The sequence below is a fragment of the Mustelus asterias genome, chromosome 14, assembly GCF_964213995.1.
Source record: "Mustelus asterias chromosome 14, sMusAst1.hap1.1, whole genome shotgun sequence".
Classification (NCBI taxonomy): domain Eukaryota; kingdom Metazoa; phylum Chordata; class Chondrichthyes; order Carcharhiniformes; family Triakidae; genus Mustelus; species Mustelus asterias.
The window spans coordinates 19,874,773-20,451,488 of NC_135814.1; the positions used below are offsets into that span (position 1 = coordinate 19,874,773).

General features: G+C 44.9%; 2 non-coding genes across 2 annotated transcripts; one reads left to right on the forward strand and one right to left on the reverse strand.

Moving 5' to 3' along the window:
• Positions 1-33,804: 33,804 nt before the first annotated feature.
• trnas-gga (transfer RNA serine (anticodon GGA)) lies at positions 33,805-33,892 on the reverse strand. The gene is given in 2 exon segments: positions 33,805-33,840; positions 33,856-33,892. It is a non-coding gene; the product is annotated as a tRNA-Ser (tRNA).
• A 318,213-nt stretch (positions 33,893-352,105) lies between these two features.
• On the forward strand, positions 352,106-352,294 carry LOC144504160 (U2 spliceosomal RNA). The gene has a single exon (XR_013499583.1). It is a non-coding gene; the product is annotated as a U2 spliceosomal RNA (small nuclear RNA).
• The last annotated feature ends 224,422 nt before the right edge of the window (positions 352,295-576,716 follow it).

Here is a 576,716-nt window from a genome sequence, read left to right on the forward strand (position 1 = left end):
CCTTCCTATTCCTGAGATCCACCCATAATGCCTCATTACAAGATCCCTCCATTGTCTCCTCCTTCAACACAGCTGTGAAGTGCTCCCTAGTCAGCAGTGCAACTCCCCCACCCCTTTTGTTTCCCCTTCTGTCCTGTCTAAAACAATGATATCCCAGAATGTTAAGCTGCCAGTCCTGTCCCTCCTTTAAGCATGTTTCCGTAATTCCGTAATACCGTAATAACATCATAATTCCATGCAGTAATCCAGGCTCTTGGTTCATCTGTCTTACCTCTTATACTTCTTGCATTGAAGCAAAGGCACTCCAGATCTCCAGTTCCAGTGAGTCCTGCGGCTTCCCTCTGCCTGCCCTTACGCTACGCTATGTTTACCTCAGTCTCACTTTTTTCCCCAATCCCTATGCTTACTGGTCTGCTGTTCTTGTTTCCATCCCCCTGCCACACTGATTTAAACCCTCCCGAACAGCACTAGCAAACCTCCAGCCCAGGCATGTCCTCCACTACGTTTCCTGAAGTCGATGACTATCCCCTTCGTTTTACTGACATTGAGGGAGAGATTATTGTCATTGCACCAGTTCACCAGATTCTCTACCTCATTCCTGTACTCTGTCTCATCATTGTTTGAGATCCGACCCACTATGGCGGTGTCATCAGCAAACTTGAAAATTGAGTTGGAGAGGAATTTGGCCACATGGTCATAGGTGTATAAGGAGTATCATAAGGGGCTGGTATAACTACAATACTAGCAAGCCCTATGGTTAAGGACATGGTTATGTGTGGTTTGTATAACTGAGCAAAAACAAAATTGAACAGATTGAAGAACCAGATAGAGATTATGAATGAGTTGGGCTGGGTGAAAATGGAGAGAATGTACAAGCTTGTCAAGACTATGGGCTATAAATATAGGATAATTAGTAATTAATCCAATAGGAAAATAAAGAGAAACGTATTTACTCAGAGAGTGGTTAGAATGTGGAACTTGCTACCACAGGAATTGGGTGAGGCAAATAGCTCAAATGAGAATATGATAGAAAGGAATTAGAAAGATATGTTGAAAGGCTGAGATGGGGTAAATGGAAAGGGAGGAATTTCATCCAGAGCATAATCATCAGAATAGACTAGTTGGGCTGAATGGCCTGTTTCTCTGCTGTACATTCTCATACTTGATGTAAAAAAAAAAGAACCATTCACCAGTGAAATTCTGGGCCATGATTCTCCCATCTCGGGCCAGGAGAATCACACGTCAGATGTTTCGTGGCGCCACGCTTGCGTCTCCCACTTCCGTCGGCATCTGCAGGGCGCTGGAAATCAGCTGGGAGGCGAGGCCAGCATTGAAATAGTATTTTACATACTATTTAAATGCTATTAGCGGGCCCAGGGCTGAATTCTCCAGATCCGCCAGCCTCTCCCATCACGACAGAATGTTTCACTCCAGCGGGCATTACATTAGCTCCCCACTTTCGGGGAGCTAGCAGCCTGATCCCACTGGAGTGAAGAGGGGGCAATCAGGGCCCCCCAGGGGGTTGGGCAGTGGGGATGGGTTCACCCTGGCAGTGCAAGCCTCGGCCCCCTAGAATTGCTCAAAGAGCAAATTGTCCATGCCCAAGGGGGACCTTGGCACTGCCCACAGGGCATGGGGCAGTGCCAAGGGGGCGGGGCCTATTGGGGCAGGGCCTAAGGGGCAAGGGCTGCTGGTGCAGGTCCTAGGGGGCGATCGGTGGGGGGTCCTGCTGCCACTCTGCCATTGTGATCGATGGGGGCTGACAAGAGGCCAGCGATCAGGCTAGGCTGGGGGGAAGGATGCGGGTGGTGATCAGCTGGGGGGGGGTCTGCAATGGGGGGGCTGTCTGCTGGGCTGGGGGGGGGTCTGTCAGCGGGGCGGGGGGGGGAGGGGGGGGAATCGTCATTGCTGAGGGGGTGTGACTGGAGATTGGGTCGTGCCGGGACGGAGAGGGTGGTTCGGGAGCCACGATTTGGGCCGGGGGGTGGGGGGGTGGGGGGGTGTCATTGGGGGGGGTTAGCACTGCGGGGGTGGCATTTCAGCCTTTCCAGCGTAAATATGCCCCGCCCCTTGAAATCTAATGATATTCACGCTGGTGATCTCTGCAGTGCACAGTACAGAGTGTGGGAGATTCTAATATGAACTCACATTGAAAAAAACAGTGTGAATTACCCAGTTTTCCCACAAATGCAACACTTAGTACTTTTCTGGGAGAATTGCGACCCTGTTATGTTTTCAAACAATGGAACCAGTAAATAAGTTGTTACAAAGAAATAGGGAGTGAATCTTTTCTGGGACTCTTTTGTTCATTGGTCGTCAGTTCAATGGAAGATGCATGGAACCTTGAAAAAAAAATATTGGCTGAAATTTTCCAACCACTCACACCAGCGGGATTTTCCCATGCCACTGCAGCGAACGTTTGGCGCCAAATTCTCTGACTTTGCTGCAGAGGGAGCGAGGGATGAACAACCGGTAAGATCACGTCTATTGTCTTTACCTTGTTTGTCCTGAGGCTTTTTTCTTCCAAATTTATTGGATGTGAGTTGGAGAAAGCCAGGATTTAACATGAAGCATAAACTTGATTTTCTCTTTCAATGCATTTATTTACAATATTATTATTTCTGTTCTGATGTCTCCAAAATATTGGGGCAAAAAATAACTAGGGGGAAAAATTGAATTTTTTTTAAATGCAGTGATTGTTATAATCAAACAATGACGAGACAGAGTACAGGAATGAGATAGAGAATCTAGTGAACTGGCGCGGCAACAATAATCTCTCCCTCAATGTCAACAAAATGAAGGAGATTGTCATCGACATCAGAAAGCATAATGGAGAACATGCCCCTGTCTACATCAATGGGGACGAAGTAGAAATGGTTGAGAGTTTCAGGTTTTTAGGTGTCCAGATCACCAACAACCTGTCCTGGTCCCCCCATGCTGTCACTATACTTGAGAAAGCCCACCAACGCCCCTACTTTCTCAGAAGAATAAGGAAATTTGGCATGTCAGCTACGACTCTCACCAACCTTTACAGATGCGCCACAGAAAGCATCCTTTCTGATTGTATCACAGCTTGGTAAGGCTCCTGCTCAGCCCAAGACCAAGACCACAAGAAACTACAAAAGGTTATGAATGGAGCCCAATCCATCACCCAAACCAGTCTCCCATCCATTGACTCTGTCTATACTTCCTGCTGCCTCGGAAAAGCAGCCTGCATAATTAAGGACCCCACGCGGCCCAGACATAATCTCTTCCACCTTCCTCTCTCGGGAGAAAGATACAAAAGTCTGAGGTCATGTACCAACCGATTCAAGAACAGCTTCTTCCCTGCTACCATCAGACTTTTGAATGGACCTACCTCGCGTTAAATTGATCTTTCTCTACACCCTAGCTATGACTGTAACACTACATTCTGCACTCTCTCCTTTCCTTCTCTATGAACGGTATGTTTGTTTCTGTAGAACACACAAGAAACAATATTTTTCACTGTATACGAATACATGTGACAATATTAAATCAAATCAAATATAATTGGGAATGCACAGGTTGAAAGAGTGGTGGAAACAGGATCAACATTTAAAAGGGAATTGGATATATAAATACTAATTAACATTCTCAGGACAATGGGAAAAGAGTTGGGGAATGGGACTAATTGGATAGCTTTTCCAGAGAGATAGTACAGGAATGATGAGCTGAATGGCCTCATTCTGCACTATACGATTCTATGAAACTTACAAATTAGAGATCTAGACACTCAGGGGCACATTTTCCCATTCCGCCTGCCACGGGAATCGTAGCGGGCAAGGGGCAGACCATGGAAAGGTCCACCGACGTCGGGTGGGATATTCCAGCTTTGGGGCTAGTGCGGCCGCAAAATCCAGCCCATAGCTTCACATGATAGGAGGTCTTATTGAGAATACGCGAATGATAAGGTCAGCAGGCTGGAACTTTTGACATGTACTTCCTGTCATGTAAAACTCGGAACTGGGACTGCTAATTCATATGGTCTACTCCATAATTTATCTCGCCACAAGATACAATTTTCTTCACTAGCTTAAGTGTTGCAACCGTTAACAAGCAGAAGTGAAGTTTGCGTAACACGGTATTTGAACCATTGCTACAGGATCTATTCATTGTATCAAATTAAATCTCACTTACCACAAAGAATTTCCTGTGCAATTTCTCGGTAATGCTGCACCTGGATTCTGCCAACTTATCTTGTCCCCTGGCGCATTTCGCAATTCCAAAGTTTGTGTTTTTCCTGAAATGATCAAAGCATGTGAATGACGTTCATTGACTTTCGAATCGTAACTGGATGGATAAATATTATTGACCAGAGCTTTGTAAACAGTATAAGTAAGCAAATATCATTTTAGTAATAAACAGAAAATTACATGAATCTCCCCACAATCTACACAGTTACTACCTCGTTGAAACTTGGACTAACCAACAGTAGGTAAAATTGTTTCATTCACTGTGTGCACATTTGAAGTGTTGGTATCCTATTCCACATTTAAGTCACGCTGGCCCATCATTTTTTCTTTGCTGACTTGCTCTTTTTTTTGTTCGTACATGGGACATCCCATGATTGGCCTGGCCAGCATTTATTGTCCATCCCTAGTTGCCCAAGGGCAGGTGAGAGTCAACCACATTGCTGTGGCTCTGGAGTTGCATGTCGGTCATCCCAGGTAAGGACGGCAGATTTCGTTTCCTCAAGGACATAAGTGAACCAGATGTTTTTTTCCCGACATCAACAATGGTTTCATGGTCATCAGTAGATTCTTCAATCTACTGACAACAACATCTTATTACTGTATGAGAAGGGAGTGGTGATTGGTTGGCAAATGGACTCTGATTGGTAGAGCAATTACCATGGAGAATGCACTAGTTAATGTTGACTGACAATTAACCGCCAAGCATTGTTTGAACATTTAAGCAGGTAGCCTGACTCTGATTGAGCAAGGCATTGCCCTGAGGAATGAACCAGCAAATGGTTATCATTTATTTTGTTTAGCTGAAACAGGCACAGTGTGTGTGTGTATGCTCCTTCTGTCTGCAAAGATCAGGCCCTCTATATTAACATGTGTAGCTTCCAGTGAACACAAATGCGCCACACTACAAGCTCGACTGATAATCTTAAATTGGTTGACAACATAATTTTTAACATTCTGAGGATTATTTAACAAATGTTGTTCAATTGCAGTATCACATCTAATGTTGAACACAGTGTTTTATATTTTGCAAGCACAGGCAACACTCAAGTTCTGAGAACTGAGGTGAGGAGAAATTTCTTCACCGAGAGAGTGGTGAATGTGTGGAATTCACTACCACAGAAAGTAGTTGAGGCCAAAATGTTGTGTGATTTAAAGAAGAAATTAGATATGGCTCTTGGGACTAAAGGGACCAATGGATATGGCGGGGAGGGGGATCAGGATGTTGAATTTGATGATCAGCCATGATCAAAATGCATGGCTGAGCAGGCTCGAAGGGCCAATGGCCTACACTTGCTTCTAGTTTCTACGTTTTTGTTTCTGTATTGTATTATACCAAACGACAATCTTCATCTTTGAGTCAATTTTGCAGTCTGTTTTCAGAAGTGTCATCTCCCAAAGATGCCAAAACAACAGTTATTGTACCATCAGTGTTCAAAAGCTTTTTGTAAACTAATAAAGAATCTCGTATTTGAAAGATTTAAATTTGTTTGCCATTGCACAATGTTCAATATCATTTCTACTCAGAGGCTGAAGCAGTCCATGCCCATATTCAACCAGGATCTAGGCAACATTCAGGCTTGGGCTGATAATTGGAAAGTAACATTCACACCATACAAGAGCAAGAGAATGACCAACAAGAGAGAGTCTTGTGTGTACCATCAACACATTGCTTTGTAGTAACTCCCCGAGACTCTTTCACATTCCAAACCTGCAATCCCTATCTCTGAGAAGGACAAGGGTGACAGATGCATGGGGACACAACCACCTGTAGGTTCCCCTCCAAGCCACACACTTGAAACTATATCATCGTTCTCAATTCACTGTCGCTGGGTTAAATCCTGGACTTCCCTTCCTAGCAGCATTGTAGAATGCTGCTACACCATGTCGACTGCAGCGATTCAAGAAGGCAGCTCACCACCACCTTCTCATGGGCAAGTAGTGGTGGACAATAAATACCAGCCCAGCCAGCGATGCCCACATCCCGTGAAAGAATATTTTAAAAATTTCATATAATATCCAAATGAAGACATTTCTACAACTGCAAAACAATGTTACTGATGGGAATATTTTATTTATTTATGGGATATTAGCATTTTTTGCTGTTATAAGCAGATATCTAACACCAACAGTTTCCTGTACCAGACAGCTAAAACTTGCTTTACCAGAAATTGATATATATTAATGGGATGGCAGTCTACAAATGAACTGTTGAATGATAATAAATTTCTGAAAAACGAGGACAGTCTTACGATACGCCAAGTGTGTTTAATTGTTTATCCATATTACAGTTTTTGAGTTCAGAACTGTATCCATTTCATTCAGGAGGATGGCGGGGATGAGAGATTATGGTTACCATAAAATATGATGAAAATGCGTCGAACTGAGACGGTTGAACTGACACATCTGAACATAGCAGCCTTTGTGACACATAGCTCACATTAAGGAAACTAATTTTGAAATAATTGAGCCATAAAAGCTCAGCCTGCTCAAACACGAACAGTGAAAGGAAAAGTGGGGAAAAAAACAGCGCTGGTCGCTTGATCATTATATAATACAATGCTGTAGCCAAGGGCATTCGATACGGGTGGAACAGTATAATGAATGATGAAGTAATCATTTCCCATTAAGTGAAAAATTTACTCTTTGTATTGCTCTAACAACATGTAGACCTGTAACTAGTGTGTACCAGTGCATTTGTTGCTCATGGTAACTAAATATTATACTTTGCGCTCTTCTCTGTTGCAATGCTAGCCTCTCAGTACAATTTTTAAATAAGGTCCTGCATTGATGCCAAAGCAGAAGGCCTGGAACCCCTTAGAAAGGCCACCTTTTTATTCATTCATGGGATATGGGTGTCGCTGGCTAGCCACCATTTATTGCCTACTCCTAAATGCCCTTGAAGTGGCATTTAAGAGTCAGCCACATTGCTGTGGCTGTGGAGTCACATGTAGGCCAGACCAGGTAAGGACAACCAATTTCCTTCCTAAAAGACATGAGGGAATGTGCCTGAAACCACGGTGGCTCAGAGAGGATTTGCAAAGTTAAGTCATGTCTATTGAAGCTTGTTGAATAATTTGAAGAGCTAGCTAATGGGGTAGATAAGGGAGTGTCTATGGTTGTTATTTATAGGAAATTCCAGGAGGCAAACAGGAAGGTTCTACGTTAAAGAATGTTAGCAAAAACTGTGAGCTGTAAAGGTTATCTTTTATCTTGGATTGGAAATTGTTTAGGTGGTGGGGATAGAGTGGAGATAATGGGTGGGATCTTCCAGTTCTGCCAAAGGCAACCCCCCATTGGGGGTGGGGTGGAATGGGTGAGCCATGCAAAACACTAAACTTCAGTGGGACAGGAAAATCATGCTGGGGGCCAATGGCAAGCCGCCATGGGAAAACACCCCACAGAGGGCGGAAAACTGCAGCCAACGGGTGTGTACTCCAGTCAGCAGACTGCGACAAATGGTGTTCCCAGGAATCTGTACTGAGACTGCAGCTTTACACTTATATAGATGAGTTAGATGAAGGGATAGACAGACTAGTATCTAAGTTTGTTGACAGTACTAAATTAGGTCCATAGCAAATAGGTAGATGGGATCAGAAAGTTGCAAAGAGACACTAAATGAGTGAGAAAATCTGCGGCAGTTGGGATTCAATATATAAAGTCTGAGATTAGCCACTTTAAATATAAGGTGGAACATAATATTTTTGAAATGGTAGGAACTGTGGATGAGAAGAGAGATTTAGGAGTTCATGCATAGAAATCATTAAAGGCTTATAGGTGGGTGTCAACATGCTAATGGGACGTTGGCCTATATCAAAAGATTAAGGTGACCCAGTGGAGGCAAAGAAAGAGATTACACCAAAGCAGCAAAGACATTTGAGTAGGATTCACGTTGGACATTATTTGTGATAAACACTCTGGCCTAGAAATTCGAGCGAATCTGGAAACAAGTATGACATGATCACATTGATCATGTCAGTAGGTATTGCCAACTCATAAAGTCAGGCATTCAGTCAGCATTACTTGTGCTATTCATTGAAACCATACCTGTTTAGGTGGGGAGATGGAAATGGAAAATTAAACTTCACTGATGTCCAATTTGGCCAGTGATCATACGGATAATGAGGCTGCTGGCTTATGGGAGATTTCCTGTCCCCAGCCTTTCCCATCACCAGAACAGTTTGCGGGTCTGTATGCAACCTCCACTAACACTTTTTGCCCCTAATTGTTTCTCAGCTCTCCCCATACAGATTCCATATCATCGGAGCTAATATCTTCCCTCACTGTTGCATTAACTTCCTCTTTAAACAGCAATGCAACTCCACCGCCATTTCCCTTTTGTCTGTTCTTCCTAAATAGTGAATACTTTTAGATGTTCATGTCCCATCCCTGGTCTCCCTGTAGCCATGTCTCCATGAATCAATAGCATCCCTGCAGTGCAGAAGAAAGCCATTTGGCCCATCGAGTCTGTATCGACCCTCCGAAAGAGCACTCTACCTAGGTCCGCTCCCCTGACCTATCCCCATAATTGATCATGACAAATCCACCTGACCTGCACACATTTGGACACCAAGGGGCAATTTAGCGTGGCCAATCCAACTAACCTGCACATCTTTGGACTGTGGGAGGAAACCGGAGCACCCGGAGGAAACCCATGTAGACATGGGGAGAATGTACAAACTCTACACAGACAATCACCCAAGGCCGGAATTGAACCCGAGTCCCTGGCGCTGTGAGGCAGCAATGCTCACCACTGTGACACCCTGAAGCACGGCTGACAGATTGTTCCTGCCTATTACTGACTAAATTCCTCATGTAATGAGTCAGGCAATGCAGGCAGCCTGAATTCACTAAAGAACATACAGACATACATGCAACAAGCATGTAATCTTTATTTGAACATTATAATGATGTTTTGTAATAGCTCCAGCACACTCCCTGGATGCTGACAGAAGACCCTGATGCAATATAGCAGATGGCACGCTTCTGATGAAGAATGTGTTTGTGAACACTGCTTACTATATTGGACTGCGGGCACCTGTTTCACCCATGTAAAATGGGCACTCAAATTTGTCTTCGCTTTTTTAAGAAAAATAGCAGACAGTAGACTTTCATGTGGATGTATTCAAGTCTGTAATATCACATAACAAATTTTCAACTCAATTCTTTTTAATAACTCATAACTTCCAATTTTCCAATAAGAATGCTTTCATTTATTAGTTCAGTGGTAATAACAGCAACCTGCATTTCAAGCCTTTGGCATAGTTAAATGTCCCAAGGTGCTTCACAGGAATTTTACAAGACAAGATCTGATAGCTTTAGGTAGGGGATACCACAGCTTGGGACCTTGCTTTCAAATACTGTCAAATTTAGTTAAGAAGAGAAGGAAAAACTAACTTAATGAATTAAACTACCTGAATCTTTCCAAGATTATGATTTTGTTTTGATTATGAGAATATTTAATTTCTGGTTACAAGAGCTACTGAGAGGGGGTTTCAGCCCAGTCGCTGTGTCAGCCTTCTGTGTGGAAAAGTACAGCCACGTAAGGGCAGTAACTCTGAACCCAGCTTTAATCACAGAAATCATAGAAACCCTACAGTACAGAAAGAGGCGATTCGGCCCATCAAGTCTGCACCGACCACAATCCCACCCAGGCCCTACCCCCATATCCCTACATATTTTACCCCACTAATCCCTCTAACCTACGCATCTCAGGACACTAAGGGACAATTTTAACATGGCCAATCAACCTAACCCGCACATCTTTGGACTGTGGGAGGAAACCGGAGCACCCGGAGGAAACCCACGCAGACACGAGGAGAATGTGCAAACTCCACACAGACAGTGACCCAAGCCGGGAATCAAACCCAGGTCCCTGGAGCTGTGAAGCAGCAGTGCTAACCACTGTGCTACCGTGCTGCCCCTTTATTACATTTTATTACCTTTGGCATAGTTTTCAATGTAAGCTTTATTACATTTATCACGCTTTTCTGCTTTGACGCATATGACAAGAAATTCGGACACTTTCCCTGGCTCTGAATCCGTTTTAACGATTGGAAGATTACCGATTCAGGTATGGCGTTTCCTGATAACACGCTACTGGTGTGTAAATCTTAGTTAAAGAGCTGCTTTTGCCAGTCAAGGGCGCAATAAAAATTGCCTTAAGGTACTTTAAAGAAAGTGTCGGAAAAGAGTACCATGCCATGCACACTGCACATCAGATACGATAGTCTGAAATAAGTTTAGACTTGACAACCATTCAAAGAATACAGCTGCTCCTCATCCCCACTCACACTTCACTAGAGTCATTCATTAATAATGTAACACTGTCACTTGCTCACGCAAAATTCAAGGAAGCACAGCTGTAAAGTCCAGTGAGCAGATAAAAACATGTTTTTTTTTCTTAACTCAGGTAACAGTCTAGATACAGGAGGTTCCATTTCAACCTCCAGGCTTATTCATGATGGATTGTGACCTGAAGGTATCAACCAGACAGTGCACAATGTTATTTCACTGCTCACTAACTAGTAAGATGGAGGCAGAAATGTGCAAGGTATCTTCAGTGTTATTTTTACAAACATCTTTTAAAACAGTTTCTGCTTGGATAAAAAATCCAGCTGACGTTGCCCTAGAATAGCACAAGTTTCCATTCCGTCCATTCAGAGCCAGCATTCCCAGGACACAGTAGCGCAGTCAGATCTGAAATAAAGCTCCTTCTAATCACAAATAGGGATGCGAATGTAGGTCAGCAAATTTGAACGCTTCTTTCTTTTTGCTTTCTTAGGCTGCAGCAATGCTTAGATAAAAATTTGAAATGGTTATCTACAGCTGTGACCCACAGTTAGAAATTAGAGATGATTGAATGATCGGAATTACAGCACAGAAGGAGGCAATTGACTCCATCATGCCTGTACCGCTTGTTGGGTTTGCAACTGGAGTTATCTTTTCTCATCCCATTTTCTGCTTTGTCCCCGTATACTTGTTTTAAATAAAATCACAGAATCTCTACAATGCAGAAGGAGGTCATTCGGCCCATCGTGCCTGCACTAACTCAACATCTTGCCAGGCCCACCCCTATCCCAGTAACCCCACACATTCATCTCACTAAGCCCTCTAACTTACACATCTTGGGACACTAAGAGGCAGTTTAGCATGGTCAATCCACCTAACTTGCACATCTTTGGACTGTGGAAGGAAAGCAGAACACCTGGAGGAAACACACGCAGACACAGAAAGAACATGCTAACTCCACACAAACAGTCACCCAAGGCTGGAATCGAACCCAGGTCCCTGTGAAGCAGCAGTGCTAACCACTGTGCCACCATGTGCATATTGAGTTCCAGTGAAGATGTACTCTTGGAGGCTTCTTAAGTTGAACAAGCTAACTTTATTTTTATAAGCTTGCTTCCTGAGCCTCATGCTTCGAGTTAATACATACTACACTCTTTCCAATGACCTGAACTCCTCCTTGTGTTAGGTATTGATTAGTTGTTCAGACCACATGACCCTTACTCAGTAAGGCTTGTCTTAAAGTGACAATCACCATACTCAACAAAAGCCACTTCTGGTCAAGTATTCCATGATCTAATAACCTCTTTGTGAAGAAATTTTCAATGTTGTTCCTGTAATGATAATCCTCACGTTACCAAACCACAAATAGTAGAATTATTTACTCTTTCAAAATCTCCCCTTTTCTTGAGACTAACTATTGGATCCATATTGAACTGTACTATTCCGATGTTATAGTGTGCAACAGCTTCCGGTTAACTAGCACCAAGGAAAAGACCTCTGCAATCCCAGCCAGCTGCCTTTAGTGCTGGGAGATCACATGCAAGGACCTCCGCACCCTCTTAACATTTCCCTCAAAATTGCGAAGATTTCCAGGGAACAATCCAGATTGTTCTTGTAGAATCATAGAAACCCTACAGTGCAGAAAGAGGCCATCTGGCCCATCGAGTCTGCACCGACCACAATCCCACCCAGGCCCTACCCCCATATGCCGACACATTTACCCACTAATCCCTCTAACCTACGCATCTCAGAACACTAAAGGGCAATTTTAGCATGGCCAATCAACCTAACCTGCACATCTTTGGACTGTGGGAGGAAACCGGAGCACCCGGAGGAAACTCACGCAGACACAAGGAGAATGTGCAAACTCCACAGACAGTGAACCGAGCCGGGAATCGAACCCAGGTCCCTGGAGGTGTGAAGCAGCAGTGCTAACCACTGTGCTACCGTGCCGCCCTGCAATGTGGAATATACACCAGGCCAAAGGTATTCAACAAGCGGGGAGACTCAAACTGATATGAAATGGAAATCTCACACTGCTTGGCTTAATTGCAGTCACAGTTTGAGATCTGAGTTATAATGCTAAGTGTCATTGTAACTTTAAATTGAGATATACCCCGGGTAGTCCCTATAGACCTTTAGAGCAGTCTAATTTTTAAATTAGTTACACCCAAAGAGCAACCTTAAAATTAATCTTAGTTTTAACAAGTGTTATAAATGGCATTTCTTTCTCTTTCACATTCTTATTGACCTGCTGCTTCATTGCAGAGCTTTAGTCACACCCTCTAAAAACACCGTGTATAGTTTTTCCACTAATCATTTCTCTGGTTTCTGTGAGTGAGATTGCATTTCTGTGACATGAGTCCATGCCATTATGAAGTGAATTATTACAGACAAGCCCTCCTTCATGGAGTGGCCTCACAGCCATAGAGTCATAGAGGTTTATAGCATGGAAACAGGTCCTTCGGCCCAGCTTGTCCATGCCGCCCTTTTTTTAACCACTAAACAGCCAATGGGGAGAAAATCATTTCATCCCATCAGCCCAGGCTGAAAGTCCCAGAAGCAAAAGAGTTAGTCACCTGCACCAGCTGGACTGAACTTTTGATGATACCTCGAGTTCCATCATTATAATGTAATTTACACAGCCAATCATGCACGCTTGAATGGGATTATGAAGGGTTCAGATAATTAACTGTTCTGGCTAAATATTTATCATTTAGTTGTTTTGATAACACAGAACTTGAGTATTGATGAGAAAGGAGAAATGCTGTCAAAGCTTTTCATTATGGACTCATAAGGACAGATGCAAGAATGCCAAATTTCAAAGGGAATGACAATTTATACTGCACCAGAGAAGGATGGCTGATTGGCTGGCAAGTTGGATCTTATTGATTGAGAGTTTGTCATGCCAAATACATCAGGGGCGGGATTTTCCGGCTGGGCTCACCCCAAGATCGGAGAATCCCACTCGATATCAACGGACCTTTGCATATTCCATGTTCCGCCCGTTACGATTCCTGTGGTGGTGGGACGGAAAATTCTGCCCCAGGTGTCTATGGTCCCCCATGCTTTTGTTTATTCAGAAAGAGTGCATTGAATGGACATATGCCTTTTGCCTGCAGAGGGCAAGTTACTGCATGTGACTATATGTAGCTTCTAGCAAGCGTAAGTGAGTGACATTGTGAGCCTGGCTGATTATCTGAAATTGGTTGTTAGTGTAAATCTTAGTGAACACGGGGTTGTTCAACAGACTCCACCCAGTCACATAATCACATCAAACATTCAACATTATATTCTGTGTTTTGCAAGCATGGGTTGGTTGAGTCCGGTCAGAATTCTGACTACTGTGGACAGCTGAAAGGATATGCTGTTTGACAAGATCCCCAGTCATTGGGATGTATGGTCTACATACCTGACATTGCACCAGCAAGGAAATTCACATACCACCTTATTCATTTGTATGGTAGGCAGTACATGTTTTTGATGGAATGACCCTCCTACCCTCTGCATATTTCTGATACATGGATGAAATGTTTGCTATATTTGAAGCTGCAGGTGCAATAAGAATTTCCTTGCACTGCTTAATGCCCTCCATTCCACGTTCAAATTCATCTTTCAAATAGAGCAGCCAAACAAGCCCCCTTTTCTTGATGTGGTCGTTGAGAAATCTGCTCATGGGTTTTCTACTGCTGTCTACCACAAGCCATAGAGTCCCTACAGTGCAGAAGAAAGCCATTCGGCCCATCAAACTCTTTCCCAGGGTGGAAAAGTCAATTACTAGGGGGCACAGGTTTAAGGTGTGAGGGGCAAGGTTTAAAGGAGATGTACAAGGCAAGTTTTTTATACAGAGGGTGGTGGGTACCTGGAACTCACCGCCAGGGGAGGTAGTAGTGGAAGCAGATACGATAGTGACTTTTGAGGGACATCTGGACAAATACATGAATAGGACGGGAATAGAGGGATATGGTCCCCGGAAGGGTAGGGGGTTTTAGCTCAGTTGGGCAGCATGGCCGGTGCAGGCTTGGAGAGCCTTTGAGTCTACACTGACTCTCTGAAAGAACATCTTACCCTGACCCTTCCCTTCCCTTCCGCTCTATCCCCATAACCCCGCACATTCACCGAGACCACCTTTACTGGTCAATATATACTCTGGGATTCCTACAGCTCCACATGCTAAGAGATTGGCCTTATCGACAGGGCTTGCACACCTGGAAAACTTAATGCTGAAGTACAGAACATTAAAGCTATCCTGCAGGATGATGGCCACCCTGATCAGATGATTGCTCACTGTGTACAGTCTATACTGATGAATGGGTCTAAGGCTGCCATGTTCATAACTGAAAAGTCCCAAGGTTACCTCAACTTACCCTGGAAAGATAAAGTAGCTCAATAGGTTTGAACAAGGATCACATTGGTTCTATATAATGGCAACACAAGGTTTGGTTTCCATTAGCAGGATGCTGCTGTCAAGATGAAAAGACATGCTACTTAATGCACAAATTAATAAGGTGGCATATGAATTTCAGTGTCAGTGTGATGCCAGGTATGTAGGTCGCACATCCCAATAATTGGCAGATCATGTCATACAGCATGTCCCTTCTGCCATTCTCAATAGACAGAGCACTGATCATACTCAATGAACCTGTGGTAGCAAAATTAAAACCAGGAACTGATCTTCAGCCCGCACTCTCTGTCTGTGGGAATGGCAGTGGAGCATCAAACTGCGGCAAAACCCAGAAATGGCAAATCTCGCCAGTGAGATATCGATTTCCAATGTTCGCCGTCCCCTGCAGGTGATGTAATCATGTTCACAAAGGGTGAGAATCTCATTTTAATGTTTTTTTAAATAAATATAAATATCAGTAACCACCATCCTCCCCTCTCCAAATACATATAATTCAAATCTTACCGACATGACATCACGTTGCCCCGGTTTGCAACAGGTACACCCAGAAGTCAACTTGCGGTGGGGATCTCCTGGGGCTTAAAGGTGAGTATAGCCCCGGGGGAGAGGTACTTGGCCAAGCAGTGCCCTCGCACTGCCCCCTGGCACAGGTTGACATTGCCAGGTTGGCACAGAGAGGCTGACACCGTGCCTACCTGGTAATGTCAACATGGCAGTGCCAAACTATGCCGGGGGCAGTGCCAGGGGCGAACCCTTGTGGGAGCCACATGAGGGGGAATTATTTATTTCTAGTGGTGGTCGGGGGGGGGGGAGTGGACATGAAGGGATGCCGTTGTTGACTGTTTGGGGGGTTTGAGAGAGAGAGAGGGAGAGGCTGGCATTGATAGCTGGGGGCAGAAATGCCGCCTTTGATCATGGGGGGAGCGGGGGAAAGAGATGTCAACTTTGATTATGGGGGGGGGGAGGGGGGTGGTGGGGGGATGCGGGGGGATGCCAGCTTTGATTGTAGCAAAGAATGAAGAAGCCTTGAGACCTCCATGGTGGGGTTGGGTGGAGATTATTTTTTCCTCTAATCGGGGTGCCCTCACAGTGCAGCCAGCTTTGCCAATGTGTTTAGGTAGACCTCTCAACATGAAATATGACCCCTTTGGCAAGAAAACCTGTCTGTTTCTCTGGAGAGAAACATGCCGGTTTTCAGTCAAATCCTGACACATTGCTATTTTTTGGTAACGTTCCACCCATAATGTCTAATATTAGATTTTATTCTGTGATTGGGCAGCATCTTCTGAACAACCCTGCTTGTGCTAAGAATTGCATAAACAACATATTTAAGATCATCCACCAAGTTTGCAAGATAGCTCATTCACACTTATTAGAAGCTACATGCATTCATATACAGGGACCTGTCCTCTGCAGGAAAAAGGAATGTGTCCAGACATTGTGCTTTCTTTGAATATACAAAGGCATGGAGGAACAATAGCTCCCTAATGCATTTGTCGTGGCAACATCACAATCAATCATAGCCAACTTGCCAATCAATCAGCACTCCTTTTCTGATGCAATATAAATTGTTCCCTTTGAAATTTGGTATTCTTGCATCTATCCTAATGAGTGCAAGATGAAAAGCTTTTACTGTATGTCTCTTTTTTCAGATTTATCATTTGAAATCTGTGGTCACAAAATATGGGAAAACTTTTAGCGTCCTCTTCGGTCATTCATTCAGGGAGATTTTGCAATCCCTTGTTCTGGTGTTTAATTGTTTCTAAGGTTTTGTCTCCGCTACCCTACCCTGGAGTTTGTTTCATGTGTTGGTCAGATGTTACATGATAGCAAAACCTAAATATGCCTTTCAGAGACAAAACCAGAAAATGATGGAAAATCTCAACAGGTCTGACAGGATCTGTGGGGAGAGAATAGGATATCCTGACTTGAAACGTTGGCTCTATTCTCTCTCCACAGATGCTGTCAGACCTGCTAAGATTTTCCAACATTTCTGTTTTTGTTTCAGATTCCAACATCTGCAGCATTTTGCTTTTGTCTAAATATGCGTTTAATTTAGTTTGAATTTATATCCCTTTGTCATGAGTTAGTTTGAAGTGGTGCTCCTGTATTATCTTTTTCCATATAGGAAGGACGTGAATGCACTGAAAGGGGTGCAGAGGAGATTCACCAGGATGCTGTCTGGGATGGATCATTTAAGTTATAAAGAGAGGTTGGATAGGCTTGGGTTTTTTTCTATGGAGCAGAGAAGACTGAGGGGCGACCTGATTGAGGTGCTCAAGATTATCAGGGACATGGACAGGGTACAGAGGGAGCAGCTATTCCCCTTAGTTGAAGGGTCAGTTACAAGGCATCACAAGCTAAAAGTGAGGGGTGGGAGGTTTAGGGGGGACTTGAGAAAAAAACTTTTTACCCAGAGGGTGGTGACGGTCTGGAATGCACTGCCTGGGAGGGTGGTGGAGGCGGGATGCCTCACATCTTTTAAAAAGTACCTGGATGAGTACTTGGCACGCCATAACATTCAAGGCTATGGGCCAAGTGCTGGCAAGTGGGATTAGGTGGGCAGGTCAGGGCCTTTCATGCATCGGTGCAGACTCGATGGGTCGAAGGACCTCTTCCGCACTGTAATATTATGTGATTCTGTGATTTCATTCTCCACCTTGTCCAGGGTTACAAGATCATTTCTCATTGTCCTGTATTTAAGACTGCAAAGGCCCAGTTTCTGTCATGTTCGCTCATATCTGAGACTGCTGATACAAGAGATCAGCTGCATGGCTCTTCTCCAAATTGCTTCCCATTTCTGAATGACTCCCTTGTGGATCTGAACTGAAAACCGAGCTCTGGGTCTAGTTAAATGAGAGCACTCTACAGTTTGGGTGTGACTCTCTCCAACTTACACTTTGTTGCCATCCTGCAGCCCTGAAACTCGTCTATTGCACATATTGTTGTTAATAATATATGGACTTTGAAGCTAATGGGAAATCTGTCAGTTTTTGAATCCTTCATTTGTTGACAGCAGAGGCCTTGGGGAAGGCAATCGCCAGTACAGTGTGTGTAGCTGATGCTTTGATCCCTAAAACTGGAGATTAATGTTATAGCCGCTGCACATTTATTGAATGAAAATGGACACTTGAAGGCCTGAAATTATAATGAGTATATATTGGCGAGCAATAACTTAATAATTGAATAGCATTCCATTCTATTCCTGTTATTAGCAATGGGGTGCATGTTAGAAAATGGATAGGGAGGATTGCATTACAATGCCGTATCACATCAGTGAGTTCAGATGACATTTTAAACTGAGAGTGAAGCTCAAGCTATCCATCATCATTTGGGCCTTGAGATGTACTGCTGCCTTGAAACATAACCTCTCATTCCTTGGCATTTAGTTAATCCTTTCCAATTAATCCAAATAACAGAGGAAGAAATGTGCAAAACTCTAGACTTAAGAAAACTGAAGGAGAATTCTGAATATCTATGTGACTCAGGTTGCACTGACATAAGGAGTGATTATTTGATCGCATAAGCCACAATTGTTTAGACAAATTACGTATTTAGAAATTACTGATTACGATGTAAAGGGAGAAAATTTGAAAAACAACTTTAAATCCATTTCCTAATTTCAGCCAATGTTTCTGGCTCAACATTCATTCCCAAATTCTGGCAATGAAGCACTGTTGGACTTCTTCCGTGTTAGAATTTTTATATAAATCCAATTTATTGCTCTACATGTTGTCTTCCTCTACCTCCCTCCACTAATATTTTCCTCATGTCATGCATCGTTCACAGACAAAATTGAACATGTGACAATGCCACTATTTCGTCACTAACTGGAAACGGCAGCTTCTGGTAATTTGTCGATCAGGAGAGGTTGAATAAACTAGGATTGTTTTCACTGGAAAGACGGAGGCTGAGGGGAGACCTGATAGAGGTCTACAAAATTGTGAGAGGCATAGACAGGGTGGATAGTCAGAGGCTTTTTCCCAGGGTGGGAGTGTCAATTACAAGGGGGCACAGTTTCAAGGTGAGAGGGGGAAAGTTTTAGGGAGATGTGCGGGGGAAGATTTTCACACAGAGAGTGGTGGGTGCCTGAAACACGCTGCCAGAGGAGATGGTGGAAGCAAGCACATTGGTAACATATAAGAGGCATCTGGATGGGTACATGAATAAGGAGGGAATAGAGAGATATGCTCCAAGTAAATTCAGAAGGTTTTTATTTTAGTTTAGTTCGTGCATCATGATCGGCACGGGCTTGGAGGGCTGAAGGGCCTGTTCCTGTGCTGTACTTTTCTTTGTTCTTCGTTCTTCTTATGTCCCGAGATTGTGAATCATCCCTTTCTATGTGGGTGTCTGTGACTTTCACTTACCTCATTGTGTTCAGACAACTGAAATTAGTAATGATTTGATTTGATTTGATTTATTATTGTCACATAAAGTATTTCTCTCAGTTAGGACATTTAAACAGTCTCTTATCAGTATGAACAAGTTGGTGTGTCAGTAGGTCGAATGAAGGTCGTATACAGTGAAAAGTATTGTTCACAGTATTGACTCAAATGGCAAATTGGGAGTCACTCCATATCCGGCTTTAGATCTGTGTACGAAGTGAATTAGTTGGAATTCGGATGTCACGAGGTAAGTCCTGATTTCAGTACACAATACAGGATTGGCGTCCATATGGGAGGATGGTGGGATTGCAGCAGCAATCCTCCTGGCAGCCACCAGTTAAGAGGCTACTTTCATAATTCCCATCCAGGTAGAGACAGCATACTGCGTCTCTGAGCTGCCAGCCTAATCAGAGGGCCAATAGTTCTGCATCGCCACTGTTAGAGGTGGCCGCTACTGAGGCTATAAGGCGAAACAGAAGCCGTCTTCATAATGAGGTACCCTCAAAGGGGACGCAGCAAATCATCTTGCTTTGTTGGGGCAGGACAGGTAGGCCTTGAGGATTGGAAGGAACACCCCTGCAGTGGTGGCGTCAGGGTCACCTTTGCTCTTGTGTGAGTGAAGTGAGGGCTCCTCCTTGGGCCATGGAATTGTGAAAAAGGGAGGCCCACTCCCTAGTAATTCACTGAAAGACTGCTTCAATGCAGTTCATTTGTTTCCTAGGTGACAGAGCTCATTCTGATGCCAGGCAAATACTGGTAGCCTGTTAAAATGGTTGTCATGATGTGGAGATGCCGGCGTTGGACTGGGGTAAACACAGTAAGAAGTTTAACAACACCAGGTTAAAGTCCAACAGGTTTGGTGTGGCTTTTGCTACCAAATAAACCTGTTGGACTTTAACCTGGTGTTGTTAAACTTCTTAAAATGGTTGTCAACAGACCAATTAATTGGCTTAAATTGGCCCGCATCCCCAGTCATTGAATCGCTGAGTTGTTGATGTTCCCGCTTTTGTGAATATCTGCAAGTGGCATCAAGACATTGGGCTTCCCTCCTGGCACCTCCTTCTGCCATTTTCCGCCCCTCTCAAATCCCATGAACTTTCCAATGGGCTGGTAAATCACTTGCACATGTGTTATTATGCAAGCATGGTTGTCTGGACTTCCGTTGGGGCTGCATGGCAGTTATCACTGCTGCCTCACAACGCCAGGAACCTGGGTTAGATTTCCAGCTAGGGTCACTGTCTGCATGGAGTTTTGCACATTCTCCCCATGCCTGTGTGGGTTTCCTCCGAGTGCTCCGTTTTCCTCCCACAATCCAAAGATGTATGGGTTAGGTGGATTGGTCGTGCTAGATTTGTGACACGGGGACTAGCTAGGGCAAGTGCATGGGGTAATGGGGATAGGACCTGGGTGGGATTGTGGTCGGTGCAGACTTGATGGGCCGAATGGCCTCCTTCTGCACTGTAGGATTCCATGATTCTATGTGTATGTTATAAGAACCATATTCTTGTGAGTCTGCATTCAATATCTATTGAACACAGATGCATGAAGGTTAGTCACTTTTACAAACTCATAAATAATGATATGATTTGATTAAAAAATTAATTGTCAGGATAGACTGGTTTATTGAAGATGGAATACCTTCCATAGCGCATAACTCAGCACAGCTAAACAGGTCTTTTATCCTCTAAATTGTGTTCAGCCAAATAAGCTAACTTGAATTCACGATTAGGGGAGGAGAGGCCTTTGTGTCACCATATTGTTCTGCCGCAATATATTTCCAGTTTCATGATGAACAGCATAATTACATATTCCTGACTTTATCTGTGGGAGGCTGGTTAGCTGGATGGCTGGAGTGTGAATCAGGTCCCGGGTGTCAGGGCTTGCCTCTGCACCCTACCTGAAGCAAAATTCATGGCAATTACTGTGTTTCAGCAGATAATTGCCAAGCAATTGCCTTCAGGCAGAGAATTCAAGAAGAAGAACTTTTTATTTATGTCGAGATTTCCTTTTGTTCCGTGACTTGATATACTGGAGAACATAATATCATAACAGCTTTCCTGTCATACCTGCAATGTGATTGCTGCCCTAGCCACCTCTCAGCTGGGTGCGGTTCCACAGTGTAACACAGAACCATAGAATCTTAGAATTCTACAACACAAAAGGAGGCCATTTTGTCCATCATAGAATCCCTACAGTGCAGAAGGAGGCCATTCAGCCCATCGAGCCTGCAACGACAACAATCCCACCCAGGCTCTATGACCCATGTATTTACCCTGCTAGTCCCCCTGACATTAAGGGGCAATTTAGCACGGCCAATCCACCTAACCTGCACATCTTTGGAGTTTGGGAGGAAACTGGAGCACCCGGAGGAAACCCACGCAGACACGGGGAGAACGTGCAGACTCCACATAGACAGTCACCCAAGGCCAGAATTGAACCTGGGTCCCTGATGTGGTGAGGCAGCAGCGCTGACCACTGTGTCGCTGTGCCACCTTGTTTCTCTCTCCACAGATACTGCCAGACCTGCTGGGCTTTCGCAGCGTCTTGTTTTTATTTTGGATTTCCAGCACCCACAGTATTTTGCTTTTAGTTTACCTTAAATCTGCATCCTCTGGTGACTGATGTTTCTGCTACTGAAAATAATCGATCTTCATTTACTCAAACAAAATCTACACGATTTTGAACAGCTCTATGGCATCTCTTAACCTTCTCTGCTCTGAGGAGAAGAAGCCTTAAACGGGCTGTGGTCTGTCTTCACAACTGAAGTCTTGCAGTCCAGGTAGTGTTAATGTCCTCCATACCCTTGCTAAGGTGAGGTACCCAGAATTGCACTCAAAAACCCAACTGGGACCAAAAGGGAGAGTACAAAAGCAACCTGGTCCTGCATCCTCTTAAAGTTGTACAGTTCAATTCCTATTACCCCTCCTTATTCTTCCTAGCAAAAGCAGCCCAGGAAATAGCAGGAAAATGAATTGGAATGGCTCCCGGAGATAGTGCCACAGCATTGCTGGGGGAGTATCCTAGTGGCTGGCTATGAGACATATTGACTGCCCTGCCCTCTCCATGGAGCTGCTTTGTTGATAGGTGGCTGGCTCACTCTGCTACCCTCCCCCCACCTTCTCCACTATCTTGCATCCAGCTGAAGTGACGGTTAGTGATTGCAGCAAAACACAGGGTTGGGAGCCAATGTACTTGTGGCATGGGGCGCTCCAATTGTTAATTCCTCTCGACTGTGTGAGTCAGACTATCTTGTCCTTCAGACCACAAAGGGTAACATCCTCACCTCAGGCCTTCATAGAATCTTAGAATCCCTACAGTGCAGAAGGAGGCCATTCGGCCCATCGAGCCTGCACCACCAACAATCCCATCTAGGTCAGAAACATAGAAACATAGAAACATAGAAAAACTACAGCACAAACAGGCCCTTCGGCCCACAAGTTGTGCCGAACACATCCCTACCTTCTAGACCTACCTATAACCCTCCATCCTATTAAGCTCCATGTACTCATTCAGGAGTCTCTTAAAAGACCCTATTGAGTTCGCCTCCACCACCACTGACGGCAGCCGATTCCACTCGCCCACCACCCTCTGTGTGAAAAACTTACCCTAACATCTCCCCTGTACCTACCCCCCAGCACCCTAAACCTGTGTCCTCTCGTAGCAGACATTTCCACCCTGGGAAAAAGGTCCTATCCCCGTAACCCCACATATTTTCCCCGCTAATCTCACTAACCTATGCATCCCGGGGCAATTTAGCATGGCCAATGCACGTTTAACCTTCACATCTTTGGACTGCGAGAGGAAACCGGAGCACCCGGAGGAAACCCACGCAGACTCAGGGAGAACGTGCAAACTCCACACAGACAGTGACCCAAGCTGGGAATCGAACCCAGGTCCCTGGAGCTGTGAGGCAGCAGTGCTAACCACTGTGCTACCGTGCTGTCCTTCCCAGACTCAGAGTGGGAAGGGGAGGGGTGATTTTGTGCTGTCCAGGTGCTCCTTCTTGGTCTCCAGCAGCTGTGTGCCTGTGCCAATTCCCATCAGCAGTCCTCCAGATGCTGATAAAAGCTTCCGGCTGTTCTCTTCATGACTCTTGCTCCTACCACCGTCAGCTTATCTTTCGCGGGCTCCTGCATCTTCCACTTGCTGCTACTCTCCCCGTCTCCACAAGGTCTCTGCTCCTCTCCACCTCCTTCCCCCTACGCTCTGAAACTCTGCCTCCTCCCCTCTTCACCCCATGCTCAGTCCTGCTGGCTCTGTCCCCAGAGGCCATTGCTCTCTGCCACTGAGGCCCACAAAGCCCACCCGACAGAGCTCCTCAGGAACACCCCGCAGAATGCCTGGTCTGGCATCCAGCCCCATGCCAAAGTCTTGGAGTCGCAAGTCTGTACGCAGTGCAATCCCCCACTAAACCAGCCTAAATTTAGCTTTAATTAGTATTCAATTACCCATCTGGTTCAGAGATTAAATTGAAAAGATCACACTCGTTCAGTAAAGCACGATGCTGTAAAATTGGGGCAAAGGCAGAGAATAATGAGATGCATTTATCTGTTCACTCCCTGTCACCAGAACCACTAGATAATAACACTCAATTGCTGAAAATGCAAAGTCTTTCATTATTATGTGCTATCGTCTTTCACTTTAAGTACATAGTTCATCAAAAAAGCAATGTCAGGGGGATAGAGAGTGCTGGGGAACCATATGAAGACATGTTAGCCTTAAAAACCTCTACAAAGAGCTTAAATGAAGCCTGCTTACTAAAACGATGCTTGTTCTAATTCGTCCTAATGCTTGTTCTAATTTTTAACACAGTGTATTGTTAGATCATTTTGATGTTTATACAGAACTGATATCGCAGCATTAACATCAGTAATGCCTTTACATCTGTTCTAGAGATGTGGATGACACCGGGAAGGCAGTATATATTGCTCATTCTGTTCTCAGGGTACTCAGAGTCAACCAGTTAGTCACCTCTAGACCAGGTTGGGAAGAGATACATAAAACAAAGAACAATACAGAACAGGAACAGGGCCTTGGGCCCACCAAGCCTGTGCTGATAGGTGGCTTCTTTCCCTCTGTTCACCTCCTGTTCATGTGTCTGTCAAGATACAGCTTGAATGTTGCTAACGTGTCTGCTTCCACCACCCCCATTGGCAGTGCATTCCAGGCACCCACCACCCTCTGTGTGAAAAACCTTTCCCGCATGTCTCTCCTAAACTTACCACCTCTCACCTTAAACCTGTGCCCTTTTTTAATTGACCCTACCATCCTGGGAAAAAGCCTCTAACTGTCCACCCTATCTATGCCTCCATAATTCTGTAGGCTTCTATCAGGTCATCCTTCAGCCTCCATCTTTCCAGTGAAAACACTCCGAGTTTATCCAACCTCTCCTCATACCTAAAACCCTCCAGACCTGGCAACATCTTGATAAACCTTCTTTGCAGCCTCTGCAATGCATCCACATCCTTCTGGTAGTGTGCCGACCAGAACTGCGTGCACTATTCCAAATGTGGCCCAACTAAAGTTTTATACAGCTGTGCAGGATGTCAGGTATGTTCATGAAGAACATGAGTGACCCAATTCAACAATCCAGTACATTTCATTTTCACTTTGCTGGTGTCTGTCGACAAGTTACAACTAGAAAATAAATCAATTTATATAACTTGCCATGGTGAGATTTGAACTTACAACCTCTAGGATTGACTAATATAATGGCATAAACACGAGGCTTTTGATCCATTAGTGTTAAAAATTGTTGTAGTTTTCACATATTATACAAAATAACAGGAACAATGGTGTCATGAGCCAGAACATCAGCTCCGAAGTGGATTGAACTGCTGAGCATTGTCCTTGGTGCTCTTGATGCACCACTTCACCACAGCCTTGTGACACATTCCAGACCAATTACTCTTCAAATACAGTTCACTCACTGAATGAAAATAGTGGATGAATGCCATTTCCCGGTCCCTTGGCACACAGCTGCTGATTCATGGCCTTTTACATAAAGACATGACTTTATTTCACTTGGGATTTTGCAGGCAGGCAAGTTTCCTGGAGACTCAACGACTCCATTGTTGGGCTACCAAGTTTCCGGCCGCAACAAGTGTCTCCATTCTCCATTGCTATGCTTATTAAATCAATAAGGACAAAGATGATACATCGGCATGACAGGTTAGCACTACCATTGCTATAAAAGCATTTCTCTGTCTTGATCTTCATCACGCACAGATGAAGCATCTTACAAAAACTTTATCGTGCACGCACCAATAAAATAATTCAGGCTAGCAAGAAGCCACTTAGTGCATTAAAGCAACTTATTTACCCAGTGTGTATATGATGGTTCTTTCTTTGATTATCTATGGAATTTCACCAGGTGTCATCATAAAATTATAGAATCCCTACAGTACAGAAAGAGGCCATTCGGCCCATCGAGTCTGCACCGACCACAATCCCACCCAGGCCCTACCCCCATATCTCTACATATTTTACCCACTAATCCCTCTAACCTACGCATCTCAGGACACTAAGGGGCAATTTTAGCACGGCCGATCAACCTAACCCGCACATCTTTGGACTGTGGGAGGAAACCGGAGCACCCGGAGGAAACCCACGCAGACACGGGGAGAATGTGCAAACTCCACACAGACAGTGACCCAAGCCGGGAGTCGAACCCAGGTCCCTGGAGCTGTGAAGCAGCAGTGCTAACCACTCTGCTACCGTGCCGCCCATTGTGTGTTGTAGGCTGCCTTTTTCAGTCAATTGTGAAGCAATGGCGCTCACTGCTGACTTTGAAGAAAGATACCGACAATGATCTAATAATCTCTGTGGCATGGTTTACCGTTTTCCTGTTGGTAGTTGAAATCTAACTCCAAGTTTAGGGGTTTTCCAGGCATCCCGTAACAGTGTAAAAGTCAAGAGTATTGATGTGTTCTCACAGACAGCAAGCCAGGAAGTTTAAAGGAAGATTTGAGCTCTGACAAAGGGTCGAAACGTTGGGGGTGATTCTCCCCAAAAAAATACTAAGTGCTGAGTTCGCGGGAAAAATGGTGTAAATCATGATTGTTTTTTCAGTGGGAGTTCAGACTTGAATCTCCCACACTCTGTGCAATGCAGAGGTCACAATCGTGAATATCATTAAAAGCTCGGGGGAGGCGGGGCCTATGAATGCCGGAGTCTGACAGTTCCGGAACTCTGCACATGCGCAGTGACCCCGAGCTGTCAGCCTGCAATTTGCTGACCAGCTCGATCACTTGCCAGCCCGGGACCCTCGCAGTGTTGCCCCTCCCAACTCCGTCATGGCCCAATCGTGGCCCGATCACAGCCCTCATGACCATTCCTGGGCCAGCCCCGACCTCCCCGCCCCCCCGCCCCCCCCATCCTCCTGGAGCGCCCTGATCTCCAGTTCCCCCCCCACCATCAGTGACAATCCCTCCAGCAGCCCCCTACCCACGGCTACCCCCCCTCCCCCCACATGGGAGGCAGAGCCCCCCATGCCGGCAGAGTCCCCCCACAGGAGGCAGACCTTCTCTGGCAGATTCCCCCCACCCCCAGCCCACCTTGATCCCTGGCCTCCCTCTAGTCCTGACTGGATCCAAATGGCAGAGTGGCAGTGGGACCCCCCACCCCCACCGATCGCCCCCTTGGCGCTGCCCCCAGCTGGACCTTCCCCCAATAGGCCCGGCCCCCATGGCACTGCCCAATGCCCTGGGGGGACCCAATTTCCCCCCCTTCACTCTAACGGGGTCTCCCGCTAGTTCCCCGAAAGTGGGGAGCTACTCTAAACCCCACCAGAGTGAAATACTGCTGGCAGGGTGGGAGATGCTATCAGGCCCGGAGAATTCAGTCCTGGGCCCGATAATCACATGCAAATAACATTAAAAATAGATTTCAAGTACTTACCTGGTCTTCCCGCCAGTTTCCTGCGTGGTCCTGACTGCGCCTGATTTCCGGAGGTGGGAGACACGCATGCGTCGGGAATGCATGCACGAATCCCGCGAATCAGCACACATGCGCATCTCCCGACCGAACCCGCCAAAGAATTAGCGGGTTGGAATCGGAGAATCGCCCCCGTTATCTCTATTTTCTCTCCACAAATGCTGTCAGACCTGCTGAGATTTTCCAGCACTTTCTGTTTTTGTTTCAGATTCCAGTATCCACGGTAATTTGCTTTTACATTAAATGGTAATGACTGGATTAAGGTAAAAGCTAAAATAGCACACTGGTTAGCACTGCTGCCTCACAGCGCCAGGGACCTGGGTTCAAGTGTGGCCTCGGGTCATTTGGGTCTATGTGGAGTTTGCATGTTCTCCCCGTGACTGCGTGGGATTCCTCCGGGTGCTCCGGTTTCCTCCCACATACCAAAGATGTGCAGGTTAGGTAGATTGGCCCTTTGTGCCAGGGAGATTAGCAGGGTAAATACATGGGGTTACGGGGATTGGACTTGGGTGGGATTGTTGTCAGTGCAGTCTCGATGGGCCGAATGGCTTCCTGCACTATAGTGATTCTATGATTATAATTGAACTTTTAAAAGAGCATTTTTAAAATATGTGGAAGTATTTCCATTATAATAGGATAAATTTTGCATTCCATTAATATAAAGGCCACTTTACTGGGATGGTAGCATAGTTCAAAATCCAATTACACGTCACTCACAAGGTATGACAATATCAAAGGTTTTTACTGCGAGTTAGATAACTTAAAAGTGAATATTTTCAACAATTCAGATTGCTTAAGAATTAGACTCTTCAGGGACATCTCCAGTGTACCCTCTGGAGAAGTATAGAATCACTGTCTGGAATTTTGCATTATTCTGTGTGTGCACAGTCTCCCGACGCTGTTAATAATATCAGTGAAATAATGATGGCAATCGTTGACAATTTTGCCATCATTACTACTGGAAATGTATTCTAATAATATAGTTATTACTGACAAGGCCAGTTTATTTCCCAAGCCTAGTTGCTAGATATGGTTCAACTGAATATCTTCAGAATGCAACTAAGAATCAAGCATGTTAGTATGGTTCTGGAGTCACATATAGGTAAGACCGAGTAAAGACAGCAGGTTTTCTTCCCTAAAGAATGTTCATAAATCAGTTGAGTGTTGTGTCAATCCAAAAACTTCATGCTCCACTTCCACGGATACTAACTTTTATTCTCAGACTTGCTTTGAAATGGAGGATTGAACTTAAAGAAATGAACTGGGTGTTATAGAAACATAGAAACATACAAAAACTACAGCACAAACAGGCCCTTCGGCCCACAAGTTGTGCCGAACACATCCCTACCTTCTAGACCTACCTATAACCCTCCATCCTATTATGCTCCATGTACTCATCCAGGAGTCTCTTAAAAGACCCTATTGAGTTTGCCTCCACCACCACTGACGGCAGCCGATTCCACTCGCCCACCACCCTCTGTGTGAATAACTTACCCCTAACATCTCCCCTGTACCTACCCCCCAGCACCCTAAACCTGTGTCCTCTCGTAGCAGACATTTCCACCCTGGGAAAAAGCCTCTGAGAGTCCGCCCGATCTATGCCTCTCAACATCTTGTACACCTCTATTAGGTCTCCTCTCATCCTTCGTCTCTCCAAGGAGAAAAGACCGAGCTCCCTCAGCCTATCCTCAATAAGGCATGCCACTTATGGTGAAAGAGCAGTGGTTTAGTGGTTAGCATTGCTGCCTCACAGTGCCAGGGATCCGGGTTCGATTCCCGGCTTGGGTCACTGTATGGAGTCTGCACATTCTCCTCGTGTCTGTGTGGGTTTCCTCCGGGTGCTCAGGTTTCCTCCCACAGTCCGAAAGACGTGCTGGTTAGGTGCATTGGCCATGCTAAATTCTCCCTCAGTGTACCCGAACAGGCGCCGGAGTGTGGCGACTAGGGGGTTTTCACAGTAACTTCATCGCAGTGTTAAAGTAAGCCTACTTGTGACACCAATAAATAAACTGAAACTTAGGAGGTTGTTAAAGTGATCAAGTTGTGGAATAAACTTCCAGGTAGAATAGTCAAGGCAAAATCTCAATAATATTTCAAGCAATAATTGGATGCTACAGTTATAGGGGGATGTTAAGGTTGCTGTGGATGGGTGAATCAGCTGGATTGAATGGTCTTGCTCACCCACTGTAGTCTCCTGATCTTGGGCAATGCCTTTTACAGTGCATTTATATTCTATTGCTCAAAGTCAGTGTAGATGTTTCCCAAGTCCGCTTTGTGTTTGGAAGGTTCTATCCTAGTGATGCAGCCAAAAACGTGATGCAAGATCTAAGTGATTGATTGGCATGGAGATGTGGGATTTGTGTGGCAATATCATGATGTCATGATGCATGCATACAGAACAGTTCAAGGAGTTTTGCAACCATTTAAAATGTTTTTTCATGTCACCTTGGGAATAATTAGAGAATGAAATGATGTGTTTCCAAATTGTTCCCTGCTTTTAAAACCCAAAATGCTGGAGACAATCATGTCTGTGTTCCTCAGTTTGGGGCTGAAACATTGGTTTTTCCAGGGGTTTCACAAAGAACCTGCAATCCTATCAGTTATCAGATTATATGGAGCATATTTAAGTTTATAAAGTGAATGTGAAAATAGGAAGGGGTATTGTTCTTCACTCATTGTATTGCACTTACGCTAATAGATTACATTTCATCAGAATCATAGAATCCCTACAGTGCAGAAGGAGGCTCTTCAGCCCATCAAGTCTGCACTGACCACTATCTCAGGCCCTAACCACCAAACCCCATGTATTAACCCTGCTCATCCTCTGACAGTAAGGGGCAACTTTGCATGGCCAATCAACCTAATACGCTTTTTTTTTTAAAGAGTGTGGGAGGAAACAGGAGCAGACACGGGGAGAATGTGCAAACTCCACACAGACAGTGACCCGAGGCCGGAATTGAACCCAGGTCCCTGACGCTGTGAGGCAGCAGTGCTAACCACTGTGCCACCGTGCCGCCTATGTGTGCTTCACGGCGTGAGATGCCTTTTTAAATAATCCAGATGACAACGACAGTGATTCCATCCCTATCCTTCATTTTACTGGAGACTATGCTGGGCCAGCATCTACACTGAGACAATATTTAATTTTCTGCATTTCTCCTTACCTTGGCGTGAGGAAGAGAGAAAGCATGGGCACCCATAAGCTGTTTTCCAAGGCAGAGAAGGCAAGCAAAGTCAAAAGACATTTCTGAAGCAGTATAGGTAATCTCAGCAGCTTTAATGTTGGATGCATTATGATTACATTAAGGATTAATGATTGAAGCTCAGAATTGCCTGAGACTTTCAGTAACAAGGCTCTGAAGGCTGCCGGTGAATGGAGGTTAGCAGCTTCTAAGATATGGAATCTTGGGTTCCAGTTAATGTGAATGTCAAAGGTGTCATGCTTGAAGAAAAGCAGTGTTTTCATTGAAGTTGAATAATGCACTGTGGCAGTAGGCTGCATGCCATCTGCTATCTGTGCGGAACAGCCTGCTTGGGGCTCCTGGATCAAACCAGTTGCTTTTATCAGCGACGTCCCTGCTTTCTGCCTTGGGTTGCATTCAGGCCAATCGCACGAAACCATTTAATTTTCGATGTCAGTGCCACATGCTGAATGATAAAAGGGACCGGTCAGACATCTGTCCTGCGAGCGCACAAGGAATATACTTCATAAATAACTTGTACATTTAACTTCAGGTTGTTAAACAGTGTAACACCTCATCAGCCAAGTCATGTATAAAGAGCTAACCATCGTTAACTGAACAGAAACTAATTGGACCCTTTGAAACTAATCCAGATCTTTCATAGCTTGTTAAAGCTGCTGTAATTGCATTGAATAACACCTGCTATTATTGTCAACTTTATTAATGTGCCAGTAATGAGTTCTAAATGGAGAACCGAGGGCACCGTCAAAGGCAGACTGTTTACTGCCCAGTTAATGATCAGAACAGCATGTAATCCGCCACTACCTGCTTTCCTATCCTTTATGGGTGTAATTTAAAATAATGAAGTCATTGAGATTCATGGGCGGTGGTGGGAAGTCTGAGACTGAGTGGATGGAAAGGTCACATGATGAAATGCCATCCCTACCCCCACCGCCTCCCGTTTTAATGCTATTAAATCTCCCATGGGATTGCTCGTGGTAGGTGGATGCTGGTGTTGCTTTATAAGGAAAGAAGGAGGCTACCATGAATGATGCATTCTTATTAAGCTGTAACCCAGCCTGTCCCTGTGAGACTATTACACAGTATGATAGATAGAAGCAGTACCAGTAGATTAGGAACCAGGCTCATATGGTGGCCATATTTAAAAAGGGTGGCAAAAGGGAGATAGGAAACTACTGACTCATTATGTAAATTGATGATATTCATTAGATATCAGTTCAAGTATACGGTGATTTGTTTATTTCCAGATCTCTCCTCAGTTAGCACATCTCATTTACAAGGAACAAAGAGAACAAAGAAACATGCAGCACAGGAACAGGCCCTTCAGCCCTCCAAGCCCGTGCCGATCATGATGCCCTAACTAAACTTAAAAAAAACCTCCTGCCGTTCCTCGGTCCGTATCTCTCTATTCCCTCCAGATTCATGTACCATCCAGGTGCCTCTTAAATGTTGCTAATGTGCCTGCTTCCACCACCTCCTCTGGCAGCGCGTTCCAGGCACTCACCACTCTCTGTGTGAAAAACTTTCCCCGCACATCTCCCTTAAACTGTCCCCCTCTCACCTTCAACCTATGCCCCCTTGTAATTGACACTTTTACCCAGGGAAAAAGCCTCTGACTATCCACCTTGTCTATACCTCTCATGTTGACCTCTATCAGGTCTCCCCTCAGCCTCCATCTTTCCAGTGAGAACAATCCTAGTTTATTCAACCTCTCCTCTTAGCCAGCATCCTCAAGACCAGGCAACATCCTGGTGAACCTTCTTTGCCCTCTCTCCAAAGCCTCCACATCCTTCTGGCAGTGTGGTGACAAGAACTGCACGCAATTCTCCAAATGTGGCCCAACCAAGGTTTGAATGGTGACATTTACATGTCACATCCTGCTCCTACTGGACTTCCTTTCTCTGCATTGTGCTGACTATTTATCGTGCACTTTGTGCCACTCTGAGATCTTGTACATCTTGTTCACGGAATTGCATCTACTTTGTCTGGATGTCTTGGGCCCTCCCTAGGTTGATATCTACTTTGACTTCAGATCCTGTTCATGCCTCGGCTCATCACAAGAAGGATTAATTTAATTTTTCAAGATATTAAGGGGAAAAGATGTTGACTGGAGAATCTAGGACTGGGGGCGGAGATTAAACTTAAAGACAGGCTATCTGGATGAAATTAAGAATCGCATGTGGAGAAATGTGGCAGAAGTGTTTTCCACAAATAGCACTTGATGCGAGATCAGTTGTAAATTTTAAGTCTGAGATTGATAGACTTTTGTTAATCATTTACCCCCATTACACGAAGTGCAGGAATGGGCGAGAAAATCATGTTTTTCCACGGGTTTTCTCCAGGTGTTCCGGTTTCCTCCCACACTGCAAAGATGTGCAGGTTAGGCAGATTGGCCATGCTAAATTACCCCTTAGTGTCCGGGGGAATAACAGGGTAAATATGTGGGGTTATGGGGATAGGGCCTGGATGGGATTGTTGTCAGTGCAGGATCGATGGGCCAAATGGCCTCCTTCTGCGCTGTAGGGAATCTATGGTTCTATTCTATGATTCCATATTCCACCAGCTGGCGGCAATGGAAAGTTTTCAGGCCGTATCATCCGCTCCCTGCTGCATTAATTATGCACACATGGGAATCACGCCGGATCCCTGGCGGGTGGCCTCCGATTCGCCCACCCCACTGTCAGCTCACCGCATTCTCGGCTCACCGCATTCTCACCCTGGGCACCATATTTAAAATGCACAGCCTTCTCAATGTCAGCAACTCAGGACTGCTGCACTGGAGACAAGTGGGTGAGCACACAGCACAATCTGGTCCGCATTCAGGTGGAAGCAGGAACAACCAAGGTTGCCGATGCCTGGAGGAGCGCGGGAGGCCACGATTCTGCTGAGACTGAGTCAGAAGGCATGTCTCTGGATTCGGTCATATCTCACATTCTGGAGATGCAGAGACAGTCAGAGGAACATCAGGAAGGGATGTCAGCTGCATCCCTCAGATTGCCACAGACATTGGAGGTGCCCACCGATCTTCGGGCTGAAGTGATAGTGCCAGCATGCCAACGCTGGTAAGATTAAAGTTTAAATTTATTTATTAGTCACAAGTAAGGCTTATATTAACACTGCAATGAAGTTACTGTGCAATTCCCCTAGTCACCACAGACCGGCGCCTGTTTGGGTCAATGCACCTAACCAGCACATCTTTCAGAATGTGGGAGGAAACTGGAGCACCCGGAGGAAACCCACGCAGACACGGGGAGGACATGCAAACTCCACACAGACAGTGATCCAAGCCGGGAATCGAACCTGGGTCCCTGGCACTGTGAAGCAGCAGTGCTAACCACTGTGCCACCATGCCACCCTAAAGTGGATATTGGGCTTCCTTCGAGCCGGAATTGAACCAGTGACCTAAGGATGTCAGTTTAAATCATCTCCAGTCCTCCGCTTTACCAGCTGAGCTATCGAAGGGGAGTTGCCATGGTGACCTTGGTCGAGGACATCGGTCATGCGTGTTAGGCCTTGGTGCCATCCATCAGTGGCTATGCGAAAGGGGGCGGGGCACCTCACTCCTCACTTCATCTCCCCCTTCTCCTCAAGGATTCAGCCAGAGGCCTTCTGGCACACACAGGGAGGAGAACTGGCAGCTGGGCATGCTGAACTCATCCAACCAGGTGCCTATGGGACTCTCCAACCCATCCAAACCCCTCTTCCTGAGACCACAATACTTCCAGCTCCACGGGCTGAGAAAGGTGCACCTGCCCCACATGAGGATACCCGATGCAGAGGAGGGCTGGTCCTCCAGGTCCTGGTCCTCCAGCTGACACCTCGCCACAGATAACAGGGCGTAGCAATCAGCAGGTTACCTCCACCTCCACTTTGGATTATGTATCAAGGCATGGCAGTAGGGTTCAGAAAGTTAAAAAGATTTAGGAGCACAGCAGTGGTTTGTATTCACAGCATGTACACAAAATGTGAATAGAATCACACCCATTTCACATCCCCTCTTGTGTATGCCTCCTTTTATGATGAGCTGTGTTGCTGTCGATTAGCTGTGATATCATGGTTCCCTCCCCACTTATTGCAGATGTCATTATCCTGCCTGTGTGCTGAGCTTCCATGTCCTCACAGTGCATGTCTCTTTCCCTGGTCATGCCCAATATCAGTGATGCCTCAACCTTTCTGTTGTGTTCTTGTGGAAGGAACCTCGTTCACATACCTTGCAGGGTTGTGTCATGTTCATTCTTGCCTGTGTAAGATTGAAGCAGAGAAATGTTCTATCTCTTCCGCATTCTTGAAAGGTGAAGGTGTAGTGTACAAGGACAGATGTGTTCAGACATGGAGAAAGGTAATTTAATGTGCAACTCCATGCACTCTCTGTCTCTCGGCAGCCTTTTCATGCTGTGAGCCCATGCTCAGAGCTCTGGTGTGCTGCTGTCAGCCAACCATGTTTTTGACTTCCAGCGTGTACATCTGCCAAGCTCGCCAATAAGTAGGGGCACCTTGCCACATCAAAGGGATGAAGCTCTGCCACATTATTGTCCTGGTGCTCAAACATCCAACTTAAGCGTCTCTCACCCTGTAATGGTGTCTATTGCAAGGGCAGGAGCTGTGTGTCACCTCCCCTGAGCACTCGCTGAGGGCACTAATTCCAAATGGGGATTCCTGGCAGGCATTAGAGCCTTTCAGCCTGCTCCCATGGCACACACTGTTGGTTTAAACAGTGGAGGGGAGCGCTGGGATAGGAAAAAATACGTACTTTGAGCTGAAATGGGCTCTTTGTTAGCAATGATGTGTTCCCTTGAGGACTTCATGATGTGTGAGCATTTCGGACTTTGCAAGTGCCATGGTTGTGTTGAAGAGGAGGTATTTTAATGTCAGGGAAGCACGTGTTTGATGTCTTCGTGATCAGGTGGTCTGAATCCATATTAAGGTGGGGACAAATTCAGCCCAGGATCCCAAACAGAGAGTGCCTAATGTCAGTAATTTGGAAGAAGGTACCAAAGTTAACTGAATCATCTCTATCTGGAACCACAGCAAGATGGCATCATCGACTGCTTTGTGCCAAATTTGATTTATCGGATTCACCATCGATGTTACACAGATGTGTGTTGCTCAAAATAGTTCTCCTTGAGGGGTCTTGTCAAATTGAAGGCATACAGCTATGGGAACATTCAGGATCGTGCAACAGCTCCTGCCTCCTGTAGGGTGCCATTGTGACAAGGATGCAGGAGAGATGCTTGAAGATGCAATGCCTTCTGATATCTGATGCCAGGATGCCCTCTTCCAGTTAGCATCTCATATCAACAAGGAAACATGCTCCCAAGACTTCCACCTCCTTTAAAGGATCAGGACAATGTGAGGCTGATGTATAACTATTCACTCTCACATTGAGGTGTATGGGTGAAATGAGAAGAATGGCAAAGCTGAGATTCATGTTGGCCCATGGTAGAGGGCATTTGCCCAAGAAAGAGCTCGCTGAAACCCCTTCATCCTCCTGGTGGAATCCGGTGGCTATCAATGTCTCATGTGCACATCCGGCTCATCTGGCCCCTGCTGTGGCTTCCTTCCCTGCAGCCTCAGCTTCCTCAAACTCATCACCCCCACCCCCTTCAAATTCCTCCTCCTCAGAGGAGACGTGCAACTCCTCCATCTTATCATCTGGCAAGTCCTCCCCCATTTGTGGCACCAGGTTATGCAGCACGTGGCAAGTCAGGATGATCCATGAGATTCTCAGGGGACTGTCCTGGAGTGTTCCGCCAGATTTGTCCAGGCATTGGAATTATGTTTGATGCCTTCGTGCTCAGGTGGTCTTTAGGATGCATATGATGTCCTTTACCAATGCACGGCCAACTGCAGAAGTGTTGTTTTACCTTCTCTCTGCAGGAGTCTGAGGTCACCCCGCAAGCATCATCGCCACGTCCTTTGTGGTATCCTTTGTCACTAAGGAGCCAGGGGTCCTGTGTGGTCCCTTGCAGATGTCTGGGATCTGCAATCTACTCAAGGTGTATGAGTGGTGGTCACTCCCTGGGCATAAAACTTGACATAAAACTTCATGATAAGCTTCTTATGGTCACAGAGCATTGAGCCTTTCTGTTTTATGTATTGGAGTGCCTGTTATCAGGGAGCTTTTATAGTCACATGAGTGCAGTCAATTGCATCCAGCACCTGTAGAATCTGGAAATCTCAGCAAAGCCCAGTATTTTGGCATTCTGGCTTGCTTGATCTCTGTTGACATAATTGTGGGTCTTGGCGAAAAAGGAAATTTGTGACCTCAAAAATTTATTTGTGTGTGAGCACTTGAAAGATTCCAAGTGGAGTCCTGAAAAGAGCCACTGGCAGAAGTTCAGAGTGGTGGTAACTTTCAGAGCCATTGGTAATGGATGTTCTCCCAGTCTCCGTGGTGCCAATTCCTGGAGAATGTGGTAAATGTGAGTCACCAGATCCCTGGATATGCGGAGGCATTGGTGACACTGGTTCTCGTACATCTGCAGATAAGATATGTGATTTCTGTACACTCTGTGTCTTGGGATCCACCTATGCACAATGTCTCTATGAGCCTCATCCCCTGTGTCCAGAGAAGACCATGCTGGCCATTAGTCTTGAGGGTTTTACTCTTCCCTTTGACAAGCCAGACGCCTCTGCTGCAATCTTTTCCTTCTTTCCTGTCTGTAAGCGATAATGCAGTCAGTGATAAATTAAGCCTTCATTTTCCTGCCGGTCCCTTCTCTACAGTATCAGTGAGAAACAGACAAGAGCCAGTGTTAGTCTCCAACGATCTTTCTGTCAATGACTTATTAGTGAATGTGGGTTCAAGTGCTTTCTTCCCATGTCAGGAAGTACTTGCTCTTGAAATGATGGCTAGTTTGGCAGGTTGATTAGTGCCACTTTGCAGGATTAATCTTGCATTAATGCACATGATTGCTTCACTTTCCTGTTTCCCTCCATTGTCATTCATGGGATGTGTGCATCGCCGGCTGGGCCAGTATTTATTGCCCATCCCTAATTGCCTTTGAGAAGATGGTGGTGAGCTGCCTTCTTGAATCGCTGTAGTCCATGAGGTGTAAGGACACCTACAGTGCTGTTAGGGAGGAAGGCCCAGTGGTAATATATTCCCAAGTCGGGATGGTGAGTGACAAGGAGGGGAACTACTGGGTGGTGTTGTTTCCACGTGTCTGCTGCTCTTGCTCTTCTAGGTGGCAGTGGTCATGTGTTTGGAAGGCTATGTCTGAGAAGTCTTGGTGAATTACCAAGTGCATCTTGTGGATGGTACACACACTGCTGCCATTATGGGTCAGTGGGTGGAGGGAGTGAATATTTGTGGATGGAGTGTCAATCAAATCGGCTGATTTGTCCTGGATGATATCACATTTCTTGGGTGTTGTTGGAACTGCACTGATTCAGGCAAGACTATATTCCATCACAGTCCTGACTTATGCCTTATAGGTAGAGGACCAGTTTTGGGAGTGAGGAGGTGAGCTACTCACCTCAGGATTCCTAGTCTCTGACCTGCTCTTGTAACCACAGTATTTTGATGGCTAGTTGGTTATAGAGGTCAGTTAGCTCAGTCGGCTGGACAGCTGGTTGATGATACCAATAGCGCGGGTTCAATTCCCGTGAGGTCACTCATGAAAGTGCTGCCTTCTCAACCTTGCCCCTCGTCTGAGGTGTGGTGATCCTCAGGTTAAATCACCACCAGTCAGCTCTCCCCCTCAAAGGGGAGAGCAGCCTATGGGACTATGGTGACTTTACTTTTACTTTACCTATGGCTAGTCCAGTTCGGTTTCTGGTTAATGGTAACCTCAGGGTGTCGGCAGAACGATCAATAGCTTTGACATATCAGCTGCAATTAGCTCATTGGAAGACATCAGGGGGGATTTACCATCTGCCACCATGGAAATCGTAGTGAGCGGGAGGAGGGGGGTGGGAACCATGCAAAGGTCCGTTGACCTCGGACGGCCTTTGCCAGCCTTGGGCCGAGCATGGCCGGAAAATCGCGCCCATTATTCATTATTCCATCCTCACAGTGCTGGCAATTCTGATAGCCATTGTTTATTAAGTCTCTTCCATTGAGCTTTGCCCCTGGGAAGCACATTTGCATTTGAGAACATTCCAGAGGCATACTGAAACATGAGTTAATCCTTGTACAGAAACTGCAAAAATAAGCTGTCCATCTTGGCCATCGGTTAAAATCCATTGTTATAGAATCCTACAGTGCAGAAGGAGGCCATTCGGCCCATCGAGTCGGCACCGAACACAATCTCACCCAGGCCTTATCCCCATAACCCCAAGCATTTGCCCTAGCTAGTCCCCCTGATACTAAAGGACAATTTAGCATGGCCAATCCACCTAACCCGCACAGCTTTGGATTGTGGGAGGAAACTGGAGCACCCGGAGGAAACCCATGCAGACATGGGGAGAACGTGCAAACTCCACATAGACAATGACCCAAGGCCAGAATTGAACCCAGGTCCCTGACGCTGTGAGGCAGCAGTGCTAAGCACTGTGCTACCGTGCTGTTCAATTATTATTATTTCCAGAAGATTCCAAATTGATTGCTGTCCATAAAGTTACGGATAGGACGTGCCTCTACTTGGCGTAACATTTCCCTCCACTTCTTGTAACAAAGTTTTCCCTTACAAGCTCACAATCATTGTCCTTTTTAACTTCAGCATAAAAAGCCTTGAGGCATCTTGGCGAGCTCTTGAAATTGGAATATGGTAATCACTGTGACTAATGAGTGCATTGTACTACAGTGTGCAACTTCTGTTAAGATGGAAACAAACTTAGAGGTTGATGCATCCACCACCCCAGGAGTTTTCCAACTGCGATTTCTTACTCCTGATAAAGATAACCAAAGTCACCTTTTCCAAAACAGTGTCAAATAATAAATGAACTACATTGCAAATGCATTCACTTCCCATTAGTCCTTTCATTGACAAAGTTCCACTGTCACAGTAAAACTTTAAATATTTGCATCAGGGATGAATGCATTGTTGAAAATGCTGCCTTGTTTGAATTTGCTACGTGGGTGGTAATGGCTGACCTGTTCTGGCAGGAAGATAATTAAAAATAATAATGATGGTAATAAAAGTGAGAAGGAAGCAATCCACTAATACGTTCCAGCACCTGCGTATCATTATTAGGCTGTGGAGCCATGTTGGTTTCAATGTGCCGGTAGCAAACACGTGAACAAGAATGAGACTGACAAAAGATCTTTCACTCCATTGAGTGAGTGTGCTCCTTCTGTCAGACCATGCTCAGTCTGCACTCTGTATAGTTTCAGCTAACCTCCTAAAACAATCTTCCAAGTAAACCATGAATTTACCCCTGACCCTCTCAAGGCAACAAATCAAAGACTCCTGTTTATTAAGTGAACATTGTTGTTGTTTCACTTCCAACACCTACTGGAGCCCAAGGCAGGTTTTTATCTGTTGCCATAGCAACTTTTTTTCCCCTGAACAGGTTGGCACTCAACCTGTTTGACCACGTTATGTACACACTTTCATTGGCCCTCAAGTCCTGGGTGGGATTTGGTGTAAATGGCACCATTTTAAAATTTGCAGAAGACACAAAGGAGGATAATGTTAAACTTCATAAGGACATAGAATCATAAACCAAAAGGGAAAATGCTGGAAAATCTCGGCAGGTCTGGCAGCATCCATAAGGAGAGAAAAGAGCTGACATTTCGAGTCCTGATGACCCTTTGTCAAAGAATCATAGAATCCCTACAGTCCAGAAGGAGGCCATTTGGCCCATCGGGTCTGCACCGACCACAGGCTCCTATCCCCATAACTCCATGCATTTACCCTAGCGAGTCCCCCTGACATGAAGGAGCAATTTAGCATGGCCAATCCACCTAACCTGCACGTCTTTGGGCTGTGGGAGGAAACCGGAGCACCCGGAGGAAACCTAAGCAGACATGGGGAGAATGTGCAAGCTCCAGACAGACAGTAACCCAAGCCGGGAATCAAACCCACGTCCCCGGCGCTGTGAGGCAACAGTGCTAACCACTGTGCTACCGTGCCACCCTCATAGACAGGCTGTCAGAATGGGCGGACAAGTGGCAGATGTAATTTGATGCAGAGAAGTATGAAGTGATTCATCTTGGTAGGAGGAACAACAAGAGACAATGGGCTGTAACTTCCTCAAATCTGCATGGTGGGTGTTTGTTGGACCGCAAGGGGTGTGGGTCGGGTCTGGTTGGGCCTGCAGGCGGGTGGTGGTTGGGTCGGGTTGAGTGGTGGTTGGGCCTCAGGCAAGTTTGGAAGTGTGAGTCTGGCCCATGGAGGGAGGGGTGGGGGAGGGGACCCTGTGTGGGGAATCCCAGGCTGGTTTCAGGGGTTGGGGAATACAGTGGGCTTGGTTAGGTGGGGTGTGGGACATGTTCCCTGAGGGGTCAAGGGTGTGGAGGGAATTCCCTGAGGTGTCAGGGGTGTGGAGGGAGTTCCCTGAGGTGTCAAGGGTGTGGAGGGAGTTCCCTGAGGTGTCAGGGGAAGGGGTTTGGGAGAAGTCCCATGGTGGAAGGGGGCAGGGAGAGTTTGGTCGTGGTCTTTACAATAGTTACCCAGAAGTTGGAAGACATTTTAATTCTAACTTTTTCTAAGTAACTATAGTGTAAATCAGTGGGAATTATCCGAAGTTTGCAATCTAACTCACATTTTTGGATGGTTCCCAGAGGATGTTTGCACTTCTGGGCAATTGCAGTGAAAACCCTTAGCTGTGAAGATCTAAGAGGGGTTCCCCAGTGCAATCTGACGCTGGAGTGCTCAGACATTCCAGCCAACATAAAATAGAGGGTACAATTCAGAAGGTCATGTCGGAACAGAAGAAGCTCGGGGTAAATGTGGAGAAATAATTAAAGGTGGCAGGACAGGTTTAGAGAGCAGTTCAGAAAGCACAAGGGATACTGGGCCCTACAAATCGGGGCATAGAGCACAAAAGCAAATAAGTTATAGTAAGCTGATTTAAAACACTGGTTCAGCCACAGCTGGAGTCAAGATCCAGGCACCACACTTTAGGAAGGATGTGAAAGCATGAGAAGGAGGAGGAGAAGATTCATGAGAATGGTTCCAGGGATGAGGAACATTGTTAGATTGAGAGATTGGAGAAACTAGAGTTTTCAATGGAGAAGAGGAGAATAGGAGGAGAGTTGTTAGAGGGGTCTGGACAGAGTAGAGAGTGTGAAACTGTTCCCATTGGCGGGAGGGTCAAGAATAGGAGGACACCAAATTAAGGAGAGAGGAGATTGGCAAAAGAAGGAATGTCAAATGCTTTTGCGCATCCATTGGCTAGGATCTAGAATGCACAGAGTAATGGAAGCAGGTTCAATCTAAGCCTTCGTAAGAAAATTGGTTAATTATCTAAATATGTGCAGAGCCATGGGGGAAAGAGAGATGAGCGTGACCAGGTGAATTACCCTTGCAGAGAGTTGACATGGTTAAGATGGGCTGAATGGCCTTCTTCATGCGATTCTGATTGCAGCTCACACAGTGCTGCTCAAATTAATTTTTACCACAAGGTTTTCTTTAAATAACTACAGGAGAAAATTAGATTGCAATAGTTCTCACTGTATAAATTTGTGCATTACATTTAACCTTATTATCGTATTCTCCGTGTCTGAATCACATATTAAAATTTGGACAAGAAGATCTCCTGCTTGGTTGCAATTACTTTGCCCTGGTCATTTTTATTTCTTTCCTCTCCCAGTCATCAGCTTAGTCATGGCTTTGCTTCTATTTCAGGCTCTGGAAGGAAAGTTGCCATCTGTCTGGTTTTACATTTCTGAAGATGACCTGCGGTTGACAAGCAAGTAGCTGAGGATCGGCGCGCGCAGGTTATAAATATTCACCAGTTGGAATTTCCAAGTTGAATTTTGCCACCTCACTGCAAGGAGTGAGTGGTGGAATTTGCAGCTTAACTAAAGCGAATATTTAAGTGTCAAAATGTACTGGCGCACATTCATCAAAGTCCTTCAAAGTATAGCTACATGATTGCAGACATTTATTCTCATCAGACACTGGCAGGCAGAGCCTGCTAAGTTTAATGAATGGCTCTTTGCCGAGCTTGATAGCAATAAAATGCACCCGTCTTTTTGCTCAATTCATTACGCCATCAACCAACAGTACAAAGAAATTAGAGAATGCTAAAGAATACCTTAAGTCGCATCCAGAGACTCCATGGTCCGAGGCGGGGACCCTCAAAGCAATGGCTGCCCTCACAGCCCTGATGCTTCCACTAGGTGGGGGGAGGGTGGGAGGTTACCTTCTGACCACCAGAGGATTATGGACACGCAGTCATTGATATATCCAAGTCAGCGATTCCGATTTTTGGTTATTTGGAAAATTGATATCGGGTTAGTACACCTGATTTGATTTGATTTATTACTGTCACATGTATTGGGATACAGTGAAAAGTATTGTGATTTGTGCGCTGTACAGACAAAACATACCGTTCATGGAGTACATAGGGGAGAAGGAAAGGAGAGGGTGCAGAATGTAGTGTTGCAGTTACAGGTGAAGGGGAAGATCAGCTTAATGTGTGTAAGGACCATTCAAAAGTCTGATGGCAGCAGGGAAGAAGCCACTCTCGAGTCAGTTGGTACATGTTTTCAGGCTTCTGTATCTTTTTTTGAGGTACTAGATCAGCCATGGTCTTATTTATTGGAGCTGCAAGCTAAAAGGGTCAATGGCCGACTCCTGCTCCTTTTTCTTATGTTCTTTATTGCTCTTTATTCTTTCATTTTTTTCTCTCTCCTAATCCTCTCTGCATCTTGCGTCTACTCCCTCGTGCTTCACCCTTGTGTTGTTCCCCTGCCAAATTAATTTAAAGTCTCTAATGATGTGGGAGTGCAAACTGGAAATCGTTATCATGTAGAGGGTATGGGGTCAGAGGCTCATCTTTGAGATTAAACAGGATATCAACATTGCAACCAATTTGGTTCATCTTGAGAAAGCAGCCAGGGAGGGGATTGGAGTCAGTAGTGAGGTAGCAGAGTTCACTAGAGGACGAATGCTGTGCAATGTGAAACCTGTGGTCTACTTTAATTGTCCTCTCCTCTTGATGATAAATTGGAATGCTTGTTATGCTTAAAATGTGCGTAATTGGTTGTACAGTGCAGTGAGACATCTGCGGCCATCAAAGAGACAGTCTTTTCAAACTTCATGATCAGTAAGGGGTGCACAAGGAGACATGCGACTATGTCAGAATGAGATGGAGACTGAGTAAGTAGTGAATTAGGTTCACATGGTATGTTCTGGTAGGTCCTTGTCAAGTTTAACTATTGATTCAGAATCAAGATCTGTTATTGTACTAACCTTCAAGTAAATTAAGAGCTTATAAAGTAGAGAACTGCCTGAAGCTGGCAACCCCGGCTTGACAGGGAACCCCAATCTGTGAAGGATCCTCTTGGGATGAGTGATCATAATATGGTGGAATTTCTGATACAGATGAAGGGTGAGAAAGTAGGGTCCCAAACCAGTGTCCTCTGCTTGAACAGAGGGGAGTACGATAGGATGAGGGTGGAATTGGCTAATGTAGACTGGGCGAGCAGACTGGTAGGTAGGACAGCTGAGGAACAGTGGAGGATTTTTAAGGAGATTTTTTTAAGTACTCAGCAAAAATATATTCCGGTGATAAAGAAGGACTGTAAGAAAAAGGATAACCGGACGTGGATAACGAAGGAAATAAAGGAGAGTATTAAAATAAAATCAGATGCGTACAGAGTGGCCAAAAATAGTGGAGAATTAGTGGATTGGGAAAGCTTTAAAGAAAAACAAAGAACGACTAAGAAAGCGATTAAGAAAGGAAAGATAGATTATGAAACTAAACTAGCTCAAAATATAAAAAAATGATAGTAAAAGTTTTTACAAGTATATAAAAAGGAATAGAGTGGCTAGAGTGAATGTTGGACCCTTGGAAGATGAGAGGGGGGATTTAATAGTGGAAAACGAGGAAATGGCTGAGACTTTAAATAAGTTCTTTGTGTCGGTCTTCACGGTGGAAGACACAAATAGTTTGCCGAATATTAGAGATCGAGAGTTGGTGGGAGGGGAGGTCCTTAATACAATTACTGTTACTAAGGAGGTGGTGCTTTGTAGACTAATAGGACTGAAGGTAGACAAGTCCCCGGGCCCGGATGGAATGCATCCCAGGGTACTGAAAGAAATGGCTGAGGTAATAGCAGATGCGTTAGTAGTAATTTATCAAAATTCGCTGGACTCTGGGGTAGTGCCGGCTGACTGGAAAACAGCTACTGTTACGCCGCTGTTTAAAAAAGGAAGTAGACAAAAGGCGGGTAACTACAGGCCGGTTAGCTTAACGTCCGTAGTTGGGAAGATGCTAGAGTGCATTATTAAAGAGGAAATAACAGAGCACCTGAATAAGAATGGTTCGATCAAGCAGACGCAGCATGGATTCATGAAGGGAAAGTCGTGTTTGACGAATCTACTGGACTTTTATGAAGACGTCACCAGTGCGGTTGACAGAGGGGAACCGGTGGATGTGGTGTTTTTAGATTTCCAGAAGGCGTTCGATAAGGTGCCTCACAAAAGGTTGCTGCAGAAGATTGGGGTACACAGAGTTGGGGGTAAGGTGTTGGCATGGATTGGGGATTGGCTATCTAACAGGAAGCAGAGTTGGGATAAATGGGTGCTTTTCTGGGTGGCAGTTGGTGACCAGTGGCGTGCCGCAGGGATCGGTGCTGGGGCCTCAATTGTTTACCATTTACATAGATGATCTGGAGGAGGGGACTGAATGTAGGGTATTCAAGTTTGCTGATGACACGAAGGTGAGTGGGAAAGCGAATTGCGTGGAGGACGCGGAAAGTCTGCAGAGAGATTTGGATAGGCTGAGCGAGTGGGCGAGGATCTGGCAGATGGAATATAACATTAGCAAATGTGAGGTTATCCACTTTGGAAGAAATAATAGTAAATTGGAATATTATTTAAATGGAGAAAAATTACATCGTGCGACTGTGCAGAGGGACCTGGGGGTCCTTGTGCACGAATCGCAAAAACTCAGTCTGCAGGTGCAGCAGGTGATCAAGAAGGCGAATGGAATGTTGGCCTTTATCGCGAGGGGGATAGAATATAAAAGCAGGGAGGTCTTGCTGCAACTGTACAAGGCACTGGTGAGGCCGCAACTGGAGTACTGTGTGCAGTTTTGGTCCCCTTATTTGCGAAAGGATATATTGGCCTTGGAGGGAGTGCAGAGAAGGTTCACCAGGTTGATACCGGAGATGAGGGGTGTGGCTTATGAGGAGAGATTAAACAGATTGGGTCTGTACTCGTTGGAGTTTAGAAGGATGAGGGGTGATCTTATAGAGACATATAAGATAATGAAGGGGCTGGATAGGGTAGAGGTGGAGAGATTCTTTCCACTTAGAAGGGAAACCAGAACTAGAGGGCACAGCCTCAAAATAAGGGGGGGCCGGTTCAGAACAGAGTTGAGGGGGAACTTCTTCTCTCAGAGGGTAGTGAATCTCTGGAATTCTCTGCCCATTGAAGTGGTGGAGGCTTCCTCGTTGAATATGTTTAAATCACGGGTAGATAGTTTTCTGATCGATAAGGGAATTAGGGGTTATGGGGAGCAGGCGGGTAAGTGGAACCGATTCGCTTCAGACCAGCCATGATCTTGTTGAATGGCGGGGCAGGCTCGAAGGGCCAGATGGCCTACTCCTGCTCCTATTTCTTATGTTCTTATGTGATCTAGAAACTACACCCCCCCCCCCCCGACCCTGTCATAGATAAGGGGAACCCGCCCCTCTGCACAGTCTTCACAATTGTAACCCCCACCCCCCATAGATTGGAGCTCCACAAAGAGGCCCCCCCCCCCCCACCCTCACCCCCCGGCACTGCACCATGGCACTATGTTAAGGCAGTGTCAGGGTACTGGCTAGGCATATCCCTCTCCCGCCTTGGCTTCATGTTTTTCAAAAGCCGTTGTAAACCTCGCCAACGTGACATCACGCCGGCGATGGGGCGGGGGGACATTCCAAATATGGGGGGAAGGGCATGAAAAGCTCTTTAATTATATTATAATTCATAATTTGTTGCGTCACTGCTGGGGGTGGGTGAATGCGGAGAATCGGAAAACACAATCTCACCGATGAGATTCTTGATTTCCGAATCTCAAGAGATTGCGCTCGCAGCAAACTCAAGCACAAAATCGTAGCGTTAATCTTTTCCTCTTGGATCTCCCACATTTAATTATTCGCTTTTCGCTGAAACATTTGTTAAATACTTTGCTGTTCTTTTTAACGTTTCTTTTTGGATCATCTCACTCAATAAGCTCACACTGTTTACTTGTTTAGCTAAACCAAATGATTGATAGCCATTCGCTAGTTCATTCCTCATTCCTCCAATGCCTTAACCAATCAAAGTAAGAAGTCTCAACACCAGGTTAAAGTCCAACAGGTTTATTTAGTAGCAAAAGCCACTAGCTTTCAGAGCGCTTGCTGCTCCTTTGTCAGGTGAGTGGGAGTTCTGTTCACAAACAGGGCATATAAAGACACAAACTCAATTTACAAAATAATGGTTGGAATGCAAGTCTTTACAGGTAATCAAGTCTCAAAGGTACAGACAATGTGAGTGGAGAGAGCATTAAGCACAGGTTAAAGAGATGTGTATTGTCTCCAGACAGGACAGTTAGTGAGATTTTGCAAGCCCAGGCAAGTCATGGGGGTTACAGATAGTGTGACATGAACCCAAGATCCCAGTTGAGGCCATCGTCATGTGTGCGGAACTTGGCTATCAGTCTCTGCTCAGCGACTCTGCGCTGTCGTGTGTCATGAAGGCTGCCTTGGAGAACGCTTATCCGAAGATCAGAGGCAGAATGGCCGTGACCGCTGAAGTGCTCCCCAACAGGAAGCGAACACTCTTGCCTGGTGATTGTCGAGCGGTGTTCATTCATCTGCTGTCGTAGCATCTGCATGGTCTCCCCAATGTACCATGCCTCAGGACATCCTTTCCTGCAGCGTATCAGGTAGACAACGTTGGCCGAGTTGCAAGAGTATGTACCGTGTACCTAGTGAATGGTGTTCTCACGTGAGATGATGGCATCTGTGTCGATGATCTGGCACGTCTTGCAGAGGTTGCTGTGGCAGGGTTGTGTGGTGTCGTGGTTACTGTTCTCCTGAAGGCTGGGTAGTTTGCTGCGGACAATAGTCTGTTTGAGGTTGTGCGGTTGTCTGAAGGCAAGAAGTGGGGGTGTGGGGATGGCCTTGGTGAGATGTTCGTCTTCATCAATGACATGTTGAAGGCTCCGGAGAAGATGTCGTAGCTTCTCCGCTCTGGGGAAGTACTGGACGACGAAGGGTACTCTGTCCGCCGTGTCCCGTGTTTGTCTTCTGAGGAGGTCGGTGCGGTTTTTCGCTGTGGCGCGTCAGAACTGTCGATCGATGGGATCCAAATGGGGGAACAGTCCATGAAAGATTTACTAATTGAAGGGCTTTTTTTGTTTACTGCCAACACTTTTTGGGATTACATGAAATTCTGAGAACAGGCTCAAAGTATTAGGAGAGGCTGAACAAGTCAAAGATCAGAATTTGAGAAGAGTAAAGCAGGTGCAAAGAAAGACCTGCAATTCTGTTGAGCTGAAAAATAAAACCAAATATATAGCTTTTAGATAGCATTTGCCAGAGACTCAGGGAAAGTGTGCGATTTGAGTTTTAACTGTGATGGGAAGGTCAGACTTGCAGTGATTATGTACTTATTTAAGACAGATGGTTGAGAAGATGTCCTTTATTTGGGCTGAAGCAATTTAATTTGTCTCATAAATGACATGAGTCATCCATTATATAAAATGAAATTTGTGTCTCTGATTTTCTTGAAATTAATTGCTGTAATTTTCTTATTGTGAGGGTGACAAATATGACGGATTAGATTTCACTTACAATTTCACATATCCATTCTGAATGGAGAACCTGCAGATAAAAGCAAAGCTCACTGGAAGACATTGACTGCACTCTTGTGTTTTAATCAGTTGTGTAGCAGAATAAAAACATGGATGTATTAATTATTTTAAACATGCGCACCGATGTAATGACTTGACAAACCAATATTAAACCCTAAATAATCCCTGATAAGGTAGCAATTCACGGCCGTTGCTGAATATCTTAGAGATGTTGATGAAAGTGACTGATGCTGCCAAATGGACCTCATGGCCTCATTTGCATATTTATGTAATATATGGGAAAGGTCAAATGCAATTTACAGCTTCCCCCACCCATTACCCATCCATGCTCTGAAGATAGAATGACACAATAAATTCACCAAGATTTACTCGTTAATCTGTTTCTATCTGTAATGGGTTTTTTTGTTAACAATTGCAGGGTTGTTAGTTTTCTATCTCCTTTTATTCTACTATTTGGTGCTTCTTTTCTGGTATTATTGACATCGGTAACTACATATCAATGTATGCTGTTCTCACATAAACATCAGATCGGAGAGAAAAACCATCTATGCATCAGTGTGACATTTTAATTCTCTGCATTATCTACTTGAGCAATTCCAATGATTGATTAGTGTCTGCTGGTTTTGAATGCGGTGCAGTTATATCAGCTCATCTCTACTGGGAATGAGAATAGAACTGCCCGGTATCATTGCATTTTTGACCTTTAATGCTCCTTGGAGAATGAAAACCTTTATTACCTCTGTCTGGATTGAATTTGATCCACTGTCCAACAAAGGCATGGCCAGCAGTCACTATTGTACCGTAACCTATACAAATCAAACAAATCCATTCAGTTAGCCCCTATTGATCGAGCCAAGTATTTGTATTGCCATCAAAGATGTGGAGTAAGTATATTGTTCCACTTGCTTTATTATAGCAGTCTAACATGGCTCTTTCAAATTGCTTATTGTCAAACTATGCCTGGTGAATCACGTTCCAACATCAGCAATCGTCCATTTGACACAAAAGTGAAATCATTTCAAATTTCTATAGCTAAAATGTTTAAAGGTGGGCCAATCATTGCCAAAATATTATAAGCAACCATGGCTTCTGACATTCTTTTCCTTTATTACACTACAATGAGGGATTGGAAGATAAGATAGAAACTTGTCCACGAACAGATGACCTATAGAAGTTCCGAGTAGAGAAAGTTCTTCTGTTTTGTATTGTTTCCATCAATCTTGTATGAAAGTAATTCATTGATATTAAGTTCCATTTTATGCTGAGTTCTGTAGTTGAACATATAAACCAGAGGTACTGCAAGTGTGACTGTGTCGGTGTTCTATGTCTATAGAAAGGTTGGTCTTCTTCAAGGCCAGTGTGTACATGTTTACAATTAGATTTGCTCCCCTTTTACATCTTCCTAACGTTAAACACCAATATTTTCTGGACAGTATTGAGACCATAAGACATTGGAAAGAGAACTTTGGGGGTGCTGGGTGGATGCTTAGAAAACCAGTATCTTCTTAATAATAAAAAATGATGAGAATTGGTACAAAGATCAAATGAAATAATGAATTATGTGGAACACTGCTGCGTTTACAATTTCTGTAGAGTATTGAGACCATAAGACATTGGAAAGAAAACCTTGGGTGGAGGGGCGGGGGTGGAACTTAGAGAACCAGCATAGAGTCACAGCATGGAAACAGGCCCTTCGGCCCAACTTGTCCATGCCGCCCTTTTTTGTTGAAAACCCCGAAGCTAATCCCAATTGCCCGCATTTGGCCCATATCCCTCTATACCCATCGTACCCACGTAACTATCTAAATGCTTTTTAAAAGATAAAATTGTACCCGCCGCTACTACTACCTCTGGCAGCTTGTTGCAGATACTCACCATCCTCTGTGTGAACAAATTGCCCCTCTGGACACGTTTGTATCTTTCCCTTCTCACCCTAAACCTATGCCCTCTAGTTTTAGACTCCCCTACCTTTGGGAAAAGATATTGACTATCTACCTTGTCCGTGCCCCTCATTATTTTATAGACCTCTATAAGGTCACCCCTCAGCCTCCTACGCTTCAGAGAAAAAAGTCCCAGTCTATCCAGCCTCTCCTTATAACTCAATCCATCAAGTCTCGGTAGCATCCTAGTCAATCTTTTCTGCACTCTTTCTAGTTGAATAATATCCTTTCTATAATAGGGTGATCAGAATTGCACACAGTATTCCAAGTGTGGCCTTACCAATGTCTTGTACAACTTCAACAAGACGTCCCAACTCCTGTATTCAATGCTCTGAACGATGAAACCATGCATGCCGAATGCCTTCTTCACCAGTCTGCCCACCTGTGACTCCACTTTCAAGAAGCGATGAGCATGTACCCTTAGACCTCTTTGTCCTGTAACTCTCCCCAACGTCCTACCATTAACTGAGTAAGTCCTGCCCTGGTTCAATCTACCAAAATGCATCACCTCGCATTTGTCTAAATTAAACTCCATCTGCCATTCGTCAGCCCACTGGCCCAATTGATCAAGGTCCTGTTGCAATTGGAGATAACTTTCTTCACTGTCCACTATGCCACCAATCTTGGTGTCATCTGCAAACTTACTAACCATGCCTCCTATATTCTCATCCAAATCATTAATATGAATGACAAATAACAGTGGGCCCAGCACTGATCCCTGAGGCACACCGCTGGTCACAGGCCTCCAGTTTGAAAAACACCTCTCTGCAAACACCCTCTAGCTTCTGTCAAGAAGCCAATTTTGTATCCATTTGGATACCTCACCCTGGATCCTATGAGATTTAACTTTATGCAACAACCTACCATGCGGTACTCTGTCAAGGGCATCTTCTTGTTAAAAAAATGATGAGAATTGATACAAAGATCAAATGAAATAATTGGATATGTGGAACACAGCTGCCTTTTGCCAGCTTTCTCTGTTTTTGTTTCAGGTTGCAGCATCCGCAGTCTTTTGCTATTTAAGTGAAATAATGAACTGGATTCAGTGGTCATTTGCAGCTGAATGCATGGTGCCAGTCGTTCGTTACACTTGCCAAAGGCTTTTTATAGGGTTTTTGCAGTGACATTGGTTGTGAGATACACACATTAATAATGGCGAGTGCTGTTGGCATCATTATAGTTACCACAAAATCTGGATTAAAATCACATAAGAATGGCGAGATTGTAATGTGAGGTGGAGAAAAAATTAAAGGGAAAGAAAAGAGCTGGAAGTATGATTTCAACGGGCTATAAATGGGTATTTCTCGACAGCAGCATTTTCAGTAGCAGCAGTGTGGATGATGTGTATGCCTTTTCCCTTAATAAACAAGTGTTTGAATCAGTGTCTGTACTCATGCTTGACACAGAAACACAGCAGTGCAGGCTTTATTTATCATTACAAAATTCACATTCTGCGCAACAGGCAGAGTGTGAAAAATGGCCATCCAGGGATTTAAAATTGGAAAGTTATTGCAAACTGTCGTACGCACTGCATTTTCAATCATGATTAATCCGTGGAAGTACGACCAAATTAACTATGTTGAGAGTCAGGCTGAGATTTCTGTGGATTATCCCCCCTCCACTGGCCTATTAACTGCAACAGAGTTCATATATGATTACAGAAACTGAGTGTTTGTGCAGAGAGTTCGGTAACCTTACGGAATTGAGTAACTTCGCAGTCAATCATTTTTGCATGAGCTGTTATCATAGTTTGCACAGCACACAAGAATTTGCATTATTTGATCAACCAGAGTCCAAACCTGTTTACATTTATCAGCTGTGGTTGCTTGCCTATCATTCGTTACAGGGCAGTGCCACTAGCAAGATAAAACAAAAGCATATTTGTTGATGTGAACAGATTGAAGACAGGAAAGAGATTTTGGCTATGCATGTTTCTTTGTAAATCTGGGTGGCATGGTGGCACAATGGTTAACACTGCTGCCTCACATCACTAGGGACCCGGGTTCAATTCTGGCCTCGGATGATGATCTGTCTGGCGTTTGCACGTTCTCACCGTATCTGTGTGGAGTTCCTCCCACACTCCAAAGATGTGCAGATTAAGTAGATTGGCCATGTTAAATTGCCCCTTAGTGTTTGAGGTCAGGGGGGGATTAGTGGGGTAAATAAGTGGGGTTACCATGTTATGGTCTGGGTGGAATGCTTTTTGGAGAGTCGGTGAAGACTTGATGGGCCAAGTGGCCTGCTTCTGCACTGTAGGAATTCTAAATATTACACTGTGGGTGAGATGATATTTCAGTATTCTGTGGAAACCTATATCCAATTTATTAGTTCTTGCAATCACAGAAGCTTGTAGCACAGAAGGAGACTGATTGTCTAATATGTTTTCATCCCTGTTTGTTAGTCTGTTTGATTATTTGTAACAAGATATCTCAAAACTTAATGTACAAATTTCAATGAAACTCATACACTGACAGGGTATGCTCCATAGAAGTAGTTGTTAGCTTTTTGGTGAGGCTGCAGCTCCGGATGCTGATGCTGGAAGTTTTTAAAGGATTCATTAACATTGGGAGTTAGGGAAAATTGACTTTTTAAATGTTATGGATTGATTTATTTTTGAATGTTGTCATAGAGTCATAGAGGTTTACAGCATGGAAACAGGCCCTTCGGCCCAACTTGTTCAAGTCGTCCTTTTCTTTTAACCACTAAGCTCATCCCAATTGCCTGCATTTGGCCCATATCCCTCTATACCCATCCTATCCATGTAACTGTCTAAATGCTTTTTAAAAGACAAAATTATGCCCGCCTCTGGCAGCTTGTTCCAGACACTCACCATCCTCTGTATGAAAAAAATTGTCCCTCTGGACCCTTTTGTATCTCTCCCCTCTCACCTTAAACTCATGCCCTTTAGTTTTAGACTCCCCTGCCTTTGGGAAACGTTGGAATATTGTGGATTTTCTCAACTGCTGTGGTCGAATTTGGCTCAGCTATCAAAATGTGAACAGAGTTTTAAGAGCAGGTTGGATGTAAATTGGCCTAAAGCCACTTCAGTGATAAGCAAGCTCTTATTAACAGAATTTCTTGTTTCAACTTTGTAGTTGCAGAGCACCAGCCAGGCTGGGAAAAGCTTTCAGGCAGATCTGCGTAATTGTAATACGGTTGAGTTAACACAATGTAATGGAGGTATGGTTGAGCTAACACAATGTAATGGAGGTATGGTTGAGCTAACACAATGTAATGGAGGTATGGTTGAGTTAACACAATGTAATGGAGGTATGCTCTCTGCTGCTCTCTTCATTGGTGTTTGTGCTGACTCTTTGCAAGAGCAATTCAGAACTAATATGCCCAATTTGCTCTAAGTGTTTGACTGCTGTGTTAGACAACTATTGAAAAAAAGCTCTGCTGTGTTCCACTTTAACTTTATTCTGGGTATTAAAAGAATCATTCAATGTCTGCATCATGAGTTTTGGACTATGATCACATTTGCTTTGGTAATAATTTGTTATTAGCTGACAGTTTGTTAGGACTGATGTATCAACATTTTTGTTTGATTGGGATATATTTATTAAGGGTTATACATTATTGTGATAGTTTTGTTTTTGTTTGTAATTGATAAAAGTTATTGCTAATTTTCTTTTCATACATGTTAACAATATTCGTAAATAAACTTTGTTTGGTAAAAGCTCCCTAGTCGGTCATTTGAATCATACCTGAGGTATGCTTATCCTAGCCAAATTCAAGGTGCAAAACTTATGATCCAGGTGGCCTTCATAGAACATTGTGGAGTTTCTGACCTGAACCAAAACATATATATAAATCAAACAGAGTAGTGATCCCAACACAATCCCTGAAGAACTACATATTCCCTTCCAATCAGAAATAAGTTGTCCATCGCTACACTCTTTTGTATCCAGATTTTCTCTTCTGGGCTTCAATTATGCTAACATGCCTAATATGTCTATTATTAAACAATAGGACACCAACAATAGGATGCAATCTTTACAATTATGTTTCTTCTTTCGTTGGACAAGCAAAATTGGCAATTCTGTTTGAGCCGCTAGCTATCCTGCCTGACTTTAACATTAAGATGAGAATTTAATTAACTCACTTCTATGGATCTGTTCAGTAAATACAATTTTGTTATTGTTTTGTGCATAAAATACATTTTAGTTCAAAATTAAAATTCATGTTATCTACATTTATAAAGGGAGATCTAAAAGTTATGGGTGGTATGGTGGCACCATGGTTAGCACAGCTGCCTCACAAAGCCATGGACCCAGGTTCAATTCTGGTCTTCGGTGACTGTCTGTGTGGAGTTTGCACGAGCTTTTGAAGCGCTGATCCTTCACCAGGTGAGTCCCCCTCACCTGATGAAGGAGCAGCACTCCGAAAGCTCATGATACCAAATAAACCTGTTGGACTTTAACCTGGTGTTGTGAGACTTCTTACTGTGCCCTTTCAGAGAGTCATTGCAGACTCGATGGGCTGAATGGCCTCCTTCTTCGCTGTAGGAATTCTTTGGCTTCTGTGAAAACTAAATCTGGTGAAACTAGATAAAATTATTGAATCTCTTTTCCTAAAGTTTTCTTTTTCCCTGCAGTTTATACTCCAATGACTTGCTATCAATAGTAATGGATCGTGCTCATTGAGATCACATGTTTCAAAAGGATGCCTAGTAGACAACCCAGTGCCACAATTTACTGAGATACAGAGCGACAGATAACATGATAAAAAAAACTCTTAAAGGTACACTAACATCACATATAAAAGACCTGCACTTGAGTATAGAGGGCTCTATTTCAAAGTCTGCAGATGAATGAAACTTTCAAATATGGTAAGCAACGAGAAGAATACTAAATGTCTTCCAGAGGACAGAGAAAGGCTGGTGAAATGGGCAGACACACGTCAATGAAATGTAGTCCGCAGGAGTGTAAAATGATTTCCAAGTTCCATGAGTTCCAAAACGTGCAGGTTAGGTGGATTGGCCATGATCAATTGCCCCTTGGTGCCAGAGGGATTAGTAGGATAAATATGTGTGGTTACGGGGATAGTGCCTGGGTGGGATTGTTGTCGGTTCAGGCTCAATGGACCGAATGGCCTCTTTCTGCACTGTAGGGATTCTATGATTCTATGATTTATTTTGCTTGGAAGAAATGAGGAAAGCTGTTACAAAAGTAAAAGGCATGATTTTAAAGAGGATGCAGGAACAGAGCAATCTGGGAATATATGTACAAGTGGCTTTGAAGCTAGAAAGAAGCTTGTTAAAAATTGTCACCACATTTTTGGTTTTTGTTAAGAGAGGGTTAAGGACCATTAACCTTCTGTTTAATGTAGACAAAGATTGAAATCCCAAACACTTGTAAAGAGAATAAAGCCACAAGATTTCATGGTTTTAAATTACCAACCTAAACTTTACTTTTCAGGTCAGAAGGATAAAACAATTTACAATATCAATCTTATTCTCTAACATTCATGGAATCATAGAATCCCCACAGTGAAAAGGAGGCCATTTAGCCCATCGAGTCTGCACCGACCACAATCCCACTGAGCCCCTCTCCCTGTAGCCCCACATATTTACCCTGCTAGCCCCCCTGACACTAAGTGGCAATTTAGCATTACCAATCAACATGACCCGCACATCGTTGGAGTGTGGGAGGAAACCGGAGCACCCGGAAGAAACCCACGCAGATACGGGGAGAATGTGCAAACCCCACACAGACAGTGACCCAAGCTGGGAATCAAACCCCGGTCCTGGCACTGTGGGGCAGCAGTGCTAACCACTGTGCCACTATGCTGCCCTGGTAATTTATGGTAATACAGGGCACACATGCATTAATAGATAAACTGTGATTGAACATACCACCCTGCACAATAAATGACAAATGCCACCAAGTCAGATTCCATGGATTTCTCAGCATCTCACCCACTCATCAGTAATACTGAGTCAAATAATCTCATTGAAACTCTGTTTCTCTCATGAGGGATTCCAGTCTTCACCTTCAAAGATCTTGCCTTGGAATTCTCTTCAAAAGTTGCTCCAACTTGGGCATCCTCAATGACAGCTCGTCTCTCAGTGTTTCAATCTTATCTGCTGACACTCCGTTCCCATGGATACCCGAGTCTGTATTCCAACACCAGCTTAAAAGCATGACTTCAAATCTTCAGCTGCATTGAGCAGAACACTTATGATCCAAAGAGTTACCTTCATCCCAACAGCTTATGGAATGGGGTCACTAATCTTCTGCTGCCTTCTTTGATTGCTACAGCATCTCTTGTGTTCTTCAGAGTTTCCATTAAGCCTTCCTTGATTGTCAGGACTTCTCCTAAGTCCTCTCAACTTAAGTTTTGCCAATCACAGCCTTTCTATTGCTTGAAGCCTCTTTTTGTGCTCCTCTTTCTTCTTAATTGGGACACCTCTCTGTCCCCTTTACCTTTGGGACGTCTCCTATCCCCACTGCATGTCCCTGCTTTGTACTTGCTTTGGGGCCTTTTCCTGTCATCTCTCCCTAGGAATCTGCACAACTATGGCACGCTGCTCCCAGTCTCATGACTAGGGTTTTTGGGGCATTTTTTTCTTTTTTCTCTTCAGAGAGGCATCCTGAAAACTCCTAACTGCTAAGCTCTGAGCGTGTGCAGCCCATGCCCAGCCTAACATGCACAGAACCTCCTGAGGCATGCTGGGAATTGTAGTTCCCAGCCTCGTGACAATGAGGAGAGTTTGGATTTCATAACAACATAGCCACTGCACCTTTAATCATTTGGACATAGAAAGAACACAGAATTAAGTAACTGGCAAAATAAGAACAGGTTACATGCAGAAAGACTTTTTTTTACCGAGTGAATTGCTATGATCTGGAATGCACTGTCTGGAAGGGTGGTGGAAGCAGATTCAACATTAATTTTTAAAAGGAAATTGGATAAATACTTGGACAGGAATAGAAAAGGGGTGGGCTGTGGGGTAAGAGCAGGGGAATGGGATAACCTCTTTCAAAGAGCCAGTAGAATCACGATGGGCCAAATGTCACAGAATCATACAATCAAATTAGGGCGGCACGGTAGCACAGTGGTTAGCACTGCTGCTTCACAGCTCCAGGGTCCCGGGTTCGATTCCCGGCTCGGGTCACTGTCTGTGTGGAGTTTGCACATTCTCCTCGTGTCTGCGTGGGTTTCCTCCGGGGTGCTCCGGTTTCATCCCACAGACCAAAGATGTGCGGGTTAGGTTGATTGGCCAGGTTAAAAATTGCCCCTTAGAGTTCTGAGATGCGTGGATTAGTGGATAAATATGTGGGGGTAGGGCCTGGGTGGGATTGTGGTCGGTGGAGACTCGATGGGCCGAATGGCCTCCTTCTGCACTGTAGGGTTTCTATGATTCTATGAATCCCTACAGTGCAGAAGGAGGCCATTCGGCCCATCGAGTCTGCACCGACTCTCTGACAGACCATCTTACCCAGGCCGTATCCCCGTAACTCCACATATTTACCCCACTAATTCCCTTAATCTATACGTCTAAGGGGCAATTTAGTATGACCAATCCACTTAACCCGCACATCTTTGGACTGTGGGAGGAAACCGGAGCACCCGGAGGAAACCCACGCAGACACGGGGAGAACGTGCAAACTCCACACAGACAGTGACCCGAGCCAGGAATCGAACCCGGGTCCCTGGCGCTGTGAAGCAGCAGTGCCCTACCCTAAGATTCATGTCCTCTTCCTATGCTGCACCATTCTATCAATCCTTAATTCTCCAGTTTGTCTGTTCATTTGTCATACATAATCTGCTCCGAATTTCAAATGGCATGTGGATTATGAAGCTCACAGATCATCTTACACTTCTGCCCTCATCGTCAATAATTAATGGAAAATCTGTCGCTTCATTCCAAACTCGCTGTTCCTAAATCTCAACTGAAATGAAACACTTCTTTCTTCCATAAAATATTTCTCATTTATCCATTTCATTTTGCTTGTTACATTGGAACAAATTCATGTGCTACACATGCTCTTCATCTCCCAGGTAATTCAAACAATAATCTATCATTTTATGAACAAAATTGCGCAAATTACTCCCTTGTTTGGAAATATTTTGACAACACATTTGAATAGGATGCCAATTAAAACAGACAGGGCATATTCAATGTGACATTAGGTTTCCAAGCAACATTCAGAACTTTTGGGGATTATTCTATGTAGAAGTGGATTTCTAACCAGCTAAAAAGAGTCATAGGCAGAATGCAGTCTTAAGAGAATCAGAGAAGAGTTGAATGATTATTGGGCAAGATAACACAAACAGCTGACACATATGTAGATGCAGTAAGTGAATCAAAACAAGTAGTTATGATATTAAAACATATATGCTGATATTTTAAATGTATTGTCCACTTTAGTCAAGCAAAGCTACTGAAAGGCGTGATGGTAAATGTCAATAGTTTAAAGCCAAAGGTCTGGGAACTGGTTAATCAGCAATCATCTTCTCAGGTAGATTTCTATGAGCGTACCTAATCTGCAACATTTATGAATAGATGCATTCACTGCCCAGACACAAGGATAGATATGCCCCTGGATGCAGGAATACATGTCTATTCAACTTGGCAATGAGCTGGTGGGAATGTCCATTGTGTGTTAGTGTCTGCTGTTACCAGGCAACATGGATGTAGTTAGAGCTAAGAAGGGAGACTGCATCCATATTAACTGGGCGAATGAGATATCACCATGATATTATATATCATATAGTTGGACTGAGGTACTTGACAGAGATTTGTATTGATATATCATGTATACGTATTGTATATGTGCATATATTGGGTGGCATGGTGGCACAGTGCTTAGCACTGCTGCCTCACAGCGCCAGGGACCGGGGTTCGATTCCCGGCTTGGGTCACTGTCTGTGTGGAGTCTGCATGTTCTCCCTGTGTCTGCATGGTTTTCCTCCGGGTGCTCCGGTTTCCTCCCACACTCCAAAGATGTGCACGTTCGGTTTATTGGCCATGCTAAATTGCCCCTTAGTATTAGGAGGACTAGCTAGGGTAAATGCATGGGGTTATGGGGATAGGGCTTGGGTAGGATTGTCATCGGTGCAGACTCGATGGGCCAAATGGCCTCCTGCACAGTAGGACTCTATGATTCTCTGTGATATAACTGTTAAATGAAGTTGATTTTAAGCTAATGAAAGGTGGAATTATTGATTAGAAAAAGTATAATTGATCTGTATTTGACTCTTTACTTCAGATCTTTCAGGGAGGTTCTGTAGCTCTATCTTGAGAGATATTTAACACTTTTGGAAGTCTCCGGTCAGCTGTTTGTTTTTGTTTATTCTATGTTTTATGTTGAATAAATTTTGTTACATCTTTGCACAGATATATTTGCCTTGCGAGTTTGAATTGTCTAAGTTAAGACACAATTGGCCACCTTGAAATTTCCCCACAATGTTCTAGTTAAAGTATTCACAGTTTAATAGAGTTCTGCAGTTTATTTAATTGGTTCATCAACGTCCTTTAGAGATGAAAACTTGCCATTCTTACCACCCTGGCTTCAGTGATAAAATCTTAATTGTTGAGTCATGGTACTCGAACATTAAGGATGGGCAATAAATTCCAGCCTTGCCAACAATGCCCACAACATGAGAATAGTGAAATAAGGGTGAAAAATTACTTGTGGAAAACAGTAATGGCATGCATAGATAGTTACACAAGAACTCATGGATCCTTTTAAGGGCCTGTACCTTAATAAAGAAGGGGGGGTTATCATTTAAAATGTTAAAGATTTTTGCTCTAAAATTATTGTCATACTTATTAAAGGATGTTCATTAATTTTAACTTGTTTCATCCACAGCAGTTGTTGTGGATAAATTTGAACAACCCCTGAAAATGTTCATTTTTATAATTCTTATATAGAGTACAAGAGCAAGGAGGTTATGCTGAATTTACACAAGACACTAGTTAGACCTCAGCCAGAATATTGTGCACAGTTCTGGATGCCACACTATAGGAAGGATGTGTATGCATTGGAGAGAGTGCAGAAGAGGTTTACAAGAATGGCTCCAGGGATGAGAAACTTTCATTATGAGTATAGTTTGGAGAAGTTGGGACTGTTCTCCTTAGAGAGAAGGCGGCTAGGAGAAGATTTGATAGAGGTGTTTAAAATCATGAGAGGGCTGGACAGTGTACACAGGGAGAAACTGTTCCCACTTGTAAAAGGATCAAGAATGAGAGGACACAGATTTGAAGTGACTTGCAAAAGAAGCAAATGTGATGTGAGAAAAAACTTTCCACGCAACCAGTGGTTTGGGTCTGGAATGCACTACCTGCAAGCGTGATGGAGGTAGGTTCAATCAAGGCATTCATAAGGGCATTAGATGATTATTTGAATAGAAACAATGTGCAGGGATATGGGGAAAGGCAGGTTAATGGCACTAAGTCACGATGCTCGTTTGGAGAGCTGGTGCAGACCTGATGGGCCAAATGGCCTCCTTCTGCTCTATAACAATTGTGTGTTTCTGTGATCCAATCTAACAAGTTAAAAAGTGGGAAAGATTATGATATAGTTCATTGGGATCAAGAGACATTACTTTAAAACTAATGACACTTCTACCTAATCTAAACTTTTAACTTTGTTGAAGGTTGTTAAAGTCTTGCATACTCTTTAATAGCTAGATTTATTTTAAACCAAGGAAAGTAGAAGAGTAGTTTGCTGGAAATAGATTCTCAATTCATTGCTTCAATTCACAATATATTCAGATAGATTTGGGCACTAAATAGTGATTTAGTGCTATGAGAAAGAACACAGTCTGTGAGAGCTGTATATCATGATGATGCCATATACAAGGAACATTGTTCTTCCCTGACATTTTCATAATGCAAAATTATGTCATTTTGTCTCACTTTGATGCTCCGCATGGACAAGAGGAATTATTGTGCAGTAATAATAACTGTAGCGATCCGATCCATGAACTGTATGACATTTTGTATGCATCTGGCAATAGAATTTAATTCAGCCCACATCTGGGAATGTAAAACAATCTCAATTGAAATTCCAATGCTTTTTGAGGTTACTATAATGCACGAACGAATGCGCATTAAGAAAGCTGCAGAGGAACTGATGGTATAGCTGTGGGAATGGATAATCTAGTTACCCATTCTCCTGACATGGTTCACCAAGTATCCATGTTTCTCAAAGCAGTAAACCAGAAATGGGGTGGCGCGGTGACACAGTGGTTAGCACTGCTGTCTCACAGCGCCAGGGACCCAGGTTTGATTCCTGCCTTGGGTGACTGTCTGTGTGGAGTTTGCATGTCCTCTCCGTGTCTGTGTGGGTTTCCTCTGGGTGCTCCGGTGTCCTCCCACAGTCCAAAGATGGGAGGGTTAGGTGGATTGGCCATGTTAAATTAGTGACAGGGAGATTAGCAGGGTAAATATGTGAAGGTAGGGATAGGAACTATTGGGTGGGACTATTGTTGGTGCAGGCTTGATGGGCCGAATGGTCTCCTTCTGCTATGTAGGGATTCTATTAAATCCTTCAAAGTATAAAATATTTCAAGTTTTTCTCTGTAAATAACTGGAAATTCTACTGCAAACAAGGGTTTAAGTTTTACTTTAATTTCATTCCATTTTAATTCAATTAATGACAGCACTTACAAGGTGCAGATAGTCCATTACAGACCAGAATCAACAAGAGCTTGCAATCCTGCAGAACCCGTAACATCCTGAAAACAATCCCAGACTACCATCCCAGAGATTTCTAAAAAGTGCAGCCCTTCATAACATTGGATATTTTTCCATAAAGTGCACGAGAGTATTGCATATGTTCCAACTAATATGTTTCTATAGCTCTTGGGACTAAAGGGATCAAGGGATATGGAGGAGGGAAGATGGCATCAGGATATTGAATTTGATGATCAGCCATGATGAAAATGAATGGTGGAGCAGGCTCGAAGGGCTGAATGGCCTACTCCTGCTTGTATTTTCTATGTTTCTAATAAAATATGCAGCATTTCATTCCAATTTTACACTGTTGTCAGGAACCTTGTGCACTAGCAGCACACCTGGGAAATTTAGGCACAGCCTTTGTCAATTTTTTTGCACATTTAAATTAAAATTATCTGACTATTCCCAAATTTCTGATGCAAACCACTCATGGATGAAGTTCCAGGCCAGGAATGAGATCGGAATATTTCCCCTCTTAAATAGTCAGAGTTCATGATCCTAAATATTAAACCCCTCTTTTTATAGTCCACTGCAAATAAAGGTGCTACATTGTCACATTTGCCAAATTAAACCCTGGTGATAACTGTTACTTCCTAACCCAAGATCCATAAGCATCAGAGATAAAATTAGTTATTCGGGCAATTTGCAATATAATGTTTAGACATTAAGCTACCCAATTTTTATTTGTGAAACTGTCAATATTATCAATGAAATAAATAGAAAATAGCCTCCGTGGGTTCCTTGGAGGGTGTAGTTGGAAATCACTTTGAAGCATTTTTTATTTTAGTACAATCTTGACCTTGTGGTCTTATTCCATTTGGAATGTTGTGTGGACAGTAGCAGGTTTCATAGTGGGCTGCAATGGTGCACACCATGTAGTTTTTTTTATTTATTTGTGGGGTATAGACGTTGCTGGCTGGCCAGCATTTATTGCCCATTCCTATTTGCCCTTGTCCAGAAGGCAGTTGAGAATCAACGGCCAGAATTTTACCGCTCCACCCGCCACGGGAATTGGAGCGGGAGAGGGGTGGACCTGAGCGAGGCCATAAAATCCCACCCAACAGCACCTCTGTGGCTCTGGAGTCACATGTCGGCCAGACCGGGTAAAGATGGCAGATTTTCTTCCCTAAAGGACATTAGTAAACCAGATGGGTTTTTCCGACAATCAAAAATGGTTTAATGGTCATCAGTGGATTCTTAATTCCAGATATTTTTCATTGAATTCAAATTCCACCACCTGCCATGACAGGATTCACACCTGGGTCCCCAAAACATTGGTTGAGTTTCTGGATTAATAGTTTAGCGATAATACCACTAAGCCAAGGCCTTCCCTATATGTATTAATACATCTAAAATCTTTGGTTGATTGGTGAGAAATTGTACAGTCAGTATATATTTACTATATGTTATGGAATGGTGCCTTACTGTAGAGTAATCTGAGGAGCAGTGATACTCCCATGGTACAGTACAACTTCTGACAATCATAGGATACACGATGTGATCAGGTTTCACAGAGTTGCTATCACTCTTTCAGAGTCCACCTTCAATGAAAGGTAAAGAAAAGTGTGACTAAATTCCAATCAAGCCAACTTAGAAATACTTTGACAAGATATAGCTTAAAGTATAAGATTAATATTTAAACCCATGATACATATGTCATGCTGCATATTATTGAACATATACCTAGAAAGCGAGAACTGAATGAGTTAAGCTGCAATCTGTATTTAATTGGCCCCAAAGCGTCTGTGATGTCCACATATCAGGAAGAGCTAATTCAGGAGGGAAACTGATGGCAGATCAGAAAAGAAAGGATTGTGCAGTCCTCACCATCTCCTGTTCAGTGAAGCTTGGGTTCAGCAAGTACATCGTTAACACAACACGTATGATAATAATTAGAAACATAAAAGTTTACAGCACAGGAGAAGGGTGCTGTGCAGGCATTGTGCTAAAACAATCTAATATGAATCTAATGGGCTGCTTTCTCCCCATAGCCCTATCTCTACGTCCACTTCAATTGCTTATTCCTTCTTCCCTTAAGAGAGGCAATGGTCACTGCTTCAATTGCTCCCAATGGCAAGGAATTCCAAGCTCTAATAACTCCCTGCAAATCGAAGTTTCTCCTAACTTCTTTCCTCATTCCCTTGGTGACTATTTTAAATTAATGGTCCTTTACCATTGACTCCCCAAAGAAAGGAAAACCTTTTCTCATTCACCAAATCAAAATCATCATTTTTTAAAAACTTGTGCTAAATTGCTTCAGCCTCCTCTGCTTCAATGCAAATAGTCAGAGTAGCTTAAGGTTATCCTGAACCATTATCTCTCATCGTGGCATGGTGCTGAATTAGTTATGAGGATAACTTAAGAGAGGATGGTGATCATGTTAGAGAAATGCAGGCTCTCTGGGAGGTGACTGAGCCTTTTAAAGTTATAAAAATTGGATGTAAGGAGTTTGCAAATGATATTTAAAATGGAAATGTCATAGTAATAGAGAACATGGGGATGAGTTTCTATAGGGACTGAAATGCAACTGAGGATGGAGAGGTGAAGGAGAATTTAGACACTGCAGGTTGAGCAATGTCAGAGGATCGAAAATCCGGCAGGGAAATGCCAGGGTGAACTATTGTTGGAGCAAATGGACTTTCTGTTTCTTCAGCCGGAGTCTTCATGGCTGCTGTTTCATTACCTCATATTGACCCGCACGACGGGTCTAAACTAGCATCCAGAGCATTTAAGGGGCAGCTATGAGGTCCACTGGGGGGGCAGGACCATGGCATGGCAAACTCAAAGAAAGAAAATATAACGTTACCATAAGACCATAAGACATAGGAGCGGAAGTAAGGCCATTCGGCCCATCGAGTCCACTCCACCATTCAATCATGGTTGATTTCAACTCCATTTACCCGCTCTCTCCCCATAGCCCTTAATTCCTCGAGAAATCAAGAATTTATCAATTTCTGTCTTGAAGACGCTCAACGTCTCGGCCTCCACAGCCCTCTGTGGCAATGAATTCCACAGACCCACCACTCTCTGGCTGAAGAAATTTCTCCTCATCTCTGTTCTAAAGTGACTCCCTTTTATTCTAAGGCTGTGCCCCCGCGTCCTAGTCTCCCCTGTTAATGGAAACAACTTCCCTACGTCCATCCTATCTAAGCCGTTCATTATCTTGTAAGTTTCTATCAGATCTCCCCTCAACCTCCTAAACTCCAATGAATATAATCCCACGATCCTCAGACGTTCATCGTATGTCAGGCCTACCATTCCTGGGATCATCCGTGTGAATCTCCGCTGGACCCGCTCCAGTGCCAGTATGTCCTTCCTGAGGTGTGGGGCCCAAAATTGCTCACAGTACTCCAAATGGGGCCTAACCAGTGCTTTATAAAGCCTCAGAAGTACATCCCTGCTTTTGTATTCCAAGCCTCTTGAGATAAATGACAACATTACATTTGCTTTCTTAATTACGGACTCAACCTGCAAGTTTACCTTTAGAGAATCCTGGACTAGGACTCCCAAGTCCCTTTGCACTTTAGCATTATGAATTTTGTCACCGTTTAGAAAATAGTCCATGCCTCTATTCTTTTTTCCAAAGTGTACGACCTCGCACTTGCCCACGTTGTCTCGGCCTCCACAGCCCTCTGTGGCAATGAATTCCACAGACCCACCACTCTCTGGCTGAAGAAATTTCTCCTCATCTCTGTTCTAAAGTGACTCCCTTTTATTCTAAGGCTGTGCCCCCGCGTCCTAGTCTCCCCTGTTAATGGAAACAACTTCCCTACGTCCATCCTATCTAAGCCGTTCATTATCTTGTAAGTTTCTATCAGATCTCCCCTCAACCTCCTAAACTCCAATGAATATAATCCCACGATCCTCAGACGTTCATCGTATGTCAGGCCTACCATTCCTGGGATCATCCGTGTGAATCTCCGCTGGACCCGCTCCAGTGCCAGTATGTCCTTCCTGAGGTGTGGGGCCCAAAATTGCTCACAGTACTCCAAATGGGGCCTAACCAGTGCTTTATAAAGCCTCAGAAGTACATCCCTGCTTTTGTATTCCAAGCCTCTTGAGATAAATGACAACATTACATTTGCTTTCTTAATTACGGACTCAACCTGCAAGTTTACCTTTAGAGAATCCTGGACTAGGACTCCCAAGTCCCTTTGCACTTTAGCATTATGAATTTTGTCACCGTTTAGAAAATAGTCCATGCCTCTATTCTTTTTTCCAAAGTGTACGACCTCGCACTTGCCCACGTTGAATTTCATCAGCCACTTCTTGGACCACTCTCCTAAACTGTCTAAATCTTTCTGCAGCCTCCCCACCTCCTCAATACTACCTGCCCCTCCACCTATCTTTGTATCATCGGCAAACTTGGCCAGAATGCTCCCAGTCCCGTCATCTAGATCGTTAATATATAAAGAGAACAGCTGTGGCCCCAACACTGAACCCTGCGGGACACCACTTGTCACCGGTTGCCATTCTGAGAAAGAACCTTTTATCCCAACTCTCTGCCTTCTGTCTGACAGCCAATCGTCAATCCATGTTAGTACCTTGCCTCGAATACCATGGGCCCTTATTTTACTCAGCAGTCTCCCGTGAGGCACCTTGTCAAAGGCCTTTTGGAAGTCAAGATAGATAACATCCATTGGCTCTCCTTGGTCTAACCTATTTGTTATCTCTTCAAAGAACTCTAACAGGTTTGTCAGGCACGACCTCCCCTTACTAAATCCATGCTGACTTGTCTTAATCCGACCCTGCACTTCCAAGAATTTAGAAATCTCATCCTTAACGATGGATTCTAGAATTTTGCCAACAACTGAGGTTAGGCTAATTGGCCTATAATTTTCCATCTTTTTTCTTGTTCCCTTCTTGAACAGTGGGGTTACAACAGCGATTTTCCAATCCTCTGGGACTTTCCCTGACTCCAGTGACTTTTGAAAGATCATAACTAACGCCTCCACTATTTCTTCAGCTATCTCCTTTAGAACTCTAGGATGTAGCCCATCTGGGCCCGGAGATTTATCAATTTTCAGACCTTTTAGTTTCTCTAGCACTTTCTCCTTTGTGATGGCAACCATATTCAACTCTGCCCCCTGACTTTCCTGAATTGTTGGGATATTACTCATGTCTTCTACTGTGAAGACTGACGCAAAGTACTTATTAAGTTCCTCAGCTATTTCCTTGTCTCCCATCACTAGATTACCAGCGTCATTTTGGAGCGGCCCAATGTCTACTTTTGCCTCCCGTTTGTTTTTAATGTATTTAAAGAAACTTTTACTATCATTCCTAATGTTACTGGCTAGCCTACCTTCATATTTGATCCTCTCCTTCCTTATTTCTCTCTTTGTTATCCTCTGTTTGTTTTTATAGCCTTCCCAATCTTCTGACTTCCCACTACTCTTTGCCACATTATAGGCTCTCTCTTTTGCCTTGATGCATTCCCTGACTTCCTTTGTCAGCCATGGCTGCCTAATCCCCCCTCTGATAACCTTTCTTTTGTTTGGGATGAACCTCTGCACTGTGTCCTCAATTACTCCCAGAAACTCCTGCCATTGCTGTTCTACTGTCTTTCCCATTAGGCTCTGCTTCCAGTCGATTTTTGTCAGTTCCTCCCTCATGCGCCTGTAATTACCTTTATTTAACTGTAGAACCTTCACATCTGATTCTGCCTTCCTTCTTTCAAATTGCAGACTGAATTCTACCATATTATGATCACTGCTTCCTAAGTGTTCCCTTACTTTAAGATCTTTTATCACGTCTGGCTCATTACATAACACTAAGTCCAGAATAGCCTGTTCCCTCGTGGGCTCCATCACAAGCTGTTCCAAAAAGCCATCCTGTAAACATTCAATGAATTCCCTTTCTTTGGGTCCACTGGCAACATTATTTACCCAGTCCACCTGCATATTGAAATCCCCCATGATCACTGTGACCTTGCCTTTCTGACATGCCCTTTCTATTTCGTGGTGCATTTTGTGCATTTTGATTACGCCCCTTTCAAAGAGATGGTGGGGTTGATCGCATGTAGATTTGCACTACTGGGAGGTGATTGTGGCCACCCACACCCCATTCGACTATCTGGATTTGGATCTTCTATCACATTCGCCAGACATGGTATACCAATGCAGCTAAAAATACTTACATAAGGTGACTCTGTCCTGACAGCTATACTACCATGGGGTCAAAAGCAGTGATCACAGTAATGTGCTACATTACTGGAATAATACCAAGACTCCAAGGGCGGGATTTTCCGACCGCGCTCATCCCAAGGTCAGAAATTCCCACCCGAGGTCAACAGACTTTTGCATGGGCCACCCTCATCTGCTACAATTCCCGCGGTGGGCGGGACGAGAAACTTTCACCCAATGGGTTGGCTATGAGGAGAGAGAACCAGAGTTATTTGCCGGAATTTTACCGCCTCGCCCACCTGCCCATCGTAAGATCCCACCTGAGGCCAACAGAGAATGCCGTTCTGCGAGCCTTGCCCACCCCGATTCTGGGGCTGGCGAAGCGGTAAAATTCCAGCCGTTGACTCTGGAATTTAGAGGGTTTAGGGAAAATTTGGTCAAACTTTTCAAGATATTACAGGGAACAGATGGGGGGGCGGAGGGGGGGGGGGCGCGGGAGAGGTGGCGGGGGGCCAGTGAGAAAGTCTTTTTTCAAAATATCTCAGAGCAGGGACCATAATTTAAAAATTAGAATCAGAACATTCAAGAGTGGAGACAGGAAAGCCCTCTACACGCAAAGGGTGGCAGAAGTTTGCAACTCTCTTCCACAAACAACAATTGAAAATAGATCAATTGTACATTTTTAAAATTGGGATTATTAGGATTTTTTTACCCAACTATATTAAGGGATAGGGATTTAGATCATGGATCAGCCACTAATCTCATTTAGTGACAGGACAACTCAAGGGACTAAATGGCCTAGTCTTTTTACTATTTTTTTATGTTAGAGTGAAGTGGAATACTTTCCGTTCTGCATTTACACAAGTGCAAAAGGCCCTAGAGATTCCTGGGCCCAGGCTCATAAGATCATAGGTGAAGACTACAGATTAAATGTCAGAAATATTTCCCTTTCCTAGGGATAGGTTTCCAATGAAGAGAATTTCCAGATTGCAAAGGGCACAGGGGACATTGTAGACATGTCCTTCACATGAACCCATGGATTTCCAAACTTTGTTTGGTTCCCCCTACGAATTAATGGGGGAATCCCCAGAATTTTTACTGAAATTGGCCATTGATTTTGTTCTTGTGATGTTTGGCTCCCTGGATGTTAGGAGGGTAAACACAAGATTGCACCATCTATTGGATGACCTTATGTGCTAATGCGACAGAGGAAATTTCATGATATATTATCATATGGAACTGAAATACTGATGGCTGCAGTATTTGGTCATGCACAATTAATGCTTAAATGTATTTCTGCATGCCTACAGCACGACTCAGCACTGTGTCTCAAAGTTAAGATCCCCATTACTGTAATTTCTCACTCTGCATCCAAAGGTCCAGCTATGGAAATTCGGCTATGAAATGTAATAGGTTGAGCCATGAGTGGGGAAATGGGAAGCCCAGTCTCAGCTCAGGATCGGTACAAATGTAGTTCTGCTTTCTCTTCTCTTTCTAGTCATTGATTTGCCAGTACCAAAGCATTTGGGATTATTCATTCGATTGAAGTATATGCTTTACTTTCTGTTTCTAGATATATCAGGTGAAGCCGAATCCCTGAGCAAGCCAATACCTGCATCATCATTTGCTTTAACACGTCTAACGCATCCACTGATGGAGGCCAGCATTGCGTCTGAAAAACTTGCACTAGAGGATAACACAGGACACAAGTGAACAAGAGCAGGCAGTGCTAGCAAAGGCAGACCAAGAATCTTTTGTTTGCCGAGTTTGTTCACATCCATCTTCTGAGGATGAGGGCAGCGACCTGGGTTTAAAGGAAAGAACATTTCAGATGACTAAAGTCATTGGAGATCTTCGATGGATGATGGCTAGCATGGGCAAGCCAGCTATCCACAACTTTGCTATGATATTTTGCTTTCTCTCCACAAAGTAGCGCATCCAGACTTTCTCGCCAACCTGTCTGAACACTGGGCCAGAAAGTGGGAATGTCCAGTCCATCTCTGCAACTGTGGAAGTGACCGTGCCAGTCGCTCAGGTTCCAGCTCAGAGGCCAAGACTCACTTCAATCCTCTTATTAATACACATCTTATTTACTGTTGCTACTAGGAAAGCAAATTGAAGAAGAGTCGCACAGACTTGAAATATTAACCATGTTTCTCTTTTCATAGCGGCTTCTAGATCTGTTGAGTTTATCTGGCATTTTCTGTTTTTATTTCAGATTCCCAACAGCTGCAATTTTTTGTTTTTATTATAAGGAGGAAAATTACTGTTAGTTTTTGAAGCATATTAGTCATTATCAAAGTGAAAGCACGAGAGTGCTAAACATCAGGCAGGACGTGGATGCACTGAAAGTAAAACCATTTGACTACGCTCTCATCGTCCAGTGTTCATTTTTCCATGTTGGATCATGTCACTAGAGGTAACACAAATGGTATCTTTAGCAGTTTAATAGGAACTAAATGCAGCTTAAGTGAATGCATATTTGTTGAGTGCATGTTGAAGATGTAAAGAAGACTGTTGATACAATGGGCAGATATTTATGAAATGTTCTCCTAAATGTAAGTTTGACACCAACGATTATCGTGTTGATGAAAATTCCAATGTGCAAACAACAATAGAATCATAGAATCCCTTCAGTGCAGAAGGAAGCCATTTGACCCATCAAGCCTGCACTGACAACAATCCCACCCAGGCCCTATCCCTGTATTTACCCTGCTAGTCCCCCTGACACTAAGGTTCAATTTAGCATGGCCAGTCAACATACCCCACACATCTTTGGACTGTGGGAGGAAACTCACACAGACACAAGGAGAACATGCAAACTGCACACAGAAAGTCACCCGAGGCCAGAATTGAACCCATGTCCCTGGAGCTCTAAGGCAGCACTGCTAACGTCCATGCCACTGTGCCGCCCTAGCAACTGAAAAAGGTGCTTTGGCCTTTCCCTTGCTCCTGCGGATAATCTCCGTGCTGTTTTTGTGAAGCTTCCTCATCTCGGTCTTCCTTATTGATGTTTCATTGAATTGAATGGTGAAGTTGTGTAAAATGAGGCAGGTAATATCGATGCAAGGGTCTCGTATGATGTTTCATGGAACGGCCTTTGAATAGGTCTCTGAATCATAGCTTTAACATGCCTACAATCACATTGCTGGATGCATGCATGAGAATATAGGGACAGAAGTAAGCCATTCAGTCCCTCAAACCTGCTCTGCCATTAAATTAGACCTGAACCTCAACTCCATTTATTAGCTCCCCCTCCCCTTGCATATCCTTGATATCCTTACCTAACAAAAATTTATAAAATTTAAATTGAGCAAGCCTATATACTGTATATCCATGGCATCTATTTCAATGTGGTGGTGAGCTTTGATCTTCTTGAAGTCCAGTTTTCAATTTTTCTTGTGGTTCAGATGTTTGTCTTAAAATAAAGTTGTCACGTCTGTTGCTTGGGATGTAGATGTTCCTCTGATCTTGTGCTGATAGTGGCAGGCAAAGTGAATGCTGATGTAGTGATAGTCCTTATGACTATGAATGCACACAGCTATAGCATGCAAAGGCACACGGGACCTCCTGGGCCAATTAATGACATCCTGGACTTTAGAGAGTCCTGTAATTTGAAGTAAAAACATGCAGTTCCTTTTCATGCTGCTACTATGCATCCCTGGGGAAAGTGATAAAGTTGCTATCTCTGGCAAGCAAGACATCAGTCACCTGTTTGATGCATCTGTGCACTGCAGATAGGCTGATGTTGCTAATACTTTTTGAGACAGCCAAAAATAAGCCTAAGGCATTAAAATTCAGAGCTGTAGTAATTCTTTACTGGCACTAATGGAGTTGAGATTGCAGCTCGTGTAACGTACCTGAGGAGTTTTAATCCACAACGGCATTGTTCCTCAGACAACTCTAGGTAAGTCTGACTCTGCCTGTGTATGTGGTTTGGAGGGCAATGCTCATCAGTCTACCCTAGTGATTTCACCCCACATAGTCATCTCTCCAAAATTCCTCCTCTCTTTCTTTCTCCCGACAACATAAATAGAGAGAGATTTCCTTTCGAATACCTTTTGTCCCAAATAAAAAAATAGCCCTATCAAAATTTGTAAAATTAATTCTCGCCAATGATGAAGTCATCCAAGGAAGGCAGCAAGCTAACTGTAATAAGTCCTCGGAAGCAGAAGTCTTTTCATCAAAAATCCTTTATTTATAAGTCTGACAACAGCATACAGAGTGCTTTCAGTTAGCAGTTTGCACTAGGAATCCCAGAAGAATTGACACTCCTAGTTAAATACGAAGCAAGAGGCTCCATGATTGGCTCATCAATTTGGCCCTTAATCCGTGAGTTCATATTCTAAAAGCCCACCTCAATTGCCTGATTAAAGTCGTTACACTAACTCTGTGCAAGTAGACTTGGAAGTAACTGTAAAGTGGCTGGGTTGCGTGGGAATGATGATAAAGGATGACAATTTAAACGGTTTACCACCAGATCCTCAGCAGCTCATACACGTCACGCCTGTAGCCACACTAGTGAGAAATCTCACGCGACTGACACATCATATCCTATGTACAGGTCATGGTAATATATACTCAAATATACATTCTACAGTAATTCAGAAGGAGAAAATAAATAATTTGCTGGTCACCCCATTAAATTTCTTTGGAGCAAAAGCACAGTGTAGCAAACCTGAATAGTTGATTAATATCGATGATCTTATGAAGAACTGTATATCTGGCATTCCCAGTGGGAGGTAATGTGATATTGAAATGGATTCACTTCCCGTCAATTTGAATACCGTATTGAGATGAAGCTGCTGCATCTTTGTGATGGGAGGTTCCTTCACCAACCCAAATACCCCATTGAAATGTCATCGAAATTCTGTAAGAAGTCTCACAACACCAGGTTAAAGTCCAACAGGTTTATTTGGTCTCCACATCATGACTACCATCGAAATTCTGGACAGGGCTCCTCCAGATGTGAGCTCCACCCGCATCTCTGGAGAGTTACAGCCCGTGTATGCGTATTTATGGAGGGAAATCAGCCCTGGTGAGACAAGCAAATCCCTTCAAAATGCGACACTTAAAATATCTGTTACATTAACTCCCCAGCCCCACGGGACGCAGTGGCTAGGGGTTGAACTTGCACTTTTGTCACGGGTCAATTCTCTACTAATTAGATAGGAATTGACATGCTGGGTTCTTTGAATTTGTGCTTAATTGTCCGCACTGACTACGACTGATCCATTTATCACTTCACTCACTGCCCCGTTCAGGAAGGAAGACGTAAAATATTTTAATCATCTTTACTTCTTTCACACATTTCTCCCATGAAGGAAAGTTAATCATCAATGTTATATGTTACATGACTATTACAGGAACTAGTGATGGATGAAAGCCTAACATGAGGAAGTTAATTAAGACGACTCTCCTGGGCCCCGTTATTAAATATTCTGAAGGAGAACAGTGGATAAGGCCAGGAAATGGACACAGGTATCACACAATGTGCGATTCTCCTGTTCTGAGGCAGCATGTCATTGTTGTACTTTCTGCTACTTTCAATCAATAATGGCTTGAAAGCAATGCTAAGCATGCTGCTGAGTGGTCGCAAGCCTTCAAGGCAAAGTGTTCTCTGGCTGTCGCAAGTGCTGGAGCTGGTTAGAGAAGGGTTTATAAGCAGGAAGAGGATTGGAAATAGAGCACCGGGACAGATTTCATTTGATTTATTATTGTCTCATGTATTAGTATACAGTGAAATGTATTGTTTCTTGCACACTATACAGACAAAGCATACTGTTCATAGAGAAGGAAAGGAGAGTGTGCAGAGTGTAGTATTACAGTCATAAGTAGGGTGTAGAGAAAAATCAACTTAATGTGAGATAGGTCCATTCAGAAGTCTGATGGCAGTAGGGAAGAAGCTGTTCTCGAGTTGGTTGGTACGTGACCTCAGACTTCTGTATCATTTTCCCGACGGAAGAAGGTGGAAGAGAGTCTGTCCGGGGTGTGTGGGGTCCTTGATTATGCTGGCTGCTTTGCCGAGACAGCAAGAAGTGTAGACAGTGTCAATGGATGGGACAGAGGGCATTCTCCAAGATTGTCCATCGCATCACTGTAGATCAGCAGAAAGTGGATCACTCCAGCAGCAAATGCATCAGCCATTATCTTACTGAATGATGGCATATAGGCTTGATGGGCCAAACGGCCTACTCTCCTCTTATTTCTTATGATCTTATGAGCCAGTAGAAATTACTGCTTAGAATCATCGAATCTCTACAATGCAAAAGGAGACTGTTTGGCACATCGAGTCTGCACCGACAACAATTCAACCCAGGCCCTATTCCCATAACCGACATATTTACTCTGCTAATCCCCCTGATACTAAGGGGTCAACTTAGCATAGCCAATGCACCTAACCCGCACATCTTTGGAGTGTGGAAGGAAACTGGAGCACCTGGAGGAAACCCACGCAGACACGGGGAGAATGTGCAAACTCCACACAGTCACCCAAGGCTGGAATTGAATGGGGTCCCTGGCACTGTGCTAACCACTGTGCCACCCAAGAATCAGTCCAAAGTATTAAAATTCAGAAATAAAAATGGAAAATGCTGGAAAGACAAAGCAGACTCTCACCTTGACAGAAGAGTCTTACAGACTCGAAACATGAACATGTTTCTCTCTCCACAGATGTTGTCAGACCTGCTGAGTTCCTCCAGCATTTCCTATTTTTATTTCAGATTTCCAGGATTTGCAATGTTTTGCTTTTATTTTAATGAGGGGGCACTTGGATTTGAATGAGGGAGCTTTTGAACTGCAGTCAAATACTGTACCACTGAGCTATACCCCCCTCGTCAAAAAGAATGCACCTTGAAATTATCTATAGCAGACTTCCAGCAAGCTTTCTACATAGAGAGGACAATTTTCCCAGCAGTTCTTCAGGCTGGGAGACATCGGGGGAGGCCATTTCGCGGGCTTCCTACTGGGTGCCACAACCTCAGCATGTTTCCCAGGCAAAGACTTCCAGAGTAATTAGCTCCAAACCGGAAATCCAGCCTGGACCCTGGCACTGCCCAAGGGGCAAACTAGCACTGACCAAGGGGTACCTTGGCACTGCCCACAGATGGTGAGTGGCCCACTCACTGCTATGCTGCCGGCCTCTTTGGTGGGAAGAGGCCCTGCCCCCTGATTTTCAGAGTGAATTATGCTGAGGCACTCTGTGATGTACAGAGTGTTGGAGACATTCTGGAAATCACCGCAAAAAAAGCAATGGGATTTACTCCGATTTTCCCGCAAACTGGAGACTTAGAATTATTTTGGGAGAATTCCGGCCATAATCTGTGGATCCAAAGTACCTATAGCTCAAATGAAGAAAAGGATAACAACAAAACCAAATAAAATTTCAAAATTGGAAGAGCATGTAAAAAAGAAATAACTTTCTTTGGAGAAAATAGTTATTGGAGCAATAAATTACAAGTTGATGTACAAACCTGTGATGATACTGTGCCTTTAAGAAATGTATTTTTATCATGGTTCTTGTAAGGGGTATGTTTAAAAGTCAGCTCTGCTTTACAAGGTGCCAATTTGCCTGGGCATTAGGCAACTCAAATTTTGAGAATGCAAGATAATGATTGATTTTAGTAGGGATGTGTTTGTTTAAACAGAGTTAATGCATTTGTGTTTATTTAGGTTTCCCTTGGGGTTAGAGTAGAATTTTCATTAGGTTGATTGACCGAGACACAGTCATGTGCTAATGGGAGGAGCTAAGCTTGCAGGGAAGATACACAACAGTCAGTTTCTGCCTGGTTCTGAAAGAAGCAACATGTGTCACTCTGTCTTTCTTACTCTCTCTCTCCAGAAGTGCTCTGAGAACTCTAGAACTGGCAATCAAAATACCAGCACATAATCCTGTGTTTGCTAACTGATTTTGATGAGGGGACTTAAGCCTGAAAGAGGAATATTGCTTGAATTGGAACTCATGATGATAGCTTAGCAGTTAAGAATTGTATCTTGTCATGTTTAAGCATTGTTCAAATGTTAAATGTTTAAGCATTGTTCAAATGTTACATGTTAAACTAATTCATTTTTTACAGTTAAACTATGTTGTTAGATAAAGTTTGTTTTGATAAAAGCTTCCCAGTTTGTCAGTGGAATTGTGCTTGGAGGGAATCATCATATCGTTGCATTGTTGCCAAAATAGAAATTTGTTGGGGTCTAACCTAACTTCATAATATACCTTGGGGTTTCTGATTCATCCCCTAATAGCCCACAGAATTCAAGCTAAATACTGGTGCAGGTATTTCAGTATTATTCTGAACAGTAGATACTGATGAGAAATATTCATTGAGGTTCTCACCCATCTCTTGTGGATCCGCACATAGATGGCCTTGTTGATCCTTAAGAGGCTCTACTCTCTCACTTGTTACTCTTTTGCCCTTTATGTATTTGTAGAAGCTCTTTGGATTCTCCTTTGCCTTATCTGCCAAAACAATCTCGTGTTCCCTTTTTGCCCTCCTGATTTCTCTCTTAACTCTACTCCCACACCCCTTATACTTTTCAAAGGATTCGCTTGATCCCAGCTGCCTATGCATGTCATGTGCCTCTTCCTGCTTCTTGACCAGGGCCTCAATATCCCGAGTCATCCAGGGTTCCCTACTTCTGCCAGCCTTGCCCTTCACTCTAAGAGGGATGTGTTTACCCTGAACCCTGGTTAACACTCTTTTGAAAGTGTGCCACTTACCAGACGTCCCTTTGCTTTCCCACAGACTCCCCCAATTAACTTTTGAAAGTTCCTGCCTGATACCATCAAAATTGGCCTTTCCCCAATTTAGAATTTTAACTTTTGGGCCAGACCTATCATTCTTCATAGCTATCTTAAAACCAATAGAATTATGGTCACTTGTCACAAAGTGATCCCTCTCTAACACTTCTGTCACCTGCCCTTCCTTATTTCCCAAGAGGAGGTCAAGTTTTGCCCCCTCTCTAGTCGGGCCATCCACATACTGAATAAGAAATTCCTCCTGAATATACTCAACAAATTTCTCTCCATCCAAGCCTCTAATACTATGGCTGTCCCAGTCAATGTTGGGAAAGTTAAAATCTCCGACTATTCCCACCCTATTTTTCTTGGAGCTATCTGTAATCTCCTCACATATTTGCTCCACAATTTCCCACTGACTATTTGGGGGCCTATAGTACAGCCCTGTCTGTGTCTCCCTGTTTGAGTTTGTGAAGCGCAAATCTATAATCTGAAAGCAGTCAGTTGGTGTGTTTCTGCACTGATGCTTAGTCTAACACTTCTCCTTCAGCTGTCTATCAACATAATCCCCAGCACTTTCAACAAGCCTTACATACAGTGGCATAATGGGGAAATCAAAATGCAGTGGCTGCTCATAGCAAAAGGACAAGAAGAACAGTACAGCACAGGAGCAGGCCCTTCGGCCCACCTAATTTGTGTCGACACAGATGCCTCTCTAATCTAATATTATCTTGGCCCTACATGGTCCATATTCCTCTATTCCCTGCCTATTCATATATCTATCCAGATGCTTCTTGAAGTTGTTATAGAATCTGCTCTCACCATCTCCTTCGGCAGTGTGTTCCAGGCATTCACCACCCTCTGTGTGAAAAACTTGCCCCTTACATCTCTTTTAAACTTTCCCCCTCTCACTTTCAACTTATGCTCTTGAGGAATTGACCCTTCAACCCTGGCAAAAAGACTCTGACTATTCACTCTATCCGAGCCTATCATAATCTGGTAAACCTCTATCAGATCTCCCCTCATCCTCCGTTGCTCCAATGGAAACAATCCAAGTTTGTTCAACTTTAATTTATAGTCCATATCCTCTAAACCAGGCAACTTCCTGGTAAATCTCTTCTGCACCCTTTCAATGCATCAACATCCTTCCAGTAGTTCTGGCGACCAGAATTGTACACAATACTCCAAATGCGGCCTAACCAAAGTCTTTTACAGCTGCAACATGATTCTCCAATTCCTATACTCAACGCCCCCACCGATCAAGGTCAGCATGCCAAACGCCTTCTTGACCACCTTGTCCACCTGAGTTGCCACCTTCAGGGAACTGTGAATCTGCACACCTAGATTCCTCTGTATGCTAATATTTCTAAATATCCACTACTCCCCTAATTTTTGTATCATCTGCAAATTTACTAATCAGACCATTTACATTTCCCTCCAAATCATTTATATATATATTACAAACAACAGAGACCCAGCACTGATCCTTGTGGAACACCGCTTGTCACAGACCTCCAGTTAGAAAAGTACCCTTCCACTCTCTGCTTTCTATGCCCAAGCCAGTTTTGTATCCATCTTACCAGCTCACCTCAAATCCCATATGACTGCACCTTCTGTATCAGCCTACCATGAGGAACCTTATCAAAGGCTTTACTACAGTCCATGTATACAACATCCACTGCCCTGCCCTGGTCAATTTTCTTTTCTCCCTCAAAGAACTCAATCAAGTTTGTGAGACACGATCTCCCCTTCACAAAACTGAGGCAGCAGTGCTAACCATTGTGACACCAAGTGTACTGTATTCATATATTCTAATCTGATAGTTTTAGCTATTTTAAGCATTTGGGAAATCTCTATGTGTCGTGTTGTCCTCATATTTCCACTGGTTGGTATTTCAAGGGAGACTATAAAAAGAAAATGCGTGTATAATTTCAAGGGGCTATCTCCGTGGAGAAAATTGTAATATCACTGTAGAGACCAGAACAATCCATCAGTGCCACATTACACTATCATATCTGAGCCAACCCTTCATTAACACTGATATAATTGTTTAAAAATGTGACAATGAGAAAAATTATTTTTTAAGGTTTCACTGAATATGCCATTAGGATACATGTCAGTGTGAATGCTACGAGCACCAGGCATTCCATCAACACCTTCCAGGGCATCTCTGAAAGAAAGCAAAATGAAATAAGGACCTGGATTTAGACACTGTCTTTCGTGACCTTGTGACTTCCCAAAATGCTTTACAGCTAATTGAGTGCTTTTTCCAGTCTAGTCACTGTGACAATGTAGGTAAGTAATGAGTGTCTCTCAGTAACTCAAGTGCACGACCCTCTTGGCAATGTTGACGAGATAATGATATTCTAGCTGGAGGAACACCAGAATTTCAACAACAGTAGTCCTTAACTGTTCATCCCGTCAGAACTTTCACCGACTGACACTTCTCTGTGCTAACTCTATGCTGGGCCGTGGGGGTATATTTTCTGGCATGTGTACACCAAAGAAGGTTTAGTTATGCCTCTATTGGTTCAGAACGATAATACTAATTTAGCTTCTTAAATAGACAGTAAACTACCAAGTGGACAGCTGCATCTTGATTCAAAATTAACATCATAACTGACTGGATATGAATAGAACCTTAGTGTATAGGGCACAAAGGAAGGCCTTTCTGCCCACAACTTCTGTGCCAGTTGCTTGTGAGAGCAATCCAACATTAATGCAGACTGCCCTCTGCTCTTGGATTATCCTCTCCTTCAGAGATTTATTTACCTTTCCATCTTAAGTGTCTGCTTAAACTGCTCTCTTTAGCAAAGCGTTCCAAGCCCCACCAACTCACTGAATAAGGCATTGCTCTCCTTACTCTCTTTGCAAATATTTTGAACTGATGATCCCTTATCATGGCCTTTACAGCAGGGAAATAATCTTTCCCTATTCACTCTATCACATCCTTTCATAATTTTAAAAAAACTGTAATATTTTTTACTTCACTTTCTCTGTTCCATAGGTGTAGCATTTGATTGCTCTGGGTTTGATAATATGTGCCTGACAACTGATCTCTCCCTATGGGGCTTAATTGGCTAAGCCTGGGGGTAGACTCAGAGAAAGGTAAACAGATAGAAAGAAGCTGTTATGAGCTGAGCTTTAAGCATGGGAGAAGACATTTTAAAGGATTGTATAAAACTCTGTAAATAAAATTCTTGCACAGCAAGAAACTAGTGTCATCTTTGCATGGTCAGAAGATCACCAACATATTGGCATTAAAATGCAATTGACATTTTGGGATATTTCATTGAGAAAGCATTAAAATGTAACAAACCTTTCTTGTGGGTTAATGCTTACGGTGGTCCAGATAGTTGCAGAAACAAGGTACTTGCAGATTTCTTGACTTGGGAGTGGAATTCCAAAGAATGGGTGTGAGAGGAATCCCATTCTATCATAAGGCTATGTAAAAGGCTGAAACTTGAACATCAATGTGTGTCAATGGCCCAACCGTCAGAGACCATTTGTGAGGATAACGGAAAAAAATACTCTGATCATGACAGAAAACAATTTCCTGATAAAGAATATTTAATAAGACAAATATCTGGAAGCAGCAAGCAGAGAAAGAAAGAAAGGAGAAGCATTCCAAAGGAACAGGACCTTGCTTAAAATCCATTAGCAAGCAGCAGATTGAACCATTAGTCTTTGGTACCATGAATATTATACTTCATCAGTCTGCTTGCTGGAGAGATGACCCCATGAGTTAACACTTTTCTAAGACTGAGAGAAGAATCTTCCTTGCTGAGAAGAGTCATATAGGGCGAAATTTTACTGGCACGTCCGCCCGAGGTTCGTACGATCCCGTCCGAGGCCAATGGAGAATGTTGTTCTCCGAGCCTCGCCCGCCCCCGGAATTGGGGGCAGCGTGCCAGTCAAATTTCGGCCATAGACTTAACATCCACTCTGAGGGTTATGTGATTCTCTATTTTCAACTTCCCTAAGCTTGAAACTAGGGATTGAAATTAATTCCTGAATAACTCACTTGTTGCTCATCAGTAAATTCATCAACCTTGTAAATGAACCTCGGCTGGAAGCATGCTTCGCTATCGGTAATTATGACATTTGGTTCTTTTTTCCATGCAGGTGTTCCATAATTTCCTTACTCTTGTATCATAATCTTGCCAAGAATTGGTCTGTTACTTTTAGTGTTGTCGGTTCTGGGCCTGGCTATGGAGGATGGTTGTAATATGATTTTATTTTTGCCTGATTTCACTTCATTAGAATATACTGAAACACCTGCACCAGTATCTAGCTTGAATTCTTTGGGGTGACTATCAACTTGCGACTTATTGCTCCAATAATTATTTTCTGTACTGTTAACCTCTCCAAAGGAAGTTATTTGGTTCTTTCTGGCTCTTCTAATTCTTGTATTTTACTTGGTTTCATTGTTATCTTTTACTTCCTTTGAGCTGTAGGAATGTTGGATCCTCAGACTATTTTGTACAAATCTTGCTGAAAGTCTGCTATTGATATTTTTGTGTGAGCGGGTATAGTTCAGTGGTAGATCATTTGACTGCAGATCAAAAAGTCCCTGGTTCAAATCTACTGGTTCAAATCCAAGTGCCCCCTTGTTAAAACAAAAGTAAAATGCTGGAAATCTGAAATCAAAGTGGAAAACACTGGGTCTAGCAGCATCTGTGGAATGGAGTTAATGTTTTGAATCCATGTGACTCTTAAGAAAATGTTGCTAGACCTGCTGAGTTTTTCCAGCGTTTTCTGTTTTTCTTATTGGGGCTCAGAGTCAGGGTTTGGGATTAGCTTGGGTTTCATTCAAACAATGCTTCTGACTGAATTAATAAAAGTGGGTTCTCAGGACTGGCTGCAGCCTGGAAGTTAAAAAGATTTAGCTCACCCTTGCAGGCTATGGACTCTGCATGCGGAAGCTGTAGTTTCAAAGGAACTTCGATGAAATCTTCATGTGGAGATGCCGGCGTTGAACTGAGGTAGGCACAGTGTTGTGAGACTTCTTATTATGAAATCTTCTGCTGCAGAAAGCTTTTAGCTTCCAGGTTCTTCTCTCAAGAACTTTTCCTGGCATTTTTTTTTCTGCATGTGCTGCTTCAGTTCAGAATGTTCAGAATATGTTGAAGATTTTATTTTTCTTAGTTTTTCAGTATTCTTGTGATGTTAAGTGTTTTTTGATCCCCAGCTGCCACCATGTTGTAATGGTGTTGGTTGCAGGATGTGCTTGTTAACAATGTCTTCGTTGTCTTCTGCATTTTACAGCAAGTCTTTAATAGCTACTTGTAACTATGTACAGGTATACAGTAAAGGGTACAGGCAAGGGGGTATCTCCATCTCTAGGTCTTAACACATCTCTAGCCAACACCATACTGACTCCAGAGCTGGGTTATGTGCCCACTTACATCAGTGTGTGCAAGGTACTGTGTACTCAGTCCCACATTAATCTTGCATATACCAGACCCCTTGTACTACACTAATGACACTGCATATTAATATTTGCTAAACTGAATTTCAAGCAAGAACTGTCTTTATTTTAATGGCACCCGGTTACTCTGGTTATTAATTATGCAGATAAATGATCAGAATTTCCTTTGGGAAGGAGCAAATCCATTGAAGGTAATCACCAGAAGGAACAGGAGAGAATTTGCATACTAATTTTGCTTGAGAAATGTAATATTTGCACTGATGCTTGACAAATTAGGGTTTCCTTCAATTCAGATGAAAGCAGGGTAATTGGGAAGATGCGATTTAACTAGGCCTTCTGCAGTTCACTTGCCCTGATTTTCCTCCCATCGTCCAGCACAAATCAAGCTAATCACTGATGCTTTGTGCCTGACTGGAGCACCACTGACGCAAGGTAGGTCACTGAGTTCACTTCATTTGCATTCCCTTCCCTTCATCTTGGCATGGACACCTCTGCCCTTGTGTACATGCCACAGATTGAGAGGGGTGTGGGGAGGGTGAGAGAGAAAACCTGTTCTTTCTGTAGTCCTCAAAATGTTTTAAATATTTCAATTGGATTACCACTCATTTTCCTAAACTTAATTGAATACAAGGCAGCTTTGTGCAATCTGTCCTCATAATCAAATCCCTTATTCCCTGGGATAATCTGCACTCTCTCTCTCTCTCCCTCGATCGATATGTTTTACAGATGAACTTACAAATTAAGAGGCAGAGTAGGCCACTCAGCTTCTCGATAATAAGATCACGACTAATCAAATTTTAACCTCAATCTCACATTCCTGCTTACCCCTGAGAAACTTTCACCTCCTTGCTTATCAGGAATCTATCTACTTCTGCCTTAAGGGGCGGCATTTTCTGGACGTGAGCGCCCCAAGGTCGGAAAATCCCGCCCGAGGTCAACGGACCTTTTGTATGGCCCATGTGCCACCCGTTACGATTCCCGTAGCGAGCTGGACGGGAAAATTCCGCCCTCTGCCTCAACCACCTTTTGATTTGATCCGATTTATTATTGTCACATGTATTAGCATACAGTGAAAAGTATTGTTTCTTGCGCGCTATACAGACAAAGCATACCATTCATAGAGAAGGAAATGAGAGAATGCAGAATGTAGTGTTACAATCACAGCTAGGGTGTACAGAAAGATCAACTGAATGCGAGGTAAGTCCATTCAAAAGTCTGACAGCAGCAGGGAAGAAGCTGTTCTTGAGTCAGTTGGTACGTGACCTCAGACTTTTGTATCTTATTTCCGACGGAAGAAGGTGGAAGAGAGAATGTCCGGGATGCGTGGGGTCCTTAATTATGCTGGCTGTTTTGCCGAGGCAGCGGGAAGCGTAGACAGAGTCAATGGATGGGAGGCTGGTTTGCGTGATGGATTGGGCTACATTCACCACCTTTTGTAGTTCCTTGCGGTCTTGGGCAGAGCAGGAGCCATACCAAGCTGTGATACAGCCAGAAAGAATGCTTTCTATGGTGCATCTGTAAAAGTTGGTGAGAGTTGTAGCTGACATGCTAAATTTCCTTAGTCTTCTGAGAAAGTAGAGGCGTTGGTGGGCTTTCTTAACTAAGGAAGTGAACTCCAAAGACTCTCAACATCCCTGACAGAATTTATTCCTTCTCTTCTTTGTCTTACATGGGTGACCCCTCACGTTTAAATAGTGTCCCTTGTTCTAGATTCTCCCAAAGGAGGAAACATCCTTTCCACATCCACCCTGTCAATCCCCTCAGGATTGTGAATGTTTAATTCAAGTTGCCTCTTACTCTTCTAAACTCCAGTGACTACAAGCCAGGCTGTCCAGCTTTTCCTCATAAGAGAACCCACCCATTCCAGTTGTTTTTCCAATATACCTTCTCTGAACTGCTTCAAATGCATTTACATATTTCCTTAAATAAGGGCATCAGTACTGTACACAGATGTGAGGTGGGGTTTTCCAGCCACCCATGCCCCAAGACAGGAAACTCCCACCAGAGGTCAATGGACCTTTAAATGGTCCACCAAATGTTTTGTCCCGCCAGCTATGATTTCGGAGATGGGCAGGACCGTAGATTTTACCCTGTGGTCTCATCAATGCCTTGTATAATAAGCATTATCTCCCGACTCTTGTATTCAATTTTGCTTGCAATAAATGATTTTATAAATTTGCGAATTGCTTACTACACTTGCACAATAACTCTTTGTGATTCATGTGCTCGGGCACCCAGATCCCTCTGCATTTCAGAACTTTACAATCTCTCACCATTTAGATAATATGCTTCAGTTTTATTTGTCCTGCCAAACTTGATAACCTCACATTTTCTCACGTTATACTACACTTGCCAGATCTTTGCTCAATCACTAAACAAAATCCATCTCCTTCGGACCTCTTCATGTCTTACTTTCCTACCTAGGTTTGTGCCATCAGCAAATTTAGGAATCATACCAATAGTTCCTTGATCCAAATTATGCATATAAATTGTAAAGAGTTGAAGCCCCAGCACTGATCCCTGTGACACACCAAGCATCACATCCTGCCAACTAGAAAAAGACCCATTTATGCCAACCCTCTGTTTTCTGTTAGCAAACCAACCTTCTATCCATGTTAATGTTGCCCCCGATACAGTGAGCTTTTATTTTCCACAATAATCTTTTATAAGGCACCATGTCAAATACATCTGAAAATCTAAATACAGTATATCAACTGGTTCCCCTTTATCCATAACACCTGCTTCATCTTTGAGCGCGTTATCACACACGAGGCTTGATGCTCAGGAAATAAAGGCTTTTATTTGCTGTAACAAGGCAGCTACTAATTATATACACGATCCCAGACTGAGGGGTCCCAGACAGAGCAGAGACCTTTATACCTCTCCCAGGAGGCGGAGCCCGACTGGGATGTACCCCAATAACTATAATACAAGGCGTAACAGCCCAACCCTAACCCCAACAGCAACAAGTAGAACAACCCATCCCTAACCCCAACAGCAACATATATACATACTTGTAGTACTGGCCAGACCCTGGCTCAGTACTATCTAGTGGGAACCAACAATGGTTCACCACAATCTTCAAAAACCTCCAATAAATTGCTTAAACATGATTTCCTTTAAAAAATTATGTTGGTGTGATTTTCCAGCTTTGGGGCCAACACCACCGGAAAATCCCACCCAACATAGTCCGGTTGTGCTCGCCCCAAAACTGGAAAATCCTGCCCGAGGTCAACAGACCTTTCCATGGCCTGCCCTCACCCACTACAATTCCCTGGTGGGTGGAAAGGGAAAATTCACCCCATTGACTTTGTTTTATTACCTTGAATTTACTTAAGTGCCCTGTTATAACATCTGTATAGGGAAGGCAAAGGGACGTCTGGTAAGTGGCACACTTTCAAAAGTGTGTCAACCAGGGTTCAGGGTAAACACATTCCTCTTAGAGTGAAGGGCAAGGCTGGCAGAAGTAGGGAACCCTGGATGACTCGGGATATTGAGGCCCTGGTCAAGAAGCAGAAAGAGGCACATGACATGCATAGGCAGCTGGGGTCAAGTGAATCCCTTGAAAAGTATAGGGAGTGTAGGAGTAGAGTTAAGAGAGAAATCAGGAGGTCAAAAAGGGGACACGAGATTGTTTTGGCAGATAAAGCAAAGGAGAATCCAAAGAGCTTCTACAAATACATAAAGAGCAAAAGAGTAACAAGGGAGAGAGTAGGGCCTCTTAAGGATCAACAAGATAATCTATGTGCGGATCCACAAGAGATGGGTGAGATCCTAAATGAATATTTCTCATCAGTATTTACTGTTGAGAAAAGCATGGATGTTAGAGAACTTGGGGAAATAAATAGTGATGTCTTGAGGAGTGTACATATTACAGTGAAGGAGGTGCTGGAAGTCTTAAAGCGCATCAAGGTAGATAAATCCCCTGGACCTGATGAAGTGTATCCCAGGACATTGTGGGAGGATAGGGAGGAAATTGTGGGTCCCCTACCGAGATATTTGAATCATCGATTGTCACGGGTGAGGTGTCTGAAGATTGGAGAGTGGCAAATGTTGTGCCTTTGTTTAAAAAGGGCTGCAGGGAAAAGCCTGGGAACTACAGGCCAGTGAGCCTCACATCTGTGGTGGTAAATTGTTGGAAGGTATTTTGAGAGACAGGATCTACAGGCATTTAGAAACACAAGGACTGATTAGGAACAGTCAGCATGGCTTTGAGAGTGGAAAATCATGTCTCACAAACTTGATTGAGTTTTTTGAAGGGGTAACCAAGAAGGTAGATGAGGGCAGTGCAGTTGATGTTGTCTACATGGACTTTAGCAAGGCCTTTGACATGGTACCACATGGTAGGTCGTTGCATAAGGTTAAATCTCACGGGATCCAGGGTGAGGTATCTAAATGGATACAAAATTGGCTTCTTGACAGAAACCAGAGGGTGGCTGTAGAGAATTGTTTTTCAAACTGGAGGCCTGTGACCAGCGGTGTGCCTCAGGGATCAATGCTGGGTCCACTGTTATTTGTCATTTATATTAATGATTTGGATGAGAATCTAGGAGGCATGGTTAGTAAGTTTGCAGATGACACTAAGATTGGTGGCACATGGACGGTGAAGAAAGTTATCTCCAATTGCAACGGGATCTTGATCAATTGGGCCAGTGGGCTGACAAATGGCAGATGGAGTTTAATTGAGACAAATGCGAGGTGATGTATTTTGGTAGATTGAACCAGGGCAGGACTTACTCAGTTAATGGTAGGGTGTTGGGGAGAGTTACAGCAAAGAGATCATGGGGTACATGTTCATAGCTCCTTGAAAGTGGAGTCACAGGTGGACAGAATGGTGAAGAAGGCATTCGGCATGCTTTGTTTCATCGGTCAGAGCATTGAATACAGGAGTTGGGACATCTTGTTGAGGTTGTACAAGACGTTGGTAAGGCCATACTTGGAATACTGTGTGCAATTCTGGTCACCGTATTATAGAAAGGGTATTATTAAACTAGAAAGAGTGCAGAAAAGATTGACTAGGATGCTACCGGGACTTGATGGAATGAGTTATAAGGAGAGACTGGATAGACTGGGACTTTTTTTCTGGAGCGTAGGAGGCTGAGGGGTGAACTTATAGAGGTCTATAAAATAATGAGGGGCACAGATCAGCTAGATAGTCAATATCTTTTCCCAAAGGTCGGGGAGTCTAAAACTAGAGGGCATAGGTTTAAGGTGAGAGAGAAGAGATACAAAAGGGTCCAGACGGGCAATTTTTTCACACAGAGGGTGGTGAGTGTGTGGAACAAGCTGCCAGAGTTAGTAGTAGAGGTGGGTACAATTTTATCTTTTAAAAAGCATTTAGATAGTTACATGGGTACGATGGTTATAGAGGGACATGGGCCAAATGCGGGCAATTGGGATTAGTTTAGGGGTTTTAAAAAAAAAGGGCGCCATGGACAAGTTGGGCCAATGGGTCTGTTTCCATGCTGTAAACCTCTATGACTCTTTACTGGTGGCTCCTAGCATTTTCCTTATGACAGATATTCGGCTAACTGGCCCATAGTTTCCTGCTTTCTGTCTCCCTTTCTTTCCAAATAAAGAATTTATATTTGTTATTTTTCAACCTAATGGAACCATCCCCAGATCTATTGAAAACAAACACACCAGCTATCTCAGCAGGTCTGGCAGCATCTGTGAGGAGAGAAAAGAGCTGACGTTTCGAGTCCAGATGACCCTTTGTCAAAGCGGTCAAATGTTTTCACAAAGGGTCATCTGGACTCGAAATGTCAGCTCTTTTCTCTCTTTACAGATGCTGCCAGACCTGCTGAGATTTTCCAGCGTTTTCTCTTTTAGAACATAGAACATAGAACATTACAGCGCAGAACAGGCCCTTCGGCCCACGATGTTGCACCGACCAGTTAAAAAAAAACTGTGACCCTCCAACCTAAACCAATTTCTTTTCGTCCATGAACCTATCTACGGATCTCTTAAACGCCCCCAAACTAGGCGCATTTACTACTGATGCTGGCAGGGCATTCCAATCCCTCACCACCCTCTGGGTAAAGAACCTACCCCTGACATCGGTTCTATAACTACCCCCCCTCAATTTAAAGCCATGCCCCCTCGTGCTGGATTTCTCCATCAGAGGAAAAAGGCTATCACTATCCACCCTATCTAAACCTCTAATCATCTTATATGTTTCAATAAGATCCCCTCTTAGCCGGTTTTTGGTTTCAGATTCCAGCATCCGCAGTAATTTGCTTTTATTTCCATCAGCTATCTCATTAGCCACTTCTTTTAAGACCCTAGGATGAAATCTATTAGGATCTGAGCACTTGTCAACCCACAATTCCAACAATTTGCTCAATAGCACTTCCCTGGTGATTGTAATTTTCTTAAATTCCTCCCTTCCAATTCCTGATTTACAGCTATTTCTGGAATATCACTTGTATCCTCTATAGTTAAGATGGATGCAAAATACTTAGTCAATTCATCTGCCATCTCCTTATATTTCATTATTAACTCCTCAGACTCACGTTCTATAGGACCAGTGCTCACTTTGTTAACTCTTCTTTTTAAAATATCTATAAAAACTCTTACTATCTCTCTTATATTACTAGCTGGCTTTCCCTTCGACTACTTTCCCCTCATTATTAATATTTTAGTCATTCTTTGCGTTTTTATATTGCCTAATCTTTTAACCTACCACCCACCTTTATGCAATTATTTGCTCTTTCTTTAAGTTTGATGCTACCTTTAGCGATTTTAGTTAATCATGGATGGCCAGTCCTTCCCTTGGAACTTTCCTTTCTCATTGGAATTTATCTGTCCTGTCTGTTCTGAAATATCCCTTTAAGTGTCTGCCACTTCATCGCTATTGACCTATTCCTTAACCTAATTTGCCAGTTCACTTTTGCGAGATCTGCTTTCATGCCATCATAATCGCCATGATTTAAGTTTAAAATACAAGTCTTAGACCCACTCTTCTCTCCATCAAAACTGAACATAAAATTTAATCATATTATGATCACGGTTACTTTGGAGTGCCTTCACTATCAGGTCAGTAATTAAAGCATCTCATTGCTCAATATCAAGTCCAGTATAATCAAAGAAGTCATAGAATCCACACAGTGCAGAAGGAGGCCATTCAGCCCATCGAGTCTGCACCAACCACAATCCCACCCAGGCTGTATCCCCATAACCCTACTTATTTAACCTACTAACCCCCTGACACTAAGGGGTAATTTACCATGGCCAATCCACCTAACACGCACATCTTTGGACTGTGGGAGGAAACCGGAGCACCTGGAGGAAAACCACGCAGACACGAGGAGAATGTGCAAACTCTACATAGACAGTGACCCAAGTCAGGAATCGAACCCGGGTCCCTGGAGCTGTGAGACAGCAGTGCTAACCACTGTGCCACCCCAAACCCACCTATAGTGTTAGGAATTTGGGAAGTTAACAGAGTTAACTGTTTGAACTTGAGATAAAATCAAAATAGCAGACAAGTAGCAAGATTAGCAGGTATCAAGCATTCAATGAAATGTGATTTGCCCAGTAATAAGATTAGCAGGCATCCAGAGAAATTGAGGTGTGATTTGCCGTATCAAAAACATTGTTTACCAGACGTCAATACAAATGATAACTTCTAAAGGCAATGAATTTGAGAGAGGTCAACAGCTGAACCCACAGGTGGAACATTAAAGAGACTGGATAGTATAACTGCTAGCACCCTCACTGGGGAAGTAGGCTAGTTTTCTATCCAACAGGCAGGCAGGCCAGCTCCATTCAATCATCAGAGAGGTCAGTTCCATCTATGATCAGAGCCATGGAGGCCAGTTCAATCTAACATTTAGAGACATGGCCGTTTGCAGATATTTTCCTCTGCAAACTACAGTTTCATGCCTTCACTGCACCAGGAAAAGACATTTTCCCAGACTTGGTCACCTAAGCTGCATTGTGTGGTGACTAAAGCTGGATTTGACTTAGGGAGTTACTAAAGTAGATATTATTTGGAAAAAGGGGTCTCAGTGAGTTTAGGGATATACATTGGGATATACATAGGGGGCGATTTTCCCAATCCGACCTGCTAGTTTGTTTGTGGGTCAGAATGGGAGACGCGTGCATGCGGCGATTCACGAGATTCGCATATGCGTTCCCAACACATTCGCGTCTCCCACAGCCGGAGAGCAGAGGCAGTCAAGACCGTACTGGAAACCGGCGGGAATACCAGGTAAGTCATTTTAGTGTATTTGTAATCTATTTTAAATGTGATTATCGAGCCCGGGACTGAATTCGCCGGGCATGACAGCATCTCCCACCCTGCCAGGGGTATTTTACTGCAGCGGGGTTTAGAGTGACTTCCCACTTTTGAGGAACTAGCAAGAGGAACTAGCTGGAGTGAAGGGGGCAATTGGGGCCCCCCAGAGGGTTGGGCGCCGGGGGGGTGCCCCCTGGGCATGGGCATCCTGGCAGTGTCAGCCTGTGTCCCCGGCATTGCCCAAGGAACAAAGTACCCATGTCCATGGGGCACCTTGGTACTGCCTACCAGGCATCAGGCAGTGCCAGGGGGGCAGTGCCTGTTGTGGGCAGGGCTTAGGGGCGATAAGTGGGATGGGGGGGTCCCGCTGCCACTCTGCATAGGGATCGGTCAGGGCTAGAGGGAGGTCAGCGATTGGGGCGGGCTGCTGGGGGGTGTCTGCATCCCATGGGGGGGGTCTGCCTCCCATGAGGGGAGTCTATCTCTCAGGGGGGAGGTCAGCAGGGGGGGATCTGCCAGGGGGTGTGGGGGGGGGGGGGGGGGGGCGGCGGTCGTCACTGCTGAGGATCGGGGGGGTAGAGATTGCTGTGCTCCGGGAGAGGGAAGTTGGGGTTGGCCGGGAATTCCTGTGCAGGCCGCATTCGGGCCATGATTGGGCTGTGGGGATGTTGCGAGGGGCAACACAGCGGGGGACCCAGACTGGCCAGCGATTGAGCTGGCTAGCAAAGTGCAGTCTGACGCTTCAGGGCCACTGCACATGCGCAGAGAGGTCTGGAACTGTCAAACTCCGGCGTGAATAGACTCCGTCCCCCGAGCTTTTAATGATATTCACGATTGTGACCGACTGCATTGCACAGAGTGAGGGAGATCCGAGTCTGAACTCCCACTAAAAAAACAACCATGATTTACACAATTTTTCCCATCAATTCAGCACTTAGAATTTTTTTGGGAGAATCGCCCCCATAATTTCAGTTGAAATAGTGTGTTTAGTTATTAATATATTTCAGTGTCATAGTACCTATTTAACTTTCTTGTGTGTGTTTTTTTCTTTTTCTTTCCTTCAATAAATACTCTTTATTAATTATTTACACTATAACTGGACTGGTTCATCATTGGGTTGTACATTCTTCCCTACATTATTCCATTCCACGAAGAATCAGTGTTTCAAGTTATCCTTCAGGGTTTTGAAGCACTCTCTCAGGTAATATCAGTGGGGATCTCAACACAACCCACTTCTTGGTTGCTTCAGAACATGCAGATCTAAGAAACTATCTTGAAAGCCTTCTATCAATTTGTCAGCTATGTTACCTTTGCCCATCTGATTATTCCAGTCCACATATAGATTAAAATCCCCCATGATATTCTCCACACTTTCTGACAAACTCCCACTGTCTTCTTTTCTCATATCTCACCCAACCATATGATTACTGTCAGGGGCCTATGTGCCACTCCTACAAGTGTCTTCTTGAAGTTTTTTTCTGAAGTATGCAACTGAAAACTGAGCACAGCACTCCAGATGGGATCTGACTTAAAAGTTTGTAAAACTGAAGCATCACTTCCTCATGTGTGAATTCCAGCTCTCTTGAGATTAGGGCCAATATTCTATCAGCTGTTTCGGTTTGAGTAAAAAGATGCTTCAATCCCTCAACATCCCTTGAATCCCTTGGAAGTTCACCTTGAAGTCACTCACCATCCTGACTTGAAAATATGTTGCCGTTCCTTTATTGTCACTGGGTCAAAACCCTGGGACTCCCTCTTTAACAGCACTCTGGGTGTACCTACACCTCAGGGACTGCAGTGATTCAAGAAGGCAGCTCATCACCACCTTCTCAAGGACAACTAGGGAAGGGCAATAATTGCTGGTCTAGCCAGCAAACACCCACATCCCATAAATAAATTTTTAAAAATAATGTGGGGGAGTGGGACTCGGTAAGTTGCTCTTGCAGAGAACTGGCAATGGACACAATGGGCCAAGTGACCTCCTTCTGTAAACATTCCACGAATCTACTTTAATTTATCTTTCTCACATCTCTAATTAATAACTTCACACTTATCCACATTGAACTCCAACTGCCATTATTTTGCTCATTTACTTAGTCTGTGAATGCTTCTTAGCAATTTCCTGCTCCCTTCCACACAAGTCACCACAATCTAATAACTTAATGTCACCTGCAGACTTGCCAGGCAACTCTCTCTTTCTTTATCCAAGTAATTAATAATATAATGTAAGGCTGGCCCAGTACAGACCATTGGGGAATACATCCCGTCAATTGGAGAAGAAATCCTTTCTTCCTACTCTTTACCTTCTACCTCCCAACCAATTACAAATCCATGTCACAAGGTTATCTCCAATTCCATGTGATTTCACTGTTGCTGATAATCAATAGTGTGAAACCGTATTAAAAGACTCTGCAAGTCCATACGGGTACCATCCATATTCTGTCCCCTAACTACCATGCTAGCATCCTCCTCAGACTGTTCAGCTGATTAGCCAGACATAAGCTACCTTCCAGAAATCTTTGGTGATACTCCTAACTCTGCAGAAACTTGTACTCATGTTCAATCACTCTGGGCAAGATCTTCCAGTCCTGCAGTAGGTGTACCCCCACTGAGGGTTTCCCAGCTGTGTGGGGTGGATTCAATGGACAAGAAGATCCCGCCACCAGCCAATGATGCGCTGTCTCACACCGGTGGTGGGGGGGGTGGACAATATTACTATCAGTATTGTCCACTTAATCACCAGAAAATTGAATCTGTGCATGGCTGTTGACTAAAGTCAATATGTAGGATCATGCTATATTTTATATAATGAATATTTTCTTGTAAGCCACAAAGCATTGATTGCTTTCAGTAAAACTGCCCTTCCTGCCACACAATAAGATAAATGTCTTCCTTTCTATTAAAACTTCCTCATCTTTTGACACTTGGAAAAACAAATGCACTTGGGGAACAAAGATAACCCTTGTCACTTTTTTTTAATTTTGAGAGCATTGAATATAAAGCCAAGTACTATTGGTTGATAAAACTGCCAGGATTGACTCTTCTGTGAAGGATACAAAGACCCATTGTCCCGTTTGTTTTACTCTTGAATGTAAAGGTGTGTATTGTGCTGGAATAAAACACACAAGGGTAATCTCAGAGTGTTTTACTATGTAAGATGAGGAAGAGGCATTGTTGATCTAATATAAAAAATGTTGAATATAAAATTCTTATGAAGAGGGCCATTTTCTTTTAAGTTTATTGGAACTCTATTATGTAACAACACCATCCAAGCTTAATGGATTTAATGACAGGAATTGATCGTGTTACTACAGGATTTAAACTGGAGCAGCAAAACTGAAACCAAGAACCTCAACAATAACAGGTTAAAAACAAAGATGCCCCATTGAAATATTCAGAGCTGGAATGACATTTAGCTATCAAAGATATCAGACCTGGAAGAACTTCAGTCAGAAAGAATCAGAATAGTTGGAACTTTCCGGCAGGTCCCACCAGCAGTGTACCCTTGCTATGGGTTTCTCAGGGGCATGGGATGGATTCAATGGGAATTCCCATTGACAGAAGAGGGACCAAAGTGCTACCCCAAAGTGCGGTGGATGCTGGGACAGTGAGTAAATGTAAAGAGGAGTTAGACAGACTTTTAATTGGTAATGAGGTGAAGGGTTATGGGGAGAAGGCAGGAAAATGGGGATGAGGAGCACATCAGCCATGATCGAATGGCGGAGCGGACTCAATGGGCCAAATGACCTAATTCTGCTCCTCTATCTTATGAACTTATGACCAGAGAATCTCGCCCAATATTTCCTTTACAGCACATTGTTTTCCCTTTTTTCTCCCTATAGAAGTGGATAACACACTGACCTATAACGTCAGAGTGCCAGGGTGTGGTAAACCACTGTTAGCTTATTGCCTGTGTGTGTGACATGCCTGGACACGTCCCTGCCGGCCCTTCCCGGGACTCCTCCCCCCCCCGGTCCAGGTATAAAAGCGACTGCTCCCCACCCCCCTGCCTCAGTCTGGACCAGTTCATCGGCATGGGTGTGCTCCAAGTCTTTTGCTAATAAAAGCCTATTTGTTCTTGCATACAAACTAGTCTTTGCTTGATTGATGGTGCATCACAGGGTAGTATATCTTGGGTGGGAGGGGAGTTATCCCAAAGATGTGCCGGAGCACCCTGCTCTCCCCCCCCCCCCCCCCCCCCCACCCCGCTTCCCCCCTCCCCCCACCCCAGACATTCCCAGGTAAGGATTGCATGGCAAATGCCCAGAAAGTTCAATCTTCTGTTGGGCAATCACCATGCACTGAGAAGCATCCAGTATTCTGATTTAAATCGAAAACTTCAGATGGTTTTGACTGTTATACAGCAATGGTTACCCGGAAAAAGTTGGAATAATTAAAACCACTATAATTTTTAGGTAACTATAGCACTGAAGAATCCCAGTCACGTAATCTTCGATATGGATGCAAACTAGACCATGATCTTCTGGAAGTAAAAAGCAGCAAAAGAAATGGATTGCCTGAAGTGTCAGATGGTGGAATTTTACAGCCACCTCCATGATCCTGAAAGCCCACCCGAGGTCAAAGGACCTATCCATCGTCTGGCCCGCTGGGATTCCCGTGGTGGGCAGGACGGTAAACTTCCAGCCACCATGTACAGAAGAGATGGAGTTTCCTGGCACCAGTGACTCTGGACTTCAGTCATGTGGAGAAACTAAAGAAACACAGATTGCTCTCCTTAGAGCAGAACAAAGGAAATTTAATAAGGTGATCAAAATTATGAAGGGTTTTGCTGAAGTAAAGAGGGTGAAATTATTTCCACTGGCTAAAGGGTCAGCAAGAAGAGGTTTAAAACAATTTGGCAGGAGAGACCGGGTGGAGATGAGAGAGATTCATTTTATGCACTGAATTTATTGAAAATAGAATGCACTGCCTAAAAGGTGAAAGAGGAAAATTTAATAGTAACCTTCTAAAGGGAATTGGACATCCACTTGAAAAGGGGAAATAAATTAGGGCTACAGGGAAAGGGCAGGGGATAGACAATTACAATGCTCTTCCAAGGAGCAGGTACAGGCATGATGGGCCAAATGGCCACTTTCTGTGCTGTACCACTATGAAATTCCCATGTTGTTGCGCAATGTTTGATTTATAATTCAAATCTTTTTACCACAAACTGTGACCGAATTATCAGAGGTTTATAATTGAGAGTCACCAAAAATTGGGACAGTTGTTTATCTGTCAAAATCATATATTCATTCACAAGGGAGGTGCCCTCCATTGTGGTATTTAATGAAAGTTCCACTGTACTCGTGAAATGAAACTAGGTTGAGACCATTATAGGCTTTTGTGATTTATGGCGCCATCAAGCCCTTGACTGTGATCTTTAAAAGTCTGTACCACGCTCTGCCCTTCATTTACTTTCTGCATTCAGCATACAGTAAAAGTCAACTTCATTATTTCACCAATAGTAAAATATGTGCATTGTTAATGCATAATGCATACCAAATGCAGGCAATTAAACTAAAAAAAAAGGGAGAATGCTTCTTTAATTAATTGACTCTTATTAAATGTAAAGGTGCTCAGTGTTAATAAATAATGTCTGCCGGCATTAATGTAGCTAGAGAGGGAACAGAGAAGAGTGGAGAGGGAACAGAGAAGAGTGTCTCTTTAATTATTGCAGGAGCATTAGATATAAAGGTGGATACCCTTAATGAATTATGCATGCCAACTTTAATATAATTATGTATGAGAGACAGCACAGAGTCTCTCATTATTTCAGCATTATTGAAAATAAGGTGTCCATATTTAATGAACTATGCGCGCAGTTTAAGAGGTGAAGAGGTTAAAAAAGCCCAACTAATATACATCCTGCAACAATTCAGATTATTGGACAAAGGTTGTAGGAGCTTGAGGAGCATGTTGGACCCTGCTCTTTGATGAGGACAATGAAAGTGTGATTGTTATGCCCGTAAAAAGTAAAACATGTGAATTATGCAATGAAGCTGGTGGCAAAAGGCATTCAACTGATAATACCCCATCAAAAATACTCCTTCGTAAAATAGAATAGAACCCCTACATTGCAGAAGGAGGCCATTCGGCCCATTGAGTCTGCACCGATGCTCTAATAGAGCCACCCAGGCCCTATCCCTTTAATTCCACGCTTTTACCCGGCTAATCCCCCTAACCTACATATCATGGAACACAGAGTAATATAGCATAGTCAGACCACCTAACCTGAATATCTTTGGACTGTGGGAAGAAACTGAAGCACCTGGAGGAAACCCAGGCAGAAACAGGGAGAATGTGCAAACTCCACACAGACAGTTAACCAAGGCCGGCATTGAACCCCAGTTCCTGGCATTGTGAGGTAGCAGTGCTAACCACTGTGCCACCATGCTGCAAACTGACTTCACTAAGTCAATTATAGAGAGGAAGGCCATTTGGTCCATCTGACTCTACGTTCCCTGCATTGCAGTACCCAATTGATAAATAATTTGAGGGTTTCCATCTGCATTACCTGGAATGTCATTCCACATGTTGAGAATTTCCTGATACCATTCTCTTTTATCATCTTTAGTCTCTGTCCGCTCAACCAGCTTTCATGCTTTAATTTAATATTAATATTCTGGATTTACCTTTTCCATTTCCTTAGCTACCTTATAGATCTGTGTAAAACATTCTTTCGAATGCATCCTCTCATGGTTGAAACCCCCGTGGCCCTGGTATTTATGGGGAGGTGGAGAAGGTGTTGAGGATTGCCGGAGAAGCAGTGAAAACTGCTAATGTGGTAACAGGCAGAGGACCGGTCAGCCAGGGTGAGAGCTTGGCTGGCTATTGGGCAGGGTGGCCTGTGCTGGAAGGTTGTGACAATGGAGGGAAAGGAGGAAGAGACAGGAGGAGAAAGAAGCTGGGGGAGACATAGAAGATAGGGGGTGATTACGGGATGTGCAGTTGAAGACATCGCGAGGGAGGGGTTAGCTGGGAGGGGTGGGCAGATGGGGGCAATCCCCCTGCCCCTTCTGGCCCACAAACAGTATCATATCAGCACTTAGCTGCAGTATCCAGCTGTTCGCTCCTTCCTGCAGTTGCCATACTTCCTGAACCCTGGGATGTTGATTAAATAAAAATGGCTGCTAACTTTTGCCTTTATTAACATATGTAAGTAACTGGCCCACCTCTCAAGAGCAGATTAGTTGTCCACACTCGGCCCACCCTGTCCCTCAAGCCTGGTGTTGTTAAGACTGTGTTTGAGACAGGTTGAAGTTGGGTTTCAGATTCTTGGCTCTTAAATATCTTAATGGTGTGAGACACCCATACAGTGCAACTTGTTAAAAGAGAGAACATTTAGAGGTGTGCAGCAGACAAAGCAGTTTTGGTCATCAATTTATAAATCAGAATGTTGGCTACTTGTTACAGAGTGTCATTTTGATTCTAGAGTGTCCTTATAAGCCTTTTCACCTTATTTAACTGGCGTCGGTTGTGAGTTCTGAGCATGTGCAGTTTTTGGAGGGTTTTTCAGTCTGCCAAAGAGTGTTCTGCAAGCAAGACCTGTGTTACTAGTGCTCCTGTTTCCACAGTTCTTACTGTTGCTTTGTTATTGCTGTTTGTAAACTTTGCGATTTTATTGTATCAAGTCGATTGTTCTTTTGACAACATGCTGGACCATTTTTATTGTGGGTTCAGGCTGCCACATTATGTCATTGATGATAATTACCACCAAGGTGCATTGATCTAATAATGGGAACAGTGCTACTTTCAGCAGTAATTGTTTTATTTGACTGATTAATTATTGATACAAGGAAGTTTATTAGCGCTGACGAATAGATCAATTTCCCATTTCAGGGACTTTGTGTCAACATCCTGATCAATTATAACACAGCAAACTATTGTGCCCTAACTTTCTTCATCAGTATTACATTCCCACACCAGCCACTCAAATTAAGGAAGCTTTGAGCATCATACCTGTCCCGTGAAGGGCGAGATTCTCCGACTTCCCAGCCACATGTTTCCTGCCAGCGGGAGGTGGTGTGTTGTTTGCTCGTGGCGAGATTCTCTGGTTCCACTGCTGTCAATGGGAATTCTCACTGACGTCTCCCCACGCCGGCAGGAAACCCGCAGGCGGGGGTGCGCTGCTGGCGGGACCAGAGAATCCAGCCAGCATGAACGGCCGGAGGATTCTAGCCTGAGACTTTCATAAATTGCTTCACATCGTGCTCCAACAGCTGGGGGAGGAAGTTTTCAGCTAATCAGTCTGCACTGGGTTCAAACACACATCCCAGCGGCAAAAATACAGTGAGCTAATCCACTGCATTGACCTGTTCCCCATCCAATTATTCTTATTAAAGAATGTGATTCCCATACAAATCAATCAGGGTCTGAGTAAACAGTCCTTTAAATTAATAGGGCCACGAATGGAGGCAATGCACATTAGTCGCACTAATTGCATTTTTACCATCGTGCAGATAGTTCTTAATTTCAGTCTGATCCCTTTGTTCTTTTTCCTCATGAGCCTATTGATCAATAGATCTGGCAGTCTGAAAAATGACAAGTGACTCCAAATATGTCAGTCTATAAATATTACCATTATGAATGTCACTGCAGATAACATGTATCTTTAGGCCAGTTCAATTAATCTTATTTCTGGTGAATCTACAAAGGATTTGTTTATGCAAAGGCTATCCTCATAGCTTTGTATTATCAATCTTTTCCATTAAACTCAGTTTATCCTTGGAAGCCCAGGACAAAGAAGGTTCTTAGAAAGGAGAGGCAATGGTGCTATAAATTACAGTAATGGAGTATCAACATGTGGAATCTAGATCCTTGTTAACGCAAAGCACATCATTTCATCCAGATCTTCCAACTGGACTCAGCAAGGATGACAACTACAAAAGCATTTCATGAAAGTTTGAGTGACTAATGCCCGATCAGAATTTAGGTTAAGGAGGTTTAAATCTCCATCAACATAAATTTGCCCATTGCTTTATCACATCAGTCCTTGCATATGTTACAAACATATTTTGTGGTATCACCATAACATTTGGCATGTCCATTAGGACTCTCACCAACTTTTACAGATGCACCATAGAAAGCATTCTTTCTGGTTGTTTCACAGCATGGTATGGCTCCTGTTCTGTCCAAGATCGCAAGAAACTACAAGGCATTGTGAACGAAGCCCAGTGCATCACGCAAACCAGCCTCTCACCCATTGACTCCATCTACACTTCCCGCAGCCTTGGAAAAGCAGCCAGCATAATCAAGGACCCCACGCACCGCGGACATTCTCTCTTACACGTGTAATGCTACACATCTTCCAGAATTGTGGCACACAACGAAAGAATTGTAAGATGCACCTTGGTTGCATAAGTTAGTTAATGCAGAAGTAATGGCCAAGGTCCTCCACCCTCACCCATGGCTGGGATTTTCTGGTGCCTCTGAGAATGAATAGCGTTTTAGCTGGAACACCAAATTCTCTGTTCTTTCTCGCATTGGGTCCCACCACAGGTGAGACCAGAGAACCGTGCCCAACCTTCAACCTTTCCTCAGTTCAGTGTTTTAGTTGTCAGTTAAGAGACGATTGGTTTTAAGTTTGTTGTTATCTTAAAAGTCTTAAAACGTGAAATCTTGTCCTTCAATAATTTGCATCGGTCATAGGGAAATTCATCTTTGTTTAACGTTACTGGTCTCTTTGGGGAAACTAAATTGGTTTATTTCTGCTCAGATGTTATGGCAACCTGAAACTATAGAGTCCTTCAGTTAAGAGCCTGCAGGGATTGAAGATTAGGCTGGTGGTTGTTAAATCAGTTAATTATTTTAGTTCCTCAAGAAAGGAAAGGCTACAGAAGTTATTCAGCTTTAGGAAAAGCATCCCAATGTCTTTCTTCAAGTGTGGCAAAAATGCTTTGAAATTACGCACTTCTGTTTGAGGGAATTCACTTCGTTTATATTAAGTGTAAGGTTCCCGAAGGCATTTTTTCCAACCTATAATTCCTGCTTAACATTTTAGATCATTGTGTGTATATTATTTGAACGTTTAAACATTATGAAGTACCACATACTCTCTTCCAACTTCTTCCATCGGGAAAGAGATACAAAAGTCTGAGAACACGTACTAACCGCCTCAAAAACAGCTTCTTCCCTGCTGCCATCAGACTTTTGAATGGACCTATCTTATATTAAACTGATCTTTCTCTACACCCTGTCTGTAACTGTAACACTATATTCTCCACCCTCTCCTTTCCTTCTCTCCTATGTGTTCAATGAACATTATGTTTTGTATGTGTAGCGCTCAAGAAAGAATACTTTTCACTGTATCCAATAATAAATAAATAATAATAACTATAGTTAAGAAAGCCCACCAATGCCTCTACTTTCTCAGAAGACTAAGGAAATTTAGCATGTGAGCTATGACTCTCACCAACTTTTACAGATGCACCATAGAAAGCATTCTTTCTGGTTATATCACAGTTTGGTATGGCTCCTGCTCTACCCAAGACCGCAAGAAACTACAAAAGCTCGTGAATGTAGCCCAATCCATCATGCAAACCAGCCTCCCATCCATTGACTCTGTCTATACTTCCCGCTGCCTCGACAAAGCAGCCAGCATTATTAAGGACCCCAGGCACCCCAGACATTCTCTCTTCCACCTTCTTCCTTTGGGAAAAAGATGCAAAAGGTCACGTACCAACCGACTCAAGAACAGCTTCTTCCCTGCTGCTGTCAGACTTTTGAATGGACCTGCCTTGTATTAAGTTGATCTTTCTCTACGCCCTTGCTATGACTGTAACATTACATTCTGCACTCTCTCATTTCCTTCTCTATGAATGTTATGCTTTGTCTGTATAGCGCGCAAGGAACAATACTTTTTACTGTATGTTAATACATGTGACAATAATAAATCAAATCAAATAAAAAAAATCAAATCATATCAAGTCAAATACTCAACATTCCATGAACATTTCTGTGGCCAGGAACAGCGCCTATCTTTACATTGGGTACTTTACAGCCTTCTGAAATTAAAATTGAGTTCAACAGCTTCAGACCATGAATCCTGTTCCCCATATTGATTCTGGGTTTTTTTGCCATGTGCCAGTCTGAATTCTGCTTTTCACGTTTTTGCTTTCAGACAGAGCTTTTCATTATTCTGCCTTTCACACTCACGCTGGACAATTGGTTTCTTTCTTTCCTAAACCATTACCACTCCCTTTGCTTTTTGTTCCATGACATCTCTGTCATTTACTTTCTCCCAGCCTCTACTCTATCCCTGAGCTTCCGTTTAGTTCTTCCCTCCCCTCTTTTAACAGCATAATAAGAAGTCTCACAACACCAGGTTAAAGTCCAGCAGGTTTTTTTGGTATCACGAGCTTTCGGAGCGCTGTTTCTTCATCAGGTGAGTCACCTGATGAAGGAGCAGCGCTCCGAAAGTTCATGATACCAAATAAACCTGTTGGACTGTAACCTGGTGTTGTGAGACTTCTTACTGTGCCCACCCCAATCCAATGCCATCATCTCCACATTTTAACAGCATAATGGCATGGTGGCACAGTGGTTAGCACTGCTGCCTCACAGCACAAGGGATCCGGGTTTGATTCCCAGTTTGGGTCACTATCTGTGCAGAGTCTGCACGTTCTCCCCATGTCTGCGTGGGTTTCCTCTGGGTGCTCCATTTTCCTCCCACACTCTGAAAGATGTGCTGGTTAGGTGTATTAGCCATGCTAGATTCTCCCTCAGCGTACCCGAACAGGTGCTGGAGTGTGGCGACTAGGGGATTTTCACAATAACTTAATTGCAGTGTTAATGTAAGCCTACTTGTGACACTAATAAATAAATTTAAAACCCATCACCCTCTGATGGTCATTATGGTTAAGTACATTCCAGTTATCCCTTTGCAACTAATTGGTCCTGCATTTTTGTAGTATTCTTGGACATAGGTGTTCAGATCAGTTTTCTGATTTCCCCGTTTTACTGTTTTTTTCCTTCTGGATATGCATTTACAGATGAAATTTATTTTCTGTGAGTATTTCTTTCTACAGGTGCAGCTGTTAGGGAGCTCTTTAATGTTCAGCTATGGATATAGCCTTGGACATGTCTTTCTTTATGTGGGTTCTGAAGAAGTAGGACAAAGATCAGCCGCAGCCTATCAAACAGGTGAGATCGTGCTTTTGTGGCTTCAGATCAGTACCAGACATTTGAGGGGCTAGATTTGCAAAGAGGACAAATGACTTAAATGGGGCTGGTTCTAGAAACCCAATAAGGGATATTTGCAACATAGCAGAAATATAGAATGATTTCAAAATCATCCTTTTGCCACGAGTCCATACCTATAAAAGGACACATGTTACACCAAAACTATCAAGTCTGTATTGACTCTCCGACAGAGCATCTTACCCCGGCCCACCCCACCACCCTATACACCGTAACCCCACATATTTACCCCACTGATCCCCCTAACCTACACATCTTGGGACTGTAGAAGAAAATTGGAGTACTGGGAGGAAACCCATGCAGACACGGAGAGAATGTGCAAACTTCACACAGACAGTCACCCAAGGCTGAGATCGAACCTGGGTCCCTGATGCTGTGAGGCAACAGTGTTAACCACTGTGCCATAGTGCCACCCCAAAAATTATTAGAAAAGGGAGTCGTTTGTCACAAGATTGAAGCTTAGAGATTATAGAATTATTTAAAGGGAAATTGGATAGGTATTTGGAAAGAAAAAAAGTAAAATGATTCCAAGGACTAGCAAGGGAGTAGAGTAGACCAGAAAAGAGACAATGGACCAAATGGCCAGCTTTAGTCTCGTTGGTTTTCTCATTATCCTTTGTGATGATATTTGAAACTGTCTGTGGAAGTTGTGACCGATCTGTTATTAACAAGGTGCTTTCTTTCTCTAATGAATTCATACATCAAGATGTGGATATGCCGGCGTTGGACTGAGGTGGGCACGGTAAGAAGTCTCACAACACCAGGTTAAAGTCCAACAGGTTTATTTGGAATCGCGAGCTTTCGGAGCGCCGCTCCTGAGTGACTCACCTGATGAAGGAGCAGCACTCCGAAAGCTCGTGATTCCAAATAAACTTGTTGGACTTTAACCTGGTGTTGGAGACTTCTCAACAGCAGATTTGCTGATACAAGGTGGCAAGACGGCACAGTGGTTAGCATTGCTGCCTCACAGCACCAGGGACCTGGGTTCAATTCTCGGCTTGGGTGACTGTCTGTGTTTGCACACTCTCCGCGTACCTGCATGGGTTTCCTTTGGGTGCTTCGGTTTCCTCCCACAGTCCAAAGATGTGCTGGTCAGGTGCATAGACCATGCTAAATCCTTCCTCTGTGTACCTGAACAGGTGTGGAGTGTGGTGACTAGGGAATTTTTACAGTAACTTCATTGCAGTGTTGATATTAGCCTACTTGTGACACTAAATAAATAAACTTTACTTTATTTACCAAAAGAGGCCAGTTTCTCAATGACATTACATTCCAATTAAGACCAAAGAACTGTCTTGCAGCAAGGGCATCAGAAGAACCTCCCTGCCACTTCACTGGAAGAAATGGGCCACTAGATATTCAATCGCTGTTATTCAAAATTTCCAACATTTTAACATGGTGACTTCATATGTTTCGGAACAGAATTGGCAGCAGGGATGATTCTCTCTTTTAGATTGTTCTGTGTTGAGTGCCAATGAAAACCACGGCAAAATGTAACATCCGATCATCTCATGCAGAAATAATTACTGTTAGTAATTGTATAATAGCCCCTAAATGCACATAGCTGAGTCAGTAACCAGGACATTCACTTACATCTTAAGGTATGATTTTCCAATGTATGAACTTGCATTCTGAAGAGAGAAAATAAATCATTCCGAAGTATTTGGAAATGCTTTTTATGTCAGGCCATCTGAAAATAATTTTCATGGGGTCTGATTCATTTGAAGGGATCTTCAGCTATGTTTTTAAAATGTTGGACTCATTTGTAAATGTCTGAATAATGCTCTAATTTGAACTCACAAATGGTTTCAGCAAAGGTCATTTTAAATTTCGAAATGCCAATTTGACATTAACATAGATTTTCCAGTTTATTAAACTGCCTCGCAATTGACAGGTCAGTTGCTGGAAAAGAGATATGGCAGCAGTTGTATGTTTTCAGATTCCGTCAATTCAAAAATATATCTGAATATTTTAAATTTTAACAATATTTATTTAAGATCATAGAATTCCTATAGTGCAGAAGGAGGCCATTTGGCCACAATTCCACCCATGCCCTATCCCCATAACCCCATGCATTTACCCTAGCTAGTCCCCCTGACACTAAAGGGCAATTTAGCATGGCCAATGCACCTAACCCACACATCTTTGGACTGTGAGAGGAAACCGGAGCACTTGGAAGGAAACCCACGCAGACATGGGGAGAATGTGCAAACTCCACACAGACAGTGACCCAAGCCGAGAATCGAACCCGGGTCCCTGGCGCTGTGAGGCAGCAGTGCTAACTGCTATGCCACCATGTATAAGCTTTTCCCCCAGCTTGCATTAAACAAATGATAACAGCTTTGTAGAAAGGCGTCTGTTGGGAAGCTGGTGTGAAAATCAAATGGAAATATTATCAAAAGTCCTTGGATGCAAAATCCATGTTCTATTTAGCAGTATTGGTGGGATGTTCTGGTGCCGGGAGTGTGCACAACAAGGGGCGGCTCCATATTAGTTTAGCTGTCCCTAATGACAGCCTAAAATGAATGCCGGCCTTATTAAGATATTTCAAATGGAGCCCTGCTCTTGTTTTACCACCTGTTAGGGAAATTGCTGCCTGGGAGCATTCGGATTATTATCAGAAGATCAGCTACTCATTGCTTCTATCTCCTATGTTCGTATGTTCCAATGATCATATTTTAAAGTTTATTTATTAGTTTCACAAGTAAGCTTTACATTAACACTGCAATGGAGTTACTGTGAAAATCCCCCAGTTGCCTGTTCGGGTGCACTGAGGGAGAATTTAGCATGGCCAATCCACCTAACCAGCACATCTTTCAGACTGAGGAGGAAACCGGAGCACCCGGAGGAAACCCATGCAGACACGGGGAGAACGTGCAGGCTCCGCACAGACAGTGACCCAAGCTGGGAATTGAACCCAGGTCCCTGGCGCTGTGAGGCAGCAGTGCTCACCACTGTGACACCAAGTGCACTGTAGTCATATAGCCTAAACTGATAGTTTTAGCTATTTTAAGCATTTGGGAAATCTCTATGTGGCGTGGTGTCCTCATATTTCCACTGGTTGGTATTTCTAGAGAGACTATAGAAAGAAAATGTGAGTATAATTTCAAGGGGCTATCTCCATGAAGAAAATTGTAATATCACTGTAGAGACCAGAACAATCCATCAGTGCCACATTACACTATCATATCTGAGTCAACCCTTCATTAACACTGATATAATTGTTTAAAAATGTGACAATGAAAATAGTTCTTTTTTAAGGTTACACTGAATATGCCATTAGGATACATGTCAGTGTGAATGCTACTAGCACCAGGCATTCCGTCAACACCTTCCAGGGCATCTCTGAAAGAAAGCAAAATGAAATAAGGACCTGGATTTAGACACTGTCTTTCGTGACCTTGTGACTTCCCAAAATGCTTTACAGCTAATTGAGTGCTTTTTCCAGTCTAGTCACTGTGAGTGACAGACAGTGACCCAAGCCAGGAATCAACCCCGGGTCCCTGGTGCTGTGAGATAGCAGTGCTAACCACTGTGCTGTTCTTTGAATTATGAGTGAATATGTTCCGATGTTCATATGTTCCTATGTCCAGAAAAGCATGCCCATTAGGTAAGTCTCAGGTTAATTGTTTTTCGCTGATGAAGATTCTTTTGGCTGCATTGTGGAAGTCGATTTGCTGACTATTGGCAACTGTGCTGTTGTACCTCATTGGCAGCAAGAACACCAGAAGATGTTGTAACAGCAGAAACAGCAGCCACAATAAGCACAGACGATGGGTGAGATCCTAAATGAATATTTCTCCTCAGTATTCACTGTTGAGAAAAGCATGGATGTTAGGGGACTTGGGGAAATAAATAGTGATGTCTTGATGAGTGTACATATAACAGAGAAGGAGGTGCTGCAAGTCTTAAAGCGCATCCAGATAGATAAATCCCCGGGACCTGATTAAGTCAGGTCGGTTTTTGTCCAGTGTGTGCAGGAAGGCTTCCTCACGCAGTATGTAGATAGATCAACAAGAGGCGAGGCCACATTGGATTTGGTACTGGGTAATGAACCAGGCCAGGTGTTAGATTTGGAGGTAGGTGAGCACTTTGGTGACAGTGACCACAATTCGATTACGTTTACTTTAGCAATGGAAAAGGATAGGTATATACCAAAGGGCAAGAGTTATAGCTGGGGGAAAGGAAATTATGATGCGATTAGGCGAGATTTAGCTGGCATAGGTTGGGGAAGGAAACTGCAGGGGATGGGCACAGTTGTAATGTGGAACTTGTTCAAGGAACAGCTACTACGCGTCCTTGATAAATATGTACCTGTCAGGCAGGGAGGAAGCAGACGTGTGAGGGAACCGTGGTTTACTAAGGAGGTTGAATCTCTTGTGAAGAGGAAGAAGAAGACTTATGTTAAGATGAGACGTGAAGGCTCAGTTAGGGCGCTTGAGAGTTACAAGTTAGCCAGGAAGGACCTAAAGAAAGAGTTAAGAAGAGCCAGGGGGGGACATGAGAAATCTTTGGCAGGTAGGATCAAGGAAAACCCTAAAGCTTTCTATAGGTATGTCAGGAGTAAAAGAATGACTAGGGTAAGATTAGGGCCAGTCAAGGACAGGAGTGGGAAGTTGTGCATGGAGTCTGAAGAGATAGGAGAGGCACTAAATGAATATTTTTCGTCGGTATTCACACTGGAGAGGGACAGTGTTGTTGAGGGGAGTACTGAGATGCAGGCTGTTGGACTGGATGGTATTGATGTTCATAAGGAGGAGGTGTTAGCAATTCTGGAAAGGGTAAAAATAGATAAGTCCCCTGGGCCGGATGGGATTTATCCTAGGATTCTCTGGGAGGCTAGAGAGGAGATTGCAGAGCCTTTGGCTTTGATCTTTGTGTCGTCATTGTCTACAGGAACAGTGCCAGAAGACTGGAGGATAGAAAATGTTGTCCCCTTGTTCAAGAAGGGGAGTAGGGACAACCCTGGTAATTATAGACCGGTGAGCCTTACTTCTGTTGTGGGCAAAGTATTGGAAAGGATTATAAGAGATAGGATTTATAATCACCTAGAAAGGAATAATTTGATTAGGGATAGTCAGCACGGTTTTGTGAAGGGTTGGTCGTGCCTCACAAACCTTATTGAGTTCTTTGAGAAGGTGACCAAAGAGGTGGATGAGGGTAAAGCGGTTGATGTGGTGTATATGGATTTCAGCAAAGCGTTTGATAAGGTTCCCCATGGTAAGCTTTTGCAGAAAATATGGACACATGGGATTGAGGGTGATTTAGTGGTTTGGATCAGGAATTGGCTAGCTGTAAGAAAACAAAGGGTGGTGGTTGATGGGAAATATTCATCCTGGAGTTCAGTTACTAGTGGTGTACCGCAAGGATCTGTTTTGGGGCCACTGCTGTTTGTCATTTTTATTAATGACTTCGATGAGGGCGTGGAAGGGTGGATTAGTAAATTTGCGGATGACACTAAAGTCGGTGGAGTTGTAGACAGTGCGGAGAGAAGTGGCAGGTTACAGAGGGACATAGATAAGCTGCTGAGCTGGGCTGAGAGGTGGCAAATGGAGTTTAATGCGGAAAAGTGTGAGGTGATTCATTTTGGAAGGAGTAACAGGAATACAGAGTACTGGGCTAATGGTAAGATACTTGGTAGTGTGGATGAACAGAGGGATCTGGTTGCATAGATCCCTGAAAGTTGGCACCCAGGTTGATAGGGTTGTTAAGAAGGCGTACGGTGTGTTAGCTTTTATTGGTAGAGGGATTGAGTTTCGGAGCCAGGAGGCCATGCTGCAACTGTACAAAACTCTGGTGCGGCCGCATTTGGAGTATTGCGTACAGTTCTGGTCGCCGTATTATAGGAAAGATGTGGAAGTGTTGGAAAGGGTGCAGAGGAGATTTACCAGGATGTTGCCTGGTATGGTGGGAAAATCGTATGAGGAAAGGCTGAGGGGCTTGAGGTTGTTTTCGTTAGAGAGAAGAAGGTTAAGAGGTGACTTAATAGAGGCATACAAGATGATCAGAGGATTAGATAGGGTGGATAGTGAGAGCCTTTTTCCTCGGATGGTGTTGGCTAGCACGAGGGGACATAGCTTTAAATTGAGGGGTGAGAGATATAGGACAGATGTTAGAGGTAGGTTCTTTACTCAGAGAGTAGTAAGGGTGTGGAATGCCCTGCCTGCAGCAGTGGTGGACTCGTCAACGTTGAGAGCGTTCAAGTGGTTATTGGATAAACATATGGATGATATTGGAATAGTGTAGATTAGAGGGGCTTTAGATTGGTACCTCTGGTCAGCGCAACATCGAGGGCCGAAAGGCCTGTACTGCGCTGTGATGTTCTATGTTCTATGTTCTAAGTGTATCCCAGGACATTGTGGGAGGCTAGGGAAGAAATGTTGGGTCCCCTATCAGAGATATTTGAATCATCAATAGTCACAGGTCAGGTGCCTGAAGATTGGAGGGTGGCAAATGTTTGTCTGAAGATTGGAGGGTGGCAACCTTTGTTTAAGAAGGGCTGCAGGGAAAAGCCTGGGAACTACAAGCCGGTGAGCCTCAGTGGTTAAGTTGTCAGAAGGTATTTTGAGAGACAGGATCTACGGGCCGGTGAGCCTCAGTGGTGAAGTTGTCAGAAGGTATTTTGAGAGACAGGATCTACAGGCACTTAGAGATGCAAGGACTGATTAGGGACAGTCAGCATGGCTTTGTGAGTGGAAAATCATGTCTCACAAATTTGATTGAGTTTTTTGAAGGGGTAACTAAGAAGGTAGATGAGGACAGTGCCGTCACTTTCCTCATGCAAGGCTGTTGATCAGAAGAGAGAGCTCTTGGATTTGCCTGCATGGCTGGGTTTCCCCATGTACAAGATGTTATTGACTACAAATGGCTTGTGCTGAAGTGTCCCACGAAGAACCAGCTAGGCTTTATAACAAGAAGGGGTTGCCCTCCCAAAATGTTAATCTGGTAGGAGACTTAGGGGTGATCTTATAGAGATCTATAAAATAATGAGGGGCACAGATCAGCTAGATAGTCAACATCTTTTCCCAAAGATAAAGGAGACTAAAATTAGAGGGCATTGGTTTAAGGTGAGAGGGGAAAGATACAAAAGGATCCAGAGGGGCAGTTTTTTCACACACAGGGTGTTGAGCATCTGGAACAAGCTGCCAGAGGTAGTAGTAGAGGAGGGTACAATTTTGTCTTTTAAAAAGCATTTAGACAGTTACATGGGTAAGGTGGGTTTCAAGGGGTATGGGCCAAATGTGGGCAATTGGGAATAGCTTAGTGGTAAAAAAAAGGGACGGCATGGACAAATTGGGCCGAAGGTCTTGTTTCCATGCTGTAAACCTCTATGACTCTATGGTCGATGGCCACAAACTGCAATTAATGTAGGTCTACTCACATTTTCACGCCAATTGTCAGAATACCTTATCGTTCACTACTTCTGTATCCGGAAATAAGTCTAGCTGATTATTTTTACCTCTTAATCCCTACAGCAGGAAAGTAGCTAACCAGAAAAGAAGGGAATAAAAATCAGTGTCTGGAAATAAACATGAGCAACATAATAGACTGACAGCACAGGAGAATAACAAGGTGGATCTGTGAAGCTGAACTGTCATATAGACATCCTCACATGTCATTGGTATTCAATACGGTAACTTTTCCTCTGGCAAAATGCACTACTCAAATCGAAATGAAAGCACCATCCACCTCTACTATCAGGCAATGATTTCTCAGGTATTTTTGCCCCTGGAAAAGCGCAATAATGTTGATTTATAGGCCTGCAATTATGAAGCGACAAAATGCCAGTGTAAATATACGATTCAAGAAGCTTTCAATTCCACTCGTTAATAAGTAGACACCAAAAGCCAAATGTTATGACTAGTGTCAAAGTACAAGTTAAGGAGTGCTCAGACTGTGGATAAATTCTATTGTAATAAATGAAGGTTTTTATTTGCATGAATTGCAAATGCCGGTAGTGTAGGACATGGCAATTACAAGCATGACTCATTGACCAGAGCAACAACTGAATCTTGTTTTATTGCCTCAGACAGAGACATGTTGACTAGCTAACAATGTGAAATTTTGCATTTAAGGAAGTGGTTCAGACCTCAAGCATTCCAATCACATCATTTTAATCAATTAGTTAACTTAAGGTTATAATTTTCTGATATGAGTTGAAATGATGCTCAAAACATCAGTTAAAGCTCCAACTCACGGAAAACAAATGCCCTCAATGTCCTGTGCCTTCAATTGGAGTTTTTCCCATTTTAGCCAATATGGAGTGGCAAGGTGGCAGAGTGGTTAGCACTGCTGCCTCACAGCGCCAGGGACCCAGTTTCAATCCCAGCCTTGGGTGACTGTCTGGGTGGAGTTTACATGTTCTCAGCGTGGGTTTCCTCCGGGTGCTCCGGTTTCCTCCCACACTCCAAAGATGTGCGGGTTAGGTTGGTTGGCCATGCCAAATTGACCCTTGGTGTCAGGGAGATTAGCAAAGTAAATACATGGGGTTATGGAGATAAGGCTGGGTGGGAGTGTGGTCAGGGCAGGCTCGATGTGCATTGTAGGGATTCTATGGTTAACTTTTTAATTTGAAACAGCCAATTCTTGTAGCAAAATACAGGGGAGGAGGATTTTGGATGAATGCACCAAATGTTCATACACTAGTTTCCTCTGTTATAATGACATGGCAGAAGTGAACAAGAATTCTCTGGGAGTTACATTGTGAGTTGACTTCCTTCTTTTTACTTGTCCATTTGTCACATGGATGCAGCTCTAGATCGGGGGATGGGGTGAGTACAGAATGAATTTGGACGCAATGCTATGTCTGGCAACCATCCATCCAGCTTCCAGCAAGAGTCATGATTCATGTAAAAGTAACGAGATGAGGTCAGGTTTCTCAACCCCCAGGCTCCATCCTTTAGATTATCCGAGAACCAGTGAAACTCTTCAAGTAGCCAAATGTGTTGAAGTGATAGACAGCCCCAGGATTTAAATCTTGGTGCCATCTGGTGAGGAGTTCAATTACTTAATGACTGGAATGATTGCTTCACTCTCTCTCTCTCTACATCTCCCTTTCCATCTCTTTTAGCCTGTCTCTCTCTCTCTCATTTTCCCTCCCTCCAACACAGATGCTCTCGCTTATGAGGAAGAGAGTGTGGACATAATTGTTCTCATCCCTCTGCATATACACACACCAATACTCACACATAAAGAACATTTTAAGATGATGAACTTTGACTGAAAAGAACATTTCATTTAAACCACGTGCATCAGTGCCAATGCCAGCCCTCATTGAAATATTTATATGATGGGGAGAAAACTAAGTAATAAAATCAATGAAAAACTCTGTAATTAAATTATATGCCTTCTCTATTTAAGTAGCTTTATGATCTTATTATATTTTTGATTTGATTTGATTTATTATTGTCACATGTATTAGTATACAGTGAAAAGTATTGTTTCTTGCGCGCTATACAGACACAGCATACCATACATAGAGAAGGAAAGGAGAGTGCAAAATGTGGTGCTACAGTCATAGCTAGGGTGTAGAGAAAAATTTACTTAGTGCGAAGTAGGTCCTTTCAAAAGTCTGATGGCAGCAGGGAAGAAGCTGTTCTTGAGTTGGTTGACACGTGACCTCAGAATTTTGAATCATTTTCCTGACGGAAGAAGGTGGAAGAGCGCATATTTGGGGTGTGTGGGGTCCTTAATTATGCTGGCTGCTTTTCCGAGGCAGCGGGAAGCGTAGACAGAATGTAGCCACATGTATTGGTAAACAGTGAAAAGTATTGTTTCTTGCACACTATACAGACAAAGCATACCGTTCATAGAGAAGGAAAGGAGAGAGCGCAGAATGTAGTGTTGCAGTCATAGCTAGGGTATAGAGAAATATCAACAAATCTTTCATTATTATATATCATATATATATATATATCAGAGAAAATATCCTCTTCTTTTGTAAAATATGTATTTTCCTCAGCAAATCAATATGGAATTATACCAGGTGAATTGTTGGCCGGAATTCTCCAACCTTGCCTGCTGTTGGGATTCTCCAGTCCCGCTGTAGTGAATGGAGATTTGGCTGAGCGTCAAACTCTCCGCTCTTAGTGGTAGCGGTGACAGGGGTGGACAACACTGGAGAATCCCAGCTAATTTACATACATATAAATATATTTATCACTAATGTAGTAATGGCATGCTTGAATTGTCTTGAAAGTGTACTGTTCAGACAAATAGAACATTGCACAAAAGTCAAGGACAGCAGATGCTGGAAATTTGGAATACGCGCCAAAAGTGCTGGAAACACTTAGCAAGGCAGGCAGCATCTGTGGAGGGAGAAACAGAGTTAATGGGTGGAATTCTCCAGTTTTGTACGCCCTGCCACCATTGCCAGCAAAACTGGAGAATTTGGCGCTCAGCCAAATCTCCATTGACTGCAGCAGGACTGGAGAATCCCAGGCGCAGATGAGGTCGGAGAATCCAGCCAATGTTGCAGTTCAGTGATTTTTCACCAGAACTCTGAACTCCACACTGCTTTTGATTGATTTATAGTAAATGTAGGAAAAGTGATGCCAGCAGATGTTATCAAAAATGTACCTGGCTCAGATGCTGAAAAGCAATTTAAATGCTCTGCAAATGAATACTTGTTAACTTCAATTAAGAACATAGCAGTGAGATTATGTTACTAATGTAAAATGTTGTAATTCCTGAGTGCCACTAGTGCGAGTATGATGTGTATAGATAACTGAGCAATTTGTCTGTGCCGACAAGATCGTGTTATTTACTTTGTGCAGTTAAGATTAGAGAATTGGGACCAATTATTGTAAATTGTAACCACCTAAATACTAATTATAGCTCTTAATTATTCATTAAGGTGCATTTGCAATTATTTTTGCTTGTAACTATTGTAATTCTGTGTACATCCAGAGTTGCTATTATATTGCATTGAAATGGAAACCTCTTCAGTGTTAAATGAATTCATTGAGAGCATCTGGCCAGTCAGCCAATATTTCTAATGCGCCACTAGCTGCCTCTATCATCTACTCTCTCTTTCTCTCTCTCTCAGATTCTTGCAGACTCACTTGGGTCTGTGAGGTTCAGTGGAATCCAGTAACCTAATACTACAATCCCAAAGCCCATCTCCATGGGAACCTGAAATACCTGGGCCTTGTGTCCAGGTAGAAAAGTCAATCCCCGAGATCCCAGCTCCATTTGAATTTGAAATTAAATAGACAGTTTAAAATATAACCTATTCAAAACCTGACTGTGAGACTAACAGTCTACATAAACAGTCAGCATAAATGTTCTTGCCACAGATTTGAACAACCAGCACATTATCAACAAATCTTTGACCAGGTCCTTCTTGTTCCCATAGCAACAAAGCTACCCAGCCTTGTTGTCGGGCAGATTTCAGAGCAGGTTATGTGATCTCTTCCGTCCACCATTTTAAGTTAAATTGAAGAGGCAGTTCCAAAGCATAACAATCTTTAAAACTTTGTATGTGTAATACGATGCAGAGCCGAAACATCCCAGGTTGAACCTGCAGTCTGTGATTGAGTTAGATAGTCTTAGCCCAGGAGCACAGCAAGATAGACGTGGGTCTCGGTGAACTGGCATTCCTACCTTGGATTATTATTCGATAGTAAGTAATTGACTATTTTAAAAGTAAAATGACAGAACAAGGAAATTAGAACTGCAGTCAAAATAGGAAAATGTCAACATTTTCCAATGATGACAAGCTTGGAGGTGAGACAAAGATTGAGAATGATATCATTTGACTCCAACAGACTCTAGATGGGTTAGCTGAATGGACAGACAAGTGGCAGATGAAACTGAACACAAAAAAGTGTGGGGTGATGCATCTGAGCAGAAGGAATAGGGATAGACAATATTGATTCGAGTATGCTGGAACAGCGGCATCTCAGGATTCATGTGCATTTACCATTGAAGGTGACAACGACCAGAATTCTCCAGCCGTTCACGCCGGCAGGATTCTTTGGTCCAACTGGTGGTGCACCCCATGCTGCGGGTTTATGCAGCTCTATGAGAAGAGATGAGACTGACCGGCTTACTCTATAAAGTACAAAGAAAGAATGACCTCTTCCCGCATCATAATTGATGCTTTGATGCTATCATTCTGGCGTTCGGCCAAGTGGTCCCCTTATCTAAAGAAAGATACACTGGCATTGGAGGCAGTCCAGAAAGGATTCACTAGGTTGATACCGAGTTTGGAGGAAATTTCTTATGAGTAGAGGTTAAGTAGGTTGGGCCTGAACTCATTGGGATTCAGAAGAATGAGAGGCAACCTGATTAAGACATATAGGATTCTCAGGGGGGCTTGACAGGTTAGATGCTGAGAGGTTGTTTCCCCTTATGGGGGAGTCTAGGACCAGAGGGCCACAATCTCAGAGTAAGGTATTGCCCATTTAAGACAGAGATGAGGAGGAATTTCCTCTCTCAGTTGGTCATGAATCTGTGGAATTCTTTACCGCAGAGGGCCATGGAGGGTGGGTTGTTAGGTATGTTCAAGGCTGAGATAGACAGGATTTTTAATCAGTAAGGGAATCTAGGGTTATGGATAAGGCAGGAAAGTGCAGTTGAGGATTATCCATTTCCGTCCAGTCATGATCACATTGAATGGTGGAGCAGACTCAATGGGCTGCATGGCCTACTTCTGCTTTTATGTCTTAAGGTCTTATGGCCTTCACCTGAACCCTATTTTTTATAATTCTATAGCCTCATTTGGCAGAGTGCACACTTCATAAAATCTCAGAATTGTTATGGTGCAGGAGGCCATTTGGCCCATTGTGTCTGCACCATTTCTCCAAATGAGTATTATGACATAATACCATTCCCCTGCCTTACACCTGCACATTGTTTCTATTCAAGCAATAATCCAATACCCTGAATACCTCGATTGAACCTGCCTGCACCGCATTTCCAGGGTTCCAGACCTGAACTACTCATTGTGCAAAAAAAATTCTCATATCACATTTGCATCTTTTGCTAATCACTTTAAATCTGTGGCTTCTCGTTCTGAATCAGTTTCTTCCTATCTACTTTGTCCATTCTTCCTACCTACTTTGCCCATTCTCCTCAGGATTTTGAACATCTCTATCAAATTTCCTGAGTCTTCTTCTCTCCAAGTAGAACAGTCTCAACCTCGCCAATCAATCTCCATAACTGAATTGTGAACCTCTTCTGCATCGCTCCAATGCATTCACATCCTTCCTATTATGTGGCACCCAAAACCATTCACAATACTCCAGCTGAGGTCTATCTAGTGATGTGCATAATACTTGGGTATTGAATGAGAACAGGATTGGCATTAGGTGCAATGCCTGACTCAACCCTATTGTGCACAGGCTAACATTGGAATAATGAGTGACGTACTGAAGGGTTCCTGACACCAATGGAAAAATAGGAATGATTTCCTATACCTACAGTTCCACAACTACTCAGAGCATGCGCTGACCCAGCCTGTACTTTTCTGTGCAATCAAATTAATGGAAGGAAAATCATGCTTTGGGGTATGCAATTTCCAACATCTTCCCTTGGGACTGTGGTTGCTGAAGTCGAAAATCATCTTCAAAAGAGAAGAAGTGAGTTTTTTTAAATTATAAAAGCAACATTCCTCCCGAATCACCAACGAGAGGTTTAACATGGCACAGGATCCATTGCTGATGCCCGAAGAAGTCAATTGGTTGCTGCTCCCTGGCCCCAGCTGACAGTGAGATCAGGATATTGAATTTGATGATCAGACATGACCAAAATGAATGGTGGAGTAGGCTCAAAGGGCCGAATGGCCTACTCCTGTTTCTATTTCCTATGCTTCTATCTGTCACTCCATTCTGCTAAGTCAGTTTTAGATTGAATCAATGCATATTCACTCATTGACTGGCTTGAATTTCCTTCAGAAACTTAGAATGTTACCACATGCATTCTCAAAGTCCAAGGACTGAGTATTCACATATTGCCTTTTCTAACCAATTTCATCGCTTGTTTAAATATTATCACTAGGCTTATAAATCATATTCTGTTACTTTGAACCCCAGAGAAACCAACGCTTCTGATCTCTTTATTGTTCTCATAAACACTGATCGTATCCCACAAAATGCCCACTTCACTGGTTGTAACTCCTATGTTCACGCATTAGTTCCTTTTACTCACTATCCTCCAAAGACCATTTGCTTTGAAAGCAGCCCTCTAACAATCACCGCTGTGTTTGGCACCGTTGCAGAAATCAGATCCCAATAGTTCCTGAGAGATTGTTGCTGGCTCCAGCGCGGAATTAATCTGACCTTAGAAAAGATCGAAGAATATGGAGGAAAAGGACTCCACTTGCATAATGGCACCTCTGTGGAACATATGCAATTAGCTGAAGCCGATCTGGGAGTGAGAAAGTGTATGCAGGTGCACTTAATTAGAGTCAGCCTGGTTACTGTGCAGGTATCTGTGGTTGCCAATTAATGGCCACAGGGGATTGTGGGCTATCTCCTACTGTGCAAATATAAGGTTCAGAACAAAGGTTTGTTTTGTGTTTTGCACCTCCAGCTGAATTGTGGAATCAAATGCATTTAACACATTATTTGCTGAAACTACACACGTAATTCTTTCCCTTAAAGTTATGTCTGATATTGCTGAATGTTGTTCACAGCTGATTGCAATTGCTAAACTGGGACAAAACAAGGACTGATTTTTCACCAAGGAATTGAGATACTGGAGCCAGATCTGTTCTTGGATTGGACAGCTATCTTTAGTGGGAAACTGATGAAGGTTTGGATTTCCACGAGGAGTGAGGGGGCGGGTGATATTGGTGTGACAGATGAGTCCTTAAATGATATGGAGACAGGCTGGCTGGAATGTTGCGGCCGTTCGCGTTGGCAGGATTTTCCCATCCCGCTGCGGTAAACGGAGAGTTGGCCAAATTCTCCAACCTTGCTGCAGCTGGAGCATGGCGTGAACAGCCTGTGAGATCGTCCAATTGGAACCAATGGGGCAGGAATGGAGCTGGTCAGATGAAGTGTGAGATTCACTGAGATTCTCCAAAGCAACTGTCCCTGTCCTAAACAGGGCATCTATTAATTGGACCGAAGCCTTCCAAGTCACCAGAAGTAAGTGAGATGTCACAAGGGAGCCAGAGAACAAGGAAGACCCTTGTTTCTTTGATGCCAATGTGGATCTAATGCTGAAGGCTATGAGAGAGGAGTGAGAGGTCATTTTCCCAAAGGGTGACAGGAGGGGGCCACCTTGTCATACAGTAGGGGTACCTGCCTGTTCAGTGTCACCTCCCTCTGCCTCCACTTCATCTATCTTTCTTACCTCCTGCTTTCACTCCATTCTTAATGAGTGGTCTTCTTCCAGGGATTCAATGTCCTCAAGGTCCAGACTTCTCTGGAGGGCCCTGTAATGCAGAGTGCTGTAGACTAACACAATGAGACTTAAAGGGGGTCATTTGACTCGACCTGTCTCCAGCATTGCATCTTGAGAAGCCTGATGACCTACTCAATGGTTGCCCTGTTGAACAGATGGCATTGGTTGTATTGTTGTTTTTTTCCCTCTCTCTGGGGCTGTTCCATAGACAGAGCAGGAGCATCTCTTCAAGAGATTTCACTTGTCCCCTGCACACACTTTTGGGGATTAGAGTGAAAATCTGAGGCACCTTGAAGTGGCTTGAAGGAGTCATAGCAGGTGCCAGGAAAGTAAATGCACACATGGAGGAAGCTTTTGTAATGGCCACAAACTAGTTGAATGTTGAGGGAGTGGAGGTCCTTGCTGTTGTTGTATCTCACTACCTGATCAGTGATTGTCTTATTGGTGAGATGGGTGCAAGCACTGATGGCTTTCATCATTGGGAATCCAGTAATGGAGGTGAGGTCTAATACCCACAATTCCTGAGAGACGCGTGTAGTAAAATGAATGTGCCATCCTGCTGTGGCAAAGAATGCATCAGTAACAGGCGCGATGCAGTGGGGAGCAGCAATTTTCGAGTTGTGACTCAGGTCCACAGTTGATATTTGGAAGGAGCCAGAAGCAAAAATGGCCACTGGCAGTTTCATGGAATGGCAACCAGAGCTGTGAGGTGCAAGATCCTGGGTCATCTCCAGGTCGCTCCGTCTTTGCAGTCAATCCTGTTTTAAGGATTTGCCTTTGTTATCTTCCTGCCCTCCTTTCCTCTCCTGTCCCTTCCTGATACCTGGAAAACTGCCCTTTCTGCAGAGGATGTTGCTTTTTATCATTACAGGCCACAACAGTTGATAGTCGTGCCCCTATTGCCAGCTGGAGTACAAGAGTTGGCAAATCATGTTGCAGCTAGATAAAACCTTGGTTAGGCCGCATTTGGAGTATTGCGTGCAGTTCTGATTGCCACACTACCAGAAGGTCATGGAAGCTTCAGAGTGAGTGCAAATAAGGTTCACCAGGATGTTGTCTGGTCTCGAAGGTGTTGGTTATGAGGAGAGGTTAAATAAACTAGGATTGTTTTCACTTGAAAGACAGTAGCTAAGGGGAGATCTGATAGAGGTCTACAAAATTATGATAGGCATGGGCAGGGTGGATAGTCAGAGGCTTTTTCCTGGTGTGACTTTGTGAGTGGAAAATCATGTCTCACAAATTTGATTGAGTTTTTTGAAGGGGTAACCAAGAAGGTAGATGAGGGCAGTGCAGTCAATGTTGTTTACATGGACTTTAGCAAGGCCTTTGACAAGGTACCACATGGTAGGTTGTTGCATAAGGTTAAATCTCATGGGATCCAGGGTGAGGTATCTAAATGGATACAAAATTGGCTTTTTGACAGAAACCAGAGGGTGGTTGTAGAGGGTTGTTTTTTAAACTGGAGGCCTGTGACCAGTGGTATGCTTCAGGGATCAGTGCTGGGTCCACTGTTATTTGTCATTTATATTAATGATTTGGATGAGAATATAGGAGGCATGGTTAGTAAGTTTGCAGATGACACCAAGATTGGTGGCATAGTGGACAGTGAAGAAAGTTATCTTCGATTGCAACAGGATCTTGATCAATTGGGCCAGTGGGCTGACAAATGGCAGATGGAGTTTAATTTAGACGAATGCGAGGTAATGCATTTTGGTAGATTGAACCAGGGCAGGAATTACTCAGTTAATGGTCGTGCGTTGGGGAAAGTTACAGAACAAAGAGATCTAGGGGTGCATGTTCATAGCTCCTTAAAAGTCGTGCGTTGGGGAAAGTTACAGAACGAAGAGATCTAGGGGTGCATGTTCATAGCTCCTTAAAAGGTGGAGTCACAGGTGGACAGAGTGGTGAAGAAGGCATTCGGCATGCTTGGTTTCATCGGTCAGAGCATTGAATACAGGAGTTGGGACGTCTTGTTAAAGTTGTACAAGACATTGGTAAGACCACACTTGGAATACTGTGTGCAGTTCTGGTCACCCTATTATAGAAAGGATATTATTAAACTGGAAAGAGTGCAGAAAAGATTTACTAGGATGCTACCGGGACTTGATGGATTGAGTTATAAGGAGAGGCTGGATAAACTGGGAATTTTTTCTCTGTAGCGTAGAAGGCTGAGGGGTGATCTTATAGAGGTCTATAAAATAATGAGGGGCATAGATAACGTTGATAGACAATATCTTTTCCCAAAGGCAAGGGAGTCTAAAACTAGAGGGCATAGGTTTAAGGTGAGAGGAGAGAGATACAAAAGCATCCAGAGGGGCAATATTTTCACACAGAGGGTGGTGAGTGTCTGGAACAAGCTGTCAGAGGTAGTAGTAGAGGCGGGTACAATTTTGTCTTTTAAAAATCATTTAGATAATTACATGGATAAGATGGGTATAGAGGGATATGGGCCAAATGCGGGAAATTGGGATTAGCTTAGGGTTTTTTTTTAAATGGCAGCATGGACAAGTTGGGCCAAAGGGCCTGTTTCCGTGCTGTAAACCTCTATGACTCCAGAGTGAAAGCGTCAATTTCAAGGTGAGGGGGAAAGTTTAAATGAGATGTGTGGGTGAAACTTTTCCAACAGAGAGTGGTGGGTTCTTGGAACGTGCTGCCAGAGGAAGTGATGGAAGCAGGCACATTAGCAACATTTAAGAGGCATCTGGATGGGTACATGAATAGGGAGGAATAGAGGGATACAGACCAAGGAAGGGCGGAAAGGTTTTTTTTAGTTTAGATAGGGTGTCATGATCGACACGGACTTGGAGGGCCGATGGGCCTGTTCCTGTGCTGTAGTTTTCTTTTTCTTTGTTCCTTGGAGCCTTCCTTCTTGATGGGTGACTCACTAATTTTCCTTAGCAGCCTTGTCCCCTACTATTCTGCCTTCACTATGTCTATCTCGTTCAAATCCCGAATGCTGAGTGCCCACACCCCCTGCCACCAAATGCCCAACTGCCTTTGCCCCACTGACCCTCTGATGGGTATGTGGTGATGATGATGCCCTAAGCCAGCCATGACTGCCTCAACACCTTAATCCATCTGCTATAATTGTGGCAGGGCAGATTGCCCCTTCTTTATAGAATTTATCTAAATAGACCAGGTTCTCTAATGAGTGGCTTGGTACCGTACGCTGTCACACTATTGCACAGTTAAATGTTACCCCACAGTTTCTGTGTCATTGTGAAGATTTCCCAGATCCATATCATAATTGGTTATTGAACCATGTGGTCAATTGCAAAGTTTTTCATTAGTTCTGCAGATATTGAAGCAGTCAACTAAAGTTATTTGTAAACATGCAGCTCTGAATGAATGCCTGTGCCACACATTGGGGAGTTCATTTTAAATGTTGCATTGTGCCATTTTGCATAATCACCATAGAGAGCCATTTATTCTGAACCAAAATTGCACTTTGAACCTTTCAATTTCAGCTTAATTATTTCATGCTTAATTATTCAGCCAACCTTGTTGCAAGTCTTTAAAAAGAGATCCTTTGGGAAGATAATGTTGGTAGATTTCTATTTCCTATTCTGTAACATCTTGTTTTAGTCAGGTCTTTGTATCTTTGATAAGAATGTCATGTTTGTTCTTGCCCACTAAGGCCCAATAAATAACTGCAAAAACTTGCACTTCAATGCAGGAACTTCATGACTATATTAGCAATGAAAACTGAAATTAAACCTGTCTGCAACAAGTTAACATGTGGTCAGACTTGGAATGAGAGACGATTGAAATAAAAGGTGAAGCCGGAGGTTGCAATGCGTATGGATTTTGGAACTGCTTAATTAATCTTCACAGGCAAACATGGTCTGAATTAAAATGAGTCGGAGTTTGGAAAAAGCATGACTTCTTTTCCAGACGTTTAAAGGTTATTAGTATGGGGCCATGCATTATATTGTAACAAATACCGGAAGTCTTCGCCTAATGTGATTAATTGGTTCCTGGAGGACGTAACATTATGGAAAACCAAGTTCTGCGAAACATTCTATCTGATACTCACCACCCCCTTCCAAGATCGTCTTTTCCTCACCCCTAAACCCAGCTCTCTCCAGCTCGCTGTGGGAGTTAACAGGGGAATTTCCTGGTGTAAGACAACATTCATGTGCAACAGCAACAATGCAATGTGATTGCAGGCTTCTAATTGGAGAGTGACATTAGCATCAAACAGCATCATATGTGGAGGCGATGGCCTAGTGGTGTTGTCGCTAGACTATTAATCCAGAAACTCAACGAATGTTCTGGGGACCCAGGTTTAAATCCTGCCACGGCAGATGGTGGAATTTGAATTCAATTTTTAAAAAAGAACCTGGAATTAGTAATCTACTGATGCCCATTGTTGATTGTCGGAAAAACCCATCTGGTTCACTAATGTCCTTTAGGGAAGGAAATCTGCCATCCTTAGCTGGTCTGGCTTACATGTGACTCCAGAGCCACAGCAATGAGGTTGACTCTCAACTGCCCTCAGGCAACTGGAGATGGGCAATAAATGCTGGCCAGCCAGTGACACCCATATCCCATGAATGAATAAAACAAAAGGGATAACATTAAGCAAGAACTTCCTGAACAAGATTACAGACTAAATTATGTTCTTAAGGGAGGTGCTACCAGTATGTGCCATCACATAAGGACACAACTATTATTCATATGGATAATTAATCACACATTTTTGAACAACCATCCATCTCCAATCCACTGTTATGCATCTAGCCTTCTCAGTCTTGTTCCTTCTTCTGAATTCTCAGATTACAGCTATATAGAATAATGAACGTTCAGGGTCACAACTGTTGTACATTTTATATTTCAGATTGTTATTCTGAGCACTGGGATGAATAACAGTAAAAACAGAAAGTGCTGAGAATACTCAGTATGTCTGACAGCATCTGTAGACATGATGCCAGTGTTGGACTGGGGTGGGCACAGTAAGAAGTCTCATAACACCAGGTTAAATTCCTACAGGTTTATTTGGAATCGCGAGCTTTCGGAGCGCTGCTCCGTCATCAGATGAGTCACTCACTGATGAAGGAGCAGCGCTTGTGATTCCAAATAAACCTGTTGGACTTTAACCTGGTGTTGTGAGACTTCTTACAGCATCTCTAAATTGAGAGTTAATGTATCAGGTCTGTGTCCATTCATCAAGATGCCAGTTAACTTCAGCTGTTTAAGGTCCGTTTCACATTTTTGAATGTGAGCTATTTATCAAATCTCAATTTATTTAACTAATAAAATTATTGTGGCATCAGATGTTACCATAGATGGAACGTTTAGATGCTCTATGGTAGTGGGAATGACCAGCTCCAACCAAACGGAAATTAACCACCTCTGCTTGACATTCTATGATATTCGCATTGCCGAATTCCCCATGATCAACATTTTAAATTCTGATGAAATGCCATTGACCTGAACGTTAACACTGTCTCTCTGTCCACAGATGCTGCCTGACCTGCTGAGCATTTCCAGCATTTTCTGTTTTTATACCAACATCTTGGAGTTCATTATGCCCAGAAACTCATCAGAACCCATTACATAAATGTTGTGAGTGACAGAACAGGTCAGAGATTAGGTAGTCTGTGGTGGATGTTTCGATTCCTGATTTTCCAAGGTCGCCCCTCTACCTCTAAGTCAGGAATGTGATGAAATGTTCCCCACTTACCCAGACGGGTGTGCTGAAATAATACTCAGTGAGCTCCACGACATCCAGGAAACAGCAGTCCGCACATACAACACCTTAGCTTCTAACTTTAACCGAAGCTGAAGTGTGTAACGTTCATACAATGCATTGTAGCAACTCACCAAGCATTCTTCAACAAAACCACCCACAACCTCCTGCACCTAGAATGACAGGGGCAGCTGGTACATGGGAACACATTTGAATTCCCTGCCAAGTCGAATGTTTTCTTGACGTGGAAATATATTGCCAATCCTTTATCAGCGCTGAGTCAAAATCTTAGAACACTTCACTTTACGCATTGTGGGATGTGGTCTCTGATTTTATCACTAACTTTGGTCATGCAATCCACAACCACGCAACCCACTGTTAAAAAAAATCCAGTTTCCTGTCCTAAGTCTTATTTAATCTATATTTAATTGCATATCTTTGTCCCCTTGGTTTTCATCCTTCAGTCATTGGGAATATAAATCCTGGCTATCTTGTGACCATGCCTTCATCTGTCTGGGCCCTAAACCCTTGAATCCTCTACCTAAATCTCTGTCTCTCTTTCCCTCTTGCTCCTCCTTCAAGAACTTCCTCAAAACTTATCACATTGACCATAACTTTCATCTATCCTAATGTCTTTAGTGTTAATTTCTATCTATCTGAGACACTCGGTGTGGACTCGATGAGCAAAGGGCCTCTTCTGTGCTGTATGATTCTATGATTCCATTGAAGAGCCATGGGACATTTTATTTTATTCATTTGTGGGGCATGGGTGTTGCTGGCTGGCCAGTATTTATTGCCCATCCCTAGTTGCTTGAGGGCAGTTGAGAGTCAACCACATTGCTGTGGATCTGGAGTCACATGTAAGCCAGACCAGATAAAGACGGCAGATTTCCTTCCCTCAAGGACGTAGTGAACCAGTTGGGTTTTTCCAACAATCGACAATCAATACATTCTGAGGAAGTTCTTGAATGGGGAGCGAGGGGGAAAGCGAGACAGAGAGATTTCATAGAATCCTACAGTGCAGAAGGAGGCCATTCAGCCCATTGAGTCTGCACCAACCACAATCCCACCCAGGCCCTATCCCCATAACCCCATACATTTACCTTAGCTAGTCTCCCTGACTCTAAGGGGCAATTTAACATGGCCAATCCACCTAACCCGCATATCTTTGGACTGTGGGAGGAAACGAGCACCTGGAGGAAACCCACGCAGACACGGGGAGAATGTGCAAACTCCACACAGAGGTAGGTAGAGGATTTTACTGCATAAAAGACACAATACAGCAGCAAACCTTTGTTGATTACGTGAAACCATTTATTTTGGTGCAAATACAGTGCATCAAATTCGCAAGTAGTCATCCATAATATCAATTAATTTTCCACAATTATTTACATATCTAATTGTGACTGGTGTAATCAATCATTCATAATTATGCTCCCTATCATGAACATGCCTTAATAAAGGTAATATTGTAGGTTAAGCAAACACCGCGTTACACTGTTTAAAGAATCCTTCTCGCCAATCCCTCTTTCAAAGCACAAAAGTTAAAGTGAATTCCTAATTTTCTTTTGTCTGTTTACTCTCATTTTCTTTCTGTCTAATTTTGTCTAATTAGCAAGTCTTCTTAAGTGTATTCAGAGGCCGGTTTGAATTCCTGAGGCTTGTACTAGCAAGGAACTGAAATGACTTCTCTTGTCATATCATTTCAACTGCTTTGTTGATTGAGTTCCTTCACACTTGCAGTCACACATCTTTAGCATACTTTAATGCATTTAGTGAGGCATATCTCTGGCATTTAATTACCATAACTTTGCAACAGGATAGAGACACAACTTCAAAAGAGATTCAGCATTCTTTAACCTTTTTAAAAAATAAAGTTACAATTAATTAAAATTAAGTCCAATGTCTTTTTATTTTCATTTCAATTCATATTGGGGCGGCACGGTAGCACAGTGGTTAGCACTGCTGCTTCACAGCTCCAGGGTCCCGGGTTCGATTCCCGGCTTGGGTCACTGTCTGTGTGGAGTTTGCACATTCTCCTCGTGTCTGCGTGGGTTTCCTCCGGGTGCTCCGGTTTCCTCCCACAGTCCAAAGATGTGCGGGTTAGGTTGATTGGCCAGGTTAAAAATTGCCCCTTAGAGTCCTCAGATGCGTAGGTTAGTGGGATTAGCGGGTAAATATGTGGGGGTAGGGCCTGGGTGGGATTGTGGTCGGTGCAGACTCGATGGGCCGAATGGCCTCCTTCTGCACTGTAGGGTTTCTATGATTCTATGATATTTGAATCCAGACTGGACCTACTGATAACTGTTATAGCCCAATTTCTCACTGTCCTACGTTCATATTGAGAAGGCAGTTTCCTTAGACAGACTAACTCTGAAACTTCTGTCTTTATATGTCCCTAGCAGCAATGCCCGGGGTTACCAATCGCTCCCTCATTATGGTGCACAAAACATCGTAGATAACATGGGACGCCTATCACATTCTCCTGCCTACTTTGAAACTTGCAATAATACCGTGTCATAAGGAGTATGTGCACAGGCAAAAACTAAAAATGAGATTTCTTTGTAGTTTGAATATTGCATAGATGACTGTTTTATGCTATAGATTATGAGTGCATTGACAGACAATGCATTCATCACAATGAACTAGAGTCATTAGAGTCATGGAGGTTTACAGCATGGAAACAGGCCCTTTGGCCCAACTTGTCCATGCCGCCCAGTTTTTACCATTAAGGTGGTCCCAATTGCCTGCATTTGGCCCATATCTCTCTATACCAATCTTACCCATGTAACTATCTAAATGTCTTTTAAAAGACAAAATTGTACCCGCCTCTACTACTATTTCTGGCAGCTTGTTCCAGACACTCACCACCTTCTGTGTGAAAATATTGCCCCTCTGGACCCTTTTGTATCTCTCCCCTTAAACCTATGCCCTCTAGTTTTAGACTCCCCTACCTTTGGGAAAAGATGTCGACTATCTAGCTGATCTCTGCCCCTCATTATTTTATAGACCTCTATAAGATCACCCCTCAGCCTTCTACGCTCCAGAGAAAAAATGTCCCAGTCTATCCAGCCTCTCCTTATAACTCAAACCATTAAGTCCCAGTTGCATCCTAGTAAATCTTTTCTGTGCTCTTTCTAGTTCAATCATATCCTTTCTATAATAAGATGACCAGAATTGCACACAGTATTCCAAGTGTGGCCTTACCATTGTCTTGTACAACTTCAACAAGACATCCCAATTTCTGTATTCAATGTCCTGACCAATGAAACCATGAATGCCGAATGCCTTTTTCACTATCCTGTCCACCTGTGACTCCACATTCAAGGAGCTATGAACCTGTCCCCCTCAATCTCTTTGTTCTATAACTCTCTCCAATGCCCTGCCATTAACTGAGTAAGTACTACCCTGGTTCGATCTACCAAAATGGACAACCTCACATTTATCTAAATTAAACTCCATCTGCCATTCATCAGCCCACTGACCCAATTCATCAAGATTCCATTGCAATCCTAGATAACCTTCTTCACTGCCACTATGCCACCAATCTTGGTGTCATCTGCAAACTTACTCACCATGCCTCCTAAATTCTCATTCAAATCATTAATATAAATGACAAATAACAGTGGACCCAGCACTGATCCCTGAGGCACACCGCTGGTCACAGGCCTCCAGTTTCAAAAAACAATCCTCTACAACCACCCTCTGTCTTCTGTCACCAAGCCAATTTTGTATTAAATTGGCTACCTCACCCTGGATCCCGTGAGATTTAACCTTATTCAACAACCTACCATGCGGTACCCTGTCAAAGGCCTTGCTAAAATCCATGTAGACAACGTTGATTGCACTGCCCTCATCTACCTTCTTGGTTACCCATTCAAAAAACTCAAATTCGTGAGACATGATTTTCCACTCACAAAGCCATGCTGACTGTCCCTAATCAGTCCTTGCCTCTCTAAATGCCTATAGACCCTGTCTCTCAGAATATATTCTAACAATTTACCTATTACAGATGTTAGATTAAAACAGATATCAGAGTTGCCAACCTCGCTGTCTTATTATCAAGAGGCATTAGAAACCCAGGATTTGTATATAAATGGTGAATTGCTATTTCTTTCAAGCACAAATCAACATAGATTAATAATTGGTTTATAAACTTCAACCGTGGCTTACGTAGTGTCTAAAAGGTCAGAGTTCTTTCCAAAAACTGCACCTGAAAATTATTTACAATTTTTTTTTTAAGAAACGTCCTACCTGTAGTTTTTACAGTGCAAGTTTCTGCCAGACTAAACGGCTGGAATTCTGGAGATACAGAGTACTGGTTTCCAAGACAAAATTAGAAAAACGGGCATTGTACACTTTTCAGACAATAATCCAAAGAGAAATGTAAGGGCTGTGTAATTAATGAATTAGGGAATTTATACACTGAACAGCAGCTGCGAAATAAAATTAAAAATAAGTGAATGGATTGTAGATTTGCTGAATGAGAAAGCAGATGTGAAAAATGCATGAACATTCTCTTTCTTTTGACTCTGTGGACATGGAAGTTACACAATTTGGGAGCATATTAAAGCACCTCTGGGCATCTAAGATCCTCCGAGGTGATCAAGATGTGGTCTTGAGCCAAAACACTATTTAACCCCATTTATTCTAGAAATGTGAGTACAGGACATCACTTTTCCTGTGGACCTCCTCCAGCAGGACCTCCAGCTTTCTGGAGGAGTCATGAGGTAACTGTGAGGAGTTGAAATATACTTCTCCGTGAAAAGTGTCCAGTCAGCACCTGAGAGTCAAAACTTCAGGCATCTGTTCAGTCTGTCCAGGGATGTTCACATTCTGGTCATTAGCAATTATGACCAAAGTGATATGCTAGTTTCAGACTTTCAAACAGCCGTGTTTGATTAACCCAGCACCCAGTTAGTATCCATTTTCATTCTTTGGTCAAAATACCTCCACTTACCCTTACTGTCAAACATCTGGGGTGCGATTTTCTCCCAAAAAATCAAAGTATCCAATGGATGGGAAAATGGGAGGTTTTCCCACCTGTTTTTTGGGTGAGCAGAGTTTCATCAATTTACGACACTCTGTGATACAATACTGAGGTCGTCAGGCGATTCACACAGTAGGGGAGGCCAGAGCAGAGTGCTCAGGGGGCTATCGGGCATGTGCCATTCTCCCAGTGCACATCCCCCCAACCTGCCAGATTGCTGGCCTACTGATTGCCGGCTCCAACAACCCCCCCACTCCATCAACACCACCACCACCCCCCCCCCCCCCCCCCCCCCCGGATATCGTCGGCCCCCAACCCCACCGGCTGCTGGCCCTGACCCCCTTACCCCCAATCGCTGGTGTTCCAATGCCAGCCCCAACCTCCGATGGCTGGCCCCGCTCCCTGATCGCCCCCACTCCCTCCCCGATGCAGTTCCCCCTTCCCTCCCTCCGACCTCCCCCCCGCCCCCCCAACAGTCTGGCTCCACCCTGTCTGGCCCCACCCCCCCTGTGAGTCCCTGCCCCTGTGAGGCCCCACCCCTCAGACCTTGCCCCCTTGGCACTGCCTGGTTTCCAGTGGGCACTGGAGAGAAATGGATTGAACAATTTTGATGTGAACATGTTGGTGTTTTGTATTGGGTGGCATTTCAAGTATTATAGGATGTTGGTGATGCATCAGATAAGTGAGAAGACTCAGTTTGGGAGCAACAGCACCTCCGTCATAAGTGGAGTAATTTACTGCTTAGGGCAAATGAAGCCTGAGAAATTGGGCAGTAAGAGTTTATGTCAAGTTTCTGTCGAAGATGTGCCCTAACATGATTTGTGTGCAATCAGTACCTCCATGTCATTCATTTCCACTCGATATTTGCAACAACATATCCCAAAGGGCATTGCCTCTCCCTTTCCCCCAACCTCCCGGGGGGCCTAATTGTTGTTGGGGACCAGCTGTGATCCCCGCTGGTGGGAACCTTCATCAGCGAAGTTGGAAAGCCAAGTAAGCCCAGACAATAGCGTCCGGAGCTCGCTAAAGAGATTGAAATTAGATCATGAATATTTAAATTACACAAAAGAAAGCCCCAGGAGATTCACTTCCTGCCGGCCGTCAGGTGGGAATTCGATTTTTTGACTCCTGCTTATATTTCCCACTCCACTACGCCACTCGACCAGCATCACGGGACGGGTAAATCGCGCCCCTGGTTTTCACGTGTTCAAATTAGCAACGAAGGGGGATTTCCAACCATTGGAAAAACAGAACCTCCATAATATGCCTGATTTATGTTGTTGCAAATATCGAGTGGGAATGAATGACATGGAGGTACTGACTGCAAACAAATCATGTCAGGGCACATCTTCGACAGAAACTTGACAGAAACTCTTACTGCCCAATTTCTCAGGCTTCACTTGCCCTAAGCAGTAAATTACTCCACTTATGACGGAGGTGCTGTTGCTCCCAAACTGAGTCTTCTCACTTATCTGACACATCACCTAAATCCTATAATACTTGAAATGCCACCCAATACAAAACACCAACGTGTTCACATCAAAATTGTTCGATCCATTTCTCTTGCCCTGCAGCAAGCCACAGAGCAAGTTATTCTTTTTCAAATCCTCTTAATTAAATAGGAATACTTCCACAACATTGTCCTAAATGAGTCTGAAAATGGGACCTCATCAGAGCTCAGCGCAAGACTGTACAAGGTCAACAGTGCAGAAACTGTGGAAATTATTTTCGCACCCTAAGGGTATGCAATACTGCTACTATTACTTCCAAACAGGAAAATCTGATCCACACGACAAAAAAAATCTAAATAAACCACATGGGAACAAAGGAAAACAGGATAGAAACCAGTTATCGAATCATATAAAAGGAAACTGCAACAAGGATTAAAACAAAGCTTAATTAAATTGCAGCAAACATAAGTGATCAATGAAGGTACACGTATAAAAGGTAAGAGGAAAGCAGGATAGAAAAATCATAAGCATAGCACAAAATTGTGGCACCATTGGGGGTGGCACGGTGGCACAATGGTTAGCACTGCTGCCTCACAGGGCCAGGGACTCGGGTTCGATTCCCAGCTTGGGTCCCTGTCTGTGCAGAATCTGCACGTTCTCCCCTTGTCTGTGTGGGTTTTCTCCGGATGCTCTGGTTTCCTCCCACAGTCTGAAAGACATGCTGGTTAGGTGAATTGACCCAAACAGGCGCTGGAGTATGGCAACTCGGGGAATTTCACAGTAAAGTAAAATAAAGTAAAGTTTAATTATTAGTCACAAGTGAGGCTTACATTACATTGCAATGAAGTTACTGTGAAATTCCCCAAACAGGCGTTGGAGTGTGGCAACTAGGGAATTTCACAGTAAAGTTTATTTATTGGTCACAAGTAAGGCTTATATTACATTGCAATTAAGTTATTGTGAAATTCCCGTAGTCGGCACATTCTGTTCAGGTCAATGCTCCTAACCAGCACGTCTTCCGGACTGAGAGGAAACCGGAAAACCCGGAGAAAACGCTAGCTAAAAAAAAACACGGGGAGAACATGCAAACTCCACACAGACAGTGACCCAAACCGGGAATCGAACCCAGGTCCCTGGCGCTGTGAGGCAACAGTGATAACCACTGTGCTACCATGCCATCCCTGCCATAAACCCAGAGTCTAGAATCGAGGGTGATCTGAGCGTTTCGAACCCGCTCACTCAAGGGAGACTGCTGGTCAGGAGATAAAAAGGACAGAGTCTCTCTGTTCTCTCTCTTGGAGACCTACTCGAGTGGAGTGGGCGCAGGGTGGCCGTTGTCCCACCGACAAGGGAGAGAACCACTCAGGCCTTGGTGGTGGTTTTGGGATGGCTGTGTGATATAAGTATCAGGTTACCGGTCAGGTATAAACGGTGAGCCTGGTTCAGCGCACTCTCTCCTGCGGAGTTGCCCCAGTGCAGCATTCCCCGGTCTTTGAAATTTCAGGGCCTGTAAGAGACACTCGCAGCTATCGGCAGACCCCCAAATACCGGCCTGTAAGTGGAGTAAAGAGAAAGATTCCGCTATAGGACCTGCACCAAAGCCTGCCCGGTGCAGTTCCCGCTGGAGGGTGCATTTGGGAGGGCTTTGAACCAGGCGTCAAGGAGCTAATTACATTTAATAAAGGGCTTTTGCATAATTAATAGATTCCCGCCTGCTCTGGGTGGGAACCTGGTCAGGGCCGGTGGGGTTGAGCCAAATGAATCGTGATAAGTGTGTCACCCAATGGGAATCCCAATCCTGCCAGCGGGAAAAAGGGCCGGTAAATCCTGGCCATAGTGCCGGCAGTAAAGCTGCAGGATAATGCTACACACACACGAGCAGCAGGTTACAGTCCATCCCTGCTCTGAGATGTTGGAAATTTTGAACACGTGAGCGCGCAAAAACAACAGAATTGGACAGGACAGGGTCAGGCAGAGCTAGGAACAGTGATTGAGGAGAGTCCAGTATGCAGGAAGGGGCTGTGAATGAAGAGACCTGGGTGCTGGGTTGGGAACCTGGTTAAAAAAGTCCTGGTGCAGCATGTACAGAAAGGAAACAAAGAGCTCCAAGAATGAGCAATTCTGGAGAGCAGCCCAGAGAGGGAGAGTATCATTAGAGCAGCTCAGAGGAAGATGCGCAAAGCCAGTTATAACACTCCAATGAGTGAACTCAGTTATCAAAGCCTCAGTAAACGTGATTAGAGACCTGCAGGGGGGGGAAAGTTCATTCGTCCCAGACTTGAATTTAAGTCACTAATGGATATGAATAATGTATAATAAATCTACACTGTACTGGGAGCTCAACCTGTAGCTTGGAAAAGTTCATCCCAACCCACGCAGGACTGCCAGTTAATAAGATTTTTGTCCTTCAACATTATCAGAATAGAATTCATGCTTGGTGGTACTTAGCAATACTAATAGCTGACAGGCCAAGTAAAGACATGACCACCTAGCCCATGAGGATTGCAGTCTAACAATGTGAATGATCTGAATGAACATTAATGGAAAGGCAATTGTGTCCCTGGTATGAGTTCATAATCTCATTACTAAGGTCCCTCACTGTCTCGACTATTTAAGACAAAGAGGACCAGAGCTGTGCACAGCAGAAAGGTTTCAGGTCTCTCCAGCCTGTCGTAGATTAGATGTTTTGAACTTGACAATGAACCCCAGAGTTAGGGTGTATGGGATGGGCTAATCGGAGTTTAGGTTCCTGATTGTGGTTCCAATGACCAGTACTGGAAGTGACTCTGAGTGAGTGATGACCAATAGTACAAATCAGGCTCAGTTGTGTTGAGAAGTTTGTTGGTATTCACCGTCATGTCTCACATAGGGGCAGCACGGTGGCACAGTGGTTAGCATTGCTGTCTCACAGCGCCAGGGACCCTGATTCGATTCTGGCCTCGGTTGACCGTCCGTGTGAAGTTTGTACATTTTCCTCATGTCTGCGTGGGTTTCATTCGGATGCTCTGGTTTCCTCCCACAGTCCAAAGATGTGCGGGTTAGGTGGATTGGCCATGCTAAAAAAATGACCCTTAATGTCAGGGCGACTATCAAGGTAAATACATGGATTATCAGGGTAAATACATGGGGTTATGGGGATAGGGCCTCGATGGGATTGTTGTCAGTGCTGGGCCAAATGGCCTCCTCCTGCACTATAGAGATTCTATGATTCTACATGTGACAAAGGATGTCGGGTGACTGTAACCCGACAAGGAATCAAGTCAGGAAAGGTGAGGAAAGAAAAAGGATTAGGAAAGAACAATCCCTCATGATTTATATGTTAATTGATCACCCACACATTATCAGGCTTAATAGCGTAATGTGTTAATTTAGCTCTGAGGTTTAATAACGTTAATTCAGATCTATCACCCTCTGAGGCTCAATAACTCTAATAAGTGAATTCTTCTCGTTATGTTATCAGCACTTACTGTTCAAAATGAACAATAGTCAGAAAAGTACCAAATAATATTAAAGATGCCTTAATGCTTTGTAATTATCTGGATTTAGAAAATTGCCACCGCTGACTTTTCAACTGTTATGTAAGGGTGTCAATGATTCTGCCATTTTCACATCGAGATGAAGCATTTTTGAGTGCACAGCACATAGAAGTGACAGTGCGGCTGACTGAACACGATGACTGGACCTGGAGATGTCTATGGAGGTATGTTCACACTATATAATCCTTAACTCTTACATAACTCCTAACTCTTGCTGAGACCTTGGCCACAATTTAATGGTCCCGTTGCTCACGGGCACAAATCTTGAATTGCCCACTAAACCTTGCGAGCAGCCAAAAGCAGGATTTGCGTCGACGAGATCGCAGTTTGGGATCTTTCCCAGCACCCCCCCCCCAACACCCCTCACATTCATGCCCAAAAGGGTGTGAACCTGATTTCCATACATTTCAGCGCATTAACATATGTTTATGGGGCTTGATGCCATCATGTCCACCCACAACGTATCTTCTCACCCAGTCGGTGTGACGTCAAAAATAAGAACCAGTCATGATGACCATGCTGGGACGCACAGGTAAGTATCGCCCTGGGTGGTAAGGGACATGGGCGAGTAGTGCTCTGACAATGTCACTCTGACACTTGCCACTTTCTTTAAGCCCTGCCCCTCCAGCTGACTGTCTGATCCTCGCTTCCCTTTTAAAATGCACAGAGTGTTGTTCAACATGGCTAGGAAAGCTGGCTGTGCAGCCCGCAAGCTTCACACCGGTTTTCTCACCTGACCCAACACTCTGTGCATTTTTGGGAAGATTCCTCCCTGTATTGGAATTGGAATGTCCAACATTGATGGCTCTGATTACTGTGCACTGAACCAGAGGGCTGGATTTTGCCAAAGGAGGGGAAATCGTCAAGGTCGGATCAAAGATGGATCAAACAAGCGGGTGGTAGGGTAAACTCAGCGACCTCCTGCCCATGCCCCCTCCTTTCCACCCACTACTGCCCCCTAACTCGTTCCCCCACAGGAATCCAATGAATATACAGCAGGCAGGAAGAGCTCACCAATAACGGATGACGAGCAGGGAGGAGTTCGACCAGGTGAACGGGAGTCTGCAGCCTTCACGCAGGCTGCATACTCATAGACCTTTGGAACAGCAACTGAACAAGGGAGGAATGTCTGGAGTCAGAGTAAGAATGGTTCAGTGAAGAGTGATGGATGGACGTGTTGTTTCCTGTGGATGAGAGAAGGTGTTTAATGGTATCTCAGGAGAAACATCAGCATTTGAATGCATTACGTGTCTTCCTGGAACACATGTAAATGCTCATTGATAGCAGATCTGCAGCTGTATATCCATTGGCTGCCCCATCTCAAAGGGGCATTGAGTTTTAAAATTGGCAAGTCATGGTGTAGCTTTATAGAACCTTAGTTAGGCCGCACTTGGAACATAATGTTCAATTCTGGTCACCACACTACCAGAAGGATGTGAAGGCTTTGGAGAGGGTACAGAAAAGATTTACCAGAATGTTGCCTGGTATGGAGGGCATTAGCTATGAGGGGAGGTTGGAGAAACTTGGTTTGTTCTCACTGGAATAACAGAGGTTGAGGGGCAAGCTGATAGAAGTCTTCAAGATTATGAGGGGCATGGACAGAGTGGATAGTCAGGGTGGAATAGTCAATTACTAGGTGGCATAGGTTTAAGATGTGAAGGGCAAGGTTTAAAGGAGATGTATGTGGCAGTTTTTTATACAGAGGGTGGTGGGTGCCTGGAGCTCGCTGCTGAGGGAGGTAGTGGAAGCAGATATGATAGTGAGTTTTAAGGGGCATCTTGACAAATACATGAATAGGTTGGGAATGGAGGGAAATGGTCCCTGGAAGGGTAGGGGGTTTTAGTTCAGTTGGGCAGCATGGTCGGTGCAGGCTTGGAGGGCCGAAGGGCCTGTTCCTGTGCTGTAAATTTCTTTGTTCTTTGTTCACAGTGGTTAGCACTGCTGCCTCACAGCGCCAGGGACCCGGCTTCAATTCCGTCCTCAGATCACTGTCTGTGTGGAGTTTGCACATTCTCCCCGCGTCTGCGGGGTTTCCTCCCACAGTCCAAAGATGCGGGGGTTAGGTTGCTTGGACATGGTAAATTGCCCCCTAGTGTCAGGGTGATTAACAGGGTAAATACATGGGATTATGAAGATAGGGCCTGGGTGGGAGTGTTGTCAGTGTAGGCTCAATCGGCCGAATGGCCTCCTTCAGCACTGTAGGGATTCTATGAGCTCATCCTCCTCATGGGAAGAGGTGATGTGCTCAACATGACTATCCATCCACTCTGGGATTCTGAACTCTGAACATAGCCACCACCTGAGACCCTCAATGGGCATTTTGCAGGGTTCCCCCAGAATGCTACAGGAATTTAAATCACATATTCTGAAGGCCCATGGCCTGTTGAATGGTCACCCTTGTAGTGACATGGCAGAAGTTGTAGGTGTCCTTTGGCTCTGTGTTGGGGTTTGGCACAGGTATAAGCAGCTTTAGTGTTTGCCCCCAATCATCCAGGATACATCCGCTATGGCAAGTGGGTAGCCTGAAGAGTTGAGGAATCTGGCATTGTCTCAGAATGTACAAGTCATTGCAGCTTCCCAGGAACTGTGCAGATACTTGCAAGATCTGTTTTGCGGTCGTGACAGGCTAATTGAAAAGTCAGCAAGTGGGACCCTTTCTGTTCATGAAGGATGTTCTGAGGGAGGCTTGATGGACAAATGCACACAGTTGATTACCTCCTGCACTGGAGGGAATCCAACGATGGCCTCAAATCTTATCATCCTCTTGGACTGACTGACCCAATCAGTGCAATAGCTGGTGTATTGCCCTGGCCTCTGGTGCATCACGCCCATCAACTACATAACGCAGTGTGAGCCGCAGATTAGGAGATCTCACAGTTGTCTCCAGATGCCCCCTGGAAGGAACATGAGCACCAGAGTCACCTTCACTGCCACAGGCAATGGCTGGTCACCACGTTCCATTGGCAACTACTCCTCCTCAAGCATTCCACAGAGGTCAGTGATCAACTGCCAGGGATCAGAGACATTGGTGTGCCAACATGCTCCTATCTCCCCCTCTCCTCTTGCCCCATTGCACCTTCATGACACTGGTATTGTTCTGGACATGGTCCCCACTCCATGTTGCTGAATCTGTTTCACCCTCCCACTCTCTTCTTCACTGGAGGAGTCAAACTCTTGAGTGCAGAGTACCCATTGAGAATTGGAGCCATCAAGGTTTACTGCTTCACAGCTCCTTCATTCTGCCTGCATTTGTTGCAGTGGACCTTGGTAACACCTTTCCATTCACGATACTCTAACATGGACTCATACTGTGCTATCCTTTAAATATTTAAACTTTTACTTCACGGAATCGCAGCCAGCCTGTTGACAATGCAGATGCATGCAATGGCTGCCACTTGCAGCCACCACTCACCTGCTGTTGGGCTTGAGTCTTCTTGGAGCGGGTGAGCTCCGTATGCCCCATGGAAACTTTAATAACCACTCAACTCACTCTCAATTGGCTGCTGAGCAGCCTTGCTTGCTTTCCCACGACCGTCCAAGAGTTTCAGGTCCCACTGCCCAACTGCTCCTTCCATTCCGACATGTCACTCCATCATATTTGTCCCCTTGCCTCCAACCCCAATGCCCATCGCCACAAGGCTGGTAAAATTCCACCCAATGTAGCCATTGACGTCACTGAAAGGGAGCCAACTCAAGTTGTCCATCAGGAAACTTACGGGACTGGTTGCGCTGCTGGTTTTACAGCAGGAACTTATTATTGGAAGCGACAGACAGTAATACTGGAGAGGGTGTAACACTGACATTCCAGCAAATCCTGGAGGAATCCCATCTGGAAAGCTGGATTGAAATTACTCATGGTATTTCCAAGTTGCTTCATTCTGTCCATTTTACAAACATTTGAACATATGAAATAGGAGCAGAGGCAGGCCATTTGGTGCCTTAACCACCATTCAAAAAGATCAGGGCTGATCAGTTTGTGTTTCAAACCCCACATTCCCTTCGACTCCCAATAACCTTTGATTCCCTTGCCTAGCACGAATCTGCCTCTGCCCTAAAAATATTCAATGGTCCCGCTTCCACTGCCTTGTGAGACAGAATTCCAAAGTTGCACAATCCTCTGAGAGACAAATTTTCTCTTTAACTCTGTCCTAAAAGCGTGACCCCTAATTTTAAACAGTGCCCCCTAGCTCTGGACTCACTCACAAGAGGTTGCATCCTTTCCACGTCCACCTTGTCGAGACTGTTCAGGATCTTATATTTTGATGCTGGTTAAGGTGGCACCATTTCAATAATTTGCTAACGCCAATTCTTAACACCTCTCCTAAGCTCTCATCTATCCCTGAGCTGCTCCACCTCTTCCCCAGTATAAAATCTATCAAAATGACACCATCCAGGACAAAGCAGCCCTCTTGATTGGCACCACATCTACAAGCATCCACTCCCTCCACCCACCGGCACTCAGTAGCAGCAGTGTGTACTATCTACAAGATGCACTGCAGCAATTCACCAAGGATCCTTAGACAGCACCTTCCAAGCCCACGACCCACTTCCATCTAGAAGGACAAGGGCAGCAAATACATGGGAACACCACCATCTGCAATTTCCCCTCCAAGCCACTCACCTTCCTGACTTGGAAATATATCACCGTTCCTTCGCAGTCGCTGGGTCAAAATCCTGGAATTCCCTCTCTAAGGGCATTGTGGGTCAATCCACGGACTACAGTGTTTGAAGAAGGCGGTTCACCACCACCTTCTCAAAGGCAACTAGGGATGGGCAATAAATGCTGACCAGCCAGCGACGCTCATGTCCCACGAATGAATTTTTAAAAATTGCTCCCTCTCTAGCTCTGAAGAAGAGTCATACAGACTCGAACCATTAACTCTGTTTCTCTCTCCACAGATGCTACCAGACCAGTTGAATTTTTCCAGTGTTTTCTTATTTGAAATTGTCTTCTTATTATGTAATTTCTCATTCAAGAAAATAGCTCCCCTCTGTTGCCTCACTCATGAGAAGAAGCATCCGTGACTTTCTCATCATCCTTCCATTTCCCAGCAATTTGTGGGCCATCCTGTGTACATTAAGAAAGCGAACTTCCCTAGGCAATGCTGATTATATTGCGTTTGCAGGAAATTAGGTTAGTGAATTTCATGCTGATTCCTACATTGAAGAAGCAAACAAAATACACAATATTATACATCAGCATCGAGGACATTTAATCATGGGAGCGTAGAAATCCAAACAATCCAATTAACTGGTCTGGAGGACATAAATGTACCCCAGTTAAAAGGAATAATTTTTTAAAATGCAGGTTTCTATTGCCTGACTCTTTTAATGCACAAGGGAGACAGTGATGTAGTGCTATTGTCACTGGACTAGTAATCCAGGGACCCAAGGTAATGCTGTGGGGACCTGGGTTCAAATCCCACCATGGCAGATAGCGGAACTTGAATTCAATAAAAATTTGTATTTAAAAGTCTAATGAAACCATTGTTGATTGTTGTAAAAGCCGAACTGGTTCACTAATATCCTTTAGGAATGGAAATCTGTCAACCTTACCAGATCCACAGCAATGCCCATCCCTAATGCCCTCAGCGATGGGCAGTAAATGCTGGCCCAGCCAGTGACACCTACATCCCATGAACAAAAAAAAAGTGAACTCACAATGTAAGAGCAACTGCACTCACCTTAACAGGTGGTCGACCTGAGGCATTTGCTGTGTTTCTCTTTCCACAGAGGCAGCCTGGCTTGCTAAGGTGTTTTCAGTTTTTTTCCCTGTTTTTATTACAGTGCAGATAGCACGTGAATAACATAAATACATTTTTACGGAAGTTAGCTAAGTGAATGAGAAAGGAATCAAAGAATATGCTGATAAGATTAGATGAAGCACTATGGCAGGAAACTCACGTAACCACTGGCAAAGACCAGTTCCTGCAACAATGTAAATTATATGTATCATGCTGCAGATTTAATGAATAAATGGATAATTTATCAATTTCAATCTTGCCTGTCTACTGCGATTTTCTTAATGCCGCAATTGTTTCTATGAATCCTCCACCCCCCACCTTTTCCTTTTAAGTTCCAGTGTGCTCATCCTCCTCCCTGCTCTGTTGAAATAAAGATTTTTTTTGGACTGTGTTGTACTGTTCACTTCTTCCCAGAGCTTTAACACAATGGAGGTCCTTGTTTGCCTCCCTCTGTTTTCCTTTCTTCCAACATTTTCCCAGCTCTTAAATCTCTAGCTTGCTGGTACCTAGGCACTATTTATTTTGTTCCCTACCGTGCCCTCTTCATTTTTGATAGTCTTATACATATTTAATCTTCTCCCTTCATTTCACTTTTGTAATCTCTGCATTTGGGAGCGCTGCATCTACTGTCTGAATTTAATGCAATCTACCTAATTTTCTATCATATTTCAAATGTTTCTGCATTGAAAAAGATCATGGTTGCCTCAATTACTACACAGAAAAACAAACACAATCAGAAGTATTATTTTTTGCATGAACCATACTCATTGGGGTGAATTTTACCATCCCGCCCACTGCGGGAATCAAAGCGGGCAAGGGGCAGACCATGGAAAGGTCCGTTGACCTTGGGCAGTATTTTCCGGTTTCGGGGTGAGCAAGGCCATAAAATCCCGTTCATTGTCTCAAATATAACTTCCGCTCATTAAACAAGTCGGTAAAGAAGATACCATTCAGAAATCAGCACCAAGCCAACCAACATAGAAGTATTTGAATGTTAAAAATGTTAAGTCAACGCTCCCTATCTGCAAAATCTAATTTTCCTTTGTCAAATTTACTCATTATAAATTCTTATGCTCTCATGTAAAATGAATACTGCTGATGTCAAATGTCACAGTTCATCTCCTTTCTCAGCTTGGAATGCAGAAAAGTTCCTTTGCTCCAATTAACACGCTTTCTGATCATCAAGTTGCCATATTTTGTTACTAAACTAGAAATCTTCACATTAAGACATCGTATTGTACAAAATCAGGGCAGAACACATAACTTTAAAAGGTGGACAAAATTGCATCTGCCCTAGCTGGTCCAATTATTTTTCACCCCCTAACTCTACTTCACCTGGAGACGACATCTGGTGTGGAATTTCTATAGGCAATGCTACAGGAGATCAGTGAGTATATATCTGTATTCTACATTTAACATTCATACACGCTTTCTATCTGCATCACTTGACTTCCAGTTTTCATGTTTTTGTCACACTTTTTGTGTCAATTTTTTCTCATTACAAGTTCATAATACATAGAGTTCACATTTCTAATTGTTTTACTTGTGTCCACTTGTCGTGCTGTAATTATATCCTCCCACCACTGGTGTCCCTGCAGCATATCTTCTGCCCCATTGTCCAGGGGTGCTGCTGCTGGTGATCGTGGTTCTCCTTTCCTTCTCCTCTATGTACTCTATGAACGGTATGCTCTCTCTGCTTGGCACACAAGAAACAATATTTTTCACTGTATATGGATACATGTGACAATAATAATTCAAATCAAATCAAAAACTTTGGTCAATACTCATACTTAATCCTCATTCAACTATGTTTCTGCATTTACCGTTTTGTGACTGAGATTTATTCACTTTTCACTTCATATATTTTTCTTTGTTTTTTTTCTGATTCTGAATTCCTTTTTGTCCTTCCAGTGTACGTACAGCATCCCACCTTTGCCTATTCCTGCCTCCATAGGGTAAATAGCTGTGTGTTCCTGAAATAAATTTCCTTCCGCTGCAGATCCGGTGAGTTCCTTAATAGCTCTCAGCTCTGGAGCATTTCTACAATTTGTTATCGGTGATAATGCTTGAAGATGATATTAAAATTTGCCAAGGATAGCAATCAGACCCAGATCTTCTGGTCTCTGGATTGTCAGAGACGTACTAACAAGAAGTGCGACAGGATCCTGCAGGAGACTCGACGTGCTGACCTCTGTGATAATTACCCAGGAAGTCTGAACTTCTAAAGGCCAGTTCCCTTGCTCCTCAGGACCCTCCACATAAATCCCCAATTCTGAGTCAGAAATTTCCGACAGCTCTGAAGCACTTACCAAATAGTTACGCAGGCAACGTTAGACAGAAAAATCCTAGTCTACCTCCTGGGTACCCCACCACCTGACTACCCCCAGGCCGTACCCGACTGCTCCATGAATCCACCTATCCACCTCACCTACCTATCCACTTGCCACCCTATGCACATACCACCCAACCTATCTGCCCCAACCTATCTGACCCAATTATCTCAGCCCCATGCCTAGCCTACAACCCGAGCCCTTTGTTCATTCACCCATTCGGTTTTGTGAAGGGGAGGTCATGTCTCACTAACTTGATTGAGTTTTTCGAGGAAGTGACGAAGATGATTGATGAGGGTAGGGCAGTGGATGTTGTCTACATGGACTTCAGTAAGGCCTTTGACAAGGTCCCTCGTGGCAGACTGGTGCAGAAGGTGGGATCACATGGGATCAGAGGTGAGCTGGCAAGGTGGATACAGAACTGGCTCGGTCATAGAAGACAGAGGGTAGCAGTGGAAGAGTGTGTTTCTGAATGGAAGGCTGTGACAAGTGGCATTCCTCAGGGATCAGTGCTGGGACCTTTGCTGTTTGTAATATATATAAATGATTTGGAGGAAAATGTAACTGGTTTGATTAGTAATTTTGCGGACGACACAAAGGTTAGTGGATTTGCGGATAACGATGAGGACCATCAGAGGATACAGCAGGATATAGATCGGTTGGAGGTTTGGATGGAGAGATGGCAGATGGAGTTTAATCCGGACAAATGTGTATTTTGGAAGGTCTAATAGAGATAGGAAATATACAGTAAATGGCAGAGCCCTTAAGAGTATTGATAGGCAGCGGGATTTGGGTGCACAGATACACAGGTCACTGAAAGTGGCAACGCAAGTGGAGAAGGTAGTCAAGAAGGCATACGACATGCTTGCCTTCATAGGCCAGGGCATTGAGTTAAAAAATTGGCAAGTCATTTTGCAGTTTTATAGAACCTTAGTTAGACTGCACTTGGAATATAGTGTTCAATTCTGGCCGCCACACTACCAGAAAGATGTGGAGGCTTTGGAGAGGGTACAGAAAAGATTTACCAGGATGTTGCCTGGTATGGAGAGCATTAGCTATGAGGAGAGGTTGGAGAAACTTGGTTTGTTCTCACTGGAACAACAGAGGTTGAGCGGCGACCTGATAGAAGTCTACAAGATTATGAGAGGCATGGACAGAGTGGAAAGTCAGAAGCTTTTTCCCAGGGTGGAAGGGTCAATTACTAGGGGGCATAGGTTTAAGGTGCGAGGGACAAGGTTTAAAGGAGATGTACGAGACAAGTTTTGTATACAGAGGGTGGTGGGTGGCTGGAACTCGCTGCCGGGGGAGGTAGTGGAAGCAGATACGATAGTGAGTTTTAAGGGACGTCTGGACAAATACATGAATAGGATGGGAATAGAGTGATATGGTCCCCGGAAATGTAGGGGGTTTTAGTTCAGTCGGGCAGCATGGTCGGTGCAGGCTTGGTGGGCCCGAAGGGCCTGTTCCTGTGCTGTAATTTTCTTTGTTAGAAACATCGAAAAATAGAAAAACTACAGCACAAAAAAAGCCCTTCGGTCCCACAAGTTGTGCCGAACATATCCCTACCTTCTAGACCTACCTATAACCCTCCATCCTATTAAGTCCCATGTACTCATCCAGGAGTCTCTTAAAAGACCCTATTGAGTTTGCCTCCACCACCACTGATGGCAGCCGATTCCACTCGCCCTCTGTGTGAAAAACTTCCCCCTAACATTTCCCCTGTACCTACCCCCCAGCACCTTAAACCTGTGTCCTCTCGTAGCAGCCATTTCCACCCTGGGAAAAAGCCTCTGAGAGTCCACCCGATCTATGCCTCTCAACATCTTATACACCTCTATTAGGTCTCCTCTCATCCTTCATCTCTCCAAGGAGAAAAGACCGAGCTCCCTCAGCCTATCCTCATAAGGCATGCCACTCAATCCAGGCAACATCCTTGTAAATCTCCTCTGCACCCTTTCAATCTTTTCCACATCCTTTCTATAGTGAGGCGACCAGAACTGAGCACAGTACTCCAAGTGGGGTCTGACGAGGGTCTTATATAGCTGCATCATTATCCCCGGATTCCTAAACTCAATCCCTCGATTGATGAAGGCCAGCACACCATACGCCTTCTTAACCACCTCCTCCACCTGTGGGGCCGATTTTAGAGTCCTATTGTTCATTCGTCAGCATTCACCCATCCACTAATATTCAGACTGGACATTTAAAATTTCCGTTCTGCAGTTAGTGCCATAAAAAGGGAGTGTGTACACTCTTTCCCTGACCCCACAGCGTTACAGCTGAGTTCCCTGATGAGGGCTGGGATTCTCCAATCTTGTCCGCAGCTGGGATTCTCCGATTTTGCTGCTGTGAATGGGATTTGGCCTGAGCAGCAAATCCTCCATTTTCGCTGGCAGCAGATGTGGGATGTACAACATCGGAGAATCCCAGCAGGGACGGACACTCCACATTTCAGGAGAAGCTGGGCTTGGAGGACCTGGCTAGAAATATGGAGCTGTGTCAGGGCACAGAACATTGCAGTCGGAGCAGCAATCTGCAGCTTCACGGAAGATTCAGGCCACAATAAATGAATTCAAAAATAATAAACCAACAAAACTTGTCCTACTTTTACATTTGATCTTTATATTCCCTGTAATCAATTAATCACCTTTGCCCTTCACCCTATCACAGACCTTTCCTTTAATTTTCTTTTGCAGCACAACCCCTTTCACTGGTTGTACACCGGTTTCAAAGCTCTGATATCGTCCAGTTCTGAAGAAAGGTTATTGACCTGGAATTAGCTGAGTTCCTCGTCCACAGTTGCTAATTGACCTGCTGAGTGTTTCAAGCATTTTCCGTTTCCAAGGCTACATCCTGTTTTGATTCATTCAAATCCAACTCTGGGCATTCCGGTGTCAATGAAGAATGATTTCAGCAAATACGAAATGGAAAAAAAGTAAAATATTAACTGTTAATTCCACTTAAATTGATAGGCCAAGTCTGAAACCTTACCCCTCGGTGGAATGAAGACCCCCCCCCCAAGTCTGACGTTCAGCATGAAATCATGAAAAAAAAAGGCTTAAAGGAGATCAGGATACCAACATTAATTCAGGATACTCTTCCATTCCTCATACAAAGGCATGCTACCCTTCTACAAATACATAAAGGGCAAAAGAGTAACAAGGGAGAGAGTAAGACCTCTTAAGAATATACAAGGTCATCTATGTGCGGATCCACAAGAGATAGGTGAGATCCTAAATGAATATTTCTCATCAGTATTTACTGTTGAGAAAAGCATGGATGTTAGGGAACTTGGGGAAATAAATAGTGATGTCTTGAGGAGTGTACATATTACAAAGAAGGAGGTGCTGGAAGTCTTAAAGCACATCAAAATAGATAAATCCCCGGGACCTGATGAAGTGTATCCCAGGACATTGTGGGAGGCTAGGGAGGAAATTGCGGGTCCCCTAGCCGAGATATTTGAATCATCGATAGTCACGGGTGAGGTGCCTGAAGATTGGAGAGTGGCAAATGTTGTGCCTTTGTTTAAAAAGGGCTGCAGGGAAAAGCCTGGAAACTATAGGCCAGTGAGCCTCACATCTGTGGTGGGTAAATTGTTGGAAGGTATTTTGAGAGACAGGATCTACAGGCAAGGACTGATTAGGGACAGTCAGCATGGCTTTGTGAGTGGAAAATCATGTCTCACAAATTTGAGTTTTTTGAAGGGGTAACCAAGAAGGTAGATGAGGGCAGTGCAGTTGATGTTGTCTACATGGACTTTAGGAAGGCCTTTGACAAGGTACCGCATGGTAGGTTGTTGCATAAGGTTAAATCTCACGGGATTCAGGGTGAGGTATCTAAATGGATACAAAATTGGCTTCTTGACAGAATAAGAAGTCTCACAACACCAGGTTAAAGTCCAACAGGTTTATTTGGTAGCAAAAGCCACTAGCTTTTGGAGCGCTTGCTGCTCCTTCGTCAGGTGAGTGGGAGTTCTATTCACAAACAGGACATATAAAGACACAAACTCAATTTACAAAATAATGGTTGGAATGCGACAGAAGCCAGAGGGTGGTTGTAGAGAGTTGTTTTTCAAACTGGAGGCCTGTGACCAGCGGTGTGCCTCAGGGATCAGTGCTGGGCCCACTGTTATTTGTCATTTATATTAATGATTTGGATGAGAATATAGGAGGCATGGTTAGTAAGTTTGCAGATGACAGTAAGATTGGTGGCATAGTGGACAGTGAATAAAGTTATCTCCAATTGCAACGGGATCTTGATCAATTGGGCCAGTGGGCTGACGAATGGCAGATAGAGTTTAATTTAGATAAATGCGAGGTGATGCATTTTGGTAGATTGAACCAGGACAGGACTTACTCAGTTAATGGTAGGGCGTTGGGGAGAGTTACAGAACAAACAGATCTAGGGGTACATGTTCATAGCTTCTTGAAAGTGGAGGCACAGGTGGACGGAGTGGTGAAGAAGGCATTTGGCACGCTTGGTTTCATCGGTCAGAACAGGAGGAGGCGTTGGTGGGCTTTCTTAACTATAGTGTCAGCATGGGGGGACAGGTTGTTGGTGATCTGAACATCTAAAAACTTGAAGCTCTTGACCCTTTCTACTTCATCCCCATTGGTGTAGACAGGGGCATGTTCTCCTTTATGCTTCCTGAAGTCGATGTCAATCTCCTTCATTTTACTGACATTGAGGTAGAGATTATTGTTGCCGCACCAGTTCACCAGATTCTCTATCTCATTCCTGTACTCTGTCTCGTCATTGTTTGAGATAGTGTTGAAGGCTGAGCTGTAGTCAATAAATAGGAGTCTGACAGAGGTGTCCTTGTTATCTAGGTGTTCCAGGGTTGAGTGCAGGGCCAGGGAAATGGCGTCTGCTGTGGACCTGTTGCGGCGGTAGGCAAACTGTAGTGGATCCAGGTAGTCCAGGAGGCTGGAATTGATTCGTGCCATGACTAGCCTTTCGAAGCATTTCATTATGATGGATGTCCGAGCCAGTGGCCAATAGTCATTAAGGCACAATGCTTGGTTTTTCTTAGGTACTGGGATGATGGTGTATATAGGGGAAAAGAAAAGGATAGGGTGCAGAATATAGTGTTGCAGTTACTGATAGGGTAAAGAGAAAGATCAGTTCAATGTGCGATCGGACGATTCAAAAGTCTGATGGCAGCAGGAAAAAGTCGTTTGAAGGGCTGAATGGCCTATTTCTGCTCCTAGTTTCTATGGAACACCTGAGGATGATTTAAATGGAAGAAGAAGAAGCAGTAAAAACACAAGTTGTTATGTGTAGCAAATAGGAAATTTCAGCCAATTAGCTTGGTTTACATCTTAAAAGACTTTTGGATGCTTTAAAACCAGGACTTTCTGGATATGCAGCAATGCAAGGTATTGCATTATACAGGTATGAATATGGATTCATGGTCAATTAATGGCTGGACGGGAAACAATTTAGGCTTCTGCATCAGATCAAAATAGTAATCATAACATGAAGATTATACAGGTCAAGTTTACAGCCGTGGTCTCAGGAATCGCTTTGCATTTGCTTTGCAAAATGGTGCTCTGGTGAGTTTGTATAACCAAATAAAATGTAGAGTGATTTGACCCCTATTCTAATTGAAATTAAATTCTGGCTGGGGAGAATTTGGGGTGCACAGCAAATGTTAGATAAACCAATCGGTATTTATCACCAGTTTACTGTGTATAGGTTCCTGATCATCAGATTTGTATACATTTCAGTGTGTAGATTTGGCTACGGATAAGGCCTGATGACAAAGCTATTATATAGCACCTTATCCAACACCCATGACTACTTCCACCCAGAAGGACAAGGGCAGCAGATACATGGGACAACACTATGTACAAGCTCCCCTCCAAGCCACACACCATCCTGACTGGGAAATATATCCAAGGAAATGATAGCCAAGTTCCGCACACATGAGGACGGCCTAAACTGGGATGTTGGATTTATGTCACCTTATCAGTAACCCCCACAACTTGCCTCCTGGACTTGCGGGCTGTCCTGTCTGGAGACAATACACATCTCTTTAACCTGTGCTTAATGCTCCCTCCACCCACATTGTCTGTATCTTTAAGATCTGGTTGGTTGTAGGGATTCGCATTCTAATCAGTATTCTGTAACTTGATTTTGTGTCTCTGTGCACTGTTTGAGAGCACATTTCCACTCCATCTGATGAAGGAGCAGCGCTCCGAAAGCTAATGGTATTTGCTACCAAATAAACCTGTTGGACTTTAACCTGGTGTTGTTAAAACTCTTACTGGGAAATATATCGCCATTCCTTCATAGTTGTTGGGTCACAATCCTGGAATTCCCTCCCTAACGGCATTGTGGGTCAAGCCACAGCATGTGAACTGCAGCATTTCAAGAAGGCAGTTCACCATCACCTTCTCAAGGACAATTAAGGCTGGGCAATAAATGCTGGCCACCCAGCAACACCCATGTCCCACGAATGAGTAAAACAAAATCCCTCAAAATTCATTGAGAATTTAAGTTTGAAGTTTATTTATTAGTCACAAGTAAGGCTTACATTAACACTGCAATGAAGTTACTGTGAAATTCCCCTAGTCACCTCACTCCGGTGCCTATTCAAGTCAATGTACCCAACCAGACTGTGGTTTTTCAGACTGTCACTTTCAGACTGTGGGAGGAAACTGGAGCACCCGGAGGAAACCCACACAGAAACGGGGAGAATGTGCAAACTCCACACAGACCCAAGCCGGGAATCGAACCCGGGTCCTGGGGGCTGTGAGGCAGCAGTGCTAACCACTGTGCCACCGTACCACCCTCATTCCATGCATGAAGCTGTTCTTTGAATTGCTAACCTATCGGTAGCCAATGGATCTGGATTGAGAAATGTTTATCACATTTTCTACTTCAAATAAATTTTGCATGGAGGATATTTTGCCTTAAAGTGCCATCAAAAATCACACACACCAAACATTCCAGCTGCTTGGTTTCACCAGGTTAGATCAGGACACCGTACTCATCCAGTCAATTTCACTCTAAAATGAACTTAACACACAGAGATTCACGGTTTAGTCTGAGTTAGTCTGAGTTGAGTACTTTTACCTGAACCACCAAAAGTAGAGTAATTAGAATCATAGGACATTAGAATTTCTACCGTGCAGAAGGAGGCCATTTGGCCCATCGGGTCTGCACTGCCTCAGCATCTTACCCAGGCTCACCACCTCACTCTGTTCCACCAGAGCTTGTCACCAAAGCAGCTTCTCAGCTTGGAAGAGAGAATGAGCATACTCTGAAATATTTTCCATGATGCTCCATCCATTCCATTGTAACTTCAAGTTTAATTGTTAGAATTCAGTAAACAAAGCTGCAGCAAGGGTGTAACTTTCCACATCTCTTCTGGCATCAAGTAGCCTAGCTCATTCACAGTCTACAATCGTGGACTGTAATATCAATGGATGGAAAATTGTGGGAGTCACAATTGCTGCCCTGCATTCAAAGACTTTCGGGTAGCATTTGTACTTATAAAATCACCTGATCATTATGGACGTGGTATACTTTAAGAAAACATTGCAGAACCGTCTAGTTTTTATTTGTAATGACTATTTCACAGTAATAAAATCTGCCCTGTTCTGTAAAAATGGTTTCTAGTCACAGCCAGATGGCATATATTAAACTGATCTTTCTCTTCACCCTATCTGTAACTGCAACACTATATTCTGCATCCTCTCCTTCTCCTTTTCCCCTATATACTTTATGAACAGTATTTTTTGCCTGTATAGCACATAAGATACAATACTTTTCACTGTATCCCAGTACATTTAGTTTAGGTTATTTATTAGTGTCACAAGTCAGCTTACATTAACACTGCAATGAAGTTACTGCAAAAATCCTCTAGTTGCCACACTCCGGCGTCTGTTCGGGTACACTGATGGAGAATTTAGCATGGCCAATGCACCTAACCAGCACATCTTTCGGACTGTGGGAGGAAACCAGAGCACCCAGAGGAAACCCACGCGGACACAGGGAAATGTGCAGACTCCGCACAGACAGTGACCCAAGCCAAGAATCAAATTGAATCCTGACACTGTGAGGCAGAAGTGCCAACCACTGTGCCGCCGTGCCACCCCACATGTGACAATAATGAATCAAATCAAATCAAAATCATTATTGACTGCAGTCCTTTGAATGATAAGCATGCTGTTGTGCATCTTGACTTTTCTAATTCTCTCATTTTTCCTGCCCCATATCCATGTTAAAAACTAATTATGACTGCCAGTTTGCTCTGTCAGACTGTTTGAACTGACCCGAGAACCCTGCATTGTGAAGTCAGTCTCTTAATTTATTACCAGTACTGAAGATCATGGGAATTACTTTGGCAGAACTTGCATATTTTAATCAAAAAATCTATAACTCATTAAATTGACACTTGATTGTGTACTAACATGGTATTTTTACATCAGCACATGAAACAAATGGATCAAATGTCAGCAATGTACGTTAATTTAGATAGGCTTTCCTCCAATCCTTTACATTCGCTAAGTAAGACTGTAAAGAGTAGGTAAACAAAGGAAAAAATAACTTTATGCGTAAGTGAAACTGCAGAGTGTATTCACAATATTTAGAATGCCTGACTAAAAAACAAGTTCTTTCCAGTTGCAACATATATAGATGACATCACCTGCAATCAACATATAGTCAGCCAGCCAGACTAAACTGGATGAATCAGGAATGCCTGAGCTCGACACGTATGCCAGTACATATTTCAGGAATGGAATGCTTTGTGTTAACTTGTTTCATTTCAGCTGTAACATCATCCTAAAAAGGCAACTTTAAAATTGCGATTGGTGAGCCTTGAGAAATTGCTTTCGAGATTCCTTCGGGGTAGCCCTGATTCCATGACTCTTGCCTCTGAGTCAGAAAGCTGGAAGGATCTGAATGCCAAAATGTAGGCTGACAATCCTGTACTGAGCGCTGCACTATCAGAGATGTGAACTTTCAGTGAGGATGTCAAACCGAGGGCCTGTCTGTCCTATCAGGTGGTCCTATGAAGGATCCCATTGCACTAAGAAGAGCAGGAAAGTTTTCCCTAATGTCCTGGCTGACATTTATCCCTCAACAAACACCAGTTCTACAAACAATCTGGGTAATTATCCCATCACTTGCTGTGTGAAAAATGACTATTGTGTCCCCTACATTACAACAAGGATGAGTTAATTGGCTGCAAAGCACTTTGGGATAACCCAAAGTTGTAAAAGGCACAAAAAACAGAAAATGCTGGAAAAGCTCAGCAGATTCAACATCATCTGTGGAGAAAGAATAGAGCCAACATTTCGAGTCAGGATGACCCTTGGTCAGAGCTGGCCCTTCGTAGCTGTGATGAAAGCTCATCCAGGCTTGAAACGTTGACTCTATTCTCTACCCATAGATCCTGTCAGACCTGCTGAGATTTTCCAGCATTTTCTGTTTTTGATTCAGATTCCAGCATGCATAATATTTTTGCTTTTATCTTAGTTGTAAAAGGCACTATATAAATGGAAGTCTGTTTTGAATAGATGCTGAATTTGATGCAATAGAGTACTTTCTGTATTCTCCAGAATGCAAGTTGCCTCAGCACACATTTTCACTAAATTATATGAACACTTCTCCAGATTATGTAATAGTTTAATGTTGCTCAGTTAAATACTTGATCTTCTGAAGATTGAAAAGTTTGACGTAAACCGACACCGAGAGCAACGGGCTGATTTTTCTTTTAGTCTTTCAAAAAGGTCAACGCCACTCCATCACTGTTGGATAAAGGCTTTGTCGAGTACAGAAATAGCTGCTGGTGATTATGCTTCACAAGTTTTTCCAGCCATTTCTTTCCCATTTGTTTGCCTCAACATAAATCAGATGTGACCAGCTGGACATGGAGATGAATGCTTGTAAATTAAACGAATTTGCAATCCGCAGGAGCAGAGTAATCTCAGTGTAATTACTGATCCAGTTTCCACAGCACTGTACAAATACCTCGCACAGCACTTCCCCAGCCACTGTCTGGTTCTGGCTGGAGTACTGTTTCTTTCCCGTGGGTACCCACTTAACTGTGCTTGGTATCATCATTTTTGATAATGTCCACTAGCTCCACGACGAAAAGGAAAACAGAGTACAGCTGAGTGCGTACTTCTTTGAGAAACTTTTCTTTTTATTCTTCTTATGCTCTTCTGTTTCACGCCATCATTTTGCTGGTCTCTATACCTTTCTTGGCTTCGGATTCAACACTTGTGTGGTGAACCATCGTTGGTTCACCACTGGGGTTGTTATTGTGTTACTGTTAGGCTAGGGTGTTGTTGTTATGGGGGTTGTACTATGTTGTTGGGTTAGGGTGTTTACCTGTCCTAAATGTTATCATGGCACACTCCAGTGGGGTCCCGCCTCCGGTGGCAGGGTATAAGACCCCCTGCTCCGGCAGGACCCCTTCAGTCTGAACGGGTGAATTTGTGTTAGTAGTTTCATTGTTAATGTATTAAAGCCTTCAGTTCTAAAGCCTTGTTTCCGGGTGCTCATTGAGGTGCATCAATTTAATACATTAACTGAGAATATGGAACAGATCCTAAAACCGGATCGTCTGACACTGGACCCACGTGCGGTCGGTGCAGCTAACACGTTCGAACATTGGTGGAAGTGCTTCGAGGACTACCTGGCAGCCTCGGTAGCTATCACTACAGACAGTGATAGACTCCAGGTCCTCCACGCAAGGGTAAGCGACACGATTTACCTAGCCATTCGTGCAGCTTCCACTTACCAGGGTGCCGTCGAGCTCCTAAAGAATAAGTACATTACGCCACCCAACGAGATTCACGCTCGTTATCTCCTCGCTACACGACGTCGGCAGTCGGGCGAGACCATAGAAGACTACGCCAATGAACTCCTGCAGCTTGCCAGGGGTTGTGACTGTAAGGATGTCTCCGCCGAGCAGTACATGCAAGACCTCGCCCGAGACGCGTTCGTAGCAGGGGTAGGGTCCTCGTACATCAGACTTAAATTATTAGAAAAGGGGAAACTCAACTTGACCCAGGCAATGGGGATGGCCGTGAGGTTGGAGGCGGCGTCGAAGAGCTTGGCGCTGTACCCCGAGGACCACGTGCAGTCAACGTGGTTGGAGCAAGCTCTGCTCCCTCCTCGCCCCGCGAACCCGCGCTCCCAGATCGATTCGACGACGGCGGCAGCTCCAGGTGGCCAGCGATGCTATTTTTGCGGTGGGGCTAAGCATCCACGGCAGCAGTGTCCGGCAAGAACGGCAATCTGCAGCCAGTGCGGTAAAAAAGGCCACTACAGCAAAGTCTGCAGGTCCAAACCTAAAAACGGCGGTGCAGCTTGTAACCCTCCAGAACGGAGACCATCTCTTTCGGCGTCGCAGTACCCACGAGGTCCGACCACGTGCGATCTCAGGACGGCGCCATCGTGGCAGACAGAGGAGGAGGAAGACCACCAGGAGTCGCTGCGCTTGGAGCCCTCGGCCACATGCGATTCATGGGGGCGGCCATCATGGTCCACGACGACTAGGAGCGACCAGCAGGGGTCCTCAGCATCCACATCGGCAGCATGCAGCAGCGACCAGCAGGGGTCCTCAGCATCCACATCGGCAGCATGCAGTGACGCCCAGGGGCCAACGGTGGCGTCGATCTCTCTGGATCAGACCAGGCATTACAGACTGGAACATTCCATGATGGAGGTAAAGGTTAGTGGCAGAACTGTGAATTGTCTGTTTGACAGTGGGAGCACCGAAAGTTTCATACACCCTGAAACTGCTAAAAGGTGTGGACTCCGGGTTCTCCCTGCCAAACAGACAATTTCCATGGCATCACAGTCCCGGTCTGTACCGATCCAAGGACGATGTATGGTAACTCTTGAGGTACAGGGCACAGTTTACGAGCAATACAGGCTCCTTGTGCTACCTCACCTTTGCGCGCCAATTCTCCTCGGACTAAACTTTATGGCCCACATGAGGAGTGTGATCCTACAGTACGGTGGGCCACTCCCTTCACTGGCAGTAGGGAACCAGCCGCAGCCTCCAAATTGCCCAAAGCGCCCCGCGTGCAATCTATCCACCCTGAAGATCACGACACCATCCCTTTTTAAAAATCTGGTACCTGGCTGCGAGCCCATCGCTACTAAAAGTAGGCGTTACAGCGCTGAGGACCGGATCTTTATTAGATCTGAGGTTCAGCGGCTCCTCAAGGAAGGGATCATACAGGCCAGTGCTAGTCCGTGGAGAGCGCAGGTCATGGTAGTCAAAAGCGGGAACAAACCTCGGATGGTCATCGACTATAGTCAGACCATTAATAGATACACGCAGCTGGATGCGTATCCTCTCCCGCGCATTTCTGATATGGTCAATCAGATTGCGCAGTACCGAGTGTTTTCTACCATAGACCTTAAGTCCGCCTACCATCAACTCCCCATCCGCCCAGAGGACCGACAATATACGGCTTTTGAGGCGGATGGTCGTCTATACCAATTCCTCAGGGTTCCATTTGGTGTCACCAATGGGGTCTCGGTCTTCCAGCGTGCTATGGACCGAATGGTGGACCAGAACGGGTTGCGGGCTACCTTCCCGTACCTGGATAACGTCACCATCTGCGGCCATGACCAGCAGGACCACGACACGAATCTCCAACACTTTCTACGCACTGCATCTCGCCTGAATCTGACCTATAACAGGGAGAAGTGCGTATTCCGTACGCGTAGGTTAGCCATCCTCGGATACGTGGTGGAAAACGGAGTCATTGGCCCTGATCCAGACCGTATGCGCCCACTCACTGAACTTCCCTTGCCCGCTAGCACGAAAGCACTGAGGAGATGCCTCGGGTTCTTTTCGTATTATGCACAGTGGGTCCCCAACTACGCGGACAAAGCTCGTCCGCTCATTAAGTCCACGACCTTCCCACTTACGCCGGAGGCCCAATTGGCCTTCAAGGTTTTGAAAAGCGACATCTTGAAAGCCACGATGCACGCGGTGGATGAATCCATCCCTTTCCAGGTGGAGAGTGATGCATCGGACTTCGCCCTAGCCGCCACACTAAACCAGGCAGGCAGGCCCGTCGCGTTTTTTTCCCGCACCCTTCAAGGCCCAGAGATTCGGCACTCAGCGGTGGAAAAGGAGGCTCAGGCCATTGTGGAGGCAGTCAGACACTGGCGCCATTACCTGGCAGGTAAGCGGTTCACCCTGATCACGGATCAACGATCCGTGGCGTTTATGTTCAGTAACACGCAGAGGGGCAAGATCAAGAACGATAAGATCTTGCGGTGGAGAATTGAGCTCTCCACCTATAATTACGATATTATGTATCGTCCAGGGAAGCTCAATGAGCCCTCGGATGCCCTCTCGCGCGGAACATGCGCCATCATGCAGGAGGACCGCTTGAAGGCTCTCCACAATGATCTGTGTCATCCTGGAGTCACCAGACTCTACCACTTCATAAAAGCCCGCAACCTACCCTACTCGGTGGAGGAGGTCAGGTCAGTTACTAGAAGTTGTCGGATTTGCGCAGAATGCAAACCACACTTTTATCGACCAGACCGGGCACATTTGGTCAAGGCCACTCGCCCTTTTGAGAGGCTGAGTGTAGATTTTAAGGGCCCCCTTCCCTCAACGGATCAGAATGTCTATTTTCTTAACATAATAGACGAATTTTCCCGGTTTCCGTTTGTTTTCCCCTGTGCGGACACGTCGACTGCCACCGTCATCAAGGCATTCAGTGAGCTTTTTACCCTGTTCGGGTACCCCTGCTATATTCATAGCGACAGGGGCTCGTCGTTCATGAGCAACGACTTGAGGCAATTCCTGCTCTCATTCGGGATTGCCTCTAGTAGAACCACGAGCTACAACCCTAGGGGTAACGGACAGGTGGAAAGGGAGAATGCTACAGTCTGGAAGGCTGTCCTACTGGCACTGAAATCCAAGGGCCTTCCAGTCTCCCGGTGGCAGGAGGTCCTTCCAACTGCGCTCCATTCTATCCGCTCCCTCCTGTGTACGGCAACCAATGCTACTCCCCACGAGAGGATGTTCTCATTCCCTCGGAAGTCGTCCTCGGGGACCTCATTGCCAGCCTGGTTGACGTACCCAGGACCCGTCCTTCTGCGGCGCCATGTGAGGGCTCGCAAGTCCGACCCCTTGGTCGAACCGGTCCAACTCCTCCACGCCAACCCTCAGTATGCCTATGTGGCATATCCTGACGGGCGAGAGGACACTGTCTCCATTAGAGACCTGGCGCCCGCAGGGGACGTAGCAACTCCTGTCGCTCCTATTCCCCCAGTCACAGATCCACTACTCCTCATTACTTCCCCAGACGTGGCGCGGTCAGCACCGGGACCAGTGCATAACACTTTTACTCCCATGTACAGCTTGCCTGAGACTCGGAGATCGGCGCCACCATCATCACCACCACCACCACCACCAAACGTTCCAGGATCCCCTACACCATCGCCTCATCAGGGCCGGCCGGCCCGGGAGTCTTTGAGGGGACAGCCAGATGTTGCTTTGAGAGAGCCACCGCAAGCACCTGCTCCGGTTTCGCAACCGGTGTTGAGAAGATCGCAGCGTCGGTGTGGTCCTCCAGACCGTCTGGACTTGTGAATCCTGTTATTTTTTTTGTCATTGTCTGTTTTCATCCACCCCGCCACCTTTGGTTCCTAAAGGAAGGGTGAATGTGGTGAACCATCGTTGGTTCACCACTGGGGTTGTTATTGTGTTACTGTTGGGCTAGGGTGTTGTTGTTATGGGGGTTGTACTATGTTGTTGGGTTAGGGTGTTTACCTGTCCTAAATGTTATCATGGCACACTCCAGTGGGGTCCCGCCTCCGGTGGCAGGGTATAAGACCCCCTGCTCCGGCAGGACCCCTTCAGTCTGAACGGGTGAATTTGTGTTAGTAGTTTCATTGTTAATGTATTAAAGCCTTCAGTTCTAAAGCCTTGTTTCCGGGTGCTCATTGAGGTGCATCAACTTGTTTTGTTGTTTTCCAGTTTCTTTCTTAGACTGTACCTTTCTGAAAATGCTTGACCCTATTTCTTTGCTATGGTCTGTCTCAACCTCCCTCTCTTTTGCAAATCAAATTTCGTCCAAAAGAGGCAGCAGAGGAGCATTCTGGGAGAAGTCGGCTCAGTCATCACAACAGAATAGTAGGTCACCGAAGCATTCCCCCAGTGATAAACAGAAGGAAGAGAATCCAGCAGAGTTGCAGAGGAGCATTCTGGGATTGACATCTAGCCCAGTCACCAACACTGAACAGTGGGTCGCACAAGAACCTGCCTCACCGCCCCAGCAATAAACAGGATGAAGAACATCCAAAAGAGGAAAAGAGGTGACAGAGGAGCATTCTGGGAGAAGTCAGCTCAGTCACCACAACTGAACAGTGGGTCGTGGATAAACCTCCACCACCCTCCTCCACCCCGCCCACTCCAGTCCCTGCTACAGTAATAAACAGGAGGAAGGGTATCCAACAGAGGCGGCAGAGGAGCATTCTGAGAGAAGTTGACTCAATCACCATGACTGGACAATGGGTAACAAAACAACCCTCCCACCCACCTTGATAAACAGGCGGAAGAGTATCTGAAGGGCCTGTTCCTGTGCTGTAACTTTCTTTATTTTTGTTTTTTGGAAGTTAGAATTCATTCCCTCCCAGCCTCTCACCACATCATGAAGGCACCTTTCCGACCCATAAAAATAGCCTGGGTGACTCCCACCTCAACCCTCCACGATGGGCGGCATGGTGGCACAATGGTTAGCACTGTTGCCTCAAGCACCAGGGACCTGGGTTCGATTCCGGGCTTGGGTCACCGTCTCTGTGGAGTTTGCACTTTCTCCCCGTGGCTGCGTGGGTTTCCTCCGGGTGCTCGGGTTTCCTCCCACCGTCCAAAGATGTGAGGGTTAGGTTGATTGGCCATGTTAAGTTGCTCCTTAGTGTCAGGGGGGTTAGCTAGAGTAAATGCATGGGGTTATGGGGATAGGGCCTGGGTCAGTGCAGACTCCTTCTGCACTGTAGGATTCTATGATTCTGTGACTGAGCAGGGTTCCCCACTGTCACAGTTTAGGTACAATTTATTTTGCTGAATATGCAAAAACCACATCAACGTACCGGTTTGTCCTCTTGTAACTCACTTGATAAATATACTTGAGGTCAGAGCCCCAAAACTACATTGGTCACTTCACCACAGAGATGGAGTTCAGCCACCACACTTCACTGCCCAGATATCCTCTCGTCCAAATAAAACCTCAAAGGAAGATTTGCTATTGTATAGCCACTGAGAATGGTTCACAGCCAATGCAACATTTCTGAAATGCCGGCACTGTTGTAACGTAAGGTAAGCAGCAGTTAATTTTTAATGACAACAGGGTCCCACAAACAGCAAACCTTTTAAAAACAGTTGTGTATCACTCCGTTCTAAAGCCATACCAAGATAAGACTTCAATATGACATGGGGTTGGTGCTAAATTCTGGTCTGTACCTACGATAATGAGATGCTAACATACTAAAATTAAGCTTCCAAAATTCCATAGATATGCGAGTTAGGTTGATTGGCCATGCTAAATTGACCCAGTGTCAGGAGGATTAGCAGGGTAAATGCGGTGGGGTTATGGGAATAGGGCCTGGGTGGGATTGTGGTCAGTACAGACTTGATGGGCCGAATGGCCTCTGATGCACTATCAATAAGGCGAAAGACTACCGATATGCCAATATAAGTGTAGGCTTTTATTCACAACAGAATCAGGAGCAGATCCCAACAATTAACCGACCTGGACTGAACAAGGGGGAGGAGACAGCCACCTTTATACTAGGTGCTGAGGGGAGGAACCAAACTGGAAGGGGATGTGTCCAGGTATGACAAACACACACAACGGTGGTCCATATAGGACAAAGGCACAACTGAGGTCCACCACAGCCTCCTTCTGTACCGTAGGGATTCTATGATTCGAACGTTCGATGGTGGGAAATGCAGCCTGCCATTGATGGAGAGGGGACAGTCGCTTCCTGGATTTACATCACTAGGAAACACAATTTGACCCTTCTAGCAAGATTTTCCAATCTCACCATCAAACCATCAATCTCACCATCGATCAGGTACAGAAATTCTCAGCCCTAATATTCATTCTAAAATCTTTCAGAGTTGACACATAAACAAACAGCCTTTGCCTCAAGACAAAATAATATTTTTATAAGCATGCTATATGTTAACAAAAGGTGACTGGGTTAAGTGTTTTTTTTGGGGGTTGTTTGAGTGTTCCAGAGAATCTGAAATTTTAAAAATTCTTCCCTGGGATGTAGGTGTCACCAGCATTTATTACCCAACCTAATTACCCTCGAAAAGGTGGTGGTGAGCCACATTATTAAACTGCTGCATTCCATATGGCATAGGTACACCCACAGCGTTGTTAGGGAGGGAGTTCCTGACTGATTTACAAGTACCTTGTTGAAATTCAGCTTATAAGGTGAGACACTCAACACATTGCATCAAATGACTGCAATGTGAATCATTTTGCCCAGTTTCTCTCTTAGAGCCGCTTTTCAATCCTTGTGCCTGGCAACTAGTCAGAATGGTCTTTAGGTTCAGCTGCCTGCAGCATAATAGGTTTGCTGTTTACTGAACTGATGTGGGAAGGTTAGCACGAGTTGACAGCCAGTGATAATAATTATAACATTCTGCTTTGTTTTTGTGTTCTCTAGCATTTTACATCAGGTTAGGTAGGGTCAGATGAGGTGTTTGTTTCTCCAGTAAAGCATAGCATTGCAATGTAGTCACCTGATCACTCACTGATAGCAAGATCTTCTGAATAATACAGCAGCTAACCATACCCAAAGTTCCACCTGCCTGAGGCACTAGATATTGCACCAGTGGGAAGTGTTTTGTTAATGTAGAATTCAGCTCACCTCATGTGTTCCTTTTCACCATAATGTGGATGCCCTGAATTAACTTTTATGTTTTATTTATTATTTATTAGTGTCACAAGTCGGCTTACATCAACGCTGCAATGAAGTTACTGTGAAAATTCCCCAGTCATCCCACTCCGGCGCCTGTGCAGATAAAACTGAGGGACAATTTACTTTAGCCAATGCACTTAACCAGCATGTCTTTTGAAGGAAACCCACGCAGACACGGGGAGAACGTGCAGACTCTGCACAGACAGTGACCCAAGCCGGGAATCGAACCGTGGCACTGTGAGGCAGCAGTGCTAACCACTATGCCACAAATTTATAGATTTTTAAAGCAGTTATGGCTCATAATTTATCCTGCATTTGTAGGTCAGAGCGTGGTTTTTGTTTAACTTTATGCTGTGCTGTTTACTTGAAGAACCAATTGTTAGCACACTCACCTTAGAGTCTAAAGGGTGTGAGCTCAAGGCCAGACTCAGTTGAGAATAGAGGAAAACAGACAGGAAAAACTCAGCTGGTTCAATGCAACATCCCAAAAAAAGCACCACGACTCCCAGTGATGCTTCTCACTAGAAGTCATGTAGTATCCTGAAAGAGGCAAAAACATTTTAAAAGAAATCTGGGGTGACTTGATGGGGGAAAATGGATGAAATCTCTTTTCCAAATCATAAAGTTGATCAAAAACAATTTCCAAGGGATCACAATGTCCATGAGGCACAAACACAACTTACCTTCTATCCAGAGTAATATTCTCCACAATGAGGAACTTAACATAGGGGCGGCACAGTGGCACAGGGGTTAGCTCTGCTGCCTCACAGCTCCAGGGACCTGGGTTCGATTCCCGCTTGGGCCACTGTTTCCGTGGGGTTTGCACACTCTCACCTTGTCTGCGTGGGTTTCCTCTGGGTGCTCCGGTTTCCTCCCACAGACCAAAGATGTGTGGGTTAGGTGCATTGGCCATGCTAAATTGCCCTTTAGTATCCTGGGATGTGTAGGTTAGAGGGATTAGCAGGGTAAATATGTGGGAGTATGGGGATAGGGCCTGGGTGGGATTGTTGTTGGTGCAGACCCGATGGGCTGAATGGCCTCCTTCTGCATTGTAGGGTTTCTATGATTTCTATGATATGGGACTAGGAGTGGACCCTTCAAGCCTGATCAGCATTCCATTAGACCAGGGGTCTCCAAACTACGGCCTGTGGGCCACATCTGGCCCGCAGCGGGCCACATCCGGCTGGAAGTTTGGAGACCGCTGCATTATGTACTTCAACTCCATTCAGGTGCAGTTTCTCAATATCACTTGATATTCATACCAAAATCTATTGATGTCAGTCAAAGCTTCAATCAACCTAGTATCTGGGGCAGTGAGTTCCAGACTTCTATCACCCTTTGTGTGAATAACCCTTTGCATCTACATTAATAAACCTTTTAATCATTTTAAAGACTTTGATTGTATCTCAGGTCAGCCTTTGATTTGCAGGGGAACAAGCCAAATTTTTGCAACGCAATCTCACAAATTGCCAATATCCTGACTGTATCATGCTCCAGGTCTCACTGGGTCCCGAGTCCACCTGTTCCAACATTGGCATCAATCCAGCAATGTTGAAAATTGTCCAGGTATGTCCTGTCCACAGAAAACAGGGCAAACAAGCTGGCAATTATCACCCCAACAATTTACTTGTGATCATCAGCAAAATGATAGAAGTTGTTGTCAACAGTGCTATCAAGTGGCACCTACTCAGCAATAACCTACTCAATGATGCTTAGTTTGGGCTGCACCAAGACCACTCTGCTCAAGAGTGCACTACATCCATTGTCTAAACATGGACAAAAGAGCTGAATTCCAGAGGTGAGGTGAGAGTGACTGTCCTTAATATCAAGTCAGCTTTTGACTGAGTGTGGTATTAAGGAACCCAAGCATAACTGGAGTCAATGGGAATCAAGGGCAAAATGTTTCACTAGATGGAGTCATATTTAGCACAAAGGAAGATGATTGTTGAAGGTCCATTATTTCACAGTGGTTAGCACTGGGGAGACGATGGCCTAGTGGTATTATCGCTAGACTATTCATCCAGAGACTTAGCTAATGTTCTGGGGACCCAGGCTCGAATCCCACAGATGGTGGAATTAGGATTCAATAAATAAATCTGGAATTAAGAATCTACTGATGACCATGAAACTATTGTCGATTGCTGGAAAAACCCATCTGGTTCACTAATGTCCATTTAGAGAACAAAGTCTGCCATCCTTACCTGATCTGGCCTACATGTGACTCCAGACCCATAGCAATGTGGTTGACTCTCAGCTGCCCTCTGAAATGGCTGAGCAAGCCACTCAGTTCAAGGGCAACTAGGGATGGGCAATAAATGCTGGCCCAGTGGCAATGCCCATGTCCCATGAATGAATTTAAAAAAACTGCTGCCTCACAATGCCAAGGACCCGGGTTCGATTCATGGCTTGGTGACAGTCTGTGTGGAGTTTGCACGTTCTCCCCGTGTCTGCATGGGTTTCCTCCGGTGCTCCGGTTTCCTCCCACAGTCCGAAAGATGTTCCAGTTAGGTGCATTGGCCATGCTAAATTCTCCCTCAGTGTACCTGAACTGGTGCCAGAGTGTGGGGACTGGGGGATTTTCACAGTAACTTCATTGCAGTGTAAATGTAAGCCTACTTGTGACACTAATAAATAAATGTTTTTTAAAAATACACTTTCGGCCCCAAGCAATTGCTGTCGGTGTTCTTCAGGATAGTGTCCTATGCCCAACCATCTTGAGCTGCTTAATCGATAACTTTCTCCTCATCATAACGTCAGAAGTGGGGATTTCATTGGTGATTTGTGACTCCTCAGATATTGAAGTAGTGCCCATATACATCAAGACTTGGACAACATTTAGGCTTGGACAAAAAAGCAGTCCTATGATTCCTGCCACACAATGTCTATGAAGATGGCAATGACCATCTCCAATAAGAGGGAATCTAAACATACCTCCTTGACATTCAATTGCATTAACATCATTATATCTCTCCCTTTAACAACCTGGAGGTTAACATTTACTGCAAGCTTAACTGGACCAACCAGATAAATACTTTGGCTACAAGTTGGCGCTTCCTCTTGAAAAAGGAAGTGTGATATAATTGAGTTATTTAAAATTATAAATAGTTTTATAAAGTGGATATAGAGAGAGTGTTTCCTCTTGTGGGCAAGTGCATAACTCAAGACCTCGAGATAATCACAAAAAAATCCAACAGGGAATTCAGAAGAAACTTCTTTACCCAAAGATTGGTAAGAATGTGGAATTCTCTACCACAGAGAGTGGTTGAAGTAAATGATATAGATCTATTTAATAGGGTCATAGGACGCGATCTTACCTGCCATTCATGTCACGCTCCCGCTGCAGCAAAGTCGGAGAATTTGGCAGCCAGCCAAACCTCCATTCACTGCGGGGGGGATGGGAAAATCCCACTGGTGTGAGTGGTGGTAAGATTCCAGCCACGGAGTTTTGCAGCACAGAAAGAGGACCTTTGGCACGGGCCATCAAGCACCTATCTAGTCTAATGCCATTTACCAGAACTTTGTCCATAGCCCTGTATGCATGGTGCACTTTTAAATGCTGCTTAAATGTTGTGAGGGTTCCCGTCTCCACCACCCATTCAATACTTCAATTAAAACTTTCCATGAAAGTCTTTTGAGGAGTAACAAAAGGTTTGAATAGTTAGACCAGGCAGTGAAATGCTGAAAAAATGTTAGGTCATTTTGCAGATGAGATGTTGATCCAAGGAACTAGCTCAATGCATAGTTCATGGCCACAAAATGAGCAGTGGGAGCTGATGATTGTAGCTCTAGGTTCTTGCATTGGAGGGAGCAGGCCTTCCTCTTGATGAATTCGTCTCTTGTAAATATGTCCTCATATGACCCGTACATATCTCGTGGGAAATGTTAATATCTGGAATCCATTCTCTTCAACTGTTGCATGACTTTCCTTTGCTCCTTCCTGTACTGCTGCTCCTCCATTGCAATGGTATAAAAGAGCATGTCACACCTGTTCATGAGAGGCCCTTATTGAGAGTGGGTGGAAAGCAAAACGTCTCGTGGGGTCTCATACTATCGGAAATGGTGGGACACGAGTTCAGGTCTCTGTAGGCGGTAGAAAAAGCAAAAAGCCATTCCCAGCTGCAGAAATCGATGCTGAATCTCCCCAGCCTTGGAAATTCTTCGCACATTATTTTTTTTAACCCACTCACAAGATGTGGGCATTGCTGACAAGGTCATCGTCTATTGCTTCTCCTTAATTGCCCTTAATTGAGGCTTACTCGGCAGCTTTTACGTCAACCATATTACCATGGGTCTGCAGTCACACAGCGGACAAAGTAAAGAGAGCAGATTTCCATTAGCAAATCAGATATAAAATCATCATTGCTGACATTACCTTTACATGCTGGATTTATTTATTAACCAAACTTAAGCTACCACCATGGGATTAGGACTCATGCCCCAGGATTATTAGGTCAGTCCTCTTGGAACATAAGGCGACATTCCTTTCCGTCAGTCTCAGCTGGTCCTGCAGTCTCAGTCTAACTTACCCTGTAGAAGCAGGAATCTTATATGCGGCAACATTAGCCCTCATTATAATATATTCAAATCGGCTGACCGAGGACTGGAAGGAAAGATTACAGGAAGGCCCATGAAGCACTGAGGAATCTGGGGAACAGGAGGCATCTGCGCTTGGCAGAAAACCAATGTAAACAGCTTCCACTTCATTTCTGCTGCCTGTAGGAAGTTGCTTACTCTGGTAACACACTGAAATGATGCCGGGGTTGTTAGCACAAGACCAATATAACTAGGAATCAAGCTTGCTTTCTGTGTTATAATGCAAATATACCAGGAGATAAATATTAATGTTCCCAAATAGCGGGGTAGGGAATTAGGCAGTGGGCCAAAAATTTATTGTGGTCTTTATGGTGAATGCGTTTGGGAGCTGTCTGCAGCTAGAATAGTGACTCAAGGACCTGCCTTTCAAATGTAAGGCAGCTGGGCCTGGATGTTCTATTCATGCACATAATCCTCTCAACATCACTCTTTATCTGAGCAGAAGAATCAAACAAATCACTTGTGAATATGCAGTATTCATCAATGTTGAAAGCACAGAGATAATTCCATTAAAAATTTGCACCAAGCACGATTGTTAGATATATGACTCTGGCCTTCTTTAGCTGTCCAGCACAAAGGAAAGTTTGCTTTACAACAAATGTATTATTTTCTGGACACTTTTCTTTTTAAGTGCAATGGGAATCAATTTTCTATCATCATATTTCAAAAATGTGTGGACTTAGCAAGGCCCTTGCGTAACAATGATTACGACGCCTTATTTCTCAGTCAAAGAATCATGTGTAAGGAATTTGAAAGCTGAAGCCAATGCAGTGACTGGCCCACATTTCACGGTCAGTCAAGAATCAATGGTTCTCACAGTTGATGTTGAAGAAAACTTTCCACAAGAATGTACAATCCTCTTGAAGTGGATTTCTCTTTTCCCCATGACATTTTAAATCTGGCACCTATAATGACTTCAACAAGGTCCATGAGTTGGACGTGTTGGAATATGATCTCCCTAATTGAGGCCCGTTAAAGCTTCCCAGTCCGAGAGCTCTACAGAGAGGCCGTAATTCTCTGCTCATTCACGCCGGCGGGATTCTCCGATCCCGCCGGCAGCGCACCCCCACCCACGGGTTTCCCATCGAGGTGGGGTGACGTCAATGGGAATTCCCATTGACAGCGATGGGACCAGAGAATCCCACCACTAGCGAACAATGCGTCACTTCTTGCTGGTGGGAAACATGTGGCTGGGAGGCCGGAGAATCTCATCTATAATGTGGAGTGTCTTGGACACTGGCACTCAGGGTGAATGCTCTGTATTGGGAAGTAGCTGCCTGAGTTTTGCAAACCATTGTACATAAATCAGTTTTGGTGAAAGGACACCAGCCTCCCGGCAGTTATTTCAGCACCAAGCCATAGGGATCTCCAGACGTCCAACAAAAGCGATGCAATCAAGCAGGATTAGCAGCCAATCACATTGATGTTTTCTCACTGACAGAAAAGCAGGAAGTTAATAGCACTGATTATGCTTCACATTTTAATCATTTTTCGGAGAACAAAGATTGAGATATACTCATGGGATGAAAGTAGATGTTGAAATATCACGGACAAATATTTTTCAAATAAATATTTTATTAGTGTAAAAACGTGTACATTTGATTTATCAGAAGGAGGAGCTTAGTTCCACAAATATAAGATACATTTTTTAGGGCTTTAGGCTGTTCAGCAATAATTATGAATTAAAAAACCCAGTTTCATTTCGTTCAATAAGGTGTAATTGTTTCAAGGGTTCTTACAAGCGACTAACAGCACAAAAGGTCTAATTGATTGCAATCTGGTGAACTTTAATGACACACTCTGTGGAAAAGCTTTGAATCACTGACAGATGTAACTGTGCATGTACAGGCTCCAGAAGTTGCTGTCAGATGTAGAGGACTAATGTGGGTGAACACTGACAGTTATCACCATCATTAATGCTGCAAAATCCAGCTCATAATATTTACAATATCACTTAAGCTTATCTCAGCCATTTCAACGATATAAAACTTATCTTGAAATTCAGACTCCTAAACAAAACTCTTTGACAGTGCAATCGATAGAATTACAATCCCACATAATTCCAGGGCTTAGGTTTGTAATGTCTGTATCCGTACATGAAGCAAAGACTTTATTCATGCCATAAAACAAGGACTTTGAAGTTAAACAGGAGAGGCCAAGTCTTCCAAAATTTTTTTTGCCTCAGCCACAGGGTCGTAGGCCGGAATTTTACTGTCCCACTCGCCAGGGGAATTGTGGCGGGCGAGGGCCGGACCATGGAAAGGTCAATTGACCTCAGGAAGCATTTTACAGTTTTGGGTCGAGCAAGGCCATAAAATCCTGCCCATAGAGTAATACAGTGCAGAAAAGGCCCTTCGGCCCATTGAGTCTCATCAGATGAAGCATTCCTGCCTCCAGAAGGGTACAGATGGGTTCCACCATCTATATACATGGATAGATTGGAGAAGCTGGAATTGTTGGGTGGCACGGTGGCACAGTGATTAGTGCTGTTGCTTCACAGCGCCAAGGACACGGGTTCAATTCTGTCTGTGTGGAGTTTGCACGTTCTCCCCATGTCTGTGTGGGATTCCTCTGGGTGCTCCAGTTTCCTCCTACAGTCCAAAGGTGTGCGGGTTAGGTTGATTGGGCATGCTAAATTGACCCTAGTGTCAGGGGAATTAGCAGGGTAAATATGTGGGGTTACGGGAATAGGGCCTGGGTGGGATTGTGGTCGGTGCAGACTTGATGGGCCGAATGGTCTTCTTCTGCACTGCAGGGATTCTGTGATGCTATGATTCTACTTAAGGAAGAGAGGGTTTACCAAGAAATTTGACAGATGTGTTTGCAATGGTGAGGGTTCAGGGCAGAATAGGTAAGGAGAAACTATTGTCATAAGATCCTGAATTGTATTGGTAAGGTAGATGGGGGAAATGATGTTCCCTCCTGTGGATGAGTCCAAAGTTTTAATATTAGGGGTCGCCTTGTAGGAGAGAGATGAGCAGATTTGCTTTTTCTCAGTGGGCTGTGCGGCCTTGGAACTCTTTCCTTCAGAAGGTGGTGGAAGCAGATTCACTGAATATTTATAAGGCAGAGGTAGAAAAAGATTCTTGCTGGGAAAGGGAATCAAAGGTTATTGGGGATAGATGGGAATGTGGAACCCAATGCAAATAGATCAGCCAAAATCTTATTCAATGGCGGAGCAGGATTGAGGGATTGAATGGCCTACTTCTGCTCCTATTTCATAAGTTCGTATTGGTGGAAGAGTCAAGAGCCAGAAGATACTGATTTAAGGCGATAGGTTTAAGAACCAGAAGTGAGAGTGTCACAAGGTTAGGTCATTTTATTTTTGAAAATATATTTTTGAAAACATGACTTTTCAACTTCCAGTTGACCAGAAATGTTGCAGTTTTAAATGACACAAAACAAACTATTTTAAAAAACAGAGTACGGTAAGAAAGCTGAGTTCAAACTGAGAGTCTGGGAAGTGGAGGAGTTTGGTGAAGGAGGGTTGAAGCAGATGTATGTTTCCCTTTACTTATACTGCCTCCTCACTCTTGAGGACTGATTGTTACTCGACTACAGTGAAGGGAACCAGCTGATTGGTAAGAATCTGGTAAGTGGCTAAGTTCTACTCTATCCCTAAAACAGTCCACGATTTGGTGGCAAAGTTAGTAAAATATATAAAAAACACCATAAATAAGTAAATACAGAGGTATTGTAGATGAAGAGTTCACGGAATGTTCTTGGGATAGTTTCTTAGGACAGAATGTTCGGATATCAACCAGAGAATCTGAATCACGCGGTGGGCGGGGCTTATCGCGCCCGAAAGGCTGCAGCTCCAACCGGAGCTTTGAACTGCGCATGAGCAGTGAAAAAGAAATTGAAAAACGCTCCCCTGTCACATCGTTCCCGGGCCGCAAAAAGTGGATAAAACAGCCCTGGAGCGATTGCCCCCATGGACATCGCCCCACCCCCACAACATAACTGTCACCCTTATCCACCCACCCCCCGCTACACAGACCGATCGTGACCCCCCTGCCCCATTCCCCCCCACTGATCGCCCACAGAGTGGCAACGGACCCCTCCTGCCTCTGCTCCCCCACCCCCCTCCCCCCGGCCCCCCCCCATCAGAGATCCATCTGGCCCGCCTCCCTCATCCTCCTCTGCTCTCCACCAGGGATCCATTTGGCCTCCTCCTCCTCCCCCACCCCTTGCAGAGATCCATCTGGCCCTCCCTCCCTCCCCCACCAGAGAATGATTGGGCCTCCCTCCTCCCCCTCCCGCCCCTCCGCCACAGAATAATCTGGCCTCCCTCCTCCCGCCCACCCCTTCTCCCCCCCCCCCCCCCACCAGAGAACCATCTGGCCTCCCTCATCCTCCCCCTCCCAGCAGAGGACCACCTGACCTCTCCCCCCCCCCCCCCCAACCAGAGAATGATCGGGCCTCCCTCCTCCCTCACCCCCACCAGAGATACATCTGACTCACCTCGTCCTCCCTCCCCCACACCAGAGAATGACCTGGCCCTCTCTCCTCCCCCCCCCCCCCCCCTCACCACCAGAGGACCATCTGGCCTCCTTCCTCCTCCCCCACTCCCACCAGAGAACCACCTGGCTTCCTTCCCCCCTCCCCACCAGAGAACCACCTGGCCTCCCTGCCCCCCGCCACCAGAGAATGATCGGGCCTCCCTCCTCCCCCCCCCCCCCACCTCTAACATAGGTACATCTGACCCACCTCAGCACTGAATTTACCTCTTCAGAAGCTGGAGCACCCGAAACATACATTTGCCGAGCATGTCTGTTTCATAAGAACATAAGAACATAAGAGCAGGAGTAGGCCATCTAGCCCCTCGAGCCTGCCCCGCCATTCAATAAGATCATGGCTGATCTGAAGTGAATCAGTTCCACTTACCCGCCTGCTCCCCATAACCCTTAATTCCCCTACCGATCAGGAATCCATCTATCCGTGACTTAAACATATTCAACGAGGTAGCCTCCACCACTTCAGTGGGCAGAGAATTCCAGAGATTCACCACCCTCTGAGAGAAGAAGTTCCTCCTCAACTCTGTCCTAAACTGAAACCCCTTTATTTTGAGGCTGTGCCCTCTACTTCTGGTTTCCTTTCTAAGTGGAAAGAATCTCTCCACTTCTACCCTATCCAGCCCCTCCATTATCTTATATGCCTCTATAAGATCACCCCTCAGCCTTCTAAACTCCAACGAGTACAAACCTAATCTGCTCAATCTCTCCTCAATATCTACACCCCTCATCTCCGGTATCAACCTGGTGAACCTTCTCTGCACTCCCTCCAAGGCCAATATATCCTTTCGCAAGTAAGGGGACCAAAACTGCACACAGTATTCCAGCTGCGGCCTCACCAATGCCTTGTACAGATGCAGCAAGACTTCTCTGCTTTTCTATTCTATCCCCCTCGCGATAAATGCCAACATCCCATTTGCCTTCTTGGTCACCTGTTGTACTTGCAGACTGAGTTTTTGCGACTCATGCACAAGGACCCCCAGGTCCCTTTGCACAGTAGCATGTTATAATTTTTTTCCATTTAAATAATAATCCAATTTGCTATTATTTCTTCCAAAGTGAATAACCTCGCATTTGCCAACGTTATACTCCATCTGCCAGATCCTCGCCCACTCACTCAGCCTATTCAAATCTCTCTGCAGACCTTCCGCTTCCTCCACGCAATTCACTTTCCCACTTATCTTCATGTCGTCAGCAAACTTTGTTATCCTACACTCAGTCCTCTCCTCCAGATCATCTATGTAAATAGTAAACAGTTGAGGGCCCAGTACCGATCCCTGCGGCACGCCACTAGTTACCAACTGCCAACCAGAAAAGCACCCATTTATTCCAACTCTCTGCTTCCTGTTGGATAGCCAATCCCTAATCCACGCTAACACCCTACCCCAACTCCGTGTGCCCCAATCTTCTGCAGCAATCTTTAGTGAGGCACCTTATCGAATGCCTTTTGGAAATCCAAAAACACTGCATCCACCGGTTCCCCTCCGTCAACTGCACTAGTCACATCTTCATAAAAATCCAGTAAGTTCGTCAAACACGACTTTCCTCTCATGAATCCATGCTGCGTCTGCTTGATCGAACCATTCTTATCCAGATGGCCTGCTATTTCTTCTTTAATGATGGATTCCAGCATTTTCCCAACTACAGACGTTAAGCTAACCGGCCTGTAGTTACCCGCCTTTTGTCTACTTCCTTTTTTAAACAGCGGCGTAACAGAAGCTGTTTTCCAATCCCCCGGCACTACCCCAGAGTCCAGTGAATTTTGATAAATAACCACTAACGCATCCACTATTACCTCTGACATTTCTTTCAGTACCCTGGGATGCATTCCATCCGGGCCGAATCCAGGCCGAATTTCATGCCGAATCTGGACAGGCGAACGCGATGGTAAAGGGGGAAATGCCGGTAAGATTGTGTGTCCAGGTCATTACGTCAATTTAAATGCATGCAAACTGACGTCGCACCTATTTCGGGCGCGGTTCCGATCGCGGCCATTTTTGGGTCTTGGCAAAGTGGAATCTACACGGTCGTGAGCGCAACGCAAATGTAAAATCGGGCCCAATGTGATTGTATTTTACATTCAGTTTGAGGGAGAGAAGAGTTAAACAGGACGATGCGCTGCCGGCGGAACCAGAATCAAGAATAACTAACCAGTGTTTCACCCTGGATGTAAGGTTAATATGGTTCACATAGAGTGCAGAGGACACTATTTTTGAGATCAGGTCAAAGGCTTCCCTACAAGTCAAGGAGTATCACAGAGAGACAGCGATTTTGCATGGTCAACAAAGAGAAGAGGCCGCTTGGCTTTGTGCACTATCACAGCTCGATGAGGGAAAGAAACAAGTCTCTGGCATCCCACTGCCATCTAAAGATTCCAGGATATTCATCCTGGTATGGACTGAGAGGGAGAATCCTTGGAATAGGCTTCACAGCTGGTAGTGGATTTAGGAAACGTACCTGTAACTAAGGGAAGTTCCTGGAGGCAGTCACTTGAACTTACTACTCAGCGAAATAGAGAAACATGAACCCATTGGAAGGTAGGAGAAACTTTGATTTTAGGACTGTATTTCTGAATGCACGGTGTGATAAGTATAAAAGAGGAATGTTCCTTTCAGTAGTTTAAAGTATGAGCAGTCTATAAAAATAGTGTTTAGTTAATAGTGTTTCAGTTATTTGCTACAGTAAATGTCTTCAAATTTGAAATCTTGATGCATCATTCTTTCAGTGATTAACCAAAAGTTCAAATTTCTTTTAGAAAGTGATTGGTCTCCACAAGGATTACAACAATTGAGATCGTCTCTCATCCGTAAAGGCCTGTTCAACTTATAGGATTGCTCTGTACTAAAAGAGTCACTCTACTGAACACTTTGGTGCCCCTTCTGTGGTCTCCGAGCTCAAATTCCTGCAGCTACATCCATTAGATGCTCAAATGTTGCATCATTCCAAGCAGTTGAGATGTAAAATTTCTACTGGGTACCACCTCAGGTCAGAGCTTCTGATAACGAGGCAACGATGGGCTGGTGGATCCCTATGGTAATTGGGATTATTTATGTTCATTTCCCACTACATCGACAGACCTGAGGTCAAGGCTTGAACTGTAGCTGCACACTTGTTCCCCAAAGCAAGGACCTGCCGGGGGATGGAACAATGCCAGGGCCACTAATGAACCAGGATATGAAAATGGATCACAGAGAGGCCTCGACATGCACAGAGCACTGAAGAAACACTGAGCCTATCTAAAGCCCAGGCATGAAATGGAAGAGCAACAAATTGGCTTTGCTGTTTTCTGTACATTTCCAAAACTAACAATTTAGGTGCTTATTGTGAAGCAGATCAATTTTGTTTCAGAGAATTGCATTCCGTGACTTAAGTCCTCCAGCGTGTATTCAATTTCGATTCACTCAAACCAGGACTTAAGAGTTTTTATAATTTGGAAACAGGCCAAGTTGGTTCTGGAGTTAATGTTGCCAGAGGAAGATGACAAGGAACAACAAGTGTAAATACTGAAGCAAAATAAATCAGAGGAGCTATTATCCTGGTGTAAGGAATTATAAGCTCAAGGATAAAATTACCTTAATTGTATGGAGAGAAAAGCAGTGTGTAACAGTGATGAAACTGAGCAAGGAGAGGTGGGAGATGGAGATAATAGTTCCAGAGAAGGACACAATTTTCATGAATGCCATCAATCCATCTGTGGAAATGGAAGTTAAAACGATTTTGATTTTGCTGCCATAGGCACTCTCCAAGTTGTTGAGGCAGATTATGCTAACATTGCTTAGAGGACGTTGGCATATTGGGCGGAATCTTCAACACTTTAAAAATAGTCACAACTCAAGGCTATTTCTGGATCCTGACACCACATTTGCTCTCAGCATGCACACCTGGGAGATCTTCCAGAGGCAGCCAATTAAGATGCTGTCTCCATGAGCACTGCGCAATTAATGTGTGTTCCTGAGGCTACAGGCTCATGATGTGGAGATGCCGATGTGGAGATGCTACAGGCTCAATCAGAGAACCTAATGCCCTGGAAGAATGGAAGCCCCACTATCAGAGTTGAGCACTACCACTGCTGGATAGGGACTCAGAGGGTGCCTTCATCTTGAGGGTTAGGGTTAGAATCATAAAATCATAGAACCCTACAGTGCAGGACAAGACCATTTGGCACATCGAGCCTGTACCGATATCACTACCACACAGGCCCCATTCCTGTAACCCCACGTATTTAGCCTGCTAATATCCTGACACTAAGGGACAATTTAGAATGGCCAATCAACCTAACCTGCGCATCTTTGGAGTTTGGAACTTTTAAAAACATTCTGGCATACAAACATAAAAATTAGGAGCAGGGGTAGGCCACTCGGTCCCTTGGTTGCACTCACCATTCAATAAGATCATGTCTGATAGAAAATAGAGGCAGGTGTTGGCCATTTGGCCCTTCATGCCTGCTCTGCCAGTCATTTTGATCATGGCTGACCATCAAATTCAATATCTGCCTCCTCCTCATATCCCTTGATCCCAATAGAAACATATAAAATAGAAGCAGGAGTAGGCCATTCTGTCTGTAATCTAAACTCCACATTGCCAGCTTCTGCTGATAAGTTTTCACCCCTGCTTGCTTATCAAGAATCAATCTACCACGGCCTTAAAAATATTCAAAGATTATGCTGCTTCCAATGCCTTTTGAGGAAGAGAGTTCCAAAGCTTCACAACCGTCTGAGAAAATAAAGTCTCCTCATCTCTGTCTTAAATGGGCAACATCTTATTCTTAAACAGTGACCCCCTAGTTCTAGATTCTCCCACACGAGGAAACAAAGAACAAAGAACAAAGAACAGTACAGCACAGGAAACAGGCCCTTCGGCCCTCCAAGCATGTGCCGCTCCTTGGTCCAACTAGACCAATCGTTTGTATCCCTCCATTCCCAGGCTGCTCATGTGACTATCCAGGTAAGTCTTAAACGATGTCAGCGTGCCTGCCTCCACCACCCTACTTGGCAGCGCATTCCAGGCCCCCACCACCCTCTGTGTAAAAAACGTCCCTCTGATATCTGAGTTATACTTCGCCCCTCTCACCTTGAGCCCGTGACCCCTCGTGATCGTCACCTCCGACCTGGGAAAAAGCTTCCCACTGTTCACCCTATCTATACCCTTTATAATCTTGTGCACCTCTATTAGATGTCCCCTCATTCTCCGTCTTTCCAGGGAGAACAACCCCAGTTTACCCAATCTCTCCTCATAGCTAAGACCCTCCATACCAGGCAACATCCTGGTAAACCTTCTCTGCACTCTCTCTAACACCTCCACGTCCTTCTGGTAGTGCGGCGACCAGAACTGGACGCAGTACTCCAAATGTGGCCTAACCAGCGTTCTATACAGCTGCATCATCAGACTCCAGCTTTTATACTCTATACCCCGTCCTATAAAGGCAAGCATACCATATGCCTTCTTCACCACCTTCTCCACCTGTGTTGCCACCTTCAAGGATTTGTGGACTTGCACACCTCGGTCCCTCTGTGTTTCTATACTCCTGATGACTCTGCCATTTATTGTATAACTCCTCCCTACATTATTTCTTCCAAAATGCATCACTTCGCATTTATCCGGATTAAACTCCATCTGCCACCTCTCTGCCCAATTTTCCAGCCTATCTATATCCTGCTGTATTGCCCGACAATGCTCTTCGCTATCCGCAAGTCCAGCCATCTTTGTGTCATCCGCAAACTTGCTGATTACACCAAAGAACAAAGAACAAAGAACAGTACAGCACAGGAAACAGGCCCTTCGGCCCTCCAAGCCTGTGCCGCTCCTTGGTCCAACTAAACCAATCGTTTGTATCCCTCCATTCCCAGGCTGCTCATGTGACTATCCAGGTAAGTCTTAAACGATGTCAGCGTGCCTGCCTCCATCACCCTACTTGGCAGCGCATTCCAGGCCCCCACCACCCTCTGTGTAAAAAACGTCCCTCTGATGTCTGAGTTATACTTCGCCCCTCTCAGCTTGAGCCCGTGACCCCTCGTGATCGTCACCTCCGACCTGGGAAAAAGCTTCCCACTGTTCACCCTATCTATACCCTTCATAATCTTGTATACCTCTATTAGATCTCCCCTCATTCTCCGTCTTTCCAAGGAGAACAACCCCAGTCTACCCAATCTCTCCTCATAGCTAAGACCCTCCATACCAGGCAACATCCTGGTAAACCTTCTCTGCACTCTCTCCAATGCCTCCACGTCCTTCTGGTAGTGCGGCGACCAGAACTGGACGCAGTACTCCAAATGTGGCCTAACCAGCGTTCTATACAGCTGCATCATCAGACTCCAGCTTTTATACTCTTCTTACACCTTCTTCCAAATCATTTATATATATCACAAATAGCAGAGGTCCCAGTACAGACCCCTGCGGAACACCACTGGTCACAGACCTCCAGCCGGAAAAAGACCCTTCGACCACTACCCTCTGTCTCCTATGGCCAAGCCAGTTCTCCACCCATCGAGCCACTTCTCCTTGTATCCCATGAGCCTTAACCTTCTTAACCAACCTGCCATGTGGGACTTTGTCAAATGCCTTACTGAAATCCCTATAGACGACATCCACGGCCCTTCCTTCATCAACCGTTTTTGTCACTTCCTCAAAAAACTCCACCAAATTTGTAAGGCACGACCTCCCTTTTACAAAACCATGCTGTCTGTCACTAATGAGATTGTTCCGTTCTAAATGCACATACATCCTGTCTCTAAGAATCCTCTCCAACAACTTCCCTACCACGGACGTCAAGCTCACCAGCCTATAATTTCCTGGGTTATCCCTGCTACCTTACATCCTGTAATGACCTCAAAGAGTTTGGCCTCTTGGAGTATGAGCTCCCTGTTTGAGGTAATTATTGCCTGCCCAATCAGGGAGTCTCACCTGTGTATATTATGAGGAGTGTCTGGTCTACTGGGACTCCGGATTCTGACTTTGTATGAGAAGCACTCTTAGGAGTGAAGGTAAGTTTATAAATGAAGAGAATCTGGTGACGGGACACTGACCTCTGGAGAGTTATTTCACATCCTTTCCACATCCATCCTACCACCCCACTGCTGCCAGACTGGGTGGTCCGGAGTCGAAGCCACTAACCTGAGGCCCTTTTATCTAAATCTGCTCCCAAATCAGCTTTGAAACTCATCTCCATTGGGACGGCAACATCCTATCCACTTTCACAATATATAAGTGAAACTTACATGTTGATCACTGATCTTCCCAAAATAGCAGCAGATTGCTAGTTTTCAATTTGATTCAATGGCGGGTGTTCCAAATGTTAGATCTCCTCAACTGTATGGAAAGCTGGTACCATCGGAAAATCCGAAGACTGCTGGCTTTGTTCGGGTTGCCATTTCCATTTTTACAACCATTGTAATGTATCAACTAATCTCACCACTAAATGTCAATCAATTACCTTCTTGCTGTTGTTAATGCAGTTGAGTGACACTTCAACATTGAGTTTCATTGCGTTTTTATCCCATGATCTAGAAGGAGGTGTTGCTTTAAATTTCGTATGCAAGGCCATTTCAGTCTGGCACCCTGTCATATCTGTGGTACAGTATCATCGAAAACACACCAGAAATACCCTTTTAATTAGTTCATGACTGTGGGGGAAGTTTGTGCCTTCAGGTTTCACTCGAGAGCAGTAAAGTGGCAGACAGCTTCCTTACATTTTTAACACTCTATTGATGTGTAGAGAAGTAACTGGGATTTTTAAGAGTCTTAGGGACAAGGAAAACAGTGTGAATCCTGCACCAAGCATTCATAGTCATTTTTTTTCTCAGTCATAATTTAATTATCCAAATGTCTCCCTGTTACATTGGCACTGGAGAGATTTACAATACCCCTATCACAATGACTTTTTGCTCTTGTAAAACCTTTATTTTCCCCTTTCCTCTTTTCTAGGTCTCCTCCGCACCATGTAACATTATCCTGCTGTGTGACAAGCTGTTCCAACTCAGCTTCCAGGTGTCAGGAGGTACACAGCAGTGCTACACAATGATTTTCCCTCTGCTTTTCTCTCCCTCTGTACACAACAGTGTGACCTACTTCACTGCCTCTCCTGATGGCACAGTGACGGGAGTGGAACTGAGAGGATGCAGGTGAACACCCCCACATCCAGTGTCTCTGTGATGATGCAGCCTGTTAGAACGTTGACTGGCACTGAGACAATCCATGAAAGAATCACATGCGGATAATATAAAAAATTGGTCATATTTTTCCCAAAAGAATTATAAACCGAATGAAACAGCATCAGAGCCAAGCAGAAGAATTAACTTTCAGTACATGGTCTCCTTTACACATCTGGTTGCCTTCAGGTTCTGTGGTGACCTCCATTTAAGTTTACTTAACCATTAGCATGTACTTCCTGTTATTAAACACTTTTCATTTACCAGAATTGTTTGATCATATCGATGAATTATTGTAAGAATACTGGCATTGAATCAGCCTGTGAAAGATTCAATCCAAGATCTGATCATGAGGCAGAAAGATGTGGAAGGCTAACACTGAATCATAGAATCCCTAAAGTGCAGAAGGAGGCCATTCAGCCCATCGAGCCTGCACCAACAATGATCCCACCCAGGCCCTACGTAACCCTACGTATTTATCCTGCTAATCCCCTGACACTAAGGGGCAATTTAGCATGGCCAATCAGCCTAACCGGCACATCTTTGGTCTGTGGAAGGAAACCGGAGCACCCAGAGGAAACCCATGCGTACATGTGGAGAACATGCAAACTCGACACGGACAGTGACCCGAGGCCGGAATCGAACCCGGGTCCTGGGTCATCGCGGTGCTAACCACTGTACCACTGTGCCGCCATGATTGGATATTTATCTGGAAATTTATAACCGAACCTTCCCAATTTGCACAATTAAATATGCCAAAAAAATGTCATCTGTTCAGTTTTAGGATTGTGAATTCTTTTCCAATGATTTTCAAATGGTATTGTGGCATTAGATGATAACTATGAATTTAAAAAAATTGTATGATTTAATTATTTGCTTGAGAAACGTCGAGATGAATCTAAACTCTAACTCTTGTTCATCTCCACGAACCACCTCTTCTGATCTCTCTGTCCTGCATTTTTTTATCCTCATCTTTGATTCCACATGGAATTAACTTGAACTCTGTTTCATAAATTAAAGTTTATTAGCTTTCCTGCCTTCGCCCATCATAGACGCCAGTTCATACTGCCTTCTACAATTTGAGTTGTTTCCTGTACAACGTTCCATGGAGTGTTGTCCTTGCGCTTACTTAGTTCTAGTGTTGTTACGAAACCCTGCTGATGTTATGTGCGAGTCTGTTCCAACCTGAATTATTGGTTTCCCGTGGTGTATTATTCTTTTTTTGGATATTAGTGAGAAACATTTGCAGAAACAGTGAGAACTCTCTTTTGTTAAACAACAAAATAAAGTATTTATTAACATAGGAAGAAAGATAATATAACTCATCAAAGAACAATCTTATACTTGGGCAAATTAACAGTAAGCACTTCGACACTCAAAGACTGAAAACCCCAAAGTATCTGTTTCCCCCGTAACCCTGAACTCTGCTGAGACCCCCGTTTCCCAAACAGCAGTCATAAACCTATTGGTCAAATCTAGCATCTAGTTAGTGATCACCACACTGTACAATTTGTGACCAGGACTTGGGAATAGACTTCAGTTCAGCAATGAAAACTATTTTTGCACAAGCTGCCTTTTACCTTCAACACTTCATCTCTATCTGATCTGTTTCCTCAGAACACCTCCCTCCCCCACACCAACCCCCCGCACAGCCCCCCCCCCCCCTCCACCCACCGCTCATCTGCTGCCTTCAACCCCTAATCTGTGACCAGGTCTTTGGGGATGGCTGCCTCTATCTCTCTTTCCTGCTGTCACTTCTTCAACACCTCATATGCTTCCTGGCTCACAGAACTCGGACTACTGTATCAATTGAAAGAACACCCTTTTCCCCATTCTTTCCTTTTTCTTCCTTTCTCTTAGGTGCTGCCCAGGCATGGTTTACAAAATTCATGGCAGTTTGATTTTACTTGTACAAAAAAAAATTTTTTTTATAGCATTCCACCAATTCCTGACAATGTGCATCATTGAACTAACATCAGGGAAGCTGCATGTAATTTTAACTCCCTACGTAAACTTGCACCACCAACAACCCCCCCCCCCCTCACCCCCCGACCCATTCACACAACCTTCTCAAGCAATTCATCCAATCACCAACCTCCCATTCCTTACCTAAAAGAGGCCAACCTACCATTCCTCAGTTCAGAGTTAATGTCTCTGTTGCCTTCTCCAATCCACCCATGACGTGCACTCTTTCAACTGTTCTTAATATCTCAAGTAGTGTCTGATAAAGCTTGCGCTAAGAGCCTTGGGCCATTTTGCTGAGTTAAAGGCGCTATGTGAATGCAAGTTGTTGTTGGTGATATGAACGATTCAGGTCACTAATTTTGGGTCATCATTTAGGTTTACTTTAACAATCAACATTGGTCATTTGCATTTACAATTTAACTGCTTCCGTCTCTTCTTTTCCTCTCTACTGATTTGACACAGCAGCTCCAGATTAGCTAAATTGTTTTCTACATATTTTGTATACTGTTCTCTCTGCACATATTCGATGTGACAATGAATCTAAATAAGGACAATCCACAGAATAATTACCTTTTAATAACACGGTCTTCATGTTTGCTATTTATGTATTTCCCCCTTAAGGACATGACTTGAAGCCTTTCTACTGGATGCCATCTTCAACAATGTAAAAAGGTCCTCAAATGCAATGAAGAAAGGCAGGGATTGCTCATCGCATGCCTGACAGTAAATGTGCAACCATTTTCTTGATGTGGTATTCATGTGGATAAGATCTTATAGATCCACAAATAGACATTGGCACTGCCATTTAATGGGTCACAAATGGTATCAGACCTGGAGGGGACGTGCACAATATGGTAAATTGAAATTACAGCCCTAGGATCCTCTTGAATAACCTAGATACAAATCAGTTTATTAAGCTGTGCAAATGTGCTGTATGGAAGCAGCTAGCATGATGATTTGAATCGATGCCAAGGCTTCTGAGTTCTTTGGTAGATCAGAATCTCTTTTGTATATAGTGCATAATATGAAGTGCCCAAAGGTCCAATTTTATGCTCTTTTCAAGTATTTCCAAGTCACTTAAGCAGATGCATTGCATGTAAACCTTTGCATTGAGCCAAGCCAGTCCATCTGCTGTGGTTACTGAGTGCTTTCAATGGAGCACATAAGCTGTCAGAGTGTCAGGTCTTGGGGATGAATTGTCAACTCTTATCAAAGCTGACGAATGAACTCCGATGTTATTTGTGCAAAAGAAAGCCCCCCATAAAACTTTTTTTAAAAATTATTATTTTTTACTCCACAAGGGATACAAATGTACTGCCTTAAATAAATTATTCTGCCAATGTTTCACCAGGGAAGGAGGACAAGTTGAGAACTACAAGGTAAACTGAGTGAGTTCAAGAAAAGTTGGGAACATTTACTTTAAATCCTTAAATAAACATTTAAACCTTCAAATTACTCATTTGGTGCTAATGAAGAGCTGGTTAAGTGCTGTTTGGATTGTTTCGAGTGATACCCAACATGCCCCCATATGTAGTTTTAATACAGAATTAGATATGTTTCACTGACCATATAATTTGGAGCTAATTAAATATTATCTGCAATGACTGTTTAAGGATCTAGTCAGCCATTTTAGAACTTCAACTAGTGGTGTGACCACAGTAAGGTTGTAACCTAAATAACATTAGAGTGCAGGGATACACAAGATGTTTTGTTTCAGTAGCTAGGATACTTGAAGTTTCAATTCAGTGAATGAAGAAACATGGGCACACAACACCGTAGAGCATATTTCCCAGTGAATATCACTCATAGAATCATAGGGCGGGATTTTCCAGCCGCACCCACCCAAAACTAGAGAATCCCGCCCAAGGTCAATGGACCTTTACATGATCTGCCACTCGCCTGCTATGATTTCCGTGGTGTGCGGGAGGGGAAAATTCCCCCCATAGAATTATATGATGCAGAAGAGGCTCTTTGACCCATTATGTCTGCACTGACATGGGAGAAACACCTGACCTCCCACCTAATCCCATTTACCAGCATTTGGCCCATATCCATCACTCATGGAAATGATTTAGAATAAGCAGTGGCAGAGGCTGGATATTGGAAAAGCAGATGGAAAACACAAAATTGAAGGGGTTTTCACAAATAGTTCTGGAAGGAAGGACATACAACAGGAGATTGAACCAAAAACAGATGAGAACTTCATTCTAATATGAAAATGAGTTTGAACGAGCTGCAGGTAAATGTGTGGACAATTCCTCATTGACAGCTTAAGGCAATATTACAGTGAAGACTGACCTAATCTGTCATGAATTCAGCTTTCAGATGGACACTGTTGATGACTAACATTGGCTAATTCAATGACACTCATTACTCTAACAGCTTTTGCAAAATAACATTTTCAAACTTTAGGCCAAAGGATTAACACAAGAGGCTGACAAACTCTGATTAGGCTATCCTGTACCAGGCACCCACCTGTCATCTCTGGCAACAATCCGGCCAAAATTGTGCACCATGGGGGAGGTCACTTCATTTAAATAAAGCGTGGACGCCTATATCAAGAGGGGCATGTCTCAGGTGCTCACCTGTCCAAGGAGGCCACAAAACACAATGCAGCATCAGATGAAGTGCACCAAACATTATACCTACCAAACCCCAGATCATTAAGCTGCCTCCGCTTGTGGTAATGAGCAGGTATGTGTACTTTCCCCCAATGTACCAGCCCTCAGACCTCCTACCTAATCTCCACCATCCAGCATGCCACCCCACTTTCCCCAGTGCCAATTGCAGCTTTAGTGAGACTTTACCCTCAGCCACACTGCTAGCTTCATTTTGGTTGTCACATTATTACCAGCAAATATGTATCTGCCTATTTTGGTGTGCTTGAGGCAAACTCTTTTCAAAGGCATTCACAAACTTGTGCACGATCACACAGTCGCTATCACATGAATGGCCAATAACTCAGAAACCTTATTGCCGGAACCTCCGGCCATTTATGCCCCACTACCGCTGCCAAGGAGAATGGAGAATTTTGGCGCTCAGCCTAGTCTCCGTTCACTGCAGCGGGACCGGAGAATCCCAGCTCTGGGCAAGGTTAGAGAATCCAATCCTATGATGCTGGGAATTCACCAAGACTTTGGAAAGAGCTTTGACTCCAGACAAGGCACAAATCCTCCAAAATTCTGCGCACAACTGTCCTATCAATATTGCAGGGAATTCACCTCATCTACAAAAGTCAGAATCATCCCCCCTCTGAGCTGAGAACATATGTATTTCTTCCTTTCAGTCTGCTGTGTAACATTAATGATGCATAATCCTTTTGACAAAACTGTTCAGAGGTCAAGTATACTTTCCTGCAAGCTGTCCAAGTCTAATGGATAACATAATGCAGTGCAATGTTTTCCTGTAAACCTACCTCTTTGACCAAGCTTTGGATCATCAGTCCTAATATTGACGTTTCTGGCTTTGTGTCAGATTTTGCTTAATAATGCTCCTACGAAAAATCTTACGGGACATATTTTCTGACATTGAAAGCACAATCTAAATGCAATTTGGTGTTGTGCCGAATAACAATCACGTGGGTGCACACATAGTTTGAACAATAGCAAAGACGATAGTATGTAGTGATAGGCTGTCACAGTGGAACTAACATCCTCACACTCCTGTTCTTTTGCATTCCTTAAACATGAGCAATAGAAAAATCCACCAACCGATGCCTCTGAGGCACTTCATTTCCAGCCCTATTCCTAACTGCACCATCCTACCATGGTCACACATGCAATCAGTGATGATTGAGGATAGGATCCTTTGGTCGGAAGAAAACCCTTTTATGCAACACCTTTTTAGCGTCATGCAAGATTGTGTTATTTTTCACTGCTACTGCTTTATGTGTCGTGCCTGTGTCAGTATAGTATTCTTGCCATTGCCTAAACAGCTAGCACTTTCCTTTCTGTCCAAACATATCGATGCTGTACATTATATATTCCTTTCCATTCCCCTTCAAATCTACATTACTATCAAAGCCAGCTCAAGAACAGATCCAATAGTCAACCGAAAAGAGCAGGATTGGTTTAGATGGACCTTTCATCAGGGAATACTATACAGAAACAAATTTTACCTGAAGCAGACCAATTAGCTGTATTGTGTAATCACTCACTGTGCAGAGTGAGAAAGCATCATTTAATTCCCTTTCTAATCACCTCATTTGTCAAATCTGTGAGAGAAAGTGAGTTAGTTCAGCACCTATAAGGGTGGCACAGTGGCACAGTGGTTAGCACTGCTGCCTCACAGCACCGGGGACCCAGGTTCAATTCCGACCTCGGGTGACTGTCTCTGCAGAGTTTGCACATTTTCCTCGTATTTGCATGGGTTTCCTCTGGGTGTCCTGATTTCCTCCCACAGTCCAAAGGTGTGCAGGTTAGTTGGATGGGCCATGCTAAATTGCCCCTTAGTGTCCAAAGATGTGTAGGTTAGAGGGATTAGTGGTGTGAATACGTGAGGTTATGGGATAGGGCAGGGGGTGGGCCTGGATAAGATGCTCTGTCAAAGAGTCGGTGCATATTTGATAGGCTGAATAACTTCCTTCGCACTGTGAAATCCCTGCAAAATGTGTACAAAGTTGGATGTTTTACTGATAACCTTGTTTAATGGCATCCTTTGAACTGAACATATTTTTAAGGCAATAGTTTGAAACTGCAAACATTTTTAGACACAGTTTTACCACAATTCCAACATTTTTAGACACAGTTTTACCACAATTCCAACAACACCCCATTTAGATATCATTTCAGCTATTAGCTTGCTAATGGATATCATGGCATTTATCAATTAGCCTTCTCAATGGGTGCCTTTGTTAATTTATAAAGCACACATCTCTATTTTGACAAATTGACCTATAGTTAGACTCACCTAATGAACAGCTCAAAATTTCAGTCGGGTACCATTTTGTTGTACACTAGTGAGATTTGATCATTCCAGACAGAGTACAAGCCGTCCCAATAGCTTCAATGCAAGTTGATTTTCATGTTATGTGGAACCTGATCAGAACTGGTTGGCTCACGAAAGTAATACTGCACACCGACAATCATGATGTGGAGATGCCGGCATTGGACTGGGGTGAACACAGTAAGAGTTTTAACAACACCAGGTTAAAGTGCAACAGGTTTATTTGGTCGCAAATACCATTAGCTTTCGGAGCGCTGCTCCTTCGTCAGATGGAGTGGAAATGTGCTCTCAAACAGGGCACAGAGACACAAAATCAAGTTACAGAATACTGATTAGAATGCAAATCCCTACAGCCAACCAGATCTTAAAGATACAGACAATGTGGGTGGAGGGAGCATTAAACACAAGTCAAAGAGATGTGTATTGTCTCCAGACAGGATAGCCCGCAAGTCCAGGAGGCAAGCTGTGGGGGTTACTGATAATGTGACATAAATCCAACATCCCGGTTTAGGCCGTCCTAAATATCAATATCCTGATCCAGCCCTTCCGTATCCCTTGATTTCTTTTGCCCCAAAAGCAATATCTAAATTCTTCTTGAAATCACACAATGATTTGTCCTCAACTACTTTCTGTGGTCGTGAATTCCACACATTCACCCCCCTCTGGCTGAGGAAATTTCTCCTCACCTCATTGGCTAAACTTGTATTTCCTCAAATATAAAAGATTAAAGGACGGACTAATTGATTTTTTAAAGATGAGTAAAGGGATTAAAGAAATTGATAAAGTAGATACACTGGCTGGAACCCTCCGGCCGTTCACGTCCCTCCGCCACTGCCAGCGAGAACAAAGAATCTGGCACTCAGTCAAATCTCCAATCACTGCAGAGGGACTGGAGAATCCCAGCTGCGGGCGAAGTCAGAGAATCCAATATTTCTTCTGGTTTGACAGGTGAGATTGATGGAAAATTTGGTGTTGTGGTATTTTAGAATTGTGCTAAAACTATGGGCCTGATTTTACCATTTGGAATCTAAGTGCCGAATCTGGGCGTCAAATAGATCCGTGCCTGGGAATCCTCTTTCCAGCGCGCCCATACGCGTTTTGCCGGCTCCGGTCCGATTCGCGCTGTGGGCGGGGCTTAGCGCTGCCGGAACGATCGGAGCTCTGAACTGTGCATGCGCAGTTCGAAAAAAAATCCGAAGCAGCGCACCCGGGCGGGGTGAAAAAAGCAGAGAGAGCGGCTCTCTGACACAGATCATCTGGGGCGGGGGCGGTGGGGGGTGGGAGGAGAGGGGGCGGGACCCAGATCACCCTCTTGGGGGGGAGTGTGTTGGGAGGAGGAGGGGGGTGTGACGGGTCCATCTGGCTCACCAAGTCAGTTACAATACTGTGTTCAGCATCTACTGAACCATCTTGAATACAAAGGATAATGGCATTAGGGTTCTGCATGTAAGCCTTGCTTATGCTAAAAATTATATCCTTGGTGTCGGCAGCCATTCCTGATGTTACAGTACTGATAACATCTGGAAGATCGACCAGTACCATTCATTATCCTTTGTATCCAGTATTGTAACTGACTTGGTGAGCCAGATGGACCCACAAGACAGAAGGACCATCTTTGTGTTGAACAAAATGGATCTAGCTGAGGAACATACAGCTTATCTTGCTAACGGAAGGATGGTGGAGGAAGACCAGTGATCAAGGTAGGTTGGGGGTGTGCTCTGCCGAGGGGGGCTTGCCTCCCAGGGGGGTCTGATCTGGGGGGAGGCGGGGTCTGCCGGGGTGGTTAGCGGGGGGGTCTGCGAAGGATGGTCGAGGAGGATGGTGACTTCACAAGGGCAGAGAGGGCTTCGGAGGTTCCCCTGCAGAATAGAAATCCGCTTCGGACTTTTATTCTGCAGGTCGCTAAAAGCGCGGATTCGAAATAGACCAGAAGACGGTAAAGTGGGATTTGGCGGTAGGGTTGGGCGCGCGGTTGATTAAGTCGATTTAAATGCATGCCGGACCCGCGCCCGAATCGGGTCTCGGTAAAGCCGCGATCTGCTCGGAATCGGGTGCAGATCGCGGTATAGGCCCGACGCCCAACCTTACCGCGATTTCGTGCCCGAAAACGGGCGCAAAGTTTTGGTAAAATCGGGCCCTATATCTGGAAATGTCTGCAGTTTCAAACTGTTGCCTTAAAATAGTGCTCAAAGGATCCACTAAACTAGATATCTGTAAATCTGGAAACAAAAACTACTGTGGCTAGGTCAATTGATAACTTCAAAACTGAGAATAATATATTTTTGTTGATGGAGTGTATTAAGGTTTATAGAAGCAAGGTGTGAAGGATTCTGTGTAAAGGAATCCAGCCAGTATAAAGTGTCTAAGGCCAAAAGACCTAATTTCCTATAATATGAGTTAAAAGATAATTCAAAAAAGGTTAAAAATACAGTTAACATTTTTTGTAAGGATTTGCCTCTTCCCACAGCAAGAAGGTAACCCAGGACAAGAGAGATGCACACCCAAGGTCACAGAGTAACATATTTATTTTTACAAACTGTAAGAAAAGGTACCACAGTGGTATTTAATAAGATGATCTTAGACAATACCCTAAACCACAGTCAATTCGTTTTTTTAACCTACATCAACCCAAAAACAAAATTATACCTGTCGCAATTGCAAGGATTGGTGAGCACCAATTAATATAACGGACTATAACGGTTTATTTACAAGCATATACAGGGTATTTTCACGATGTTTCACATATCCAGCTCGAGCACCTACTCTGGCTGCAAAGCATGCACTCTGCACCAAGATCCCAACGCTCATTCAGCATTGGGTGATCAGGTCACATGACCCTCCTTGTACACACCATAAAGGGGCTGGTCATTACAATACTATTAAAACAAAGCTCATGAAAATTGACCATCGTGAGCCCCCACAGCCTGGCTTCTTTGGAATTGATGAAGGAGAGACTTTATCCAGAAATTAACAGTCATATCAGCTTTCCTCGATTTCAAAGAGGGTCAGATCTACTTAGTAATTAGCAGTGATTCAAACCTTATTTGGGAGATAAAAGAGATTGAGGGTCCAATTTTACCATCACGTTGTGCCTATTTTCGGGCACAAAATCTTGGTAAAGTCGGGCGTGAGGCGAGCAGCGCGATCCGCGCCGACCTCCGCACCAGATCCCCCTTTGCCAAGGCCTGAAAATGGCCCCGATCGGGACCGTGCCCGAAATGGGCACAATGGTCATTTCAATGAATTTGCATTCACTTAAATTGACTTAATCGGCTGCACACCCAACTTTACAGGCACTTCCCCCTTTACCACCGCGTTCACCCACCCATAATCGGCGCGAAACAGACATGCTCCATAGAAGTCAGATTCGGGCGCTCCAGTTAGTGAGGAGGTAGGTGCCTAGTGTCCAATGGCTCTCATTCTTGAGATTGGTGGGGTGGGGGAGGTGGGTCCGCTGCCACTCTACCTGAGATCAGTGGAGGGGAATGGGGGTCCGCTGCCACTCTACCTGAGATCAGTGGAGGGAAAGGGGGGTCCGCTGCCACTCTGCTTCAGATCAGTGGGGGGGGGGGGTGGGGGGTGGAAAGGGGGTCCGCCACCACTCTGCCTGTGATCAGTGGGAGGAAGGGGGGTCCGCTGCCACTCTGCCTGTGATCAGTGGGGGAGAAAGAGGGGGAGGAGCCCGCAATCGGTCTGGGTGGCGGAGGGGGGATAAAGGGTTCAATGTCTGTGGGGGCTGGGGGAGGCATTATCCAGCCCAGGAGGGATGTGGCAGGGGAGCAGCGTTCTATCATTTTTTTGTTTCTACGCGTGCGCAGTTGGAGACACCAATTGGAGGGTTTCGGGCGCGTTAAGCCCACCCACAGGCTTCTGCAGCACGATCCAGAATCGCTGATATTTTTTCAGGCAGAGTGCATATGGAGCGCCTCAGAACGGGTCTAAAAGTCGGATCTGAAACACTCCCACTTAGATTCAAAATGGTAAAATAGGGCCCCGAAAGTAAATACAATTCCAGGCAGAGTACAAGCCATCCCAATAGCTTCATGATTCTCATGTTACATGGTACCTGATCAGACTTAGTTGGCTCACAAAGTAATACTGTATACTGACAATCGTGCCAGATTGTAGAGAATGGGAGGAGGTTGCTAATGACACAGCAACATAGTGGGAAATGTGGTTTGCAGAGTTAACAGCATTGGTGCCAATGGTGTGGACACTGGAATGTTAATGCAATGAATGCCACAATATTGTGAATGAAGGTAAATACAATGAAAGCACCTATACATAAGAAATCGGTTATGTAGCCTCAGATATTGAGAGCATACATTGGATATTTAGATTTGCTGAATTTGCTCCAGTATTTCTCATGATGAAGGTATGACTAATAAAGGCTAGTGAAGGTAATTCTCTCCCTCACTGAGATAGAGTCCTCTCACTAACCCTTTAGGCTCAGGGAATTGAGGCAAGTGTCACTTTAATAATTATTATTACTTTAATAATTGATGGATATCCTACTTAAAATATTTGACTGTAACAAGAATTGAAATTAAAAACTGGACTGTCTAATTGCACCGTCATTGAGATGTTTTATGTATACATGAGGCATTATATGGTAAATTGTACCGTCACTGAGGTGAGCAGTTCAGAGTTATTTTATTATTGTAAATATACAAATAGATTAATTTTAAGTATTAAAGCACAGCAATACTTTAAATGAATTTCCTTAACTGTGTGCTTCTGAAGATGATCATTTTACCTTTGGAAATTAGCTGCTGTCTGCTTCGCAATGTTTGATGCCAGCCAAGTTCATATCATTTTTAGTTCAACATCTCCTCATTGGAAGGTCGTGCTTTGGAATTGGTTTATTATCATCTTTCTGCATCTCAGAAGCAGACCTGGCAGCACATCTCATGTTAATATTTGGCTGCAAAGGAACCAGACTGAGTTAAAACATGTACAAGGTCACATTCTAACAAAAATTGGTCCAAATGCTTGGACGGTGCACGGAGATGGAAGAATTCCCAGCTCCCATAAGCCTAACCTTAAAACATGGGTGCCCAAATCTCCTATTTCCCGTCAGGGGCACAAGTTAAAATAGGAGTTGGGGCGGTCGGCCCAGGGAGTAATAGTAGGAGAGGCCTGGCATAGATTGGGCAACTCAGGTGCAGCTAAAAAGTGGCCATTCACAAAGGCCCATTTGAGAGACAGGTGGTCAGTGATGATGTCCCTTTGCCCAGGAGGACACGTCATTGTCAATTGGTGAGTGCCAAAGCCGTAACTGTTGTCCAGCTGTTAGCTGACTCTATAATGGATGGGCCATCATAGGCTTTCCCCATGGGAGAATTGTCATTGTTGCTGCCTATTCACAGTGCTGTACTGATTCACTGAAAGCTTGGAATGGATTCATAAGACACAGCCATGGAGATGACCTCATCTTGCCAATACTACCTGATACAGATATTATGCAGTCATGTAGTTATCTGCCAAGACTCGGTTGGTGGTTAAACTGATGAGCACAGCCATGCTCACTATCCCATCCAGGACACACACACATACACGCACACCGTAAGACCATAAGATATAGGAGCAGAGTCAGGCCATTCGGCCCATCGAGTGTGCACCGCCATTTGATCATGGCTGAGTTTTTCAACACCATTCTCCTGCCTTTTCTCTGTAACCTTTTATCCACTTACCAATCAAGAACCTATCTAACTGTGACTTATATATACTCAATGACCTGACCTCCACAACCTTCTGCGGCAACGAATTCCACAGATTCACCACCCCTCCGGCTGAAGAAATTCCTCCTCACTTTGGTTCTAAAGGGTCATCCCTTTATTCTGAGACTGTGCCCTCGGATCCTAGTCCCTCCTACTAATGGAAACACCCTTTCTACGTCCACAGAAAATTTGAACGGAGAGGGTAGATGCTTATCGAAAATGTTCAACTCACTTCTGGTACAGGTACATTGCTGGAGTGATATACCCTTCGACACTGGACCAACGTTGTCAGATCTGTATTCAGCTCTGAAGAAGAGTCATATTGGTCCTGAAATCTTAACTCTGTTTTTCTCTCTCTGCATGAATCTGTAAATGCTGGAGATCTGAAATAATAACGGAAAATTCTGGAAAAGCTCAGCAGATCTGGTTCCCGCCACCCAGAGTGAAACAGAGGTTCTAACTTCATAATTTCTGTTTTAATGAGAATGCTGAATTGCTGCTGTCTTGGACCAAATTTATTTTGCTCGTGAAGCTTTACATTGGAAATGCCAGTGATGCATGATGTGATGGGGGAGTGGGGCAATTGGGTGACCCAGACTGAACATTAATCGTCAGCATTTGGATTGGAATCCAACCAACTATGATAAATTAGGATTCTTTTATCTCTGCTGGCTGTATGAATCCTAAATTAATCAAGTCTATGTAACCTCAATCCAGTAGACATGAGTACCATGTTCACTAGATTTCACAGACTGCACTGCATGGCAAAGCTCAAAGGCAATTGGAAACTTTCCTCAGAACAGCCCTACATATGTCCAACGTGGAAAGTTGAATGACCATAGCAGCGCAGGAACTGGTGCTCTGCTTAGATGAGGTGAATATTAATCACTGGGTCTGAGTACAGCTACATTTGTCTTGAATCGGTCAGCTCACCCTAAAATGCTTGATATAGATCCTGCCGACAAAAAGTGGGAAAGTGCCAAACAGACGTTCCTCATTTTAATTGGCAGGAAACTCATTCAGAATATTGTTCAGATCCAGTGAGGGACTGTTAACATTTAAGGAGAAATCTGAACACCTCATTTTAACCAATAGAAATACACCACAAAATTTTACTTTGCTTTCGAACAAAACAAACGTTATTGCATATAAAGGAATTAAATAAAACAAGCGCTATTATCTTAACAATATGGTTTATAATTATATACATTATGCACACTGGTTTACTTCCTACTTCCCCCAAGAATTCTCTTAACAAGGAGGCAGTGGCGTAGTGAACAAAGAACAAAGAACAATACAGCACAGGAACAGGCCTTCAGCCCTCCAAGCCCATGCCGCTCCCTGGTCCAAACTAGACCATTCTTTTGTATCCCTCCATTCCCACTCCGTTCATATGGTATTGTCACTGGACTAGTGAGCCAGAGAGCAAAATCTGGGGACCTGGGTTCAAATCCCACCATGACAAATGGTGAAATTTGAATTCAATAAAAATCTGGAATTAAAATTCTACTGATGACCAAGAGACCATTGTCGATTGTCACAAAAAACCCAACTGGTTCATTCCTATCCTTCAGGGAAGGAAATCTGCCATACTTACTTGGTCTGGCCTACAAATGACTCCAGATCCACAATAATGTGGTTTGCTCTCAAATGCGCTCTGAAATGGAAGGCAGTTGGGAGTGCGCAATAAATGATGGCCCAGCCAGTGACGCCCACATCCTGTAAATGAATAAAAAAAACCTTAAATTTAAAGACATTTACTTATAACAGGACCACACCTGCCATTGGCCGCTGGAGAATTCTCCTCAGCTCCAGCTATCCTTGGAGGTAAAACTTCCATTTACCCTCTGTTGATGGTAGATACGTCAGCCCCTTGTTCTGGTTACTTTTCCAATACTTCCAAGCTAATCTGCTGGTTACTTTCTTTTGTAACATGACACTGTGAGATTCACTGTAGATTCCCTCACTCACTTCAAACCAGGCAATCTTCCAAATTCTGTTCCTTCCAAGATTCAAACTGAGATTAAGCCTCACCAGTCTTTCACACTGTCAATGGTGAAGTTAGTGTTTTACTCGGCTTATAGTGCGAGGTCTGTCTAACTGCTATTTATTTAGGCTAACTTCTCTCAGGGAACTGTGAACTATACACACCAGCTCCAAGCTGCAACTAACTCTCTCAGCTAACACTCAGATAAACTGAAACCAGAGAAACTTTTAAAGCTTCACCCATCTCTGTAATGGTGTGGTCTGCTCTGGACTGTTCTCAAACTAACCTTTAGATTAATTATCCCCCATTTCCAATTTCTTCTTTGGTCTGAAGTAAATGGGTTTTACAACTGTGATGATAATGTGTCTTTAAAAAAATGTATTTATATCATGTGTCTTGTAAGGGGTATGTTTAAAATTCAGAGCTGCTTTACATGGTGCCAATTTGTCTGCAACAGGCAATTTACATGCTGTGAATGCAGGCTAATAATTGATTTTAGGTAGGGATGTGTTTGTTTTAATCTGAGTTAATGCATTTTTGTTTATTTTGGTTTTTTCCCCCTGGGGTTTCAGAGCAGGGTTTCAATTTGGTTGATTGACAGAGGAAGTCATGTGTTAATGGGCGGAGCTAGGTTTACAGGGAAAAAGCAGTCAGTTTCTGCCCGGTCCTAAAAGATGCAAGAGAAGTCTTTCCATCTCTCTCGCTCACTCTCTCTAGAGCTGCTGTTTGGGGCTATCAGAAGACAGGTGTCTTTCTGTCTCTCTCTTCAGAGGTATTCATAGGCTCTGAGACTGTTAACAAATACATTTAGAGTGTACTAACCATTTTGAAGAGGAGTTTAAGTCTATAAGAGGAATATTGCTTGAATTGGAACTAATAGAGATAGGTTAGCAGTTAAGAATTGTACCTTGTCATGTTTAAGTATTTCAAATGGTTAAAGTTAAACTAATTTATGTTATAGTTATACTGTATTGTTTGCTTTGATAAAAGTTTGTTTTGATAAAAGCTTCCGAGTGTGCCAATAGAATCACACCTGGAGTGAAACACTTTAACCTCACACTAGTGCCAAAATAGATTTAAAAACTGTTGGGGTCTAGTTGAGCTTCATAACATACTTTGGGGTTCCTGCTCTCGTATCTTAGCACTACCTTTCCAGGTTTACTGAACGCTTTTAAACTAATTTAGCTCTACCTCCCAAAACAAACAAAAAAAATGCTCTGGACTCCCATTCCTGCAAGCTTTGCTGACATCACCTCTCCAGCTCTGCAACTCAGTCAGCTCACCTGCTTTTTTATAGCTCTATCTCTTCCATTCTGACTTTATCGCTTCTATTCTGAACTGACATTCTTTTTTGTAGGCTTGCTAGCAATCACTAAAGCCCAGACTGTTAATTGACTCACCTTTAAAATGATAATCTTCCCAGAACTAAAAAAAAGCCCCTAAAATATTAACATGAACCATGAACAAGGCATAAATTAGTAAGTATCCATGTCAACGTTTTTACAAAAGTAATATAACCCATTTATAATTTAAGATTACACTCAAATGGGATGAGGCAAGTGCAAAATCCATTGAACGCGAAGAGATCTGGGACTGAATTTTAATTCTGAGGTCAGGACCTTAAAGTCACATCGGCAGGTGAGGCCCCACATGATTTTTGAATGTTTGGCCAAGTCGTGTCCAAGGTGCGAGCTTGCAATTCAATTAGGGATGGAAGGGTGTGGCCTCCTGAGGCTGGAGGGTCAAATAATATCTCCCCCAGGACTGAGATCAGCAGCCCAACTCTCATGGATGGTGTATGTAAGAGAGTGAGAGAGAGAAAGAAAGCATCTCAAAATGGAGGTGCCCACTGAAGACTTTTTTTTAAAAAAAGGTTTTAATGAAACTGACCACAGCTGCCAGACTGCTACTGTGGAGGGGGAACCCATTGGTAGCGGTGGTCTGTGGCTGCAGTTGTGGCCATCTTGGCTGTGGGGACATTTACAAAGTTGCTGGAATGTTGCCATTCCAGTCAGCTACCGGGAGGCCACCCCATGTTTCTGCCGGGCTGGAAGATTCCAGTTAGCCTCCAAACATTGGCCTTGAGGCTCTTTAGTTGTCTTAATAGGCTACCACTGCATGCAGGTAGGAGGTTATCATCCACCCAAATTGGCATGTTTCAAAATGACCCTCACAACTGCAATCTTGGTGCCTCAGTGAATGTTTACTGCACCTTTTCCATTGTCTTGTATCGAGAACTATATACATATATATGAGTAACCCAAGTGCAACAAAGGTTTACCAGGCTGATTCCTGGGATGGCAGTTCTGTTATATGAACAGAGACCAAGTTGGTTAGGATCATATTCACTGGAGTTTAGAAGAGTGAGAGGGGATTTCATAGAAACTTATAAAATTCTAACAGGGTTAGACAAGGTAGATTCAGAAAGGATGTTCCCAATGGTGTGGGAGGTCCAGAACTAGGGGTCATATGTTGAGGATAAGGGGTAAACCTTTTAGGACTGAGGTGAGGAGAAATTTCTTCACCCAGAGGGTGTTGAATCTGTGGAATTCACTACCACAGAAAGCAGTTCAGGATAAAATAATGCGTTATTTCAAGAAGAAATTAGATATCACTCTTGGGGCTACAGGGATTACGGGATATGGGGGAAGGTGGGATCAGGATATTGATTTCGATGATCAGCCCTGATCAAAATGAATGGTGGAGCAGGTTCAAAAGGCTGAATGGCCTAGTCCTGTTTCTATTTTCTATGCTTCTATTTTCGACACTGTATCTTTATAGGTCACATGAAATAACTCCTCAGAGGCCGGTGTCCCACCAATAGGTTCCCTGAGTGCCTCAGGTATGAAGTCAGAATCTGGAGTCCCAGTAGACCTGACGCTCCTCATTTTATATACACAGGTGAGACTCCCTGATTGGGAAGGCAGTCATTACTCAATGCGGGAGCTCATACTCCATGGGCCTCATTGAGGTTATTATATCACTGACTTCAGCTGGAGTGTTGACTCCAAACTGGACAACCCACACTTCAAAGCCTTGGAGAGGGTGCAGAGTAGATTTATGAGAATGATACTCCTTTCGCGTTGGATCATTCTATGTTCTCGTCACACTGTGAAATTATAAACTGATGATTGGCATGTGCCAGCCTATAAAAAAGTCAGAATATTGCAATTTTACCATCAATGCCACTGACTCAGAAACAATACTCGGTTAAGTTTCGTGCAGGCAGGCAGGAAAACAATAATCGGGATTTAACTCACGGTTCATATTTTACAACACTGTCGCGTATAATTGATGTGGGAAGCTTCAAATCAGTGCGCACAAGTTTATCTACAGGAACTTGATACATTGCGAGTATTCATCAGGGAGGTGCTGGAGGGGGAGAGTTCGCATTCTGAACCATTCCAGACAGAGCTTCAAGTGTTTAAACTAAACATTTGAGTTTATAAAACCGTAAAGGTTCTGCTGGGGCTAATCTGCCTTCATTTAACAATTTCTAACGCTGGAGTAGACAGCGACCCCCGCAGTTAATTAATTTTCAAAAACTGCGGGTCGACCATCCTATCGAGTGAGAGAGCACGCCATCGAAATGAATGCTCTACATACTGCCCTGATGTACACTCCAGACTAACTCCGGCACACTGTCTCTGAAAATTAAATACGGTTTGAAAGAAAAACCCAACAGAATTATCTTGTTTCAATTACAGGGAAATCGAGAAAGGGATGTTTATTTAAACCGTCCCCCCCCCCACTCCCACCCCCACAAAGAAAACAATGATATTTGCACAGACTTTTCATATATCCTCTACAGAAACCACAAAACAACCACTGACATTTCTCGTGGCTGGGGGAAATGCTTTGAGCAACAGATTTATTGGCTCTGACTAAAAGAATCCAAAACAAGCAGTGTCTGTCCAGTATATCATAGGCTTAAATGTAAAACAAAGATTGTATTCTATCTCCTTATCTGAAATGATTTTCAAAGCAATGTTATTCTTGGATTGCTGCCAGAGAATGGATCGGTATCCTTTTTTTTTGACAATAATCAAAGCATTTCATGATGAAGGTCACAAGTGCAATGGGCTAGTTGCAAGATTCTCTATTAACCTTGCATGAACAGATCAGGTTCAGCGCCTTTGCTATGAGAATACAGATTTCACTTCCAAAACCTATATTGGCTCAATGCCTTGTCAACATGAAATTCATGAGCGACGGTGGAAGGAAGCAAGTATTTATTATTTTTCTCTGTCTATTCCCAGTCTCATGACACCTACCACTGAAACAGACAAAGGCAGTAACATTGTGGGAACATTGTCACCTCCAAGTTCCCTCTGGGTCTCACACAAACACACACCATCCTGCTTAGTTTGGATTTCAGTATTCCTTCGATGTCACTGGATCAGAAACTTAACACTGTCAGGAGAATACCAACAGTATACGACAGCTGTCCATCATCTTCCTTTCAGAACAGCTCGCGATAGGCAGTGAGTGTGATGTTGTCCGTGTTGCCAACATCTCGCGAACAAATCTTTCATACAAGGGGGAATTGGTGGATGCATTGTTAGGGCACAGAAGAGATTAGATTCAATCTCTGGTATTTAAAAGTTGTGATGTTCATGGGAAGCACAGTGCCAATAGGAAAATGGGCTGTAAGATCAAAATCCTGGAATTTTTGACACATTGGTAGAGTTTGCAGAAGTACCATTCCAAGGAGAGGATGGTAGCACAGTGGTAATGTTACTGGGCTGGTAATGCTGAGGCCTGGACCGATCCTCCAGGGATGCCAGTTTGAATAGGGGCGGCACGGTGGCACAGTGGCGAGCACTGCTGCTTCACAGTGCAAGGGATTCGGGTTTGACTCCCGGCTTGAGTCACTATCTGTGCAGAGTCTGCACGTTATCCCCGTGTCTGCGTGGATGTTGTCTGGGTGCTCCAGTTTCCTCCCACAGTCTGAAAGACGGGCTGGTTAGGTGCATTGGCCATGCTAAAATCTCCCTCAGTGTACCCAAACAGCCGCTGGAGTGTGGCGACTAGGGGGATTTTCACAGTAACTTCATTACAGTGTTAATGTAAGCCTGCTTGTGACGAATAAATAAACTTGAACTTATGACAGGAGAATTCACAAACATCCACCCCCTCCACCACTGACGCTTAGTAGCAGCGATATGCACTACCTACAAGATGCACTGCAGCAATTCACCAAAGATCCTTAGACAGCATCTTCCACGCAACCACTTACATCTGGAAGAATAGGGCAGGAGATACATGGGAACATCACCACCTGCAAGTTCCCTCCAAGGCATCCTGACTTGGAAATATATCGCTGCTGTTCCTTCACAGTCACTGGGTCAAAATCCTGGAATTCCCTCCTGAACAGCATTGTGGGTCAACCCACAGCATGTGGACTGCAGCGTTTCAAGAAGGCATCTCGCCACCACCTTCTCAAGGGCAACTAGGGATGGGCAATAAATGCTGGCCAGCCAGCGACGCCCATGCCCCACGAATGAATAAAAAAATTCACCTTCCACCCTTCTATGTTTCTGGCTCCACATGACAGCAGGTACACAGCACTGTGGTTGACTCTTAATGTGACCTTCCGATATACCCAGTAAGCAAGTCAGTTGCATCAAACTGTAAAAGGGAAAAACCTTTGTCTCTGTACTTGCAGCAGATAAACAGCAGCAATTCAAGAAGGTGGATTACCACCATCTCATGGACAATAAATGTTGGCTTTTCCAGCCTTGTTCACTTCCAAAAGAAATTGACTGCAGTGGTTCAAAGAAAAGGCTGTCATCACTCCCTTAATGCAACTGGACGTGGGCAATGAGTGTGATCGTGCCTGCTTCTGAGATCAATTATGTTTAAAAGATACCACCGGCAAAGGTAAAGAGAAAATCAATTCGATTTCTTAGCCCCAGTTACTATCTAAAATTGATGCAGGGTTATACGTACAGGTACGTAACCTGATGACATTTCATGCTTGGGTTCACATATGAATGATGGTCACTTAGACAAGCTACTGCAGGGTCACCAATGCTCATGGAATCATAACTGATGTAGAAATAAGAAGGATCTTCAAGGGGTAGAATCTGTTTATCTGGAAATGGTGCAAGTACAAGATCTGTCAGCTTCACTAAATGGATTTTTCAAACTTTGGTGCATAAAATTTTCATGTATCCTTGGTTAGAACTTTAGTAGAATCTAATGGAAAATGAAGCTCAAATTTTTGAATTAGACCCTTCAAATATTTCTGCATGAAAAGCATAATAAGTTCATCTGAAATTCTTCTCAGATTTTAATGAAACTCTTTAACCCTTCTTGGGGCGGCACAGTGGTTAGCACTGCTGCCTCACAGCGCCAGAGACCCGGGTTGAATTCCTGGCTTGGGTCACTGTCTGTGTGGAGTCTGCACGTTCTCCCCGTGTCTTCATGGGTTTCCTCTGGGTGCTCCAGTTTCCTCCCACAGTCCGAAAGATGTGCTGATTAGGTGCATTGGCCATGCTAAATTCTCCCCCAGTGTACCCTTTGCGCCGGAGTGTGGCAACAAGGGGATTTTCACAGTAACTTCATTGCAGTGTTATTGTAAGCCTACTTGTGACTAATGAATAAACTTTACTTTTCTGCTTTAGAGTTTAACATCTCTGTAAATTAGCAAACAATTTAACTTCTGTGGGCAAAATATATTTTTCTATAAACACATTGTCAGTATATACATGCATTAAAACTTCACATAATTTCTTAACTTTGCCCCTTGTGTCAGAGCTTCCACAGTACATTCAGCTGACGGGTGGCACAGTGGCACAATGGTTAGCATTGCTGCCTCACACGCTAGGGACCCAGGTTCAATTCCGATTTGGGGTGGCTGTCTCTGTGGAGTTTTCATGTTCTCCCCATGTCTGCGTGGACTTCCTCCGGGTGCTCTGGTTTCATCCCACAGTCCAAAGATGCGCAGGTTAGGTGGATTGACTATGCTAATTTGCCTCTTAGGGCCCTATTTTACCATTTTCATTTGAAGTGCTGGGCGGACTTAAAACTGGGAGTGTTTCAGATCCAACTTTTAGATGCATTCTCAGGCGCCCCCACACGCGCCCTGCTTGAAAGAATAGCAGTGATTCTGAATTGCGCTGCAGAAGCCTGTGGGCAGGGCTTAATGCGCCCGAAACGCTGCAGATCCGATCAGCGCCTCCAACTGCGCATGCGCAGAAAGAAAATAGAAAAATGCTCCCCTGCCACATCGCTCCCGGACCGGATAATGTCTCTCCCTGGCCCCCACAAACATTGCCCCATGCCCACAACATTAATGACCCCCTTATCCCCCCACCCCCCACTATCCAGACCCGATCGCGGGCCCCTGCCTACCTCCCCCCCCCCCACCCACCGATCATACGCAGAGTGGTAGTGGACCCCCCTTCCCCCCACTGAGCACAGGCAGATTGGCAGCAGACCCCCCTGACCCCCCGCGCACCCTCCCACACTTCCCCCACCGATCTGAGTGGAGCCACCTGACCCATCTCCCCCACCCCACCCAACGATCTGAGTGTCCCAGACACTCAGAACTTACCTCCTCAGAAGCTGGAGCGCTCGAATCGGACCTTTGTGGACCGTGCCTGTTTCGCACCGATTCTGGATGCGCAAATGCGGGGAAATGCTGGTAATTTGGGCGTGCAGCCCATTAAGTCAATTTAAATGCATGCAGGTGCATTTAAATTGATGTCTCACCCGTTTCAGACGGCAGCCATTTTCAGCCCTTGGTAAAGGGGGAACCGGCGTGGAGGCGGGCGCGGATCGCGCTACTTGCCTCATGCCCGACTTTACCAAGTTTTCGTGCCTGAAAGGGGGCTCAATTTGATGGTAAAATCGGGCCCTTAGTGTCCCAAAATGCATAGGTTAGGGGGATTAGCCGTATGATAAATGTGTGGACTTATGAGGATAGGGCAGGGAAAATGACTGTGTAAAATACTCTGTCAGAGTCAGTATAGACTCAGTGGGCTGAATGGCCTCCATCTGCACTGTTGGAATTCTATGATTCTTTGATACGCATGTTTATTGTAGAATAGCTTTAGGGTTTTCTTGATGTTGAAAAAAAGTTAAAATGTAATCCTAGAGGAAAATTATTCACTTCCTTTAAATTTCTAATTCAGTTTGATGGCACTTTTTTGATACGTTTTAGTTCATTCTGTTTGAAGATTTGATTATAGCTTTAAGAGATTACACTCTGGTTTGCCACACAGGCACATTGCGGTCTTTCCTTTGACAAAGTTTTAACAAGGAATGCTCCCCAGTTTTCAGATAATCCCACACTCTGCATTCCGCCTCTTCCCTCCCACCCACTCTCCTTGGAAATTATTATTTGGAAATGATGCACGCTCACAGACTTTGTCAGGGACACAAAAGTTATTTATTAATTCGGAAGAACCGTACAGAGCTCACCCCGCCCATCCCCAGCTGTTCCAGTCCCTCCATGTCTTCCTCAGGCTGTCTTCTGACTAAGAGAGAGCACCGCCTCCTGGGATGATTGCCCACTTCCATCCTAATGGGTCCCCCAAGCCAGGTGACCCTCTTCTGCTGTGTTGTCCAGGGCGGTAGTGAGAGACGATATAGGCTCTAAGGAGCAAAATGTGGAATCAATTTGGGTGGAGATAAGGAATAGTAAGGGGAAAAAGTCACTGGTGGGCGTAGTCTATAGGCCCCCAAATAATAACTTCAAGGTGGGGCGGGCTATAAACAAACAAATAACAAATGCATGGATTTTAACCTCCATATTGATGGGCAACTCAAGTCGGATGCGGTGGACTTGAGGAAGAGTTCTGAGAATGCTGTCGCGATAGTTTCCTCGAACAGTATGTTACAGAACCTACGAGGGAGCAAGCTATCTTGGATCTGGTCCTGTGTAATGAGACAGGTAAAATTAATGATCTCCTTGTGAGGGATCCTCTTGGAATGAATGATCACAATATGGTTTAATTTCTAATACAGATGGAGGGTGAGAAAGTAGGGTCCTAAACCAGTGTCCTCTGCTTGAACAAGGGGGATTACAATAGGATGAGGGCGGAGTTGGCTAATGTAGACTGGGAACACAGACTAATTGGTGGGAGAGTTGAGGAACAGTGGAGGATTTTTAAGGAGATTTTTCTCAGTACTCAGCAAAAATATATTCCAGTGAAAAAGAAGGAATGTAAGAAAAGGGATAACCAGCCATGGATAACTAAGGAAATAAAGGAGAATATCAAATTAAAAACCAATGCATACAGAGTGACCAAAATTAGTGGGGAACTAGAAGATTGGGAAGGCTTTAAAAAACAACAAAGAACTACTAAGAAAGTAATAAAGAAAGCAAAGATAGATTATGAAAGTAAACTAGCACAAAATATAAAAACTGATAGTAAAAGTTTTTACAAATATTTAAAACGGAAAAGAGTGGCTAAAGTAAATGTTGGTCCCTTAGAAGATGAGAAGGGGGATTTAATAATAGGAAACGAGGAAATGGCCGAGGCCTTAAACAAGTTTTTTGTGTCGGTCTTCACAGTGGAGGACACAAATAGCTTACCAATAATTGACGGTCATGGGACTGTAGGGGGTGAGGACCTTAAAATGATCACTATTACTAAAGAGGTAGTGCTGGGTTGGTTAATGCGACTAGAGGTAGACAAGTCCCCTGGTCCGGATGGAATGCATCCCAGGTACTAAAAGAAACGGCAGAAGTAATAGCAAATGCATTCGTTGTAATTTATCAAAATTCACTGGACTCTGGGGAGGTGCCAGCTGATTGGAAAACAGCTAATGTAACGCCACTGTTTAAAAAAGGAGGTAGACAAAAGGCAGGTAACTACAGGCCAGTTTGCTTAACATCCGTAATTGGGAAAATGTTGGAATCTATCATTAAGGAAGAAATAGCAGGACACCTGGAAAAGAATGGTTCAATCAAGCAGACGCAGCATGGATTCATGAAGGGAAAGTCATGTTTGACGAATTTACTGGAATTTTTTGAGGATATAACGAGTGAGGTTGACAGAGGGGAACCGGTGGAGGTGGTGTATTTAGATTTCCAGAAGGCATTCGATAAGGTGCCTCACAAAAGGTTGCTGCATAAGATAAAGGTACACGGAGTTGGGGGTAAAATGTTAGCATGGATTGAGGATTGGCTATCTAACAGAAAGCAGAGAGTTGGAATAAATGGGTGCTTTTCCGGTTGGCAAACAGTGACTAGTGGCGTGCCGCAGGGATCGGTGCTGGGGCCTCAACTATTTACCATATACATGAACGATTTGGAGGAGGGGACCGAATGTAGGGTAACAAAGTTTGCAGATGACACAAAGATGAGTGGGAAAGCAAATTGCGTGGAGGACACAGAGAGTCTGCAGAGAGATCTGGATAGGCTAAGTGAGTGGGCAAGGATCTGGCAGATGAAGTATAACGTTGACAAGTGTGAGGTTATCCACTTTGGAAGGAACAATAGTAAAATGGACTATTATTTAAACGGTGAAAAATTACAACATGCTACTGTGCAGAGGGACCTGGGGGTCCTTGTGCATGAATCACAAAAACTCAGTTTGCAGGTGCAGCAGGTAATCAAGAAGGCAAATGGAATGTTGGCCTTTATCGCGAGAGGGATGGAGCATAAAAGCAGGGAGGTCAAGCTGCAACTGTACAGGGTACTGGTGAGGCCACACCTAGAGTACTGTGTACAATTTTGGTCCCCTTATTTAAGAAAGGATATATGAGCTTTGGAGGGGGTACAGAGAAGGTTCACCAGGTTGATTCCAGAGATGAGGGGGTTAGCTTATGAGGAGAGATTGAGTAGACTGGGCCTGTACACATTGGAGTTTAGAAGGTTGAGGGGAGATCTTATAGAGACATATAAGATAATGAAGGCGCTAGACAGGGTAGAAGCAGCGAGGTTATTTCCACTTACAATGGAAACAAGAACTAGGGGGCATAGCCTCAAAATATGGGGGAGTCAATTTAGAACAGAGTTGAGGAGGAACTTCTTCTCCCAGAGGGTGGTGAATCTTTGGAATTCTCTGCCCAATGAAGCAGTAGAGGCTACCGCGTTAAATGTGTTTAAGTCACAGATAGATGGATATTTAACCATTAAGGGAATTAAGGGTTATGGGGAGCGGGCGGGTAAGTGGAACTGAACCCACTATCAGATCAGCCATGATCTTATTGAATGGCGGAGCAGGCTTGAGGGGCTAGATGGCCTACTCCTGCTCCTATTTCTTATGTTCTTATGTTCTTAAAGGCACAATCGCCACAGAAGACCAACCACTTCTGATGGGCTGGGTGAGTGTGAGCGAAATAGGCTGGCTTGAAATTTTTTTCTCCCTTCAGGAATCTGTTCCATCTCACCATACAGGCCACTTAACATGAGGAAGTACTTGCTGCTACAAACCTATGAATTCTATCGTCCATTATACTGGATCTCTTACATGGTGGGCCACTGCACCAGCTATCTTTTCACATGTTTAATATATTGTCATTAATCTCTATCTCTCTCTCCTCAGTATAAACATACCTTGCTGATACCAAACATCTGTTCAAAAATGACATTAGGAAACAGCAGCTTTTTTGTTTGATAAATTTGTTATGTATCACTTTCTTCTGTGTGTTGATCTCATGGTTCATTAAGAGGATTAGCTTTTCATTCCATTCTGCACCATAATATACTCGGGTGGATAGGTCATTCATGTACCTTGCGCGGGGGGAGGTGGGTGCAGAGCGCAGAGGGAGGATTGCATACAAACGTAGAAACTAGAACCATAGAACCATAGAAAATTACAGCTCAGAAACAGGCCTTTTGGCCCTTCTTGTCTGTGCCGAACCATTTTTTGCCTAGTCCCACTGACCTGCACTTGGACCATATCCCTCCACACCCCTCTCATCCATGTACTCATCCAAGTTTTTCTTAAATGTTAAAAGTGACCCCGCATTTACCACTTTTTCCGGCTGCTCATTCCACACTCCCACCACTCTCTGCGTGAAAAAGCCCCCCCTAATATTCCCTTTAAACTTTTCTCCTTTCACCCTTAACTCATGCCCTCTAGTTTTTTTCTCCCCTAGCCTCAGCGGAAAAAGTCGGCTTGCATTCACTCTATCTATACCCATCAAAATCTTACACACCTCTATCAAATCTCCCCTCAATCTTCTATGCTCCAGGGAATAAAGTCCCAACCTATTCAATCTCTCTCTGTAACTCAGCTTCTCAAGTTCCGGCAACATCCTTGTGAACCTTCTCTGCACTCTTTCAACCTTATTTACATCCTTCCTGTAACGAGGTGACCAAAACTGTACACAATACTCCAAATTTGGCCTCACCAATACCTTATGTAACCTTACCATAACACTCCAACTTTTATACTCGATACTCCAATTTATAAAGGCCAATGTACCAAAGGCACTCTTTACGACCCTATCCACCTAAAAGTGGCGTCACTTTTAGGGAATTCTGTACCTGTATTCCCAGATCCCTCTGTTCAACTGCATTCTTCAGAGTCCTACCATTTACCCTGTACGTTCTACTTTGGTTTGTCCTTCCAATGTGCAATATCTCACACTCAAATTCCATTTGCCATTTTTCAGCCCATTTTTCTAGTTGGTCCAAATCCCTCTGCAAGCTTTGAAAACCTTCCTCACTGTCCACTACACCTCCAATCTTTGTATCATCAGCAAACGTGCTGATCCAATTTACCACATTTTCATCCAGATCATTGATATAGATGACAAACAACAATGGACCCAACACCGATCCCTGCGGCACACCACTAGTCACAGGCCTCCACTCAGAGAAGCAATCCTCCACAACCACTCTCTGGCTTCTTCCATTGAGCCAGTGTCTAATCCAATTTACTACCTCCCCATGTATACCTAGCGACTGAACCTTCCTAACTAACCTCCATTGAGGGACCTTGTCAAAGGCCTTGCTGAAATCCAGGTAGACAACATCCACCGCCTTCCCTTCATCCACTTTCCTGGTAACCTCCTCGAAAAACTCTAATAGATTGGTCAAACATGACCTACCATGCACAAAGCCATGTTGACTCTCCCTAATAAGTCCCTGTCTATCCAAATATTTGTAGATCCTATCCCTTATCACACCTTCCAATAACTTGCCCACCACCGACGTCAAACTTACTGGCCGATAATTTCCCGGATTTCTTTTGGAACCTTTTTTAAACAACGGAACAACATGAGCCACCCTCCAATCATCCGGCACCTCCCCCGTGAATACTGACATTTTAAATATGCCTGCCAGGGCCCCTGCAAGTTCAACACTAGCTTCCCTCAAGGTCCGTGGGAATACCCTGTCTGGTCCTGGGGATTTATCCACTCTGATTTGCCTCAAGAGAGCGAGCACCTTCTCCCCTTTAATCTGTAAAGGTTCCATGACCTCCTAGAAGCAGGAGTCAGCCATTTGGCCCTTCGAGCCTGCTCCGCCACTCATTATGATCATGGCTGATCATCAAATTCAATATCCAAGTCCCCTCTTTCCCCCCATTTCTCTTGATGCGTTTAGCTCCAAGAGCGATATCTAATTTAGTCTTGAAATCACACAACATTTTAGTCGCAACTAAATTCCAAGTGATGGGCAAATGAAGAGGCACTGATTTAAGCAGTCATTTTAATCTGTTGTGTTATAACAGATGGGATAATCAGTCAGAACTAGTTCCAGCATCTGGGAGGGAAGTACAAGTGAATATTTTTGGAGATTTTCTTTTTTCAAATTGTCTTGGACACTAGCCCATTTTGATACTAGGAACCTTTTAAATAAAAAAAAGGGAAACATTATATTTGCTAAGTACTCATAGAAAATATATTTATTTTATAAAGTTTATTTATTAGTGTCACAAGTAGGCTTACATTAACACTGCAATGAAGTTACAGTGCCTGTTTGGGTACACTAAGGAAGAATTTGGCATGGCCAATGCACCTAACCAGCACATCTTTCGGACTGTGGGAGGAGACCGGAGCACCCGGAGGAAACCCACGCAGACACGGGGAGAATGTGCAGACTCCGCACAGACAGTGACCCAAGCCGGGAATTGAACTCGGGTCCCTGGTGCTCAGAGGCAGCAGTGCTAACTACTGTGACCCCTTGGTTTTGTTATACAGGGAAATTTGTCACACAGGGAAATTTGATTTGGCTGGTGTTGGTCAGTCTAACGACTAAAACTGTGATATAAAATCTGTTATTATTGAAGAGCCTGTTTATGATCACCACGAGGGCTGAGGATATGAAGGGGTCGGCTTTCAGCCTTTGTGGCATTAACTGGCAGCTAGGCCGTCACTGCAGGGCTCTATGTTCACAGACTTTGCCAGTTCGATGACAGTTCAAGCACCTACCATGCATGGACGAGGCTCTACAATGCATGAACAAGGCTCTACCATGAAGCCAATGGAACAAATTGTCAGAGTCATTAACTTCCTGCAGTCTGCTCTCCCACAGGTAAGTTTTTCAAAATTCATTCATGGGATGTGGGTGTCACTGGCTGGGCCAGCATTTATTACCCATCCCTAATTGCCCTTGAGAAGGTGGCAGTGAGCTGCCTCCTTGAACCACTGCAGTCCCATGGTGTCGGAACACCCACAGTATGTTAGGGAGGCAGTTCTAGGATTTTGGCCCAGTGACAGTGAAGGAACGACGATATAATTCCACGAAGGAACTTTCAGGTGGTGATGTTCCCATGTGTCTGCTGCCCATAGCCAGGATTCTCCCAAAAAAATTCTAAGTGTCAGATTTGTGTAAAAACAGAGGTAACTCCCACTGGCCTTTTTAGCGAGATTTTCAAAGTGAATCTCCCACACTCTGTACATCACAGAGTGCCTCAGAGAGATTCATGCTGAAAATCCAGATGCTGGGGCCAGGCTGGCAAACTCAGGCTGGCAATGCCCAGGGAGCACCCCCTCTTACCCCCAACCTCCTGGGGGTGGCCTCCATGGCCTTCCTTCACTCCAGCTGGGTCAGGCCGCCAGTTCCCTGTTAGTGAGGAGCTGTTGTAAACCCAGTTGGGGTGAACCACTCCTGGGGTGGGTGGGAGTGGGTGAGTCCCAGGCCTGCTAATAGCATTCAAATGACGATTACAATATTCAAACCAGCTCCCCCCACTTGTCTTTAAAGTTTGAAAGTTTAAAGTTTATTTATCAGTGTCACAAGTGGGCTTGCATTAACACTGCAATGAAGTTACTGTGAAAATCCCCTTGTCGCCACACTCTAGTTCCTGTTTGGATGCACTGAGGGAGAATTTAGCATGGCCAATGCGCCTAACCAGCACGTCTTTTGGACTGTGGGAGGAAGCCAGAGCACCCGGAGGAAACCACACACAGACACGGGCAGAAAGTGCAGACTCCACACAGACAGTGACCCAAGCCAGGATCGAACCCAGGTCCCTGGCACTGTAAGTCAGTAGTGCTAATCACTGTGCCACCGTGCTGGCCCCAGTTGTGAGTTTGAAAGGTGGTATCTAAGGAGCCTTGGTGAGTTCCTGTAGTGCAGCTTGTAGATGGTGTACATTGCTGCCACTGTGCGTTGGTGGTGGAGGGAGTGAATGTTTGTGGATTTGGTGCCAATCAAGTAGGTTGCTTTGTCCTCGATGGTGTCAAGACTCTTCAGTGTTATTGGAGCTGCACTCGGCCAGGCAAGTGAGGAGTATTCCATCACACTCCTGACTAATGCTTTGTAGATGGAGGACAGGTTTTGGAGAGTCAGGATGTGAGTTACTCGTTGCAGGATTCCCAGCCTCTGACCTGCTCTTGTAGCCAAAGTATTTATATGGCTAGTCCAGATCAATTTCTGGTCAATGGTAAGTGCAGAGGCTTAGTCACACATAGTGGCAGTATTAGGGTGACAGTATAGGAGAGAGATACCTAATGCCCATTCTGAAGTTGTCCTTTCACTCACTATCCACTAAACTACATTGGCGATAGCAAGCATGGTGATACAGTCGCTAGCACTGCAGCCTCACAGCGCCAGGGACCCGGGTTCCATTTCCGGCTTGGGTCACTGTCTGTGCGAAGTCTCCATGTTCTCCCCGTGTCTCCTCCGGTTTCCACCCACAGTCCAAAAGATGTGCTGGTTAGGTGCATTGGCCATGTTAAATCCTCCCTCTGTGTACCCGAACAAGCGCCGGAGTGTGGCGACTAGGCGATTTTCACAGTAACTTCATTGCAGTGTTAATGTAAACCTACTTGTGACACTATTAAATAAACTTTACTTTAAAGCTCGCAGCTGAGGGTCAGCAGTCTGAAGGCAAAATACTTGCAAGTTCATGCAGCTGAGTATCCTCAGCTATATACACTTCAAGGACACCAACATGAGGATCAGCAGCCTCTCATCTGCCTTATTGAGATCACTAAGGGAGGACATCATTCTAAACTTCCTGTAAACATTTAACTCTCCAACATGCCCTAATTCGTGCTAAAATTGTAGCTTATCTGCCTTGGCTGTATTTGAAGCAATGGCCTTGACCTTTATTGGAGTGAGATTCCCAACTTCTGGATTCAGCAATGGTGCGGAGATTTGGGTCCACAGTCGCATGATTTCATTTCAACAGAATACCTGCTTGGAAGCCAGCCTGATTAACTTGCTTTGGAGGGTCAGGGTGCACGCAGGGGTTTGCAGATGGATCATGGAAATCACAGGGAATTGGTGATCGTGGGGAGGTGGTGAGTGGTTGTGGAAAGCAAATGCTGTGGGAGGAGGGTCAATAGTAATGCAGGATTGCCAGTGTGGGAGTCTGACCGTGAGGAATAACAGTAAGAAGTTTAACAACACCAGGTTAAAGTCCAACAGGTTTATTTGGTAGCAAAAGCCACACAAGCTTTCGGAGCTCTAAGCCCCTTCTTCAGGTGAGTGGGAATTCTGTTCACAAACAGAGCATATAAAGACACAGACTCAATTTACATGAATAATGGTTGGAATGCGAATACTTACAACTAATCAAGTCTTTAAGAAACAAAACAATGTGAGTGGAGAGAGCATCAAGACAGGCTAAAAAGATGTGTATTGTCTCCAGACAAGACAGCCAGTGAAACTCTGCAGTTCTAGGCAACTGTGGGGGTTACAAATAGTGTGACATGAACCCAATATCCCGGTTGAGGCCGTCCTCGTGTGTGCGGAACTTGGCTATCAGTTTCTGCTCAGCGACTCTGCGCTGTCGTGTGTCGCGAAGGCCGCCTTGGAGAACGCTTACCCGAATATCAGAAGCCGAATGCCCGTGACCGCTGAAGTGCTCCCCAACAGGAAGAGAACAGTCTTGCCTGGTGATTGTTGAGCGGTGTTCATTCATCCGTTGTCGCAGCGTCTGCATAGTTTCCCCAATGTACTATGCCTCGGGACATCCTTTCTTGCAGCGTATCAGGTAGACAACGTTGGCCGAATTGCAAGAGTATGTACCGTGTACCTGGTGGATGGTGTTCTCACGTGAGATGATGGCATCTGTGTCGATGATCCGGCACGTCTTGCAGAGGTTGCTGTGGCAGGGTTGTGTGGTGTCATGGTCACTGTTCTCCTGAAGGCAGGGTAGTTTGCTGCGGACAATGGTCTGTTTGAGGTTGTGCAGTTGTTTGAAGGCAAGAAGTGGGGGTGTGGGGATGGCCTTAGCGAGATGTTCATCTTCATCAATGACATGTTGAAGGCTCCGGAGGAGATGCCGTAGCTTCTCCGCTCCGGGGAAGTACTGTATAACGAAGGGTACTCTGTCCGCTGTGTCCCGTGTTTGTCTTCTGAGGAGGTTGGTGCGGTTTTTCGCTGTGGCGCGTTGGAACTGTTGATCAATGAGTCGAGCGCCATATCCTGTTCTTATGAGGGCATCTTTCAGCGTCTGGAGGTGTCTGTTGCGATCCTCCTCATCCGAGCAGATCCTGTGTATACATGACGATGGCATTGCTGCAACGGCCTCAGTGCTCAGCGCCAACAACTGCCAGTTTCCAGATGCAATTTTACATCTCATCCGCTTCATCCTGGACCACAATATCTTCACCTTCAACAACCAGTTCTTCATCCAGACACACGGAACAGCCATGGGGACCAAATTCGCACCTCAATATGCCAACATCTTCATGCACAGGTTCGAACAAGACTTCTTCACCGCACGGGACTTTCAACTGAAGCTATACACTAGATACACCAATGACATTTTCTTCCTTTGGACTCATGGTGAACAATCACTGAAACAACTCTATGATGACATCAACAAGTTCCATCCCACCATCAGACTCACCATAGACTACTCTCCGGAATCGGTTGCATTCTTGGACACACGCATCTCCATTAAGGACGGTCACCTCAGCACCTCACTGTACCGCAAGCCCACGGATAACCTCACGATGCTCCACTTCTCCAGCTTCCATCCTAAACACGTTAAAGAAGCCATCCCCTACGGACAAGCCCTCCGTATACACAGGATCTGCTCGGATGAGGAGGATCGCAACAGACACCTCCAGACGCTGAAAGATGCCCTCATAAGAACAGGATATGGCGCTCGACTCATTGATCAACAGTTCCAACGCGCCACAGTGAAAAACCGCACCAACCTCCTCAGAAGACAAACACGGGACACAGCGGACAGAGTACCCTTCGTTATACAGTACTTCCCCAGAGCGGAGAAGCTACGACATCTCCTCCGGAGCCTTCAACATGTCATTGATGAAGACGAACATCTCGCTAAGGCCATCCCCACACCCCCACTTCTTGCCTTCAAACAACCGCACAACCTCAAACAGACCATTGTCTGCAGCAAACTACCCTGCCTTCAGGAGAACAGTGACCATGACACCACACAACCCTGCCACAGCAACCTCTGCAAGACGTGCCGGATCATCGACACAGATGCCATCACCTTACGTGAGAACACCATCCACCAGGTACACGGTACATACTCTTGCAATTCGGCCAACGTTGTCTACCTGATACGCTGCAAGAAAGGATGTCCTGAGGCATGGTACATTGGGGAAACTATGCAGACGCTGCGACAACGGATGAATGAACACCGCTCGACAATCACCAGGCAAGACTGTTCTCTTCCTGTTGGGGAGCACTTCAGCGGTCACGGGCATTCGGCCTCTGATATTCGGGTAAGCGTTCTCCAAGGCGGCCTTCGCGACACACGACAGCGCAGAGTCGCTGAGCAGAAACTGATAGCCAAGTTCCGCACACACGAGGACGGCCTCAACCGGGATATTGGGTTCATGTCACACTATTTGTAACCCCCACAGTTGCCTAGAACTGCAGAGTTTCACTGGCTGTCTTGTCTGGAGACAATACACATCTTTTTAGCCTGTCTTGATGCTCCCTCCACTCACATTGTTTTGTTTCTTAAAGACTTGATTAGTTGTAAGTATTCGCATTCCAACCATTATTCATGTAAATTGAGTCTGTGTCTTTATATGCTCTGTTTGTGAACAGAATTCCCACTCACCTGAAGAAGGGGCTTAGAGCTCCGAAAGCTTGTGTGGCTTTTGCTACCAAATAAACCTGTTGGACTTTAACCTGGTGTTGTTAAACCTCTTACTGTGTTTACCCCAGTCCAACGCCGGCATCTCCACATCGTGAGGAATAAAGCAGGTTAGCTTGCGGGGAGCATTCCTGCTCCCTTGACCCACAAGCAGTGCCGGAAAGGCAACCTCATTGAAGTATTTAAATAAGAAACACATGTCTTTGGAGTAGCTTGGTTGTCCATTGCCTTTGTTAAAATCAGAAGTTGGCAGGTTTAGGCAAGTCGTGTTTGGATTTAAGGTTTTTGAAATATTTTACATCCCATCTGACCCAAACACACCTGCTTTGGAGGATTAAAGTTCTCCTATTTAACCCAGAGATAATAGGCTAGCGTGAAACACATGGATGGTACTGCTCAACGTTCTCCCCCCGCCCCCCCCCCCCCCCCCCCCCCCCCGCCCCCCGACAAATCAGTCTAGAAGCTATTATCAGAAGTGGAAGAAGTTTTATTAATCCAACTTGTAGAAAGGAATTTTTCAATTAGAAAAGTCACCTCTCTGGAATTTTCACAAAAAAGAATGAATTTCATACAAACAGGTTAAGTCTTCATGTGTCAACGTTTGTGTTGAGTGATCTCAGCGCCAATGGGATTAACATAAACAGTGGGAAGAACAATGAATTACAAAAGCTAGCGCAAAAATGGCTGTGGTGTATTCTGAGGAAGGTCAAAGCCAGTTCCTGTTTAAAGAAATAGTAAAGTTCACGAACAAAAGAATTGTGATTAATTGTGTGAGGCGGTGAATTAGAAATTGAAATGCATGTGCCACATGTTCATATTTGTTTAACGGGAGGGCTGCATTTAATCTTGTAATTGTGCATCGCTAAATCATTTGGGTGAAATGAGCATGTAATGTAATCTATTCCCACTTGGCCTGTTCTCAACATAATGTGGAACAGTTGATGGGATGTGGAGGCCATTGACAATGTTATCTTTATTGCCCATTCTCTGTTACTCAGAGTTTTACCATCATTGCCAAGAATGGGATTAAGCAATTGAACAGAATAATGATCAACCATATCATCCCTTCCGCCCACCCCCAATTCCTGACTTACTTTCGACTTGCACTTCCTAAGGGGGAGGCGATAGCCAAGTGGTATTATCAATAGACTATTAATCCAGAAGCTCACCTAATGTTCTGGGGACCTGGGTTCAAATGCCGCCACGGCAGATGTGAATTCCATAAAAAATATCTGGAATTCAGAATCTACTGATGACCATGAAACCATTGTCAATTGTCGGAAAAACCTATCTGGTTCACGAACGTCCTTTAGGGAAGGAAGGAAATCTTCCATCCTTACCTGGTCTGGTCTATATGTGACTCCAGAACAACAGCAATGTGGTTGACTCCCAACTGCCCTCTGGACAAGGGCAACGAGGGATGGGCAACATATGCTGGCCAGCCAGATATGGCCATGTCCCATAAATGCTTCCTCTCTTGCTTCCTCTCCTGAAGGCAGGGACTCATAAGGTGGTATTCTTCTACGGGGACCATCAGCTGTCTGGATGTCTTACCCAACTGGCCCTTGTGTGATGTGTGAGACAGGTCAGTGATGGTCAACAGCCTCTGCAATGTGTTAAAAGCTGGGACCCTTCCTGTCCTCTTCTCATCTGATATCCATAAACATGCTTTGCAGCAAACATCATTGGGTGGTGCACAAGAGAGGGAGCCCGCTCAGTTTTCTCTTCCTTACCATCAATGTTAAATTTAGTACCTCCCTCCACATGACTCAGATTGGATGAGGGGCTGAATTTTGTGCAGCCTGTTGGATTGGACATGGTGGTAGGCCGATTCACATAATAGCAGTAGAGACAACGTATTCCATTCCTGCTAGTGAGAAACTGACCTCCAATAAATCAGCTTGGTCTGATGAGGGGAATCCACCCATTGACTAATTAGGCTAATTATTGAACGGTCATTATCTCTGAGCCCCCTGGAATATAGTCGTGACTCAGGGATTCTCCCAAGCTGACAGGGTCTCCATGCTTCCTGAAGGCCACCCACCAATACTCTGTCGGGCTTGACTACGGCCTCCCTGTTGACCCTCAAACCACCCCACTCACCTCTCTGCAGGGATCCCATGATGAAGAGGCAGGGGGTGGCGTGAAGAGGCTTCCCTCTGACGATCGCCTCACTGTATTACCGGCAGAAGTCACCACTCCTGGTGGTGTGGATTGAGGAGGGGAGATGCTGGGCCCTGATTGGATTGGGATTTCCACCATCAGTGTCCCAATCCCAGTGAAGGCCCAACGCTAGCCAGTAAAGTGCCTGAGAGACATCTAAATTGCTTGGGCCTCCCCATTGGATCAATCTGGATTACTCATTGGTTTTCCAACCGATGAACAGGACGTGCTTCGGGAACATAAAGGGTGGAATTTTCATGTCCCGTCCACCATGGGATTCGTAGCATGTGGAAAATGGACTACCCAAAGATCCATTGACCTTGGGCAGGATTTTCCGTTCTTGGGTGAGCGTGGCTGGATAATCCTGCCCTAAAATTAGACCCAGCTAACAGCACAGTGAGTGGATCTTCCCCCACCCAAAATGTTTTTATCTCCCTGAGGCACCAGGATTGCTTAAAACAATGAAGTGGTGAAATGACTCAGTGAATGAAAGTTGAAACTCACATTTAGTAAGAATTAATGTGGATTACTCTGCTGCATTAGCTATAACGCTGATAGGTTTTAATCAGGTACTAAAACTGGATTAAAGCATGGAAGTACAGAGGCTCATTGTTTTCAAGCTTGGAAAGTGTTTATGAAGCATGAATTGAAAGCAAACGCAAGTTTCACTCTCCCGATATTCAATTATGGTTGATCTATGCCCTAACTCCATTTACTTTCATTGATCCATATCTTTAGAGGTGGCACAGTGGTTCGCACTGCTGCCTCACAGCGCCAGGGATCCAAATTCGATTCCCGGCTTGGTCACTGTCTGTGCGGAGTCTGCACGTTCTCCACGTGTCTGCGTGGATTTCTTCCGGGTGCTCCAGTTTCCTCCCACAGCCCGAAAGACATGCTGGTTAGGTGCTTTGGCCATGCCAAATTCTCCCTCAGTGTACCCGAACAGGTGCCGGAGTGTGGCGACTGGGGGATGTTCACAGTAACTTCATTGCAATGTTAATGTAAGCCTACTTGTGACAATAATAAATACATTTTTAAAAATTATCCTTACCTTAGAAGAAATTCTGCCAATCCAAGTCTTGAAAATTCCAACTGACCCAGCATTAACAGCCCTTTTGGGGAAATAATTCCAGATTTTCAGTGTGTGTGAAAAAATATGCTTCCTGACCTCATTCCTAAACGGCTTAGCCCTAATTTCAAGATTGCCTCCCCTTCTTCTAGATCCCTGTACTCGAGGAAATAGCTTCTGTAACCTATGGAACCTTTTATAATTTTAAAGACCTTGATTAAAGCATTCCTGAAGCTTCTATCAAGGGAATGCAAGCTAAGTTTAAATAACCGTTTCCTGTAACTTAACCCTTCAAGTGCTGGTGTATTTCTGCCAAAACTGCACTGTACCCACTCCAAATATTATTTGCCTGTGGTGGTTATGCTCAAAATAGAACACAAAGCTTCAGATGGGCTCTGACAAGACTCTATACAGATGAAGCATCACTTTCTTACTTTTGTATTCCAATATTCTTGAGATAGAGGTCAGAATCACATTAGCATTTCTTGATTACTGTTTGTATTTATAGTGACTTATACACAGGGGCATCTCAATCTGTTCCCTCCTCCATAGTTTCTAGTCTCTGACCATGAAGAAAATATCCTAATTTGCCTTTCTCATGCTTGCCCACTTTCGACTCCATCTGCCATAGTTTGGCCCACTTACTTCGCCTGTCTATGTCCCTTTGCAACTTTCTACTTCCATCTACACTAACCGTGCCTCCTAACCTAGGCCTGAATTTTCATCAAGAAGGAGAGGATCTCTTGCTTAGCCAAAATGGTGCCAGAACCGCCAATTCTGTAAGTCCCACCCCTGAAACTGACACCCACCATTGTCATTAGGGTGGATTGGGAGGTGGGTTGTACTTTGCACATCTGTGGTTCATGGAAGCATGTTAAAGTATGGTGCCTTTAACCCGATCAGTGTAATTCTCCTGGCCCGCTGCGCTGCTTGAGTGGTGAAGTTTGCTGGGAGACATTAGCGGGGGGCCTGTAGCAGGACTCACCACCAGCATCTGGCCAATCGCGAATCTCTCAGGCAGCGTTTTTGAACGTAATCAGCCTTGCATCGGAAATCATATTGAAATTGACATTTCAATATGATTATTGAGCCCAGGATGGTAGTCTCTGGTAGATGCTAGTGTCTCCTTCCTCCCCCCATCCCCCCCTTCCCCCCCCCCCCACCCAACCCCCCTGCTGGGAGAGGTTCCCACCAGCAAGAATTAAAGCTCGTCCCCATCAAGGAGGACCAGGATTGATCACCCCACTGGTGGGCACAGAGGCCATTGGGGCCCTCCTCAGGAGATCAGGGGCAAGGGGTGTGCCTGGCACTCTGGCAGTGCCCACCTGGCACCTTGGCAGTGCCCACCAGATACCGAGCAGTGCCAAGGGGGTGAGGCCAGAGGGGGCGGGACCTACTGGAGGCAGAGCCGATCAGTGGTCGTTGGGGTGGACCCATTGCACACTCTGCAAAGGGATTGGTGGGAGAGGGAGAGAGGTGATCGAGTTGCACATGTGGTGGGGTGGGGGCTGGCCATGGGGGGCTGGCGATTGGGGTTGGCCAGGAAGAGGGTGTGGTTGGGTTGGCCAGCGATCGGGGGTGGGTCAGGTAGGCTGGCGGTCAGTGGGAGTGCGGGAAGTGGTTGGGAAGCCGGTGATCAGCAAGGGGGCCAGGCAAAAAAAAAAACGGGAAGCTGGCAATCAGGAGGCTGGTGATGGGGGGGCGGGGTCAGTGCGAATGTGCCAATCTCCCCACTGACAGAGCGGTGCATGCACAGTGGCCCACTCAGCGCACTGATTCTAGCCTCTCCAGCAGGATGAGCCCAACCCCCATCACTTAATGACGTGAATCCCCCTGAGGCCCTCTGTGGAGAACAGAGTGCTGGAGATTCATGAAACTAAGTATGCGCAAAAAACGTGTTGGAAAATCTCCCGTTTTCCCACCTGTTGAGCACTTACTATTTTTTGGGAGAATCACTCCATCTCACTTTTCACTGGTGGGAAATCCAAACCACAACTTGTGGGCTTTACACTTTTCTAGGAGAAGTTCTGAAGCTGCCAGAGTTATTTGGAGAGATAAGGAATATTTTTAGCAAGGTACTGTATGCTTCTGAAGACGTGGGCTATCCTTTTGGATAGGTCCAGTGACACATTTGGGTAGGTAAGGTGGCCTTTGGGAAGGTCATATGTCTTTTAGGAGAGGTCAAGTATTCTTTGGAATTTTTTAAAGTAGACATAAATGTACATAAAAAGTGGACAAACTCATTGCTACCAGCAAGCTCATTGGAACTATTGAGCTGTTAAGAGAAATGGCAAGCTGTCAAGACATTTAAATCTCTTGGTTTTTAATGTAAAAAAATGAAATTGGCATGCTTGCTATTTCACTTTGTCTTTTGAGAAAGTGTGTTGGCATGTGTTGTCACCAAGTTTGCTTGGGGGCTATAAAGGGTTATAGGGCATAGGTTGGCATGGAGAGAATGAGGAGCCATGTGAATGGGTGGGGGGGACATGAGGCAACCTAGGTTGGCATGGATGGAGCATGGTGAGTGTGTGGGATTTGAGGGTACGTTAGGAGTGAGGGGTTTTATTTTGTCTTTTTTTTAACAGCTGCGATAAAGTCCCAGAGCACTGGCGTGGGCCTTTCGCACACTCACATTCGTACTTGACAATCCTTTGGTGCCTCCAAACTCTTTCTGGGATGGCAAGTCAGATTCCTGTTAACAACTGCAGCACAACTCCCCCCCACCCCTCCCCCCCCCCCAACTCCGCACCCCCTCCTCACCCCACTCCACCCACTGGAATGACAACCAAATTGTCTGCAGCACTTTCTCCCATGTTGGAAGCAAAAATCTCGGCCTTAGCGTCATCTGCAAATTTAGACCTACAACTGAATTCTTCATTCAAGTCATTAATGTGTCCATTGAAAAGGTGATCCCATGAATTCTCGGGGAATATGACTTGTCAATCCCCAGAAAACATTCCAGTCCTCCCTAATGTTTTGATCTTACTGCCTAACCCATGACAGAAGGTGATCGTCAATATATCACAATCACTTGGAGATGAGTCACCAATCTTTATCACCTCTGTGATTACACAAGAACTTTAAGTGAAATGTAAACCATGTTACATAGAAATAAAACCCAGATGAAGACTCATACTGAGCTTATTCATGGGTGCCATGCAAAAACTAACATGATAGGAGCAAACATGTTTCTAACACTAACACGTGTTGTAACTAACGCACCCTTTCAGCAAAGCACAGGAACTAACTGGTGGGTGGCTCGGGCGAAATGCAAAATTCTGAATGAGGCCAATTTCGTAGACACACCAACGTAAACCCAATTTACGATTGTCATTTACAGTTACACTGATGTGGCTGTGACCAGGGCTTTGAAATAGAACTTCATTGCCCAGAAAATCTTAATGTTCTGTCTCATGAATAAAGAGGCAAATGCTTTTCTGAATGTTCAAATTTCCCTTCCATGGACATTTTCAGGGTGAAATTCCAGAAAGGATTCCATTAGTCACACTCCTCACATTCATGTAATCCCTCTATCGGAAACAAATGTGCCTGTGGAATGTCAACCCTATTAATATTTGGACTGATATTGAAAATTCCACTGAAGGCAGTAAATGAGCATAATCTCACCTAAATCACCCCTACGTATCTATCAATGGTAAAATGCCATTTGATAATGTAAACACACTGTACTGATGGAACAATGTTTTCTACACATATATTTAACTCCAAAACTGTTCAGCAACCTCACTTGTAAGTTGTTACTTGCAGCTTCATGAAGTGTTCACCCACCTGATCCGAGCTTTTACAGGACTGAAATAATTACCCAAAGCATATTCTTGACCAATGCAACCAATATTTTTAACGTGGTCTTAACACTGAGTTGAAATAAACTGTTTCAATTTATAGTCAAAATGGTTTCAAGATGCTTCCTGGTACTTGATTAGCTTGATGAACCCTGGACTGACTGGGTGGTCAGCGGCCGTGATCAAAAACACTTTATCATTTCAAATCTTTCAGAAAGACATCCATCAACGATGTGCCTGTGTTCTGTGTCGCTGTGCAAGATTCCCTTGCATTTATAGCAGCATCAAACTCTAACTGCTATTTCTCAGCCATTTACCAAATTTGCACCAATCACTTTAAATGTTATGGGTGCAAACTTTAACTCCATAACCCTGGCAGTTTTAACACTGTAGGTGCAGCCTGATATAAAAGATAGTGTTCTTGTGACTCCCAAATGTTTCTGATGTCACACACGATGTATGGTTATGCTATTGGAGATGTTAGTACTGGTGTAATGTGCATTCACTGGAAGTATGCAGTGATCAGATCATGATAAGTTCATGTCAAATGTTGATTTGACAGCTGATCTGCCGTGATGGACCTCACCACTCCTGTTCACACTCTGCCTTACATAATCACAGGTCAACATGCTACTTAGCTCCACCTGGCTATCTAATTGCTACGGCAGAGTTAGTGGAAGCACTGGCTTGCTCGAGAAGTTGTGGAAAGTTGGAAAAATGTTCAGGGAATGGCGCTGGACTTTGGAAGGAATTGTCTGCTTTTGTAAAGTCTCTCTGTACGTGCCTCCAGCTCTGAGTAATGGGGGCTGTGGTTGAAGTTTCCCTTGGGTTGCATTGTCAGAGGAGAAGGGGCAGAGGACGATGAGAATCTGCTCTCAAGAGAAGAGGAGGGGAGTTCTCAACAAGAGGTCTTACCCACCTTGGGTCTTCAGAGAACACTTCTCCTTCCTCCAGCTAAACCAGGAAAAATGGGCTGAATTTTCTAGCCCTTTCTGCAATGGCATCTTCCAGCCCCATCGATGCCAAACCCCATGGTGGTTTCCCCAGAGTCACGGTCAGTGAACAACGTAAAACACCATTGAAATTGATGAGACCAGAAGATCCCATTGCTGGCCAATAGCAAGCCAATTTCACCACTGGAAAACATGCCTCGGGAGGGTGGGGGGGCTGGGGGCAGTGGGCGGGAGGGGCGGTGTTGGTGGGAAATCCTGCCCAATGTGTTCGGCACAGAGGTACAGCACCAAGACCTGGGAACACTCTCTTGCCTGCTGTGCCATGTTGGGGCATTCTTGAAGTTCTCCCAATGTCGTCCAGGGAGTTTCAGCCCACATCATTGCTAGGGAATGTACCTTAAGTAGTTGAGTGTCACATAAACCCAGGCCCCCTGCTGAAGTGTACACCCAGCCAGCAGCATGAGCCTCATACTGCAATCATAGAAATAAACAGGTAATTTGAAACTTGCCTGCCGTCTGCATCACCTCAACTGGGTAATCACAAATCATGATCCCTGAGCCTGATTTTGCAGGCTATCAAAACTTCAGCACCATCAGTCTCCCAGACACCAAGCACTGTGCAATCAGAAATTTAATATCACTGCAAGCACCTCTTTGATATAGCAGCTGAAGTATATAAACAGGAGGGAGTAGAAATTACCTCTGGAATTTTGAGTCAGTAAATCCTCTCACTTAGCTCAGGCAGACTCCTTTATTACCTTCTGTTTTCCCTAGCTGATTTTCAATTCAGTTTCTTAATTTAACCATTAATTCTATACAATCTTAATCAAGCTTTGCATGTGGAGTTTTACAATCTGACTTCCGAAAATTTAACGGGTAATTTCTGATGCAAAGGCCTGTTTGCTAACCCACGCAAACAATTCCTGTAATTTAGTCAGCCGTGACTTATTACTCCCAAAATCATGCTGACATTCGAAGACCTCTGCGCTCTTCAGGGGAATGTTGGCAACATTCTATAAAGTTCAGTGCTAGACTAACTGTTCTACAGCTCAATGCATCTTGTTTCATTCCCTTCTGAAATATCAAGATCAGACCACAGTCTCGAGTATAAGAATTGTGTTTAAGGAGCACCTAAAATATTAACCAGAACATCACCTGTGACTCAATTGCTTCACAGCAGATCAACATGTACGCACTATCTGGTCAATGATGTGAATCTGGTCAATGATGCAGTGCATGTAGCACTGGAGGAATCACCTTGGTTAGGGATGGCAAAGAAATTCTGGAGATGAATATAAACATAAACTCTGTATTGTCATCTCTGATCCTTTGGTGCAGTAATTTGGTACAGTAATTAATTCAATATTGTCTACTTTATCACATGAACTGAGAGCTGCTACAGTACATCAAATAACACACAATCAGTCGCGGGGGGCAATCAGTCATAGGTGGCACAGTGGTTAGCACTGCTGCCTCACAGCGCCAGAGACCTGGATTTGGTTCCAACTTTGGGTGACTATCTATGCCATTCTGGAAGTAATGGAAGCAGGCACATTAGCAACATTTAAGAGGCATCTGGATGGGTACATGAATAGGGAGGGAATAGAAGGATACGGACTGAGTAAGGGCTGAAGGTTTTCTTTTTAGTTTAGCGAGGGTATCATTAATGGCACAGGCTTGGAGGGCCAAAGGGCCTGTTCCTGCTGTACTTTTCTTTGTTTTTTGTAATGTGGCTGACTCTTATCTGCCCTCCGAAATAGTCTAGCAAACTGTTCAGTTTAAGAGTGATTAGGGATGGACAATAAATGCTGGATTTGCCAGCGATGCCTACATCCCTTGAAAGATTAAGAAAAGAATCTTCAATAGAGAAGGAGAAAGGCTGCAGGTGTGATGATGGTACGGCTATCAGTACAGGGAGTTATAATTTGTTACTTAGATAAACACATTTCCTTGAGATTAAGCATTTATGCTGGTTAGCCCGGATACAGCTAACTGTGTGGACAGTTCATATACCAAGGAGTGAAGGATCCAGGAAGAGTAATAACAGCTACACAGGAGTTCATTACTCAGGTGTCTCAGAAGGCAAACAGAATGCATCAACCCAGAAGAAGCAAGGCAACCAATTCACCATGTTTGATCATAAGGATGAAGTTATATAAATTCTGAAGTGATGAGTATTCACACAACATTTTGCATTCATGCAGCACCTATGATGTAATGAAACACCCCAAGGTGCTTCAACAGGAGTGTTAACAAACAAAACCTGACACCAAACCACATAACGGGTTGCTAGGCTTGATGATCGAAAGCCTGATCACAATGTTGGGAACATCTTAAAGACGGAGAGAGCGGTAAAGAAGCTGAGTGGCTTAGATAGGGAAATCCAGAGCTGAGGACCCAAGCAGCTGAAGAGATCGTCACCTGTGGTAGAGAGATTAAAATCGAGGATGCTCAAGGAGCCAGAATTGGACGAGCCCAGAGATCTCAGTGTTGGAAAGTTGGAGGAGGATTCTGCGACTGGGAGGAGTGAGGCCAAAGAGAAGTTTGAAAACAAGGATGAGAATTTTAAAACTGAGGTGTTGCCAAACCAGGATCCAATGTAGGTCAGTGAGCGTGGCTGATAGATGAACAGGGCTCGGTGAAAGTTAGAATACTGGCAATCGGTAATGTTATGCCAGGTGAGCTCACCTTTTATTCATGCCCCTCAGTTGGTCACAACAAAGATTTTTTTTCCCCCTTCAATGCCTTTTCAAATCGAAATATAATTACTGTTTAAATAAGGAACCAATCAAACCAGGTTTTCTTGAGTCAAAAAACAGTAAGTTTATTAGTTACTAAACTTGAGAAAAAAAAAAGATGTGACAAAAAACACACAAGCACGCGCACACGCACGAACACACATGCACACACAAGCACACAAATGCACACGCACCCACACATATGCACATGCACACACATGCACACACAAGCACACATGCACACACACACGCACACACACGCACACACATGCACACACGTGCACACGCACACACGCATTAGAAGTAAGAAGAGTCAGAGTACAAAGAAGTTAAAAGGACATATGATTACGTCCTTTGCTTAATCTTGAGGAATACATTGTTATACATTGCAGCCATTTAAAATTAGCTGGTTTCCTTCAAAATCCTGAGGCTTAGGTAGATTCACCTTGTTAAAGTCAATCTTAACTGGAGAGAGAGAGAGACAGAGAGGAATAGAAAGAGAGGTTCCTCATTGCTCCCTTCAGCTGTGTCTCTAGATTACATTGACTTTTTTCTCCCTATTTTTGTCTTGGCAAAGCCAATTCTTAAAGCTCCTGCATAAATATTCCAAGAAGGAATTTGAGTAGTATGTCTTACAGTCATTGTTGTTGAATAAGTAATTGCATGCTTGGTCTTTCATCTCAGAAACAATTGGCACATTTCAGAGAAATCCACAGGAGATGGGATTATTTTATCCTCCACAGGGGGTTTAGAATGTCTGTTGGGTAACAGGTTGGTTAGCAGTTCACATTGTCTTGACAGAATTACAGTTGATTAAAGTCCAGCACTTTGCATTTTTACTGCCTTCTTTTCAAGAGTTACCTTGAAGTGGACCTTGGATAGATAGCAACTGGGTGTGTAATTCCATGTAACAGGTTAGGGCAGGTCTGCAGTGCAATCCAGATAGGAACTTTCCAGAAAAGTCGACAATTTATAATATCAGATATCAGTGCCAGAATTTTCCCAAGAAAATCGGAGCAATCTGCGCCAGTCCATCCAGTGCAGACCGGACAGCAATCATCTCACACTTAGTCATTTTTTGGAAGAGCATTGAAGTGTGTGCTGATTCTGGGAGGTGCCAAAACATGCCGGCGAGCCTGGCTACAAAGCAATTGGGCGCCATTTTGAAAGGGTGCCCCAATCTCAAGTGCAATTAGAGACACCCCTTCCTCCCCCTCCTGACATTGGGACCCTCCCTCTTATCAACAGCATGTTTTCCCACCCCTTCCCTGACATGGATCTCCAGCATCAGGGCACAGGGGCTCTCCCAATGGGTCCCCCTTCATGACCCCCAACATGTCCTGTTCATGACCCCTGACATGCCCCCCTTCATACCCTAGCTCTTCACAATCTCCCCTATTCCCAGCATAGCTCCCCATCATAGCCACCCTGTTTTAGCCCCCACTCAGCCCCATCCCTTGGCACTGTCCCTGGCACATGGGCAGTCCCAACTTGCCACTGCCAGGGTGCCAGGTTGGCACTGCCCAGCCATGGCCCTGACCACCCAAGGACTTCAATGGCCTCTAAGATCCCTGGCGTGGTCATCACACCTGGTCTCTGCTAGTGGAGTTCAGCAGTGACTCTTGCCAGGCTTGTTTGTGCCCGAGGGTCGGAAGATCCCGGGATCTGGGAGCATCCACGTCAAATGGACTGTGCATATTTAAATGCTACTTTAAATATGCTAATCAGTCTCTCACCCTTTCTGGGGGAGATCTGGTTTGCGCCAATATCAAGGGACTAGGACAATTGCAAACCGTTTGCCACTGGGCATGAAACACATTTTTAGGCCTGCGCACTATTTTCCAGGATCGGTGCAATCTGAGCCAGGTGTGGCGAGGCTGGAAAATCGCCCCCAAAGTGACTCCTGGCAGCCATTTTTGGTCAGTGTCTTTTCTTTTTTTTCTTAAATGTGCTCTTTAAGCAGTTCATTGTTTTTGGTTAGCTGGTGAAGTTATAGGGCCATCTCACTCAGTTACGATTTCCCCTTCATGTGACGATAAGCTTAAGTTTGTAAAGGGTGCAAGAGAGCAGGCCAGCTATAAGTGTGTTGGACTCGTCACGTTTTGGGGTAACAAAGGAATCAAATCCTGAATTAATATTAATGTTTGAAATCAATCTCAGGCATTGATCTTAATTACAAATGTATAATTAGCAAGCTGTTAATGTTGACGAACGGTGACATTATTGAACTAGCTTTATACTTGTTCTTGATTGACAAATTGAGTTTGTCAATTAGCATTGTCTCTTTAGTCCATAAGATATAGGAGCAGAATTAGGCCATTCGGCCCATTGAGTCCACCCTGACATTCGATCATGGCTGCTACGTTCCTCATCCCCATTTTCCTGCCTTCTCCATAACTCTTCAACCCATTACCAATTAAAAATCTGTCTAACTCCTCCATAAATTTACTCACTGTCCCAGCATCCACCGTACTTTGGGGTATCGAATGCCATAGATTCACAACCCTTTGGGAGAAGTTTTAGTATTATTTGGATTCTCAATATTTAGGTTTAACTAACTATGATTGGAAGGTTAACCATTGTTAAATGGTGCAGTTATTCATTGACTTCTTTGATACTTGGTAACAAAGGGTTAATTCCAGCACTTTCATTTACTCACTGGTTAGTATGGATCCTGACAGGTGTTTATTAGGGCTTGCAGAGAGTAGAGTACAAGGTACATGGAAATCATAGAAACCCTACAGTGCAGAGGGAGGCCATTCGGCCCATCGAGTCTGCACCGACCACAATCCCACCCAGGCCCTACCCCCACATATTTTACCCGCTAACCTACACATCCCAGGACACTAAGGGCAATTTTTTAACATGGCCAATCAACCTAACCCGCACATCTTTGGCTGTGGGAGGAAACCGGAGCACCCGGAGGAAACCCACGCAGACACGAGGAGAATGTGCAAACTCCACACAGACAGTGACCCGAGCCGGGAATCGAACCCAGGACCCTGGAGCTGTGAAGCAGCAGTGCTAACCACTGTGCTACCGTGCCGCCCTAAAGATGCAGTTGGAATTTCTGAGCTCGAGCTAATAGCATAAATCCTCAAAAAAGTTAATTTTGGTTAATTGTTTTCAAAATATAAGTTGGTTGCTACCTTTCATACCATTATTTGTTCATCTGTTTGATGTGGATGAGCGTTCCGATTTCACTTCATGTCGTCAAGTGTCATTTTCCCATGAACTTTCCACCTTGCAGTTATGGCGGAGTGATCCAAGCCTCGGGAATTAATGGTGACGCTTGTTCTGCCTCACCCCACCCACATAGTCACAAATAGCAGGCAGGAAACTGTCTTTCCACATGCTCTGACCATTTACTGATGCCTGATCATGATTGCTGCTGAAATAAATCTATCTGATCAGTTACTAAGGAACCCACAACGGCTTTTATCATTCCTGCGAACCAGTGATCAGTTAAACAAGCTCTGAAATGGGTATCTGGCTCATTCCCTTCAAAAGAGAGGAAATCCGGATGGAGACACTAAAATAACAAATAAATCTCAACAAAGAAAAGTGACAACCTTGTATAAAATTAGAAAGCTTGTGTAGATTTGGCTGATTATTTAGCCAAGCAGATCGTACCGTCCAAATAGCACCAACCCAGTGAGGCCTGTACAAATGCTACTGCGAATATAGTCTTTCCTTGTGGCTCGAGAATTTAAATTGTAGTTTTGTTTCCTCACCAGTTTTCCTTGCATCCTATGTTCCTTCAGCTCCATCCAGCTCATGAAGTCTTTTCTGGCAGACAGTTTATTTATTAGTGTCACAAGTAGGCTTACATTAACACTGCAATGAAGCTACTCTGAAAATCCTCTAGTTGTCACTCTCCAGCGCCTGTTCGGGTACACTGAGCAAGAATTTAACATGGCCAATGCACCTAACCAGCATGCCTTTTGGACTGTGGGAGGAAACCGGAGCACCCGGAGAAAACCCACACAGACACAGGGAGAACGTGCAAACTCCACGCAGACAGTGACCCAAGCCGGGAATCAAACTCAATTCCCTGGCACTGTGAGGCAGCAGTGCTAGCCACTGTACCACAATGCCACCCACAGGAAGGGACCCAGCTCCAGGTTCGCTTCCTCGGCTCCATGTAAATCAGCCCCCGGAGGCGTACGAGAGTGACCCAGTGAAATTCAACATTTGATCTTCCTTCCCTGTTTGAAGGCAAGTGTCTAATCTTCCTCACTGTTGCTTCCTCCCTTGCCACCCTCAGCAGCACCGGGGTAAGCCTATGCTTCACCATTCTGTGATGTTGAAGGACCAATGTGACAACAGGGTGCCTCACTAACTCATCAGGAACAATAGATGGAAGATTGTGAGAAGCAACAAGCTGGGAAGTATTTTTTGAGGGTGCAAACACAGTTAAAAACTGAACCATTGGGCCAGCCCACATGATCTGCATGTTATTTTACCTTTAGTTTCTGATGTTGCAGCCCAGCATGTCTTACTCTTGATCTTCCTGCTCAATGCAATGCCTACAGCTTGGCTTCATTGATAGCATTATTGCCTTTACATCAGAAGATGTAGGCTGATGCTTCAATATTGTAATACTGTGAGACAGAGGGAGGAAGGAGTAAGTCCGCTTTTGGGTAGAGCTTTCAAATTAAGGTCTGACTGATCAGTACTTATGGGCGGCATGATGGCATAGTGGCTAGAACTGCTGCCTCACAACATCAGGGACTCGGGTTCAATTCCAGTCTCGGGTCACTGTCAGTGTGGAGTTTGCACATTCTTCCCATGTCTGCGTGGGTTGCCTTTGGGTGCTCCGGTTTCCTCCCACAGTCCAAAGATGTGCGGGTTAGGTTGATTTGTCATGCTAAATTGTCCTCTAGTGTCAGGGAGATTAGCAGAGTAAATACGTGGAGTTACGGGATAGTGGGTGGGATTGTTGATGGTGTGGTCTTGATGGGCCGAATGTCCTCCTTCTGTACTGTAGGGATTCAACGATTCGATGAGTTGGATGTGAAAGATAACACAACACTACTTGAAGAGCAGAAGGACATTTGTGTCCTGGCCAACATTTTTTTTCTCAACTAACATCACCAAAACAAACTTTTTTTTCTTGCTATGTGGAAATTGGATGCTGGGTTTGTTTGTAACTCAAAAGTAATTTATTGATATAAAACATGTTTGACTATCCTGAAAACATGATCAGGCCCCATGTAGATGGTTATTTCCAACACAAAAGTTTGCAGTTAACATGCCCTCCAGAAAGTTTTCCTGAGACTCAGTCTCAGGCAGAGGAATGAGAACAATTTCAGGTGACATCTCTCCCAATTTCCCCTCTGGCAGCAGTACTATTGGGATCAAAGCTGACAAGTGCAATGCTAAGGGAGTGCTGCACTGTCGGAAGTACCATCTTCTGGCTGAGACATTCAACAGAGGCACCATCTGCCCACTTGGTTGGATCTAAAAGATGGCATGACTTCAAAGACGAGGAGGGAGTTATCCCTGGTATCCTGGCCAATATTTATCCCTCAATCAACATAAAAAAAACAGACTATCTCATCATTGCCAATTGCTGTTTGTGGGAGTTTGTTATGCAAATTCTGGCTACCGCGTTCCCTGCGTTACAAAAGTGACTACGCTTCATTGGCTGTAATGCACTTTGAGATATCTGATGATTATGTAAAATATGACAGAATTATGAAATTTATGAAAGACCGTGGCTGAAAAAGCCTGGGTGAACAAGCTGTGATGCAGCTCACTGGTGCAGCAAAACTTTGCATCACGACACACAAAATATTTTTCTAAATGAAGTAACCCTCAGCTGCAGCGTTCTGGTTTTCAATTTCCGGTTTCTGGTTTAACTGACATTCATCATTGGCGTTCCCCTGGAGACAGAACTTGATCGAGCATGCCTAGGCCACCTGTGAAAAGCAAAGAAGGTTGGCCAGGATGTTGCTTCTTGGCATCGAGCGATTGACATCTGAGGCAGTTCCACCTGACTGAAATGGACCCTGCCTCTGCTATGTTATTGCGAGTTACGCTATGAAGGTTTTAAAGAACAATTTCCTCTGTTTGATATTTCAAAAATAATTACATAAAACAAAACATCTACTACCTCATTAGCCGCCTCTTTTAAGATTCAGCGTAAATACGCCCTTTGTGCCTGTACCTGAGCTTTTGCTATGCATAGCAAACAGAGAACATTTGACACTATCTTTATTGTTAAAAATGTAGACAGAATATTTTTACATCTACTTCTAACTGGACTGAGATGAATGAGTTACCTGAAAGATGAACATAGGAGTTTAAATAAACTATCCATCCTTAACACCTTTATGATTGAGTCAGTAAGCGAAATTTAAAACTTATTTCACATATTGCTTTCTGAGAAAGAATGCTTTACTTTATCATTATACTTCAACCCCATATCCCCAAATTCCACATCCTCATAATTCTCTATGTAGAGAAGTTTCTCCTGGCTTCTGTTCTAAATCTCTGACCATAAATCTTGTGTCTCTAGCCTCTCGTTCATCATCACTGAACAACTGGAAGCAGCCTACTGCTATCATCCATTCTTTCATAATTTTAAACCATCACGTTGTCATGTACTCTGCATTGTGCCAATGATAAATGACCCAATTTATTTTTCTCTTTCTTTATAGTTGTATTGCCAAGATTAGGGTTGAACTCCGGGATGTTTTAGAACTGGTTGCTCTTTGTCTAATTCAGTCGGGCTCAATGGCTGTCAACTTGAACAAACATTCAGCTGATTGGTTTGACCTGGATTGAAACTCAGGGATGAAGGAAGTGATGTAATTTGCTGCAATTGCAAATCCCACAGGCACTCTCATTTCTTTAAAACTCAGTCTGAATGTCATCATGTTGCACTGGAGAATGTAACGTTTGGTTAACCTATGTTTGTATCATGGCTCTAATTATTTTCTCACAATAGGTTTCAAAATCAAATCAAATTCACTTTGAAAAGCGAATTGTTTGAAATTCTTATGACTTTGATTTCCATTAGCACCATAATACGTCTTGAGGGTTTGGTTCTTAGTAATAAGATTATCCATATACACACATTTTTGTTTTATGTAATTATATTTGAGACTTTATTAAGGAACATCAAATGCTTGACTAGGTTTTAAGATCATCCAGATTTCAGGACTGAAAAATGATCACTATTCATCTATTTGAATAAAATTGTTGGTTACAAAATGAATCATTTCATTGAACCAGTACAAAGCTCACACTGATGTTACTGTCTGATATTTATGTCCTTGACTCCATTTATCTGCAAACTTCAACAATGCACTGATTTTGCAAAATGTTCATCCAGACTGTATTATTCTCACTATGATATTGTATGGCATTTATCGCAGTATGAAGCTTCTTTTATATGTACAGTTATTGAGTTGGGAATAGTCAATTGCTAAGCCCCTGAACAAGATGATATGCTGTCAGCAATAATTCAGCAGGTTTTATGAAGCAGAAAACATGCTGGTACAAGTTCACAGGAAATAGCTGATCTCTTTGCCTGCTGTTACTATCTATTCTAATCAGAGTAGATTACATTTTCTTCCTTTCTTGCTTTTTAAAGTTACAGTATGTATACCCTAGAAATTGGATTGTGTCCAAACCCACTTCCATACTGGGTGTGTAGAAAGCCTCAAACAAGACCATGGTGTAGCATATCATATTCCAGTGCTGCCTCACTGACTTACTTTTCCTTGCTTTTCCGCTAAAAAGAACAATTATGATTTGAAATAACAAGAAACACTGAAAGAAAGACAAAGGATTTTGAGACAAGCACAGGCAACCTAGGCAAGGCTTATTTCTGTACTAATTTCTGGTTCAAAATTCATCCTAGAATCTTAAAAGAGGTGACTAATGAGATAGTAGATGCATTGGCGTCAATTTTCCAAAATGTGTTAGATTCTGGAAAGGCATTAATCAGACTGGAAAGTAGCAAATATAACCCCTCCAATCAAGAAGGGAGAGAGACAGAAAACAGGAAATTATAAAGCTTGACGTCTATCATGGGGAAGATGTTAGAATCACTAATTAAAGAGGCTATAGCTGGGCACTTAGACAAGCTCAAGGTAATCAGGATAAGTCAGCATGGTTTTATGAAAAGGAAATCATGTCTAACCAATCTGTTTGAGTTCTTTGAAAGAGTAATATGCACTGTAGATGAAGGGGAGCCTCTAGTCATACTTGGATTTCCAGCAGGCATTTGATAAGGTGCCACATCAAAGGTCATTGCACAAATTAAAAGCTCATGGTGTAAGGGGTAACATATTAGCCTGGATTGAAGATTGGCTGGTGGACAGAAAACAGAGAGCATGCAGAAGTGGGTCGTTGTCTGACTGGCACGATGTGACGAGTGGTGTCCGCTGGGACCTATATTTTACAATTTACATCAATGAGTTAGATGAGGGGAACGAAGACATAGTAACTAAATTTGCAGATGACACAAAGATAGGTAGGAAAGTATGTAGTGAAGTAGACATATGGAGTTTGCAGCTGGATATAAATAGGTTGAGTGAATTGTCAAAAATCTGGCAGATGGAGTGTAATGTGAGGGAGTGTGAAGTTGTTCAGTTTGATGGGAAGAATAAGAAAACAGAGTTAACTTAAATGGAGAACAACTGCAGAATGCTGAGGTGCAGAGGGATTTAGGTGTTCTTGTGCATGAGTCACAAAAAGCTATTATACAGGTGCAGCATGTGATTAAGAAGGCTAATAGAATGTTATCCTTCATTACAAGAGGAATTGAACATAAAAAGTGAGGATGTAATGCTTCAGTTATGCGGGGTATTGGTGAGACTACATCATGAATACTATGTACAGTTTTGGTCTCCTTATTTAAGGAAGGATATGAATGTGTTGGAGGCAGTTCAGAGGAGGTTTACTAGATTGATACCTGGGCTGTCTTATGAGGAAAGGTTGGAAAGGCTGGGCTTGTTTCAGCTAGAGTTTTGAACAGTGAGGGGTGACTTGATTGAAGTATACAAGATCCTGAACAGTCTTGACAAGGTGCACGAGAAAAGTATGTTTCCTCTTGTGGGTGAGTCCAGAACGAGGGGGGACTATTTTACAATTAGGGGTCGCTCTTTTGGGACAGAGATGAGCAGAATTTATCTTCTCTCAGATGGTTGTCTGACTTTGGAACTCTCTGCCTCAGAAGGCAGTGGAAGTGAGGTCACTGAGTATTTTTAAGGCAGATGTTCGTGATTCGTGTTAGAAAGGGACTCAAAGATTATCGGGGGTAGACAGGAATGTGGAACTCAACACAACCAGATCAGCCATGACCTTACTGAAGCACGATGTGGAGATGCCGGCGTTGGACTGGGGTAAACACAGTAAGAGTTTTAACAACACCAGGTTAAAGTCCAACAGGTTTATTTGGTAGCAAATGCCATTAGATTTTGGAGCGCTGCTCCTTCGTCAGATGGAGTGGATATCTGCTCATAAACAAGGCATACAGAGACACAAACTCAAGTTACAGAATACTGATTAGAATGTGAATCTTTACAGCTAATCAGGTCTTAAAGATACAGACAATGTGAGTGGAGAGAGCATTAGGCTCTGCAGGTCCTGCAGAATCTCACTGGCTGTCCTGTCTGGAGACAATACACATTTCTTTAACCTAACCCACCCAAATTGCCTCCCTCCACCCTGTGAAAATGGTGGGATCAGGTTTGGGGGCAGGACTTCTGGAATCGAGCCTGTGGTGCTATTTTAGATCAGCTGGACACCCTCTCTGTCGACATGCAAATTCACGCCATGGTGTCAGATGTCAACACACAAAGTTCATGTTGCGAACAAGCTGCGAGAATAGAACAAACAGTGGCTAACACGTCCAAAACATTCTTTATGAGATTGTCAGATAGCTTCCTCTCAATTATTTGACTGCAGATCATTGAATTCAGTCGGGATCTGTTCTCTCGAGACAACTCTGTCCCAGTTCCTTTGAAAACAAATGAAATTCTGGCCAGTTCAACTGATAGATTTGTAAAACATCTTGCTGTTTTTGTATACTTTTGGCAACAAGAGGGAAGAATGAAAGAGAACACTCTTGTTATTAAAATTGACATTCATATTATGTCTGATGAGAAACCCGTAATCATTGTACATTTTTACGTCTGTATTTTTAGCAGTTACATTATATCCTAGGTTATTGTTTCGCTGGAGGAATCATTGCCATTTTTGGTGTACAGTTCCACAGCAGGTGATTGTGATGTTCATTTCCTTTCCCTGCTGTGTTCAGCGGCTGAAGGAAACGGGTTTTCCATCACGTACTTCCGTCAGGGGCTACAAGACAAGTTAAAGGAAGCTTCTTCAGGCAGTAGTTGGGAGTGCCTTGGATAAACTGGGCTGAAGTGAATCAGCCATTCAGACACAGGGCGAATGTTCAAGTTCCACACAGACAGTGACCCAAAACCCAAGGCGGCACAGTAGCGAACACTGCTGCCTCACAGCGTCAAGGACCCGGGTTCGATTCTCAGCTTGGGTCACTGTCTATGTGGAGTCTGCACAGTAAGAAGTGTTCTTACTGTGTTCCTTACTAAGTTCTTACTGTGCTTACCCCAGTCCAACACCGGCATCTCCACACTATGTGAAGTCTGCACAGTCTCCCCGTGTCTGCGTGGGTTTTCTCTGGGTGCCCCGGTTTCTGTAGCAGTCTGGATGACATGCTGGTTCGGTGCATTGGCCATGCTAAATTCTCCCTCAGTGTACCCGAACAGGCGCCGGAGTGTGGTGACTAGGGGATTTTCACAGAAACTTCATTGCAGTGTTAATGTAAGCCTACATGTGACACTAATAAATAAACTTTAAACCATTCAGTGCTGAAATAGATGGTCATGTATGAATTTGACAGCACTCTCTCTGCTCATGATTATTTTAATTTGCTAGCTGACGTACAAATTTGAAATATCTGCAGCAGCACCAGCTCTACCCTGTCAACTGAGAGTTATGGGTCCATAGGCAGCCTGATGTCAACAGCATATTCCTCATGCAAGGCAAGAGATTCAGTGGGGAGTTGAGAAAATACCTTTTCACCCAGAGGATGGTAAGAATCTGGAACTCACTGGGCCGGATTTTCTGGCCTCGCTCACCCCGAAACCGGAAAATCTCGCTCAAGGGTCAACGGACCTTTCCATGGTCCGCCCCTCGCCCACTCCAATTCCCATGGCAGGCGGAACAGTAAAATTTGCCCCACTGTTTGAAAGTGTGGTAGAGGAATCCTCGCAACATTTAAGAAACATTTAGTAGCACTTGAAATGTCGTAGCTTACAAGGCTACAGACCGAGTGCTGAAAGATGGGATTAGAATAGATAGTTGCTTGATGGCTGGTGCAGATACCGTAGCGGCACGGTAGCACGGTGGTTAACACTGCTGCTTCACAGCGCCAGGGACCTGAGTTCGATTCCTGGCTTGGGTCACTGACTGTGTGGAATTTGCACATTCTCCCCGTGTCTGTGTGGGTTTTCTCCGGGTTCTCTGGTTTCCTCCCACAGTCTGAAAGACATACTGGTTAGGTCCATTGACCCGAACAGGCACTGACCGTGGCAACTAGCGGAATTTCACAGTAACTTTATTGCAGTGTTAATGTAAGCCTTACTTGTGACTAATAAATAAACTCTAACTTTTAGAATCCCTACAGTGCAGAAAGAGTCCATTCAGCCCATTGTGCCTGCATTGACCCTCTGAAACAGCATTTTACCCAAGCTCATTGTGTCTGCGAACATGTCCCTCATTCCACCTTCCATTTTTATCAGTCTTAATCTCCCTTTTTACTCAGCCCACCCTCTATTGTTGTCTCACTGAATTAAAACAACAGATCACTGTTCAGCCGCCCCCTACTGGGTGTGCGCATGGCTGCCTGTTGAGATGAGGAGAGCTGTGATTCCCCCAGGGTCAAATAGCCTACTGACACTCAACATCTAGGGGCCTCATGCGTTTTATAAAAAAGGGAAGGGACTTTGTTCTATAAGATTCCACTGGTGCTTAAAACAGGTGGGGAGTGGGATAAATTGTCACAGGATAAAACAGAAATAACACTTTCATAGGTGCAGTAATGCATTTAAGTTGAAATGTGTACAGTTTATTATAAACTTACCTGAAAGCACAGCTTTTTCCTCCAAATATCATTTTGAGATATGACACTAGAACATAGAACATAGAACAGTACAGCACAGAACAGGCCCTTCGGCCCACGATGTTGTGCCGAGCTTTATCTGAAACCAAGATCAAGCTATCCCACTCCCTATCATCCTGGTGTGCTCCATGTGCCTATCCAATGACCGCTTAAATGTTCCTAAAGTGTCTGACTCCACTATCACTGCAGGCAGTCCATTCCACACCCCAACCACTCTCTGCGTAAAGAACCTACCTCGTATATCCTTCCTATATCTCCCACCACGAACCCTATAGTTATGCCCCCTTGTAATAGCTCCATCCACCCGAGGAAATCGTCTTTGAACGTTCACTCTATCTATCCCCTTCATCATTTTATAAACCTCTATTAAGTCTCCCCTCAGCCTCCTCCGCTCCAGAGAGAACAGCCCTAGCTCCCTCAACCTTTCCTCATAAGACCTACCCTCCAAACCAGGCAGCATCCTGGTAAATCTCCTCTGCACTCTTTCCAGCGCTTCCACATCCTTCTTATAGTGACTATTACACTAATTTTTTTTCCCCTAGTGCGGTCACCCTCTGCTTCCTGATAAGGGAATTAAACATTTAAAAGGCAGTTTGAGTTCAGGATCAGAAACCTCTCACAGCTTGATGATGTAATTTCCTTTTCGTATCCCACTCTTGACAGGTGCCTAAAGGCTGCTTCCTAATCATACTGGCTGCATGTTTTGATTTATCTGCTTCTAATTCAAGTTGCCTGAAGTTGGATGATCTTCACTCAAATCAGGTCAAGAAAATGGTTACTCTCAAAGGCATGGGGATGTTTCCCACCTCCTCCCCCCCCCACCCCCCCACCCCCACCCCCCTCCGCCCCTCTAATTAAAGAACCTCACTCACGTCTTCCAGCCACAAACAGGCTGTGACATGAGGGCATGTTAGTGCTTTTTGTCGTTAGCTATCAGTATGTCACTGCACAGTGGCATTGCTTGTTACAAAGCAGCCAGAAACTGGAGACAAAGCTCCAGCTGTGATCAAGGAGAGATTTCTCTTAAAGGGACATGCCATTCGACCCTCAAGGGTGCTCTAATGGAAGCCTAAAAAAAATTGAATCCAATTTGTTAGATTCTATTTTGTTCAGTGTACATTGTCTTTCGGGGAAAGATAAGAACACTCAGTGTGGGTTCCGTCAGGGCGACTCAGCTCCTGACCTCATTGAGGGCGGCACCTTGGCACAGTGGTTAGCGCTGTTGTTTCACAGAGCCAGGGACTCGAGTTCATTTCCAGTCTTGGGTCACTGTCTGTGTGGACAGTGACCCTGTGTCTGTGTGGATTTCCTCCGGGTGCTCCAGGTTCCTCCTAGTTTGATTGGCCATAATAATCATAGAATCACTACTGTGCAGAAGGAGGCCATTCAGCCCATCGAATCTGCACCAACCACAATCCCACCCAGTCCTTATTCCCGTAACCCCACATATTTACCCTGCTAATCCCCTGACAATAGGGTCAATTTAGCATGGCCAATCAACTTAACCCACACATCTTTGGACTGTGGGAGGAAACTGGAGCACCCGAAGGAAACCCATGCAGACCTGGGGAGGACGTGCAGACTCCACACAGGCAGTCACCCGAGGCTGCAATTGAACCCGGGTCCCTGGTGCTGTGAGGCAGCAGTGCTTACCACTGTGCTACCGTGCTGCCCTTAAATTGCCCCTTAGTGTCAGGAGGATTAGCAGGATAACTATGTGGGGATACGAGGGTAGGACCTGGGTGGGAATATTGTTGGTGCAGGCTCAGTGGGCTGAACAGCCTCTTTCTGCACTGTAGGGTTTCTATGATTATGATCTTGGTCCAAACAAGGGGAAAAGAGGTGAGGTGAGAGTGACTGCCCTTGACATCGAGGCAGCATTTTACCTAGTGTGACTTCAAGAAGCCCCAGCAAAGCTGAAAAGTAAAGGGAATCAGGGGAAAATTCTCCACTGGCTAGAGTCATACCCAGCCAAATATTGAAAGATCAGAGGAGAAATGACAAAGTAATGAGAAACAAAGTGAGAGTATGAGAAGAGAATGGTAGCTAAAGTCAAAAGGAATCCAATAGGCTTCTACAGGTTTAAAGTTTATTTATTAGTCACAAGTAGGCTTACATTCACACTACAATGAAGTTACTTTGAAAATCCCCTATAAATATAGGGGTTATAAATAATAAATGCTCGTAAAAGGGGAGGTGACGCCAATTAGGGACCGGTAGGGAAAAAAAGGAGAGGCTATATAAAATACAGAATATAATTCTAATAGGGGTACAAGAGCAGGGGAGGGCGGGAGCTTAGCAGGGGATGTGCACACATCAGTGAGAAAGTGGTTTACAAAGCACACGTTGATGCGCGATTAATTCACTCGGGAGGCTGGATCGTACCCGGGAAATAAAGGCTTTTATTAGCAACAAGAATAGAGCATACTGCTTAACAATACAATCCCAGACTAAACGGTCACTAGGAAGTGCAGTGACCTTTATACTCCTATAGGAAGGCGGAGCCAACCGGAGTGTACCACAGAACAATACCAACAGGTGGAACACCCCAACCCTAACCCCAACAGTAACAAGACTAACATATGTACAAGTACCCATAGTGATAACCATCTATGGTTCACCACACACATGATCCTGGGCTTTATAAACAGAGGCATAAAGTACAAAAGCCAGGAAGCTATGATGCACCTTCATAAATCATATAGTTCAGCCTCAATTAGAGGACTGTCTCTAATTTTGGGTACCATGACTTAAGAAGGATATGGAGGCTTTGAAGAGGGTGCATAAAAGATTTGCGGGAGTGGTTCCGAGGGTGAGAAACTTCAGTTATGAGATTGGATTGAAGATGCTGGGCTCTACCTCTTAGAGAAGGAAACATTGAGAGGAGGTTTGTTTGAGGTTTTCAAACTCATGAGGGGCCTGGATAGGGAGATGGCAGTGTTGAGAACCAGAGGGCACCGGATTAAGGTTTTTATGCAGAGAATGGTTAGGATCTGGAATATATTGCCTGAGAGTGTGGTGGAGGTAGATTTATTCATGGCTTTTAAAAGGGAATTGGATAATTATCTGAAGAGAAAAAAAAGCAGAACTACAGAGAAGGTGAGGTAGAAGTAGTGGGACCAGTTGAGTTGCTTCTGCAGAGAGTGGGTAAGGACAGTACGGATGAATGACCTCCTTCTGTGCTGTAACCATTCTACGACCCTATTCTATGTGTTAAGTGCACTTAAGCTTTCACAGAATTTCCCACCATCAGTATCCAGGAACCAAATTATTGAAAGTGACAGGGCAGGTTGAAAAAATTGTTAAGACATTGTGGTGGACCTCAGTTGTGCCTTTGTCCTATATGGACCACCATTGTGTGTGTTTATCATACCTGGACACATCCCCTTCCAGTTTGGTTCCTCCCCTCGGCACCTAGTATAAAGGTGGCTGTCTCCTCCCCCTTGTTCAGTCCAGGTTGGTTATTTGTTGGGATCTGCTCCTGATTCTGTTGTGAATAAAAGCCTACACTTATATTGGCATATTGGTAGTCTTTCGCCTTATTGATAGCGCATCAGACATTAGTGATTCTGGGCTTTATAACCAGAGGCATAGAGTACAAGCGCAAGGAAGATATGTTGAACCTTTATAGTTCAGCCTCAATTGATCAGAAACTTAACTAATTATTGTGACTACAAGATCAGGTGGGAAGCTGAGTATTCTGCAGGGAGTAACTCGCCTCCTGAGTTGGCAAAATCTTTCCACAAGGCACAAGTAAGGAGGTTGTTGATGGAATACCCTCCACTTGCCCAGATGAGTACAGCTCCATCAACACTCAGGAAGCCAGACACCATCCAGGACAAAGTAGCCCAATTGATTAACATCCCATCCAGCAGCTTCAATATTTACTCCCTCAACCACAGCCTCAGCTTGGTCGCTGTGTCTATAAGCCACTAAATGAACTGCAGCAGCTCATCAAGGTTTCTTCAACAGCACATCCCAAACTCGTGGCTCCTACCACTAAATGAACAAGGGCAGCAAATGCATAGAAACATTATTGCCTTGCAACAAGTTCCGCACCAAGTCGCACATCATCCTGACTTACTGTTCCTTCGTCATCACTGGGTCAAATTTTGGGTGGAATTTTCCCTAAATTCGGCAAAGGCCAATAACGCGTGGGAAAAGTGGCGTTGAAGCTCAATGGCGTCCTTCTCTGCCATATCGTTCGGGACTAAGGCTCAGTAACCTCAAGGCGTAACCACAATGCCATGCTTGTGGGGTGGGCAATGATCAGTGCCAGGTGGCAGTGGGCAGTGCTCGGGCATAACCCTTTCCCCTGAGTGCGACACTCAGCTGAGTTTCTCGATTTGCTCGCAAGGTGCGCGCCTTGAGAAGTTAGTTGGGGTTTACACTGGTCGATGTGAATGAACTTTCTTACGGGGGCAGTGATTCAGACAGTAAAAGTCAGGAAATGTGTTGACGTCACTGGCAGGGGCAGGGCACAATCGGGTCACGCTTTTACACTGGTGTGAAATGCGATTTAGACATCTCACAAGATTTTCTACTCATCGCCGAACCCGCCCAACCAAAAGGGGAGCAGAAATTCCTGACCTTGGAACTCCCGAGTTAACAGCACTGTGTGTGTGTATCTACATCACATGCACTGCAGCCTGTCAAGAAGATAGCTCACCACCACCTTCTTAAAGGTGGTTAAGGATGGGAAATGAATGCTGGCCAAGCCAGTGTCACCCACATGCCAGGAACAAATAACACAACTTTCAATTCATCGACTGCCTGTAATCAGTATTTGAATCATGCAGAGCGATTGGCTTGTGAATTCATTCAGTTTTTTCATACGTTACTTTTTTTATCGTTAGGATTGCTGCAGTACTACTTTTTCAGTCGAATTAGTGTTTTTGTGCTTGTGACTCATCCAATGGCGCTTGCGCAATTTTGAATTTATGCAATTGACTTAAAAGCGAAAAGTAGATAAATGAATCTGGAACACTCCAGTTTTATTTTTCCTTTTCCTTGACCCAATGTGTCACATTCATTGTCTGAAATTTATTTTCTGGAAATTAAGTTTTGCACATTACATCCTGCTCAGGCATTCTGGGAACCCAGAATATCTTGGCTCAATACGTACAATGATTTGGCTGAACTCTCTCTGATCTTGTTCCTACGAAACCAAATTAACTCTCGTCCAGGTTTGAGTTTTATGAATACCAGTAACCTCTTCTCAAGGTAACACCCTGCCGTTTTCATTTATTTTATACCTGTGGCTCAATTTGCCAACATATGGCACAGGATAGTTGGAGGTTAATTCAATGATTAGCTTCAGTTGTCCAGAAGCTAAACAACATGGCCCTTGCCGCACTATATTACTTCTAACCTTCAGATATGAATTGACTGCGCAGTAGCATAATGGTTAACACTGTTGCTTCACAGCGCCAGGGACCCGGGTTTGATTCCTGGCTTCGGTCACTGTCTGTGAATAAAGCAAAGTTTATTTATTAGTTACAAGTAAGGCTTACATTACTCTGTAAAGAAATTACTGAGAAATTGCCCTAGTGTGGAGACTGCACGTTCTCCCCGTGTCTGCCTGGGTTTCCTCTGGGTGCTCCGGTTTACTCCCACACTCCAAAGATGTGCGGGTTAGGTTGATTGGCCACAGTAAATTGACTCTCGCTTAGTAGGGTAAATGCGTGGGGTTACAGGGATAGGGTGGATTTGTTGTCGGTGCAGGCTCAATGGGCTGAATGGCCTCCTTCTGTACTGTAGGGATTCTATGACTGCGCTCTCAACTTCACTAACCATAGATTAAAGGCACACCTCTTCCATTCTTTGGTAGTTATTTTAATCAGACACACATTCTGCCGGTGTTAGGGTCACCCTAGCCTTTATAAAGCTAATAGTCTGCCCCCCTCCCCCCCTTAACCTCACCTCAGTGTGATACTGGATTTACCCCTCTATTACATTCGCCAGTAGAGGTCAAATATGCAGTGTTATGCAGGAAGGGCTTTATTCCCCAAGCTTTCCCCTCACCTGATGTGTAAATCCTGAGGAGTTAAACATAGAAAGATAGAAACTAGAAGCAGCAGTAGGCCCCACTTGGCCCTTCGAGCCTGCTCCGCCATTTATTTTGATCATGGCTGATCATCAAGTTCAATATCCTGATCCCGCCCTCCCCTCATATCCCTCCATCCCTTTAGCCCCAGTTGAGTTGACAAAGCAATTTCAGAAACTCAGCTTCTTCTGGGCTTCTCACAGATTTCCTGTCAACTCCACTAATCCTCACAAGAAATTCAACTCCCAGGTTTCATCAAACGATTCAACACCCCAAAACAATCCTCATAGTTCATCATCCATGCTAATGCACACTACAGGTTAAAAGCAAATTACTGCGAATGCTGGAATCTGAAACCAAAAAAGAAAATGCTGGAAAATCTCAGCAGGTCTGACAGCATCTGTAAGGAGAGAAAAGAGCTGATGTTTCGAGTCCAGATGACCCTTTGTCGAAGCTCACATTCAATCAGTGGCAATAAGGAGCTGAAACTGTTGAGGATTAACTAGACAATGCACGGTGAGTGCTCAAATCTTTTAAGCTTTTATTACCGGCTAGCAAGGAGAACAGACACAGTGACCTTCACTGTAACAATTCATACAGAAAATGTAACAGTCATAATTCACCGTATCTTATTCTTTGGAATTTTGTTATTGAAAGGGTTTTATTTTCATCCCATGGCCAAGGCTGGGAACACAATGTTTATGAAACTAACGCAAGGTTTAGATTAATTGCTTATCCTGAGTACACAAGCGCTGGCCTCACTAAAGGCCTTGTTTGCTAATAAGAATTTTACATTACTTGACAGAGTTGTTTGACATAAGTTAATTTCGACAATTGTTGTAACTTAATTTTTCCCCACCAGCATCTGCAGTTTTTAACTTCTTTTAACTATAGTTTCACAAGTTCCAGCAACCCCATGGGTGTTTTATTTGAAGTTAGCATCTTTCATCTTGCAGAACAAAGTGAGTAAAATATTTGGCCATAGCTGGAATTACAAGTTAATTTCCACAAAACCATTGCAGTCTTTCTCCATGCATGATCTTTATGCACAACATTGTTGCATCCCCTCGGGCACATGCCATTATAATTAAGGAATCAAAGATTATTGTCGGAATCTTCCATTCTAGAGTGTAGGGTTCGGTGGTGGGCATGGAAGTAAGAGCTATTTCTGCTGACCATGTGTGATGTTATGCTGTTCAGCTCATTGCATACACATCCACGAGGGCCTTGCAGATTCTCACAGAGGGGGTGGGCAGGAAGTGATCATTATCTCATGGGCTCAAAGGTCCAGGCACTGTATTTAAAGGACGCTCACTGCAAGCCAGGAGCTTCCACTTCGCTATGTCACAGACAGTATGTCCCCGAGCAGACAGCAACATGTAGCGCCACTGTTCAGTGAAGCTTCCCTGCAGCATCTCCTCCAGGCAATCCGCGAAAGGTGGGAGGTGCTGTTTCCCAGGGATGGCAGCTGGAAGTCTTCCCATCTGACCACGGCAGCCTGGCCAGTGGCTGCAACAGAGGTTGGCACATCTCTGGCATGCCAGGACATTGCTCATCAGGAAGTCTTTAAAGCCCCAAGAACAGGATTGCAAAAGTTCATCCCGCCATCTGGAAATTGATGTTAGGAACACAAACCAAATTAAGACACCCTCCCACCAGTCTTCCCACTGCTTTAAGATTCTGCCTCAAGATTCTGTAATGGGCTAAACTTGAGTCTTTAAAAATAGACCCAAAAATGGCCCAGTTCAGGAGTAGAATTTTAAGCATTGGCAATGAATGAGACTTCCGTACACCCCTGGAAGGATGTCCCATCCGTCGGGGGTGTCAGCCAGCCAGATTGGCTGATAGCTCTTCAATATGGTCAGGCAGTGCATTGCAGCGACCAGAAGCAGGACTGCAGTGCTCTGCCTGGGAGGAAGTCCCAGGACCTTTGAAATGGTACCTCTGGGGGTCCCTAGGGTGAAAGGGTAGGTGGGGCAGTGGGTGGGGAAACAAGGCATCGGTGGTAGGCCAGGGGGAGAGAGGCTCCCAGATCACCAACTTTCTAGGGGTGGGGGGCATGCCTATTCTGAGGGGGCCACAGAGAGAGGTAGCCCCCTTGCCCCCCACAATTCCCACTTCAGATGGGAAAAAATGTTAATGTCACTTTCCCACCCTACCCACATCTGCTAGCCTAAAAATTGAGGCTGGGCAGAAAAAGGCTCTTAGGTGGCCATCAAGAGTGCCTTAATAGGTGAATGGGCAGGTTTCTAACTGAGGTCCTGTCTGATCAAGCATGAAATTGCCTCGGGGTTTGGATGGGCCGGTTCCCGAGGAGGTGGGGATTTGCATCCATTCAATTTTACGCTTCTGCCCTCCTGACCCAGACCCCCCACACCCGCCCGGGGGCAAACATAAAATTCTGCCCCAAAGTATTCTGCAATTTCCAATTCAAAATACTTTCAACCTAACAGTCTATGAATTAATATACATAACATTAATCTCAAAGTAATTTATGGTGCAGTGCCCTTAAGATATCTTGATGTGACCAGGCACTAAATAAATAAAGGTATTTGATTTTATTAGTTCTGTACCAGCTCAATCAGTGCTATACATTATTAAAATATTCAAAACGAAAACTGTAATATTAGAAGCAATTCTGCAATTGGATAGACAGAAACTATGGGGTAGGGGGGAGAAGGTGAATGGAATTAAACCATCAGTGGTTTCACAAAGCATCCCTTTTATAAACTGAATACAGGCTGCACCTGTGGTATATGTATTTTGCCAAACACAACTTCATGATTCAATGTTTTATTTTATATTCTTTGACATGACCCAATAAGCCAACACGCTCTATACATAGATTCCCATTATTACATCTTCGGTGTAAAATTGTTTTATTGATTTAATGTGGCGTACAAAATAAACCTTCCCCCCAAATGTTGACGTGTCAGGAGAGTTATAGGCTTTGAGCATTTTATAAATGAGATATGCGCACAGCGTGCCATCGCGATGAGTTACCCTCTCATTCACGTTCCACATTGCTGGCTGGAAGCAGGCTGAGGTAATCCAAGCTCAGGGCTAATATCGCACTCAGCACTCGGCCTGTTGGGCTGGAAGGACATCCTGCCAATTCCTGTCACGACAGATTTGTCCACCAGCTGAGGTGTTTCATCAAAATGACAGACTTGTCACAAAACTGTGAGTAAACCTCTTTTGATTTGTTTCCAGATAATGGACCATTATTAGTGAAGATAATTTGAGGAGAAAAAAAATCATCAAATGATTTCTGCAGCTCTCAAATAATGCAGCATGATGGTTATTGGCATAATACTCATGACTTAAGATTGTAATTCTTTCTGCCTGATTTAAAAGTTTTTGGTGCCGAATTCGGAGGGAGAGGGCTTGGGTAAGATGCTCTGTCAGAGAGCTGGTGCAGACTCAGGTGCCTGAATTTTACCGCTTCACCCGCCCGAGGCTCGTAAGATCCCACCCGAGGCCAACGGAGAATGCCATTCTGCGAGCCTCGGTAAAACTCCAGCCAAGGAGTTGAATAGCCTCTTCTGCGCTGCAGTGTTTCAATGATTCTACGATTCTGACACTGAGACCCAAAAATGGGGATGTTAACCTTGCAGCTGTAGACTGTTCATAACTACAGTGCGGACTTTAGCTTATCTTCTCTTTCAAAGACCTGTGGCATACCCGCAACATTTCCCACTGCTTATGTTTCAGATTTCCTGCTGCGACAGTACAGCTACGGCACTGGCCTTTCACTGACAATGCTTGCTTGATCAGCCGCCTGTCCACCATTTTAAGCGGCGGCTGCAGTGTGTACTGTCAATCACAAGATGCACTGCGGCAGGCACCATGGCCTTTTCAACAGTACATCCAAATCCATGACCTCCGTCTAGAGCGACAAGATGTGGAGATGCCGGCGTTGGACTGGGGTAAACACAGTAAGAAGTTTAACAACACCAGGTTAAAGTCCAACAGGTTTATTTGGTAGCAAAAGCCACACAAGCTTCCGGAGCCTTAAGCCCCTTCTTCAGGTCCACTCACCTGAAGAAGGGGCTTAAGGCTCCGGAAGCTTGTGTGGCTTTTGCTACCAAATAAACCTGTTGGACTTTAACCTGGTGTTGTTAAACTTCTTAGAGCGACAAGAGCAGCAGGCGCCCAGAAGACACTTACTTCCAAGTTCTCCTCCAAGCCACATACCCGCCCTGACTTGAAAAGATAGCATCGTTCTCTCATCGCCGCTGAGAAATTGCTGCTGACTGGAACTGTAGGAGAACACTCCACACATGAACCACAGCGGTTCAAGAAGATGGCACACCATCACCTTCCCAAAGGTGGCTGGGGCATTTCTCCATTACAACTTAAATTACAAGCAATTTACTGGAGGAGGGGAGAATGGTTTCCCATCCTCAATCAGTTATATGCTTTTGAGCACGATTACAAAAGATCCAAGTTTTCAGTCAGTGGTCTTAACAATGGTAATTAATCTCTTCACTGGAAAATAAGAGAAAATTGTGTAAGGGAGACTATTTCCAGTAATGTAATAATCTGGATTTCTTTCACACTTCTTTGTCAATCAAGATACATGAACATGGAATAACTTCATCGAAAGTTAAAAATATTGGCCGGAATCTTCTAGCCCTGCTGAAAGTCAATGGGCTTCTGGCTGGCTTACTGCACACCCTGTGGCAGATCCTGCAATATCAGGGCCGGAAAATCCCTGCCATTCACCAGAGATTTGTTCGGAAGAGTTCCCACTGGATTACAGCAGCAGTTCCTGTGAAATTTCCAGCTATTTCAACTGCTCAAGCTCCACTTCATCTGAGTTTAACTAATTGCCTAACTGACCCATAGTTCCTAACTCTATTGGCCTGTGACTGTTAAAGCATTGGCCATGCTAAATTCTCCCTCAGTGTACCCAAACAGGCGCCAGAGTGTGGCGACTCGGGGATTTTCACAGTAACTTCATTGCAGTGTAGGTGTAAGCCTACTTGTGACTAACAAATAAATTTTTAACTTTTTCCAGTTGTAATGCAAGTTCTCTCTCCACAGAAGTCGCCTGCCCTGCTGTTTGTTTCCAGTGTCTTATGTTGAAATTTCAGTTTTAGTTTATTCATTCATGAGACATGGGCGTCGCTGGCTGGACAGCATTTATTGCCCATCCCTAGTTGCCCAAGGGCAGTTGAGTGTCAACCACATTGCAGTGGCTCTGGAGTCACATGTCGGCCCAGACCGGGTAAGGACGGCAAAGTTCCTTCCCTAAAGGACATCAAATCAACTAGGTGGGTTTTTCCGACAATTGACAATGGCTACATGGTCATCAGTAAATTCTTAATTCCAGATCATTTTTACTGAATTCAATAAAATCTGACATGGCAGGATTCAAACCCAGGTTTTCCAGCATCCACAGTATTTTCCTTTTGCCGTTGACTGATTGCTAAGGAACTGTTTAAGGAAATGTCTCTAAACTACACACTCGGGCCAAGATTTTCAGTTCACCACCCTCCCTCCTCCTGCCACCCCGCTGCGTGTTTTCTGGTGGCAGACACAGCTCGCCATTGACTGCCGATGGGGTCCTCCATTCCTGCCAAAGTCACGTTGCTCACCGGACACGGCACAAGGGAACCCGCCGCAGGGTACAGTGGGGGATGGGGGGGGGGGGGGGGGGGGGGGCTGCGGGCAGTGGTCACCTTGTGCGGGTTTGGAGGATCTCACCAGCGGGAAGGGCTGTCAATTCCCACCCTCAGAATGATGTGAACATTGACATTACTGAAACCAAGGACTCTCATGCTCACAGTATATTGTCAATCTTCCACCTAAGTGGTGGATTCCAGGTGTAGTGAATGACTCAGTTCCTGAAGCAGAACTTATCCCTGTACAAACAGAGATATTCACAATGCTCTGCATTGTGCTTTTCTGCCTTCACACACTGTAAGCACCTTATACACTCACAATGCACAATGCCTCTCTTATCCATAGACGCATGAAAACATGTGTGAAATAGAGTATGATGGTTCCTTATTGCCTCTGTCCTTGGCTCTGAGAAAATGAATTCACAGATTTGGTTTGAGTTTAGCCAGCTCATAACCGTGAAGTGGATAAATCAGCATTTGGGCTGTCAAGCAATGCAAACAGTCGGGTGGATCTCAGCGGATAAGGACAGGAGTCCAGAACAACAACCGGTTTAGGAAGTTGAGCTTATGACAATGCACTTTATAAACATGAAAACTGAGGCACAATGGAACAGTTAAGAATGTGGAACGAGTGATTTCCTGTTGAACACCTTATTGACAAATCAGCGCACGCAGACAACTCACTTCTATACAATATTGTATGTGTACCTGGGTCTTGCGTAAAAGTCAATATCCGGCCTTTGGCCAAAAAAATTATTGGCACAGATCTTCCGTTCCCCGGAGGGTGGTACCCAGGAAGTACGCCGGAAGATGTGCTCTGGGATCCCCTCAGAGGGCCCAGAGCAAGGACTTCATAGGAATTGCCCAGGAACATAGTTGAAACTGGTCTGGGACCCTCTGAACCTCTAAGTTAGAGTCAGAGATTTCAGATTGTTTCAACTCTCTTAAAAAAAAGGATTAAAACTAGTTCTAACTCTTGGTTAACTATCCCACTGATTCCCCACCTCCTTACTGGACCTCCCTTCCCCAACAACTTCCTCCCCAAACACCAGCCAACTACACTACACCAATATAGTGTATACACAAGTTACTACTGGGAATTATAATGTCTTGACCTTATAGTCATACGATTAGATTACCTACGCTTTAATCACAGTATCATCTGGTACTATGCTCCATATTGCATCATATAAAGCTATCTGAGATGAGTAATATCATCAGTTATGTATTCATTCAGAGAATGTCAGCAATACAACAGTCATGACCAATTGTGTTGCTAGACCGGAAACTGCATTTCTGCCAACCTCACCCTCTAAACCAGACAACAACGTGATCAATAACCTGTCACTCCAAGTATCATAGAAATCATAGAAACCTTACAGTAAAGGAGGAGGCCATCCGGCACATGGAGCCTGCACCGACAACAATCCCACCCAAACCCTATCCCCATAACCCCATGTGTTTACCTACTAGTCCCCCTGGTACTAGGCCAATCCACCTACCCCACACATCTTTGGACTGTGGGAAGAAATAAACCCACACAGATACGGGGAGAATGTGCAAACTCCACACAGACAGTGACCTGAGGCTGGAATCAAACCCGGGTCACTTGCGCTGTGAGGCAGCAGTGCTAACCACTGTGCCACCATGTCGGTGGCATTGTGGGCATCGTTGGCAGGCCAACATTTGCTGCCCATTACTAATTGCCCTTGAACTAAGTGGTTTGCCACATAATTTCAGGGAGCAGTTAAGAGTCAGCTACGTGGCATCACCTGTAGGCCAGTCCAGATAAGGTTGGCAGATTCCCTTCCCGAAAGGACATTAGTGAACCAGATGGGTTTTTATGACAATTGACAATAGTTTCATGGGCACCATTACCAATACTAACTCCTCAATTCCAGATTATTAGTTGTTTTTAAATTTCACTAGCTGTAATGGTGGGACTTCAACCCTTATCCTTCAGACCCTCTGGATTACTAGTCACGTGATATTACCACTACACCACCATCTCCCCTGATATTGTGGCGGTATTGACCAATTCTTTTGGATGATGTGCATTTCTCTCACTGCTCATGAGAGAGAAAAAAAGCAAACCCATGTTTCCTGACGCTACAGCATTGAGAAAGAATGGCAGACACACAGCCAGTTCAAACTTAAAGTTGCAGAGATTGTAGAGCGGATAAATAATTGTGCAGCAATTGGAGAATTCAAGAAGAGTGTTAGAGATTGAAGGAAGCTCTCTCTGCAGTTTATTAAATTGCTTGCAAGGAGAAATAGAGGCCAGAATTCTCCCATTTTGCCCTCTACGGGAATCGTAACGGGCGAGACACAATTTGGCTGACCATTCAAAGGTCTTTAAGACAGAGATACATAAGTTCTTGATTAATAAGGGGATCAGGAGTTATGGGGAAAAGGCAGGAGAATGGGGATGAGAAAAATATCAGCCATAACTGAATGGTGGAGCAGACTCGAAGGGCCGAGTGGCCTAATTCTGCTCCTATGTCTTATGGTCTTATGGTCTGTTGATCTTAGGCAGCGATTTCTGGTCTTGGGGCACACGCGGCTGGAGAATCCCACCCAAAATGTTGCCATTTGTCGACTAGTTAGTTGACCTTGGGGGCTGGATTGGCGGGAACAATCCCTAACTTGGTAGTCCTGCTGTCAGCTGCACAACTAACAGGTAGTGAGACAAGGGGGGAGAATGACACAACAATTAAAGTAAATTAAAGTGTATAATAAATCTTTGTAGATTCAAAGTGGAATATGGTGATTTAGTGGGTTTTTTGCCATCTTTGTACCCATTAAGAAATCTAGGCAACAGTAATGGTGGCATGGTCTACTGAGCGCATGGCTTAACTTAACAAAGTACAAAGAACAATACAGCACAGGAACAGGTCCTTCGGCCCTCCAAGCCTGCACCGATCATGTGTTCCTAACTAGACCATCCATTTGTATCCCTCCATTCCCAGTCTGTTCATGTGACTATCTAGATAAGTCTTAAATGATCCTAGCGTGTCTGCCTCAACCACCTTGCTTGGTAGTGCATTCCAGGCCCCCACCACCCTCTGTGTAAAATACGTCCCCCGCATATCTGTATTGAACCTTGCCCCCCTTACCTTGAGCTTGTGACCCCTTGTGTTTGTCATTTCCGACCTGGGAAAAAGCTTCCAACTGTTCACCCTATCTATGCCCTTCATAATTTTATAAACTTCTATTAGGTCGCCCCTCAACCTCCGTCTTTCCAGGGAGAACAACCCTAGTTTACTCAATCTCACCTCATAGCTAATACCCTCCATACCAGGCAACATCCCGGTAAACCTTTTCTGCACTCTCTCCAAAGCCTCCACGTCCTTTTGGCCGTGTGGCGACCAGAACTGGATGCAGTATTCCAAATGTGGCCTAACCAACGTTCTATATAACTGCAACATCATATGCCAACTTTTATACTCTATGCCCCGTCCAATAAAGGCAAGTATGCCATATGCCTTCTTCACCACCTTTTCCACCTGTGTTGCCACCTTTAAGGATCTGTGGACTTGCACACCCAGATCCCTCTGTGTGTCTATACTCCTGATGGTTCTGCCATTTATTGTATAGCTCCCCCCTGCATTAGATCTACCAAAATGCATCGCTTCGCATTCATCTGGATTAAATTCCATCTGCCATTTCTCCGCCCAATTTTCCAGCCTATCTATATCCTGCTGTATTCTCTGACAATGTTCATCACTATCCGCAACTCCAGCAATCTTTGTGTCGTCCGCAAACTTACTAATCAGACCAGGTACATCTTCTTCCAAATCATTTATATATATCACAAACAGCAGAGGTCCCAATACAGAGCCCTGGTGAACACCACTAGTCACTTACTGGTATTTGGTCAATATTTTTCATGTTTAAAGATGACAGCTGTCCCATCGATGTGTATGGATTTCAACCCCTCAAAAATATTACCCATGTGTAAGGCGACCCCCTGCTTTTCACCTAAATATATGGGCTGGAATTCTCCGGCCATTCATGCTAATGGGATTCTCTGATCCTACTGCAGTGAACGAAGGTTTGGCTGAGCGCCAAATTCTCCGTCCTCGCTGGCAGTGGGGCATGAATGGCTGGAAAATCCCGGCCCTGGTCTACAAAACTCAATGTTTATGCAAGTATATACGGCGGACAAGTACTGAGCTACGGCTTCCCAACAACGGAATCAATGCGTGTGACTCAATCCATGTTTACATTGCATGGGCCGAAAAAGAAAGACAAACTGTTGAAACTTATAATTGACACACAATTACACTTGAGCAATAAATGCCATAGAATACAATAAAAATGGATGTATGGACCCTACCTGTGTGCAACTCACTGCTCTAGTTTGTAGCAGTTACTTTGAAATGACAAAATCACATCAGTCATGTCTCTATGTTTAAAGGATTTAAAACAGGCACTGGATCTTAAGGCCGGAATTCTCCCACCCCGCCCGCCACTGCTATTGTAGCGGGTGGTTTGCGGACAATGCGAAGGCCCATTGACAGTCGGGTGGGTATTTCCGGCTTTTAGACCAGCGCGGACGAAGAATTCCCCCTTTATGTCTTTACACTTGACACACAGCAAAGTGGCTTATACCGGGTGAACTATTTATACGGCATCTTACGTATCAATTAATAAATTCTATGTTGATTAGGGGAATTGTAACGCTTCCAATTGGGTGAGAATAGAGTGGATGGGCAATTAATATGGGGCACTTCAATTTTATTGTTATTCTTTCATGCACTATGGGATTTATTGACAGGAAGAATTTTAACAACACCAGGTTAAAGTCCAACAGGTTTATTTGATAGCAAATGCCATTAGCTTTTGGCATTTGCTACCAAATAAACCTGTTGGACTTTAACCTGGTGTTAAGACCATAAGACCATAAGACATAGGAGCGGAAGTAAGGCCATTCGGCCCATCGAGTCCACTCCACCATTCAATCATGGTTGATTTCAACTCCATTTACCCGCTCTCTCCCCATAGCCCTTAATTCCTCGAATAAGACCAGTAAGTGTTGTTAAAACTCTTACTGTATTTACCCCAGTCCAACGCCGGCATCTCCACATCTTTTATTGACAGGGCCAGCATTGGTTGCCCATCCCGAATTGCTTTTGAACTGAGCTATTTCAGCTATTTTAGAGGGCAGTTAAGAGTTAACCACATTGCTATGGATCTGGAGTCACGTGTAGGCCAGACCAGGTTAAAGGTGGCAGATTTCCTTCTCTGATACCAGATGGATTTTTACTGCAATTGTTGATAGTTTCCTGGTTGCCATTACTGAGATAAGCTTTCAATTCTGGATTTTCGTGAACTCGATTTGCATTCCACCAGCTGCCACGATAGGATTTGAACCCACATAACCATGGGGCGGCACGGTGGCACAGTGGTTAGCACTGCTGCCTCACAGCACCGGGAACCTGGGTTCAATTCCCGGCTTGGGTCACTGCCTAGTGTGGAATTAGTACATTCTCCCCGTGTCTGCGTGGGTTTCCTCTGGGTGCTCCGGTTTTCTCCCACAGTCCAAAGATGTGCGGGTTAGGTGGATTGCTGTGCTAAATTGCCCCCGAGTGTCAGGGGGACTAGCTTGGGTTACTGCAGGGGTTGTGGGGATAGAGCCTGAGTGGGATTGTGATCAGTGCAGACTTGATGGGCCGAATGATCTCCCTCTGCACTGAAGGACTCTATGAACCAGGTTCCTAGCCTGAATCCAGGGATTACCATAATGGCACTGTCTGCCCCAATCCTTTCCTGCTGACTTTAATGCTTTGGTCTTGATGGTGGCTGAAGAGCCCACCAGATTCAGGTGGCAACCTTATGCTTGAATGTTAATCAGGGTCCGTGATGTCTTTTCAACAGCTGTAGAGTGTGACGATATGATGCTATTGATATATTCTAAGTTTGGGGGACTGTTTTATGATTCAGAGTTTCTCTGCAAGGCAGTCAGTTTGTCTGGAGGGAATGTAGCAGATGCTGAGAAAGCAGGTTAATAACTCACTTTAGCTCGGAATGTGTTACTTTGTAAAGTTAATGCACCTTTGTTTACTTAAGTTTTCCTAGGGTTTCAGACGAGATTAACCAAGTCATGTGATGTGAGATTAATTGGAGGAGCTAGCCTTGTACCAGAAAAACAGTTTCATTTTCATTTTAAAAAGAGGTCAGTCGTTGGAAAGGGCTTTTTAAAGATAACAGCCTACAAGAAGCTCTATCTCACTACAAAATCTCTCTGGAAGCTCCCACGGTAAAGGTTAAAGCAAGTATGCATGGATTTGCTAACTATTGTTAAAGTGAGGTAAAAGTCTATAAGAGAAACATCGCTTAATTGGAACTGAATAGTAATAAGTTAGAAGTTAAGAGTTTTTTTTATGTTTAAAGATTATTCAATAGTTAAGAGTTAAACTGTTTCATTTTGTTAGAGGTACATTTAAACTGTGTTATGAATAACACAGTTTAAATGGGTGGTGTGGTGGTACAGTGGTTAGCACTGCTGCCTCACAGCCAGGGACCTGGGTTCAATTCCAGCCACGGGTCACTGTCTGTGTGGAATTTTCACATTCTCTCCGTGTTTGCGTGGGTTTCCTCCGGGTGCTCCGCTTTCCAGTCCAAAGATGTGTCAGTTAGGTTGATTGGCCATGCTAAATTGACCCGTGTCAGAGGGATTAGCAGGGGAAATATGTGGTTTTATAGGAATGGGTGGGATTGTGGTCGGTGCAGACTCGATGAGCCGAATGGCCTCCTTCTGCACTGTAGGGATTCTATGATGATAAAGTTTGTTTTGATGAAAAGATCCCTAATTTGTCAGTGGAATCACTCTTGAGCTGAAGCATCCTTTCCTCACATTAATGCCAAAAGTAGAAAATTGATGGGATCTAGTCTGGCTTCATAATATACCTTGGGGTTTCTCACCTGGCACCCTAACAAGAGGAACTGCTGCAACTTTCCTGCAGGCTGAAGTAGGTTAGCAGCTGGTGGGGTTGACACAAAGTCCCCCAAGTTTCCTTGTGTGGCAGGTGTGGTCTGGAAAATTGTAGTCTTTGCTGCTCTGGACTCACTTCCTTCCCAAAGTCCCCCTTCCCTCAACATATTCACAAGCCTTCACTAGCTGACAGCTCCTCCATGTTGTGCTCCTGCCTGGGCCAGGCAGTTTGTGCACCAATTCCCATTGAAATGAAGTCAGGGTTTAAGTTTCCCCTGGCCTGAAAATGTAAGTGTCTCACTCTCACTTTGCACCCCGACCAGCCCGAAACCAACTCCAGTTAAAAATCGACTCCACAATGTTTTTCAAGAGGGAGAGATGGTTTCCCACAATTTAAACTACATCACACAAAATACTTCCTTTCAGTCACTGTGTTGAGGACGACGCGGGTTTTCTGTGACTGAAAAGACTTAATATACCACACGATTAAAATTGTTTGGAACTAAAAGCCAAAGTACTAACTCCTTCCACATGTGGTGACTGCGGCTGTCCCCACCATGGAAAATCGGTTGTTTTCTTGGACTTGTGTTACTTCCAGCATCTGTGATGAAGTCGCTGGCCAAATGTAGAAATCCGGTCAATGAAACCGATCAAGTCCCAAGATGGAACTCCAGCTATTTCCTTCCACAGGAATCATGACACTGGCTGCATGGGGTCAATGTTTATCTGAGACAGTTTGGGAAATCTACAGTTGACCTGCACAGGATGTCTCAACTGAAATGCCTTTCATATTGCACGATTTTCATCTTCCGAGGTCAGGGATGAAGGCTTACATCTCGAGATTCGCTCTGTCAGAGGGTGTGTTCTTCCTGCTCAGAGGCAAGGCATTAAGTGTCAGATTTTTTTCTTTGTTCACATATGGCCAGTCAAGTCTAAAACTGTTGGTGCTGCACAGTAAGTAGTTTCACAACACCAGGTTAAAATCCAACAGGTTTATTTGGTAGCATGAGCTTTCGGAGCGTTGCTCCTTCATCAGCCCTCACTTACCTGATGAAGGAGTGGCCCTCCGAATGCTCATGCTACCAAATAAACCTGCTGGACTTTAAGCCGGTGTTGTGAGACTACTTACTGTGCCTACCCCAGTCCAACGCCGACAACTCCACATGTTGGTGCTGCAACATTTAAAAAGCAAAGTACGTGCACGTCAGCGCAGGAGACGGGAGTGTAAATTCATTCGAGCTCTGTGAGACGACACAACTGCACTCATTGAACATTTCCAAAGATGTGCAGGTTAGGGGAATTGGCCATGCTAAATTCTCCCTCAGTGTACCCGACCAAAATGTGGTACACACCAAAGTGTGGTGACTAGGGGATTTTCACAGTAACTTAATTGTAACATAAAGGTAAGCCTACTCATGACTAATAAGTAAACTTTACATTTACTTTACCTTATTCTACGTATCTGATGGTTAATACGTGTGATTTTTTTCAGAAAAGCATTTCTCCAATTGTTCACGATTTACATAGATGATTTGGAGTTGGGGACCAAGTGTAGTGTAGTCAAAATTCGCAGATGACGCTAAGATGAGTGGCAGAGCAAAGTGTGCAGAGGACGCCGAAAGTCTGCAAAGGAATATAGATAGTCTAAGTGAGTGGGCAAGGGTCTGGCAGAGAGAGTACAATGTTGGCAAATGTGAGGTCATCCATTTTGGCAGGAATAACAGCAAAGTGGACTATTATTTAAATGATAAAAAATTGCAGCATGCTGCTGTGCAGAGGAACCTGGGTGTCCTTGTGCAAGAATCACAAGGAATTTGTTTGCAGGTACAGCAGGTAATTAAGAAGGCAAATGCAATTTTGTCCTTCATTGCTAGAGGGATGGAGTTTAAAAATGGCGAGGTTATGTTGCAGCTGTTTAAGGTGCTGGTGAGGCCACACCGACAGTACTGTGTACAGTTTCGGTTTCTTTACTTGAGAAAGGATATACTGGCACTGGAGGGGGGTGCAGAGGAGATTCACTAGGTTGATTCCGGAGTTGAGAAGGTTGGCTTATGAGGAGAGACTGAGTACAAAGAACAAACAAAGAACAAAGAACAGTACAGCACAGGAAACAGGCCCTTCGGCCCTCCAAGCCTGTGCCGCTCCTTGGTCCAACTAGACCAATCGTTTGTATCCCTCCATTCACAGGCTGCTCATGTGACTATCCAGGTAAGTCTTAAACGATGTCAGCGTGCCTGCCTCCACCACCCTACTTGGTAGCGCATTCCAGGCCCCCACCACCCTCTGTGTAAAAAACATCCCTCTAATATCTGAGTTATACTTCGCCCCTCTCACCTTGAGCCCGTGACCCCTCGTGAACGTCACTTCTGATCTGGGAAAAAGCTTCCCACCATTCACCCTATCTATCCCCTTCATAATCTTGTACACCTCTATTAGATCTCCCCTCATTCTCCGTCTTTCCAGGGAGAACAACCCCAGTTTACCCAATCTCTCCTCATTGCTAAGACCCTCCATACCAGGCAACATCCTGGTAAACCTTCTCTGCATCTGTCTGGGGCTATACTCATTGGAATTCAGAAGAATGAGGGGAGATCTTATCGATCTTACAGAAACATATAAGATTATGAAGGGAATAGAATAAGATAGAAGCAGGGAGGTTGTTTCCACTGGCAGGTGAAACTAGAACTAAGGGGCATGGCCTCAAAATAAGGAGGAGCAGATTTAGGACTGAGTTGAGGAGGAACTTCTTCACACAAAGGGTTGTGAATCTGTGGAATTTCCTGCCCAGTGAAGCAGTTGAGGCCACCTCATTGAATGTTTTTAAGGCAAGGAGAGATAAATTTTTGAACAGTAAAGGAATTAAAGGTTATGGTGAGTGGGTGGGTAAGTGGAGCTGAGTCCACAAAAAGATCGGCCATGATCTTATTGAATGGCAGAGCAGGCTCGAAGGGCCAGATGGCCTACTCCTGCTCCTAGTTCTTATGTTCTTATGTTCTAACAAAATCATTGCGATGTTTCAAAAAGAATGCTTACAATTTCACTGGAAATTCTAACCCAGAGAGTTTTCATAAATCTATTCCTAATGTCGCCACATGAAATGACTGAAGGATTGAGACTTTTTGGATCCAAAGTCCAAAGATGTGCAGGTTAGGCTGATTGGCCATGCTTAGTGTCAGGGGCACTAGCTAGGATAAATGCATGGGGTTATGGGGATAGGGGCTGGGTGGAATTATGGTCAGTGCAGACTCGATGAGCCGAATGGCCTCCTTCTGCTCTGTTGGATTCTGTGACTCTATGATTGCAAGACCATGGGACACATATCCAACTGATTGAAAGCAAGTACTTGTCAATGTTTAAAAATAGATTAGCTAGGTAGTTAAAGGAACGGGGAATAAAGCAATAGGCAACAGAGTACAGAAGGTCTTTGACTTTATGACAAAGTTATGATGAATGACACAACATTCATAAGTTGATACCCTATTTCAACTTTATAATGTCGGTTTCAAGTTTATGACGCCATGCCAGCATGTTCATATGTGCGCATTGCCGTCCTGTGCCGACCATCTGTATGATTGAACAGGTCAAACTGTCTTGATTGTTTATTTATTAGCGTCACTTGTAGGCTTATATTAACACTGCAATGAAGTTATTGTGAAAATCCCCTAGTCGCTACACTCCAGCGCCTGTTCGGGTACACTGAGGGAGAATTTAGCATGGCCGATGTACCTAACCAGCACGTCTTTCAGACTTTGTGGGGAAACTGGAGCACCCGGAGGAAACCCACACAGCCACGGGGAGAACGGAGACACTCTGCACAGACAGTGACTCAAACCGGGAACCAAACCCAAATCCCTGGCATGGTGAGGCAGCAGTGCTAACAATTTGGAAACAAGTGTTTTATTCTGTTAACATTTTTGGTCATCACAACCATCACAATTTTAATGAACTTATACGCTTATGTTATGCAATATTTAGTCTGCACTTAGACTCTCAGACGTTCAGTGTTAAATGGCCAACTGACAGTGATCAAATAGCTTCATTATATCCCCCACACTAACTGAGGAACCTGTGCTAAGGCATGCAGACATCAACAATTGCCTTAATGACTTGACAGAACAAAGGTTGAGAGCATTTTACACTGCAGGCTGCCCCATGAAGATTTCCGGCCTGGGTTCACGAACCAATCCCCCATTTATATCATTGTTCCTGTGGGGAAAATCAATTCCAACTTACAACATTTAGACTTAGTTTGGTTTTCAAGAACCAAAGGACTGCTGGTAGAAACATACAATTAGGACCACTGCTATTTCATAAGTTCATAAGATATAGGAGCAGAATTAGGCCATTCGGCCCATCGAGTCCACTCCACCATCCGATCATGGCTGATCTGCTCCTCATCCCCATTTTCCTGTCTTCTCCCCATAACCTTTCAACCCATTACCAATTAAAAATCTGTTCAACTCCTCCTTAAATTTACTGACTGTCCCAGCAGCCATTGCACTTTGGGGAATTCCACAGATTCTCAACCTTTTGTGAGAGGCAGTTTCTCCTCAACTCTGTTTTAAATTTGCTACCCCTTTGCTGAGACTATGACCCCTTGTCCTAGAATGCCCCACCAGCAGAAACATTCGCTCCATGTCTACTTTATCCATACATTTTATCATTGTGAATATCTCAATTTGATCTCCCCTCATTCTTCTACATTCCAGAGAGAGGATTAAGAAGTTGCCTGAATATAGCCCGCGGATTATCTGATGCAGTGTAGCCTGTGCAACCACACACATGAAAACTTCACTTAAACGAAGGCAGCAGAAGTTTGCAGTGCACTGGTCAACAAGATTTTTTTTAAAATAAAATCCGCACTGAACAGGGAGCCTGGCAATGGACAACATCTTATAAAGAACTTTTCCAATTCATTAAAAAAAATGTTAGTGGTATTTATTTGAATATTTAAATGGTACACATTCATTGGGTCCATTTTGTATTATAATTTCTATGGAGTTCTTTCCCCAGCTAAATTCTCATTGGCAGATTGACACCATGTGACCTTAATCCGCCCAGATGTTGGTCTGATCCAAAGCACCACTAAACCTCTTTTCTTACATCGAACTGTTACTAATCTTGTGACCCTGATTCGCTAAGCACTGATCAGGCTGCCAGAAACAAGCAATGGACATTTGGATTGTTTTCTACCCTCCCATTTTATTTTCACGGTCGTGACCAGAAACCCTATATCATTCTCTATAACAACCACTGACCACTTACAAAGCCCTTTCTCCATCACTCAAGGCTATTATCTCTCACAAGTCTTTATTTTTCTTTCAAATGGCTTCCATGTTTAATTCTGAAATGTTGTTGATACAAACATTTGTTTTGGTCTTTGCTGATGATATATTGAGCAGAGGATCAATGAAATACTTTTAAGTGCCAATGACAATTAGAATACCTCCTCCACATTACCACATGATATTTTGTGCACTGGAGGAACAGAGTACAATAATTGTACCGGCCGAGATTATTCATGAAGGCCCTGCCTTCCCAACCTTGCCCCTCACGTGAGGTGCGGTGAACCTCAGGTTAAATCTCAGGTTAAGTCAACTCTCCCTCTCAAAGCAAAGAGCAGCCTATGGCTGGGACTATGGTGACCTTTACCTACTTATCATTAGAACTTACTCATAGAATCCATCATAGAATGCCTACAGTGCAGAAGGAGGCCATTTGGACCATCAAGTCTGCATCAAACACAATCCCACCCAGGCCCTATTCCCGTAACCCCACATATTTACCCTGTTAATCCCCCTGACACAAGGGTGAATTTAGCACAGCCAATCAACCTAACCCGCACATCTTTGGAATGTGGGATGAAACCGGAACTCCCAGAGGAAACCCATGCAGACACGGGGAGAACATGCACACTCGGCATAGACCACAGCCGGAATTGAACCCAGGTCCCTGGCGCTGTGGGGCAGCAGTACTACCCATTGTGCCACCGGGGATGTTCCTTTGGTCGCTAGGATGGGCAGGAGTATCCAAGAATTGAAAGTCAATCTCCAGGAGTCTCTGTTATGGGCAATCCTGGAGAAACATCATAGGGGTTTTAAAAACTATAGCTTTTTAAACATTTTCTTTGAACTCTATACCAGATATAAAAATATTGAAAATGGGGATAAAAAAGGCTGTTTGGCTGATAGTCAAGCATCATTCAGTTGAGTAATGAGTTTTTTTGCTTTCCAATTGGCATAGGAAGGCAGTGCGTCACAAGGATATATATGTCAACTGACTAATGACTAAAGCATGGGGGAAAGTCAAGTGATGGAACCTACAGGAATATATTTCATCACAGTTGGAAAATCCGAGAAGTTCCTCATCCCGGAATCTTTTCTGCACTCTCTCTAATGCCTACACGTCCTTCCTAAAGTGAATTTCTATCAGTTAATCAGGACCGATTTCTGTTCCCATGGTAAAACACAAGAATCAAGGTGTGAGTGTTGCACTAATTTTAGCACAATACTGACATTCTAAATGCGTCTGAGTTGTGGCATGGGAATCTCTCCCATCAACCTTACTGTTACCTGGAAATTGCATATTTTCCCAGAATTTATCTCTGTGTAACCTTTATGATAATGGTTTTCATTCCTTCTTAGCTGTGACTATAATGTTAACCAGCCACTTTTAAATGTTTTTTTTAAAGTTTAATGTTTATTTATTAGTGTCACAAGTAGGCTTACATTAACACTGCAATAAAGTTAGTGTGAAAATCCCCCAGTCGCCACACTCCGGCGTCTGTTCGAGTACACTGAGGGAGAATTTAGCATGGCCAATGTACCTAACCAGCACATCTTTCGGACTGTGGGAGGAAACCCACAAAGTCACAGGAAGAACGTACAGACTCCACAAAGATGTGGGAGGAAACTGGAGCATCTGGAGAAAACCCACACAGACACGGGGAGAACATGCAGATTCCACACAGTGGCCCAAGCCGGGAATCGAACCCAGGTCCCTGGCGCTGTGAGGCAGCAGTGCTAACCACTGTGCCACTATATTTAGTGGAATGATTTGAGGGATGAAGGATTACAGTTTGGTAGTTAGACTGGAGGAGCTAGGATTGTTTCTGGAGCGGAGAAGGCTAAAATGAGCTTTACTGGCATTCAGGTGCACTGAGGGAGAATTTTAGCATGGCCAATGCACCTAATCGGCACGTCTTTCGGACTGTGGGAGGGAACGCATGAAGTCACAGGAAGAACGTGCAGACTCCACACAGACAGTGACCCAAGCCGGGAATCGAACCTGGGTCCCCGGCGCTGTGAGGCAGCAGTGCTAAGCACCGTGCCAACGTACAACCCCTATGTCTCTTTGTAGAAACCGCCACCCCCCACCTCATCCCCCACCCCATGTCCCCACCACTCCGTCACTCTCATCATTCCACCTTCAAAGATAGAGTTCTCAAAGGAAGACAGAACCATTTTTGTCAAAAATACTTCTTTGTTTAAAATACAGCACTGTAAATGAATGCATGGAGTTCAAAACTGCAGAAGACCAGCGATGGACGGATAGAAAGCCAATGATCTTGCAAAACTCATGTAACCGCTGGAGATGCCATCGTGGGTGTCCAGTGGTTTTGGGAAGCGCAGCTCGGAAGTCTACAGCAGTTACTCTCCTTACTCTGGCAATGTCAAGAGTAAAATATTTATTTTTCCCCATGCTGTGCTAAGTGGTACTTATACTGGCATTTGTGTCACCACAAGCTCTCCAGAATGGTAGATTTTGGTTTAGAGTTCAGATGTGGTCTGATGCACATTACTTGTGCTGCGGCTGCTGGCTGTTCATTTCCATCAACCTTGCAATAGTCACACTTTAAGAAGATTCCTCTCCTTGTGTCGTGCATGAAATCAGAAACAGGTTGGGGCAAATTTTCATCTTAACATAGGAAATAGAAGCAGGGTGGCACAGTAGTTAGCACTGCTGCTTCACAGCACCAGGGACACCAGTTCGATTCCTGGCTTGGGTCACCTTCTGTGTGGAGTTTGTACATTCTCCTCGTGTCTGCGTGGGCTTCCTCCGGGTGCTCTGGTTTCCTCCCACACTCCAAACATGTGTGCGGGTTAGGTTGATTGGCCATACTAAATTGCCCCTTAGTGTCAGGGGGTTAGCAGGGTAAATAAGTGAGGTTATAGGGATAGGGCCTGGGTGGGATTGTGTTCAGTGTGGACTCGGTGGGCCGAATGGCTTCTTTCTGCACTGAGTAGGCCCTTCGAGCCTTCTCCGCCATTCATTTTGATCATGGCTGATCATCAAATCCAATATCCTGATCCCGCCTTCCCCCCCCAATATCCTTTGATCCCTTTATCCCCAAGAGCTATGCATAATTTCTTTTTGAACTCTTCAGCAATGCAGTAATACAGATCAACTGTTCCTTCACCTGCTGTTCAGTCCGTGGAAATCAGTGAAATTGAGGCCAGATTACTACAAGACATGATGGTGAAAATTTACCCAATTCTTCATAGAGTCTTACAAGTAATGAACATGGAAAATGCTCTCCCATTGTTATTTTTAAAAATGCCTCTTGTGTTCTCTAACAATCATGCCCTCGTTCTGTTCAAACCATAAGTCAACTGAGCCTATAGGACATTAAAAAGTAAGCAGGGTCAATCAGCAAAGTTCACTTATGAATCCTGAACATGCTTGTATTTAATTTCCACTTGTGCTATTTTTATGCAGGTATTATCCATTTAATTTCTCCTTCTTCTTCAGTTCTGTGGATGAAAGCAGGTACGATCCACAGTGCAATCATCTCCAAGGAGAAAGGTTCTGAATCCACCCCCGGCAGAATGGAGATCAAACCCTGCGCTGTTGCCACCAGTCTGATCCACACTGCTCGCCCAGCCAACCAACCCTGAAGGAGTCAAAATTGCAGCAGCAACATACATTTTTACAGTCATGTTGTGGGGCGGCATGGTGGAACAATGGTTAGCACTGCTGACTCACAGCACCAGGGAGCAAGTTCTAATTCCGGCCTCGGGTGACTGTCTGCGTGGAGTTTGCACATTCTCCCCGTGTCTGCGTGGGTTTCCTCTGGGTGCTCCAGTTTCCTCCCACAGTCATTAAGACGTGCGGGTTAGATTGATTGACCATGGTAAATTGCCCCTTAGTTTCAGGGGAATTAGCGGGGTAGATATGTAGGGTTACGGGGATGGGGCCTAGGTGGGATGGTTGTTGGTGCAAGCTCGATGGGCTGAATGGCCTCTTTCTGCACTGTAGGGGTTCTATAATTCTATTATTCTACTCTATGGAGTTATGGACACTGATGGTAGAGGCTCCAATTTCTTTCCATCACATGGACTGACCAAAAATCTCTCCTGCCTTTGGCATTTATGTTAGAAGGAGTTACAAGTTGATACTCAACCTTGTTTGGCCACATTATGAATGCACCTTCCTTGGTCATCATGGTAGGACTTGAACCCGGAGCTTCTGGCTCAGAGGCAGGGACATTCTCCATTGTGCCACGAGACCGATCCTCCATTTGATTTTACACTTATAGAGTCATAGAGGTTTACATGATGGAAATAGGCCCTTCGGCCCAACTTGTCCATGCTGCCCCTTTGTTTTTAACCACTAAGCTAGTCCCAAAGAATATTTGTCCATAATGATAATAGCAAAAGGAATAGTTCATTCAGCCCCTCTAGCTAGTGCCACCATGCCAGGCAATGCAATGAGGTTATGGTTGGTCTTATACATTAACTCCACCTTCTTATCCCTCGATTCGCTTAGTGTCCAAAAATCTGTGAACCTCTATTGTTACAAGCGGTCTCCGGGCAAGATCCCCCAATTTGTGATGATTCCAGATGAGATGTACCCAAATTGTTATGTTCCCGGGTGCAGAGAAATCAGCTGGCTTCCATTCTTTATTCAATCCCCTCGCTTGGTCACAACAAGGTTTAAGCAAAAAGAATCCCTTCCCTTGTGGATACCTTCCCCCAATCCAAATGTATTTATGTTTCAAAATGAGCTAATTAACCAGGCTTGAATTAAAGAAAGAGTGAGTTTATTAGTTACTAAAACAAGGGAAGATTTTTTTTTATTCATTATTGGAAGGACGTGATCGCACTGGAAGGGGTGCAGAGGAGATTCATCAGGATGCTGCCTGGGATGGAGCATTTAAGTTATAAAGAGAGGTTGGATAGTCACCACCCCTGCCTGGGATGCAGTGGCAGCCCTGGTCAGTGCCAACGCACTCCAGAAGGGAACAGGGCAGCAGCGTCGGAAGAAGATGAACGATCTTCTTCACTCAGCCAGGGTAAGTAAACCATCCCCAGTCTCCCACAGGAACACCCTCGTACATCCCTCACACCTCCAACCCTTTCTCTCACTCAGCCACCTTGGCCTTTGCCAACACCAGGCAGCAGACTCCCCCCCTTCCTCCCACAATCACCATGTCTCCCCAGTAGCTGCCATGTTCCGCCAGCTCGCATCAAACCCCGTGCCTGCCACACCTCATTGCCATCTTAAATGTCAAAACTCCCACTTCCACTCTTCCTCTGTGTGTCATTACAGGACAAACTCAACCACAACAGGCATCAGTGGGCACAGCCAGCTGGATTCATGCCCAAGCTGAAAACTCTCACATGTTTTGAGGAGTGAGCCCTCGACCTGACCAGCTAAGAGGAAGAGCATGGCTGCACTGCTGGTGAAGGGAGTTAGTGGGGGCAGCAGAGAAACGTGACAATGCTCGACACATATGCTGTCATTCTTCAAGTCTCGAGTGAATAATCAATGTTCCCTCCATATCCCCTGTAATGCACTTATATCATTTCCCTTCTCTTGCAGGCACACCAGCGGAACAGACCAGACTATCCTTGCATCTCCTGATCCCACCGGACTCCAGCAGTTCACGGGGGGACTTCTCTAACCCCACCATCACAACTCTCATCTGCATCCGGCACCAGCACAGAGAGTCACACCTCGATGGTCCAATAACTGAGCAGGCCTCTGGCTCACTCACACCTCACACTTAAGATCCACAACAGGCGGAGGCTGGGACACCCCAGGGACCTGACACTCGGAGTTATACCAGAGCTCAGGACACTGCTGATCCCCAGGCCGACGATGTGTCCCTGAGTCCGGTCATCCCACAGCTGCTGGAGTTGGAAATGCAGAGTCACAAATCTCAGGAAGGGATGACAGCAGTCCTCCTTGGAGTGCAAGGCCGACCAGAGGAATCCCATCACCTTCTATCTGAGAAGATGGTGCCATCACTGCAGTGCACTGAGGCCAACACTGGGAGGTTGGCATCCACAGTGGAGACTTTACTGCAGGATGGGCGCTACATGGCAGGAGATGTCTGCACCATGGTGCCAGCTTCGACTGCATGGTGCAGGCACTGGTGGGAATCCATGAGTGTCAGCTCCAGAGGATGGTGGGGTTTCTGGATCTCACTCCAGCTGCCCCTCCATCCCATGGGTGAGTACAGGGGCCCCCGGCAACCCGGAGGGAAGTGGATCGGCAAGAGTACAGCCTGGGATCCTCCAGCCAGGATTCTCGGGCATCTCCAGCCCATCTGACACCCTCCTCCCTATGAGCGACACACCTTCAACCCCTGACACCGCAGAGGGAAGCAGTCAAGCATCTGTGCTTTCTGAAAGCAGGCCAGGGCCTCAATGTCCCAGCATGCCCCAGGAAATGCCCGCCAAGGCCATCTCAGGGGAAAGAGTGTGGAAGTCAGCAGGCCACATTAACCTCAGCTGTGGATCCTCAGGATACACCTAGATGTAGAGTGAGGATGAGAAAGATTAATAAACCGCGGCACTTAGTGGGCACAGGTATATAGGCACTAGTTTAGATAGGTCACCATTTTGTATTGAATGTTTGACATTCAATTTCACTTTGTTCACCTACAGAGCCTCCACCTTGTCTGTTCATGCCATGAAGCCTGGGGGAACAACCACGCTCACCCGGTGCCTCATCCCTGTGGAGTGTGAGAATGGCAATTCTATATCCCTCCCACCCTCTTGCCAGCTCCCACTAAGAAAGGGCTCACCCTCAGCTGCGAGATGGGCAGGAACCCAGGAAGGAGGACACAGGAAGCGCTGCCTGCATACTGGCCCTCACAACCCATTTAGAGCAAGGGGCGCCCCAAAATGAAGGGAAGCAAGTGATTCCTCCTGAGGCCTCTCCCCGAAATGGCGATTCTGGGACCCCCAACCCCAGGCCCGAGTTGAACCTATTGAACATATCCACGTCTCTCGTGTCCTCGCCAGTGTTCCCTCTGCAGTGCACACCGCGGAGAGTGCTGGCTGCTTCAGCGCACACCTCTGAAACCCTCCTCAGAGATGGAGGTGCCAGGTTCACACTGATGTAGACCAGTTGTAAATAGTGCAGGTGTGGCGTAACGCCGGTGCCCACTGAATATCCAGTGAGGAGGGAAGTCCCAGTGAGACTGCCTGTTAATGACATGTGAATGTATTCAAATGAGCTTTCCGCAGTCCCAAGGAGTGTTCCACACCAGTCCACCAGGGAGGGGCCGGGAAGATCGGAACTCGGAAACTCACTGGCACCAATCATGGTCGGATTTTGGGTAAGCGCCACCATTCCCGTAGACGGAGTGTGCAGGCTCAAAGTCACCCCCAATATTTTCATGGGAACACCCTTCATTCTTCTAACCTCACAGAGAATATATGCCCTTTTTACTCAATTTCTCCTCATAACATATCTCTTCTCATCCCAGGAACCAATGAAATGGCCCTGTTTTGATGTTAATAATGTTATGCAATGCAGGACAGCCCAAAATCTGAAACATAATCTTCACATACAAGAGGAAATATTGGTTCTTAGCCAATGGGATGGCACGGTAGCACAGTGGTTAGCACTGCTGCTTCACAGTGCCAGGGACCCGGGTTCGATTCCCAGCTTGAGTCACTGTCTGTGTGTAGTTTGTAACATCTCCCCGTGTCTACGTGGGTTTCCTCCGGGTGCTCCAATTTCCTCCCACATTCTGAAAGGCATGCTGGTTAGGTGCATTGACCCGAACAGGCGCCGGACTGTGGCAACTCGGGGAATTTCACAGTAACTTCATTGCAGTGTTAATGTAAGCCTTACTTGTGACTAATAAATAAACTTTAACTTTAAAAAAAGTATGTGAAATTTGTCAGACAATACGAAAAATATTTACAAATCAACACTGAATGACCAAGTACTTTGAGCAATCCTTGTAAATTCTAACTTCTATCTTTTCCTTATACTGTGGGTGAACATATCCTTCACAGCTGTGAGCTGAACACAGCTCCAGCATAGAAAGAATGGGTGGTGCAAAGCTAGCCAAATACTAACACACTTGAACTGAACACTCATGACTATACTTTCCAAGAACACCTGCACAATAACAAAGGAGACTTATGAAGCATCTGGAAGACAGATAGCTGGTGACTCACAGTATGATTCACCACTTCCTTGGTACGTCCTGTCCCACCCACCACGATAGACCCATCAGAAATGGGGTTGCACTGGGAGGGGGTTGGCTCCAGATGTCCAGGGCCTGTTCATTTAAATAGCTAGGCTTGGATTGGCAAGTAGAAAGTAACATGTAACATGCCAGAAAAGTGCCAGAAAAGTGCAGGCACGTTAGCAATGGTCAAGTGCATCATGATAGACACATGAACAGGAGGTGAACAGAGGGTCTTCGTGCAGGCTTGGTAGGCCAAAGGGCCTGTTCCTTTGCTGTATTGTTCTTTGTTCTTTGTAAAGTGCTTATCTCGAACAAACAAAAGGTTTTCTCGACCTTCAGTGGTATCACCATCACCAAAACCACATCCAATAACTTCTTGGGGTTCACAACAGGGGGCGGCACGGTGGCACAGTGGTTACCACTGCTGCCTCACAATACCAGGGACCCGGGTTCAATTCCAGCCTTGGGTGTCCGTCTGTGTGGAGTCTGCACGTTCTCCCCGTGTCTGCGTGGGTTTCCTCCCACCATGGAGGAATGGTTTTTGGTATTGTTGGCTACACTTTCTCCTAACAACGGCAACCTGGACATAGATGGCACCTCTACTGCAGTAAAATATCCCACTTTGCTTAATCGGGTGTAAAGACCTCTGCTGGCGGCAACCCACTTTACGTATTGATCATGCACTCCCAGGTCCCTCTGTCCCTGCACACTCTAGAATTGTGCCATTAAGTCTATATTGCCTCCCCCAATCACTTCTGCCAAAATCCACTTGCCTCCCACCACCGAGGCATGGTACATTGGGGAGACCATGTAGACGCTATGACAACGGATGAATGAACACCCTCGACAATCACCAGGCAGGAGTGTCCTCTTCCTGTTGGGGAACACTTCAGCGGTCACGGGCATTCGGCCTCTGATCTTCGGGTAAGCATTCTCCAAGGCGGCCTTCACGACACACGACAGCGTAGAGTCGCTGAGCAGAGACTGATAGCCAAGTTCTGCACACATGAGGACAGCCTCAAGCGGGATCTTGGGTTCATGTCACACTATCTGTAACCCCCATGACTTGCCTGGGCTTGCAAAATCTCACTAACTTTCCTGGTTGGGAACAATACACATTTCTTTAACCTGTGCTTAACCCTCTCTCCGCTCACATTGTCTGTACCTTTAAGATTTGATTACCTGTAAAGACTCGCATTCCAAACATTATTTTGTAAATTGAGTTTGTGTCTATATATGCCCTCTTTGTGAACAGAACTCCCACTCACCTGATGAAGGGGCAGCGCTCCGAAAGCTTGTGGGTTGTGCTACCTAACAAACCTGTTGGACTTTTAACCTGGTGTTGTGAGACTTCTTACTGTTCCTCCCACAGTCCAAAGATGTGCAAGTTAGGTGGATTGGCCGCGCTAAATTTACCATTTGTGTCAGGGGGATTAGTCGATTAAATACATGAGGTTACGGGGACAGGGCCTGAATGGGATTGTAGTTGGTGCAGGTTCAATGGGCCAAATGGCCTCTTTCTGTACTGTACAGGGATTCTATGATTCTATGACAAGCAGGAGCTGAATATTAGCAGAATGGCTTCAACAGCAAGGTAATTATTGTGCAGTGTAGCTGGGCCGATCTATAAATGAGGGCATTATTGTCGGCTACACTTCCTTCTAACAACAGCAACCTGGACATAGATGGCACCTTTGCTGCAGTGAAATGTCCCACTTTGCTTAATCAGGTGTAAAGACCTCTGCTGGCGGCAACCCACTTTACGTATTGATCATGCACTCCCAGGTCCCTCTGTCCCTGCACACTCTTTAGAATTGTGCCATTAAGTCTATATTGCCTCCCCCAATCACTTCTGCCAAGACCCAAATTACATCGGTCACTTTTCTACACATTCTGCCAGTCTATCTATGCCCTGTTGCAGGCAAATTACATCATCCTCATTGTTTGCCACTCCTGCAAGTGTGGCTTCATCGACAAATTTTGAAATTTTATTCCAGCTACACATAAAGAGTAAAGGTTTTAACAAAGTTTTCTTGAGCAGTCGACTTTGGGAGAATAGACAAGCTCTAAACGACTCCGCCCAGGCCCCAAGTACACAGCGAAACACGTAACAGAAACCAGCCAACATTGCTACAACATGCATAACTGATGATTCTCTTTACCACAAACATGTTTTGGAGATGATTCCTCCTGCTGACGATGTAAGGATCTTCAGGGATCAACTGGCGGTTTTGTGACTCTTCATTTTGCAACTTTCCATTGATTTTGTACATGTTGTGGCACATTAGTTGATGCAGTATCAAGAAGATTAAATGGATGAGCAACCTCCAAGCAAAACTTGCAGTTTCCCTTTGCTCTTCTTAAAATCATAGAATCCTACGGTGCAGAGGGAGGCCAGTTGGCCCATCGAGCCTGCACCGCCAACAATCCCACCCAGGCCCCCATCCCCATGCATTCACCCTAGCTAGTCCCCCTGACACTGAGGGACAATTTACCATAGCCAATCCACCTAACCTGCACATCTTTGGACTGTGGGAGGAAACCGGGGCACCCAGGGGAAGCCCACGCAGACATGGGGAGAATGTGCAAACCCCGCACAGACAGTGACCCAAGCCGGGAATCGAACCCGGGACCCGGGCGCTGTGAGGCAGCAGTGCTAACCACTGTGCCGCCCTCACGCCTTTTCTCGAAACAGTCTAATGACTGTAAAAAATAAATCCTCAATGTACATTGCAACTGTTCAGGAATCAACTGTAATGATAATCACAGAAAGTGTCGGTTAGTTGAATTTTCTCCATGGCCTCAGAGCCGATCTAATAAAATGTATATCGTCAGTTTGGAAGAATAGCAAGATTCAATAGCCCTGAAAATGAAAGTAAATGACTGATTTACAGGCCAGACAATCAATACACATTTCAGTGTGCATGCCCATTAGCTCTTCCAAGCATGCCATCCCATCCAAGTTCTCATCGGAGTCTTCAGGAGCAGACCTCATGTGAGATTTGGGTGGCACGGTGGCACATTGTTTAGCACTGCTGCCTCACAGTGCCAGGGACCCGGGTTCGGGTCACTGTCTGTGTGAAATTTGCACATTCACCTCGTGTCTGCATGGGTTTCCTCCGGGTGCTCCGGCTTCCTCCCACAGCCCAAAGGACGTGCTGGTTAAGTGGATTGGCCATGCTATATTGCCCCTTAGCGTCCGGGGGGCTAGCTAGGGTAAATGCATGGGGTTATGGGGACAGGGCCTGGGTGGGATTGTGGTTGGTGCAGACTCGATGGGCTGAATGACCTCCTTCTGCACTGTAAGGATTCTATGATTCTATGAGATCTCATCCTCCAGTCAGGCACCGCCTGTGCTGTCCTTTCTCCCTGTCCTGTCTGCATGTCATCGGTACCCACTGTTCCTCTGAATGCAAATACCACCTCTAAACCTGTCTTTAAAGGCAGTTTCTGAGCTGCTGACTCTGAGTTTGAGAGGGAGTGACAGTGATTTTTATTCCTCATTATCTTCCTGCTCTTCCATCTCTTTCCCTACTGCCTGAGCAGGTTACAGCTCTTGGCTTTGTGAAAGAAGAAAGGTATAAGGGTGAGGTTCTGGTGAGGGGAGGGTCAGAGGTTAAGAAGTGGATGCTTCGGCCAACAGCAGCCTGTGTGTCTGACGAGACGGTGGGATGAGTGGGAAGTCAGATATGAGGAGGAGAATTAGGTAAGGGCTTCCTTTCATCCGAGATGCTTGCAGGCCGGCTATTGGTCACAGTCATGACCACTCCAATGACGGCAATTATCATCATAGATTCATATAATCCTATAGTGCAGAAGGAGGCCATTCGGCCCATCAAGTCTGCACTGACCACAATCCCACCCAGGCCCTATTCCTGTAACCCCACATTTTTACCCTGTTAATCCCCCTGACACTAAGGGGCAATTTAGCATGGCCAATCAACCTAACCCGTACATCTTTGGACTGTGGGAGGAAACCGGAGCACCTGGAGGAAACCCACGCAGACACGGGGAGAATGTGCAAACTCTACACAGACAGGCACCTGAGGCTGGAATTGCACCTGGGTCCCTGGCACTGTGAGGCAGCAGTGCTAACCACTGTGCCACCATGCCAACTGTCTCCTGCATTACTGGGGTGAGGGCATGAGTCAAACCTGTCCCTCACTGGTCGCTGCGGGCGATGGTACACCATCTTATCCTGCAAGAGAGAGGGAAACGTGTCAGTGATTTTGTTGAAAGGTGTTTGGATGACATAGCTGTCATGGTCGAATAGCTGGCAGTGTGTGCAAGCTGTGAGATGTAAGGACGCTGTATTGGAAGCTGCAAGGCTTCCGACAGTGCTAGGTATTTTTTAAAATTCATTTTTTATGGGATGTGGGCGTCGCTGCTTGGGTCAGCATTTCTTGCCTATCCCTAACAGCGCTCCAGTTCAGAGGGAATTTGAGAGTCAGCCACCTTGCTGCGGCTCTGGAGTCACAAGTAGGCCAGACCAGATAACGATGGCAGATTTCCCTCCCTAAAGGACATTAGTGAGTCAGACGGGTTTTTACGACAATTGACAACGGTTTCATGATCATCATTAGACTTTTAATTCCAGATATTTTTATTGAATTCAAATTTCACCATCAGCCGTGGCAGGATTCGAACCCGGGTCCCCAGAGCATTATCCTGAGTCTCTGGATTATTGCTCCAGTGATAACACCACTACACCACTGCCTCCCCAAATGTGAGGGTGAGGTGAAGCAATGAATGTTAGATATGAGTGGCGATTGATCGGGATTGTGGTTAGGTGAGTGACGGCTGGGTGATGAATTGGACAGTATCTGCTGCAGTCATGTAAATGAACAGGTGACACAAAGTTTACATGTTGCCTGCATTGTACGAAACAGGTTAATCACAATCGCTCGCCTGTATTTTGTCCTTATGTAATTACACGACCCTCTTGGCCAGACTCTCGCAAAGTATATCTGCAAATTGCCATTTGACATCAAAGCCAAACCATTCCCTCTTCATCCAACCTCTGGCGGGTTTTGTCCTCTGATCACTTAATCAAAAGTGGCAAGCCTGTAGGATCGAATTATCATGTGGCTAGGGGATGAATGAAGAATTTATGGGTTAATATTCCAGCTGACCCAGTCAATCAAACACTTGGCAGAGATAAATGCGAGATCTTCAAAAAGCTTTATGCACATTTTCAAGGTAAATTCGGTGGCTGCTGCTTTATTGCATCGATCCTCTTTCCTCTTCCATTCCAAGACTTTAATTTTTGGCGAGACTTTGTGCAAGAAATGTGTGCCCTTAAATCTGAAGCGATTGAAATTCGGTCATTTTAGGTTTACTTCGCAATGTCCAAGCTTGGTAAAGCTGTGCACCATTTCATTTTTCAAGACAAATAGTAGTCTTACAAAAATAGAGATGGATACTGAACAGAACAAAATATGTTGCTGGATAGAAATGAAGGGGGAGGGAGAGTTGTTTCAGACATCAATCTCAGAATTCCTTCATGTTTCTCCTCCACGGCATCTGACTAAATGTATTTCGTTTGGTCCTGATCCAGAGGAGTTCAATTATGTCTGTTGAGGCCAAAGTGGTTCTGAATGGAGTTGAAAACTGTTTAGCCACTTTTTATCTTGAAGTCATTGGGGCCTAAAATGAAGCAACTACAACTCCCTCCATCTTATCAAACTGGACCAGGAATGGCACCCATTCAAATGTTGGCAGCGCCCCCCAAACATACTGAGACTTCAATCCCTGCAATCTGGGTTTGAGTCTATGGCCAATTATTTGGGCTTGTCGGGTGGTTAAGTGGTGTAGGGGGGGTTTCCAGTAGGCTGTCAGGGGCTGGGGAGAGGGGGGGGGGGCGGTGTTGAGGTGGAGCTGGGGGGGTATTATTACCCACAAGTTAGAACTGGTTTTAATCCTTCTAACGTTTCCTGGGTAACAATACCTGTGAGAGAGTCAGAACCATCTTAAGCCTTCGGGTGGGATTTTCTGGCTGTGCTCGCCCCGAAACCGGAAAATCCCGCCCGAGGTCATTGGGCCTTTGCATGGCCCATGTCCCACCCACTATGATTCCCATGGCGGGCAGGATGGGAAAATTGCCCCCTTCGTGTCCCAAGATGTGTAGGTTAGATGGATTAGCCATGGTAAATGTGTGGTGTCACGGGGATAAGGCAGGGGAGAGGGCCTGGGTAAGATACTCTGTCAGAGAGTCAAGTGCAGACTCAATGGGCCAAATGGCCTCCTTCTGCATTGTAGGAATTCTATGATTCCATGACAAAAATGTTCCTCTGATCTGATTTGGTTTGATGCTACTTAATTTTACACTTTCTTTATAATTCTGCACTCGTACCACAAGCTAAGAGTTAGTTAAAGGTCAATGTTATCTATAGCCCTCAGCATATTAAAAACCTCGATCATATCTACCCTTATTCTTCCTTCCTGCCATGAAGATATATTTAACTCAATGAGACTCTGTGACTTGGAACTTTTAGTTCCTGAATTATCTTAAATCCACTTTGTATAAACCTTCTTCAATATAGTGATGCTCTTTTGGAAAAAAGAAGTGTAGCTAATATTCCAAATGTGATCTGGCTGTGAAATAAATTGTAGTAACTTTGTCATGATTTACAATCAAATATCCTTTTGATGCATCCTGTGACTTGATTACTTTTATCAATAGGTTCACGGAGTCAGGAAATTTTCAGTAAATGAACTATAATTACCCCCTTTTCCACTTCTGTTAATGGATATTCCTCTATCGCATATATCCTTCCTGCTTTGTGGAATTGTTATAACCCCTGGGGAAACACATTAACCAAATGACCCCAGATGAAAAGATTACCAACAAGATTTCATTTTTTGTAGCTTTTACATTATCATGTATCATAACCAATCCAAATTAAATATGAATTAACGGGAAAATGATACTTCAAGGTAAATTTCCCCTCAACTAGTTAATACAACAAAGATATGTCTTACACAACCACAATCATTCACATCACATTCTGAAGAGCTGTAACACTATGTGCAGTTCCAAAGTTCTCTACCTCTGCCTCCAACGTGCAGGAATTTTCAATTTCCCACCCAATCAATTCAGCCCTTGAGTCATGTTGGCGGCACGGTGGTTAGCACTGCTGCCTCACAGTGCCAGGGACTCGGGTTCAATTCTGGCCTCGGGTCACTGTCTGTGTGGAGTTTGCACATTCTCCCCGTGTCTGCGTGGGTTTCCATTGGGTGCTCTGGTTTCCTCCCATAGTCTAAAGATGTGCAGTTTAAGTCGATTGACCATAATAAATTGACCCTAGTGTCAGGGGGATTAGCAGGGTAAATAAGTGGGCTTACGGAATAGGGCCTGTGGTCGGTGCAGACTCGATGGGCTGAATGGCCTCTTTCTACACTGTAGAGATTCTGTGATTCTATGATGTTCCCCAGGAACCTTATTCCATTCGAGGTCCCCGGAGACACATTCCTGCAGAACCTCCTTTGGCAAGTTAACAACAGTGTGAATAGCATAGATTCCCCAGAGGTTTCTTTACCCATTTCCTTTATTAAATCCCAGTCTGGTCAGCTGTTGTAAAACTGAAGCAGCACAGGTGGCACGGTGGCACAGTGGTTAGCACTGCTGCCTCATAGTGCCAGAGACTCGAGTTCAATTCTGGTTTAGGTCACTGTCTGTGCAGAGTCCACATGTTCTCCCCATATCTGCGTGGGTTTCCTCCAGGTGCTCCGGTTCCTCCCACAGTCTAAAGATATATGAGTTAGTTTGATTGGCCATGCTTAATTGCCACTGAGTATCCTCAAATGTGTGGGTCAGGGGGATTAGCAGGATAAATACTTTGGGTTACAGGGATACGGCCTGGATAAGATGCTTTGCTGGAGAATGAATGGATGAATGGCCTCGTTCTGCACTATAGATATTCCGTGACTCTATGACTTCTATTCTAAGTAAAATTATCCAATTCAAAATCTCCTTCAATTCTGTATTCGGCTTTCTGTCCTGTTTAACTGTAGTACATGAGCTTGGCATCATGCAAATGTGCATCCTCTGTTCTCCCCTCTGCTGCAGCTTTCCTTTGTCTGTAGTTCTGTGTCTGGCCACATGGCTTTTGTACATTAACCCTATTCCTGTTGGCAATGCTTCCAGCGTAAGGCTTGCCAGGTCAAATGGACCAGTATTTCTCATTATTAAAGAATATTACACTTGATCCCTTTACAATTGAGGCAAACTCTTTGAAGTCCCTTGCAAACATTCTAAAAACCAATGACCACAGCAATTTTAAAGAAATTACAAATTTCCCTTACTGCTTCTGGATCAAAGGTTGTCACAAGGATGAATGGCCAATTATTAAACAATTTGAAACCCATATTCCCATTTACTTAAAAGGTCCAGATTCCTTTGAGTGCCTAAGTTCACCATTTATTATTATTTAGTAAATGCAAATCCCTGAAGTCAAGCCAAAGCCTCCTCATTTGCTGAGTTTAAGATGATTAGTCTACCATTTAGCCTGTAGAGGGGCACTCCTCAGTAATGTGTGGCATTGTTTGTGGCTTTCCACAAGAGGGTTACGTTATTTCAGGGTCAAATACTCTCCTCTATATTAGTAATGAATCTTATAAAGTGAAGGCGGGAAGGTGGGGGAGGGAGGTTGGTGTTAGAATAAAATCCTGCGCAGATACACTTCAGATGAAGTTCCAGATGGAATTATTTTTATTTTCTCTATGAGATGTTTTTTAAAAACTATTCTTTAAAGATCCCAGTGTGGGACCTCAGCGAATACTTTCTGGAAATCCAAGTAAATTAGCCTGACTGAATAACCCTCATCCACTTATTTAATTACTTCCTCAAATAATTCTAGAAGATTTGCAAAGCTTGAGCTATTTCTCGTCTCGCTCATTTCCTTGAGATATCTCCCAAAAGGCCCATATGGAGCTTTGGGTTAGTTTAATTGTTGTTTATTTTGATGTTCGCTCACTGTTTGTGGAAAATATTTCACATGTATAAGTGCACTTTATACATTCAACTTCTCTTCATTTTCTTTCAGATACTAATGAGTACTCATATTGGTGCTAATTTTAAGCTCTGCTATAACTTTGGACTGAGTCCAACTTACCTCTGACAGAATATGTAATGTAATTATTTGAAGTTAAAGTGTGAGTTTATCTATCGATTCCCCTCCCCTTAATAATGGACTTAGTGTTTTAATTATAGGCATAAAATATATAACTCTCCTGTTAAAACTAGATCAAAATTTGCCAATAGTGGCCATCAATTCCTAAACTGTTTTTCTCATAAAATGGAAAGTGGGTGGAATATTACCATGTACGAGTGGTTTGAATTTCTTCGAATTATTCATAATGATAGTCATTATGCTTCACTCTAATCAAACAAGAAATTAAAAGAACCTTATGCAAAGAAATGGGAAGAATGAGAATGGAATGCAGACTAACATTAGATGGCAAAATTGCAATGTTTCAATGCGTGGGATTTTCCCGTCCCGCCTGCCACAGGACCTGAAGCGGGCGGGACACAAACCCTGCAAAGGTCCGTTGACCTCAGTGGGATTTTTTGGCTTTGGGGGCGAGCATGGCCAGAAAATCCCACCCAATAGATATTGAGGGGAGGCAATGGTATACTGGTATTATCGCTGGACTAGTAATCCAATGACCCAGGGTCATGCTCTGGGGACCCAGGTTCAAATCCTATCACAGCAGATGGAAGAATTTGAATTCAATAAAAATCTGGAATTAAAAGTCTAATGATAACCATGAAACCACTGTCTTAAAAAATCTATCTGGTTCACTAATGTGCTTTAGAGAAGGGAATCTATTGTCCTTACCTGGTCTGGACTATCTGTGACTCCAAACCAACAGCAATATGGTTTATTCTTAACTGCCCCCAGGGATGGGCAACGAATGTTGGTCCACCTAGTGACGTACAGATGAATGAACAAGAAAGAATATCCATAAATTTTGTCAAGGAAGAAATGTGGGAAATGATTTGGAGGAAAATGTAACTGGATTGATTAGTAAGTTTGCGGATGACTCAAAGGTTGGTGGATTTGCGGATAGCGATAAAGACCATCAGAGGAAAGAGCAGGATATAGATCGGGGGGGTTGGAGACTTGGGCGGAGAGATAGCAGATGGAGTTTAATCCGGGCAAATATGAGGTAATGTATTTTGGAAGGTCTAATACAGATAGGAAATATACAGTAAATGGCAGAACCCTTAAGAATATTGATAGGCAGAGGGATCTGGGTGTACAGGTACACAGGTCACTGAAAGTGGCAACGCAGGTGGGGATGGTAGTCAAGAAGGTATACGGCATGCTTGCCTTCATCGGCCGGGGCAATGAGTTTAAAAATTGGCAAGTCATGTTGCAGCTTTATAGAAACTTAGTTAGGCCGCACTTGGAATATAGTGTTCAATTCTGGTGGCCACACTATCAGAAGGATGTGGAGGCTTTGGAGAGGATACAGAAAAGATTTACCAGGATGTTGCCTGGTGTGGAGGGAATTAGCTATGAGGAGAGGTTGGAGAAACTTGGTTTGTTCTCACTGGAACGATGGCGGTTGAGGGACGATCTGATAGAAGTCTACAAGATTATGAGGGGCATGGACAGTGTGGATAGTCAGAAGCTTTTTCCCAGGGTGGAAAGATCGATTATTAGGGGGCATAGTTTTAAGGTGCGAGGGGCAAGGTTTAAAGGAGATGTACGAGGCAAGTTTTTTACACAGAGGGTGGTAGGTGCTTGGAACTCACTGCCGTTGGAGGTAGTGGAAGCAGATGTCATAGTGACTTTTAAGGAGCATCTTGACATATACATGAATAGGATTGGAATGGAGGGATATGGTCCCCAGAAGAGTAAGGGGTTTTAGTTCACATGGGTAGCATGGTCGGTGCAGGCTTGGAGGGCCGAAGGGCTGTAATTTTCTTTGTTCTTTGTGGGCTCTTCCCAATTGTTACCAGTACAAATAATTTATTACCAGCACAAAAAATTTGTTAGCAGTACAAAGAATTTGAGAAAAAAGGCCCTGCACTTTCCCAGAAGGAAATCGGAAATCCCAATGAGAATCTCCCCAGGACATCCTAGGGATATGATACAGTGCTATTGGCAACACCCTGGGGGCAATTGCTAATCAAGAGACAGTGTGTGGCTCGAGAATTTTGGAGAGGGAAAAGGAAAGAAAAACAATAAATAAGACCCTAAAATCAGTTAGGATAGAATATTGCAATTGAGATAGAAATAAATAAAACCAAACAAAAGGGGAGAAAACCAGAATACTGAATAAGGTTATCTTGTCAGGAGAAGATTGAAATTGTAGTTTTAAGGGAAACAGGATCCTGTCTATTGTTACGTAGCAGTGAAAATTAGAGAGCTGTTAAGAAGTCAAATTTATTATTAAAAAGATTGGAATAATAAATGGAACTGTGGTAACTTTTTAAGAGAAAGGCGGGCTATTTTTTCAATCACAATGAGGAAGATAGCAGATCTGTTATTGTACTCACTTTCAGTAAGTGAAGCTATTTGCGACATTAATATTATTTTCTCAGGTTTTCACTACATTGTTAAAATTGCAATAAATCAACTGATGTGAGCATGATTTCAGGTGCATTTCAGCAATAAGTAACCCGACACAAGCTGTCTAAATACAGATAAGGGCGATTGTTTGAAAACACTCCACAGCAATTGACAGCAGCAGAGGGAAAGTCTGAATTCAGACAATTACTGTACACTTTTAGGAGGAAGCCAATTAAAGCTGGGTTGGATATAATTGGAATGGTAGAGCCAGGTGAGCTGAGAATTTTTTTTTTTGCAATGTCAATGAGATGCTGTCACGACTGCGAAACAGCTGATCCCCTTCAGGAGACAGCTGAAATGTCAATTGCTGAGATGAGAGTTTAATCTGCCAGACACAGTTAATCTTTGGTATTATCACTGAGGGCGGGTTGCTGTCTGGAATGCTTTGCAACATTGTTCCTGGACCTGGACCATTCCAGTTAAAGGGAAGAGAAATTGTGCATTTCCTTCCCAGGAGTGGCATTAATAACAGACTAGACATAGCTGGACTTCGTCAGCCTCCATGAGGTAAGGCGAAGCCCAGTTTAAAAATACAGGACTTTGTAAGGTGGTTATGTTTTAAACTGTCTCCTTTAATTAAAGGTACGTGGCTGTAAATTGAGAGAGGGAAGAGTGCAGCGGGACCTGGGTGTCCTTGTGCACCAGTCACTGAAGGTAAGCATGCAGGTGCAGCAGGCGGTCAAGAAGGCAAATGGCATGTTGGCCTTCATTGCAAGAGATTTCGAGTACAGGAGCAGGGATGTGTTGGAGCAATTATACAGGGCCTTGGTGAGGCCACTCCTAGAGTATTGTGTGCAGTTTTGGTCTCCTTTCCTGAGGAAGGATGTTCTTACTCTCGATGGAGTGCAGCAAAGGTTTACCAGGCTGATTCTGGAGATGGAGGGACTGAGATGGAGGAGAGATTGACTATGTTAAGATTGCTTTCACTGGAGTTCAGATGAATGAGGGGGGATCTCATAGAGACTAATAAAATTCTAACAGGACTAGACAGGGTAGATGCAGGGAGGATGTTCCCAATGGTGGGGGAGTCCAGAACCAAGGGTCACAGTCTGAAGAATCAAGGTAGACCATTTAGGATGGAGGTGAGGAGACATTTCTTCACCCAAAGAGTGATGAGCCTTTGGAATTCATTACCACAGGACGTAGCTGATAAAGAACAAAGAACAAAGAAAATTACAGCACAGGAACAGGCCCTTCGGACCTCCAGCCCTGCACCGACCATGCTGCCCATGTCAATTAAAACCTCCTACCCTTACGGGGACCATATCCCTCCATTCCCATCCTATTCATGTATTTGTTAAGTTGCCCCTTAAAACTCACTATTGTATCTGCTTCCACTACCTCCCCCGGCAGCGAGTTCCAGGTACCCACCACCATCTGTGTAAAAAAGCTGCCTCATACACCTTCTTTAAACCTTGCCCCTCGCACCTTAAAATTATGCCCCCTAATAATCGACCTTTCCACCCTGGGAAAAAACTTCTGACTATCCACTCTGTCCATGCCTCTCATAATCTTGTAGACTTCCATCAGGTCACCCCTCAACCTCCGTCGTTCCAGCGAGAACAAACCAAGTTTCTCCAACCTCTCCTCATAACTAATGCCCTCCATACTAGGCAACATCCTGGTAAATCTTTTCTGCACCCTCTCCAAAGCCTCCACATCCTTCTGGTAGTATGGCCACCAGAATTGAACACTATATTCCAAATGCGGCCTATTTAAGGTTCTATAAGTCTGCAACATGACTTGCCAATTTTTAAACTCAATGCCCCATTGATGCCAAAACATTGAATGCATTCAGAGGCAGCTAGATATAGCACTTGGGGTAAATGGGATCAAAGGTTATGGGGAGAAAGCAGGATTAGGCTATTGAGTTGGACGATCAGCCATGATCTTAATGAATGGCGGAGCAGGCTCAAAGGGCCAAATGGCCTCCTCCTGCTCCTACCTTCTATGTTTTCATGTTTCTATGTAAAATAAAAAATCCCAGAATGGGAGGTGGTGATATCGAACAGATATTGAATTCTGCCTGGAGGGCAGCAAAGTGGTTAGCACTGTAGCCTCACAACGCCAGGGAACCAGGTCCAATTCCGGCCTCGGGTCACTGTCTGTGTGGATTTTGCATGTTCTTCCTGTGTCAGTGTGGGTTTCCTCCGAGTGATCCGGTTTCCTCCCACACTCCAAAGTTGTGTGGGTTAGGTTAATTGGTCATGCTATATTGCCCTTTAGTGTCAGGGGGCTATTAGGGTAAATACGTGGGGTTGCGGGGATAGGGCCTGGTTGGGATTGTGGTCAGTGCAGACTCGATGGGCCGAATGACCTCTTTCTGCACTGTAGGGATTCTATGACTCTATGACAAACTCGTGTGGTGTGGTTGTCATGGGCACAGCCACCCAAGCCATGATAATAGCTGGTTCATAAAAAAATGAGGCTGCGAGATGTCAGGACATTGTTTGCGAGAGTGTGAACATTCTGGAGGGTAATACTTTGTGGACCAGCAGTTGATGATCTGCTAGTGGGCTTGTGAGGGAGCAAGGCAATGGGAAGTGAAGGTGGAGGGGTGTATGATTTCAGAAAATACCCGAGGAGGGAGGTAGGCACTGTGGTTACTGGGTGCAGGTGTTGATGCAATTAGGCTGCTATTCTAGGAGAGATTGGGGTAAATATAAGGACTATAGGTCAGGAGTCTGGAACGAACTTCCTGAGTGGGTGCTGGAGGCAAGTTCGATCAAGGTATTCAAAAGGGACTTGGATTGCTCTGCAAAAAGAAAGACTGTGCGAGGTTATGAGGATAAGGCAGGGAAGTGGGATTAGATGGAATGCCCTTTCAGAGAGCCAGTGCAGGCTCGATGGGCCGAATGGCCTCCTCCTGCACTGTAAAGAATCTCCGACTGATGAAGCAGGGGGTGTAAAAGGACTGAATGGTCTGAAGGAGAGTCAGCAAGCTGCAGGCGTGCAGCCAGAGAAGGGACAGTGCGAGCCAACCTACGCAACTGTGAGCTGGTCAGACTGCAAGGCAAAATAACTGCACCAGAGAAGCATGCACGAGGAAACCAAGTGTGTAAGGGCTGGAGGCAGCATTCCTGTCAGTAAACCGTGCCGCTATGAGGAAACTCCTTCGTAAGCACCTGCCCAAAGTATCCAACAAAGGAAGGAATAGAAACTGAGTTAAGGGAAATGCCCTCAAAAGATTTCCTTCCAAGGTGAAAATAAGGCCTCTGAGACTCCTTATTAGGAATAACCAGTAACAAAGAGGTGTATTCACATCAATATTCCACAATGGGGAAAGTGATGAAACTGCAGCTGGATTGAACTTATAAAAATGACAGGACGGTGAAAAATGCTTCAAGAGTTTACATTCCTCTCTCACCCCCATTATTGTTCAGAGCGACGTAAACCAGATTGTGGTTCCTTTAAGCCGTGGGAGACGTTTAACTCTAAACATCACTTCCTGCTCACATAACCGAAACAGCTGTGGATTCCCACTGGAAATGAAACAGCTTTCGAAGGCATCTGCGTGGGTCGGATATTAAGGGCAGTTGCTGGTAATCTGGAATTCCCTCCCTGTGCCTGGAGAATGCCATTCTTTGCACTGTGTTAACTGAAAGTGGCCAAAATCAAAACTCTTGCTCCAGATACTGGATCCATGATATTGTTTACTAGCTAGGTTCCTGGCTGTCGTTTTTTTTGGGGGGGAAAGAGAATATGGATCACCTGCATGTGACTGCAGCCCTTAAATTTGCAGCTAAACTGAGATATGAATATCATAAAATCTGACAGTGCTGAAGGAGGCCATTTGGCCCACCGAGTCTGCACTGACAACAATCCCACCCAGGCCCTAACCCTCTAGCTAGTCCCCCTGATTTTAAGGGGCAATTTAGCATGGCCAATTCACCTAAATCGCACATTTTTGGACTGTGGGAGGAAATCGGAGCACCCGGAGGAAACCCATGCAGACACGGGAAGAATGTGCAAACTCCACACAGACAGCGACCCAAGCCGGGAATCGAACCTGGGTCCCTGGCGCTGTGAGGCAGCAGTGCTAACCACTGTGCCACCGTGCCGCCCATAAATCCCATAAATATTGCACTGGTTCTTTTGTCAGATGCCCTCTCAGCTTTTTTCTTACCACTCTGTCTTTTATCACTGTCTTTGCTGCAATAATTCTCTCAGCGTCCATATGGATACACCATTTATTCCACTCAGATTGGGTGCTGTGAAGCATAGCTGGTAAGTTTCTAGATTAAATTTACATGAGTTCTTGTTGCAATGAAGATACATCAATATGACACATCTGCTGGAGTAAATACTGTCTGATGCGTCTAAGTGGTATTCTGTGTGTTTATTTCATTTATACATGGCAGTGCTGCAGTTATCATCACCATGGGAACAGCCGTCAGCTTACACAGCCACCACAAAATCATCCACCACCCACAATGGACAACAGTGGTCACCTTAAATAACACTTAGGGGGACAAGTAAACAAGAGGGTTCTTTTGTGTTTCAACAAAGAACAAAGAACAATACAGCACAGGAACAGGCCCTTCGGCCCTCCAAGCCCGCGCCGCTCCCTGGTCCAAACTAGACCATTCTTTTGTATCCCTCCATTCCCACTCCGTTCATGTGGCTATCTAGATAAGTTTTAAACGTTCCCAGTGTGTCCGCCTCCACCACCTTGCCTGGCAGCGCATTCCAGGCACCCACCACCCTCTGTGTAAAATATGTCCTTCTGATATCTGTGTTAAACCTCCCCCCCTTCACCTTGAACCTATGACCCCTCGTGAACGTCACCACCGATCTGGGAAAAAGCTTCCCACCGTTCACCCTATCTATGCCTTTCATAATTTTATACACCTCTATTAAGTCTCCCCTCATCCTCCGTCTTTCCAGGGAGAACAACCCCAGTTTACCCAATCTCTCCTCATAACTAAGCCCCTCCATACCAGGCAACATCCTGGTAAACCTCCTCTGCACTCTCTCCAAAGCCTCCACGTCCTTCTGGTAGTGTGGTGACCAGAACTGGACGCAGTATTCCAAATGCGGCCGAACCAACGTTCTATACATCTGCAACATCAGACCCCAACTTTTATACTCTATGCCCCGTCCTATAAAGGCAAGCATGCCATATGCCTTCTTCACCACCTTCTCCACCTGTGACGTCACTTTCAAGGATCTGTGGATTTGCACACCCAGGTCCCTCTGCGTATCTACACCCTTTATGGTTCTGCCATTTATCGCATAGCTCCTCCCTACATTATTTCTACCAAAATGCATCACTTCGCATTTATCAGGATTGAACTCCATCTGCCATTTCTTTGCCCAAATTTCCAGCCTATCTATATCCTTCTGTAGCTTCTGACAATGCTCCTCACTATCTGCAAGTCCTGCCAATTTTGTGTCGTCCGCAAACCTACTGATCACCCCAGTTACACCTTCTTCCAGATCATTTATATAAATCACAAACAGCAGAGGTCCCAATACAGAGCCCTGCGGAACACCACTAGTCACAGGCCTCCAGCCGGAAAAAGACCCTTCCACTACCACCCTCTGTCTTCTGTGACCAAGCCACCTCCCCCTTTATCCCATGAGATTTCAAACAGAATGGGACGTCACGGTGGCACAGTGGTTCGCACTGCTACTTCACAGCGCCAGGGTTCAATTCCTGGCCTGGGTCACTGTCTGTGTGGATTTTGCACGTTCTCCCTGTGTCTGCACGGGTTTCCTCCGGGTGCTCCGGTTTCCTCCCACATTCCAAAAATGTGCAGGTTAGGTGCATTGGCCGCGCTAAATTGCTCCTTAGTGTCAGGGAGATTAGCGGGGTGAGTGGGTGGGGTTGTGGGGAGAGAGCCTGGGTGGAATTGTGATCGGTGCAGACTCGATGGGCCGAGTGGCCTCTTTCTGCACTGTGGGGATTCTATGATTCTATGAAACATGGCTCAGGCAAGTCCAAGATTTGGATCTCGATGGTTAATTTTGAGATTTGATTCATGGTATGCTCTAGATTATATTCTGTTATGGAGAAACAACATCCAACCATCACTCTTAATGTGGAGCAGCGCACATACTTTCTCTACTTCCTCCTGTATGCCATTACTGTGCCTGCATTCTCCCCCTCTTATCCCTCACACTCGCTTTAGCAATTCCAGAACATTAATAATAATGGTTCTGGCATTGACAGGCGACGGCAGAGTCATCCTAATGGGAAATCTGCCCAAAAGCTGCGTCCTTACAATCTGTGATAAATGTCCCTGATGACCACTCCATGCTGCATCTGTCTCCATCTATAAAGCAAATCCATTCAGTTTATAACTGCATCAGGGATTATCACAGGAACAGAAGGCATGCTTTACGGAAAAAAAGAGTGTGCAATGACTTGCCCCTCATAGTTAACTTGGCTCCAAGCCATCCTCCATAAAGAGGCTTTGAATTCGAATAAAGACTTTGGTAAAAGCGCACTGAAAATCCAAATAATATATCCTCCGAACCTTTTGGACTTTACAAGAACCTTATGTTTAATTATGTAAGTGCTGGGGAACATCCTGTTGCAACCATCCTTAGTGCTAAACTCAGTGAGATTACCAATCCATGCTGAAGTGTGGGCTGTTTGCCCAGGGCTACTGTTAACTAAGGTGACACGAAGCAAGCTAACATGTAGGCTAGCTACAGCCAAAAGCAATAAGGACTGAAATCAGTATCCTGTAGCTGAGGGGACAATCCAGTGTGTTGGAAAATCCCTATGCTGGATCAGCTTTTACAACACTTAAGATTTGCCCAAATTGCTTCACCCTGGCCAACATTAGCATCAGGTGAATTACAGTAATGCTTAGCTGCACCCCAGTTTTAAAATTGTATTTAATTTGCCAGTGTGCAGCTTGGTTCTTCTTCTTAGGCAGTCCCTTGAGATTGCGGGTGACTTATTCCCACTCTAGTTCTGAAATGGCTGATCAGTCCAGTGTGTGATCTGCAGTCTCTGCCACATACAGGGTCGGTGATGCTTGAAAGGTTGGGTAGAAGGATCGTTTGGAAGTTTGTGCACTCCCTCCGACCCCTGGACTTCACCCTTGCACATTCTCTCCAAAGTCTCTCCATGTGCTCTGTAGCTTCTTAATTGTGAACCGTCTCCATTTTGGTCAATCGTAAACCAGGGTGTCCCATGAGTCGGTCATTTTTTGTGACTTCTTCAGGGGTGCCTTGAGGACATCCCTAAAGTGTACCACCACGTCTATCTCAATTATGGCACATAGAGTCATAGAGGTTTACAGCATGGAAATAGGACCTTCGGCCCAACTTGTCCATGCCGCCCTTTTTTTTAAACCCCTAAGCTAATCCCAATTGACCGCATTTGGCCCATATCCCTCTAAACCCATCTTACCCATGTAACTATCTACGTGCTTTTTAAAAGACAAAATTGTACCTGCCTCTACTACTACCTCTGGCAGCTTGTTCCACACACTCACCACCCTCTGTGTGAAAGAATTGCCCCTCTGGACACTTTTGTATTTCTCCCCTCTCACCTTAAACCTATGCCCTCTAGTTTTAGACTCCCCTACCTTTGGGAAAAGATATTGACTATCTAGCTGATCTGTGCCCCTCATTATTTTATAGACCTCTATAAGATCACCCCTCAGCCTCCTACTCTCCAGAGAAAAAAGTTCCAGTCTATCCAGCCTCTCCTTCTAACTCAATCCATCAGGTCCTGGTAGCATCCTAGTAAATCTTTTCTGCACTCTTTCTAGTTTAATAATATCCTTTCTATAATAGGGCGACCAGAATTGCACACAGTATTCCAAGTGTGGCCTTACCAATGTCTTGTGCAACTTCAACAAGACATTCCAACTGCTGTATTCAATGTTCTGACCGATGAAACCAAGCATGCCGAATGCCTTCTTCACCACTCTGTCCACCTGTGACTCCACTTTCAAGGAGCTATGAATATGTACCCCTAGATCTCTTTGTCCCGTAACTCTCCCCAACGCCCTACCATTAACTGAGTAAGTCCTGCCCTGGTTCAATCTACCAAAATGCATCACCTCGCATTTGTCTAAATTAAACTCCATCTGCCATTCGTCAGCCCACTGGCCCAATTGATCAAGATCCCGTTGTAATTGAAGATAACTTTCTTCACTGTCCACTACGTCACCAATCTTAGTGTCATCTGCAAACTTACTAACCATGCCTCCTATATTCTCATCCAAATCATTAATATAAATGACAAATATCAGTGGACCCAGCACTGATCCCTGAGGCACACCACTGGTCACAGGCCTCCAGTTTGAAAAACAATTCTCGACAACCACCCTCTGGCTTCTGTCAAGAATTTCCACTCCATCTGACGAAGGAGCAGCGCTCCGAAAGCTTATGGTATTTGCTACCAAATAAACCTGTTGGACTTTAACCTGGTGTTGTGAGACTTCTTATTCTGTCAAGAAGCCAATTTTGTATCCAGTTAGATACCTCACCCTGAATCCCATGAGATTTAACCTTATGCAACAACCTACCATGCGGTACCTTGTCAAAGGCCTTGCTAAAGTCCATTTAGACAACATCAACTGCACTACCCTCATCTACCTTCTTGGTTACCCCTTCAAAAAACTCAATCAAATTTGTGAGACATGATTTTCCACTCACAAAGCCATGCTGGCTGTCCCTAATCAGTCCTTGCGTCTCTAAATGCCTGCAGATCCTGTTTCTCAAAATACCTTTCAATAATTTACCCACCACAGATGTGAGGCTCACCGGCCTGTAGTTCCCAGGCTTTTCCCTGCAGCCCTTTTTAAACAAAGGCACAACATTTGCCACCCTCCAATCTTCAGGCACCTCACCCGTGACAATCGATGATTCAAATATCTCGGCTAGGGGACCCGCAATTTCCTTCCTAGCCTCCCACAATGTCCTGGGATACACTTCATCAGGTCCCGGGGATTTATCTACCTTGATGCGCTTCAAGACTTCCAGCACCTCCTTCTCTGTAATATGTATACTCCTCAAGACATCACTATTTATTTCCCCAAGTTCCCTAACATCCATGCTTTTCTCAACAGTAAATACTGATGAGAAATATTCATTTAGGATCTCACCCATCTGAGTATTATTTTAAGTCAAACTGGAATGAGTTTATCATTGAATCATAGAATACCTACAATGTAGAAGGAGGCCATTCGGCCCATCGAGTCTGCACCAACTCTCCAACAGAGCATTCCACTCAGGCCCTATCCCTGTAATCCCACGCATTTACCCTGCTAATCCCCCTAACTACACATCTTGGGACACAAAGGAGCAATTTAGCACAGCCAATCCACCTAGCCTGCACATATTTGGACTGTGGGAGGAAACCAGAGCACCTGGAGGAAACCCAAGCAGTCATTGGGAGAATGTACAAACTCCACACAGAACCCGAGGCCAGAATCGAACCCAGGTCCCTGGCGCTGTGAGGCAGCAGTGCTAACTAGTGTGCCACCGTGCCGTCCACCAGATTATCTCCTGAAAAGTGTTGAATTAAGAATGCAAGGTTTGTGTAGAGTGTGTGAGATGCATTTTAAAGTCCATCCAACTTGTGGGAATTTAATAAAACTTATTGTTCTTTGTTCTCAACCTTAGCTGTGTTATCTTCCATTGAACAATGATTAGGGAAGCATTGCTTTTTGTTACCACTCACATAAGAGCAAATCAGTAGAACTCAGATGTGCATTATCGATAGGTATTGTTAATAAGTTTCAAGGTTGCAGTAGATATTTTCTTAATTTCAGTAAACGGTCTGTCCCTGTGTCACCTACAACCAGACATTTCTCTTTATTGTCCAATATGACCAATGTGACTCAAGGACTAAAAATCATAGAATCCCTACAGTGCAGAAGGAGGCCATTTGGCCCATCGAGTCTGCACCGCCACAATCCCACCCAGGCCCTATCCCCATAACCCCATGCATTTACCCTAGCTAGTCCCCTGACTCTAAGGGGCAATTTATCATGGCCAATCCACCTAACCCGCGCATCTTTGTGGGAGGAAACCGGAGCACCCGGAGGAAACATACGCAGACACGGGAGAATGTGCAAACTCCACACAGACAGTGACTCAAGGCTGGAATTGAACCCGGGTCCCTGGCACTGTGAGGCAGCAGTGCTAATCACTGTGCCAGTACGAGACCACCTTGTTTTGTGCACTTAGACACTATACTGTCACACATGCCCCCAAGCGAGTTTTGTCAATGTTTTGGAAGGTAGGTTGGTACTCTAGTGAGATGAGGTAAACAAATGGAATGGTCTGCTTTACTAATTGTATATGAATCAGAGGTGAAAACCTTTTAGTGAGATTAGATCCAGTTCATATGGCACGTGTAATGTTAAAATAAATGGCGCAAGTACGGTTCCTGGTACAGGGTGAGTTTTACTTTACAAATCAAAATGTGCTGAAGATGCGATACTGACCTTTAAGGGGCGTCTGGACAAATACATGAATAGGATGGGAATGGAGGGATATGATCCCCGGAAGGGTGGGGGGTTTTAGTTCAGATGGGCAGTATGGTCGGTGCAGGGTTGGAGGGCTGAAGGGCCTGTTCCTGTGCTGTAATTTCCTTTGTTCTTTGTTCTAAACTTGCTCCTGACTTCTCCAGGTTATCAGGAAAAATAACTGCTCCCCGATATTAACTAGGAGCTGTGGGATGTCAGAGAGGAAGCCACAATAAGCTGAAGAACCTGGCAAGGTTGGGAGGCCTTCAGTTTGATAAGATTTGGAGTCTCCCAGCTATCAGACTGGCAGGGGCACGGCCAAAGGTGCAGGAATCTGCAGTTGGGGACTGCAGAGGCAGTTCCCATCAGTTCGTTTGGGGGGTGGTTGTGGGGGAGGAAGCCTGGGGGCCACGATAAGGAGGGGAGTAGTAAAAGGCGGTGAACAGAGCTGTGAAAGGTGAGGGATTGGGAATTGGAGGGTTTTGGGGAGAGGTGGCGGATGTTGTCAAGCAGAGTTAAAGTAAGCCTTGAACTTCATTCTGTGACATGGAAACACTCCTGCATCTTGATCCACAGGGAAAACCTGAAAGGCGGGAGAGATTAAATGACAGAAAGTGTGATGGTGCAAGGAAAGAAGAGATAGTAATGGGACAAATAACGGAACAAAATATGTGTCGAGGGGATGTGGAAATGGGAAAGCAGAATAAGCACCAACAGCTGCTTTCTTAAGACAGAGCTCATGATCTGAAATTATTGAACTCAATGTTGAAACTGGAAGGCCGTCCCTTTTTGTCATTTAATCTCTCTTGCCTTCCATCCTATCTCACCTCCCAGTTTCCCTGTCCGTTTGACTGCTACATCTCTAAACGCTCTCAGTTCTGACAAAGTAGGGCGGCACGGTGGTACAGTGGTTAGTGCTGCTGCCTCACAGCGCCAGGGACCCGGGTTCGATTCCAGCCTCGGGTGACTGTCTGTGTGGAGTTTGCACATTCTCCCCGTGTCTGCGTGGGTTTCCTCCGGGTGCTCCGGTTTCCTCCCACAGTCCAAAGATGTGCAGGTCAGGTGGATTGGCCATGCTAAATTGTCCCTTATTGTTCTGGGGATTAGCGGGATAAACATACAGGGTTACGGGGGGGGGGGCCTGGGTAGGATTGTTGTTGGTGGCAGACTCGATGGGCCGAATGGCCTCCTTCTGCACGGTAGGGTTTCTATGATTCCATGGAAGAGGGTGTATGTGGTGTCTGTCTCTTTAATACAGATGTGGAAATGCCAGCGTTGGACTGGGATAAACACAGTAAGAAGTTTAACAACACCAGGTTAAAGTCCAACAGGTTTATTTGGTAGCAAATGCCACTAAATTTCGGAGCGCTGCCCCTTCGTCAGGTGGAGTGGAGAAATGCTCACAAACAGGGCGTACAGAGATACAAACTCAATTTACAGAATAATGATTGGAATGCAGTCTTTACAGATAATCAAGTCTTCAAGGTACAAACAATGTGAATGGAGGGAGCATTAAGCACAGGTTAAAGTGATGTGTATTGTCTCCAGACAGGACAGCCAGTGAGATTCTGCAAGTCCAGACAAGCTGTGGGGGTTACAGATAGTGTGACATGAACCCAAGATCCCGGTTGAGGCCGTCCTCATGTGTGCGGAACTTGGCTATCAGTTTCTGCTCAGCGATTCTGCACTGTCATGTGTCGTGAAGGCCGCCTTGGAGAACGCTTACGCGAAGATCAGAGGCCAAATGCCCGTAACCGCTGAAGTGCTCCCCAACAGGAAGAGAACATTCTTGCCTGGTGATTGTCGAGCGGTATTCATTCATCCGTTGTCGTAGCGTCTGCATGGTTTCCCCAATGTACCATGCCTCGTACTATGTACCATGCGTCAACACCAAATCCATCAGCCGCACTCACAAGACAGCCCCGAACAACACCCAAGCATAATGCAACACCATCCGCACTCTCAACACCAACCGCAACATTGTCATCAAACCAGCAGACAAAGTGATGCACTATCAATCGCGTTACGAGTGAGTGATAGTTTTATTCGCAAAGAACAGCACACCCTTGTAGCTGACCTGGCCCAGACTGAGGCGAGGAGGAGGAACCATCACCTTTATACCTCGCTCTGGTGGAAAGGGAGGAGTCTCAGGTGGAAAGGGAGGAGTCTCGGGCCAGGTGCAGCATGGGTGTGTCCAGGCATACACATGTAGTTACAGTGGTTCACCACACAAAGGAGGGGCCATCGTCATACTGAACAGAACGGATTACTGCAAAGAAGTGCACCGACAACAGGACGACGAGGAACACTACAGACAGTTACCTGCAGATCCGACCAAAGAACACACCCGTCAATTCAACACTCCGATCAAGACCTTTGATCCGGACCTTCAGAGCACCCTCCGTGCTCTCATCCTATGTACTCCCCGCGTTGGAGATCTCTACTGCCTCCCAAAGATACACAAGGCAAACACACCCGGCCGTCCCATTGTATCAGGCAATGGGACCCTGTGCGAGAATCTCTCCGGCTATGTCGAGAGCATCCTGAACCCATTGTACAAAGAACCCCCAGCTTATGTCGCGACACTACGGACTTCCTACAGAAACTCGGCACACACGGAGCAGTTGAACCAGGACCACTACTCGTCACAATGGCTGTCTCGGCACTCTACACCAGCATCCCCCACGGTAATGGCATTGCTGCAACGGCCTCAGTGCTCAGCACCGACAACTGCCAGTTTCCAGATGCAATTTTACATCTCATCCGCTTCATCCTGGACCACAATGTCTTCACCTTCAACAACCAGTTCTTCATCCAGACACACGGAACAGCCATGGGGACCAAATTCGCACCTCAATATGCCAACATCTTCATGCACAGGTTCGAACAAGACTTCTTCACTGCACAGGACCTTCAACCGATGCTATACACTAGATACATCGATGACATTTTCTTCCTTTGGACTCATGGTGAACAATCACTGAAACAACTATATGATGACATCAACAAGTTCCATCCCACCATCAGACTCACCATGGACTACTCTCCGGAATCGGTTGCATTCTTGGACACACACATCTCCATTAAGGACGGTCACCTCAGCACCTCACTATACCGCAAGCCCACAGATAACCTCACAATGCTCCACTTCTCCAGCTTCCACCCTAAACACGTTAAAGAAGCCATCCCCTATGGACAAGCCCTCCGTATACACAGGGTCTACTCGGATGAGGAGGATTGCAACAGACACCTCCAGACTCTGAAAGATGCCCTCATAAGAACAGGATATGGTGCTCGACTCATCGATCGACAGTTCCGACGTGCCACAGTGAAAAACCGCACTGACCTCCTCAGAAGACAAACACGGGACACGGTGGACAGAGTATCCTTCGTCGTCCAGTACTTCCCCGGAGTGGAGAAGCTACGACATCTCCTCCGGAGACTTCAACACGTCATTGATGAAGACAAACATCTCGCCAAGGCCATCCCCACACCCCCACTTCTTGCCTTCAAACAACCGCACAACCTCAAACAGACCATTGTCCGCAGCAAACTACCCAGCCTTCAGGAGTACAGTGACCACGACACCACACAGCCCAGCAACCTCTGCAGGACATGCCGGATCATCGACACAGATGCCATCATCTCACTTGAGAACACCATCCACCAGGTACACGGTACATACTCTTGCAACTCGGCCAACGTTGTCTACCTGATACGCTGCAGGAAAAGATGTCCCGAGGCATGGTACATTGGGGAAACCATGCAGACGCTACGACAACGGATGAGTGAACACGACTCGACAATCACCAGGCAAGAATGTTCTCTTCCTGGTGGGGAGCACTTCAGCGGTCACGGGCATTCGGCCTCTGATATTCGGGTAAGCGTTCTCCAAGGCGGCCTTCACGACACATGACAGCGCAGAGTCGCTGTGCAAAAACTGATAGCCAAGTTCCGCACACATGAGGACAGCCTCAACCGGGATCTTGGGTTCATGTCACACTATCTGTAACCCCCACAGCTTGTCTGGACTTGCAGAATCTCACTGGCTGTCCTGTCTGGAGACAATACACATCACTTTAACCTGTGCTTAATGCTCCCTCCATTCACATTGTTTGTACCTTGAAGACTTGATTATCTGTCAAGTCTGCATTCCAACCATATTCTGTAAATTGAGTTTGTATCTCTGTACGCCCTGTTTGTGAGCATTTCTCCACTCCACCTGACAAAGGGGCAGCGCTCCGAAAGCTAGTGGCATTTGCTACCAAATAAACCTGTTGGACTTTAACCTGGTGTTGTTAAAACTCTTACTGTGTTTAATACAGTACAGCAGAAGCGGGTAATCTGACTTGAGGGAACAAATGCCCAGGACGCTGAAGCACGTTACCACTGCCCTTTGTGTGAGCAGGTACAGATTTCCCATAAACAAGCTGTCTTCAATTTTAAGATACTGCTCCTTGGTTCAGAATTCCCCCATCAGATGAAATAATTTCTCAGTATCAGCGCTGTTGAATTCCTTCATAATTTTAAACCTCCGTTTCTGTGAAACTGAAAAGATAACAAACCAGTTTTAGGGAACTTTAACCACTGGTAGAATTCTCCTAATCCTGCACTGTAACCCTTCCATGACCAATATATCTTTCCGGAGATTTGGTTTCCAAAAGCTCTATTTTTCTTTATTCTTTCATGGAATATGGGTGTCTCTGGCACAGCCAGCATTGCTGCCCATCCCTTATTGCTTTCAAACTGAATGGTTTGCTAGGCTGTTTCAGAGGGCAGTTAAGAGTCAACTATATTGCTGTGGCTCTGGAGTCACATGTAGGCCAGGCCAGTAAGGATGGCGGATTTCCTTCCCTAAAGGGCATTGGTGAACTAGATGGGTCATCATTAGACTTTTCGGGCGGGATTTTATGGCCTCGCTCACTCCGAGACTAGAAAATCCCGCCCAGGATCAACAGACCATTCCACCCCTCACCCACTCCGATTTCTGTGGCAGGCAGGACAGCAAAATTCCGGCCTGCATTCCTGATTTTTATTGAATTAAAATTTCAGCATCTGCCGTGGCAGGATTTGAACCCCAGTCATAGTCATAGGCCGGAATTTTACCGCCCCGCCCGCCACGGGCGGGCGAGAGGTGGAACATGGAAAGGTTTGTTGATCTAGGGCGGAATTTTACGGTTTCGGGATGAGCAAGGCAGTAAAATCCCACCCATTGAGTCATAGAGCAATATAGCACAGAAACAGGCCCTTCAGCCCAACTGGTCTATGCTGACCATGGTGCCCTCCCAGCTAGTCCCAATCGCCCATGTTTGGTCCATATCCCTCTCATCCTTGCCAAATGCTTTTTAAATATTGTTATTGTACCTGCCTCAACCACTTTCTCTGGCAGCTTATTTCACAAACGCACCACCCTCTATCTATGCCCCTCATGATTTTATACACTGCCCCTCGGATCTTGCTCTGGGTCACTAGTTCAGTGACAATACTACGGTGTCACTGCCTCCCACATCAGTCCAACCAACGTGCACAACTCTGAATAGCTGAAGCATTGCATACTGCTTCGTCTATTCAAATCACTTTGAGATAAAGGATGGCATTCAATTAGCCATTTTGGTTACTATTTGTACCGAAGCTCCACCATTTCGTTGTTTGACTATGTAGATACCGAAATTTCATGGCTCTTCCACAGCACCCGGTTCTCACCATTATAATAAACAGTGTTTTCTGAGATCGAAAGTAGGTGAGCTCACCTTTCCCCGCAATGAACTACATCTGCCTACTAATTTTTAAAACCTCTTCAGGTCTGCAAGAAATAATTGATATAACATCCTCCTTTGCTGAAATGTGTACTTTCTTCAAAAAAAATCCACAATTCTATAGTCACATTTGTAGGTTTTTACTTATTTGGACTAGCATTGACTTACAGCAGAGACCAAGAAAATATAGCACAGATCTAAAACTCCTGCCCCTCATAAACCAAATCCAACACTAACCTTGCTATGTTTTTCAGATCATGAACTGAAAGGCTCCGCTTAATTTGTTAACTAATATTTGAGGTGGACCACCTGGAATAACAGTTTCACAAGTTTATCAGTCTGCCTCTTTATCTCTGTACTGCTCAATTATAAATATCTGTAACACAACATCCAACAAATTACTCGTGCTGTTTGAGGTTGTTTTTAAAAACTATCTAGAAAGTAACTAAACACTTCTTCAGTCAGTGTTTGTCGCGAGGCCATATCTCAGTTATTTTGTCATTATTTAAATATAAGCATAATTATTTGTATGTTTAAACATGAGTCTCTAGTATGAACATTATAAGTTTAAAACATCTATAACAACAGTAATCTTTTTTAGCAACAGTAATCCTTTCTACAATTGTATTTATGAATTTTAAAGTACAGCATTGGTAATGATCTCTTATGAACTTTCTTGTAAACATCTTGATTTTGTATGTAAATTATTACCAAACATGTTTAGTGTCTCTTGCTTAAGTCACAATCATGCAATTCTGATTATATTGTCATCAAAATATTTGTCAAACTTGTCGTTCACAGGATTCCATTTCCCCATTCAAACTGTAACACCTTTCAATATTTACATGTCATGTTTCTGTTACGTTAACAAAAGTGTAATCGAGAAGATAAAACATGCTTTCATACTTTGAGTTGTTTTGGCATGAACATCTTTTTAAAGTTCGTTCATGGGACACAGGCATTGCTGACTAGGCCAGCATTTATTGCCTATCCCTAATTGTCCATGAGAAGGTGGCGATGTGCTGCCTTCTTGAACCACTGCATGTGATGTAGGAACACCTGCAGTGCTGTTAGGGAGGGAGTCCCAGGATCTTGACCCAGTGGCAGTTAAGGAACGGCGATATATTTCCAAGTCAGGATAGTGAGTAACTTTAAATGAAACTTGAAGGTAGTGGTGCTCTCGTGCATCAGCTGCCCTTGACCTTCCAGGTGGCAGAGGGTTTGGCAAGCATATCTATAAAGGTGTTACTGTGTGTGTCAGTCACAAAGGTGCACTAGTTATGGATTTCAACAATCAGGTGGTATAACAAAAACAGCCTCTGTCTATATAGCTCCTTTAATATAATAAAATGCTCCAAAGCACTTTACAAGGCCATTACAAAACAAACTTTGACACCAAGCCATATAAAAATATTTTAGAGCAAAAAATCATAAACTTGATCAAAGAAGTAGGCTTCAAGGAGTTTCATAAAAGAGGGAAGTGAGCTAGAGGCAAAGAAACTTATGGAAAGATCCAGAGTTAATGACTGGAATTTTCCAGCCCCCACCTCCCGCCCCTGCAGTGGGTTCCCCCATGGCAGGGCCAATGAACCATTGAAATCTTCCTTCACACCAGTGGAACTGGAAGATCCAGCCGGCTTTAGGGACTGGAAAATAGCAGCCAATGTCCCTGATTACTGGAAGCATGAACAGTCTTCATTATGTGTTTGGAAGCTAATCTCAGGGTCAAATATGACTCCAAGCTTGTGAACAGCTGGGTTCAACCTGAGGCATTTGCCAGAGTTAGTGATGGAATCAATGGCTGGTGAACAAAATTCTTGGCAAGGTCTGAAGGTAATGGATTCAATCTCCCTAATACTTAATTGTAAAAAAATCTCTGCTTATGCACTGGCTGCCTGTGTTTGAGGAGTGTGAGAGAGGTGCGACGGCACTGGCTATCAGACGAGCAATCTGACAATTCAGAGTAGAGAAGCTGAGGGAAGTGGTAATTGCATCATAAGAACATAACAGAAGCAGGAGTAGACCAGACAGCCCCTTGAATCTCCTCCATCATTCAATATGATCAGGGCTGAACTTCAGACTCAACTCCACTTTCCAACACATTCTAAGAGTGCTCTCATCAAAATCAAATATATTAGTAGCAAGACTTCCTTGTTCTTGTACTCAAGTCCCTTTGCAAAGAAGGCCAAAATGCCATTTGCCTTTATGATTGCTCACTATATTGCAATGCTAATTCTGTGTGTTCCTTGTATCATAGAAACATAGAAATCATAGAATCCCTACAATGCAGAAGGAAGCCATTCGGCCCATCGAGTCTGCACTGACAATAATGCCACCCCAAGCCCTATCCCCACAATCCCACACATTTAACCCGCTAATCCTGCCAACCTACACATCCCGGGACACTATGGGTAATTTAGCATGGCCAATCAACCTAACCCGCACATTTTTGGAGTGTGGGAGGAAACCGGAGCACCCGGAGGAAACCCACGCCGACAGGAGGAAAACGTGCAAACTCCACACAGACAGTGACCCAAGCCGGGAATCGAACTCAGGTCCCTGGAGCTGTGAGGCAGCAGTGCTAACCACTGTGTCACCCCTCTTGTGCCACCGTGCCGCCTCTATGAATACACACGCACAAGTCACTCTGAACATACTTTCAATTGATGTTGCTGAGGGGCAGAAAATGGGTGGGACCAAAGGGAGATGCTTGGCAGATATTAGGAGTTAGGCTTATTGCTGACCATTTCTACACAAGAATCTGTTACTAAATACTTGGAATTCCATCCTTCTTTTGTTAGTTCAGACAGAAACCCTGGCAGATGTAGATTATGAGTAATTAATGCAAGGTTCTGGCACCTCCTTGTTCAAGTTAGCTAAATGCCAGTTGGGGTTAGCGATTAGATCTGAGAGCTCAAATCACTCTTTCCACTTTCCCTATTTACACTGTTATTGACTTCCATGCAAAGGATAGAAAAATAAATTAAAAGCTGCTTGAACACAATTCAAATATTCAATTCTATGAAGATCAGTTAAAATCACTCAGTTTAGACTCAAAGCAAATCTGTGCAAAGTCTGCATCTACTTACTCATGTCTTGAATTTACAGTTGAGTATTTGAGAGACAGCTGAAGTATAGTGCGGATAAAAGTGATCTGAATAAAGGCATTTTTTGTCTGCTTGAAAATATCAAGAGCAGCCGCCTGCTTGACTCAGCTGCATGACCCCCCCCGCTTATTTCCGCACTGAGTCAGTGAGTGCATTCTACATACCAGCCTCTGCTTGTGCCAGATCAATGCACAAACAACTCAAGCCTGCTCGGCACATGCAGCTAGAACTGTTTCCTGAGGTTAAAGGGTGCTTTGGGCTCGCCGTCCACTCCTTTGCTGTTTGGTGGCATTGATCCAGTGGGTCCAGAGGTGTCCCTCCGGAGTCTCCTCTTTGCAGTCACTACTGCGGCCTTGGAGCTTGGGGAAAATGCAAACCCCAAATGCTATTTCTATGACCCCCGCAGTTGGGGGTCACGATCCATATTTTGGGAACCGTTGCGTTAGAGGGTAGATTAGCAATAAATAGCAATCTTCTATCCTGCGACATCTAACGTAGGCACATCTGGAGGTAGCCATTTTACCAATCACCCTTATCCCTTCTCCTTATAACATCGCTTGGTAATTTACCGCAGTGTTTCTGTTTCCACAATTCTATCGAGAAGTCAATAGAATTGTGGAAACATGGGCGGCATGATGATACAGTGCTTAGCACTGCTGCCTCACAGCTCCAGGGACTGAGTTCGATTCCCGGCTTGGGTCACTGTCTGTGTGGAGTTTGCACGTTCTCCCCCTGTCTGCGTGGGTTTCCTCCGGGTGCTCCGGTTTCCTTCCACAGTCCAAAGGTGTGCGGGTTAGGTTGATTGGCCATGCTAAATTGCCCATAGCGTCCTGGTATGTGTAGGTTAGTGGGATTAGTGGGGTAGATCTGTGGGGATAGGGCCTGGGGTGGGATTATTGTCGGTGAAGACTCGATGGGCCAAATGGCCTCCTTCTGCACTGTAGGGTTTCTATGATTCTATGATTTCTAAGTCCATAATATGTAGTTTACAAGTTTGAACTTGTGCTCCTTGTCTCACCTTTATCATTTAGTTTCAAATAATGTTCCAATCTATCTTTTCCATACCATTTATATCTTCCGTATCTCCACCTTTGGCAAAGTGGTTATGCTAAAATTGACTTTCGAAATGAAAAATTGAGATATGAAGAGTTTTTGACATGCTGTTCTGTAACATTTATTATTGGTGACAGTTTCACAACTTGTTTTCAGGGGTTTTATTTGCCTTCTTTGATGTTGTTCGGGTCGGACATTAATGCCCCAAATATTTTTTGAATTGAATGTATGGCCAGCTTGAGTTCATTCACTGAAAGCTGCAGTGTTTATTTTGGCACACTTAGTCGAAAGCAATCTCTCTTAAGTCTAATAGATTAGGAAAGACATTGGAGAAGAGAAGGGAATGCAGGCTGTGGGAAACCAACTGTTATTTAAATAGAGCTTTCAAATTAATTGCTCATACTTCTTGTTTAGGACCACTATATATGTAGCTGTTGAACTTTTTCTTTTCCTATTTCAATAAATGGAGATGCACTGAATGACAGGACACAAGAAGGTGTAGGCCATCTGACCCATCAAATGGATGTGCGGGTTAGGTGGATTGGCCATGCTAAATTGCCCCTTAGTGTCAGGGGGACTAGCTAGGATAAATGCATGTGTTGTAGGGATGGGGCCTGGATGGGATTGTGGTTGGTGCAGACTTGATGGGCTGAAAAGCCTCCTTCTGCATTGTAGGATTTGATGATCAAAGCTGCTCCAACATTCAATTCAATCCTGGCTAAACTTGGGCTTCAACTCCATTTTCCCGCCTGCTCCCAATGTTCCTTAATTCCCTGAGAGACCAAAAATCTCTTTATCCCTGAGTAAGGTCACCAGTACTGGCTGTAAGTAACCATGGTTTTCATCAAATGTTCTTTGTAAGAGCTAGTGGTCTTTAAGGAATGGTACATTTTAGAAATGTATAGGTTTTGTATGGAATTTGGTAGACACAGCCTAAGGTACCTCAGCAAAAAAATAGTTTTTTCTCTTTCTCTCTTTGGAAAAACACATAAACAGTCGCTAGAAATGTTAAGGTCTCTTGGTTCAGGTTTCCATGTTAACATTTCTAAGTTGGTCGAATTGTGCTTTGTGTATCCTTCCATCTATACGAGTGTCCAGTAAGGGCTAGCGAATGATCCTCAGCATGAGGCAAACTGAAAAGTGACTTCAATCTAAGTGATGGACGGTTACCATGCTGATGTCATGGGAACTTGTTCTGTATTCAGTGGCTAGAAAGGATCAAACAAGTGAAAGTATATGGATGAGAGCTGGGCGACAGGACAGTCATTATTGGGCAGCAGTCCTTGTCAGGTTATCTTTCATAAGATGTTTGGACCAGAGAAGATGAAGGAAGACCAGGGGAAGAGTTCCCAAACACTACAGCTAGGGAGCAAAATTTTACCATCATAAGCTATTGAGATCAATACATGCTGTGCCAACCAGCCGTTCCTCCTCTGGGGTCAGTGAATCACAGTCAACTGTCACGGGTTGTATATTTTTCCTGTCTATTTAGCTAATGCATCTTTTCTAAACTTTTACTTCTTAACAAACATAATAAACCACCTTAAAATTATTTACCAAGATTCAGCTGCCTATCTTAGGTATCCATGGACTCGAACCAAAATCTTATTTCTTCTACCACTGAGTACCCTGTTTTGTACCCCAATCTCCATTCTCGTGATACTACACCTTTCCAGACTAATTGGACAGCAATTGTTATCCATTTTTAAAAATGTATTCCTTCATGGAATGTGGACATCACTGGTGACACCAACATTTGTTACCCATGTGGATTGGCCCTTGAACTAAGTTCTTGCTAGACTACTTCAAAGGTAAGCTAAACGTTAACCACATTACTATGGGTCTGGAGTCACATGTTGGCCAGATAAGGATGGCATATGTGACCTTATTCTTATCAATTCCAGGGTAATTAGGATGTTGGCCACACAGTCACCCATTACATACAAAGATGTACTGATCTGCACGCAGTCTAGCTTCACTTCAAGTCCTGATGCTGTGCCAAGTTGAGCTAAGAATTACACCGACAACAAATTGAAGATTATCAGTCAGGCTTGCAGTATGGTTCACTTATGTGTGCTAGATAAATTGGACAAACGGCACAAGAATACTGCATTTAGATCAGGGGCTAGGAATCCTGCAATGGGTAACTCACCCTCTGACTCACCATCTACAAGGCACAAGTCAGGAGTGTAATGGAATATTCTCCACTTGCCTGGATGAGTGCACCTCCAACAAAGCTCAAGAAGCTCGACACCATCCAAGACAAAGCAACCTGCTTGATTGGCACCCCATCCACAAACATCAACTCCCTCTACCACCAATGTATAGTGGCAGATGTGTGTACTATATACAAGATAAGGAACCAAGGATCCTTAGGCAGCACCTTTGAAACCCACGACTGTTACCACTCACAAGGACCAGGGCAGCAGACACATGGGAACACCAGCAGCTGGAAGTTTCCCCTCAAGACTACTCACCATCCTGACTTGGAAATATGTTAACATTCCTTCACTGTCACTGGGTCAAAATCCTGGAACTCCCTCTCTAACAGCACTGTGGATGTACTTACACCACAAGAACTTAAGTTTATTTATTAATGTCACAAGTAGGCTTACATTAACACTGCAATGAAGTTACAGTGAAAATCTGTGGTTACTGACACCCTAACATTCCCTCAGTACTGACCCACTGACAGTACAGCACTCTCTCAGTACTGACCCGCTGACAGTGCAGCACTCTCTCAGTACTGACCGGCTGACAGTGCAGCTTTCCCTCAGCACTAACCCTCAGACATTGCAGCACTCCCTCAGTACTAACCCTCTTACAGTGCAGAACTCCCTCAGTACTAACCCTCTTACAGTGCAGAACTCCCTCAGTACTAACCCTCTTACAGTGCAGAACTCCCTCAGTACTAACCCTCTTACAGTGCAGAACTCCCTCAGTACTAACCCTCTTACAGTTCAGAACTCCCTCAGTACTAATCCCCTAGTCACCACACTCTGACGCTTGTTCGGGTACACTGAGGGAGAATTTAGCATGGCCAATGCATCTAACCAGTGCGTCTTCTGGACTGTGGGAGGAAACCAGAGCACCCAGAGGAAACCCACACAGGCACGGAGAGAACATGCAGTGACCCAAGCTGCGAATTGGACCCAGGTCCCTGGCGCTATGAGGCATCAGTGCTTACCACTGTGCCACCCAATGGGCCTGATTTTACCATTTTGAGTCCAAGTGCCAAATCTGGGTGTCAAATAGATCCAAGCCTGGAATCCTCTTTACAACGCGCCCATATGCATTTTGCCGGCTCCAGTCCGATCCGCGCAGTGGGCGGGGCTTGGCGCTGTCGGACCGATCGGAGCTCTGAACTGCGCATGCTCAGTTCGAAAAAAATCCGAAGCAGCGCGCCCGGGCGCGAAAGAAAAAACAGCAGAGAGAGCGGGAGGGGGTGGGGGGAGGATGGACTTGGGAGAATCTTGCAAACTGCAAAATAATGTTGCATCTTCTTTGTGCTGCCTAATTATCTATGGGAAAGGTAATTAAACTACAGTGTCCTAGTGAGCAATTAGTGACCTGTATAATACATTTGTGATCTGTAACTGGATTGTGGATGCTCAAATGTTCAGAGTCTTGTGGTGAACTTGGCAGAATTGTCCCCGTGGTGGAACTTGGTTGGAAATGAGATTCAAGGAGATTACTAAATCTTGTTTTCATCTGAACATTGCACAGAATTAGAGGAATTCCCTTTGGATTCAAAATTATAATCGCAGGAACTAAAAACCTGACAGTCAAAAATTTGGGAAAATATTTCAAAATATGGATGGGGGGATATATATTTTGATTGGGATTTGATCCGGATTGGGCCGCGCGGTGGTAAAGTGGGATTTGGTCATAGAGTTGGGCGCGCGGTTCATTAAGTCGATTTAAATCCATGCAAATGCATGTAAATCGTCGGGCCACCCAATTCGGACCCGCGCCCGAATCGGGTGTCGATAAAGCCGCGATCTGCTCAGATTCGGGTGCAGATCGTGTTAAAGGCCCGACGCCCAACTTTACCGTGATTTCGCGCCTGAAAACGTGCGCGAATGTTTGGTAAAATCGGGCCCGATGTTTCAAGAGGCAGCTCACCACCGCCCTCTCAAGGGCATTTAGGGATGGGCAATAAATGTTGGCCTGGCCAGTGACACCCATACCTCATGAGTGAATCTTTAAAATAATTAAATCTAAATTGGATAACATTGAAGATTAACTTTAATTTTGATAGAAATTTCTAAAGCACACATTAAGATAATATTGGCCAGGACCATTCTACTTGTATTAATGATACAACTGGTAAATGCTGACAGCTACTTCCAGAATAGCCTTCACTTGACAGAACCACAGCTACAACTAAAATATCTTGCAATCAAAATGGTCCTGGTATTTATGGGGAAATAGAGAGATTACTGGGGTGGCCAAAGGTTTCCTTGAAGGACCTGAAGGAGCACCTGTGCTTCTCTTGGCCCACAAGGAGTGCTGAGAGAGCCAGATATCTTGAGGAAGAGCAATTGAAGAATTGCAGGAGCTATGATCCAAATTTTTAATTCCTCACTGGCCACCGAGAAGGTGGAGAACAGCTTATGATGTCCCATTATTTAAGAAAGGTTGTAGAGACAAGCCAGGGAACTACAGGCCAGTGAGTCTCATGTCTGTGATGGGGAAACAACTGGAGAAGATTCTGAAGGAGAGAATCGATCTCCATTTAGAGAGGCAAGGTTTGATCAGGGATAGTCAGCATGGTTTTGTCAGAGGGAGGTCAAGCCTAACAAATCTGATTGAATTTTTTGAGCACGTAACCAAGTGTGTGGATGAGGGTCGTGCGGTTGATGTAGTTTACATGGATTTCAGCAAAGCCTTTGACAAAGTCTCACCTGGGAGACTTATTAAGAAGGCTAATGCACATGTGATACAGGATGATCTGACAAGGTGGATTCATAATTGGCTAAGCGGTAGGAGACAGAGGGTGGTGACAGACGGCTGCTTTAGTGATTGGAGGCCAGTGACCAGCGGCGTACCACAGGGATCGGTGCTGGGCCCCTTATTGTTCCTCATTTAGATAAATGACATAGATGACTATGTGGGGGGTAAGTTCAGTAAGTTTACCGATGACACAAAGATTGGCCGGGTGGTTAACAATGAAGTTGAGTGTCTTGGGTTACAGGAAGATATAGATGAGATGGCCAAATGGGCCAATAAGTGGCAGATGGAATTTAACCATGAAAAGTGTGAGGTGATGCACTTTGGAAGGAGTAATTTGACAAGAAAGTATACCATGAAAGGTCTGACACTGGGAAGTTCTGAAGTACAAAGGGTCCTTGGCGTGTTTGTTCATAGATCTCTGAAGGCAGAAAGGCAGGTAAATAGGGTGATGAAAAAGGCATATGGCGCACTTGCCTTTTTCAGTCGTGGTATAGATTACAAAAGCAGAGAGGTCATGTTGGAGTTGTATAGAACTTTGGTGAGGCCACAGCTGGAGTACTCTGTGCAGTTCTGGTCGCCACATTATAGGAAGTAAATGAACGCACTGGAAGGGGTGCATAGGAGATTGTGGTGAACCATAGATGGTTACCACTATGGGTACTTGTACATATGTTACTCTTGTTACTGTTGGGGTTAGGGTTGGGGTGTTCCACCTGTTATCATTGTTTATGTGGTACACTCCGTTCGGCTCCACCTTCTTACAGGAGTATAAAGGTCACTGCTACTTCCTAGTAGCCCTTAGTCTGGGATAGTATTGTTAAGTAGTGTGCTCCAATCTTGTTGTGAATAAAAGCCTTTATTCCCGGGTGCGTCCTAGCCTCCCGTGTGAATCAATCGCGCATCAATTTTATTCACAACAAAATACCGAAAATTTTGTTTGAGGAAAAAATGGAGCAGATGCTGAAACCCGATCGGCTAACCTTGGATCCGCGTGCCGCTGGGGCGTCGAATACTTTCAACCATTGGTTGAAGTGCTTCGAGAATTGCATTGAGGCCTCGACAGCAGTCCAGTCCGACGCCGACAGATTGCGGGTCCTCCACGCCAGGGCGGGCGACACTGTGTACGCAACAATTCGCGATTCCCAAAATTACAAAGATGCCATCGAATTACTCAAGAAGCTGTACCATAAACAGCCGAACGAAATTCATGCTCGTCACCTATTAGCCACTCGACGGCGGCAGCCCGGCGAAACTACGGGACAGTACCTGTGAGAACTTCAACAGCTAGCCAGAGCCTGCAACTGCAAGGAGGTGTCGGCTGTTCAATACACCAACGATCTTATTCGGGACGCGTTCGTGGCGGGAATCGGCTCATCCTATATTCGCCTGCGGCTGCTAGAGCAGGGTAACTTGGACCTGGCTAAGACAGTAGAATTGGCCGATGCAATGGAAACGGCCTCCAGAAGTCCCGAAACCTACCCCACCAACCACGTGGGAACATCGTGGCAAGCACAGCCACTGCCTCAAATGTACTCGGCGGCTCCTCGGAACTGCGTGATAATGCTCTCAACTTCAAACCTGACGGCTGCGGCAGCTCCTGGAGGCCCACGGTGCTATTTCTGCGGATTGGCGAAGCATCCTCGCCAGAGATGTCCGGCCAGGACGGTGTTTTGCTCCGGAAAGAAAGGGCACTATGCAAAAGTGTGCCGAGCAAAGACCCCTTCCAAGCCCAGCAGTGCTGCGTGTGACTCCCCAGGATCCATCTCCTCGTCTCCGGCCTCGTCGATGTCTTCAGCCACGTGCGATCCATGGGCGCCGCCATCTCCTATGACGGCGACGCAAGCCACGTGCGACCTGTGGGTGCCGCCGTTTTCAACATCATCGACCACGTGCGATTCGTGGGCGCAGCCATTTTGGTTGACACCGGCCGCAGAAGACCAGCAGGGGTTCCTCGTCGTCGGCTATCTCAGCTGCCTGCAGTTACACTCGGGATCCAACAGTGGCATCAATCATCCTGGACCAGGCCAAGCCTCACAGACTCGACAAGTCCATGATGGACATAGAGGTAAACGGGCGCCTGGCGCATTGCCTGTTTGACAACGGGAGCACAGAGAACTTCATCCATCTGGATACAGTGAAATGGTGCGCTCTCCGTGTGCAAACTGTCAGGCAGACAATCTCCATGGCGTCGAGGTCCCGATCTGTCCTCGTTCTTGGGAGCTGTGTGGTAACCTTAACGGTGCGGGGCACAGTCTACGAGAACTTCAGGCTCCTCGTGTTACCGCACCTTTGTGCTCCGGTACTCCTGGGGCTAGACTTTATGGTCCACCTGAAGAGTGTGACCCTGCGGTATGATGGGCTACTCCCTCCACTTTCAGTGGGAGAACAGCAGCCTCCAAATTGTCCAGCGCGCTCCACATGTGGTCTCTCAACACTCAACATTACCCCGCCTTCCCTATTCGAAAATCTCGTGCCAGGCTGCAAGCCCATCACAACTAAGAGCAGGCGTTACAGCGCTGAGGATCAGATCTTTATTCGATCTGAGGTTCAGCGGCTCCTCAGGGAAGGGGTCATTCAACCCAGCACTAGCCCATGGAGAGCACAAGTCGTGGTGGTCAAGACTGGAGACAAGCCCCGGATGGTCATAGACTATAGTCAGACCATTAATAGGTACACGCAGCTGGACGCGTACCCTCTCCCGCGCATATCTGACATGGTCAACCAGATTGCACAGTACCGGGTGTTCTCCACCATCGACTTGAAGTCAGCCTACCACCAGCTCCCCATTCGCCCAGAGGACCGCAAATACACGGCCTTTGAGGCGGATGGCCGTCTCTACCACTTTTTAAGAGTCCCTTTCGGCGTCACTAATGGGGTCTCGGTCTTCCAGCGTGAGATGGACCGAATGGTGGACCAGAACGGGCTGCGGGCTACCTTCCCGTACCTGGACAACCTCACTATCTGCGGCCATGACCAGCAGGACCACGACGCCAACCTCCAGAAGTTTTTACGCACTGCGACTCTCCTGAACCTGACCTATAACAAGGAGAAGTGCGTATTCAGCAAGCACCGCCTAGCAATCCTCGGATATGTGGTGGAAAACGGGGTCATCGGCCCCGATCCAGACCGTATGCGTCCCCTCCTTGAACTTCCCCTACCCACTAGCATCAAAGCACTAAGAAGATGCTTAGGCTTCTTCTCGTACTATGCACAGTGGGTTCCCAATTACGCGGACAAAGCCCGTCCGCTCATAAAATCTACCTCTTTTCCCCTGACAGCAGAGGCTCGCCTAGCCTTTGAAGGGATAAAAGCCGACATCGCGAAAGCCACGATGCACGCTGTCGATGAGTCCATCCCCTTTCAGGTGGAGAGTGATGCATCTGATTTCGCCCTGGCTGGCTCACTTACCAGGCGGGCAGGCCCGTCACCTTTTTCTCTCGCACCCTCCAAGGCCCTGAAATTTGGCACTCCTCTGTGGAGAAAGAGGCTCAGGCCATTGTGGAGGCCGTACGGCATTGGCGCCATTATTTGGCTGGTAAACGGTTTACCCTGCTCACGGACCAGCGGTCCGTGGCCTTCATGTTCAACAACACGTTAAAGGGAAAAATTAAGAATGATAAAATCTTGAGGTGGAGAATCGAACTCTCCAACTACAACTATGATATCATGTACCGTCCGGGGAAGCTCAATGAGCCCTCAGATGCCCTGTCGCGTGGAACATGTGCCAGTGTGCAGGAGGACCGGTTACAGGCCCTCCACAATGATCTCTGCCATCCGGGGATCACTCGGTTTTTCCATTTTGTAAAGGCTCGGAATCTGCCCTACTCCATAGAGGATGTCAGGTCGATAACTCGAAGCTGCCAGGTATGTGCAGAGTGCAAGCCGCACTTCTACCGGCCTGACAGGGCACACCTCATTAAGGCCACTCGCCCTTTTGAACAACTGAGTGTCGACTTCAAGGGCCCCCTTCCTTCGACAGATCGGAATGTGTATTTCCTTAACGTGGTTGACGAATACTCCCGATTCCCCTTTGCCACCCCCTGTTCTGACATGTCCTCTGCCACGGTCATCAAAGCCCTGCGGAGTCTTTTTACCCTGTTCGGCTACCACAGTTATATCCACAGTGATAGGGGTTCGTCGTTTATGAGCGACGACTTGAGGCAATACCTGCTCTCTAAAGCAATTGCCTCAAGTAGGACTACGAGTTATAACCCCAGGGGTAACGGACAGGTCGAGAGAGAAAATGCTACAGTCTGAAAGGCTGTTTTACTGGCGTTAAGGTCCAGTCTCCCGTTGGCAAGAGGTACTTTCTGATGCGCTCCATTCAATCCGGTCCCTCCTGTGTACGGCAACCAACGCTACCCCACATGAGCGAATGTTTACCTTCCCTAGGAAGTCTTCCTCTGGGACCTCACTGCCATCTTGGTTGACGTACTCAGGGCCTGTCCTCCTGCGGCGGCATGTTAGGGCCCGCAAGTCTGACCCTTTGGTTGAACAGGTCCATCTCCTCCACGCCAACCCTCAATATGCCTATGCGGCATGTCCTGACGGGCGAGAGGACACGGTCTCTATCAGAGATCTGGCGCCTGCAGGGGACCTGGAAACCCCCGTCACTCCCGCACGCCTGGTTAGGATTCCTTTGCCCATTCTCTCCCCTCCTGACACGGCGCGGGCAGCATCGGGACCTCAACCTAATCCTCTTACTCCCGTGTACAGCTTGCCTGAGTCCAGGAGATTGTCGCCACCTCGAGGTCCACAGGCGTGTGAGGAACTGGAGGAGTCACTGGACACCACCTCGGAGAGAGGGTCGTCACCACGGTCACCAGAACCGGCACTGGAGCCAGTGCTGCGGAGGTCGCAGAGACGGTGCGGCCTTCCGATACGGCTGAACTTGTGAACATATGGATAGTTCGTATTGTCTCCTTACCCCACCGGCCTTTGTTTTTAAAGGAGGGGTGAATGTGGTGAACCATAGATGGTTACCACTATGGGTACTTGTACATATGTTACTCTTGTTACTGTTGGGGTTAGGGTTGGGGTGTTCCACCTGTTATCATTGTTTATGTGGTACACTCCGTTCGGCTCCGCCTTCTTACAGGAGTATAAAGGTCACTGCTACTTCCTAATAGCCCTTAGTCTGGGATAGTATTGTTAAGTAGTGTGCTCCAATCTTGTTGTGAATAAAAGCCTTTATTCCCGGGTGCGTCCTAGCCGCCCGTGTGAATCAATCACGCATCAGAGATTTACCAGAATGCTGCCTGGGATGGAACATTTAAGTTCTGAAGAGAGGTTGGATGGGCTTGGGTTGTTTTCTCTGGAACAGAGAAGACTGAAGGGCGACCTAATCGAGGTGTTCAAGATTATGAGGGGCATAGACGGGGTGGATAGGGAGCAGCTGTTCCCTTAGTTGAAGGGTCAGTTACAAGGGGACACAAGTTAAAAGTGAGGGGTGGAAGCTTTAGGGGGGATTTAAGGAAAAACTTTTTTACTCAGAGGGTGGTGATGATCTGGAATGCACTGTCTGTGAGGGGAGTGGAGTTGGGTTTCATCCTTCAAAAAGTACCTGAGTGAGAACTTGGCACGCCATAACATTCAAGACTATGGGCCAAGTGCTGGCAAGTGGGATTAGGTGGGCAGGTCAGGGCCTTTCATGTGTCAGTGAAGACTCGATGGGCTGAAGGGCCTCTTCTGCACTGTAGTATTCTGTGATTCTGTGATACTGTGAAGAGACAGCTTCCACCTCCGATTTGAACGGGACCAAAGTGGAAATGGTCGAGAGCTTCAAGTTTCTAGGTGTCCAGATCATCAACAACCTGTCCTGGTCCCTCCACACCTATGCGATAGTTAAGAAAGACCACCAACGCCTCTACTTTCTCAGGAGGTTAAGGAAATTTAGCATGTTCACTACGACTTTTACCAACCTTTACAGATGCACCACAGGAAACATTCTTTCTGGTTATATTACAGCTTGGTATGGCTCCTGATCCGTCCAAGATCGCAAGAAACTACAAAGGGTCATGAATGTAGTCCAATCCATCACTCAAGCCAGCCTCCCATTCATTGACTCTGTCTACACTTCCCACTGCCTCGGGAAAGCAGTCAGCGTAATCAAGGACCCCACGCACCCTGTGGGGTGCTCTCTTCCACCTTCTTCCGTCAGGAAAAAGATACAAAATCTGAGGTCACTTACCAACACAAGAACAACTTCTTCTCTGCTGCTGTCAGACTTTTGAATGGGCATACTTCATATTAGGTTGATCTTTCTCTACACCCGAGCTATGAAGGTAACACTACATTCTGCACCCTCTCCTTTCCTTCTCTATGAAAGGTATGCTTTGTCTGTATAGCATGCAAGAAACAATACTTTTCACTCTATATTAATACACGTGACAATAATAAATCAAATCAAATCAAATAGTGAACAGTTCTGATTCAGCAAGTTGAACTGTTCCAATGTGCTAGCTTTAATGTTCTTATATAATTCATATTTAAAACATTAATCTAAGGAAATGTTCTTAACTTTAATACAGCACAATAGTCTTTATATTTCCAATGTACTCTAAAATTAATGTTTCAATTGGAAAAAGAACTCCCTGTAATTAGGGTTTAAAGTATAATAGCTATATTGCGCTTATTCAAAAATGACAATGTACACACTGTCAACAGTAAAAAGTGAATTTGAAAGCTGTTTAACTCACAATATTGCCAGCCGAAAGCTTAACCACAATAGGATGACCATTTCCAAAGTCAACACTCAATAGAAAAATAGAGAATCAGATGAAATAATAGTTCATGAAAATCCTTCCCAAAACACTGTTCTGTATAACGTTTTGATTGAACATTATATAAACAATGTCAGCCACAAAATAACAAAACTGCTTCATTACGCAGCATCCACATACAATCCTTTCTGACCATTTTAAAAGACCTTTACCCATTCCCAACCTCTTTGATATTGTAGTGAACCATAGATGGTTACCACTATGGGTACTTGTACATGTGTTACTCTTGTTACTGTTGGGGTTAGGGTTGGGGTGTTCCACCTGTTGGCATTGTTCTGTGGTACACTCCGGTTCGCTCCGCCTTCCTATAGGAGTATAAAGGTCACTGCACTTCCTAGTGACCGTTTAGTCTGGGATTGTATTGTTAAGCAGTATGCTCTATTCTTGTTGCTAATAAAAGCCTTTATTTCCCGGGTACGATCCAGCCTCCCGAGTGAATTAATCGCGCATCAATTTTATTAGCAACAATTTTTGTTTTAAAAAAAAACATGGAGCAGATGTTAAAACCCGATCGGCTAACCTTAGATCCGCGTGCCGCTGGAGCGTCGAACACTTTCGACCATTGGTTGAAGTGTTTCCAGGATTATATCGACGCCTCAACAGCAGTCCAAAACGACGCCGACAGATTGCGGGTCCTCCACGCAAGGGTAAGCGACACTGTGTATGCAACAATCCGTGATTCCCAAGACGACAAAGAGGCCATCGAATTACTCAAGAAGCTGAACCATAAACCACCAAACGAGATTCAAGCTCGTCACCTACTAACCACTCGACGGCGGCAGCCCGGCGAAACGACGGGACAGTACCTGCACGAACTTCAGCAGCTAGCCAGAGCCTGCAATTGCAAGCCAGTGTCGGCTACTCAATACACTAACGATCTGATCCGAGATGTGTTCATGGCGGGAATCGGCTCATCCTATATTCGCCTGCTAGAGCAGGGTAACCTGGACCTGGCTAAGACGGTGGAATTGGCTGATACGATGGAAACAGCCTCCAGAAGTCTTGAAACTTACCCCACCGACCACGTGGGAACATCGTGGCAAGTACAGCCACCGACTCAACTCTACCCAGCGGCTCCTAGGAACTGCGCGATCATGCTTTCAACCTCGGACCTGACGGCTGCGGCAGCTCCAGGAGGCCCACGGTGCTATTTCTGTGGATTGGCGAAGCACCCTCGCCAGAGATGTCCGGCCAGGATGGTATTTTGCTCCGCTTGTGGAAAGAAAGGGCACTATGCTAAAGTGTGCCGAGCAAAGCCCCCTTCGAAGCTAAGCAGTGCTGCGTGTGACTCCCCAGGATCCATCTCCTCGTCTCCAGCTTCGTCGAGGTCTTCAACCACGTGCGATTCACGGGCGCCGCCATTCCTGATGACGACGACGCAAGACACGTGCGACCTGCGGGTGCCGCCACTTTCAACGCCATCAACCACGTGCGATCCATGGGCGCAGCCATTTTGGTCGATACCGGCCGCAGACGACCAGCAGGGGTCCTCATCATCGACCATCTCAGCTGCCTGCAGTTGCACTCGGGATCCAACAGTGGCGTCAATCATCCTGGACCAGGCCAAGCCTCACAGACTCGACAAGTCCATGATGGACATAGAGCATGCCTGAGTCCAGGAGATTGTCGCCACCTCGAGGCTTGCCTGAGTCCAGGAGATTGTCGCCACCTTGAGGTCCACCCGTCCGCGAGGAACTGGAGGAGTCACTGGACACCACCTTGGAGAGATGGACACCACGGTCACCAGAACCGGCACTACCGCCAGTGCTGCGGAGGTCGCAGAGATGGTGCGGACCTCCGATACGACTGAACTTGTGAATATATGGACAGTTCGTACTGTTTTTTTTGCCCCACCAGCCTTGTTTTTAAAGGAGGGGTGAATGTGGTGAACCATAGATGGTTACCACTATGGGTACTGAACCATAGATGGTTATCAGTATGGGTACTGGTACATATGTTACTCTTGTTACTGTTGGGGTTAGGGTTGGGGTGTTCCACCTGTTGGCATTGTTCTGTGGTACACTCCGGTTCGCTCCGCCTTCCTATAGGAGTATAAAGGTCATTGCACTTCCTAGTGACCCTTTAGTCTGGGATTGTATTGTTAAGCAGTATGCTCTATTCTTGTTGCTAATAAAAGCCTTTATTTCCCGGGTACGATCCAGCCTCCCGAGTGAATTAATCGCGCATCAGATATACAACAGAAAGTGCTTCATGAACCCAATGAATTGATTTTGTCGATATAGCTGGGTTTGTGATTGATCTCACTGGTTTGATTTCAAGGGAAACAGCTTCTGTTCAGAGGACGACTACCAATAAAGGGATAAAAAACAAACTTAGAATCTTAGAAACCCTACAGCACAGAGAAAGGCCATTCGGCCCATCGAGTCTGGACCAACCACAATCCCACCCAGACCCTACCTCCATATCCCTACATATTTACCCACTAATCCCTCTAACCTACGCATCCCAGGACACTAAGGGCAATTTTAGCATGGCCAATCAACCTAACCCGCACATCTTTGGACTGTGGGAGGAAACCGGAGCACCCGGAGGAAACCCACGCAGACACGAAGAGAATGTGCAAACTCCACACAGACAGTGACCCAAGCCGGGAATCGAACCCAGGTCCCTGGAGCTGTGAAGCAGCAGTGCTAACCACTGTGCTACCGTGCCGCCCCTATGTCGCAAAATGATCCCATGGCTTTTGGAAAACAGGTTAAACAGAGTGAGATCTTGTCAAGTAGTTGATCTCCATGGAGCGAGTGATATCCGTAGGTTGGAGCCATAGTTTTATTGATTTTAAATTTCACTCAGCATTCGTCAAAGTAAAACTGCTTGGCTTCGAGATTATTTTTAAAAATAACTCAGCATGTTGTAAATGGAGCCCTTCACTGTATAGTTCATTGTTTTCACTAATGAATAACATTTAAGAAGAATGCACAGAAGATGCTACAATAGTATAATGTCATTATACAAAAATTGGTGATTTAAAACCATTTTATTAATTCAATCTTATTGGTTAAAATGGAGATTTAAAAAAGCAATTGTTTTCTAAGCTGAGCAAATCACTACTAATATTTGTCGACAAATATTTGTTGTGTTTGATTTGATTTATTGTCACATGTATTGGTATACAGTGAGAAGTATTGCTTCTTGCACACTATACAAACAAAACATACCATTCATAGGGTACATCGGGGAGAAGGAAAGGCGAGGGTAGAGAATATAGTATTGCAGTTTCGGATGGGGTGAGGAGAAAATTGCTCAAAGTGATAGGACCATTCAAATGTCTGATGGCAGCAGGGAAGAAGCTATTCTTGAGTAAGTTGGTACATGTCCACAGACTTCTGTATATTTTTCCCGACGGAAGAAGGTGGAAGCGAGTATGTCTGGGGTGCGTAGGGTCCTTGATTATGGTGGCTGCTTTTCTGAGGCAGCAGGATGTGTGGACGGAGTCAATCGATGGGAGATTGGTTTGCATGATAGACTGAGCTACATTCACAACCCCTTGTAGTTTCTTGCGGTCCTGGTCAGAGCAGAAGCTATACCAAACTGTGGTACATCCGGAAAGGATGCTTCCTGTGATGCATCTGTAAAAATTGGTAAGAGTTGTAGTGGACATGCCAAATTTCCTTAGCATTCAGAGAAAGTAGAGGCATTGGTGGGCCTTCTTAACTATAATGTCGGTGTGGAGGGACCAGGACAGATTGTTGGTAATGTGAACACATAGAAACTTGGAGGTTCTTAGTGTTCTTCTGGTATCTGTTGTTCATATTTTGGGAGAGATATTGGGCGGGACTTTACGGCCTCGCTCATCCTGAAATTGTAAACACCCGCTCGAGGTCAATGGTCCTTCCCATTGTCCACCCTTCGCCCACCCCGATTCCCGTGGCGAGCGGGGCGGTAAAATTCCAGCCATTAACGCATTGCAAGTACATGACTCCACCAGCAGTGTGATTGTTTTTAATAAAAAGCAAACACAGGAAGATGTTCATCTACCTCAATATACTCTCCAGGTTGTACAGCTTTGTCTCTTTTGAATGTCATGATGTGGAGATGCCGGCGTTGGACTGGGGTAAACACAGTAAGAAGTTTAACAACACCAGGTTAAAGTCCAACAGGTTTATTTGGTAGCAAAAGCCACACAAGCTTTCGGAGCTCTTAGCCCCTTTTTCAGGTGAGTGGGAATTCTGTTCACAAACAGAGCATATAAAGACACAGACTCAATTTACATGAATAATGGTTGGAATGCAAATACTTACAACTAATCAAGTCTTTAAGAGACGAAACAATGTGAGTGGAGAGAGCATCAAGACAGGCTAAAAAGATGTGTATTGTCTCCAGACAAGACAGCCAGTGAAACTCTGCAGGTCCACGCAACTGTGGGAGTTACAAATAGTGTGACATGAACCCAATATCCCGGTTGAGGCCGTCCTCGTGTGTGCAGAACTTGGCTATCAGTTTCTGCTCAGTGACTCTGCGCTGTCGTGTGTCGCGAAGGCCGCCTTGGAGAACGCTTACCCGAATATCAGAGGCCGAATGCCCGTGACCGCTGAAGTGCTCCCCAACAGGAAGAGAACAGTCTTGCCTGGTGATTGTTGAGCCAATCACCAGGCTCAACAATCACCAGGCAAGACTGTTCTCTTCCTGTTGGGGAGCACTTCAGCGGTCACGGGCATTCGGCCTCTGATATTCGGGTAAGCGTTCTCCAAGGCGGCCTTCGCGACACACGACAGCGCAGAGTCACTGAGCAGAAACTGATAGCCAAGTTCCGCACACACGAGGACGGCCTCAACCGGGATATTGGGTTCATGTCACACTATTTGTAACTCCCACAGTTGCGTGGACCTGCAGAGTTTCACTGGCTGTCTTGTCTGGAGACAATACACATCTTTTTAGCCTGTCTTGATGCTCTCTCCACTCACATTGTTTCGTCTCTTAAAGACTTGATTAGTTGTAAGTATTTGCATTCCAACCATTATTCATGTAAATTGAGTCTGTGTCTTTATAAGCTCTGTTTGTGAACAGAATTCCCACTCACCTGAAGAAGGGGCTAAGAGCTCCGAAAGCTTGTGTGGCTTTTGCTACCAAATAAACCTGTTGGACTTTAACCTGGTGTTGTTAAACTTCTTACTGTCTTTTGAATGTGGCATTACGCTTAGTTTTCTGATGTTGTTCTGTGGTAACAATACTGTGTTATTCATCACGTGGGTCAGAATTCTACTCCCCCGCCGCACTCCACACCTTCTGAAGCAGGAGTGGGGTGGGGGGTGGGTGTGGGTGGGATTACCTCCGAGATCTGCCTGCCCCGACCTGGTCATGGTTTTACACTGTGGGCCAGGTAGGACTTATCATAGAGTTTATCATAGAGTCCATACAGTACAGAAGGAGGCCATTCGGCTCATCGAGCCTATACCGACCACAATCCCACCCAAACCCAATTCCCATAACCCCACGTATTTACCCTGCTAACACCCCCCACTCCGACACTAAGGAGCAATTTAGCACGGCCAATCAGCCTAACCTGCACATCTTTGGACTGTGGGAGGAAACCGGAGCACCCGGAGGAAACCCACACAGACACGGGGAGAATGTGCAAACTCCACAGAGACAGTGACCCAAGGCCAGAATCGAACCCGGGTCCCTGGTGCTGTGAGGCAGCAGCACTAACCACTCTGCCACCGTGCCACCCTTCATAGGAGACAACATCAAAGGGTTCACCCAGGATTTGAACCTGGGACCTCGCACATTTAGAGCCTAAAGCGAGAATCATACTCCTAGACCAACAAGGACCTTGGACAGCAAGCCCGTCCTTTTTCCAATTAAGGCCCTTCAGTGGCCACTTGATGGATTCATTTTCTAGGCTGGCAGGTGGATGACAGATCGGGGGACAAACCCAAAATTGAACAGAGTTTGGTCAGGTGTGGGAAAAGGTGCAGGGGGGTGCGGGGGGCGGAGGGGGGAGGGGGGGGTGGGCTGTGGTGTGGGGGGGGAGGGGGTGTGAGAGGGGGGTGCCTCCATCAAAAGGCAATGATCAAAATCATTGGAAATCAAATGGCCCAGTTGAAAATCAAAGTAATGTGCTCTTTTTTTTTAGTTCTCTTCCCCCAACCTCAGTCTTCAGATCCTGAAGGCGGTGAGGAAATGATTATTAGCTCTGAGTGAGTCTGATGCACAGAAGATCACACATTGGGTTGACTGAGGTATTAATCTCCATGTGAGCAGGAATGCTGAAAGGGTCAGCAGCATCACTTTGTTTATAAAGAATAGCAGCGATTCTTTAACAATGAACTTCATTATTACTGCAGCATGGTGGCACGGTTAGCACTGCTGCCTCACAGTGCTAGAGACCTGGGTTCGATTCCGGTCTCGGGTCACTGACTGTGTGGAGTTTGCACGTTCTCCCCGTGTCTGCGTGGGTTTCCTCCAGGTGCTCCAGTTTCCTCCCACAGTCATTGGTACAGACGATGCAATCACAATGAGTCGGAGGCTTCAGTTATAGTCCTTAAGCTTTCCACATTTAAACAAAATGGTGCTATGGTGAATAACTTGCAAACAGTTATTAACCTCATTCCAAAATGGAGCCAACTCATGATCATGGTTTGTGTGTAACAGAATTTTACATCTATAAATGAAGTCCAACTGGATTTAAAAATGCCTTCTTTTTCCCTTAGCCAGCATCAAAGCAACATGCCAACTTTTTGCAGATAAATTAAAAATTAACATGTGAAATCATTTACTCGAAATATTTTGTACAATAATACTCCAACATTTTACACTGAAGTTTAAAAAAATTGGAAGAGACATTGCTAATTCTTTGACAATGCTATTTAGGTGCATTGGCCATACTAATTTCTCCCTCAGTCTACCTGAACAGGCGCCGGAGTGTGGCAACTAGGGGATTTTCACAGTAACTTCATTGCAGTGTTAATTTAAGCCTACTTGTGACTAATAAATAAACTTTAACTTTATTTTTTAGTGCGTTGCAGCCTCCTTACATGAAGAGTAAAGAAAAGAATATAGGTTCAGCCTTAGGTTTGTGAGGATAATGTATTACTGCATATTAATAACTTAGAAGCATTTTAAGTGCTGGCTAAGTGTGTTTGACCAATAATTGTTAACAATATGAGACAGATACATCTTGTAGACCATCAAGAAATTTGGAGAACTCTCTGTTCTTCTTCAAACACTACCATGGGACCTTTCACATTCACCGGGGAAGGCAGATGAGATTTGGTTTAATGTCCCATTCAAAAGACAAGCAGCCAAATTCACTTCAATTTTTAAAAAAATTAAACAGAGATAAAGGCCAAATTCTCTGACCACACCCATGGCTGGGATTCTCCAGTCCCGCAGTGAATGGAGTTTTGGCTGAGCACCAAATTCTCCGTTCTCGCTGCAGCAGCAATACAAGACCAGACAATTTCGGCCAAAATGTGCATTTTTGGTTGTCAGTTCTTAATAGCGCTGGATTAGTTTCATCCATCGCAACAAAAGAAGACATTTGGCCACAATGAGGGCAAATACAAAGCCAGTGAGCTCCTGGCACAGCTGAAGGGATTGAAGAAATGCTCAGGAATTCGGGTCACCTTGCATTACTGCGTCGATGGTTGCCTTAACAATCAACCACTTGAGTGACATTGGTACAGATGATGCAATCACAACGAGCCAGAGGCTTCAGTTATTTCATAGTCCTTAAGCTTTCCACATTTAAACAAAGTGGTGCTATGTTTAATAAATTGAAAACAGTTATTAACCTCATTCCAAAATGGAGCCAACTCATGGTCATGGTGTGTGTGTAACAGAATTTTACATCTATAAATGAAGTCCAACTGGATTTTAAAATGCCTTCTTTTTCCCTTAGCCAGCATCGAAGCAACATGCCAACTTTTTGCAGATAAATTAAAAATTAACATGTGAAATCATTTACTCGAAATATTTTGTACAATATACTCCACTGAAGTTTTAAAAAATTGGAAGAGACATTGCTAATTCTTTGACAATTTTCTTTATTGGGAATAATGTCACAAGCACAAAGTAGTTAGGCAAACACTGAAGCCCAGCATATTCAATGGCATGTATTATGGAAAATGTGAGTGAAACAGAATTAAGGGATGTATTTATTTCCTTCTCTGATTCAATGCAGCAAATGAAAGGAAAATGCTGGTTCTTAGAAAGACAGTTGCTTTCGAATCAGTCAATTCCGTTTAGCATGCTTTCACCTGCCATAATTCTATTGTGATTTCTTTAGTCACAGAATTGAATTTTATTACTTAGCCTGGTGAACTTGAGTATAAATCAAACCTCTCCTGCCTCGTCAAACAAAAAGTGTGTCTGAAGGTATATTGAATATTCAAGCCCATGGGGTTTAATTGCCACAGTGCCTTGGAGACATTCAGAGCGAAACATCTGGTTCTCAGATCCTGCTGGGCCACAACATCTTCAATGGGCAAAACTGATCCATGATGCCACTTATGGCTGCCAACTAAAATTTCCATTGGCACCAGATGCCAGTCTGCAAGCCTGCCAGTTAAATGCAACCTGCAGAGCAAACCCTTTTCAGCTCCAGTGTTGAAATGATATGGTACACTCAGGATGCTATTTCAGTCATCCCTCCCATTACTTGGTGAATCAAAAGAGGTATTGATGATGGGGAACAGGCAATTTAATTCGGTCAAGAGACTAATCAAGTTGTAAGCACTTTGACTGCAGCGAAAAATCAAAGTTGGTACCTCGAATCAGCATTTAAATTGTAAACATTGCTAGCTCTAATTATTGGGATACTTGACTTCAGAAATACTTCATTCTACCCAGTTCTCATGGAACAGACATCTCTATTGATTTTCATTTGATTCATTATTGTCACATGTATTAGCATACAGTGAAAAGTATTGTTTCTTGCCCGCCCTGACTGATCCCCATGCAGTGTGGCAGCGGGACCCCCCACCCCCACCAATCACCATCTATGCACAGCCCACAATAGGCCCTGCCCCCTTGGCACTGCCCAATGCCAGGTGACACTCATAAAGTTCCCGGGGACGATTCTCCAATCGCCACCCGCAAATTTCCTGGCGAGTCGGATCGAGAGATGCGCGTGTCGGCCATTTCCCGGCATATGCGCGTTTCCCAGAGTCGGAAAACTGTTGCAGTCGGAACCGCACTGGAAACCAATGGGAAGAGAGGTAAGTGATTTAAATCTTTTTAAAATGTGTTTTAAATCTATTTTAAATGTGATTTTCGGGTCCGGCTTGGAACTTGCCGGGTCCAATAGCATCCCTCACCCCGCCAGGAATATTTCACTCCGGCGGGGTTTAGAGTAGCTCCCCACGGAGAACTCATGGGAGACCCCGCCAGAGTGAAGGGGGGGGGGGGCAATTGGGGCCCCCCAGGGTGTCGTGCAGTGGGGGCTAGTGCCCCATGGGCATGGGCACCCTGGCAGTGCCAGTCTGTGCCCCCAGGCATTGCCCAAGGGGCAAAGTGGCCATGTCTTTTGGGATTTGGCCTAGCGCTTCTGAATGGGGTAGATCCCAATCTTTCCAATTTTGTGGGAACTGGAATTATTCATACAAAAACTTTTCAGGTTGGATGTTTGCTTCGTCTGGAGCCAAATACTCAGGCTCAGCTCTATCGTCTGACACTCCGGACTAGTAAGGAAGCTGTTTCAAAGAGGCTGTGTGAACTATTGTCAGAACAGTTTTAATTTACTTGTCCACTTAAACTCATTGTGTGCACCTATGGACTTGTGATTGTTTATCTAATATGTATAGATCTTTTTTGAAAGCTAGTTATGTTCATTCAGTGTCGATATTAATAATGTTTTGCTGTCATGTTCCTTTATTTCCAGAAATTAATAAGATAAAACATACACTGTGAGATGAATGGTTTTTAAAATAGTTAATGAATGTTTATAGTTCCAGATTCCCTCAAATCCATTGTTACAGAAATTGTACTTTGGTTAATGGAATACAATTCTGCTGTTCTTGGAACCTGCTTTCTGATAGAAGCTGATGTTGCACTCAACTGTGCCTTATTTGGTGCCAAGCAATTTTTTAATAGTATCCCTAGACTTTCAATCCTTGTAAAATAAACAATTCCTATTTTGCTGTTTAATCACTTTAATGTAGTCCAGTCCAGAATGTAGATGGTGGGAGGAGGAGTGTGTTAGCTAAAAAAAAATCCATGAGTACTTGAGAAGATTTTGTGAGATGTTCAAGTACTGCAACATGAGCTAGACAATACAGGGGCAGTATCAGCCAATTTAATTGTTTGCTTTGTGGATCAATGTTGCAGACTCATTTCTGTTTTAGATCAACTCAGCCTCAGTCTTATGAGTTTTGGTTCCAGCGATGAAAGGGGCATGATATGATGCAAGTTAAATTAATAAGGGCGGCACGGTAGCACAGTGGTTTGCACTGCTGCTTCACAGCTCCAGGGACCTGGGTTCGATTCCCGGCTCGGTTCACTGTCTGTGTGGAGTTTGCACATTCTCCTTGTGTCTGCGTGGGTTTCCTCCGGGTGCTCCGGTTTCCTCCCACAGTCCAAAGATGTGCGGGTTAGGTTGATTGGCCATGCTAAAATTGCCCCTTAGTGTCCGTAGGTTAGAGGGATTAGCGGGTAAAATATGTAGGGATATGGGGGTAGGGCCTGGGTGGGATTGTGGTCGGTGCAGACTCGATGGGCCAAAGGGCCTCTTTCTGCACTGTAGGGTTCTATGATTCTATGATTCTATGATTCTATGATTCTATGTCCCAGGGGCGCCTTGGCACTGCCCACCTGGCGTTGGGGAGAGTTGTAGAACAAAGAGATCTAGGGGTACAGGTTCATAGCTCCTTGAAAGGGGAGTCACAGGTGGACAGAGTGGTGAAGAAGGCATTCGGCATGCTTGGGGGGAGGGGGGGGGGGGAGAGGAGGTGGATTGGTCATGGTAAATTGTCCTCAGCGTCAGGGGAATTAGCAGGGTAAATACATGAGGTTATGGGGATAGGGCCTGGGTGAGATTGTTGTCAGTGCAGTTTTGATGGGCTGAATGGCATATTTCTGCACTGTAGCGAGTCTATGATTCACCCCTCACCTGGTTGTAACAAAATCTCAGGTGTGAAATTAACAACTTACCCAGAACCAATTACCATGTGCAGAACAGAGTTCGAAATCTCTACCATCAACATAGCGACTGTAAGTGTCTTGAGTGTTTGAATTGATCAAAATAATATTGATTGATTCAAATATTTATTATGTATTTGTTCCATGACTCTCTCTTATCTTGAAGCCTGCTGTAATTGTGTTTATAATCCTCTCATAAATACTGTGATAGGTCGTTACTGGAGAGGTTACATGAAATAAAGTATTTACACGTATCGACAGATTCAGTTGGTATTCGATAAGGGCAGATTTCAGCCTCCACAAAGCAAATTTAGAGTCGTCCTGAGTTTGCTTTGGAGTTGGAATGTGAAGAACATGTTTGCATTGTTCCTGCCAGGCACAAGATTCATATCCTGCTTCATCTTAAACCCTTTAATTTCCTGATGTCAGAAAATCAACTTATTTCTCATAAGAACTTCCGACTTGGTCTGACGGTGAGTTAGGAAATTGCCCAAACCACAGCCGGGATTTCCCGACCTCACGGGCGGCTGGGATTCTCCGATGCCACTGCTGTGAACGGAGATTTGGCCGAGTGCCGAATTCTCCGCTCTCGCTGGCCGTGTGTCAGACCGGAGAACTCCAGCCCATGTGCATGATGGGAAATGCAAACTGCACCTTGTCCTCTGCACACCTGATTCTTACAATGCACTTCGAACTCTCCAGGTTGGATGTGAGAATCTCGAACACTGGAAGGTTCACTTCCACTGTGATTCATGCTGAGTCGCTGCTGGCTCTGCGCTCGCAGCTTTAAGGCTACCACAAAGTAGCTTCCTAAAAGTTCAACTGATATTATTCTCTCTCCGTATTATACAAAGTTAATTTGATTTTAATAAAATATATATTTCTTAAATAGGGTTCAATTCAAATGCATCATTTCCTTGTCTGCCCCGCCCGCACAGTTTCACAGGGCGGTAGTTTCACAGTCTTTCTATAACCAAGAACACCAGGATTCCAACTGAAACTGAAGTGATGGTTTATAATGTACCCTGCAGGGAGTTTGCTGGGTGCTGCATTTCCTACATTGCAACAGTGCCTGCGCTTCCAAAGTACCTCACTGGGCTGCAAAGCACTTTGAAATAGAGTGCTATATAAATGCACGTCTTCCTTTCTCTCAGTGTAAAAAACGTCAATCTGAAGTGATACCTTATTCATTCCAGTTCATGCAACAAATAATGACAGCATTTCTTTTTTCAATCCAAAGGAGTACTCCATGTCCCAGGCTAATGGACACATTCCATATTTGCATTAATAGAACACTGAATGATGAGCTTGTCACTGTGATTTGCCTTCTATTCATACAGATGACCTACAGTCTTCAATTGTATCCTTCTTCTTCTTCTTTCAGTTTCTCCCATTTTATTTGGAGTCTCCACAATGCTAGTTGATCACCCTTCTCAATCTCTGCCTGCCTATTCTTCTTCCAAGTCCATTGCATTTAATATTGTATCAATTGTATCATCCCTGCTGTATAGCTTTTGATATGCCAATCATTTTGTTCAGTGTTCCTCACTTTTCTCCCCTGTAGCGTAACACGTCCTTGCATGAAGGAAGTATTACAGAGCTCCAAATTTCAACCACTCTTGCCTTTGAAGAAAGTTGTACCAAAAAAAGTGGGAATAAAATTCTTGTCAAAATATTTTGAGGGTGGAGGGAGTGAGGGCCCCACCCACTGGCTGGTGAACGTCTTTTTAAAATTAAGCACCACTCCCTGGAGATCACATGGTCTGGAATGGGGGGGTGGGTGTGAGTTAATAGGTTGTAATGAACAAAGCATCGTAGCTGTGAGGGACAGCTCGGTGGATAGGATATTGGTATGTAGATAGGCTGGAAAATTGGGCGGGGATCCTGGATTCAGGATTCAATCCTGGACCGGGGAGCGGCGCGGGCTTGGAGGGCCGAAGGGCCTGTTCCTGTGCTGTATTGTTCTTTGTTCTTTGTTCTTTGTTCAGGTTCTTGACAGTCCAGCAACAAGTCACAATAACACAGTGGTTAGCACTGCTGCCTCACAGCACCAGGGACCTGGGTTCGATTCCCGGCTTAGGCCACTGTCTGTGCGGAGTCTGCACGTTCTCCCTGTGTCTGCATGGGTTTCCTCCGGGTGCTCCAGTTTCCTCCCAGAATCCGAACGACGTGCTGATTAGATGCATGCTAAATTCTCCCTCAGTGTACCCGAACAGGCGCCAGAGTGTGGCAACTCAGGGATTTTCATAGTAACTTCATTGTGATGTTAATGTAAGCCTACTTGTAATACTAATAGATAAACTTAAACAGGTCATGCCCGGGGAGAGCTGCCAGCAAATCAGGGGCTGTCACCAGTGTGACAGCCACCTGAGGCCCAATATCATGGATGAACCCAGACTCTAGGTAAGTGACGGTGGGAGAGGGATCATGACGGGGCTCAGGGAGAGAATGAGGAAGGGGGAATAAGGGGGTGGGCGTCATTGCTCTCAGCAGGCCATCCCTTTCCCTAATGCCATGTCCTTCGATCAACTGCTAAGAACTTTTGACAAGGAACCCACAAGTATACCAGGGTTTGTTTGTCATGCACTCCCAACATGGCAAGCCCCCTGCCCGCTGCTGAGTTAATACTAGTGGCAGTGGAATAAGGCCTGTAAGTGGGCATTAATTGCTGACTAAAGGCCTCAATTCACAGTGGGACAGGAAGGACATCAGTTAGCCTTTGCATCACTAACTTAATTGAGGTGGAGATAGGAAAATGGTGGTGTCCCCACAAGCCACTCTCTGAGTGATCAAATTCCCCCCATCTCCCACCACAGGGGTGGGCATTAAACTCCACCCCTTAAGCTGAAATGTGGAAGAGATATCTAGATATCCATACAGTCTTCAGATCAGTCAGCTGCTATATTTGCTTGATGATCTCTTGCCTATTGGTAAAAGGAAAAGTACAGCCTTCAAACTGGTTTTCCACATGGAAGCGACAAAGAAGCATTGCAGTGGGTTAATGCAACATCTGTTGTTTGGAGACTGGATTGCAGTTGGTTTTATAAACTGTGTGGTTAAAAGTATTGGTAGTTGGACTCTTCATTGAGTTCCTGCTGTGGTTTTCAACGCAGCCCAATGCATTTTGTCACAGAAAAGGGATCGTTTTCAATTTCACCACCTGGGAGAGTGATTCACTGTTCCAAGTCACTGCCCAGTAACAGAACCAAGTGGTGTAACAAGAGTGTCCCATTATAGGGGAGGCAGTGGTGTAGCGGTATTATCACTGGACTAGTAATCCAGGGACCTAGGGTAATGCACTGGGGACCTGTGTTCGAATCCCAACATGGCGGATGGTGAAATTTGAATTCAATAGAAAAATCTGGAATTAAAAGTCTAATTGTTGATTGTTGTAAAAACCCATCTGGTTCACTAATGACGTTTAGGGAAGGAAATCTGCCGTCCTTACCTTATCTGACCTACATGTGTCTGACCACAGCAATGTGGTTGACACTTAAAAGCCCTCAGGGATGGGCAAACAAATCAAAAAAAAAGTTCAACCAGTCTTTGACCCACATGTGTATTTCTTCTATAGCTCTAAAGGAGAAAATTATTGCACTGTCAAGCTCCCAGTTGGAATTAACCATGACACTATAAATTCTGCCTGGAATGCTTGGGTAATTGAGACCCTGGTATCTGAGATTGTCAACAGGTTATTTGACTTGAGAACGGAAAAGTTTAAAGAAAACAGCAAGGGTGATCAGCCAAAATTTTCACCCGCTCTCCTGGAAGAATAAAAATATACTCGGAACTGTGTTGCCACCGAGAATAAACACATGCAATGACATCATTCAGAAGGTGTCAGTACTGGACAGTGAGAGACCATTACGTAAGGAATTATTTTCAACATTTGATGCCAGTAACAAGGATGTTGAAGCGATTGAACGGGGAAGACATAATTCCAGGAAACAATTATTTTCACAAAAAAAAACAAAGCCAGAAAAACGCATCTGTTCCTGACAGGATAGGAGTCATTGCGGACATAATTGGTTTTAATCATTGTTAAGAGCTCATGGAGTTATGACATGGGTGAAATAGCTATCTTCCTGAAGTTAAGCTACAATGTTAGGTCCCACAAGAAGACAGTTCAAATACACCTTTCCATGTTTAAAATCACCATTGCTAATTTTGGCATCATGCCACATAAAACAAAGTATTCTCAGGAAAATGTTTACAATGAATGATTTATTGCCAATTATGATTCCAAAATGTTGCCTAGAATTGGTTCAGCGATAGATTTTTGGCTGTTTGGTTTGAACAGGCAGTTGACATTTGCCGAAGGAAATCATAAGAAGCTTGCAGTCAAACTGTTGGCAATCGCTGAAAGAAATCTGTTTTGATCTGTCTTTCAAGTTTTTTTTTCTTCAGTGGCATGTGATGGTGTTGTTTTCCAAAGAAACTACCCCTTCACATTCAGCATAGCAGCCTAGGTTGACACATTAGAATTGAAAATATACTCAAGTCACAAGGTAACAAGGATGCAAAGCAGATTATCAAAAGTCATATAAAAACAGATGAAAGACTACTTTGTGGTCCTTTTAACTCATTATTTCTAAACTCACATAATTGAATGAAGTCATGGTTAACTAGGAGCTTAGTATCATCATAGAATCCCGACAGTACAGAAGGAGGCCATTCGGTCCATCGAGTCTGCACCAACCACAATCCCACCCAGGCCCTATTCCCGCAACCGCACACATTTACCCTGCTAATTCCCCCGACACTAAGGGGCAATTTAGCATGGCCAACCAACCTAACCCGGACTATGGGAGAAAACCAGGGCACTCAGAGGAAACCCACACAGACACGGGGAGAATGTGCAAACTCCACACAGACAGGGACCTGAGGCCGGAATTGAACCTGGGACCGTGGCGCTGTGAGGCAGCGGTGCTAACCACTGTGCCACCATGCCACAAAAGTGCTGTTTCTTTTCTTCTGATTTTATGTACCAGATTCATTTGGCTCCTTCCATGAAAGGGCTTATGCTATCAGCAAGGATCTTTGTGAAATATTGTTCTGAATTATGAACTAAGGTGTCAGGAATGATTCTATTATTGGTCCAAAGTCCAGGAATACAGAGTTCAGTTACTAAGTTATGAGAGGCACTACAAAATTGTGGAGGCATAGATAGGGTGGACGGTCAGTGGCTTTTCCCCAGGGTGGAAGGGTTGACTACAAGAGGGCACAGGTTTAAGGGGAGAGGGGGTAAGTTTAGGGGAGACGTGCAGGGAAAGCAACGTTCAAAGTGTATCAGGCGAACAGAGGGGTAGAAATGATGTATCGACGCAGGCTTGGTGGGATGAAGGGTCTGTTCCAGTGCCATTGAACAAAATGATTCAGCTGTACCACAGGTTAAAATCACTTCTATTTTACACTATAAAGTCAAGGGGGTTGATTTTGATCTTGGGTTACGATGTAAAAGGCAAAATATTGATTTAGCTACACATTGCACATTTCTTTGAGTTCCATTTACATTGAAGTCATCTGTCATAAATCACAGGTCTTTTAAATTTGAATGCTTGTGATATTTATCCTTGGGCACTTTAACTAGTCATGATGCAGAGATGCCGGCGTTGGACTGGGGTGAACACAGTAAGAAGTCTCACAACACCAGGTTAAAGTCCAACAGATTTCCACTCCATCTGACGAAGGAGCAGTGCTCCGAAAGCTTATGGTATTTGCTACCAAATAAACCTGTTGGACTTTAACCTGGTGTTGTGAGACTTCTTACTGTGTCCACTTTAACTAGGACATGTGTTTCTTCCTTCTCCAGGGAGTGCTGGCTCAACATTCCCTCGCAACTCCCCCTGCTTAATGATGTTCTGTAATTGACGTAGGGCAGGGTTTTCCAGCCATTCCTGCTGATGGGATCTTCCAGTCCGACCGATGGAAACCCTCTGATGCAGGTTCCCCAGAGGATGCGAACAACGGGAAAGCCCTTTGACAGCGGTGGGACTGGAAGATCCCGCCACCAGCTACCAGCAGGCCACCTTGGAAGCCACAAATACATCACGGGGTTGTGGGGTGCGGGGGGGGGGGGGCAGAAATTCCCACCCATAATAATTTTCCCTCTGTTACAGTAATATCTTAGTATACTCAGCCAGGTTTTTGAGAATGTAAGGTGCCGTATGTTTGACACAGCGTGTGTTTTTATTATTCTTTCATTGGATGTGGGTGTCACAGGCTTGACCAGAATTCTCATTCCTTATCACTAACTGCCCTTGAGAAGGTAGTGATGAGCTGCCTTCTTGAACCGCTACAGCCCATGGGACGTACAATCCACAGTGCTGTTAGGGAAAGAGTTCCAGGATTTTGACCCAGCAACAGTGAAGGAAGAATGATACAGTACCAAGTCGGGATGGTGAGTGGCTTGGAGGGGAATTTGTAGGTGCTGGTGTGTGGTTTAAACATAGAAACATAGAAACTAGAAACAGGAGTAGGCCATTTGGCCCTTCAAGCCTGCTCTGCCATTTATTTTGATCATGGCTGATCATCAAATTCAATATCCTGATTTCCCCCTTCCACCCATATCCCTTGATCCCTTTAGCCTGTAGAGCTATATCTAATTTCTTCTTGAACTTAGGCAACATTTTGGCCTCAACTACATTCTGTGGTAGTGAATTCCACATATTCACCACCCTCTGGGTGAAGAAATTTCTCCTCACCTCAGTTCTAAAAGATTTACTCCTTGTCCTCAAACTATGATCCCTTCTGGACTCCCCCACCATTGGGAACATTCTTCCTGAATCTACCTTGTCTAACCCTGTTAGGATTTTATAAGTTTCTATGAGGTCCCCATCACTCCTCTAAACTCCAGTGAATATAATCCTAACCGACTTAGTCTCTCCTCATTTGACACACCTGCCATCCCAGGAATCGGCCTAATAAACCTTCACTGTACTCCCTCTATAGCAACGACATCCTTCCTCAGATAAGGATTAGATAGAGGACCAGTCTTTCTGGAGTTGCCGAGAGCTGCCTGATGGTTCTTTCTCAAAGTATTCAGAACTTTGAAGGACACACAATCTATCCATCTTCGCAAGGTGGTCTCCGATTTGTATTCCAGAGTGAGACAGAGAGAGGGAGATGATACATGAGCCATAGATTTTGTACGTTCGTAACTGAATAAGTTCAATGTTTTAAGCTCTAGCCTACATGCCTTGTGGGGTGGGGGTCACTGGAAAGTGGGGCAATGGGGTCAGAGGAAGGGCTGGTGTTGACTTTCAGTGGCATCTTTCCCTTCCCAGTCTCAGGTCCTTCAATTGGGAACGAAGTGTCTGTTGAGGGACCCTGTACCCCAGCCACTGCCCCCTCCCCCCACCCCTGCACCATTTCTCTATGGCCACAGGCAAACCTGATAGGATCTACTGGTCAGCCTTTGGGAGGTGCAGGGCTGCTGTGTGAGTCTTGTTAAATCCCAGTACCACCACTGAATTTGTGGTCTCGGGGTAATTGGCATCTAGTGGCTCATTAATGAGTATAATTGGCACCCCACTGCATTCAGATGGGATTCTCATCTCAGGCCCTTCTGCCCCAACTTAAGTGGGGATAGTTTTCCTGAGGCTGAGAATTTGACAACCAATTCTTCCAGTTATACTATCATTGCTCTGGCAGGCTCAACTAAATTTTACCCATTCTCTAATGTATCATGCATTCAAAGTGACATTTATTCATGGAACAATATGACAAATTCAATTGAATATTTCCATAAAATTGATTACTTTAATTATTTTTAAATTGATAACATGCCTAAGTCAAAGAACAAAGAACAAAGAACAGTACAGCACAGGAAACAGGCCCTTCGGCCCTCCAAGCCTGTGCCGCTCCTTGGTCCAACTAGACCAATCATTTGTATCCCTCCATTCCCAGGCTGCTCATGTGACTATCCAGGTAAGTCTTAAACGATGTCAGCGTGCCTGCCTCCACCACCCTACTTGGCAGCGCATTCCAGGCCCCCACCACCCTCTGTGTAAAAAACGTCCCTCTGATGTCTGAGTTATACTTCGCCCCTCTCACCTTGAGCCTGTGACCCCTCGTGATCGTCACCTCCGACCTGGGAAAAAGCTTCCCACTGTTCACCCTATCTATACCCTTCATAATCTTGTATACCTCTATTAGATCTCCCCTCATTCTCCGTCTTTCCAAGGAGAACAACCCCAGTCTACCCAATCTCTCCTCATAGCTAAGACCCTCCATACCAGGCAACATCCTGGTAAACCTTCTCTGCACTCTCTCCAATGCCTCCACGTCCTTCTGGTAGTGCGGCGACCAGAACTGGACGCAGTACTCCAAATGTGGCCTAACCAGCGTTCTATACAGCTGCATCATCAGACTCCAGCTTTTATACTCTATACCCCGTCCTATAAAGGCAAGCATACCATATGCCTTCTTCACCACCTTCTCCACCTGTGTTGCCACCTTCAAGGATTTGTGGACTTGCACACCTAGGTCCCTCTGTGTTTCTATACTCCTGATGACTTTGCCATTTATTGTATAACTCCTCCCTACATTATTTCTTCCAAAATGCATCACTTCGCATTTATCCGGATTAAACTCCATCTGCCACCTCTCCGCCCAATTTTCCAGCCTATCTATATCCTGCTGTATTGCCCGACAATGCTCTTCGCTATCCGCAATTCCAGCCATCTTCGTGTCATCCGCAAACTTGCTGATTACACCAGTTACACCTTCTTCCAAATCATTTATATATATCACAAATAGCAGAGGTCCCAGTACAGAGCCCTGCGGAACACCACTGGTCACAGACCTCCAGCCGGAAAAAGACCCTTCGACCACTACCCTCTGTCTCCTATGGCCAAGCCAGTTCTCCACCCATCTAGCCACTTCTCCTTGTATCCCATGAGCCTTAACCTTCTTAACCAACCTGCCATGTGGGACTTTGTCAAATGCCTTACTGAAATCCATATAGACGACATCCATAGAATCATAGAATCATAGAAACCCTACAGTGCAGAAGGAGGCCATTCGGCCCATCGAGTCTGCACCGACCACAATCCCACCCATGCCCTACCCCTACATATTTTACCTGCTAATCCCTCTAACCTACGCATCTCAGGACTCTAAGGGGCAATTTCTAACCTGGCCAATCAACCTAACCCGCACATCTTTGGAGAGATTCTCTGACCACTGCCTCCTGCTGGCAGACTGTCAGCTGGAGGAAAACCAGAAAGTGGGCAGGGGGTCCTGGAAGCTTAATGTCGAACTGTTGACCCCAGAGAACCTCGAGGAACTCAAGAGGGTTTACCACGGTTGGAGAACCGTGAAACCCTTCTTTGAGTCTCCATCGTTCTGGTGGGAAACCATCAAGGGCAACATCAAGAGGTTCTTCATCCGAAAAGGGGTTCAGAAGGCCAGGGAGAGATGGGGGGAAATGTCCCGACTCCAGAAAAGCATGCAGGAGCTACTCCAACTGCAGTCGATGGGGGTTGATGTCAAGGAGGACCTCCGGGAGGTGAAGAGCCAGCAAGCCTCGCTCTTTGCCTCGGAGGCCTCCAAGGTTATCTTCCGGTCCAGTGTCCGCACCGTGGAGCAGGACGAAACGTGCTCGCACTTCTTCTTCCAGAAGGTGCACAGAGAAACCTCTGTGATCACAAGCCTGAAGGAAGTAGATGGCTCTGTAAGGTCATCGCAGTCTGACATTCTGAGGATTTGCAAATCCTTCTATGCCGGACTGTATGACCTGAAGCCAACAGACAGCACGGCCTCCCAGTCTTTCCTGTCGTCTATCACGCAAGTCTTGGACGACGGCGAGCGGGAGAGCCTGGACAGACCGGTAGCTCTGGATGAGCTGACAAAGGCAGTCGAGTCCCTTCAGAAGGGTAAAACTCCCGGTAGCGACGGCTTACCAGCTGAGTTTTACTCGGCGTTGTGGGACTTGACGGGCCCAGACCTCCTGGAAGTATACGAGAGTATGCTTCTGGAAGGCAGCATGTCAGAATCCATGAGGAAAGGCATCATTACCCTCATCTACAAGCAGAAGGGGGAAAGGGAAGAAATTAGAAATTGGAGACCTATTTCACTATTGAATGTGGATTACAAGATTCTGGCCAAGGTCATCGCCAACCGGGTCAAGTCTGCTCTGGGGTCAGTGATCCATCCTGATCAAACCTGTGCTGTACCAGGCAGGAAGATCTCTGATAGCCTCGCGCTACTCAGGGATACGATCGCCTACGTCCACGGCCCTTCCTTCATCAACCGTTTTTGTCACTTCCTCAAAAAAGTCCCTCAATATGTAATCCTTATTCCCTTTGATCAAATTGCATTTAGACAGTAATAATGTAACGTGATCAGTGTTATGAACATGTTCATCTTAAATACGAGGGCATCCCAGAACCAGAAGCATAACTTGAAACATCAGTTTGTATATGTTTATTTTTGATATTATATAAGAAATAATGTAGAACCTAGTGAGGAAGCAGCCCAGTCATTGTATGAACAATTAATAAATAATATTTATTAGCTTATGACAAAAACAAAAACACACACAACAAGAAAGACTATACTACTTTATGACACTTAAGTATACTGGCTGTGCACATATAATTTTACATGAAACTATCTCTTGGTCCCCAAAATAGCCTACATTTTACCTGAACTCTGAGATACCTCTTTTCCCAAGCAACACCCAATATTCAGTAACTCTATGAGCTAAATCCAGCAAATAATTATTACAATCAGGTTACGATGGCCTGGGAAATAGTCTTCTGGTTCAGCGAAGGTGGAAAATGGTGGCCTCTCTCAGGAGACTATTGCTGTAATTTGTTGCAGCTCTGATGTTTAGCTGTCTCTCTCCCCTGTCTAACTGTTTTTCCATCGTTAGAGTTCTACAGTTAGTCCATTTCTTTCCATTTAATGTTATCCCCCCTTGTGGAGTCAGCTTCTGTCGGGTATGTGTCAATTTCCTTACCTTTCCTCTTTGAAAATTGCCACTTCTGTTGCCCCATTGTTTTCTCCAGTCACATACGTAAAATACTTCCCCGCGATAGGCCAATTCACATCTCATCATTTCTCCAGCCGTCTGCCGCTAATCAACTCCCTGCTTTGACTTTGTTCCATAATCTTAACTTTCCCCAATTCTCAACATTCAGTAGAATGTTTTGAATGTTTTCAATGTTTCCAACAGGAATGTGAGCCGTGTTTTGTGACCAGCAGCATAAATTCAAAAGTTGAATCCCCCAGCCAAGAAAATTACATGGTTCATGGATACTCAGCTTTTGTGAGATAGCAAGAGTCTCAATTCACTTCAACAGCAAGAGAGGAAAATGAAAAAGTGAAAATGAATTACTTTCTGCAAGATAAACATCCTTCATTGACGACAAAAGATCTCCAGAGGAGAAAGTAGCTGGTTGCGATTTTTAATCTTATTTATTTTGTCAGTTTTTTCTTGTTTTGTTTTATGTTCATTCAAGGAAATGAATTCAGTATGAGGAATTGATTTTTATTTTGCTTTATGTGGCCAGTGAAAGCATCAAGCACTCATGTATCAGAATTACAATGGAGGAAATGGAGTGAGGAGCCTGAATTTCACAGTTAGATCCCATTTCTGTTTATTTTCCAATAAACTCTGCTTTGTATGGGTGGTACCAAAAGGTTTAATCTTTCTGGCATTGTATTTATCATGAAAGCAACAATGATGTGCGAGATTTCAAACAGGCATTGAGCTCTTCTGCAGATTAAAGTGTTTGGGGAAGAAGGTGAGATCACATTGAATACACGTAAGTATCTGTAACCTGACATTGTGCTCCTTACATATTGAATCCTGATGAATTATCATCAAGCGCTCTGTGAGCTTCTCGAAAAACCAGCCATGCATGCAGAAAAATATTAGCTTTTGTGCACTCATACATCACTAATAAGCCACCTTTACCACATATTAACAGCAGTGAACCACAGTTAGGAAAAAGGATTGTAGCAATACTCGGGAGGGGAGAAGGTTAAAGTTTATTTATTAGTCACAAGGAGGTTTGCTTTAACACTGTAATGAAGTTACTTTGAAATTCTCCTAGTCGCCACATTCCTGTGCCTGTTCGGGTACACTGAGGGAGAATTTAGCATGGCCAATGCACCTAACCAGCACATTTTGGACTGTGAGAGGAAACCGGAGCACCCAGAGAAAACCCACGCAGACATGGAGAACACGTGCAGACTCCATACAGGCAGTGACCCAAGCCGGGAACTGAACCCGGGTTCCTGGCACTGTGAGGCAGCAATGTTAACCACTGTGCCACCTACAGCCTGCTCTGCAATTCAATTAAATCAGATGCTACGTACCTCAACTTCCTTTACCTGACTTTCTCCCAAATTCCATTGAAAGCATCGCCCAACAAAAATCTATCAAACTCTATCTGGAAAGCTCCAATTGATGGAGCAACCAGAGCCTTTTGGGAGAGTGAATGGCTGAATTTCACTCCCCTCTGTGTGAGATGCGTGCTGAGCTGATTTCACTCCAGACTCCCTTATCTCAATGGCAGGTAGGTGGTACATGCTGCCAGATTAGCACCGAGGCAATGAGGGTGAAGATTTAACCCCGGGTCATTCATCATATTCCAGAGATTTTCCTCTCCAATGCATCCCAACCTTTGTGCTTTCAGCTTAACGCTGCTCTCTGATTACTTCTCAATGTTTACAAATCCAGTCATTGCAAGTTTTATCCTTGTACTGATCCATATGTTAATAATTTTCTAGCAGGGGTTTCACAATAATTTCTGGACCCAATTAGCAGACTTTTTGAAACCTTATTATCTCCCCTACAAATGTGAAGATAATAACAGATGCACCATAAAAAGCATTCTTTCTGGCTGTATCACAGCTTGGTATGGCCCCTGCTCTGCCCAAAACCGCAAGGAACTACAAAAGGTTGTGAATGTAGCTCAATCCATCACACAAACTACTCTCCCATCCATTGACTCTGTCTACACTTCCCGCTGCTTCGGCAAAGCAGCCAGCATAATTAAGTACCCCATGCACCCCGAACATTCTCTCTTCCACCTTCTTCCATCAGGAAAAGGATACAGAAGTCTGAGGTCACGTACCAACCGACTCAAGAATAGCTTCTTCCCTGCTGCTGTCAGACTTTTGAATGGACTTACCTTGCATTAAGTTGATCTTTCTCTACACCCCTACCTATGACTGTAACACTACATTCTGCACTCTTTCGTTTCCTTCTCTATGAACAGTATGTTTTGTCTGTATAGTGCGCAAGAAACAATACTTTTCACTGTATGTTAATACATGTGACAATAATAAATCAAATCAAATCAAAATCAAGGAAGAAATATCTTGCGCCGAGTGCTGGTGTGGCTTCTCTCACCGTACTTTGTTCCAAAAAAGTCTCCTGGCGTGGCCCACATTGACAGGCCAGCAGAGCAATGTCGGCTTTACAGAGATCAGGGCGCCATTTTTAAAGGGCATAAAGTAGCAGCCCGTGTTCAGCAGAGCAAGGGTTAATGAAACAGCACCACCTACAATTTGATGGAAAGAGAGTCACTGTGTTTGGAAGAGTCGAGCGAAAGCCAGCATGGAGACAGCAGCTGTTAATAAACACTTAACATTCAACTGTACCTGGCTTCAGACATCTCAGTGAGACACCAAACAATCTTTACAGCATGCTGGCAGTGGGGGAACTAACCCATAAGCTCACAGAAGCTGGGAAAATACCCCGAAATCTTTAAGCATGAAAAAGTAAGGAAGCTGTGGTTTGACCTATGAGAAATGCAGAGAACAACCTCAGAACACTTGCCAGGGAGAAAGGTAAGAGTCTGTGGCGAGGAAATGGATATTGTAGCAGAATCTTTCAATCCGGCCCACCTCAGGAATCGTAGCGGGTGGGACACAGACCATGCAAATGTCCGTTGACTCCGGGCGGGATTTTCCAGCTTCGGGGTGAGTGTGGCCGGAAAATCCCGCCCTATGATTTTCAGCCTCTCCAATATGTAATTGAAGCAAAGCTCATCAAGTACTGGATGTCGAACAGACAGTTTGAGATAATGGAGTTGTCGAGTGAGGTGATGGGGAAGTAGAGTTGGGTCATCCGCACATCTGTGGAAACTGACACCGGCTTCCTGGATGATATCTGAGTAGCATGCAGGTGAGAAGCAGGAGGGGGCAATGGATAGATTTTGGGGCACAGCAGAGGTAATGGCACAGCGGGAGGAAGAGAAGCCATGTCAACTGATTCTCTGCCATGATTAAGTAGGTAAGAATGGAACCAGTTGAATGTCATGCCACCCAGCCAGACAATGGTCAAAAGTTTAAATACATGTAGAAGATGTGGCAATTTTAAACTGATACAGCTACATGTAGGTTGATTGTTTTGTCTCTCAGTGTGTAGTGACATTTCCTCAACAAGATGGGAAGGGAATTAAGAACACTTTGGATGCAGGGAGCACTCAATGTTACAGAACCCTTGAAGAGAATTTAAGCCCAGTAGGAGCATGCTTCTGATCAGTATCTTTCTTGAAAAAACTTAATAAAAATATTTGTTGAAGCTCTATCACAGCATTCCAAAAGTTAAAGGAATCAATCTTGGAACAGTGGTAAGGAATCTGTCTCTAAATAATTCTGATAACACAGAGTATTTATGATTAGTTGGACTGACCACTTTTCCCTTGAATTTAGGGATTCCCAAAAGGCGATGCAATGTTGGGAGGTAGAGTTGGAGGATTCTAGTTACTGAGATGACAGTGAGTGAAACAGGTAATACGAAAAACAAAGAAAGGCTCGACAGCAGCAAACTCAATCCCTGTATCGAATGGGAACTCTCAATTGAATTCATCTCTGATATGAGACTTACCACTTTCTCTGGATTTCGGCAGGCAGAGTGGCCCAGTAACAGCAGCTTCCAAATGGTAATCTCCCTGGAAGAATAAGATTAGTAATGTTAAACCTGTGGAAAATGTCAAAAGCTAGCTCCTTGGAAATGTATCTTACTTTAAAGTGAGATCCTCCCTTTCAGCGCTTGGTGCGAGAAACATTTTTACTTTGATCATATTTGCTTCCTTTTTCCCTTACTTTCTGGCTTGAACAGTGTTGCCTCAAGCATCACGTTGTAAAGACAATTAGCCAAACTGCTGTTTTTTCTTTAACAATCAGCTGTTGCAAGAGGCAGAGCAGTTTTTTTTGGGCACTGAAACCTGTTACCTGGCATTCGAATCTCAATCCTTCGACCAAAGAAATCAGCTAATGTTCTGCTTTAACCAAGAAATCACTTACTGGAACAGAGAAGATAGGAACTGGTGTGAGCCATTTAATATCTTCCACCCGATGAAAAAGACTCCCAACCCCCTACCTATCCATTGACACCTCTGTCAGGGAACCCCCAAGTACTCTCCCCCCCCCACCCCACCACCTAGCCTTCCCCCCAGCAACCCACTTACTACTCCCCAGAAGAAGACCCTCCACCCCCACCACCCCCCTCCCTCCCCCAGCAATCTGGAGTCTGGAGACTCACTCAGCACCATGCACACAAAACCGCTCTCGCCAGGAAACCCAAAAAAAGGAACCCTTTTCCACAGATTCACCTTGACATTCATCCCGACACCCGGGAACACAACAAAAGTCCCCAAACAGCCCACTCCCCCTAACATGCACCACCTCAACAACCACCCCTCCCCAACTATCTATAGCAGAACCCATGCACCCACTACCCTTTTCCCCTAGGGGCCCCAACAACACCCTTTTCACCCCCTTTTTTTCCTTTTCCTCCTTTTCCTCCTGACCCACCATCTCTCCCACGTGTACACCAACCGTACCCCCCCCCCCAATGTACCTGACAAACAAAATAACCCCCCTTCGTTTCCCCCCCACACAAATACCAACTCCCCCCCCAACTCCCCGTCCACCACCCCACATAAGAAAAAACTAACATAAATATTTTAAAAAGGGAAAAGCTCCAGGGGACAAGAAGACAACAAGCCACAATCTAAGGGCAAGGCATCACAAGGGGCAACAAGGGTTGGACGTGAGCCGAATAAAAAGTGGTAGAGCAAGAGATAAGGGGACATGTCCTCTCTCTACCTTACCCCAAAACCCTATGCAATGCATTCATGCCTATTTTGAGACCGAGTTGTCCTTTTCCACCTTCATCCCATATCGCCTAGTATTTTTTGTCCAACAAAAATCTATTATTCTCAGTTTGTAAATGAACAATTGGTACCGCATCAATTACCAATATTCTTCTCATAGGACGGATTTAACTACTTGTTTAAAAAATACACTCAAAAGCATTGAGTGCAGTCATCTCTTTAAATAAGCAAACCTAGTAGAAGTTAGTTTTATTGTAAACATAAGGCAGCAATAGATCAGAACTGCAGCAAGCAAAATTGGCCATTGTATTCCTGTTCTTCCAATGTTCCATACTTATTCTAGAATTATCAGCAGTGCATGGTTATGTTCTTGGATCAGGACTTTTAGGGGAACAGATCCCTGCTGACACGATGGGTGGGATTTTCTGGCTGCGCTCGCCCCAAGACCGGAAAATTCCACCCGAGGTCAATGGGTGGAATGTTCCGTGTCCCGCCCACTATGATTCCTGGGAAAATTCCTTCCTTTCTGTCCTGCAGCCATTTCACATTCCACTGAGTCCTAATTGGCTGCAGGCAGGACTTCAGGAGAAAGACTCCGCCTCAGAGAGCAGCTGGCCCATCTGATTGGCTGGCAACTCTCTAGCCCCCACCACAGTGCCAGAAGCTGCAATAGACAAGACTGGGATTGCATGCAGTCCCCTCAGCCTCAGGCCCAGGCTTGGTGGAGGAGGCAAGTTTTGAAGATCTCAGGGTGAGGAGGGTAGAAGAGGCCTAGTGGGGTGAACAGTGAGGGTTGGGGTTGTGGTGAACCACTGTAGTTGTCTGTTTATGTGATAGTTTATGTGATATGCCTGGACACGCCCCTGCTGCCTCAATCCGGGGCTCTCCCCTTCTCGGGCTATAAAGGTGGCTGCTCTCTTCCCCTTTTGCCTCAGTTCGGATTAGCTATCAGTTCGGGAGTGCTCCAGTTCTTTGTTAATAAAAACCTGTTATTTCGCAACAACGAGTCTTTGCGTAATCAATGGTGCATCAGGGGTATAATGGCAGAGGCTGAGGTTGTGGGGGGAAGCAGGTCCAGCGCGATTACAAAACCTTAAGGGGAGGGCCTCCCGGGGGCCACTGATGGAGTTGCACCCTTCCCCCACTCCCGCCCAAGGCGTAAACCTGAGTATTTTTGGGTTTCCCCCAAAACCAGGAACTCCTCCCGCCAATCTGAAACTGAAGCTGGGTTGGGAACAGCCCTTAGCTGGCCAATAACAGGCTACTTAAGGGCCATAATTGGGGTAAGGACAGATGCCCCATCTGAAGCCACACCCAACCCAAACATACAATTCTTGAGAAGTTATAGCAGGCAGAGACCCAGCAGGAAGCCCAACTGTGCAATTTCCCACTCACCCCCCTGCCAGCAGGGGAGTGCAAAAATTCAGGTCTCAGTTTCTAATTAAGGCTTTAAACGCACTGTGAGGATTTCACTGGATTTTGCACTCTCCTGCTGTCAGCAGTTTTGAAGCTGGGGGTGGAGTTTGTACGATTCAGCATATGGTCTTTCCACAGCCCAAATTTGTCACCCAAATTTCCATCACACTCTTGACTTGTGCCTTGTAGATGGTAGATAGGCTTTGGGGAGTGGGAGATTAGTTACTCACCGCAGTATTCCTAGCCTCTGACCTGCTTTGGTAGCCACTGTGTTTATGTGGTGAGTCCAGTTGAGTTTCTGGTCAAACCTGATGGGTTCAAAAGTACATGCACCATTTTACACGCACACAAAAGTCACAGTTTCCAGCCCACCTGCCCTCAGGAGACCCACAGAGAGGTTGTCAAGCTAATAGAAGAATGTAGCACCCCATTTCAGCCAATTCTCAGAAAAGGCCTCTGATGCACTCCCAGCCCTCCTCCAAATCCCGCTCTTTGGTTTTCAGAAAGCAGTTTGTTTCTGAAGCTTCATTTTGGATTCCACATCTGAGTGGAAGTGTTTGAGGACTTGTGTGGTATACCTTTTATAGTTACAATCTGTAAGAGTGTTAATTGTTGCCAAGAAGGTAGTTTACTTGTCTATTTTGACCAAGTGAGCTTTTTGGGGGTTGTCCTATAGGACTGTTTTAACTCTGTAACTTCAATCTTATCGGCTTAAGTTTTTGCTCTTGTTAATAAATCTTATCATTTTTTAAAACCTTGAAGTTGTTACTGGAGTTCTATGCTTTTGGGGTCAGTAGCTCTTCCTCTTCAAAATATACAAAAAAAGTTTCAGATCAGTAAGATAGGTTTCCCTCTGGGATGTGGCTTGCTCAGAAAGTGACATTTACTGTGGCTGTAACGCACAGAAACTAGTGTTTGTGGCCAAACAGCAGTTGTGATTGAGTTGTTGCAGTTTCTTACTCGCCATAGTTTCCCAGATATTTAGCAGTCGGAATTGTAGGCCGCAATTCTCCCATCGCGACCCACAATGTTTCTGGCGGGTTGCGGTGGGAGATGCACGTTGCCTGCCTTGTACAGATTTGCGCATGCACTGGGAACGCATGTGCATCTTCTCAAGCTGGTGAACAGTTGCCAGTCAGACCACGTTGGAAACCGACGGGAGGGCAGGTAAGTAATTTGAATCTTTTTCAAATGTATTTTAAATATGTTTTAAATGTGATTATCGGGAACTTTCGGGTCCCAATTGAATCTCCCACCCCGCCAGGAGTACTTCATTCTGGCGGGGCTTAGACTAGCTCCCCACATTTGGGGAACTAGCGGGAGACCCCGCCAGAATGAAGGGGGGGCAATCGGGGCCCCCCAGGGGCTCAGACGACGGGGGGGGGAGGGGGGGCGGGGTGTGGGGGGTATGGGCAGTTTGTTTCTGAAGCTTCATTTTGGACTTCCACATCTGAGTGGAAGTGTTTGAGGACTTGTGTGGTATACCGTTTATAGTTACAATCTGTAAGAGTGTTAATTGTTGCCAAGAAGGTAGTTTACTTGTCTATTTTGACCAAGTGAGCTTTTTGGGGGTTGTCCTATAGGACTGTTTTAACTCTGTAACTTCAATCTTATCGGCTTAAGTTTTTGTTCTTGTTAATAAATCTTATCATTTTTTAAAACCCTGAAGTTTTTACTGGAGTTCTATGCTTTTGGGGTCAGTAGCTCTTCCTCTTCAAAATATACAAAAAAAGTTTCAGATCAGTAAGATAGGTTTCCCTCTGGGATGCGGCTTGCTCAGAAAGTGACATTTACTGTGGCTGTAACGCACAGAAACTAGTGTTTGTGACCAAATAGCAGTGTCAGCCTGTGCCCCGTGGCACTGCCCAAGGGGCAAAGTGCCCATGCCCTGGGGACACATCGGGCATTGGGCAGTGCCAAGGGAGTGGGGCCTAATGTGGGTGGAGCCTAGGGGCGATCAGTGGGGGTGGGATGTCCCGCCGCCACCCTTCATGCAGAATCAGTTTGGGATGGAGGGAGGGCAACGATTGGGGCGGGCTGATGGGGTGTGGTCTGCCAGGGGGGGTGTCTGACCCTAGGGGGCATCAGCGGGGGTGGTGGGGGGTCTGCTGGGGTGAGGGGGGTGGGGGGATTGCCACTGCTGGGGGGGTGGGCTGGACATTGGGGTGCTCCGGGGAGGGTGGGGGTCAGAGTTGGCCCGGGAATTGCTGTGGGGGCCGCGATCGGGCCGTGGGAGGGGGTGCTGGAGAGGTAGCACTGCGGAGTTCTGGGCTAGCCAGCAAATGGGGAATCTGACAGATCGGGACGACTGCGCATGCACAGAGTTCCAGAACTGTCAAACTGTGGCGCGAATAGGCTCCGCCCCCCCCCCCGGGTTTTTAATGATATTCACAACTGGGACCTCTGCGGTGCACAATGTTCAGAGATTTGGGTGTGAATCTGAACTGAGAAAACAATTGGGATCTAGAACAATTTTCCCGCCAATTCAGTGCTTTTGGGAGAATCGCAGCCATAGTTTCTCACTATTGGGAACATGTCGTTCAAATCTTCTTCTGGGTTGTGTGCTTTCCACTGAAGTTAAGAGCACTGAATAACAGCGGGGTTGAAGTAAAGTTATTTCTCAGAGAAAAGCTTTGAGAAACAATGTTATCCAGATCATCTGTAGATTTGATGCATAAATCTTGTGAAAAAATTTTTCATTTACTACTAATATTGACTCAGGTGGTTGGGTTAATGGTTTCAATGAGACCTTTGTCTGAACCTTAGGAGTCCTGAAACTAACTTGAAAGAAAAGTTTGCTGAAGATGCAACTTTTTTTTAAGGTGCTCATGGTTCTAAGGTAATGTTTTTTTTGTAATGTATCCAGATAAATTATTCTATGCTTTCAAGAATCATAGAATCCCTACAACGCAGATGGAGGCCATTTGGTCAATTGAGTCTGCACCGACTCTCTCTTACCTCATGACCCCACATATTTACCCCACTAATCCCCCTAACCTACACAACTTGGGACACCAAGGGGCAAATTAGCATGGCCAATCCACCTAACCTGCATATCTTCAGACTGTGGGAGGAAACCGGAGCGCCTGGATGAAACTCACGCAGACATGTGGAGAATGTGCAAACTCCACGCAGTCACCCGAGGCCGGAATTGAACCCCGGTCCCTGGCACTGTGAGGCAGCAGCGCTAACCACTGTGCCACTGTGTTGCCCCTGAAATCAAGCTGACTTCTAGGGGGACATTTTAATCTAACTCACCCATCAAGAACAGGGTGGGTTCAGGTTAGACAACCATTTTATACCCTTTGACCTGGTCCCGCTAGACATGCAGGTTAAGTTAAAATTTACAAACTATCCCTTGGCTTCCAAAGTTCTCATCAAACTGCATGTTTGCGCAGGCACGCAGAAGCCTGGAAGATAGAATGCAAACTGTGTTCTAGGTAGAAACACAGACATAGAACCTAGGAGCAGGAATAGGCCATTCAGCCCTTTGAGCTGCTCCACCATTCACTATGGCTGATCATCGAATTCAATATCCTGATCCCCCCTTCCACCCATACCCCTTGATCCCCTTAGCCCCAAGAGCTATATCTAATTTATTCTTGAAATCCCACAATACTTCGTCCTCAACTAATTTCTGTGGTACTGAATTCCACAGATTCAGTACTCTATGGGTGAAGACATTTCTCCTCACATCAGTTCTAACGGGTTTACCCCTTATCCTCAAACTATGACCCCTAGTTCTGGACTGACCCCACCATCGGAAACATTCTTTCTGAATCCACCCTGTCTAACCCTGATAGAATTTTATAAGTTTATAAAACTGTGATAAATATCCTGCATGTGGAGCCACGCAATAGAGTTTAAAGGGACTGCCTACAAAAATATTGTCTATGTACAACAAGAACATTTCGAAGGGGTCATTGCTCGATACATATGCCCTCTCCCTTTCTGCAGCATTCAATCTAATTCGCACAATGCCAGTGTGAAACTTTCATTCATGTCTAACCATGAAGCCAGTACTTGTACAAGGAAAATAGCTCTTCATTCAGCAAGCTGATACCATGCTCCATCATTCAGAATGGTAACAGATTGAATTTAAATTGATTAGATTTTTAAAAAACATTTAGTTGCAACAATTCAACACAATGCTCTTGGTTCCTTTAAAATCCCTCCAATGCACATATTGTTCAAAAATATCCAGCTTCAAACAAAACAGATGCCCCTGTTTGGAATGGTAAATAGTTTCACGATGATTTATAAGGAACAGAGCAATAATAATAGCCATGGGATCGGATGCCCTGGTTTATTTCCTATTTTTGTGTCAGCCCCGTGATGACTTATGCATTGAGTATATTCACTCTCGAAACGATAACATCTCTTTTCGGAACCTAAATAGACTGGTCATAAATAATACCACAACCGGATTGAATAAAGACCAAGCCACTCGTCAGCTTTTGTCTCGAAGAGCAGTATCGTTCGAGACAACATCAAGCTTAAACAGAAATCAGGGTGGCATTATCAGCTACGGTCTTGAATGATTTATTCTGAACGCTTGCATAGGATTATGAAAGAAGGGCCTGAATACAGATGATTAACCGCATTTGCACTATGTTGAAATATTGACCCAATAACTCATAAGTGAACATTTCAGCCAAAAGGCAAAATGTTTTCTATTTATATCCAATAATTTAATTCCTCTCCACTGAATTCTTTTAGCAGCAAGTTTCTCCATGAATATTTGACATCCTTAGAGATCAGACTTTGCATACTGCATTTTCCATACCTGGGTCTGTGGCAGGAATACATTTGCTTTTACATTTTGAGGCGGCAGCAATTGTTTACAGTGTTCAGTGTATTTTGAATGTGACCATTTCTAGGTAAAATGCTTTTGCACTTCCCTTATTTGAATCCAAACATATGTTTGTTCAGTGTTTATTATTGTGTACCCTTGCTTAAGTTTAGGTTGTAACTGCAAATTGTATTTGGTATATAACCACTGGAATGTATATAGCATTTATCAGGAAGAAAATGTCACAGATTTATAAAGGATAGAGAGAGATGATCCAGAGATGGTCTGGAGCCAGTGATGATAAAAACTCAGGAGGAAGAAACTCTGAAATAAAGGTAAAGGGACAGACTTTTATGAAATTTGGAAGAGGAGGAGAGATAGTTCTTTAAAGAAGAACAGGGGAGTTATCCCCAGTGTCCTCCCCAATATTTATATCTCAACCAACTTCATTAAAACAGCTAATTATTATTGCATAACTGATTGTGGGAGCTAGTTGCATGTTCATTGGCTGCCATCTTGCCTATATTACAGCAGTGACGATATACCAAAAGTGCTTACTTAGCTGTAAATCATTTTGGGACACCCTGAGGTCATGGAAGACAGAATATTAATGCATGTTTTTTTTTTCTTTTTCATGTCAACCCAACCGTAAATGCACAAATTCACTCATCCATTCTGTCTTGCAAGTCAATCATGATTACTCGCTTGCTCATTTAGTTCTTGTTCACTTCTCCTCTCCTAAGGCTGCCTGGTGGAAAATGGAACTGGTCATGCTTTTCTGCAGAAAAGTCAAATACAATTGACCCTACCTCCCTATCCTTTCGACAAACTTGGCTTATTTTAACAAAATTCATGGAATGTTGTGCAAATCAATGATGTGACCCTCTGGATAATAAAAAAGAAGATGGTATATCCTTAGGTATAATTTGAATTTGCTTCAACTGCGTTGACAGCTTTCTTCCCTTTAGAAAATCATTGCAAGTGGCTGAATACATCAGTCTCCTGTTTGAAGGGAAGAATCATGTCCTTAAGTGGGCCCTTTTATCAGAGGAGTGTTACAATCGCGGAATCACTGATCTGTTGGAAGCAAAAAGCTTTCAGACTGACGATTATGCAAGTGATTTCAGTAGGTCCACAGCAGTAACGGTTCTATAGCGTCTCTGGAAATGGAATGACATCAAGTGGAAGGGACTTTTTATTTATGGAGACTGAAGAAGACAACCTATTTATATTTTTGTTTTTATGGTGCGGCAAAAGGACTTACATTTTACACTCGAAACACTTGCTTATGAACTCAAAGCAAGACGTTGGATGGGACTTTACAGCTTCGCTCATCCTGAAACCTCGCCCGAGGTCAACGGACCTTTCCGTAGCCCACCTCTCGCCCACTCCGATTCCCATGGTGGCAGGACGGTAACATTCTGGCCATTAACCTAAAATAATCACAAAATATTTAGCTTCCAATTTAAAAAAGAATCCATATCTAAAAATGGCCTTTGAGCAAATAGGGCGGGATTTTCCACGCGCCCCCATGGCATGCTTCACCATGGAGGAAGCAGCCCGCCATTGGTCGGTGGAAAGATCTTCAGATCCTGTCGCCGTCAACAGGGTTTCCTGTTCTCCTCACTTTGATTTGATTTGATTTATTATTGTCACATGTATTAACATACAGTGAAAAGTATTGTTTCTTGCGCACTATACAGACAAAGCATACCGTTCATAGAGAAGGAAACGAGAGAGTGCAGAGTGTAGTGTTACAGTCATAACTAGGGAGTAGAGAAAGATCAACTTAATGCAAGGTAGGTCAATTCAAAAGTCTGACAGCAACAGGGAAGAAGCTGTTCTTGAGTCGGTTGGTACGTGACCTCAGACTTTTGTACCTTTTCCCCAACGGAAGAAGGTGGAAGAGAGAATGTCCGGGGTGCATGGGGTCCTTGATTATGCTGGCTGCTTTGCCGAGGCAGCGGGAAGTATAGACAGAGTCAATGGATGGGAGGCTGGTTTGCTTGACGGATTGGGCTACATTCACGACCTTTTGTAGTTCCTTGCAGTCTTGGGCAGAACAGGAGCCATACCAAGCTGTGATACAACCAGAAAGAATGCTTTCTATGGTGCATCTGTAAAGGTTGGTGAGAGTCATAGCTGGCATGCCAAATTTCCTTAATCTTCTGAAAAAGTAGAGGCGTTGGTGGGCTTTCTTAACTATTGTGTTGGCCCAAGAAACCTGCGGCATGGGGGGGAATATTTACTGTCTACTTGCCCACCAATGAGAATGGCCAGAATTTTCTGGCCATATATTATTTTGCAAGCCTCTTATACATAGATGATGAAATTATCCAAAGAAAATATCTAGAGTGCCACCTCAAAATAATGCACTGCCTGGGTATATCTTGTCCATCAAATTCATTCCTTCTACAGAGAACACACAGTATTCCTTTTCTGGCTCAACCAACCTGTTTTCCCTCTGGAATTCCCTCCATCATCCTCTCTGTCTCTCAAACACTCTCTCCTTATTTAAAATGTTCCATAGAACTTACCGCCTGTCATTCGTCCTAATATTTCCTGATGTGGCTTGGGGCTGGATTTTATTGCCATCCCCGCCAGGCAGGCTGGGGGAAATATAAAATGTGTCAGCACTTCTCCTTCCAGCCCACCACCCCCAACCTGCTCCCCAGTAATACAGAAGTAAGTCGCCAACCAGGCTACCTACACATAGTACTACTGATACCCGACTATGTGGCATTTAGAGGCCTCAATCCACTAGCATGTTAAACTAGACAGTAGCAGGTGAGCCAAAGTGTAAAACTGGCCTTTTTGATCAGGTGTAAATGAAGGGGGGGTGTTAATCATTCAGGAATGAGAGTGCCTTGTGCATCGGGGCATCCCCGATCAATGTCACTCATCCCTTTGTTTCTCACTACCTGCCCTCCAAAACCCTGACCTCACCCTCCCCCATCTTCGCATAGAAACCATAGAACCATAGAAATCCTACAGTGCAGAAGGAGGCCATTTGGCCCATCAAGTCTGCACCGACAACAATCCCATCCAGGCTCTACCCCAGTAATCCCACGTATTTACCCCTCTAATCCCTCTAACCTACGCATCCCAGGACACTAAAGGGCAATTTAGCGTGGCCAATGCACCTAACCCGCACATCTTTGGACTGTGGGAGGAAACCGGAGCACCCAGAGGAAATCCACGCAGACATGGAGAGAATGGGCAAACTCCACACAGGCAGTGACCCAAGCTGGGAATCGAACCCAGGTCCCTGGCACTGTAAGGCAGCAGTGCTAACCACTGTGCCACCGTGCCGCCCCGTTCCTAGGCTCTCCCATTCCTCACTGCCCTGAAAGCCCAGGACTTTTCTGTCTCCAGTTGCCATGATCTTCTTCCCAGGGATTCCTTGCAGTCTCAGCTTTCCCCAATACTGATTCCTGGCACTGCTGAGACTGCTTGAGCTACTGGCCATTGTAATACAATGGGATGTTGATCGTAACCACGGACTTTCGATGTTCTCTTTTGTCCAGTATGAAATACGAAGACAGGCAGTTTGGAAACACCCAGTCATTAGATGGTGGTCTATCCTTAAACAATGTGAAGTGTGAATTCCACAGATAGCTGTGAAGTACTTTCACCTATGGTCATATTTAATTAGATATTCACCGAAGACTTTATATTGTCCATAATTCAGATGCCAAAGTCAAATGACTTGCGGCGGCCACCTTAACAGTTTGCTGTGTCCAATTTTTTAAAAATATATTGATTGAAAGTTCATAATGTGATGTCTCTGTACAGGGCATAGCACGACCTTACAGCACTGTAAGCACAACCCACTTTCAAACTCAGGACATTATCCATTAAAATTGCAATGGAATAAAACAGACTCAATTTTCCAGAGGCTTTCTATCAATATGAACACCTGTAGGCCAAGGATGCTGAAACATATTTTGTTTCTTATTTTCATTTCAACTGTCTTATATATCTTTTACTTACTCTTGGGCGGCACGGTGACACAGTGGTTAGCACTGCTGCCTCACAGCGCCAGGGACTTGGGTTCAATTCCGTCTTCGGGTCACTGTCTGTGCACAGTCTGCACATTCTCCCCATGCCTGCGTGGGTTTCCTCCGGGTCTCCGGTTTCCTCCCACACTCCAAAGATGTGCAGGTTAGTGGATTGGCCATGCTAAATTGACCATTAGTGTCGGGGGGATTAGCAGGATAAATATGTGGGGTTACGGGGATAGGGCCTGGGTGGAATTGTTGTTGGGGCAGGTTCGATGGGCCAAATGGCCTCCTTCTACACTGTAAGGGGTTCTATGATTCTATGATAAATTGATAGATAACCTTGAAAATGAGAATAAATTCAAACAGTTTTATTTGAACCACGTCCCTGAACAACTTATGTGCCTGGACTCGTGAGTTCCCTTACATAACAGTTTCCCTATAACTTGTGCAAAGCATTTCAAAATTTGTTATTTCTTTTCATGCTGATATCACTAAGAAGGATGTTTTAGAAGATAGAATGCAAATTATTCCAAATGCACTTGATGGAAAAATTTACCAAGGAATCAGGATTGCATTACATCTAATGGAAAGGGTTTCAGAGCAAGGATGTAGAGCACTCAGCACTGCAGAACATTAACTTTAGAATAATTATTCCCCCCCCCACCGCCCCCCCACCAGTCCTTGCCTGAAGACCAACTTTATCAACAGGCTTGTTTGTCTGTCAGAGAATGACAAATGTTTACATAATCATGGAGGGAATTTGATGGGAAAGTCTGTGGGAGATTAGGGGCTTTGGTGAAATTGTACCTGTGATGTAGAGGATTATTGAGCCTGGAGGAAACATTCTTGCTCCTCCTGGCCCTCAAGCAGTGCTGTAAATGGATCTAACTCTTCTCAACTCCTTCCACCTTTTGGGTTTCCTAAAGGCTGGAAAGTCTGGGGCGGCTGGTGGCACAGTGGTTAGCACTGCTGCCTCACTACGCCAGGGACCCGGGTTCAATTCCGGCCTTGGGTTACTGTCTGTGTGGAGTTTGCACATTCTCCCGTGTCTGCATGGGTTTCCTCCGGGTGCTCCTGTTTCCTCCCATAATCTAAAGATGTGCAGGTTAGGTGGATTGGCCATGCTACACTGCCCCTTAGCATCAGGGGGACTAGCAGGGTAACTATGTGACGTTCCAGGAATAGGTCCTGGGTGGGATTGTGAGCTTTGCAGACAAGATGAATCAAATGGCCTCCTTCTGCACTGTAGGGATTCTATGATTCTAAAGTAGCTAGATATAGAAACCTCGTTAAAATGGACACTGCCTCCTTCAAAAAAAATCAACAGCCGTCCCACCTCAGGTTGGTGGCCCTAGCTTTAGTTCAACCTTCGATAAAACTGGACATAGTCTCTTCAAGACCAACTGTGTTCTTGTTCAAAATGTTTAACATGCTTCTCCATACTCATCCCAAACCCATCTGGTTTTGAGGGTTAAGATTATCCCCACAGACTTTGCTGAAACTCTATGAGGTCCGTTATATTTACTGGTAGTGAACACCCACTTATCATCTTCTATGCCCAAACACTTGCGGTTTGCAGGCAAACTCTTACAACTATGCTCTATCCCCAAACCAATCTCAACCCACACAGTTTCTGTGATGCACTGACAGCAAAGGAAGTTTTGAACATCAGGCAACGATGACCATATGTGACTGTTTTTTCAATTTAGAAGAAAAAGCTGCTTGCGTGCACTTTGTCCAGCGAAAGTAGTTGAGCCAAGCCAAATCCTTAACTGTTTTCCTTGCATTGAGGTTGCCTTGCAAAGACAAGACATGAGTAAACACAAACAGCATCTTTTTTTGCTGCAGTTGTTCTGCACGCATTGAAAGCAGAAAGATTGTTCTGGGCTCAGGATTTAGTGCTGGGAAGTATTTTTCTGTGCAATATTCATCAGCTATACATTGCTGATACTATTAATGCCAATATGTATGGGTCAGCTGACCTCAATATCAACAGCTTTGCTCCGATGGGTGGGGTCATGTGATTAAAATAGCACTGTCATTTCGAGCTGATTAGGAACAGCTTATTAATATAATTAAAATATTGCTTCGGAATTTTGAGGATTAAATGACGATATTCAGAATGAGTTCAAAAATATTCTGTGGTAAGTACTTTGAAAAAAATTCAAAAACCGATAAACCTATATAACATCCAGAACTGAAATTATCCTGTATCAACCTCCCCCAGTCACTCTGTGCTGCACCTGCCCAAGGAGTTCCTCTGCATCTGCTGCCCTTGTCCATCCAGGTGCAGCATGATGGCACAGTGGTTAGCACTGCTGCATCACAGCACCAGGAAGGAGCAGCGCTCCGAAAGCTCGTGATTCCAAATAAACCTGTTAGACTTTAACCTGGTGTTGTGAGACTTCTTATTGTGCCTACAGATTGTGTGTGTGATGACAGGAATCAGTTCCCTCCTGGAAGCCAAGGTTTATTGGCCAGTTTTGACTCCATTTTGGACCGGGAGCCAGTCAGTCAAGGCCTCAGGACCAGGCAAGTGTGCACCCGGAAGGAGGGAGCAATCTCAGAGTTGGAGGTGTGGAGGCGCAGGAAGGGACTGAGGTGGGATGGAGAGAGTTTATCAGGGGTGGTGAGAGTGGAGTGTGCTCGCAAGTGGGCTGCCAAGCCTGGGGATCCCAGTGTTGGGGGAGGTTGGAAGCCTGAGTGGGTGGGGGGTGATACAATCAGAATCTTGAGGAGGCAAAATCCGAGGCCTGGCAGGAGTGTAGGGACAGTTCGAGACCTCATGGGGAGGTTGGGGGGGGGGGGGGCCTGGAGCCCAGGAGCTGGAGATCAAAGGCCTGTTTGGGCTGATTGGTGGGTCTGTCAGAGAGAACTGGGGTTTAGTGGGAAATTGGAGACCAGGGTGGTGGGATCGGAGGCACGTGAGGAGGGAGTTTGGTGCCAAATCATGGGGCTGCTCAGGCAGGTACGCTGGGTGCACTAATTAATTGTAAAGGCTCTCACTTCGTGAATCTGACAGCCCTCAGGAACTTGAATGAACAAGTGTTAAAGTTGGAAAGTTGAATGACAATCAGGCTTGCAGCCACATTATCATATTGACCAAACCACCTCCTTGGCTACCCGCCCACATTTGCAGCTCAGTTAAAACCAGGCACGAGCGGATTGGAGCAGGTTTGCATCGGGAAACCAATTTTGAAAGCTTGAACATCCCTCCCCCTCCCCCACCCCAACGATCATCCAAACCAAACTTTTTTAATGTTAAGATACACCCTTCCCACCTTTGAAGTGTTCACAGCTTCTCTGTTGAATTCCATTCTTCAAGAAATATTTATAAACAAATAGAGTTGTGGCTCAATGCGGTTGTACATAATTCTCATTTTCTGATTTAACAGAGAAACAAGAAGCAGGAGTCGGCCATTCGGTCCTTTGAGCCTGTTCCACCATTCATTTTGATCATGATTGATCATCGAATTCAATATGCTGACCCCCTCCCCCTTCCCCCCATATCCACTGACCCCTTTAGTCCCTAGAGCTTTATCTAATTTCTTCTTGAAATCAGACAATGTTTTGGCCCCATTCTGTGCTAGTGAATTCCACACATCCACCACCCTCTGGATGAAGACATTTCTCCTCACCTCAGTTCTAAAAGGTTTGCCCCTTATCCTCAAGCTACGACCCCCAGTTCCGGACTCCCCCACCATTGGGAACATTCTTTCTGAATCTACCCTGTCTAATCCTGGGAGAATTTTATAGGTTTCTATGAGATCCCCTCTCATTCTTCTAAACTCCAGTGAATATAATCCTAACCGACTTAGTGTCTCCTCATATGACAGACCTGCCATCCCAAGGATCAGCCTGGTAAACCTTCCCTCTATAGCAAGGACATCCTCCCTCAAATAAGGACACCAAAATGGCACACAATACTCCAGGTGTGGCCTCACCAATGCCCTATACAATTGGAGCAAAACATCTCTATTCTTATACTCAAATCTTCTCACTATGAAGGCCAACATACCAATTGCCTTCTTTACTGCCTGCTGTACCTACGTGCTTACTTTCAGTGACTGATGTACGAGGCCACCAAGGTCTCGCTGAGTATCCACCTCTCTCAATTTGCACCTATTCAAGTAATAATATTATTGCTATCAAAGTGGATAACCCCACATTTATCCACATTATACTGCATCTGTAAGGACTTGGAGGCAATATGGCAGAGACACATTTATTTATTATTGTGGTGACATTTCTCCTAGAGGATTACTTTCCTGGATGATTTGCATTATTTTGTAAAGAATCTCAGGCAGCTAATATGGATTTGTCCATGTGTTTACACACTGGATGTATATTTTCCTTCTCCCTGTGGGCAGAAAAGCCACATGTTTGTAATTTATACTGCTGAAAAAAATAATAAATTTAATGTTTTATGCTTGAGATTCCTAAGAGGTGATGTAAGTAAGATATGGTCAATACTTGTAGCCTAAAGTCTCAACAACAAGCGTGTTATTGAGTCCAGAACATTCTATTAATGCCCTTTGTATATTAACAACATTTATTCTTTTGAAGGTTTCTACATAAATTATTCAAAGAAAACTCCTCTTAAATGACAGACTAAATCTGTCAATATAAAGTTCAGTTTCTTCTTTCACATCCAGCAGTTTTCTTTGCAACAGCTCTCTTTAAACTGTGAGAGGGATTTTCCAGCCCTGTCAGATGGCCAATGGGAATTCCAATGCCCCACCGGGCATGAAGGTGATCAGGATTCATCCGACCTGCCCCGCCGGCCCTGATCGGGTTCCCATGTAATACAACGAGCAGGCCAACACTCCCCTGTTTCCAATGCAGCGAGTTTACCAGCAGCTGGCCCCATCCAGACCAGCAGCTCGCCATGAATATCTAATAGAGCAGTCCCCCAATATTTCAGCTGAACCACTGAGAAAAAATGTTCCGGTTTCCAATGTGGCTTGTTAAAAAGAACCCATTAAAATAACGACTCTATTTACTTGATGCAAACTGAACTTAGAGTAATCATCATTATGTTTATTGCTTCTCGGCCTTTTGGCTAAGATCAAGCGTAGTATGGATAGGATGCTGCGCTTGGTTGAGGTCATTAGGTTACATTTAAGCTTCATTTGAAGCAATTTTTAAAAGCGGCATCTCGGTCTTTTGGCTAAGATGCAAATGAGATCAAGCCTTGGAGGAGGTGAGTCTGCACCTACTCCAATCAGCTTGGCTCATGTAGATCAGGCCCAAGACAGGAGGTGAGAGCCCTGTCTTGTCAGCTTGGATCGGAAATGTCTCAACTTGTTGAGACTCTGAATTGGACTTGATTTGATTGAATTGGAAAAGTTTTTTTTAAAAAGAAGGAAGCTTTATGGATATGGGAGATGGATATGTTAAAGAAGCATAAATCAAGACTAAATCAGGAGCCAATGTAAGCTGCAGCGAGCACAGAGGTCATAGGTGAATGGGACTTACAACAACAACCTGGCCAAGGGGTTAACTCCACAGCAACAGAGATTACACAATACAATTCATTTAAACACAAAACAACCAAATACAAATTAGCAGAGAAAGAGAATTGAGTTTAACGTATAAGTATCAGTTTTCAATGACCTCAAGTTAATGGAGAGTAGAATTTGGGAGACCAGACAAGAGTGCTTTGGAATAGTTGATTCTTAACTCCAATGAGACAATTTAATTTAATATTTAATCCTCTAGATTGTTTTCAATGCCACCATTTGTATTCAACTTGATAATCCACAGAAGGGGAACAAACAACAGGTTAAAGGTTACAAAGAGACAAAAAGTCCTGAGGACTTTGCTTTCTTCTCCTCGAGTGACTGGCATTGAGCTGGCAGCCTGGACTGGCTCTAAGAGTGTGGCGTATTGATTGAAGCAATGGCTGGGAGACACTGTTCCAGTCCCTCCATGCTGTAATCTCCTGATTAACAGACATCAGGTCCCTTAGTCAAAGACAATTCCGGAGGCGGTGTGGATAGAGTGGATTCACAATGGTGTCACCTTCATAATCATCCCCCGGCCAGTTTCCGGCAGCAGCCACTGTCCTGGCTGGACAGCGATTGCCCAGTGCACTTGGGCATGCCGAGGATGTTGCCTGGTCTCGAGGGTGATGGCCATGAGGAGAGGTTGAATAAACTAGGATTGTTTTCACTGGAAAGATTGAGTTGATGACACTGTAAAACTTGGTCCCGCAGACTCGTGGAGGCCATGATGCCCTGTGGGAAACCTGCAAAACAGCTCCTGCTGATATCTCCCGGCCCGCTGCGCTACTCGAGCAGCGCAGCGGGCTGGGGAATCATCCCTAATACTTCTTTATGTGGCATAGTGCCATGTATTGTTTTATAATGCTGCTGTGAAACACTGGGCCTGATTTTACCATCACGTTGTGCCCGTTTTCGGGTGCACAAACTTGGTAAAGTTGGGCGTGAGGCAAGTAGCGTGATCCGTGCCCATCTCTGCGCCTGTTCCCCCTTTACCAAGGGCTGAAAAAGGCTGCGATCGGGACCGCGCCCAAAGCGGGCACAAAGTCAATTTAAATGCATTTGCATGCATTTAAATTGACTTAATGGACTGCATGCCCAAACTTACCGGCACTTCCCCCTTTATCACTGTGTTCGCCTGTCCAGAGTCAGCACGAAACAGACATGATCCACAAAGGTCCGATTCGGGTGTTCCAGCTTCTGAGGAGGGAAGTTCAGAGCTTCTGGCAGCTCTCTGACTCAGATTGGTGGTGAGGGTAGAGGAGGGAGGTGTGTCAGATGGCTCTCTGGTGATGGGGGGTGGGGGGGTGGAAGGAGGGAGGGGGGTCAGATGGCTCTCTGGTGGTGGGGGGGGGGGTGGGGGGAGGGAGGTGGGTCAGATGGCTCTCTGGTGGTGGGGGGGTGTGGGGGGAGGGAGGTGGGTCAGATGGCTCTCTGATGGGGAGAGGCGAGGAGGTGTGTCAGATAGCTCTCTGGTGGGGGGGGGAGGGGGGCAGGGGAGTGCGCTGCCACTCTGCATATGATTGGTGGATGGGCAGGGGAGGTCCGCTGCTGCTCTACTTGTGATCGGTGTGGGGGGGTGGCCCACTGCCACTCTGCGTGTGGTCGGTGGGGGAAAGGGGTGGTCTGCTGCCACGCTGCGTGCAATTGGTGGGGGGAAATGGGGCAGGGGGCCGCGATCAGTCTGGGAAGTGGGGTGGGGGGATAAGGGGTCATTAATGTTGTGGGGGTAGGACAATATCTGTGGGGGCCAGGGGGGAGGCATTATCCGGCCCGGGAGTGAGGTGGCAGAGGAGCGTTTTTCTAATTTTTTTTACTGCGCATGCGCAGTTGAAGGCTCCGATCGGAACTGCAGAGTTTCAGGGGCGATAAGCCCCGCCCACAGACTTTTGTGGCGCGATTCAGAATCGCTGATTTTTCTTCAGGCAGAGTGTGTATGGAGCACCAGAGAACGGGTCTAAAAGTCGGATCTGAAACACCCCCAGATTCAAGTCCACCCGGCACTTAGAATCAAAATGGTAAAATTGGGCCTACTGTGGGACATTTCATTACCTTAAGTGCATTAAAAATTTCTGGTATTGTATTTCCTGTGCGAGTTCATGTGTTTCCACACTGGAAGGGGCCAAATCATCGGATTAGTCATCAATAGCATTCTGAAGTCTGGTGGATTTACCTGGTTCAAGTAACAGAATACATTGGCTTGGTTCCTAACTTGCATTGTGATGTGCGTCACCTCAGAGCCAGTGTGACTCCAAACAGGTTCCGACTGTCTCCTCTGTGAACAATTTGATCCCCTTATCTGAGGAAACGTATAGTGGCACTGGAGGCAATCCAGAGAATGTTCATTTGGTTGATCCCAGGTATGGAAGGATTTTCTTATGAGGAGAAGTTGAGTATTTTGGGCCCTGTACTCATTGAAGTTTAGAAGAATGAGCGGGGGACCTTATTAAGACATATAGGATCCTCGGGGAGCTTGACAGACTAGATGTTGAGAGGTTGTTTCCTCTTGTGCGGAACTGTAGCACAGTGGTTAGCACTGCTGCTTCACAGCTCCAGGGACCTGGGTTCGATTCCCGGCTTGGGTCACTGTGTGGAGTTTGCACATTCTCCTCGTGTCTGCATGGGTTTCCTCCGGTTGCTCCGGTTTCCTCCCACAGTCCAAAGATGTACGGGTTAGGTTGATTGGCCATGCTAAAAAATTGCCCCTTAGTGTCCTGAGATGCGTAGGTTAGAGGGATTGGCAGGTAAACTATGTGGGGATATGAGGGTAGGGCCTGGGTGGGATTGTGGTCGGTTCAAACTCGATGGGCCAGATGGCCTCTTTCTGCACTGTCGGGTTTCTACGATTGATTCCATGATTGTGCAAGAGACTAGGAACAGAGGGCATAATCTCGGCGTAAGCGGTCATCTATTTAAGACAGAGACGAGGAGGAATTTCTTCACTCAGAAGGTATTAAATCTGTGCAATCTTTTACTGTAGAAGATGTGGATAAGCCTACTAGAGGAGAGGCTGTACTTGATCTGGTGCTGGCTAATGAACCTGGACAGGTGGAGGATCTCTCGGTGGGTGAGCATCTTGGGGATAGCGATCATAATTCTATCTCCTTCACGATAGCATTGGAAAGAGATAGGATCAGGCAGGCTAGGAAAGTGTTTCTCTGGAGTAAAGGGAAATACAGTGTCATCAGGGAGGAAATTAGACGGGTAAATTGGAAGGAGGCATTCTTGGGGAAAAGTACCGAAGGAAAGTGGAGGATTTTCAAGGAATGTTTGTCTGGAGCTCTGCATGACAACGTTCCGATGAGACAGGGGGGTGTTGGTAGGGTACGGGAACCGTGGTGCACGAAGGTTGTGATGAACCTGGTGAATAAGAAAAGAGAGGCGTACAGAAGGTTCAGAGAGCTAGGAGGTGTTAAGGATTTAGAGGAGTATACGGGATGTAGGAAGGAGCTTAAGAAGGAAATTAGGAGAGCGGGAAGGGGTCATGAGAAGACCTTGGCGGGTAAGATTAAGGAGAATCCCAAGGCTTTCTACAAATATGTCAAGAGTAAAAGGATGAGATGTGAAGGCATAGGACCCTTAAAAGGTGAAGGGGGAAAAGTTTGTGCGGAACCGTTAGAAATGGCGGAGGTGCTTAATGAATACTTTACCTCGGTATTCACGGTGGAAAGGGATCTGGGTGGTTGTACTGCTGGTTTGCGGTGGACAGAAAGGATCGAGCATGTGGACATAAAGAAAGAGGATGTGTTGGAACTATTGAATGGCATCAAGGTTGGTAAGTCGCCGGGACCGGATGGGATGTACCCCAGGTTACTGTGGGAGGCGAGGGAGGAGATTGCGGAGCCTTTGGCGATGATCTTTGCATCGTCGATGGAGACGGGAGAGGTTCCGGAGGATTGGAGGATTGCAGATGTGGTCCCTATATTCAAGAAAGGGAACAGGGACAGCCCGGGAAATTACCGACCGGTGAGTCTAACCTCAGTGGTTGGTAAGTTGATGGAGAGGATCCTGAGAGACAGGATTTATGATCATCTAGAGAAGTTTAGTATGATCAAAAGTAGTCAGCACGGCTTTGTCAAGGGCAGGTCGTACCTTACGAGCCTGGTTGAGTTCTTTGAAAATGTGACCAAACACATTGACGAAGGAAGAGCGGTGGATGTGGTCTATATGGACTTCAGCAAGGCGTTCGATAAGGTCCCCCATGCAAGACTTCTTGAGAAAGTGAGAGGGCATGGGATCCAAGGGGCTGTTGCCTTGTGGATCCAGAACTGGCTTGCCTGCAGAAGGCAGAGAGTGGCTGTGGAGGGGTCTTTCTCTGCATGGAGGTCAGTGACCAGTGGAGTGCCCCAGGGATCTGTTCTGGGACCCTTGCTGTTTGTCATTTTCATAAATGACCTGGATGAGGAAGTGGAGGGATGGGTTGGTAAGTTTGCTGACGACACCAAGGTAGGTGGTGTTGTGGATAGTTTGGAGGGATGTCAGAAGTTGCAGCGAGACATAGATAGAATGCAAGACTGGGCGGAGAAGTGGCAGATGGACTTCAACCCGGATAAGTGTGTAGTGATCCATTTTGGCAGATCCAATGGGATGAAGCAGCAGTATAATATGAAGGGTACCATTCTTAGCAGTGTAGAGGATCAGAAGGACCTTGGGGTCCGGGTCCATAGGACTCTTAAATCGGCCTCGCAGGTGGAGGATGCGGTCAAGAAGGCGTACGGTGTACTAGCCTTCATTAATCGAGGGATTGAGTTTAGGAGTCGGGAGATAATGCTGCAGCTTTATAGGACCCTGGTTAGACCCCACTTGGAGTACTGCGCGCAGTTCTGGTCACCTCATTACAGGAAAGATGTTGAAGCCATTGAAAGGGTGCAGAGGAGATTTACAAGGATGTTGCCTGGATTGGGGGGCATGCCTTATGAGGATAGGTTGAGGGAGCTTGGTCTCTTCTCCCTGGAGAGACGAAGGATGAGAGGTGACCTGATAGAGGTTTACAAGATGTTGAGAGGTCTGGATAGGGTAGACTCTCAGAGGCTATTTCCAAGGGCTGAAATGGTTGCTACGAGAGGACACAGGTTTAAGGTGCTGGGGGGTAGGTACAGAGGAGATGTCAGGGGTAAGTTTTTCACTCAGAGGGTGGTGGGTGAGTGGAATCGGCTGACGTCGGTGGTGGTGGAGGAAAACTCGTTGGGGTCTTTTAAGAGACTTCTGGATGAGTACATGGGATTTAATGGGATTGAGGGCTATAGATAGGCCTAGAGGTAGGGATATGATCAGCGCAACTTGTGGGCCGAAGGGCCTGTTTGTGCTGTGGATTTCTATGTTAAGATGTAGAGATTGGGTCATTAGGTATCTTCAAGGTGGCGATAGACAGGTTTTTAATCAGTAAGGGAATCAAGGGTTATGGAGATAAGGCGGGAAAGTGGATAAATAATCAGATTAATCATGATCTCATTGAATAGTGGAGCAGACTCGATTGGGAAGAAAGGCCTATTTCTGCTCCTATATCTTATGGTCTCCCTACAAGGAGGTCAATTAGTCGTGAGACAAATGATGAATACAGTTTTGACCGTTGACTAGGTGGCCAGCAGTAATTCCTAAGAGGTACAGTGGGCAGTTTAACTCCCCCAAAAATGTGCAATTCCTGTATTGTGTTACTGTGATGAGAGTCAAATCAATGAGATCCATTGGACAATTGTTGATAATGATCCTGAAATTCTGCCATTGGTTATGGCAGTGCGATCTAAAATTTCCCTCTCTGCTATTTTAACTAGCTGTCGGCCCATGAATTGTAAAACGCATCATCACCTTACAATGCAATTTCAGATGCTATGGGATAGATTTCCCATTCCCGCCTGCCACGGGAATCGCCACAGGCGGAACAGAAAATTTGGCGGACCATTGACCTCGAGCAGGAATTTTTGGTCTTGGATGGGAGCAACTGGAAAATCCCGCCCGATATATCCTTTACTCACTGGGGCTAAAGATAGGCTGTACAAAACTTGTCGGTTTTGCTTAGATGAATTTAACCGCTGTAGAAATAAATGTTATTGAACAAAAAATCATGTTATGTCCTCCAGAGACTACTAAAATCTAACTGTCTGCCTAACAGCTGGAAGCATTACTAAAATCCATAAACATATATTTAGTACACATCGTTCCAGCAATACTTTTTAGCATGAAAGGGAAAAGAGCAGTATAAGTATTTGCCATTCAATTTCAGATCAAATGAGAGTCTAGTTGAACATAAATGCACAGACCATTTAAAAAAACACTCTGTTTGAAATCTTCCCCCCGTTGTTCACTCTTTTCCTTTATTGCCTGCAGTAAATAGCACATCGGAGAAGGTTGCTTTTGCCCGCAGGTTCGTTTTTAACTTGTAGGCTTGCAATGGAATCACAAAGGACTTGCAATAGGAGCACCATGGAACCGCAGTGTGCATTGCTTCCAATTTGGGGGGTCATATAATTCCAATTCATTTTACAATGCGGTTGAGTGCAAATTTTTCTTCACTTTGGAAATTTACTGTTGCCAAGTCCCAAAGTATCAAATCAACCAACGGATTTCTGCAACAAACAGTTTTTGGATATTGTACAATAACTGCAGAGTACAGTTTTTAATCTATTTCCCGAAAGAGCAATATATTGTGAATTGAGCAAACCTTCAGGCAATGTAGTTTAAAAGTATATCATTCCTATTAGATGCTGCACCATATAGTAGAAGCGGTACATAAATCTTCAGAATCCTAAAACCTATCCTGATGGCTTCTTAACAGTAAGGATAACGTGGTGCTGTTTAGAGTAAGTCAGAGGATATGCATTATCAACAATTATAACATAACACGGGACATTGTGACAAAGGGAATGTTTGCACCCTGATGACCTTTCTTAAGTGACTGTAAAGAATTGACTTAAAGGTGGGTGGCACAGTGACACGGTGGTTAGCACTGCTGCCTCACAGCGCCAGGGACCCGAGTTTGATTCCAACCTTGGGTCACTGTCTGTATGGAGTTTACACGTTCTCCCCGTGTCTGCGTGGGTTTCCTCCGGGTGCTCCGGTTTCCTCCCTGAGTCCAAAGATGTGCAGGATTGACCATGCTATTTTGCCCCTGAGTGTCCAAAGATGTGTAGTTTGGAAGATTAGTAGGGATAAATGCGTGGTGCTATGGGGATAGGGCGAGAGGTGTGGACCTGGGTAGGATGCTCTTTAGTAGAATCGGTGCAGACCCAATGGGCTGAATGGCCTTCTGCACTGTTGGGACTCTGTGCAAACTATTTGCTGTGAATGTGAAGTAGTGTTTAACCCAGCTTGTAACCTCACAGAAATTACTTAGATATAACTTAGAAATAAATCAACATTTAGATAGCGCCCTTGCAAACGCACAGAACATTCCAAAATGCTCCTTTCATAAGGAATTGCTTCTGGAGTGTGGTTGTTGCTGTTACATAGTTCAATGGACCGCGGTGTGATGAATGACTGTCAACTGTTAAGGCACTCCACTCTTTTTCAAATGGTGCCACGGGGCTTTTTTGTATCTACCGAGAAAGGCATCCGAAAAATGGCGACACTGACAAGACAGCAGTCCCTCAGTACTGCAATGAAATGGTAGCCCAGATTATTAACCCAGTCCAAAGATGTGCAGGTTAGTTGGATTGGCCAAGCTAAAATTGCCCCAAGATGTGTGGGTTAGGGGGATTAGCCATGGTAAATGTATGGGGATAGGGTGGGGGGTATGGCCTGGGTAAAATAATCTATCAGAGTCAGTGCAGTTTCGATGGGCTGAATGGTCTCTTCTGCACTGTCAAGATTCTATGATTCTATCCATAATAGCTGTGGGGTTAGAACTATCTGGGTCAGAGGTGAGAGCACTGTCATTTGAACAAAATTGACACTTGCAAAGCTAGTAAATCTACTTCCGATAAGGATATGCTGAGCTCCGTGTGGGCACATTGTGAGATTTATGGATGTTGCTGCGGGAAGTTCGGCAGCTGTCTGTGAATCCCTGAAAACTGCCTCTGGGATGAGGCCAGGTTGTCAAAATCAGAAGCAATCAGCAGCAATGCTATTTTCATCATCTCTTTTTACTTAAAGATTGTTCAGTTGTGATTTGTTGAATTTTTCATAAAGGGAGCATTTAAATCAATCAAGTGCAAGTGTATAGAACCGTGCACCATCGAGAGTGATGGATATGTGAGACACATGACTGTACTACATTCATCCAAATCACAAGATCATTTCTGGTGAGAAAGGTGTCTTGCTCATCTTAATGGGGTTTTGGGGAAACCTTAATGTTTTTGTGATTCTGTTCAACACCTCCTTCAAGACTTCATGTTTCTTGTTTCTTGGTGACCAGAACTGGATGCAATTACGGGAACAAAGGAGCATAGCGACAGGAAAAATCCATTTAGTGCTTTGAGCCTGCTCTGCTATTCATCTAGTTTCATAGAATCCTACAGTGCAGAAGGAGGCCATTCGGCCCATCGAGTCTGCACCGACCACAACCCCATCCAGGCCCTTTCCCCAAAACCCCATGCATTTACCCTAGCTAGTCTCCCTGACACTAAGGGGCAATTTAGCATGGCCAATTCACCTAACCCACACATCTTTGGACTGTGGGAGGAAACCGGAGCACCCGGAGGAAACCCGTGCAGACACGGGGAGAATGCACAAACTCCGCACAGACAGTCACCCAAGCTGGGATTCAAACCCGTGTCCCTGGTGCTGTGAGGCAGCAGTGCTAACCACCGTACCACCATGCCGCCCAGTTCATGACTAATCTCCACGTCAATCCAATTCCATGTTTTAGCTCCTTCATCCATGTCGATCCCAGTTTTGAATACTTCAATTGTCCCAGAATGTTTTGGAAGAGAGAATTCTAGATTTTGATCACCTTTTGGGTTAAAAAAATACTTCCTGATTTCCTCCTAAATGGTTCGGCTCGAATGTTAAGATTCCGGGGGAATTTCTGGCCTCCCCGTAACGTGTTTCTTGCGGTGGGAAGGGACGTACCATTCACCGGTAATGGGATCTTCTGGTCCTGCCGCTATCAATGGGATTTCACATTAACTATACCCTGGCGGCAGGGATGCAACATCGGTGGGACCAGAAGATCTCGCTAACACAAGCAGCTGGAAAATTCCAGCCTATGTTTCCTTGTCCATGATTCTCCCAACAGGGGAAATGACTCCTTTGGAGCTATTTCATTGGATAGCTTTTAAGTTTTAAGTTTATTCATTGGTGTCACAAGTAGACTTACATTAACACAGTAATGAATTACTGTGAAAATCCCCTAGTCGCCACACTGCAGCACTTGATCGGGTGTACTGAGGGAGAATCTAGCATGACCAATGCACCAGTGCTAACCACTGTGCCACTGTGCTGCACATGTTAACATGCTGCACAATAACACCGTGGGCAGCACGGTAGCACAGTGGTCAGCACTGCTGCCTCACAGCTCCGGGAACCTGGGTTTGATTCCCAGCTTTGGTCACTGTCTATGTGGAGTCTGTACATTCTCCCCACGTCTGTGTGTGTTTCCTCCGGTGCTCTGATTTCCTCCCACAGTCCAAAGATGTGCAGGTTAGGTTGATTGGCCATGCTAAATTGCCCCGCAGTGTCCCAGGAATGCATAATTTAGAAGGATTAATGGGGTAAATATGTGGGTTACAGGGATAGAGCCTGGGTGGGATTGTTATCGGTGCTGAATGGTCTCCTTCTGCACTGTAGGGTTTCTATGATTTCTATGATTTCTATGTTTCTATGATAAGGAGCAGGAATAGGCCTTTCGGCCTTCCAAGCTTTTCCACCATACAGTAAGATTGTGACTGATCTTCTACCTTAGTCCAAAGATGTGCAGGTTAGGTGCTTTTGCCATACTAAATTCTCCCTCAGTGTACCCGAACAGGCGCCGGAGTGTGGCGACTCGGGGATTTTCATTAACTTTATTGCAGTGTTAATGAAAGCCTACTTGTGACTAATAAATAAACTTTACTTTTTAGTTTCATCCTTCCCACATTATTCCCATATCAATTGATTCCCTTTGCATCCAAAAATCTATCAATTTCAGTCTTGACCATATTCACCATTTGAGAATCCACAGCACTCTGGGTTGGAAAATGCCCAAGTTTTGCAGCCCTTTGAGTGAAGAAATGGTTGTCTCATAGAAACATAGAAAATAGGAGCAGGCCACTCGGCCCTTTGTAGCTGCTCCACCATTCATTATGATCATGGCCAATCATCCAACTCAGTAACCTGTTCCTGCTTTCCCCTCATATCCTTTGACTCTTTCACCCCAAGAGCTATATATAACTCTTTCTTGAAAACAAACAACGTTTTGGCCTCAACTGCTTTCTGTGGTAGTGAATTCCACAGGCTCACCACTCTCTAGAAGTCCTAAATGGTCTACCCTGTAATCTCAGACTGTAACCCCTGGTTCTGATCTCCCCCCCAACCCCCCCATCAGGAACATCCTTCCTGCACCTAGTCCTGTTAGAATTTTATAGGTTTCTATGAGCTCCCCCCTCATTTTTCCAAATTCCGGCAAATAACTGACTCAATCTTTTTACCAGGATGTTGCCTGGTATGGAGGGTCTTAGTTTACCAGGATGTTGCCTGGTATGGAGGGTCTTAGCTATGAGGAGAGATTGGGTAGACTGGGGTTGTTCTCCTTGGAAAGACGGAGAATGAGGGGAGATCTAATAGAGGTGTACAAGATTATGAAGGGTATGGATAGGGTGAACAATGGGAAGCTTTTTCCCAGGTCGGAGGTGACGATCACGAGGGGTCACGGGCTCAAGCTGAGAGGGGCGAAGTATAACTCAGATATCAGAGGGACGTTTTTTACACAGAGGGTGGTGGGGGCCTGGAATGCGCTGCCGGGTAGGGTGGTGGAGGCAGGCACGCTGACATCGTTTAAGACTTACCTGGATAGTCACATGAGCAGCCTGGGAATGGAGGGATACAAACGATTGGTCTAGTTGGACCAAGGAGCGGCACAGGCTTGGAGGGCCGAAGGGCCTGTTTCCTGTGCTGTACTGTTCTTTGTTCTTTGTTCTTTGTTCAACCTTTCCTCACTTCCCGCCATCGCAGAAATCAGTCTGGTAATTCTTCGCTGCATTTCCTCCATAGCAGGAACATTGTTCCTCACGTAAGGAGACAAAAACTGCACACAATATTCCAGATGTGGTCTCATCAAGGCCCTGTACAACTGCATCAAGAAATCCCTGCTCCTGTACTCGAATCCTTTCACATGAAAGATCGCACAATGGGCAGCACAGTAATTAGCACTGCTGCCTCACAGTGCCAGGGACCCAGGTTTACTTTCGGACTCGGGTCACTTTCAGTGTGGAGTTTGCACGTTCTGTTCGTGTCTGCGTAGGTTTTCTTCGGGTGCTCCGGTTTCCTCCCACAGTCCAAAGATGTGCAGGTTAAGTTGATGGGTCATGATAAATTGTCCCTTAGTGTCGGGGGATTAAGAGGGTAAATATATGAGGGGTTACGGGGATAGGGCCTGGGTGAGATTGTTGTCAGCACAGGCTCAAAGGGCCAAAAGGCCTGCTTCTGCACTGTAGATTCTATGATTCTATGAAAGCCAACATACTATTTGCCTTCTTCACTGCCTGCTGTATCTGCATGCTTACTTTCAGTGACTGGTGTATAAGGACACCCAGGTTTCGTTGTACATTCCCTTCTCCCAAACTATAGCCATTCAGCTAATTGCTTTCCTGTTTTTGCTACCAAGCGGATAACCTCACATTTATCCATCTGCCAAGCATTTGCCCACTCACTCAATTGTACAAATCACACTGAAGCATCTCTGCATCCCCCTCACAGCTCACCCTTCCACCCAGCTTTGTGTTATCTCAGTCATAAGCCATCGGCTTCCTAACCTGAGATTGTAACACCTAGGGTGGGATTTTCCGGCCTCACTCATCCCGAAACCAGAAAATCCCACCCAAGGTCAACGGATCATTCCATGGTCCGTCCCTCGCCTGTTCCGATTCCCGTGGTGGGCTGGATGGTAAAACTCGCCCCCTAGTTCTAGACTCTCCAGCCAAGTGGTATATCCTACCAGCATCTATTCCATCAAGCCCCTTAAGAACTTATATGTTCCATGAAGTTAAAAATGTTAAGCATATCACTCTTCGTTCTTCTACACACAAGGGAATACATGCCCACCAACGCAACTTGTCTCCCTAATTTACCTTTTAAGCCCTGGCATAATCCTGCCAAATTTGAGATGTCCCTCATCCAAGTTTATCCTTCGTGAGGTATGGTGCCCCATAAATGCAGCATTGGGTCAAACCAAATCTCTATACAATTGAATTCAAGGGGTAGTCTATAAAGTTTGTTCACCATATCCTCTGGCTTATATTCTATTGCTTTGTCTCTGATATTCAAAATCCAATTGAGTTTAGTGACCGCTGCTCTGCATTCTTTGGACATGTTTCGTGTCATGCCTATGGAGATTCCTAGCTCTCTTTCACCTCCCTTCTTAGGGGCTTCAACATCATTCATCGAGTACATGTGACATCTTGTGATTCCTTTCGAGCTATAGCACTTTACGCTTGTCACCATTAACCTTCACCTGCCCTTGTCCTGTCCCACTTACATATTTTGCCTAAGTCATTCTGTGGTTTCTGTGCTGCCACTCTATCAAACACGTGTTATTTTGTTAGCATCTGCATAGTTGATCATGTTTCGTCTTGATTTCAGAGCCTAGATGGGCACCCATTAGGCTTTGCCTGTTACCCTAAGAATGCTTCCATAGACTGTTATACATAAAAACTATTTCTGTTAATTGACAGATCCATATACATCCCAGTACTCTACACGGGATTGTATTTCTGCTCCCCACCAGATTGCAGTCTCGTAGTCATGTAACATTGCACCATAGTTACACCAGTTACATCAGTAGCGAGTGATCCTGATTTTAACCCTTTACTCTACAGATCACTACGCATTGGATGTCAGAATCCAAGTGACTTGTGTGAATTAGAAACTTCCATGGTCCCACCAGTGAGCCTTGGGTACCCAATTTAATGATTCTCCTCTCCCACTCAAACACCTCGAATGAGTATTCATTCTTTTCCGCACTTTCCTCCACTTCTGCTCCCAGACTTTGCCCTGAATCTCCCCCAGCCTTAAATGTAATGAATGGTTTTCTTGTGGAACTTAATCAAGAATCCTCAGAAAGAGAAGTGGCAGCCTTGGAAAGTAGGACCTGGTGAGTATTTCTACTGTCCTTAACATACCCTAAATTAGAGGAAGTAAAAGTAAAGGGATTTCAAAGAATGAGAGGGGATCTAATTGAAAGGGACAACATTCTGACAGGGCTGGACAGGCTGGATGCAGGGAAGTTGTTTCCTCTGACTGAAGAATAGGCTTGATGGTGGTGGTCTTAAGTTCATTTGATAGGATACACGATACACACAAGCAATAATCTGATCTTCATGGCCAATATCCCACAGGATAGTTTGATGCACCTTATTTAGCCATCAACCTTGCACAGTGAGTAAATGGCTTGGGAGTAATTTAAGTGTAAGCCACAACAGGGCAGTTCAGCCATGTGGAATGCTTCTCTTATGCAATGTGGGAAGTCCAGGGTGACCACATCTACAGAAAGTGTCTCCAACTGCAGCTACTCAAAATCTGTGTTTCACAGCAAGAACTGTGGTGGAAGCCGTTGTGGAGCATCTGCAATGATGAGATCCTCATGGATAGCACATACACTGAGGTAATCACACCACAGGTAAAGAGAGCACAGGCAGAAAGGGAATGGGTAACTGACAGAGTAAAAAGGCTAGACAGGAAGTGCAGAAGATACCTGAGTCCACCTCACTGGCCAACAGACTTTCTGTTTTGGATAATGCTAAGGCAGATGGTTTCTCAGAAGAATGCAGCGAAGCCAGGTCTGTGGCACCATAAGTGGCTCAGCTGTACAGGGGAGGAGATAAAAGAGTGGGAGAGCAATAGTGATTGGGGATTCTATTGTGAAGGAAACATATAAACATTTCTGTGGCCATAGATGTAACAGCAGGATGATATGTTGCCTCCCTGGTGCCAGGATCAAGATGGAAATCTTTAACAGAATGTCTCCTTTTTCAGCAATAATCTTCCTCCCTTGTTTCTCTCCCAAACTCAGTAGATGCTGGCCAGCTACCCATGGGCAATGATGTCCCAAAAGACATGGGGCAGATTTGGTCAAACCCATTCCCAAAGTAACAGAAGAAGAGAAGTCATAGAATCATAGAATCTACAGTGCAAAAGAAGGCCATTTGGCCCATCGACCCTGCACCGACATCAGTCTCACCCAGTATCCCCGTAACCCCTCGTATTTACCCTGCTAGTCCCCTTGACACTAAGAGGCAATTTATCATGGCCAATCAACCTAACCCACACATCTTTGGACTGTCGGAAGAAACCAAAATACCCAGAGGAAACCCACGCAGACACGGGGAGAACATGCAAACACCACACAGACAGTAACCCGAGGCCAGGATCGAACCTGGGTCCCTGGCGCTGTGAGGCAGCAGTGCTAACCACTGTGCCACAGTGCCACCTTTCAATTATCCTCAAGACAAGCTGTATTTTTGAAAGCTAAAGTGGGAGTGAAAACGCAGTTAATGTTGAAGCATCCATTAAACCATCACAGAATCAGGTTAAACTTAAATCCACCTCAACCCAGCAGTTCAATTTCCAAGACCCCTGCCATTAGTGTGCAGGGAGAGAACCCAGAACACTTCTCAGCGGCTTAGAAAAAATATATCCCACACCATCACCCTAGAAATAGCAATCACCAGTGGGCCAGAACCAAAATGATCAAACTCAGAAGGATTGTAGAAGTAGTCATGAAAGGGCAGACACCATAACAAAACAGTCAGGGGAATTTGCAGATGACTGACTGGCACACAAACACAGACCTGTGAAATCTGACTCCTTCCCAGAAATAAGCTTGGGGTTTGAACTTTCTCCAATTGCTGAATGCATTGGGAATCTATACTTGCTAAGGTTAAAGTTCCTAATACCTTGCATACCAGTATTAATGAACATTTACCCAATAGCACATAACTGGGAATACTTTAAAAGGGAATGTGTCAGAGCAACCGCAACAGTACTGAATTACTCCGTGTGAATGCCTGAATATGTGTGAAAAGTGTATATGTAGATTTTATTTTGCTTCAAGGGGAAGTCAAGTAGAAAAAAAATGTTATCACGTATTCCATTTTTCCCATGCAGTGGAGGTGTATCATGTTCCAGTGTGTTATGAACTTACAGTCCAATACTTTCTATGAAGAAAGGAAACAAAGGCTGCAAAAGATGACTTCCCAAGGGGCACCTGACTTTTTTTGTGGATTGAAAGCACTGCTTCAAGAAGAAATAAAAAGAACCTTCCAAATTGAGCTTGAATCAATGCCTTTTCCTAAAACTAATTTAGAAGGGTATTATCAATTGAATGGGTCTTTCAAACACAAAGACATTGGCTGTCTCAAACTCCCAAGGTTTCAAATGGCAACACATGATGTATAATCAATACATCACCCTGTGTTTGGGAAAAAGACTTTGAACTTGAGGAAGCCATTTTGGTTATCTGCCTTAAATTCGGCAAAAGTTGCTTGCTGAGAGAGAGCTTCATCAAACATCAACAAATCTGTTGCAAAACATCCAACCAGCCAAGGTAATAAACAGAAATGTCTTGAAAATGCTGAAGGACTCACCCAAACCTGTTTCAATTTTCAGTTCACCTGGGAACCAACCTCCTAGAAATTTGACTCCAAGAGACCTCATAGTTTACTGAGAATATTTCTCTTTATCTGACTTTCACTTCAACTTTGAAGCATTATTTCCATCTAAGAAACTACAGGCCTGCCATAAAAGAAACTGATTAATTTTAAGTTGCGGCCATATTGATTTACCTTCACCTGTATCCAATCTTTGTGTGCGCGAGTGTGTGTGAAATGTTGTGTTTCACATTCCAGGACAAGTGTGGGATAAGAAATAACCTTTATCTTTAAAATTTATTTCTATACTCACAGAAGCTTGCTGCCAGAAATCGTTGAATTGAGATTCTCACCCTGAGGATAAGGAAACACACCTTTCCTACTCAAACATGCTGATCACTGACAGTTAAATTAAATGCAAAAGTTCCGTCTGTGAGAGTATAAAGGTACAAATAGGAGAATAAAATTGGTCTGGCTTCCCTGACTTAGGAGATGCCGGTGTTGGACTGGGGTAAGCACAGTAAGAAGTCTCACAGACTTCCCTGACTTAGACAATGAATAGATGAATAACACGGCCTAAGTAGATCAGAAATGCAATCCAGTTTGGCATTTATGCCATTTCTATGGTGTTTCAGTGAGTTATAGTGGACAGGCAGAAGAACTCCTGCAGAATTAATGGCATTTAGCTTCAAGGGAGCGGGAGGTATGAGGTGATGAGTTGATAAGAAGGGGAGAATACTAATTACTTGAAGTCAATGGCAGGCAATATTAGTGGATGTGTAAGATCACAGCTTGAAGCCCCCAGAAAATTTCCACCTGATCCAATAGCTTCCTGACAGCGCAGTTAAGTTAAAATTGCTCCCCAAATCTCTCAACATTCAAAAGGCAGTTATAGAATCTTGGAATCATAGAATTCCTACATAAGAACATAAGAAATAGGAGCAGGAGTAGGCCATCTAGCCCCTCGAGCCTGCCCCGCCATTCAATAAGATCATGGCTGATCTGAAGTGGATCAGTTCCACTTACCCGCCTGATCCCCATAACCCCTAATTCTCTTACCGATCAGGAATCCATCTATCCGTGATTTAAACATATTCAACGAGGTAGCCTCCACCACTTCAGTGGGCAGAGAATTCCAGAGATTCACCACCCTCTGAGAGAAGAAGTTCCTCCTCAACTCTGTCCTAAACTGACCCCCCTTTATTTTGAGGCTGTGCCCTCTAGTTCTAGCTTCCTTTCTAAGTGGAAAGAATCTCTCCACCTCTACCCTATCCAGCCCCTTCATTATCTTATAGGTCTCTATAAGATCCCCCCTCAGCCTTCTAAATTCCAACGAGTACAAACCCAATCTGCTCAGTCTCTCCTCATAATCAACACCCCTCATCTCTGGTATCAACCTGGTGAACCTTCTCTGCACTCCCTCCAAGGCCAATATATCCTTCCGCAAATAAGGCGACCAATACTGCACACAGTGTTCCAGCTGTGGCCTCACCAATGCCCTGTACAGATGCAGCAAGACATCTCTGCTTTTATATTCGATCCCCCTTGCGATATAGGCCAACATCCCATTTGCCTTCTTGATCACCTGTTGCACCTGCAGACTCGGTTTTTGTGTCTCATGCACAAGGACCCCCAGGTCCCTTTGCACAGTAGCATGTTGTAATTTTTTTCCATTTAGATAATAATCCAATTTGCTATTATTTCCTCCAAAGTGAATAACCTCACATTTGTCAACGTTATACTCCATCTGCCAGATCCTCACCCACTCACTCAGCCTGTCCAAATCTCTCTGCAGACCTTCTACACCCTCCACACGATTCACTTTTCCACTTATCTTTGTGTCTCTGAGTACAGTACAGAAGGAGGCCATTTGGCCCACTGAATCTGCACCGACTACAATCCCACCCAGACCCTATTCCTGTAGCCCCACATATTTACCCTGCTAATCCCACTGACACTATGAGTCAATTCAGCATGGCCAATCAACTTAACCTGCACAACCTTGGACTGTGGGGGGAAACTAGAGCACCCGGAGGAAACCCACGCAGACACGGGGAGAACGTGCAAACTCCACACAGATAGTGACCCAAGGCCAGAATTGAACCTGGATCCCTGGCGCTGTGAGGCAGCAGTGCTAGCCACTGTGCCACCATGCCGCCCCCGTTGTTATCTGCTATGAGAGGATGTTGTATGCTATGCTAGGTGATTAAAGAAGGATGGTTGTGGTTTTCTATCAAGCTACAGAAGAGATGGCGTAGGGGTATTTTAACCAGATTTTTACTCAGAGAACCAGCGTAATGCTCAGGGGATCAGGTTGGAATCCCCACCGTGGTAGATGTTGGAATTTGAAATCAATAAAAAAAATTGGAATTAAAAATCTAACAATAACCATTGATTGGTATAAAAACCCATCTGGTTCATTGATGACCTTTAGGGAAGGAAATCTGGTCTGGCCTTCATGGGATCCCTCATCCACAGCAATGCGGTTGACTCTTAAAATAGCCTAGCAAGACATTCAGTTCACGGCCATTAGTGATGGGCAATAAATGGCAGCGATGCCCACATCCCATGAATGAATGAAAGAAAAATAGGTTTGACTTTTCGATCTTTATTCCATTTGTTCCCTTCTTGTCAACTCATCTTCACCTCATACCTCCTGCTCCCTTGAAGCTAAATGAATTCTGCAGGGGTTCTTCTGCCTCTTCATCATAACCCCGGTGAAAGAACCACAGAACACCATAGAAATTGCATTAACGCCAAACTGAATTGAATTTCTCATCTACCTGGGCTGTGTTGTTCATCTATTCATTGTCTAATCCAGGGAAGCCAGACCAATTCTATTCTCCAAAAGAGAAAATGCTGAAAAATCTCAGCAGGTCTGGCAGCATCTGTAAGGAGAGAGAAGAGCTGAGGTTTCGAGTCCAGATGACCCTTTGCCAAAGCTGCTTTGTCAAAGTCTCTTTTGGTTTCAGATTCCAGCATTCCCCGCAATTTGCTTTTATCCAGTTCTATTCTCCTATTTATAGTGTCACAGATGGAACTTCTGTATTTCATTTAACTATCAGTGATCAGTATTTACAATGATTAACAGCTCATTCCTTATTTAGTGAGCATCTTGGAATCTGATTAACGTTCAAATATTTTAAATGGTCTCTTGAAATTTCTGATAAGCTATTTCTCGAACTTTGGAAGATTTCTAAGACACTACATCTGACCAACAGCACTGTGGATTCTTAGCCATGTCACATACAGTAAGGGTCATTCTCGTTCCAATTACCTGCCCTACATTTGTATCACAGCACACCATTAATGTCAGCAACATATACATTGGAACGCCTGTCTGCTCTGGAATGAATACAGATCAATCAGGCTCTCAAAATTGATCTACCCACTGTTAAAGTTTACACTCTATCACAGCTTTCTGCAGTGAGTGATGAGAAGGCATTAATGTGTAATAATTCTGGAGAAAGGACTATTTAATATTTCAGTAGACTTTAGAAATACCTCCACATACTTTGCTAATATTTTTGATGTGATCTGGAAATGATTGGCAAAAAAACAACAGGGTGCAGCAGAAACAGCAGAGGTGTTTCATGAAATTGACCTTGGTTGTTGCTGGAAGCGTATAAGACTTGGAGAAATTATCCTTAAGCAAAAATCATGGATTATTTAGGCTGCAACGATGCTGTTTCAGCAACTGACATAAAGCTGGCTCAGTGATCCAGACTCTCCCCAGATACATTTTATTTCAGTTTCAAACCTCACCTTGTGCATGACACACATAAGATGCAAGTCTCAGGGTGAACAATAAACTCTGCCACCATTGCACAAACTAGTCTTGTGTTCCCTCAAGTTTAGATAATTGAAGAGTTATCTAAATAAGGTCTTTAAGATGATTCAAGGGATACAGTGGACAAAGGGAAATCATTTTCTCTGGGGGTGACGGGAGATGTGAGTGTGAAAGGGGGAGGGGTGTTGCGGGGGGGGGGGGGTGAAGGGGGGTGAGCAGGTGTGGGTGCGTTGCAAAGTAGTCAAGGCATTACCTTAAACTGTTCAGCTGTGATCATTAGGATGCATTTCTTCATGTAAAGGGGAGTAGAAATCTGGAACTCTCTGCCACAAAACGATTGAGAATGGACCCATTGTAAATCTCAGAACTGAGATTCATCGATTTTTTTAGGCAAGGGTATGAAGCTTAAAGTTTTAAAAATGTATTTATTAGTGTCACAGGAGGCTTACATTAATACTGCAATGAAGTTACTGTGAAAATCCCCTAGTCGCCACGCTCCGGCGCCTGTTCGGATACACTGAGGGTGAATTTATCATGGCCAGTGCACATAACCAGGATTGTGGGAGGAAACCGGAGCACCCGCAGGAATCCCATGCAGATACAGGAAGAACGTGCGGACTCCGCACAGATAGTGACCCAAGGGTTACAAAGCCAAGGCAGATAAGTGGAGTTACCATGCAGAGCAGCCATGATCTAACTGAATGATAAAGCAAGCTGAAGGGCCTGAATAGACAGTTCCTGCCTGGTTCTATATCCCTATGTATAGGTGCTAATAATACAAACCGAACACACCCAAGTTGTCTAAAACTCAAATATAAAAGCTGATGATACTGCAGATGCTGGAATCTGATTCAAAAACAGAAAGTGCTGGAAAACCTCAGTGGGTCTGACAGCGTCTGTGAAGAGGGAACAAAGGCAGCGTTTTGAGTTTGGATGACCCTTCATCAGAGTCTAAAGCTCAATACTGATTCCCATTGGTTCCAGTGATGGCTGTTCCAGAGCGTCACTCCATGAGGTCAGTGTGGCAATGGGAACTGGGCATTTGGTAAGAGGATGTTTTTTACACTGTAGAGGTGGTAGGGAGGCTGGGGGCATTCAGCATCCATGCTTTGAAAGGGGTCAGCACCACCCTCTACACTTATTGCAGGAGCATGGCTGCCAAGATCAAGTGAGTAGCCATTTGCAGCTGCAAATTTTGACCCCAGTGGTAGTGACAGTTACATGGGTAAGATGGGTATTGAGGGATATGGGCCAAATGCGGGCAATTGGGACTAGCTTAGTGGTTGAAAGAAAGGGGTGGCATGAACAAGTTGGGCCGAAGGGTCTGTTTCCATGCTATAAACCTCTATGACTCTATGAGTCTATGACTCTGTGAAGGGTTATACCCTCCACAGGAAGAGCAGAGGCCTGGGCCTCAAGAAGGCAAGGGAGAGGAAAGAACAGGAGGAAGGCAACAGAGACCAAACACAGGTTTGGCCACAGAAGCTGGAGCCACTTTTAAGATGGCTAAGAACTAGTGCCAAAAGAGACCACCACTCTCAGGCACACTGTTCCAGATATCTGTGCCCTCATCATCGAAGACCTTTCACCTCACAACACTGGTCGCCATGTGCTTCCAATGACCTTCAAAGTCACTGTGGCCATAAAATTCTTCTTCACAGGGTCAGCAACAGATGTAGTGGCACCTCAAAAACAGCTGTACACCACTGCTTCTCACAGGTCACTGATGCCCACTTTGCCAGGGCTGGATGGTACATTCATTTAATGACAGAAGTGGCCTTGCAGGGACAGGGGATCATGGGTTTCTCTTCCATGCTAATGTTCCTCCAGGTGCAGGGCATCATCAATTACACCCATGTGGGCAACAAGGTATCCAGGGAGCAGTGAGATCCAAAAACAAGAAGGATTTCCACTCACTCGGGGGGTCCATCTGTCTATGGTCACAAAAGCTCCCTCTGGGTGTGTGTTCACTATCCTAGCAGCTAACATGGCACCTTCGTCATTTGCCATTCCAGGCCACCTCAGATCTTCATTCCCAGCCTCAAAGTGTGAGGATGAATCCAAATGCCTTTAAAAAAAAGCTACTCACCCCAGGCAGAGGCACAAACGTCTTATCAAGACACCTACTCAGTGATACAAGATAGCTGCTCACCTCAGACAAAGGCACCAAGGTGTTCCAAGATACCTACTCAGTGATGCAGCCATTGAGCTCCTGAAGGTGTGATTCCAGTGCTTGAAGTGGATTTATGGTGCCCTCTAATACACTCACTTCATCTGACCCACCTCCAATCCCACCCCCACTGGCTCTCAGTGGACAGGAAACCCAATTCCTTTGTGATTAAGGGGAAATCTGAGCATGAAAAATTAAGCTTTAATCCGTTTCCCACTGGAGAGAGGTTTCTGAACCAAAATACCCTCAGCTCCTGTTTCCAGCCACCATGGCAACAAAACAAAACGGCATGAGGAGTGGTCAGATGAACTGTAATGGGATTTCCAGTCTGAGACAATCTTATCTCTCTGACTATGAGGCAGCGCCATTGCTAATGATAAGGGGACTTTTCTTGCTGACGGCAGCATTTAAAGGACAGTAGTTTGAGAGATAGCATTTCCCTCAAATGTGGTTTGCTGGCCTTGTGCTTTCCTGGATTGACAAACAGACTGGGTAAATACCATTGAAGTATTTCTGTCTTTGTCATTTTGTACTTTCCTGTACATCATTTTAACTCAATGCTCCCCCCGCCATTTGGCAATAGCAATGAAAAGTCATCACCTTAGGGGTATTTCCATCATCTACCACAGAGCGCAGACATGCTTCCCAAATTCCTGTCTATCACAGGCCTTAAATGGTTTTGTAATTGGTAGCACCATGCTCAGGAAGATGGCTTATTTAGTAGTCTATATTCACTGTGCCAGCTACCACCTTCATGACGGAAGTACCGCCACTTGATTTCATGATCGTCATTTTGCCTTGCTGCCTCTGACAAACGCCAGAGCAATGAATTATTCCACATGCTTCACTGGCACCAAAATACATTTTTATATCTGTGACCCTTGTATGAACCTTGAGGGCAGAATGTTCTACAGGACTTGTGTTGGATGCTTTAATGCAGCAGATGGTACTAGCTGAAAACCATCCATCACCCACAGATTTCATGTTCCCTTCATGGTTGGTAACAAAAATAATATATTGCTGATCTACCTATAATAATAATCCCTGGAATGAGTCACGTGAACCTTCTCTGAACTGCTTGCAATGCAGTTATATCCTTTTTCAAATCAGGAGACTAAAACTGTACACAGTACTCCAGATGTGGCCTTGTACAGCAGCAGTAACACTTTCCTATTTCTTTATTCTATTCCACTCATAATGAACGTCAACTTTTCACTTGTTTCCCTAATCACTGCTGTAACTGCAAACTAACATATTGTACCAGGGCACCCAGATCCCTCTATATCATCAAGTTCTGCAATCTCTCACCATTTAAAGAGTATTTTGCTTTCTTTATGCTTCCTGTCAAAGTGGACAAGTTCACATTTTCCCACTCGATACTCCAATCTTTTGTCCACTCAATTGACCTGTCGATGTCCTTTTACAGACACTTTGGGCGGGATTTTACCGGCAAGTCCACCAAAGGTTGGTAGGATCCCATCTGAAGCCAATGGAGAATGCCGTTCTCCGAGCCTCGCCCACCCCCAAAAAGGGGTCGGGCATGCTGGTAAAATTCCGGCCTTTGGGTGGGATTTCCCGAACACGCTCGCCCCAAGACCAGAAAATCCCATCCAAGGTCAACGGACCTGTGACCAGCGGTGTGCCTCAGGGATCAGTGCTGGGTCCACTTATATTAATGATTTCGATGAGAATATAGGAGGCAGGGTTAGTAAGTTTGCAGATGACACTAAGATTGGTGGCATAGTGGACAGTGAAGAAAGTTATCTCCAATTGCAACAGGATCTTGATCAATTGGGCCAGTGGGCTGACGAATGGCAGATGGAGTTTAATTTAGACAAATGCGAGGTGATGCATTTTGGTAGATTGAACCAGGGCAGGACTTACTCAGTTAATGGTAGGGCATTGGGGAGAGTTATAGAACAAATGGATCTAGGGGTACAGGTTCATAGCTCCTTGAAAGTGGAGTCACAGGTGGATAGAATGGTGAAGAAGGCATTCGGCATGCTTGGTTTCATCAGTCAGAACGTTGAATACAGGAGTTGGAATGTCTTGTACAAGACATTGGTAAGGCCACACTTGGAATACTGTGTGCAATTCTGGTCACCCTATTATAGAAAGGATATTATTAAACTAGAAAGAGTGCAGAAAAGATTTACTAGGATGCTACCAGGACTTGATGGATTGAGTTATAAAGAGAGGTTGGATAGACTGGGACATTTTTCCCTGAAGCGCAGGAGGCTGAGAGGTGATCTTATAGAGGTCTATAAAATAATGAGAGGCATAGATCAAATAGATAGTCATTATCTTTTCCCAAAAGTAGGGGAGTCTAAAACTAGAGGGCATAGGTTTAACGTGAGAGGGGAGAGATACAAAAGTGTCCAGAGGGGCAATTTTTTCACACAGAGGGTGGTGAGTGTCTGGAACAAGCTGCCAGAGGTAGTAGTAGAGGCGGGTACAATTTTGTCTTTTAAAAAGCATTTAGACAGTTACATGGGTACGATGGGTATAGAGGGATATGGGCCAAATCCGGGCAATTGGGATTAGCTTAGGGGTTTTAAAAAAAAGGGAGGCATGGACAAGTTGGGCCGAAGGGCCTGTTTCCATGCTGTAAACCTCTATGACTCTATGACTCTATGCTCCCCATCCGCTACGATTCTCGTGGTGGGCAGGAAGGAAAATTCTGCCCTTTATCTCCTTTTGGCAATTTATTCTCCCACCTATCTTGGTGTCATCAGCAGATTTAGCTGCCTTACATTTGGTTCCTTCATCCAAGTCGTTGATATAGATTGTAAATAGCTGGGACTTCAGCATTGTCCCCAGTGACATTCCACAAGTTACAGCTTACCGACCCAAACAATATAATCTTTCCTATTTCTTGTATCCTGTTAGCTGACCAATCATTTATCCATGCTAATATGTTACCCTCTACCTTATTAGTCATTATTTTGTGTAATAACCATTGATGTGGCATCTTGTCAAATACCTTTTGGAAATCCAAGTACACCACATCTACAGGTTCTCCTTTATCTTCCTTGCCTGTTACCTCCTCAAAGAACTCTTTAAAAATTAGTTAAACACGAATTCTCATTCACAAAACCATGCTGATTCCGTCTGCTATGAGCAAAATACTGTGGACGCTGGGAATCTGAAAGAAAAAACAGAAAATGCTGGTAAATCTCAGCGGGTCTGACAGCATCTGTGGAGAGGGAATTGAGCCAACTTTTTGAGTCTTCAGTTTTGTGACTCAGCTAGCTTCAAACTGAATTAATAGTCTTGTTGTTTTCAGCGTTGAGGCAGTTTAAAACCGCGGATGGATAATTCATCTGTTCTTCTGCAGACGCAGCTGTTGAGTTGAGTTCCTTTTTTAAATCATTGTCCATTGCGCGTGAAGTGAGTGTTAAGCTTTTGCAGATGGGACCCATAAGCTTGCACGTTAGGTGAAGAGAATGAGGGGGAGAGGGAAAATGTTTTGCTGCTTGTCAGTTGTTTTTCCTGAGTTCTGTTGAGAAAACAGCGGCTGTAAACGCAAAAAGAGTTGGCTTGTCATGTGACTGCCCACTCCAACTTTCTTCTGGTAACTAAAGCAAACAAACTAAGGGATAAAGCAAGAAGGGCAACCCTTAAGAAGGGGGAAACCACCCAAAAGAAAATAGAGAGGAACCTTAAAACATCAAACCAGCGCCTGCTCCAATTGGCCAGCAGTTCAAACATGATCATGTATTTCAATTATAACTTCATTATATCAGGTCTGGGAATTCTCCCCCTCAGCTAGGGCCTAATTATTCAAGTAAGGAATCATAGAATCCCTACAGTGCAGAAGGAGGCCATTTGGCCCATTGAGTCTGCACCGACACTGATCCCACCCAGACCTTATCTACATAACCCCATGTATTTACCCTCCTAATCCCCCTGACACTAAGGGGCAATTTATCATGACCAATCAACCTAACTCACACATCTTTGGAGTGTGGGAGGAAACTGAAGCACCCGGAGGAAACCCACGCAGACATGGGGAGAACGTGCAAACTCCACACAGACAGACACCCGAGGCCGGAATTGAAACCATGTCCCTGGCATTGTGAGGCAGCAGTACTAACCATTGTACCACCATGCCGCCCACATGGTGAGGTTTGATGACCCACCTCCAACAGTTGAATGCCCCAGGAGATTGCCATAGAGATTGATATTGAGACTGGAGATGTGAGTCCTTCACACTCCACTCATTGTATTTGATGGGTTTTGCATACTGACTGAATGCACACTAATGAGGTTGGAATGTGGAATGTACAGTAATAATATCAGTTCGCCATCTTGGCCGTGAGTTCAAGTCACTTTGGTCTGGGTTTTAAAAACACCTGTTTTTCAATCCATGTTTTCAGCTGGTGGATTAAATCATTATTTGGCATAAAATACATCTTCGTGACACTCGCCTTAGCCCCACACCTCTCACCTTTAAACTTGAACTTGAAATTCTATCATGTTATGATCACTGTTACCAAGAAGCTCCTTTACTATGAGGTTATTGGTTAATCCTACATGATTTTATATTTACAAGGTCTAGAATAGCCAGTCCTGTAGTTACGCAGGTGTTAGACTTGTTTATTTACTGTCTAACATTTCCTGGGTAACTAGCCTGGTAAGTGAGTCTGAACCATCCATGGTCTCTGACTCTAACTCAGCATTGGAGACTTTTTCAGAAGACTCCAGGGAGCAGGGGAATTGCCCATCTCAAGTTCAAACTTCTGGGGCAACTCCAATGGACAATTACTTTGGTACTTCTAAGGGGTCCTGTAACGGGCAGGATTTTACAGCCTCTCTCGACACAAGACCGGAAGGTCCCACCTGAGGTCAACGGACATTTCCAATGTCCATCCCTCACCCGCTCCAATTCCGTGGCAGGCAGGGTGGTAGAATTCCAGTGAATGTCTCGAGTGGGGGTGCGTCTGGTCTCTGACTATTCAGAGAGCAGAACGTGTGTGTTGATAGTTCTCCAAATGTAGAATTAAATTGACATTAGCAATTTAACACTTGGCAGATGTGTAAGAGAAGTGCAAACAAATGACAATTTAAATTGAACAATGATGATAAATGATGAAAATGCTAATTAATTTTGCTTATGGCTAATTCCTTCCTCCCACGTACTGTTTATTGGAAGAGGAAATTACACAGCAAAATGTGATTTCATGCTCATGAAATCATTTGAAATTTAATGGCACTGCCCAGTACAACTATCGTGTTGGTGATGTAAATTTAGAAGGACGTGCAGTATTAAAATGTATAGTATTAGAGGATCGTAAAGGCTTGCAGACAAATGGGATATGGAGGGCATTTATGATCTGTGTAGTGATACAAAGAATAAAGAACAAAGAACAGTACAGCATAGGAAACAGGCCCTTCGGCCCTCCAAGCCTGTGCCGCTCCTTGGTCCAACTGGACGAATCGTTTGTCTCCCTCCATTCCCAGGCTGCTCATGTGACTATCCAGGTAAGTCTTAAACAATGTCAGCGTGTCTGCCTCCACCACCCTACTTGGCAGCGCATTCCTGGCCCCCACCACCCTCTGTGTAAAAAACATCCCTCTAATATCTGAGTTATACTTCGCCCCTCTCACCTTGAGCCCGTGACCCCTCGTGATCGTCATTTCTGATCTGGGAAAAAACTTCCCACCGTTCACCCTATCTATCCCCTTCATAATCTTGTACACCTCTATTAGATCTCCCCTCATTCTCCGTCTTTCCAGGGAGAACAACCCCAGTTTACCCAATCTCTCCTCAAAGCTAAGACCTTCCATACCAGGCAACATCCTGGTAAACCTTCTCTGCACTCTCTCTAACGCCTCAACGTCCTTCTGGTAGTGCGGCGACCAGAACTGGACGCAGTGCTCCAAATGTGGCCTAACCAGCATTCTATACAGCTGCATCATCAGGCTCCAGCTTTTATACTCTATACCCCGTCCTATAAAGGCAAGCATACCATATGCCTTCTTCACCACCTTCTCCACCTGTGCCACATTCAAGGATTTGTGGACTTGCACACCTAGGTCCCTCTGTGTTTCTATACTCTTGATGGCTCTGCCATTTATTGTATAACTCCCCCCTACATTAGTTCTTCCAAAATGCATCACTTTGCATTTATCTCCGAGTCACTCCCGGTTAACACGTCCCTCTCCTTCGTGAATACCAATGCAAAGTATTCATTTAGGATCGCCCCTATTCCCTTGGGTTCTAAGCATAATTCCCCTCCTTTGTCCCTGAGAGGTCCGATTTTCTCCCTGACAACTCTTTTGTTCCTAACGTATGAATAGAATGCCTTAGGATTCTCCTTAATCCTGCCTGCCAAGAACATCTCGTGACCTCTTTTTGCCCTTCTAACTCCCCGTTTGAGTTTTTTCCTATTCTCTCTGTATTTCTCCAGAGCTCCATCTGTTTTCAGTTTCCTAGACTTAACGTACGCCTCCCTTTTCATTTTAATCAGATCCTCAATTTCCCTGGTTATCCACGGCTCTCGAATCCTACCTTTCCTATCTTTCCTTTTTACAGGCACATGCCTATCCTGCAGCCTTATCAATTGTTCCTTAAAAGACTCCCACATGCCAGACGTGGACTTACCCTCGAACATCCTCTCCCAATCAACGTCCACCAATTCCTGCCTAATCCGGCTATAGTTAGCCTTCCCCCAGTTTAGCACCCTGCCCGTAGGACAGCACTCATCCTTGTCCATTACTATCCTAAAGTTAACAGAGTTGTGGACACTATTTGTCATATGTTCCCCTACCGAAACTTTGACGACCAGACCGGGCTCATTTCCCAGAACTAGGTCCAGTATAGCCCCCTCTCTAGTCGGGTTATCTACATACTGTTCCAAAGAACCTTCCAGTATGCATTTTACAAATTCTTCCCCGTCCGGAACCCCAGCTCTAAGCACTTTCCAGTCTATACCAGGGAAATTAAAGTACCCCACTACAACAACCCTATTTTTTCTGCACATATCCAGAATCTCCTGACATATCCTTTCCTCCACTTCCCGTGGGCTGTTGGGTGGTCTGTAGTACACCCCCAGCATAGTGACTGCACCCTTCCTGTTTCTGAGTTTCCCCCACAGTGACTCAGTACATGACCCCTCTAAGTTGTCTACCCTCTGCACTGCGGTAATATGCTCCCTAACTAATATCGCTACTCCCCCACCTTTTTTAGCCCCTCCTCTGTCTCGCCTAAAACACTTATACCCCGGAATATTCAGCTGCCAGTCCTGTCCTTCTTTTAACCAAGTCTCCGTCACCGCAACCACATCCAAATTCCGCGTAAGCATTAAGGCCCTAAGTTCGTCTGTCTTACCCATTACGCTCCTCGCATTGAAGCAGATGCACTCCAGACCTCCAGGCTCACTCAGGTCATCCTCCTCCAGAGTGCTCCTCTTCTTAGCTGGCCTTGCCCTGGCCCCCAGCTCAACCCCAGCCTCAGTACTTACTGACCTACTGTTTTGTTCCCCACCCCCCTGCCACACTAGTATGCAAATCTTTCAGTTTGGGAAGCAGTTGGAGTCTCGGAGATTGAGTGTAATACATGTTCGAAGATCTCAATCTCCTCAATTCAATTTCTGCCCATAAGGAATTAATACTGTGGGCAGAATTTAATGCCCTCTCCTATGATGGGTTTAATGGTGGGGGAGTATTTAACTGGACAGGAAGGTGGTTAGTTGGGACCCTGCAATCTCCCTGCCCATTTAGGGGGTCTCATCGTGCGTTGTTATGGGGGACTCAGCATGCGGGTAACCCGAAAAGTAAATCCTGCCGAGGTTCGTGCGGGATTCTGCAGTGAGTGTGGGAGCAGATAGACAATTCATCTGTTCTTCTGCAGACACAGCTGTTGAGTTGCATTCCTTTCTTAAATCATTGTCTGCTGCCCACGAAGCGATACCGGTGCAAAGGCACTCAGCATCTGATCGGTAAACCCAGCATCAGTGAAAGGGGTTGGCTTGGGGGAGGGGGGGGAAGCTGAGAACCACATCTTTGTTCTTGCTGCCAAAGCCCTTCCCCATGACCCTCCTCCCTTCTCCCATGATCCTCCTCCCGCCATCACCCATTTGTGCCTGGGTCCATTTGTGCCCCTGAACCTCGGGTTCGTGTAGTACTGGCAGCAACCACTGTCATCCTGGTGGCACTGCTGAACAATGAAGAGTTCCTGGCCTCTGATTGACCAGTGTCCTTAACCCTGGGGAAGGCCCAACATAGTCCAGTTCAGTGCCTGATTGGCACCCAGTCTGGCAGGCCTTCCCGAATAGAGGCAATACAGGGCTCTTAACAACTTTCCAGCTGATGCGTGTGTGTGTGCGTGCGTGTATTTGATGGCATGCACACAACCACCCTTGCACACAATTCTTCGTGTAAATATGCTCAGTGTACATATCTGGTTATTCCATAACACCATAAGGTACAGGAGTAGAATCAGGCCATTCAGCCCATCGAGCATGCTGTGCCATTCACTCATGGCTGATAAGTTTCTCGACCCCATTCTCCCGCCTTTTCCCTGTAACATTTGATCCCCTTACCAATCAAGAACTCATCTATCTCTATCTTATTCTGTGTGGATTCTGTCTGTATTCCACCTGTCTCTACTGTTGCCTAACATGTAACAGAAGTATTTTGATTGCTCTCAAGCACTTGACGCTGGTACAAAATATCATTTTATTGCGTTGAGTCATTACTTTCCATTGCTGAAAACAGTTTAAAATAATTTCCTGATTCTTAAAAGCCTCATGAGGTAGAATATATTTGACACCAAGTAATACCTGTCTAATTATACTCGTCACCTCATTGAATACTGACGCCCAGCACACAAAATTTAAGGAGTATTTAAAAGAAGGCAATAGACTTTTTAGTTTGTATGATTCAAAAAGACTCTGAAGAATACATAATATTAGAGAAACTATTTTCTCGAGGTGATAAAAGTGCACCAAACTACATTATGGGGGAGTCTCATAAAGCGAAGGCGCAAATAAATTGAGTTGTCATGGAAATCTGTCCCATTGTCTTTGATTTTTAATGAGGGGCTTCAGGTTGAGTCCACATTTCATTCCTGATCATACTTATCCACTGCTATAATCAGAAAGTGTCTCCTAGCTGACAGGCCTAAATTGCCCCAAACCACAGCAAATGAGCTATATTGTGTCTGTGGAGTGACTTCAAAAACATACATCAGCAGTATTAATAACAGGAGGACTGATCGGGAAGGATCCTAATAATATAAAGGAGCTGCTTCCAAATGCATAGAAAAAAATAATATTATGACCAAAGTTAATTAGCAAATATTCACTCTGGAATTATTTTCTATCAAACCTTGGCCATGTAGACATAGACATAGCGTTTCTCTATTCTTGGCTATAATACGATTCTGCAGAAATAATCTCAAATGGTAACTAAATCCCTGAAGCTTTTCCACTGGTTGTGGGGCAAAAGGAATTTAGCACTGCAAAGACATCCGTCTGACTCATTAAGCTAAATAACATGCTCTGGAAACGGGACTACTCAGCTCCTGCGGCAATGTAATATCCTTTGCGATAATGTCAAGTTGAGTTCCCAAAGTCATAGAATCCCTACAGTGCAGAAGGAGACCTTTTGGCCCATCGAGTCTGCACTGGCCACAATCCCATCCAGGCCCTATCCCACAATCCCATGCATTTACCCTAGCTAATCCCCCTAACACTAAGAGGCAATTTAGCATGGCTAATCCACCTAACCTGCACATCTTTAGATGGTGGGAAGAAACCGGAGCATCCGAAGGACTCCCCCCCCCCCCCCCAAACACGAGGAGAATGTGCAAACTCCACACAGACAGTGACCCAAGCCGGAAATTGAGCCCAGGTCCCTGGCGCTGTGAGGCAGCAGTGCTAACCACTGTGCCACCGTGCCGCCCTGATAACTTTGTCATCTCGCCAAAAGGCAATAATACGGTGGGCAAGCGGCCTGAGGAATTGGGAGCCGACCCATCACATTCATGGCTATGGCAGGTTTCCACAAGGTTCAGTGATAGACTACGTGCATCTTGCCATAAAGGCTTCAGCAGGCCAGTCTCGTACATTTATAAACAGCACGGACTAACCCCGACAGCACCCCTACATAGGCCTCAGGGCCACATTCAGTGTCATTTGTGCATCATGTTGCCTCGCACTTCTGAGCAGTGCACAAGGCATTATCCAAGTGGAGCCTTCCCATGGTATTCCACGTACACACATGTAAATAATCTGTGAACATTCATGTCCATTTTGTGTGGGGGGGAGGAAGGGTCTGCTGCCACTCTGCCTGAGATCAGTGAGGGGGAAGGGGGGTGGTCCACTGCCACTCTGCCTGAGATCAGTGAGGGGGAAAGGGGGTCCGCTGCCACTCTGCCTGAGATCAGTGAGGGGGAAGGAGGGGTCCGCTGCCACCCTGCCTGAGATCAGTGAGGGGGAAGGGGGATCTGCTGCCACGCTGCCCGAGATCAGTGAGGGGGAAGGGGGGTCTGCTGCCACCCTGCCTGAGACCAGTGAGGGGGAAGGGGGGTCCACTGCCACGCTGCCTGAGATCAGTGGGGGGGAAGGGGGGTGGTCTGCTGCCACTCTGCCTGAGATCAGTGAGGGGGAAGGGGGGGTCCGCTGCCACCCTGCCTGAGATCAGTGAGGGGGAAGGGGGATCTGCTGCCACGCTGCCCGAGATCAGTGAGGGGGAAGGGGGGTCTGCTGCCACCCTGCCTGAGACCAGTGAGGGGGAAGGGGGGTCCACTGCCACGCTGCCTGAGATCAGTGGGGGGGAAGGGGGGTGGTCCGCTGCCACTCTGCCTGAGATCAGTGAGGGGGGAGGGGGGTCCACTGCCACTCTGTCTGGGATCAGTGAGGGGGAAGGGGGGTGGTCCACTGCCACTCTGCCTGAGATCAGTGAGGGGGAAGGGGGGTCCTCTGCCACGCTGCCTGAGATCAGTGGGGGGGAAGAGGCCCGCGATCGGTCTGGGTGGCAGGAGGGGGTGGGAGGATAAGGGAGTTGTAATGTTGTGGGGATGGAGCAATGTCTGCTACGATTTTCTATAGGTATGTTAGGAGCAAAAGGATAGTGAGGGATAAAATTGGTCCTCTTGAAGACCAGAGTGGTAGACTGTGTATGGAACCAAAAGAGATGGGGGAGATACTAAATGGTTTTTTTGCATCCGTATTTACTGAGGAAACGGGCATGGAGTCTACGGAAATAGGGCAAACTGGTAGGGAGGTCATGGAACCTTTACAGATTAAAGGGGAGGAAGTGCTCGCTGTCTTGAGGCAAATCAGAGTGGATAAATCCCCAGGACTGGACAGGGTATTCCCACGGACCTTGAGGGAAGCTAGTGTTGAACTTGCAGGGGCCCTGGCAGACATATTTAAAATGTCAGTATTCACGGGGGAGGTGCCGGATGATTGGAGGGTGGCTCATGTTGTTCCGTTGTTTAAAAAAGGTTCCAAAAGAAAACCGGGAAATTATCGGCCAGTAAGTTTGACGTCGGTGGTGGGCAAGTTATTGGAAGGTGTGATAAGGGATAGGATCTACAAATATTTGGATGGACAGGGACTTATTAGGGAGAGTCAACATGGCTTTGTGCGTGGTAGGTCATGTTTGACCAATCTATTAGAGTTTTTCGAGGAGGTTACCAGGAAAGTGGATGAAGGGAAGGCGGTGGATGTTGTCTACCTGGATTTCAGCAAGGCCTTTGACAAGGTCCCTCATGGGAGGTTAGTTAGGAAGGTTCAGTCGCTAGGTATACATGGGGAGGTAGTAAATTGGATTAGACACTGGCTCAATGGAAGAAGCCAGAGAGTGGTTGTGGAGGATTGCTTCTCTGAGTGGAGGCCTGTGACTAGTGGTGTGCCGCAGGGATCGGTGTTGGGTCCATTGTTGTTTGTCATCTATATCAATGATCTGGATGATAATGTGGTAAATTGGATCAGCAAGTTTGCTGATGATACAAAGATTGGAGGTGTAGTGGACAGTGAGGAAGGTTTTCAAAGCTTGCAGAGGGATTTGGACCAACTAGAAAAATGGGCTGAAAAATGGCAAATGGAATTTAACGCAGACAAGTGTGAGATATTGCACTTTGGAAGGACAAACCAAAGAAGAACGTACAGGGTAAATGGTAGGACTCTGAAGAGTGCAGTTGAACAGAGGGATCTGGGAATACAGGTACAGAATTCCCTAAAAGTGATGTCACAGGTGGATAGGGTCGTAAAGAGTGCCTTTGGTACATTGGCCTTTACAAATCGGAGTATCGAGTATAAACATTGGAGTGTTATGGTAAGGTTATATAAGGCATTGGTGAGGCTGAATTTGGAGTATTGTGTACAGTTTTGGTCACCTAGTTACAGGAAGGATGTAAATAAGATTGAAAGAGTGCAGAGAAGGTTCACAAGGATGTTGCCGGGACTTGAGAAGCTGAGTTACAGAGAGAGATTGAATAGGTTGGGACTTTATTCCCTGGAGCGTAGAAGATTGAGGGGAGATTTGATAGAGGTGTATAAGATTTTGATGGGTATAGATAGAGTGAATGCAAGCAGGCTTTTTCCGCTGAGGCTAGGGGAGAAAAAAACCAGAGGGCATGGGTTAAGGGTGAAAGGAGAAAAGTTTAAAGGGAATATTAGGGGGGATTTCTTCACGCAGAGATGGTGTGAGTGTGGAATGAGCTGCCGGATAAAGTGGTAAATGCCACTTTTAACATTTAAGAAAAACTTGGACGGGTTCATGGATGAGAGGGGTGTGGAGGGATATGGTCCAAGTGCAGGTCAGTGGGACTAGGCATAAAATGGTTCGGCACAGACAAGAAGGGCCAAAAGGCCTGTTTCTGAGCTGTAATTTTCTATGGTTCTATGGTTCTATGATTCCCATGGCGGGTGGAACAGGAAAATTCTCCCCATAATATAAGCACAGAGATGACACAGAGGGCCCCATTTTACCATTTTGATTCGAAGGGCTGGGTGGACTTGAAACTGGAAGTGTTTCAGATCCAATTTTTAGACCCGTTCTCAGGCGCCCCCATACGTGAGGGGGGAGGGGGGTCCACTGCCATTCTGCCTGAGATCAGTGAGGGGGGAGGGGGATCCGCTGCCACGCTGCCTGAGATCAGTGAAGGTGAAGGGGGGTCCACTGCCACGCTGCCCGAGATCAGTGAGGGGGAAGGGGGATCCGCTGCCACGCTGCCCGAGATCAGTGAGGGGGAAAGGGGGTCCGCTGCCACGCTGCCTGAGATCAGTGAGGGGGAAAGGGGGTCCGCTGCCATGCTGCCTGAGATCAGTGGGGGGGAAGGCGCCCGCAATCGGTCTGGGTGGCGGGAGGGGGTGGGAGGATAAGGGAGTAGTAATGTTGAGGGGATGGGGCAATGTCTGTGGGGGCCAGGGGGAGGCATTATCCTGCCCGGGGGGGATGTGGCGGGGAACCGCATTCTATCATTTTTTTTCTGCACATGCACGGTGGGAGGCGCCATTCGGGGCTGCAGGATTTTAGGTACATTAAGCCCCGCCCATAGGCTTCTGCAGATTCAGAATCGCTGATATTTTTGCAGGCAGAGTGCGTATGGGTGTGCCTGAGAACGGGTCTAAAAATCGGATCTGAAACACTCCCAGTTTCAAATCCACCCAGCACTTAGAATCAAAATGGCAAAATAGGGTCTTCTGTGTCATCTCTGTGCTTATATTATGGGGAGAATTTTCCTGTTCCACCCACCATGGGAATCGTAGCAGGCGAGGGATGGACCATGGGAAAGATCTGTTGACCTTGGGTAGGATTTTCCAGTTTCGGGGTGAGCGTGGCCAGAAAATCCCACCCTATACCAACATAAAGGAGACCCAAAAACCTCCCATGCTAAAGCAGAGTCACACTGGAAAAAAAAATCATTAGACTTGTACATGCATTTTACATCAGGACAGAGTAGTTAGCTCCAACTGCAATGGTGGAAGCAACATATCATAAATGGTTCATGCTCTGAAGTAAATATTGCTATCACTGCCCCATCTCCAAAAGGAGAGTGGAATGAGCCCTGAAGCACTCCACATCATTTTATTCATGAACAGGTATCATAGCACATTGTCCTTGATGTGCTTAGATCCGGAGAGTTGTACAGGACAGATGAAAACTACTCAACCTGTCAGGCCTTTGGCATCTCTTTGAAATAGTCATCCACTTGGTCCCATCTTCCTGCTCTTATCTTGTCTGATATTGCTGATTCGAATTCCACCTCTGATAGGAAACGTCATACCCTAAACATGCCTCTGCACAAAATTGTCAAAGAAATCTCTGAACCTGTCCCTTCATTCGTTTGACAATGATATTAGATTAATTCCCTCTATCAAGTCACCAACCATTGTAAATCATTTTTCCTTGTCCATCTAATTGGCATAAGTTTGAACACCTCAATCAAATCTCCTTTGAACCCCAGTTTCTCCAATGTTTCCTTGTAACAGCAGCCATCCATCACCATATTGAACCATTCCTACATACACCCCTGCTGACATGTTGATGCTGTCAGATGGTTAATTGAAATAAAGAGATATAACAAGGTGAATAATTAAGGTAGATTGATATTTTTAATGCTGAACTTTCTTCCCCACAAGTGAAGATGATGGTAAGCACTGGGTAGCTGTACTCAGGTTTCAACCTATCTCCCTGCCTCTTATTCTTTTGATTTTGGTTCACTTGGCTCCCTAATCCTTAGCTCTGGGAAACTGTAGGAAAGACTGAATGTTCACCCATGTCTGGCATTGTCTGGCAACGTCAGCTGACACCAGAAATGTGAGTGTCATAATGCAGCCGCAGGTTAGGGTGCATTGTTCAAGCAATGTACAGTACACATAATAATCCACACCTGACCCAAAAGCTGACAGATCAGCACAAGTCAAATTTCCACTGAGGGAGGTGGGGGTGTAGTGGTATTGTCGCTAGACTAGTAATCCAGAAACGTAGATAAGGGGAACAGTTATGTTGTGGGGGTGGGGCGATATCTGTGGGGGCCATCGCTCCCGGCCGCTTTATCTGCTTTTTGTGGCCCGGGAGCGATGTGACAGGGGAGCATTTTTCAAATTTATCTTCACTGTGCATGCACAGTTGAAGGCTCCGATTGGAGTTTTGGGCGCGATACGCCCCGCCCACAGCACGATTCAGACTCGCGATTTTTTTTCAGGCTGAGTGCGTATGGGGGCACCGGAGAACAGGTTTACAAATCAGATCTGAATTACATCCAGATTTAGCAGTTAGAATCAAAATGGTAAAATCACCCCCTAAATGTCTTTTAAATGCCACCAAATGTTTTTATTTCCCTCACTTGCTAGCTCGGCACGCCATAAAAATTTGTTGCTTTCAGACTGAGCTTAATGAATGGCATTGATAGATTATCACCAAGGTTCTCATCTGTTTGATATGATTTCAGCCGTGAACAATTTGGACGTATCTAACACACTTGTGTTTATGCAAACTGAAAATCCAATTGGAACACATAAATAAAATAGACTTTCACAATGTAAGTCATGTGGAATCCCTTTCTTCTTTATGGTTAAGAATGTAGATGTTATTGTTTTTATTTGTTCATGGCATCGCTGGCTGGGTCAGCATTTATTGCCCATTCCTGAGGGCATTTCAAGAGTCAACGACATAGCTGTAGTTGGCGGGCTAGATCATTCCTCTTTCCCCCACAGATCATCCGCAGAGTGGCAGTGGACCACCCCTGCTCCTGCCCCCCCTCCACCCCCCCCACCAGAGCATGATCTGGCCTCCCTCCTCCCCCCCAACCAGAGAACAATTTGGCCCTCCTCCCCCCTCCTCCCCCCACTATAGAATGATCTAGCCTGCCTTCTCCCTCCCCCCTCCCGACTAGAGAATGATCTAGCCTGCCTCCTCCCCCGCTCCCACCAGAGAATGATCTAGCCCGCCATCCCTCTGGGGACCCAGGTTAGAATCTTGCCATGACAGATGGTGAAATTTGAATTCAATAAAAATCTGAAATTAAAAGTCCAATGATGACTATGAAACCATTGTCGAAAAAACCTATCTGGTTCACTAATGTCCTTTCGGGAAGGAAATCTGCCATCCTTACCCGGTCTGGTCCACATGTGACTACAGCAATGTGGTTGACTCTTGAAATGCCCACAGGAATGGGCAATAAATGCTGACCCAGCCAGCGATGCCATGAACAAATAAAAACAATTACATCTACATTCTTAACCATAAAGAAGAAAGGGATTCCACATGACTTACATTGTGAAAGTCTATTTTATTTATGTGTTCCAATTGGATTTTCAGTTTGCATCAACACAAGTGTGTTAGATACGTCCAAATTGTTCACGGCTGAAATCATATCAAACAGATGAGAACCTTGGTGATAATCTATCAATGCCATTCATTAAGCTCAGTCCGAAAGCAACAAATTTTAATGGAGTGCTGAGCTAGCAAGTGAGGGAAATAAAAACATTTGGTGGCATTTAAAAGACATTTAGGGGCGATTTTACCATTTTGATTCTAAGTGCTGAATCTGGATGTAATTCAGATCTGATTTGTAAACCTGTTCTCCGGAGCCCCCATACGCACTCAGCCTGAAAAAAAATCGTGAGTCTGAACCGTGCTGTGGGCGGGGCTTATCGCGCCCAAAACTCCGATCGGAGCCTTCAACTGTGCATGCGCAGTGAAGATAAATTTGAAAAACGCTCCCCTGTCACATCGCTCCCAGGTCACAAAAAGCGGATAAAGCGGCCGGGAGCGATGGCCCCCACAGATATCGCCCCACCCCCACAACATAACTGTTCCCCTTATCTACCCACCTCCCCCACTACCCAGACCAATCGCGACCCCTTGCCCCCTTCCCCCCTACCGATCGCCTGCAGACAGTGGACCCCCCTTCCCCACCCACCGATCACCCGCAGAGTGGCAGCGGAACCCCCCTTTCCCCCACAGATCGTCCACAGGGTGGCAGCGGAACCCCCCTTTCCCCCACAGATCGTCCACAGAGTGGCAGTGGACCACCCCTGCTCCTTCCCCCCCTCCGCCCGCCCACCAAAGAACGATCTGGTCTCTCTTCTCCCCCCCCCCCACCCTCCACCAGAGAACGATTTGGCCCTCCTCCCTCCTCCTCCCCCCCACCTGAGAATGATCTAGCCTGCCTTCTCCCTCCCCCCCCCCGACTAGAGAATGAGCTAGGCTGACTCCACCCCCCCTCCCACCAGAAAATGATCTAGCCCGCCATCCCTTCCAACCAGCCACCACCGATCTGAGTCAGAGAGCCGTCAGAAGCTCTGAACTTACTTCTTCAGAAGCTGGAGCGCCCAAAACAGACCTTTGCCGAGCATGTCTGTTTCATGCCGAATCTGGACGGGTGAACGCGATGGTAAAGGGGGAAATGCCGGTAAGTTTGGGCGTCCAGCTCATTAAGTCAATTTAAATGCATGCAAATACATTTAAATTGACATCACGCCCATTTTGGGCGCGGTGCCGATCGCGGCTATTTTCAGACCTTAGTAAATCTGTGCGGACGCATGTATGGATCGCACTATTCACCTCATGTCCGACTTTCCCAAGTTTTCGTGCTCAAAAACGGGCGCAATGCAATGGTAAAATCTCCCACTTAGTGGTCTAAACCTGTATTCTGACCTTCCATCCAAATTGCATTTATTTATTAATATCGGAAAGGGTTTACGTACATACGAACTAGGAGCAGGAGTAGGCCACTCAGCCCCTCAAGCCTGCTCTGCTATTCAATAAGATCATGGCTGATCTGATTGTAACCTCAAACCCACATTCCCCCAATCATCAATGATCTTCAGCTTCCCTGTTTGTCAAAAATCTATCCAGCTCTGCCTTAAGTATATTCCCCGACCTTTATCGCTCTCCGTGGAACACAGGTTCCAAAGACCCTCAGAGTGAAAATATTTTTTCTCACTCTGTAGTACTCGAGATAACTTATTTTCAAACTGTGTCCCCTATTTCTATCCTCTCCCACAAGGGGAAGGCTAGGGCGCACAGTTTAAGAAGACGGGGTTTCTCATATTCCTTTCTTAAGCTCGGGGGAAGGGTGATTGTGAGCATTGTCACATTCTGATTGCTTGCAGCTTTGCAATAACTGCAGGGTCCTGTACAATTATTGTCCTTCCTGGATCTCACACCACTTTGTTCACCAGCACCCCTGCCCAACTCACCCCCTACCCCCCGGCTATATTTTGATTTGATTTATTATTGTCACATGTATTAGTATACAGTGAAAAGTATAGTTTCTGGCACGCTGTACAGACAAAGCATACCGTTCATAGAGTAACGCAAAATACTGCAGATGCTGGAATCTGAAACAAAAATGGAAAAATGCTGGAAAATCTCAGCAGGTCTGACAGCATCTGTGGAGAAAGAGTAGAGCCAACATTTCGAGTTTCAGGTGGCACGTTTGGGGCAGCGCGGTGGCACAGTGGTTAGCGCTGCTGCCTCACAGTGCCAGGGACCTGGGTTCAATTCCAGCCTCAGGTCACTGTCTGTGTGGACAAAGAACAATTCAGCACAGGAACAGGCCCTTCGGCCCTCCAAGCCTGCACCGCTCATGTGCCCCACTAGACCATTCTTTTGTATCCCTCTATTCCCAGTCTGTACATGTGGTTATCTAGATAAGTCTTAAACGATCCCAGCGTGTCCACCTCAATCACCTTGCTTGGCAGTGCATTCCAAGCCCCCACCACCCTCTGTGTAAAATACGTCCCCCTGACATCTGTGTTGAACCTTGCCCCCTTCATCTTGAACCCATGACCCCTTGTGTTCGTTACCTCCGACCTGGAAAAAAGCTTCCCACTGTTCACTCTATCTATGTCCCTCATGGAGTCTGCATGGGCTTCCTCCAGGTGCACCGGTTTCCTCCCACCTCCAAAGATGATTGGCCATGATAAATTGTCCCTTAGTGTCAGAGGGATTAGCAGGGGTAAATATGTGGAGTTAAGGGGATAGGGCCTAGGTGGGATTGTTGTCAGTGCAGGCTCGATGGACCGAATGGCCTCCTTCTGCACTGTAGGGATTCAATGATTCTATGGGCCCGATTTTACCATTTTAATTCGAAGTGCTGAATCTGAGAGTGTTCCCGATCCGACTTGTAAATCTGTTCTCCGGTACCCCCATACGCAGGCTGCCCGAACAAACAGCAGCGACTCCGAATCGCGCTGCAGAAGCCGGTAGGCGGGGCTTAACGCGCCCGAAACGCTGCAGCTCCGATCGCAGCCTTCAACTGTGCGTGCGCTGTAAAAAGAATTTTGAAAAGCTCTCCCCTGCCACATCGCTCCTGGGCCGGATAATACCACCCTCTGGCCCCCACAGACATTGCCCCACCGCCACAACATTACTATCCCCCATATCCCCCCACCCCTGCTACCCAGACCTATCGCAGCCCCCTGCCCCCGCTTCCCCCCCCCCCCCCCCCACCGATCGCATGCAGAGTGGCAGTGGACCCCCTGCCCACCCACCGATCGCCCGCAGAGTAGCAGCAGACCCCCCCTGCCCCAGCGCCCCCGCCCCTCCCATCAGAAATACATCTGGCCCACCTCAATCCCCCCACCACCATCAGAGAATGATCTGACCCACCTCCCTCTTCTCCCCCCACCAGAGAACGATCTGACTCGCCTCCCGCCTCCCCCCACCAGAGAACGATCTGACCTGCCTGCCTCCCCCACACCAGAGATCCATCTGACCCACCTCCCGCCTCCCCCCACCCCTGCAACCCCCCTCCCCCCCACCACTGATCTGAGTCAGAGAGCCGTTGGAAGCTCTGAACCTACCTCTTCAGAAGCTGGAGTGCCCGAAACAGACTTTTGCCGAGTATGTCTGTTTCGTGCCAAATCTGGACAGACGAACGTGATGGTAAATGGGGAAATGCCGTTAAGTTTGAGCGTCCAGCTCATTAAGTCAATTTAAATGCATGCAAATGCATTTAAATTGACATTGTGCCCGTTTCAGGTGCAGTCCCGATCGCAGCCATTTTAGGAGCTTGGTAAAGGGGGAATGGGCATGGTGGCGGTCGTGGATCGTGCTATTCACATCACACCCGACTTTGCTAAGTTTTCGCGCCCAAAAATGGGCGCAACTTGATGGGGCCCATGAGTCTAGATGACCCTTCGTCAGAGCTGAGAGGGAAGAGAGTCAGCAGAGATTTATACAATGAGGGGAGGAAGAGGCGGTGGAATTGGACAAGTGAATAAATATCATTCAGATATTTTCGGAGTCGATGCTGTTTGAGCATGCAAAGGCTGAGAAGAAGGTTGTTCATTGAGTACATAGGGGAGAAAGAAAGGAGAAAGTGCAGAATATAGTGTCACAGTCATAACTGGAATGTAAAGAGTTAGAGCACAGTTTTAAAAGCATAGAACGGGAGTAAAAGATAGAATTATAAGGTATACTGGAGACAGCTCGCAAGGAATTGCCACCCTCCGGCGCCATCTTGTCATAATATAATTATAATTATAACGTTGTTAAAATGAGTTAAAAATCAGGCACGTTTTAACTCATAAAACTGTTTCCCAGTCAAAGCAATTACTTTTTTTTGTAACTTTTAATACATTGATGGACCGTTTGACACTGGAGATTCGGATCGATGGGATTGAGGGGAACGATGTACGATCTGTCGAAAATTTTTTGTAAATGTGATTTTAAGGCTATGGCTGTTCCTATTGAACAAGAGCAATCTCAAATTGTATTTGTACAGTTATCTCAAGATCAGAGAGACAGCGTAGACATTTTACAGAGCAGAGAATTAAAAGGACATCAAGCAAGAGGAAAAAAGAACAGGTACGAGAAAGGGATGGTGAGGAAAAAACAAGTAAAAAGACTTTAGTTGATCACAAGAAAACTTCACTGGGGATATTGTAATAGAAGATGGAAATCATAGGATTCACCACCGTAAGTTGTGTAAAATTATGAACATGTATGTTTCTGTGTGTATTTCTTTATCTTGTTCTTTTGGAGTTATAGATAGGAAGACTCAAGGTCGTGAGGTAATTGTGTTTGAGGATGGTGCTATTGTGTCACCACTGGTGGGGGTGGGGGGTATAATTATAGCTCAACAGGGTTTCACGGGCAGTTTCTAATATAAATGTGGACATAGCAATTTATCATGGAAGAAGTGTGAGCAACAGCTCACTGCTGTTGCAAGAAAAATTTGATTATGCTACAACAGGACACACACTGCACTCAATTTGAAGAGAACCAGAAAGTCTTAAAGGAGCATAGACACCCAAACCATCTGAGTAACAAATGGAGACTCTTACAAAGGATTTTACAAGGAATTCTTCAGGATTATGCCTGAAAGCAGTCTTATCCTCAAAAGATTCAAAACATACGAACATGTAACAGCAAAGGACAGGTAACAATCAGTTGATTCATTGAGCCTATCTCATACAGTAATGCATGTGTAACATTATCCTCAACCCACCAATCATCCCCCCTCCCCTTCAAACACACACACAGACACACAGACACACGCCGCAAGCACACACACAAATGCACACAGACACACGCACAGATACACACCGCATGCACACACACACATGCACACACACGGCACACATGCCGCACACAAGCCGCGCACACACACACACTCACACACATACCACATGCATGCTCACACACACACACATGCCACATGTGTGCTCACACACACACACGCCGCACACATGCCACACACATGCCACACGCGCTCTCACACACACATACACACACACATGCACGCACACACACACACACATGCCACTCGCACGCGCACACACACACGCCCCACACACACACACACACACACACACAAACATATACCGCCACCATCCTTTCAGCCATCCACCCATAAAAAAAAGAAAACCAAAGGCCATCTTAGGGTCTAAAAACATGATAAATATCATTCAGATGCCCGCGCACATTGAGTGATAGCCATCGCTCTTCTGTAAATCTCGCTTTAGAATCCACTTTAAAATAATTTCCCTCATTTAAATAGTTACCAAATCCTCCATTCTTCACTTGTGCATTTGTCATTTCTCGATCTGGGTAATTTCCCACCAATCTTTCATTCTTTCTACTTCCTTAGCCTTGGAAATTATTGACCTTGAAAATTCCAGGAGCAAAGATGTCCTAAAATGGTTGTCACAAACAGCAGTCAAACTGTGTAAAATAACCTTTCTAATTGCTGCAAGAATTTTGGAACAGCCATTACATACGACTAAACTTCTGAACAAATGATTTCATCCATTCAAAACTTCCTCCAGTTCTTTAACTGAAGTTAATAAATATAGTGTGGGATTCCCCGGCCGTTCACGCCGGTGGGATTCTCTTGTCCCGCTCAGTGAACGAAGATTTGGCTGAGCGCCAAATTCTCCGTCCACGCTGGCAGCAGCGGCGGGGCGTGAAAGGCCAGAGAATTCCGGCCATGAGCCGGTATTTTACAACCTCGCTGGGGCAAGGCTCGTAAAATCCCACCCGAGGCAAGCGGAGAATTCCGTTCTGTGAGCCACGTCCGTCCCGATCCTGGGGGGGGGGGGGGGGGGGGGGGGGGCGGGCGTGTCGGTAAAATTCTGGCAATGGTGTTTCTGTATTGAAATGTATGGCACAGAAGGTGGCCATTCAACACATTGTGCCTCTGCTCATGGCTCCTTAACCAACCCACGCAATTAATCCCAGTCCCCTGCCCTCTGATCAGAGCCCTGCTAGTGCCTCCCCTTCAATGTTTATCAAATTTCTTTTTTTAAAAGTCACCATTGAATCTGCTTTCCCCACTGGCACATTCCAAAATGTAATATCTTGCTGCATAAAACATTTTCTCCTCATTTCACCTCTGGCTGCTCCAGCACACCTCAGATAAAATTGCTTCCTCTGTGCTTTCAGAATTCTTTCCAAAGAAGAATGTTCATGACAATTGTAGCCTTTGAGCAAACACATTCCCCAGATTTGATCACAGTGTGTGGCTGACGTAGGGTGCTGCACATTTATTTAAAGTGTACTCATTTACTCCCTGTGGCATTTCACAGTGCCATTGTTTTCATAGTAACTGGGCTACCCGTGAATGTCAAGTAGAATATCATTTCACATGCAACAGTGCATCACTCTGATTTGCCATGGAACTGCTGAAAATGCAGTCATTTCAAACATAATGTGCGCTAATTACACAGGCTGTATCAGCTCGGAGATGTGCCTATGAGCTGTCACTTCTATCCTTTCATACTTAATTGACCATAATAGTTTTGTCCTATCAGTTCTGAGCCTTAATAAGACGTTGCCATTGTACATATTTTATACATTGACAGTGCAGGTTTTAATTCACCCTCAATGTTAAATTCCCAGAGAATGTTCAAAGGACCAAGACTGTAATAATAACAGTAACAGTCAGATGTCTCTGAGATCCAATCTATTGTGGAACCAATAATCACTGTGACATAACTACAAGGGAAGAGGATTAACTGGTGCGTTGAGTCAGAATAAATTTGCTCCTTTCACTTCTGAAACCTGAGGGTCAAATGCAACGCAGGCTGATGAAGTGAAAGTCTTTGTTTCGCCTGACCATTATGAAGAGTAAGCAAAATCGTTTGAGATCATCCCTGCTCAGCTCCATTCCCAATGGATGCAAGCATAGAGCGAGCGACTAAATATGATTCGGCTAAGGTTCAGCAATCTCATTTAGAAGGATGCCGTAAGCTTTAAAATGTCACGCTGGTGCAACAGGAGTGATTTTCTGAAGTGGAATTGGGGCATGCATTGACAAGGATTAAAGACAGCTCTCCCCTTCATGAAACCCAAGCCATGCCTGGCTTTGATGCATTTAATACTGGCTCAAAGAGAGTGTAATAATACTGTGCTATTTTGATATATTTATGTGTAAGGTGGGGCTTCTTTAAGAAGCAGTGTTTTGTTACGGGAGTCGATTTGTCTGGGAAACCATGCAGCTCAAGTGCTGAGAATGCAAGATAATATCTGATTTTAGCTAGGAATATGTTACTTTGTAGAGTTAATAGGCCTTTTGTTTATTTAGGTTCTCCTGGGATTTTAGACTAGGTATGCAGTGTCATGTGAGTTTTAGTTAAGGTGTTTGACAGGGACAGAGTTGCGTGATTAATGGGAGAACTAAGCTTGCAGAAAATACCACTTTCATTTTCATTTTAAAATACAAGCAGTTGCTGCCTGGACCTACTTGAAGAAACAAGTGTCTCTCTTTGCTGGAGGCTTTCTGAAAGCTCCAGGACTGTTAACCCAAATCACTACCAAGTATGTGTGTATTTTGCTAACTAACTATAAAGAGGGGATTAAGTCTATGAAGGCATTTGTACTTGATTGGAACTCATGGTGATAGCTTAGCAGTTAAGAGTTGTATCTTGTCATGTTTAAGTATTGTTCAATTTTTAAAAGTTAAGCTAATTAATTTGTTATAGTTAAACTGTGTTGTTAAATAAAATTTGCCTTGATAAAAGCTCCCTAGTTTGTCAGTAGAATTGCACCTGGAGTGAAACATCTTGGGTGTGATCTTACAAAAAAAAATTCAAAGTGCCGAACGAGCAAGAAAGCGAGAGAGAATGGCCCAATTTTATTGGCGATTCACGAGTTACAATCTTACGGCACTCAGTGCAAAACAAGGGCCCAGATGCAATTCTCATCAGCAAGGAGGAGGGGTGGATTGCCAGTGAAGCCGGCTACAGAGCGCTTGGAGTGCCATTGTGGAGGCGCTCCAATTTCCAAGTGACCAGGGAGACCTCCTGCCACCACCCCCCCTTACCCGCCCCGTGGACATCACCCCTTCCCATGCTGATTGCTTCATGTGCTGGTCCCTTCCTCCCTGAACCCCCCCCCCCCCCCCCCGCCTTCCCACCAATGGCCCCTCATCTGCAGAGATCCACCTGTCAATCACCGCCACTGCAAAGCATCCCCCCTCCCCCACTGATCACCACCCCATGCAGAGCTCCCCTCCTGCCACCCCCACGTCATTGCCCCTCCCCCACTCAGGCCCATCCCCACCCAGGCCCCAGCCTCTTGGCACTAACCCTCCACAATTATGGTGCCCAATAGGCAGTACCTATTGTACCTACAGTACCCAGTGAGCAGTGCCAGGGTGCCCAGGCTAGCACTGCCCCATGGGCACTGCCTGGCCTTGGCCCCGACCACCCGGGGACTTCGAATGCCTCCGATCCCCCCCAGCATGACCACTATGTCTGCTCCTCGGTGGTAGGATCCATGAGTGATTCTCATCAGTGAGATCTGTTGCTGATGTGGGGAAACAGCCATGCCGGGCATGTTAATGGCATGCAAATCAGTATTTAAATCAGCTTCGCACCCTGTTTGGGCGTGAAACCAATCACACTGGCAAAACACAGCCAGGGAGATGACTTACAGCGCAAGGTCGATTCACACCCGGAACAACAGCCTTGCGCGCTATCTTCCTGACTCGCTTCGCCAATCGACCAGCGCAATGGGCCAGAATGATCGTGCCTCTTATCCTCACATTAATGTCAAAATAGAAAATTGTTGTGGATCTAGACTGGCTTCCGGTTTCCGATCTGGCAGCCTAACAAGAGAAAAAAACTCAATACTGATAAATTCTAAAGAAATTTTAGAAGAACGAAGGCATGAATAAATGAGAATACGTGATAATAATGTACAACATGATGCATCCCAGGCGCACACTGGGATTTTCCTGTTCAACACTCTACCCTCATGCTGTCCAAATGGAACCATTTATGAATCATTCAAATGACTTTTAATCCCATTTTTAGGTTGAATGGAAGCGATTCCTGTGTCACCGCCATCTTCGAAAGGCAGCAAGATGCAAAACACAAAGAATAAAGCAAGGAAATGAAAACTCTGCACTTCATTGGCATTATTTAATGGTGATTTAACTATTGTGGAATGGACCTAAAGGGCATCTGATTGTTACTATTATTATTAAAGTCATGGTCCTTTGAGTTTTCCCTGGAAATATAATTTTTCTGGAGTGAATATTGGATATGAGGCTTCCCTGTGCTGCCTTATCATTTATGAAAATGATATTTTCTGCTGTATTTTTCGATCTGAAGTGATCAAGTTAATAAAGTGGATATTTGCGCAGCTGCGAGTGAGTTTTGGAACCTGTGCAATCCTTTCAGCTCAGGAAGATGTTTGAATCCAATCTATCAAGAGGCAAATGTTTTTGACTTTTTTTCCATGGAAACTTTTAGAAAATAGCAAGTACTTGTAAGGATGGAGATTTTTATTATTCATTATTTATGTCCTTCAATTAAATCTTCCCTCAGCCTCCCCTATCTCAAAGATAAAAACCCCAGCCTCTCCGATCTTGAAACTTGGCATAAGTTAAAAAAACAGTAAGAGAAAAAAAGCAGGAATATGAAAACTTATAGGTTCAGTAACAAGCTTTGCAAGCAAGACAAAAAGCCAATGGAAAAAATATAACAGTATTAGAAAGTATATCTGCTTTCTGGGAAGGGTCAGAGATTTGAAAAAAAAATTGCAGTATTAAAAAAAGGCCAGACAGAACAGGTGTGGTTAAAAGAGGAAGTACTTCAGGCTTAATGGAGCATGAACTGACTGTATCAATAACGAACTGTTGGATCTGCCCTGGAGCTGTAGGTCAGGAAAGCTTTTAGCAGCTATTGGGCCATCAGTTCCTTGTGTAAACAAACCTGGGCTAATCCCCACTTTGAGCTGCTCTGGAGCTGTCCATCAAAACAGTGCCAGGAGCTTTCAGAGCAGCTGGGGCTCATTCAAGCTAGAAAGGGGAATCTCCCTCGAGACATTGAATGCATCTATCCACTTCAAAGAGGTCTGGTAACACCTAGAGTTGTGAAATCAACCAAGGGCAATCCCTACTATAGAATAGAGTGATGCTGTGATTTTGAAGGCTTCTGGTTGTTCTGGGGCATGGATTTTAATGAGATCAGGACACTTCAAAGGTCTTACAGAACACAGACAATGACAAATGTTTTGAACAGCAATGTGCCATAAATCACCATCCTGAGTGATTTCTATATTCACCAGAGCAACAAGGAGAAGTCCAGCCATGAGAACCCATCCTAAGAGAGACTCCTGAGGTCAACCCCTTCCCCCACCCTGAGCTCCCACCCCACCCCAATATCCACGTCCCTTGAGGGACCCTCTCTTCAGCCTTGCAGAGACAGAGGAGCCCCTGGGCATAGTTGGAGGCAGTACTTAACTCCTTGCCACCCCCTCCCCCAGGAGTCCACGGTACCTGGTCTCTCCTTGTCAGGACCATGACAGATTGGAACCCATTAGATTTCCCACTGGGTGGGCCAGGGGCATGCTGGGAGGCTGGGGCATCCAGCCTTACATCCAGGTTCTCACCAATTCTGGGCAACGAGTTTGATGCCCATGAGCATCCTGATTTATCCCTCTCACCTGGTTCAATAGGCGATTGTGAATCCTGGCTGGGGCAAGTGGCCCCAGAGAATCGCACCCTATATGATTCAGATAGGAAAGTGCTAAATCAGGGTTTCAGACCAGCACTGAGAGAGTGCTGCATCACTGGAAGTGTGGTCCTCCGAGTGAGATAGTGAACCAAGATCAACACTACCCATTCCAGCGATGTAAAATTAATTTTAAAGATCTCACATTAAACAAAGGAAAGCAAAGTCTGCTCCTCGTCTTCCAAACAGCATTTCCCCTTTAACCAAAAAACAGACAAAGTGGCCATTTAGCTCATCGCCATTTGTGACATATTCCCATCACAAAATGGCTGCCATGTTTACTTCCAGGTGCTCTGGTTTCCTCCCACAGTCCAAAAGACATGCTGGTTAGGGTGCATTGACCATGCTAAATTCTGCCTCAGTGTACCCGAACAGGCACCGGAGTGTGGCGACTAGGAGATTTTCACAGTAACTTCATTGCAGTGTTAATATACAGTGACACTAATAAATAAACCTTAAACTTTAACCATAACTATACTTTAGAGTAGTACATTGTGGAGCACTTTGACACATTTATTGGTGGCATGATAAGGTGCAATATGAATGCAAATTATTTTCTTCCTTCACAATGAACATAAATACATAAAATCATTTTATTATTTTAAACTAAAGATATGCAAAATTCTTCAAACAGAATGTGGCATCAGCATATTTTAGTCATTTTATTGGAATAACGTGACGGTGGCTCATTTGAACCATGCTGCATTCAACAAAAAAATGCAAAAACATGCAATCTCACATCCGCACGCAATCAGGGGCGTAGCCAGGTTCTAAAGTTAGGGGGAGCGAGCACAAAAAAAAGGCGCCCGTGTGATTCTGCACCAAACTGCGGGAGGTTTTTAATTCATAAATCAACATTTATTTATCAGCTGTTTTAATCGCCTGAGGGAATGAAATGTAAATATCGACGTGCTGCCAGTGTTTTGGGGACATTCCAGCTGGCTTTGGGGGAGGTGGCTGGGGGTTTCTGCCCGATGAAGAGGGTCTGAGCTGCATGAGGAGCGCTCCACCAATGACCCTCAATCCATGTCCTGGGAGCCCAGTGGGACGGGCATTCAGGAGAGAGACGGAGAGGGATGTCAACTGCAGAGTTAGCGAAAGGAACAGAAAAGGTTTTAGCCTCAGGCTGTTGTAGTGATTCATGCAGGGCAGAGACTACGATAGTTTGTACATCAGGTGTTGGGAAAGATGAAAAAAAACACACTGAGCTCATCCCGGAAATTTCCAGAGCAGGTGGAGTCCCGATCTCTTCAAACTTGGAAAAAGTATTTATGGCAAACTCCACTTTATCCAATACATTTCACCGATTTTTAATAAATCCCTGAAATCGGCCCTTTCAATAATTTGAAACGAAAAAACAATCCATTCCTTTGGCCCAAAGACCATTTCCACCCCAAAAGCTGTCGTCCACATAGTTGGATTTCAATGAGATGTATGTTCTATTCATCACCTAATAACCTTTCTCCATGAGCTGGTGGTAATTCTGTGAGAATGTCAAGTGGAGGAGACTGTTTTAGATCGGATCTCTGATACGTTATTAAATATAACATATAACCATGGGGCGGCATGGTAGCACAGTGGTTAGCACTGCTGCTTCACAGCTCCAGGGACCTGGGTTCGATTCCTGGCTCGGGTCACTGTCTGTGTGGAGTTTTCACATTCTCCTTATGTCTGCGTGGGTTTTCTCCGGGTGCTCCGGTTTCCTCCCACAGTCCAAAGATGTGCGGGTTAGGTTGATTGGCCATGCTAAAATTGCCCTTGTGTCCTGGGATGCGTAGGTTAGAGGGATTAGTGTGGGATATGGGGGTAGGGGCCTGGGTGGGATTGTGGTCGGTGCAGACTCAATGGGCCGAATGGCCTCTTTCTGTACTGTAGGGTTTCTATGATTCTATAATTTTGAACCTGTCTCTTTTAACTCCGTTCCCACACTGTAGGCCGCTGTTGGGAAGGGAAGTACTTTCATTGTAGTGTAACCTCCCGTTCAGATCCCCTGGATCTAATTTCACTCACGCTGATAGCATTCATCAGCAAAATGCTGATAAAACAAAATATGCAACTTAAGCCTGATCATAACTGGGCTGTAGAGAGTGCTGAGGAGGAAAGTGAAGGATTACCTGGAGCCTAGCAGCACACATCGCAGATCTGAGGGGCCCGTGAGGAACACCCCGTTGAAAAGGCGCCACTTTTGAAGAATGTGCTCAGGGGGAGCGGTCGCTCCCCCTGCTCCCCCAGTAGCTACGCCACTGCACGCAATGCCACACCGGTCACATGATTATTTTCATCAGAAATGTCATGTACTATACATCCGAATAACAACATACTGCGGCAAGCTGACTGCCAAAGACACAGATTAAATAAAACTAGTTCATACTTATCTAGGTTGGGACGGCACTTTGGAAAAAAAAGCAAATTAATGTTTGCAAATGTGTGTATCAACATAGCAATTTACGTTGCTATCATAGGAAAGACTGTATTCACTACAGTCTATTATAGACTCAATTCTTTGAAACACACTTGGATATTTGAGAAGAAGCCAAGCTCTTGAAAAAATCAGCATTCAATCGTGGACAGTTTAAAAATTCAGTCATATCTGAATTTGTAGCTGACATCTTGCAAATATCCTTTGGTAGTTTTCCATTGTGGTAATGGCATAGTAAATATTTGCAAAATTAAGTGTTGTAATATTCGCTTGGTAGCACAGAACTTGAATACTGCTGATCAGTGGGACATGTTGATGAAGCTTTTCGCCTTGCACTCATCAGAACAAACACAAGAATGCCAAATTTCAAACAATCACGACAAATTGTACTACAGGAGAAAAGAACAAAGAACAAAGAAATTACAGCACAGGAACAGGCCCTTCGGCCCTCCAAGCCTGCACCGACCATGCTGCCCAACTGAACTAAAACCCCCTACCCTTCCGGGGGCCATATCCCTCTATTCCCATCCTATTCATGTATTTGTCAAGACGCCCCTTAAAAGTCACTACCATATCCGCTTCCATCACCCTTTGTGTAAAAAATCTGCCTCGTACATCCCCTTTAAACCTTGCCCCTCGTACCTAAAACCTGTGGCCCCTAGTAATTGATTCTTCCACTCTGGGAAAAAGCTTCTGACTATCCACTCCGTCCATGCCTCTCATAATCTTGTAGACTTCTATCAGGTCACCCTCAACTTCCGTTGTTGCAGTGAGAACAAACCAAGTTTCTCCAACCTCTCCCCATAGCTAATGCCCTCCATACCAGGCAACATCCTGGTATATCTTTTCTGTACCCTCTCCAAAGCCTCCACACCCTTCTGGTAGTGTAGCGACCAGAATTGAACACTATATTCCAAGTGCAGCCTAACTAAGGTTCTATAAAGCTGCAACATGACTTGCCAATTTTTAAACTCAATGAAGGTTGATGAAGGCAAACATGCCGTATGCCTTCTTGACTACCTTCTCCACCTGTGTTGCCACTTTCAGTGACCTGTGTACCTGTACACCCAGAACCATTTGCCTATCAATACTCTTAAGGGTTCTGACATTTATTGTATATTTCCTATCTCTATTAGACCTTCCAAAATGCATTACCTCACATTTATCCAGATTAAACTCCATCTGCCATCTCTCCGCCAAAGTCTCCAACTGATCTATATCCTGCTGTATCCTCTGATGGTGCTTATCGCTATCCGCAAATCCACCAACCTTTTTGTTTTCGGCAAACTTACTAATCAAACCAGTTACATTTTCCTCTAAATCATTTATATATATTACAAACAGCAAAGGTCCCAGCACTGATCCCTGAGGAACACCACTTGTCACAGCCCTCCATTCAGAAAAGTACCCTTCTACTGCTACCCTCTGTCTTCTTTGACCAAGCCAGTTTTGTATCCCCCTTGCCAGCTCACCTCTGATTCCATCCAACTTCACCTTCTGCACCAGTCTGCCATGAGGGAGCTTGTCAAAGGCCTTACTGAAGTCCATGTAGACAACATCCACTGCCCTACCCTCATCAATCATCTTCGTCACTTTCTCGAAAAACTCTATCAAGTTAGTGAGACACGATCTCTTCTTCCCAAAACCATGTTGCCTCTCACTAATACGTCCACTTATTTCCAAGTGGGAATAAATCCTGTCTCCAAGAATCCTCTCCAATAATTTCCCTACCACTGATGTAAGACTCACCGGCCTGTAAATACCTGGATTATTCTTGCTACCCTTCTTAAACAAACAAAAGCATGCTGATTGGTTGGCAAGTTGACTCTCATTGGCCAAGGCATTCCATAGAGAAAGCAACATGGAACTTTAGTCTTCCCAAATTTCCAGGAAATTCAAAAATAAGGCACAAGGCTTGAACATATTTCTTTTGTTTGCAGACAATGGGTCCATGTGTATGAATATATATCACTTCCAGCAAACATAAAGAAACCATTTTACGAGCCTGATTATTTTAAGTTAGTTGTTAGTGTAGCTATTAGCACACTCAGGATTATTCAGCAGGTACTGCCCAATCATGGCATTACATCTAACAGTGGGCGTTTTGCTTTGAGCTTTGCATGCATGGACTTGTCGAGTATAGTTTGTGCCCTGCCAATTATGTAGAGGATCATTTAGACATGAAACATTAACTCTGTTTCGCTCCTCAGATGCTGTCAGACCTGTTGGTTGGAATTTTCCGGCCGTTCACACGAGCAGGATTCTCTGGTCCTGCTACAGTGAACAGAGATTTGGCTGAGCGCCATGTTCTCTGCCCTCACTTGCAGCAGCAAGGCATGAATGGCCGGAATTGAGTTTATCCAACAATTTCTGTTTTTATTTCAGATTTTCAGCATCTGCAGTATTTTGCTTTTATTTGAAGGAACATGCTATTTGACTCAATCAACCAATCACTGGGATGTACCTGGCAACACACCAGCACTTAAATTTATACACAATGATGCCCAGATGTGTGATAGGCAGAACTGTTGATTCGCCTGAAGGCAGCATCCTGTCAGTGGAAAATACCATTTGTGTCGCCACTGCATTGTAGCAGTGTGACATGGCTTGCTTAACCTGCTATTCAAACTTCTGAGGCACACACACACACACACACGCACGCACATACACATGCATGCACACACACACACACACATGTACGCATGCACACACACACAAACAAACACACACACGCACTCGTACGCACACACACATGAAGATCCCCTGTGTCCTTTCTACCACTATGGTATTTTCAACCGTTTCCTTACTGGTGTATGGAATATGGAATAATTATAAATTGTTTCTATGAAAAGGCACACTGCAGGAGGTGCATTTAACAATTTTATTTATTAGAATTGATGAAACGATGCTTTGAATTAAGAATATGTATTATCAATGGCCGGTTGTACAAGATTTGCAATGTAATGGAAAGGGGCCATTCAAGCTGAACATTAAATAGAAAGCACATGGTTTCAAATACTCCCCTTTTCTGAGGCACATGTTGCTCTGTGCAGCCATCAATGAACATTTAGAAATCCTGACATTTGCAAAAGTTTTGTTCTTTCTCTTGTCCAGAAGGTAAATTTTAGGATTGTTTTCTCATGCAAGATATACACTTCCTCACCCTCCTTGGCCTCCGTGTGAAATGGCCGACTACACCTTCCTCCCCCATTTGGCATGTCAGCTATGACTCTCACCAACTTTTACAGATGCACCATAGAAAGCATTCTTTCTGGTTGTATCACAGCTTGGTATGGTTCCTGCTCTGCCCAAGACTGCAAGAAACTACAAGGGGTTGTGAATGTCGCCCAATCTATCACACAAACCAGTCTCCCATCCATTGACTCTGTTGACACTTCCCGCTGCCTCAGAAAAGCAGCCAGCATGATCAAGGACCCCAGGCACCCCGGACATCTTCTCTTCCACCTTCTTCTGTTGGGTAAAGATACAAAAGTGTGAGGTTAAGTACCAATCGAATCAAGAACAGCTTCTTCCCTGCTGCCATCAGACTTTTGAATAGACCTACCTCATGCTAACCTGATCTTTCTCTACACCCTAGCTGTGACTCTAACACTATATTCTGCGCTCTCTCCTTTCCTTCTCTATGAACGGTATGCTTTGCCTGTACAGCATGCAAGAAACAATACTTTTCACGTATACTTATACATGTGACAATAGTAAATCAAATGAAATCAAAATCATCTACCTTGCTGCATTTTCCAGCTGAGTGGGATTTCCCTCACTTGGTCCCACTTTTAGCTATCAAATCGTCGAGAGAAAATCTTCACCAGTAGCTTCTCTTTCCGCCCACACACTATTACCTCTGGGGTTCCACTGAGGATCTGTCCTTGGCCCCTTCCAACTTCTCATCAACATACTTCACATTGGCAACATCATCCAAAAACATGTGCTAGTTAGGTGTGTTGGCCATGCTAAATCCTCCCTCATTTAGCATGTGCGCGAACGGGTGTCGGAGTGTGGCGACTAGGGGATTTTCACTGTAACTTCATTGCAGTGTTAATATAAGCCTACATGTGACTCTAATAAATAAACTTTAAATTTTAAAATGTGACATCCAGGAATTGCGAGGACACCCAACTCTACCTCATGTTATGTTCCAGTTAGAGACAGTTAACATTGAGAAAGAAATCTGAATACCTCGCTTTAACTAATAGAACAATGCCACGTTTTTAATACAACAAAGCTTCTGGTATAAATATTAGCCAAAGCAAATATGATTAGGTTATAAGCTTACAACTGCATGGTATGCCTCCAGGTTTATTTCTTGCTTCCTCCAAGAATTATTTTGTGAGACACATCAATCTTATTTACTTCTATATGGAACACCCATATGTATGTCACAATCCTCTGAAGAATTCTGCTCAGCTCCAGCTATTCTCAGAGATAAAACTTTCATTTAGATCTCCTGACTGTGAAGGTCTCAGTACCTTGTTCTGGTTATTTCTTTGCCACAAATCTCTGCAGGGATCAATATAGGTTCACATGAGGTAAGCTTCAAGCTTCTGCTCCCACACAAAATTCCAACAGAGATTAAGCCTCACCTGCCTTCTACATGGTCAGTAATGAGGTTTGACTCAGCCCCACCCATCTCCATAGCAATGTGTTCTGCTCTGAGCTGCCCTCAAATTGACCTTTAAGTTAATATTTTTATTTATCTGTGGGACAAGGGCATTGCTGGCTGGCCAACATTTATTGCCCATCCCTAGTTGCCCCGGAGGGCAATTGAGAGTCAACCACATTGCTCTGGATCTGGAGTCACATGTAGGCCAGACCAGGTAAGGACGGCAGATTTCCTTCCCTAAAGGACATTAGTGAACCAGATGGGTTTCTTTGATAATGATTTCATGGTCATCAGTAGATTCTTAATTCCAGATTTTTTAAATGGAATTCAAATGCTACAATCTGCCGTGGCGGGATTCGAACCCAGGCCCCCAGAACATTAACTGAGTTTCTGGGTTAATAATCTGGTGATAATACCACGAGGCTATCGCCTCCCCACATCCCTCCTTTACAATTTCTTCTTTGATTTGTTTAAGTAAATAGTTTTGCCAATTTTCAGGGTTTATTGAATGCCTTGAAATTATTTAAATTAACCAGGCCTCCCAAAACAAAAACGTCTCTCTTGAACTGACTTTATTGTTGCGAGCATGGCAGATATCCCAGGCAGAATTCTCCCAAAGTTCTTGCCAGCGGAATCAATGGTGAGTGCAGGGAGCAGGGGAGAATTCAGCAAGAGGTCCAAAAATCATCTATATTCCAGCATGAATTCACAGCAGGATCTTCTGTTGGTGCTCGCCAGGGCAGATCGGAAAACTCGCTGGAGGGCAGCAGTAACATCATTTGCATCCTACTAATGGAATACAGATGATGGCCCGACTCCAGATCCTCCATAACATCAGCAGTGAAACACGTAGATGCAAAACATACCTGGAACAATGTGGCGTGCAGATGTCGTGACTCACCTGAACAATGCCTGCCGATGCCTCTGGAGTTCAAGATGGAGGCCACTGCCGACCCTGGACCCCGGACCTCTACGGCAGTGGGTGGGCGAGCATTGGCAGGTGGACTTTCCAGATTCGGTGTCCTGAAGGCGGTCCATCTACAGCCTCAGAATGTTCCTGGAGATCCATCAGGAGGTCTCAGGATGTCCATCTTCTGCTCTCAAGATCTATCTTCATTTTCAGGAGGTCCACCTCCTTTCTTTGATAGTGGGTCAATGATGTTAGGCACCTTTTCAATATGGCACCAGGACATGATGGCGGACTACACCCTAGCAGCCGTGCCTTGTCATGGAATATGGCACAAAATACCCGGTTGCATAATTAATTAAGTCAAGGCGTGCTTTCCCCTGCAGGGGGCAACATTCCATATTTCCACCTCCGCCACGGGACTTTGTCTTCAGATAGGAGAATTCCACCCCATGTCTCCAGCTCGTTAGCTAATTAAGTCCACCTCCTGTTTTATAGGAAGAAGCCTCACAACACCAGGTTAAAGTCCAACAGGTTTATTTGGAATCACCAAATAAATCATCTTACTGTGTCCACCCCAGTCCAACGCCAGCATCTCCATATCCTGTTTTATAGTTCTCCTGAGTTAATTAAACAAACATTGGTCACCTTTTAACCTGCTATTTCTTGAAGTTTGCTGGCATTTTAATTACCTTATCTTTCTAGCTGTTCACCTCCTAAGGCAACATGGCTCCAAGCCTGCTTTCGTTGCATTCATTCCATTTTTTACAGTGAAACCTAAGTCCTAAAACTAAAAGTTACATTCCAAACCACATGAACCATGACCCTGATCTTCACAACACTCACTGGCCCTTCACTTGACCCAGCTGTGTTGTCGCTCCGCTTGTCTGAAAATCAGCCCAGGATGAAACAAGAATTTCCTCCATTTAAATAAAAGGAAGGCTGAATCCATTGTCTTAAACTCCCACCACAAACTCCATTCCCTTGACACTGATTCCATCACCCTCCACAGTCACTGTCTCATGTTGAAACAAATCTCACAACCTCAGAATCTTATTTGAGCACAGGCTGGACTTTTAACTCCATATCCCTCAGCCACCCCCCCCCCCCCCTCCCCCCCCACACCCCATCAATAAGGCTGCCGACTTCTACCTCTCTAACAATCATGTGTTTCATCCTCATGTTCAAACTACTCAAACTACTCCATAGCATCACCCCTCCCCTTCTCTATAACCTCTTCCAGCAATCCTCTCTGTGATCTCCCAACTCTGCCCTCTTAATGGACCTCCCACTCTCATCACCCCACTATTGGTAGCCGTGCCTTGGTACGTCTGGGCACTAAGCTCTGGAAGTCACACCCTTAGGGCAGGATTTTCCAGCTGCATTCACCTGAAAACCAGAAATTCCTGCCCAAGGTTACTGGATCTTTGCGTGGTCCGCCAAAATTTTTGTCATGCCAGTTAAAACTCCCGTGGCTGGTGGGACGGGAAAATTCCACCCTTAAATCTTTCAGCCATTCCACCTCTTTCTCCTCCATTAAAACCCTTGTGGAAATCTACCTCATTGACCAAGCTTTGAACCATTCTTTTAATAACTCCTTCTTTGGCTCTGCATCAATTTATCTTAAATTGCGCTCCTACGAAGAACCTTGAGACTTAAGGACACTACATAAATGCGAGCTCCTTTTGTTATTGGTTTATAAAATTGTGTACTGCAGACTGACTAACGTTACTGATGTCTGCAAATGAATCCTGAAAGAGACCAAGGCAAAATAGTCCAAAACAGTTGTCATTATAATGGCCACTGCAAGAACTGTACCTCAAGTAAATTTTGGCTGCAATCTTTTCTGCAATGTGGGTGGCATGGTGGCACAGTGGTTAGCACTGCTACCTCACAATACAAGGGACCCGGATTCAATTCCGGCCTCAGGCCACTGTGTGTGTGGTGTTTGCACGTTCTCCCCGTGTCTGTGTGGGTTTCCTCCAGGTTCTCCCGTTTCCTCCCACAGTCCAAAGATGTGCGGGTTCGGTTGATTGATAATGATAAATTGACCATTAGCTTCAGGGGGATTAGCAGGGCAAATATGTGGGATTACAGGATAGGGTGGGATTGCTGTCGGTGGAGGCTTGATGGGCCAAATGGCCTCCTTCTGCATAGTAGGGATTCTACGAAATGTCTAAAACTGCTCTATTATCTCCTCGTTGGTTGATCAGAGCATTTGAAGGCACTGATCCTCTATATTTTAATTGTTACTTTTACTTCTTCTCTATGTAAGGCTGGAGAAATTGATTGGCTGCAATGAAACTTTCTTTGGGTTTAATGTTGCATTGTTTGCAGTATTATCGAGTCGATGGTTTTACACGTGCTTTCTGCATCCCATGGCATAGTCAGCAAGAGATTCAAATCGATAACAGTTGTGAACTAAAATGCATCCAGCTGGTTGTCAATATGAAAAATATAATACATCTGTCACCAAGTCATTGGGTAAATGCTTTTCAGATAACTCCCAGTTATTTTAATGTGATTTGCTCATACATATTTTCAGAGGGTTTCACATGTATTCACCATAAGTTTTGTGGCCCATTCTGAGAAAACTAGGAAGTAACTAGGGCGGCACGGTGGCACAGAGGTTAGCACTGCTGTCTCACAGATCCAGGGACCTGGATTGGGTGACTGTCTGTGTGGAGTTTGCACGTTCTTCCCGTGTCTGCGTGGGTTTCCTCCGGGTGCTGCGGTTTCCTCCCACAGTCCGAAGATGGCCACGCTAAATTAGTGTCCCAGGATGCTTAGTTTAGAGGGATTAACGGGGTGAATATGATGGGTTATGGGGATAAGGCCTGGGTGGTATTGTTGTCGGTGCAAACTCGATGGGCCAAATGGCCTGCTTCTGTACTATTGGAACTCTATGAGTCTATGATCAAACTCTTACATACTACTATGGATTAATGAGGGGATCAGTGATGTTGGATACTGAAGAACACAATCAGCTCAATAAATAAAGGAAATAGAAACTGGACTAGGCTGCTTGATCCTTACGACATGCCCCACCATTCAGTAAGGTCATGGCTGATCTTCAACCTCATTTTCACTTTCCCACATCATGCAGCACTATGCCAGTGTCTCTGGTATTCCTGTTCAGTAAACTGTGCTTTATTTCAGTTTCTCTCTTACTATCCCAGTATCAATTTCAACTTAAAAATACACAAAAATTTCCAACGGAACAAGCCTAGACTTGGGTTTCCACAGTAAGCTCTTTAAAGGCAAAAGCAACATTTCTAGTTTGCCATTGAAGACAACCGAACCAGACATAGTTGAATGAGGTTGAACAAAATTATTCTGAGAAGTATCCAGTGCAGACAAAGCAAAAGCAAACATTAGGTGCATCCACATAGCAGCCAGCTTCACAGACGGTTGGCTAAACTCTTCAGATCCAAGGGCCTTTTGATCTTGGCCGCCTTTATCCTCCCTGTCACTACCTGTGGAATAATCACCAGCCAAGGTTTCTCCACACGAACGATAAACTGCATTATTTATTGAACTCCTCTAAATTCCAGAATTTTTTTTTTTTAAACTTGTGTCACTTCACAGGAAACATGTTCTGATCTCTTATTCTTTATCAAGACAGAATTCTGCCTTTGAAACGCAGGTGTTCCCGGTCACAGATCTGTGTACCTGGAGCCACATTTTCTTTTGTGCTGAAAGAGTAACACTTACTTGCAAGAAAAGAACTCCTCTCCTTTTGTGACAGTTGGTGAATTTTTAATTGTAAATCAGAATACTTTAAGAGCAACCTAATGGTATATAAAATCACGAGGGGCATGGATAGGATGAACGCACATAGGATGGAATTTTACGAGATTTTTTTCTAAGTGTTGAGCGGGCGTGAAATTGGGAGAGTTCCAGATCCATTTTGTGGCCTCATTTTCAAGCCCAATCTTATGCAGTCTCCCTTTAAAATTTTGGGCGAGTCCGTTTCTCGCGACAGAAGGCTGTGGGTGGGGCTTAACATGACCGACAGCTCGTAGGAGGAGGTACAGTGCAGGTGCAGTCCTCTGGTGTTAGACATGCACATTAACAATAGCAGGGCTCTCACAGACAAAGAGAGCTGTCAGGTCCCTGCTACAGCCGGCAGCCTCAACAAGCTTCCCCCGCGTCCCAGCGCAATAGCGCAATTGCCCGAGGTCAATGGACCTTTCCATGGTCCGCCCCTCGCCCATGGTGGGCGGAACGGGAAAATTCGCCCCTTGGAGCTGACCTGGATTCATTTTTCACATTGAATGCGCAACAAAAGTGCACAGGTTCTTTCAACACATGAAATGTTTCTGTCCTTTATTTCAGCAGAAGCACAAACATACCTCATGCATCAGCTTAATTAAGCAGAAAAATCAGATATGTGGAGGATAATACGACACTGGCAGCCACTTGATAATTGAAAAATTGCCCAGACATGCCCTCACCACACAAAGCAGCACAAATCCCAACAAACCGAGTACTCCCTCATTAATATAATCCTGATCATCAGCAAAGTGATGGAAGTCTCATTGGCAGTGCAATCAAGTGACATTTACTCAGAAATCATCTGTTCATCGACTCTCAGTTGGGTGGCGAGGGCCACTTAGCTCCAGATCTCATTACAGCCTTGGCACAAACATGGACAAAAGACCTGAACTCAGGAGGAGAGGTGAGAGTGACTACCTTTCTCATCAAGGCAGCATTTGACCGAGCGTGGCATCATGGAACCCGAACAAAACCGAGACCATTTCGAATCAAGGCAAAAGTGGTCCACTCATATACCGAGCACAAAGGAAGGTGGCTGTGATTGTTGGAGGCCAATTCTATCAGCCCCAGGACAAAATTATGGGGGCTCCTCAGGGTAGTATCCTACGTCCAACCATCTTCAGCTGTCATCAATCACCTTCCTTCCATTCCAAGTCTGACCATCATAGGGCACTTTTTGTGAATTTAGAAAGGATGGGCAAGATTCTCCGGCCGCGCTCACCCGAAACCGGAAAATCCCACCCGAGGTCAACAGACCTTTCCATGGTCCGCCCCTCGCTCGCTCCGATTCCCCTAGTGGGCGGGATGGTAAAATTCACCACGATGCGCTTTGCCAACACTGCAGCAATCCCACTATTTATGCTTTCAGGTTGTAAAGAATTGTTCAGTCAGATATTCTTCAGTCAAACAAAGATAAATTTATTAATCATAACTACTGTTTATACATTACACACGCTCACCTGGGCCTCCCCACACACTGGTACAGATAGTAGAATAAGAGGATGTTTGAGGAATTTTTTTTCACAGTTCATGCAGAAGATAAACCAAAGGAGAATTTAATCAGCTGTTCTTTGGCTGGTCTCAATGCAGCAGTGATTCCACATTGTGGCTGTTCCATTCGGTTGTTTTCCTGAGTATAGTTTTATGGAGCAGTCTGATTAGTGGCTTGGTGGCACAATGGTTAGCACTGCTGCCTCACAGTGCCAGGGTCCCGGGTTCAATTCCAGCCTTGGGTGATAGTCTGTGTGGAGTTTACACGTTCTCCTTATGTCTGTATGGGTTTCTTCTGGGTTCCCCTGTATCCTCACACTCCAAAGACGTGAAGGTAAGATGGATTGGCCATGCTAAATTTTCCTTTAGTGTTCAATGATGTGTAGGTCAGGGGGATGAGGCATGGGAAATGTGCAGGGTTACTGGGATAGGATGGGTGGGGTGAGCCTGGGTAATATGCTCTTTCGGAGAGTCCGTGCTGACTCGATAGGCCAAATGCCCTCCTTGTGCACTATAAGGATTCTATACAGCACAGAAAAAGGTTCTTTGGCCCTCATGTCTGCACTGGTAAAAGACAAACACCTAACTATTCTAATCCCATTTCCCAGCACTTAGCCCATAGCCTTGTATGCCTTAACATCACAAAGCCTCTTCAAGCCCCATCTTCTCCAACATCTACGAGGCACAAATCAGGAGTGTGATGGAATACTCTCCACTTGCCTGGATGAGTGCAGCTTCAAAAACACCATAGAAGCTTGGCGCCATCCTGGACAAAGCAGCCTGTTTGGTCAGCAAACCATCCACCACAGACGTTCAGTCTCTCCACTGCTGGAACACAAGTGATAGCAGTGTGTACCATCTTTGAGATGCACTGCAGCAACTTACCAAGGCTTTTTCAATGGTGCTTTCCAATTCCATGATCTCTACCACATGGGATCAGGACAGCAATCACGTGGAAACATCACCACCCGCAAATTCCCTTCCAAACCACACACTGACTTGGCACTATATCACCATTCCTTCACTGTCGCTGGGTCAAAAACCTGGTATTGGCTTCCTAACGGTGTTTCTACACCAGATGGACTGCAGTAGTGCAAATAGGTTTTCCGCCATTGTCTTCTCAAGAGTAATTAGGAATGGGCAACAAATGCTGGCCTTGCCAGCAATGCTCAGAACCCATGGAGAAATAAAAAGAAATTCACTTTTAGCTTGTGGCATGGTGGTACAGTGGTTAGCACTGCTGCCCCAGGGACCCAGGTTTGATTCCCGGCTTGGGTCACTGTCTGTGCAGAGTCTGCACGTTCTTCCAGTGTCTGCATAGGTTTCCTCCAGGTGCTCCGGTTTCCTCTGAAAAATGTGCTGGTTAGGTGCATTGGCCATGCCAACTTTTCCCTCAGTGTAACCGAACAGGTGTTGGAGTGTGGTGACTAGAGGATTTTCACAGTAACTTCATTGTAGTGTTAATGTAAGCCTATTTATGACACTATTACATAAGCTTTTTAATTGCAGCTGATGAAAGGATTCTCTCAAATTATCCACTCATTTTAACTTACATTTTCTCTTCAATGGAAGCATTTTGCCTCTGCTCAAAGCACAAAAAGGAGATCAATGTTTCTGTTATGTTTTGACACTGTATAATTAAATTCTCCTGTTGTCACATCTGGCAGCCTGTACCACAGAATCTGATGCTTTGCAAATGAATCTTGGTTCAGTGTTTTTGCAAATACTCTGCAGATCTAATAAAAAGCCATCGTTAATCTTTCATACCATGAAACAATTCTTCCACCGAGTTTTTAGTTCAGGAACAATACATTTGCATTTAAATTTGCATATTGCAAAGGAGAGTATAATATCTATTATCTCTCCAGTTATCAACTATCATTTGCATGTCCCCCTTGCTTAGCACTGCTGTTTTTCAGCATAATTTGATATTCCTTTCATATGAATTTGAATACATCCTGGGATGTGCTTAATCAGATATGGTGGCATAATATTGCATATCAATGTACATATCAAATTATGACATTCTCATTCTGTGCCATCATTTTCACATTGGAAAATACAATTACCTGGCAGGGGAGAGCCAGGGGAGAGTCAATGATCAGGCAGGTTACGCCCTCAGACTAGGGTAGAGTCAAGACCTTATCTTGTCAGCTTGGATCTTCCTGGTCTAAATTCTACACTGTTTACTGACAATAACTTTAATATAGTTGGCGAAGGAGACACACATATAGATATCAGATGTGCTGATGACACTGTTGCACTGTTTGACTCTTCAAGTTCAGCAACTTCCAGTGCCAATGTCTACAGACATTAATTGGGTAAGGCAACTTTGCCGGCTCCAGTATATTTTGCCTCACTGTTTTAAAATTCAAAGTTCAGAAGAGTGACACCCAATGTGCAACTTACCTCTCTAATGATACATGCTCATAGACTTTGTCAGGAACACAAAGGTTATTTATTAACAAGGAAAAACTGTACAGAGGTTGGTCGCCCATCGACTGCCCCAGTCTCTGTATATCTTCTACACATCTTCAGGCTGTCTTCTGCCGAAGAGTGGTCTTCACCCACTGGGATGATTACCCATTCTCAGTCCCAATTGGTCCCCCAAGCCAGGCAACCCCCCCTTCTGCTGTGTTGCCATTAAAGGGACAACCACCACACTATCTTTCCCCCTCAGTTACCAACTGATAACTCAGATTTCCAGTGTTGCCTCTTTGCGTTTGGATAATCAATTTGATTATGGACTGCAGAATGCAATACTAATTTTAATGAAACTGTTGGAACATTTGTGAGGTTATTTTATTAACCTATCTTTAAAATTAAATGTAAAAAGAGTCACAGGCAATACAATATGCAGTCATTGACCACGTGTCTGAAGTGGGACCACAGTGTGTTGTGCAGGCTTTAAAAATAGCAACATGTTCCAAATCCAAGTTTCCCAACCTCATTTCCGGCACTGACAATTTTCATAGGTCTGGAAAAAGTGGTAGTTTGGGAACCCACTTTCTGCTATCTTGATGTTGTTGGCACCATTGCAGAAGTTGGCATTTTGGAACTTCGTTAATTTGATAGATGGACGGGTGAAGGGAGGGAGTTTGGGTATGTGACATAAATTACTCAAGCATAGAAATGGTTGAAGCATGGATTAGAGCTAAGAACCATGTGATAAGTCAATCCAAAAAGGTGTTGCCTACTTCAGATGTCATTGTGAAAGGAGTTGTAGTTGTTTTCACTAAAGTGAATGATGACAGTACCATGCTTTGAGAATGTAATTCACAATAAAATAATGTGGTAGCCAGGTTGTTAACTTCTGACAACTGGCAAGCTAACAGGGAAAAGAACAACACTGTTTAAGTGATACATTCTTCAGACACATTAGAGTAGATCATATACTGGGTAAATTGTTACTCTATCTTGCACAATATTGAAAGGCTAGCTCAGTTTGAAGTCCAGAGCTAGTTGTGTGAAATGTCCCCATTGCTTTCACTGCTTCCTTGAAGTTCAGTCAGCACAGCCATCTGTTTGGCTGTTTAAAAGCTTTTACAGATGTCTGAGCATTTAGCCGTCTTCAAAGGTGCTAATGGATTCAGTTCAACATGGCTTTTATACGCAGCTATCTAGATAATGTGTGTGTGTTTATTGCAACCGATTTGTGAGTTTCTGAAGAGGATAATTGTTGTTCTAAGTGGTTCTCCAAGTTCTGTTAGATTATTATGACAGGTCAGATTTTCAAGGACTTCCAAATGTTATTATAGGTCTCATGAGTTCTGTTTATAGGGATAATGTGTTAATGGATGATGAAGAGGTGGTTGAATGGAGCTGTGGGTGAAAGGGGCTTGAAGTGAGGTAAAGGGATGAGGAAATTATCAATAGGGGTGGAGGGTTACGGGGGCTCCACACTGATCTGCCGAACGGGGTGGATGTTTTGGCAAACAGAGGTGAGCCTTTTAACTTGGCCGCTTTGGCATTGGTCCGCCTCCATGCCCAGTCCCAGATACAATTCCAGGTCATTCCTGCTCCTCTGCCAGATGTAAGTCCTCCTGCTCAGCACTGCCATGATCAAGGCAGTTCATGAAAATTCCCAGCTCACAATTGCTGTCTGCATGATGAAAACCTGTCCCTGGTTTATCAACTCCAGATACTAGCAGATTATATTAACTTTCCCTGTTGCATTTTAATAAAGGGCATTTATTTGAGCATTATTAAACAGCAGATAAACAGTATGGTGACACAGTGGTTACTACTGCTGCCTCACAGCGCCAGGGACCCGGGTTCAATTCCCGGCTTGGGTGACTGTTTGGAGTCTGCACATTCTCCCCGTGTCTGTGCGGGGTTCCCTCCGGGTGCTCCGGTTTCCTCCCACACTCCAAAGATGTGCAGGTTAGGTGGATTGACCATGTTAAATTGCTCCTCAAGTGTCAGGCAGACCAGCAGGTAAATTTGTGGGGTTAAAGGGATAGGGCCTGGGTGGGATTGTGGGTGGCGCAGAGGTGATGGGCCGGCACTGCAGGGATTCGATGATAATTACTGAACAGAATAATAATCTTACAATTGCATAGTGGATTTTTAATTACAGAAGGGCAATTTGATTCAATCAACTTTACTGCACACCTTCACAGCTATTAGCACATCATTATTTGTAATTATCACGCAGTTATGGTTTTTGGATTTCCCCGAGCATAAAGCCAATTTAAATAAAATAAATGTTTGTTTTAAGCCCATCGATCTATACTGATTTAATCTGACCCTATTTCCGATCTACAGACTGAGCTAAAAGCCCACAGGCATAAAATAAATGTTTTCTGTCATTTTTTTGCCATAGCATATGCTTATTTGTCATAAAAACATCCCACCCCATACGCTGTGCAGGCTGCAAATAATAGTTCTCGACATGTTCAAAGCTAATGAATGCTTTTGTCAGGGAACCTGTTGTTATTATATAGGCCGCCTGTTGTAAAAGTGAAGATTGGGTTATTTACCTGTCAAACTCTGAGCACTAGGCCCCATTATTAGCAAATGACAAGCTTCACTTGGGGTGTAATGGAATGTTCAGCTCTCACCTCAATTCCAGCAATCAAATAGTTCAATATCATCCTGACCAAAGCAGTCCACTTGCTGAGCAGGCCTGCCACAAGTTTTAAAATCTGCCATCACCAGTGTATATGGGTATCATATGTATCATTGAGAGGAAGTAACAAAACATTTGCCCATGCATGCTTCATTGAATCATAGAATCCCTACAGTGCAGAAGGAGGCTATTTGATCCATCGGGCCTGAACTGACAACAATCCCACCCAGACCCTAATCCCGTAACCCCACATATTTACCCTGCTAACCCCCATGACACCAAGGGGCAGTTTAGCATGGCCAATCAGCATAACCCGCACAACTTTAGAGTATGGGAGGAAACCGGAGCACCCAGAGGGAAGCCCACGTAGACACGGGGAAAATGTGCAAACTCCACACAGACAGTAGCCCGAGGCCAGAATTGAACCCGGGTCCCTGGTGCTGTGAGGCAGCAGTGCCAACCACTGTGCCACCGTGCCGCCAACAGCACCTTCCAGCAATGCTGTCTCCAGCACTGAGAAAAGAAAGGGCATGCTGAGAGGGGGTTTCCCCTTCAAGTCACACACTGACCTTGCTTGGACATATATTGCAATTACTTCAACAGAGCTGAGTCAAGATCCTGAAGACATTATCAGTTCAAGGACTGAAACAATTCAGGAGAAAGCTCACCACTACTTTCTCAGGGCAGTCACAGTTTGGTGTCCAGCAGAGTAATATTGGAAAAGGAGGCAATGAGATCAATGTGTTCATTTGGTGGTCAGGTTTAGTAAGAGGAACCTGGGGACATGAGACAAAGCAAATCAAAGTTGCATTTCTGAGTGAGGAGAGAATAGGGAATTAAAAAGAGGAACAACAAGAAAACATAGGAGCAGAAGAAGGCCACCCAGGCGTCCAAGCAGATATTGCCAATCAATGAGATCATGGCTGATCTGTCTCTTAACTCCAATTATGAAACAGAGAGTAGTGGTAAATGGATGTTTTTTTTAAGTTTATTTTTAAAACTTTTATTTATTAGTCACAAGTAGGTTTACATACACACAGCAATGAAGGTACTGTGAAAATCCCCTAGTCGCCACACTCCGGCGCCTGTTCGGGTACACTGAGGGAGAATTTAGCATGACCAATTCGCCTAACCTGCATGTCTTTGGACTGTGGGAGGAAACTAGAGCACCCGGAGGAAACTCACACAGACACAGGGAGAATGTGCAAACTCCACGCAGGCAGTGACTCAAGCTGGGAATCGAACCCAGGTCCCTGGCGCTGTGAGGCAGCAGTGCTAACCACAGTGCCACCGTCCCGCCCCGTTTTTCAGACTGGAGGTAGATTTGTAATGGAGACCTTGCTTTTCTTGAAATATATCAATAATTTCAACACAGTTTCAACATTCTTAAGGTTCAGATGGCTCGATTGAGGGTTACAAGTTAGCAAGGAATGAGCTGAAAAAGGGGCTTAGGAGAGCTAGGAGGGGACATGAGAAGTCCTTGGCGGGTCGGATCAAGGAAAACCCCAAGGCTTTTTACTCTTATGTGAGGAATAAAAGAATGACCAGGGTGAGGTTAGGGCCGGTCAAGGACAGTAGTGGGAACTTGTGTATGGAGTCAGTAGAGATAGGCGAGGTGATGAATGAATACTTTTCTTCAGTGTTCACCAAGGAGAGGGGCCATGTTTTTGAGGAAGAGAAGGTGTTACAGGCTAATAGGCTGGAGGAAATAGATGTTCGGAGGGAGGATGTCTTGGCAGTTTTGAATAAACTGAAGGTCGATAAGTCCCCTGGGCCTGATGAAATGTATCCTAGGATTCTGTGGGAGGCAAGGGATGAGATTGCAGAGCCTTTGGCGTTGATCTTTGGGTCCTCGCTGTCCACGGGGATGGTGCCAGAGGACTGGAGAATGGCGAATGTTGTTCCTCTGTTTAAGAAAGGGAATAGAAATGACCCTGGTAATTATAGACCGGTTAGTCTTACTTCGGTGGTTGGTAAATTGATGGAAAGGGTCCTTAGGGATGGGATTTACGACCATTTAGAAAGATGCGGATTAATCCGAGATAGTCAGCACGGATTCGTGAAGGGCAAGTCGTGCCTCACAAATTTGATAGAATTTTTTGAGGAGGTAACTAAGTGTGTTGATGAAGGTAGGGCAGTTGATGTCATATACATGGATTTTAGTAAGGCGTTTGATAAGGTCCCCCATGGTCGGCTTATGATGAAAGTGAGGAGGTGTGGGATAGAGGGAAAGTTGGCCGATTGGATAGGTAACTGGCTGTCTGACCGAAGACAGAGGGTGGTGGTCGATGGAAAATTTTCGGATTGGAGGCAGGTTGCTAGCGGTGTGCCGCAGGGATCAGTGCTTGGTCCTCTGCTCTTTGTGAGTTTTATTAATGACTTAGAGGAGGGGGCTGAAGGGTGGATCAGTAAATTTGCTGATGACACCAAGATTGGTGGAGTAGTGGATGAGGTGGAGGGCTGTTGTAGGCTGCAAAGAGACATAGATAGAATGCAAAGCTGGGCTGAAAAATGGCAAATGGAGTTTAACCCTGATAAATGTGAGGTGATTCATTTTGGTAGGACAAATTTAAATGTGGATTACAGGGTCAAAGGTAGGGTTCTGAAGACTGTGGAGGAACAGAGAGATCTTGGGGTCCATATCCACAGATCTCTAAAGGTTGCCAGTCAAGTGGATAGAGCTGTGAAGAAGGCCTATAGTGTGTTAGCTTTTATTAACAGGGGGTTGGAGTTTAAGAGCCGTGGGGTTATGCTGCAACTGTACAGGACCTTGGTGAGACCACATTTGGAATATTGCGTGCAGTTCTGGTCACCTCACTATAAGAAGGATGTGGAAGCGCTGGAAAGAGTGCAGAGGAGATTTACCAGGATGCTGCCTGGTTTGGAGGGTAGGTCATATGAGGAAAGGTTGAGGGAGCTAGGGCTGTTCTCTCTGGAGCGGAGGAGGCTGAGGGGAGACTTAATAGAGGTGTATAAAATGATGAAGGGGATAGATAGAGTGAACGTTCAAAGACTATTTCCTCGGGTGGATGGAGCTATTACAAGGGGGCATAACTATAGGGTTCGTGGTGGGAGATACAGGACGGATATCAGAGGTAGGTTCTTTACGCAGAGAGTGGTTGGGGTGTGGAATGGACTGCCTGCAGTGATAGTGGAGTCAGACACTTTAGAAACATTTAAGCGGTTATTGGATAGGCACATGGAGCACACCAGGATGATAGGGAGTGGGATAGCTTGATCTTGGTTTCAGATGAAGGTCGGCACAACATCGTGGGCCGAAGGGCCTGTTCTGTGCTGTCCTGTTCTCTGTTCTATTTGCAGCTGATACAAAATTTGGAAGCATTGTGAACTGCTATGGCAATAATGTAGAACTTCAAAAGCACACAGACAATTTGGTAGAATGGGCAGACAGGTAGCTGATGAAGTTCAAATGAAGAAATGTGAAGTGATTCATTTTGGTAGGAAGAACATGGAAATTCACTATAAAGCAAAGGATACAATTCTAAATGGGCTGCTGGTGCAGCCTGACCTGGGTGTATATATGCATAACACATTGAAAGTCGCAGGGCAGGTTGAGAGATCAGTTAATAAAACATACAGTATCCTAGGCTTTTTTAATAGGGGCATAGAACACAAGAGCAAGGAGACAATGCTGAACATGTATAAAACAATACTTAGACCTAGCTGGAGTATTGCATCCAGTTCTGGATGCCGCACTTTAAGAAAGATGTGAAGGCATTAGCGAGTGCAGAGATTCACAAGAATGTTTCCTGGGATGAGGATCTTCAGTTATGAAGATAGATTGGAGGAGTCGAGACTGTTTTCCTTGGAGAAGAGAAACCTGAGAGGAGATTTGATAGAAGTATTCAAAATCATAAATGGTCAGGAGAGAGCAGAAAGGGAAAAACTATTCCCACTCATGGAAGTATTGAGAATGAGAGTGCACAGATTTAACGTAATCAGCAAAAGAAGCAAAAAGTGGCATGAGGAATACTTTTTTCACACAGTGAGTGGTTGCAGTCTGGAGTGCATTGCCTGAAAGCGTACTAGAGGCAGGTTCAAATGTGGCTTTCAAAGAGGAATTTAGGTCATTATCTGAAAAGGAAGAATGCGTAAGGCTAAGGAGAGAAGGTGGATCAATGGCCCAGCAAATTGCTCATTCGGAGGGCTGGTGCAAACACGATGGGCTGAATGGCCTCCTACCGCACTGTAACTAATCGAATCCTCTTAAAACACCTTGATTGGGTACTTTGAGAAAAATAAATTGCATAAATAAAAGCCACCTAATATTTACATAATTTATATATTATTTCCTAACAAAATTTCCCTCACAGTTCCCTCACACAGAGTTCACGTTTCACGTTGCTTTGAAGTGTGTTAACAAATAATTAATGTTGATGGATCTTGAAATTGCTGCGAATTATGAAAATGTCAATGGCCTAGATTTTGCGGGCAGCTGCAAAGCAAGGACGCTGGCAGCTTGACCTGGAAGGGAACTGCCCAGAACGACCCTGTGATCTATGTGACATGGTTTCCTCCTTTCCCAATGGCAGTTTAAACCCTCTGCCAAGTCAAGGGGATGTCATTGGAGAGGCCATTGATATTTTCATTATTGGCAGCAATTTTGAAACCCGATCTAGCAGAAGGATGATAGCATAGTGATAATTTTATTGGGTTAATAATTCAGAGGCCTGAACTAATGCTCTGGGTTTGCAAGTTCGAATCCCACCTGGTCTGCTGGGGGAATTTAAATTCAATTTTCTAATAAATCTGAAATACAAAGCTAGTCTCAGTAATGATGATCATGAAGCTACTGGACTGACGTAAAAGCCATTAATAACAGTCACTAATGTTTGGAGGGGGAAATCTGCCATCCACATCTAGTCTGGCCTACATGCAACTCCAGACCCACAACATGGTGGTTGACTCTTAACTCATCTCTGGCAAGGCCTAACAAAGCCACTCAGTTCAAGGAGAGTTAGGAATGCACAACAAATGCTGGCTTTGCCATCAACCTCCCACCTAGACCATAAGACCAGAAGACATAGAAGCAGAATTAGGCCACTCGGCCCATCGAGTCTGCACTGCCATTCAATCATGGCTGATTTTTTTCTCATTCCCATTCTCCTGCCTTTTCCCCATAACCCCTGATCCCCTTATTAATCAAGAACCTCCCATGAAAGAATTTTAAAATTATTATGATAAAACACATTTGAAGTTGTAACCATGGGTGCATCTGAGAAATTATAGTCAGATTTTCCAGTCCCGTCACGGTGAGTTTCCCATAGGGAGCCTTTCAAATCTCTGCTGACTCAGGTGGCATCTTCTGACCCTGCTGGTGGAAGGGGCATGAAAATGCAGCCCTCGAACTTGAACCTCTTCAATTACTATTGATTGGTTGGAGAACCAGCAGGGAGAAAGTTGCCTCTGCGAGTTATTTGTAATTAACCTGTTTATCAAGAAAAGATTTATGTTCACTACATGTAGCAGGAAATCTGTTACGTGGGCGGCATGGTGGCACAGTGGTTAGCATTGCTGCCTCACAGCGCTAGGTATCTGGGTTCAATTCCCAGTTCGAGTCACTGTTTGTGTGGAGTTTGCACATTCTACCCGTGTCTGCTTGGTTTCCTCTCACAGTTCGAAAGACGTACTGGTTAGGTGCATTGGCCATGCTAAATTCTCCCTCAGTGTACCCAAACAGGCGTCAGAGTGTGGTAACTGGGGGATTTTCAGAGTAACTTCATTGCAGTGTTAATGAAAGCCTACTTTGTGACACTAATAAATAAACTAAGTATTTTGTTCATGTACTAACTCTGTATAATATCAAATTGTCACACAATGCAGGTTAAAGTTGTTTGGTTGATTGTAGAATGCATCTTAATGTTCTTTTTCAAACATTAACTTTGAAAAGAAAAAGTTTCTTTGCTTTGAACCGAGGGTTTAGTGTTCAAATGTAGAAATTCCTTTCACTTCATAAAAGCAACCAACTGTTACAAAAACATCTTTGCAAACATTTTTGTTATGCTTGCCATATGCTCTCATTAGGGGATGTGTTATTGCATGAAGAAAAATGTCACAGCGCCACTATGTGACTCATCGACATCATGGATATAGTGTGCTTTGTTTGTAGGTAAGTTGCTTGTACTTCACCCACTTTTGCTGATTACATCCCCACCTCAATTACCTAACAGTAAAGGACACATTGGGAGAGGAATGGGGCCAGTTCAGAAGATGGTCATAACATCATTGACAAAGCCCCGAATGACAAAATTGCTTTGGCATGTGTCTGGATGGCAGAACCATTAATAATAGTCAACCCACGGCAACGTTTCACAGACACCCAGAATTTTACATCAGAATTTTTCCACAGAATTGAATTAAATTAATTGAAACAGTGACAGGTACACTGATGATTATCATTGAGTTTGATATTGAGGTTAACTAACTTGTGACAAAATACTGAGATGAATTTTACCACAGGAAGGATCACAACTATCTGAAAATGTTGAATGCATTTAAATCACATTAGGCACTTTACAATTTAATCTGTTGGTGTACAAGATAGACTTAATGCTTCAGCTGAATAATAATAGATTATTTGTTCATACAACGGAACAAATAATAAGGTGACAGCTGAAGTTAGTTATACATGCTTCTTCCTTTGCAATAGCTTCAATGGCTCTGATGGTAATCTAAATTACCAACCGCACTCAACATCATCTGAATCCCCTCTGCACCCGAATTTAAGCAAGCTCCAGGTACAAGATGCCTCTTAGTTCTGTACACTGGATTCACTCTTTATGCAAAATACAGCAAAACGTACATCCAGTTTCAATATGTCCATCATTTCAAAAGCCTAAATGGCAGCACAGTGGTTAGCACTGCTGCCTCACAGCACCAGGGACCCAGGTTCAATTCCAGGTCACTGTTTGCACGTTCTCCTTGTGTTTGCGTGCGTTTCCTCCGGGTGCTCCGGTTTCCTCCCACAATCCAAAGATGTGCAGGTTAGGTTGATTGGCCATGCTCAATTGACCCTAGTGTCAGAGGGATTAGCAGGGTAAATACGTGAGGTTACGGGGATAGGGCCTGGGCGGGATTGTGGTTGGTGCGGACTCGATGGGCCGAATGGCCTCCTTCTGTGCTGTAGGGATTCTATGATTCTTTGTTCATTATTGTGTGGGAGTTGAACAACGATTGCTTCTAGAGGTCAAACAAGAAATCATTTGCAAACTCAAGAATGAGAATTGGTGCTTTTGACAGCAACCCTTGAGGAGACCTGTACCAATCACTGATTCCATGAAAGCAACTCACCTTTGTTTGTTAAAAATGTTACGCAACGGGAGCAGGGTTCAGAATGAAACTCACCGCAGATACGCTGGCAAATTAATAGTGTCAAATTGAAGAATTCCTTTTCATAATGAGCATTCTTCTTACATCTGAAAACAGTTCCTGACTAACAGATGTATTACTGACAAGAATAAGCTCCATTGTTTCATTGCATAATAATACTTGCCACTGCAGGGAAACATGTCTTTCACTGCATGTAGTAATTGTTTCAGACAATAGCTATGGCTTTTACTGTAATTAACTGATGTCGGACTAGTGATGGAAAATCATACTATTTGCTTTCAGACTTGGGTTTGTATGTAACCAGGTTTTTAATTTATCATTCTAATTGATCAATTGTTGAATTTTAAATCTGAGATTGATAGATTTTTGTTTGGAAAGATATTAAGGGATATTGGGTAAAAGTGGGTACCTGGGCTCAGGTCAAACGTCAGCCATGATCTCACTGAATTATAGAACAAGCTTAAAGGTCTAAATGTCTACACCTGTCCCTCTGGTATTTATAATGGGATTCAAACTGCTGATAGAAATTCCAGAATATAGTAGAGTACAGAGAATTAAATATTGCAGCACAAAATCTAACCATTAACCCAATTAGCATGTATGCTTCACATGCACCTCTCCTGCCTTATTTTAATCATATCGGCATAACCTTCAGTTGCTTTCCCCCTCTTGTACTTAAGCTTTCCCTGAGTAAGAAGTGGAACAAATAAGTTGTGATATTGAAGAGATAGGGTAAGTTAAGCGCAGCTCTCTCTGCACAAGTAAAGATCATAGAATCATAGAATCATGTAGCGCAGGAGAGACCCTGTGGGCCATTGAGTCTGTATCGACACACCTGACCTCCCACCTAATCCCATGCACCAGCACTTGGCCCATAGCCTTGAATGTTATGACGTGCCAAGTGTTCGTCCAGGTACTTTTCAAAAGATGTGAGGCAACCCGCCTCTACCACCCTCCCAGGCAGCACATTTCAGACCATCACCACCTCTCGATAAAAAAGTTTTTCCTCACGTCCCCCCCGAAACCTCCTGTCCCTCACGTTGAACCTGTGTCCCCTCATGACTGACCCTTCAAGGGGAACAGCTGCTCCCTATCAACCCTGTCCATTCCCTCATAATCTTGTACAACTTAATCAGGTCGCTCCTCGGTCTTCGCTGCTCCTATGAAAACAACCCAATCCTGTCCATGCTCTCTTCATAACTTAAATGTTCCATCCCAGGCAGCATCCTGATGAATCTCCTTTGCACCCTCTCCAGTGCGTTCACATCCTTCCTATAATGTGGTGACCAGAACTGCACACAGTAATCCAGCTGTGGCCTCACCAAAGTTTGATACAACATGAATTCCCTGCTTTTGTAATCTATACCTCGACTGATCAAGGCAAGTATCCCATATGCCTTTTTCACCACTCTATTAACATACCCTTCCACCTTCAGAGACCTGGAGTGGCACAGTGGTTAGCGCTGCTGCCTCACAGCGCCAGGGACCCGGGTTCGATTCCCGGCTTGGGCGACTGCCAGTGTGGAGTTTGCATATTCTCCCCGTGCGTGCGTGGGTTTCCTCTGAATGCTCCGGTTTCCTCCCACAGTCCAAAAATGTGTGGGTTAGGATGATTGGCTGTGCCAAATTGCTCCTTAATGTTAGGGGGCTGTCAGGGGGATTAGTAGGCCAAATATGTGGGCTTACGGGGATAGGGCCTGGGCAGGATTGTTGTCAGTGCAGGCTCGATGGGCCGAATGGCGTCCTTCTGCACAGCAGGGATCCTATGATTCTATGACTCTATGGACAAACACACCAAGGTCCCTTTGTTTCATGGAACTTCCTTGTGTCATGCCATTCATTGGGTTCATGGGATGGATTTTCCATGCAACCAGCCACATGTTAAGCCACGGCGGCATGCAACTGGCCTGTTGTGGGATCTTCTGGTCCCGCCATTGTCAGTGAGGTTTCCCATTGAATGCAACCCTTGCCAGAAGGAAACTCATGGCAGGGGTGTGCCATTGGCAGGACTGGGAGACCCCGCCAGTGTGAACAGCCGAAAAGTTCCAGTGTGTAACCATGTAGCATACTTAAGGCTACATATTAGTAGGAATTATCACCAGAGAATCGCTGCCAGTAAATGTAAAAGAACTTCATTAGCAATGCGGGGTAGAATTTCCTCTGAACTCTTTCGATCTCTGGTTACAACTTTGGTGTAAACCCCAGAGAAAAAATTTACTCTATTTCCCTACCACTTCTGTCGTCTTTTCACCAAAGTTAAAAGACCAGGACCTGGATGCTCCAATCTCGGTCACCTTGCGACAGCTGCCAGCGAGAACGGAGAACTTAGGGCTCAACCAAAGCTCCATTCACTGCAGCGACACGGGAGAATCCCAGCCGTGGGTGAGGTCGAGGAATTCTGGCTCGGATATTGGGAGAACCTGCGTGGATATCCAGGTGTTCACCTTGCACATCAATTTCCTCTGCTTGCGAGTGAAATTCTGAATAAGGAACATATTTCTAATTTTGCTACACCTAATGAACACAGGAAATACCCACCTTGCAGCCTTTAATGTGTTACTATTTCTGGCCTTGCATTTTGGTGTTCTGCTTCTATGTTGCTTAATTATTTTAGCACCTTCCTTTGTTCCTTTAGTTTCAAAATAAATATTTGTTGTACTGGATCTGATTTTTTTTTAAATTTGCTCATGGAATGTGCGTGTCGCTGGTTAGGCCAACATTTATTGCCCATTCATAATACACTTCAGATAGTGGCGGTGATTTGATTTGATTTATTATTGTCACATGTATTAGCATACAGTGAAAAGTATTGTTTCTTGCACGCTACATAGAGAGAGCATACCGTTCATAAAGGAGGAAATGAGAGAGTGCAGAATGTAGTGTTACAGTCATAGCTAGGGTGTAGAGAAATATCAACTTAATGCAAGGTAGGTCCATTCAAAAGTCTGACGTTAGTAGGGACGAAGCTGTTCTTGAGTTGCCTCCTTGAACCACTGCAGTCCATATCTTGAAGATATATCCACAAGGTTGTTAGGAAAGAAGTTTGAATATTTTGACCCAGTGACAGTGAAGGACTGGCGAAATAATGCCAAGTCAGAATGATGAGTGACTTGGAGGTGAACTTGCAGATAGTGGTGTTCCCATGCATCAGCTGCCCTTGTCCTTCTAGGTGGTAGAGGTCATGGTTTTGGAAGGTGCTGTCGAAGGAGCCTTGGTGAGTTGTTGCTGTGCAACTTGTAGATGGTACATACTGCTGCCACTGTGCATCAGTGGTAGAGGGAGTGAATGTTAATGGTGGTGGATGGGATGCCAATCATGCAGATGGTGTCTAGCTTCTTGAGTGTTGTTGGAGCTGCACACACCCAGGCAAGTGGAGAGTATTCCATTACACTCCATATTTGTGCCTTGTAGATGGTGGACTGGCTTCAAGAAATAAGAGGTAATTGTTCTCCACAGAATCCACATCCTTTGAACTGCAGCCACAGTATTTATATGGCTGGTCCAGTTCGTTCTCTGGTCAATGGCAATCCTCAGGATGTTGATGGTGGGGGGATTTAATGATGCTATGCCATTAAATGTCAAGAGCGATGGTTGATTCTTCATTTTTGGAGATAGTCACTGTCTGGAACTTGTGTAGCGTGAATGCTAATTGTCAATTATTAACTCATGCCTGAATATTGTTCAGGTCTTAATGCATTTGTATCTGAGGAGTTGCGAATGGTGCTGAATATTGTGTAGTCCTCAGCGAACGCCCCACTTCTGACCTTATGATAGAAAGAAGGTCATTGATGAAGCAGCTGAAGACAGTTGGGCCTTAGATGCTACCTTGAGGAACTCCTGCAGTGACGTCCTAGAGTTCTGATGATTGACTTCCGATGACCACAACCATCTTCCTTTATGCCAGGTATGATGCCAAACAGTGGAGAGTTTTCCCCCTGATTCCCATTGACCTCAGTATTGCTAGAGCTCCTTGATGCCTTGCTGTAAAGTGCAATCATTCTCACCTCACCTCTTGAGTCCAGCTCTTTTGTCCATATTTGAGCCGGGGCTTTAATGAGGTCAGGAGCTGATTGGCCCTGGTAGAAGGCAAACTGTGCATCAGTGATCAGGTTGTTGCTAGGTGTTGCTCAGAAGCACTGTCGACGACCTCTTCTATCACTTTGCTGATGATCGAGAGTAGGCTAATGAAGCAGTAATTTGCCGTTGCGTTGGATTTATCCTGTATTTAGTAGACTGGACATAACTGGGCAATTTTCCACATTGCCGAATAGATGTTGTAACTGGTGGCTAGGGACATGGTTTGTTCTGGAGCACAAGCCTTCAGCACTACTGCTGGAATATTGCAGATCCAGTACTTTCAGCCTTTATATCACATGGAATAAATTGAATTCACCGAAGATTTCTGATGCTGGAAACCTCTGGAGGAGGCTGAGATGGATCATCACTTACGGTTGAAGTTGGTTGCAGATATTTCAACTTGTCTTATGCATTGTTGTGCTGAGCTTCCCCATCTTTGAGGATGGGGATATTTCTGAAGCCTCCTCCTCCTCCTCCTCTAGTAAGTTATTTAATTGTCAACTACTATTTACGACTGGGTGTGGCAGGGCAGGCAGAGCTTTGATAAGATCCATTGGTTGTGGGATTTCTTAATTCTGTCTGTCATATGCTCATTCAGCTGTTTGACATGCAACTAGTCCTGTGTTGTAGCTTCACCAGGTTGACACCTCAATTTTAGGTATACCTGCTCCTGGCATTTCCTCCCACACTCTTCATTGAACCAGGGTTGATCCACTGGCTTGGTGGTAATGGCAGAGTGGAAGAAATGCCAGGCCATGAAGTTACAGATTGTGGTTGAGTACAATTCTGCTGCCGCTGATGGATGCCCAGTTTTGAGTTGCTAGGTTTGTTTAAAATCGATCCTATTGAGCACAGTGATACTGCCACGTAACAAAATCAAGGATATCTTCAATGTGAAAATGGGACTTTGTCTCCACAAGGACTGTGTTGGTCACTCCTACCAATACGTTCATGGACAGATGCACCTGCAACAGGTAGATTGGTAAGGATGAGGTCAAATAGGTTTTTCCTTCTGGTTGGTTCCTCCACCACCTGTGGAAGACCCAGTCTAGCAGCTAAGTTCTTTAGGACTCAGCTAACTCAGACAGAAATGATTCTACCGAGCCACTCTTGACAGTGGATATTGAAGTCCCCCACATAGAGTATATTCCAGGCCCTTACCATCTTCACTGCTACCTCAGGTTGTGTTACCTTGTCCATTCTTTAATGGACACTTTTAGCATCTTTCTCAGTCTTTATCATCACCATTTACACTCCCTTTGTTCAATTACAGCTTCCCCCCCCAACCCTCATCGTATAAATCTTGATTAATTTTCCTTCTCTTCAGCTCTGACTAAGGGTTATCCAGACTCAAAACATTGGCTCTCTTCTCTCTCCACAGATGCTGTCAGACCTGTTGAGTTTCTCCAGTATTTTCTGTCTTGGTTCCTTGTCCAATGTTTGACCTGATGGCATGAGACTTCATGGCATCCAGAGCTGATGTTGAGATTCCCAGGATAATTCCTTCTTGACCATACACCACTGTAGCACCACCTCGAGTGTATCTGTCTTCTGGATGCAGCAAGACAGTAAGAGTTTTAACAACACCAGGTTAAAGTCCAACAGGTTTATTTGGCAGCAAATGCCATTAGCTTTCGGAGCGCTGCTCCTTCGTCAGATGGAGTGGATATCTGCAGCAAGACATGCCCAGGGATGGTGATGGTTGACATTTCTATAAATGTTAATGTGGGTTGCATAGTGTCAGCCACAATGTAAATTTCTAACCGCTGTATGCCTAGGTATGAATACCTAATTAGCATGTGATGTTCAGGTGTAGGTGTTATTTAAAAAGTCAGAGGTATTCGGGATTGATTTTAAATGTGACCTCACAGTATAAAACTGGTATTATTGATTGACTACCCATTTTGGAAACTGGCCAATTTTTATTTCGATTGATTTCTCCAGAAAATACTGGAGAAACTCAACAGGAGCAGGTATACCTAAAATATTCCCTGAGGTGTAAACAACTTGCACTGTCACTATTACTGTGATAAATTACTGGTAAACTAATCCAACCCGCCCATTCCAACATATAATTCAGCTGAACTGGCCTAAGTTGATATGAAATCAAATCTATTAAAAAAGGAATTAGTCACCAAATGCAATCCATTTGCTTCATAAATGTGAAGAGACTTCTCAACATGCATCCAGTGAGTCAAACTTCACAGCAGTTAACCAATTGAATGTTTATTGTTTGATCATTGCCATGTGCTTAGGTTATTACTCCCCAGTGGTCTCTGGACATTGAAGTATTCAGTAAACTTCAGATTTTCCAAAGCCACTATGCCATGGCTTCTACTGGAGTTCCAAACAATTCACATTCCCCAGCAGTGATAACGACAAGAATGAAGGGAATTTATATTAGGAAGGTCATTTATTAATTGAAATGTTTCTGTGAGATCAGGTCAGTGGCAACATGCTGAGAAAACAACTTGGATTCATGCTGCAATCATCAGTATGGCTGCAATTTCATAAAAGAGTTCAACGTCATGATTGGAAGCAACAAGGTCAAACTGGCCTTCTGACCTGCTTCATCTGATGTCGCTGTATAGAGCAAGGCATTGGGCACGCTTCAAGCAATCACCCTCATAAAGACAAAATCATTCTGAAAGTCATGTGGGTAGTCTCCCCCAACACCCACCTCCTATTCCCCATCAAGCTTCACTCAGAGCAGCTTACATCATCTCCCAGGAAGTCCACAAGTACCTGACAGTGTTATCAGAATCTGGGGTTTGGGGGCGATCTTACCAAAAAAATTCTAAGTCCAGAATGAGTGTGAAAACGGGAGGGTTTCGGATCTTTTTTGCAACTAGGTCACCAGTCGAATCTTATGGTAATCAGTGCAATAAAAAACCCACCAGTTTTTCCACCACTTGGAACATCCTCCAAATCAGAGCCAATCACAAATCCCAAGCACATCATCAACCATCTCCGCATGTGAATCTCAACTATCAAGCAATCCATCCATCCACACGGAAGTAGATGATAATGATAATCTTGATCAATTGGGCCAGTGGGCTGACGAATGGCAGATGGAGTTTAATTTAGATAAATGCGAGGTGATGCATTTTGGTAGACTGAACCAGGGCAGGACTTACTCAGTTAATGGTAGGGCATTGGGGAGAGTTACAGAACAAAGAGATCTAGAGGTACATGTTCATAGCTCCTTGCAAGTGGAGTCACAGGTGGACAGAGTGGTGAAGAAGGCATTCGGCGTGCTTGGTTTCATCGGTCAGAACATTGAATACAGGAGTTGGGACGTCTTGTTGAAGTTGTACAAGACATTGGTAAGCCACACTTGGAATACTGTGTGCATGTGCAGTTCTGGTCACCCTATTATAGAAAGGATATTATTAAACTAGAAAGAGTACAGAAGAGATTTACAAGGATGCTACCAGGACTTGATGGTCTGAGTTATAAGGAGAGGCTGGATAGACTGGGACTTTTTTCTCTGTAGCGTTGAAGGCTGAGAGGTAATCTTATAGAGGTCTATAAAATAATGAGGGGCATAGATCAGCTAGATAGTCAATATCTTTTCCCAAAGGTAGGGAGTCTAAAACTTGAGGTCATAGGTTTTAGGTGAGAGGGGAGAGATACAAAAGTGTCCAGAGGGGCAATTGTTTCACACAGAGGGTGGTGAGTGTCTGGAACAAGCTGCCAGAGGTAGTAGTAGAGGCGGGTACAATTTTGTCTTTTAAAAAGCATTTAGACAGTTACATGGGTAAGATGGGTATAGAGGGAGTTGGGCCAAATGCGGGCAATTGGGACTAGCTTAGGGGTTTAAAAAAAAAGGGTGGCATGGACAAGTTGGGCCAAAGGGCCCAACCAGTATTTGTTCAATGATGATATGATGTTGGGCCAAAGGGCCCAACTTGTTCACACTGTAAACCTCTATGATAAGAAAGGGTAGCTTTTTATATAACTAATATAAAACATAACCAAGAAATATAAACTGATTGACAGTGTAGGAGTTCAACCAAATGCCAGTTTCCCACCGCCAATATCAAAAGGAAGGGCTGTGCCTGTGGCCTATAGTCAGGTAGTCTTCACCTTGGGACCTACAACCACGGTCCGGATAGAATTAAAAAGCCCCTACTGAGTGCTTCCCACAGGGAGAACCCCCACTCGCTCAATAAGGCAATTCATACTCGACAAAGCCCACGTGGAAATTTACTGATGATCCTCTATGGTCGTCGTGGCTGTCATAACAGATATGTGTGCACTGCATCATTGCAATAATAGTTATTGAAAACCAACTTCTTTTTGTCATGTTAAAATGTTATTTCTGTTTTAATAAAGTGTTATTAGAGTTAATCCATCAATAATTCCAATCATCATATCATCATTGAACAAATACTGGTGGTGTAGTGACAATGCCACTCTATTAATAATCCAGAGGCCCAGGCTAATGTCCAGGGAAACACAGGTTCAAATCCTACCACAGCAGCTAGTAGGATTTAAATTCAATTAATAAATAATCTGGAATTAGAAGCTAGTTTCAGTAATGTTGACTATGAACATATCATTGACTGTCATTAAAAACTCATCTGGTTCACTAATGTCCTTTAGGAAAGAAAATCTGCTGCCCTTACCTTGTCTGGCCTACAAAGCTGCCCTCTGAAATGGCTGAGCAAGTCACTCGGTTCAAAGGCAATTAGGGATGGGCAATAAATACTAACCTTGCCAGCGATGCCCATATCCATTATCCATAGAACCATTCAATCCCGACAGTGCAGAAGGAAGCCATTCAGCCCATTGAGTTTGCACTGACTCTCCGAAAGCGCATCTTACCCAGGCCCACACCCCAATCCTCTCCCCATAACCTTGTATTTACCATAGCTAATCCCCCTAACCTGCACATCTTTGGACACTAGGGGGAAATTTAGCATGGCCAATCCACCTAACAATGAAAGAATTATTTAAAAAACTATGGAGAGTGTAGGTTATATTGCTTCCAGCCCTATATCCTGGCCCTTTGAACATCCTCCCCCACCTCTCCATCCCACCATCTTCTCAATTCTATTCTTGCGTTCCAAAGAATAAGCATGCCTTTGCCCCCCTCCCCCCCCCCCCCCCCCCCCCGCCTTATTGCCTTTCCTCCTTCTTTCTTTTTTTCCTTCCTTTGCAGAATCTGTTATTTCCCCAGTGCCTGAGATACCAGAGGGGGTGTGGAACAAGGCGCACAGCCAAAGGACAAATTCATTACTGGACAAGTCTTCAGCTGTCGACATCTGTGGTTCTGATGAGCTGGCCGGCTGCTTTATTGCAGGCAGCACAGAGGATGCAGTTTCTCACAGCTGGAGGATGGTTTGAAGGCGCCTTGTTAGCCGATTTGAAAATCCCCGACTGATATCAAGCTTAAACTTTCCCTCTTACTTCGTGGCATGTTTCGCCCACTATCTCCGGACCCAGGGGAAGAGACTTTTGTAAAGGAGCTTGATAAAGTGAATCATACCAGAGAAAAACCAAACCTCAATAAGAGACAAAAAAAACAGTCAGACATTCAACATGTGAATGATGCTTCAGAATGTGTATTTTGATTTACTGCATCAATTCAGCATTTTGGCATTTTAACTGTGTTTATTTGCGGTTCCTGCACTGTTTATTTAGTTTTTGCTTTGTGGGTTTTTATCCATCAAAATAAAGTTTGAAAATGAGAATGAAATGCAGTCCGGTTATGATTCACTGGACCACGGCACAGACAACACATTGTTTTTTTCATTTATTAGCGGTATTTATGTAAACCCATTGAGCCCACACTGATCGAGCATCTTACCCAGGCCCTATCCCTGTAACCCCACGTATTTACAACACTAATCCCCCTAACCTACACATCTTGAGACACTAAGGGGCAATTTAGCATCAACCTAACCTGCACAACTTTGGACAATGGGAGGAAACCGGAGCACCTGCAGGAAACTCACACAGATACAAGGAGAAAGTGCAAATTCCACACACAGTCACCCAAGGCCGGAATTGAACCCGCCAAGCGCTGTTTGGCAGCTCGTGCTAACCACTGTGCCACCATGTTGCCAGGGAGTGGGTGAATTATGACCCTAGGTATTCTTTGTTGCACATTTTGAATACTTTGCTGCAGGGTGACCTCTACATTTTAAAGTATTGTCCTATAACTGCTTTTACCATTGACTTTTTGTCCTGTATTTTGTAGGACAGCCTATGGGAGATGATGGATCCTGGGAGCCGACACACACACATGCAGCCCAGTCTCCAAGGGAACCAGTGGTGCCAGCAAATATAACCGGCCAGAACTGGAACCAACTGGACAGCTCAACAGGATACAATTCAACTGGTGAACTGGGAGCAACTCACCCCATTAACTGGGACCAGTTCAAACAGGCCAACTAGATCCAGTTCCAATTTCCATTGAATAACTGGGCCTGTTGCAACTGATTTTTATTCCTCTCATGTTCCCTATTGTGCTTAACAAATCTACTTGGATGTATTATTGGAGGGATGGCCTTTCCCATCTCCAATGCCCTGGTTGGTTGCCTGGGCCAGCAATCCCCATGGCCCAGTACAACAATTGGAAATTGATTATTCCCCTTCACCTCCTCTACACTTTTTTGAATAGTCGCTGGAAACATTATTCAGGAGATACAGAGCTCTTGGAGACTCCAGATTGGAGAAATGGCAGCCCTACTCTCAAGAACACTCAAGAAGCTCGATACACCACAGATCAAAATGGCCCTAGGTTCAAACCTTGGCTTCTGTAAATTGACCTCTAATATGAGTGTGCATGGGAATTTAGTCATTAGAGTAGAGAACTGAAAAGTTATTTGGGATCCCATCCTGATCTGTATTAAGCAACCCTCAATGGTATGTATGTGAGATGATGATGAGATCGAATCCTCATGAATGATTCCCCTGTGTAACAATTGCTTGCTAACACTCAGGTTGATGTTCTTTCAACACCAGTGGTTACCCATTTTGAATACTTTGGCATTCATATAACACTAATCAGAACATTCATGCATTGCAGCTCAGTCTCACAATGGAAAATGGTGATCTGAATGAGTTGGTACCTGGCATGATGGAAGTGGTCCAAACATCAACAACCACTTTCCAGAAAGAGGTAATTAGGAGAAACAATTTGAAAAAAAAAAGTTACTTGGTATGAGCAAAATTACAAACATTTTAATGTTTTCTTTATTCATAGAATAGGCCAGAATCTTACCAGCACACCCGCCCCGATTCCGGGGACGGGCGATAGTCAGAGAACAGCAATCTCTATTGGCTTCGGGTGGAATTGTACAAAATTCGGGCGGACGTGCCGGTAACATCCCGCCCATAGAGTCAAATACAGCACGGAAACAGATCCTTCGGCCCAACTTGTCCATGCCGCTCTTTTTTTTCATTCATTCATTTACAGGATATGGCTATCACTGGCTAGCCCAGCATTTATTGCCCATCCCCAGTTGCCATTGAGATGGTGGTGGTGAGCTGCCTCCTTGAACCACCGCACTCCAGTCCATGCGGTGTAGGTACACCCACAGTGCTGTTAGCAAGAGAATTTCAGGATTTTGACACAGTGACAGTGAAGGAACGGTGAAATATTTCCAAGTCAGGAAGGTAAGTGACTTGGAGGGGAACCTCCAGGTGGTAATGCTCCCAGGTATTTGTTGCTCTTGTCATTCTAGATGATAGTCGTCATGGGTTTGGAACGTACTGCCTAAGGAACCTTGATGAGTCCTCTAGCCTTCATCAGTCAGGGAATTGAATATGTTACAGTTGTATAAGTCTTTGGTGAGGCTGCACTTGGAGTATTGTGTACAGTTTTGGTCACCCTGTTGTAGGAAAGACATTGATAAACTGGAAAGAGTGCAAAGAAGATGTAAGAGGATGTTGCTAAAACTAGTGGGCCTGAATTATAGGGAGAGGTTGGCCAAGCTAGGACTTTATTCCTTGGAACATAGGAGAATGAGGGCTGACCTTATTGAGGGGCATAGATAGAATGAACGCACATAGACCCTGATTTTACCGGCACACCGGCCCCGGAATCGGGGTGGGCGAGGCTCGCAGAACGGCATTCTCCATTGTCCTCGGGCGCAATCTTACAAGCTTTGGGTGGGCATGCCGATAGAATTCTGGCCATAGTCTTTTTCTCGGAGAAAGGGAATTGAAAACTAGAGGGCATAGGTTTAAGGTGAGAGGGGAAAGATTTAAAAGGCATCTGAGGGGCAAATTCTTCATGCAGAAGGTGGTGCGTATATGGAATGAGTTGCCAGAGAAAGTGGTTGAGGCAGGTACAAGAGCAACATTTAAAAAGCATTTGGATAAGTACATGGATAGGAAAGGATTAGTGGGATATGGGCCAAATGCGGGTAATTGGGACTGGCTGGGAGGGCACCATGGTCAATATGGACCAGTCAGGCCTGTTTAGAACATAAGAACATAAGAACTAGGAACAGGAGTACACCATCTGGCCCCTCAAGCCTGCTCCGCCATTCAATAAGATCATAAGTTTCCGTGCTGAATTGCTCTATGACTCTATGAATCTGATCTATTTAGGAAGACACTGGCATCAGCCAACATGGCTTTCCCCGCTGGCAGCAAGCCAACTGCCTGCAAGCCGACTCAGCAAGCTGACTCTCCTGGAGGTGCTCGCTCCCTTTAAGAGGGCACCAGCTTTGTCTCCTGGTCAATTAGGCCATTTTAATTTTCGAAAGAGCGTTGTGAGAGTGATGCTGTTGAGGTAGTGGGTCGGGACCTGAAGTTAATCAAACTCTGAACCCTGCACTGAAAATCTGGTGAGTGAGTCTGTTAAGAAATTTTGCTGAACAACATAATCGTGTAGAAGCCACACACTTTGCTGCAACTGCCATGCCTCCCTTAATCTATGTGACACTCCTGCCCATGGTGAACTCATGACGATAATAAGAAGACACATCGCCAGACAGGATGCGCATACTTTGTTCACACATTCAGACGGAGTAGCATTCTACAACTTCCTGCCTGCAGCTGTAGAAAAGTGCAGAGTTTTTAAGTATGTAAGAAACATCAGAATTATTGAACATAGGGGAAGATAAATGTGGCTCTTAAATTCATGCTCAGCATGTTTCAAACACATATCCGGGTGTATGCGGCTGTTTTGTCTCAAACCACATGTTGGTGCTCCATCTGCAGAACACTCAATATGTGACAAGTTAAGGTTTGGCCAGTGTTCATATATTTCAGCAATGATTTATGTCCCAGACATAAAAATGCATCCCTGCCATATCTCATTCACAATGCCCTATCCAGAGAAAATATGTGAGCTTTCAAAGCAGTCAGTGCATTCATAGTGGGCTAATCGTATGCGCATACACACCTGACCTTTGAACTCAAAGCCACCCCCTTCAAACTGGCAGCAGGTGTGTTAGATTGCACACTGCGATCTTACTTTTTCTTTTAAGTAGAAAGACCTTCACTTACGTAACACCTTTCACAACCTCAGGACATCCCAAAATGTTTCACAGCCAATTAAGTATCCCTTGAAGTATAATACAGGAAATGCAGCATTTAATTTGCACACGCCAAGCTCTCTCAAATGGCAATGTGATAATGGCCAGATCGTCTGGTATCTTAATGATGCGAATTTGGAGAAAGATATTGGCCAGGTCCCCAGGCAGAACACTCCTGCTTTACCTTGAACTAGTGCCATGTGTTCATCCAAGAGTCATGATGTGGAAATGCCGGCGTTGGACTGGGGTAAACACAGTAAGGAGTCTAACAACACCAGGTTAAAGTCCAACAGGTTTATTTGGTAGCAAACGCCACCAGCTTTCGGAGCGCTGCTCCTTCGTCAGATGGAGTGAAAATCTGCTCTCAAACAGGGCACAGAGACACAAAATCAAGTTACAGAATACTGATTAGAATGCGAATCTCTACAGCCAACCAGGTCTTAAAGATACAGACAATGTGAGTGGAGGGAGCATTAAGCACAGGTTAAAGAGATGTGTATTGTCTCCAGACAGGACAGCCAGTGAGGTTCTGCAAGTCCAGCAAGCAAGCTGTGGGGGTTACTCATAGTGTGACATAAACCCAAGATCCCAGTTTAGGCCGTCCTCATGTGTGCGGAATTTGGCTATCAGTTTCTGCTCAGCGACTCTGCGCTGTCACATGTCGTGACAATCGCCAGGCAAGACTGTTCTCTTCCTGTGGAGGAGCACTTCAGCGGTCACGGGCATTCAGCCTCTGATCTTCGGGTAAGCGTTCTCCAAGGCGGCCTTCATGACACACGACAGCGCAGAGTCGCTGAGCAGAAACTGATAGCCAAGTTCCGCACACATGAGGACGGCCTAAAACGGGATCTTGGATTTATGTCACACTATCAGTAACCCCCACAGCTTGCCTGCTGGACTTGCGGAATCTCACTGGCTGCCTGTCTGGAGACAATACACATCCCTTTAACCTGTGCTTAATGCTCCCTCCACTCACATTGTCTGTATCTTTAAGACCTGGTTGGCTGTAGAGATTCGCATTCTAATCAGTATTCTGTAACTTGATTTTGTGAATCTGTGCCCAGTTTGAGAGCAGATTTCCACTCCATCTGACGAAGGAGCAGCGCTCCGAAAGCTAGTGGCATTTGCTACCAAATAAACCTGCTGGACTTTAACCTGGTGTTGTTAGACTTCTTACTGTGTTCACCCCAGTCCAACGCCGGCATCTCCACATCATGACTTCATCCAAGAGGACAGATAGGGCCTCAACTAAAGGGTGGCACCTCCAGCACTCCCTCAGTATTGCACTGGAGTGTCAGCCAAGATTTTGTGCTTAAGCCAATGGAGCGGAGCATGAACCCCTATCTTCTTTAAGTCTGTGTCACAGGAATACATGCAGATTATGCTCTTAATCCTTGGGAACTGGGTCCCAGTTTCTGAGCAGACACTATGGATTTCTGTGTTACTAGAGATGTCTGTGTCTAAGCCCTTTGAGCACAGTGTATCCTTTGATAGATACACTTGCTGGTGGATCCACTTTTATTCCCATTTTAAGCTTTTCTAGCCACATACACGTGGGATTTCCTAAATTAATCCTCTCTCTTCTTTTGTTACATAAGTCCATCCTTGTTCTTCTGACATTCTGTGCACAGCAGTTTCTCTATATTTGGATAGATAAAACATTTGCCGTGTTATACTTGACAGGCAGTCGTTAGGTACATTTTGTTCTACTTCATTTTTGGCAATAAATACACTCAGCTTGAGTAAAAGCTACTTTTCCTTTCTTTGTGCCTGAAAGGCTTTCAAACTGTTCGAGGAACCCATGAGGATGTCAAGGCTTCTCGAGGTTATCGGAGGTGCCTGTGGCCTTAGGCCCAGACAGCCTCAAAAATTATGTGATTGATATTTTCTGCTGGATCTGTTGACGTACCAGTACATTATTTCTTTTGCTGCAAGTACCCAAACCTTTTCTTCAACTAAGCCATTGTTTTCTTCAGGGGCGGCTAACAAAGGGCCTGATGCGTCTGTCCCCAAGGCATTCGTCAAACAGAAAATAAACGTACACAGGAAGAGGGGAATATGATTTCCAGAGATAATTGAATTCATATTTTTATCCCATTTATCTGGAAATTTCCACTATTTTCTGACTTGACACGTTGTGCGAGAGGTGCTCATGTTCTAAGCTGTAAAAAAACATACCCTTTGTTTAAAAAAAACTTGGAGTGAAAAATTGCATCTACTTGCTAATTCATGAATTCACAGGGGGAGCTATGTCAGGTCATTTTGTGAAACTTGCTTCACCGTCCTGGCCATCGAGTGCTTAATACGGGGCGGCACGGTGGCACCGCTGCCCCACAGCGCCAGGGACACAGGTTTGATTCCCGCCTTGGGTCACTGTCTGTGTGGAGTTTGCACGTTCTCCCCGTGTCTGCATAGGTTTCCTCAGGGTGCTCCGGTTTCCTCCCACAGTCTGAAAGACATGCGGGTTACATGCATTGACCCAAACAGGCGCCGGAGTGTGGCGACTAGGGGAATTTCACAGTAACTTCATTGCAGCGTTAATGTAAGCCTTACTTGTGACTAATAAATAAACTTTAACTTGACTAACAACAAGCAGAAGCCACAATGAGGCCATTCTAAGCAGGATGAAATTTAGAGTTTAAGAATTGTGCTTATTGCATGGACGCTACACAATAATGTTTGAAAAACTGGCTAGCCCGCTTCAGGTTTGGCTTCCTCACAAGTGGCTGCACCAGATGCTGACACCAGAGTTTTAAGTTAAAATTTCTTGAAGCATCCAGCCAAAACATCATAATTATTTGGCTGACAAGCTTGGCTTAATACACACAACAGCTGCAGCCAAGCCAGCAATATGGTGATAGTGGATTCAGGAACAAGATGAAGGCAAGCACTTCTGTTTTGTGTGATACCGATCAAGCTGCTCACAGAATAATTGTCAGTGGCATGCTTGATGATCTCAGGTTGCTGATCTGCCCAGGGAGCATGGCATTGGCATTGCAGACCCATCCATCCTCATCTGTAGGTTGTCAGAGAATTCTTGCTTAACCAATACCTGTGATGGTGGGCAGATGTCACTTCCAAAGTCGTCGCATTCGGTATGGAATCACAGAATCTTTACTGCGCAGAAGGAGGCCATTCAGCCCATCGAGCTTGCACTGACTCTCTGAAAGAGCATTCTTCCTAGTCCCACTCCCCTGCTTTATCCCTGCAACCTTGCACATTCTTCTTGTCACAATGCAGTCCAGTTCCATTGTGTGGGGGTAGGGCCTGGGTGGGATTGTGGTCGGTGCAGACTCGATGGGCCGAATGGCCTCCTTCTGCACTGTAGGGTTTCTATGATTCTATTCTATTCTATGTGTGATGATAGTAGTGTAATCACTATGGCTATATAAATGTGTATTTTTTTGTGTTTAGGGGGATTTCAGCTTCATGCTACAGGCAGTCAGTATGTTTGGAGGGAATGTAATTCAGATTTTGGGAAAGCAAGATAATTACTCATTTCAACCTTGTAAGTGGTTATGTTATGTAGAGTTAATGGGCTGTTGTTTACTTAAGTTCCCCATGGATAGAGGATTGGTTAACAGAAAGCAAAGAATGGGGGTAAATGGGTGTTTTTCTGGTTGGCGATCAGTGACTGGTGGTGTGCCTCAGGGATCAGTGTTGGGGCCGCAATTGTTTACGATTTACATAGATGATTTGGAGTTGGGGACCAAGTGTAGTGTGTCAAAATTTGCAGATGACACTAAGATGAGTGGCAGAGCAAAGTGTGCAGAGGACGCTGAAAGTCTGCAAAGGGATATAGATAGTCTAAGTGAGACAAAAGGGTCTGGCAGATGGAGTACAATGTTGGTAAATGTGAGGTCATCCATTTTGGTAGGAATAACAGCAAAATGGATTATTATTTAAATTGTAAAAAATTGCAGCCTGCTTCTGTGCAGAGGGACCTCGGTGTCCCTTGCAAGAATCACAAGGAGTTGATTTGCAGGTGCAGCAAGTAATTAAGAAGGCAAATGGAGTTTTGTCCTTCATTGCGAGAGGGATGGAGTTTAAAAACAGTGAGGGTATGTTGCAGTTGCATAAGGTGCTGGTGAGGCCACACCTGGAGTACTGTGTACAGTTTTGGTCTCCTTACTTGAGAAAGGATATACTGGCACTGGAGGAGGTGCAGAGGAGATTCACTAGGTTGATTCTGGAGTTGAGAGGGTTGGCTTATGAGGAGAGATTGAGTAGACTGAGGCTATACTCATTGGAATTCAGAAGAATGAGGGAAGTTCTTATAGAAACATATAAAATTATGAAGGGAATAGATAAGATAGAAGCAGGGAAGTTGTTTCCACTGGCAGTTGAAACTAGAACTAGGGGGCATGGCCTCAAAATAAGGGGGAGCAGATTTAGGACTGAGTTGAGGAGGATTTTTTTCACACAAAGGATTGTGAATCTGTGGAATTCCCTGCCCAGTGAAGCAGTTGAGGCTACCTCATTGAATGTTTTTAAGGCAAGGATAGAAAAAGTTTTGAACAGCAAATGAATTAAGGGCTATGGTGAGCGGGCGGGTAAATGGAGCAGAGTCCACAAAAAGATCAGCTATGATCTTATTGAATGGCAGAGCAGGCTCGAGGGACCAGATGGCCTACTCCTGCCCCTCGTTCTTATGTTCTCATGGATTTTTGATTACAGTGATTGACAAGACCATGTAATGATGTGGTTTATGTGCGGTCCTGTGTCTGTGGTAGAGAAAAAAGACTTTTGTAAAAAGCAATTAGTTTGCAGCTAAAAACTGGTTGAAGTTTTGCAGCTTCTGGAACTCTATCTCTCTCTGGAAACTTCAAGGCCATCTACAATCAATATAGCAATTATATTTTAAGTTGCTAACTGTATTTAAAGTGACATTTAAGTCTATAAGAATGTTGCTTATTTGGAACTCAAAAAAGTGATATGCTAGAAATTAAAGTTGCTCCATTTTCATTTTAAATATTGTTCAACTGTTAAGTTACTTCATTTGTTAGAGTTATATTTAAACTGTATTATTAAATAAAGTTTGTTTTACCATAAAAGATCCCTAATTTGTCAGTGGAATCATTCTTGGAAGGAAGCATCCTTTCCGCACATTTATGCCAAAAATAAAAAAATGTCAGTGTCTAGACTGGTCTCATAATATGAAGTTCTGGTTTGAGATCCTGATACTTTTGAATACCTCAGCCAAACCTGCCTCTACCACCCTCTCAGGAGGTTTGTTCCAGACTCTAACTACCCTCTGGGTGAAAACATCTTTCCTTACATCATTTATACTCCTTTTGCCAATTATTTTGAATCTGCACCCTCTAGTTCTTGACGTACCCTTGAGAGAGAGAACAGTTTCTCACTATTCACCCTGTCCATATCCCTCAGCATCCTGAATACCTCTATCATGTATCCATTCAGCTCCTTTGCTCCAAGGAAAACAGTGCCAACCTCGCCAATCTACCCTCAATAGCTACAGTTCTTTATCCCTGGAATCATTCTTGTGAATTTCCTGTGTACTCTCTCCAATGCATTCCCATAATTCCTCAAGGATAGCACCCAGAACTGGACGCACCACTCCAGATGAGGCCTAACTAGTGTATTATACAAGGTCATCATGACCCCCTTACTCTTGTGCTCAATGCTTCGATTAATAAAAGCGAGGAGACCATATGCTTAATTAACTATTTCCTCAACATGCCCTGCCAACTTCAATGATGAATGTGCTTATACACCAAAGTCCCCCTGTTCCTGCACCTCCTTTAGAATTTCTCCCTTTATTTTATTCTGTCTCTCCACATTCTTCTAAAGGAATAAGTAATATTTGCTATATATGTGCATTTTATAATTCATGCTGAATCCTGAGAGACAGGATTTATGATCATCTAGAGAAGTTTAGTATGATCAAAAGTAGTCAGCACGGCTTTGTCAAGGGCAGGTCGTGCCTTACGAGCCTGGTTGAGTTCTTTGAAAATGTGACCAAACACATTGACGAAGGAAGAGCGGTGGATGTGGTCTATATGGACTTCAGCAAGGCGTTCGATAAGGTCCCCCATGCAAGACTTCTTGAGAAAGTGAGAGGGCATGGGATCCAAGGGGCTGTTGCCTTGTGGATCCAGAACTGGCTTGCCTGCAGAAGGCAGAGAGTGGCTGTGGAGGGGTCTTTCTCTGCATGGAGGTCAGTGACCAGTGGAGTGCCCCAGGGATCTGTTCTGGGACCCTTGCTGTTTGTCATTTTCATAAATGACCTGGATGAGGAAGTGGAGGGATGGGTTGGTAAGTTTGCTGACGACACCAAGGTAGGTGGTGTTGTGGATAGTTTGGAGGGATGTCAGAAGTTGCAGCGAGACATAGATAGAATGCAAGACTGGGCGGAGAAGTGGCAGATGGACTTCAACCCGGATAAGTGTGTGGTGATCCATTTTGGCAGATCCAATGGGATGAAGCAGCAGTATAATATGAAGGGTACCATTCTTAGCAGTGTAGAGGATCAGAAGGACCTTGGGGTCCGGGTCCATAGGACTCTTAAATCGGCCTCGCAGGTGGAGGATGCGGTCAAGAAGGCGTACGGCGTACTGGCCTTCATTAATCGAGGGATTGAGTTTAGGAGTCGGGAGATAATGCTGCAGCTTTATAGGACCCTGGTTAGACCCCACTTGGAGTACTGCGCGCAGTTCTGGTCACCTCATTACAGGAAAGATGTTGAAGCCATTGAAAGGGTGCAGAGGAGATTTACAAGGATGTTGCCTGGATTGGGGGGCATGCCTTATGAGGATAGGTTGAGGGAGCTTGGTCTCTTCTCCCTGGAGAGACGAAGGATGAGAGGTGACCTGATAGAGGTTTACAAGATGTTGAGAGGTCTGGATAGGGTAGACTCTCAGAGGCTATTTCCAAGGGCTGAAATGGTTGCTACGAGAGGACACAGGTTTAAGGTGCTGGGGGGTAGGTACAGAGGAGATGTCAGGGGTAAGTTTTTCACTCAGAGGGTGGTGGGTGAGTGGAATCGGCTGACGTCGGTGGTGGTGGAGGCAAACTCGTTGGGGTCTTTTAAGAGACTTCTGGATGAGTACATGGGATTTAATGGGATTGAGGGCTATAGATAGGCCTAGAGGTGGGGATGTGATCGGCGCAACTTGTGGGCCGAAGGGCCTGTTTGTGCTGTGGCTTTCTATGTTCTATGCTAAGTATTCCTCGGCAGGCCATGCAGGTAAGGTGCGGGGAAGGACGGAATTTGATCTTCACCAGCAGAATAAATTAGACTTGTAGTCCCATTTCCCTAATCAATGTCCTAGGGGACATTGAGCACAAATCGACTGGACCAGCCATATAAATACTATGGCTACAACAGCAGGTCAGAGTCTGGGAATTCTGTGGTGATTATCTCTCCTCCTGACTCTCCAAAGCCTGTCCACAATCTACAAGGCTCAAGTCAGGAGTGTGATGGAATACTGGCCTGGCCAGCAAGGCCCACCCCGTGAAAGAACTTGAAAGAAAATCAGCAGCCCATTTTGCAATAGAAATTAGAACTGGGTGCGATGTAAAATGGACTGCTGATTTGCTGTGTGCTTGTTCTAGCTGCAGGAAGAGAAGCAACTATTCCCCCCCCCCCCCCCCCGCCGCCCCGATACATCAGCATTGGTCGATCGCTGAGCCTGATAATGCTCTTTGTGACGTTCTGCTACCAATTATATGGGTGGATGGGATTGAGGCCACAGGTCAAAGGTTAACGATTTGCTGGATCTTAATGAGCCTCCAAATGTTGACACCAAGCTGCCACATTGGTAATACGCCAGGGTAGAATGTTGAAAATCTTGTTTACAGGATAACTGTTCTTAGTCACTGCAGGTGTATTGACAGATGGCTGTGTAAGGCGTGCAAGGTTCTGATACTGTTAGTGTGAATGTTGCTGCCACATAGTAAATACCACTCTTTTCACCCTACAGGCAGGACAGATGTAGGTGGCAATGAAGTGCTAGACCAATTGATTCTCATTCCAATGTTGCTAGCATCAGCGGATAAATGACTGCGAGCCTCTAACAGATGTTATGGGAAGCTTATCATCAGCTGCGATAGTTAACAAAAAATATCCAGTGAGTGATTCTTATGAAAAAAAAACATATGGAAATTTGAATTTGGAAGATCACATTTGATGAAGGAGCCCCATCACCCATCCTTCAATAAACCCAAAATTTTATTCTGCCTGAGAATCCAATGCCAATGTTATGGTGAAGAGTTGGAGTTTAGCAACAGAGTCTCTAATGCTGTTGCCCATCCTTCTCTGTTATAGCTTAGATTCAATTGGATTTCAAACAATGTGTAACCTCTAGACAATAAAGCATTCTCCCTTTGGTTCTGATCTACATTTCTGTTTTTTTCCCCTTGCTTTTTGTCATTGTTAGGATTTTTGGAATGGTGGGGTGGCATGGTGGCACATGGTGGGGCATTGCTGTCTCACAGCGCCAGAGACCTGGCTTCGATTCCCGGTTTGGGTTGCTGTCTGTGCGGAATCTGCATGTTCTCCCCGTGTCTGCGTGGGTTTCCTCCGGGTGCTCCGGTTTCCTCCCACAGTCTGAAAGACATGCTGGCCATGCTAAATTCTCCCTTAGTGAACCCGAACAAGCTCCGGAGTGACAACGAGGGGATTTTCACACTAACTTCATCGCAGTGTTAATGCAAACCTACTTGTGACACTGGTAAATAAACTTTAAAATTTTCCTTTCCTACCACCTGAAGGGTTGGTGTCGAATGCATCTCCACTGATACTAACTGCGCCTCAGCCATTTGATGCTCCGGGAAGCATCGATTGCCTGGTGTCGGGAGGAAGCCCCGCCTCAGAGAGCTGCGAGCCAATCTGATAGGTTAACAGACCTTCTAGTAAGCCCAGAAGGTATTTGGGCAGGACTTGATGCCAGCAGTTCCCAGAGTCTATGTCCCAGGAGGACAGAAGGGAGGTGAGAGGGGAGGTGAGAGGGGAGGTGGGTAGAAAGGGGGGAGGGGATGAGAAGCTGGAAAAACTAGTGCTAAATGGTCAAATCCCAATAAAAATCACTGTTACTGGTCCCGGCAATTCTGCAGTTCCATTTGTAGGTATACGAGACTGGGTCAGGCAGATTTTACTAGTAACCTTTCATTTCCAGGTTTTCCTGATTTTTTTCCTTTTAGTGGGGGAGGGAGCACACGCAGGGGCAGACTTTGTTGTCGTGGGTGGAGGAGTGATTGGGTGCGGGCGGGGTGGAGGCTCATAATGTTGAAAGGAGGCCTTCCCCCACCCCCACCATCCCGTCCGAACCTTGAGCAAGGTTGCTTTTCAGGCCTATTCCCCACTTCCCCTGAACTCCCGCCTGCCTGTAAATTGAGGATAGGTGGGAAATGCCCCAAAGTGGCCATTTAAGAATCTGAATTGGGGCAAGTGTGGGGGAGAGGGGTGGGGTGCCCCTCTATAAAATTGCAGAGAGGTTCAGGGCAGGCTGGACCCGAGTGGGAAGACCATGAGAGGAATTTTACAGGCCCCATTCTTGCATACAAATCCATTGGCACAGGAATTTAAGTTCTGCCCCTTGTTCTTTTTTCTTTCAGTGACTGTTAATCATAGAATAGAATCCCTGCAGTGCAGAAAGAGGCCATTCGGCCCATCAAAACTGCAGCACCAAAAATGCCACCCAGGCCCTTTCCTCATAACCCCATGTATTTACTATGCTAATATCCCTGAATCGTGGCCAATCCACCTAACCTGCACATCTTTGGACTGTGGGAGGAAACCAGAGCACCCGGAGGAAACCCACACAGACACGGGGAGGAATGTGCAACCTCCACACAGACAGTGACCCAAGGCTGGAATTAAAGTCGGGTCCCTGGCGCTGTGAGGCAGCAGTGCTAACCACTGTGCCACCGTGTCACCCATAAGCAATTCCTTTTTCCCTGATACGTCCTTAATTTTTCATCCTCTTGAAGTTAGTCATTGCAATTAATCACCTGGCAGTGGTTGAAACAAAATAGGAGAAAGAACATTATTCTTCATCGAAACAAAATCCAAAAGGGTGAAATTACTCTAATACACAATCCAACAACGACATTTGAAAGGGAACAAAATGATTCAATTTTAAATTAACAGCTTACATCCATATAGAATCACAGATTTCCTACAGTGCAGAATTAGGCCAATTAGCCCATCAAGCCTGCACCGACTCTCCGAAAGAGCATCTTACCCAGGCTCACCCAGAGGCAAGGACTTCTCATGCATTGACTCTGAGCCCTGTCAACTTGAGGTCTCACTTGCATTCAATCTTGTATTGCAGACACATGACCCAACGAACAGAGTTACCGCTGGCTCCAGAGGATAAACATGCTTGGGCATCCTTCGGGTAGGGAATTGAAACTACAATTTTTTTTCAGTCCCAGCTCTTTGCATTCAAGAAGAGTATTCACTTATCACAGTAACTTTCAAACCGTGCTCAGACTATGAACAGAAACTCCTATTTTAGATTGCGTCAGCTGCTCAATACGGACATGCAAATTAGGAGCAGGAGTAGGCCACTCGGCTCCTCGAGCCTGTTCTGACACTCAACATAATCATGGCTCGTCTGACTGTAACATCCTTCCTATCCCTGATAAACTTTCAAAGGGCTCGTTCTACTCTGCGCCTCCACAGCATCTTCCCGGGTCTATGGAAGGTCACAGTAGGCTGTGGATTTCAACTATCAACAACTTTGTTAAGCAGTGGTAGAAAAAGTGAATGATAGCAGTCGCATTGCATATTTTTGGAGCATGTGTTAATCTTACTGAGAAATGAGAAATTATTATATGCTAAACTAAAATGTTACACATTAACCTTCTGTACCTTTCCTTCCTTTCACACTGAATCTATCCAATATAGTTAACAATCTTCCCAAGTTTCAGAGGCAATGGCATATTTGTTATGTCACTGGGCTATTAATCCAGAGACCCAGGGTAATGCTCTGGGGACCCAGGCTCGAATACTGAAATCTGCCATCCTTACCCTGTCTGGTCTACAAGTGATCCCATACCCACAGCAATGTGGTTGACTCTTAAATGCCCTCTGAAATGGCCTAACAAGGCACTTGGTTCAAGGCAATTAGGGATGGGCAATAAATGCAGGCCCAAAGCCCATGAATGAATACTAAGATAAACAGGTTCACTTTGAAATGACTAATTAACCATTTTCCCTTGAAAGCTGAGATAAATACATTGATTTTAAAGAGGACAGTCACACAGATGATCACAGAAATACCAGTGATATTTCTGGTGGCACTGTGGCTCCCATTCTCAGCATTCTTTGGGGCTGTGCCCAGGTTCCAGCCTGAAATCGGCCTGTCTCTGAAAGAACTGTCCCTGAATACCCAATAGCCTGTAATCTGGTGGTGTGTTTGGCATGATGGCAAAATGGAGGACTGGCACAGGATGCATGAACAATGACTGCTGCCAGGATGCCAGGCACAGAGTCAGACTCTGGATAGTCTGATTTCCCAAAAGGGTCCCCAAGTGCATTAAGCAGTATTTTTAATCCTTCCTGCATATGCCCTGGATTGCTACAGTACAAGCTAATCCAATATGATGCACTTTTGGCATGAGGCAACTGTGTGCACCACCTGCCATATTGAAATCTTTGATCCTATATGTGCCTGTAAAATTGGAGTGATATGATCAAAAGTCACTATTTAATTGAACCTTAGCATTGGAATTTGCAATATCAACGCCCTTTATATTATTCTTTTCAGACTATCCTGTTTGTAAGTTTGTGCTAGACTAACAGGGCTGCCAATTGGAGGTTTCATTACATGACTTCCCCTCAGGCTCCAGCCATTAGTCAGCCAACAAATCCGCCCTTGTGATGTACTGCCTTCCTACGCCAATTTGAAAGCCAAAAGACTCATTAGCCATTTGGATGAAGCCTAACTGTGAGACAAACAGGCTCTTCCCATTTCAATATTTTCATATCGGGTAAAACAAAATTTTCCAAGAAAATTACATTAAAAATGTGTTCTAATGTCCCGATGATTTTTCTCCAAGGTTGCACACAACAGTGTCCTGGAGATTGATCTGTAATTCCTGGCGACTTCAGGCCAATACTGAAGGGTTGGCAGCCCTACAGACTAAATACAGGAACTAGAAACCCAGCAGAGTTCCAAGACCATATCAAAGAAGGAACAACCTCCTTACGTTGCCAAGTTGTACCCATCAGTCTTAGTAACAGTTTTGAGAAGTTCAGATTCAAATACCAATCATTTCATTACTCCTGACACTTCCAGAATGCGCACAAGTAGAAAACTTAAGCCTCAACTTCTGTTCCTTAGCTGTACTTCTCTAATTCACTGTGACCTTCAATGCTGCCAATCTAATTCATCATCTTATCTCCACACTTCAGGCAGCTTCAGAGTTGAAGCATTAACTGGATCAGTGGATTTAATTATAATATTGAACCTCTGATTCTTAAGGTTGATTTTATTGTGCTTCTTGCTGGATTGCACACACGCTCTGTCCTTGCCATGAAAAAGGCTTTTGCTCGGTAGGCCAACACCTTCAGCTGCTGCATCTCTGACCTTTCCTTTATCAGAAGGCCAGAATGGGGATGTTCACTACATTTGCACAGAGTGCAGTTCCATTCACAACTTCTCAGCTAACGAAGCAGTATTAGCTTGCATGCAGCAAAACCCAGACAATATTCATAAGGACATAAGAACATAAGAAATAGGAGCAGGAGTAGGCCATCTAGCCCCTCGAGCCTGCCCCGCCATTCAATAAGATCATGGCTGATCTGACGTGGATCAGTACCACTTACCCGCCTGATCCCCATAACCCTTAATTCCCTTACCGATCAGGAATCCATCCATCCGCGCTTTAAACATATTCAGCGAGGTAGCCTCCACCACCTCAGTGGGCAGAGAATTCCAGAGATTCACCACCCTCTGGGAGAAGAAGTTCCTCCTCAACTCTGTCTTAAACCGACCCCCCTTTATTTTGAGGCTGTGTCCTCTAGTTTTAACTTCCTTACTAAGTGGAAAGAATCTCTCCGCCTCCACCCTATCCAGCCCCCGCATTATCTTATAAGTCTCCATAAGATCCCCCCTCATCCTTCTAAACTCCAACGAGTACAAACCCAATCTCCTCAGCCTCTCCTCATAATCCAAACCCCTCATCTCCGGTATCAACCTGGTGAACCTTCTCTGCACTCCCTCCAATGCCAATATATCCTTCCTCATATAAGGGGACCAATACTGCACACAGTATTCCAGCTGCGGCCTCACCAATGCCCTGTACAGGTGCATCAAGACATCCCTGCTTTTATATTCTATCCCCTTCGCAATATAGGCCAACATCCCATTTGCCTTCTTGATCACCTGTTGTACCTGCAGACTGGGCTTTTGCGTCTCATGCACAAGGACCCCCAGGTCCCTTTGCACGGTAGCATGTTTTAATTTGTTTCCATTGAGATAGTAATCCCATTTGTTATTATTTCCTCCAAAGTGTATAACCTCGCATTTCTCAACGTTATACTCCATTTGCCATATCCTCGCCCACTCACTCAGCCTGTCCAAATCTCTCTGCAGATCTTCTCCGTCCTCCACACGATTCACTTTTCCACTTATCTTTGTGTCGTCTGCAAACTTCGTTACCCTACACTCCGTCCCCTCCTCCAGATCATCTATATAAATGGTAAATAGTTGCGGCCCGAGTACCGATCCCTGCGGCACGCCACTAGTTACCTTCCTCCAACCGGAAAAACACCCATTTATTCCGACTCTTTGCTTCCTGTCGGATAGCCAGTCCCCAATCCACTTTAACACACTACCCCCAACTCCGTGTGCCCTAATCTTCTTCAGTAGCCTTTTATGGGGCACCTTATCAAACGCCTTTTGGAAATCCAAAAACACCGCATCCACCGGTTCTCCTCCATCAACCGCCCTAGTCACATCTTCATAAAAATCCAACATGTTCGTCAAGCACGACTTTCCCCTCATGAATCCATGCTGCGTCTGATTGATCGAACCATTTCTATCCAGATGCCCTGCTATCTCCTCTTTAATAATGGATTCCAGCATTTTCCCTACTACAGACGTTAAGCTGACCGGCCTATAGTTACCCGCCTTTTGTCTCCTTCCTTTTTTAAACAGCGGCGTAACATTAGCCGTTTTCCAATTAACCGGCACTACCCCAGAATGCAACGAGTTTTGATAAATAATCACTAACGCATCCACTATTACCTCTGACATTTCTTTCAATACCCTGGGATGCATTCCATCCGGACCCGGGGACTTATCCACCTTCAGTCCCATTAGTCTACCCAGCACTGCCTCTCTGGTAACATTAATTGTATTAAGTATTTCTCCTGCTGCCAACCCTCTATCGTTAATATTTGGCAAACTATTTGTGTCCTCCACCGTGAAGACCGACACAAAAAACTTATTTAAAGACTCAGCCATATCCTCATTTCCCACTATTAACTCCCCCCTCTCGTCCTCCAAGGGTCCAACATTCACTCTAGCCACTCTATTCCTTTTTATATATTTATAAAAACTTTTACTATCATTTTTTATATTAATTGCTAGCCTAGCTTCATAGTCTATCCTTCCTTTCTTTATCGCTTTCTTAGTCTCTCTTTGTTGTTTCTTAAATTTTTCCCAATCACTTGTTTCTCCACTATTTTTGGCCACTCTGTACGCAGCTGTTTTTATTTTAATACTCTCCTTTATTTCCTTCGTTATCCACGGCTGGTTCTCCCTTTTCTTACAATCCTTGTTTTTTGCTGGAATATATTTTTGCTGAGAACTGAAAAGGATCTCCTTAAAAATCCTCCACTGTTCCTCAGCTATCCTACCTGCCAGCCTGCTCTCCCAGTCTACCTTAGCCAATTCATCCCTCATCCTATCATATTTCCCTCTGTTCAAACAGAGGACACTGGTTTGGGACCAAACTTTCTCCTCTTCCATCTGAATCAGAAATTCAACCATATTGTGGTCACTAGACCCAAGAGGGTCCTTCACAATAAGATCCTTAATTCTACCTACCTCGTTACACAATACCAGATCCAAAATAGCTCGTTCCCTCGTCGGTTCCGTAACATGCTGTTCAAGGAAACTATCCCGACAGCATTCTAAGAACTCTTCCTCCATTCCACCCTTACCGACTTGAGTCTGCCAGTCAATGTGCATGTTGAAGTCCCCCATGATTATTGCTGTTCCGTTTTTACACGCATCCCTTATCTGCTTGTTTATAGCCCTCCCTACCTCAACATTATTATTTGGGGGCCTATATACCACACCTACTAGTGTCTTTCTCCCTCTACTATTCCTCATCTCTACCCATAATGATTCCACGTTTTGTTCCTCAGAGCCTATGTCATCCCTCAGTACTACCCTGATATTATCTCTTATTAATAGCGCGACCCCACCACCTTTTCCTTCCTGTCTATTCTTCCTAAATGCCTGATACCCCTGGATATTCATCTCCCAGTCCTGGTCACCTTTCAGCCACGTTTCTGTAATGGCCACTAGATCGTACCCACTCGTGCTGATTTGCACCATCAACTCATTTACCTTGTTCCGAATGCTTCGTGCATTCAGGCAAAGTGTCCTTATTCCAGCTTTTATCTGGACCCGCTTTGATGAGTCGCGAACACCCTCTCCCTCTACTCCCTTATCTAAATTACCGCCTTCATTCACTTGCACCCTCTCCTCTACCATTAATTTTGTAATTCCCCTTACCCCTGCATCCTCCACCCCATCAATTAGTTCCTTGATCCTAGTCAACTCTTCTAGCTCCCCTCCCCCCAACCTATCTAGTTTAAATTCTCCCCAGTAATATTCAAGTTGTTGCTGGCAACCTTTGGGTGGCAATGACCATCGCCAACAAGAGAAAATCTAATCCGTCTCAACGGTTCAAGAAGATGGCTCGCTACAACCTTCTTGTGCAATTAGGGATGGATAAATGATGGCTTTGCTAGCAACACCCACAGGGCCGGGTCCCCCCATGCCGACACTATAGTTAAGAAAGCCCACCAATGCCTCTACTTTCTCAGAAGACTAAGGACATTTGACATGGCAGCTACGACTCTCACAAACTTTTACACATACACCATAGAAAGCATTCTTTCTGGTTGTATCACAGCTTGGAATGGCTCCTACTCTGTCCAAGACTGCAAGGAACTACAAAAGGTCATGAATGTAGCCCAATCCATCATGCTCCCATCCATTGACTCTGTCTACAGTTCCCACTGCCTCGGGAAAGCAGCCAGCATAAGTAAGGACCCCACGCATCCCAGACATTGTTTCTTCCATCTTTTTCCATCAGGAAAAAGATACAAAAGTCTGAAGTCACATCCCAACTGACTCAAGAACAGCTTTTTCCCTGCTGCTGTTAGACTTTTGAATGGACCTACCTCGCATTAAGTTGATTTTTCTGCACGCCCTAGCTATGACTGTTACATTACATTCTGCACTGTCTCGTTTCCTTATCAATGAACGGCATGCTTTGTCTGTATAGTGCGCATGTTAATACATGTGACAATAAATCAAAATCAAATCAAATCAAAAATTTTATGATAAAAATTCTAAATGTCCAGTGAGCGTGAAAATGGGAGAGATGCAGATCTGTTGTTTGGGTGAGTTTCTACTCCCAGTCATTTGCACATACTGCTTGGAAAAGCGGGCCAGACTGTCGCTAGCTACTAGAGGCAGTGGGCAGGATTAAACTCACCAGCTAGCCTAATAGGCAGCAGAGGGAGTTATTGCGCATGTGCAGACCTCAGAGCATCAATGGGTGGGGCAAGCTAGTAAGATCGCAGCCACATTCTGTGAAAGAGTATCAAAAAATTCAAGTAACTATCAAAAATGTATCAAATGAATTTGCCCCATGATTCTAAGATTCCATCATGTTGGAGTTTGTTAAGATATATAAACCCAACTGCAATCACCTCCCTTAACATTACACCAGGAAGAGGAACACAGACACCAGCAGGGTTGAGACCAGGAAATGAGTTGAAAATGTTTAAAGTGGAGAAGGTTCTGCCCAAAGAGACAGAGGGGGATGGAAGTGGGCAAGAAGAGCATAATGCAGAGAACAGGGAAATCATCACTTTAGTAGGAAGGATGTAAAGGCAGAATATTTTAGACTAGTGTTGGTCACTAAGTATGCAAAAGGATTTGGTATCTTTGTAGGCAAACGACACAAAATGAATATGCAGTTACAACAGGCAATTGGCAAAGCAAAATCTTTTTCAAAAGTGGGTTGGAATAGAAGAGTCAGATAGTTTTTCTGCAATTATATTCGAGACCACAAGTGGAGACTGCGTACAGCTTTTATCTCCTTACCTAAGGAAGGATATATGTGACTTAGCAGGTGTTCAAAAAGGGTTCACCTGATTGGTTCCAGGATAAAGAGGCATCCATTTAGAACTAGATAAGGAGAAGTTGAGTTTTGTTAATCCCAGAAGGCTGAGGATGGTCACTTGTTGAGTATATTCAAGACTGAGATCGATGGATTTTTGGACAGTAAAGAAATCAAGGGATATGGTGATAGGACAAAAATTGGACTTGTGGTAGAAGATCAATCATGATCTTATTGAATTGTGGGGCAAGTTTGAGGGACCGAATAGCCTACACCTATTTATTAAGTTCTTACACAAATCTTATTTGATCCACTAAATGTACTATTGGTAGTATTTTCTCTCTCAAGTCATGTCTTCAAGTTTGTAACAATTATTTTATTATCGTTTGATTCATATTGCACAAGGTGGCAAATTCGACACCATACAGTACTTTAACTTAACCATTAACATTATTCAGTTAATTTCTATGACTTAGTTTTACCATTAAGAAGGGTGAAAATTTGGAAAAGATGCATCATCATGTTCATTCAAATGAGACAACAATGCTTACATGATGCAAAAATGTCTTGCAATGTAATTTAATGTACTGTGTTGTGTTCTAGGCAAAATATTGAAGGAAGGTATATCTTTACATCAGGAGCCTAAGGGCCTGAATAGTTTATGTAAAGTACTTCAAAAATCGGATCAAAAACTTAGAATTCCCCCATGCCTCGCCTCCCCGTATACTTTTAATTACTCCATGTATCTCTCGCAGCTCCAAGCATTTGTCTAGTCTGTATCTAACACAAAGATATCCTGGGAAATGTGTGAATTAATCAAAGAATTGTAAAATATCTACTTTTCTATGATTCTAACAATTATCCCCAGTGGCTTCTTGGTGTTCTGTGGATCCATAATCAGATCCCGTTAGCGTTGCTATTATTGTTGACTGCGTTTGTACTTCCTACCACTGGCAAACCAGGGCCTTCGCCATCCTCTCAGTAACCAAGGACGGTTCGATCACATTCAACAAACGCTAACACTGGAATTCTACTGTCCTGCCTGCCACAGGAATTGGAGTGGGCGAGAGGCGGATAATGGGAAGGTTCATTGACCTCGGGCGGGACTTTCTGGTCTCAGGTTGAGTGAGGCCGTAATACCCCGCCCTAAGTTTCAGTTTGCTCTGGCATTATGGAGTTACGCCTCAGTGATTTTCTATAAACTTGCACATTTCCTTTAACAAACCACGTTTTCAAATTTGGAAGCAGTTCATGTTGACCTTCATTTTTCCCTTTCTGTGGGAAAGCTTCCTAATGCCCTCCGTGTCGGAGCATTTTAATGCTTTCTACATTTGAATCCACAGGATGCCAGTTTTTCAAGGGAAAAATCGGTTATTTCTTTCTCTGTGTTGCTTTGCAAACATTGAAGATGCTACACCCAGCTTAACCCAGCCTTAGTAACCATGCACTCAGCTATCTCAGTCCTATCTCCTGGAATTTACACCTCAAACCTTCCATTTCTCTGCTTTCCTCTCATCTACAACACCCTCCTGTAAATCCATCTCTTTCACTATATGGTGAGCCCCCCCTGTTACATCTATCTTTTGTTTCGGTCTCTATTTTTCTCCCTCATGTCATTGTTGGGCACCTTGAGATGTCTGTCTATGTTAATGGCGCTAGTTAAATGCAGATGTTGTGTTTGTTTATGATCCCTAACAATCTTGTCAGTCCTCCATTGATCACCCACACTCATCCAACCAATCATGTTTGCAGGATAACCACACTGGCAAGACTTTGCTCTCTCCTTCCTAGAACCATTGGGTTATACAGCACAAAAAGAGATCCTTCGGCCCATCTTCTCTGTACCGACAATCAAGCACCCTATTTATTTTAATGCCATCTTCCAGCAGTTGGTCCATGGCCTTGTATGCTATGCCATTTCAAGTGGTCATCTAAATGCTTCTTAAATGTTGTGAGGGTTCCCACCTCTATCACCCTTTTAGGCAGTGAGTTCCAGACTCCCACCATCCTCTGGGTGAACAAGTTTTTTGTCAAATCCCCTCTAAATCTTCTGCCCCTTACTTTAAAATTCATTATTGGCCCCTCTACTATGGGGAAAAGATCCTTCCTATCTACCCTATCTATGTCCCTCATAATTCTGAACACCTCAATCAGGTCCTCCCTGAGCCTTCTCTGCTCTAAGGAAAATAACCTCAGCCTAACCAGCCTCTCTCCATAGCTGAAATGCTCCAGCCCAGGCCTCTGCACCCTCTCTAGTGCAATCACATCCTTCCTATAGAACATAGAACATAGAACAGTACAGCACAGTAGTGTGTTAACCACAGCTATACACAGTACTTTAGCTGTTTAATTTTATACAGCTCCATTATAAGCTTCCTGCTCTTATTTTCTATTCCACGGCTGTGATCCCAATGCCTTCTCAACCACCTTATCTACCTTTTTGTTGCCTTCAGGATCTTTGAACATGGACCCCGACATCCCTCTGGTCCTCTGTACTTCCTAGTGTCCTACCATTTATTGTATATTCCCTGCCTTCTTAGTCCTCCCAAAATGCATCTCCTCACACTTTTCAGGGTAAAATTCCATTTGCCACTGTTCTGCCAATCTGGCCAGCTCATCTACATCGTCTTGTAATTTAAGGCTTTCCTCCTTGCTATTTATCACACCACTAATTTCCATGTCATCTGTGAACTTACTGATCATACTTCCTACTTTCAAGTTCAGATCATTAATGTACATTACAAACAGCAAGGGACCCTGCACCGATCCCTGTGGCCACCACTGGACACAGGCTTCCAGTCACATAAACAATCTAAAACCATCACCCTCTGCCCCCTGCCACTGAGTCAATTTTGGATCCAATTTGCCAAATTGCTCTGGATCCCATGGGCTCTTATTTTCTTGACCGGTCTCCCACGTGGGACCTTGTCGAAAGCCTTCTTGAAGTCCATGTAGATGTCATCAGCTGCACTGCCTTCCTCTATACACCTGGTCACCTCCTCGAAAAATTCAATCAAATTTGTTGGACATGATCACCCCTTGGCAATGCTGACCATGATTAACCCTTGCCTCTCCAAGTGGAGATCAATTCAGACCTTCAGGATGTTTTCCAATAACTTCCCTACCACCAATATTAGACTCACTGGCCTATAATTACCTAGTTTATCACTCCTTCCCTTCTTGAATAATGGTACCATATTAGCTGTCCTCTGGCACCTCTTCTGTGTCCAGAGGGACTTGAAAATTTGTGCCAGAACCCCTGCAATCTCCTCTGTCTCACACAGCAGCCTGGGATACATTTCGTCTGGGCCTGGGGATTATCGACCATTCAACTGCTAATATCTCCTACCTCCCAATGCTAATTTGTTCAATTATATCACAGTCCCCATCCCTGCTTTCTATATCTATATCATCCTTCTCCATAGTGAGCACAGATCCAAAACACATTTAATATCCCATCTATATCTTACAGCTCCACACACAAATTGCCACATTGGTCCCTAATGGGCCCTACACTTTCCCTGGTTAACCTCTTTCCCTTAATATACTTATTAAGCATCTTGGGATTTTCACAGAATCATGGTGTCCTACATTGCAGAAGGAGGCCATTCGGCCCATCGAGTCTGCACCGACCACAATCCCACCCAGGCCCCTTCCCAAAACCCCATCTATTTACCCTAGCTTGTCCCCCTGACACTAAGGGACAATTTTGCATGGCCAATCCACCTAACCTGCGCATCTTTGGACTGTGGGAGGAAACCGGAGCACCTGGAGGAAACCCACATAGACACGGGGAGAATGTGCAAACTCCACACAGACAGTGACACAAGCCGGGAATCGAACCTGGGTCCCTGGTGCTGTGAGGCAGCAATGCTAACCACTGTGCCACCGTGCCACCCTTTATTTTCCTTTATTTTGCCCAGCAGCGTTTTTTCATGGCCCCTCTTCATTCTCCTGATTTCTTTTTTAAGTTCCTCCCTGCACTTTCTAAACTCCTTTAGGGCCTCCACTGTTTTGAGCCCCCTGTATCTGTCATAAGCCTTCCTTTTTGCCTTATCCAATCCTTTGACATCCAGGGTTCTCTGGGCGTGTTGGTCCCACCTTGTACCTTTACTCCTCTATCTGCAGGCATTGTTGAGTCCCATGGATGTATGTTCGAAAACTCTCGTCTGCCTTGCAATCATGGCTTTTTCTGACCTGATATTTCCTTTAATTCTGTTAAGCAATGTTTTTGAAGTGTTTTTTGTTTTTTTAAATCTTTGCCTTTCTGTCGACTCATTGCATTATGACACAGAAGGTTCCCAGCGACACGCTTGAAATTATTTCCTCACAACACAAATTCCTGAAGAGAGGCTCCAGACTGCAAGTCATGTTGTGACAGGAAGTAACTACCAGCATGAAGGGGTTTGAGGGAAACCATCACTTACTGCTACAACAGCTAATGAAAGGTGCCGGCATTATTCCTGCACACACTGTGAGTGCCTAGTGCTTAAGAGAACAGTTACTAATGTTGGTTCCTTTTCCTTCTCCCTGTGTTTAATTCCAGAAATGGAGATTATCCCTGGGGCTTGATAAAAACAGATGGACTGAAAGCTGTAGGCCCCATCAGCACCAGTGCGTAAATAACAGACCAACCACAGGCTACAACCTCAGCTTGCTGTTGCAAAAACTGCAAGGGGGGTTGGGGGGGTGGGGGGAGGTCGGGGGGGGGTGGGGGGGGGGGGGAGGCGGTGGAGAGTTATAGGCCCTTGCAGCAATTCCCCAGAATGAGGAACAGCAACAAGCAGAAATTAGGTAAAACATTTGTTATATACTGAGGCCAAGCAAAGGGATAACCAAACCTGAGATAAGTTAGGGACCCTTTATGCAAAGAATTATGAATCGCTGGCTACCCCAAAGAACTATGAGTGCTCAGTCATTTTATATATTCAAAACAAAGGGCGAGATTTTTTGGGTCCTTCCCGCCATGCCATCTTCTGGTGCTGCCAAAAGCAACCCCTCCCCATTCCTCCCCTCCCCCCACCACTCCCAACCCCACCACAGCAGGTTCCCCACCAGAGATGGCTGGATTTTGGGCATGCTAAGACAATGAGGGATGTGATGATAGGACAGGAAGGTGTAACTGAAGTAGAATATCGGCCATGTTTTTGTTTAATAGCAGAACAGGCTGAAAACGTCAAAAGACCTCCTCCTACTCTTTCTTTTTACATTCTTATGTTCAAATTTCCTATAATACAGAGAAAGGCAAACATGAAATCTAGTTTAAAAACTGATATTGCAAAGTTATAACCAGGTATGAATTTTTTTAAAAAAATGCAAAAATCAAAACTACTTAGAACTTTAGCTCAATGAATGGGAGCTTTTAATTGTTGAGAAGCTGACTTTCCAATAACGTTATATAATTGCATAACAAGCCTCTCTTTAACCTGAACTAAAGTACCTCAGTCATCCGACTCTCTAAGATTTCATATATCTCAGAATCTTTCACAATAAATAGCAACCTGATTTGATTCAACTCTTCAATATCTATCTCTTTCCTCAGTAAAAAAACTGAAAAACAAAAAAAAATCAAGATTGCATGGAATGATCCAGTGAAATGTCCCATCTGATCTCAACATGAGTGGGAGAGATAGATTGTTAATGCATATGTTGTCCAATTCCGGCCGCTTTCTATCAATCAGTCAATTACCTACCATAATGGATCCCATATCTATCATCACTCAGTCACATTTCATTGGCTTCCACATAATTCATTGAGTCAGATCTTATTTGCCTCACCACATTGTGCCTCATTTGATGTGACATCACATCTCACTGATGCACGCACCGATCATGCGGCAGGTTTTGTGCATTCCCCCTTTTTTATAAAAAATTGACTATTTATCAATGTTAAAAGAAAAAAATTGGACAATGGATACTGAACACAGATATTACAATGATGTACCAGTCCATCACACAAACCAGCCTTCCAACTGTTCACTCTGTCTACACTTCCTGCTGCCTTGGAAAAGCAGCCAGCATAATTAAGGACACCACGCACCCTGGACATTCTCCCTTCCACCTTCATCTGTCCGGAAAAAGATATAAAAATCTGAGGTCACGTGCCAACCGACTCAAGAACAGCCTCTTCCCTGCTGCCATCAGACTTTTGAATGGACCTACCTCGCACTACGTTGATCTTTCTTGACACCCTAGCTATGACTGTAACACTACATTCTGCATCTCTCCTTTCCTTCTCTATGAACAGTATGCTTTGTCTGTATAGCATGCAAGAAACAACACTTTTCACTGTATATTAATGCATGTGACAATAATAAATCAAATCAAATCAACTCAAGGTATTTGTCCAGAAGTTTCAATCCCCAGCATGTGATGGAACCTTGAAAGAGTTATGAGAAAGAGTTTATTATAGTTCAAGAATTGAAGCAATTTTAAGTTTTAGAGCCACGCAATACATTAATCTTCATGATAGCTTGCATAAGAAGTGCCTTTTTACCACAAAAAAATTCCAGTTAGGTTACATTTAAGAAATTTAGCTTCATGAATATGGAATTTACCCAGCTGCATAAGAAGATTAATAGCAATCTGTTTCATATAGCACTCGTTTGATCTAAAGCTGCAAATTATATCCCCAAGCTCTATATTTTTCAGAATCTTTAAATTGGCGCAGTCAAAAAAAAGATTAAACTCATTCCAAAATGTTTCACTGTAACAGTGAGTGAAATCTAAGTACTGGATTGTATCACCGTTAAGAAATGTGTGAGATGGAGAGACTGCTCTGTGGGCTATCCATTATTGTCAACTTTTTATGGATGTCTGTGAAGTAAAAAATTTCTTTCACTTTGAGTCTTCAAACTAAATTTTCTGTAAATGGTCATAATATGGTGCAACCTTGGCCAAGAAACTTTTCCAGACAGTTTTCTCCTTCTCTTCAAATGTCTTGCCTTCCAACAATTTTTAGCGGTAATATTATGGCATTTGGGACTTAACGTGGTATTACCATTTAAAGCAATCGATGATAAAGGATTTGGTCTGGATTATTAGAGGTTTGGTGAGTGATAAATCTATTAAACTAATGTTGGAAATGACCTGAGGAGCTTTGAGAGATTATAGGAAAAATTATTGGAATTAGTAATTAGTGAAGGAATTCCAAATGTTATGAAGTGTGATTTTTGTGAAGATTGGAAATACATAAGGAAATAAATTTTAAAAATCGGGCACTTGTTAAAGATTACAGGAAATTTTAGAGAAAACATACAGCAATAAGCATGATCATGATCTACATTTTTAGATGAACATGACGAAGTTGCTACCTTGAAATCATTCCCATACGCCGTATTGCATTTTTTTCTATTCATTTGTTGGACATGGGCATTGCTGGCTGGCACGCATTTATTGCCTATTCCTAGTTGCCCTTGTACTGAATGGCTTGCTAGAGGTAATTGAGAGTCAACCACATTGCTGTGGCTCTGGAGTTACATGTAGGCCAAACCAGGTAAGGACAGCAGATTTCCTTCCCGAAAGGACATTACTGAACCAGATGTGTTCTTGTGACAATCGACAATGGTTTCACAGTCATCAGTAGATTCTTAATACCATTCTTTTTTCATTGAATTCAAATCCACCATCTGCCGTGGCGGGATTCGAACCCGGGTCCCCAGAACATTAGCTGAGTTGCTGGATTAATAGTCTAGCAATAATACCACTAAACCATCGGCTTCCCCTCTCTGATGAATAGCTGTCCAATTCAAGGTGAGTGGTATCAGTACAAGAATACTTGGTCTACTTCAACACTTATCTTGCTTTCCCTCTTCATTCATACATGTGCTTCCCCCTCAGGATTCCCTGGGAAATCCTCAAGAAAAGATCACTGGAACTGCACCTATTCAAATGAGACGGTAAAATGAGGCTTTTTCAGTCACATTTTCCCCAACTCATTGGGTACGGCAGCAAGGTAATTGGTTCAAAGGCCTGCCTCCAGCAAAGTGAACCACATCGTCATAAACACAACAGGGCTGCCTTGGCCCTTTCAGCTGCTGTACTGGGTTTTCCTCTCTGCCACTTTCTCTCGAGGCTAGACCGTCTTCAATGAGTGCTATTGACCTCACAAACTCATCATAAATATTACATAAAGCAAAAAAAATGAAATGTTGCCACAGTCCCACACAGGCTGTTCTCCCCTCTGAGGGTGAGAGCTGACTGGTGGTGCTCTAACCTGAGGATCACCACACCTCAGGTGAGGGGCAAGGTCCCGTTGTTTAAGAAGGGTAGCAGGGATAACCCAGGAAATTATAGGCCGGTGAGCTTGACGTCCGTGGTAGGGAAGTTGTTGGAGAGGATTCTTAGAGACAGGATGTATGTGCATTTAGAACGGAACAATCTCATTAGTGACAGACAGCATGGTTTTGTAAGAGGGAGGTCGTGCCTTACAAATTTGGTGGAGTTTTTTGAGGAAGTGACAAAAACGGTTGATGAAGGAAGGGCCGTGGATGTCGTCTATATGGATTTCAGTAAGGCATTTGACAAAGTCCCACATGGCAGGTTGGTTAAGAAGGTTAAGGCTCATGGGATACAAGGAGAAGTGGCTCGATGGGTGGAGAACTGGCTTGGCCATAGGAGACAGAGGGTAGTGGTCAAAGGGTCTTTTTCCAGCTGGAGGTCTGTGACCAGTGGTGTTCCGCAGGGCTCTGTACTGGGACCTCTGCTATTTGTGATATATATAAATGATTTGGAAGAAGGTGTAACTGGTGTAATCAGCAAGTTTGCGGATGACACGAAGATGGCTGGAATTGCGGATAGCGAAGAGCATTGTCGGGCAATACAGCAGGATATAGATAGGCTGGAAAATTGGGCGGAGAGGTGGCAGATGGAATTTAATCCGGATAAATGCGAAGTGATGCATTTTGGAAGAAATAATGTAGGGAGGAGTTATGCAATAAATGGCAGAGTCATCAGGAGTATAGAAACACAGAGGGACCTAGGTGTGCAAGTCCACAAATCCTTGAAGGTGGCAACACAGGTGGAGAAGGTGGTGAAGAAGGCATATGGTATGCTTGCCTTTATAGGACGGGGTATAGAGTATAAAAGCTGGAGTCTGATGATGCAGCTGTATAGAATGCTGGTTAGGCCACATTTGGAGTACTGCGTCCAGTTCTGGTCGCCGCACTACCAGAAGGACGTGGAGGTGTTAGAGAGAGTGCAGAGAAGGTTTACCAGGATGTTGCCTGGTATGGAGGGTCTTAGCTATGAGGAGAGATTGGGTAAACTGGGGTTGTTCTCCCTGGAAAGACGGAGAATGAGGGGAGATCTAATAGAGGTGTACAAGATTATAAAGGGGATAGATAGGATGAACGGTGGGAAGCTTTTTCCCAGATCAGAAGTGACGTTCACGAGGGGTCACGGGCTCAAGGGGAGAGGGGCGAAGTATAACTCAGATATTAGAGGGATGTTTTTTACATAGAGGGTGGTGGGGGCCTGGAATGCGCTGCCAAGTAGGGTGGTGGAGGCAGGCACGCTGACATCGTTTAAGACTTACCTGGATAGTCACATGAGCAGCCTGGGAATGGAGGAATACAAACGATTGGTCTAGTTGGACCAAGGAGCGGCACAGGCTTGGAGGGCCGAAGCGCCTTTTTCCTGTGCTGTACTGTTCTTTGTTCTTTATGAGTAACCTCAGCTGCACTGTAATTGAACCTGTGCTGTTGGCATCACTCTGTATGAATGAACCAGCCATCTAGTCAACTGAGCTAACTGACCCCTGGTAAACCTGGAATGATTTTAAGCAGTTCCACTAACACTTCAGCTGGTAAAAATGTAAAGTTTTTAAAGTTTATTTATTAGTGTCACAAATAGGCTTACATTAACACTGCAATTAAGTTACTGCAAAAATCCCCTAGTCGCCACACTCTGGTGCCTGTTCGGATACACTGAGGGAGGATTTAGCATGGCCAATGCACCTAACCAGTACATCTTTCAGACTGTGGGGGGAAACCGGAGCATCCGGAGGAAACCCACGCAGACACGGGGAGAACGTGCAGACTCTGCACAAAGAGTGACCCAAGCAGGGAATCGAACCCGTGTCCCAAGCACTGTGAGGCAACAGTGCTAACCATTGTGCCACTGTGTTACCAGAGAGCCAGAGAAAAGCCAGATGAGCCAGAGAGAAAAATCTGGTCATTTTGTGAATCAAGCTGCTACAAGTACCAGGCAGGGACTCCTTTCTGCTGACCTCAGTCAATTTTCCTAGGTTATAGATCGTGTACTCAAGGAAGTCCCAGTGGGTTTCACATCAGCAAACAGATGCACATTGGAAGTTCCCATGGCAAGTTGAAAGATATCCCATCCTTCTCTAATATTTCCATTTCTGTGAGCTTGCCCGTGGCACCTTACAACCCCATTCACTGCTTTCTGTCCACAACTCCCTCCACAAATTGCTGTCAGGTCTATTCTCCCATTGTTTCCATGCCCTTCCATTCTGCTGAGAGTGTTATACTCTTTCTGGGTGTTCTAATAGTAAAATATTTCTTTCCTGGACTGACTAAATGCTCTTTGCACTGTTCTCAAACTTCAGATCTGCCCTCTTTTCATATTTATACATCCTTAAAAAAACCCTCCCCCAACTCCTCGGCACCTCTCCATCCCCATACTCCATTTCCAGTTTCCCGTTAACCCCACAGTTTCTCAATGCTTCCAAGCTCCGAATGCAATGAGGCATAAGTCCCAAAGTGACATGAAATGCCCAGAAGTCCCCATTCCGCCACTCCCTACAGTCTACTTACAACATACTTCCTACCACCTCACAAGCTGGCTTCTTCCCTATCACTTCCCCTATACCCAGGACTTTAAACAAAGATGAGATGGGATGAACTATATAGTTCAATAACCTAATAATGGGCCAAGTGCCCTGGCAGACTTGTTCCAGGCTGGGGGGAAGGGGAGTACTTCCTGTTCTTGACCCCAAATGTAATCCCCTTCACTTTCCCCACAACCTGATGGTCCCACCCCCTCACCACCCCCACCACCCGCAATAACCACCCTCCTCGCTGGGGCCTGCCAACCTGGCCCCAGTGAAATGCTGGATTTATCTTTATGTCTGGATCTGCGGCTCCTCTTTGTCTCAAATCCCAGCAGCAGCTTCTACTGGTGCTGCTAAGGCTAAAGAGCTACTGGCAGTGCTCAGATTAGAATCGCTACACTGCAGGAGAAGGCCATTCAGCCCATCGAGCTTGGACTGACACAATCCCTGTAACCCCATGTCTTTACCATGATAATCCCCCTGACACTAAGGGGCAATTTAGCACGGCCAATCTACCTAACCCGCACACCTTTGGACTGTGGGAGGAAACTGGAGCACGTGGAGGAAACCCATGCAGACACAGAGAAAGATCTAAACTCCACATAGACAGTCACCTGAGGCCGGAATTGAACCCAGGGCCCTGGCGCTGTGAGGCAGCAGTGATAAGCACTGTGCCACCGCACCATCCTAGATTAGTTGGAACTTCCTCCCCGATGGGAATGGAAGTCTGGCCTTCACCCCGTTGGCCATTAAATGGCTGCAGGGCTACCATGAAGTCAAGCAGAGGTGGGCCCGTCCCTGACCTTTCAGCCAGAGGTTGACTGGGGACATTGCATCCACATAAAATTCCAGAAATAGTTACATCCCAAGAACTTACTGGCAAGTTGGTGAAATATTCATGGAATGAATTCTGCAGGAGAGAAACATCTGACTGCATTATGCAGATATTTGGAAACACTCTTATCAAGTTGCACAGGCCTCAATTCTCATTCAGAAAGCAAGATTTCAAACAGCTTCTGCCATTTCACTGAAAGCCAGCCAGTCTCCGGGGGCTCCCTCAGAGCAGATAGTCCCAGAACACTCAACAGATGCATTCATATCTTTACACAACAGTTAAACCCATAAACATCATTCATGCTCTTGCAACTTCTTTTGACAATCACATCCCGATGTCCCCTGTGGCCTGTGGGAATTCAGAAGGCACTCTTCTCAGTGCTGTCAGTCCACATTTGGTCCCATCTGTTGTATGTGGTCTTTCTTCCTTCACAAATTAGAAAACATACTTCTGTGGCAATTTGAAGAACAGAGACAGAATCACGCGGTGACCGATGGCTCCATGGCGTGTGATTCCGTAGCAAGTAGACCTTGCAGCAACACGCACGAGGGCCAACCCTGTGGGCTTTGTGTGCTGCCTCAGCCAAACAGCAGCAAGGTGAAAGTGAGCTCTTACTGACATTCACCACAAGGTTACATACTAATAGTAGATTGCACTCACATTGACAATTCTCTCCAATCCAGCTCTTTATTTCTCATCTCCTTCCAAAACGGGCAGGCATTGATTTGCTTGGCCACTTCCACCCAGAAAAGTACTATTAGCTCCAGAACGGATAACCCTCACCTGTATGATCTTCTGAAGAAATACATCTGCAGCAGCATCTTTAGAAAGCCCATCCCTTTCATACAACCACCAACACCCACCCCGTCACCCCACTGGGGCAGCACGGTGGCACAGTGGGTGGCACTGCTGCCTCACAGTCCAGGGACCCGGGTTCAATCCCCGGCTTGGGTCACTGTCCGTGCAGAGTCTGCAAGCTCTCCCCGTGTCTGCATAGGTTTCCTCCGGGTGCTCCGGTTTCCTCCCACAGTCCAAAGATGTACGGGTTAAATGCATTGGCCACGCTGAATTCTCCCTCAGTGCACTCGAACAGGCGCTGGAGTGCGGCAACTAGGGGATTTTCACAATAACTTCATTGCAGTGTTAATGTAAGCCTACTTGTGACACTAATAAATAAATAAATCCTGAACTATCAACATTCAGAGATCAATCTCTGTGTTGCACATGTGTGGCTGTTATAGTTTTGGGTTTTTTCAAATCACTTTGCCTTAGACTAATTTGGCCCCCATATCTTAAATAATACTGATGACTGACTCCCAACTCCAGAAACTTCAAAGAGTCTTTGCCCTGACCATGTGCTGTATATTTAAGTGGTTGTATGATTGCTTTAACAGCTGGTCACATAATTTGATGACGATGTCATTGGGGTGTTTTACAAGCTCCTGTTTAGTTTCATTTTCTACTCTGTCCAGGCAAAAGCTCCTGAAACAACCCTTGCTGTTATTGTTTTAAAACAACAGGTGCAAACCATGTATTTTTTTTTGTTTGAAATCCATAACTCCTAACATAGGTAGAGGCAATACACCCTGAGACCTATGTAAGCTTTTAGTAACAGGTCAGTGTGGACAAACAGCACACCTAGTTCGATCATTGCTTTTAGATGCTGAATTACCCTCAGATTCTGGTTTTCTAAAGCTGTAGTATCTTACAGAAGATATAAAGTTTGAACTATGAAAAGAAATATCAAATGAGTGATAAGCGAGTGATTAACGGTGATTAAATGGTTACATATTTTGCAAGGCAGTTGATTAAATAATAAACAATCACAATTTTGAAAATTAGTTTAAGACCATAAGACCATAAGACCATAAGACATAGGAGCGGAAGTAAGGCCATTCGGCCCATCGAGTCCACTCCACCATTCAATCATGGTTGATTTCAACTCCATTTACCCGCTCTCTCCCCATAGCCCTTAATTCCTCGAGAAATCAAGAATTTATCAATTTCTGTCTTGAAGACGCTCAACGTCTCGGCCTCCACAGCCCTCTGTGGCAATGAATTCCACAGACCCACCACTCTCTGGCTGAAGAAATTTCTCCTCATCTCTGTTCTAAAGTGACTCCCTTTTATTCTAAGGCTGTGCCCCCGCGTCCTAGTCTCCCCTGTTAATGGAAACAACTTCCCTACGTCCATCCTATCTAAGCCGTTCATTATCTTGTAAGTTTCTATCAGATCTCCCCTCAACCTCCTAAACTCCAATGAATATAATCCCACGATCCTCAGACGTTCATCGTATGTCAGGCCTACCATTCCTGGGATCATCCGTGTGAATCTCCGCTGGACCCGCTCCAGTGCCAGTATGTCCTTCCTGAGGTGTGGGGCCCAAAATTGCTCACAGTACTCCAAATGGGGCCTAACCAGTGCTTTATAAAGCCTCAGAAGTACATCCCTGCTTTTGTATTCCAAGCCTCTTGAGATAAATGACAACATTACATTTGCTTTCTTAATTACGGACTCAACCTGCAAGTTTACCTTTAGAGAATCCTGGACTAGGACTCCCAAGTCCCTTTGCACTTTAGCATTATGAATTTTGTCACCGTTTAGAAAATAGTCCATGCCTCTATTCTTTTTTCCAAAGTGTACGACCTCGCACTTGCCCACGTTGAATTTCATCAGCCACTTCTTGGACCACTCTCCTAAACTGTCTAAATCTTTCTGCAGCCTCCTCACCTCCTCAATACTACCTGCCCCTCCACCTATCTTTGTATCATCGGCAAACTTGGCCAGAATGCTCCCAGTCCCGTCATCTAGATCGTTAATATATAAAGAGAACAGCTGTGGCCCCAACACTGAACCCTGCGGGACACCACTTGTCACCGGTTGCCATTCTGAGAAAGAACCTTTTATCCCAACTCTCTGCCTTCTGTCTGACAGCCAATCATCAATCCATGTTAGTACCTTGCCTCGAATACCATGGGCCCTTATTTTACTCAGCAGTCTCCCGTGAGGCACCTTGTCAAAGGCCTTTTGGAAGTCAAGATAGATAACATCCATTGGCTCTCCTTGGTCTAACCTATTTGTTATCTCTTCAAAGAACTCTAACAGGTTTGTCAGGCACGACCTCCCCTTACTAAATCCATGCTGACTTGTCTTAATCCGACCCTGCACTTCCAGTTTTGAATCTTTAACAACTGACTCTGACAGGGTACCAACCAAAAGCCCCAAAGTATGTTTTGAAGCCTGACTAGATCCCAAAAGCTTTTCTATTTTGGCATTAGTGTGAGGATAAAGTGTTTCATTCCAGGTGTGATTCTATTGACTCGCTGGGAAGCTTTATCAAAGCAAACTTCATTTAACAATACAGTTTAACTATAACAAATTAATTAGTTTAAGTTTCACCAATTGAAATATTTAAACATAACAAGATACAATTCTTAACTGCTAGTCTATCTCTATTAGTTCCAATTCAAGCAGTATTCCATATATTGACTTAAACCCCTCTTCAAGGTCAGTTATCAAACCTCCAGGCTCAAGTGCTTGCACTTGTTAATTGTCCTAGAACCTTTGAACATTTCTGAAGAGACAGAGAGACATCTGTCTTGTGACAACTCCAAACAGCAGCCTCCAGAGAAAGAGAGACAGCAAGGCACCTCTTGCTTCTTTCAGGAAACTGACTGTTTAACAATAAAAGAGAACAGTGTGTTTTCCCTGTGAGCTCAATTCCTCCTATTCACATGAGCGTCTTTGTCACTCAACCTCATCAAACCCCACTCTGAAACGCCAGGATGAAAACCAAAACAAACAAAAATGCATGAACTCAGATTAAAACAAACACAGCCCTTGGCCTACACTCTCAGCATGTGAGCTGCCTGGTGCAGACAAATCGGCACTGTATAAAACAGAGCTGAATTTTAAACATACCGCCGACAAGAAATATGATAAAAATGCACTTCTTAAAGGCGCAGTATCATCACAACTGGTATCAGTCTTGTTTGTTCTTTTCAGTTTGCTTTTCAGCAGCTGTTCTTGAGATTTCTGTCCTTCTTACTTGAGCACTAGACTCCAGATGAAAAGAAAATGAGGAGAGATGCAAAACGGGCTGCTGACTCACTTTTGCCTGTTACCCACTGCCACGCAATGTCAATGACTACCTTGAAGTGTATTATTCCACATTCCAAAATAGTTGCATTCTAGTTTCAGTTGAGTGAATATAATCCAAAAGAAACACATGTACACATGAATTGTGGCTTTATCCTCAAGCAGTTATTATGTTAACATTTAGTTTCACTCATTGTATTACTAAGGAGATTGCTGGTGTACTAAAACCCAGGATATATAAGCATTCAGAGCCCAGCGTTAATTTTCTCTATTCAAAACCTGCCTGAAACAATGTGTCCGATAGCCACATTGTAAAACTGAAGGAACAGATACATCTTTTAATTATGCTTCAGTCAATTCCAAGACCTTTCTGAGTGGGAAAACAATGCAAATTGTTAAACTTTAATCAAATTTCCAAGATGTTTAACATACAACTGGGCAGCACGGTAGCACAATGGTTAGCACTGCTGCTTCACAGCTCCAGGGACCTGGGTTCGATTCCTGGCTCGGGTCACTGTTTGTGTGGAGTTTGCACATTCTCCTCGTGTCTGTGTGGGTTTCCTCCGGGTGCTCCGGTTTCCTCCCACAGTCCAAAGATGTACGGGTTAGGTTGATTGGCCATGCTAAAAAATTGCCCCTTAGTGTCCTGTGATGCGTAGGTTAGAGGGATTAGCGGGTAAAATATGTAGGGATATGGGGGATAGGGCCTGGGTGGGATTGTGGTCGGTGCAGACTGATGGGCCTCTTCCTGCACTGTAGGGTTTCTATGATTCTAGGTGATATTAATCAGGAAAGATTGTACAGGCTGGGCTATTTTCTCTGGAAAAGTGAATGCTGGGGGCTAACCTGATGGAGGTCTGTAAAATTATGCAAAGATTCAATAGGATGGATGTAGATAAGACATTTTCACTTAATGAGGAGTCTAAAACTACAGGCCATAAGTGTAAGACAGTCAGTAATCACTCCTACAGGGAATTCAACAGAAGCCTTTTTAGCTAGAGAGCGGTTAAAACATGTAATTTGGATGCCACATGGCTTACTTGAAGAGAATACCATTGATTCATTTAAGACCAGCTGGATAAACACAAAGGAGAAAGTAACATAAGGTGAAGAGGGAAGAGGATAGTCTAAGGCATAAACACCAGCTTGGACCAGTTGGGCCGAATGGCCTGTTTTATACGCTGTACCTTTTATGTAATTCTATTTAATATTCAAGAATGCATGGCCTCTTGGATAGTTCAGTTAGTAAGCATAGACCATGGTGAGGTATTGAGGAATACATGCCAGAATTATCCCAAGTATGAGTTAGCTGCCTTGCACCAATTGTCCTGCACCCACCAAGTAGGTGGGAGGGCAAGTGGTAAGGGTGGCACACAGGGTCCACAGAGGGATATAGACAGGTTAAGTGAATGAGCAAAAACTTGGCAGATGGGATATAATGTAGGAAAATGTGGCAGGAAGAATAAAGGAGTTAAATTTTAGTTAAATGGAGAAAGATAGTAGAAAGCTGCAGCATCAGGGGTTTGAGGGTCCTTCTGCATAAATCATGAAAAGCTAGCATGCAAATTTATCAGGTAATCGAGAAGGCAAATGGAATGTTGGCCTTTATTTCAAAGGGAATGGAGTATAAAAATAGGCAAGTCTTGATAAAATGATGCAAGACACGAGTTAGACCACATCTGGAATACTGTGAACAGTTTTGGTCCCCTGATCTAACTAAAGATATACTGGCATTGGAGACCACCCAGACAAGTTTTGTTAGGTTGGTCCTGGGTATAGAGGGATTTTCTTAGTAGAAGAGGTTTTTTTATTCAGTTATGGGGTGTGGGCATCACTGGCTAGAGCAGCATTTATTGTCCATCCCTAGTTGCCCTTCAGAAGGTGGTGGTGAGCTGCCTTCTTGAACTGCTGCAGTCCATGAGCTAATGGTAAATCTACAGTGCTGTTAGGGAGGGAGTTCTAGGATTTTGATGCAGTGACAGTGAAGGAATGACAATATATTTCCAAGTCAGGATGGTGAGTGGCTTGGAGGGGAACCTACAGGTAGTGGTGTTCCCAGGTATCTGCTGCCCTTGTCCTTCTAGATGGTAGTGGCCGTAGATTTTGATGGTGCTACCTAAGGAGCCTTGGTGAATTCCTGCAGTGCATCTTGTAGATGGTACACACGGCTACCGCTGTTCGTCGGTGGTGGAGGGATTGAAAGTTTGTGGAAGTGGTAGCAATCAAGTAGGTTGCTTTGTCTTGGTTGGTGTCAAGCTTCTTGAGTGTTGGAGCTGCACATATCCAGGCCAGTGGGGGGTATTCTATCAAACTCCTGATTTGTGCCTTGTAGATGGTGGACTGGGTTTGCGGTGTCAGGACGTGAGGTACTCGCCACAGGATTCTAGCCTTTGACCTGTTCTGATAGCCACATCTGATATGACTAGTCCGGTTAAGTTTCTGATCAGTGATATTCCCCACAGTGGCTATTCAGCAATGGTAATGCCTTTGAATGTCAAGGGGTGATTGTTAGATCCTTTGTCGTTGGAGATGGGCAGCATGGGTGGCATGCTGGCACAGTGGTTAGCACTACTGCACTGCTGCCTCACAGCACCAGGGACCCAGGTTCAATTCCGGCCTCAGGTCACTGTCTGTGTGGAGTTTGCACATTTTCCCCAGGTGCTCCAGTTTCCTCCCACAATCCAAGGATGTGTGGGTTAGGTTGATTGGTCATGCTAAATTGACCCTAGTGTTCAGGAATCATCAGCAAACATTCCCACTTCTGACCTTATGATGGAAGCTAAAGATAGTTGGCCCCAGGACACTATCCTGAGGAACTCCTACAGTGATGTCCTGGAGCTGAGGTGATTGACCTCCAGTTACCACAACCATCTTCTTTTGTACCAGTTATGGCTCCGGTGGAGGGTTTTTTCCCTGACTTCCATTGACTCCAGTCTTGCTACGTCTGCTTGATGCCAAGGCTATAATGAGGTCAGGAGCTGAGTGACCCTGGCGGAATCCAACCTGAGCGTCACCGAGCAGGTTATTGCTGGTTAAGTGCCGCTTCAGAGTGTTTACTGTTGATGACCCCTTCCAACACTTTACTAATGATCGAGAATAGACTAATGGGGCAGTAATTGGCAGAGTTGGACTTGTCCTGTTTTTTGTGTACAGTACACACCTGGGCAACTTTCCACATTGCCGGGTAGATATCAGTGTTGCAGCTGTACATGAACAGCTTAGCTAGTAACCCAGCAAGTTCTGGAGCACAAGTATTCAATACTATTGCTGGAATATTGTTAGGGCCCATAGCCTTTGCAGTATCCAGTGCCTTCAGCTGTTTCTTGATATCACGTGGAGCGAATTGAATTGGCTAAAGACTGACATCTGTGATGCCTGGGGACCTCCAGAGGAGGCCGAGGTGGATCGTTCACTCGGCACTTCTGGCTGAAGATTGTTGCGAATGCTGCAGTCTTAATGTTTGCACAAATGTGCTGGGCTCCTCCATCATTGGGGATGGGGATATTTGTGGAGCCTCCTCCTCCAGTGAGTTGTTTAATTGTCCATCACCATTCACAGTTGGATGTGGCAAGACTGCAGAGCTTAGATCTGACCCATTGGTTTTAGGATTGCTTAGCTCTGTCTATCATTTGCTGTTTATGCTGTGTGGCACGCGAGTCATTCTGTTTTGTAACTTTACCAGGTTGACACCTCATTTTTAGGTGTGCTTTGTGTTACACCTGGCATGCCCTCCTGCATTCTACATTGAATCAGGATTGATCCTCTAGCTTGGTGGTAATGGTGGAGTGGGGGTATGCCAAGCATTAGGTTACAGATTGTGGTTGAGTGCAATTCTGCTGCTGTTGATGGCCCACAGCGCTCAGTTTTGAGCTGCTTGATCTGTTCAAATTCTATGCCAATTAGCACAGCAGGTTTGCCACACAACACGATGGACAGTATTCTCAATGTGATGATGGGACCTTGTCTCCACAGCGACTATGCGGTGGTCACTCCTACTGATATAGAAATAGAAATAGAAACCCTACAGTACAGAAAGAGGCCATTCAGCCCATCGGGTCTGCACCGACCACAATCCCACCCAGGCCCTACTCCCATATCCCTACATATTTACCCAACTAATCCCTCTAACCTATGCATCTCAGGACACTAAGGGCAATTTTTAGCATGGCCAATCAACCTAACCCGCACATCTTTGGACTGTGGGAGGAAACCGGAGCACCTGGAGGAAACCCACGCAGACACGAGGAGAATGTGCAAACACCGCACAGACAGTGACCCAAGCCGGGAATCGAACCCAGGTCCCTGGAGCTGTGAAGCAGCAGTGCTAACCACTGTGCCACCGTGCCGCCCACGAAGAGATGCATCTGCGGCAGGCAGGTTGATGAGGATGAGGTCAAGTATATTTTCACTCTTGTTGTTTCCCTCACCACTTGCCACAATCCCAGTCTAGCAGTTAAGTCCTTTAGGACCCGGCCAGCTCAGTGTGTGGTTGTACTACCGAGCCACTCTTGGTGATGGACAATGAAATTCCCCCACCTAGAGTATATTCTGCACCCTTGCCACATTCAGTGCTTCCTTCAAGAATGTTTTTCAACATGGAGGAGTACTGATTGATCAGCTGAGGGGAGGATGGCATGTGGCACTCAGCGGGAGGTTTCCATGTTTGACCTGATGGCATGAAACTTCATGGGGTCCAAAGTTGATGTTCTGAACTCCCAGAGAACTCCCTCCCTCCCATATACCATTGTGCCACCACCTCCACTAGGTCTGTCCTGCTAGTGACACTGGACATACCCAGGAATGGTGATAATGTGTCTGGATATTATCTGTAAAGTATGGTTCCATAAGTATGACTGTCAGGTTGTTGCTTGACTAGTCTGTGAGACAACTCTCCCAATTTTTATACATGCCCCTATGTGTTAGTGAAGAGGGCTTTGTAAGGTCAATAGGGCTGGGTTTGCCATTTTTGTTTCTGGTGCCTAGGTCGATGCCCGGGTGGTTTCATTCCTTTTTTTTCCATTTGTAGTGGTTGAATACATTGCTGTGGGTCTGGAGTCACATGTAGGCCAGATCAGGTAAGGACAACAGATTTCCTTTTCTAAAGGATATTAGTGAACCAGCTGGGTTTTTAAATGACAAATGACAATGATTTCATGGTCACCATTAGACTTGTAATTCCAGAATTTTATTGAGTTTTTTTTTATTCCACCATCTACCATGGTGGGATTCGAACCTGGGTCCCCAAAGCAATACCCTGGGTCACTGGATTACTAGTCAAGCTAGGTTGAGCCTGCACTCATTGGAGTTTAGAAGAATGAGAGGTGACCTTATTGAAACAGATAGGATTGTCAGGTGGCTTCATAGGGTAGATACTGAAAGGTTGTTTTCCCTTGTGGGAGAGTCTAGGACCAAGAGGGTATAATCTCAGTGTAAGGGATCACCCATATAAAACAGAGATGAGGAAACATTTCTTCTCTGAGAAGGTACTGAATCTGTGGAATTCTTTACTGCAGGGAGCTGTACAGGCTGGGTCATTCAAGGCTGAGATAGACATATTTTTAATCAGTAAGGGAATGGCAATAAGGCAGGAAAGTTGAGGATTATCACATCAAATCAGTCACGATCTCATTGAAAGGCAGAGCAGACTTGATGGGCTGATAGGTCTACTTCAGTCTCCAATGCCAGTATATCTTTAGTTAGATCAGGGGACCAAAATTCCTATGGCCTTATGGTCCAGTTGGGGTGACACAGTCTATTTCAGTATTCTGGACTTACTTCCTCTTCTTTATGTAGAATGACAGAGAAGTTGTTGTCATGGCGCATGCCTCGGAGATATGCAGAGACGACACACCAGTTCTTGTGTACAGGAGTTTTATTTACAGTGCTTCCAAAGTGCCTGCAATCTCATATTTCTAGCTTCTTGCTTCAGTTTAGTTTCAGTTTTCTCTGCCACACCCAGGCGGGACTAACAACACACGGAACAGAGAAGAGTCAACAAGTTAATATAATCAAACAATTGAACAATTGTGTAAGACATTTTCTCCCCTTTGTAAATGTAAAAGACCATACTTAAAAATTAAACTACAGTAAACAACAAACATATGCAGATTGAGTCATTCCTTAGAGTTCAGTCTATCTGTTTTCTCATCAGTACAGAAATAATCTTTGAGATATAAAGGTTGCTGATAATGACACTGAGATCTACAAGCTGTGATTCTGCGTAAGCAGCTTGGTAAGGCGAATGAGGGGCAGATGTGTCGGGTAATTGGTGCTGCAGCAGCACTCAATGTTTGCAGGCTGCATTCCTGTCTTTTCCTGTCCTCCCAGCTAAAACATCCTGTCCTTTGTGATAAAGGTAAAATACTGCGGATGCTGGAACCTGAAACAAAAACAGAAAAGGCTGGAAAATCGCAGCAGGTCTGACAGCATCTGTGGAGAGAGAATAGAGCCAATGTTTCGAGTCTGGGTGACCCTTTGTCAGAGCTGAAGACAAGGAAAATCGGACAATATTTATACTGTGAGGATGAGGGGGTGGAGAGTAGGGGGAGGTGGGGTGCTGTACTTGGGTGTTCTTAGCATCATTCCTACCTTTATCATCACCATTTACATTCCCTTCGTCTTTTTGTCAATGCCATTCCTTTCAATTACCAGGTGCTGTCAGACTTGCTGAGGTTTTCCAGCATTTTCTGTCCTTTGTGATGTTGGCTGAAATATTGGTCAGAACATCAAGAGTAATTCCCCTGTTCTTCTTTGAAAAAGCACCATGAGATCTTCGACATTCATCTGAGAGATAGAGAAGCCCTCAGTTTAACATCTCACATGAGAGATAGCACCTCTGACAGTGTAGCACACCCCTCAGTCCTGCATTGGAATGTCAACTTCTTTGCACTCAAGTTCTGGAGCGGGACTTGAACCCACAGCTTTCTGACTTATGAGAGTGCTGCAACTGATCCACGGCATAGCATTAAGAGAATGGTGGAATTGGCAATGGATCTGTATTGATATAGCACTATTCATGAGCACAGAAGATCCCAAGGCACTTTACAGCCAATTTTGAACTGTGGTTACTGTTGTAGAGAAATAGGGCAGCCAATCTGTGCACAGCAAGATCCCATGAAGAGCAATGGCAAGATGATTTTTTTGGCGATTTTGACTATATATTGGCTCAAGGCTTCCCTGTTCTTCTTTGAATAGGGGGATCTTTTACATACATTTTACAGACTCTAAGATGACAGGGCGTCATCTTAGAGTCTCATCCAAAAGAGTAAGACAGTCAGCGTTTCCCAAACTTTTTCCATGTGTGACCCTCATTTTAATGCCTCAGACCTTGTGTGACCCCAGAATGAAAATTTGGGAAGTGAGGTTGAACATGTGGAAATTTGGCATGTCCGCTACGACTCTCACCAATTTTTACAGATACACCATAGAAAGCATTATTTCTGGCTATATCGCAACTTGGTATGGCTCCTGCTCTGCCCAAGAATGCAAGAACCTACAAAAGATCGTGAATATAGTCCAAACCATCACGCAGACCAGCCTCCCATCCATTGACTCTGTCTACAGTTTCCGCTACCTCGGCAAAGCAGCCAGCATAATCAATGACCCCCACGCACCCCGGACATTCTCTCTTCCAACTTCTTCCGTCAGGAAAAAGATGCAAAAGTCTGAGGTCACGTACCATCTGACTCAAGAATAGCTTCTTCCCTGCTGCCATCAGACTTTTGAATGGACCTACCTCGCATTGAGTTGATCTTTCTCTACACCCTAGCTATGACTGTAACACTACATTCTGCACTCTCTCCTTTCCTTCTCTATGAACAGTATTCTTTGTATAACATGCAAGAAACAATACTTTTACTGTATGTTAATACATGTGACAATAATAAATCAAACCAAATCAAATCAAAGCATGGTTGGAAGTGTTCAAGCTGCAGATCTTTTTTTAAAAATACCTAATTTTTCACAATTATATGCGGCAAGAATCAGGCCTCCCACTTGTCCGTTAGGTCATGCTCACCCTTAGAGAAAAAGCCTGAGGACTTAAAGGTGGTTCACATTCAGTCCGAGTTCCATGGTAGCCTCAGAGCTCACGATCCCAAAATCTCATCTCACGATCCGACTGGAGGTCGCGGCCCTCAGTTTGGGAAGATCGGATGTACGGGAACTACAATTAAGGAAACACAAGCCTCAAATTCTTAGCCAGTAGATTTCAGAATAAACCTTTCCATGATTCTTTAATCAGTTGGGTCCCTTTAGATAGAACAACATATGTTGTGTGGATTATTTTTGATCTGTTCAATAACAGTTTCACTTCACACTTCAAGAATCAAAAAAATACTTGAGTCAATTCGCTCCTGGAGTTTACAGAAAAAGCACAAATGAGAGACAGGGGCTGAAGGTCACTCTGAATCATAGAATTCCTACAGTGCAGAAGGAGGCCATTTGGCCCATCATGTCTGCACAGACCACAACTCCACCCAGGCCCTATCCTCATGACCCCATACATTTACCCTAACTAGTCTCCCTGACACTAAGGGGCAATTTAGCATGGCCAATCCACCTAACCCACACATCTTTGGACTGTGGGAGGAAACCGGAGCACCCGGAGGAAACCCACACAGGCACGGGGAGAATGTGCAAACTCCACACAGACAGTGACCCAAGCCGGGAATCGAACCCAGGTCCCTGGCGCTGTGAGGCAGCAGTGCTAAGCACTGCTGATGCAACATTGCAATCCAATCTTCCATGGAAGGCCTCATCACCAAGGATGACAAAGAGAAATGATCTCGGCCTGTGGGAGAAACATGTGTGACTCAAGAGATCCTGAAATCCAATGATGCCATAGCCACACACTCTTTGTCCTTGAAGATTTATCCACAATCCAGGGAAATTAGACTAAAAGTTGGATGCAAGCTGTGATGGCTTCTTCTGGTTGAGAACCTGAATGACATTTTTAGCTCTTTCTACGCCATTAGATGTTCATCACCTTAGAAAATGTGACATTAATGGAAAATACATGTTTTGTATCCTCAGCATGTTTTAAGAATCGTTCTGCAAAATATTTTGAATGCCAGTGACTTATACCATAGGAAATGAAGCACATGGATATAAAAGAAACTGCTTGGTGATGAATAAAATATTCAGAACTGTCAGGATAGGGGCCTCCCTTTGCTTTCAAAATAATATAATTAAGCTCTCCCACATGTCTCCTCTGACATATGAACAGATCAACAGAGTTATAGGGGATAGTCAGAACAAATTTCATTGTTTATAATTCATTTAACAATCCGCTCTCTATTATTTTCTTTCTGACCTATAATCCTAAGGATATTTGTTACGGTGGGGTTTGGTACAGCTGAGATAAAGAAAGAGTATACTCTTCAATTACTGGGAACCGAGTGAAGTGCAAACTGATGGACCGTGCATTGGGTGGCACTGCTACCTCACAGTGCCAGGGATCCGGGTCCAATTCCGGCCTTGGGTGACTGTCAAAGAACACAGAACAAAGAACAAAGAAAATTACAGCACAGGAACAGGCCCTTCGGCCCTCCAAGCCTGCACCGACCAGTGTGGAGCTTGCATGTTCTCCCCATGTCGAAGCGAGTTTCCTCCGGGTGCTCCAGTTTCCTCCCACAGTCTAAAGATGTGCAGGTTCGGTTGATTGGTCTTGCTAAATCGCCCTTTAGAACATGCAAACTCAACACTGACAGTCACCCGAGACCGGAATCGAACCCGAGTCCCTGGCGCTGTGCGGCAGCAGTGCTAACCACTGTGCCACCATGCCACCCAGTGCACTAAAGAACAATTGGTCCATCAGCAGGGTAAATATGTGTGGTTACAGAAATAGGGTAGGATTGTTGTCGTTGCAGGCTCAATGGGCCGAATGGTCTCATTCTACATTATAGGGATTCAATGGATTCTATATTCTAATAAACACAGGCAATGCAACTGTGGCAACTTTTTTTGCACAGTACTTGCCAAAGACACTGAGCTGACATTACCTCAGGCCTCAGGAAGCATTTATACTTTTGACAGACTGACAAGGAGGGTAATGTGTACTGCAGGTTTCACTCTAACCGTCAAAAGAAATCCACGTGCAATTATGGGAAACAAATTTCCAGGAGAGAAAAAAGCCAAGGAAATCAAATTACAGGGTAATTAGAGATCATTATGGGCTGCAGGGCTGGTAGGCTACATGAGCAAGTTTCATATTTTTTTAAAAATGTTCCCCTGTACTAGTTATAGACTGTAAGGCTGCAGTAAAACTGTGATGGATGAACTTGTGAATGAAACATGAGTTTCACATTCCCTGTGGGGAGATGCTAAAGTCAGGCATACCTCTGGACGCACTGCATGAGTAGAAAGCATTTGCCGGCTAACTTGTTAATCAGAGTGTTTCTGTAAAGTGAGCATGCCGGCCTCCATTCCATTGTGCTGCGTAATGGGATACTGGGAGGGGGTGGGGCTACATTTAGAACCTTACACATTCCTGATGTTGACCTTGCTGTCAGCATGACTTGTCAAGCATTTCAGAGCGCAGACTATGCTCATGCACCCCACGGTGACCGCCATTGAGAAACCTGAGAACAGTATAGAACTGAACGGTAACAGCAACATACACCTCAAAGGCAAGGAACTGGGTTTTACTCAGGATACAGTTAGGGCCAGATTCACTCAAGGTGCTACATAATGCAACATAGATGGCAGGTGACAGCAGTTAGATGTGTGTTTTGTTAAACAATTGAATAGTATTTATTCATAGCTGAAACAATAACAGTCTTTAATTTAGTGGTCCTAAGGTGGTAGAATATCCCATGAAGCTTCACAACATGCAGAATAAGTAGCATGACGCCTGAATACTTCAGAGCATGTGCAACATATACAGAATCCATCTTGCAGGAATTAGAGGGAAGGGGATGGCTTTGTTTCGTGATCAGACCCCGTGATCAGATTGAAGGTGACTTCCAGCTCTGGTGGGGCAAAAGTCTGGTAGTGTCAGATTAGTCACCTCTTATCCAGCTCCCCGATGAAAAACGGTGGCACAGTGGTTAGCACTGCTGCCTCACAGCACCAGGGACCTCGGTTCAATTCCCAGCTCAGGTCACTGTCTGTATGGAGTCTGCACATCCTCTCTATGTCTGCGTGGATTCCCCCCAGATTCCTCCCACAGTCCAAAAGGCATGCTGGTTAGGTGTATTGGCCATGCGAAATTCTCCCTCAGTGTACCCGAACAGGGGTCGAGGCACTCAGAGTAATAGCTATCCACATTAGTCTTACGTTCAACCCATGTTAGTCTTATCCTTTTGCTTGGAGAATAATATGGGGCAGCACGGTGGCACAGTAGTTAGCACTGCTGCCTCACAGTGCCAGGGATCTGGGTTCGATTCCCAGCTTGGGTCACTGTCTGTGCGGAGTTTGCACATTCTCCTCGCGTCTGCATGGTTTTCCTCTGATGCTCCAGTGACCTCCCACAGTCCAAAAGGCATGCTGATTAGATGCATTGGCCATGCGAAATTTTCCCTCGGTGTACCCGAACAGGCACCAGAGTGTGGCGACCAGAGGATTTTCACAATAACTTCATTGCAGTGTTAATGTAAGCCGACTTGTGACACTAATAAATAAACTGAAAAGCAAAATCAAGCAGAAAAAGCCAAGCCTCGTAGACACTGAAAGGTAGCTGTTAAATCTGAGACTACCGGGGAGGTAGCTCCAAAGAAGTCACACAGAAAGGCAAGCCACAGGAACAGTAGGGTTTATTGACAACCAAAAGAGAAAATGCTGGAAAATCTCAGCAGGCCTGGCAGCATCTGTAAGGAGAGAAAAGAGCTGACGTTTCGAGTCCAGATGACCCTTTGTCAAAGCTGATGAACTGCACTCCTCGCACTCCAGCCCTCGGGTATCTGTAGGGGCGGTTTCCCGGGTGGTCACCCCACAATCTGGGTAATGTGACCCGTCCTTTTAAAGGGGCTATGACCCACATACATAACAATAGCCATTGTGTCTCAATGGTTGTTCCCATAGTGCTAAATGATTTAAAGGATAATTTAAGAAAGGCGCAACATAACCAGGTCCAGCCCTACTTCATGTTCAGTGTGAGCATTAGGACCCAGAGATGAGGACATGGGCCCTCCCAACTCTACACACCGCTGCACACTGACATCATCTCCATCCTTTCTGACCACCTCCTAAATGCCTGATTCACTCCTTGTTTCTGGTTCTTCACTAGATTATCTCACCCATCCCTCCCTCGTCCTTCTTCTATCAGCTTTTTCCTATTACCGTTCTTACCTCTCCCCAAACCTACCACCCTTTAACAACGATCACCTCTCCTATGTTTCACCTCCCCTCCACCTCAGCCATCTACACCTCCATCCTCAATCTCCACCTATCCCCAGTCCCTTACCCACCTCTCCACCACCCCTTCACTTCCTCCCTCTCCCTTCGCTCCCCATCTTCTCCCTTTCCCATTTTCTTCCACCCCAGTCTCTGCTTGTCTCCCTCACCTTCACCCCTGCAATTCCACATATTGTCTCCTGTGTTATCACATCCTTCAATGTTTTTTTAAACATCCCTTCATGGGATGTGGGCATCGCTGGCAATTTATTACTCCTCTTCAATTACCCCTGAGAAGAAGCCTGATTGTATCTTCACCATGTTTTATTTCTCTACCCTCTTTGCTTGCTGAACACAAAACCAGTTATTGGGAAAAGGCAGTGGGTAAAGTTTTCCCCTCCAGAGTGCGGTGGTGAGTGGAAAAGTGACATCAAAAGAGAAAATGCTGGAAAATCTCAGCAGGTCTGGCAGCATCTGTAAAGAGAGAACAGAGCTGTCGTTTTGAATCCAGATGACCCTTTGTCAAAGCTGCCGGATGCTGCCAGACCTGCTGAGATTTTCCAGCATTTTCTCTTTTGGTTTCAGATTCCAGCATCCGCAGTAATTTACTTTTATCTTGGGAAAACTGGCATGTTTCCCGTGCCATCATGGTGGGTTTTCTTGCCAGTTTTCCGCTTTTAAGCTCATTGAATGTGCATTATTGTGAAACACGCTGTATCTTGCCAGCCTTACAGCCCCAGCTGCCACAACTCAGGTGAGGATCCTGAGGACCCACTCGATGAAGACCTGTCACAGCATCACCTGCACCCTCTGTGGTGAACCATCGTTGGTTACCACTGTGGGGTTATTCCAATGTTACTGTTGGGTTAGGGTGTTGCCACTGTGGGGGTTGTTATAATGTTGTTGTTGGGTTAGGGTGTTTACACTGTGGGATTAATATACCTGTGGTGGATGTTGTTATGGCACATCCCGGTCGGGCCCCGCCTCCTGGGGAGAGGTATAAGACCCTCTGCTCAGGCGGGACTCCTCCAGTCTGGATTGGTGTACTCGTGTTAGATAGTTCCATTGTTTGTCAATAAAAGCCTTCAATCGCTGAAGCCTTGTACCTCGTGCTTGATTGTCGCGCATCAATTTTATTGACAAACACAAAACTCTCGACAGTAAAGAGAGTATGGAGCAAATGCTGAAACCAGAGCGTCTGACGCTGGACCCACGTGCGGTCGGTGCCTCTAACACCTTCGACCACTGGCTGAAGTGTTTCGAGGACTACCTGGCGGCCTCTGCAGCAGTTACTACGGACAACGACAAACTCCAGGTCCTCCACGCGAGGGTAAGCGACACGGTCTATCTTGCGATTCGTGCGGCCACCACTTACCCGAGGGCCATCGAGCTCTTGAAGAAACGATACACGAGACCACCCAACGAGATTCACGCTCGTTACCTCCTCGCTACACGACGTCGGCAGTCGGGCGAAACCATGGAGGACTACGCCAATGAGCTCTTGCAGCTTGCCAGGGGCTGCGACTGCAAAGCTGTGTCGGCTGAGCAGTATATGTACGACCTCGCCCGAGATGCGTTTGTAGCAGGGGTAGGGTCCTCGTACATCCGGCTTAAGCTACTGGAGAAAGGGAACCTCAACCTGACCCAAGCGATGGAGATGGCTGAGATGCTGGAGGCAGCATCGAAAAGCTTGGCTCTGTACCCCGAAGACCACGTGGAGACAACGTGGCAGGAGCAAGCACAAATCCCTCCTCGCCCCACGGGTTCGCGCTCCCATATCGACCCGACGACGGCGGCAGCTCCAGGCGGCCAGCGGTGCTATTTTTGCGGAGGGGCCAAGCATCCACGGCAACAGTGTCCAGCTAAAACAGTGATCTTCAGTCAGTGCGGTAAAAAGGGGCACTACGCGAAAGTCTGCAGATCGAAGCCCAAGAACGGCAGTGCAGCCTGTGACCCTCCAGAGCGGAGACAATCTCCTTCGGCGTCGTAGTATCCACGAGGTCCGACCACGTGCGAATCCAGGACGACGCCATCGTGGCTGGCGGAGGAGGAAGATGACCACCAGGAGTCGCTACGCTTGGCGCCCTCACCCACGTGCGATTCATGGGGGCGGCCATCGTGGTCGACGACGACCAGGAGCGACCAGCAGGAGTCCTCAGTATCAACCTCGGCTGCCTGCAGTGACATCCAAGGGCCAACGGTGGCGTCGATCTCTCTGGACCAGACAAAGCATCACAGGCTTGACTGTTCGATGATGAACATCAAGGTAAATGGTCGTACTGTGTATTGTCTGTTTGACAGTGGGAGCACCGAGAGTTTTATTCACCCTGACACTGCAAAGAGGTGTGGACTCCGGGTTCTACCTGCCAAACAGACAATTTCTATGGCATCACGGTCCCGGTCTGTACCGATCCAAGGACGTTGTATGGTAACCCTGGAGGTGCAGGGCACAATTTACGAGCGATACAGGCTCCTTGTGTTGCCGCACCTTTGCGTGCCAATTCTCCTCGGACTAAACTTTATGGTCCACATGAAGAGTGTGATCCTACAGTACGGTGGGCCACTCCCTTCGCTGGCAGTAGGGAATCAGCCGCAGCCTCCAAATTGTCCAAAGCGCCCCGCATGCAATCTTTCCACACTAAAGATCACCACACCCTCTTTATTTAAGAATCTGGTACCAGGCTGCAAGCCCATCGCTACTAAAAGTAGGCGTTACAGCGCTGAAGACCGGATCTTCATTAGATCTGAGGTTCAGCGGCTCCTCAAAGAAGGGATCATACAGCCCAGTGCTAGTCCGTGGAGAGCACAGGTCGTGGTGGTTAAAAGCGGGAACAAACCCCGGATGGTCATCGACTACAGTCAGACCATTAATCGTTATACGCAGCTGGATGCGTATCCTCTCCCGCGCATATCTGATATGGTCAATCAGATTGCGCAGTACCGGGTGTTCTCCACCATAGACCTTAAGTCCGCCTACCACCAACTCCCCATCCGCCCAGAGGACCGACAATATACGGCTTTTGAGGCGGATGGTCGTCTGTATCAGTTTCTTAGGGTTCCATTTGGTGTCGCCAATGGGGTCTCGGTCTTCCAGCGTGCTATGGACCGAATGGTGGACCAGAACGGGTTGCGGGCTACCTTCCCGTACCTGGATAACGTCACCATCTGCGGCCATGACCAGCAGGACCATGACACAAACCTCCAGAACTTTCTGCGCACTGCGTCTCGCCTGAATCTGACCTATAACAGGGAGAAGTGTGTATTCCGTACGCGCAGGTTAGCTATCCTGGGATACGTGGTGGAAAACGGGGTCATCGGCCCTGATCCAGACCGTATGCGCCCCCTTACTGAACTTCCCTTGCCCGCTAGCGCAAAAGCACTGAGGAGATGCCTCGGCTTTTTTTCTTATTATGCGCAGTGGGTCCCCAACTACACGGACAAAGCCCGTCCGCTCATCAAGTCCACGACTTTCCCACTCACGCCTTCAAGGCTTTGAAAAGTGACATTGCGAAAGCCACGATGCACGCGGTGGATGAATCCATCCCTTTTCAGGTGGAAAGTGATGCATCGGATTTCGCCCTGGCCGCCACACTGAACCAGGCAGGCAGGCCCGTCGTGTTTTTTTCCCGCACCCTTCAAGGTCCCGAAATTTGGCATTCAGCGGTGGAGAAGGAGGCTCAGGCTATTGTGGAGGCCATCAGACACTGGCGCCATTACCTGGCGGGGAAGCAGTTCACCCTGATCACGGATCAACGATCCGTGGCGTTTATGTTCAGTAATACGCAGAGGGGCAAGATCAAGAATGATAAGATCTTGCGGTGGAGAATTGAGCTCTCCACCTATAATTACGATATTATGTATCGTCCAGGGAAACTCAATGAGCCCTCGGATGCCCTCTCGTGCGGAACATGCGCTACTATGCAGGAGGACCGCTTGAACGCCCTCCATAATGACCTGTGGCATCCTGGGGTCACTCGGCTCTACCACTTCATAAAAGCCCGTGACCTGCCCTACTCGGTGGAGGATGTCAGGTCTGTAACGAGAAGCTGTCGGATTTGCACAGAATGCAAACCGCACTTTTATCGACCTGACCGGGCACAATTGGTCAAGGCCACTCGCCCCTTCGAGAGGCTGAGTGTGGATTTTAAGGGCCCCCTTCCCTCAACGGACCGGAATGTGTATTTTCTCAATATCATAGATGAATACTCCCGGTTCCCGTTTGTTGTCCCCTGTGCGGACACGTCGACTGCCACAGTGATTAAGGCATTCAGTGATCTTTTTACCCTGTTCGGGTACCCCTGCTACATACATAGCGACAGGGGCTCGTCGTTCATGAGTAACGACTTGAGGCAATTCCTGCTCTCATACGGGATTGCCTCTAGTAGAACCACGAGCTACAACCCTAGGTAACGGACAGGTGGAGAGAGAGAATGCTACAGTCTGGAAGGCTGTCCTATTGGCGCTGAAGTCCAGGGGCCTTCCAGTCTCCCGGTGGCAGGAGGTCCTTCCAAATGCGCTTCATTCCATTCGCTCCCTCCTGTGTACGGCAACCAATGCTACTCCCCACGAGAGGATGTTCTCATTCCCTCGGAAGTCGTCCTCGGGGATCTCCTTACCAGCCTGGTTGACGTACCCAGGACCCGTCCTTCTGCGGCGACATGTGAGGGCCCGCAGGTCCGACCCCTTGGTCGAACCGGTCCAACTCCTCCACGCCAACCCTCAGTATGCCTATGTGGCATATCCTGACGGGCGAGAGGACACAGTCTCCATTCGAGACCTGGCGCCCGCAGGGGACGTAGCAACTCCTGTCGCTCCTATACCCCCTGTCACGAACCCCCTTTCACTTCTTTCTTCCCCAGACGTGGCGCAGTCAGCACCGGGACCAGTGCATAACAGTTATACTCCCATGTACAGCTTGCCTGAGACTCGGAGATCGGCGCCACCACAGAAGGTACCAGGATCCCCTGCACCACCGCTTCACCAGGGTCAACCGGCCCGTGAGTCCTCGAGGGGACAGCCGGACGCTGTTTTGGAGAGAACGCCACCGCAAGCACCTGCTCCGGTGTCGCAACCGGTGTTGAGGAGATCACAGCGACGGTGCGGTCCTCCAGACCGTCTGGACTTGTAAATTTTGTATATATGTAATCTGTTTTCGCATCCCGCCGGCCTTTGTTTTCAAAGGAGGGGTGAATGTGGTGAACCATCGTTGGTTACCACTGTGGGGTTATTCCAATGTTACTGTTGGGTTAGGGTGTTGCCACTGTGGGGGTTGTTATAATGTTGTTGTTGGGTTAGGGTGTTTACACTGTGGGATTAATATACCTGTGGTGGATGCTGTTATGGCACATCCCGGTCGGGCCCCGCCTCCTGGGGAGAGGTATAAGACCCTCTGCTCAGGCGGGACCCCTCCAGTCTGGATTGGTGTACTCGTGTTAGATAGTTCCATTGTTTGTCAATAAAAGCCTTCAATCGCTGAAGCCTTGTACCTCGTGCTTGATTGTCGCGCATCACCCTCCACCAGCACAGAGACACTCAGGGTCCACAGCAGGCAGAGGCAGGGACATCTCAGGTCTCAGGCATCAGAGAACTGCTGGAGGCCAGACTCTCGCTGAGTTCGACTCCGATGGCCCGTGACTTCCATCAGCTCCAACTCCACAGGCCAAGGAAGGTGCACCTTCCCCACAGCAGGGCACTCAAAGCAGACTGGGGTCCTCCAAGTCCTGGCCCTCCAGAGAACACCAGCCAAGATAATCACAGACAACAGGATGTAGTAGTCAGTAGGCTACCTCCAACTCTGCTGTAGATGTCAGGGATGCACCAAGAGTTAGCAGTGAGATAAGAAAAGTTAACAAATACTAAGCCCACAAAGGCATCATGGGTGTTTATGGTGATTGTCTCTTTAAAGAACAATCTGTAGATTAAGGGTCACGTGAGCCAAGGAACCAATCAGGAAGCAAGATGGTGAGCTCAGGTTTCTGTTCCAGAAACTTCTCAGTAGCTGGCTACAGTTATGAGGCTGCAAGCCTCTGTGTAACCTTTACATACAAATAAACAGGTTGTTGCTTTTCCTTCAGCTGGTGAACAAGAAGTACTACAATGTTCATGCAGAGAGATTTGGATAGGCTAAGTGAGTGGGCGAGGATCTGGCAGATGGAGTATAATGTTGACAAGTGTGAGGTCATCCACTTTGGAAGGAATAATAGTAAAATGGACGATTATTTAAATGGTGAAAAATTACAACATGCTACTGTGCAGAGGGACCTGGGGGTCCTTGTGCATGAATCACAAAAACTCAGTTTGCAGGTGCAGCAGGTGATCAAGAAGGCAAATGGAACGTTGGCCTTTGTCGCGAAGGGGATGGAGTATAAAACCAGGGAGGTCTTTCTGCAATTGTACAAGGTACTGGTGAGGCCGCAAATAGAGTACTGTGTGCAATTTTGGTCCCCTTATTTGCGGAAGGATATATTGGCCTTGGAGGGAGTACAGAGAAAGTTCACCAGGTTGATATCGGAGATGAGGGGGTTAGCTTATGAGGAGAGATTGAGTAGATTGGGCCTGTACTCGTTGGAGTTCAGAAGGCTGAGGGGAGATCTTATAGAGACATATAAGATAATGAAGGGACTAGACAGGGTAGAGGCAGAGAGACTCTTTCCACTTAGAAAGGAAACAAGAACCAGAGGACACAGCCTCAAAATAAGGGGCAGTCAGTTTAGAACAGAGTTGAGGAGGAACTTCTTCTCTCAGAGGGTAGCGAATCTCTGGAATTCTCTGCCCATTGAAGCAGTGGAGGCTACCTTGTTAAATATGTTTAAGTCACAGGTAGATAGATTTCTGATCAATAAGGGAATTAAGGGTTATGGGGAGCGGGCGGGTAAGTGGAACTGATCCACTTCAGATCAGCCATGATCTTATTTAATGGCGGGGCAGACTCGAGGGGCTAGATGGCCTACTCCTGCTCCTATTTCTTATGTTCTTATGTTCTTATAATCTGAATGTAAATGGAACAAATATAAATACAACTTGTTTCTGTTTACTTCTCGTCCAGTGCATACCTCTTCCATCTGCTGACATTCTCTGCGGCCAGTCAATTATCAGAGATACCAGCTCCCACGATTTGCCAAACCACCTCTCCCCGACCCCCCCACACCCCCCGCCACCCCACCTCCACCCCCACGCCCACCCCCCATCCCCTCCCCCTCCCCCCAATCCTCTCCTAAACATTCAAGCATCTGCCTCAGCTCTATGGTCTCAAACCATCTCATTACAGTGCCTGGCTGCTCTCTGTGCAGTGTCAACATGAGTGAAGCCTCGAGCTCCAAGAACTTGGTTGTTGAGCAAGGCATTTCTGAGACCTGTTTCTGGGATTTGTATAATGATGCTTCATGAGTTTAGAAGCCGGAGGCTGCTTTAGTCGCCTGACGCTTCTGTATTGAGGAGCGCACAATGTGTATATCAGAGGATCGAATGTCGATGTGCATTGCAGTCAATCTCAGTCGGGGCCTCTTTCATTGGCCCCCATGTAATCCCCAACTACCTTGAGTGTGCTTTACCCATGAGTCAGGGCTCGTTTGCACTTCAGGTGGCCTCCAATGTTATGTCATGTCTGCCTGTACATCTAAAGATCAGCCCAATATTGGTCCCCACCCCGGTGATGCAGAGCTATGGACCTTCCTGACACATGGTGAGCCTTGCCAATCATGCTAGATGGTTAGAGCTATGTACGGTAGGAGGTGTGTGTCAGCACCCCCAGATGCCAGACTGTGACATGAGAGGAGGTTGCACTGGGCCAGAAGGTCTGAATAATGAAGTTAATCTTGTGCCAGCTCTTAGATGGTCATTTAACACGATTCTGTGCGAGTTAGTCCATGTTAACTGACCATCTGAGAGCTGAACCCTCCCAACCTTGAAGCGCATTGTAGTGACTTATAGAGCCCAACCCTCTCCTCATTACCCTGATCCCTTCCCCAAACCGTCTCTGCTTTCTGGCTCTGACTAATTCCCTCCCCCCCGCCCTCCCCAGTCATGTGTCACTCTGCTCTGTTCTCCAGTCAAGCTTTTCACCGCCAGCACCTTCCCTTGCCTCTGTCTTGTCTCACCGCCCGCTCCTAGTCAAGTCGTTGCCCTCCAACACCTTCCACCCCCTCCGGGGGTCCCACAAGCTAAGTGTTGGCTCTGACCCGGCCTGGAGTTCCCGCTGGTCTTACCTGTGCAGCCTGGACGTGGAGTTGGAGCAGCTCGCGAGCATAGCACAGTGTAAGATAGGTGAAGATACCTCATGGTCACGAGTGAGGTGGTGCTGGCCAGCTGCACGTCAATTATATCTGGTTGTGAATCACACCAGCCTGATTAGCCGCCCGTGTGGCCATTTGATCGAGAGTAAGGGCACGATGCTAATGAGCTGTCTTTCTAATGTGTATTCATGATATTCAAATGAATTCCCAAAGCAATGCGATAGACTACTCGATCACCATGAAAGTCGGCAGTGGAAACTTGCACCTTTTGTTTTACGCCAGCAGGAAAATGACTTTTGGCCTTTCTCCACATTTTCCTGCCCTGTCCGCCATGACGGGACTGGAAAATCCCACGCACTCAGTACATTCCTTTTTCATAAGCACCAAGTGCTATAAATAAATTATAGCTTATTCATAAAATCCCTACAGTGCAGAAGGAGGCCATTTGGACCATCGAGTCTGCACCGACCACAATCCAACCCAAGCCCTATCCCTGTAACCCCACATATTTACCCTCGCTAGTCCCCCTGACACTAAGGGGCAATTTGTCATGGCCAATCCACCTAACCCACACATCTTTGGATTGTGGGAGGAAACCGGAGCACCCGGAGGAAACCCACGCAGACACGGGGAGAATGTGCAAACTCCACACACATAGGGCCCAATTTTACCATTTTGATTCTAAGTGCTGGCTGGACTTGAATCTGGGAGAGTTTCAGATCCGACTTTTAGGCCCGTTCTCCGGTGCCCCCACACGCACTCTGCCTGAAAAAAAATCAGCGATTCCAAATCGTGCTGCAGAAGCCTGTGGGCGGGACTTAACGTGCCCAAAACTTTGCTGCTCCGATCGGCACCTTCCAACTGCGCATGCGCAGTAAAAAAAAATAGAAAAACACTCCCCTGCCATATCACTCCCAGGCCGAATAATGCCTTCCCCCTGGCCCCCACAGACATTGCCCCACCCCCACAACATTACTGTTCCCCTTATCCCCCCACCACCCCGCTACCCAGATCAATCGCAGCCCCCGACCCCCTTCGCCCCCACCGATCACACATAGAGTGGCAGCGAACCCACCCTGCCCCCCCACACCCCCACCAGAGAGCGATCTGACCCGCCTCCCTCCCTACCCCCACCAGAGAGCGATCTGACCCGCCTCCCTCCCTACCTCCCACCAGAGAGCCATCAGACCCGTCTCCCCCACCACCGGTCTGATTCAGAGAGCCGCCGAAGCTCTGAACTTACTTCTTCAGAAGCTGGAGAGTCTGAATTGGATCTTTGCGGACCATGTCTGTTTCACGCCGAATCTGGACGGGCGAACGCGGTGGTAAAGGGGGGAGTTGGGTGTCCAGCGTCCGTTTCGGGCGCGGTCCCGATCGCCACCATTTTCAGCCATTGGTAAAGGGGGAACGGCCGCGGAGGTGGTCGCGGATTGCACTACTCGCCTCACGCCCGACTTTACCAATTTTCCATGCCCAAAAACGGGCGCAACTTGATAGCCCACAGTGACCTGAGGCTGGAATCGAACCCAGGTCACTGGTGCTGTGAGGCAGCTATGCTAACCACTGTGCCACTGTGCCAAGCTTCAAAGAGCTTGAAGCCCAGTCGGTAGACAGATGATCCAAGCCGAAGCAATCTGAGCAGACACCAAAACTGATATGCAGGCGAGAGGGATGGGGTAGGTATCCTGAATTTTGAGGCCCCGTAACAGGGAGAATGGGGAGGTCCATCATGCCACAGTAGATGAAATCAAGTAAGTTCAATTAAAATTTCAATAAACAAACCATATTTAAATTCGCTTAAGTCTAAAATTTATCTGACAAAAATGATTAAAGTGGGTAACACGTAAATAAATGTTAACTTGCAGTGCCATCTAGAGAAGCAGACCTGGGAGATACAGCAGCACAAACTGGCAGCAGGAAGATTGAAAGGAAAATATAATGGTAAGTACTCTGGAATTAAAAATCGTGCCCTACCATCCTACTAATGTGTGACAGTCAAACACGATGGAAAGGTATGACTCATGAAGGAATCGGGGCACACAGAAAATGAATGTTAAATGTAAAGCTATTGATGGGTTATAGATAAACGTAATTGTAGTGTCAATAGCTCACTTGTTAGCACTCTCCTCTGAGTCAGAAGGTTGAATGATTAAGTCCCTTTTCAATACTTAAGAACAAACATCAAGGCTGAAGTTTCAGTGCAGTACTGAAGGAGTGCTGCATTATTGGAGGTGCTTCATTTGGGTGATGCATGAAACTGAATCCCCAACTGCACTCTCACATGGATATAAAACGATCCTATTTGAAGAAGAGCAGAGGAATTAACCCTGACATCCTGGACAATTTATCCGTCAAACAACAATCTAAAAAAAACCCATACCATCTGTTCATTCTCACTTTGCTGTTTGTGGGATCTTGCTGTGCGCAAAATGGCCACCGTGTCTCTCACCTCACAACGGCGACTCCATTTCAAAAGCATTTCATTGGCTGTAAAGCACTCTGAGACGAAAAGTGCTACACAAACGAAAGTCTCTTTGTCTCTTTCATTCATTGGATGGGATTTTCCGGCTGCACTCGCCCCGAAACCAAACATTCCCGCCCGAGGTCAAACGAACCTTTCCACGGTCCGCCCCTCACCCGCTATGATTCCTGTGGTGGACACAAAGGGGAAGTTTGCCCCAATATCTCTATGTTGCGTTCCCAAGCAATGGTGCTCCTGCTTATTTTCAATCAGAGCTTCAGATCTTATCAACGGGAATTCCATACTGCTTTTTTTTTACTAACATTTCTCTTGAATTAATTAGAGTAGAATGAACAAACGGATGGTCCCGGACTGAGATGCCATCTAATCTGCCTTCTATAATATTTTCAAGCCGTCCACAGAAGGTTTTAAATGAGTTGAGAGAGGGAGTCGAGGCATGTTCAGTTAATTCACATTTCCTCGCTGCATGACAGCCCTGTAAAACCTTTGTCTTGTTTCATAGACAAATATCACAGCCGCTACTGCTTCATTTACAAAGCAGACAAAATAATTACAGGGTCTGCTGGAGCAGAAAGATGTATAACCTATTGAATTACAGTGACAAGATGCTGGGAGATCAAACCTTGAGGTTGCCTCAGAGCTCCTGAAGATGGCTCAATCTTTCTGCAGCTGGATAGCGCTAAATATTTAATTACTTTTTTTCTTCCCGTTACCTTAACTATGAATAGGTGCCTAATCCCAGTTTCTGAATGCTTCGTGAAGGAAATGTATGCGCTCATCTCATTTGGATGCTTGCCCCAAGGGAACAACTCTTCACACAGATTAACTGATGCTTGAGATACCCCATCGCAAGTGATTCCAATTCTCTTGTAGAAAGATCCTATGCATGAGTGACTACATATTCAGGGATCCAGCATGCTTCACCTTCCATTCCAGTGACCAGTTGTTGCTTGCTCCAATTTTTCTTTCCTCGAACGGTTGCCTTCTGTTGCTTTTCAATCCACCTCTAACCTAATTTTTTGTTTTCCTGTTTTCTTTTTCAATTGCTCAATGCAAGCCTGTTTCACAAAAGGTTGAGCTGCTCTGACTTCTCATTCACTATGTTAAGTTTAAAATTTATTTATTAGTGTCACAAGTAGGCTTACATTAACACTGCAATGAAGTTGCTGTGAAAGTCCCCTAGTTGCCACACTCTGGCGCCTGTTCGGGAACACTGAGGGAGAATTTAGCATGGCCAATGCACCTAACCGGCACCTCTTTCAGAGAACCTGGAGGAAACCCACACAGACATGGGGAGAACACGCAGACTCTGCACGGACAATGACCCAAGCTGGGAATCGAACCCGGGTCGCTGAAACTGTGAGGCAGCAGTGCTAACCACTGTGCCACCGTGCCACTCCTAGTTGTAACAGCTGTGGGAACGTTAAAAAACAAACAGTGCCCAGAAAAGGGAATTTATCCTATCTAACTCACTTTGTTCCTTATCTTCATAAATCACGCATGGATTTATGCTGGTGAGTTCCGTGGTCTCATTGAGATTTTACAGACTTCAGGATGAAAGTAACCCATGTTTGAACTCCTGGGCGAGGGATGGGAAGCATTAGTTTAAATCTCCACACCCCCGGTGTATTATTTAGTCTATCTTCATTATTTGTGAACAGCTCTGATCTCTGTATTACAAGAAGCATATGGAGACATGGAAAAAGTGCAGGAAAGATTTACATGGCTGGCTGATGCGAGAATTATGAGATTATACCGATGTGGAAAGTTTTCAATAGGCTGGGGTTCTTTTCATTAGAAAGAGAAGGTTGAGGGATTAGAGGGGATCTTTGAAATTATGAAGGAGTGCGATGGTGCAGACGGAGAGAAAATGTCTCCACTTCTGGAGGAGTGGAAAACTCGGGGATGTAAAACTACGATAGTCAATAATAAATCTAAGAAGCAATTCAAGAGAAACTTCTTTACACAGGTTGTGGGCATATTTTTCCCATCTCACCCACTGCAGGAGTTGTAGCGGGCGGGACAGAAAATTAGGTGGATCATTTGGGGCGGCATGGTGGCACAGTGGTTAGCACTGCTGCCTCACCACACCAGGGACCCAGGTACAATTCCACCCTTGGGTGACTGTGTGTGTGGAGTTTGCATGTCCTCCCCATGTCTGCGTGTGTTTCCTCCGGGTGCACTGATTTCCTCCCACACTCCAAAGATGTGCTAGTTAGGTTGATTGGCCATGCTAAATTGCCCTTTGGTGTCAGGGGGATTAGCAGGGTAAATAGTGGGGTCATGGGTATAGGGCCTGGGTGGGATTGTGGTCGGTGCAGGCTCAATGGGTTGAATGGTCTCCTTCCGCACTGTAGGGTTTCTATGATTCTATGATTCAAAGGTCCGTTGACCTCAGGTGGCACTTTCTGTTCTTGGGATGAGAGGTGACCTGATAGAGGTTTACAAGATGTTGAGAGGTCTGGATAGGGTAGACTCTCAGAGGCTATTTCCAAGGGCTGAAATGGTTGCTACGAGAGGACACAGGTTTAAGGTGCTGGGGGGTAGGTACAGAGGAGATGTCAGGGGTAAGTTTTTCACTCAGAGGGTGGTGGGTGAGTGGAATCGGCTGACGTCGGTGGTGGTGGAGGCAAACTCGTTGGGGTCTTTTAAGAGACTTCTGGATGAGTACATGGGATTTAATGGGATTGAGGGCTATAGATAGGCCTAGAGGTGGGGATGTGATCGGCGCAACTTGTGGGCCGAAGGGCCTGTTTGTGCTGTGGCTTTCTATGTTCTATGTTCTATGTAACCCGGGTCCCTGGCACTGTGAGGCAGCACTGTTAACCACTGGGCCACTGTGCCACCCATATTAGGGAATTCCATGTGGGAGAAAGGAATAGAAGGTTCTGCGGATCAGGGAAATGGAGGCTCACATGGAGCAGAAACACCAGCATAAACAAGTTCACAGGAATGGCCCATTTCTGTTCTGTAGATTCCCTTATTATTCTATTTTGCTACCACATAAAGCTCTTGCTGTCTAAAATTGAGCTCCTTTTCATACAATGTCAGTGAGAATCAACTCACAGATGCTAACAAAGGTCAAATGAATGATCTTCAGTTGTCAAGAATCTAATTTACATTTTACATGTTACACTCCACTGGATAGCTTAACCGCCGATTGGTTGTAAATTACTATGCCAGAGTGCCATGCAAATTGCCTGCAATGAAATATACATGGATGGTGTAAACAGAATGACTGCAAATGGTGGAGACATTATGAAAAGAGAAAGGTTTGCAGATATTTATGGAGAACCAGCGTTGCGATGAAGGATCGCCATCTGAAACGGCAACCATCCTCCCATCTTTCTGATGCTCAGTGTCATAAATATCCAGCATTCTCCCGTTTCGTCTCAAAGGGGGTTATGGAAAGATATTCCAAAAATAGCTGTAATAGCCACAGAAAAAATGCTTCTGGCACGTATTTTAGTCACAATGGCCGATGCACATGGGTGAATTTGTTAAACAGAGTGGCAATAGCAATAAAAACAACAAATGCTTGAAATATTTGACATGTTTGGCAGCATCTGTGGAAAGAGAAACAAGGTCAATGCTTCAAGTCAATGACCTTTACCTAGGACAGGGTGGCAGTGGGAATTTGCTGTCAGCTAATTTGATTTTCACTTGATTTGATTTATTATTGTCACATGTATTAGTATACAGTGAAAAATATTGTTCCTTGCGCGCTAAACAAACAAAGCATACCGTTCATAGAGAAGGAAAGCAGAATGTAGTGTTACAATCATAGCTAGGATGCAGAGAAAGATCAATTTAATATGAGGTAGATCCATTCAAAAGTCTGATGGCAGCAGGGAAGAAGCTGTTCTTGAGTTAGTTGGTACGTGTCCTCAGACTTTTGTATCTTTTTCCTGATGGAAGTAGGTGGAAGAGAATATGTCCGGGATGAGTGAGGTCCTTGATTATGCTGGCTGCTTTTCCGAGGCAGTGGGATGTGTAGACAGAGTCAATGAATGGGAGGTTGGTTTGCGTGATGGATTAGGCTACATTCACGACCCTTTGTAGTTTCTTGCAGTCTTGGGCAGAGCAGGAGCCATACCAAGTGTGATACATCCAGAAAGGATGCTTTCTATGGTGCATCTGTAAAAATTGGTGAGAGTCGTAGCAGACATGCCAAATTTCCTTAGCCTCCTGAGAAAGAAGAGGCAAGGTGGGCTTTCTTAACTATAATGTCAGTGTGGAGGGACCAGGACAGGTTGCTGGTGATCTGAAACTTGAAGTAGAGGTGGAGGAGGAACAAAGTACTTCAAAGAAGTTGTAAACACATAAATTATCAAAGTAATTATTTCAATCTAAGGGTATGAAATTAAAAATGACGAAGTAAAGGACACCAATGTTGAAGGGATCTGAAGTGAATTAATTCTCCCATTGCTCCAATGGGTGAATGTTGAACAAGGAGTCCAGTTGTTCAACGTCTAGCTTGGCGTAATCTCATACGCGATGTTAAACCAAACCTTGATTGGGAGAACCAATTGCAGATGTTACATTTGTGAGGGAAGCTGACATGGCTGCCTGCCCCTCTGGGATGTGCGAAGGGAGGACGAAAACTCTCAGCATGCCTGGAGTTCCATCACAAGTACAGAGATGAGCAGGGAGACAGGCCACTCACCTCAAACACAGAGGCTTGTGGATAGCACAGGGAGCTCAGGTGACTGGTTTCTGGCACAAAAACCCAACCACTACAGTGCAGAAGGAGTTTGCACTGACTTTCTGACCAAGCTTCTTACCAAAGCCCTCTCCATCACCCTAAACCCGTAACCCTTCACATTTCCCCATGGCTAATCCATCGAACCTACACATCTTGAGACACTAAGGGGCAATTTAGCATGGCCAATCCCCCTGATCTGCACATCTTTGGACTGTAAGAGGAAACTGGAGCACCCGGAGGAAACCCACAAAGGCACAGGGAGAATGTACAAAATCCACACAGACAGTCACCTGAGCTTGGAATTGAACCTGGGTCCCTGGCGCTGTGAGGCAGCAGTGCTAACCACTGTGCCAGCATGCCACCCTAGGCTTTGATCTTGATCAATCTTGGGCCCTTTCCTCCTGCAGTACCAGCAGTGTAAGAAGTCTCACAACACCAGGTTAAAGTCCAACAGGTTTATTTGGTAGCTAATACCATAAGCTTTCGGAGCACTGCTCCTTCGTCAGATGGAGTGGAAATCTGCTCTCAAACAGTGCAAACATACAGAATCAAGTTGCAGAATACTGATTAGAATGCGAATCCTACAGCCTACAGTGTTCACCCCAGTCCAACGCCGGCATCTCCACATCATGCGTACCAGCAGTGGCCACTGGTGCCTTTCTGGCATTGTTGAGACTAATGGAGCGGCCAAAACTCCAATGGAAAGGCCACTCTGGAGGGTGGGATTTCTGCCCCAATCAATGGCGTAAGTCTCACTCGGCCCTCATTAGTCCATCTAACAACACTTTATGGCTGCGGAGTGGGGCAGTGTGGGGAATATTGGTTCCACACAACAGGGTTTTCAGACGTGCTGCATTCTGCAGCCCCCCCCTCCCCTTCTGCCTCATATTATTCTGGCCTCAGTTTCTCTGCACAGATGCTTTGTGACCTTCTGAGTCCTTGCAACGTTTTCAGTTCTTGTTTCAGATTTCCAACATCTGCAGTATTTTGTCTTTGTGTAGCAGAAAAAAAACAGGACATTCAGCCCAAAGGGAGGCAGTGGAATAGTAGTATTGTCACTGGACTAGTAATTCAGGGACCCTGGGTAATGCTCTGAGGACCCAGGTTCGAATCCCACCAAGGCAGAAGGTGAAATTTGAATTCAATAAAAAAAATCTGGAATGAAGAGTCTAATGATGGCCATGAAACCGTTGACAATTGTGGCAAAAGCCCATCGGGCCCTTTAGGGAAGAAAATCTGTCGTCCTTATCTGGTCTGGCCTACATGTGACTCAAAATTCACAGCGCAATGTGGTTGACTCTTAAGTGCCCTCAGGGATAGGCAATAAATGTTGGCTCAGCCAATGATGCCCATGAATGTGCGAACTCCACACAGACAGTGACCCAAGCCGGGAATTGAACACAGGTCCCTGTGAGGTACCACACTTTGGCTCAACTCAGGTAGCCTAGGCAGTGAAGCATAGAACAGGAGCCTCGTATTTATACTCGAACAAACTTTTAATTATGAAGACAGACAAATATGCACTTGCAAGCCAAAGCAACATTTTTCAGCCTGCGCCTATTTTGGTTCAAGCAGTTAAACTAAATTAACCAAACTGAAGGTCATATCGAAAAGAGGAGCCCCTTAAAGGGATATCTCATCAAACAAAAACAAACTGCAAAGCAAACTTAAAATATCAAACCAAACTGTGACTAAAGGTTAAGAGGTGACTTAATAGAGGCACACAGATGATTAGAGGATTAGATAGGGTGGATAGTGAGAGCCTTTTTCCTCGGATGGTGATGGCTAACACAAGGGGACATAGCTTTAAATTGAGGGGTGAGAGATATAGGACAGGTGTTAGAGGTAGGTTCTTTACTCAGAGAGTAGTAAGGGCATGGAATGCCCTGCCTGCAGCAGTAGTGGACTCGTTAACATTAAGAGCATTCAAATGGTTATTGGATAAACATATTGATGATATTGGAATAGTGTAGATTAGAGGGGCTTTAGATTGGTTTCACTGGTCGGCGCAACATCGAGGGCCGAAGGGCCTGTACTGCGCTGTTATGTTCTATGTTCTATGTTCTAAAGGTGTCGCTAAAACACCCCAGTCCCTGCGGTGTGATGCGCGATTAAATCACTCGGGAGGCTAGATTGTACCCGGGAAATAAAGGCTTTTATTACTGACAAGAATAGAGCACACTATATACAATACAATCCCAGACTAAAGGGTCACCAGGCAGTGCAGTGACCTTTATACTTCCCCTGGTAGGCGGAGCCAACTGGAGTGTACCACAGAACAATATCAACAGGTAGAACAGCCCAACCCTAACCCCAACAGTAACAACAGTAACATATCTACAAACCCCCATAGTGCTGACCATCCATGGCTCAGCACTCATAGTGGTAACCAACTATGGTTCACCACACGGTGCCCACTGGACACAGAAGGCCCTGCTCCGATACATATGTTCCCAATTAATGCCCACAACCTGAAGGCAATCAATATACAATTAACACACACCTACTTTCTCAATGTAAAATTTATTCATTCGTAGGACATGGGCGTCACTGGCTGGCCAGCATCTATTGCCCATTCCTGGTTGTCCTTGAGAAGGTAATGGTGAGCTGCCTTCTTGAATCACTGCAGTCCATGTTCTGTGGGTTGACCCACAATGCCGTTAGGGAGCGTATTCCAGGATTTTGACCCAGCGACTGCGAAGGAACGGCGATATATTTCCAAGTCAGGATGGTGAGTGGCTTGGAGGGGAACTTGCAAGTGGTGGTGTTCCCATTTATCTGTTGCCTTTGTCCTTCTAGATGGAAGTGGCCGTGGGTTTGGAAAGTGCTGTCTAAGGATCTTTGGTGAATTGCTGGTGTCAAAGTATCTAAAATGGAGAGTAGTATCTGGTATGCACCGATACATTTTTCACCCAAAGTGGGGCTCATATAGGTAAATAGTTTAAATTTATTTATTAGTGTCACAAGTAGGCTTACATTAACATTGCAATGAAGTTACTGTGAAAATCTCCTTGTCACCACACTCCGGTGCCTGTTCGGGTACACTGAGGGAGAAGTTAGCTTGACCAATGCACCTAACCAGCACGTCTTTCGGACTGTGGGAGGAAACCGGAGAACCCGGAGGAAACCCACGCAGACACGGTGAGAACGTGCAGACTCCGCACAGACAGATGACAGTGACCCAATCCAGCAATTGAACACAGGTCCCTGGCGCTGTGAGGCAGCAGTGCTAACCACTGTGCCACTGTGCCCTCCTTACCCCAATATTTCTAGTACAGGACCAGGCCTGAAAGAAGCATGTACAAATAGGGGGGTTTAACACCTTTTGACGCTTGCTTTCCAAAATCTATTGATTAGCTGACAGCACCATGCGGGCTTTGTGGCCTGTATCTCCAGTGGCTCGGCATCCAATCAACAGCCCTCGAAAGGACCACTGGTGGCGGACTCCCAAGGGGTACATTTTTATGATTTTACTCACCTTATTTTGGAACTGGGAGGGACAAGAGGACTCCTTCCCACCTACACATCAAATATGTGAGCTGCCTACAACCTCCATTTGCTCCCTTGTGTTTTATTCCTTCCTGGAGTATCCTCCCGCCTCATCCCTGTCAACATCACATTTTGGGGTAAATTTTAGCCTCACCTGCCCATCAGGAATCTGATGAGGTTGGATGGGACACTGGTTTTGTATCCCACCTTCACCGACTTCAGCGGTGAATGACATTGGGCTTTATGTAAAACCAGCATTTGTGTAAAACCAGCGTATGGAACGCCACCACCTGCAAGTTCCCCTCCAAGCCACTCACCGTTCTGACTTGGAAATATATCGCCGTTCCTTCGCAGTCACTGGGTCACAATCTTGGAATTCCCTCTCTAACGGCATTGTGGGTCACCCTGCAGCACATGGACTGCAGCGATTCAAGAAGGCGGCTCACCACCACCTTCTCAAGGGCAACTAGCGATGGGCAATAAATGCTGGCCAGCCAGCGACACCCATATCCCACGAATGAATAAAAAAGAAACCCAATTATGTCTGCTTCCAATAAGAAATGTTAGGTTCAATTCTTTATCAAGTGTGTCTGCTAAAGAGGTGATGCTGTAGGACTTTGATATCTAAACCCCACTGGATTTCCTGCAAACAGTAAGTTTTCCAAACAGTGGCATTCCCTAGCTCAGAGCTCAGTGAAATTGAGCAATGAGGCGTTAGTTATGATCTTTCAAAAGTCACTGGAGTCAGGGAAAGTCCCAGAGGATTGGAAAATCGCTGTTGTAACCCCACTGTTCAAGAAGGGAACAAGAAAAAAGATGGAAAATTATAGGCCAATTAGCCTAACCTCAGTTGTTGGCAAAATTCTAGAATCCATCGTTAAGGATGAGATTTCTAAATTCTTGGAAGTGCAGGGTCGGATTAAGACAAGTCAGCATGGATTTAGTAAGGGGAGGTCGTGCCTGACAAACCTGTTAGAGTTCTTTGAAGAGATAACAAATAGGTTAGACCAAGGAGAGCCAATGGATGTTATCTATCTTGACTTCCAAAAGGCCTTTGACAAGGTGCCTCACGGGAGACTGCTGAGTAAAATAAGGGCCCATGGTATTCGAGGCAAGGTACTAACATGGATTGACGATTGGCTGTCAGACAGAAGGCAGAGAGTTGGGATAAAAGGTTCTTTCTCAGAATGGCAACCGGTGACAAGTGGTGTCCCGCAGGGTTCAGTGTTGGGGCCACAGCTGTTCTCTTTATATATTAACGATCTAGATGACGGGACTGGGAGCATTCTGGCCAAGTTTGCCGATGATACAAAGATAGGTGGAGGGGCAGGTAGTATTGAGGAGGTGGGGAGGCTGCAGAAAGATTTAGACAGTTTAGGAGAGTGGTCCAAGAAGTGGCTGATGAAATTCAACGTGGGCAAGTGCGAGGTCGTACACTTTGGAAAAAAGAATAGAGGCATGGACTATTTTCTAAACGGTGACAAAATTCATAATGCTAAAGTGCAAAGGGACTTGGGAGTCCTAGTCCAGGATTCTCTAAAGGTAAACTTGCAGGTTGAGTCCGTAATTAGGAAAGCAAATGTAATGTTGTCATTTATCTCAAGAGGCTTGGAATACAAAAGCAGGGATGTACTTCTGAGGCTTTATAAAGCACTGGTTAGGCCCCATTTGGAGTACTGTGAGCAATTTTGGGCCCCACACCTCAGGAAGGACATACTGGCACTGGAGCGGGTCCAGCGGAGATTCACACGGATGATCCCAGGAATGGTAGGCCTGACATACGATGAACGTCTGAGGATCGTGGGATTATATTCATTGGAGTTTAGGAGGTTGAGGGGAGATCTGATAGAAACTTACAAGATAATGAACGGCTTCGATAGGATGGACGTAGGGAAGTTGTTTCCATTAACAGGGGAGACTAGGACGCGGGGGCACAGCCTTAGAATAAAAGGGAGTCACTTTAGAACAGAGATGAGGAGAAATTTCTTCAGCCAGAGAGTGGTGGGTCTGTGGAATTCATTGCCACAGAGGGCTGTGGAGGCCGAGACGTTGAGCGTCTTCAAGACAGAAATTGATAAATTCTTGATTTCTCGAGGAATTAAGGGCTATGGGGAGAGAGCGGGTAAATGGAGTTGAAATCAACCATGATTGAATGGTGGAGTGGACTCGATGGGCCGAATGGCCTTACTTCCGCTCCTATGTCTTATGGTCTTAAGGTTGCCTCTTTGTTCCAAAGGATCTGCACTCATCGAACCAGGCAACCATGCATGCCTCCTACTGAGTCCACTCACAGGCTCAAAAGTCAATAGCACTCCTGCCAATTTGGCTAAATTAGAAGTTAAAACCTTCGGGCTTAATTTAGCCTCAGAGGCCTTAATTTTTGTGAGTATTGACAACATTTATGTGCATGCTGCGGTTCCTGGCTGTTTTAATACTGGAGTCCCAATTTCTTGGTAATCTTGCTGTTGAGTCAGTGATGAATGATGGTCGCACTGCAGTTCCGTTCATTGTGGATGTACTCAATTTGAAATAGTCTGATTGGACTTGGCTGGCTGTTGCCATTGATTGAACATAATGGAATGCCTGAAAACCTCCAGCGCTACAAGAATATGGAATGGTCAAGGGAACTTGCTTAATGAAGCTATTTGTTTAGCCGTGACCGAAAATTCATACTGTTAACTGAATTTTGCAGACTTGACATACCTATTCTTCAATGGTAAATTCCAAACTGCATCGAATTTAACACCGAACAAACAGTCTTGTGCAGACGGACTCCAAGTTCTCCCAGTTGTCAAGGCAACCGTCACATGAAAGCAGAAGCTCCATTGAATTCACAATGGGCCCCTTTAAAGATTGGGGAATATCATTATTTCTCAATCACAGGGCTGCTGGTCTTTTCCTCGAGGGTTTGAATGGGCTTTGCCAAGGACAAAGCTGGCAAAGCAAAGCAACAACTGGAGATAATTCAAGAGACTTGCAGATGGTCAGCTTTTTCATACACAGCACATCAGTAAATTAATTCCTTACACGATTTAGCCTTGAGATCTGTGTACTGGGATCTCATTTCCACAGCTCAGGCTGTAGGGCAGCAAGGTGGCACAGTGACTAGCACTGCTGTCTCACAGCGCCAGGGACCCGGGTTTGATTCCCGGTTTGGGTCACCGCCTGTGCGGAGTCTGTACATTCTCCCCGTGTCTGCGTGGGTTTCCTCCGGATGCTCTGGTTTCCTCCCACCGTCTAAAAGATGTGCTAGTTAGGTGCATTGTCCATGCTAAATTCTCCCTCTGTGTATCTGAACAGGTGCCAGAGTTTGGCGACTGGGAAATTTTCACAGTAATCTCATTGCAGTGTTAATGCAAGCCTACTTATGACTAATAAATAAACTTTAACTGTAGAAAAACATATATGAGGAAGAATTTTGAGTGTACTGTTAATGTTGGATATTTCATTTCCAACTCTGGAAATTTTGAATTAAGTGGTGATGAAAAACTAACAGAAATACAAATAAAGTAAAATAAGAAAAAAGATTAATGTTATGCTACAGCAGCACAATTTAGAAACATAACAAACATAACGTCACAATTATCATGCATGATTGACTGTGGTGCATTGTGCTGAGCACCTAAGATGAGGAGAGCCACAAGAAGTTTGTTAAAATCTATTGGTTAGTGATTATTTGGACCAAGACAGAAACTCATAAAAGTTCCAGTAAGAAAGACCTGAAGCATCATTCTATAAGCACCAACAGATCAGCCCAATAACTAGAATGGATATTTGGGCAGATGTGTTCATATGTCAGCACAACTAAGGAAGGGTAAACATTCATAGAAAATAATAAAACACTACATGGAGAAAGGAAAGGACAGTTACAGCTGAGCCACTAACAGCTGCAATCAACAGATTAATACATTTGAGAAGGGGAAGATAGAGCCTTTCATAACGTTAGGGAACCTTAGAATCTTGACAGTGCAGAAGGAGGCCATTCAGCCCATGAAGATTGCACAGACTCTCTGAAAGAACATCTCACCCAGGACCACCCTCCCACCTTATCCAGTAACCCTGCGCATTTACCATGGCTAATCCATCTAACCAACACATTTTTTGGACACTAAGGGGAAATTTAGCATGGCCAATCAACCTAGCCTTCATAACCTTCACAAGGGAGGCACATTAGCACAGTAGTTAGCACTGCTGCCTCACAGCGCTAGGGACCTGGGTTCAATTCCGGCCTTGGGTGACTGTCTGTGTGGAGTTTGCACATTCTTCCCAAGTCTGCGTCTGCTTCCACCCGGTGCTCCGGTTTCCTCCAACAATCCTAAAATGTGCAGGTTAGGGGGACAGGAAAATCCCCTCTCACTCTTCTAAACTCCAATGAATATAGAATCATAGAATCCTACAGTGCAGTAGGAGGCCATTTGGCCCATCTTAACCAAGCCCTATCCTCACAACCCTGCATATTTAGCCTGCTAATCTCCCTAGCCTACACATCCTGGAACACTAGAGGGCAATTTAGCATGGCTAATCCACCTAGCCTGCACATCTTTGGAATGTGGGAAGAAACCAGAGCACTCAGAGGAAACCCACACAGACACAGGGAGAACCTGCAAACACTACGCATTAAGCCACCCAAACAAAGCTGGAATTGGACCCAGGTCCCTGGAGCTGTGAGGCAGCAATGCTAACCACTCAGTCACCATGCTAATTATAATTCTAAGCAACTTAGTCTCTCCTCACGTGCCAGACTTGCCATCCCAGGAATCAGCCTAGTAAACCTTCACTGCACTCCCTCTATAGCAAGGACATTCTTCCTCAGATAAGGACACAAAAACTGCACACAATACTCCAGGTGTGGCCTCATGAACACCCTATACAATTGCAGCAAAACATCCCCATTCCTATACTCAAATCCTCTCACTATGAAAGCCAGCATACCTTTTTCCTTTTTTACTGCCTGTTGTACCTGCACGCTTACTTTCAGCAACTGATTCACAAGGATACCAAGGTCTCACTGAATATCCAACTCTCTCAGTTACACCCATTCAAATAATAATCTGTCTTCCTATTATTACTACTGAAGTGGTTAACCTCACATTTATCCACATTATACTGCATTTGCATATGCCCACACACTCAGCCTTTCCAAATCACACTGAAGCATCTCTGCATCCTCCTCACAGATCATCCCCGCATCACCCTCATGCCCCCAACACTCCACACAACTTTGCATCATCTGCAAATTTGGAGATAATACATTCAGCTCCCTCTTCCAATCATTAATATATAGTGTTGGGGGTCCTAGCACAGATCCCTGTGGTACCCCACTAGTCACTGACTGCCAATCAGAAAAAGACTCATTTATGCCAACTGTATCCTTCCTAACTAGCTTTCTATTCATCTTAAGACATTACCTGCAATCCCATGTGCTTTAACTATACATAGTAATCTGTTATGCAAGACCATGTCGAAGGCCTTCTGAAAATCTAAATAAATCACATCCACCGGTTCTCATTGGTCAACTCTACTAGTTACATCCTCAAAGAATTCCAATTGATTCGTCAAGCATGATTTCCCTTTTGTAAATCCATGCTGAATTTGTCTGATTATATCACTGCTTTCCAAATGCTGAGCTATAAAATCCTTGATAATAGACTCTAGCAACTTCCCCAGAACCGACGTTAGGCTCACTGGACTATAGTTCCCTGTTTTCTCTCTACCTCCCTTTTTGAATAGCGGGTTTACAGTAGCTACCCTCCAGTCTGTAGGAACTATTCCAGAGTCCAAAGAATTTTGGACAATGACCACCAATGGATCTATTATTTCTGGGGCCACTTCCTCCTGTCCTCTGGGTTGAAGATTATCAGGACCTGGAGATTTATCTGCCTTCAATCCCATCAATTTCCCCAAAACTATTTCTCTACTAATACTGATTTCCTTTAGTTCCTCTCTGAAACTTGTTTCTCTCAGAACTTCTGGTACATTATTCATGTCTTCCTTTGTGAAGACAGAAGCAAAGCATGAATTTAATTCCTCGGCCATTTCTTTATTCCCTGTTATGAATTCTCCCATTTCTGTCTGTAAAGGGCCTGCACTTGTTTCAATCTTTTTCTCTTTACATAGCTACAGAAACTGTTACTGTCAGTTTTATGTTCCCCGCTAGTTTACTTTCATACTCTATTTCCCCCTTCTTAATCAATCCCTTGGTCCTCCTTTGCTGAATTTTAGACTGCTTCCAATCCTCAGGCCTATTACTTTTCCTTGCCAATTTGTCTGCTTCTTCTTTGAATCTAATACTATCTCTAATTTCCCTTGTAGGCCATGGTTTGGTCACAGTGCACCTTTCCACTCTTGTGCCTAATAGGAATAAACAACTTTTGGAGTTCAACTATTCGTTCCTTGAATGTCTGCCATTGCCTGTCTACTGTCCTTTCTTTCAGTAATGTTTCCCAGTCTATCATGGCCAATTCATGTCTCATCCCATTATAGTTACCTTTACCGAGATTCAGGATCCTGGTCTCAGAATCAATTATGTCACTTTCCACCTTGACAAAGTATTATGTTCACCCATTTGATGACAATTTGTGTAGTTTCCTCAAAAGAGCTGCAACACATGGTTAGCATTCTCTGAGTGGCTGGTTACCTTGTCAATATCCATAATGCAAAGTATTAATCACATTCATCTAACTCTCAAAGGCTCTGCTTAATACCTGGATAAAGGTCTGATAACATAGTACATTGACAGTCATCATCCATTATTTGTGATTATTTCAGATTATTTTTAAGAGGCTTGTAAGGACTCACAACTTTGGTTCTTCATTGAATCATAGAATCCTGACAGTGCAGAAGGAGGCCATTCAGCCTATCGAGTCTCCACCGAACACAATCCTATCCAGACTCTATTCCCATAACCTCTCACATTTACCCTGTGAATCCCCCTGACACAAGGGTTAATTTAGCATGGCCAATCAACCTAACCCGCACATCTTTGGAGTGTGGGTGGAAACCAGGGCACCCAGAGGAAACCCACGCAGACACGGGGAGGATGTGCAAACTCCGTACAGACAGTGACCTGTGGCTGGGAATTGAACCCACGTCTCTGGCACAGTGAGGCAACAGTGCTAACCACTGTGCCACCGTGTTCTTGTCTGCATTGTGCTGTCAAATACTACACTTATTGGTTTGAAAACATGCCTTGTTGTAACAAAACATTGTTGCGTTCATTCTTAGTATTCTTGAATTCTACATAAAATGGGGTAAATTTTCCAGCATCATCCACCGTGGGAATCGTCGCGGATAGGATGGAAAATTTGACAGACTATTTGAAGGTCAGGCAGGAATCTTTGGTCTGAGGGCGGGCGTGACTGGAAAATTTTGCCTAACAAGCTTCAGTTTGGATAAAACAATGAGCTCCAGATCAGATTCTGTCTTGGCATTACAAAGCTGGCAGGATGTCGTTCAGATTTGCCAGTAGCAGGTGCGTGGCAGCAGCTGTGTGCTTTTTGTTCCAATCTTCTCACCTTTCGTGTGAGGCAGTTCTTTGTAGCCCTGAGAGCGAGATCCTATATTGTGGGGAATCACAGGTGTGAGCCTATCCTTTATTATTCAATGTATTGCTGCGTCAATGAACTTTGCTATGCGTCACCATTTGCTGATTTATAACATCACCGACTTCGACTTAGGGAACGTAATATTCTCATATTGTATTCTAAAATTTATCACTGCTAAAATGATTAGTCATATATAATCTAAAGAGAACTTTGATACTAAAATTAAGAGGTGGCTATGTTGAATTATTATGCATTCACTTTAGTGCCTCGGGCTTCACTCCAACATAGACAAATGATGTAAGAACCTTCTGCATCTCCAGGTTGTTAACACTTGCCAACAAAATGAGCCTGGGTCGCCTCCAGTTCTCAGCAGACAGCCCATAAAGCTGCTGGCACTAATCCGTCGATCTCACTGTGAGGGGCTGCAGCAGCGTAGATAGGGGATGGGATTGTCGTTGTGATGGCTTTCAGGGCGAGCCCACAAAGCACAAACAAAAGATTGAGACGAAAGCGCCATTTTCATCTGGCTCACAAAATACGTCAAATATCTAATTGTGAAGGCTCCGTCATCAAGTATATTCAGGACAGAGATCGATAGATTCCTCAATATTAAAGATATGAGATTGTGTGGGAAACATGGGGCAGGATTTTCCAGCCTCGCTCGCCGCAAGGCCGGAAAATCCTGCCCGAGGTCAACAGACCTTTGCATGGACCGTTTCCCGCCTGCTGCCATTCCCGTGGCCGGCAGGGCAGCAAAAGTCCGCCCATGGAATTGAGGCAAAAGATCAGCCATGATCTAATTGAATGATGGAACAAGCTCGAGAGGCCAAATGGCCCACTCCTGCTCTTATGTTCCTATTTTCCAATGATATTAATTCATGTTATCACCTTGCACATTGTGTGGTGTATATTTATTCGTTGATTTATTGATAAGGGTTATCTTTCTTGACTTTAATTTCAGCATTTGGATGCAATTCAGATGGCTGGGTGCAAATCATTAGCTTTACATTTTGTAAACTTTAGCTTTGATGGGCTGAATAATATTTATATGATAAAAGCAAAAACTCTAGCTGAGTCACGCGGACTCAAAACGTTAACACTGTTTCTCTCTCCACATGCTGCCACACCTGCTGAGTTTTTTCCAACATTTTCTGTTTTTAGTTTGAATAATATTTATAATGGAAATTAGATCTGAGCTGTACAAAGCTGAACTCTGGCTGCTTGTCTGCAGTATTCAACATATTTTAATTATTTTTTTATTATCAGTTATTGTACCAAGTAGAAGAACAAACAGCTGCAAATTCAAATTTTATACATTTGTCCAGAACTGTTTTTCATCAGTAAATTCTAATAGATCCGCAGGGCAACAAAAGTAGAATTGCACTGTTCGCTTGCTTCCTACTTGTTCATTCAATGTGGGCATCACTGATAAGTGGGCATCATTGCCATTGAGAAAGTCGTGGTGAGCTGCCTTCTTGAGCTGCTGCAGTCCCTGTGGTGTAGGTGCATGCACAGTACTGTTAGGAGCGTATTCCAGGATTTTGATCCAGCGACAGGGAGGGAAAGGCGATGTGACTCCAAGTCAGGATAGTGTGTGCTTTGGAGGGGAACTTGCAGGTGATGGTGGTGTTCCCATGAGTCTGCTACCAGTGTCATTTTAGCTGACAAAAAGTCATGGATTTGGCAAATTCTGTCGATAGAGCCTGACTGCTGTGGTGCATCTCATAGATGTTACTCATTGTTGATTTTGTATTAATGATGTTTAATTGTTAAATACATCACTCACAGTGATGATACATCATAAACATTCTACACTTACACTTCTTTGCAATTGGAATCCTCTTGTCCTGAACTGAACTCCTTGTTCAGTCAAAGCACATTAAGATTCTGCTACAGCACTGAGCGGATAGCAGGACACAATGTGAAATATCCAAAAACATATTTTCAAATCTAATACACTCAATACATAGCCAAGGAATATTATCACAAAAGCTCTCAGACAGTCAGGGCCAGTCAGGTTTGGTGTCAAAGCAGTTTGTGGATGTATAGATTCTAATGCAATATGTGTTTAATCTGTATTCAAATCAAATACTTCTTCAGCGAAGGGATAGTGATTCGACTTTCTGAATTCTTCAACTGCACCAGTTTAACCTTGACGCCTTCACTAATTTGAACTTGGAGGTTTAGTTGTTGAATAGAATTGTAAATTTAAGGAATTTGCAGATAGGCAGTCAGCAGGGTATTATAGTGCCCTTTGATTTTATTAATTACTGCACTCGGTATGATTACGTTAATAATTTTTCAAAATGGAAGGGTGGATTAGATGGATTAGCCATGGTAAATGTGTGGGGTTTATGGAGATGAGGTGGGCCTGGGTAAGATGCTCTTTCGGACAGTCAGTGCAGACTTGATGGGCTGAACGGCCTCCTTCTGTACTGGAGGGATTCTATGATGTAGGAGTGTCAATAAAACACATCAGCACTGATTAATTTTGCAAACGGTCCTTAGAGCCCTTATGCAAGAAACCACTTGTTTAAGGTGCCAGTCCAATGCCTTAAAATGTCCAGTACAACTTTGGACATATTTCAAATATCCCTGGGATACAAGAGATAGCAGTGAAAAATAAGTAAATTTGGACATCATTTTAAGCCTTACAAAGGACTGAAAAGGATCCAATTTCTAGGTGACAGAGTATTGCCTGCAGTTATGTGATAAATAACATTATAGTCAAAAGATAGCATCATAACATATTAGTCAAATAGTATAATAATAATTGTACTGAATAAGTCTGCAGGGAACATACCTTGGCTTTTACAAATAAGACATGAACAGTAAAAAAAAATCATCAATGTTATATCTGAGATTGAATCAATGATCACTGAGTCTGTGCGACAGGACAAAGTAAATTTAACTGTTCAGATTTACTTACTGCTGTCACATAGTGACATAAAACTCCACAAAGTGTTATTTATATTGCTTAATTTATCCCTTGGAAAGTAATTGGAGAATTTGCTGGGTGTAAAAGTGACAGCACCTTTGAAAAAAATGAATTACAACTTTATCTGTGATGACAGCGTTGAGTAATCTTACACGAGACAATCTATGGGCCAGGTGTTATGTCAGGCTCCTTCATCGAGTCCATGCCTATCATTAGGAATCACATTGGCTAGGATTTTCCATGATGTGGAGATGCCGGTGTTGGACTGGGGTAAACACAGTAAGAAGTCTCAAAACACCAGATTAAAGTCCAACAGGTTTATTTGGTAGCACAAGCCACTAGCTTTCGGAGCACTGCCCCTTCATCAGGTAAATGGGAGTTCTGTTCACAAACAGGGCATATAAAGACACAAATTCAATTTACAAAATAATGGTTGGAATGCGAGTCTTTACAGGTAATCAAGTCTTAAAGGTACAGACAATGTGAGTGGAGAGAGGGTTAAGCACAGGTTAAAGAGATGTGTATTCTCTCCAGCCAGGACAGTTAGTGAGATTTTGCAAGCCCAGGCAAGTCGTGGGGATTACAGATAGTGTGACATGAACCCAAGATCCCGGTTGAGGCCATCCTCATGTGTGCGGAACTTGGTTATCAGTCTTGTTGACATCAACAAGTTCCATCCCACCATCAGACTCACCATGGACTACTCTCCGGAATCGGTTGCATTCTTGGACACACACATCTCCATCAAGGACGGTCACCTCAGCACTTCACTGTGCCGCAAGCCCACGGATAACCTCACGATGCTTCACTTCTCCAGCTTCCACCCTAGCTAAAGAAGCCATTCCCAACGGGCAAACCCTCTGTATACACAGGATCTGCTCAGATGAGGAGGATCACAACAGACACCTACAGACGCTGAAAGATATAGCGCTCAACTCATCAATTGACTGTTCTGACACGCCACAGCGAAAAACCACACCAACCTCCTCAGAAGCCAAACATGGGACACAGCGGACAGAGTACCCTTCGTCGTCCAGTACTTCCCCGGAACAGAGAAGCTACGACATCTTCTCCGGAGTTTTCAACATGTCATTGATGAAGATGAACATCTCGCCAAGGCCATCCCCACAGCCCCACTTCTTGCCTTCAAACAACCGCACAACCTCAAACAGACCATTGTCCACAGCAAACTACCCAGCCTTCAGGAGAACAGTGACCACGACACCACACAACCCTGCCACAGCAACCTCTGCAAGAGTGCCAGATCATCGACACAGATGTCATCATCTCACGTGAGAACACCATCCACCAGGTACACGGTACATACACTTGCAATTCGGCCAGCGTTGTCTACCTGATACACTGCAGGAAAGGATGTCCCGAGGCATGGTACATTGGGGAGACCATGCAGACGCTATGACAACGGACGAATGAACACTGCTCGACAATCACCAGGCAAGAGTGTTGTCTTCCTGTTGGGGAACACTTCAGCAGTCACGGGCATTCGGCCTCTGATCTTTGGGTAAGCGTTCTCCAAGGCGGCCTTCACGACACACGACAATGCAGAGTCGCTGAGCAGAGACTGATAGCCAAGTTCCGCACACATGAGGACGGCCTCAACCGGGATCTTGGGTTCATGTCACACTATCTGTAACCCCCACGACTTGCCTGGGCTTGCAAAATCTCACTAACTGTCCTGGCTGGAGAGAATACACATCTCTTTAACCTGTGCTTAACCCTCTCTCCAGTCACCTTGTCTGTACCTTTAAAGCTTGATTACTTGTAAAGACTCACAGTCCAACCATTATTTTGTAAATTGAGTTTGTGTCTTTATATGCCCTGTTTGTGAACAGAACTCCCACTCACCTGATGAAGGGGCAGCGCTCCGAAAGCTAGTGGCTTTTACTACCAAATAAACCTGTTGGACTTTAACCTCGTGTTGTGAGACTTCTTACTAGAATTTTCCAGCCATTCTCTACTCCCGCCGCTTTGAACGGAGACTTGGTGAGCGTCAAATTCTCCATCGTCTCTGGCAGTGACAGGGGGGTGTGAATGGCTGGAAAATTCCAACCATTGACACCCCTCCCAAGAGGAAGAAATTCTTACTGTCTTCTATAAGCATTACTGTCCTCAGTTTTCAAAGAAATCGCACCTTCAAAATGTATCTTTCCACTTAAATTCCTACTAGACTGGGTAGATTCAGAAAGAATGTTCTCAATGGTGGGAGTGTCCAGAACTAGGGATCATAGGTTGAGGATAAGGGGTAAACCTTTTAGAATTGAGGTGAGGAGAAATTTCCTCATCCAGAGGGTGGTGAATGTGTGGAATTCACTACCACAGAAAGTAGTTGAGGCCAAAACATTGTCTGATTTCAAGAAGAATTTAGATATAGATAGCTCTTGGGGCTAAAGGGATGAAGGGATATGGGGGGAAGGGGGATCAAGATATTGAATTCAATGATCAGCCATGATCAAAATGAATGGTGGAGCAGGCTCGAAGTGCCGAATGGCTTACTCCTGCTTCTAGTTTCTATGTTTCTATACCATCAACGCAAACTGTACATCACCTTATTTCAACTTTCTTTATTAGATTTGCAGAGTTATTTTTAACATTAAAATGTATTTATGCATCTATTGAACAACCCCAAGATACTTCACAGCAATATTTGGATTTTCCAGCCCTGCCTGGATTATCCAGTGCCGTTGAAATTCCATGGTCTTTTGGCCGGGCACCGGAATCTCCCACAGTGGCTCCTGCCATGACAGGGCCAGAAAAATCCGGCCATTTCTAACAAAAGTTTACACCAAGTCACATCAAATATTGGGTTAGCTAATCAAAACCTTGGCCCAAGAGGTAGGTTTTAAGGAGCACCTTAAAGGATGGAAGTGAGGTGGAGAGAGTTAGTGGGAGAGAATTTCCAGAGCATTGGACCAAAGCAGCTGACAGCATGGAAGTCTATAGTGAAGTGTTTAAAAATCAAGGATGCGCAAGAAGCCAGGATTAAATTAATTGGTGATATTTTCAGTTATCAGTGAAGGCTTCCATTTGATCCATAGCATTCAAAACAAATTGATTCTGCCGAAACCAAGAGAGATTGGGTTTCAATCAACTTCTGAAAAAAATAGAAAATCACTATCAAACTCTAGCAATCTCGATTATGATAACGCTGGCCTAAATTTCATGTGCATGGGTCTACATTTGCAAAATTCTAGGAAACCCAAATGAACTGGTCTTTTACACACTCACCTCAAAAATCACTGAAATTCGTGCAAGCGGTGTTGTAACATAAATCAGTTTCTCGCAAACTTCCTCACAGCAAAGTGGTGTAGCGCCACTTCCCCAATTCCCATCCCGTATCTAGTGGTGCACTAAGCCAGACTTTCGTCTGTTTCTATAGATAGTAATTCCTGGAACAGGTTGCTTATCTGTCACCAAGGGATAACAGCTTGAGGGGTGCCACTCCATATCAAGTGTGGCTGACCAGAGGTCTCTCCCGTTCTTAGTGCCAACCATTGGCATGTTGAGAAGAATTTTGACACACTCAACCCATTTGACCAAGTTATTAAAGCACCTTCCTTGGCCGCCAAGTCCTGGGGCGGGACTTGAACCCAGAGCTTCCGGCTCAGAGGCAGGGACGCTACCCACTGCACCACAAGACCCCCAAAACTACTTTTATGTCAAAAATGTCCAGGAAATTCCACAATCCATTTCTGAATCCATCTGGACATTTCGTTTTTTTGTAAAACCAACTCGTTACGATCACATTATGATCAACATTTTGTTACCATTTTGCACTATTTCAAATTTTATTCATACTATAAAAATAGAAAATAGAATGAAGGATCTGAAGAAGGGTTTGGAAACCGCTTGCATAGAGTGAAGGTCGTTCACTGTGAGGCTTAATTATTTTCTGTCGTGTTCCGTCAATAGACAAAATCTCTACTGGAATCTGCTTTGTCCTGTTCAATCTACCAAAGCTTCTTTTCAATTACTGATACTGCCAGACAAGGACGTTCAGTCACGAAAACCATTGTTGAATCGTTCAGTTGTTTTGTTTGTTGTTTTTTTTCCCGGAGTGACCAAGCAAACGCTACCAAGCCGTGCCCATTGAATCAGTCCCAAGAGCTCTTCATTCAGATTCAGCAGCAGCTCCTGACTTACGCTGCTTCATAATTGCTTTGTGACTCTCGAACAATTAAATTGGCGTCTTTTGATCTGGGCCTGTCTTTCATCAAAACACCTTATTTTGTGGGGCAGGTTGAAAACAAGTCTTCAGCGTGTGCTTCAAGATTTCTTATGATATCTCTTGATATGATGCACGATGTTGCAGAATTCATAGAATCCCTACAGTGCAGAAGGAGGCCATTCAGCCCATCAAGTCTGCGTCGACAACAAACCCACCCAGGCCCTATCCCCGTAATCCCACATATTTATCCCGGCTAATCCCTCTAACCTATGCGTCCAGGACACTAATTTAGCATGACCAATGCACCTAACCCGCATATCTTTAGAATGTGGGAGGAAATCCACAGAGACACAGCGAGAAGGTGCAAACTCCACACAGACAGTGACCCAAGACAGGAATCAAACCCAGCTCCCTGGAGTTGTAAGGCAGCAGTGCTAATCACTGTGCCACTGTGCCACCCCAGCATACTCAATTTAGCACACACACTGGAGCTTTAAGTATCCAAAGCTGTCTCAAGTAAAATAAAAAATCAAATGTAAAAGTGCGCAAAGTCCTAATTAAACACAAGCATTATGAATTTCTATTGAACTTTTTCGTGCAAGCAATTTGACAATTGGCTCAAAATTTAGAACTGCATTCACATCTTGCTCCCCCCCCACCCCCCACCCCACCCCACCCCACCCCCCACCCCACCACCTTTGTCATGCAGTGTTTCATTCCCAGGCAGCAATTCATGAAGCGACGAGATGATTTCTACTCGTACAGATCCGCAGACTTGGGCGAGTGTCAAAACCTCTTGCTGTCAGAGAGACATAGCCTATATTTTCCACTGCAGCCGGCCCATTGTGACAGGGTAAATAGGACAGCTGGTAAGTAAAAGTGTTGATCCCGCTGGAGCACAACTCACTTTGTGCCACAGGCTCTCTTTTGTGGAGATGTAGGGAGCAGCAGAGTTTACTTTGGCAGAGCCTTCCTTTTCAGACGACAAACGCTCAATGCAATCTCCAATGGGGTAGAAATAACAGGAGTAAGACAGAGGAGAAGTAATTTGACAGCCTGTGCCCAATCTGTGCAGTGCTGTGTCTGTTTTTATTCAGGCACCCCAGGCGGACGCCTAAACATTGAGAGCTGAAGCCCTTTGAATATATAAATTAGGGGAGCCTCATGTCTGTTGAAGGACCCCATCCAGAAATTAGTCAGCAATGAGCAGGGCAGGCTAGCTTCTTCTTGAATCTTTTAAAAAATGTTTTTGTGGAGACAGGACAGATTCCTGATGGATTTACATGTGTTGGATAATTGGGACATGCCATATCCTCACACGACTTTGCTGTAACTCTCACACCGAAAGAATGGTCACCTTGGTGAGTTTCTCAGTGGAGAAATGACAGACCTGGAGCTGTGTTTTACATCTTGAATTTGGCACAGGTGAGCATAAGATGTTTCACTCTGGGTATGATTTAAGTGTCCCACGAGGAAGCTTTTATCAAACAAAGTTCATTTAAGAACACAGTTAACGTATAATAAGAAAATTAGCGTAACTTTTACCAATTACAAAAAAAAGCAACCATGATAGTGTATGAACTTACAGCTAAGTATACTGTTCCAAAACTATCAAACAACCCCCACAAACAAACAAGTTCTAGGCTTGCCACAGAAAGCAAGTATGCTCACGTGATGCTGGACGTTGCAGCTTTCCAACACCTGCTGTGAATTACTCTTTTGGGTGTTGATCTGAAAACTCTGAAGCCTTCCTAATCCTAGACCTTTCAGCACCCCTCAAGATAGAGAGATAGAGACACTGCTTGCCTCTAGCTAGCAAACCCCCAACAGCAGAATTTTCACTCTAGAGAGAGAGGCAAAAAAGACTGCTTCCAGTCTGCAATCCAATCAGCTTCTGACCAAAATGAAACTAAAACCCTAAACTTTACTGTAAACTTGACTATGCAGGTATCACCTGACCTGTCAATCATTCGCAAAATCAAACCCCAGGCAGCAATCCCAAAAGACCATAAAACTCCAGGATACTGCGTTGGCCACATTAAAATAAACATTGCTTCAGTTATCCTGCTTCAGAAACAAAAGAAGATACTGGTACAGACAGCACAGCAACAATAACACCAGGATCTGTTTGAAAAAAACTGCAAAGAAACATTATGAAAATGCATTATTTAAAGGCACAGTATCATCACAGCTTTAATAGGATTTAAATTTCCCAGCACCACAATGAATGTCATTGAATCATAGAATCCCTGCAGTGCAGAAAGAGTAAGAGTTTTAACAACACCAGGTTAAAGTCCAACAGGTTTATTTGGTAGCAAACACCATTAGCTTTCGGAGCGCTGCTCCTTCATCAGATGGAGTGGAAATGTGCTCTCAAATTGGACTTTAACCTGGTGTTGTTAAAACTCTTACTGTGTTCACCCTAGTCCAACGCTGGCATCTCCACATCGTGCAGAAAGAGGCCATTCAGCCCATCAAGCTTGCACTAACAACATTCCCACCCAGGCCCTATCCCCATAACCCCATGTATTTACCCTGCTAATCCTTCTGACATGAAGGGACGATTTAGCATGGCCAATCCATCTTACCCGCACATCTTTCAGATTGTGGGAGGAAACCTGAGCACCTGGAGGAAACCCATGCTGACACAGGAAGAATGTGTAGATTCCACACAGGCACCCAAAGCTGGAATTGAACCCGGGTCCTTGGTGCTGTGAGGCAGCAGGGCTAACCACTGTGCTACCGTGCCGTCTGATTGCTAATGTGACTTAAGCTATTTTCAATAAAATTCTTACCCAAAAGCCACAACTTTGTTAGGGGCTCCCATTATGATTAAATGATTCCCGGCTTGGGTCACTGTCTGTGTGACGTTTGCATGTTCTCCCTGTGTGGGTTTCCTTCGGGTTCTCCGGTTTCTTCCCCAGTCCAAAGTGTTAGGTTTGCTAAAATGTTGGCCATGTTAAATTGTTCCTTAGTGTCCGGAGATGCAGAGGTTAGTGGGGCAAATATGTGGAGTTAAGAGGGTAGGGCCCAGATAGGATTGTTGTCGGTGCAGACTCAATGGGCCGAATGGCCTGCTTCTGTATTGTAGGGTTTCTATGATTCTACATGTGATTACAGCTTACACCAGTGAAGTCAGAACATAAGGATGGAGATAGCAAAATATCACAAATATTATCTTGAAACCTTTGTTACCTATCACTGAAACAAGACACTAATTAAGTCATGCAGTGGCTTGCAATTTTCTTTTTAATCTGCTCTCTTTCCCCTTCAAAAGCATTATAACACATACTGTGGTTGCTGAATCTTCTCACAGATAGGTAGCCTTTTCAATTGTGTATTCAGCTACCACTAGACTGATTGACAAGACTGTCTCAGCAGCTAGTCAGAGATGTATTCCATCACCGCACCTTCAGGCACTGAATGGAATGGCATTAATTCATTTCCCTCCTCAGATTTAAACAGGCTGAGATTTAACTTTTAAATTGTGGCTTTTTGACAGATATACTTAGAAATACTCACTCGTAATTCCATTTAACAGCTATGTGTTGAACATTTATTTTGGGCTGCAACATATTTAAATTCCTGAGTCTGTCACGGACCAATAATTATAGGGTTGGTTTTAGGGATTGTCACTTTCAAAGTGCACTTCAAGGATATATTGTAAATTCAGCACGTCTTATAATTAATAAGACTTAATTATTGTCGGTGAGATCGGGCTAGGCAAGAAACTGGGCACAAATCCGATTTTTCACCTCTCAGCCATTCTTACCACCTCACCTTGCCAAGCGACGGCAGCACGAGGTCGTAAGATCGCGCCCACAGTCACAGTGAAAATGCAATTTTATGGCACTCAGAGCAGAAAAAGTGCCAGAATGTGATTCTCACCAGCAGGGGGCAGAGTGTAACCTCAGCTTGCCGGGGAAGCCAGCTGCTGAGCTCCAGGGGCACCATTGCACAGGCGCCCCAATCTCCCAGTGCACTGGGAGATCTCCTGCCAAACCCCCAGACCCCATGGACATCAGGACCCCAACCCAATCACCCCCCCCTCACCCAGCAGTGCTCCCGCCTTACCCCAATGCTGATCAGCCTCCCAACAGAGTTTCCTCCCTCTCCACCCTGTGGAGCTCCCTGCTTGTCTCTCCCCGCCATGACTGCCGCTTGGCACTGCTCCTGGCACAGTAATGGTTCCAGGTGGGCAGCGTCGGGGTGCCAAATGGGGCAGTGCCAGGGTTCAAAGTGGGCAGTGCCAGGGTGCCATGCAGGTAGTGCCAGGATGCCAGGTAGCAATGCCAGTCTGGCACTGCCTCAGGGACATTTGTATTTTTGTTAAGCCTGGCCTTGCCCCTGACCATCCCGGAGCTTCTATGGCCTCCAATCCCCCCAGTGAGGCCATCGCATCTGCTCCGTGTTGATGGAACCATACGTGATTCTTGTCGGGGAGAACATCGGCCGGTGAGGTGGTACAGGTAAGTGAGTTGGATAATAGCTTCTGGGACTCATTAATGACATTCAAATGATGTCATTAATATTTAAATCATGGCACAAAGCCGATTTTGCCAGCAAAACTGTGCTGGTAAGTTCGGGGAAGGTGAAAAACCTAATTTTTTACCTCCAGCCCGATCGTACCACCTCGCCTCACCTGAAGTCATTTGGGATGAGGTCATAAGATCGCAGCCAAAGTATTTATTTAACTCCTCTGCCGTTTCCTGGTTCGCCGTGATTACTGCCCCTGTCTCATTCTATCAGGGGCCTCCGTTAACTTTGATCTCTCTCTTCCTTTTTATATATTTCGAGAAGTTGTTACTCTCTGTCTTTATATTAGTTGCTCATTGGCCCTCAGTTTATCTTCTCCCTCTTTATTTTTCTTTGGTCCTCTTTTGTTGGTTTTTTAAAACTTTTCCAATCCTCTGGCTTGTCACTAACCTTTACCACTTGTATGTTTTTTCTTTCAGTTTAATACTATCCTTAACTTCCTTGGTTAACCATGGTTGACTGATTCCCTTCCCAGAATCCTTCGTCCTCACTGGGATATGTCTTTGTTGTGAGTCATGAACTATTTTCATAAACGTCTGCTATTATTAATCAACCGTCTTTCTGGTAAGCTCTTTTCCCAATCCACTCCAGCCAACTCTGCCCTCGTTCCTTTGTAATTATTCTTAATTAACTTTAGCACCGTTATTTCTGACCCAAGTTTCTGGATGCAGGTTGTGATAAGACTGTGATGGGGACTGAGGACAAATGGGTCTAAAAGGACCTGAACTGAACATCTAGCTGCAATTTGATGGCACTGCTGAGAAACCCTCCCAACACTTGACCGATTATTGGGTAGAGGCACTCAGAATGATAGCTATCCAATTTAGTCTTATCCTTTTGTTTGAGTAATGTCCCTAGTAGGTAGGGACATGTTCGGCGCAACTTGTGGGCCAAAGGGCCTGTTTGTGCTGTAGCTTTTCTATGTTCTATGTTCTAAGATGGGTTGCATGGTGGCACAGTGGTTAGCACTGCTGCCTCACAGTGCCAGGGACCCGGGCTCAATTCCAGCCTTAAGTGACTGTCCATGTGGAGTCTGCACATACTCCCCGTGCCTGCATGAGTTTCTTCCAGGTGCTTTGGTTCCCTCCCACAGTCCGAAAGACGTGCTGATTAGGTGCATTAGCCACGCTAAATTCTCCCTCAGTGTACCCAAACAAGCGCCGGAGTGTGGCAATTAGGAGATTTTCACAGTAGCTTCATTGCAGTGTTAATGTAAACCTGCTTGTGATACTAATAAGTCAACTTTAACTTTTTAAAGATATACCTGGGCAAAAATACATATTGTCCAGTAAATCACATATTATGCCTCGGAGATGTAAGAATTCTGAGTTATTGAGTGAACTGAGCAGTAAATCTGAAAATGTCTTGGAAACAAATGATAGACCCTGGCAATGCTTTGGGCCAGAAGATAAGTAACTTTTTTGCACTTTACAATGCATAAAAATACAAGAATTACAATTCATGGAAACAGCAGGACTGGTGAAGCTTTGCCTGCCAGTTAGCTAAGGGCGATTCACTGACCTGTTGCTCAGACTTCAGGATAATCCATACAGACTGGCTTGCAGCCAAGACAGAAATCTACACTGAGGCAAGAGTTGAATAAATTACAGCTGCCCTGCCTTGACCCACCAGCAAATCAATTCAATACTCAGCTCTCAAACTCATGCTGAGATACCAGGAAGCAAAAGTTATTGAAATGACCCTGTTAATAACAGATTTGCAAACATATCTGTGTGGAGCATTGATCATCTCTGAATTTAATGAAAAGAGTTAATGGGGGGATTCTCCCACCCCGCCTCATTAATTTTCTGGTGCAGTGGGGTGGGTGAATCTCGCGACCGGGCATTGCCAGGATTCATGCATGCATTCCCGCCGCGTGCGCATCTGCCAGCCCCGGATTTCTGGCGCCATCAGATCTGCGCTGGAAACGGGCAGGAAGACAACTAAGTAATTTTGATCTTTATTTACATCTAATTTTAATTAGATGTAATTAGCAGGCCCAGGACTGAATTAATCATAGAATCCTTACAGTGCAGAAAGAGGCCATTCGGCCCATCGAGTCTGCACCGACCACAATTCTACCCAGGCCCTACTCCCATATCCCTACACATTTATCCGCTAATCCCTCTAACCTACGCATCTCAGGACACTAAGGGGCAATTTTTTAGTATGGCCAACCAACCTAACCCGCACATCTTTGGACATCTCCGAGCCCACTAGCCTCTCCCACCCAGCCAGAATATTTCACTCTCGCAGAGTTTAGTTTTGACTACATCTCGCGGACTGACCCCGCTGGAGTGGAGGGGAGGCAATCGGGACCCCTCAGGGGGTCGGGCGGTGGGGGGGGGGGGGGGGGGGGGGGTGGTGCTCCCTGGGCATGGGCACCCTGGCAGTGCCAACATGCGCCCCTGGCACTGCCAAGGGGCAAAGTGCCCATGCCCAGGAGGTACCTTGGCACTGTAGTGCCAGGGAATTCACACCAGTAAGGGGGGGGGGGTGTCTAAACCCACCTGAGTGACGCGCTGAGCGGGCCACTGCACATGCATTTCCCGGCCACTCCGCTACTCAAGCAACTCAGCGGGCCAGGAAAATCATGCCCATCTCTGCATCTTGAAGAACTTCACCTTAGAGTTGTTGAGCTGGAGTCCAAGGAATCAGAAAGGGAGAGAGTCATTTGACACTTTGATCCAGGAGGCTATCACACTACTTAATTTAGAAATTGCTACAGGTCTGGTTAAGGGTCACAGGCAAGAGGGTGTGTCTGCGAGTCAGGTAGATAAGGAGGTGCAATGCAGTGCTGAAGGAGCCTTGCTTATGCCCTTATCCAATGGGAAAGAGGCTCTTCCTGCCTGTATGGATGAGGTCAAAATCTATGGGGTGAATGAGTAAACATCATGGCATCCTGGAACACCAAGTCATTCAAGAGGGGGCAGTAAGAATGAATATGATAGTGATAGGGGACATCATAGTCAGGAGAATAGATACTGTTCTCTGCAGCCATGACCAGAGTTCTGAAGGTTGTATTGCATTTCATCAGAATCATTGGACTAGAAATATGCTGATCTGGAAAATTCTCCTGAACGGTGATCAGGAACTCTTCTCTCTCTCTTTTTCTTTACACTATTAATACCCCAGCCTATATTTGGATATTTAAACTGAGAGCTCCTATGTATGCTTAGCCCTGTTTGCTTCAGTCTATGCAAAGACTTCATTTTAAGATATTTCTGCCTATGCAATTACGTTTAGATGCTCAACTGTAGGGGTTAACTAACACTGCTAACTTGGCTACATTTTAAAACTCAGAAAGCATGCTGGGTTAGCTAAAGATTGACTGCATTCCTGAAGAGTACATGATTCAGGCAAACAACAGCAGCTGCAAGGCTTGATTTTTAGACAGAGACAACCTGCGAAGGACACTTACAATAGCAAGATAAGGGTTGAGATATACTTTGGAACTGTGTGGAACATGACCCTGTTCAGTCCAGTACAGCACAGGGTCTGGCTTGCTTAGAAGCCGATCTCCAAAGTTTGCTTCATCTTTTCACTTCTGTCATGTTTCTTAAGTTCTGTTCAATAAAATAAATTTATTTTAAAACCCCGTACAAGTGCTCTCCCCTCATCTGTTCAAAGGAATTCATGGATCCAACAAAAGCCACCTTAATACGACACTTTAATTTTCATATCTCTGCCTTCTACTTGCAGATTCATTCCTCTGTGTATCCAGGAGATCACTGTGTCTCATCCATATTTCAATATTACTCGGACCTGAAGCTTTGTTGTTTTCTACCTGGTTGACAGCAGATCTCACTAAGTCAAACATGGTCTAGCTATTCTCAGTCTAGCTCAATTCTGATGTATATTGAGATGTGGAGATGCCGGCGTTGGACTGAGATGGGCACAGTAAGAATTTTGCAGTATCGGTGGTCGCCATGATGTGGAGATGCCGGCAACCTGTGTAAACCTGTTGAGCTTTAACCTGGTATTGTGAGACTTCTTACGATGTATATTGTGGGAGCTCCTCTAGCATGTTTATGGAATTCTGATTGAATAGTTCTACAATTCCATCATCTGTTGTGGTGGGATTCGGACCCGGGTCCCCAAAACATTAGTTCAGTTTCTGGATTAATAGTCTGCTGACAATAACACTAGGCCGTTGCCTCCCCTAAAGGTGCGATCAGAGTGCCTGAATCAAGGCTGCCCAAACAGATGCTCTACTTAGAGCTATGCCAAGGAACCATTCACACGAGGGCCAAAGGAAACACTTTAGAGATAATCTCAAAGCCTCCTTGAAGGTCTGTTCTATTGACATCAACACATGACAAGCAGAAATCCAAGCGCAACCAAAATGATGATTCATCATCAAAATGGTGTCAAGACCTTCAATCAACAAGAGTAGTCTTTGAGAGACAACAACAAGAGAGATGGAAAGATGGGGCAGTTCTTCAGACCAACAATCCACCATCACGTATCTCACCCAACAATGAATAACCTGTGCAAGAATCTGCAAGACTAAGCCAGGGCTTAAACACATCTTATTTAAACCCATCCGTCCTCAAGGAAGAATCAATTTTGACATGAGATTGAAGATATGTACAGAGTTCGACTCAATCTTTCTCACTAGTTAGTGATATGATGGAACTTTGCAATGAGTTTGAAATTGTCCAATCAAAATTTAGAGTATTGGAGCATTGAACTTAAAGAAAGCCAATTACTAAGGTATGAGGGGCAAGGCAGCTAAGGTAGATCAGATTTAAAGATATGATGGAAAATGAACAATGGCCAACATTTAAAGACATATTTCAAAATTTTCAACAAATCTACCTTCCGTTGGGAAATACAATCTCCATGGGCAAGAAGAACAATACTGAGCTCAGTAAAGAAGTCAGAGATAGTGTCAGGAATTCTCCAGCCGTTCACACCGGCAGGGTTCTCTGGTTCAGTTGGCAGCGTACCCCCTGCTGCATATTTCCCAGAAGCATGGGATGGCTTCAGTGGGAATTCCCATTGAGAGTGATGGGACCAGAGGTTCCCACTATACTCTCTTCCACATTCTTCTGTCGGGAAAAATATACAAAAGTCTGAGGACATGTACCAACCAACTCAAGAGTAGCTTCTTCCCTGCTGCCATCAGACTTTTGAATGGGCCTACCTCATATTAGGTTTATCTTTCTCTACACCCTCGCTTTGACTGTAACATTACATTCTGTACATTCTCCTTTCCTTCTCTATGAATGGTATGCTTTGTCTGTATAGCATGCAAGAAACAATACTTTTCACTATAGATGTGACAATAATAAATCAAACCAAATCAAAAGCCTATCCCTGTCCTTCTATTCTGTCCCGATCCACCCCCGTGTCCAACTACCCCTCTTCAGTTCTGTAGAAATATGGACTTGAAACGTTAACCCTGTTTTCTCTTTCCACAGATGCTGTCAGACCTGCTGCGTTTATCCAGCATTTTCTGTTTTTCATTTCTACATGTGCACTGTGGCTTGTCACATCTTTGCAAAAATAAATCACACAGTGCCTCGCATGTAATGGCTCTCTTTAAACACATTCATCGGTGGTATGTAGGCAAACATGCCAGTCATTCTGAGAACAACAAAGTTCCTCAAACAGAAATTTGGCATGTTGTCAGTTAATCTGTTTTGTGGTGGTAACAATGAGATAGCAATATTGCCGGGGTAGCAGAATAACTCTCTGCTCTTCTTCGGAATGATGTGGAGATGCCGGCGTTGGACTGGGGTGAACACAGTAAGAAGTCTCACAACACCACGGGCATTCAGCCTTGGATCTTCAGGTAAGCGTTCTCCAAGGCGGCCTTCACGACACACGACAGCGCAGAGTCGCTGAGCAGAAACTGATAGCCAAGTTCCGCACACATGAGGACGGCCTAAACCGGGATGTTGGATTTAGGTCACATTATCAGTGACCCCCACAGCTTTCCCCATGATCTTGCAGAATCTTACTAGCTGTTCTGTCTGGAGACAATACACATCTCTTTAACCTGTGTTTAATGTTCCCTCCACCCACATTGTCTGTACCTTTAAGACCTGGCTGGCTTTAGGATTCGCATTCTAATCAGTATTCTGCAACTTGATTTTGTGTCGCTGTGCACTGTTTGAGAGCACATTTCCACTCCATCTGACGAAGGAGCAGCGCTCCGAAAGCTTATGGTATTTGCTACCAAATAAACCTGTTGGACTTTAACCTGGTGTTGTGAGACTTCTTACTACCTTCTTCGGAAAGTCATGGGATCTTTGACATCCATTTGAATAACAAAGGTTTAGACTGTTGGAAAAGGCAACCAGACATCACCATGACATCTAGTTTAAACATTACGTTCCCCTTCACAAGTTTTGACTTCCCTTGCTCCACAACCAATTGGCTGTGTCGGCGCAGAACCATGAAATGAAAGTCGTTAAAGACCCAGAGGACCAAAGGCTGCTCTCCCACTTTTTGAGGGAGGGATCTGACTGGTGGTGATTTAACCTGAGGGTCACCACACCTCAGAAGATGGGGCAAGGTTGAGACCATGGGGCCTTCATGGATAATCTCAGTTGGTACGGGAATTGAATCTGCGCTGTTAGCATCGCTCTGCATCACGAACCAGCCGTCCAACCAACTGAGCTTCCTGACCCCCTCATACAGTGGAGATGCCGGCGTTGGACAGGGGTAAACACAGTAAGAAGTTTAACAACACCAGGTTAAAGTCCAACAGGTTTATTTGGTAGCAAAAGCCTTCTACTGTGTGGCTTTTGCTACCAAATAAACCTGTTGGACTTTAACCTGGTGTTGTTAAACTTCTTACTGTGTTCCCCTCATACAGACCAGGAGGCATCTAAGTTGCTCTCTGCTCTTTGCACAGAGCATCTGTACCAAGACATCAGCTGAATGCCGAGCCGACTCAACTACTATGTGGAGTAGGAGGTTCTCTATGGTCAGGTGAGGTGGGGGATGGGGAGGAGAGGGTGGGGGACGCGCTGTGGCGAAACGCTGACAGAATTGAAAGCCAGCTGGAAGCCTCCAAAGCTGCCGGAAGGTTGGAATCAGCAGTTCCCACTCTGTCAGTTCCTGACAGTCACTGAGAGGGGGGAATGACTTGCAGAGTTGCGAGTCCAATCCCAGATTCTGTCCCTTTGGGTTTGTTGCGTTGCATCTGCATTGGGAGGAGTCGCATGCTCAGTCACAGCTTCACATGAACACGCTGCACTGGAACCGATTGGAAATGTTGAGCGAATGCAGGGAGGAGGCAGGTTTGCAGTGACACATTCACAGTTTGGAGGAGACTGGAACTGAGCCAGAGGGAGGGAAGGAACTTTCCGAGGGAGAATACGCGACCCTGGGGGAAGAGTCAATGAATAAACAATGCCCATTTTCTTAGGCAGCAATATCAATTTAGCTACGCTGCCTGTTTGCGAGCTGTTTATCCTGGTTATAATTACATTACATCTTCCAACTGCTATAAATTAAAATCTGTTGTCTTTTGTTTGAATTTTCATATTGAATTCAACTTTACCTTGCGCTGAAACTCATTGTACCAATTTTTAAAATATGCAGAGTAGGAGCGTGAGCTTTGTACCTGCCAAAGGCATGTCAAATACATGAGCGCAGCAGTGGAAAAATAAATCCCTTTCTGATTGCTTACTTTGCACAGTAGAAACTTCACTACATGCCTACGAGCTATGCTGGATGTCACCAGCAACGCAGCACCATTTTCTAACATCTGACAGCTGTGCATCTCCACAAGATCCCAAACTTTCTCCTAACAACTGACTCAGTCAGCTATAAAGATGGTGCCAGCTGCCAAGTTCCACTCAGTCCAAGCAGACACTTAACCAATTCAATATCATCTCAGATACAACGTCACTTGGATTTCAAAAGTGAATTCCTATTTCTGTAAGTGTTTGAGAAATGAACCATGCTAGCGATTCCCCAAACACACGTATATATAACGCTGAAAATGTAACCGCTTTAAATAAACTTCACTTTATGGTAGGGCAGTAAAGTCCTGGCTTTGGCATTATGGGGACATTATTGCAGTGGACCATCATTAGGGCAGCACGGTGGCACTGCTGCCTCACAGCACCAGGAATCCGCGTTCAATTCCCAGCTCAGGTCTCTGTCTGTGCAGAGTCTCCATGTTCTCTCTGTGTCTGCGTGGGTTTCCTCCGGGTGCTCCAGCTTCCTCCCACAGTCCGAAGTACGTGCTGATTAGGTGCATTGGCCATGCTAAATTCTCCCTCAGTGTACCCGAATAGGTGCTGGAATGTGGCAACTAGGGGATCTTCAGTTTAACTTCATTGCAGTGTTAATGTAAGCCTACTTGTGACATTAATAAATAAACTTTAAAAACATTATTCCCAGGAGGAAATATATTCCCGTTTTATCAAACTGGATTATAGTTGTTACAAAGACTGAAATTGGGCAGAAATTGGCGCAATAGCTCTGTGTTGTGGTTCGTGTCTGGATAATGTCAGCATCGAGGGGAAGGCCACTTGCATTGCAGTCTCTCCCTACACCCACTGGAATTAATGGAGACACAGGAAGAAATAGAGAGAACACAGAAAGACAGCTACAGTCAAGGAGAGAGACAGGTAAACAGTGAGACAGAAGGAGAGAGACAGAAAGAGAAAGAGAGAGAGTGAGAGAGACGGCGGGAAGGTGAGATATAGGACAACACCACAAAGGCAGGACATGAAAACTTCATATAAATCAAGGGTTTCTGCAAACACAGTTGGATTCCTTCATTGATGAAGAGTCATCCAGACTCGAAACGTTAGCTCTCTCCTCTCTCCACAGATGCCGTCGGACCTGCTGAGATTTTCCAGCATTTTCTGCTTTTGTTTCCCATTCCAGCATCCGCTGTCATTTGCGTTTATAAGATGGATTCCTTCATTACCGCTTTCCTAGGGAGAGAATATTAGTGCTTAAAAACATTAGGATTGTGCTTGAAAATATGCCAAAGCCAGGAAACAATGGCAAAGGAAGGTTACTTTGTCTGGATTTGAATTTTCCTGTCTGCCCTCTCACACATATTAGCAAACCATCTGCCCCAGTCACACCAATAAAATTAATTCAAATTTCATTGTAAATAATGACATTCACAATGCGTTAACTTCAAATAAGTCCAAAGATGCGTGGGTTAGGTGGATTGGCTATAGTAAATTGCCCCTTAGTGTCCCAAGATGTGTAGGTTAGGGGGATTAGTGGGGTCAATATGGAGGGCTATGGGGTTAGGGCCTGGGTTAGATGCTCTGTTGGAGGGTCAGTGCAGACGTGATGGGCTGAATGGCTCCCTTCTGTACTGCAGGGATTCTACGATAAGTGTGATGTTTTTAAAGTTTACCTCACAAGAGAAACTTTTTCATGCATTGGATCGAAAGCAATTCAAAAATATAAATATAAAAAAGAGAATTTAAAAGTTTTTTTTACTGTTTAAAAGTCATTTGTCTATTCAGCACATGGGGAGAATGGGTGATGCCAGTTAGTCAAAACTCCTGATTCTGTATTTCCAACCAGTTGGAAAGGTGATCTTGTGGTGATCATGGTGTTAAGGTCTCGAAGGAGTTGTAGGAGCAGAGGGTTGGTATCAGGGGCACATGGTGCTGCAGGACAGTGAGAGGCTGAGACAGGAGCCAGGCCAGGCCAAAAAAGACAACTAGCCTTGATTCTGACAACATTTAGCGGTTGGGAGAGTGGGACCACTTTACTGTATTCACTTTTGCAAGTTAATGGGGGAGGGTTGGCGGGTGGGGTGCCGGGCGAAATGCGTGCCTGGGACGGCGAACACCCTTGTGCCAGCCCGGGTTGAACTTCTAACATTGAGTTCAGGACATATTTGTTTCTGATTGCAAAAAGCTGACTTCTACCAGAAATACATCAGATGATTGGGTTAAAAAAAAAATTGTGTTTAGCTGTGCTGCTCTTGGGAACATGCAAACTCTCGCTCCTAAAGGAAGAATAAACAGTTTAGCTGATACCTGGAGGCCGCCAGTGTCCGAGGACCCAGCAGAGGCCAAGAAGTGATAGGAGAGTTGGAAGGTGAGGGGGGGAGGAGGGGGGTGATTTCAGATTGGAGGAAGGTTTACAATCAAGTTCCCCAGGGGTCGGTGTTGAGACCCTTGCTCTTCCTGATAAATATTATTGATCGAGACTGTGGTGTTCACGGCATGATTTCAAAATTTGCAGATGATACAAAGATTGGAAACATTGTCAACTGTAATGAGGAAAGTCCCGAACTTCTAAAGGACAGAGATTGGACAGACAAGTGACAGATGAAGTTCAATGCAGAGAAGTGTGAGGTAATTCATTCTAACAGGAAGAATATGAAGAGACCGTACAAAATAATGGAAAAAACTCGAATGGAGGTGCAGTGACAGAGGGACCTTGATGTATTTATACATAAGTCATTGAAGATGGACATGTTTAGAGAGCAGTTAAATAAGCATATAATATCTTAAGCTTTATTAATTGGGGCATTGAGTACATTGAGAAGGTGAGGTTGAACTTGTATAAGATGCTAGTTAGGCCTCATTTGGGGTACTGTGTCCAGTTCTGGGCATCATATTTGAGGAAAGATGTGCAATCATTGGAGAGAGTACAGAGGAGATTCACAGGAGTCAAACGAATGAAACAAAAAAACTAGCTATAAGGACAGATTGGAGAGGTTGGGTCTGTTTTCCTCGGAGAAAAGAAGGACGAGAGAAGATTTGATAGAGGTTTTAAGGTCCCTGAGGGGTTTGGACAGGGTAAATAGTGAGAAAGTGTTCCCTCTCAAGAGAGCATCAAGAACAAGAGGGCACCGATTTAAAATACTTGGCAAAAGGAGCAAAAGTGATATGAGAATTTTTTTTTCACCCAGAGAGTGGTTGGAGTCTGGAACAAACTCCCTGAGAGGGTGCGGGAGGCAGATTCGATCGAGGTAGTCAAAAGGAAATTGGATTATTATCTGAAAAGTAAGAATGTACAAGGTTACAGGGATAAAGCAGAGCAGTGGTACTACGTAGAATGCGCTTTCAGAGAGTCAGTGCAGAGCCGATGGGCCAAATGGCCCCCCAATGATTCTGTGATTCTGCAAAAAATAAATGACAGAAATAAACTACATATTAAATTTAGTGTTTGGCCCAATTCCATTAGAAATTAGTTTTAAATTTCTCCTGTGCCAATAGGTGGCACCAGACTAGGCCTTTACAAAGTTAAGGGTGTAACTTAGAGAGATGTACAATTGCTGATATCTCATTGTGCAATAGTATTGCTCTGCAATGTTCAATCAGTGCCTGCATTGCTCAGAATGCTTTCTGACACTTATCACTGACATTTTTCTCAGTATTTGTAAACATGAATGTCTAAAATAAAGATTCAAGCATTGTTTTAAAAATCAAAGATGTTTCCCAACAATATGGATAATTGTATCTGGCAAGCTTTTGTTTACTTTTTCAATGCCTCCCTTACTTGAAGGCCGCAATGCATCTCCAAAGTCTGTCTTGGGCTTGGCAGTTCTTTCCAAAGTGGTGACAGTGTGAGCTGAATTTGGATTGAGTGGCCTGACCATAAGTAACAAATCCAATTTTCCAGCAGGCATCAGTAGCATTCAGGCTGATATACTGATGGAATAATTCTCATTAAAACCCAACACTCTCTACTCAGTATTTCTTCTTCAAATAGTTTTGAAAATTCAAACCGATGAATTGCAAAAGTTAGATTGAGATAAAATTTTTATTGAGTGTTTTTTGATAAAGAAAAATGAGGCTTCACATAGGCGTATGAAAGCATGCATTATAATGACAGTACCAATTACAATTGATTTGATTTATTATTGTCACATGTATTAGTATAAGGTGAAAAGTATTGTTTCTTGCGCGCTATCCAGACAAAGAATACCGTACATAGAGAAGGAAAGGCGAGAGTGCAGAAGGCAGTGTTACAGTCATAAGAACATAAGAACAAAGGAACAGAAGAACTAGGAGCAGAGTGGGCCATCTGGCCCCTCGAGCCTGCTCCGCCATTCAATAAAATCATGGTTGATCTTTTCATGGACTCAGCTCCACTTACCCACCTGCTCACCATAACTCTTAATTCCTTCACTGTTCAAAAATTTATCTATCCTTCCCTTAAAAACATTCAATAAGGTAGCCTCAACTGCTTCACTGGGCAAGGAATTCCATAGATTCACAACCCTTTGTGTGAAGAAGTTCCTTCTCAACTCAGTCCTATATCTGCTTCCCCTTATTTTGAGGTCATGCCCCCTAGTTCTAGTTTCATTTGCCAGTGGAAACAATTTCCCTGCTTCTATCTTATCTATTCCTTTCATAATCTTATATGTTTCAATAAGATCTCCCCTCATTCTTCTGAATTCCAGTGAGTATAGCCCCAGTCTACTCAGTCTCTCCTTATAAGCCAACCCTCTCAACTCCAGAATCAACCTAGTGAATCTCCTCTTTACCCCTTCCAGTGCCAGTAAATCCTTTCTCAAGTAAGGAGACTAAAACTGTACACAGTATTCCACATGTGGCCTCACCAGCACCTTATACAGCTGCAACATAACCTTGCTGTTTTTAAACTCCATCCCTCTAGCAATGAAGGACAAAATTCCATTTGCCTTCTTAATGACCTTCTGTACCTGCAAACTAACTCCTTGGGCCTGATTTTACCATTTTCATTCTAAGTGCCGAATCTGGGCATAATGCAGATCCGACTTAGAAATCTGCTTTCAGGCGCCCCCATACGCACTCAGCCATCTCCAGTCCCATTTGCGCTGTGGGTGGGGCTTAGCACGGCCAAAATGATTGGAGCTCTGAACTGTGCATGCGCAGTTTGAAAAAAATTTGAAAAAGCGCGCCTGTGTTAGGTCTCGCCCGAGCCGCAGAAAGCGGAGAAAGCGTCCCAGGAGCGACAAGCGGGAGTGATCACTGTCCCCCTTATCCACCCCCTCACTACCCATACACATCACTGTCCCCCTTATCCACCCCCCCACTACCCAGACCAATCGCCACCTCTGCCCCCCTCCCCTCCCCACCGATTGCACGCAGAGTGGCAGCGGATCCCCCGCCCCCCCCACCAGAGATCCATCTGCCCCCCCCACCAGAGATCCGTCTGCCCCCCCCCCCCCCCACCACCAGAGATCCATCCGCCCCCCCTACCAGGGAGCGATCGGGCCTCCCCCCCCCAAGATACATCTTACCCACCTCCCTCCTCCCCCCCCCCCCCAAGACAATGATCTGGCCTCACTCCCCCCCCCCCCCCCCCCAACCCCAGAGAATGGTCTGGCCTCACCCATCCCCACCCCCACCATACAACGATCTGGCCTCACTTCCCCCCCCCCCCCCACAAATGAACTGGCTTCACTCACCGCCCCCCCGCCCCCCCAAGAGAATGGTCTGGCCTCACTCCCTCTCCCCTCCAGAGGAACATCTGACCTGCCTCCTCCTCCCTCACCACCAGACAACGAACAGCCCTCCCCCCCCACCACCAGACAATGGTCGGCCCTCTCACCACCCCCCCCCCTCCACACCCCCAGAGATATATCTGACCCACCTCCCTCCTCCCGCCCACCACTGATCTGAGTCAGAGAGCCGTTGGAAACACTGAACGCGCCCTTCAGAAGCTGGAGCGTCCGTTTCAGACTTTTATCTAGCAGGTCCATTACGGCAAATGCATTTAAATCGCCGTTGCGCTTGTTTTGGGCGCGAATCGAATCGCCGCCATTCCCGGATTTCGGTAAAGTGGCAATCTGCGCGGATGTGGGTGCGGATCGCGATAATGGCCTCTCACCTGACTTTACCATGTTTTTGCCCCCAAAAACGGGCGCAAGGCAATGGTAAAATAGGGCCCCTTGTGATTCTTGCACAAGGACACCCAGGTCCCTCTGCACAGCAGCATGCTGCAATTTTTTACCATTTAAATAATAGTCCATTTTGCTGTTATTCCTACCAAAATGGATGACCTCACATTTACCAACATTGTACTTCATCTGCCAGACCCTCGCCCACTCACTTAGACTAGCTATATCCCTTTGCAGACTTTCAACATCCTCTGCACACTTTGCTCTGCCACCCATCTTAGTGTCATCTGCGAATTTTGACACGCTACACTTGGTCCCCAACTCCAAATCATCTATGTAAATCATAAACAATTGCGGTCCCAATCCTGATCCCTGAGGCACACCACTAGCCACTGATCGCCAACCAGAAAACACCCATTTACCCCCACTCTTTGTTTTCTGTCAGTTAACCAATCCTCTATCTATGCTTATACATTACCCGTAACACCGTGCACCTTTATCTTATGTAGCAGTCTTTGGTGTGGCACCTTGCCAAATATCATAGCTAAGGATTAGAGAAAGATCAACTTAATACGAAGTAGGTCCATTCAAAAGTCTGATGGCAGCAGGGAAGAAGCTGTTCTTGAGTCAGTTGGTACATGTCCTCAGACTTTTGTATCTTTTTCCCGACGGAAGAAGGTTGAAGAGAGCATGTACAGGGTGTATGGGATCCTTGATTTTGCTGGATGTTTTTCCAAGATAGCGGGAAGTGTAGACAAAGTTAATGGATGGGAGGCTGATTTGCATGATGGGCTGGGCTTCGTTCACAACCCTTTATAATTTTTTGTGGTCTTGGACAGAGCAGGAGCCATATCAAGCTGTGATACAACCAGAAAGAATACTTTCTCTGGTGCATCTTGGTGAGAGTCGTAGCGGACATGCCAAATTTCCTTAGCCTCCTGGAAAAATAGAGGCATTGGTGGGCTTTCTTAACTATAGCTTTGGCATGGAGGGACCAGGACAGGTTGTTGGTGATCTGGACATCTAGAAACACTGAAGCTCTCAACCATTTCCACTTCATCCCCATTGATGTAGACTGGGCATGTCCTCCATGATGCTTCCTGGAGTCGATGACCATCTCCTTCGTTTTGTTGGCATTAAGAGATTATTGTCATCGCACCAATTCACCAGATTCTCTATCACTTTCCTGTACTCCGTCTCATCATTGTTTGAGATCCGATCCACTGAAGTGGTGTCATCAGCAAACTTGAAAATCGAGTTGGAGGGGAATTTGGCTACATAGTCATAGGTGTATAAGGAGTATAGTAAGGGGCTGAGGACACAGCCTTGTGGGACACCGGTGTTGAGGATATTCATGGAGGAGATGTTGTTGTCTATCCTTACTGATTGTGGTCTGTGGGTTAGGAAGTCTATGATCCAGTCACAGAGGGAGGAGCTGAGCCCCAGGCCACAGAGTTTGGAGATGAGTTTCACAGGAATAATGAGGTTGAAGGCTGAGCTGTAGCCAATAGGTAGGAGTCTGACATAGATGTCTTTGTTGTCTAGGTGTTCCAGGGTTGAATATAGGGCCAGGGAGATGGCGTCTGCTGTGGAACTGTTGTGGCGGTAGGCAAATTGTAATGGACCCAGGCAACCTGGGAGGCTGGAATTGATTCGTACCATGACTAACCTTTCAAAGCACTTCATAATGATGGATGTCAGAGCCACTGGACAATAGTCATTAAGGCATGCTGCCTGGCTTTTCTTTGGTACCAGAGTGATGGTCATCTTCTTGAAGGAGATAGGGACCTCAGATTGGGTTTGTAGATTTCATCTTGGACTCATAACTTCGCAAAGTACATTAAGCTAAAAAGCGAGAAGGGAAACAGTTAATGAGGGACAGGGGTAGAGAGAAGACGAGATAGTTTAACTTTTATTATTCATTTTAATCACATTTCGAAGCCAATTAATTATCCCTCTTGCTGGCAATTACAAAAAGAATTGTTGATCCCTGACACTTTTAGAATAGAAATTCAACGTGCTCACACATAAGAGACAGGGCTGAAAGAGAAGGAAAGAGACAGAGAGAGAAATAGAGAAAAGTAGAAAGACATCAGGCAATTTTCACTTTTATTGACAGGTGGAAAATGAGCAACCATAGAAATCATAGAAATCATAGAAACCCTACAGTACAGAAAGAGGCCATTCGGCCCATCGAGTCTGCACCGACCACAATCACATCCAGGCCCTACCCCCATATCCCTACATATTTATCCACTAATCCCTCTAACTTACGCATCTCAGGAAACTAAGGGCAATTTTAGCATGGCCAATCAACCTAACCCGCACATCTTTGGACTGTGGGAGGAAACCAGAGCACCCAGAGAAAACCAACGCAGACACGAGGAGAATGTGCAAACTCCACACAGACAGTGACCGAAGCCGAGAATCGAACCCAGGTCCCTGGAGCTGTGAAGCAGCAGTGCTAACCACTGTGCTACCGTGCCACCCAATCTATAATGATCAGAGACAAGGAAGAGAACAATCATATCCTCCAGTGTACTGTGTGTAACATCATCTTAACATCTTCAAAGAAGAACAAAGGAAACGATCTGGAAGAAGGTGTAACTGGGGTGATCAGTAAGTTTGCGGACGACACAAAAATGGCTGGACTTGCAGATAGTGAGGAACATTGTCAGAGGCTACAGAAGGATATAGATAGGCTGGAAATTTGGGCAAAGAAATGGCAGATGGAGTTCAATCCAGATAAATATGAAGTGATGCATTTTGGTAGAACTAACATAGGGGGGAGCTATACGATCAATGGCAGAACCATAAAGGGTGTAGATACGCAGAGGGACGTGGGTGTGCAAGTCCACAGATCCTTGAAGGTGACGTCACAGGTGGAGAAGGTGGTGAAGAAGGCATATGGCATGCTTGCCTTTATAGGACGGGGCATAGAGTATAAAAGTTGGGGTCTGATGTTGCAGTTGTATAGAACGTTGGTTCGGCCGCATTTGGAATACTGCGCCCAGTTCTGCTCGCCACACTACCAGAAGGACGTGGAGGCTTTAGAGAGAGTGCAGAGGAGGTTTACCAGGATGTTGCCTGGTATGGAAGGGCTTAGTTATGAGGAGAGATTGGGTAAACTGGGGTTGTTCTCACTGGAAAGACGGAGGATGAGGGGTGACCTAATAGAGGTGTATAAAATTATGAAAGGCATAGATAGGGTGAACGGTGGGAAGCTTTTTCCCAGGTCGGTGGTGACGTTCACGAGGGGTCATAGGTTCAAGGTGAAGGGGGGGAGGTTTAACACGGATATCAGAAGGACGTATTTTACACAGAGGGTGGTGGGGGCCTGGAATGCGCTGCCGGGCAAGGTGGTGGAGGCGGACACACTGGGAACGTTTAAGACTTATCTAGATAGCCACATGAACGGAGTGGGAATGGAGGGATACAAAAGAATGGTCTAGTTTGGACCAGGGAGCGGCGCGGGCTTGGAGGGCCGAAGGGCCTGTTCCTGTGCTGTATTATTCTTTGTTCTTTGTTCTTTGGAATTATAGCACAGGAACAGACCCTTTGGCCCTCTAAGCCTACACCGACAATGCTGCCCATCTGAACTAAAACCCCCTGCCCTTATGGAGACCATATCCTTCCATTCCCATTTTATTCATATGTTTGTCAAGATGCCCCTTAAAAGTCACGATCATATCGCATCTTTATGAGCCAACCTTTCACAACAGCACCACATATCATAATGCTTATAAAATTATAGAATCATAGAAACTTACATCTTGAAAGGTGGCCACTCAGCCCCTCGTGGCTATCCTCTAAAGAGTCCTTGTGATTACTCCCATGTCCTGTTTTCTGTCCGCTTGAGTTTACCAATCTCATTTGAGTGTTTAGTGCATATATGTTCAGCAGCAAGAAAGGGAAACACAACGTGCTATTCCAGCCCTTGAAGATCTCACTTGCTTCTCAGAAACCAGAGTTGATAAAGTACTGCCAACAGAATCAAAAGTAACCCTGAAACTTTGCTCCCATTCATGCCAATGGAACCTTACGGTAACCGGATCTTATGGCCCCACCCACGATGCACCCCTCACCACCGGGAAATCTGTTGGCAATGGTGGGACCATAAGATCCCATTGCCAGCCAGTGCATGCCACTTCTCACCACCGTGAAACATTGCGGAGTGGGAGAAAAATTCTGCTTAACTTGTCTTCCTGATCTGGAATGTGCTGCCTGAGAGGCTGGTGGAAACAGAGGGAATAATAATTTTCCAAAGCAAATTGCGTCCTTTAGCTCCTCATCATCAAGTACCTGGACCACTGTTTCTTGAATTATTTTTAAGGAAATCTGCTTACATCACCATTCCAGAAGCAGGCGCCGGGAATCTCTGGCCTCTCAGTGGTGGGAGATGGTGAACCATTTGCCAGGATGGGATCTTCTGGTCCCACTGCTGTCAATGGGATTTCCCATTGATCCTACCCCACAGATCTGGGAAACCTGCTCTGGGGGTGGGCCGTTAAGAACCGGAAGATCGCATCCAAGGTTCCAGATCTGGACACAATGGGCGCAATCTTACCAAATTGTTTCCAATGGGAAAACCGGCGTGTTTCTCTCCAGAGAATCCAGTCAGTTTTTGCTCCCAATTTTACCCCGCTGTCATACAGGACGGCTAGGCCTCATCACGCTGGCAAAACCCGGCTGCTCAGAGATCGGGGCATCATCTTTAAAGGGTGCTCCGATCAGAACCTGAATAGAACTCCCCTCCCAGCCCACCACGGGGGTTTCTGGGGCCCCTCTACTCATCCCCAACTCGAGGTGGCGCTTCTCTACACCCCCCAATCATCGGCCCCTTCTTCTCCCCTCCTCCCAAGAATCAGCCCCTTCTTCCCCACCTCATCCTCACCCAATCATCGGCACTGACCAACCTGGCAGTGCCAACCTGTGCCGAGGAGCAGTGCCAGGAGGCAATGCCAGTCCACTGCCTGGGCATGTCCCACTCTCCCAGGGGCTATACTTACCTTTAACAGGGTCGGGGCTAATGGGGTAGGGGGCCCTCTGCCACTCTGCAGTGATCGATGGGGGGAGGGATGAAGAGGGGACCCACTGCCACTCTGCAGCGATCGGTGGATGGGAGAGCAGCGGGGCTGCGATCGGTGTGGGAGGGAGGAGGTCCGCGATTGGTCTGGGCAGCAGGGGGGGGGGTCAATGGGGGCTATACCTCAGACTGGGGCCCCCACGATTGTGGGAAGGGTGGGGGGCTGCTTCTGTGCTTCTGGCTGCCTGCAGTAGCAGGGGCCTGACAGCTCTCTCTTTGTCTGTCAGACCCCTGCTACTGCTGATGCACATGTGCACTACCTCCCTCTACAGGCTGTCAGGCATGTTAAGCCCAACAGACTCGCTCAGAAATTTGCAGGCAGAGTACGTATGGTGGGGGGCCTAAAATCACGCCCAAAAGACGGATCTGAAACTCTCCTAGTTTCAAGTCCGCCTTAGACAAAAAAATGGTGAAGTTGCCCCCCCCCCGCCTCGCCCCACCCCCATGTCACATCTCATCACATTTTCACAACATTTCTGCTCTGTCTGCAAAGTGCTGAAAAACTGAGGGACATCACAATTAGAATCTGAAATTCAGTCACTTCAGCTGAGAAATAATTGTGTCAGCTGCAAAGTCTACAGCGCAGAGCGATACCACGGCTGCAAAGTATTGGAGAGAAAATTATGGTAAATCAAGGCTTGGGTTTTAAAAGCCAGCAGGTTGCAAAGAGCGTGACTCAGAGTACAAATAATAGTTTAGGAAAAAACAAGGTAGAGCGAAAGCGTCCTAATTCAACCTCGTGAAGAAGCAAACAAAGGAAGCTTGAGAGAGTGTGATGAAAGTAACAATCTCAAGACTGACTTCTCCCCCTGCGGAATAAAAATTAAAAAACGACAATCCAGCATGGTTATTTGACAGATCAAGAATGTATTTGCTCCTTCAGGATATTATTTATTTATCTTTGCACCATGCTATAAGGGAGTAACTGCCTATTAAATCGCTGAAGGTTTTTAACAAAGGCACGTCGCTCTTTCAACTTCACTTCATTCAGCTGTGATCCAAAGCCCATTTCAGTGTTTCCTTTACGTACATATTTACAGCAAATGGATGCTCACGGGGATTAGTGCCCTGATTTCTCAATCCTGCTCTGATTTAGAAGTAACAAGGCGTACCAATTACCCATTAACTCCGAGCTACTTTGTGTGACTGCATGTCCATGCCCTTGACCTCAATTTATATGGTCTTGTATGAAGTCTTTTTGTAGTTCAAAATTCATCTTCCCCCAAATAGATTACTATTTCAAAGCTTCGGCCACGGGTAGGGCAATCGATTGCTCTACGGATTCTATTTTTTTTTCATTTACCACAATTCACAGTCACTGAAGCACTCCAACAATTTAATCCCTATTTCAGCTCCAGCCTGTCCCTATATATTGCTTTTAACTGAATTGGTAGACTCTACCACTGAATGAAATTAGTTCCACTAAAAGCTTCATATGTTACTTCCAGTTGCCCACTGATTGGTGAATTATAGCCATGTCCTGACCCTTACTTTCCACCATCTATGGGAATTAAATTAAACTTGGTATAAATGTGTGTGTTATGTGTACATTTGCTGTGTTTGTGGTTTTAAATCCTGCATGTGTAGTTATCCATGGAATATCATGCGTTGCTAATATTTTTATCAGCGTTCCTACAAGCTTCAGATCAAATCATTTGTTTAGCGACTCTCCACCGCATCATGATTATTTGTCCCTTCATCGAGTTCCTCTTAAGTAATTCACAATGCTTGAGAATTTACATCTCTGAAATGTGCAGCGGCGGTGTAACATGTTAAAGATGAGAGCTTGCATGAGTTGAGTTGCAAATCTCTCCTTGGGAAGTTACTTAATTTGTCTCTTCCAGCACTCGACTCATTTTCCATCCTGTTTTTTGTCCCAGAGCTAAGCAGAAAATGTCACTCAAAATCCTTCCCAGCCTGAGTCTGTATTTCCTGTCCTGGGCCGTTTAAACAGCCCGAGAGGACATATCTGAGTTTTTTCTTATTATTTTACAGGATGTGGGCTTCTCTGGTTAGGCCAGCATTTATTGCCCATCCCTACTTGCCCTTGAGGAGGTGATGGTGAGCTGCCTTCTTGAACCGCTATGTACACCCACAGTGTTAGGGAGGGAGTTCCAGGATTTTGACCCAGTGACGGTGAAGGACATTTTGGGTGGTCTGTGACATGGAAGGGAACTTGCAGGTACTGATGTTCCCATGCATCTGCTGCCCTTGTCCTTCTAGATAGTAGAGGCCAAACATTTGGAAACTGCTGTTGAAAGAGCCTTGCTGCGCACCTTGTAGATAGTGCACACTGCTGCCACTGTGCATCTGTGGTGGAGGGAGTGGATGTTGAAGATGGTGGATGAGGTGCCAATTAAGCAGGCTACTTTGTCCTGGACAGTGTTGAGCTTCTTACGTGTTGTTGGAGCTGCACTCATCCAAGAAGTAGAGAGTATTCCATTACATTCCTGACATGTACTTTGTAGATGGTGGATAGTCTTTGGGGATTCAGGAGATAAGTTATTCGTCACATGACCTGCTCTTCTAGCCATAGTATTTGTATGGCTAGTCCAGTTCAGTTTCTGGTCAATGGTAACCTCCCTCAGGATGTTAATAGTAGGGATCCAGTGATGGTAATGTCATTAAGTGTCTAGCGGCAATGGTTAGATTCTATCTTGTTGGAGATGGTCATTGCCTGGCACTTGTGTGGCTCAAATGTTACATGCCGCTTATCAGCCCAAGCCTGAATGTTGTCCAGGTCTTGCTGCACAAGGGGTCGCATGGCAGTGAGGGGAGGCAAGTCCTGAGGGGGAGTAGAGGTTCTGATGGAGAAACTGGTGGCAAAGGGGGTGAGGGAGCATCCACTGGGGATGATCTTAAGGTGGGGTTGGGGGGTGCCCAATGTGGGAAGTAAGTCATTGAGGCATTGACCTCTCCTCAGGAGGCCGATCAGAGTTACCTCCAGCTCTTGAACGCCCCCCGCTAGCCTTAAAGTTGAGGCCAGGCAGGAAACAGCCCTTAGGTTAATTGCCAACATCAGGACCTCCAATGGGGAAAATGACAGGGCTCTTCCCTAGGCCTCACCTATCCGAATGTAAAATTATGGACAGGTCGGAAGCAGGCTGGGGGGGCATGGTGGGATGGCCATCATGTTCAAACCGGCGGAGAGTAAAACTGAATCCCTTTTTCTGTTGTTTACAGAGTTGACCCTTCAAATTATTTAAAATTTTTTGGATTGCTTATATCGTAAAGTTTATTTTAATTGTTCCGATAATCAAGCGATCGTCTTTGGTGTGCAGTATCTGACAATCTGATAAGTGAATATAGATATCAGCGTTCAGCCATTGTATGTCACGGATATAGAGTAGAAGTAATCAATTCATTGTTTGGTGAATGCTCAATGGGTCAAGATGATTAATGAAGTGCCATGAAACAATACTTGCTCCACCATTCAATAAGATCATGACTGACCTATACCAATTCCAATTTGCCCCCTATCCCAATAGGCCTTGATTCCTTAGTACACTGAATATTTCATAATGTTGTTGCATTTACAACCAAAAATATTTAGGTTAAATGCAAGTAGGCTTAGTGCAGGTAAATACCATAATAGTGATTTAACCTATGCACAATTATCATTGAGATAATATTATGTGTTGGCGCTGCAACTCACCTTAATTTCCTTCCTATTTCTGCATTTCTTTCACAAAATACACCGAACGTTGGCAGAGCCCAGTAGAATATGTCACAAGAAAATCCTATGAATCCTATGAAGCAATGGAACAATATTGATAAACAAAAAAAAATAACCGGTAAAAGCTCACAAAGCAAATGCTTAAAACCGAACTGCTTATGGTCTCAGTACCAAGGGCATTTGCTTTTAAAAAATGTTGACCAGAATTCTCTGGCCATTCACACCGGCGGGATTCTCCAGTTCTGTCGGCAGTGCATACCCATCCATAGGTTTCTCACCGGCGTGGGGTGACGTCATGGGAATTCCCATTGACAACGGCTGCCAGCAAACAACGTGCCACCGCCCACCAGTGAGAAACACACGGTTCGGAGCTGGAGAATCGCACCCATCATTTTTCATTTAGATTTGATTTAACAGATAGTTCAATAATCCGACATAGTGGAGCATCCCGAGTCTAGAATCATTGTCAGGCAATTGAGCTGGTTGGACATGTTTCTCGAGGTTTAACCTAATGACCTTGTGCCACCAACCTACCCCATAACCACCCAGTTACATGACCTTCATTCACATCTAATATACTTAGAGCGAATAAACAAGACCCAATTTGTTTTTATGCCCTGATCATGTTTCTCCTGGGAAGCTTGCAGTGTTGTGAACATGTAAAAACAGACACTGAGCGAGCCAAAGAAGAAAACAATGGAGCAAAATCTGGGTCAAACATTTGGGGTGGCTGAAGTCTCACCACCAATGGGAGACAAAACCATGGAAATGCAGGTGGTATTTTGTCAGTGGACGCCAATTAACATGCAACCAACTGCCAGCCTCAATTGAGGACGGAGGCTCCCTCCCAAACCAGAGGCCATTGCTGAGACTGAAGCTTCAGGATGTGAGGAGCCTCAATGCCAAGTGTCCTGAAGGAGCAGGCTGGATTTGTGAGAAGCCAGGTCTAGCAGTGAGGCCACAGCAATCAACGGGAGTTGTTTCTGATGCACTAGCAACACCAGTGTCGTGGGCAATCATCCATTGGGCCATGGTATGGGGTGCCCACCGAGGATGGCATCCCCCATCCCTTGTGGGCATCCCCCACATTGGCAGGCCGATCTGTTGGCAACATGTTGGCAGGCTGTCCCGATGCAGGCAAAATGCCCACGGGGACAAGAGGTGGCCCTTCATTAGGCTATCATGTGGCACAATTGGCCGCCCGGTGGGTATTGTACTCATGACGCCTTCCCACACCCTGATACTAGCCCACCCTCCTCCGAGCCGGATCCAAAAGGCCAAGTTAAATTGAGCCCAGCCATACAGGTCGACAAAAGTTCAACATCTGTTTCTCTTCACAGATGTTGCCAGCTAGACCTGCCGATTATTTATAATATTTTCTGTATTTGAAGTTATGAACATTCTGGCTCAGCCTGATTATAGTAATCATTAGAAATAATATATTTCTGGTACTTACAGAATTCATTCCTCAAAATGGCACAAGTAATGAAGACCAAGCCATGAAACAGATTTGTATTTATTTCTCATGTTTATCACAGAATCTCTAATTAGTATCCTGCCCGAGACAGTTCCAGACTGACTGGATAAAACTGTTCAAGATATTGCTTCAATGTCTTTTGAAGATATCACAGTGTTTAGCACTGCTGCCTCACATCGCCAGAGACCCAGGTTCGATTCCCGGCTTGGGTCACTGTCTGTGCGGAGTCTGCACGATCTCCCCATGTCTGCATGCGTTTCCTCCGGGTGCTCCGGTTTTCTCCCACAGTCCAAAGATGTGCGGGTTTGGCAGATTGGCCATGCTAATTTGCTCCTTAGTGTCAGGGGGACTAGCTAGGGTAAATACATGGGGTTATGGGGATAGGGCCTGGGTGGGATTGTGGTCGGTGCAGACTCGATGGGCTGAATGGTCTCCTTCTGCACTGTCGGGATTCTATGAAAATTGTATCTCTCACAACTACTTTGGATGGTCAGTAAATTAGAATATTTAAAACGTGGGCCAGAATTCTCCCGTCTCGCCCATCGTGAGAATCGCAGTGGGTGGGATGGAAAATTCGGCAGACCGTTCAAAGGTCCGTTGAGCCTCAGGTGGGAATTTCCGGTTTTGGGACATGGGCAGCCAGTGAATTCCACCCATTATTGTAAAACTCCCGCTGCTGATAACAGCTTCACAAAATATTTGTATTTCAATCGAATGGTTCAACTCATTGGCCTGTTACAAACACTTGGAATGATGATTGGATCACAGAATCATAGAATGGTAACAGCACGGAAGGAGGCCCATCGGCCCATTGTGTCTGTACATGCTTGCTGCAAGAACAACTCGCCTAGTCTCATTCCCTTACCCTTTCACGGCAGCAGTGTGATTAGCTAGATAATTATTAGGGTGGCACAGTGGTTAGCACTGCTGCCTCACAGCGCCAGGGACCCGGGTTCAATTCCTGGCTTGGGTCACTGTCTGTGTGGAGTTTGCACGTTCTCCCCGTGTCTGCGTGGGTTTCCTCCGGGTGCTCCGGTTTCCTCCCTCAGTCCAAAGATGTGCAGGTCAGGTGGATTGGCCATGTTAAATTGCCCCATACTGTCAGGGGGGCTAGCTACGGTAAATGCACAGGGTTATGGGGATAGGGCCTGGGTGGGATTGTGGTCGATGCAGACCCGATGGGTCAAATGGCCTCCTTCTGCACTGTAGGGATTCTATGATTCCATTCAGCTATGTTATTTGAATCAGCCTCCACTACTCAGGTAGCACAGTCCAGATCCTAACCACGCTTTTGTAAAAAGGATTTTCCGCATCTTCCTGTTGCTTCTTTCAGCTATCACCTTAAATTGGTGTCCTCTGGTTCTCGATCCTTCTGCCAATGGGAACAGTTTCTCCCTATCTACTCTGTCCAGGCCCCTCATGATTTTGAACACCTCTATCACATCTCCTCTGAATCTCCTCTTCTCTAAGGAGTCCAAGGATGTCAGCCCAGGTTTCTCCAATCTGTCTTTCAACTGAAGTTTCCCATCCCTGGAACCATTCTTGTGAGTCTTTTCTGCACCCTCTCCAATGTCTTCACATTACGGGGATAGGGCTTGGGTTGATTGCTCTGGCGGAGAGCCAGTGCAGACTCAATGGGCCAAATGGCCTCCTTCTGCACAGTAGGAATTCAATACTCTATGCCACTATTTTTAAAGCTCAGGATCCCATAACTTTCATTAACTACTTTCCAAACCTGCCCTGCCACCTTCAATGATTTGTGCACATGTAGCCCCAGGTTCCTGTGCTCCTGCGACACTTCTAGAATTGTACCATTTAATTTATTTGGCCTTTGCTCATTCTTCATACCAAAATGGATCACTTCACACTTCTCTGCATTCAATCCCATCTGCCACTTATCTGTCCACTCCAACTACCTGTCTGTGTCCTCCTGGAGTTTATCACAATCCTCCTCACAAAGTGACAACAATTCCAAGTTTTTCTGTCACCTGTGAAGTTGGAAATGAGATAGGTGTCAATCTATGCACTGTGATATCACATATTTACAGGATCAAGAAAGATTGGTGACAATGAGTCAACATTGACCACAGCAATAAGGTGAACACCTGGCTAACGGAACCATCCATGTATCAGATTAATATTCATTGCAGCTCAAGGAAACAGTTAGTAGGAAATGATTTTTAACTGTTTGTTCTGTGAACAAAAGAAGTAATCCAATGAAGGATCTTTAATAGACAAAAATGTACAATATTTGACAGACTTTATAATCTGTGCCCTCCCCCATTGTGTGTTTGGTGGTGGGGAGGGGTTACTTAAGCAGGCGGGAAGGTATGGGTACGGACCCCACCCACCACCTTCCGCCACCACAGTGACTGCCTTCCCATCCCACTGCCAACTGTGGGCCACATCCCACTGCCTGGTATTAATCCAGCAGTGGTTGGGGGGCTCACCATGTGGGGAGCAAGCATGTGCAGGGGTTACTTGCAGGTTCCTAGAGAGAGTCCCTTGTTTAGGGCACTCAATGCCTGAGGGAAGGGCCTAACATCAGGATGGGAGGAGCCCGCTGAGATTGCCTTGCCCCCTTGCTGACACCTCTCCTCTCCCACAACACAAACACCTCAATCCTCCACCCACAATTACTCATCTTTTATTTATTCTTTCACAGGATGTCCAGTTAAATGCTTAGGTGGCACTTAATCCAGTGGCTTTCCTTAAAGCAGACAATAGGGGGCTCCTGCCAACTCTGCAGCCAGAATTGAGACCCCCATTGCCACCATTTAATCTAGCCCAATGCTTTTTTTATTCATTCGTGGGACATGGGCGTCGCTGGCTGGCCAGCATTTATTGCCCAACCCTTGAGAAGGTGGTGGTGAGCCGCCTTCTTGAATCGCTGCAGTCCATGTTCTTTGGGTTGACCCACAATGCCGTTGGGGAGGAAATTCCAGGATTTTGACCCAGCGATTGCAAAGGAACGGCGATATATTTCCAAGTCAGGATGGTGAGTGTCTTGGAACTTGCAGGTGGTGGTATTCCCATTTATCTACTGCCCTTGTCCTTCTAGATGGAAGTGGTCGTGGGTTTGGAAGGTGCTATCTAAGGATCTTTGGTGTAGATCAATGAGCTTTTATCAGAACTGGGTAAAAAGATAGAAATCTAATAGGTTTTGAGAAAATGAAAGGGGGAAGGGGGAGCGAAAGAACTAAAGAGAAGGACCAAGATCCTCCGGCCTTCCAGCCACGTGTTTCCCGCCAGCGGGGGGAGGCGTGTTGTTTGTTAATGGCAGGGATTCTCTGGTCGCACCGCAGTCAATGGGAATTCCCATTGACATCACCCCATGCTGGCAGGAAACCCACTGTGGGACCGGTGAATCTCGCTGGTGTGAACAGCCAGAGAATTCCGGCCAAGGTCTGTAACATGATGGAGGACAGGTGAAATTAAATGACAAAACGTCTCATATTACAAATGCCAATGGAAGTTCCATGCAGCCATTTGCGTCTATTCTTTATCTGTCCCATTGCTACTTCCTTTGGTTGGAAAGTGGGTAACTGTGCCTTGCCCAATCTGATCGCCAGCAGAATGGCCGGGATTCTGGATCATGGTGGAGGACCAGCACACTGGCCAACACACCAGGAAATTCTGAGTCTCCACTTTGAGCTAAAATCTTGTCCCTAATCGCCGAGGCAGGAAAACACTGACACTTAAACACTGACACTGTACTGTCCTGCAGAATAACACCATTGCTATGGCAATCTAGGCTTGGAGAAGCATTCAGTCACAAGACAATGATGTTATTTCCAACGTAATTGCTCTGAACTCATTGTAATTTCAGAGCCACCATAGTAGTGAATACGGAATATTATTGTGTCATTCAAAGGATAATGTCGCACAGATAAATTCTGCTAATTGCTTCCACCATGGCCTGAAATTGACTATTAGTCACAATTTGGTGCTCTCATTCAAAGGGAGAAAGAACTATTGCAAGATCCAATGCCACAATCTAGTCACTTGCGGAATAAAAAAATGAAAAGTGTTGGTACATTAAAAGCCTTTCCTGGTGTCAGCGCAATCTCCAGACTATCTGTGCTCCTTATAATTACTAATTACAACCAAAACAAATTGGATGTGTGGGTTAACACAGTTTTCAGAATAAATGATAGTACACATGATGAACACTGTAGATCTCTTTGTAACTGCAAACGTTCAAATGCAGTAGGTGCAAATGAAGTCTTTGGACTCTCTCACAATATAGCACTTCGACTGCATATTCCATTTTTAGTTTATTCAAAATTCAAGTCTTTTAAAACCATGATTTGGTGCAATTCTGATATGTCGCATTTAACAGCCGATTTAGGTGGTAGAGGTCTAGTCTATTATTTGCTCTATTTAATATGTCTTCTGTTTCATCCACCACTGTAAACTATAATTAATGTCATACTCATGTTTCAAACATGGGCAGCACGGTGGCATGGTGGTTAGCACTGCTGTCTCACAGCGCCAGGGTCACAGGTTCGATTCCCGGCTTGGGTCTCTGTTTGTGTGAAGTCTGCACCTTCACCCCGTGTCTGCGTGGGTTTCCTCCGGCTGCTCTGTTTTCCTCCCAAGGTCCGAAACACATGCTGGTTAGTGTGCATTGGCCATGCTAAATTCTCCCTCACGTACCTGAATAGGTGCCAGAATGTGACAACTAGGGGATTTTCACAATAACTTCATTGCAATGTAAGCACTAATAAATAATTTTTTAAAAAAGGAATAACAAGCAGTACTTAATACTTTAGTGAAGCAATAATTTGTATGTTTGTACAACATTGGAAACCAATTACAGATGTCAAACAATAATTGCTGTGGTCCCGGTCATCGGAGCTCCAACATGCTGAGCCATATAACTGCAGATTATGTCCCTTATTTCCTCACATGCAATTTGTGCCACTGGGGCTTGAGCTGGCCGGGCATCTGAAACTTCTCTACCGTAGGCACTCCAGACCACTCTCGGAAAAGAGATGGTTTATTTGAAGTTTCAAAAAACATTGGAATTGTGAGACAAATGAAGAATGAGGTCCACGTAGTTCATCTTCCGCCATCGTGCTAGACACTTGGCACAATTATAATGGAGTGATCAACTAAACAATCTCCATCAAGGTTTTGCAACAGGCCCAAGGAATGCTCCAGAGGCAGAAAGCCTTGAGAAATGTTGCAAACTCACCTGCTTCCTCAATAATGCAATGAATACGATGTGCCATGTCTTAAATTATTCATGCACTGTATCCCACAATATTATTTTTCAAAAGAAATGTTAATAAATTGTATTTGAATGAATGAATATTATTTGCTCCCGCCACCTTCAGAGCCTGTTCCATGTGATGGACTCACTTGCTCATTGAAATCATCCATGTATTCCTTTTGAATTTATCTGCTTTCAGTACAGGCCATGTCCTTTTGTTCTGATGTTTCTGGACTGGGTAAAACAGCTTATCATGGTCTATGTTATATAGTCCCCATAAATCCTAAAAATAGCCATCATATCATCTCTCCCAACTTTCTCTTTTCTGGTGAGAATTTCTCAATATACATAATCACCTCTCATAATCTAATCACTCCAACCCCTCAATCATTCTGGTTGATCTCGAATTTTCAATAGCAGAAATGTCCACTTTGTACCGGATGACCTGGAACTATACTATACAATGTGTTACAATCAAGTGAGCAGGGGTGGCATGGCTCCTCTCTCTTTTCCCATTCCTTGTATATCTGCAACAGGTATTTTTTTGAGGACAGGCTTGCTAATTCAGTGAATGTTTAACTGTTTACAGGCTGTGACTACAAAATAAATATCCAGTCAAGTTTCCTTGTCAGTGTTTAACAAGAAAAGAGAATAGCATTTATTGTACTTAATAAATGTGAGGTGATTCATTTTGGTAGGACAAATTTAAATGTGGATTACAGGGTCAAAGGTAGGGTTCTGAAGACTGTGGAGGAACAGAGAGATCTTGGGGTCCATATCCACAGATCTCTAAAGGTTGCCACTCAAGTGGATAGAGCTGTGAAGAAGGCCTATAGTGTGTTAGCTTTTATTAACAGGGGGTTGGAGTTTAAGAGCCGTGGGGTTATGCTGCAACTGTACAGGACCTTGGTGAGACCACATTTGGAATATTGTGTGCAGTTCTGGTCACCTCACTATAAGAAGGATGTGGAAGCGCTGGAAAGAGTGCAGAGGAGATTTACCAGGCTGCTGCCTGGTTTGGAGGGTAGGTCATATGAGGAAAGGTTGAGGGAGCTAGGGCTGTTTTCTCTGGAGCGGAGGAGGCTGAGGGGAGACTTAATAGAGGTGTATAAAATGATGAAGGGGATAGATAGAGTGAACGTTCAAAGACTATTTCCTCGGGTGGATGGAGCTATTACAAGGGGGCATAACTATAGGGTTCGTGGTGGGAGATACAGGACGGATATCAGAGGTAGGTTCTTTACGCAGAGAGTGGTTGGGGTGTGGAATGGACTGCCTGCAGTGATAGTGGAGTCAGACACTTTAGAAACATTTAAGCGGTTATTGGATAGGCACATGGAGCACACCAGGATGATAGGGAGTGGGATAGCTTGATCTTGGTTTCAGATAAAGCTCGGCACAACATCGTGGGCCGAAGGGCCTGTTCTGTGCTGTACTAAGAACATAAGAAATAGGAGCAGGAGTAGGCCATCTAGCCCCTCGAGCCTGCCCCGCCATTCAATAAGATCATGGCTGATCTGACGTGGATCAGTACCACTTACCCGCCTGATCCCCATAACCCTTAATTCCCTTACCGATCAGGAATCCATCCATCCGCGCTTTAAACATATTCAGCGAGGTAGCCTCCACCACCTCAGTGGGCAGAGAATTCCAGAGATTCACCACCCTCTGGGAGAAGAAGTTCCTCCTCAACTCTGTCTTAAACCGACCCCCCTTTATTTTGAGGCTGTGTCCTCTAGTTTTAACTTCCTTACTAAGTGGAAAGAATCTCTCCGCCTCCACCCTATCCAGCCCCCGCATTATCTTATAAGTCTCCATAAGATCCCCCCTCATCCTTCTAAACTCCAACGAGTACAAACCCAATCTCCTCAGCCTCTCCTCATAATCCAAACCCCTCATCTCAGGTATCAACCTGGTGAACCTTCTCTGCACTCCCTCCAATGCCAATATATCCTTCCTCATATAAGGGGACCAATACTGCACACAGTATTCCAGCTGCGGCCTCACCAATGCCCTGTACAGGTGCATCAAGACATCCCTGCTTTTATATTCTATCCCCTTCGCAATATAGGCCAACATCCCATTTGCCTTCTTGATCACCTGTTGTACCTGCAGACTGGGCTTTTGCGTCTCATGCACAAGGACCCCCAGGTCCCTTTGCACGGTAGCATGTTTTAATTTGTTTCCATTGAGATAGTAATCCCATTTGTTATTATTTCCTCCAAAGTGTATAACCTCGCATTTCTCAACGTTATACTCCATTTGCCATATCCTCGCCCACTCACTCAGCCTGTCCAAATCTCTCTGCAGATCTTCTCCGTCCTCCACACGATTCACTTTTCCACTTATCTTTGTGTCGTCTGCAAACTTCGTTACCCTACACTCCGTCCCCTCCTCCAGATCATCTATATAAATGGTAAATAGTTGCGGCCCGAGTACCGATCCCTGCGGCACGCCACTAGTTACCTTCCTCCAACCGGAAAAACACCCATTTATTCCGACTCTTTGCTTCCTGTCGGATAGCCAGTCCCCAATCCACTTTAACACACTACCCCCAACTCCGTGTGCCCTAATCTTCTTCAGTAGCCTTTTATGGGGCACCTTATCAAACGCCTTTTGGAAATCCAAAAACACCGCATCCACCGGTTCTCCTCCATCAACCGCCCTAGTCACATCTTCATAAAAATCCAACATGTTCGTCAAGCACGACTTTCCCCTCATGAATCCATGCTGCGTCTGATTGATCGTACCATTTCTATCCAGATGCCCTGCTATCTCCTCTTTAATAATGGATTCCAGCATTTTCCCTACTACAGACGTTAAGCTGACCGGCCTATAGTTACCCGCCTTTTGTCTCCTTCCTTTTTTAAACAGCGGCGTAACATTAGCCGTTTTCCAATCAACCGGCACTACCCCAGAATGCAACGAGTTTTGATAAATAATCACTAACGCATCCACTATTACCTCTGACATTTCTTTCAATACCCTGGGATGCATTCCATCCGGACCCGGGGACTTATCCACCTTCAGTCCCATTAGTCTACCCAGCACTGCCTCTCTGGTAACATTAATTGTATTAAGTATTTCTCCTGCTGCCAACCCTCTATCGTTAATATTTGGCAAACTATTTGTGTCCTCCACCGTGAAGACCGACACAAAAAACTTATTTAAAGACTCAGCCATATCCTCATTTCCCACTATTAACTCCCCCCTCTCGTCCTCCAAGGGTCCAACATTCACTCTAGCCACTCTATTCCTTTTTATATATTTATAAAAACTTTTACTATCATTTTTTATATTAATTGCTAGCCTAGCTTCATAGTCTATCCTTCCTTTCTTTATCGCTTTCTTAGTCTCTCTTTGTTGTTTCTTAAATTTTTCCCAATCACTTGTTTCTCCACTATTTTTGGCCACTCTGTACGCAGCTGTTTTTATTTTAATACTCTCCTTTATTTCCTTCGTTATCCACGGCTGGTTCTCCCTTTTCTTACAATCCTTGTTTTTTGCTGGAATATATTTTTGCTGAGAACTGAAAAGGATCTCCTTAAAAATCCTCCACTGTTCCTCAGCTATCCTACCTGCCAGCCTGCTCTCCCAGTCTACCTTAGCCAATTCATCCCTCATCCTATCATATTTCCCTCTGTTCAAACAGAGGACACTGGTTTGGGACCAAACTTTCTCCTCTTCCATCTGAATCAGAAATTCGACCATATTGTGGTCACTAGACCCAAGAGGGTCCTTCACAATAAGATCCTTAATTCTACCTACCTCGTTACACAATACCAGATCCAAAATAGCTCGTTCCCTCGTCGGTTCCGTAACATGCTGTTCAAGGAAACTATCCCGACAGCATTCTAAGAACTCTTCCTCCATTCCACCCTTACCGACTTGAGTCTGCCAGTCAATGTGCATGTTGAAGTCCCCCATGATTATTGCCGTTCCGTTTTTACACGCATCCCTTATCTGCTTGTTTATAGCCCTCCCTACCTCAACATTATTATTTGGGGGCCTATATACCACACCTACTAGTGTCTTTCTCCCTCTACTATTCCTCATCTCTACCCATAATGATTCCACGTTTTGTTCCTCAGAGCCTATGTCATCCCTCAGTACTACCCTGATATTATCTCTTATTAATAGCGCGACCCCACCACCTTTTCCTTCCTGTCTATTCTTCCTAAACGCCTGATACCCCTGGATATTCATCTCCCAGTCCTGGTCACCTTTCAGCCACGTTTCTGTAATGGCCACTAGATCGTACCCACTCGTGCTGATTTGCACCATCAACTCATTTACCTTGTTCCGAATGCTTCGTGCATTCAGGCAAAGTGTCCTTATTCCAGCTTTTATCTGGACCCGCTTTGATGAGTCGCGAACACCCTCTCCCTCTACTCCCTTATCTAAATTACCGCCTTCATTCACTTGCACCCTCTCCTCTACCATTAATTTTGTAATTCCCCTTACCCCTGCATCCTCCACCCCATCAATTAGTTCCTTGATCCTAGTCAACTCTTCTAGCTCCCCTCCCCCCAACCTATCTAGTTTAAATTCTCCCCAGTAACCTTAGCCAACCTACCGGCCAGGATATTGGTCCCTGTGTGATTCAAGTTCCACCCGTTTTTTGTATACAGATCACCCCTGCCCCTAAAGAGGTCCCAATGGTCCAGGAACCTGAATCCCTGCTGTTTTATTGTACTGTTCTATGTTCTATGTTCTTAATCCGGTCAAATAGAAAATGATAACCCCCCCGACCTTTATGCACACAAACACTCAATGTTCACACACACACACACACACACACACACACACACAAGGCACACATGTCTTCTGGCTTGATGTCTGGGGTGGTTTCAGGTGGACATCAGTGGCCCTCTGGATCCAGCATTGAGACAAATTAAAATGTTTACAGATGATTTATAATTGATCTTGTGGAGTCTTCAGCAGTTGCTGGATTAATTTTTAAATCACTGCCACCAGGGGGATGGTCAATCAGAAGACGTAGCTCAAGCTTACAAATGGGATGGATGGGAAGAGATAGAGGAGTCCACTCAGGGCTCCTGCTTCTTTAGCTTCCATACTGTGGCCTGGAGAAAATAATTTCTTCAACACAAAAAAGGATTAGCTGGCTTGTCTCTCTCTTCAACTAACCAATTACCCAAACATGGTCATAGCTAGTGGATTCCAGGACCATAGTTTGCAAGATTATGTTATGGCTGGGCGAATTCATTTCTCAGCCAGGGTTTATTGTGGTGATTACATTGAATACATAGGGCCTGATCTTACCATTTTCATTCTAAGTGCTGAATCTGGGTACAATTCAGATCTGACTTGGAAACCTGCTTTCAGGCGCCCGCATATGCACTCACCCTAAAAAAAAAAATCACGGGACTGAATCGCACTGTGGGCAGGGCATAACGCGCCCAAAATGATCGGAGCTCTGAACTGCGCATGCGCAGTTAGAAAAAAATTTGGAAAAGCGTGCCCGTGTCAGATCGCTCCCGAGCCGCAGAAAGCGGAAGAAGCGGCCCGGGAGCGATGGCCCCCACACACATCACTGTCCCCCTTATCCACCCACCCACCCCGCTAACCAGACTGATCGCGACCCCCTGTCCCCTTCCCCCCTGCACCGATCACCCGCAGAGTGGCAGCAGACCCCCGTTCCCCCCACCAGAGATACATCTGCTCCCCCCCCCCAGCAGTGAGCGATCGGGCCTCCCACCCTCCCCCCACCAGTGATACATCTTACCCGCCTCCCTCCTCCCCACCCTTCTCCCCCCCGGCCCCCCCCCACCCACCCCCCCCCCCCCCCCCCCCCCCACCCCAGAGAGCGATCTGGCCTCATTCTCCCTCCCCGAGAGAATGAACTGGCCTCGCCTCCTCCCCCCCAGGGAATGATCTGCCCTCACTCCCCTCTCCCCCACCAGGAAATGATCTAGCCTCACTCCCCCCCCCCCCCCCCCCTGCCAAGAGAATGATCTGGCCTCATTCCCCCCCCCCCTTCCCCAGAGAATGATCTGGCCTCACTCCCCCCACCCTCCCCCCCCCCAGAGAATGATCTGGCCTCATTCCCCCCCCGCCCCACCCACCCCCCAGAGAATAATCTGGCCTCATCCCCCCCCCGCCCCACCCACCCCCCAGAGAATGATCTGGCCTCATCCCCCCCACCCAGAGAATGATCTGGCCTCACTCCCCCCCCCCCCCCACCCCCAGAGAATGATCTGGCCTCATTCCCCCCACCCCACCCACCCCCTAGAGAATGATCTGGCCTCACTCCCCCTCCTCCCCCCCCCCCCCAGAGAACCATCTGGCCTCACTCCCCACCCCCCCCCACACCGCCCCCCCTCCGCTCCCCGCCCCCCACCCCAGAGAATGATCTGGCCTCATTCCGCACCCCCTCCCCCCCGAGAATGATCTGACCCGCCTCCCTCCCTCCTCCCCCCCCACCGATCTGAGTCAGAGAGCCGTTGGAAGCACTGAACTCACCTCTTCAGCAGCTGGAGCGCCCGATTCAGACTTTTATTCAGCTGGTCCATTTCGGCGCGATTCCGGATCGCCGAATGCAGTGGTAAAGGGGGAAATGCTGATAAAGTTGGGCGGGGAGTTCAGTCATTCCATTTAAATGCATGCAAATGCATTTAAATCAACGTTGCACCCGTTTCGGACGTGATCGGATCACGGCCATTCCCGGGTCTCGGTAAAGTGGCCATCTGCGCGGACGCAGGCGCGGATCGCGTTAATGGCCTCGCACCCAACTTTACCACATTTTCACACCCGAAAATGGGTGTGTCGCAATAGTAAAATAGGGCCCATAGTCCGCACCCAAGTGAATTCACCAGTGATTGCCTAGATGTTCTATGAATGGGTTAGGAGATGATCATATTCACACTCGTTCAAGGAAATTGTCCCTGCTGGGGTTATCTACACAGATTAATTCTATCATACTGGCTTTGGAATTTGCAAGGTAAAATTATACAACCGTTTGGCCTTCTTAGAAACTGCTGTTTTAGTATTTTAAAATGTAATCTGTGGTTTTCAACTGGTAACTCCATAAAGTCAATTTTGATTTAAAGTGTGACTTTATAACATAAGTAACATTGCACCAATAATTTATTAAGTGGCAAGACTACTTCACTATTTGGGCTCAACATTGACCATTTAATACTTACCAAAATCACAGATTGCTTTACTTCTGTACCATTGCCCCTAGATATTTTATATTTTGTATGCATATTATTTTCCTTCCATGTAGTTGTCCTCTCCTAGCTTTTATATCACACGGCTGAGGACAAAACAATGCAAAAATATTTCCATACGGATTTGATGGGAAAATGAGCCCAAGGATTGAGGTGTGGGTTGAGCAATGGAGGGAATTTTGACCTAAATAATTCACATCAGTTTGGATCTGGTGGGGCGGTTAAGGTATGAGAAATCTGTTTTCCAACCTAAATTGGCTTTGAACCTGCTCCAGCACCAATGCACCCCACCCCACCCCTCCCCACCCCACCCCACCCCACCCCACCCCTCCTCTCCCCCAGCCCCTAATCTGCCAATCTCCTGATTTAACTGAAGTCTATTGATGATGTTGCAAACAAGCTGTGGAGCTAAAATGAATCGGGTATGTAAAGACATCGCGGTACAAATCAAAAGGACGTTCCTTAGGCCTAAATGGTACAGCAAACAGTGCACCATTAGAGTCAATATTGGGAAAACAGGATGGATAATAAATTAATATGATTAACAAGTGGAGGGTATGTCAAGTTATGAATAATAAATTAATATGAGTAACAAGTTGAGGATATGCCAAGTTATACCAAGGATTTTGAAAACCTGCAAGAGAGAATTGATCAGCTTCAGGGAGGGCAAATAGGTGGTTGACACAGTTCAACTTGGCAGAATGTAGATCACCACATTCTGGAACCGCAAATAGGGTAACATTTTAAATCAAGTCATGTGCGCATGCAGCATCAATGTGCGCATATATTGGTCAATACAAGTAACAACACAAGTACATAAGGTTGTTTAAAAAGATCAAATTAATCAAAAATTAAATTTATTTGTATCCGGAAGTATGGAGTGCATAATCAAGGAGATATTGTCAAGCTTGTAGAAGATATTATTTAAATCACAGTTAGATTATTGTGCGTTAATTAGGGCACCATATTATTGGAAGGATATAAAGTAATCCAAAAGGTGCAGTGTAGATTACTAGGATAGCATCACAAATGAGGGAGCTGAGTTCTCTTTGTTCTTATGAAGAAACACTTGACAACATAGACATTTTTCAATCGAGCCAGGGGCTAAACTAGTAAAAGGTAAATTTAGGATTAATACCATGAAAGTTGTTCTTCACACAAAGAATACTAACTGCACAGAAAGACCTTCCTGTTAAAGTACTGCAGGTGACAACCCTGGATCCATTGAAGAACTAATTGGATAATGTAATTGTGAGTCTTTAGCATCTCCCTTGATTAATGAATTAAAATAGGCCAGTGCCCCGTCTCACCCACAATTATCTTGCAATCTTGTGATGGAGATCTTCAAGTTTATTGAGGCCTGTGATTGAGTAAATGGTAATGAGATCGGTTCCACTAACTGGCGAGGTGGCAATCAGAAAAAGACTCGAAAGGGAGGCGAGGCAAAATAATCTTCATATGGTGGGTGGTAGAATGTCAAATTCTCCGTCACAAGCCACAGGTGAAGTAGATTCTCTGAATGGTTTTGAAAAGAGAATCAAAAGGCAAATATTCAAAAATGCATCACATTAAAGGTCTGAGGGAATGATGCTGAGAATTGGTTTAGACTAGGTAATTTACACAGAGAAAAAATCAGCGCAGGCTTAAGGTGTTAAATGACTGAGGGTTACCTGCTTCTGTGACCTCCCCCTGAGTGGGTCAAAAGTTGCACTAGCAAAAGGTTGGAAGCAAATTTGGATCCTAATTGCACAGACAGGAAGGATATATAGAGCGACACGATGGCACAGTGGTTAGCACTGCTGCCTCACAGCACCAGGGACCCGTGTTCAATTCTGGCTTCCACACTGTCTGTGTGGAGTGTGCACATTCTCCCCGTGTCTGCGTGGGTTTCCTCCGGGTGCTCCAGTTTCCTCCCACAGTTCCAAAGATGTTAGGTTGATTGGCCATGCAAAGTTGACCCTAGTGTCAGGGGATTAACAGGGTAAATATGTGGGGTTACAGGAATAGGGCCGAGGTGGGATTGTGGTCGGTGCAGACGCGATAGGCTGAATGGCCTCCTTCTGCACTGTAGGGACTCTCTCGATGAAAGCAAAAAGGAAAAGGAAAGTTAATAAAATAACAGAAAAATGTTAAAGCTGATAGGATTACATCAGTTGTCTTTTAAAGCAGTTATTTAAAACTAATTTATAATGATGTGACTTAACCTCACGTATTTCCCTCATAACATCGGATTTAAAGAGATGAGCACTTTTTAAGTGACAAGAAGAATCTTACTCGAGACTTATATGTTTTTCTTACTTTCTCACATCTCTCTCAACATCAAAGATTTCTAATAAAGTGCAATTAAAGCTGTTATCAATGTGCAAAAGATCACTTTGCCTGCTTCTTAATTAACTTATTTCATTATGTTATTAAATTGCCAATTGCCCTGGAGAGTAGCACATAGCTATGTTCACACAAATTAAAAATTAAACTAAGTGTATATGCTTCATATCCACAAATGATGTTTCTCAGAATGTCTGACCTCACATTCTGTCTTGATTTCTCATCCATTATCTATATTAAATCTAGAATATCAGTTGCAGGAATCATATTAGAAATACTGGAACAAATTAAAAATAGAGACTAGTCGTGTCTTGTTGTTTCCAAATCACATTTCAAAGCATGTGGAAAAGTGAGGAAATGCCATTATCAAAGACCCAAGTATCTTTCTCACCCGCAATTATCTTGCAATCTTGTGATGGAGATCGTCAAAATTATTGAGGGCTATTATTGAGTAAATGGTAATGAGATTGGTTCCACTAATTGGCAAAGTGGCACATCCCATTGGTGGGTCCCAAGTAAGTACCCATGGGGCAGCATGGTGGCACAGTGGTTAGCACTGCTGCCTCACAGCGCCAGGGATCTGGGTTCAATTCCCGGCTTCGGTCACCGGCTGTGCGGAGTCTGCATGTTCTCCCCGTGTCTGCGTGGGTTTCCTCCAGGTTCTCCGGTTTCCTCCCGAAAGACATGCTGGTTAGGTGCATAGGCCATGCTAAATTCTCCCTCAATGTACCCGAACACGCGCCAGAGTGTAGCGACTAGGGGATTTTCACAGTAACTTCATTGCAGTGTTAATGTAAGCCTACTTGTGACACTAATAAATAAACTTAAATTTTATCTTAAATTCATGAGGACCTGATGCCAATTTTCCATTAAGAATATAGTTAATTCATGTTGTAAGATCCTGTACCAAGCTGTTTATCTTACTTTCTCCTATCCTGGCAACTCCATTTTGTGGCAAGAGGATTGGATTTGAAACATTTCCTGTTTTAGTTTGCATATACAGTTATTTTAATTTTTTTTACTCCCAAACCCGAACCATAAAACCATGAATCGCTACCATGCAGAAAGAGGCCATTTGGTCCATCGAGTTTGCACTGACTTCCCAAAAGATTATCCCACCCAGGCTCCCCTCCTGCCTTATCCCCGCAACCCTGCACATTTAACATGGCTAATCCACCTAACCTACACATCTTTGGACACTAAGAGGCAAGTTAGCATGGCCAATCCACCTAACCTGCACACCTTTTGACCGTGGGAGAAAACCGGAGCTCCTGGAAGAAACCCACGCAGACACAGGGAGAATGTGCAAACTCCACACAATCATCCAAGGCCGGGATCAAAACTGAGTCCATGGTTCTATGACACAAAAGTGCTAACTACCGTGCCGCTAATCAGAATATTAAAAAGAACAAGAATTGTTGTCCTTTCCCCTAATAAGATAACAAAGTTAAGGGACTGTCCCTAGTGCGGTGGAGGCTGAGACAGTGAGTAAGTTTAAGGAGGAGTTAGACAGATATTTAATTGGTAATGGATTGAAGGGTCATGGGGAAAAGGCAGGAAAATGGGTATGAGGAGCATATCAGCCATGATCGAATGGTGGAGTGGACTCGATGGGCCGATTGGATAAATTCGGCTCCTGTATCTTATGAACTTATGTAATACCAGTAATATTTTGTTTCCTGTGGCTGTACTATTGGATGAGGAACAAAATATTATGTTTGATAATACAGGGTTGGACTTTCAATAATTAAATCTATTGTCTGTCCACAGTTATTTGCACTATCCTCACAAAGAATTGATACTTAAGAACACGGCGAAAAATAACCATTCCATTCGGACTATTCAGCCCACATATTCTGCAGACCACAAAATATTCCCCTAACATGGTGATACACCTTGCTTTGGTGCTAGTCATGACTTCGATGATTTATATGGATAGCACGCAAAACAATACTTTTCACTGTATCTTGGTACATGTGACAATAAATCTAAATCTAAATCTAGCTCTCTCTTTGAAGCCAGGAAGTCATGGGTTCAAGATCTGCTCCAGAGAATTGAACATCACGATCCAGGCTGACGCAGTACTCCAGAGATGCTGCACCAACAGAGGTGCCATTCTTCAAATGCAATGTTAAATCAAGATCCAGTCTGCCCTCTCAGGAAAACCCTTAGGGACATTAACATCCAGAGGGATCTGGGTGTGCAGGTCCACAATTCCCAAAACGTGGCCACACAGGTGGTCAAGGTGATTAGGAAAGCATATGGCATGCTTGCCTTCATTAGCCAGGGCATTGAGTACAAGAGTTGGGAAATCATGTTGCAGCTATATAAAACCTTGGAATATTGCATGCAGTTCTTGTCACCACACTACCAGAAGGACGTGAGTGCAAAGAAGGTTCACCAGGGTGTTACCTGGTCTCAAGGGTGTTGGCTATGAAGAGAGGTTGAATAAACTAGGATTGTTTTCACTTGAGAGATGGAGGCTGAGGGGAGACCTGATAGAGGTCTGCAAAATTATGAGAGGCATAGATAGGGTGGATAGTCAGAGGCTTTTTCCAAGGGTGGAAATGTCAATTACAAGGGGTCACTGGTTGAAGGTGAGTTCAAGGGAGATGTGCAGGGGAAGTTTTTCACCCTTTGAGTGGTGGGTGCCTGGAGGAGGTGATGGCAGCAGGCACATTAGCAACATTTAAGAGGCATCTGGATGGGTACATGAGAGGGAGGGAATAGAGTGATACGGACTAAGTAAGGGCAGAAGATTTTTTTTAGTTTAGTTAGGGCTTCATGATAGGCACAGGCTTGGAGAGCCGAAGGGCTGTTCCTGTGCTGTACTTTTCTTTGTCCTTTGTTCTTTGAGGCCGCAAAAGATCCCATGGCATCGCTTTGAAGAAGACCAGGGGAGTCCTCCCCAGTGTCTTGACCAATATTCATCCCACAATCATCTTGCTGTGCAGATTGGTTGCCATATTGCCTGCATTACAACGGTGACCGCTCCTCAAAAACAAAACAAATACCTACTGGGCTTTAAAGCACGTTGGGATCCTGAGATCATGAAAGACATGTATATATTACTTCTGCAGATCACATTAGTGATTTTCCACTAATGTGTCAAATCATTCATGATGGGAGTACAGATGTAGCAATAGAAGTGGGCGGCACAGTAGCACAGTGGTTAGCACTGCTGCTTCACAGCTCCAGGAACCTGGGTTCGAATCCCGGCTTGGGTCACTGTCTGTGTGGAGTTTGCACATTCTCCCTGTGTCTGCGTGGGTTTCCTCCGGGTGCTCCGGTTTCCTCCCACAGTCCAAAGATGTGCGGGCTAGGTTGATTGGCCATTCTAAATTGCCCCTTATTGTCCCGGGATGCATAGGTTAGAGGGGTTAGTGGGTAAATAGGTAGGGATATGTGGATAGGGCCTGGGGTGGGATTGTGGTTGGTGCAGACTTGATGGGCTGAATGGCCTCTTTCTGCACTGTAGGATTCTATTCTATGAGAAGGACCAGAATTCCTTCAAACTGGAAGCATGAAATGCTGAATTAATTTCTTAATCACCTCAGGATAAATTTTGCAACATCTCCCCTCTACCCTATCCTGTCTCCCCAGTACCTGGTAATAGATTTGGTACAGCAAGTCTATCAACACCTGCTTAAACTTGCTAGTTGCTTTCTGCAGTTCAGATTTCCACTGAAACCCAATGCGCCATTCAAAATTCTCTTTGCAAAATGTTAGGGAATAGGGAGAGTTTAAATAATTTTTGTTTGTATTGTGTGTTTTAAAAATAAGTTTTAAGTTTAAGCTTAATTTGTGTTTGTGTTTTTGTGTGTTAAAACTGCAGTTAACTTCATGTTAAACAAAGGTACCTGCGTATCTATAGTTTATTTTCACTTTAAACTTTGACTGAATCGTAATTAAGGTATTATGACATAAAAAAAGGTTTTTAAAACTAAGCTGTTGTTTAGCAACAAGAGGCTCACCCTGGGACAGCAAATCTTTTGAGTTAGTTGTAGGCTAGATCCAGAAAAGCTGGGCACAAGGAAGGGAACTGCAGAAAGCATACCTCCCAAAAGAACAGAAGCTGCCAGTACAGATAGGACAATAAGTAATGGGCAGAAAACAAATCCTGGAAGCTAAAGAACAGTCAGAAACCCAAAGTTCCAGTGAGACCAATTGACGCAATATAGCAAGCATCTGGGGGATTTGATGAGAAATCCACAGAGGTTGTTTTGGGTAGCATCTGGCATTTGGTTTCAGAGGGTGGTGTATCTGACCACATTTCATCTGTTGGATTACATGGACTGTATACCTACTGAGAACATTAGAGTACAAGATCTATTTTGTAACTTGTATAATCTTGATAAATTTGTATATAGCTATAAAAGTAAAGCCTGGGTGAAAAAGTATGATATTGTGGTAACTCTTTTCTTATTTAATAAAGGTTTCATTCTTTTGTTGAAAGTTAACCAGCAGTCCTGTGAACAAAATATAAAAGTTAAGATCTATTGATCTGGGATCCACTCCGAGATCTGAATGTCTGGCAGAAACATCAGCTGGGATCAGAACAAATGTTATCCCTATCGCTTCCAAACACATTTTTACTCAAGATTCCTGTCCATCATTTGGTGCTCCATGCACTCACTCCACGGGGAAAAAATATTATTCTAGCCTTTTGAATTCAGATTTCCCCAGGCTGTTGTCATTTAGTAAAATTATTCTGACACTTTGTTTGATAGCCTTTGAAGGGGCTCCATCAGCTTTTTAAATTATGTACTTTTGTTGTATCTTCTTACTGGTCATACATATTTCTCTTATAATTTATTGCAGCCATTAAGATGGGCGAGATTTATATTATGATATGCGGTCTCAGGACAGAATCAATCTTTAAAGATGTCTTCATCAAATATTAAATATGCTTCCCAAATGTGTACATCATATTGTAACGGTTCCATTTGGTAATATCTACACCAAAAAATCACATGTGGTCCCATGATTGATTGCATAATATTTCATTGTCTCAGAAGATTAATATTTAATACACTAAATTAAAGGAGTAATCTATTATACTCCTGCCTCACAGCTCCAGGGACCTGGGTTCAATTCCAGCCTGGGTGACTGTGTGGAGTTTGCATGTTCTCTCCGTGTCTGCGTGGGTTTCCTCCAGGTGCTCCGGCTTCCTCCCACAGTCCCAAAGACGTGCTGGTTCGGTGGATTGGCCATCTAAATTCTCCCTTAGCGTCCCAAAATGTGTAGATTAGGTGAATTAGCTGATCTGTGAGATTACAGGGATAGAGCGGGGGAGAGGGCCTGGGTAACGTACTCAGAGAGTCGGGTGAGAGTGCCTGTCAAGTGGGTGGGGGCAAGGATGAATGAGAACCTTGAGACTGCGAGTGAGCCAAACAAACACTCTCCCTTCCCTCCTTCTTTCTCTCCCCCTCTCCCGCCCTCACCTTCACCTTCCATCCATCTCCTTCTGCCCATCCCGCTCTCCCTGCCAATCTGCAGACGTCCCCAGGTACGGATTGCATGGCAATTTCTCAGGAAGTTCAAAGTTCCTTTGAGCAATTTCCCTGCACTGAATTATCCAAAAATATGATTCGAATCGTAAACATCGGATGGTTCAAACTGCCATACAGTAATAGTTACCCAGAGAATGTTAGAAAACTTAAACTACTTCTGCTTCTGGGTAATCATAGCACTGATCCAACCACCCCCCCCCCCCCCCCCCCCACCCCACACCCGCCATCCCACATACATACACACACAAACACACAGGACTCCCCCCCACCTCCACCGGCCCCCCACACCCATGTGCCACAAACCAACACCCCTCCACAGAATTCCATGCATACCCCCACTACTGTCCAACTACCCTCCTGACCCCATACTAGACACCCCCACATACCCCAGCCCTCACAGGAATCTCACACCTCACCCTCCCCCTACAACATCCCCCCCACCACCCCCAACTAACATGCCCGGCTGCCTGGCCCCAACGCAACACCACCACCGCCCCCCCCCCCCCACTCCTGATCAGACCCTACTCTTGGCACGACCTGACCTCCATGCGCACCCCACCAGCCTAGGGTCCAATCTGACTGACCAAAACCACCCTCCCAGGTTTGACTTGACCCCACCACCCCCAAAATCCTACCCAATTATCTTGTCCATCTTCTCCCTGACTTGTCAAAGTGGCTGGAACATTAAACTGACCTGCTTCACGACAGCTAGTGCCATAAAGAAGGGGTGTGGCCTACTGAACTTCGACTGAGCTGCCCTCAATTGTAGGCCGCAAGAACCTACTGCACCTCACGCACCTCGTCTGAGTCACAAAGTCAGACAAGATAGGAGTGGCAGGGGTTCAAGGTAAGTAATTATGAGTGGACAGAGCAATGTGAGCCAATTGCCAATTCCTCCAATGGAAGGGACAATTTAGCGTGGCCAATCAACATAAGCTGCACAAATTTGGAGTATGGGAGGAAACTGGAGCACCCAGAGGAAACCCATAGAGACACGGGGAAAACATATAAACTCCACACTGTCACCTGAGGCCGGAATTGAACCCTCATCGCTGGCACTACGAGGCAGCAGTGCTAACCACTGTGCCACCATGCTGCCCATATTTCTTTCCTCATTTCCTCTGTACTTTGTAAAACATTGCCAGTTGCATTCACACAAATTATCAAACAGTTCACCCTCCCTCCAAACCTTATCCCAACTTCTAAAATATTCAATTTTATTTCTACACAACCTCTTCCAGATGATGTCCTTTATTGGAGGTCTGTACTGCGTAGCACCAGTTTCATGCATACATTGCAGCTTTCTCAATATTTTCTTATATTTTTCTTTTATGAACAGCGCAATGTTTTAGGACTCTGTAATTATCCTATTCTTTTCAAAATGAGTGAATATCATAACCTACTTTGAGGCTCCCTTCAACATGTTGTCCAGTTTCTCCATAACGTGACATACATTAGCTCGGAGGAGATGCAAAGCACAAACCTTTATCTCTAATGCACGTCTCGCTATTTACAGATCGTAATCTTAAATTCCTCCGAGAATTACTGCCTTGTGCACCCACGTGTCTTGCTTTCAATTTGTTGCCTCATTTTCATTATCGTTTAATATGCGAGGAATGTCACAATCGCTCTGTGTAAATTAAAAGCAGATAAAGCTCTATTCTTAACCACTGCAATTCTCCCTTTAATAAACAGGAATATTTGACTCATAACCTGGTATATAAATGAACCTTAATATCCAGTGGAGCTTGGTTGAAGTTAATGGTTTGGTATTGATGTTGTTTGTAAGATTAGCACCTCAAGGGAGTTCAGGCTTTGGGCTGAGATCGGAAACTCCAATCAGCAGATCTATAAATCCAATGTTCGAATTGGCCTCCAGACAGTACTAAGTTTATCTGTCTCTAACAGATGTTGCTGCATTCACCGGAATGCACAATGGAGGTCCCTGAAGTTTGAATTGATCTGAACAGAGCAAGTTAGAAAAATCCCAAAAGATTAAAATTAGCCGAGAATTAAACAGATAGGAGAAACCCTGTTTGCCTCTGTAATTGAGAACCTGCAAACAAAATTGTGGGACTGCACCTTTGAAGCTTCAATGGCAGCAAAGTAAATTGATGCAACACAGCCTTAGATGCTGAGAGGTTGTTTCGCCTTGTGGGAGAGTCTAGGACCAGAGGTCATGGACCAGAGTAAGACAGAGATAAGGAGCAATTTCTTCCCTCAGAGGGTAGTGAATCTATGGAATTCTTTACCACAGAGGGCTGTAGAGGCTGGGTCATTAAGTATGTTCAAGGCTGCGATGGATAGATTTTTAATCAGTAAAGGAATTAAAGGTCATGGAGATAAAGCGGGATACTGGAGCTGAGGATTATCACATCAGATCAGTCATGATCTCATTGAATGGCAGAGCAGACTCAATGGGCCAAACGACCTACTTCTACTCCTACGTCGTGTGATCAAAGGGTGGGGCAGAACTGAATTTGGAATCAATTCGAGCTCTATAAAGATTTTTACGTTGCATTCAGGAGGGAATGGTCCTGGGAGTCCTCAACGTTTCCTTCTGACCCCATGAAGTCACACCTTTGCTAGGGAAAGAAATAGGTTAGGTTTTAGCATTTAAATTTCAAAAGAGAGTAAGAAAATTTTACAGCTTAGAAACACTTCATAAGTAAACAAGGGAAGGTTATTAAATTTTACTTGACCTGAAAGGCAAGGCAATAGGAAGACATGAAAGTTTTTTTTGGAAAAGCTGAGTCCAAAGAGGTCCTGAGAGCAGTGGAATCAAAGATGAAAGGGGGAAAGAATATTTAAGAAGAAGTGTTGAGTTGAGTTGAGTTGAGTTGAGTTGAGTTGGCTGTGAGGTGAAGATATTGTGCTGAGAGAAGGTGTGAAATCTGAAGTAGTCATCAAGAAACCAGAATTTTTTTTTATTTCATAAAGCAGTCTTAGAATCAAAGAATCCCTACAGCGTAGAAGTTTAAAGTTTGAAATTTATTTATTAGTCACAAGTAGGACTTACATTAACACTGCAATGACGTTATTGTGAAATTCTCCTAGTCGCCACAGTCCAGCACCTGTTCGGGTCAATGCACCTAACCAGCACATCTTTCAGACTGTGGGAGGAAACAGAGCACCAGAGGAAACCCACACAGACACGGGGAGAACGTGCAAACAGATAGTGACCCAAGCCGGAAATCGAACCCAGATCCCTCATGCTGTAAAGCAGCAGTGCTAACCACTGTGCTACCCTGCCAAAGGAGGTCATTCAGCCCATTGAGTCAGCATTGACTCTCCAACAGAGCATCTTACCCAGGACCTATCCCTGTAACCCCATGCATTTAGTTTATATTAGTTTATTTATTAGTGTCACATGTAGGCTTACATTAACACAGCAATGAAGTTACTGTGAAAATTCCCTTAGTCACCACACTCTGGCGCCTGTTTGGGTACACTGAGGGACACTTGAGCATGGCCAATGCACCTAATCAGCACGTCTTTCGGACTGTGGGAGGAAACCAGAGCACCCAAAGGAAAGACGCGCGGACACGGGGAGAACATGCAAATTCTGCACAATGACACAAGCCGGGCATCAAACCCAAGTCCCTGTGAGGCAGCAATGCTAACCATCATGCCACCTGCTAACCTCCACATCTTTGGACATTAAAGGGCAATTTAACATGATCAATCAACCTAACCTGCATATCTTTGATCTGTGGGAGGAAACCGGAGCACTCAAAGGAAACCCACGCAGACACAGGGAGAACATGCAATCTCCAATCTGACAGTCACCCAAGGTTGGAATCGAAGCCGGGTCCCTGGCGCTGTGGGGCAGCAGTGCTAATCACTGTGCCACCGTACCACCCTCTTGTTTCTGAATTTTCTTGCATTTCCACAACAGAGTGGAAGTGAGTGAGAAGTTGTGTGGTATAACTTTACTAAAGTGACATCAATTTTTTGCCTTGGATAATATTCCTGGATTTTTAGAGTTAAAAATCTCCAAGGGTGTGTTGTCAAGAAGGTGTTTATTTGTGTGTTCTGAATGAGTGGGTTCTTTCTGTCAGACTGTTTTAACAGTGTAACTTTAATCTTGCGTGTTTAAGTTTTTCTCTTATTAATAAATCTTTTAAGTTTTAAAATTGCAAAAATGTTACTGGAGTTCTATGCTCCTGGGATCAGTAGGTTTTTTCTCCTAGTTTTCAAAATATGGAAAAAGGTTATGATCAGTCAGACAAATTTCCTTCTGGATTTGGCTTGCTGTGCAAACAGCACCTGCTGTGGTCATAACATAGTACAGCCACAATCCCGTCATCACCCAGAGAAAGTGGTAAGTTGCTCCAATACCTCCTGCCTCCAAAAAGCAAGACAAATGCAGTCCAGCCATATGCCATATCAATGTACTCTCAATCATCCGAAAAATAGTGGAAGGAGACTTTGACAGTGGCATCCAGCATAATCTATTCACCTATAACATTATCACTGATGCTGATGTTTTGTTCTGCAGGACCAGACCTCATTACGGCCTTGGTTCAAGCACAGACAGTCAAGTTGAGTTCCAGATGGGACGTGAGAGTAACTTGTCATCAGCATTTGCCCGAGAGTGACAGCAAGAATCCCGAGTGAATTGAAGTCAATGGGAATCAGGAAGAACACTCATAGAATCATAGAATCATAGAAACCCTACAGTGCAGAAACAGGCCATTCGGCCCATCAAGTCTGCACCGACCACAATCCCACCCAGGCCCTACTCCCATATCCCTACACATTTACCCGCTAATCCTACGCATCTCAGGACACTAAGGGGCAATTTTACCATGGCCAATCAACCTAACCTGCACATCTTTGGACTGTGGGAGGAAACCGGAGAACCCGGAGGAAACCCACGCAGACACGAGAAGAATGTGCAAACTCCACACAGACAGTGACCCAAGCCGGGAATCGAACCCAGGTCCCTGGAGCTATGAAGCAGCAGTGCTAAGCACTGTGCTACCGTGCCGCCCTAACTCTCCACTAGTTGATTCATACCTAGCACTGCTGTTGCAGTAATGGTGCAGTCAGAGCCCACATGCAATAGGACATCATTCAGGCCTAAGCTGAGTATGATTCACATCTCACAAGTGCCAAGAAGTAACCTACTCGCCACCTCCTCTTGAAATTCAACACCATCCATTTTGCATCTTACAATATCCCCATTTTATCAATTTAGAGAAAAGTAACAGTAGGTCAGGTTTATGTTAAATGGAACAGAGCGGAATGTGCTACTGAACTTATTCAGCTCACTGACTCATCTCCATCTGGAACATTGTGTGCAGTTCTGGTCACCATATTACAGGAAGAAAATGATTATACTGGGAAAGATGCAGCAAACAGCTAACCATCTGAATCCTCTTTCCGGCTATAAGGACAGAGAGAGTTTGTTCACACCAGCTATAGTAGAGGGAAGAATAGTTCTTATTGAGATATTCAAGGACATTAACACATTGAACAAGGAAACTTTACTGTGGCGCAGAGAATGACCCTGGGAAGGCAAAAGCTCAGAATGGAGCAGCTAACTGGACAGATTAGAATTAATTATTTCGCGCTGAGTGGGGTGAACATTCAGATCGTACTGCTCAGATAAACGTCTGAATGCTTCAGTAAATGGGCGGCACAGCGGCACAGTGGATAACACTGCTGCCTCACGGCACCAGGGACCCAGGTTTGATTCATATGCCCCAGAATACTGAGAGAGGCAAGGGAGGAAATTGCTGGGGCCTTGAGAGAAATCTTTGTATCCTTGCTGGCTACAGAGGATTGGAGAATGGCCAATGTTGTTCCTTTGTTTAAGAAGGGTAGCAAGAGTAATCCAGGTATTTACAGGCCAGTAAGCCTTACATCAGTGGTAGGGAAATTATTGGAGAGGATTCTTCGAGACAGGATTTATTCCCACTTGGAAATAAGTGGACGTATTAGTGGGAGGCAACATGGTTTTGTGAAGGGGAGGTCGTGTCTCATGAACTCGATCGAGTTTTTTGAGGAAGTGATGAAGATGATTGATGAGGGTAGGGCAGTAGATGTTGTCTACATGGACTTCAGTAAGGCCTTTGACAAGATCCCTCATGGCAGACTGGTGCAGAAGGTGAAGTCGAATGGGATCAGAGGTGAGCTAGCAAGGTGGATACAAAACTGGCTCGGTCAAAGAAGACAGAGGGTAGCAGTGGAAGGGTGTGTTTCTGAATGGAGGGCTGTGACAAGTGGTGTTCCTCAGGGATCAGTGCTGGGACCTTTGCTGTTTGTAATATATATAAATGATTTGGAGGAAAATGTAACTGGATTGATTAGTAAGTTTGCGGATGACACAAAGGTTGGTGGATTTGTGGATAGTGATGAGGACCATCAGAGGATTCAGCAGGATATAGATCAGTTGGAGACTTGGGCAGAGAGATGGCAGATGGAGTTTAATCCGGACAAATGTGAGGTAATGCATTTTGGAAGGTCCCATACAGATAGGAAATATACAGTAAATGGCAGAACCCTTAAGAGTATTGATAGGCAAAGGGATCTGGGTGTACAGGTACACAGGTCACTGAAAGTGGCAATGCAGGTGGAGAAGGTAGTCAAGAAGGCATACGGCATGCTTGCCTTCATCAACCGGGGCATTGAGTTTAAAAATTGGCAAGTCATGTTGTAGCTTTATAGAACCTTAGTTAGGCCGCACTTGGAATATAGTGTTCAATTCTGGTCGCCACACTACAAGTAGGATGTGGAGGCTTTGGAGAGGGTACAGAAAAGATTTACCAGGATGTTGCCTGGTATGGAGGGCATTAGCTATGAGGAAAGTTTGGAGAAACTTGGTTTGTTCTCACTGGAGCGACGGAGGTTGAGGGGAGACCTGATAGAAGTCGACAAGATTATGAGAGGCATGGACAGAGTGGATAGTCAGAAGCTTTTTCCCAGGATGGAAGAGTCAATTACTGGGGGGCACAGGTTTAAGGTGCGAGGGGCAAGGTTTAAAGGAGATGTATGAGGCAGATTTTTTACACAGAGAGCAGTGGGTGCCTGGAACTCGTTGCTGGGGGAGTTAGTGGAAGCGGATACGGTAGTGACTTTTAAGGGGCGTCTTGACAAGTACAGTGGAACCCCGATTTTACGCGCCCCGATTTAGCGCGAAATCGGATATGGCGCGATGAATCATTGGATTTTTTTTCCTCTTTCCGGTTTAGTGATTTAGCACGACCCCGATTTAGCGCGACCCCGATAAAATTCGTGATAACATTTTATGGACCCCAACCATCACGTTACAACGGGGCTGCACTGTACATGAATAGGATGGGAATAGAGGGATATGGTCCCCGGAAGGGTAGGGGGTTTTTAGTTAAGTCGGGCACATGGTCGGAGGGTTGGAGGGCCGAAGGGCCTGTTCCTGTGCTGTAATTTTCTTTGTTCTTTGTTCTTTGTCTGTGTGGAGTTTACACATTCTCCCCGTGTCTGCTGGGTTTCCTCCGGATGCTCCAGTTTCCGCCCACAGTCTGAAGATGTGTGGATTAGGTGGATTGGCCATGCTAAATTGCTCCTTTGTGTCCAAAGATGTGTCGGTTAAGAGATGAGTCATGGTAAATGTGTGGGATCACAGGAATAGGGTGGAGGGAAAAGCCTGGGTGGGATTCTCATTTGGAGAGTCGGGGCAGACTTGATGGGCCAGGTGGCCTCTTTCTGCACTGTTGGGATTCCATGGTTCAATGTAAAAGAGGAGCTGCAAAGATGTTTAGTGGATAAAACATCAATTGAGAGACAGATGGTGAACTGGATATTCTCTTTTCAAATTCATTGCCTGGACAGATGGACGGAGATTTCTTTAGCCTACAACATGTTTAATGAAGTACTAAGTGACTGTCAGCTTCTTTATTAGATTTAAAGTGTTAAAATTCACCAACTTTAAATATTTGACTCAAATATTTCCTGCACTCCTTTATCATATTTGCTTTGCGACCTTGGTTGTAAATATTTATATGGGATTGAAAACCTCCCTGTGTCTCTTCTCTGTATTCAGAAACATGCAGAACTGCA